The sequence below is a fragment of the Strix aluco genome, chromosome 9 (genome assembly GCF_031877795.1).
Source record: "Strix aluco isolate bStrAlu1 chromosome 9, bStrAlu1.hap1, whole genome shotgun sequence".
Taxonomy (NCBI): domain Eukaryota; kingdom Metazoa; phylum Chordata; class Aves; order Strigiformes; family Strigidae; genus Strix; species Strix aluco.
In genome coordinates this window covers 19,662,012-20,225,119 of record NC_133939.1, presented here as the reverse complement: position 1 = coordinate 20,225,119, position 563,108 = coordinate 19,662,012, and the positions used below count along the sequence as shown (strand labels likewise).

General features: G+C 48.5%; 23 protein-coding genes and 3 non-coding genes across 81 annotated transcripts; 12 read left to right on the top strand and 14 right to left on the bottom strand.

Annotated features, from left to right (window-relative positions):
- The first annotated feature begins 29,207 nt into the window (after positions 1-29,207).
- Positions 29,208-32,191, top strand: NMUR1 (neuromedin U receptor 1). Its single transcript, XM_074834568.1, has 3 exons — positions 29,208-29,331; positions 29,794-30,690; positions 31,788-32,191. The coding sequence occupies exons 2-3, from the start codon at positions 29,796-29,798 to the stop codon at positions 32,189-32,191; spliced, it is 1,299 nt and encodes a 432-aa protein (XP_074690669.1). The 5' UTR covers positions 29,208-29,331; positions 29,794-29,795.
- A 17,998-nt stretch (positions 32,192-50,189) lies between these two features.
- NCL (nucleolin) lies at positions 50,190-58,101 on the top strand. Its single transcript, XM_074834076.1, has 15 exons — positions 50,190-50,440; positions 51,141-51,248; positions 51,858-52,143; positions 52,467-52,613; positions 53,044-53,229; positions 53,446-53,529; positions 53,799-53,934; positions 54,307-54,443; positions 54,901-55,027; positions 55,245-55,378; positions 55,718-55,853; positions 55,950-56,101; positions 56,602-56,728; positions 57,194-57,423; positions 57,624-58,101. The coding sequence occupies exons 1-15, from the start codon at positions 50,423-50,425 to the stop codon at positions 57,701-57,703; spliced, it is 2,088 nt and encodes a 695-aa protein (XP_074690177.1). The 5' UTR covers positions 50,190-50,422; the 3' UTR covers positions 57,704-58,101.
- On the top strand, positions 53,637-53,706 carry LOC141927507 (small nucleolar RNA SNORD82). The gene has a single exon (XR_012624466.1). It is a non-coding gene; the product is annotated as a small nucleolar RNA SNORD82 (small nucleolar RNA).
- Positions 56,240-56,316, top strand: LOC141927508 (small nucleolar RNA SNORD20). Its single transcript, XR_012624467.1, has one exon. It is a non-coding gene; the product is annotated as a small nucleolar RNA SNORD20 (small nucleolar RNA).
- LOC141927505 (small nucleolar RNA SNORA75) lies at positions 56,927-57,065 on the top strand. Its single transcript, XR_012624464.1, has one exon. It is a non-coding gene; the product is annotated as a small nucleolar RNA SNORA75 (small nucleolar RNA).
- A 2,776-nt stretch (positions 58,102-60,877) lies between the features above and the next one.
- Positions 60,878-69,200, bottom strand: B3GNT7 (UDP-GlcNAc:betaGal beta-1,3-N-acetylglucosaminyltransferase 7). 2 transcript variants are annotated; one of them, XM_074834566.1, is made up of 2 exons: positions 68,914-69,200; positions 60,878-64,426 (listed from the first exon to the last, which is right to left on the bottom strand). In XM_074834566.1, the coding sequence occupies exons 1-2, from the start codon at positions 68,922-68,924 to the stop codon at positions 63,223-63,225; spliced, it is 1,215 nt and encodes a 404-aa protein (XP_074690667.1). In that variant the 5' UTR covers positions 68,925-69,200; the 3' UTR covers positions 60,878-63,222. The 2 variants fall into 2 exon arrangements, with proteins under 2 accessions (XP_074690667.1, XP_074690668.1); XM_074834567.1 differs by lacking the exon at positions 68,914-69,200 and adding an exon at positions 66,942-67,043.
- A 17,068-nt stretch (positions 69,201-86,268) lies between these two features.
- On the bottom strand, positions 86,269-158,236 carry ARMC9 (armadillo repeat containing 9). Of its 9 annotated transcripts, none has more exons than XM_074834069.1 (26): positions 158,168-158,236; positions 157,695-157,782; positions 156,589-156,714; positions 155,867-156,037; positions 154,718-154,873; positions 151,887-151,979; positions 150,583-150,607; positions 143,977-144,134; positions 142,009-142,107; positions 134,667-134,702; positions 127,373-127,407; positions 126,074-126,185; positions 125,046-125,138; positions 123,676-123,766; positions 122,668-122,791; positions 120,562-120,701; positions 119,676-119,752; positions 117,622-117,696; positions 116,460-116,550; positions 115,066-115,124; positions 108,205-108,309; positions 107,371-107,486; positions 103,062-103,186; positions 99,475-99,607; positions 94,640-94,812; positions 86,269-91,310 (listed from the first exon to the last, which is right to left on the bottom strand). In XM_074834069.1, the coding sequence occupies exons 2-26, from the start codon at positions 157,743-157,745 to the stop codon at positions 91,288-91,290; spliced, it is 2,487 nt and encodes an 828-aa protein (XP_074690170.1). In that variant the 5' UTR covers positions 157,746-157,782; positions 158,168-158,236; the 3' UTR covers positions 86,269-91,287. The 9 variants fall into 9 exon arrangements, with proteins under 9 accessions (XP_074690170.1, XP_074690167.1, XP_074690168.1 ...); XM_074834066.1 differs by having other exon boundaries at positions 99,479-99,607; XM_074834067.1 differs by lacking the exon at positions 158,168-158,236 and adding an exon at positions 158,092-158,111 and having other exon boundaries at positions 99,479-99,607.
- An 11,301-nt stretch (positions 158,237-169,537) lies between these two features.
- Positions 169,538-245,286, bottom strand: PSMD1 (proteasome 26S subunit, non-ATPase 1). 2 transcript variants are annotated; one of them, XM_074834064.1, is made up of 25 exons: positions 245,109-245,286; positions 242,594-242,637; positions 241,477-241,550; positions 241,067-241,236; positions 239,990-240,195; positions 238,561-238,704; positions 237,519-237,745; positions 236,046-236,106; positions 234,222-234,350; positions 232,955-233,043; positions 232,207-232,285; positions 231,221-231,394; positions 230,156-230,267; positions 229,337-229,533; positions 228,660-228,755; positions 228,078-228,142; positions 195,636-195,750; positions 192,452-192,568; positions 184,100-184,202; positions 178,783-178,952; positions 176,479-176,571; positions 174,780-174,872; positions 172,590-172,736; positions 170,591-170,745; positions 169,538-169,757 (listed from the first exon to the last, which is right to left on the bottom strand). In XM_074834064.1, the coding sequence occupies exons 1-24, from the start codon at positions 245,140-245,142 to the stop codon at positions 170,599-170,601; spliced, it is 2,886 nt and encodes a 961-aa protein (XP_074690165.1). In that variant the 5' UTR covers positions 245,143-245,286; the 3' UTR covers positions 169,538-169,757; positions 170,591-170,598. The 2 variants fall into 2 exon arrangements, with proteins under 2 accessions (XP_074690165.1, XP_074690166.1); XM_074834065.1 differs by having other exon boundaries at positions 245,127-245,286.
- Positions 204,373-217,008, top strand: HTR2B (5-hydroxytryptamine receptor 2B). 2 transcript variants are annotated; one of them, XM_074834565.1, is made up of 4 exons: positions 204,373-204,759; positions 205,449-206,089; positions 213,609-213,809; positions 215,859-217,008. In XM_074834565.1, the coding sequence occupies exons 2-4, from the start codon at positions 205,780-205,782 to the stop codon at positions 216,737-216,739; spliced, it is 1,392 nt and encodes a 463-aa protein (XP_074690666.1). In that variant the 5' UTR covers positions 204,373-204,759; positions 205,449-205,779; the 3' UTR covers positions 216,740-217,008. The 2 variants fall into 2 exon arrangements, with proteins under 2 accessions (XP_074690666.1, XP_074690665.1); XM_074834564.1 differs by lacking the exon at positions 204,373-204,759 and having other exon boundaries at positions 205,117-206,089.
- A 2,875-nt stretch (positions 245,287-248,161) lies between the features above and the next one.
- Positions 248,162-254,266, bottom strand: C9H2orf72 (chromosome 9 C2orf72 homolog). The gene is made up of 3 exons (XM_074834563.1): positions 253,726-254,266; positions 250,488-250,604; positions 248,162-249,246 (listed from the first exon to the last, which is right to left on the bottom strand). The coding sequence occupies exons 1-3, from the start codon at positions 254,264-254,266 to the stop codon at positions 249,155-249,157; spliced, it is 750 nt and encodes a 249-aa protein (XP_074690664.1). The 3' UTR covers positions 248,162-249,154.
- Positions 254,267-265,578: 11,312 nt separating this feature from the next.
- On the bottom strand, positions 265,579-269,554 carry RPL35A (ribosomal protein L35a). Its single transcript, XM_074834063.1, has 5 exons — positions 269,426-269,554; positions 268,974-269,016; positions 267,715-267,867; positions 266,528-266,672; positions 265,579-265,638 (listed from the first exon to the last, which is right to left on the bottom strand). Exons 2-5 carry the CDS (start codon positions 268,982-268,984, stop codon positions 265,615-265,617), a joined length of 333 nt encoding a protein of 110 aa, XP_074690164.1. The 5' UTR covers positions 268,985-269,016; positions 269,426-269,554; the 3' UTR covers positions 265,579-265,614.
- DRC9 (dynein regulatory complex subunit 9) lies at positions 269,370-293,528 on the top strand. Its single transcript, XM_074833266.1, has 11 exons — positions 269,370-269,451; positions 269,536-269,749; positions 274,415-274,562; positions 277,969-278,213; positions 279,331-279,459; positions 281,590-281,671; positions 288,344-288,505; positions 289,148-289,222; positions 290,835-290,966; positions 292,181-292,282; positions 292,763-293,528. Exons 1-11 carry the CDS (start codon positions 269,370-269,372, stop codon positions 292,904-292,906), a joined length of 1,515 nt encoding a protein of 504 aa, XP_074689367.1. The 3' UTR covers positions 292,907-293,528.
- A 2,493-nt stretch (positions 293,529-296,021) lies between these two features.
- On the bottom strand, positions 296,022-365,662 carry LRCH3 (leucine rich repeats and calponin homology domain containing 3). Of its 18 annotated transcripts, none has more exons than XM_074834044.1 (23): positions 365,379-365,662; positions 336,989-337,133; positions 335,298-335,424; positions 334,461-334,566; positions 334,138-334,274; positions 333,066-333,175; positions 328,741-328,834; positions 327,934-328,054; positions 325,318-325,466; positions 322,751-322,827; positions 319,995-320,090; positions 319,480-319,531; positions 319,184-319,324; positions 317,884-317,931; positions 316,696-316,749; positions 313,046-313,126; positions 311,611-311,682; positions 310,662-310,710; positions 310,048-310,161; positions 309,282-309,400; positions 307,595-307,732; positions 305,304-305,381; positions 296,022-303,053 (listed from the first exon to the last, which is right to left on the bottom strand). In XM_074834044.1, the coding sequence occupies exons 1-23, from the start codon at positions 365,614-365,616 to the stop codon at positions 302,853-302,855; spliced, it is 2,547 nt and encodes an 848-aa protein (XP_074690145.1). In that variant the 5' UTR covers positions 365,617-365,662; the 3' UTR covers positions 296,022-302,852. The 18 variants fall into 18 exon arrangements, with proteins under 18 accessions (XP_074690145.1, XP_074690154.1, XP_074690147.1 ...); XM_074834053.1 differs by having other exon boundaries at positions 296,022-300,788; XM_074834046.1 differs by having other exon boundaries at positions 296,022-299,706.
- A 976-nt stretch (positions 365,663-366,638) lies between these two features.
- On the bottom strand, positions 366,639-381,899 carry FYTTD1 (forty-two-three domain containing 1). Of its 4 annotated transcripts, XM_074834040.1 has the most exons (10): positions 381,730-381,853; positions 381,134-381,151; positions 377,623-377,754; positions 374,504-374,649; positions 373,619-373,731; positions 372,683-372,779; positions 371,582-371,643; positions 370,667-370,741; positions 369,742-369,868; positions 366,639-368,673 (listed from the first exon to the last, which is right to left on the bottom strand). In XM_074834040.1, exons 1-10 carry the CDS (start codon positions 381,830-381,832, stop codon positions 368,578-368,580), a joined length of 969 nt encoding a protein of 322 aa, XP_074690141.1. In that variant the 5' UTR covers positions 381,833-381,853; the 3' UTR covers positions 366,639-368,577. The 4 variants fall into 4 exon arrangements, with proteins under 4 accessions (XP_074690141.1, XP_074690142.1, XP_074690143.1 ...); XM_074834041.1 differs by lacking the exon at positions 381,134-381,151 and having other exon boundaries at positions 381,730-381,899; XM_074834042.1 differs by lacking the exons at positions 381,134-381,151; positions 381,730-381,853 and adding an exon at positions 379,401-381,126.
- A 29-nt stretch (positions 381,900-381,928) lies between these two features.
- RUBCN (rubicon autophagy regulator) lies at positions 381,929-414,927 on the top strand. Of its 6 annotated transcripts, none has more exons than XM_074834035.1 (23): positions 381,929-382,091; positions 393,595-393,748; positions 396,174-396,257; positions 397,210-397,369; positions 397,536-397,642; positions 398,216-398,356; positions 398,575-398,731; positions 399,132-399,515; positions 400,085-400,129; positions 401,973-402,068; positions 402,245-402,360; positions 402,841-403,045; positions 403,417-403,518; positions 404,300-404,374; positions 407,140-407,200; positions 408,279-408,411; positions 408,747-408,892; positions 409,257-409,321; positions 409,896-410,134; positions 410,536-410,597; positions 410,797-410,950; positions 411,317-411,410; positions 412,292-414,927. In XM_074834035.1, exons 1-23 carry the CDS (start codon positions 381,967-381,969, stop codon positions 412,453-412,455), a joined length of 3,069 nt encoding a protein of 1,022 aa, XP_074690136.1. In that variant the 5' UTR covers positions 381,929-381,966; the 3' UTR covers positions 412,456-414,927. The 6 variants fall into 6 exon arrangements, with proteins under 6 accessions (XP_074690136.1, XP_074690131.1, XP_074690133.1 ...); XM_074834030.1 differs by having other exon boundaries at positions 398,967-399,515; XM_074834033.1 differs by lacking the exon at positions 381,929-382,091 and adding an exon at positions 387,041-387,144 and having other exon boundaries at positions 398,967-399,515.
- Positions 414,928-415,375: 448 nt separating this feature from the next.
- Positions 415,376-423,960, bottom strand: LOC141927139 (deoxyribodipyrimidine photo-lyase-like). 3 transcript variants are annotated; one of them, XM_074834036.1, is made up of 11 exons: positions 423,435-423,960; positions 422,019-422,139; positions 418,682-418,952; positions 418,344-418,489; positions 418,015-418,197; positions 417,675-417,833; positions 417,150-417,348; positions 416,908-417,060; positions 416,508-416,629; positions 416,252-416,411; positions 415,376-416,059 (listed from the first exon to the last, which is right to left on the bottom strand). In XM_074834036.1, exons 2-11 carry the CDS (start codon positions 422,124-422,126, stop codon positions 415,905-415,907), a joined length of 1,656 nt encoding a protein of 551 aa, XP_074690137.1. In that variant the 5' UTR covers positions 422,127-422,139; positions 423,435-423,960; the 3' UTR covers positions 415,376-415,904. The 3 variants fall into 3 exon arrangements, with proteins under 3 accessions (XP_074690137.1, XP_074690138.1, XP_074690139.1); XM_074834037.1 differs by lacking the exons at positions 422,019-422,139; positions 423,435-423,960 and adding an exon at positions 419,168-419,236; XM_074834038.1 differs by lacking the exons at positions 415,376-416,059; positions 423,435-423,960 and having other exon boundaries at positions 416,265-416,411; positions 416,772-417,060; positions 422,019-422,483.
- LOC141927140 (uncharacterized) lies at positions 419,393-426,336 on the top strand. Its single transcript, XM_074834039.1, has 5 exons — positions 419,393-419,633; positions 420,763-421,503; positions 423,973-424,434; positions 424,752-424,837; positions 425,074-426,336. Exons 1-5 carry the CDS (start codon positions 419,543-419,545, stop codon positions 425,146-425,148), a joined length of 1,455 nt encoding a protein of 484 aa, XP_074690140.1. The 5' UTR covers positions 419,393-419,542; the 3' UTR covers positions 425,149-426,336.
- Positions 426,337-429,902: 3,566 nt separating this feature from the next.
- On the top strand, positions 429,903-443,450 carry LOC141927137 (uncharacterized). The gene is made up of 12 exons (XM_074834029.1): positions 429,903-430,070; positions 431,976-436,823; positions 438,156-438,295; positions 438,588-438,752; positions 439,033-439,188; positions 439,668-439,798; positions 440,631-440,719; positions 441,167-441,346; positions 441,769-441,921; positions 442,130-442,249; positions 442,530-442,571; positions 442,700-443,450. Exons 1-12 carry the CDS (start codon positions 430,010-430,012, stop codon positions 442,714-442,716), a joined length of 6,102 nt encoding a protein of 2,033 aa, XP_074690130.1. The 5' UTR covers positions 429,903-430,009; the 3' UTR covers positions 442,717-443,450.
- A 483-nt stretch (positions 443,451-443,933) lies between these two features.
- MUC4 (mucin 4, cell surface associated) lies at positions 443,934-457,223 on the bottom strand. Of its 10 annotated transcripts, none has more exons than XM_074834020.1 (27): positions 455,200-457,223; positions 454,357-455,151; positions 453,868-454,007; positions 453,496-453,660; positions 453,259-453,414; positions 452,947-453,077; positions 452,624-452,712; positions 452,151-452,327; positions 451,908-452,051; positions 451,677-451,796; positions 451,268-451,470; positions 450,465-450,543; positions 450,068-450,238; positions 449,774-449,875; positions 449,332-449,568; positions 448,883-449,017; positions 448,605-448,783; positions 448,319-448,478; positions 448,124-448,222; positions 447,332-447,514; positions 447,166-447,239; positions 446,786-446,850; positions 446,296-446,495; positions 445,908-446,076; positions 445,648-445,821; positions 444,771-444,880; positions 443,934-444,378 (listed from the first exon to the last, which is right to left on the bottom strand). In XM_074834020.1, exons 1-27 carry the CDS (start codon positions 457,190-457,192, stop codon positions 444,155-444,157), a joined length of 6,474 nt encoding a protein of 2,157 aa, XP_074690121.1. In that variant the 5' UTR covers positions 457,193-457,223; the 3' UTR covers positions 443,934-444,154. The 10 variants fall into 10 exon arrangements, with proteins under 10 accessions (XP_074690121.1, XP_074690124.1, XP_074690129.1 ...); XM_074834023.1 differs by having other exon boundaries at positions 454,357-455,103; XM_074834028.1 differs by having other exon boundaries at positions 454,357-454,596.
- A 199-nt stretch (positions 457,224-457,422) lies between these two features.
- LOC141926878 (uncharacterized) lies at positions 457,423-462,103 on the bottom strand. Its single transcript, XM_074833265.1, has 8 exons — positions 461,994-462,103; positions 461,814-461,874; positions 461,432-461,596; positions 461,188-461,330; positions 459,979-460,081; positions 459,375-459,584; positions 457,549-458,656; positions 457,423-457,448 (listed from the first exon to the last, which is right to left on the bottom strand). The coding sequence occupies exons 1-8, from the start codon at positions 462,101-462,103 to the stop codon at positions 457,423-457,425; spliced, it is 1,926 nt and encodes a 641-aa protein (XP_074689366.1).
- TNK2 (tyrosine kinase non receptor 2) lies at positions 461,931-483,568 on the bottom strand. 6 transcript variants are annotated; one of them, XM_074834017.1, is made up of 17 exons: positions 483,106-483,568; positions 480,602-480,750; positions 473,279-473,456; positions 473,056-473,126; positions 471,635-471,847; positions 471,388-471,540; positions 470,919-471,196; positions 470,716-470,842; positions 470,476-470,622; positions 470,042-470,136; positions 466,969-467,163; positions 465,354-465,445; positions 464,790-464,834; positions 463,110-464,419; positions 462,568-462,663; positions 462,351-462,478; positions 461,931-462,238 (listed from the first exon to the last, which is right to left on the bottom strand). In XM_074834017.1, the coding sequence occupies exons 3-17, from the start codon at positions 473,439-473,441 to the stop codon at positions 462,232-462,234; spliced, it is 3,120 nt and encodes a 1,039-aa protein (XP_074690118.1). In that variant the 5' UTR covers positions 473,442-473,456; positions 480,602-480,750; positions 483,106-483,568; the 3' UTR covers positions 461,931-462,231. The 6 variants fall into 6 exon arrangements, with proteins under 6 accessions (XP_074690118.1, XP_074690114.1, XP_074690119.1 ...); XM_074834013.1 differs by lacking the exons at positions 480,602-480,750; positions 483,106-483,568 and adding exons at positions 477,278-477,572; positions 477,702-477,804; XM_074834018.1 differs by lacking the exon at positions 480,602-480,750.
- A 1,824-nt stretch (positions 483,569-485,392) lies between these two features.
- TFRC (transferrin receptor) lies at positions 485,393-501,354 on the bottom strand. Of its 2 annotated transcripts, XM_074834011.1 has the most exons (19): positions 501,278-501,354; positions 499,521-499,591; positions 497,680-497,893; positions 496,842-497,061; positions 496,484-496,627; positions 495,659-495,755; positions 495,154-495,276; positions 493,885-493,980; positions 493,572-493,711; positions 493,016-493,185; positions 492,592-492,711; positions 491,893-491,978; positions 491,707-491,770; positions 491,299-491,366; positions 490,850-490,917; positions 490,361-490,442; positions 489,207-489,428; positions 488,589-488,729; positions 485,393-488,296 (listed from the first exon to the last, which is right to left on the bottom strand). In XM_074834011.1, the coding sequence occupies exons 2-19, from the start codon at positions 499,551-499,553 to the stop codon at positions 488,054-488,056; spliced, it is 2,331 nt and encodes a 776-aa protein (XP_074690112.1). In that variant the 5' UTR covers positions 499,554-499,591; positions 501,278-501,354; the 3' UTR covers positions 485,393-488,053. The 2 variants fall into 2 exon arrangements, with proteins under 2 accessions (XP_074690112.1, XP_074690113.1); XM_074834012.1 differs by lacking the exons at positions 485,393-488,296; positions 488,589-488,729 and adding an exon at positions 488,738-488,944.
- A 15,842-nt stretch (positions 501,355-517,196) lies between these two features.
- On the top strand, positions 517,197-520,255 carry SLC51A (solute carrier family 51 member A). Of its 2 annotated transcripts, none has more exons than XR_012624379.1 (9): positions 517,197-517,679; positions 517,879-517,973; positions 518,350-518,504; positions 518,621-518,694; positions 518,781-518,939; positions 519,073-519,184; positions 519,263-519,450; positions 519,650-519,755; positions 519,880-519,904. XR_012624379.1 is itself a non-coding variant. In XM_074834562.1 (9 exons), exons 1-9 carry the CDS (start codon positions 517,645-517,647, stop codon positions 520,014-520,016), a joined length of 1,020 nt encoding a protein of 339 aa, XP_074690663.1. In that variant the 5' UTR covers positions 517,197-517,644; the 3' UTR covers positions 520,017-520,255. The 2 variants fall into 2 exon arrangements, 1 of the variants encoding a protein (XP_074690663.1); XM_074834562.1 differs by having other exon boundaries at positions 519,304-519,450; positions 519,880-520,255.
- Positions 520,256-520,837: 582 nt separating this feature from the next.
- Positions 520,838-546,586, bottom strand: PCYT1A (phosphate cytidylyltransferase 1A, choline). Of its 2 annotated transcripts, XM_074834009.1 has the most exons (10): positions 546,523-546,586; positions 545,866-545,936; positions 535,892-536,032; positions 533,017-533,116; positions 530,566-530,682; positions 528,452-528,603; positions 527,558-527,636; positions 526,662-526,804; positions 525,477-525,665; positions 520,838-524,901 (listed from the first exon to the last, which is right to left on the bottom strand). In XM_074834009.1, exons 2-10 carry the CDS (start codon positions 545,884-545,886, stop codon positions 524,695-524,697), a joined length of 1,149 nt encoding a protein of 382 aa, XP_074690110.1. In that variant the 5' UTR covers positions 545,887-545,936; positions 546,523-546,586; the 3' UTR covers positions 520,838-524,694. The 2 variants fall into 2 exon arrangements, with proteins under 2 accessions (XP_074690110.1, XP_074690109.1); XM_074834008.1 differs by lacking the exons at positions 545,866-545,936; positions 546,523-546,586 and adding an exon at positions 538,134-538,267.
- Positions 545,328-551,676, bottom strand: DYNLT2B (dynein light chain Tctex-type 2B). Its single transcript, XM_074834010.1, has 6 exons — positions 551,515-551,676; positions 550,882-551,015; positions 549,190-549,259; positions 546,523-546,586; positions 545,866-545,936; positions 545,328-545,425 (listed from the first exon to the last, which is right to left on the bottom strand). The coding sequence occupies exons 1-5, from the start codon at positions 551,580-551,582 to the stop codon at positions 545,889-545,891; spliced, it is 384 nt and encodes a 127-aa protein (XP_074690111.1). The 5' UTR covers positions 551,583-551,676; the 3' UTR covers positions 545,328-545,425; positions 545,866-545,888.
- Positions 551,677-556,516: 4,840 nt separating this feature from the next.
- Positions 556,517-562,863, top strand: PDCD1 (programmed cell death 1). Its single transcript, XM_074834561.1, has 5 exons — positions 556,517-556,720; positions 558,966-559,298; positions 560,312-560,467; positions 561,122-561,156; positions 562,003-562,863. The coding sequence occupies exons 1-5, from the start codon at positions 556,612-556,614 to the stop codon at positions 562,219-562,221; spliced, it is 852 nt and encodes a 283-aa protein (XP_074690662.1). The 5' UTR covers positions 556,517-556,611; the 3' UTR covers positions 562,222-562,863.
- Positions 562,864-563,108: the final 245 nt, after the last annotated feature.

Genomic DNA, 563,108 nt, shown 5'->3' with positions numbered 1-563,108 from the left:
CCCCACATGCACACTCACGCACACCCCCACCGCACACACCCCCTGAGCCACACAGACTCCCGCGTGCACCCCCCTGATGCTCCTATGCACATGTGTGCACACGCACACACACTCGTGCTGTCACCCCCCCCGAGCCTGGCACACACATGCGCACGCAGCCGTGTGAGCACACACACAGTGTCATGTGTGCAGAGACACACATGCACATGTGCAGGCTGTCACACGTGTGCACAGTGTCCCATGTGCAGGACGTGTACACAGTGTCACATGTGTGCGGTGTCCCATGTGCAGGATGTGTACGCAGTGTCACATGTGTGTCATGTCCCATGCGCAGGATGCGTACACAGTGTCACGTGTGTGCGTTGTCCCATGTGCAGACTGCTGTGTGCAGACACGTGTGCACTGCCACACATGAACACGACTGTGTGTGACAACTGCCACGTCACCACACACCTGTACACCCAACTCACAGGTGCACGCGCTCTCCCGTGTGCACCATCACATGTGCCCAACCTGTCACACGAGTGTCCGTGTCATGTGCACACAGGGGCACGCACGCACCTGTCACCTGTGCACACGCGGCATCTCTCCATGCCTCCCTGGCACACGTGCTGTGTCCCTCGGGCACTGGGCTGCGGTGCTGGGGCAGGATGAGACCCGGGGGGACACGGGAGGGCTGGGGTGAGGAGGACCGGTGGGGGGAGGGCCGGCAGCACAGCCCCAGTGTTGCTTCCACTAGGCTGAGGCCGGAACAAACTCATCACACATGGTCATGAGCCAAGTCTGAAATAACACCCCTCCTCAAACACAACTCGGACGTGGCGAGGGGTGGCGGTGGCGCAGGAGGAGCCGGGGAGACACGCGTGTCCCCGGCCGCGGGGCACGGGGCGGGTGGGGGCCCTTTGTTCCTCCCGCCGTTGGTCCTCCATGATGTGGAGAGGGCGCGGGCGAGGCCGGCGCTGCGAAATGGCGGCCGGGGGGGCGGGGATCGGGGGGAGGAGGAGAAGGAGGAGGAGGAGGAGGAGGAGGAGGGGAAGGCCGGGCGCCCTCCCCGCGCACGCCGCCGCGCACACAAAAGGCTGCAGGGAAAACACGGAGGGCAGCGGGGCGCCGTGCGGAGCGGCCTCCCCGGGCCCCCCCTCGGCACGGGGCTGTCCCGTCGCCGTGTCCCTCCCCCGCACCCTTCTCCCGAGCCCACACCCGGGAGTGCGCCCCGGTCCCGCGTAGGTGTGAGTCCCCCCCGCGGCACGCACACCCGTGGGGGGCGAGCCCCCACCCGGGACAGCCCCGAGTGAGGGATGGGGGGGGCGTGAATCGGGGCTGGGGGAAGGCGGTTCGCGAGGGAGAGGAGAGCCGGGAGCGGATGGATGGATGGATGGATGGATGGATGGATGGATGGATGGATGGATGGGGGGGTTGTTCCATTGCCCCAACCAGTGCTGGCAAAGTGCCCCCACAGCCCCATTTTGTGGGCACATCCCTCGGCCCCCCAGGGGTGAAGGAGGGATGCCCACCTGGCTGGTGTCCCATGCCTGGTGCGGCAGCTGGGTGAGCGGTGCCGGGAGCAGGATTTGGCTGCCTCTGCCAGCGCTGCGCCCCGTCCTGGAGGGCACCATGGTTCCGTGCCCAGCACTGCATCCCCGCGCCCGTGGGCCTGTCCCGCTGGCGAGGGCAGCAGGCCCAGCACCGGCGCATCGTGGCGGCACAGCCGTCGAGCAGGCGGCACTGAGCATGGGGACGCGGTCGTGCCCGCACATGCCCCAGCCTCTCCCCGGACAAAGCCGTGCTCCAGCAGGCCGGGAAAACTCAGCAAGTCCGGGCACAAAGCAGCTTTGTGCTGGGCTCTTTGTCTGAAGGGGTGCAATGGCTCTTAACTGGGTGGCCAAAAAATTACCCCACAGCTGGCACCCCACGGGCAGCGTGCCCCCTCCCAGCCCTGGGTAAGGAGGACATGTGTTGCTGCAGAGGCTGGTCCCTTTGCTTTTTGGGATGGGGACTTTCCTGGGGGAGAGGCTGGTGGCAGGGAGGGAGGGGACCCACCGAGCAGGGAAGCCCAGGTCTCCCAGCAGGTCTGGCCTCCTCGGCAGGTTGGGCCGGTTCAGAGGAGCTTCAGGGCCAGGGTGGCTCCTGGGTGGCCCCGAGCCTCACACCCGTCCTGATGGCAGCTCCCTGCGGCCCACAGCACCCTCAGCAGGGACCTGGTGGGGTGGGTGAGAGTGGCCCACACGTGTGGGGCAGACTGGCAGGGGGTGTGGGGACTGAAACCCATAGAGCTAGGAGGAGGATGGACCAGAAATTGTGCCTACCACCCCTGCTTAGTCATCTTCATCGCTGCTGTGCCCACGTGTGATGAGTTTGTTCAGGTCTCAGCCTCACGGAAATGAGGACGGGGACCAGGCTGCAGCCCCCACCCCACGCATGTAGGAGTGAGTTGAGCAACTCCTGCTCTGGGCAGGTTTGGAGTTGCTGCGGCCTGGGGGCCACTGACACCCAAAAATGCCATGTGTAGCTAAGCCACCGGCAAGGCTGGACACAGTAGGGGAGGGGGAAGCTGCCCACCTCTCAAAAGACGTACAGACCCCGCAGCTTCCCCAAGCTCTGCTTCCCTGTCACGAGGGCACCCCCTGCAGCAAAGCCCCCTCCTCCAGGGCTACCAAGCGGCTGATCCACCACCCTGATCACCTCCGTAGACAGCGCTGGCAGGTGTCACCATGGCTGTCACCCTCCCCTGGCTGTGGTGGGAGGCTCTGCCTGGCTGGAGAGGTCAAGCACCCATGGGCCAGCACCGGGCAATGTCATCAGCCCACAGAGAGGAATGTCCCCCCTTCCCATGCACCCCCCATGTCCTTCTGCAGGGTGCATGTTCGGGTCCCCAAAAGGTGACATGGAGGCAGGGCACCCTCTGCCGGTGCCTGGGCACAGCACACGCCAGCCCACACACACACTGCCCACACACACGCTCCCGCGCCCACTCACAGTGGGGCCCCCCACGCACACGTGTGTGCACCCCACTGCCCGTCCACCCATTTGCATGTGCACATACGTGCACTGAGCACACACACACACACACACACACATGTAAATACACACCTCCACGTTGTACATATCCATGCTACACACGTGTTTGCCCACACGTGGGTGCTCACAGCTGCGGGTACACTCAGGTGGGTGCACAGGCAGGCCCACGGTTGCACACGCAGGCACAGGGTCAGCGCGAGGCTCGGTGGGACACCTCGACCCACACGTGGGCTGTGTGTGTGAGCACCCATAAACACGCGGGGCGATGGGGTGTGCACGCAGGGAGATGGCGCCGCGCTCAGCCAGGCGGGCAGCACCAATGGGGTGAACACACGTGCATGGCATGCCTGCTGAATTCCCCACTCCTTGCGGGGGAACAGAGCTGGACCAAGCTTTTATTTCTTGCACCCATCAGGGATTTCCCTTCCTTGAGTATGGGGTCATTTTCAGCTCTGCCACAGTTTCCCTGGGGGGACCTTGGGCATGTCATTTAACCCTTCCCATCCCTTCCCGCTTGTCCAGGACAGGGACTAGACTGGGGTGGTCACAGGCATGGGGCATCGCAGTATGGGGGGGGCAGGGGGGGAAGCCATGGGAAGCAAGTGGTGCCACGTGTCCCAGCGGGGATGTCTTTTCCCCCCGACCTGTTGACAGCAAGCACCCACAGACGCCCTCACCATCTAGCAGCCCTACTGCACACACCCAGCCCTGCTCACACACAGCCAGACACATGTGCACGCTCACAGCTGGACACATGCACCCCTCAGATCCCCTCACCTGGGGCCAGCCCCCTTCCATTGCGAGCACTGGGTGCACACACCCTCCCTGCACCCCACAGTCCCGGTCCTTCATCCCCCACAGCGTTTTGGGGTAACAAAAGTACCACTTGAGGGTGTTTACAACTTTTATTTAAAATTCCCTCTCCAAGATAATTTTCAGGGCTGCAAGCCAGACACGAAGTGTGTGTGTAAGCCTCTTGAAGGCAGGGTGGGGACTTAAAAGAAACCCATAGCTGAAAAGTGGGGGCTACATTGGGCCCCAAAAGCTACCTTTGTCTGCGCTGGCCCCCAAAGCCAGGAAACTGGGGTCAGCAGGAGCACCCACGTTTGGGGAGCAGGGAGGCATCGAGCCAGCAGAGTCCCCACGATGCCACCCCAGCACCCACAAGCACTGGGGCAGCTACATGGGTGCTCCTGCCCCCCCTCCCCGCCAGGCCCAGGACCCAGCAGACGCTGCCGGACTTGGAGTTGGCTAAAATGAAAATAGAAAAAAAAAGCCTGGGACGCCATCCAAAACTGCTTAGCGTTAATTAATTCGTACCCGCGACGTGATCTACCCTCAGCCCCAGAACATCCTAACATAGTCACGGCCGCGGCCGCCTGCCCCAGCCCGGCTGCTGGCCGCTGTCTGATTTTAAGGAGGAGACAGTGCAGCCACTCTCCTGGCCCTTGAACACAAATTGCTGCTTCCCACCGGGCAGGATTCCAGTGGGTGCCAGGGGCTTTAGGATGTGGGTGGTGGAGGGTGGGCAGCCATCCTGGTGTGCACGTCCCCTGGTTATGGGGCTACAGCCCCTGCTTGCCCTACGGAAGCCTGCCAGCTCCCGAAAAACCACCCCAAAAACCCCTTGGGGGCTGGGGCAGCACAGCGGTGGCGCTGCGGTGGGACACCCCATCACCCCTGGGAGGTGGAATGGGGTCCCACTCATCCCTTGTTCCCCCACAAGGTGGGATGAGGGCACCGATGTGCTGGCTCTGGCAGGCGCCTGGCACTGACACTTCTCTCGAGGGCAGAGCAGAGCTGCCTTGTTTTCCCATACCCCACCACTGCTGTTACCCCAAAACCCCTTTCCGCTGCTCATACACCCCATTCCCCTTCGATGGGATGAGGGGGCTGGGCACAGCACTCCAGCCTGGCCCTCGCCATGGGGTGCAAAGTGACTATTTCTGCCTCTGCCTGCTCCTGCCTGGCTATTTTAATCCCTGGCAGCAGGCAGGGGCTGCGCCAGAGCTGCAGCCACTGGCGGGTCTGGGGGCGAGGGCTGGGGCTGTGCTGACAATCCAGGCACAGCTCGGGGTCCAGCTCTCTGCTGTGGGGAAGCAAGAGAACATTCCAGTGTCATGGGGTTGGGGACAGCAATGCCACTCTGAAGAGTTTGCTCCATAAATCCCCAGCTACTGGAGTCCCGGGATGGGGGAAAGTGAAGCCAGCCCCGAGCCTGGCCCTGGGAGAGGCAATCCCCCCATAAGTGGGAGCGGGACTGGCTCGGGGGACACCAGCTACCACTTTTGGGGACGGGGGTGGGAGGGAGGGAGGGGGAGGCAGGGGCGAGGGGAGCAGGCAGCACCGTGACTCAGCCGGGGGTGGCAGCGGGTGAGGTGTTTTTGTTTAGTTCCTAACGTTACAGTTTCCACAGCACCGGGAAGCAGCCCCGGGGGACTGCGGGGGCCCGGCAGCAGCGAGGGTGGGATGGGGCAGCAGCGGGACCGGAGAAGTTGCTCTGCCGCTAACGCCACAACAGCTAAAAATACTGCGGGCTATTGTCGCCAGCAACAAAGCAGCTGGTGTATTTTTAGCATTATCTTCACTGCCATCGGCTCTGCGGCCCTCCCGGGAAGCACTGCACCTGCTCCACCCGGGGACTGCCCTCCGGAGAGCCGGGCAGAGCCTCCCACCCACCTCCCAGTGCAGCCCCTGCAGCCACCGTGCCTCAGTTTCCCTCCTGCGCACTGTGCTATGGTGCCATCCCCCATCCCACCGCTGTCATCCAACTCCCTCCACCCCACAAATGGCCCTGAGCTGCCACACTTGTCCCCTGCATGTCCACGGTGTCCCCTGCCCCTAATGAGTGCCTGGGGACGTGTGGCTCACAGGGCAGCCGTCTCCATCCGGGCAGCTCCAGTCCAGCCCAGGCAGCTGGAAGGGGTGTGCAGAGACCGGATGCAATGAGTTGACCAAGTGTCACCAGGACATCGGGGTGACAGTCCCTTCTCCCTGCTGGGGCACCAGCCCTCCTCCTCCTCCTCTGTTCATTCCCGCACGCAAAGCCAAGTGAGCCTGCGAAGCTGAAGCTGCCCCATCCAGTCCTGCTCAGCAGGGAGCTGTCATTGCTCACCCTGGGTGAAACGAGTTGGCGCGGTCTCAGCGCAGTGGCCGGGCAGCCAGGGAGGCTGCAGGAAGGGCTGTGCCAGGCTGTGCGGGTTCTGCCAGCAGCTGGGCACAGCTCCAGCCCCAAAGCACCAGGATAACACCGGATTTGTGCAGATTTCCCCATCAAAACAGGGAGGGAGGGAGGTTTAACTTGCCTTTTCCCTGCCAGAGCAGCTCAGCTTTCCGTCCTTCCGGCGAGTCCTTCTCCGCCATGGGGAGCAGATCAGAGTGGCTCGTCCTCAGCAGCTCTGAGGCAGGGACGGGGTGGCGGCGATGACCCTGAGCTGGGCTCGGGAGGTGGGTGGCCAGAGACAGGTTGGATCCGCGGGTGGGCTGCGGCTGCCAGCACGGCTGCCCGCGGGCGCTTTGCCGGGCAGAGGGCACCGCCAAGGCAAGCAACGAGCCCGTCTGGTGCCCTTGGATTTCACAGCGCAGCCCTGAGCTGGGGCTGCTGCTGCCCCGCTGTGAGCCCTCCCCAACCAGCCGGCTGCACCCCTCCATCGCCCGTGTAGGAAGCTTGGGGCCCGGGGACCGCTCTGACGACAGCACAGGGCAATCAGTAACTCACCCAAGGCCAAGCAGGAGGGACTGGTCACCCCTTCCCTCTGCTCCTCAAGTGCCCCCCTGTCCCCGGGACAGTCCCTGCGTGTCCCTTACTGCACACCAGGAGACCCTGCTGGTTTGCACAGGGGGGGTGGCTCTGCGCCCCTCTCCCTTGCTCCGTGCTCCCTCGGCATCCCGCCCCACGCTCAGCTTGAGGTCCGGCTTGCTCCAGCTGCAGAGCCCTGGGCAGAGCAACCTCCCCCCACAGCACAGATGGTCGGGGGGGTCCCTATTCAAGGCAAAGGGAGGTGAAACCTCCTTCGGAGGGGCAGGGAGTCACCCTTCCCCGGGGGGGGGACACACAGATGGGGTTGTGTCTCTGCGGTGGGACTGGATGCTGCTGATGGGGCATGTACGGAGGTGGTGGTGGGGTGTCATCTACACCCCGGAGAGGGGAGAGCTGGGGGGGCACCTTGCCAGCAGCACCCCTGGAAGCAGAGATTGAAGGGCGGGTGGAAGAAAGGGGTCTGGTAAGAGCAGAGCTGTGCACGTAGGTGCAGGGGGGTGCTGGGGAAAGGAGACCGGGGAGACAGAAAAACAGCAGCACCCAGCGGAGAAAAAAGCGGGGGGGGGGGGGCGGGGGGTGCAGACCTTTCGGGAGCGGGTAGGGGAGGATTGCAGCGAGGGGGGGGCATGAGAACGCATCCCCCACTGCAGCAGGGATCGGGGGGCGGGGGGGGGGGGAATCGGGGTCCTTCCCCAGCTGCAGTCCCGGTCCCCGTCCTCCCGGCAGCGGGGCGGGGAGCACGCAGCCCCCCCGGCCGGGCCCCGCGGTGGCGGCCCGGGGGAGCGGGAGGCAGCGGCGCAGGGCGGGGAGGAGCGGAGAGCGGCGGCGCCGAGACCGGCTCCGGCGGCCCCGGCACTGGCACCGCCGTGGGTCGGTACCCGGTGGGCTCCGGCAGCTCCGGCACCGGTACCTCTTGCGCGGCTCCGCACTCGGGCAGCTCGGCACCTCCGGTACCTCTGGGCGGCTCCGGTACCCCATGGCGGCTCCGGTGCCCCGGCGCAGGGCAGAGGCGAAGGAGGCAGCGGCCGCAGCCAGGCAAGCGGGAGGGGGCGGCCGGGCCGGGGCTCAGCTCCCCCCCCCTCGGCACCCCCCACCCGCGCCCCCGCCGAGGGCAACGGGGCACACCGGGGGGACTGGCCCGGGGGGTGAATCCCCGTAGGGGTGAATGTAACCCCCTTGCGGGAGGGGGCTGGATCCGGGATTCGCAAAGAACAAAGGACGGAGGGGGGGGGAGAGGGTGGTGTGGAAAAATACCGGCGGGACGGGTGGGTTGTTCGGCTGGAAACCGGGCTGGGGGCGACCGTGTGTAGTGTGAGGGCTGGGGGGGACAGGGATCCCTGCCCGCAGCATCCCCCCGGGCTGGGGGGGCTGCTCGGACCTGGGGGCTCTGCAGAGCACAGGGGTTGCAGCCATCCCGGTGGGTGGGGGTGAGTGGGATCTGCCCCCCCTCCCTGCCATCCTGCTGCGGGTTTCGGGGTACAGAGGGGCTGCAGGATTTGCAGAAGGGTTAGGGGGTGCAGAGTGCCCAGAGTGCGGTAGGGAGGGGTGAATATGTGTGTTGGCATGGGGGTGCCATGCGGGGGCTTTGCAGCTCTGTACGAGGTGGGTTTAGGGGTGTTGTGCTTGTAAAAGAAGGTGGGGGGGCAATGGGGAAAAAGGGTGGCTGGGGGGCAGAGGGGGGATTCGTGGGGCTGGCACGGCCCCCTCTCTGTGATGGTAGCAGAAATGCCGCCTGCGCTTGCCCGCACGATCTGCCCACCGCTCTGCCAGCCACCTCTCTGCTCTGCACCCCAGTGCCCTCGCTGTGACCCTGGAGATGGGGGGACTCCGGGCGAGCAGGCTGTGCTGCGCAGGCACCGAGGCGGCAGAGGACCTGCACAAGGGCAGCGCTTCCCCTTACGTGATCTCGGCTGCATGACCGAGTCTCGCAAAAGGAGATATTTATAGTGCTGCTCCACTAGCCTGAGGTTTGCACGGCCTGGGATGGGGCTGGCAGCTGCCTCCCCCCGCACCCAGAAGCCTCTGGATGCAGCTGAGCCGTTTCCCCGGCAGGGCTGGGGTGCGTGGGAGCCTGCAGTGTTAAACGGGCTGCCTGCAACGCGCTGGGGCTTGCTGCCAGACTACACGTCCCGGCGTGCTCTGCTGCCTGCTCTGCTGCCTGCTCTGCTGCCTGTGTGCTGGGTGCTGCAGAGGCCTCGCAGGGAGGGTGCAGGGAGCAGGTTTTTTCCTTTGGCCTGGGTCAGGCAGGCTCTGGCAAAGGAGGATTGTGCAAGGATGGGGACGAGGGGGAGAGGCCATGTTTTGGCTTTGCCCTGAGACACAGATTGGCCAGAGCTGTTGCAGCCTGTGGGAGAAGGTGAGAAGACAGGCTGGCCTACATGTCTAGGAGTGTTTGCCACGTGCTTTGTCCCTGTGGCTCCAACCACCACGTGTCCTCAGGCCCCAGCAAAGGGAAATGGGAGGTTTGGGAACTGCCCTGAGTTGATCCATGCTGCTCCATGTTCTGTGTCTGGAGCAGCCTTCTCTTGGGTCCTCCCAGAGCCACCAGCACATGGGGACAGCCAGAGCCAGAGCCATGCTCCCTCTTTGTGTCAGATGGTCCTACAGATGTGGTCCTCTTCTGACCAGGCATCTGCTCCGCTGATGTCTCCAAGCTCTTCCCTCCCCTGGCACGATGCCCCGTGGTATGCAGGGTCGCCCCTGTGCGTGCCCCAGCTCCTCTCCCAGCCCTCCGATCCACACAGTTTGCATGTGCCAGCCAGATGCCATCACTGTGCTGCCATCGCCACCCCATCCCGGATCCCCTCTCCCTCTCTTTTCACCTCCTCCACCCTAGAAATGCTGGCGCCGGGCCGGCAGCCATTTTCCACCCTCCTGCCGCGCTCGCCCGGTGGGTGGCATCTGCTCGCCCTTGGGTGGGGGGAGGAGTGGGGCAGGGTGAGGCGGGAGCGGGAGATCAGGGCAAGGGATAAAGCTGGGCCTATTTTTATACTGCAAAGTAATTACCAGAGCTTTCCAATCCTTAATCTGCCGAGCACCCCAGTGCGATTGGATCCCTCCCCGAGCCTGGCAACAATTCTCCCATCACACGTCTCCTGCGTCAAAGCCCCGTAAACTCCCACACTTGGGCTCACACTGGGATACATGTGCTGTAGAGCTGCTGGCACATCTGCCCCCCGCCCCTGGCAACCCCCGGTCTGTTGGGATCCTGGTTTGCAGCTGGGAGGGGAAATCTCACCGCTGACCCCAGCCTTTGCCACCTTGCTCAACTGCTGTGGACATCTCTGTCCCTGTACCCTAGCTGGCGCCGGTGGGTAAATTTGGGTCCCAACCCTGTGAATGCACTGAATCCACGTTCTCCCCTACAGCTGCCTCCCAGGAGTTTTTGGCTGAGGTTAGTGGCCCACACAGCACCCTTCAGCACCCATCCGGCTTGGCTTCCCGCCAGCACGGCCGGGGTCCGGGATGCCCCTCCCGGCGGTGCGCGGGGCAGCTCTGGGTGGCAGTGCCAAGTCTCGGCTGGCACCTTTCCCAGCCTCTCCCCATCCTGTCACTGTGCCAGGGGGTTGCTGAAGAACCTGTTCCATAGCTCCCGCCACAGAGGAGGAAATGATGGGTGGTGTTTGTGGCAACACCTTTCATCCCAGGGCTGGGGGACTGTTTCGCCTCTGCCTGCCCGCAGTCGGCTCCAGGGTGGAGCACGGGAGCTCCTCAGCCTGGGGATGGAGGTGAGGGCTTGGGATGGTTCTTACCCTTCTCCACTCACCTTGTCCGGGTGCCCACCAGCTCCCCAGCACCTTGCCCCAAAGCCGGGCTGGGGTGTTCAGCCCTGCTCCATGGTAGCAGGTGAGAGCTTTTTGTGCCACAGTTCCTCCACTTGGGGCCCTGTGGAGATCACAACACCCTTGCCGAATATTTGGGAGTATCCCCCGGTCCATCTCAGTGCACAGCAGCAGGCATAAAGTAAACTTGGCAGTGTACCAGACGCAGTGCCCCCAAAATGCCCCTGTTCCATGGCAGGACCCGATGCCCAGGATTGTGGAGGGTGAGCTGCCTTCAGGGCATCCCTGGGTGACCCTGCCAGTGTCCCTTCCCCCTGCCTGGCAGGGACCCGGCGGGCTGGGAAACCACCCGGCTGCCGCCCTGCCAGAGCCAATGGCCATAAAAGGCCCTGAAATGGAGGAGCTGGGCGGGGGGCCGGGCTGCTCCTCAGGCCAAAGCAGGATCGTCCCATCTGCCCACGCAGGCCAGGCTTGCCCCGATGTGGGAATGGGGGGCTGGATGGGGGAGAACAGCCCCGGCAGCCCGGAGCAGGGTCAGAATGCTGGGGCACACAGTGCTCCTCTCTGCCTCCCCCTGCTTCCCTGGGGGGCGTGTTTGGGCAATGCCCCCAGACACCAGGGATCTGCATTGCCTCCCACAGCGGGCTCAGGGAGGGGATAAAGCTGCCTTTTCATCAGGCACCTGAGCTGTGGTGTGGCGGGGGCTGGGGGGGCCGAGGGGCATGCAGTGGGCTCCCCCGCTGGCCCCCCGCCGCCTCTCCCCAGACAATGGCCGCCCTTTGTTGGGGTTTTACGCGCACAGCCCCCTTCCCCGCAGCCCAGCTGGTGACATTTTACCACCTCCACATTCACATGGGGATTCAAAGGGCACAGATGCACTGTGAAACCACAAAGCGCAGCCTCCCCCCACCGCCGCTCCCCCTCCCCAGTGCCTCAGCATCCCCAGGGAGGCAGGGCCAGGATGCACAGCCAGGATGCATGAATCTGGAACCTCCCTCTGGGGCTATTTCAAGGGCAACCTGCCAGCCCTTGGGGCTTCCTCCATCCTCAGCCATCAGCCCTCCATCCCTTTGCGACCCTGTCGAGGTCCTTCTCCCCCATCCCTGGCCCAAGGGGCCTTGGCACGCCAGACACCCACTGGTGGGAGATGAAGGTAGGCAGCGTGGACATAATTTCCAGGCTGGTGACACTTGACCTTTCGGAGTTGGAGCTGTGTGGGTGGTACCCACCTCTGCCCCACAGGCACCCAGCTGCCAGAGCAATACCAGAGCAATACCAGGCAGTGCTGGCCCCGGCATCGCCCCGGGCTCCTGGGTGTAGCCAGTCTGAGTGTTGCTGGTGTGTGGGGTATGCAGTGGCCTCTGTCCCTTCGGAGAGGTCCCAGCATACAGGCGTCCAACTCCTGCCCCTTCCCTCCTGCTCCCAGACCTCCAGGGGCTTTCCCTCGAGGACTTGAGCCAGCAGCCCAGTTCCTCCCAACCGGTCATTGCCTCCACAGGGACCTTGGGAAAAGAGCCTGTAAACAGGCAGTCGGAGAGCGTGAGTCACAGCGATCGAGAGGGAAATAAATGCACGAGGAGAATTTGCAGCATGCGTTGGGTCATGGGGATGAATCCGGCCTCTCCCAGTGAGCAGCTGGAACATCAGTGCTGTCCTGTGGAGCCAGCTATCCCAGGAAGGGGTGGTTATCCCACTGACAGGACTGTGTCCAGGCAAGCTACAAAACGGACATCTAGCCCTCTCTCCACCAAAAGCATCCCCTGATCCTTGCGGCTTTCATCCCAAAGGATGAGCAGTCACCGTGCCGGAGGTGGCAGTGTTTCAGCGCACAGCACCCTGCCCCTACAGCCGTGCAGATCGCTTTCCTGCTGAAAGTCACCCCGCCGTGGTTATTTTTGGCTGGCGGCGGGGCCGGAGGAGCTGGCTCTCTCCCAGCCACTGCAGCGCACCCGGTTTGGGATTACATCTTGCATGGTGGGTAGCGCTTGGGTGAACAGGCTGCCTTCAGCATCCCCTCTCCCTGCTGCCAAATACCTGCCAGCAACCTCGCCCGCCCGTGTGTAAAGCAAGAGTGCTATCTAGTGGCTAATCCCACGGGGGACACAAGTGATGTTGGGGATTAATTTCTGCAAAGGCCTCCAGTGACACCGGGTCACCTCTATGAGTGTAGTTTTAGCATCTCAGTTTGGGAACTGGTAGCCCAGGGTTCAACAAAGCTGCTCGTTTCCTTGGCCTCACTTGAGTCTGGGGGGACATCCAGGGCTTGGAGCCACAGGAGAGGGTGTGCAGGGCCTGGGAGCGTGTTGGCCAGGAGGAGGGGTGCCCAGATTAGGGGAGAGGGGGATGCACTTTGCAGGGGATGAAGGAGGGCGGGAAGCATCCTCACACCAGATGCTTCATCCAGGACATGCTCGCACCCAGCTGCACCCCGAGGACCACCCGGCCTGAAGCTTTTCATGCTTCTCTTTCAAGAATCACCATGTCCCCCGCGGTGCATCAACCCCCGTTCCCCTCCCCAGCAGGGCGGGGGGAGCCGTGTTGGGGTTAGTGCCCCCCTGCCCGGGCAGGGTTGGGGTGCGGCTGAGCGATGCTGGGGGTTTTAGGGGGGATGCACTACCCCTTTTTACCGCCCCAAACCCCCGTGAGGGCCGGCCGGGGCTCATTTCCTTATCCCACCCTCCTGCGGTTGGCTGCAGGGGGGCCCCGCGGCTGACGTCACTAAGATATGCTGATTTATGCGCGTTAACCCTTTTCCCGCAGGACTCGGGGGCTCCTGGGGAGGCGGCGGCTGCGGGGCGAGGGGACCCCACCGCTGCCTCGGCCCCCTCCCCCGGGTCCGGGGTCCCCCCGCGAACGGCCCCCGCCTCCCTCCCTGCCCCGCGGGTTGCCGTGGGAACCGGACCGGGCTTCTGATGTCAGCGGGACGGTTGCTACGCGACCGGGCCGCTCGCCCGTCCCCGCGTGAGGTCACTGTAGCCATGGCGACGGGCCGGTACGGCGGGAAAGGCGGGGGGGGGATGCGGGGCCTCCCGTGGGGCCGGGGGGGGGCGGGCGGGGGCCAGGCGGGGCGGTCTGCGGCGGGAGGGCGGTCCCGGGGGCCGGAGCCAGCGCTGCCCGCCCCTCGGCACGGAACGGGGGCGACAGGCACGGCGGGGGGGGTGGGGGGTGTCCTCCCAGGGAACAGCAAAAGCTTCACATTAAAAGGGAAAATAAAGCTTTTTTTTTTTTTTTTTTGGCTCGGCCTGAGTTATTATTTTTAGAAATCCTGGTGGAAAAGCTGCCCGTGTCTTCTCATTGCACGGCAAACGCACTCCCCTGTGGAAACAGGCAGCGGTGGGGCTGGGCTCCGTGGGGAGCGGGGCACGGGTGGGCTGGGGCAGTATGGGGGCGATGGGGCCCGCTGGGGTGGCATCGGCCACGCACTGGTGCTAAAGCTGCAGCCCAGTTTTCGCTCTGGTCCCAGTCCCTGTGGCTGCTGGGAGGCCATGGTTTTACATTTCCCCCAGCTTGCATTCCTGCCGGAGGCGATTTATTCCTAAACCCGGACATCTGCTTCGCGGATAGCGATGGAGCTGCTCCTTCCGAGGCACAAATCCCTGCTCCCCTCCTGCCACCGGCTCTGGACCCTGGCTGGGCCACGCTTTGCTCCACTGGGCTGGCAGCAGTGGACCCACGGGCATGGCCGCTCGCTGCCCCTCTTCCCTGGGGCCCTGCCCTGCCCCTCCATGGTGCCACCCCTGAAGCCACCCACTCTGACGCTGCCGGCCATCCTGCTGGCCACGAAGCCACGGGGATTAGTGGCTTCCTCTGACTGGGGATTTAGCCAAAGCTACTTAGCGAGGGCCACGCGGGGTGGGCAGCGGCCGGCTTGCTTGTATGGAGGGAGATGGGGAAAGCCGGGATGTGCAGCCTGAGCCCTCCTAAGGATGCTGAGTGGGAAAGGGGTTGCCTGGGGTCTCTGGGTGAAACCGTGGGTTCAGCCAAACTGAGTCCTGCAGTCTGCCTTCGTTCCAGCAAGGCTCCAGCCTCTGTGTTATTTCCAAAGCCTTGTAGAGACCTTTGAGCGAAATCTTGGTCCGGTGCAGGCGAGACAGAGGCACGGGGAAAGGGCAGGCCCCGCTCGCAGGGCGCTGCCAGTTGGGATGTAGAACAAGAGCCGGCAGATGGAGGCGGGCAGACGGAGGAGCATGAGGGTGGAACGAGATGCTGTTTTCTGCGATGGGCTCTTGGCTCGCTGCTGGTTAAACAGCTGCTGAGCTTATTGGGGTTGCAGGGCTCCTGGGGGAGGAACAGGATGGGGACGGGGATGAGGACAGGGACTGGGGTGGGGAGCTTGGGTGACTCCCCAGCATGGGGGGCCAGCTGGGGAGAGAGCAGGGAAAGGCTTGTCTGCTAAGATTGCAGAGATGGGGGGTCTGGCTGGAGCTGTGACTGGGGGATGGAGCAGGGGGTGGAGGGAGCTCACAGCCCCATCTAGGACACATGCCTGTCCTGCTGATGGCACAGGGAGCACTGTGTGCATCACTGCTGTGTTAGACCCCCTGGACTGCTGCAGAGACCAACAAGGAAAACTCCCTGTCAAGTCTAAGCAAACTTTGCAGCAAACAAAGCTGTGAGCAGCAGAAAGTCCCCACCCTGCCTAAGAACACAGGCAAAGGGGGAGCTCGATTGAAGGTACCCCAAGCCTGCTCTGGGCTCCCCAAAGTCCCCTCTGGAGGCCTCATCCTCTACTAATGCACATTGCCTTATGGGGAGAGGCTCAGGGGAAAAATGTGGCTGCAGTGTGGGGAGAGGAAGGTCCCCATATCCCTTGGGAAGAGTTCAACAGGTGGAGGAACCAGGGGAATCCTGGCCCGCAGCCACCAGCCTGGGACACAGGGCTGTGCTGAGGATGGAGAAGAGCCTGGCTGCCTGCTGAGAGGTTTGGGGTCTAATCCTGCTGGCACTGAGCCCGTGCAGGATCGGCTGGGACCCTTGCATAACCTGTGGTTTAACCCCACGTGATTTGTAGGGATGCTGTCAGCATGGCCATCATGCTCCCAAGCCCTCTGCAGTGGCCTCTAGCCTGGCCCCTTCGCCTCGCCCAGGCCACCGTGGGACGGGGCAGGATGATCAAAGTCCTCATCTGCCAAACCTGGAGCAACGAATCCTGGTGGCCGCTGAACAGCCCCCCCGTGCCCTGCCAGGTGCTGGAGCACAGGGCAGGATCCCTCCCTCTGCTCCCTGCTCCCTTACATCTGTCTCCCCCACCCTCTGCCTCCGTCCTTCCCAGGGGAGGGGGCTCTGGTTTGTCTGGTGGGGTGGGGAAGTGGGAGGCTCTGCCCCTGCCACGGGGGGTTGTGCGCCAGGCAGGGTGTCTCTATGCACACCTGAGCCAGGTGAGGTTTGTAGAGAGGTGACAGAAGATGAGACCAAGGGATGGAGCGGAGAAATGAGGACCAATTTTAGACACCTCCCTCTTGTTTTACACCTGGAGCAAAATCAGGAGTATCCAAAGCTGGAGGGATGCTGAGAAGAGCTGCTGTCAGGGAGCTGTTGCACAGCCGTTACCCTAAACCCCCTCCACCAGTGGGGCACTGCCAAGAAAGCCATCATCTCTCCCAGACGTGAGGTCACACAGCCCTGAGGCCCGGGGACAGGGTCATGCCATGACACCCCGGCTGGGGACACCGCTCCGGGTCTGGTGCCATCGTGTGGACACACGACACTTCCACAAACCCCTGGTCCCTGTCCCTGCACTGCACAGCCCTCCCCGGCCGGAGAGACCCGACTCGGCAGCGCCGCTTTCCCAGGCTGTCCTGAATACCAAGGGGGTTTATGTTCCCCTCCCACCACCCCATGTCCCCCAAAACCTTGCTCACTGCCTGCCTTTCCCCCCCAGCCATCAGTGCTGTGCCCTCCCTCCCCACCCCATCACCCCCACTGCTGTACCCCACCTGCTCTGGCCACCCCAAAACTGTGACTGCATTAAGGAGTCAAGCTCCCGCTGACGTGGTGAGGACCCCCCCCCGCCCCAGTCCCCTGGGCAAGGGAAAGGGGGACAATAAATGACCACAAGTGGCCAGACATGAAGTATGTGATGGGACTGTGGGGATCTGCTCTGCCCCCCCCCCCCAACCCTGATAGAGGCTCTCCCCCCACATCCAAGCTGTCCCCCCCCCCCCCCATTTTACACCCCCTTCTCCCCTCATTTCATGTTTTCTCTTCCCCATTTCCCAGCAAACCCCACACACTTCTCCGTGGACAAGCCCAGACCCGCACCAAGCCCCCCCTTTCCCCCTTTCCCCATTTGCCAGCATGTCCCCAGGGTGCCCCCATCACCGGCTGCGCCCGTGCCCACCCGTGTGGGCATTGCCACCCTGCTCCCGGGGGCTGCAAGGGGCGGGCGCAGCGCGACCCCCCCCCTCCCCAGCCCACCCCGGCGCGGATGCCGGCAAATGCCTGCCCTGCCCGGGAGCCTGGCACCGGCGGGGCCAGCTGGTGGCCAGTGGTGGCCCGTGGCTGTGGGACACGCCGGAGCTCCCACGTGTTTCCACCAGAGGGAGCCAAAATGCCACGAATCGTGGTCACGGCACGGCTACGGCCGCCCATCATCGCGGCGTCTGGGCGCCGGGCCACGCCACAGCTCTGGGAGACCAAACGGGGACTGTTACCCCTCCATGTGGCTTGCAAAGCCAACCTGCTAGGAAACTCCCTTCCAGCCGTCACACACCCCGGGGAGAAAAACCCGCGTGTCTGTCCCTCCGTGGGCCGGCCGGGGGGCTTCCAGCCCCTGTCCCGGGGGGGCCGTACCCCGCTGACAGTGCTCTCCTCCAGCCCAGCCGCCTGTGCAGAGAATTTGAGGTCGGTCGTGTCTGGAAGTAGCGACTGCAGCAGCAAAGAGGGTGTTCCCTGCACCTTGGGGTGGCCCCAAACCGCCTCTCTGACAAGGGTTTCCCCCAGTTCAAATCATCACCCAGCACCATCTCCAAACCCAGAGCAGGTATGAAGAAACTGCTCTGATTACTTCATAGTGGACATAATTAGTCCACTATATTAATGTCCATTGAATTAATGCAGATGTAAAGTACTGGAAAGGGAGGGTTTGAAACGATGCTCCTGGTGCTCTTGGAATGGCAGCTCGTGGCATCGCACAGAAGCTCTTTCCCATTCACACCTCGCCATTCCCCAGGTTTGCGTAGCATCGGACACAGCATTGGTGGCAAAAGGGAGCAGGATGGAAATAACCTGCCAGATGGGGACGGGAGGTGGGTGGAGGGAACGTCAGAGAAGAAATATCACAGGCTGCATGGTGCCAGAGGAAAATCTCTCCCATTTGCCCAGCAAGCTCATTTATTTAAAGCCCATGATGTGTAGCAGCCATGTGGGATGGGATTCACACCAGTCCTGAGTGAATCAGGTGCCACATTTTGGCCATGTGTCTAATCCGCCAAAGTCCTCTCCAAATTCCTTCTTTCCACTGAAAACTGCCGCTTTCTGCAGCAGCCAGGAGGTCTGGGGGTCCCAGGCCCTCACCTACATGAGGGAGATTTTGGGCACATCAGAGGCTGGGGCTGAGAGCAGGGGGCAGCCATGGTGTCAGCAAGAAGGAGAGAGGACATGGGATAAATGGGATCTGGGCCAAATTCAGGCTGGCAGCACCAGGCTGCCACTCAGTACTTCTGCCAGAGCAGGCTGGCATGACTGGGAAGAGGAAATCCCAGCCAGCTCTGGCATTTAATCCTGTCTTCCTGGTTGAGTGGCTGGAAATGCCCAGCTCTTGGGGACTTTGGGGCACAGGAAGCAACCGGAGGCCAAGACACTTCTGGGAGGCCACCAAGCCTGGCTGGGCTGCGGGGCCAGCGGGAGGAAAACCCTTCTATAGGCTGAGTTTGTGCCCCAGACCCTTCTCATCAGTTCCAGAGATGCTGGAAGCAGGGTGTGCATGCCCCAAGTCTTGTGGTGGGCCAGCTGGGATGGGGAAAGGTGCCCACCTGTCTGGAAAACCCCTCAAGGAGGGAAAAGAGGAGAAAACAAGAATTTCCTTGGAACTGCAGTGTCAGGTGGGGATGCAGAGGGAAACTGAGACACAGAAGAGGGGACAGGTGGGATGGGATGGGACAGGGCCATTGAATCATGTGGATGCACAACTGTCCCCAACCCTCTCCTCTAGAGCTGCTGGTGAGGGCAGTATAAAGCTGGGGGTTGGCAAGTAGAGGGTTAACCCAGCCCATCCCTTCACCCAGGTGCCCACCCAGCCTGGGCCAGCTGTAGGTGCTTCTGAGGGCTATAAAGGGGCTGAGGGTGGGCTGGGAAGATGCTGTAGGAAGGGCTAATAGGGTAGGAGGGGGTGCTGCTGCTGCTGCTGCTGCTGCCGCTGCCTCTGGGCTTGGAATGGGGGTAGCAGCAGGTCCAGGCAGAAGGTGGGGGGGTGTGCATTCACCCCAGAGCCTGTTTCCTCATTTGGGAACATGTTGTACTGGACAGCACTGGGAGTTTTCCTGTGGTGAGGCTGTGCCAGCCTGACAGCTTTCACCTGCTGACTGACTGCCATCCTGCTGGAGAGGAGAACTGGATGGGCTGGATCTGCTGTGCTTGTGAGATGTGGATTTGGAGTTATTGTCAGTGCTTGCAGGTGGGATATTTAATTATTCATTCTGGTTTCTTTCTGAGTGTGGAAATCAGGTTGAGAGTCTCTTATCTCTATTCCTCCACTTAAAGAGAATTATCATCCCTAATCTTCTTCCATCCCCTGGGTGTACCAAAGGCCTCAGCTAATGGCAGGGTGACTTTGGTGCCTTGCTGTGGTCTCCCAGGGTATCAAACAGACCTGCCACCCTGCATGTGTCCACTTAACCTGCTAGTGCCCATGTCCCCACCTCCAGCTTCACTCTGTCACCATACATGTCACAACATAATTAAGCTGATGTGACTTTGCCCTGTGGTTTCTTGTTTAGTCTCTCCTGTGCCACACTGAGTGGGTGGGTTTGCCAGCACCCCCAGGTATGGTTACTATGTGTTTTATGCTGATGGTAGACAGAGGTTGGATCTTCTCCCTGTGCCCCATCCTGTATGAATGTGGCCAAAGAGGGGCTGATGAGGGTAGCAGAGGCAGGGAGGAGGAGGTGCGTGGTGGGGTTGTGGCATTGGGCTGAGGGAGGTGTGTTGCAGCACCGATGGGCTTGGTGGGGTGGGAAAGCCATGGAAAGCAGCATTGGCCAGAGGCAATTTCATATCAGAAGGACGATCAACTGGCCTGAGATGTGGTGATCTGTCACCCTTGGAGGCCACTGACAGAAGCAACTCCTGACTGCCCACCTTGGTGATCTCTGCTTGCTGCTGGAGGAAATGAGGTGATGCCAACAGCCCTGAGAAGTGCAGGTGAGCCCTCTGCAAGGCCCGGGCTGTGGCATTTCTCCTATTTGTACTTCTTGCCCATCCTGTAATGATACAGCTGATCCATCCCAGAGCAGAAATCAGATTTCCTGGATGCTTCAGTCTCCCTGGCCTCCCTGATGGTTCCTTATCCCTCATCATGAGAGAGATATCGAGGTGCTGGAGCAAGTGCAGAGGAGGGCAACGAAGCTGGTGAAGGGCCTGGAGAATAAATCCTATGAGGAGCGATTGAAGGAGCTGGGACTGTTTAGTTTGAGGAAGAGAAGGCTGAGGGGAGACCTCATCACTCTCTACAACTACCTGAACGGACATTGTAGAGAGGTTGGTGCTGGTCTCTTCTCACAGGTAATTAGTGATAGAACAAGAGGGAATGGCTTTAAACTGCAACAGGGGAGGTTCAGACTGGACATTAGGATAAAAATTTCCACAGAAAGAGTGGTCAGACAGTGGAATAGGCTGCCCAGGGAGGTGGTAGAGTCACCATTCCTGGATGTGTTTAAGGGTCGTTTGAATGAGATGTTGGGGGATATGGTGTAGGGGAGAACTTTGTAGAGTCGGGCTGATGGTTGGACTCGATGATCCCAAGGGTCTTTTCCAACCTGAAGATTCTGTAATTCTGGGATCATGCCCCAATGGGACCATCAGGCAGGTTATACAAATTGCTAGGAGTTTGTCCTGAAGCTCTCCTTGTATCCATCTCCAATTTGCTAGCAGAAAACCACTACAAGTTTCTGAAGGGGCTGGATCTGCTGTCCTCATCCTCCTCAGTGGAGCCCAAGCATCTAACAGGTGGCACTGCTGGCAGCTGTCTTGTAAATTGAGGTGCTGTTTGCTGCCTGTGCTCAGAGATGAACCCTGCCAGCTCCCTCAATTTGCTAGATTTCTTCTTCTCAGCAGGCAGGAGTATTTCAGGCTGTTTGCTCACATTTGTGGGTTTTTTCCTCCTGGGTCTCAGGCCACTTTCATTCATGTTAAAGTTGCCGCATTGGCATCCCTGAGAGCTCATGGTGTGCCTTGAGTTCTGATTCTCTCTAGCTGAAGCACAAACTTGCTGCTGGAAAAAAATGAAAGTGTGTGCATGTGTCCCACTTTTTTGAGTTGAATTCATTTTGGATGCAGAACGAGCCTGGAAAAGTCCAGCCCTGAAGTTTATCACTGCCCAGAAAGTGAGGCTCAGAGTAAAAACCTGTCCCAGGACCTGGAGCAGAGCATGGTGGTACTTGCATAATGAAGAAGCAGGGAAGGCATCCTGTCTCATGCCTGGCAGTTGGACTCTGTGGCCACATGAAAAGGGCTTTCAATGTGGCATGTGGGACAGGTGGGTCTTTATGGAGGATTGGCAGCACCCTTGGCTGCCAGCCAGGTACCCCAAGCCCACCTCTGCCAGGAGATCCCCTTCTTACCATCAGCACCAGGGTCCATACATGGTTGAAATGCTGTGTCTGGGGCTGCTGTGACATTTCAGGTGACAGGGTGGCCATCAGGTCAGTGTGACCCTCTCCAAAGCCTTCTCATTTCTACCTGCCCCATGCAACTTTTCCTGTGCCAGGGCTGAGAATGCTGCAGATGTGGGGAGGGCTCCCTGCTCTTCTCCCCGAAACAGCCACCCTCTTACCCCCAGGCCTTTTTCCTCCCAGTGAACCAGTAAAAGTGTCAGCAACTGGTGTAAGATGCTCCCACCCTCCCCAGTCACCAGCTGTCATGCTTCAAAGGCATGAAGCAATAAGGAAAATCGTGGTGCCATTAATGTGATGATTGAATTGGTGTCTGGGGGTGACATCATGAAGAACAAGACACTCACAGCAGACCCCATCCCTGCCACCCCCATAGCCCTGTCCTGTGCTGGACCTGGGACATGTTTGTTTGCAAATGACTTCAGGGCAAGCCCTGCAGATCCTGTGATGAGTTTTCCTCTTTCTAGCCTACATCACTATTTGCTGCCATATTTGTGTTTCATTTGTTGGGTTTTTTTATGGCTGGAGGGTTTGATCTTGACTTGGAGAGCAAGTCACTACTTGGCAAATGGGATCTCATCGCAGAGAGATTTCCTCACCCAGTGTTCTTTGCAAACAAGGTTTTGCAGAACCTGAGTGGCTGTTTCTCCTTCCAACTCAAAGCCTCTTCCTAGTCCCTTTTAAAGGTTTATGAATTGGATGCTGAGAGCTGTGCATAGGCAGGGAGCAAACATCTACCATGGGCCGGGTGGGAGAGGTAATAAAATTCCTGGCAATCAACCCTGGGAGACTGAGGGGGCACCTTAAATCAACCTGTGAATGCAAAGTGGCTCTGAACCAAGGGTAGGGGAGAGATGCCATCCCTGCACAGTGGCATGTAATTATCTACTTTTGATAACTCACAAAGGAGGAGGTTTGGAAATTAATAAATAGAGCCCAGAAAGTGACTTCTTGCTGCTTGGGAAGATGCTCTGGATCCATGATCAATTTAAATGTGCTTCAGAGAAGGTCTTGTTGTAGCTGAGGGGATCCCAAGCTCATTGTGGGTTGGCTGGGATATTTTCAGCTGGTGAAATGCTCCTTTGGGTGTCCCCTGGCTTGGCAGTGTTGCTGAGCAAAGGCAGAGCTAGTTTCGCCAGGCAGCAAGTCCCTCTGCAGCCTTTGCTGTAGAGCAGATTTCAGCCAGTATGAGGGATTTCAATCACAGCTTGTTTGCTGCACCTTGAGCCTGCAGAGCACTCTGCCACAGCCTTGGGACCTGCTATGGGCTGCCTTTCATCCTCCCCAAGCTGGGATTTTCCAGGTTAAGGAAAATGTGGTGGTAACTGTGCCTTGAGCCCCCTACTTCTTGCAGCTACATCCCTCCTTTTCAGGTACAAAATGCCATCTCCATTGCTGGTTGTGATACCAGCGCTGCTCTGCCACCTCTGCCGACCCTGTGTGGAGACACGGGGCAGTATCAGACAGGAGCTGAAGGAGGTGGTGAGGGGGAGGCAGGAAAACAGCATGTTATTAGCAAAGCCCTGGCCAACAGACGCATATGCAGCTTGGGGAGAAATAACCTGATGCTTTTTTGGTCTTGGGTGATTCATCCTGGCCTTGGTAGAAAAACAGAGTCTTCAGCCTCATGCTGGATGGGGCTGTGTGGCTTCTTGTTGGGATGCTCTGGCTGCAGCCAGCCCTCATCCTGCCACAGCACCCCTGGACAACTCAGCCTGATGGGGACCTGCAAAAGTCCGGTGTTCCTGCCAGGTGAAAAAGTGCTTTTTGTCCGTGCAGGTCCTGATTAGCAAAATCATGGTTGCCATGGAACCCAAATACCCGCCCGGAGAGTGTCTGCCCTCCTGGTCCCCCCCAGCAGACGTGGGGGACACATGCCGTGGAGCAGAGGCCAATTTTGCTGCTCCTCAGAAAGCTGATTGCTTTTATCCCAGTGAACATTCAAATGGTCCTTTTTTTTTTCCTTCTTTTTTCTTTTCATAGAAAAAGGTAGAGAAAAGCTGTGGGGCTTTAGATGCAGTGGTTGCTGCAGGGAGAAACCCTGGGCTGGGAGGGGGCTTGTGGGGTGACTTCTGTGAGCAGCACCCCGGCCCCTGTTCCCACACCTGGAGGCAGAATATCCTGGGGTACCGGCCCCGCATCCCATAGGGATGTGGTTAGCTGTCCTGGGGGAAGCAAGGACTCCTTGCTGGCTCCTTTGCCCAGTGCCTGCACCCTGGAAAGGGTGCTGACAAGTTCTGACCGGCTCAGAAAATGGGACTTGGAAATCTAGAAAGAGCTGCCACTACTGGGAGGGGTTAAGTTGCCTGTTTCAACTGCACAAGAGGGGAGAGGGAGGTAGTGATGCTGAGATGAGATTTTGGAATCAGGAACAGTTTTTGCATAGCAGTAAAAGGCCTCTAGAAAGTTAGTGGCTGGAAATGCAGAGTGGTGATGGCCAAAAAATTACTAGAGGAGGGTGTCCCACACCAGACAAGGATGTGTGAGTGGGCTCTGTTGGGTAAACGACAGCAGTGCTGCTTTGGAAAGGTCACCCCACTGACCTGCATTCAGCCCCAGCTACCTTACTGCAAACTTACCCAGATCCAGATCCCTATTTGGTGTCCTGCAGGTCCGAGTGGCCATTCCTGGCCTTGGGGACCAAAATGAGCACCCTCCCACTCTGTGAGATGCACCCTCTGGACACATCACCTCCGGGTGACCAAAGAGGGTCACCTTTGAGTAGGCAGCTCCCACTGGGGAGAGAAACCCCTCTTACATCCCTGTGGCCAACACGTTTGTTTGTTCTCCAAGGGGAGAGGGTTTATTCCTGTCCCAAAGCTTCATAACCCCATTGTATCTGTGTCAGCTATCCCTGCCTGGGCAGATTTGCTGCAGCCATACCCTGAGAAGGGGCTGCTCGTCCTCTTGCTTCCGTGGCAGTGAGGGATGCACCCCGGGGGCTCTCGCCTGCTGTAGGATGGCATGAAGGGGACAAGTGACTGTCTGTGCCTCAGTTTCCCTCTCTGATGCAGTGTTGCTCTGTGGCTTGGTGGTTTTTCGTGCTCAGGACCAGAGGGTGTTAATTAAAACTGCAAAGCAGGGGAAGAAATGGGGGGATGGAGCACAGACAGTTCTGTAAAAGGCTGTGCTGGTCTGCCCTGCAATTATTGTGAGTGATGCGCCCTTGAAAAGAGCCGGGAGTGGATGCAGTTGGTTATTAGGGCTGCAGCTCTCAAGCTTCAAAGCCACTGTTTGTCCTCTCTTTCGGCCTCTTAATTCTCCTGGCGATGCTGCAGAGCCAGCCTTGCCCAACATCTATGTGCCAGCCTTAACCTGCATGTGGAAGGACCTGGCCATAGGCAGGGACAGATTCTGCAGTGGCTGGCTCGTGGGAAGGGGTGGATGTGCAGTAGGGAGCAGGAGGAAGACTGGGGTGTAGGAAGATTGAGGAGATCCCTTGGGCTGGGGTTACCTAGGGAGCCCCATGGGTGCCCCTGGCTTGCCAACTTGCTGCTGAAATTTCCAGCCCAGCCCAGAGGCCATGGAAACTCGTGGTGAGCAGCGGGTTTTGGTGTGTTGCCAGCCATCCCCCCCCAGGCAGGCTTAATATGACAAAGTGCCTGATAAGGGGAATAGGCTGGAGGGTCATGCTCCCATGTGCAGTTTGCCCTCTTTAAGTGGCAGGGGAGCAGTAGTAGAAAGGAGTTTCTACCATCTGGTTATTTGGTTTATTAGAAAATTGAAAACCAGAATGGATCAGTCTGAAGCGCTGTCAGGCCTGTGGGGACTTGGGGTGGAGTAGCAAGAAAAAGAGATGCCAAGGGAAAGAAGTGATGTCACAGAGAGCCACCAACTCTTCCCAAAGAGATATGACAGCAGGTGGGGTGGGAGCAGCTGTTGAGGCCCCAGTTATGGGAGATGCTCCAGCAGGCTAATGGGAATGGTGGAGGAAAAGGGGAAGCAAAGGGAGAAGGACCCTTGGTCCAGTGGTTCTGGTGTCCCAGCAAAACCGGGGCTGGGAGAACTGGAGTGCCGGCGAGCACAACAGGGATCTATTGCCACCTGGAAGCCAGAATGTGGCAACCTGGGGGGATGGATGGACCCATGGTTCAGCTCTGAGTGAACCCAGCTCCTCATGGACCACCCTTACCCACATGCCTGTTGTCTTCAGTTAGGAAAGGAGACTGCAGGGAAACAGATGTTGAAGTCTGATAAGAGCTCAGCAGCATCTCCATTGCTCTGCTCCAACCCAAGCAACCTCCAAATGCCCCAGTCCCAGCAGACGTCCCCTCATCCCCATGGGACAAGGATGCAGGTGCAGAGCTCCAGGGGCTCCCCAGGAACTGCCCTGCAGCAAAGCTCGGGCAGGGGCAAGGAATGGGACGGGGATGGAAGGTATTGTGGCTGCATGCAGGGAACAGCCTCTGTCCCAAGGACTGGGGAGATGGCTGTGCCGTAGTGCACAGGGCCTGGAGAGCAGCTGGGAGTGTGCTGGGAGCTGGCTCTGGGTGTGTGCGCTCAGCAGGTCGGCCAGAAAACGGGGGGAGGCTGATGAGGGATGGAAGGGAGAGAAAGGATGGAGAATGAGATATTTCCAGGAATGCTTCACCCCTGATGCAATCCCTCAGGTGGGCTTTTGCTCAGGCTCCTGGTGCCTCAGTGGTACAGCACAGCCTGACTCTGCACCGGGAGGGATCTATTCCCTGCCTTGGGCACCCCTGGGGAAAACACAGCCTATGCACAATCTGGAGGCAGGGACAGAAATCTCTGCCCATCAGCTACCATTTCTGGCTCTTCCACTCAGGAGCTGTGGCCTGCAATGTGCCAGCTCCCTGGTACTGTCACCCACCCTTGCATCTGCTGATCCAGCCCTGATAAGCCCCTACGAGCATCACCCAGCTACTGTCCCTGTGTCCTGTCCCTGCTGTCACCAGCCCTGTGACATAAACCCCTGGGTTTTAGCATGTCTCCATCCCCAGAGGGGATGCAGTTTCTTTGCCTTCATCACTCCCATGCAGCACCTCTTCTCCCTCCCAGTTTCAAACATTTCCAACTTGTTTTTTTTTCCCTTGTGTAATGTCTTGTTTATGCCCATTTACCTTCCAGCCCTTTGGCTTCAGTAGTTCCTCTCCTCTGCTGCAGGAGATTTCTGGAGGTAAGTCATGTCTCAGCACAGCCCTGGACCCTTCCTGCCCTCTGTGCATTCACTCTGACACTTCCCCTCTATTTGCAGCTTGTTTGCTGCTGGGAGCAGAGGCAGGGCCAGCTTAGGGCTACCAAACCGGTCCCAAGCTTTGCTGGTCTTGTCCTATCATCCCTTGCCTGCTCTGAAATGTCTTTGAGCAAAAGGATTGAGCTCTGCTACAGACTCACACACGTGGCCCTTTGGGGCTGGCACTGGTGTGCAGTGCCACAGTGATGGCTCTGTTGGCATCCCCATGGTCTTTCTTCCCCCCCATCACTCATCCCCCAGCAGGGACAGAGCTGGGCACAGATCTATGACTCCAGCACAGCTGGCCACGGGCCAGGGAGGCTGTGGGCTGGCTTTGCCTTTGCTGCCAGCCCATGCGGAAGGGCAGGGTGTGCAGAGACCAGGCCAGGCACTCTCCAGGTTTTTAGGGTACTTGCATCTTATTAAACTGTGGACGAAAAATGTCTCCAGGGCATTGGGGCATCCCTTGGGCTGGTCTGAGCACACTGTCTCCACCTGCCTCCCCCTGAGCACTGGCCCCTGCTGCTCTCCTTGGGCTTTATTTCACTAGCTGGCAGGGAAATGGGGGGCCATGTCCCCCCAGTGTGCAGCCAGCACCCCACAGTCCATGGGTGCTCTGGAGCAGTGTGCCAGCATGCGCAGTCCTTATGGGGTGCTCTGCCCCAGTGCCAGGCTGTGACTGGTGGTCCTGGAGACATTTGCACCCACCCGCATGCTGCCAACCATCTCTGGGTGCATCCAGGCTCCGTTTGCTTCCCTTCGCAGCAGTGCTGAGGCAGAGCGCTCCCATGGCCACCGAATCTGCCGGGAAGGAGGGCACCAGTGGGAGCTTGGTGCCTCAGTTTCCCCCTTGGGCTGTGGAAGGGAAGAGGGGTGAGTGGTGCTGCTCCCATCTGCTTTGTACTCTAGCATCAGAAGGGGGGGTGCAGGACCCCAGGGGCAGCGTCCTGGTGCTGGAGGCCACTGGATCCAGGCAGCTTCTCACAGCCTGGCCACAGGTGCCAGGCTCAGCGGTGCCACAAGCTGTGCTGGGGCTCAGCCCGAGTGGGAGCGGGGGGGTGAAGGGCTGGAGGCAGGTATCTCCCGGCAGGTCTCTCCAGGCTCATTCTCCAAGATCCCTGTCCCTCCTGCTCGAATTCAGCCCTGCCGGAGGCTTTTCCAGCTCCATCCCAGCCAAACACCTCTGCGCAGGGTGAGGATGGCGCTGGTACCGGCTGAACGGAGGATGCCACAGCCCTTCAAGGTGTCATTCCTGGGGGGGGGGGACGGGGGGGACACCGGGTCCCCCTGGGCCCTGCCACTCTCGGAGGGGATGAAGAAAGGACCGATGCGTGTACCTGTGCCCACGGGTGCCTGCCCGTCCCGTGGGCTGGCAGTGCCCTCTGCCGTCGCACGGCGCGGCGGAGCGATGCGCAGCCACCTCCCTCCTTACTCCGACCCCCTCCCCGCCCGGTGTCACACACACACACACAGACACACACACACACCCCGCCCCTTACCGCCCCCTCGGCCGCCTCCTCCCCACCTTCGGGGGTGCCGGGGAGGCGAGGAGGGACACCCCCCCCCCCCCCACACACACACACACTCGGGATGCGGGCTCGGCGGCGGGAGTGGGCGCCCGTGGGCTCAGCCGGCTCCGGGATGGGCTCAGCCCGGTAAAGCCCGTGTGGGAGGAGAGAGGAGCCGCGGGTGGAGCGGGGACACGCAGCTCTGCCACGCGTCCGTGGGGCACAGGAACGCGTGAGTGTGTGTGGGAGCGTCTGGGTGTGCACGCAGGTGTGTGTGCGTGCATATATGTGAGCGTCTATGTGCGTACATGTATGTGCATGTGTGTGTAAGCATGTATTTGTGTGCACGTGTGTGTGTGTGCACGCGTGTGTGCGTGGGTCTGCGCGCAGCTACCGAGCAGGAGTGTTGCCCTGCGAGCGGGGGGGTATCAGCAGGACGGGGTGCCAGCGCAGAGGACAGGAGCGCAGACGGACAGACAGACGGACAGACACTGGGCGCAGGGAGGGAGCAGACCCCGGCGCGGAGCGAGGGGTGACGCTGCGACAGCAACTTCCTCGCCCCAAAGCGTGACGGGAGCCGGCTGGAGCCACCTGCTCCATGGGGGAGTGATTCGGGTCACCCAGGGGCTGCACATCTGGAAGCGGGGAGACCCCAGGAAGACGCTGGGTCCGTCTGCATCTCCCCAAGATGAGCCCAGACAGTCGGGCAGTGCCCGGGCCCCCACGCCGAGCAGGGCCAGGACAGCAGTGGGGCTGACCAATGCCTTGTCACGGAGGCCACGCAAATGGAAAATCCCTGCTGCTGGTGGGGCTGGAGACGGCCGCACTGCCCTCCCCTGGGACTCTCTTCGAGTCAATGGGGTTTATTACTTTAACGTTATTTCCTCTCTCTCTCCAAAGAGCATCTTGTCGGCAGTGCTGCTTTGAAGACAAGGAGCCAGCCCCCGGCAGAGGTGGGGTCTGAGCACCCGGCTTTGCTTGCCCACTGGTGGGAGAGGAAGCCCCCCAGCACCCCCCGGCTCACCCACCAGCGTCTCTGCTGACGGAGGACAAGAGGGAGAAGGTGGATAAGGGCAGACAGCTTCTCCAAGCTCAAGGGGAGAGCAGCGGCAGGATTTCATTAGCCTGCCTCTTAAGGCAGTGAAGTCTCCATCCCCTCCCACACTCCTTCCTCAGCCCGACCCCATCCAGTGCAGGGGTGGTGGGACCTCAGCCTTCATCTGGAGCTTTCCAACAAGCCGTAAGTCCTTCTTGGGTTGGAAAATCAATTTTCCCTCTGTTTTATGGTTGCCCCACCAGCCCCTCTGCACCGCCGATAGTGTTGGAGCCATGATCGATTTTTGGGCTTGGCTTTGGGGCTGTATCCTGCTCTGCTTCAGGAGCAGGGAGAGGGGACAGCCCTGCTGACATCCCCGTGATGACAGGGCAAAGGGGCCAAGGTGGGATGGGTTACTGCCAGGGTTGTCTGTGGATGGGAAATAGGGCAAGGAGCGCTTGGAAACCCTGGAGGGAGGTTGGGGAAGGATTTTGGGTGGGTTCTCAAAGGAAAGGCTGTGGCTGGGGCAGGATGGGTGCCAGTGTGCAGAGCTGTAGTGATCAGCAGCATCCTGGCACTGTGACACCAATGGGGAGAGGGGTAGAGGGAGCAGGGGCAGCAGAGGGGTTCGGAAAGCATCCTGCAAACCTCCCCGTCTCTCCACAGCCATGAATTCCTACGTCAACTGCTCCGGCTCCAGGTTCCCCCTGCCCCAGCAAGAGTTTCCAGTGGAGCCCATTAGCCCTGATTTCTGCAACAGAACGCACTCTGAGACGTTGTTCGACCCCAAAGACGCCAACCTGACAGAGGAGCAGCTGCGGAATAAGTACCTGGGCTCTCGACGGTCCAGCTTCTTTGTCCCTGTCTGTGTCATCTACCTGCTGATCTTTGTGGTGGGAGCCGTGGGCAACACGCTCACCTGCATCGTCATCCTCCGGCACCGGTTCATGAGGACACCCACCAACTACTACCTGTTCAGCCTGGCCGTCTCCGACCTGCTGGTGCTGCTGCTGGGGATGCCGCTGGAGCTGTATGACATGTGGAGCAACTACCCCTTCCTGCTGGGTGCCAGCGGCTGCTATTTCAAGACATTGCTCTTCGAGGCTGTCTGCTTTGCCTCTATCCTCAATGTCACAGCCCTGAGCGTGGAGCGCTACATCGCCGTGGTGCACCCACTCAAGGCCAAGTATGTGGTGACCAGAAACCATGCCAAGAGGGTCATCGTCACCATCTGGGTCTTGTCAGTTGTCTGCTCCATCCCCAACACCAGCCTCCATGGGCTGCAGCCTCTCTACGTTCCCGGCCGGGGTCAGGTGCCCGATTCAGAGATCTGCACCCTGGTGAAGCCGCGCTTGACCTACAACCTCATCATCCAGATCACCACCATCATCTTCTTCTTCCTGCCCATGGGGACCATCAGCGTCCTCTACCTGCTCATCGGCCTGCAGCTCAAGAAAGAAAAGATGTTGGAGGCCTTGGGAGCCAAGTCCAGCAGCGGCCGCGACTGCTGCAACACCCACAGGCAGAAGAAAGTCAAGAGGAGGCAGGTCACGAAGATGCTGTGTGAGTCCGATACTGGGGAGTCCGGTGCTGGGGATGGGCAGAGCCAGGGGGTATCTCCCAAGGCTGTGTTGGGAGGGTGATGGGGAGAAACTGAGGCACGGCCAGTCCAGAGCACTGAGACTGGATCATCCCTGCGGGGCTGGTTTGCAGGGTGTCAGGGCAAAGGCAGATCTGGTGGCTCTGGTCCAGCGGTGAGGATTGCTCGTGCCAGCTCCCTCCCAGCCACAAGACCTCCCCTCCTCCACGAAAGTGCTGGGTGAAAAAGGGAAAGGAGGTGGGTGGGGATGGGGGAACCTGCTCCCCGTCCCACAGCCCAGACCTCACATGCTGCTGCTGGTGGTGAGATTTCCCAAAGAGGGACCAGTTCCTACCCAGCCCTGCAGCTGCTGCGACTGTCCTGGGCAGTGATGCACTGACCCAAGGCTGGACTGGAGCGTTCCTCTGTCCCACTGCTCTGCACCCTTGCTCCCCTCCCCAGCCCCAGCCCCGCAGCCTCTGGCCCCCTTCCCAGCAGCAGGAGCTGGCCGCCCTTGGGTAGCTGTCTCTCCCCGGTGTACTGACCTCCACATGCTCCCAGCCCCGTGACAGCGATGGCAGGTTGCCCAGCCCAGTCCATCTACGGGGCCAGGGCTGCTTTGCTGCTGCGTCCCAGCCAAGTGGGAACTCTGCTTCCCTCAGCACCGGGGCTGGGAGGACAACAAAGGGGGACCTGTCCCCATGTGCCACAGATGCAGTGTGGCACAGGTATGGCAGGGCAGCGGACTCCAGGACCACCTATACATCACCCCCTTTCCTTTCCATCACCAGAGCTGGGTTATAAAAAACCCCGAAACTAGAGCACAAGAAGAGGGCACAAATAGCTCTTGCTCCTTGGATTTTGCCAGTGGAGGTGCCCAGAGGCTGGATGCCCCTCCATGGCAAGTCAAAAAAGCACTGGGAGGGCCCTTCCCCTCTTCCCCTTTCTCTCTCCTGTGGTTTTATGGGTGTTCTTTGCTATGTCTGAAGTTGAAACAGGGTAGTGCTTGGTCAGGGACTGGAGGTCCCTGGATGGGTGAGCCCTGTCCCCTCAGTAACACTGGCTCCTCGGCTTCCCACAGTTGTGCTGGTGGTGGTGTTTGGGATCTGCTGGGCCCCCTTCCACACCGACCGGCTTGTTTGGAGCTTCGTCTCCACCTGGACCAGCCACATGCTCCACATGTTCCAGTACGTCCACATCATCTCCGGTGTCTTCTTCTACCTGAGCTCGGCGGTTAACCCCATCCTCTACAACCTGATGTCCACCCGCTTCCGGGAGATGTTCAAGGAGGTGATGTGCCACCCCGGCCACCGCCTGCCGCAGTCACACAAATACTCACCCAGCGTCACCCACGCCACTACCCGCAGCACCGAGTGCGAGCCCGTGCCCAGCACCAATGGGCTGCCCCTCTCCGATGCCGAGGAGTATGAGCTAGAGAAGGTGGAGGGACGGCAGGCCACCACCCATGCAACGTCCCTCTGCTGAAGAGTGGGAGGACATGGCGGGACTGGGACCAGCTTTCCCCACCACCAGCATCCATCTGACTGTGGCACCCATCCCGTGGTGGGGAGCAGGACAGGAGTGATGGAAGTGTCCCCGCCTCTCTGTGCCATCTCGCTGGGATGCAGAGGCTGGTTTTCTCAGCAGTGCTGTTACGGTGACATGGCGGTGGTGGCCACGCTGTGCCCCAAGGATGCATTGCACCTGCTGTGCTCAGCACCGGGGCTGGCTGAGGCCAGGGCATCCCTCGTGGTGTGGAGATGGCTGACTTCTATGTCAGCAATATGCCAGCAATCCCCAAAAACATCCCATCCCTCCTGGCCCAGCGGTGTGAGCCCATGGGTGTCAGGCACCCTGGGCTCTTTCGAGACACCATGCAGGATGGGTGCCCCAGGAGGTGCTTGCACCTAGGCTGAGACCCACGGGGGAGGAGAGGTTTGCATGGGATGGAGCAGGGAGAAAAAGATCTGTGGGTGTCTTCTCCCTCAAGACCTCCCCAGGGTTCTCTGGTACTGACGTGCCCCTGATTTTCTTGTCCATCTCTTCCGTGGTTCCAGCCGGTGTCCAGCAGCAGGGGGGCCAGGTCTGGCTCCTTGCTCCCAGCCTTCCTCCTGTCCCAGCCCCCCGAGGGCAAAGGAGGGAGCACTGCTGCTCCCTCCAGAGCTGGAGCCTGCAGGGGGGAAATACAGGACAGTGGGAGCCCCAGGTTGCCTGCGGCTCTGCGCCTTCCCCCTGCCCCACAAACATGCCCTGCTCTCCCCACTCCAACATGTATCTGGCGGGTGCCACCCTCCTCTTCCTCAGCCTGCCACAGCCCCCTGCACCCTGGGGAATGCAGGGAGCCCTCCTCCATCTCTGCCCTGCATGGGCCAAGCCTCACTGAGAATTAAAAAGAGCCATTGGCCTGATTTGTGCCCTTGTTGTGTCCCCCAGGACCCAGCTCGGCTCCCAGCATAGGACTGAGCCTGGGCCATCCTCCTGGGGGGTGACGGGCAGGCCATGTGCCAGGGTGATGGGCACCAGAGGTGTCCCACCAGCTCTGCCTGCGGGACCTGGTGGGCTCAGGGCACGGCTTGGCAGGGAAGGCATGAGCAGGATGCATGTACCTTTCCTGGTCTCTGGGATGCTCAGGCCGAGATGGGGCTGGGGCCATTGCAGAGCGGAAGCTGCCTCCAGAGCGATGATGATCAAGCTGTCCCCAGAGACGGCTCAGGAAATGTCATGAAAATGCCAGGGAGCACGGGCTGGCAGGTCACTCTCCCCCAGGCTGGAAGGACCCATCGATTTACTGTCTGAGATCAATGCCGCTGACTTCCCAGCATACGGCAGGTCCTTCCACAGCATGAAATATTGAGGCTCTGAAATGCCACCTGAGGGGCTGTCTGAGCAGCTTGAGCTCTTGCCTCGCACAGCTTCCCCAGCCCCAGTTCCCCCCTGGCCAGCCGGGGAGGCTCCCTCAGCTCAGCCGTGCCTCTGGGCAGTGTGGATGTGCCAGCGGGGCTCACCTGGGGACCCGAGCAGAAATACTGGGGGAGCAAGCCCCAGGCAGAGCACTGACAGGAACATTGCTGCCTGCTGCTGCTCTGCTTCCAACCCCTCCTAAGCACATCACGTGGGGCTGCGGCCAGGTCAGCAACCAAGAACAGGCAGGATTTGGGGCTTGCAAACTCCTTCCTGCCCCATTGACCCAGTCCCTGGCTTGGGGGCAGTGTGGCCAATTCCCCCCGGACTCCCCATCCCCACAGCAGGGTCTGCTGTGGGCAAAGCCCTTCCTTGACCCTTGTGGGGTCCTGCTGGGTGTGGGGATGCAGTAACTTTGCACTTCAGGGTCCTGCCGGCTGCTCACAGCCTCTCTCCAGAGGATGTCAGCGTGGCCAAGGACATCAAGATCCATCTATTTCCTTCCCTCTTCCTGTCCCATCGCTGATGGTCCTGGCAGGGTACAGCACCCTGGCAGCCATGTGGGGCCCCTTGTCACTGCTGCGCAGGTGGATGTGACTGATGCCTCCTTGATGGCTGTTATTGCCCCATCTCACTTCACCCAGCTGCTTCCCCAGCCGCAAATCTCCAGGGAATGGCATTTTAATAGGCGGTTAATAGCATTTTATTATGCAGCGACAGCCGCCTGTGTGGAGCTTTGGGGTCCCTCGTGCTGCCAGTTGGCAGGAGATGTCCCCCTGCTCATGAGCAGCTGGGCTGTGCGAGGATACGGCTGCGGCCACTACAGTGTGAGCTCCTTGGTCAGTGCCAGAGGACAGTGTGTGTGTCCCTGGGGCTTTTTGGGGGGTCCTGGGGCTCAGCACAGCTGGAGCGGAGCTCAGAGCAGCCAGAAAGGTGAGGCACTGGCTCTGCCTTCATCCAGGCTTGTGTCCCCAGCTGCCCTGCTCTCTCCTGATTTGAGACTCCCCATCCTTCTTGGCTACCCCAAATTCCCCTCTCGGATGTAGGAGGGGAATGCACTGCTGAGATCCTGGCATGTCAGGGGCTGCCCCACCACCCACTCCCCCGCACCGCTGAGCCAGGGATTACCCTGAAAAGCACTCTGATGGCTTGCCAAAGCCATGGCTGCAGTATGGCCAGTGGCAGCTCCTGGATGACGTGCAAGAAAACTTTTGTCCCCTGGCTGGGGTTTTGCGACAGCGTGTGGAGACAACCCGAAGTCCCCAGGTACCGCATCCCAGCCAGGCTGAGGAGAGATGCTGCAACCAAAGGCTCCCGGGCAAGTCCTTTAATCCCATAATGAATTTTAGTAAAAGCTGCAGTCAGGGCATGAAACCTAATAAAAAAGGAACTGATCTCCCAGGGAAGAATGGTTTCATGGAGCAGGCTTTACACCTCTCCATCACTGGGAAGGTAGTGGCAGGCTCCTGCCTGCCTCATGCTGGTTGCAGCCCCCAGGAAGGGAATTATGGAGCCTGTTCACTCCAAGGAGGATGCTCCCCACTGCCCTGCACCCTCAGGCTCAGCCTGATCCCCCGTCACCTTCCCAGTATAACTTAGAGGGATTATTCCTGCGGGGGAGGTGGTATAGAAGCAAAGAGCCCTGCAGAGGAGGGGAGGCAGCAGAAGCCAGGGATGGGGGGAGTAACTCCTGCTGTTCTCACCCGTGTAACTGGCCAGGGGGGATCAGCTGGTGCTTTGGGATGGCTGTGGGGGATGGAGGATCCCCTGGGAGTTCTCATTATCCTTTCAGGACCCAAGGATGCCTGGAAGGGACAGAGAAGAGGGACATTGGAGGGGCTGGGAGCTTGGGGGAGCGTGCGGATGCTGTTCTTTGGGTCTTTGCTCAGAGCTGGGGGAAGTATCTCTGTCCCTGCAATACGGAGCATGTGGCCGGGTCAGGCTCCACGACATGATCTCATCTCCAAACGCTTTGTTTGCAAAGAGCCGTTCCCCAAAAGTTGTCCATCTGTCTTCCCAGATTTATGGCAGCATCTGTCCAACAGCCAGTTCCTGCCTAGTGACCCACTCCTGGCCCCAGGGGAACCCTCCTGCCCCTCCGTGCCCGCTCAACACCCCCACGGCGACCACCCATCCCTCCTCCATCACCTCAGGCCCCGCTCCCAGGAGACTCCTCTGCTAGTGGAGCTGTTTTTCCCCCGTGGTGCCACGTGCCCTGAGTGACACAGTATCTCCGGAGCTTCCAATAAAAAGATTTATCACTGTAGCTTTGGGGATTAAAAAGCAATCCATCTATGAGGCTGCCCCAGCCTTGTAAGGCCTTTTTTTGTGCTGTGGTTGTTTGCAACAGGCATGGGGTGGTTTTTTTTCCTTTACAGAGCCAAACTCAAGTTTTACAGCGATGGATTTGTCTATTTGGAGCCATGATAGATGGCTCCAGAGAGCGCCAGCAGATTTTTTGCTGTCCCTCTTCAATAAGTCAAGGGAAGTGTTGTTTTTCGCTTCCTTCGCTCAGCCACGGTATGGGGAAAACTCATACAGCATGAATTGGCAAAGCCCTCGTGTGCCTGGGAGCAAGTGGTCCCTGGCTGGGGCTGGGCGGTGGGGAGATTTGGGCTGCCTGGCCGTGGATGCGGTGTGGCAGCCTTTCCCACCGAGATCCCAGCCTTTGTGAGGGGAGCAGGGAAGCACGAAAATGTAAATGTCAGGAAACCACAGGGTTGTCCTGGGTTTGAGCTCAGCACTGATTTAGGCCGCTTTTTGAACAATATTTTAATTATTCCTCTTACTCAAGGATAGGGGTGGCAGTGAAAAGCTAAGACATAGTGCCTACAGACTGGTGATGGGCAGGAGGACAAACAGACAGCAAGAGAAATATATGTAGGATTTGATTCCCCTCCTTGAGGATACGTGTGGGCTACATTTTTAGCCCCACACTGAAGGCAGCCCATCTTCCCTCCTGCCTCCTTGGTGGCTTCCCAAGGACTCACATAGGAACCACCTTTCCAGACAGCCACTCACTGCGGGGAGGCTGGGAAGAGGCGGTGTGGGAAGCACAGCCCACCCCAAGGGCCTGATGGAGGAGCTCAGCTGCAGCTCCGGATGCTCAGGCTGACTCGGTCACGGCTCTCACCTGCACTGGGGATAATCTTCTCTACGTCAGGGCAAACCCAACAGCCCTGGAGGGGCCAGGCCATGTTCAGGTCCCTGTACCCCACCTCTTCCCACCTTAGGGCATGCAGGGAGGGAACACACTGGGGCTAGGTGAGTAAAGGGCATCTCCAAGAAGTGAAGGTCTGTGTGTTAAAGGACCTCCCTGCCTGAAATCCCACTGTCCTCATGGCAGGGTGGCAGGAAGGACAGAGGCGCAATGCACAGCGCCCTTCCCCACAGCCTAGCAATGTTCAGGGGCAAAGCAGCGGATTAAAGCCACTGGGCCCCTTCACAAGCATCACCTAGGGCAGGGTTAAAACCCCACTGCAACGGGTTAGAAAAGACAGACTGTATGGTTAGCCCACGCTTTCTTCTGTCACGACGTGTTGTTGCTAAAGATGACAGAACTGATGTTAGAGGAGCCTGGGTTGATGCTTAATTTGGTTCATGGGGACACTTCGGTTAAGAAATGGAAGTGATGCATAATTAGCATGGCAGTAAGTGGATTAAAGCTGGCTGGATGGCAGAGCTCCGAGGCAAGCAGGGACTGCTAACAACCAGCTGTGATCCCCAGCAGCGTTAGGGGGATCAGGCTCAGCCCAAAGCCCCCACATCGTCCCTGAGCATTGTCCCTGTGCCGGTGCAGGTCCCTGGGGCTTGGGGAGTGCAAGTGGAGGACCCTGAGACTGACCTGGAGGACAACAGTCTGCAAAGGGCTTCCCCACAGCCCACAGAAGCTGTGCTTAGGGTCCCCAGCACACATGTCCCAGGAGTCTGCCCTGGTTCCCTGTGTGGGATGTGGAGGATGAGGGGCCACCAGCTCTCTGGTCCTCATTGGAGTGGAACAAATTCCAGCATGAAGAGAAAAGCTGGAATGCCCAGTCCAGAAAAAGCTAACTTTTATCTAATTTTATATATATTTAGGACCAGTGAAATGTGAGCACAAGTTCTCAAGGGCAATGGTGGAGTTCCTCAAGGGGAAATGCCTCCCCATGGATCGGATGCTTTTCTATAAGGTCAGTTCCTCTTCAAATGTGGTTTTGAGGGTATCTGCTTCTGCTAAGGACCTGGTCTGTGTTACAGTCAGGAAGGGAAAGGCAGCCCTTGCTCCTCCACTCCACCATGCCCAGACAGCATCTTCCCCTCCCTCCTGTTTCTCAAAGCACCCAGCAGTACCTGGTCTGACCAGCTCCAAAATGAGTTTGCAATGAAAACAAGGAAAAACACAAGACATGGACCCGCACTCAGGGATAGACCCCAGATGTCTCTGCTGCAATGTTATTATAGCAGCAGACTTTAATTAGAGGGTTTTATCGCTCTTTGTGCTTATCACAGCAGCCAGGGTGAGTTTGTCTTCTCAGTTCAGGACTAATGTGGTACATTGGAGAAAGCTGTCTGAGAGGCATCTGGAGGCCAAACACATCTTTCTTGTTATCTTTCCTGGGCAGGTAGAGTGACTGTCTTGCATTAATGACCATCTCACATTAATGGTGCTGAGACCAAGCATAAGACATCTACACACACACACACACCCCCATCCACACCACACACACACCCCCCCACCCCCCCCACCCCCACCAAGCTTGAATCATGCGCAGGATGGTCCCAGCTGGCCCTGGGGCTAAAATCCAGGCCAAAAGCTGTATTTCACACAGGAATCAGCCTGGGGCTGCCAGGAGGGGGGGACACAGGTCCCCAGGGGGTATTTGGCAGAGATGGGAAGGGGTGGCTTTCCCAAGCAAGCCCTTCTCCATGCCCTGGCAGGCAGGCAGGTGCCTGCAGGTGCAGGAGCTGCCAACAGGCAGCAGAAAATAGACACAGAAATAAATCCAGTTTTCTTCAGCTCCTGTGCTTGACCTCTTCAGGGATGGCTGATAAAAACCCTTTGCTGCCTGACACTTGCCTGCGCAGGCTCAGAAAGAAGTTCAGCAGCGCTGCCCTCCTTTGTCCCCCTCCCGCAGGTTTATGGCAAGTGGTGGACAAGATCCTGCTTTCCTCAGAGAAGGCTTTTGACTTGTTGATCCAAGTTGCTTTCACACAGCTTTCACCCCAAAAAGCATCCCTACAGGGTGCCTGTCTCTCCTGGCTGGGCAAGACACCACCCCCCCACCGCCCCCACCCCTGCCCAGCCCACCAACCCCTCCAGCACTTGGCTTGGTTTAATTCCTTTTAATTTCTCATCCCATGCTCAGAACAACTGGGAATAATTTGTTGCTGCTGTCACCAGAAAGAAATCAAGTTAATGACAAGAAAGTCATTATAATTTAGAAGACCTATCAAGCCTCACTGCTGTATTAATGAGGAACAGGGGAGGGTGTTGCTGCCGCCTGCCCTGCTCTTCTCTCCCACACCTACAGCTCCTAGCCATCCCGGGATCCTGCTAGCAATTCCAAGCTCAGGCTGCCTTTTTCCAGGTACTGCCTTGTATTTGCACCATGGTCTGGGTCCCTCTGTTTAAGAGCTCTTTGCTCTTCCTGGTGTCTTCAAGTGATTTCTGCTCTGGTTAAAGGGAGATCCACATCTCTCTCCAGCTCTTCAGTCATCCAAAATAATCCTGGCCCCAGCTCCAAAGCCCTCTGCCAGGGCTGATTTAAACAACCACCTTGCACAGACAGAAAAGCAAATGGTTCGAGCTGGGTTTCATTTCTATTTTTCTGTGGCAATCCTGGCTTGCAGACAGTGAGTCCATCTGGCAGGAGCCCGAAACACAGCAGCAAGTGCAGTGCAAAGGCGTCATCTGCATGAGTGGGGAGCCCCACAAGAGGAGGGCTGGGTGAGGGCTTCTTCAGTCCCCTGCCATGGAAGAAGGGAGAAAGATGAGAGTGATTTGTACTGATTGCGTGATGGGTGGCTGAATTAAATATACAGCAGCAAAAAGCTAAAAGAAAGAAAACACAGTAAATGATGATAATGGAACTGAAAAGCACCCATTTGCACCCAGTCAGGGTGGGTGAGTGTGGCAACTGAAGCATTTAAAGGTTTTTCCTCCTGGAAAGAGGATTTGTGTCTCTCTGCTGATTGACCCTGTGCAAATGTAACTGGGAGCTGTAAGGGAGTTTAACGCCATTCCAGAAGCCGAAGGTTGCAAACCACCTATCCTTGGAGCTGAGGTTGATCTGACAGGTCATATCTGCGAGAATCCCCTTCCTTGCTGGGAGCACCAGCCTTTGAGAGGTGCCTGTGTCTGCTTGTTGTTCCTCCCAGCTCCTGTGCTGCTTCCTTGCCCCAAAAGTTTAACATCCTCCCAGTGCAACAGCTCCAGAGCTGAACAGGGCCTTTGGCCAACACTTGTGCAATTTCATTGTGCATGTGTGGGTTGGGAGAGGCTGGAGTCAGCAGTGAGGCACCCTGTGCATCACTCGTGATTTTCCCCCAAAACCTACTAGAAACAGGTTTGGGGATCTCTAGCCCCATTCAGGAGGTCTCAACACCAGCTTTTTTGTGCCAGTGATAATTTTGGTCATCAAGCCTGACTGCGCTCGAGCCAGGATTTGGGAGAACAAGTTAAAACAATAGGAAAGACCAGGCCAAGCAATCTGGTATCCTTTCAATTTAGCACCCAGAGGGAGCTGGAGCATCTCCAAGCGAAAGCTGCAGAGAGATGTGGTCCCACCACAGCCCCACTCTGCCAAGGGGATTGCTTCAGCCACGTCCCCTCCTTGCTGGTGAGGACGGGTCGTCTCCTGTGCCGCAGCACCAGTGTGTGTGAATCCACAGGTCACTCCAGGGTAACTGTTTTCGGCAGCTGGGACACTCATGAGTGTGATGTGGCCGACAGGCACTTGCTGGCATCTTCAGGACCTTCTGGTATAATTCTCCCTCATCCAAGAGGCTGCTCTCTGCCCAGTGCCAGACTCGCAAAAACAGGCTCATCCTCCAGGAGAAGGGTTTAATGTTTTTTGCAGAAAACAGCCGGGCACTTTGTGGCAAGCCACCACGTTGCTGCTGTCCCCTCTGAACCCCCCCCAGTTCGCTGCCTTCGCTCCAGCCTCAATGGTGGCAGGAGGAGGATCTCCTTTCTGCAGCTGAGAGCAAGGACAGAAGTAGAGGTAGAAAAACAGATCCTAATTTTGTGCAAATACCCACTTGGGTCTGAGGCACTGGGGAAAATGAGAGAGGACTGAATATGAGTGAGCAGAGCGGGACTCTCCCTGCTTGGTGCATTTTTTCACCCTCCAGTCCTTTCAGTGCTAAATGCACCTTTTAATACCTAGAGGGTGAAGCTTTAGACCACGCAGCACTGCACAAATCCTGCGCTAATGACAGTGCAAGTACAGCTCAGCACTCTTTTAGACCCATTAAGGTTTGCCTTTAGCTAGTTTTCCGGCAAAGCCAGTGTCCAGGGCAGGGACCTGGGATGTGTTCATCTCTCCTGCCTTTGTCAGGGATGGGAGCAGCTCTTGGCCCCCCATGCTTGGCCAATCTGCAGGATCATTTATTTAGCCACAACACATTTTTTGGCCAAGGATGATGAGACCAGGCTCCATGTTAACCCCTGTGTTGCCGCTGCCCTGGTGTGCAGGAGGGCTTGGGCCAGTCCTATACAGAAACCACCTGCCTCTTCTCTGTACACAGGCAGTTCACCTGCAATGTGATGGAGCCACTTGAAAACTAAAGGCCGAGGAAAACCCATTTAAATAAAGAAACCTGACACTGCTGTGGCTGGAGACATTTGGGCTTGCCCTGAAATTTCCCCTTTTCCTTCTGGACATTTCTCCCAGCGCAATGTCCTTTTGCAGATGGGTTTGTCCCCTCCCAGGCTGTGGCTCATCCGCTGGGTGTGTTTTATCATCTTCAAGGTCTGAGTGATGCTGGACCTGTGGCAAGAAGTGCCTTGTGCAGAGGAGCTCAGTTTCCCTGGGAGTGGTGCCCTGAGCCAGGGTGAGGATGCGGCTGCAGGGTGAGCCCCAGCGAGGCAGCAGGACTAGTTTGGGTGCTTCTCAGCCTAAAGGCGCAGGGCAATGCCACCTGCCTTGCAGGAGCCCCAACCAATTTCAGCAAGTTTAGGCATAAGGCTATGAGGTTCACAGCCCAGAGGGTGCTGGGTTTGGCACCCATAGCGGTGATGATTCATTCTCCTCCCAAAAAAGGGTGCAGAGCGAGCACCGCTCCATGGCACAGACCCTGACCTCTGCCCATCAGTGCATGGGCATGTCCCGAAACCTCAGAGCAAAGGGGTGCAGAGACCCAGCAACAGCAGTGCACTTCCCTTACCCTCACAGCATCCTCAGGAAACCTGTTTCACTCCTAATACCCCAACAAACCCTTAGCAAGGCTTTTATACACACATACGTACCAACATAGGTATGTATTTAGGCTAACCTCGTTCTCAGAAGGACTTTTCTAGAGGAAATGCAGCAGCTCACGGAGTCAGGGCTGCCTTACCTGGTGAGGTGGGAGACTGGGAGCACCAGGCACTGATCCTCCCCTGACTCCGTGTCGCCCTTTGCCCATTCCCGAAGAGCCAGAGGCACCTCCTTCCTCATCCCGGGAGGCTGTAGGAAAGGATCTTCCCTTCTCTTTCTTTCCAGTCTTTTTTTTTTTTTTTTTCCCAAGACTCTTTAAAGAAATACACTTAAAGAGGATGGATTTCAAGCTGTGAATCAAACCTTTGGGAGAAATGCAACTTCACGAAGATAAATCAGGCTATAAACAGTGCTTGGAGATTACTTATCCCACTCAGAATAACTGTTAAAACCCCCTGTTTTTCCAAGCAACAGGGTACCCAGTGAGTCTGTTCTCCCGGACAAGGCAGAAAGTGCCAACTACTTGTGAATTGTATTAATGGACCTTTTATTGGGCAGATGCTACATTATTGGACTATGGCATGGGGCAGAGAAAGCAATGAAATTACTTTCAGAGAAAGAAGTGATGCAGAGCCACCAGAGAAACAAATCAAATAAGAGTTTGACAGCATGATCTGCACTTGTATTTGCTCAGAGAAAATTGCAAGGACTTTTGGTCTTTGTGCTGGAGGCCAGGAAGGGTGTGTGGTCTCCCCTTATCCTTGACCAGGAGGCTGCCCACATGGATTTTAGATGAAAATTGTGTCTCTGGTGGCTTTTTAGGCCATGTCTGCTCTGGCCCTCAATGTGGCTGCAGGTGAGCTTCTGGGTTAACCCAGCGTGCCATGGCTGGAGGGGTGATGCCTTGCTCCTGGGGAGCTGGGAAAAAACTCAGCAGAGGATAGTCTTGGGAATGATCCCCTCTCCCCATGCTGCTGCGGGTCCTTCCTTCCTCCACCTTCTGTAAATGGGCCTTGTCCAGCCTGTGTAGCCATGGGACACGAGACTCCTGCCACATTGCTGGGCTCTGAAGTCCCTGCAGGTGGGATGCTGTGCAGCCCCCACAGCAATCTCCATCCTTTACCGGGTGAGGTTCCTCAGGGGATGCACGGTATCTGCCAGCACGCCACGCTCTGAGGGTCAACACCGTCTTTCCCAGCGAGCAAACTGCCCTCTCCAGCTCAGAGCTGCTCTTGCTTGGCCACGTTTTGATGCAATTGATCCCAGGCAATGTGTAGGCTCTGCCCTGTACTCCACATCATCTGCATAATAAATATACTAAAGCAGCCAGCTAATTATTGTGAATGTAGGAGGTGGGCAGACCCTGCTCATACCTGTGCCATGGCTTTTTATAAAAGGGTTGCTCTGCTCAGTTTTATCTTCCTGTTCCCATGGCTGACAGCATCCCAGGGCTGTGCAGGAGGCACCACTGATGCTCGGAGCCCAGATCCCTGTCCCCACTGCCCATCCATTGTGTGGCTGGGGGGAGCTTCCCTGGGGTAGGGGCTGTCTGCCCCCTCCATGGTCCTTCTAGACCTTCCCTCTCCCACTGCTCCCTGGGAGAAGCTCTTGCTCCTGCAAGTCATCATGGCACTAATTCAGGTTCTAAAGTTTTTCACCACGAGCTCCCATCTCACGTAACTATCACATTCTTCAGGAGCAGCTCATGCCCCTTTCTTGCCATGATATAAGTGATTATTAATGCATTAGTGTTGGGCTACTGAACCATAATGTCTTTATAGTCAATAGCATTAAGCATTTAATTACCCAGCGGGATGAATCGATGGGCTTCTTTCTTTGCTCTACAATTAAAAACAGGCAGCAGAGATGCAGTGTTATTTTCAGGCTGCTTTAAGCTTCCTCTGCCATTTTGTGCATGAGGAGATGAGCTGATGGCTTGTAAGGGACAGGAAAGAGAGGACTTTTCCCCAAGAAACTATGTTCTCACCTCCCTCCCAGGATGCAGACGTCATGATCACACACTCGTCCAGCTTAATGAGACACCACTGGGTCATTCAGGACCAGGTTTCAAGTCTGACAACACTGACAGTGGGAAAATTATTGCTCTGAGTCTTATTTTTAACTACAGTCGTAGGAAGTTTGAAAGCAGTGGTTTTAACTCACACCTTGCTAGTGGGAATTTCCACTGCAAGAGCTGGTAAGTGAAAAGTGAAACAGCCCAACTTGCTGCCAGGACGAGGCACAAACAACCCGAGAGTGGTCTGAGCTTGGGAAGTACTTCCAGCCCTTATTTTTAACCTCTTTTTGCTGGAGCTCACTGCAGAGGCTGGAGCAGATGGAGAGTGAAAGCTGGGTGGGCTCAACATCCCTGGTGCTGTGGTGGTGACTCCTGAGCTTTGACCTCCCTGGGCTCTTGAGTGGTCTGTACAGCTCAATGCCAGCCCAAGTTGCTTGAGCTCTGCAGGCACAGTTAAGTGCAAAGTGACCCTTTCCAAAAAGGTTGTGTCCTGGATGGACCTCCCCATGCAACGACAAAAGCACTTGGGGTGATTGGTCCCTCGTGCTGGCAAGTTTGGGCAGCAGCTTTGCAAACCTCGTGGATGTGGCTCAGGGGGCAACTTTAGCTGGGACAGCACAGCACGGCAGCTCCCATGGGAAACATCAGACCATTTCCCACTAAGCTGAAGAAGCCTCCCAGCACGCTTTCTGCCAGAACCAGTGCCTGTTTCCAAGGGTAATTGTGACTTGGCTCTGCTGCTGGGGACCTGCCGGCCCCCCTGGCAGAGGCTGGGACACGTTATATTGGGGACACATGTGTGTGTGTGTGTGTGTGTGTGTGCCTGGGGGCTGCAAGGGGGGCCCCGGGAGCAGCAGCACACTGTGGCTCTGGTTTCCCTGCTGGCATTTGGCTCTGTCCTGGTTTTAGAAGCAAGGACATGGGGAAGCCCCGGGTTCACCGTGCCATGCTGCTCACTGCCTTTGCTGAGTGGTGAGTGCATGCGGTTCCCAAGGCAGGACTGAGCTCGTCTCCTTGCTTGGATATAAACACAAAAATAGGGGGAGAGGAGGGACACTCCTGTTTTTCCAGTTTGGACTCAACAAAGATTCATTTTTTGTTTGAGAAGGAAAAAAAATTTTAAAAATTCCCCTGGTTTGGGTTTGTTCCAGGCGGAGCGTCTGCCTTCTGCTGGCCCCATGCCCAGGAACTGCTGTGAAATGGAAATAGCCCAACACAAGCCTTTGAGCAGAGAGAGCTTCCAGCAGGTAAAATGTGAGCGAGCTGAGGCAAAGCCCCGGGTGACTGCACTGTGGGCCTGTATCAAGGGGCAGATGTGCTGAGCCACAAGCAGTTTGCAGATGTTTTACTTGAATCTCTCGACAGTCATCCCCCGGGAACTGGCACTCGTCTGGATCCCATTCTTTATTGCCCCAGCTCTGGGAGATGAATAGGATGCACAGAAATGCCTTGTGCAAGGAGGAGCTTCCCCCTCTGGGCTGTTTCCATAGAAGTCCTGCAAAGCCTTCCCAAGCACTGTGGGGCAACGCAGGGAGACTTGCAGTTGTGTGGGGTGGTGACATGCTGCTGGCCTGGGATCACTGAACTGGGATCACCTGTAGCTTCTCCCCAGGTTGACTTCCCCATGGGTTATAAAGGCACTTGCATGTACTGCTTTGAAATGTCTCCCTGTTCCCATCTCACCAACTTTCTCTGTCCTGATGGAGAGAGGAGGGTGCTCCCAAGCTCCCCTCTTGCCACCCGGAGTGCTCCACATCTCTCTCACCTGGTGTCTCTTCTTTATCTCACAAGTAAGTCCTCTTTGTTTCAGTCCCACTTCTCTCCCTCACACCATTTTTTCCGGGGTTACACTTGTTCCTCCTGCTGAGCAGAGCCAGAGGGGAGTCCTGCCTGGCCTGGAGGCTCTGGGTGGCTGCATGGGCTTGCTGGGGGCTCACGGCCCTGCCAGAAGGGACATCCCAGGGCAATTGGCTTCTTCTGGAAATAGAAAAGTCCTTTTTCTCTGAGGGTACCAGGAATGATTGCTTTGGGGAATACTTGAAGGTCACGGGGACACTAAACACTGTACATATGAAACTCTCCGTGTGAGTCACCCAGACTTATCCTTGTCACAAACCCCAGGAAACAGCACAGCCTCATCCAGGAGGGATTTTCTGGGTTATCACCTACCATCGGCCAGAGTGGCAAAGGGTGTGTCCAGGGGCCTATGCCAATCCCTGCAGCATCCCACCTCCAGAAAGGATACTTCCCAGAGAAGAAATCCTGTACTCTGCCAGGCACCACTGACTTTCATCCCTGCAGCCCACTGTGTCCTGAGCTGCCTGTTTCAAGGTGCAGGACCTAGGCTGGCACATGGCCACTCAAATTAAATGCCATTTGTCACAACAAGCCCTGCACCCACTTCATGCTCATCATCCTTGAGGGCTCTTCTCTGGGAATGGCCAGGTGGATAATGAAGAAAAGGCTTAATTAGGGTACCACACAGACCTGTCTCATTTGATGTCCTGCATTAATCAGGGCATGGGGAGAGTTTTCTCCACCCGCTGGGTATTTGAAGTGAGGTATGTGGTTGAGAAGAGAGAGGACAGGTCCTGTGTGCCTGGCCCTGCTGTATTGCCATCCATCAGCTGCTCTGTGGTACCTGCTGGGGTGGCTCTGGCTGGCAGCAGGCGAATGGCAGGGGAGCAGCGTGATGGGGTGAGGTGGGCACTGGTGGCAGGGGAAGGGGCTTTGCTGGTGGGACATGGGGATGCTCCAGAGGTTTTAAGCAGCGCCTAGACCTGGGATGGCTAAATTTGCCTTTTTTTTTTTTTTTTTTTGCTGTCACCTTTGCCACCCCAAGGCCACTGCTTGGACCATGTCATAGCTAAGCTGTGATGCCAGGGAAGCAAGGCTGGGGCTGGGGAACTCAGGGCCACATTTGATGGCTTTTCTAGCTCGTTTCCCCCCTCTCTGGGCACCTGCAGTGTGTTTGGTTGGAGGTCCTGGAGGTTTTCTGGCAGCAGATGCCTGTGCAAGCCTCAGGTAAAACTTTTCCTCTCCGGACTGTGCTTGGCTGCTGCTTTTATCTGGTGGGTACCAAATGCAGGGCTCGTCTCAGACCCTCCTCCGTGTCCCGAGATCACCTGGGAGAGATGCAGCAGGCAGGGTGGGGTGTCCTGCTCAGCTGCACCCACAGAGATGTGCTTCGGGAGCCAGTGTAACCCCGCGGGCTCCCACTCGGGACAGGCATTGCAGCCTTTTGTCACCATCTAGTGGAAACATCCAGCCGCGACCAGGCACAGGCCATGTGGGGACATTCACTCCCCTCACCTACGGTCCCTATGGGGGTGTCTCCCCGGCTGGTCACCCATCTTGCCTGGCTTGCATGTGCCTCGCAGCCCGGCTCCCTCCCAGCCCTGGGCAGTGGCAGCCGGGCAAGGTGTCCCCAGTGCTGCCAGGCTGGGGAAAAGCAGAGGGGATGAGTGTCTGCTGTGCCTGAAACTACGAATCCTCAGCAAATCCCTCCTGGGGTCTCCATTAAACCAGCTAAATTCCCTTTAACTGGGGAATTAGATCAACGCTCTCAAGCTGCAGACATGCTACAAGAAGAGACAGCCATAAAAGCACCTAAAATACATCTACTCCACAACTAGAGCTGTTAAACCTGCTCTTTTGGCCAAATTACTCCTCACTGATGCTGCTCTGAAGACCTCCCTTGGCCCTGAAATTTCTGGTGGTGCGTGCAGAGGAGCAGGGCTGTGCTGTGCCACTGGGACAGCCCTGCAATGTGGTGTCCCCCCAGAAAAAGGCTGGCCTCGCTGCTGCTCCAGCATCCTCCTGCCCAGTGCTAGGACTGCCCAGTGGTCCTGAGCACAGGTGGGATACAGGGAACAGCCCAGCCTAAATGCCAACATCTGTAGTGCTCCAGCTACCTTTCTCCCCACGGCATCTCTGGCCCTTTACAGCCACAGCATCGGCTGGCAGGGTCGGGCCGTATCCAGCCCTGCTCAGCAGTGCATGGGCTAACACGGTGCATGGATTAACGCAGTGCCGCGGGCAGCGTCGGTTCTCACTCCTCCACACACAGGTGCTGTGCTCCTTCCCCTAACCGCTGGGTCCTGCCGCAGCCTCAGAGGTGCCAGAACCAGGGACAACCTGCCAGCGCTGAGCATGCTGCTGGGAGAAGAGATGGAGCACAGGCCATGCTGAGATGTCCCTTGCCCGGGTTGGGAATCAAGACTGGCCAGCTGCCAGCTCAACCCTTTCCTGATCCCACCGCTGGCACTATGTTATTAGACACATGCAACGTCCCGGCTGCCAAAACTGCCCATGGCTGAAGGAACAGTTGTCCCTTTCCCATGGCAAACCAGCCCTCCTGCAGCACAGAGAGGAACCAAGGCCAGCCCCGGCATGGGCAGCAGAGCTGTACAAGCAGTATGGGATTTTGTTGCACCATGTGCAGGCACGGTAAGGAGGGTGCGATCAGCTCTTGCTTCAGACAGTTAAAAATTCCTACCGGGCCTCTACTTCCTCCATCTCCATCACTCTGCATCCCTGCAGGCCACCCTGGGTCTGTGTCACTGCCTCCCCTGGGCACTCAGGGACAGCTCCTGCGCACGCTGAGGGACATGAGCCAGATGTTGCTGTTTCACTTGCAGAGTCCAGCTGCCCTATACAAGGGGTTTCCCCAGGCGGGATACCCTTCTGCCTGCATATATGACCAGGGCTGGGACGTGGGCAGGGTCCCTCTCTGTTCTGGCTCCCTCACTCCCTGTACTGGCTGAAGGTGGCAGTTTCTCCACAGGCTGGCTTACTCCTGGAGAGGCTGGCTGATCCCATCACCTCCCGGTGAGCTATGGCTCTGCCTGCCTGGAAACTGACTCTCCTCACCCAGCAGAGGAGAAAACAGCACTAGGACAGCCTAGGAACTGGGTGCATTGCCTCACTCACAGTGTGTCCCTCGCTTTCAGGTGGCACTGAGCAAGCCAGGGGTGTCCCCTCAAGGTCATCAGGGCCCTGTAGGACTGCATTCATTGAGAGTCTGTTTTTTTTTCTTTAGGGCTCCCTAGGATCTTGTGTTCCCAAGTTAGGCGGATCTCTCAAGCAAGTCTCAGAAGGGCAAACTCCTATAGACACATGTGCATGAGTCAGGAGCCCCCAGGAGCTGGCTGGACACCCATTTTGAAGTAGGAGGGGACGTAAGGCAGTGGGGAAGCCCCAGCAATAGAGGCCACTCAGGTTTTTGGGGAACACCATGTCAGACAGGGGCAAGACAACACTCAGCCCTGCCAGCAGACGGGCAAGTTAATCAGGGGTGCTGTATGCTGCCCTGGGGTCATTCCTACCCCGACTTCACAGCCACTGGGGTAAAACACAGGAAGAAAGCTGGTGTCTTCTTTCAATGAATGAAGTCAACAGCATTCATCAGGCAAGCACAGTTTTACTTTTGCCCCAGCGCTGGGCCTTTTCTCCCCACCGGGAGCCAGAGGAGGGTGGCAGCTGCAGGGTGCTCCTGTGCCAACTGCAGCCCCAGCAGATGCACGCCGACCAGCTCCTGGGGATGCTTCTTCAAGCTGTCCAAGGAGGCTCAGTGCCTCCCGAGGGTCGGGGAGGGGATGCCGGAGCGAAGGGGGGTGGCGGAGGCAGCACTGGGGGTGCCCCAGCCCCGTCCCTTTGCCAAAGCCGAAGAAAAAGGCAAACGCGTGCCCAGGCTGAGTTCCATCCCGGAGCCGCGCTGCCGCAGGGCCGGCCTGGGAAGACAGCCCCCGCCCCGCGCACGGCGATTGCCAGGCCCGGCCCCGGGCCCCCTCCCCTCCGGCTCCTCCCTCCTCGCCCGCCCCGGGACCCCCGGGCACCCCCTCTCGGCCCCGACCCTGCTTCACCACGTGGCCCGCCGATCGCCACGTGCTCTCCCGCGGCCCCGGCCACGCCCACCCTCCGCTAAGCCCCGCCGCCCAATCAGGGCGCAGGCGCCGAGCTGCCGCCCTCTCATTGGTTATCGCCGATTTCTCCCGGGCGGGCAGCACGTCCCCCCACTCTCGTCCCCTGCCTCACAGACTCGCTCTCGCTGGCGGCTGTAACGCGCTTTCCCGTTGGCTGATCGCAAAGCACCGGCCATTGGTGGAAGGGCTCGAGGGGCGGGAGCGGTGATTGGCTGGGCGGCTAGACGCGCGCGGCGATTGGCTGAAGCGGGGGCGGAGGGGGCGTGGCGTAGCGGAGGGCTAGGCAAGCGAGCGGAAGGGGCCTGCGCTCGCTCTTTCGTTTCAGTCCCCGGTCCGGGTCGCCAGCGCCTCGCCGCCGCTCCCCCCGACCGCCCGGGGCCCGCTCCGCTCCTCGCCGCCGCCCCGCCGGACGTGCCCACCCCTCTCCTGAGACAGCTCGGCCGCCGCCCCTGCGCCGCCAGGCACCGCCGCCATCATGGTGAAGATCGCCAAGGTGAGGGCGCCGGGCGGGGCCGCGCTCAGCCGCCAGGCGGGAAGCGAGCGGCCGCCGCCATGGCGGGGCGGACGGATGGCGATGGGGGGGTGGGGGGGAGCCGGGCCGCTTTCCCGCCGCCCGTCTCCTCAGGCCGCGCGGCTGTTTCCAGGCCTCCCCTCCCTCACTGTGAAGATGGCGGCGAGGGGAGGGGCCGCGCGGTCGGTGGGAGCGGTTTCAAGCCTCCCCTCGTCCCGTCTCCTTCTCCATATTGTTGCGCGTGGGGGATTGGAGGGGGGGGGGGGGGCGGCACGCGCGCGCGGTCCGTGGGGAGGGGGGAAAAAAGGCGCGGGGGGGGCACCTCGGCGCGCGCCGCGTGCGAGCGCGCGCGGGGGGGGGGCGGGGCTACGGCGCCGCGCGGCCACGTGGTGCGCCGGGGAGAGCGAGCACGTGGGAGCGCGGGGCGCCCCCCCCGCTCGCCCCGGGGGCGGCCTTGGACCCCCGGCGGGCCTCGCACCCCCGCGTCTCCCCGTCCTTGGCGTGGTCGTGGTCGTCGACCCCACCGTGGCGGGGCTGCGCCGACCCGCCGGGGGCAGGCGGGCGGCCACGTGGTGGGGACAATTGTCGGGCGGTGCGTGCCCTGGCTCGCAGGTGGCGGGGGTGCTGCGGGCTGCCGGGCAGGAGACGTGAACGCCGGCTTACAGCTCGCTCTCTCTTTCAGACTCCCAAGAATCAGATCAAACAGAAAAAAATGGCTCCTCCTCCCAAAAAGGTCGAGGAAAGCGAGGAAGAAGAGTCCTCAGAACTAGAGGAAAGCAGCGGAGAAGAGGTGATCAATCTAGAGATGAAGTTGAAAGGATGCATGTGTTAGAAAAGTGTCATGAGGGTTGGGGGGTTGTGTAGTATGTGACAAGAGAGTCAATGTGAATAAACAATCAGTTTATTCGGTCAGTTAACTGTGGCTAAAGAATAAACTGGTTTTCATAAGAGAAAAGCAATGTGGGGAAAACCAGCTTAGCTGTCAAATATGTACTTCCGGGCTTTGGAAGGACTGCTGGGATCTTAAAGCTGTCTTAGTACTGATGAGCAAGTGGATGATTAATTACCCTAGTAGAGTATTGGCCATAAGTGATTTATCACACATAAATAATACACAAGACTTAAAATGTCAAGCTGCTGAATGCTGCTAGAGAGATCACTGGTCTTGCTTCAGGACCAGGGAATTTGGAGATGCTTTACTGTTCCATTAGTCTGTTAAAAGCATGAAAAAGCTCATTTTGGTCTTTATTAATTCAACAGAATAGACAATTGAGGTTATTCAGCACAAACTTGTCTGTCAGAAGGATATGCTTTATATTGCAGTTGCTATATATTTGACATTGAACTAATAGTAGTTTAAAGGGTCAGAATAAGAGTCTTACACTAATATGTATTTCAGATGATCCCTCAGAAGAAGCAAAAAGCAGCGGTTACACCAGCCAAGAAGGCTGCTACCCCTGCAAAGAAGGCTGCTACTCCTGCAAAAAAGGCAGTTACACCTGCCAAGAAGGCTGTGGCTACTCCAGCTAAAAAGGCTGTTGCTCCATCACCTAAAAAAGCTGCTGTCCTAGCCAAAGGAGCAAAAAATGGAAAGAATGCCAAGAAGGAAGAGAGCGAGGAAGAAGATGAAGAAGATGACGAGGAAGATGATGATGAGGAGGAGGAGGAAGAGGAAGAAGATTCTGGTATGTTATTTTTGAAATAAATGTCCATCCTTGTATAAGTTGATGAAAGCTGGTCACTGAATTTGAGTACCTTTGGAATTGAAAGTTTATGATTTAATGCTTCGCAGAGAGGGGTCCATTGATTTAAAGGTGGTGAGGAAGGAAAGATGGGGAATCAGTGAAGTTTGGAGGAGAACTTGGGCTGCAGCTGCATTACATGCAGCCTGTGAAGCATCTTCTAGTTTATTGATCGTTCTTACCTGAACTTTGCCAAAACCTTGTGAAACACTAGTAAGTTTAAGGCTGAGTGGTGCAGGTGAACACTTGCTGTGCTCTTCGTGCAGATGAGGAAGAGGAACCGGCAATGCCTGTGAAACCTGCAGCCAAAAAGCCTGCAGCAGTACCAGCCAAAAAGCCTGCAGTTGTGCCAGCAAAGCAAGAATCTGAGGAAGAGGAGGAGGAGGAGGATGATGATGAGGAAGATGATGATGGTACGTGGGATTTAGGAAAACTTTTCTGACTTAAAAAAAAAAAGGTTAAACTAATAAACATGTATAGGTTGCTAGAGGGGAGTGTAACTTAATGGATTAGTGGGAGTGATGCAGAGTGTGTGTCTCTGTTTAGTGCCCAGCTGATTTTAGCTGACTACTGTTGTCCATCAGATGTGGCTGAGTGTGTGTTTATTTCCCTATTGCTAGTTAAACTTTACTCTTGGGGAACAGGTACTTGTTTTTAATCAGTAAGACTAGAGGGACAGGTAGTTTTTATAAACACTATAAATACATTAAACTCCTTTCCTGAGAACATATAAATTTAAGGAGGCATGAAAACCACTATTTTACTTCACAGGATTTTCTTTCTTAGTCTCAGAAGGGGATTAATCTTGAATGTGTCTGAAATCTTGTGCTCAACTTGTTTCAGAGTCTGAAGATGAAGCCATGGACACAACCCCTATTCAGGTGAAGAAACCTACTCCAGCAAAGGCCGTGCCAGTGAAAGCCAAGGCAGACTCTGAAGATGAGGAAGATGAAGAGGATGATGATGAAGATGAGGATGAAGAGGAGGAGGAGGATGAAGAGGATGCCGAGGAGGAAAGTGAGGATGAAAGTGAGTTTAAATGGTTTTGAGACCATAAGTCTCTAATAACAGGAAAGGTGCCTGAGCAGAATTTCTGTCCTATTGCGGTCTTTAGGGCTGAGGAAGAGTTCCTGTAGTGATAAGAGAAGGTCTTGTCTATGACTGGTGTAAAGATTAATGCTCCTGTATTGATCCAGTATAGGAAAGTTTTGTACTTTTTTTCAGTGTTGTTTGTTTCTGTCACAGAACCTGTCAAGGAAGCACCTGGGAAGAGGAAGAAAGAAATGGCCAATAAAAGTGCACCAGAGGCCAAGAAAAAGAAAACAGATGGTATGTGGTGTGGGATAGTCAAATGATGCTTGTTTGATGGACTGTTCTTGGACTGTTGGGTGAGGCACATCACTGTGAAGGGACAGGATGCTGATGGGGCTTTTTCCAGCACAAATGATGATTATAAGGGACTTAATACTGAAGTATGATGTCACTTTTGAACAGAAACTGATGTGCTAAAGCTGTCTGGAGTCTGGTTTCCAGCTCTTAACACAAAACAAAAATGACAAAAAAACCCCAAACAAACTTTATTATCTTTTCATTTAAAGGGCCTACTTCAGCTTTCTCCCTCTTTGTGGGAAATTTGGTCCCCACCAAGGAGTTTGAAGAACTGAAGACTGGCATCAAAGAATTCTTTGGGAAGAAGAATATCGAAGTTTTAGATGTCAGAATTGGTGCTTCCAAGTGAGTTCAGTAGAATTTTGCTGCTTACTTCTTTTAATTGGCAGTAATTTCTTTGGAGAGGTGTAATGCTGCTGATGCTGGTTCTCTTCAAGATGCTGGTGTGGTTGCTTGCTAGTGTATGGCAGCTGGAAGAGGCACAGTACTGATAAGGGTCTCACCTGGCTTGCTGCTTTTCAGACAGCATCTCGAAAGGGAGAGCTGCTACTTCAGTACAGAGCTGTTGTTCTCTACTGTTTTGGTTATGTGGGCCAGTTAGCATTTATTTTATTAACAGTCTTAACTTGACCAGTGGTGACTTTGGGTTCTGGGTTTCTGATTGTGTTTGCTGCTACTAGAGGTAGATCAGCTTAAATAGTAAGGTTACTCTTTCAGGCGATTCGGCTATGTAGACTTTTCATCTGCTGAAGATCTGGATAAAGCTCTCCAACTGAATGGGAAGAAGTTAATGGGTTTTGAAATCAAACTGGAAAAAGCAAAGAGCAAGGAAACAATGAAAGAAAATAAGAAAGGTATGGCCCATAACTGAATATCTGTGCATATCAAAGACAAGTTGTCATAGTCGGGCCTTGGAGCAGGCTTGTAGTGTTTGTGATGGCCACTCTTCTGCTCTTTTAAGGTAATTCTATTGTAACCAGTTTATCAAATGCTGACACACGGATACGCAAGTTCAGACTGGAATAACTGGAAATGGGATCCCAAGAAATAGTGTATATTGGGGGGGCTGAGGAGGAAATGTGGCTCTTTTTGAAGCTTTAGGACCTGTTTTCTGAGCTTGATGCCCTTAAAGAAGTACAATGGCTGCCTAATTAACTTTCCTAGAAGTTGCTTTTTCAGCTTCTGAAAACGTAAATGCTTATTGTGGTTTATTTGCTGCTGGAGCAACTTGCTGATTCTCACTGAACTGGCAGTGTAGATGAGAAGGGATTTTTAGCCAGTAATGTGAAAGTAACTTTTCTCTCTTTGCAGAGAGAGATGCTCGAACACTGTTTGTGAAGAATCTGCCCTACCGCTTAACTGAAGATGAAATGAGAGAGGTGTTTGAAAACGCACTAGAAATCCGGATAGTAATGAACAAGGAGGGGAACAGCAAAGGGTATGTGGCTGAGAGGACTGTTAGTTGTTGGCTCTTTCTCAGACTTTTGGCAAACACAGTTCCTGTGTCCTTTAGCTACTTTAAGGAACCTGCTGCATTAGGTGTACTGAAAATGCTAATTTGTGAAGCATTGTTCTTCCCCATCCTTCCCTTCCATTCATGAACTCCACTCATTCCTGGAAGGAGGCATTTTTTAATGTTCTTTTCTGTGCTGTAGGATGGCATATATTGAATTTAAAACAGAAGCTGAGGCAAACAAAGCTCTGGAGGAGAAGCAGGGCACAGAGATTGATGGTCGCGCCATGGTCATTGACTTCACTGGTGAGAAGAGCCATCAAGACCATCAGAAAGGTACTTTCCAGACCAATAACATGCATACAAATGCCATTTAGGATTTAATTCCACTTGTTTCAGAAGTTTGCTAGGAATAGAACAACTTGAAGCGCTGCAGGAAAACTGTCAGGAAGGGACGACCTTTTGCCTAACTTGTGCCCTGCATGTCTGGCGTGTTTAAAACAAGGGGGGACAACTGGTCTAGGTGACCAAAAGAGTGTTGGACTTGGCCTTGTGCCTCGCCTTGAGGTGAGGAGGGGGCAACAACTATTCTCACCCTAGAGAAGGTCTTGTAACTAGAGGAAGAGAGCTCTCCTTCTTCAAACTTGCACTTACAGCGCTGAGTTTTCTCCATAGGAGGTGGAGAGAGGGAGTCAAAGACCCTAATTGTCAACAACCTCTCGTATGCTGCTTCAGAAGAGACTCTCCAAGAACTGTTTAAGAAAGCTTCTTCCATTAAGATGCCACAGACCAACCAGGGCAGGCCTAAAGGGTATGTTGCGCCTTTCTCCTGAGCTGGCGTGCGAATGTCTTAACTCCACAGATCCCTTGTGCTCTCAGGCTGACTGAGATCTTCCTCTCCAAATAGGTATGCGTTTGTAGAATTTCCCACGACTGAGGATGCCAAAGAGGCATTGAATTCCTGTAACAACACAGAGATTGAGGGCAGAGCAATCAGACTGGAATTCAGTTCACCAGCATGGCAGAAAGGGAACATGAACGCAAGAGGAGGATTTAATCGTAAGTGTTCCATGTTTTCATCATTTGGTCTTAAAACAGATGTGGCAGGAGTGTACCATTCATGCAAACTTAGGGCTGCTTTTAAAAAAAAAAAAGCATGCCTGTGGAGTGAAAGACTTGCATCGTAAGCAGGTGTGCTGGATATGATGACTGATTATCTGAAATGCTGATGAAACTATTGCCGAAGTCCTCTAGATAGTCAAGTGCTGATCCAGCAGTGTCTGTCCAGTTAGTAACCCTATCAATAAGATGCTTTTTAAAAAAATAAAGGGGGGAAAAAGAATTATCTTGACAGTACCGGATTGGCTGATGGAGATACTTTGACATCAGGATCTAACTGCAGTCCTGAAAAAGTTTTCAAGGACTTTAACTGCCTGAGCTCTTCAAAACAAACCCTTTAGCCCTGTGAGTTCTGGAAGCAAGTAGTGCAAGCTGGATGTGATGATAAGAAACCGATGGTTTCTTACAGAATCATCTCTGAATGTTTTCTCTTTCCGTAGAACAAAGCAAAACGTTGTTTGTCAGAGGCCTTTCTGAGGACACCACAGAGGAGACGCTAAGAGAATCATTTGAAGGCTCTATAAGTGCTAGAATAGTCACAGACAGAGACACCGGATCATCTAAAGGGTATGTTAAACATAGAGTATTACAAACATAAACCTGGGATTGGTTCAGTTGCTACAAAGAGCCTCACTTTAACTGATGTGCACAGTGTGGGGTGTTTCACATGTTCCTGTGTGGGTGATTCTTTGAAGCTAGTAAATTGCATGGAACCAGGGAATGAGCTTACAGCTTCGGGTCTGTGCATAGAGGGCAGCGTGTGCTCACTTCTCAATGAGCTCCTTCCTGCCAACAAATCCGTGGCAGCCTGTGGATTCGCACGAGAAGAATATTAACTGTTCAGTACTGGCAAACTCACAATGGGGCTCCATCGATTGTGATTAGCCACTGCTGTTCTACAAGTACCGCTGTCCTGATGCCTGTGTGGCTGCAGAAGTGCGGGTGTTTGCTTCCGGAGGGATTGCTATTGAATACCTGTAGGTGGTGCTGCAGCTTGGGGAGTTTGACTGTTTCTCTTAACCCGTTTCCTAGGTTTGGGTTTGTGGACTTCAGCTCCCCAGAAGATGCCAAAGCAGCTAAAGAAGCCATGGAGGATGGAGAGATAGATGGAAACAAAGTGATCCTCGATTTTGCCAAGCCAAAGGGTGAATTTCAACGTGGCAGCGGATTTGGCGGTGGATTTGGCGGTCGTGGCGGCAGAGGAGGAGGCCGAGGAGGAAGGGGTGGATTTGGCGGCAGAGGTGGTGGCAGAGGATTTGGAGGTAAGAGGATACAAACGCTGTTGTTCTAAGGGGGCGTGCTCAAAAACTGACCCAAAGCTGTTCTTGGGGTGATGATGTGGTGCCACCACAGAGTGCTTGATGTGAATCTATTTTCTGTCCTGTGCCAGGATGGGTTTGGAAGGGCAGTGGTATCTGTGCAGGGATACCTGTAACTCTGCTTGTAATAATTTTCTTTCTAGGTAGAGGAGGAGGCTTCCGAGGAGGCAGAGGAGGAGGTGGAGATCACAAGCCGCAAGGGAAGAAGATAAAGTTTGAATAAACTTCCCTTTTCCTTTCCCTTTTCCTGCTCTCTGAGACTATCTGAAAGGACTCCGGGGGTTTTTATTCTCCTTTGATCTTGGCGGAGCCTTCGGAGGACATTCCAAGATGCGAAGCAGTACTGTGAGCCACTTGGAAGATACAACTTTCATTTCAAGGAAGAGAGAGCAAGCCATTTTGACTGCTTGCCTATTCAAAGGAACTTTTTAAAAAAATGAGCGATAGATGTGGGAATTTACCCCTTGTCTGTGAGTTGTCTTGAATTTATAATGTTTTACCCATGTACAAAAATTTTTTTTTCCTATAAACTTCTGTAGCATTTTTGCTGTAAAAATGCAGAATGTTTTATCATTTGTGCTTCAGCACCCTGTCTTGGACAGATTAAAGGACCTAAACTGGTTCGTGTTACTTCTGTGCCGCTAAATGAAGCAGAGCTCTGAGAAAGAGCCTGGCTTGAGCCTTCTCTCAAGATCATTGACAGCACAGCAGCTAGTGTCCAGCTTTGCTTTAGCCTGTCCCCTCCCCACCCTTTGTGTGCTTGCACAGAGGAGGAGGGGAGAGGAAGGTGATGGCTGAGGTAACCAGACAACCATGCTTTTTTATGTTGTGTTGCATACTCGCCAATTGCTTTTTTTACTTTTTAAAACAAATGAGTAAATTGGATTTTGTACCAAGGTTGTGCACCTCAATCACACTCCTAGAGGCATTGCCTCTTGTCTCCTCTTGACTTGGCCCTAGGTCTGAAGCAAATAAACTGAAACATGGGGTTGGGGCAGTAACTGTGTTTGTGACCTTGACCAAGCACCCACCTCCTGCTCTTCCTCTCAGGGTTGGTACTGGTGGCTGCCTCCACCCCTGTGGGGATGAAGGGGGTGGGTGCTGGCCCAGACCCCAGCAGTTACTTGTCTTTTTTTCCAGCCAGGTGCCTGGCTGGGGCCCTGCAGTGGCAGCTGTTGGGGGACAAGGCTGCCCTGAGTGACTGCTGCAGGTGGGTGCTGTTTTGGTTTAACTCGGGCAGTGCTGGCCACAGGGCTGGGTAGCTGTGGCTCAAGCCTCCCCTGGGCACAGGTACCCATGGGCTCAAGTGACAGAGCGCCTCTGTCCTGCCCCAAGGTCCTCTGCCAGCCTGGCCTGGCATGGGAGGGCAGGCAGCGACCTTAAACCTCAGCTCTGGCTGTGGTTGCAGACAGCTCCCCCCTCCTGGCATATTGCAGAATGTCCGGTATTTCTTCTATTGCCACACAAAAGTCCTTGCAGCCCCTCTGCTGGTGTTGCCGCCTGCGTATGGATTCCCACCCTACAGCCCCGTGAGGGAAAAAAAAGGATTGATCTACAGATAGGATGTTTTGCATTAAAGCAGAGGGGGAGCGGTTGCTTTCGGCTCGAGGGCTGCCGCGGGGGCGCAGCCCTGCAGAGGGGTGTGGGTGTCGTTTCCCCCCACCCGTGGCTCGGGGCCGCCCGCGCCCTTGGGCCCGCAGCCATTTTAGAGCCGCCACGCGCGCCCCGGCGGCAAATGGTCGGAGGGCGGCGGCGGGGCGGGGCCGGCCGCCAGGGGGCAGCACCGGCCGCGGGCTGAGGGAGGCAGCGGGGCCGAGGGGCCCCTCACCCGCCTTGGGCCGGGGTGGCGCTGGGATTTCGGGCGAAGAGCAGCCCCCCCGCTCACACCCTCCCGAACAAAGGGATCTGGGGGCTGCAGCATCCTTCCCGCCCCCTCTCCGTGCCGTAACTCACATCCCGCTCCTGCAGTCGGTCTCAGCCCAGCCCCATTCCCACACCGGAACATGGATGCTCCAGCTCCGGGACCCTGGATCCCCGGCTGGAGCGTTTGCTCGCACCCCAGTAACCTGCGAAGGAGCCCCGCAGTGGGAGGAGACAGCACTGGGTCACACTGGAGAGGGAACCGGCAAGAGCATCCTCAAGTGTGTCTGCTCAGCATTTACCTTTTGTCCCCACCTGTGAAATTTTTGGGGCTGTGGGGAAGCAGGTCGGGGTGGCAGGTGGCCCAGTCTGCAAAGTCCAGCATATCATAGAATTATTGGGGTTGGAAGGGACATTAAAGATCATCCAGTCCCAACCCCCCTGCCATGGGCAGGGACACCTTCCACTAGACCCGTCCAACCTGGCCTTGAGCCCTTCCATGGAGGGGGCAGCCACAGCTTCTCTGGGCAACCTGTGCCAGTGCCTCACCACCCTCACAGGGAAGAATTTCTTCCTTACATCTAACCTAAATCTACTCTCTTTCAGTTTAAAACCGTTACCCCTTGTCCTATCACTACACTCACTGACAGAGTCCCTCCCCATCCTTCTGGGCTGTTATAAGGTCTCCCTGGAGCCGTCTCTTCTCCAGGCTGAACACTCCCAGCTCTCTCAGCCTGTCCTCACAAGGGAGGTGCTCCAGCCACCTCCCCCCCCCCCCCCCCGAACATCTTTGTGGCCTCCTCTTGCCCTGCTCAAGCAGAACCATGTCCTGGTACCCTTTGCTGGCCCCTCCGCTCCCCATCACCCTGTTGAGCAGCTGAGCTGGGTACCAGCCCCAGACACCAAGGCCTCAATGCCCAAACACCGAGGCAAGACACACAGGCTCATCCATGTCTTTCCTCCTCTTCAGGCCAGCCAGGTGCAAACCTGATGTGGGTTTGTCCCTGCAGCCATGGCTCACTCTGCTCTGGCATCCCTGCTGACCCATGGTGCGTGTGTATCCCACTGTGCTATGGCTGAGGGATGTGTCACCCTGCGGTGGTGCTTTGGTTGAGGGGAAAAAGATAGCAAGGTCCTGCTATGGAGAGGGTGACAAGGGACAGCAAGGTGGCAAACTCCTTCACCACGAGGAGAGGGTGTTTGACAAAGGTGAGTTTCCAAACCTGCCAAGTGGCCTTCCCACAGAGGCTGAGGTGAGGAGCTCCTTGCTGCAGAGTGCCAGGACAATTCGAGGTTTAGCTGGGTTTGAAATGCAGCTGAAGGAGTGCATGGAAGAGAGAAAAATTATCTGCCATCCCTTGTTAAAACACCATGCCAGACTCCGCAAGGAATCTGTGCCAAGCCAGAGCAGGGCAGCCACAGCCCCAAGATGCCCAGTTTTGCCATTACAGCCCATAACCAGGTTTCGTTCCCAACCAGCCAGGCTGTCTTGGCCAGCACAAACCTGCTAGCAAAGGCACGAGGTGAGGGCTTGTGGTTTTTTTTCTTCTCCTTCTTCATTTAACCTTTATTTAGAAACTAGAATATTCACCAAATCTACAAGGTTTCTCTGTACAGGTCCCACCAGGTGAAGAGCAACACTGAGAGATTTCTGCACGCAGCTCTGGCTCGCCATACGCATTGCTATGGAGAGCAAGAGCTGTCCCTGCATATCAGATAAATATACAGCCTAATGTACTGTACCTGACATAAATTATGGAGGTGTCAATTTGGAAAGTATTTCTGAACTCGCTCCCATTGGAAGGAGGGAGGGGATGGGAAAATGAAGGAGTGTTGTGTGCTGCCTAAGCCCAGTGGGCACTGAAAGTGCCCTCAGGGCTCTGCCCTGTGCTGCCAGCACTTGCCCCAGGGACACAGTGCCACTGGGTGCATCATAAATCAAATTTCACAGTATCACGCCAGCCCCAGTACCAACTGCCGAGCCCTGGGCAGTAAGGGGCTCTTTCTCTTCCTCCTCTTCAAATTTGCATCTCATCTAAGCAGACGAGGGACATTTGCTGAGAAGTGGTGTGGCTTGGCACCAGGGTGCCTTTTTTGGCTGGTTTATGCCCTTTTTTTGTTTGTTTTCTAACCTGGGGAACATACAGACTTGGAGTAAATGAAACGGGCCCATTTCCAAAACACATTAAGAAAAGGAAAGGAAAAAAAAAAAAGGCACTGCACAGGGGGACCTTTGAGGTAGTCAAAATTTTTTGCTTTCAATGTCTGGCACCAGAGAGGGAGAGAGAGCGAGTGCACATGTGCCATGTTTCACTGCGCATGGTCAGGGCCATGGATGTGGCTGTGCGTGTCCACCCGCCCGCAGGGACATCTGGGCCTCCAAGCCCTGTGCATGGGGACATCTGCGTGCACAGAGCCTGTCCCTGGGAGCTGGCACACCAGTGCCTGGGCACACGTGTGGCTTTGCACATGCCTGTGGCTTTGCTCACGTCTGCAGTCGGTGGCTGGATAGCATCTGTGGCCCCTGTGTGACCCTGTGTCTCTGTGTCGGGGTGGGTTCTACCACGGCAGCAGGCTCAGGGCTCCCCTCGACAACTCCAGTGACCCTTTCAGCCCAAAGAAACAGGGCTATGTCTCATGATACTACTCCCTTTCGTGCTCCTGGGCCTCATCCTGTAGAATAAACACTGCAACAACCCTGAGAGGAGCAGATGTGGTGCGAAACACCAGCCCTCCTTCCCCTTGGACCCTGTTATGCGGCAGGACCGATGCTCGCCAGCCTGTCCTGGAGCATCATGCTCGCTGCAAAACCGGGGCTGAGCCTGAGGCAGCCATGCCCAGGGTCACTGGGGGCTGTTCTCCCCCTCTGAGGTTACCCCACCAGGGCAGCCCTGCTGCAAGGAGAGGGTCTCCCTGCAGCAGGCCCCTGGGGTGCCTGCACCCAAGCTGGTGTGATAAGCCCCTGGGCCACTCCAGCTGGGGCCGACCAAATTTCTCTGCCACTTCCCTGGCTATGGGCAAGGGTAGCCTGCCTTGTCCCTTCCCTTTCCTGCCAGGAGGAACAAATCCCTGAGGAATTTTGGGTGCATTCCTCTGAGTGCACGCACAGCGAGGCCACAGAGGGGCTGAGGAGCCAAGCACAGCCTGGGCTGGTGCTGAGAGCCACCATCATCTGGGACCCTCTGTCAGGGTCAAAGACCCCAATCCCCCAACTGCCTGGCTGAAACTCTAACAGGGTTTGGGGCTGACAAGGCCCAGCCTCGGCGGAGAGCCCATTCCCCAGCTGCATAGTGGGGACAGAGAGAGGACTTTGGCGGGGGTGAACCCAATGCGCACAGGGTCAATGTCACTAAAACCTTGCATGGAGTAGAAATTTGAGATAACAAATAAAATCCCCTTGACTTTTGAGTCATGGGGTGTTCATGCACTTGTAAACTGCTCAACTCCCTTGGAGCAGCTTCCCTGGATAGCCATACCCTGAACATCTCCAAAAAAATGCCTGTGCCACATCCCTTCCTGCTTCCCCCCACCCCGCCGTTCATCATGCTCCAGTGGATGTGGTACCTAAAGCAGAACACAAATGCCTCTACCCTCTCTCTCTCTCTCTCTTCATTTTGTGCTAGATTTGTTGTGTTTTTCTTACTTTTTTTTCCTCTTTTTTTTCAGCAACCCCCAACCCAGCTGGAGATAAGCGAACCACATTACAGTACAGGAACAAACACTATCACAAACCCTGCCCGCGAGCGCAGTGTCTCTGCCCTCCTTGCCCCAGAGGGAGATGCCCCCGAAGGACTTGTGTGCCACCAGCAGAGGCTCACCCCACCCCGGAGCAGAGATGAGTTGTCCTGGCCCCTCCAGTCCCAGCTCTCCAGAGAGACTGAGCTAAAGGACGTTGAGTTTTCTCGAGCATGTCAAGTTACTATGGACCAAGTCCCACATTTGGAGCAACTCTGGAGGCAGCAGTTTATGAACCACCAACATACTGCGGAAAAAACATGGCTCCTTGTTCATCTTGCTGTTCTTGTTCTTCACAATGCCAAAAGTTTTGAAGCCCTCGTGCCCAACAGGTGATACTTTAAGGACCTCCAAGCACATCCCTAAGAAGACGTCGTCAATGGGGTACAGCTCCAGCGTTTCCGAGGTCTTATGCAGCCTCTTGGCCAGGGGTCCATCCATGATGAAGCCCCCCCCCCCTGCATAGGGTGGGTAGTTGCTTTTGTTGTAGAGGGCGCTGGGGATGTAGTACTTGTTCTCCTTCTTCCGGATTGGCTTGGCTTTGTAGAGGACATCCCCCACAAAGAGATCCTCTCCCTCCTTCTTGTCCTCCAGGAACTCCAGGATGTTGCTGGGACTCACAAACACATCATCGTCACCTTTGAAGATGAAGCGGACGTTGTCACAGTAGATGTTCAGCCACTTCAGGAAATGGACCTCTTTGAGAGTGAGGTTGAAGAAGCTGTCCAGGAAATCCCACTGCAAGATATCTCCATAGATGTGGTTCTCGTAATCCAGCAGTTTCTGGTAGTTGGCTCTCTCCTCTTCCTTGGAGGTTGTGCCCAACAAGAACAGTGTCCTAATCCTCTTGCCCTCCACCTCCTTCTCCTGGCCCCAGGTCCTCCGAATGGCCTCACGGCGATCGTGCTGCGTGATGATAGACTTGACCACGATGAGCAGATAGACATCCCCGTTGCATTTCTCAGGGTGATTGATCAGCATGGGGAAGTAGCGGCAGTGCCGATAGAGCAGGAACTGCTGGAAGTTGGGCTCCAGTCCTTTGAACCAGTCCACCTTGCTGAAGTTCTGGTTGGCTGAGCAGTTGGTAGTGGTGACATCCCAGGATTTGGCTTGCTTTGCTGTCACGCTCTCCTCCTCCTTCACAGGAGCTTTCTCCTTCTTGCTTTTCCAGAAAGTGCTGGTGATGGAGAAGGAGTTGTCTCTCTTCTGTGTTTTCAGGGGCTCCGGAGGAGGCAGCTCTTTCTGCTGCTGGCCCTGCATGAACTGACTGGGGGCCATTCCCCGTTGCAGCACTGTCACCGTGATCACCAGCAAGAAGGAGAGGCAAACCGTTTTGTAGATGGTCTTCTTCCTAAAGAGATGAGACAGGGGGGTTAAGGAGAGGAAACTGCAGGCTGCAAGAGACTTGTCTGCAAAAGCACCTCCTGCAGAGGTCACGGGATGCTCATAATCTGTGTCCCATCACCTTTGGACAGGCAGCAGCCTTGTGGGAAGAGCTGTGGGACACCTCCACGCACGCTCTTCCCACCTGCATCCCACTTGTGGGGTGGATCTGGGGCCACACTTAACCACAGGGACAGGCACAAGGCACGTGGCAGGTGGCTGCGGTGTCATCTGGTAACCCCATATCTGTGCAAAGATTTGGGAAGGGTTCACAGGCGAGAAGAAAATGGGTCAAGAAAGAGAAATTAAGCCAGGATGAGAGCTTCAGAAAAGCAGCTGGTTTGGAGGAAAGTCCCAAGGGAAACCCCTGTTTCAGCCATTTGAAAATTGCAGTTTAGGACAAGAGCAGAAGGGAATTATCTCTTCTATGGAAGTGTTAGCTCGAAAACACAGATGTGCTCCCCATGACCCTACACTGGCATCACAGGTTACACAACACTGTGAAACTGGAGCCGGGAAGACCACAGGAGTCAACACAAAACAAGCATCACCATTTCATTTCAAAATGGCAGATCAGGACAAAAAAAATTACCATTCGAGACAAACTTCAAGATTCAATGGGGAAAAGACGTCCCTAACCCTGCAACCACCTCAGGAACCAGCATTTCTGGGGGCACTGCTGGGCGTTTTGGCCAGCCCTTGTGACCCGTTGCTTTGCTTTGCAGTGATAAGGAACAGCGGAGTCACTGCAGATTCGTGGGCAGATTTTCCCAGCCTGCAGCTAACCAGGTATCGGCGTGTCCAGGGTGTCAGAGGACTGGGGGTGGTAGATCAATCCCAGCCACATGCGGGGCCATCCTGCTCTCCCCTGCTGCAGACCCATCACCCAGGGAAGCTGCTGGCTCATGGGACAAACCCTGGGGCTTGCAGGGGCTTGAGCGGGATCCTCCTGCAGTCCTTGGGACAGCGGGAAGGCTGCACTCAGAGATTACTGATGCACCAAATACCCCCCCAACCTGCTTTTCCACACAATTAAAGGTGGGTTTCTCACCCTGCTGCCATGCGGAAGAGGAACTGCCCGCCTGTGCTACCCTGGCTCCCCTCCACAGCTGGCACACCTGCACTAATTTCCTCCCACCACAGTCCTGCTTGCTCCAGCTGCCTTGGGCGATCTCTCCATGCAAATGAGCACTGGGCAGGGGGTGGGGGTGGTGGTGATGGCAGCTGGGCTCCATGTGCTCATTGGGGTCCCAATGGCTTCCCAAGGGCAGCCCCATCTCCAGCTGCTCCCACGTGGAGGGAACACACAAGGTACTTGGTGGCCCCTGGAGCCTCTTTCCCTGCTGGCAGGTGACAGGGACCTCGGCTGAGGAGCCAAAGGAGATGGATGTGGCACTGGTCTCATGGCTCCCCTGCGCCTGTCCTCTTGGTGACAGAAGCACGTCCCAGGCTGGGTGCCACCCATCAGGGACAATCCTCAGCCTCCCGCTCCCTGTTAGAGCCAGAAAAATCCAACCTCATCTCTACCAAGCAGATGACACCTTCACTTTGGGATAGTCCAGAAAAGGAGCTTGGGGCTGAAATCCAAAACATTTAACCCAAGTAATTTCCAAATAGGGGAAAAAAAAAAAAAAAAAAAAAAAGCCTTGAAACTCTCCTGGCTGTGGGGGCCAGACTGTGACCAATGCCACCAGGAAGCTGCTGGGGTTTTGGAGCAGAAGCTGCACCAAAGCACCTGTTTGGTGGGACACCCCGTATTCCCTCAGGCTCCCAGGACGGGGACAGCATTGCGCTTGGGAACTCCAGCCACCCTGAAATGCAGGAGCCCCAAATGGGAACTGGGGGAACCAGGAGCTCCTGTCTCTGGCTTCACCCTCAAGCACAAAGAACTTTTCAGCCCCATGTTTACGTGGGAAAACTGTGATCGCTAGCGTGGACTGTGAGAGCAAGCAAGGAAATAAGTAATTACGGGTAAATGGATAGATATTCCCCATCAGGTTTTATATGTGGCCACTCATCTGAGACTGATGAGGGAGCAGTTCTGATTAGATCTCACCATTCCCTTAACCCTCTCCAGCCCTGGCCGCACAGCTCTGAGCTTATTCTTAGAAACCCTTCAGTCCCAATACGACTTTAACTCCTGCACAGCCAAGCAACGTTTAAAACCTCTCATCAGCAGAAATAACCCCGGTCACCCCCATATAGTAAGCCCAGTTGCACCCCCCATCCTGACACCCCAGCCTTGCTCCCATCCCATCCCATCCCATCCCATCCTTGCACTCCCCACCACCCCAAGGACAACACGATAAAATACCCAGCCTGAAGGATGGCCAGACTTTCCCCAGAAGCAAGGGATAGAACTTTTAAAAATTATATAATTTTTTAAAATGTGCATAGGTAGGGCTGTTGCTAACTGGCATGGATGAGTCCCACCCTTGGCAGGCTGTGTCTGACACAGATAGAAGCTGCTCGGAGCCACTTACCCCCGTTACCCTCCTTGGGTTTTTATTTCAGCCCAGGCAGAAGCCACTGCCCTGGGGCTGAGGGGAGAGCTCCGTCTTTTCGTAAGAGCTGGAGGGTTGGGTAGCCTGGGTACATCTGGGTACATCGGTGACGTGTTACACAACAGCACAGAAACGTATTCCTCCTTCCTTCAGTGGACACTGTTTCCCATCTCTCACCGGTGCAATGTGCAATTTTTGCTTTGTTACAATAATCGATTTGGGATTTTTCCTGTAGGTCTGACTCTGCAAACCACGGAGGCACCACCGGGTCCCGGAGGAGCCGGGAGCCCAGCGGCCACCTCCTGCCCTGCAGAAACCCCATCCCTCCACTGGCAGGGAAGCGACAGGAATGGGGGCACCCTGAGCCACAGTTGCAGGCGACTCCTACATCAAACTAAGGATTTGGGGGCCAAAAGACTAACAGTCATGTGTGAGTCTCTTCTGATCTCGAGCCTTTCTGCTCTGTGGTCTCCTCAGCTGGGAAGTACTTAAGGGGGGAGAAACCAGGTCCTGCTCTCTGGAGACCCCAAGAACCGCGGCTCTGCAGGAGGCGCTTCGGGTTGGCTGTCATCACAGAGAAACCACCCTGCGGAGCCGCAGCACCCTGCTCTGGGGCGTAACCCCCATCCTGTCCCTGCCAGCGTCCCCAGGAGCCCGGGGCACCCGGCGCCGCAGGGCCCGAGAACGGCGGCAACCCCCGCGCCCCGGCTGGGCTCCTGCCGGTGCCAACCGACCGCCGGTGTCGGTGCCATCGAGAGAGCTTTGAAAAGGTCCCAACCCGCTCCTCCTCTTCCCTTTTCTCCACCAGGAAAAGCTCAAAAGCCTCCCTGTGAGACGGCCACACCACCGCCGGCGGTTAAATATAAATCCCCAAATTGGGGGTGGGCAGTTTCCCTTTCAGGTGGTGATGCTGCAGGGCGGGCGAGGCCCCGGGAGGCTGGGGCTCTCCATCCCCGGTCCCTGGAGAGGCACACAGCCGCTTTTGATCCACATGAAAACCTCTTTCATCGGTCAGGGCTATCTATTTATTTGGATTTTTCTGGCCCCTCAATTAGACCCAGTCACTGAGCCGGCGGAGGCAGCGCCAGTATAGAGCCCTTTCTGTTGGCAGTGCCGAAGGCTTGGGAGAGGGGCTCTCCTCTGGGAGCACATCTGGGCAGAAGCACCCAAATGTCTCCAAGAGCAGCCCACGCCGGCTGGGTGCAAGCGCCAAGCGGGATGCCAGCCCGCGACGTCTGTCCCCAGTCCCGGGGTGTGCGGGGACACGTCCCTTTTTTATAAAAAGACGCCTGGTTTAAATACAAGGCGGTAAAACACAGGGCGGGGAAGAGGCAAGAGCCGAAACCCTGGAAGTTTCCCTGCCCCGCCGTGGGCATCTGCCCCCAGGCTGGCGCTGCCGTGGGACAGGGACCCCACGGGGCAGGTCTGGCTGCCCCCAGGCCCCACCACCCGAACCAGCCCTGGGCAGGGAAGGGCTGGGAAAGGCACCCCCGGGGAACTGGGGGGACGACCCGCCAGCCCCTGCCCGGTGCCCCCGGGATGGGGCGAGGTTTGCGCTGGGAGCGGACACCCCAGAGACCCTTCCCCGGGGTACCCCGGCCCAGAGGTGGGGGGGGAAGCCTCGCCTGGGAGTCCTCTGCAGAGCCGGAGCGGGGGGGAGCGTCGCTCCTGCAATGGGGACAGACGGACTGGGGACAGACGCCGTCCTTTTGTCCCTTCCCCATGCTCACCCTGCCCCCCAAAGCTGCCCTTTCCCTGCCAGCCGCCCCCGGGGCACCCCTCGGGACGGACCCGGTGGCGAGGGGACCTCGCAGCCCCCCCGGCTCCGGGCAGGGCGCAGCGCCGGGACAGCGGTGCCGGGCGGCGGGAGCGGAGGGGACCCCCGGTCTCAGACGGGGCAGGAGCGGGGCAGGAGCGGGGCTGGGGGTCCCCGCTCCCCGCAGTCACTCACCACTGGAACATGCTGGGAGTGGGACGGGGCGGCCGCTCCGCTGCTGGCCGGGGCTGCCCGCGGTCCGGGCGCTTCTCTCTGCCCTCTTCCTCTTCCTCCTCCTCTTCTTTTTTTTTTTTTTTTTTTTTCCCCCTACTTTTTCCCTTTTTCCCTCCCCTCGGTCTCCGAGGTGGAGCCAAGAGGGATGGCAGAGCAGGTAGGTTAACTCTTGCCCTGCCCCTCACGTCCCCCCCTCAGCCGCACCAGCAGACAGAAAGCTGCCCAGCGCTGCCGCGAGGAGTTTAAGGGTGACACCCCACACTTCCCCCTGGGCACCCTCCCCGCTGCTGATGGGACACCCACCGGGAGCTGGGAGCTCCCACCCCAGCACCCCGCAGGGTCCTCTGCACCCCGGGCACGGTGCCCTCTCTGGGGTGCGTTAGAGCTGCCACGGGCTGGTAATTGCAAATTAACAAATTAACAGCTATGGGCTGTTAATTACAAAGGATCCTACATATGGGAAGGGGATCCCAGTGCTCACCAGGAGAGGTGCTTTTGGCAGCTGGGATTTGATCTCTGGAAAAGAAATGTGGGTCTTTTCTGCCCACGGCCCCCAGCAGGTCACTTTGGGATGAATCTCAAAAGGGAGCTGGGGCCCAACCCCAGTTTTTCATGAGGACACTGAGATCCCAGCTTTGCCTGTGTGCGCAGCACAGTTTGGGATCCCTGGAGCAATGGACCCCCACCTCTCCTGGGACACCACCACCCCCCCCCCCCCCTTACCTGGAATCCCCCCCTTTACCCGGGACCCCCACCTCTCCTGGGACACCCCACACTTCTCCCAGGGCCCACATCTCACTCAGGATCAGTGTCAGGGACCAACACTGCCCAAGACTCCCACTTCACCAGGCACCCATGCTCTGCCCAGGCCCCACACATCTCCTGGGACCCACACCTCACCTGGGGGTGCAGGGAGTTGAGAGGAAGGGTTGCTGCTGCAGGAAGGTGCCCGCTCGGCATGCCAGGACCTGTCTCATGTCTTGAATATCCACCAGCACCACAGGCAGGTGAGGTGTCCTTCCAAACTTCCTTCAGCCCTGGTTCGTAGCAGTGTTTCACCAGCATCCCTGCTGCAGCATGGGACATCCCACTGCCCATTGAGAAGCAGATTTAAGACCTTCCTTTCCTCTTAAACGTAGCATTTCAGTTGAGGGTCTTTTTCAGCCATGAAAATCAGTCCCATCATTTCTGATGTCTCCCTTTTTGTTGTTCTCCCATCCCCACCAGCGACTCATGTCAACCACGAAGCCAGGCTGGGAAGCCTGCAGGAAATCCTTTGGGATATTTCCGTTCCTGCCCAGCAGAGATATCCCAGTCCCTTTCCCCGCAGACCCCCTGCATTTTGCACGAGTGCTGAGGGCCAGGGTCTCCCACAGCTCTTACAACCCCCCGGACACACTGCGCTTGCCATGGGAAAGGTTCTTCTGTTCCGAGGCTGGACACGCACTGGGACCCACGCAACCTCTGCTACTCAAACAGCATTTGGCCCTGCTCCCAGAAAACCCCGAATCCAGCTCAGTTTGGGGAGAGAAGTTGCATTGCTTCCTCCAGACCCGCTTCTCTCTCCTTATCTTGGCTTATTGCTTTCCCAGATGCCCTGCAGCTCTGCGTCCCAGGGGCTGTGAAAGCTCCCCAGGAAACACTGCCCAAACAGGCTGCACCAGCTCTGCAGCACCCCACAACCTTATCACCACTGCAGGTCCCTACGCACCTTCCTTGATTCCTTTTTAGTCTGTTCCTGCTGCCCATAGGAAACTCTGTATCTGCTGAACTCATGGCCACAAGAAAATCGTGGCTGTGAGATGCACAGAGAAAGGGTGTCAGGGGTAGGATGAAGAACCATGCTGAGTGTCAGCTTGACCAGAGCGGGATGTGAGAAGGGCTCCTCTCATCCCCATAGCGCAGGGCTGTCATGGCTGGGAATTCACCCCACTCTGCAAAGAGGGGCTCATAGGGACCCCACTGGAGAACCTCCCTTTCACAAACAGGCACAAATGGATGCGAACAGCAAAGCCCCGAAAGTGCAGCCACCATCTCCTCCTCGCAACATGCCCTGGGACCACGATGGGGACAAGGACAGCAGCATCCCTGTTGGGTTTTACTCCAGCCGTGGGGACGCCCAGATGCTGTGGGTGTACGAGAGGCTCCCAGGGCTCGCTGGATCCCCCCAGCATCAGCACAGCTGACCGGCAAGCCCAGGGCTGACCATGATGCAGCGTGCCCGTGGGCTGTGCCGCTCCGGCGTGGCAGTGGAATTGCTGTGGGGTGAGGAGGGCTCCCGGCAGCCTGCGGCAGGGAGCTCTGCCAGCCATGTTCCCAGGCTCCCGCCTCTCCAACGGCTGCTTCCGTGCAGGAAAGCGGCAGGACTGCGAGCGTGGGGACTTCACCGGATGGTCTCCATGCTGCTGCGCAGGGTTATGGCTCTAACTCCCTCTGCGCAGGCAAAAGCCGTTCCCACCTCCCTCTGTGTGGGAGAGATGCACATCCCACTGCGTGAGAGCATTGCAGACCTGGGGAGTGATGGCTGTGCAAAGCTTTACTTCTGATATTCATTAAAGACTCAAATAGTGTCAGGTCTGGGGCTACTAATGACAGAGATAAGCACCATCCTTGGCAGCCCTGGCACTGCCAGCTCCGTTTCAAGGCTGAATCTTAAGATGAAGCAGCACTTTTTACATTTGTTTCATCATTACATAGAAAAGTTTAGGATAAACCCAAGTTTTCATGCTCTCCAGATTCACCCTGAGAAAGTAAAAAGGCATCAGGAAGGCTAAAACAAAACTGAAAGCATTTTTTTTTAAAAAAAAGTCCTCCACACACCTTTTCCTTGCCTCTTTGTAGTGGCCAGCAAGAACAGGTTTTACCCAAGCAGCCACAACGCCTCTGCTGAGAATGAAACCTGAAAAAGAGAAACCTGAATTTTTTTGTTTGCCCAAAAACGAAGCTGAGGGCAGCATCACTTCACCACGGGCAGACCCAGCCACCAGCAGCTCCCTGCTGTTTCTGCCCAGCTCTGTCTTCAGCAAAGCAGCTGGATCTGTTGCCCTGCCCCTCCTTCGCTGTAGCACCCAGTGCCCTTATTTCTTAGGTCTAATCCATTGGACTGAAATTCGGAGGCACCTTTTTGGCACTGTTGGCAGAGCTGCAGGTGTTTGGGGAAAGGCTCTTGGGTGGCAGGTGCTGCTTGGGCATGGAAAAGCCGAACTTCTTTGCCTGGCGCAGTGCTGGTGACATTTCAAGGCATGCTGAGCCACCGCGGTCCTGTGAGAGCTGGCAGGGGACCTGCAAGAAATAACACCCAGGCATGTTATTGTTGCATTGTATGGGGATGCAGAAGGGAAGGTAACGCAGGTGACACCTGAGTCATGGCCGGGGTGACATCAGCTCCTGATGACAACAGCCACCTCCTTGGCTGCCAGCTCCCGGGACCCATTTGGAGACGGCTGGTACCAGTGCCACACACTTGCCTCCCACCTGAGCATCCCTCCCAGGGTCACCACTGGAGATGGGGGCGAGTGACCTGTGGGGACACGAGGCTTTGGAGCTGGCATCTAACGGGGCTATGGGGCATCGTCTGGGCAAAGGGAAAGGGCGAGGACTGGGGTGATGCCGAAATAGCTCATTTAGATGTTCTCAAAGCAAACCACAATGCTTTTTTTGTTTCAAGAAGCCTCTTTTCATTTCAAAGTGGACCTGAATTAAAATGTTTTATAAAAAAAATGAGTACAAAGAAAGAAGTGAGCTTTTTTTGATTAAGTTTATTTAATCCCAGAAGACTGGCTTGTGGCAGGTTGACCCAGCCAATGCTTTCCCACTGCTGGTTTGGGTTTTGTTTCACTGGGAAAAGCTGCCCTGGTTTCTTTGCTATGGGTTTTTTGGTGGTGTTTTCTGATTTCTTTCCATTCCAGCAAATTATACGTACACAGAAAAAAGTCTCATCTCTTCTCCTGGCGATGCTCACACCTCCTGGCCACTCGTTCCTGGGCTGGGTTTCCCACACAAGCCAAGGTCCCGTCGCCCTGTGACATGCGGGGACACCCAAACCAGCCCTCTCCTCCCCAAACCTCCAAGCGCCTGGAGCAGGAACAAGGGCCCAGCCTGACCCGAGACCGGCAACACGGGGTGGTCACACATTTAGGTTTTCCTTCGATAAACCATGCACCTGTGACGTACCCCAGGGGTGGGGAGGGAGGCCAAGGCTGCTATTTGTTCAGCTGAGCCAGACTTGCACTGCGTCAGGACTTTGCAGGCACTCATGGGCAAACATCCTGGATGCGATAGGACAGGGAACGTTCCTTTCTCCTTGCACATTTGTTCTTTAAGCACCTTTCATGATGCTGCTTGGGCTGCGCTGGCAGGTAGACAGTAATCCGGGGAGGTTCACCCGTCACAGCTGCTCCCACGTGGGATGCTGGGGGCTATGACCAGGGACTGGCACTGCCTCCTCCGGCCCAGCCCTTGCTCAGAGAAAGCCCCCCGCGTAGTTAGGATTAATAATTACCCTGGTTTATTGCTGAGTGAATGCCACCAACTTAGAAGCTGAAGCAAACGTCATGTACCTGATGTGAGATGCCAGGAAAGACAGCCACTCCCAGCAGAAAGCTCCCTCCTCCGCTTGCCCATCGTTAACAGGGCCATAAACCAGACCCTGAGTGTGGGGTGGGTTATTTTACACATTAACCCCAGGGCCCCGTGGCCATTTCCATCCCAGCACCTCTCCAGAGCTGGGCTCCCAGGCAGAGGCAGGAGGAGGTTTTCTGCCTTCCCAAAGCCAGGCTCTCCCTCCCGCTCCATTGGCCTCACACTGAAACACCTCCAGCCACAGCCGAAAGCAACACCTGATGCCCTGCTTGGAATCAAACCCCCTGGGATCTGCATGATTGCTTCCAAAAACGGGAGAGGAGGGAAGGGTGATGGCCGAGCCAGCCCCCGCTGCTCAGGGGTCCCCAAGCCGCTGTTGCCCTTTTTAGTCCCAACCTGCCTCTGGGCCACCCCATGAGAGCACAGTGCTCAGGGCAGGGGGACATGCACCCCACAGCCACAATGTTGGGGAATAGGAGGATGGGGGGAGACCCGAGTGCCACCGGCTTGGGGCAAGGCAGAGGACAGGCTGGGGGCATGGTGTCAGTGATGTTGTTGCAGCCGTGTCCCCCAGTGGGACAGGAGCCGGGGCTGGCACCAAAGTGCTGCCCTGCCCTTTGTGCCAGGGGCCACAGGAGCAGGGCAGGGTAAAGTGCTCAGCAAACCTGGGGGAGCAAACTCCTGGGGCTGGATCCACCCAAGGGTTTGCCTCCTGGGGCTGCCCCTTCCTCAGCTTCCCCAGTGAAAAGGCTCCCCCCCAGCTTGGGGCTGCTGCCCAGCAAGGATGCTGCCTCCTCTCCCCGGGGGATTTGTGCCCCTGGGACGCCTGGGTCTCCTGGGGAGCCCGGTTTGGCCGTGCTGTTGCTTTAAATCAGCAGCTGGATCCAGCTGTGACTGCGAGTAACCCCCACTGCAGGCTTGCCCAGGCCTTTTATGCTTTTTCCAGCAGTTCCAGAGGCGCTTGGCGGCAGCGCGCGGGGGAAACCGGACTCACGCTTGGCGAGCAGAGAAGGGAGGGGAAAGGGAAAACATTTCCCTTCCCAAAGGAGCAGGGGGAGCCCGACGCTGCGGCTCCGGCAGCGGGCATGGGGGGAGCAGAGAGCTTGTGGGGCTGCCTCTGCGGTGTGATGTGAACAGTCTTGTGGTTGGACACAGTGAGCCAGAGGCCCTGACTTGTCTCTCCCAGCCCAGCGTGCCCATGCGAGAAGTTCTTACCCCAGCGTGCCTCAGTTTCCCCCTCTTTACTTACTCAATTCGGCCTCACACAGAAAGCCCCGAGGTCTAGGTTTGTCCCATGAATCCATAGCAGGATGGCATCCAGGCACTGAGGAAAACAAGCCCGTGAGGATGGAGAAAACCTAGAGGGATGGCAAAAGCCTAGGGAAAGCAGGGTTGAGAAGGGAGACATACTGGTGCTGCCAGATCCAGAAAGGAAGGAGGAGGATGTTGATGCGCTTGGCTCCAGGAGGGGAAGGGAAGGACCCATCCTGCTGCCGGAGGGGACCGCTCGCATCCTGGACCCTCCCAAAGAGCAAAGATGGAGGAGAGGGAACCAGGAGGGAGAAGTTCCCAGGTTGGAGATTTGGAAAAGCAATTTGATGCTGGCAGCCAGCGCTGAAGCTGGCAGCCCTGCCTGCAGAGATGCTCCTGACCACCACAGCAACCACGGGCCTGTCCTGCTCAGCCTCGCTGCCCCAACTGTCCTGCAAAGCTGCCCATGGGCACAGGCCGCACACGGAGGCACGGTCAGGTGTCAGCCCACAGAACCCGCTCTCCCAGCCCCAGCCTGAGAAGGGCTGGGCTCGGGGTGCCTGCATGCTGCGCTCGCAGCCCCGGGGAGCCCTGCTGTCTGCGGGGCTGGCACAGGCCCAGAAGCCACGAGCTGCAGGGCGACATGTTTTCCATTGGGCAGGAGAGCGCTCACGACGTCTCTCATGAGTCAGATGGAAAGGGCGGCTCAGGAGTCACCTGAGCCCAGCGGCTGCCTGCCCGCGGCCCCTCTCCAGCCCAAGTGGAAAAACATACGGCCCCAGCACAGCGCACGCCTGCCGAGACCCCGAGCTCCGTCCGGGCCCCCTCCCGGGCCGGCAGACGCAGAAACACTCACGTTAGCCTTTTTTGGCCAAATTGGTTTAGGAGGGAGGCAGAGGCGACTCAGACATCCCTGGCCCTGCAGCTCTGCTCGTCATTAATCATTGCTTTGCTGCTGTTCATCGCCTGTGCCAAAACCTGGGCTCTGCTGCAGCCACTGGTGGGTCCGTCTCCAGCAAGAGATGGAGAGAGGGAGAAAGAGGGTATGTGGAGTACAACTTTCCCCCTCTTTGGCTGGGGCTACTGAACTAAGGCCATGGAAAAGCTCCTCGTGTCTGCACGCACAAGAAGGGAGGGCAGCGCCCAGCACCCAAAGCGCTACCTCCAGCCGGCACCCACCTGGCACAGGGGATGATGACCCTTGCATGGGCACTGCTCCCTAGCCCAGCTCAGGGGGCCGGTGGAAGAGGTGGCAACAGCAATTTGCTAGCCTGGGAGTATTTCAGCCATGCGAGAGCCCTCGGGAGAGGAGAAGAGAGCCGGCACGCCCAGCTGCATTCCTGAGGTTTGGTTTCCATGGTGGGATGTTCACCCGACGGTGAAGTCATGCTGTGGGTTGAAATGGCCAGTGAGTTAATGCATGGATCCAGCTCCTGCCCTGATTCACAGCAAGCGCAGCCACAGCCCCGTGCCATCCGTCGGGCTGACGGTTCTGCTGTGGCTCTGGTGTTTCTAGCATCTTGGTCCAGGGAGGCTCCAGACACCGCTGCTGCGTTGATCCCTGACTCACTGTGGGAAATCAGCTCCTGCTGCAGGGTGGAGGGGCAAACTGATGGCTCTCATGGGTCCTTCCGGCCCATTTGTATCATCACACTGTGCTCCCTTTAATGTTCTGCTTTCCCTCCATCCTACTGCTGCCACTGGTGACAACAGGACAGAAAAGCACCACCCTAAGAGGTCACTCTTAAAGGGCCAAAACCTTGAAGATCTAACTAACCTTAGGAAGAGGTGGGGAAGGATAGAGAGCTGGACAGCATGGAAAGAGCAGGATGGAAAGCCCATAAGTCCTTGGGCCGAGGTGGCAGGGACACTCCCCAGCACCAGCAGCTCGTGGTGCCAACACAGAGCACATGGCCGTGGAGTTCAGCTGTGGGGCCCCACGGATCAACAAGCCAGAGGTCTGGTGGAGGAACTGGTCCTGGGATGGCAGCCAGTAAGCCGATAAGATTATTCCCAGCCTCTGGAGTGGTTTTCTGTAGGTCTGGAGGCACAGGAACGTGGCCAGGCTGCCCACAACCAGCAGCCACACTCCCCCTTTGCTCGGCTGGCGAGACCCGTGCTTTTGGGCTGTGGTTATTTGTGTTAGAGGGAAATGTCTTAGCATGATTTTTCAGAAAAGATCAACTACTTTGCAGTTCAGTCAACGAAAACCCCGTTAAAAAAGCGTATCTGCTTCGATACATTTCCCTCCACCACTGGAGTGATTTCTGAGCATACCCTCTCCACATTGGTCCCAGCCTCCTGCTGTCCCCAGGGCTTGTGGGCCCAAGGATGGGGCAAGCTGAACCCCAGAGGGCCTCACACATGCTGGTGTCTCACATGAGCGCACAATGCCTCTGGAAGACAGCAGGACACAGCTAACCCTCAGACATGGCAGGGAGGACCCCTCTCTGGGTGCTGGTGCCCCTGTGAGCAGGGGTGTTTGCTTTTGAGATGGACCTAGACCTTCCCCTGCATGCCTGTGTTCAAGCTAAACCAGAAAAATCCTCCTTACTTCTCATCTCACATGCAGCCAGACAGAGGTCCTAGCTGGGATGTCACCAAGAAGCCAAGATCCCTTTAGGGAACCCCCGCTCTGGGAGGGGACAAGCTGCCTCCTGGGCCTGTCACAGCAGGTGACATCCCTGGGGACAGGGAGATGATGCCAAGGATGTGTAAGGGGCTGGCGCAGCCTGGCAGCCGCCTGGGTGTGTGTGGGCCAGGCGGGGAAGCACGCAGCCAAACGGAGCCTGAGCTACAGCCAAAGAAAACTGGCGGCTCCGGGGCTGTCTTGCACCAGCTGGGATGGAGCACCAGCCCTGCAAGCCGGCACCTGGGGCACTGAAGTCCCTGTCTTGAGGACCCCATGAAGTCTTCCGGGGCTCTCTCAGCCCTTCCCCAGTCTTCATTTCAGTTTGACACCTAGAGCCATGTGAAGGTTGAGCGATGTACCTGGAGGCAGACGGACCCAGCCTCCACTGCTCCCTCCCCATTCCCATCCCTGACCCCACACACACCCCCAGGTGTGACATGAGGGTCCCTCACACCCCTCTGCCCCTGGAAACGCCACCTCCCAGCCTCCTTCTTTCCTCAGGCCCTTCTGTCTCCACTCCACACTAATGATATTCATTTTGCCACCTTTTCCTGGGGCGCTGGCCCCCCCTGTAGCAGCTCTCTGCTGCTCTCCTCCGCCGGCTCCGAGCTGCCCTCCAGCCTAGGTGACTCACGCTCAGCACACACTGAGCCTTTTCAGCAGCCCTCAGCCCCAAACACTGGCCCAGTCTTCCCAGCGCCGGCATGCCGAGCCCCCCCCCAGCGCCCACTGCCGGCACAGGCTCCTGGCCAAGGGGAGACATCCGCGCCCTCACTAAGAGAGCGGCTTTCATGGCCGGGAAGCCAAAGTCCTTCCTGGTGTGATCTGAGCCAGGATGAGGCGCAAGCAAGCGGTCAACCGGCTGGGATGGACACGCAGCCCGGGTCCCTTTGAGCAAGGGCCAGCAGTCTAAAAAAAAATAAATAGATGTATTTGAAAAGAAAAAAAAAGGATCACAAGCTCCTAATGGGACCATTCTTGGCTCTGACAGACGAAACCTGCCAGGAGCCTTTTCCTCCCCTCTGCCTTCACCAAACTTTCTCTGAGCAACAGCAGGGCTCTGTCTGCTGTACAGGGATGGGGGCAGAGAAGGGGCTCCTCTGTTCCCTGGCTCCCGGCTGGCAGGAGGGTGGGCACCACTGTATAAACCACCCCTTTACCTGGAAACGTTGCAAAATCTTTCACTAGAGAAGCCGCTAGAAAATCCGCTTGCAGGAGTTCCTCAGGGCCAGGGCTGTACAGAGAGCGGGCTGGAAGCACGCTGCCTGCAGGACAGCACCATACCCTGTGCTGCACCAGGTCCTGCTTGTGCAAAGGGACTTGTTGCCCTCCCCGGGCACTTACATCTCATGGCCTGGGGTGAAGTGCTGGAGCCTGGGAAATTCTATATGTGGTGTTGCAGGGGAGGGGGGGGCTTGGTTGTACCCCAAAAAGAGCCTTACCCACCTGCCACAGCCTAATACCAGGGCTTTTCAGCTGTCACAGCCTCTCCAGCAAGCTGTGCACGCCCCGAGGGACACAAAAAGAAAGGTGAATTCTTGTGACACAACTGAGATGTGCACAAACCCACAGGATACCTCTGTGCACCAGGTTCCATGAGTATCTCCTGCCTCTCTTTCCTTCCTGCCTCTTGCTGCCTTTTTTGCCTGTGATTTTCTGTTCGGTTTGCCAAAATACCTGAACTACCTGGAAAAACAGTCACAGACTCCTCTATGGCAGATGCAGAAATGTGTGTGTGTGTGTTCATCTGTCCCTCCATCCGTCTAGGGGAGGGTCCATCATTATCACAGCTCTCAGCTCGACCAGATGAAGGGGCTGACCCTCGCACCCTGAGCAGCATCGTGGCGTCACCGACGTTGCCAAAGCTGCACCAATTCACACCTGCGGAGCACGCAGACCTGCATCAAACCCAGCCCTGAGCTAGGGAACAGGGCTAAGAAAAAGGGGAAAAACCTATAATCCTGGCTGTGAAAAACCGCAAGAGGCAGGTGGCCAAGCTCATGGGGAATCCCCACCTGGGGTTTGCTACTGACTTGCTGACAAACCTCCACTCTCACCCAGGCATCTCTCCTTGGAGGGGACAGCAGAAGGATGCTGCCCAGGGACCAGGCTTGTTTGTTCGCTTCCAGAAGTAAGGCCAGAGAGGCGAAATCTTGAAATCTTGGTGGGAGGAATGCTGTATCTGAAGGGCTGAGATGTGCATTGCTGCCGCCCTCCCCTCTGGGTGTTTGCCAGGTTTCGGGAGCGGTGAAGTCCCTCTTCAGCTCCTATCTCCAGTGAAACTGCCACAACAAACGAAGTTAAGATTTATAGGCCCAGAGAGAGGCAAGAGAGTTTTGCAAGCTGTGCTTAACCTGGGAAAGGTCACCCAGAAGCTGCACTTCTGGCCATGAGGTCAAGCTGCTAGTGTGTGGACACCAGTGCCAGCCACCAGCAGTCACAGAGAGCCCTGTGATGGGTGGCAATGGTCCCACAGCCCCAGTGCAGGGGAAGAACATGGTTTGTCACCAGCCCCCTGCACACTGGCAGCAGCGAGCGCAGCCTTGGAGCAGAGAACAAGTGCTGCTGCATCAGGCTGGGGTGGTAACAACGGCTGGCAAAGCTTTTTTCCACTCCCTCCCTCCCTCCCTGGTTGTCCTTCCACCATCCCCTGGTTTTGTTAAGGAGCCGGGGGATGGGGGGATGGATCCTATCACCCCTTTAGCACAGGAATGTGCATGGGGAGGATGAGACCCATTGCTGGGGGGCAAGGGCAGCTGTGCCAGGTGTTCTGATGACAAAGGGGGGGTGATGGCAGCCACAGAGGAACATCTGATAAGGCCTAAGTATATACGGACCCCTGGGAGTCCTAGAGCCCAGAGGGACCCCATTTCCCAGCCTTGCAGGGCACTGGGTGCTGGGGTGGGCAGGGAAGGAAGGGAGCCCTGTCCCTACAGGCAGCTCCATCCTGGGCTGGTCCCACATCCCAGCTGGGTCCCAGTACGCTGGAGCAATCCAGAGGCACCAGCAGCCCACTCACAGGGCTGAGGCCAGTGTCTCTGCTGCTCCCCTTGGCCTTGGGATCAGCCATCCAGCGGCAGAGCCTCGGGCCAAGCCACAGTCCTGCCAGCAAAATTATCTTCATTGCTTGCAAAGGGAGAACCAATACATTTCACACCCAGGAAATAGAGATTCTTTTCTCAATAATCTGGAAAAGGAATGGATACATGTGGGGAGGAAGGGGAGAGGCAGAAGAATGTACACTATTTACGGAGCTTTTATTTGTCACTGGTTCCAGCATGGCCAGGCCAGACGGCTCTAACCTGCTCCAACCCAGTCCCTCCCTTGTGCCAGAATAAATTGTCTGAATAATACCCAGCAAACACACTGGAGCAACAGAAACCTGCCTGCATAAAAGAGTGCGGCAGGAAAAAGTAAAATTAAGGCTGTGAGCAAAAGGCAGGTACATTAGTCCATGCAAGGAGGGGATGTGTTGCACTATTACTTTGCACCCCGTTAGCTGTGGGTGGTGTAACAAAGGAAAACTTGGGCTGGGTATATGCAGCCCCAGTCTTTGGTGTGGGCTGCACGTTCAGTGGACTTGGAGGAAAAGCCAGATCCCATGTAACAGTTCTTAGCTGATACAGGTACAGCACGTGCCAAGTTTATGCAGATGTAGGATCAAAAGTTTTGCAATTTCAGTATGAAACTGATAGGATGTAGGAGTTATCCATCCTGAACCACAGGAGTGGAGAGACACTGTAGCTGACCTGACAAACAAAATCTATTTCTAGTCCTCAGGGTCACAAACACTAGCATCATACTGCGCCTGGAAAAGAAAATAAGCATAAACCAGTACTGATCATGTTAACATTTTAAGTTTCCAGGCAATCTCCAGCTGCACCCCCTAAGCACAACATTGCAGGTCTCCCGGCACAGCAGCTCCGGTTACCCCAGCTGCACCCTCCCTATGCACTGAGCACTCCTTGCACCTTCACCCTGCACAAACAGTTTTACCCTGCTGCGAGAACACGTGTGAAAACACTAACAACAAACGGGAACCTCAGATTAGATAGTAAGGATTAAAAGCAGGACTATCCTTAAAACTCACTCTACATTTTTGCAGCGCTTCTACCCAAACCCTGCCCAGGCCCAGCTGCCAGAGCTCTGGAGGGTCAGGGGCAGCCCTGCATCTCCCCTGCTCTGTCTCTTGTAATCTATCAACCCCGAGGCAGGTGCAAAGCTCCCTCAGGTTGGAAGGAGTTAAAATAACAAGACACTTTTAAGCTACTACATTTGCATCTGAGACAACCACATTGCCCTGGAGTCACAAAGGTATTTTCCCAGCTTCTTTGTGATGTTCAAGGAGGTCTGAAAGTGGGTGTGGTGGTAAAGTTTCCATTCCTGATTCTTACATAGTCAGGAACAACCTCAATTTCATACTGCTCCAATCCTTACTGCACCTAGACTATTGTATGACCTCCTCCGTGGTTAAGAGCCTAATAGAAACTAATTGATGCATATACACTTGAAGGTGTGCAGGTCATAGTCCAGATTTGAGCTGCTGTAAGACAGTCCATGCATGAAAATGGCACTGGGTAATAAACCAGGCTGAAACACAGCTTTCTGGCCGATCTGGTGTTACACTAGCAAACCAGAGCTTTTAGTTTCTTTGCTTTCCCCTTCCTTTATTTCAGAGCACAAGTCTGCACAGAAAGCCAGGCACAGCAGCAGCGCCTCTGGGGCAGCTGCTGCTCTATCGCATCAGTTCATGACAAGACACAGAAGCTCTTCATGATTAAAAAACTGATATCCTGCTCCTTAGGGCTGCAAAGGAGCCTGCAACAGCTCAGGCACAGTCAGGCAGTGATAGCCTTACTTGGAAGAGCTGCTGCAGTAGCAGGAACATTTGCTGGACTGGTGAAAAGGGAGCATCACCTCCCAGTGCAGTTTTGCTCTCTTTGATCCATCCCCAGTGCACAAGGGAATGACAGACAGAGCAGAGATGTTGGGGGGAAAGCCTTCCCCAGAGTCCCTCACAGCTGGAAGCACAAAGAGCCCCCATCCCTGGTGCCCAGTACTGCTGACCTTCCCTCCTGTCCAAACTGGGGGTTTCAATGTGCCTTCCAGGAACTCTGCAGAGATGAAGCAGACAACCAACAGCTCTCACTCCTTTCAGGGTTGTATGACACATCCTTTCAGATCCCCCCACAAGTGTTAAAGAAACCCCAGTTTCTACTCTCTGTATAACTGGTCTGCATCCAGTAATGGTGCCAGCCCTATGCCAGCCCCTGCTGCCATCCACCCAGTTCCTCTGGTGCACAGCTGGGCTCGGAAGAGCTACTGCCTCTCTCCAGTGTGCTCCAACTCGTAGCATGCTATGGCCAAGTCCATGCAGGGCACAACAGTCGGGCACCCTGTCCTGGTTGTGGCTGGGACAGTTAATTTTCTCCATAGTAGCTGGTATGGTGCTATGTTTTGGATTTGGGACCAAAACAGTGCCGATAAGGCAGGGCTGTTTTAGTTATCGCTTACACAGCGTGAAGGCCATCTCTGTTTCTCACGCTGCCCCGTCAGCGAGCAGGCGAGGGGTGCACAAGAAGCTGGGAGCAGGGACAGCTGACCCCAGCTGACCAAAGGGATATCCCAGACCAGGCGCCATCATGCTCAGCAATAAAAACTGGGAGAAAGAAGGAGTTACGGTGTCTGTCTTCTCAAGTAACGGTTATGCATGATGAAGTAACTGTTCCTGCTTTCCTGGAAATGGCTGAACACCTGCCTGCCTGTGGGAAGCAGTGAATGAAATCCTTATTTTGCTTTGCTGGCACACACAGCTTATGCTTCACCTATTAAACTGTCCTTATCTTAATCCACAAGTTTTCTCACAGTTTACCCTTCGCTTGTCTTCCCATCCTGCTGGGGGGGAGCAAGCGAGTGGCTGTGCGGGCCTGAGCTACCCACTTAGCCCACAACACTCCCTCCATCATCTCCAATGCGCCTAAGCAAGGACATATTTCCCCAGGAGCTGATTTTCTAGCAAGGGCAGGGTATTCCCGGTCCAAACCACACTCACAGCCCAGAGGAAGGTCATTCAAAGAAACACGTGGGCGACGCCAGTAACCATGCCAAGCAGCAGGACCAGTCAGCTTCACAGAAGATAAGGCAGCTTGCGACTTACTGCTTTGCCCAGCACACCTGCCAGTGTTGGGAAAAAGAAATAAAATATTCTGCCAGCTCATCTCGCAACCCACTGTCCCATTCCCCTTGCCCAGGAATGGTTTGAGAGGCATCTAATGAGGCCCAGAGGACTCACTGTTGGAAAGGTAACACTTCAGTGGCTCACTTGCCCTAAACTGTTCTCATTAGGAAATGGTTTTGCATAAAGTACTGGCGTCAGAAGTCAGAAGGTACAGTAATAAGAGATTTTAATCAGCTCCAGCACAAAAGGAAAGAGATTCCTGAATAATACCAGACACAAAAAGCTCTCCTTTGGAATAAAGGTCTGTGTTGCAGGAAGAGGCTGTGGTACAGGTGAAGGGAAAGGGGCTACAGCCAGCAAGCACCAAACATCCAGTCAATTTTAGGAGAGCTTCAGTCTGGGATGAGCACCTTTCAAAGCCTCCTTTGCCTCTGTAATGCACAAACATGATCCAGCCTTATGGAATAATTCCCATTGCAGGAAAAAATAAGGCAATCCCCCCCAAACAAAACAAAAAGTTATAGCGAGGGAAGGAAGCAGGGACAGGAAACTACAAGGACGCTCTTCAGAGAGGCCACTGCTGCAGGTTAAAGGGCCAGATTTTTATGCATGTGCTGAGGTTCCTTCTGAAACTCATTTCAGGCACCCACACAAAACTATGAGCTTTCCACAAAGGCTCAAACCATCCCCTGCTGCCAGTGAGGAGAGAGGGCTTGTAGAAAACCAGCAGCCTCCTCACAGCTGCTTGGGGGAAGCTGGACTGGGTTGAAATACAGGACATACTTCTATCTCACCAGCAACAAGCAATGAAAATAATCAGATGTGCAGCAAGGATGTGTCTTTTTCAGATTGAACTCTACAGATACAAATGTGTTATTGTCACCAGAAAGGTATAAGATCACCTGGGTTGGTTTTGGTTAAAAAGCTTCAGTCTCTGCCCTGCACACGAACACGACCCAGGAGCCAAGACACCCTGCTGGGACTCGAGATGAAATCGGTTCTCGTTGCTGCCAATTCTGGGTGACTTGGGAAGTGACGTACAATTGCTGACACTGGTTTATGCTTTAACTGCTGTAAACATGGTTTCAGAGAACCTTGGAAGCCCCAACAAGATTTGTGGAAGTTCACAGTCGCTTAGACCCACCTTCCTGCAGCACTCAGCACAGCTTTGAGAAAAACCGCACCCTCACCACCTGCATCTTCAGAGTCATGAGGATAACAAGGGTTAGAAACACAGCCTTACCATGCTCTCTCCTTGCCCCTGCCCAAAGCACGCTGAAGTTTTAAACTACGGTACAGGAAATAGCCGTTTAACTACTCTAAGTCTTTAATGTACGTGGAAAACCAATCAGAAGTAAATTACTTCTCTCCCATTCTGCACAAATGAGGAACTATAGTCTGCAATGGTCGGGTCCTCAATTTGAGTGAGAAGATGACACTAAACTTCAGGTCAGCTCCACATACGTATGACTGAAAACTCAGCCAGACCAATTTCAAGTTTTGGGACAAACAAGCCAAATTCGTCTTGCTGTTACTGTGTATTGTGGTAGGGCCTAAAAGCCTTAGTTATGGGCCAAGATGCTCGTGCCCTCATGTCACATAAGCACTGAGGCTGACTATGAGCCATAGGACCAGTGTGCTGGTCCATAATCCATGATTTCCCCCCAGTTGCAGTGTGGCCACACTGGTGCAGCCGCTCCGGACAGTCCCAATCCCTGGACTTGGGCAGAAGCAGGACAGCGACGGCTGCTATAGCCAGTATTGCTGGGGCATGGAGTGATGGGACCCTTGAGATCTGCCACTGTACTTTGCCTGTGGGTCAGTCCCTGATGTGGTGGCTCATGACTAGGAGCTCCCTGGCATGGAGCTTTTGGTACAGTTAGAATGGAAATTTTGGCTGTTCCAAACAGCCCAGTTTCCACGGGGCTTGAGGATGGAAGGGGCTTAATCGAAACAGAACTGTTTTCCTCAAGTCCCAGAGCTGCCTCATTTCAGTTCCCAGCTGCTTACTTGGAAGAGGACGAAAAAGAAAGGAGCCAGTTTTGTGGAAAATCATTGTAGGCCACAATCTGCCGAGTTAACAAAAAAAAAAAATAAACAAGTCATCTGCTTAATAGGAGCCAGTCCATTAGGATACTGCAAATTCAATCCAGGGGGAAAGCAGTTGGAGGAAAGGGTAAAAATTTCAGTGAGACATGCTGCTTGACAAAGAATTCATTTGGTGCTAATGGTCCTGCTTCTTGCTACCAACATGAACCACGCTCCCAAAAGGAAGTGCATGAGCAGACATGAACAATGAAGTGATTTGTTCTCAGGAAGCATTCAACCTCTGCCAACAGTCAACCGGATCCAGACAACGGCTAGGGCAGTCAGACCGGCACATGGCAGACCAAATGAGGAACTGTATCACTTGGCACAGTGCTGCTATTTCCAGCACTTACATCCCATCCTCAGGTTAGCTCAACTTTTTCACTCTTCAGAGGAGGAGGACTATATGTCTGTAATGAAATCTGGACCTACAAAGGCCAGAATTTTTCCTTGAGATCGGTAAAGGGAGGTGTCCTTGCCTCATAAAATCCCTTAGTAGGTGGTCTGGTTTTCAGATGGTCTCAGCATTCGTAGCTGTCAGCTCCAGCTTAATAAATAAGGCACCTTAAACATCTGCAGGATAAACATTGTTTTAAGTATCCACTCATTTTTATTTGTCCTGTTTATTCTTTTACTTAGCAGAATTAGCTCTTAGCATCATTAAAAGAAAAACAAATAAAATGAAGTAACACTTTAAAGACTTTTAAGATGAAAACCAGCAAAGCATACTGGAAACCATTTCTTAAATTAAACACAGTGCTAGGTCACTCACACTCAGAGTGACCAAAATAACTGCCCAAATCTGAGGACTTAAAATCAGAACAGCATTTCCTGTATTTGAAGAAGGTAGGAACAAAACAAACATTTGAAGCTTTCACCTGGATTTCTTACCATTTTTGTGAAGTATTTTCACTTTCACTACAATAAATTACTGCCCTAGTTTCTTGGAAACTTGGACCATATGCCAAGGACTGCTTAGTAATAAAAGGAGGACATGTTCCAGAAAGTTATTAGATGTCCTAGGGTGTGCCACTCAGCCTGTTGTTTGGAGAGCATCAGATCCTTAAAGAGCGGAAATTTGGATCATGATCCTGTAACTGAATACAATGCCCTTCCACTGCAAAAGCAGCCTGGAGTTGGGAAGAAGCTTCCTTTGAAACATCAGATCTCAACCACTGACAAGATGCCAGGCTAGAAAAATTACTGGTCTGATAACGCAGAAGGACAACATTCTATGTTCTGCACTCAGAAGATGGTTTCTTTTTAAAATCTATTAGTGGTAGATTCCCATAGAGCTTGGCCAGAACAGTCTGGTCTTAAAGTCTGTTTTGTTTGCCTCCAGACATCTTGTTGTTTCTCACCCATTAAGAAATTCTTAAGAGTCCCACCCCTTTTACAATTTATATGGATAGCAGAGGTTAGGAAAGTGCAGCACAGCCTGAAGAGCCCACATGGCTTCATTACAGAGGTATTTTGGTACTTAGCTCCCACCAGAGTCAGTGAAGGTTTGCAAGGCTATACCTATGTCCTCTTTGCTAGCCATGCCCACACACCTCCTGAGCCCGGCAGGCCACACAGCACAGCCAGGTGTGACCAAGGTGGCCTGCAGGGCTCACACACTCCTTGGTTAGATTACGCTCGCTGACCAAGGTGCACCTCCCAGATCCCCAACATTTCCTCTCCCAGGAAAGGGCTTGTTCCACTATGGAACCAGACTGCAAGCAAGTGTAAGGATGGTCCAAGCTGCCAGGATGTTCTGGCTCAAAGATGAATTCAAGCCCCAAGCTAAAAGGTAAGTCAGGAGGTACTTAAATACCTAGGAGGAAAGTATCCTGTTTGCTTTTCTGCTACCACTACTCAAAGATGTGCGTGAATGCAGAGCAGCACTTTTTATCTCTACACTGTAATCTCCACCGTGATTTATAAAGACTAGTGGAACTTTGTTTAAAGGAAAGAGCTCAAAGCCAAACCAAGCAACCATTGTCCCTCCCCATCACAGCAATTTTTTTCCTCCAGAGAACTTCTTTGCTTGTCCTTCCTCTACACACTTAAATCCTCCAACAAATAATACTTCTGACACCAAACCAATGTCACTGGTGGCATCCCACATGCCCGGGCTCTCCTTGAGAGACCACGAACAATGAGTGGTTCATGCTCGCTTTGCAACACTTCTGAGTAAACAATGCTACCTCTGCAGAGGCAGGCCAGGCTGAACACAAGGGAGCTGTGTTGTCAACTCAGGTGGAGACAAAGCTGTTGGGGATAGACTTTGTTGATAAGAAAACAGAGTGAAATGTAAACAAATGCACACCCTAAAAGTTCATGAATCCCCAAACGTATCAAAAAGAGAAAGAAAGAAAAAAAAATCCCTTTAGAAGCATTTTTACGCAGTCACTGCCAGATAATTTTAAAGTATTTGTACAGAATGAGCCCTCCATGCAAATTTAGACACACGGTTTATGTCTCATATAACACTGTCCATAAAGAAAATTACACTGAATATAGAGAAATTCTATCCAAAAGGCATGCTAGCACCAGATAGCACTTCAGTCCCAGAAAAACTTCCTTGCAGACCTGTGTTTCATATGCAATAACTGTATTTGCTTATTGTAAACAAAATCACAGCCCCTTTAAGTACAATCACACCTCTCTCATTCAGGCAGGCAATTTCCCCTGGTCCCCTTATGAATTTACCAGGGTGGTGTGGTATCTAGCAGCAGCCTCTACATGGCATATACAAAAAACACCTAACAACTTTTAAGAATGAGGTGCAGAATTTGCTATGTGTGTGTTACTGACCTCTATGCAGGGACCATTCAACCCCGAATAGTGGAGTCCTACTAACAAAGGCAGAATCAACATTTTTCATTAGCTTCAAAACCTTCCAACTGGCATCACAGGGGCTTTTTGTGAACAAGACGAAGAAAAGAAGGACACGTTACTTTGTTGGTCTCTCAAATTACTGCTCAGCTGATAATTTATTTCTAAGCATATCCATAGTTTCTCTCAAGTATTTGGAAAATGAAGTTTCTCAAGCATTAATATTAAAAATAATCTCTGTTTTCAAACTCTACACTCACGCTCCAAAACATCTAAGAATTGAACATGGAAAAATGTACATACAGATTTCTGCACTGCAATAGGCCCGAGTAAGAAACACACACCCAAGTACATAAACTTCAGCTTGTTCCTTTCAGTCCAGTTCTGCAAGATGCATTTTGGTCTTCACGAATCTTGATCTGCTGGAGCAGTAGCCATACCTACCAACCACCTTCAGCTGACTTGTAAGGAGTGATACAGTTGTGACCTCAAATAATGGTAAAGCCAGTGAGGTTTTGGGATTGTTTCCCACTCCCCCCCACCCCTCACGCCCCCAATAAATAGTCTGCACTCACTTTTCAAAAGCTGCTCTGCATCTCCGAGAATCACATCTGCTCCAACATGAAACTCAGTACTGCAGTAAAATAAATAAAACTCAACTTCTGGAGCATTCTGTGTTACCCACATATGCAAATGAATGCGCTTAGCACTTCAGTGTTAACAACTTAGCCATTGATATTACATGCTGGAAAAAAGACAGCATTTCAGAGGAAAAAGAAAAGCTGCCTACCCTGGAAAAGGACTAGGTGAGTTTTTATGGCTGATTTCCATTACTGCCCTTTTGTGAACCAGAGGACATTTTTCTGTTAATTATGTTTATCAACTCTGAGAGGAGGTGGATGAATCTAAGCACAAATCAGAGATTTTTTCTGTGATTTGTCTACCATGGAGATCTATCCAACAGGGGCTATCAAGTGTCTAATCACTTTATGTCCTATGTAGTTTGGGAGTTAAAGCAACACCCGTACTCTGCCTGCTTTGTGTTAGGCCTGTGAACACCCTGAAGTTACCGAGCAGTAAATTGTAACTTCCACACAAATATGACTAGATTTTGAACTGGGGGATGTCTTCTCCTACAAAACATCCTGATTCCAATTTAAAGTCTATTATCCAAACGGGTTACCTGAACTTGTGCATGGGAGCCCTTTCTGCAAACTTCTGACACAGTGTCACTGATCTTGGTGGGTCTCATGACAACTACATCACACGAGGAAACGGCCTTGGCTCTTCAGTCGCCACCACATACCAAGAGGCACAATTCAAGGTGTCAGAATTCAAGAAGTGTAAAGTTTTCTTCTGGTCCTATGGAAATGACTGGTGCTTTTACAACTCTTTACTCCAGGGGAAGGTAATGTCCCTGGTGGAGCTGCTTTACCTTTCAGGCTGTGTTCCACTTGTTTCTCAAGGTGAAACCCCAAAAGCCTTACCTTCTCCCTTTCTGTACCTGTTAAAGCGTTTGCTTTTGAAGTCTACCTATCACAAATACACTGCCTGCTTTTTGTGCATTTCTGTCTCAGCAGCAGCCAAGTTCCAAGTAAACTGCATTTCTGGGAAAGTTGTTGCTGTTGTCCTAACACCTGTGTCACATGAGGGGATGTTCCGAAAAGCCAAGCCCCAGTGAATACTTTAGTGTTTCCTGGTTACTGTTACTTTTGAGAGAAAGAACAACAAGCAACACTGGGTTCTAATTCACTGGCAGAACTAACTTTTTTATTTAGTGGAGGGCTTCCTCATCTCTATTGCCTAGCCAGCACTTCATATTCACTGAAGACCAGCACAATTCCATAAAGACATAATCAGTCATGGCTCAGAAGTGAAGAACATAAAAAAGCAACAAAGACCGAAGAAGATTGTCCACAGCCACGTGTAAAGAGAAAGTTACTTCTGATCTGTTCACATTTTCACGGTTTCTTCTATGAAGGAAGAAACAAAGGTCTTCATCCCAGTGGAAAAAACAAATTATTCATTCCACAAATGTTAAACAGTAGAATTAAGAAAAAAACATAGGAAGAAGGAATAGGAGTAATTGCTGCAGATAAAGCTGCTGGTCAGATCCATGCATGCTGCCTTGGGCACTGATACAGTCTTTTTCAACTGCCACAGGTCAAAAAGAAGTTGATGAAAGACTTTCTCTCCAGTCTCTGGTGACCAAACACAGATCTCACTTCACACAAGACTGCCCAGCCATGAGGCTCTGCACATATCGTGTACATTTTCCCTCCTAGTGCACATCCTTTGAACACAGATATCTCCCAACTCATTCACAAAGGCACAATTTAAAAAAAGCAAGTGGCAGGCTAGTTCAGCAAGCAAATGTAAAAAAGAGAGTTGCTTGGTCAGACTCCTGTGCTGAAGCCCTACATACCATCTCCAAAGGCTGCTTACTCTGACACAGAAGGCAGAGAGCAAGAGTTTCTTCTCGAGGTAGCAATGTCACTTTAGAGTAAACCATCAGAGACATTGGGACTATATCCATCTCCCGTATCAGTCCTGGGCTGCTGCTGAGACCTTGAATTGTAATAACAAGGCCCTTGTCTTAGCCAGCTTTAGAGATGACAACAGATGCATCCCATCAGATAATCCCTGATTCACCGTGCAAGGCGTATGCCATGCAATGTCAATAACCTCACTCTCTTCTCAGCAGGTCGCCAGTAAAGCTCATTACAGGAAGCTGGCTCTGTCCTTCAACAATGTGACAGGTGATTCTCGAGGAAAGGAACTGTTCTCACTTCCTGTAGGACTGGCTGCCTGCAGAAAAACAGCAAGAAAGGGTCTGTCAGCTGAAAGCAGGATTTATTACAAGACAGGAGCTGCCTGAAGGCAACACTTGTTCAACCTGTACAGTGACACAAACACCACAAAGAACATACACAAAGGCACCTTAACCACTGATGTTTCAACTTAAAGCTGCAGAATGTATTTATGGAAACCACTTGTCAGGGAACACTGAAAGAACTTGTGGAGGAGCAAGGAGTCACCAGGGCCCAGTCGCACTCCTGACAAAGTAATTCCTCATTCTCATGGTAGATTTTTGTACTACTCTAGCTGCACTGTGCCCTAGACAGCACTTGGTACACTGCAAATGGCTTGAGTGTGCCCATACAGAGTTGCTTGAAACAGGTGCCGAGTGAGGAAGAGGGTAGATTAAACCATTCAACCATGTCCACAAGGAGCACATAAGCACAGCTGAAGAAGTCTAAATTTGGAGGTCCACCCTGTGTTCTAGCCATGCTGCCGGTGTCATCCCTGTACCAGCTAGGAAGTGGAATCCACAGAAAATCCCAGTATGGCTGGTTTTATTTGGAGGAGCTTGGTTTTGCTTTAAGGTACAGCGGCTACATCTCAGGCAGGAATCTGGCCCCAGGCCTGTAGCTGCACTAAGTACCTGTGCTTCCTCTGCATTCCTCAGGCATTCCACACACTCCATGTTCCAAGAGGAGCAGTCCAGCTAGTTCAGCTAGGTTTATGTAAAAGGAACTTATTTCCAGAAAATGCATCTATAATAAATATTAAAAGCAAGCTAAAAATGTGTCTCTAAATTAAGTGAGCACATCAAGTAAGTACAATCAGAAACTAATCTTTTTCTCATCATGCCCATCAGATATAAAAACCTGTATTTCTCCAGAAGTACAAAGAAATCCACAAACTAAAGACAGTCCTCCACTGGGACAGAGTCTCCTGATATGTAAAAACTTACATACCTATGCAGTAAGCAAATGGGAGGCAGCAACTGCTGAAATCTGATTGCTGGTATCTGTGCATCTGATACCATTTTTGAATTACAGATGAGTCAGCCACAAAATTAAAGGAACAGTAGCACAGAGCTTTACTAGGAAAACATTAGGGACTCACCTGCTTCAGATGCCTTCCCTGCACCTTTAAGTAACAGCTGGGAATTACTTTTGGGAACCTCAAGTTTGGACATAAGTGCTTAAAGCCTTTTTAGTCCTTTAAAAATCTGGTCCTTATCACCTTCCTCTCACTTTTCCCAACCATAATCACCTGTGTGAAAGCCCCAGCAAGATGGACAATAACTACGAGGTGCTCAGTGACAGCAGACAACAACCCAGGACACATATACACAAAGGGAATGGAGGATTACTTGTTAGCAAAATAATTTCTTTGCTGTTTTTAGCAGGAAGATAAGAGTTTAACAATCCAATTACTGACACCAAGTCTGTCTCATGGCACATGTGGACAGATAGAAAAGAATTACCTGAAACCCCAATGGAAAACTCTGGAGAAAACGTAAATGGACACATAATAAGATGTGATGCCTGCTATACATTCAGCTTTAGGATGCACAGACACAGCAAGGATAAGAGGTATACAATCAGACAAATCCTATCCAACAAAAGTTAGAAGAGCCTAAAAGTCTGGACTTAGAAATTACATAGACTGAATCAATAGAGAAACCCAAGTGATGTAGAACCCTGATCACGTTCTACTTTAATGCAATTTCGAAACAAAATACATTATACACTGTGCCACTGTAAAAGAACTTACTCCAGAGCACTATGAGAGCAACACATGTATGTTGGATATTTCATAGGACACATGCACTCAGGGGTGTAAAGCTGCCCTGGAAAAACTAGAACATGCAGAGGAGTTTTTGTGTGTGCACACACACATACTATGCTTCTCCCTCTTGAGCAGAACTTCTCCTTTTCAATGGGCTAGGGCTTTTGTAAATGAACTGAAACAGGAACCAGGGACAGACTCTCGGGTGTTAACACCACATTCAGTCAGGGCAGAACAGTGCTCCTATCACAGGAAACAGAAAGCATGGATGTCAGAGGTAAAACACAGGGCATACGCAGCAAGAGTAAAGTTGAAAGAGCTGGCAATATTACCTAAGCACAGGACTGTTTAAGCAAATACTCTCTAGGTCAAAACCTTCCTTAACCACCAAGGACATTCCCTTCCATTGCCTCACCTGTACTCCCTGAATGAAAGCATCTCATCTCCCTGCACATGCAACTGTGTGGAACGACAACGACTGAGCAACACAGAAGATTTAGGAAGCTCTTCCCAGCTCTGTTGCTGATTTACTAGGTTATTTCAATTCTCTGCATTTCATTCTCCCTAACTGTAATAATATGTGAAATGTTTAAAGATAACAGTTACAGCTAAAGAATAGAGCTGATGTTACATTGTTATCAAATAATCATCACTAAACTTCTTACAATACATTTGGAATATACAGCACATAGCTCCTGCCATTTTCATTGATGATGGACCCAGAGGTGTATTTGAATCCAGCTAGTCCTAACCACACTCCAGGGAAAAAGCTTACTCATTACTGAAGACTGTATCTTTCTTCCCCCTCCTCCCAAAAAAACCCCTACAGCTTACACACCATACCCACGTTTACTGTTGTGTGACCATCTGAGATCAACGTTTCCACTTTATTGGGCTTGTGTTGGCTGCCTTTTAAGCAAGCGTCCATCCCTTCCCTCCAACCTCAAGTCACAGCCCTCCCCTCTTCTGAGCCCACTGCAGACTAGTACTGCTTAAACTTCTTCAGGCAATGACACATCCATATGGTTCTTAAATACAAGTCTCTGGCAGAACACGGACTGCCACAAGCAGCACACCATGTTTGGCTGGGTGCTTGCTAGGCTGCCCTGAGCCCATCTCCTGAACTGCCTGACATCTGGTCTACATTCAGTTGCAGTGTAGACATGCCCAGGGCTCCAAATTCAGGAACATTAAACAAGTTACACAGCAGAGCAAACAAGTGTCTAAAGAGAAAGGAAGAAGTCTAATGACATCTAGAGAAAGTCTAATCTACGACTAGAAGCTTCCCCCCAAACTTCTGAAAATTTGGGCCACTTTTTTCCATGCAGAGACAGGAAAAAGCATGTCTCTTAACTGCTCACATGACGGCCTGAAAATAGGAGCGGTGTTCAGCAGGATATAATTACATGGTTTTACATCCTGCAGATGACAAGCACAATGTCATATACTCCTGGCACATTTGTAGCATACGACTTCATTCCTGGAGAGCTACTACAGCGCTCCCTCCTTTCCCACCCCAAGGACTGACAAACAGAATGATGACTTTTTCCACTTACTCTGTCTGCTCCTTGTGGATGATCCTGAGGAGCTGGGACGGCTTGTTTGTTGGGGTCCAGACTGAGAGAACTGGGGGGCAATGGCTGGGACCTTTCCCTTTCTAGGGCTGGCACTCTGCACTTCAGGAGTGCGAGGGATCTTAGGTTTGCTGGTGAAGGCTGAAGGAAACTCGCTGTAGGAGGAGATGGAAAGGGTTAGCAATGCATGGAGAAATATGTATGCATAGTAAGTCTGCAACCAAGTGAAACCTGCAGTACGTGCTGTGACAGCATGACAGACTGCTCAAAATTCTGGGAGACTGCAAACGGAAAGGAACATGGTACCACAGGTATGGCCCTGGGGCATGTACTCACTGCACAGACTCTAAACCTGGCTCTAGTGGCCTGTCTACCCTACTCAAACATGGTTGTTTGGACAACAGGATTGAACAAGTTCAGTTAAGTCCCCTGCAAACAAGTAATAGATCTTCAGCTTGTGTTCCATTGCATTTATCACACACACAGACTCAATCTGAGGTGCAAAAAACATACAGATATGCTATAGCATAGAATACTTCATTTTAGGGCACAGACACTATTATTTCTCCCAGGTGTAGGTCACAATCTTGGCAGACACAGGCAGCCTTGCTGGCTCCCAGCTGTGATAAGATTTGTAGAACTCCCTGAAGGCTTTGTCAAAAGAGCAAAAAGCTGTGATGGCATCTATGAAATAAATTCCCTAAGCACACAGGTTCCTTGTTCACAGTGAGAACATAAAACAGCTGCTGCTATTTCAGTCTGCATGTGCTGCAAGAATATAATTCTTTAAAATTTAGTCCGTGACTGTGTGAGGATACGCTGCCCTTCCCTGCCCCCAGCATCAATATATTCTTTCCAAGGTACAAAAATGGAGGCTACCAGAAAATGGCAAATCTCTAAAATAATTCTGAATCTATATTCATGTTTGCTCTAGTGAGCCAATTTTCTCTTAAAAGGAGAAAAGGTTAAACGGAAATAACAGCTACGTGAAAAGGCTCACCATATTTAAAAATGAAATAAAAGCAGAGTCAAAGGCAGGAGATCGAAAAAGACGCCATCTAAAAACAGGCGATTAAAATGGAAAGTCCCCGTGTTATTAGCTCCATCAAAAGAACCCTTTGTGACCATCAGAAAGGGTGATCAGGAGGATTTTCAAGACATTTAATCTCCTCTCCTCCCCTGGGAATGCTGCTGAGTCAGTGCTGATTAGCCCTTCCATACCCCTGCTTCACCTTGCAGGGAGATTTGAGCAAGTGCTTCTTTTGTATTTTAAATAGCATGAATGGTCTGTATTTTGCATATGTATATGCTAACTATTAAGGACAGAGACATGCTAACTGGCTGCTCTGCAGCCCTCTACCTGTCTCCGAGTATTACAAGTATTGCACTTGTCTCATTTCAAAGGAGGAGGTGGCAGATGGCAGCAGAAATATACTAGCAAAACAAAACCAGAAAAGTAAGATTGGCCAGATAGAGCCCCAAGCCGTGGACCACAGACAGATTTAAATGCCTCTCTCCATAAAACAGTCTCATTGTTATTGGTTTTTTGTCATTTTATTCACTTTGGTTCAAGAGCAGGGCTTTCAATTCACTAGTGCTCTTCTTGGTAATCTTATGTGTGCTATGATATGCTAACGTAGATAAAAAAAGGAAGAGCCAACAGCCTCACAGCAGTTTCTGAGCCATAAATGAGCTTTTTTTTCCTTAGTTAGCAATAGATAACAAAACTCTGGTCTGTATTCCCATACACTAAAAAGCGTTTTTATAGCTATCAACCATCTTCACAGAGTTTCACTGCAGTAACCTAGGCAGCCAGACTATAAACACTTTGGAGAAAAAGCAAAGTAAGGCAACCAGAGTTACTACACTTTACAAAAGAGAGATACATACAGTGATCACATAGGATGGCTCACATCTTTGCAAACTCTTCAGGAGAGGATTCTATGAAATAAATTGGTAGCAAACACTGTAAAGTTGAAAGAAGGTTGCTATTTTTCTGACAGGATGAAAGCTGAAAGAAACCTGCTCTTTTTCTGACAGGATGCAGAGCAGATCATGGCCTCCATGTGCCCAGGTGTCACAGAACCATGGCACCTTTTACTACATCACTAAATAGGTCAAGATCAACAGAAAATAATTAATCCTCAGAATAACACAGAAAGCTGCTATTTGGCATCCTTTAGAACTTGATGAGATGAAGAAAGAAGCAAGATCTACTGTGGGAAAATGTTCCATAGTATTTGGTAAAGGAGTCATTTACAACAAGGTGTGGTAATTTGAGAGCAAGTGCTGGAACAACAACAACAACAAAAAAATCACAACCAAACAAAAAACCAAACCCACAAGGAACTCAGAGAAACCTGCATTTGCATTGAGCAAGCTGTTTAATTGGAAAAATGGAAATAATTGCCTGTAAAGAAGTGCACAACAGACTGACACTGGGATTGGAATAATCAAGCAGGAGACGTGACAGGAATTGAATGTAAAGATGAGTTAGACCATTTTCTCCAAGAGAAACACACTTGGACTTTTGGCCATTTTAACCAGATCATCAGAAAAGCAAGACCATTAGCAACCTCAGAAAGCCCTGCAGAGTTGAAACTCTTTATTATGATGATACTGAAGCTCTTTATTATGATTATACTGGACACAGTCACAACAAAAAAAAAGGGCTTTTTCAGCCAGATACAATTGTAAACTCAAGTCTATTATAAATTTATCCTTGATTAGCTAAAAAGCACAACAGATCTATATTCTTACATGATCAAAATGCAGCAGAAATAGCAACACAGGGGCAGCTGCCAGTCTGACACGCATCAGCTAGAACAATCATTTGTTCCTAGGGAAATAAAACAACTGCAATAGACATGTCACTCCGAGGGCCTCATTCTTCTCTCTGATCGATTTAGTGTAATTTCACTCATCTCTATGCAGTTAAATTCCCAATTTATACGGCTAAAGATGAGGGGAAACAGCAGTGACTACTTCATCACCACAACTCAGCCCTCCTTTTCTCATACATACCTCTTCTAGGAAGGTCTTGGTATGAAGGAGACATCCCTTACAGTGGTCAAAACCATGACTAAAGCAGTGATTTATTCACTCTGTTTGTTTTGCAAACAAATTAAAGTAAGCTTTCAAGAATGAAAGAATGAAAAGGCAGGTCTAGCTATTGCAACACCAACATATTAGCAAACGACCCTTGACATAGGAAACCCTGTGTTCGCTTGGACTGGGAATGGCTACATGCCCACATCCGTAACTTGAGGCTGCATTTGTAAATACAAATTACTGTACACATGCTAAGCAAGCATGCAATGAAAAGACATTATTTTCTTCTTCAGAGTATTGCACCTGTGCGTTCAGTTAGAGATCCATCTATTACTGAGATTTAGACATACATTTATGAACAAAAATTAAAGATTACTGGGGACATGTCTTTTTAATAATAGATAATGACTGTAGAGAAGCAAAGCGTCTCACCAAGGTGGGGGGCAAGATGCTGCCAATTTGGCTTGCTTCTTGCAAACCAAAGCCTGAAAAATAATCTCTCTCTCCATCACAAAGCAAGCAATTTGGCCATAAAATTCTCATGGTCTATTTGTATTTGTAGTATGTACTTAGCTACTGTTCGGACAGGCAACAGAAATAAAACCAGTAATGCTGGGATAGGGGTATGACTACTAAGCACTTCAGCTGCTAACCAGTGATAATTTGATGACAATATATAATTTCTCAGATCTCACCATGGAAACAGCACAACTGGGAAAAAAAAAAACCAAAACCCCAAACCACACTAAAGGCCCCCAAACCCCCAAAACCACACACAGGCATCTGTATCTGTAGGCCAGAAGGAAACAAAGCTCTAAGCAGCCTCTCCAGTTTTCAGAAGTGCTAGAGCTTTAACTGACACAAATAACTAAGCACTTCTGAAAAATCAGATCCATAAAGAGTTGGTAAAACCTTTCCTTTAACACATCTCCACCCATTCTGTGTTTTACTTCTGGAATGTACTTGCTTTTAAAATTTCTCTACACTCACTGTTTTAAAACTTGGCCCAATCAAATTAGCTATAGGAAAAAAGCTGTTAATGTCTGAAGGACACATGTGGGCCCTGAAAAACTTCGGTAACCTTGGTCCAATTGCTAATGAATTCCTAGTTCTCATCCAAGATATAACATCACAGTCCTACACATGACAAAGGCTTCACAGAGAGCTCAAGGTATGAACAGGAGAAGAAGAGCAAGATCTTTTATCTTCTTTTGACAGAAATGGTTTCAAGGAAGAGTTGAAACCCATTGCTGGGAGAACTCATAATGTTGCCTCCCTTGCTATATCCGTCTATTGGATAAATCAGGAACTCTGGTCAGCAGTGCTAGCAACTCAGCATGTTTAAACACTCTGAATCCACTTCAATGCCCTTTCTTCCTTCTGCAAGTTAATTTCTGTCCTGTTCCTACAGTCCTACCTATTTCTTTACTAATAAATAATTTTTCATGGGTTAGAGTCAAGTCATCCATGGAAGCAATCAGGAAGTTTTATTTGCAGAAGACTGCATTGTGAGTACACGTGAAGTTCATTAATAATGTCTTGCTTGAGATTTCTCCCATTTTGGACCAGATGCTTAGAAATTGAACAGCTGCCTCTGGCACAGCTAAGGGTATTTTGTTTGGCAAGCACCACCACAGCTGTCTCAGACCAGACTACATCATACATCAAATGACTTCACAGATTGTCTTTACAGCAGCATGGAATTAGCTGGTAAGTCCCCTCAGACTCCTCTTGCAGTTTTAGATACTCCTCTGGATAAATCATACCTACGCGATTGCCCATTTACTTTGTCCTGGGTGAAGTCAGTAGATCGGGAAGACAAGATATTATCACCAGCTGGGATGCTCCGGTCCATTCTACAGCCTGATGAGAACACTTTAGATGACTTCATTTCAACTGCTATTTAAAAAAGAAACAGAGTTCAGTGAGGAGTTGTCTCTTTATAATTTTACTAGAAACATGATCAAGTCACAGTTCCTGCTGTACAAAGGAAACCTTGAGATAATGGCAGGCTACTGAGTTAGTGTGGCAGAGTGCATTATGGCTCATCAGCTGAGCCAAGCCAACTGTAAGTGTACATACTTCCAGCCCTTTGGAGTTGGAAAATAAAACATGCTTGGGTCATTTTCAAAGCAGCTACACTCTGCATTTGCAATGGGCTAGGAGCATGCAGACCATCAGTTAACGTGTATCAGCTAATGACCGATACCTCATTAAAGCCACAGGAATGCAACCACTTGCAGTTGTCTGTACATATCCATAGTAGCAGGCAGCCACTGCAGACAAAACCCAGTGATTTACACTTCTGTCGGACTTCAGATCTACTACATTTGTTCAATATGCCTCATTTTCTGCCTTGCATTAACAGAGAAGGGAAAGACAGTCAGTTTGCCAAGAGACACAAGGCTACCAAGACGTGCAAGTTCAATAAGTTTAGGGAAAATCCCTATCTCCATTCCTCCCATGCTCAAGACAGGTTGCCATTCTGATTTGCTCTCACATGCTGTTATGGATGCAGATCAGGTCACTTTCAGACAAGCATCTGGCTGCCCAGCGCATGTTCTGTCTAACATTCAGCATAATAAGTGTATTAAGATGACCAGGGTTCATCTTTAGTCCACAAGTTTTCTGCTCACAGGAGACAAAAAAAAAAAAAAAAGAGACAGAATTATTGATTCTTTACCAAAGTGATAAAAAGGGAGGATGGACCCAAACAAAATCAGACTGACTCAAGAGCAGCTGAATATATCCAGGCAGGGGTGACATTAAGAACTGCTCTCATTTTTAGAAAACAAAAGAGGACCAAAGGTTTCTTGAGGCTAAACTTAGCTTCCTTGAGATATGACCTTGATGATGCTAACTGTTCACTCTTGGTCTCTTACTATTCATTTCACGACTTGACTGCATGAAACTCTGAATCCCAAAGTATTCATGTGATGCTGGAAAATACATATTCTGAAGTGAGCAGGTTCCCAGTACTGCATAATGACCATCAGACCAAGATCAGAACTCAACAAACAGCATATTTATTTCACAGCAAAGATGTTTGACAGGGCATGATGAGAGTCTCCAGAAGCAGTACAATTATTTTTACACCTTTCCGTTATGTACTGTTCCCTGCCATATGCTAGAAGGCACTAGAAGGGCTTATTTTCCATTGTCTTAAATTAAAGCCTTTCCAATTTAAAAATTACAAAACCCACTGCCTTTTGGAAAACAGGGGATGTCCAAAGACCCAGTCCAATTATCATGATACAGAATGAAAGTCCTCTCACTAACATGAACCACCAGGGGATCCAGCAGTGCAGTCTCTCTTTTCTCTTCAACTAGTCCTCATTTCTAAATCCCAAAAGGTAAGACAGACAAGCATATATTTCACTGGCTACTTGCAAAAATCTGAAACAAACCACTGGCAATCCTTCAAGTAGCTCAGTGTTGGTTTATAGCCTGAATTAGTGCTAGGAAGAATTGTCTCTGTCACACACAAAAATTATTTGTCTTTTTACATATATAATGCATATAAACCTGCAGTATACTGTATATTCTAACCTCCAAAATTTTTCTGCAAGAAAAGAGTATAATCTTGTAGTCTTACTAGTATCCACCTGCATATAATTTTGACTGAAAACAGCTAACAAACTGTTTTAGACAGAGGCTACAAGCAAAGTTCTGACAATATGAAACATTAAAGTTGGCAGGAATTTAATCAGCATGAACGCTTTAAATCAATATTCTCCATCAAAAATTAACAGCATTTACTTTGCTGACTTACTCAGGCTCCCTGTTTAAATCTCCCCACAAATCTCTACAAGCAAACTGCCAGAAAGCATCAGCAGCACAGGAAAAGTGGCAAGAGGTGAGTGAATGCATTTCACTGGCAAGATACCATCAAAATGTGGTTCAGAAGGTACGCTGGGCTCCTAGTGACTGCATAATGCCTTAGAAATTGCATCCAATTACGCTTTAAAACAGCAGATAGGAACACTTTGATACCTGCTTGGCTTAATTTCCTTTACAAAGCATAAGTATATAAAACTCCAGTTTTTTTCTTCTATATAGGAAAACTGTCAAGTCAGTATGCTTTCGATTAGTTTACAACCTCTCTTATTCTAAGTTGATGCCCCTGGTCAGCTAAGCTCCCCGCAGAATGGACTCGGCTATACTCAAGGTGCTACCGCACAAAGTGAGGCTTGAGGACAGCAGCTCTTATTCCTACACAACAGCAAGAACTCAAGTGCCCATCTTGAACAGGAGCTTCATCTGCCTCTATCATACGGCTTTCATTCAGCACATTATATTTATCAGCTCTAGGCATTATGCAAGCAAATTCCTGTCTGCAAGACCTTGGTTACTTTTTTCAGAATCCTTTTCATTTCCTCTAGGAAATTTAAAAAAAATAGAAGAGAAAGTAAAAAGTATGCTATTCCTTTACTGCTTCAAAGCATATTTTTCAGCAAAGTAAAGGCATGCTTTGTTTGAACTTATTAATAATTCTGTACCGGATATGCTGCAAGATCCTTTATCTAAGACTGCAGAACATTTTGCCTTAAATCCCTAATGGGAAATGTTAATGAATCCCTGCAAGAAGGTTGAAACTCCCACATCCGAAGTTCCATGATCCTGTGCATATGAGAAGTTCAGAAATAAAGTATTTCAGACGCCTATAACCATTTAAATTCCATCACATGTTTCTGAGCTCTCAGGTCCAGCTGAGTTTGCATTCATTTCAGTTTAAGTTGCAAGGACAGAATCTTTAGCAGCGTCACCCACAATACAGCTATACAGCGCAGGGCTTCCCATCCTCCACAACTTTTTATGGTTTGAATGTAGTTGCAAATCTAAGCAGATAACTGCAGCTGCCTTCAACTTTTAACACAGACGTCCAGCCAACAGAGCCTGCAGGTGCCAGCAGACAGTGATTCATTTAGATCCAAACAAGGGTATATTTGATCAAGTAAGGGGCTCTGCCTGTTGGGAAGTGCACTGTCTCTGGGCTGCTGCTCTTCCCTTAGGCAGAGAACACCGTGGAGTGAAATACAGTACACTTCGCACATCGGAAGCCCTGGGTATGATTCTTGGCGCTTCCACGGGAAATAAGATGGAGCGAAGCAAGCGAGACCATTGGTCTCTGCTGACCACACATTACCTTCTGTAGCCATTCATTCAGCTCAAGCCAAAATCCAACTGTGCGCCCCAAGGTCTTGCAGAGTGCCCCAGGGTCTACAAACAGAGGGCCAGTTCCAAGGCTACATTTAAAAAAAGCAGTCTACCACACACAAGCTAGGCCCCAAACACCTGCCCCAGTCAAAAAAGACAGCAACAGTTAACAACAGCATTTGCAGAATATCCTTACACGAAGGGGAAATGCAGAGGTCAGAAATGCTGGACCTGGTCTCACCACAAATGGGAGGATGACCACTAGGCAGAGACTGCAGCTTCTCATCCTTATCATGACAAGAATTGGTATCGTTTTCTGGCCTGGAGGAGAAAGGAGAATGCAAGGTGATGAATGCTTGCAGTATAAAAAGTTGCATGAGAGTAAATTCTAATTTCTTCTAATTGTCTGTAATGACATAGAAGATATTGAAATTATTTTATATTTCATATTGCAAACTAGTGTTAAGGATGTAATCTAACTGCATGACTGTAGCTCCCCCACATCAGCTGATGTATTTGAAATTAACATTTTTTCCTACTGCAATAAAAGAGCTGAGGAAAGGAAACCATAACTCCTTGCAGTCTGAAGACCCAAAATATCAGCAGGACACTTAAAGAAAAAGACTGCAGCAGTGGGCCTGAGAGGTCTTCAATACTTTTTCAAGGATTTAAGATTTGCTCCTGCATATTACAAGGATTGACTTTACAAAGCAATATGCAATACAGACTTAAAACAAAGTAGATGAGAAGTACTGTTGATTTCTCAAGTGAGGTGGGTCAATTAGAAACTGAAGTAGCTGAAGGACAGAACAGGGACAAGATTGCTTAGTAATAAGCAATAAAACACTGCAGAAGCAAGTTGGGTATGAAAAGTGTGTGAAAAGAAGTTGGCAGACACAGAAAGTTTCCCTGCCCAGTATCAGGTTAAGGTAACTAGACTATATTTCTAGTTAGAAAGGATGCAATCCAAGAAGGCAGTTAATGATTTCACAGCTGAATCAGTTTCTAAGGAAACAGCTAACAGAATATTAAGTAGTTCAGTCCCCCTTGAGTGATCTCAGCCAGTGAGTCTTTAAAGAGGAGGGGGGAAAAAAAAGCAAAAAAAAGCAGCTTTCCAGTATTTCCTGGCTCCCTTAGCTCCATACAGCAAGAGCCTGTCCATATAGGAATCCCATGACAATTCATCTGAAGTAACTAGAGCCTTGTCTGCACTGGGAAGTCATAGAAAAATTAGCATGAAATAGCTGCTACATGTGCAGTGGCTATTCTGCATTAATTTTCTGTGTGAATACTTCTATTCAGCACTAGCAATATGCCCTCCCCCCCGCCTTTTGGAGGTATGAACCAACAATTCAAAGAGATATGTTATAGTATCTCCATCAGCTGCTGCTTATTTCATGATGTTTTTAAAATGGAGTATGTTACACTGAGTCTCACATGAAGAACTTCAAACAAGTTATATTCACTTCAATTCTGCATGCAAGCATTTACACAAATTTTTACTGTAGTTTAACTACCCTGCTGAATCCAAAACTTCAGATAATTCAGATCAACTGTCCTGAATTGTCCCTGGGTAGACAAGCTGCATACGAGGGTAAAAAGTCTGACATTTTTCATGCCATTTCATTTCACTTCACACAAGCCACTTAAATGATTTAAAATATGAAATACATTCACTTCAGATATTGCTTTCAAATTAAGGCAGCTAAGATTTATTCACTTTTATTGTCTTCCTCTTGCAAGGCTTCCTAAGGGATTATTTCCTCATTTTAGTAAATGAATTCATACTAAAATTAGAACAGCATAAAAGCCATTAAAGCTTGTCCTTTTATTGTAGAATTTAGTTCAAAATGTCTTCATCTATTCACTGCAGTTTTCTTGCACACAGATTAGTTAGATATAAAGTACAAACTTCTCATTCAGAGTGGTATCTCACGCTTCTTACTTAAAACATGGGAGCACTAAACGCTCATATTATTTCTACCACTTAGCCAGAGCAGAAGGGAAATTAATTTTCACATATTTTCACAATGTTAGATTTCTGCTGTTTACATTCTTCCTCCCTAGTTTGCACAGTGAGGCAATCTGTAAAGACTGCTTCACACCATCAAACTAATGCTTCTCTTAGACCCAAAGCTACCAGAACCAGTACGGTAGAAAGGTGTTTTTAATTTGTGTCCAGCAGTGACCTGACACTGTCTCGTGGAGGTATGAGCTACACAGCTGTTCATAAGGAGATTCAAGTTTTGACAAAATACAGGACTAGTGTCACTCCAGTATTCTGGGATACTTTTAAATAAATATACTGCCTGGTTAGATGGTAGAGAGAGGCATACAATCACTTCTAGAGATTATTTCTGGTGCATAAAATGCAGTGTACTACATGGCACCAGGAAATAAAAGCCACTCCTCTGGGTTTACCACCGTTTTTCACACTTCCCATAGTAAAGTCATCTCATTTTCACAAGCTTGGTTTTCTCTCCACTTATAAAGCAGGAATGTAATGCTTAGACACTCCAGTGGTAACTAAGATTTATTCCTAAAAAATACTTTCTAAGTAGGCTGTAAGGTTACCCTAACAGCCGATTCCACGGATCCAGGTCTCCTAGCCCACCATGGGCAAAATACTGTGCAGGGAAATTGGGACCTTGTACTCAGTAACACAGACCTCACATTAAAGTGGCACTGTATATTTAGTCATGCATTAGCCAGTTCAGATTTTTAAGGCCTGCAGTTCTTTGGGAGGACTGCAGGAGAATGATTAGATAATCATTATGCAACATGAGTTTATATTAATTAGTTACTGTTCCCTTCTTACACACAAACACACACACACACACACTTAATATATAGGGAGAGGGCTTGCAAAAGCTGTGGACATTATGATGATGCAAAAGTTGACTGCTGTGAGGAAGAACACAAGGTAAGAACTCTAAATCTGCATTCAGGCTATACCAGGCGGAAAAAGTAGGCACCATGCTCAAAGAGATGCCATTTTTTCCAGACTAGTACTCAGAAGAAAAATGAAGACTGTGCAAGACAAGTTCTGCCCTGGGATAGCCAAAGGTTCTTTTTCAACTTTGGAAATGTTTCATTCCTCTTGCTTTTTAAAAAATATAAGAAGTGTCTTTCAGGGCTTTTTCCATTCCCAGATCTGGTATGTTACACTTGTCCATTCTAAGGCCCTGGTAACATAATCAATATAATCCCATATGAATGGGCATATAGGACATATCTGGATGACTCAGGAGGGGTCCCAGTCAGATCACCTGCTTGAATGAATGCTAATGCCAGCACAAGACAGTGGGGGAGAATAAACACCGACAAGATAAAGCTGCGACTATTCCCTATCCAAAAGAGTAGACTTTGATCAGAGTCAACTACAGCTGTGTAACTACAGCCTAAATCAGTCCTCACACTGTTTTCTGTATGGATCTTCCACACTAAAATGGGGCAGAAATTTATTCTAAGAAATAGAAAATATGAAAGCAAAAAGTGGCAGGGGGGATAACACAGGACAGTCTTCAGACTTCAGGACCGGTATGTTCTTCTAAGAACCACCTCTACATTCTAACTTCATTACACTGTTGTATTTCAGGTTACCCATTCATTTTAATGTACTTAGCTATACCAGTACTGTGACTTAAGTACTATTACCTATAATTTGAGTGACTTTTAGTCTCTCAGCTTAAGTATCTGCAAAAATGAAAACATTAAATCCTCATGATAAACTGCTGCATGTATCATAGCTACCTGGATTTCATCAAATCCAAAACTGTATGCAACTGAAAGTAAAAAATAATTTACATTTGAGATCTCATTGGTATTTTCCTTCCTCAGTCAGGCCAGTGAAAAGGAGAAGTCTCATCTCAGAAATTAAAATATTAAGATATACATGTTCTAACAGCAGGCAGAGCATATTCAAGGAGCTCTGTACTCTAAGATTTCTTTATTCCATTTACAATGCAGCCTCCTACCTCTGACCCCAATCAGACCAAGAGCAAGGTGTCACAGACCCTCCCACTGGAAAATGTATTTCTTCCAAAGCAAGAAATCCAAAATAACAAGATTTTTGTCTTTCCCATTTTCTTCTTAATCTGTCCTCTTATGGGTGGGTAGCAAATCTCCCCAGAGCAATATACTTTCTTGCTTATAAAGAGAAAGATCCAGGCATTTTACACACTCCATGCAACTTACCAATAGAATATATTATGAGAAGATGAAAGGACTATGAACACACAGGATATAATGCAAATTTAAATCCAACTGATCAGTAAACATTTACTCAACTATTCTAAGTATGTGTCCTCAGCCAATGGACCCTTCTCAGCCAACGATATTCCCCTCCTTTCTTTCTCTGAAATGATCTTTAAGAAATGACAATGGCAATGCACTTTTAGGTAGGGAAGGTTTATTTATCAGTCAGTGTTGGGAGTTTTTCTTGTTGTTTTGCTTTTTAAAGGAGCTTTAAAAAATCCAATGCAATCTCATTTGTTTGGACTTACATTAGGTATGCAGTTCTGTGATAACCTGGTGTCACGGGTCTCTGGAGAGGCTCATCTATACTCTGATGGACACCAGGAAACAGCTTCTTCTTGGTTTTTGGAGTATGAGTCATTATCTGATGCACAGGAAATAAAGCAATGGGAGGGGGAGAAAAAATGCAGTGGAAAGACACGTAACTGAAGTCATAGAGAAAATTCTATAAAAACATTGCATCAGAAGCTAAGTTGCATTCTGGTGTCACTCGATAAAATTCCCTGGAATCACTGTAGGCTATTCCATATCTTATCTCAAGTCATGTTCCCATCATCACTGGTAGATCCAGAAGGTATACAGTCACATTTATCTCAAATTAGTCACAGCACACTAAATGGCATTCATGCAAACTTCATGCTTTTTTACTTAACGCTTGAGGTAAGACATACAATACCTGATCTGGCATAATGCCTGCAGGAGCAGTTAACTTTTCAACTTTTTTTTTTTCCAAATGATTTCAGACCAGCAGAGTGTTTCAGTATTAACTTGCTCAGCATTTTGCTTTGTGTGCCCACAGAGTCACTGTTGTAGCACTAGAACCCTAAGGCTGCCTTTAGCTTATTATTAAGCCACAGCCTAACCACCTTCTGTGAAAGGGTAGCTACCTTTCTCAAACTTATTCTACATCTTCTGAACAGCAGCTAATAAAACAGACTGTGAAAGATTTGGACTGATATGCAGGCAGAACCCAGATCTTCAAGCAACAAATTGAAGAAAAGATTTTTAGAAAGTAATGAAATTACTGAAATCAAAGACTTAATCCAGCAAATTATTTCAAGATCCTAATGAGTGGTACTCACTCCCAAGTACTCAGTTGTTAGCAGCTTCTCTCCCGCAAGCTCTCCCAGCTGAGGTTGCAAAACCTCATCTTTGTCCAGATCAGCCTCCATGATGTCATGGTCCTCCTGCAACAGCAACTCACATGTTATTTGAGCCCAGGTTCCAAGAAGTTCTCATTTCAAATTTAGTTCTCCCTTCAATAGTCACTTGGATGGTATGTACTGTCCAGATAAATGACTGTTAGTACTGCACATGTAAGTGGTAATGTACAAGCATTTTCCACCAAAAAAGCAGACACCTAAAGACAAACTCACCTAAACTTTTGATATAATCAGAAACTAAAGAATCCTGAGAGAAGAAAAAAGCCACCCCTTTTCCACAAATGCTACACCAAGAAGTACAGTATGCATTTCAAAAACTGTTCTTCAAATTTCCAACCCCAAATAATTATTCCTTGCTTGACCTAATAAAGGCTCAGGAAAAATCTCAGTCATTAGTATATTTGTAGAACACTGCATACTAGTCTGAAGAGATGCAGTGCTCTGTTCTTAACAAGCAGCTGGTATGAAGTTTGGAATTTTAGTTTTTGCAGATCTGCCCAAGTCAATCTAGTCATACAGTACAGACTGAAAAAAACGACCTGATGGCATTTCTCAGCCACACTGGAGACTGAGAAAAGGCTACCCTTGTGGTTTTTTTTTTTTTTTTAAAAAAAAAAAAAACAGAATGTAAGGTAAGTCAATTCTAAACACACACACAAAAAAAAAAAGCACAAGAAAGTTATCACTCAAGCAAAGAGGATTGTAGGAAACTTGATAGAAAACCTGTCTGGATCTTGCTATGTATCAGCATCATCTGACAGTAATAAAAGCATAGATTTAAGTTAGACTATAACAACTAGCAGTAAAAATAAAGTAAGCACACCTTAATATAAGTCATAGTCTTTCTTGAACATAGTGCTAGCATTCCATGACATCAAAATGCCTATAAGCATATTCAGCACTCTGGGGTATGCCCTTCTACCGTGACAAAACCACTGAAGTAATTTATTGCTGTTTATTCCCCACAAATGGAAAAAAAACAACCAAACAAACATTTTATTATTCATTTTCAAGAAACAGAGGCATAATTTTTAATCACTCAAGACAGAAGAATCCTTATTGGCAGGCATTCAAAACCATTCCTCAAGCAGTGGTTCCCAAAAGGTGAGACCACGGGCATCTGACATCAGCTGTTTTTAGAGCAATGTGAAGCAGCAACAGCAGCTACTCAGGTTTGCAAGGAAGCTTGAAAGCTGACAATATTGGGCTGGTTCCAATTCTTGGAATCAGTACTTTAGGATACAAATATCATACAAGAAGGCAACAATCCTCTGTTGACTTTATTCCACAAAAACCAGATGTAATCAACTTCTTGAGTGAAAAGCACCAAGAATTCACTCTCCTGTGCCTATTTCAAGTATAACTATGGGTGATTCATCTTTCATGAAAGTTCTGCATCTTCTACAAATCTACAAGCCAGGAAATTTTAAAGTTTGAGGGACTCTCCGCAAACCAAAAGTAGTAATACAGGAACAAGATAGTATTTTTGCTTGTGTTTTGCTAATGAAAAGAATTCTTGTCTGTGCTGCACAAGATACCCTAAATAAGACCCACCCCAGATGAAGATGATGTGCTTTGCTTTTGAAACAGGTTGCGACAGTAAATGTAAACGACTGTCAGAAAAAGTAGTAAATTAATCATTCTAATAAGGTATATTGTAATAGCAATGTAGAGAGCCTGGCATAAACTCCACTGAAAACAACGGTCACTGAACTCTGATGAGCCCCAGAGCACAAAGAAAATGAAAAGCAGTTTCGCTTTAGTGAGATTTAGACTCAAATAGCCAAAGTAAGAAATACCCTCTGCTACAAAGATTAGCCAGTAATATGGATGCTTGGACAGTGCTCTACAAAAACAACATGAGGAAAAAAATCACTGGAAGTCTGTACAGGGAAGGTATTTCCTACAAGGGAAATGGCTGACTGATTCCAGTTTTTGTCTGGTGCAAAATAACGAGACTGCCGTCACTCAGACCAAGTAGGTGTTGGCTACCCCAGAGCTCTACAGGCTTGCATTTTTTCAAGTTCAATGACCTCTGTCCCAAATGGCTTAAAAAACATAATTTTTGTTTTGATTTAGTTATGCTCATTGCTCATCACCTCCTCATTTACAGGTGTCAAGCAGAAATAAAAAGTAGACACAAAGGGCTCAATTCAGTAGCCCACAGCACCATCTAGTTCTACTTTGAAATATCCTGTCTAGTCTTCTACTGCAGCTCTGGAAAGGCACAAACCTCCCGCAGGTCCCAAGTCATATCCAACAGCCTTGTGCAGGTGCTGCCTACGCTGTAGTTAAACTGTAGAGAGACATTAGATGCCTGTGCATGAACAACTGAAGCACTTACATAAATGCTGCCAGTAATCCACACAATGTTCTCAGGTTTAGAGTAAAATTTTTCTATAATGTATTTGTTTATGTATGGATTTAATAAAAACCTAGTTCTTCTCTAAGTGCTTTGAAGATACCAGATTGTTAATCCTCTTCATCCTCCTAAAGATGTATTCTCTAGATGCTCAGCCATAAAAATGAGGCTGTATAGGCCCTAAGGAAGATGTTCAATCTGCCTTTATCTCCAAGGCAAGATAAGTTACAATCTGCTCCTAATTACCTGGGAAGCTGGGTAGGTGTGCAAAAAATAACCCAGATAATGGAAAAACACAGATAAACACTTGTAGACTAGGCAACAATCATCTGTATCAAGCAAAACAAAAAACCCCACACTCCAACCTCCACAATATACTGTACTTTGGGAAAAAAAAAAAAAAAAGTTGCAAAGATGAGCTTTATAAAGAGTCTGGTGGAAATTTTTTTATATGGTATGTTAATGCAGCATCAAGAGCTAACAGTTTTCTCTTCGAGGATGCTTTACAGAAGACTGTCTACACTGTGCCTAGCTAGAGTGTTACACGTTAGAGTCAGAACATCACTCTGCTCTTTCATCCAGCTCTCTGCATGTATTTAACTTCTCCTCACAGATCGCCTTGGTTTCCCCAAGTTCCACCTCTTCCAATATTCTGGTTGACACATTTTGTCAGACAGAGAATGCCAGTTTCTGGGAAGTACCTCTTCCTGCCAACCTTGCTCCCTGACATTATTTAACATACCAGGTAACTGAGCCTGAACATGTCCATCCTCTGCCTCCTTGTATAGAAAAAGACGTGCCGTCATTCCACTGCTGAAATAACACAATTGGTGCCCTGTTCACCATTGCCCACAGGTTGCAGCAGACATTGGCAGCAAAGTCCTTTAATGTAATAGCTTGAAGTCCTGCGATTAGGTCTGTGATTAAGCTCTCTTTCTTTTGATACACTTTCTAGCTGAAGTGTATTTTCACACTGCAGTTTACTGATTTTATTGCCAGGTGCTGAGTGACGGGGGATCAGAGGGTGTCTGATGAATTGTCACTGTACAGTTATCAAATGTAGCTCAAGTTTGTAACTAAACTTTTGAATTAGAGCTACGATATCACATATTCACTTTAACGAGCAGCTTTTAAAAATGGTAAAAGTCAAATAAAAAGAAAATGTAAAGATCAAATTCTGAAGGTAAATTAAGTTAGTATTTAACAGAACAGTCAAAAGAATATTAAGCACCAGAAAATATGCACTGTGACTGTGGGTGTCAACACACCCCAGATGGCTAACATAACGAAGGTGGGTATGTACTCCAGAAGCCAGTGCATCCTGAGCTCTACACTAAATCTCAAACCCAAAAGCCAATTTATTTCTGAATAACAGTATACACACAGACACTTTAATTTGGTTTATCACACATTACAGAATATTAAATTTCTGAGTGTATGATGCCCTTAGAAATCCCAGAATTATCCTCTAACTGGCTGAACCACATCTTGGAGGCAGTGTTTAGGAGAAAGTAGTCACTACCACAAAATCTGCTCAAAGCCAAAGACAGAATTCAACAACTCTAAATTAAACACAGATAAAGGCAAAAAAGCGTGAAAGGTAATAGTAACAGCACGGGAAACTTCACATGCTCTTGGAAACAATAAAAGCTGGGGCAAAACCTGCAAACCAAGTCTGCATAAAAGAGTCTTTTGGCTGTTTCTTAAGTTGTGAAGGTATAAATATCGATATTAAGTAGATCAGCAACAAATTATAATATCAGTAAGCAGTTTGAATGCATGTCATTAAATTGTCAGTATATGGACATATTCTGAAATACTGTACTAGTTTTTAAAAGTTCCGTAAAGGCAAGAGACTTGTGATAAAGTTTTCCAAAACTTTCTGTTGCCAGATCACAACATCAGATGTTATCACAGAACCCCATCAAAGAACAATAACTCACAGAATTTCCAAAATACAAAAGGGCTCCAAGCACTGAGGCAGTGAGTCAACAAATCTTTGCTTATTTAGCAAAGTAACAACATTATGCATCTTGTGTAGCATTTTGTTGCCATGCTGTTTGTATAATGTATTTTCTGAACTGAGGGACTAAGAAACCAGGCCACCTTGCAACAGACCAGAATCCCAGTTCCCAGCAACAATTAGGATTTAGAACATGACACAGTTAATGTTACACTAGAAACAGTTTTTAAATTGGCTTAATGAGACTTTTGCTTTTTAATATAATGGCAAAGCTAATGAAAAACTGGAATCAGACACTTCTCTGTTTCAAAAGCTTACTGTTATTTGAGTCAAATAATAAGAAGTGACAGAAGTTCATTTTAATGACATGCTGGTTCAGTGGTGAAATGTATTTCAAAATGATTTGACATAGAGCCTTGGCCGGGATTGTGAGCAGCAGAAGCTTGTCTAGGGATATGGCTGAATAGGAGAACTCGCCTTCCTGTTGTTCCCAAAAGCAGGTAAAGTAATGAAAGTGTTCAACACTATCATGCAATTCAATGCCACACCTTTCATGAAGGAGTTCCTTATCTCTGTGCTTTCCCAACAGAACACAGTATCCTTCAAAAAAGTATACTAGAGTGCAAACGAAAGTATCACCACCTTGATTCTCATCATACACCTACGACACTTCAAAGCCTTGGAACATCACTGAAAGGGTGTTAAGCAGTTTATTAAACAAAGGAAAGTTATCATGATTAATTCCCAGAAAGCCCATCTTGCACATCAAGCACTGATTGGGGGTGGGAGGAGTGGAAAGATTACTGAAAACTCACTGGAGAAGGTGAAACAATTACAATCATCTATTCCCATGAGACAAAACCAGTTTACTGTACACCCTTAGAACAAAAGGGGGAGAGCCGATTGTTAAAGAAAACTTCCTTGCAGCTCTAAACTTTGAATTTCCACATAGCTCTAAGTTCAGGCAAAGTGACAAGGGTAATTAGTTCATGTGTTCACCCCCTATCGTGCCACAACACAAACCAGCTAAATAACGCAACCAGTGCAAAACTTCCCTGGACGCTGCCAGGCAAAGGTGTCACACCCCATGGCAGCTGAGAGCATACCACACCTGTTACAATCAGGATATTTACATTTTTTCTCTGCTTTCAAAACATAAAAGGCTCAATGCACTTGAAAATGGACTCAGTCACCCTGTAGTAACAGGGCAAGTTTTAGACCGTAGCATGGTTCTCACTGTTCACTAGCATTTGCATTAATGTCCAACAAGCTAGTAGAATGTGGACCCAACTGACTTGGTAAGTTTTATGTGTCTTATTCTTTGTTGGTTCAGGATAAAAACTTACATTTTGTCTAAAAACTTGTTTTTCAGTAAATATGTTCTCCAGTAATATTTCTTGTACAAGAATATTTTGCAAAGATCATTAACTCTCAATGTCACTGACTTCTTCAGTGATATAAATGTATGCGCACATATACACCCACCTAAGTATGTTCAAACACTATTCCAAGGACATCTACCGTAGCTGTTCTTTTAAATTTCTCATGAAAGACTTCTCAGTAAGAGAAAAGTGTTATTTGGTAGACTTCTTTCAGATAAAACTCCCATGTAACTGCCTACACAGTATATTTTCAACCCCCTGCCCGGTGCACTCATGGCAACATAGCAATGGCAATATCACCAGTGAAGACTGAGTTTAATATTTCCCTCACATCATTTGCACCTTGCTTTGCTTGTTAATTTAGATGATTGAATACTCTGTGTTGTCTAGACATTGCTGTGTAGACAGCTTCTTAAAAATGAAGACAGCTTCTTAAAAAAAAATGCTGAAGTACTTGTATAAAATGCATTTATTAGCAGAGCTGGAAATACACAGCTAACCAGTTTATATTTGCTATGATATAGTTTCTCATGCTTACTTTGACAATTTTTTTTTTCTTTTCTCTTCTTATGGGAGTTATTTCTTAATTTGTAATTACTGGTTTTTACATATAGACAATTTATTAATACATTTAAAATTTTCTAAACACCAAAAGGAGTAGTCACACCCTGAACAGATAATGATACCTTAAGAAAAAGTGACAACCTGTTTATAAACTATTCTGGTAATATACTGGTTCATTTACTTCCTTTATTTTTAATTGCTGAAATGGGTCTGCTTGAAAGCAAGATTTCTACTGCTGCAGTAACTCCTCGTCTCTTTACTTATTTCAGGCTATCCTTTAGTTATCACAGAGGTGGTGACTTGCCAAAATAAAAGAGTAGGAGTTCCAATGAAGAAAAGGTAATGGAAACAGATCCATTTTTCTTGTGAATGCAAGAATAATTTAATAAAACTAAGAAACAAAACCAGAAACCACCAAAAAAAACAAAGTCAGGTTTATTGACACAAATATTTTCTGTCTAGAAGGTTAAGGATTTTTCTAAAAGGTGCCAGAAGGCCTTTATACTTACTTCCTCATCCTCCTCCTCTTCTTCGTCATCAGATGCAATACTATCATTTAATGGCTCTTCTAGAAAGAAGCAAAACAAAATGGTGTAAGAGTACATGTACAACTTAACAGAATCTCTTAGTTATTGCCCCTCTTTTACAAGAGTAAGATTTAGCTTGCTTCTTATAGAGACATCCCATTCTTTTCAGGACAACTATTGGAATTACTTGCTTCTATAAAGCATTCTAGAAATCACGGAAATAAATTCATATTTGGGAAAATGGCAGAAACAGAAACACTCCAGACGAGTTCTTTTCTCACAAATCCCACTATGACGTCTCAGTGTATTTACCAACAAGACTTGAATGAAAGCGTGTGCATTTGCAAGTTTGTCTATTTTTCAACTGATTTTTAATAAAAGACTCTACTTCTCCCTACGAACACTTTAATATTATACTGCTTTTATATGTAAAAAGATAGTGCTCACGTGGAATACTTATTGTAACTTTTGGACAAACTCATTTCCCTAGGAAAAAGCAGCCAAGTTTATGCTGGAAGTCTGTACGCTCAACATTTACTCACCAATCAGACAAAAACCTTTTAGAAATACCATTCACAGGTAGAAGAGAAGCAATTGATGAACAAATACGAATTGATGAACAAATATTACATAGTGGCAATACAGTGCTTAAATACTTTATTTGTTCTTTTACAAGCTAGAACCGTAAGATAGGCAGTCTTCTGCTCTTTTCAAAAGCCAAAGAAAGCAGTTAAACATGTTCTATTTTTACTGTACAGAAAGATTTAATCAGAATTCACCTCCTTTTCAATATTCGATTTCTCTTTTCTTCAGCTTTCCTTTCAGCCACAGAGAACAGAAAATACAATAAATATTCCACCTCATCATACTTGCCTGTATTAACACAGCATCTACAACTCCTGGGACCCATCAACATACTCTCCAAAAATAATGGTCTCTGCCCCCTGTTCAGGATAAGCCATTTCCAGTAACAAAACTACACTCCTCAACAGAGCAAGAGATGAGCAGAGACAGACCTAGTCCCTAAATCCTGCTGTACAAATTGTATCACCTGTTTATTTTTGTAGTTGACAGCAGTCTCTCATTACTGTGAGGCCACTGGCATGAAAGAAAACAGTCAAGGTCATTCTATTTACAGTCCCAAAACTTTGGAATTGAGACCTACTCAGCCTTTTATTTCTTCTTTATAATTGTAACACAAAAGGAAATTTTAAAATACATCTGACATTCAAATCCTGACATTCACTATTCACCCTCTCTCAGACCATCACACTATTGTTATTCTTTGAGAGTTTCAATGCCAAGTTAAAACATGAGCTTTCTTATGGCTTTTGTGACAGATTTACAGCTCAGATAGCTGCATCTGTTCTTCTGACCTGAATTGAGCTGCTTGATAATAAATTCAATCTGTCGGATCATCTCTGCATTTCCTTCCTTGATAAAGCAGCGCAGAATTTCTTCCATTCCCTGGATGTAGTGGAAAACATTGCTAGATTAGTATTCCATGTGACCACAGTGACAGAGTTTTGTTAGCTAAAATGTCATTTTTTTTTGTCAGGAAAAACAGAGGCAGTGTGAAACAAACCACTGTGTCCAGCTCTAAGCACTCCATTTTGTCCATACACTTCCCAAAGACAAAAGAAGATTGCTTCTAGGTTCAAATACAGAAGTATCTATGATGAACAGCAAATTTTTACAATAGAACTGCTGCTTCTGCCTTCTGAACTCAGTACACCATAGTCAACAGAAAAGGGAAAATTTGCATTCAAAGACAACGGTGCAAGGTTCAGAGAAGAAAAGCAAAAAGCAGCACCAACTCTGACCTTCTCTTAAACCCAGCTTCTCTCTTTGTGGCCCCTTATAGGCTTGATGTTGTGTCTTTAATTATTTAAGATGACTTCCAATCCTCCGTGCTCTTTGAGGTAAAACATCTGACAACAATTATGTCTGCATAACTCTCTAGGTTAGCTCTTAAGATACAAAGATACACTGCTATCTTAAGAACGGCTTCCTCAAATTCAGAAGTTAAGACACATTATTACCATTACACTAACTTTCACAGAAGATCAAGTCCTAGTTCTGCTAAAACCTTCCTCCTGCTGCCTCCCCAGTGAACCATGTCTATACCAGACAGAAACAAAAGCAGCAAGAGGAACTCATGCTCTTAGTGGCTATTCACTGGTGCAAAATGAGTTAAATAAGGGGCAGAAGTAGCAGGTGAGATGAAAGCATCTCCTGGGCCACATCCAGTCAATGAAATATTCTAAAATAACACCTTTACTTTATAATTTAGACAGAATCCTTCACACTGCTGGGGCTCCACTTCTGGGAAAAGACCAGCAAAAATGGCCAAAGTGTTTGAAACATCCATCCATGCCTGCCTTAACATCAAAGGTGGAGGGCCTCTTGCAGATTTCCTTCTCAAAATGCCACAGCTCCTACCTCACAGCCCTGCTGCACTGCTCAACAGGTACCTGTGTGCATGCCGTCGTTGGCATATGTGTTGATTGTTGTGCTATGCAAAGCAGCACTTCTTACCATTGCTCTGGCTTCTTCTCGGATAGAAGGGATGGCAAGAATGCTATACAGTGCTCCATTCACATACGGTTGTATCTAAGAGGAAGAAATAGTCATACCACTAAGAAAAACTCTTACATTCACCCCAGTTGACTATAAGCAAAATTTAAGAGTGAAGGTGCAGAACAACTATGTTCAGAGAGTTTAAGCAGGTTAGCCTGCACTTGTAAAAATTCCCACTTGGGAAGCAGTAACTTCAAGAATGCAAATATACTGTGATATGGTTGCTCTAAATCAGTACTGCTGCATGCTGATTTCCCTCCCTACTCCTTCTGAAAATGTATTCTTGCAAATTGACCTAGCCTAAAAAAAAAAAAAAAAGTTAGTTTCTGACAAAGCACTAGTGGCAGTACAAAAACAAGACAAAGAACAGGGACAAGACTGTTGGCATAAGTTCAAGACAGGCTTCACGCCTTGTAGCCTTAGGCAGGATGATAAAAGCTGTAGCAGCTTCAAACATCCTCTCACTCTGCCTGTTACTGTCCCTTAGCAGAGGACAAAAACCACCTAGCATGAAAGCTCTGTATTATGGCTAGTGAAAGCCACCAGATCTGTCAAACTAGTTTTATCAGCACTTATGTGACCCCTTGTATTGGTCAGTTACTGTTGGAACACTAAGACTTCCAGTCATCCTCTGTCTATACCCTTGGAAAAATGAACAGTGAGCCAGGCTGGGAGCAGGGGAAGCAAGGAATGATAAGGGACTGGGATTTACACAAGGATTCCACAGCTTCTCGGAAAGCTCTCCCGGCACTCAAGAGCATTCCCTTCGATAACAAAACTCCCATCAGCTGCGCTGGTGCAAACTAGGTTGTAAGAATGCACCCTCTGAAAGAAATTTCAAGGCCATTCTAAGACACAGACTTCAACAGTATGATAGCATTTTCTAAATACTTCAGTCTAGGGATGGGGATGTTATTTTGTGTTAGTATGTACTGTGTTAACTCTTATCATTCATAAAAAAAAAGCTAGTGAAACAGTACAATAAAGGTATGCTAAGTTTCATCTTAATCAAACCAGTGCTAGTAAAGAACTGATCTACATCTTCCAATGAATTAATAAAATGTGGAGTAAATGCTTCATTCCAATTTATTCTCTATTTTCAGTTGAGGTGATAAACAAAAAAACCTGATGATACAATCATTGTATATAAACATGAGACACGAGAGTTTATATTTCATTGCACTGTGCACAGTCATCAAGGAATCAGTCTAGAATACCCTGGTGAAAATTCTGCCTCCCTATGATTTCAACTTCATATAATATTTGCCTGCATTTTCTCTTCCCTTGAATTTTACTCCATGATTAAAGAAGTGACCCTCTGCAAAGACAACTGAAGTAATGCTTTGTACAGCAGACAGAAGATATCAGTGATGTGTTGAAAAGCATTAGGTAGAAATAACTAATAATTTTTAGCCGATTTCCTCTGAGGTAGTTTAATTTAGCATCTAAGATGCAAGCATGTCTGGAGACAGAAAAGAAACTTGAACCACAAAAGGGTTAAGTGGCAGGTTAAATGAAGTGGTAGATAAAAAGATAGTAGGGCTTGAATGTCACAAGTGTACTGCTTTCTTATAATATTCCTTAAAACTATCAGCAGATTTGCTTCTTTGCACCTGATGTTTTGCATAATGTCTTGCATCATACACTGTTCATGTCACTAGTTAAGCTTGAGATGATTTCGTGTGAGATGACATTTAAACAGCATAAGAAACTGCAATCAAGAAGGCACATGGACTGCATGTTAACTATGCATCTAAAAGACTTGCATTCTTAGCTGCCAACATTTGTTAAAGGAAGACATAATTAAGTCTAGAAAAAACAGTGCTCAATGAAAAAAAGTTTACATAATTGTGAATTTTAGGAAAATTTCACACAACTTAATTGCATGGGGGTCTAACAAGGGAAACAAAACCAATTTACTTTTTTCCATTTCTTCCTTTCTTGCTTTTTTTTTTTTATCTTTAATTTTTCTTTCTGCCTTTTCCTTAACCTAAAGTTTGCTGTTCAAATACCTCATGATTCTCGTGGCCAAGAAGATCAGAGAGAACTCTGAGTACATGGTTTGCGATCCTTGCACACATTTTCTTCCCTGCAAAGGGAGAAAACATAAATATGCTTGAAAAAAATATAAAAGATCAGAGCAAGTTGCTTACTTCTTAAAATTGGTATTAAATATAATTTACACAGAACTGTGCCTTGTCCCTGCCAAATGCTGCTCAGCATAACTGAGCTGAAATCAGTGGAGTTACTCTGGATTTATAAGATACAGTTGTAATCTTGGACAGGATGCAAAACAAACAGTTTTTAAACAGTTTAACAAAGACATTATTTTGCTTATGGCAAACAGTCAATTTTTCACCCTTGCCTTACTTTCCTTTTTAAAACGAAACTTACTTTAAGCTTCTTTTAAGTCTCTTGGATGTAGACAGAACTTTATTTTCTTGGGGGGAATATCTGCATTGTAGAAGTGAAGCATGCAAGCATTTCACTCCACAAGGTGAAGGTTAAGCTCCTTGACATTACTGATCAACTCTGTTCTGACTTTCTTTTATACAAACAAATCTCTCACACAAGTAAGAAGTGTTGTTTGAAAAGTGGGCCTGGAACTCAGCAATAGCAGTCCTCACATATGAATACAAAAGAGGAATCAAATCTTAGAGGGTTCCACCGATTAACTGCTGTCTTAATTCTTTAGATTTTGGTCAAGCTAACCTCCATAGTTTGGGATTCTTGGTAAATCTCAAAAGCACTGGTTGTAACACTCAAATATCTCTGGTTATGTGAGTTCCTGCTAGTAATTATAGTCACTTGAAAGAATCCAGGTAGATCAGGAAAAAAGATTCACAATCTTCCCTATCCATTTCTTGGAATAAGGTTGTAACTCAAAATGTAAGACACCTGCACTCCGCAGACAGAGATTCATGAGCAAGGCAACAGAATACTCCAGTGTGTAATCAGACAGGCAATCTGTATCTGTTAGAACATCAACCAGCCAGAAAATGAGCCCATCTTTGATCATTGCTGACTGCAGTGCACGCCTAGGATTAAAAAACAAAAGTCCACAAAAATCAGACCATATATAGCTTATATACAGTACAAATACATTTATAGCTAATATAAGCACATTAAAACCCTCCTTCATCTACCTGCTATACACTAGCCTGGCAACAAAAAACCCCCCCAAACTATCCATTTTGGCAGAATCAGTTAAACTAAGGAATTAATAAAGCCTGAAGAAATTGAAGATGCAGATTCCCATAGGGTTAGAGGACTAAAACGTTGTTGGGTGGGTTGGTTTTTTTGTGTTTTGTTTTGTTTTTTCAAACCTGCAAACTGCTGAGGTAAGTTTCTTCACCGGTTTCTAAGGTTTCTCACTCCACCTAAAATAGCACTTTCAATTGTCTTAAAATTGGTAAAAAAAGCCAGCTACACAAAACACAACCATAAAACAAATTAATTACTTCTTCAGCCATAGATAGCCATAGCACTATAGCACTTTTGTACTGTTGATTTGACAAATGAGATCTTTTGCTTAAATCTATTTGCTCTTTTCTCTAGATATTCTTAAATCTCATATTCTCTTAATTCAACCTGTAGCTGCCCTCGAAGAGTATACTGTAAAGTGCCAGGTGGTCAACTGTGATCTCCTACAACAGAAATTCCTCACTTTATAATTAAAAAAAAAAAAAAAAAAAAAAGAGAGAAGTATATACTCGTAGAAAGGTCTTACCGAAGAACACCATATTTAATCACATTATTGTGTTACTTATGGACAGTAAATCGTCTAAATTACAAAGATCAAAGCAGGTATTTTCCTGGTCTGGGTATTTGGGATTTGGATTACTCCTGAAAACTCATACACTTTCTCAGTCCTGGCTCTTGCAGTAGGTCCATGGCATGGACTGAGCAAAACAAGGGAGCATCTGATGACACATTAAAAGAGAGTCCCTCTTGTCAAGTATCTGGAATTAACCTTCTATGAGATTAACTCTTATCCTTTAGAAAGTACAAAGACTTTCAAATTTTCAGTAGCTTAGTGCCTAGGCCCCAAAATTCAAACTAACCTGTACTATCAACAACTGCTGTAATAGAAAAATAATTTTCTCTAAGATTGGTTTAGGATTTCAAGCAGTATGCTATGAAGAATTATTCTCTCCTGTCTCAAATATGTATAAGGTATCACGTCAGGAAGCAGTCCAGAATTTTACCCAAAGCACATTTAGATGTGCTTCATCCAGACAAGTTCTAAATGAGGCAAATCTAAAAGCAGCCCTCATTCTTCAACAAGCCCAAACAAACAAATAAAAAAACCCCAAACAACCCAACAGTTGCAAATTTAATTTAGACGAAACATGAATGAAAATAACAACAGCTAAACACATCCATCAACCTCCTTACATTTAGTTAACTATTCAGGGCTGAACATTCCTCCTGAGTACTGCAAAAACAGAGTTCCTAGGCCATATTTATTTGATAAATGGGAGCAACATCATGCCCTTTACTGCTTTTGCATGATATTTCTTTTGTGGTGGGCATTTGAGTCAGACTGCTAATGCAAAGCAAGAAACAAGACAGCCCGTGCATAGACAACTCCAGGAAAGAGGATTAACAGGATGAGGATGAAATCCCTGAAAAATGTTTGCAGAAAGGATAATGAAAACCTTATGCTTTGGAGTGTAATGCAATTCTTGTTTTCTATGTAGGATCTTCAGAATATCCTAAATTAAGATTTTCACTTTGTTCAATTAAAAAATACATATAAAGTACACAAGGCTATGTCAGATGTACATTTACTTGAGTCTTGACAGCTGGTAGGAAGTCAGGTTAATTCAGTCAGCAAAACTGAGTTCTTCTCCATAATAAATGACACTGCTGTCATCAGTCATCAGACGTTCTGATGATTGTTATGGGAAAATCAAGTGCTCTTCTTTCCTCCCTGAACAGAGCCTAACTAGCCTGCATTTCCTCTCCTGCTGTCACCACTGCATGCTGTGCTTTCATCACCTGAGGCTGAATTTCTGCAGAGCCCCCAGAACATTCTCCCATGTAAGGGAATCCTTGTCTTCAGCTTTCAGTCTCTCCTCCAGCATTTGCAGCAACATTGGGTTCTGAGAAAGGTAGACACGACCTGGTGCAAAAAGCGATGAAAGAACAGATGCTGAGATATCCGCTTATGACAGAAAAGCTCCCTCTCCTTGGAAAAGTAAGCAGGATTGACCTCGATTTCTTCCTGACAAGTCACAAACTTGTGCCAAGACCCAAACAAACCTGCACAAATGAGTTGTCTAACAGACTAGCTGCATTCAATCCAGCCACATGGGGCATTAGAGCTCCCCACCTGCCACATTAGTACTACACAGAATCCACTATTCCTCTTTCAGTACATGCTTTACTGATCTATCACAGTTTTGTATACTCTAGGAAAAGAGCAGAGATGTCCAGAGAGCTCAGGAAAGTAAGGTGCCCTACTGCTATTGACTTTAAGTAGGATTTCAGTTCCTAGCAGTAGTTAGCTCCTTAAGTAGCACCAAACCAAGGGCTAATTTGGGACAGGCAGAGATACCAAGCTGCATATACATGCAAACAGCAGTGATGCACAATTCAGGAGAGGACCAGGAAGATGCAACAGCAGCTGCACTAACTACTGCTGCACAGTCTGGTAGCAGTTCTGTCTACAGGACCTTTAATTAACAGGGATTTTTCTTCTTTTCTGTCTGCCTTTTTTTTTTTTAACCGTCATGAAGAGACTGAAGACTATATTAAAGGCAGTGCTTGGGTAAGTTCTCACATAGACCACTGAAATGCTGAACATACAGTGTCAAAATTAAAACTTTCTGGATATTGAAAAACTGGTTTGAATGCATGTAACAAAAGACAGTGAATCTCTAGAAAAAGGGTGCAAATAAGGCTCTAAATTTCCACATGCAGTGACATGCGCTTGTGAAGTACCTATAAGCCAGTCTTATATGAAAATGATGACTTTTTTTTTTTTTTTCCCAGCAAATCTCTTACCTTCTGCCAGTGAAGCAAAAGCATTGATGAGTCTTGCCATATACTGTCTGACTACCTCGCTCTTAGAATGTAATAATTTCAGGACACTTCTCTGAAAAAGAAAGCAAACATTAATAAAAACTCACCAAAGTAGGAAAAAACAGTTAGTCTTCTATAATGTTTTAAAAGCTTCATCAAATTTTCAGAGCAAATAAATTTTGAATGCATACTGATATCTTAAATAATGTCAATATGATCTAAAATTTCTCAGTTTCTTTTTTTTTTGGCAGCAGGCTGAGGGAGAGATAGAAAATGAACAAATAAGCAAATTAGAGCTCCTCGGCTCAGTCTATTAAACCATCATTAAGGTCCATGATGTAGGGTGAGAATTATAATGAACCAACACAGTTATCAGTTAAAGCTGCTATCTAAAATTAATATTTAGTTAGTGACAAAAAAGATCTGTTAGTTTTGTTGATGAACTTAAATGCAGTAATGTTACCTGAATAGGAATGCTTTTGTTTGACAATTAAGAGTGTGGGAAAGCAGCTCAGTAACTTACCGAGAACACCATATTGAAAACTACTTTTAATCTGTTTTACTTCAGACATTGCTTATACATAACTTTCCTCTTACAGAAATTTACAGAGAGAAAACCAGATCACTGATTTAATAATCCTTTAACTTTTCTAGTGAAGTTACTGTTACAATGAAAAAGGGAGCCACAAGGTAGTAAGTAGGCCCACTGCTTCAAACAACTGGGGAACTCAACTACGCACAAAATTCACTATTACAAATGAAAAATGCTATTGCACTTTTGTTAGCAATAGCATTGGATTATCAAGGACCGAAGCAACCTTTCAAAATCAACATGCCAGTAATTTCCCTTTCTAAAGAAAGATAACAATCCATTCTAAATTCACAGAAATACTGTTGAACATTTTACTACAAGTGCATGATCAGATATTCCACAGAGGTATTGAGACTGAAGTCCTAATTTAGTTCTTAGCCTAGATCAGTGAAATGGATTGGAAGTATTATCTAACAATACATAATAACTCAACAAAAGACACAGCATCTGATAAGCAAGAGCTAACTCCTAAGGGGCTCAGTAGGCTTCTGCTCAACCCACAGGCATTAAGCACCAGGAGAGGTGACAAACTTCCACTTGTCTACAAGAACTGTATCTGCATTGACAGCTCTTGTAATGCAAAGCTTTGCCATCAACATTTAAAGACTGGGATGCAGAAGTTAAATGTATCACATGACTTTGGCACTACTATTCCCCCCCCCCCCCCTTCCAGAGAGTGATCAAATTTTCTGATCATCACTTTAAATAAACAAATGAGCAATATCACATAGAAGTTGGAGGAAAACCCTTTCCAGCTGACCTGACAGCTGCTGTGGCAATCTAGGAGGTCATTAGTGATGTAGGCTTGTAGGACAGTGTCTCTTTGTTCTCCAGGATATGATGTTGTCAAGCGCTAAAATAAATAACAAAATAAATAAACCAGTCAAATAAATAAATGTTAATGTGAATTGATGGCCACTGAAAATTTTAAAGGTGCTGATACCCCACAGCTGAGAAACCTCTTCTCATGGGGAGAAGGAATTCAGCCTCAGTGATCTAAGGGAAAGAGACGAGCTGACCTGACCTCAGCCAAATGATCCATTACAAAACTCTTACTTGGGAGCTGTCATCACTGTCCATACAGGAAGGATACAGCATTACTTCCCATAAAGTTAAAAAGTCCCTCTAATAGCTACAGATGTGGTGCTTTTCTAAGAGATCTGAGACAGAATACTGGGCCAGAAGAACCACTGGTCAGATCCAACGGATGTTTTTTTATGTGAATGTGGACATTGAAGTTGGATCAGAATTCCACTATTATAATCTTTCATGTCTGTCACTTTGAACCCATCAGCTTCCTTTTCAGCAGGAAAATGTAACTTCCTGTTGTCACCTTTAATTTTTCTGAAATATCATTACATGATCCAAGTCACCAAAAGGTAGGCTCTTGTAGAATACCTTGATGACAAAGGAAAACTGGTGATTAGTCAGGTATTTCTTGGATACAGCAATATTTATATAAATCCAGAACAGGGCAATACATGGAAAAAGGAACTGCCTAAAACAATTTCTTTGAAAACACATCAGAAATTACTTCCACTGAAGATCCCAGGAATTCCTATCTGGCTTTCCTCAGATGAGGAGGACACCGCTACAAATAGATACCTACTGCCTGGGCTTTCTTCAGCATCTCAGGAGCCTTAGCAAGCTTCACTGACAAAGAGAAAAGTTGCCTATAATGCCGAACTGATCACCAGAACAATCATCTTGCCCGCAAAATGGATTTTAGTTCTGGAACCCTCCAGAAGGGACCTATATATTTATTTCTATAGAGGCCCTGTCCCTTACCCAGCGCAGAGCCTGCAGTAAGAAGGCCTTGAGACGATCATTCCCTGTAATCAAATCTTTCTTCAGCTTCTCATAATCCAAAGAGGGCAACAATGGCACATCCTGCATCTTCCTACAACACAAAGGGGAAAGACATTCATCAAAACTCTCTCTCCTTATTCAGTGCAGCTGATGTTACTAAGGTGAGAAGAGCCAAAACAGGAAGTCTGCTTCAGGAAAAGACCTTCCACATTTTTACACCTTTGTTACTTTTACTACCATTACCATGTTACAACAAGACTTTTTATTTAAACTTGGACTTATTTTTTCACCATGCATGCAGCTCATTTACCATCATAACTTGGAGGTACTAAACTCTGACAACTAGCCAACTGATGAGCTGAGCTTTTTACTAGCACAAAACAGTACAATAACATACTTTTTTGCCTTGTGTGGACCACAAGGGCACGGCAGCAGCAGCTTGTGGCTCTTAGCACATGGTCATAAACAGATGCGGTAACAAGCTGCAGCTCCAACTTCACCTCTAAGCCCTCATGGACACAGAAATGTCTTCTCCAAGGCAAAGGTGGTAGGCTGAATGGATTTTTACAGGCTGGACTACACTGTCTTAAAACGTAAGACTTAATACATGACCACTTTCCATGCACCAGTAATATCTTGCTATTTTGAATTCTAGCACTGCAATAGAAGTTTCTCTTAACAAAACTGCTTCTAGTCAATGCTTTAGTTTTAATATTTAAATATATTCCACTAAATTTTTACTCCTATCTTCCTATCCTACTGCTTTTCAAAACAAATTTTATATGTATAACTGTCCCTTTAATTATCTTGTAAACAAAAGAAGGATCAAAACAATGTCTCAAAAATTTAATAAAGCCTTCACCTCAGATATATCATCTCTATTCAATCTTATAAGCCAAATTTTATTAAGTCAGTGGCAAAAAAAATTCAACTCGAAGCACCAAAAAAATCCATGTTACCGTGGATTTGTGAGAATCAAACCACTTACAACAACAACAAGACTGTAATGTGCGGAAACAGTAAAGAAAATACAGCAACCAACTCACAGATGTGGAGTGGCAGATTTACTGGATTAGCAACATCCTGCTGAAATTACTGAACCTGCTCAACAGAAGAATACAGATCACACAATATTTGGATACAAAGTTCACTGAGATCAGAGGAAGCACACAGAGGACAAGTGATTCCCATTGCAGACAACCGGCAGTGCACTGCAGTTTACAAACCCCTCCTCCTCTTCTCTACAGATATAAATGAAGCTCAGCAATAAATACTTACACAGGGGCTAAAGATGCTCTCAACATTGTGGAAGCCTGGATCAGAAAAAGAAAGAAGAAATCACAACAGATTAGTCCAAATTTCACACCAGCAGTGTTACTAACGAGGTCCACAGTGAATTCTTTCACTGATGTTCTGCAGTTCTCTTCCTATAAAACTTATGTTGCAAAATACAAACACAGCTAAAGAGAGAGAGGACTTCAGTGTTTATCGTTCTTCTCCCTTAAAGTGTTTCACAGGTAAAAATCTCTTTTGTTATGATCTGGCTATGTTATCTTCACTGTCATACTCCAAAAATTACCTACACTTGAAGAATTTCTAAAAAATAAAAAGAAAAAAAGTGAGTGGAAACTACTATCCAAAGCCCACTGAGGAACATGAAGAACTTGCTAAACACATTTATTGACTTCAAAAATTTTCATACCTTAAAGATGCAATAATATTTCACTGGAGACCTAGCACATATTGCTACATCCAAATTTGCTATATTACTTTGTTTCGACACTAATGTTATCAGAGTGCCTGTTGCTACTAACATATACCCCTATATATTATGTAAAGAAAATACTGTGTATTCTAGTATGAAAACCAATATGGAACAGCATGCCATTTCTCAGTGGTTCTGTCTAGGATAAGTTCAGTTAAGTCCAGATACTTCCTCTCTGATGCAGTGTGACACAGCATATGCAGCCACCACTACTGAACAAGTCAAAACTTAAAAATATCAACACCATATAAAAGTTCCACATAAAAGTTGTCTGCTTCAGTAAATATTTTTTGCTAGAGCTAATTGTAGGTGAGCCAAGAAGCAGCAATTCTGGCATAAGAGTGCTTCATATCATGTATTCTGATGTCAACTACACGCCATATTCGCAGAATATTCAGTGTCGTCCCTTTGTGTTGATCTCCCTACTCATTTTCTAAAAAATCTCTCATTACCACTTATGCCTTTAAAATCAGACTTCTGTTCTAACCTAGCCTCTTTCAGTGGGAGCTATATAATCAATGTCTATTGTCAGATTTAAAACTGAGGGATTTAGGAGACAAAAAGCATGAAATACCATAGAGAATATTGAATTACACCAGCTGACATACTTGTGAACACGCTACTTCATGGGTATCCTTCGTAATACAAGGAACTGCTCTCTTAGATGTGAAATAAGCTTATATGCACGTTGGAAAGCATTTTATATTAAGTCAATGAATGACTTGTACACAATAGACAATTAACAAGTCATACACTTCAAAATTAACCTGTCTTGACAGCAGTTCTCAAATCATAGTTTATTTCACACAATACAAAAGTCCTTCAAAGTATCATATCTACCTGTTTTCCACTCATTTATTTGTATTCATTTTCCTTAGCATTTCTGATAAATATCAGAAGTTAACTTTTGTTTAAACAAAACTGTTTTCCCAGGCAAAACCTATCATCCGGTAGCTGAGTGAGCAATGAAATTACAAATAATTTTCATTGCTTTCCTCAACACCCTTCTCCATTAAAGGAAATGGGAAAGTGACTATAGTACATTAAAGCAAAAGAAATGACAGAGCCCTTGCAGATAAGAAGGTGAAACAAAGAAGTACGAAAAGAAATACAGCAGGTCACTAAGAGTAAATAATGTATATAAAAGCTCTCCGCTGCTCAGCAAAGTCCTTTTTACCCATCAGTTCTTTGCTACCTTAGAAAGAAAAACATGTGTCCCAACTAAAGTCTAACTAAAGGATATATAATTGGTAAAGATACATGCATCACCCTTCCACACATACAACTTTTTGGCAAGTGTAAGACTTTGCAAGCTTTTATAAATTTAAAACGACAGAAACTTCAATTGGAAAATCATTCAGAATTTTAAAAACCAATCAGATCAAGCAGAACAAAGTCCCATTAATTCCCAAATTACTTTTTAAGCCAGCAGATGGAGCACAGCAAAGCATTTAGTACGGCTGAGTTCTGTGGTCTACCTACACCAAAAAGGCACCACACTGTGAGGCAGACCCTGCACTGGAGCTCTGAGGGCTGGACCACTGAGATGAAGAACCTTCCTGTCCAACATTCACTTTTCTGATCAGACCCAAGTTTATCAGTCCAGAACGTGCACAGGAGGACAGAAGCTCTCTCAGGGAAATCAATAAGGACACAGTTCATATTATGTCAGGTTCAGTGAGGCAAAACAGAAATGGTGAAAAATTTTTCAGAGCTAGCTTGACCTTTGCTGCACCTTCATTTCTGAATCTGACTGACTATAGTCAGCACCACTGATAGGCAGAAAGAATGCAACCATGTTACAGGCAGAGACTTCCTTTCTTAATCTTCATGATTGCACTGTCATAAGTAAACTAATCTGTATCCCTCCAGTATGGCATACTGAGTAAGACATTGGCTTGGGTCTCAGAAGATATACTTCTAGTCCCGATTCAGCTACTGACTGCAGACAGAATTTAAACATATCGTTTCACATCTCTGGGCCTCAATTTTTCTCATCTAGAAGGCAGATACAGGCATCAATCTCCTGAATAAGCTGGTTTTTGAGATCTACCAATGAATGGCAGTGTGCAAGAGCTAAAAATTATTATTTTGCAATTAAACAATCAATGTTTATGGTACAACTACCACAAACAGAAAACCAACAGATTTAGTGTTTGATTATGACAGAATAATTCTGCAAAATAACAACAGCAGATACAGTATAGTAACAACTCTGATACAAGTATTTTTCTGTTTTGAAATTTATTTAGGCCTCAAGTAATTTTATGAGAACAAGAATTACAGTAAAATATTGCTCGGGAATTATATTTCCGGGCATTTTTTGGCAGTTACACAATCCAGCAGCTCTCCTGTGGCTTGCAGGGCTATGATTTCAGGGTCCACACTACTTCAGGTCAGACAACTGAGGCACTCTGTGAAGCACACAGCCACGCAGCGTGCTGAGGACAGCATCACACACTCTCCATCTGTTGCTAAATGGGTCTGAAGAGACTTTCAGTCAGTTTAATTTTCAAACAAGTGATCTAAAGACAGTACCACCAAGTGCTGATCATTCAATTTAACATCCAGGCCACCTCTTGCCATAAACTCTCGACTTTTCATCTTTTTATCCTCATTTTTAAAGAGGAAAGACATGCAGCACCCCAGACCCTCACAGCCCTGTTACCCTGCCAGCCTTTCTCCTCCTCATACCACGGACTCTTCACCTCTCACTCCCAGATTGGCCGGCACCACCTCTGCACCCATTCCTTGGCTGCTTTCATTGCCTCCTGCAGCAGCAAGGGATGCCTGTCCCTGCAGAGCTCAAGCTGATACCCCAGACAGGCCATAACAGTTTGTACCAAGTCCCATGCCTCATTTTTAATGCTGGCAGATTTGACAAGTTGGAAGCAGCAGTAGGAAGCACTGAGTTATGGACTTGGGTGCAAATTAAGCCTGGGGAACACAACCCATACTCTGCCTAAAATTTCATGGCTTCCTTCACACAAACATTTCTAATTAAAAGAGCAAAATACAGATTCATCCTCACATTTGATTTTAACTTGGTTTAATACTCTTATTCCTTAAGCAGAGTGCTCTTCTCCTCTTCACAAAGAGCCTTGCCCCACGCAAGCAGGGAAGGGTAAATGTGCATTCTGAATTCCCTAGCAGGTGGCCCACCAAAGCAAATACACTTTGGCCTCAGCACCTCCTTTCACATTTCACTAGGTAGTACTTGTTTGTTTCTGTCTCTCCTCTTTGGTACTGATCTGAGATGTCTCAATCTCAGGATATTTACAGACTTAATATCTTTACATAACCTAACCTCAAAAAGCTATGTTAAGCTCTAGTTCTTGACTTGCACATTAGCTTTAACAAAAGGAAAACCACACCTCAAATAATGTTGGGTCCTACAAATCAGCTCGTGGGCTTACTTACGTCAGCACACTTGCTTCATTTAAAACACATAATCTACCTAGTGGAAAAAGGTCATTGTCTTCACCATTGTCTCTGTAGACCCAAAGCCAAGCTTCCACATGCATTTCTTCTGGTGGGAGTGCCAGGTGAACCAGCCTTCACCCCTCTCACCGTATTGCTACCATGGAACGCAAAAGCAAGAGATTGTCAGGAACAAAAACCTTCCCTACCACCAAATTAATAACAAAACTCTAAGTTCTTTGCAAAACTTTAGCCACATGCTTTTAAAAATGGACTTCTATGTTGCAGATACATGTAAAAACATGAAGCCTTTTAAAATTATTTTTAGGAACAAAGAGATACATTTAACTGGGGAAAAGGTTAATACTGTAGTCTGGAAGTGGGCAGAACAGAGCCCACTTCAGCCTTTTGGTTGTTTGATCCTCACAGATCCATTCTTCTCTTTCCTGGTGTTCATTCTCAAATCCAAACGCTGAACTCTGATATCTTGTCAGTTCTGTGGCAACAGTGCAAAAACTTCAACTGCACTGTGTTTTTGACAGGGAGAGTATTTGGATGCTGGAAAGTTGGGACTTATAACAGCTGCTTTTAAATAATTGGACAAGAGAAAGTAAAACCATTAGCACTGTACATTCATAGCCCTCAAAGCACTCTATAAAAAGTAAATTCTTAATATTCTTATAAGGTTAGTAGAAACATTACGATCTTCATCTCCAGGTGATGAATCCAAGGCCACAGACTGAAAGGCAGTGAGAGTCAAAGGCACTGCTGACAGGTAACTTCCTCATTACACATCCATCATGTCAACCACCGAACAATGCCCCAATCAGCCAAGTCTACATAGCTCCTCTTTACTATCAGTTTTCTTAGATTAAAAAGCATTTATTTCCTCAGCATTTTCTCCCAAGCTCTTTCCCCAGTCTTACCTTTCCTGGAACAGGTTAAATATTAGTTCAACCTTTTGAGTAACAGTATTCTTGAAATTGCCAGTGAATGAAAAGAGTGTGAAGAACATGGGGCATGCATGACCCATCTGCGATACATGACTCCCAACATTCACAGACTTAATCTTGAACAACATACTTTTCATTAAAACCTATCCTGAGACAGAATCATTCGTCATAATTGAAACACATGCAGAAACTAGGTGTCTTAAGGAAAGGAAAAGAAACAAACACAAGAAAACAACAGCCCAAGCACAGCTCATTCTGGTAGGATCATGACTTATGTTGGTTCTTGCCAAAGCCAAACCAGGTGCCATATTAAGTCAAGTAATTCTGTCACAATGCAGATCAGCCACAGATGGCAGCCCTTCATTTTTGAACTGAGGCATGAATACGAACAGCATGGAATAAAACAAAAAAGTTCAAAGGGAAAAAAAATAAAATCAATATTTATAAAAGAAAACAGATGCATTTCATGTGCAAGCCAAAACCACAACTGATTTTATCAAATACTGTAGCTCTATATTCAAACCAACTCCACTTTGCTATTTGATGTATATATTCAAACGCCTAAATAGCCTATGAAGGCTAAAGCTGAAAGCCAGGTTCTGTCCTCAATTACCACTCTGAAAGTGTGTCATAAGAATTCAGTGTAAAGTCAATGCAGATTCAGAATTAATAATCAAAGATACATGATGAATATGTGAGGAGTAAACCAAAGTTTGAGCAAATTTGTACATATCATTAGAACCCACGATTTTATGTTGAGCTCATTTGTTATACATTAATGAGAAGACTGCTACATGCAGCCTATGATGGATTAGACTCCAAGCTTGTGTAACCTGGCAGGTCTACTGGGACTATGCAAATTTATTTCATAAGAAGATCTGCAAATGTTTTTAATTATTTTTTGTTTTCTTACTTATACTAGAGATATGCTGTTATGAAAACTTCCCACTTACCATACAAAACAGGTTCTCTAAGACACCTGAAGTGTACATTAAAAAGTAACACTGTAATATTATGTGATAATGTAATGACAACACAAAATGTCAGAAAAAAGTATAAAACACTACATATAAACAGCATGAGGAGGCTGAAAGCTATCTATGTATTCAAGAAAAACCTCAGAATTAGAGTCAGATAGCTTTAGAAAAATTTTATAAACAACTCTGTGTTGTAAGTTATTACATTCTACATGTCAAAGTTACATTTAACTAAGGCTACCTATATAAGGGCAAAAGTTATCTTTGCTAAGGAAAAGTTAATTCATAATTGCTCATCTGTAATCAACTTTGCTCAATCGCAAAACAGAGCATTACAAAAGGGAACAAAATGTTAAACGTCAAGCAAAAGGTGTCCGTTATGACCATTCACATCATCAACAGGAACAGGTTAATTAATACAGGTGGTCTTTTAACACATGTGAATGCAGATAGTATTGTCTACATTAAGATAAAAAGAAGCACATAAGGAATAGTCCATTGCATTCAATAATTTTATGACTATTTCTCAAAACAAAATGTTGTTTTAAGCAGGAAGTTGAGTGCCCACAGGGGTTACTGTAATTCCAGGTGATGAATACATTTGGAAAAAACGTAGTTTTTCTTGAAAGATGAAATCTTGTTTTACCCCAAAAAAGTGATAAAAATATAAATATGGATTCTTTGAAAGTAGAATACTGACTGACATTTTTCAGAATTGGTGTCAATCACTTCTATGAATTGATTACATACCGAGTTACTTAGAAGTAGACTCATTTCCTCTATTTGCAAAGAATGCACTGACTATGGGCAAAATTAGATACTTATGGTGTACTTGTAATATTGCCAGAATACAAACTTCCATCTGGGTTACAGAAGTCACAGGCAGTAGACAGAATACTGTTCTGCTTTTTCAGTTTTCAGTGAAAGAGGATCCATTTTAATTGTATGAATTTTATAATCTTTACTACGGAGAATAAGTTTCCCTGTAGAAATTAAAAATACAAATATGTAAAATATTATGCACCTGAACTCAATTTGCTGTATTGTCTTAAGCAATAATATTTATTTGCTTTGTCAAAGGTGTTGTGGGATCAGCTGGTGTTGGCACACTTTAGAGACATTATATGCTATATACACTGATGTTCATGTGGAAGAAACAGTTGCTTTCTGCATGCTATAAGAAGCTGTGTTTCATGTAAAAGTTGTGGACAAAGCTGCTCTTTTGTTGACATGCCATGTTATGTGTATTATGAAGCCATAAGGTTACTCAGAACTTCTGTTCTCCATGCAGAAATTCCAAAACTTGCACATTTTTTGGCTCTTCATAAACCATACAGTTAATGTCATGACAAGTTAAAATGCATGGAAAATTGTTACACATTGTGAAATGAAAAGAAATAAAGGCTGTGACAGACTGAGCAGGCAACGTGAAAGGATATAAAGATATAGACACTTACATATCCGTCATCACAAGGGCTCATAGAGTAATATCCCTTTACGGGCAAACAGGCACACATTAAAATAAAGAAGATTAAAAAAATAAGTTAACAGAAATAAATCACAGAGAAATGCACAGTTCTAAAAAAACAACAAATCAAAATTAGCTAAAAATGAACAGACTGTTAGGTTTGAAAAGAAAAGTATAAGCACCTTCTCCCAATCCACATACTTGTATGTTTTAGGACTGAAATCAGTGTGTCTCTCTTGTGATAAATTTACATTACAAGTTCTCCTTTCAACACCTGGCAAACATACCTAGTCTGCACATGATTCCATTATAACTGTCAGAATAGCTACATACCAAGCACTGACACATTTATGTGAATATATGACTTCTATTGTTCGCTACACTGAAGCAGCTAAGAGAGAGCCACCAGTGAACGTGGTATCAATCAGAGACCTCAGCTTCTGAGAAAGAAGCTGCAAGTACTCTCCATACTTGCTTTGACTGGAATTTCTCACCAGCACATAATGAAAGCTGAGAGAGACAATTTAAGGTGTTTCAGTAATGCTATCAATTCCTCATCCCAAAAGGCTCCAAGGATAAATTAAGAAACAGTCTCTGGAAGGAAACCTAAGATTTAGTTACTAAAATAAAAAATGGTGATAATTCATGGTTTGAGTAGTTTAGTACAAAATATGCCATGTTCTCTTTAATTAGACTAAAATATTTAACTTGGAACAGCTTTGTATATAAAAAGAACAGTCTTAATTCAAAATAAAGGGACACAGTTCAACACAATAAGACCAACATTAATTATTCTGCTTCTAGTCTTTTGTGCAAACCTGCCAATACTTACTTTAGAGGACATATTTGTGCAGATGAACAAGCACATAAACACTGTATTTAGCAGGTTCCTCTAACAGACATATTCAGAAGGTATAAGAAACTTGCCACTCTTCACTGTGAGCAGAAAATAAAGTTCTTTCTATTCTTTAACCAATTTTAAAAATCTGACATTATTCTTTTTATTACCATCACACTCATAACTCCCTGATGTGAATATTTTAATTTTCACGGTGCTATACACACATACAGACAGTTCCTGGTGAAGACAGTTTAAAATTAAATTTAAGACAAAAGACAACATTGATAGAGACCAGTAAGTGAGCAAAAGAAACCAGAAGATAACCTGTATCATGATGAAAGGACATCTCAATGCACACATGATCTGAGCCAGTGAAAATGTACACAGGCATCAAGACAAAGATGACATTAAAGGAAAGTTTTGACATTAAAGGAAACCACAAAAGGTTGGACCAGACAACCTTTCAAGGTTCCTTCCAACTTGGACTATTCTATGATTTGAGGACAATAACAGGAAAAGTTTGTGAAAAACCCCTACTAATGGCAACACCTTACCTTTAGAGATGAGGAATTTATGCAAACAAAAATACCTGCCCAAGCTGCTGCAGGTAGTTGTATCACCTGCAGCAACTTGTGAAAAAGGCATCATATACTGTAGCTGCAGAAAAAAAGAACTCTTTGCTTACATAAAGAGGTAGATTTGTTTCTTTTTTACCATATATAGGTGGTAACATATAAGAATCATCCCATGGTCAGGGATAGAGAAGACTTGATATATTTAATCCTAAGAAAAGTCTGCTTAGGATAGATGCTTGTTTGCTGTACTGTGAATATTATTTTTAAATGAAAGGGCGTACATCCACATAATGTTTGGTGAATCCACTCTAAATGGTTCAGAGTAGTAAAAGACCAAAACAAACCAAAACACTTGTTACCCTGTCTCCTAGGTTTCATGGGGTCTACTGGTGTCCAAAACCCTTTCACAAGCAAGAAACCGAATACCTCCCCCCACCAACTATTGCAGCTTGATAGCATAATCACATTTGCACTAAAAAGCGTGTTTGAGGAAAAAGGCACAGAGCACAAGAAAAAAAAAAGGAGCCCATGCTAGTCTTTACAGCTGTCCCAGAAAATAAAAACATTCCTCCTTGTTTACAGTTTGTAAATGACAGCTTAACTAAATAGAAGAGCTGGTGCTTTTGTCCAGTGACAGAACTAAAAAAAAAAAAAATAATTTTTCCACAGCTTCAAGAGTTGTGCCAAAAGAGACCTAAAACTTGCAAAGGACATTAATTCACCTAATTGTAGCTACAGGTAAATATAATCAGACTGAATAGCATTTATTCTATTCCATGACACAGGAGCAATATATGCAAACAACTATACAGCTTTCTAGTCACAGATCCTCCAGTGGATAACACACATCTTGACTATTGACAGAAGCTGCCCATCAGAAGCAGCAGTTCCTGTTTTCCCCTTAACCTGAATTTTAGAGAATCTTATTACACTATCCCTAATCCAAGAAATTCCAAGAAAGTGTATATTTTACCTGAATCAGTAAATCTCTTTGTGGGTTTCAGACTTGAGCTGATGCTACTTTCGATGAGAAGTGAATGTACAACACTTCAGTGATAAAGAGCCAGAATCCTCTTGGCTTCATAATGTGTATTTAAACAGAAAATTGCAAATGAAAATTCAAGTGAATGTTTCCTCAGCTCATCAGATATGGTGCTCTGACCTCCTACTCTTAGATCCAGACCTTTTGCTCTGACAATTCTCTCGGGTTTCTTAACTCCCAATTCAGGACCACACATGTCAAATGACATGATGGAACATGGCGATAACATTCAACTGCAGCTAGGAAAAAAGCCTTATGGTAAAACAGGGCTTTAGAGAAGCCTTGGAAGCACCTCCCAACTGTAACACAGTAGTGTGGCCTCTCTCCCACTACATGCAGCAGATGCATCCTGTTAATGGATTGTAGATCAGGCTCACAAACTGACCCAGGAGGTCACAGAGCTGGCAAGAGGCATGAAGTTGCTCTGCAAAAGAATGACATCCAAGACAGCTTACTGGAGAGCACAAAGCAACAGCCAACACCAGAAGCCCTTGCTATAGTAAGATTTTGTGGGTATAATTACACTGGGAAAGTCTTTTGGTTAAGAGACGTCATTGCCTCCGGTCTTAAAGCCAGTTTAGTAAGAAAGACTTGTTCTGGGATTCGTCCTCCCGATATGAATTTCTTCCAGTATGAAAGGACAGGCCTTCAGCCACAGTGGGGGGCAAATCAGGAAGCTGATGTTTGTACAATAGCAGCACACATTTGTGATACATGCTACCTTTATTGTAATTTCAAAACCCAAGACTTCAAGGCTTTATATTACACAATACTACCTTCCTGACATAAAAACCCAGCACAGAGAACAATGCACTGGGAACAAAATCAAGTTTGCATAGAAATAAAGCTACCAAGGACATAACCCAAGATATACTCTTTAATTTCCTTGGGCAATACTCCATTTTGGTTACAGCACTGGTACAGTCCTCCTTCCCAGTATAACTTAAAACAACCAGCGTAGTATAGCTGATTTAACAAAATATGCTGTAGAGCTCAAGTACGCTTTAGCATTTTCTGCTCTTAGGACCTGCTCCCAAACCTGGATTGTCCCAAGCTGTGTCAGTACAGCTGACTGTGAACACAAGCACCTCCGCTGCACGTCAGTACAACAAAAAAGTAGTTTCCTTGCTAATGATTTTCTTTTCTGCTCCTCTATTTACAGATATTGATCTGCCAAAACTAATTTGTTTAAGGGTCTGGTCCTGACATCGATGATGTCAGTGAGATAGGGTCAAATCCTGAATACTCAAGGCAAAGCAGGGGAAAAAAACCCACCAAACTACCATATTTAATGCCTGCCAAAACTCTTTAGATGTAGACTTTTTTTTTTTTTTAAACCTCTCACTTATCTTGCCTACACAGTGACCTAATGGTAAGGATGAGCAAAGGAGCTGCTCCTCTGCTAGTCTCTTTCCTCTGCAGTTATACAGGTGACTGCCCCTTACAGCAGAAGGAGTTTTGTGAAATGGAGTAGCTGGAAAGACCACACTCTAGTGTCTCTAATTAGTTATGAGCAAAAATTGAAGGGACCTTCCAACACAAATCCAGCACAGATGTTGCAAACTCATGCTACTACTTAGTCCAGGTCACGATGCCTCCAGCTTTATTCCAAAACTTATGCAAAAACCTGAAACCACTTAAGGATAGAACAATAACATCTAAGTGTATAACAATGAGGCATTTGGAATCCTTGAAGAAAAAAGTAATGGGATGCCTTAGTGGCCTAGTGGCACTAATCAGAATTTGGTTTTTAGTCCATCTCATCTGGTTTCCTGGATCAACAGAGTCAGGGAGTAGTTAGAAGTATTTTAGGATGATGAGGAAGGAGTCTCATTTTAATTCTCAGAAGATGTGCTACATATATATTTTTTCATCTTACACTTATGTTTCTATATGTTTGCTATTCATGTATAAAACCAGAAATAAAACATGAGAAATAAACAAGAAAATATAATAAATCAAGTATAGACAAGAGGATAAGATGAGGAAACCTGGTTATGATGCAGTGAAGGTCTACAAGCGAAGGCTGTGATTAGCCCTCCAAAACTTGGCTAATGCCTCAGACAGCCTGAGTGTGTGGGTCTGCTTATAGAAACAACATTAGATTTCAACCACAGTAGCTACTATAACCTCACTGTCAAGGAGTGACCTAAACCAGTTGAGAAACCCTTAATCTAAATAGTCTCAGTGCTATAGCTGTCCTGGTCCTTCCCTAGACAATTTTGCTGGCACAGCAACTACCTCAAATAGTGTGGGTAAAGGAGACATAAAGTGACACAAAAATAGTTATGCTAGTAAAACCTACTATAAAAATAGATAGAACTGTGCCAGAAGAATACGGCTTTACTCAGCTTAACCTGGCTAATTTGGGACAGAAGGGAGGCAAAAAATTTTTTTCTTGGAGGGAAAATATCCACCACCAACAAATCCTGTTTCTCTGACCTATCTACATAGCTGAAGATTGTGCTTAAGTGGCCATAGTGGCATAAGTATAGTGACAAAGGCGCTTCTGGAGCAGAAATGCTTTTGGACACACTTTCAGAGAAGCAGGAGTAAATAAACATTATGTATAAGATCACCAGTCATTTCACAGTTGAGTTGTTTAGTAGAAGGAAACAGAGGAAGTATGGCTACAAGAGATTTTGAGTGGTCACCTAATCTGTCCTGGAGGAGCAGCCAAGCATCAACCATTTCTTGTAAATGACAACCGTTTGTCTACCTTGTTCTTAAAAACCTTCAATGACAGAGATTCTGAATGAAATACTGTGCTTCTACACTGCTGTCTACCCACTTCTTCAACGATCATTTATTGTTCTTAAAACTCTTAAAAGTCTTTTTTTCATAGAGAAGGAAACAGATGCCTATACCTAAAGGCTAAACTGTACAAGGACAGACGTTTATGCTAAAATAGCATATGTGGTAGGGGTACAGAAAGACATGTGCAGTCTAGCAATAATCCACCCAGCTTTTTCAGCCACTTTTGCACTCTCTGCAGAGCAGATAAAGCAGCAAATCAGCACCTTGCATAAGGATGACACTCTTCCTTATGCTCCCTTTCCAATAGGGTTCACAAGATCAGAGGATCAACTTCTGATAGAAAGAAAATAAGAGTGAAAACCTGTGCAAAATGGAGCACCTTGAAAGCACAGGAGAAAAAGAGAAGCCTTGATGCAAGCAGAGAGCAGGAACGGATAGAAGAGGGCATGTGGCTGTACAGAATGGATGATCTCAGTACAGGGAAGGGGAGCTGGGAGACACACACAACCCCCAGCATCAGATGGCAAAAAAGTGGAAGACTGGGGTACAGAAAGCATTATCTCAGAAAGCCATTGGCAGGGAAAGAGGGAAGACTCCTGAAAATTGTTGGTTAGAAGATGGGGGGGAGGTAAATTATGGGGTGGGAGATAGCATAACCATGCACCATGGACATGGTGTAAATCTGAGGAGAGAGGAGTTACAGACAGTCCCTCATGTTGAGGTAGCAAACAGCAGTCCTGGTTCCTTCCTGAAACCCTGGGATATGCAGCCTGCAAAGGCTGCGAGTGGATCTCCTAAATACATGGCAAGTCAGAGAAAGGAATGATGACCATTAACAGGGAAGTGAGGGCATTTAAAACAGCTTGAAGAGCAATGAGGAATAATATTTATATCTGAAAATATTAGCACAAGGGAACATTTTTATTATCTCCTCATCTTTCTGTAACAGATTTAAGAGGAACAAAATGTACCCATAGCGTCATTGTTATTAAAAACCTTGGCTAGAATAAGGAGCAAGAATCTTATTTTTTTCTGCTTTTCCTTTGACACTTCACAAAGCTCTCCTACTACAAAGTTAAGTATACGTGAATGTCTGCCACAGCAAAACCAATAAGCAGTTCATGACTTTGGCTTGTCTTTGTGAAGCAGTGGCACATAATATTTTAATACTAAAACGTTTTAGTGCAATTTTAATGTTAACGCTTATTTGAAAAATTTGAACAAGCTAGGTATTAAAAAAGGTTGTACTACTGAACAGCTCTTACACTATCATTAAGTTATTTAAAATTTCACACCCCCAGACACAGTTTCACAGACACTAGAAACTATCCTAAGCTGGTTCTGTTGCTGAAAAAAAAGCAGCTCCCTCTCCATTTAGGCAGAAGAGATCAAGCAGAACATTAATGGGCATAAGCAGCTAGGTATACTGCAGCCATCTGAAAAGGAACAAGAGGCTGGTGAAGTGGGAAGCAAAAAACCCTAGGGATCCTGAGCTGCTTATCAATAAGATCTAAGATCCTTAGATATGGGGTTAAAGTCCATCATGTAAATCAACAAGGTGGTTTAGGCGTATCATCTAACTGCCCATCTAACAACTAGCTCTTACAAATAAGGGAAGCCCTCCCTTCCTCCTCTTTTCCCTGTTTGTTCTCATGATCCTGTCTGATGCTTCTCCTTTATCAGGCTAAGCCAATTCACTCTAGGGTTATTGGAGCATCACTGACAGCAGAAAGGAACAGAGAATGTGTCCAGAGCTGAGCAACCACCACCCTTTTTTAGCAAAATTAAATTGGCTAAGATGCGCCATCAAACCACAGTCAGGACATGAGTTTTAAGGTTTGAGATTTTTTTAAAAAATTCAGTTAGTGTTTTAACAGATACACAGCTTACTGTTATCATAACAACAGAATTAATCACACTTATGCAGCTATGACTGCGTAACTGTGTCATTCACCAGCATTTCAAATCAAAAAATCTTATGATTGCCATATTCTTATCCAAGCTTAGACACACTATGTTATGTCTCTACTACCTCACATTCCTTGTTCAATATACAGCTTAAGTGTTATTGTCTTTTGAGACAGCTACTGTAAAAAACCCAAACATTAATACTTACAGTTCCAGGCCTTGTGAAGTCAATACTATGTGCTACACTTTGTCTCATCTGATTGCTAAACAAGCGAACACAAACACTTTGAAGATACTCTGGTGTGATCTAAAAATTAGGAAACAAAGAGAAAACAGGATTATATAAAACTTTCTACAAGATAAGTGTTTCTATACTAAAGGTTGTTTGTGTTTTGCATTTTTTTTTAAGAGGGCAAGAAATCACACACCTGAGACTTGTCAATGTAAGCACAAGGCAAGCACTGCAACTACAGTTCTGTTCAGAAATTAAGAAAAGCGTAAACTCTCTTCATCTGGGAATAGTTATGCTATTTACAAAACTAACACTAAACATTTTCAGAGAGTCTAGAAGAAAAACAGTTTGTCACACCTATGTTTGCATACAGATTTTCCTCAGTCAAAAGGTAAGTTGTCCAACAGTTTTGTGCTTTAGACTTAGACGATGATATGCTGATGTGTTGTCTAGCTAAAGAGCAGAACTTACACAACTGTCTTGTACAGCAGAGAGAATAAATATGAATTACACAGTACAGTACTTACAGTACTTTGTGTTTCAATGCAAAACATCTCAGTGGGTTTTTTTGTTCTGGAAAACGTCCATCACAATAGAACTGCTAAATTTCAGAACAGTTACTAGCTTTCCCAGAAAAGAGGCAAGAGGACTGAGATTATAGAAATGTGAATGGGGACACTTCTGATATTCTTAGACCTATAGTGAGACAACAAAACGCTTCAAATTCAGAAGGCTGTAACTTCAACATGATTTTATTCAGTAGCCAACTCCACTTTGGATTCAGAAATGACAGAAACCAAGTTTCATAACGAAAGAGCACCCTCAGCTGGACACACCTGGAAAGGATCAAATGACTGCCCAGCACAAGGCTTACAAAGGAAATTAAACAAGCATCCGCAACAAAAGATAACCAGTGCCTGGTTGCTCCACCACAGAAGGGAAAAGGATATCACCTTGGAGAGCACTGGAGTGTGAAATGGGAGGCAGCAAATGAACGACTATGTATTTCTTACTGTTATCGAAGTTCATGTGAGTACATACCTTTCCTAATCTGCTGTAAAGCAAAATCGACACCCACAGGCAAATTCTACCCTGCAGTAATGATGTGAGCAGACAGTGACCCCAGATGCAGCGTAACAAACTGCAAGATGTTCATGCTGATGACGGGAGGAAGGCACATACTGACTTTTTAGTAGGCAGCACAGGAACTCCCAGGTCATTCTCCCTGCTAACAATTCACAGCTCCTTTAAAAGCAGCTAGAGGCCACTAACATCTACCATAAGAATAATCTTCTATAGTACAGAGGCACACTCACGGAGAAGGCAGCACAAAAGATGAAGCATAAAATCATCTTTGTATAAAAAAATACCCACAAGAAAGTTGTACCTTCTCTGGTCACATACATGTGGCCTGTTTCACACAGTGAATAACTCATTCACTCCTACCCCATTTCTCTTTACAAATTAAATTAACAAGTTCATCTTAGCAGAACAGAGAGCAAAGCTTTTTCTCACCAAAATTTTGGATGAGAAGATTGTTTCCACCACAGTGTAATTTAAAACAGATCTGGCAGCAGTTTAAAATATACAACCTCTGATGAGCTGGACTGCAGTTAGTAATTACAGAAATGCCCTCTAATCACTGCTGATGCCAAAGCTCGAGAGGAGACTCTGACAAGAGATCTGAGACATCTTGTGAGATGGTTATAGTTTCGTCAAGATTTCTGAGCCAGCACAATTCAATCCCTCTTCTGCACTACCTTTATCCTAGTACACAGGGGCAACAGAAGAATCTCTCATCCAAAGTGCTGTGTTTCATTAGTGAAGAGACACAATACTTACAGAAATGCTCATAACTACAAAGCTTAATTCACACTTTAGTGGCCTTCTCTCTCCATTTTCTGGGAGGTGGGGGAGCAAGTACATGTCTGAGTCGTCTCTTACCATCTTGCCATTGACTGTGGCCTCCAAGGAATCCACCAGCTCTGCAGTGACTCCAATGAGATTATGGTAGTCTGCCTGCATTTTGTTAAATCGTTTCAGGTAGGTCATGGTCCTCTGCTCAGATTCCACTAACTGTTGATGAAGATGTTGCAGCATTTCTGTCAAGAGAATAATAAAAAAGAAAAACCATCACAGCATTTCTAGTGCTCTGAAGGGACAACTTCAACTGCTGCTGTGGAATTACTTTTATACAAGGGGTGGAATTTCACTGCAAGGATAATTCCACACCACTAGAGTGATTTCATTGCATCGCAACAGCTACAAGTATTTATTTTGCCTTAACTGCTCAAAGAAACAATTGCTTCACAGTTACAGCAGCAATACTACTATTAGACAGTAAACATCACTGAATATATTTGTGAAGAGGATACTGTTTTAAAGGTCTGTTAATACAAGAAGTTCCATGCTATCAGAGACAAAATGAGGTTGTGGGCTTCAAATCAGAAGAACGTATGACAAAATGCAGCTCAGACTTGGTTAACTGAACTTCCTATTTGCAGATGAGATTCATGCACGATCTTCTACATTCACTAAAGTAACAGTGGGTAAAAAACATTATCACACCGAGCAACTGGAAAGGTCAAGCGACCACTTTAAAGATAAAACAACAAAACAGGAGAATGACAGTGCCCAGAGATCCATGTCAGTGTTTGTTAGATTACACTGCGAGGCTGGGTGTTTTCTCCAGTTAATTTATAGAAATAGAACACTGATATTTAGGTTATGTAGTGCTTTGCTTATTTTAAAGTAAATAGTAAGTCTTCTATCTTCTAAGGAAAATGGTACAATTCACAGAAGAAAAACCCAAACCAACAGTCAAGTTATCTAGTTCCTCATCTGCTAATAAAATATTCACTGAATTCTTTGAACTTGCAGGGAATTCTCTACTTTATTCTCTAGTTCTACACAATACTGTTCAGGTGATTCCATCACTTATTGGTTGATGGTAAGCTGTATTAGTTACTTTTAGTACCTTCAGTTTCTGAAAATAACAAAACCAAAAAAAGTTACATTTCTGATACTTTTTGTTCCTTTGGGTTCAATTACTTTAGAGATGAAAGAAGGAAACTAAGGACCAAAAACTGTCTCCTCCATCCCAGTCTCAGACCTAGCCAAATTAGCGTTCTACATGGAAGTCAGGCACAGAATCTGAAGCTGTGTACCACAATGAACATCTTCATGACTGGACAAAACTATGAAGGGAGGCACAATAACGTTATTGTTACCGCTGATGTTTATGGATTTTGCTAGAACATTATGTTTTAAATTATTTTGCTGAAAAGCCACTATTGCTCTAGTTTTGTGAAAATGGCATCACACCCATCTGGAAACAGACTGAGTATCTGCCATAGGACTTTCTGTTAATCAATGGGCAGGAATCAGCTTGACTACAGAGTTTCAAACAGAAATAGGATTTGTTTTTACAGATTTAAAAATGTTTTGGGTTAGAATAGAGCATTCCACACAGCCCAATGTGACACAGTTAGGTCCAAATAGACCCAAGGGGAAGTAAAATGAAGTAGCTAAGATGCAAACTGGAAACTAGAAAACCTAGTTCCTGTTCCTGGCTTTGAACAGACTTTGCCCATGATCTTTGAGGAAACCATTATCCTCTTTCATGATTCACTTTCATGATATCTCTCTCCAAAAAGATGTAGATCATATGTTCCTGTAACACAGAAGCACTGCAAAACATAACCGATATAAGCAGAAATCTTTGGGAAATTCATCTGGAGAATCCTAAGCAGTACAAAGTTTCACCACACAGTTATGCTCTGTGTTTAAAAAAAGCTCAACACATAGTACCTTGGAGCCATGATAAACAAGCTCTGGAGAATTTAGGTGTACTTATTCAAAAGCTATCCCTTGCCATTTGCTCCCCTGCTCTCTGAACTTGGGCATGAAACTCTGCTGTCCCATGGCAACTGGTGTAGGGGGGTGGTAATCTTCAGCAGAGGGAAAAATGGGGAGTGGACATGCTGTATTAGCACCATGGCTTATCTGGTAGAGCCTTCACAAGTCATCTTCTACCATGGCAATCTAGTTATATTGCAGGTAGTGATGTACTAATCATGCACAAATATCTGCCAAACAACTTCCGACAAACTGCTTCAAAAAGTGATAAACGTGGACGTAAGACACGCAAAACTGCCAGAAAAATACTATTCAGATAGAACTGTTTGTAAAAGTTTTCATTACAAATGGAAAAGATCAAAGTTATTAGATCTCTGTGAATTCAGATGTTGGAAATTGCTTTAAAAACTTGTCATATCTTATGGATTTTAGTGTTTCTGAAATAGGCTGCTCTTATCCCATTTATATTAAAAGCAGTAGATGGCAGAACAGCATATTTTTACTTTTGGAAAATTTAGCAATATTATCTTTTTATTGAGATATTTTAGAGAAAATGTGCATTAATAGAATTTAGCTATAAACTTTAGGTATAAATTGACAGTCTTAAAGCATGGAATACAGAGAAGGTAAATTTACTTACTTCTAATATGTACTTTTTCAAAATCTACAAGTTCAGAAAAAAAAGACAGTTATTTTACTCTCACAGCCTCCTCCCCTCTAAGAATGGCTGCCTTCTGAGAACCATTCATGAATCACAGCATTCTGCACCTGCAGGATTTGACTGACACCTGATATGAAACTGCAAATCAAGCCATCCTTGTGATTTTTTTCTTATACTTTTTAGGAAGGAGCCAAAACTAGGGTGAAGTAACAATAGAAGCTGTGACAAGCCACAGATCGTGCTCAAATCTAGCAAAATGCACTTGGAAAAAAACAAAAACAAAACCAACAGAACACTAGAATAGCTCCCAGTAACATTAAGTAACCTTGCTGAGAGCACCAAACTTTTTACAATTCTTTAAGCTGTTAAAACCATCTCAACTGCAATCAATATTCATCAACTTGAAAATCAGAAGAGACAAGATAGCTTCCAAAGACAACCCAAATTATTCTTCCTTGATAATAATCATTCAACTTTGATTTTATTTTTGCTCTACAGCCATCACTGCTAAACCGCTACCATAGCTTTAATATTATACAGCTCCAAAACAAGAATGTTTTTCTAAACTAATAAAGATTCTGAGAGCAACCACTGCACAAACTAGCCATTCTTCAGCACTTTGTTCCTTTGCCTAGATGAGCAAACTGAATACATTTTAACTGTGATATATCCACTGGAAATTTCTGAATCAAATGTGTTGTATCTAGAGCGTGACTTTCACTCTGAGGAAAGTTGGAAGCACCAAACATAAACCTACTCATAATTTGCTTGCTTTTCATAGCCCAGTGGGGAAACTTTCCAGTGATGAAAATCCATCTTCCAACTACAGTCAGCGGGAAAAACTACATAACCAAAACTCAATGCAGCTCATGAATGCTAGTCTTGGCAATTAAGAAATGGGATCCAATTTAGCCCTTGCCTGTTAAATCCAGGGATTATTGATTATAAACACTGGCCTTTACTGAGAAAAGCGAGTCAAAGAGAGGAATCACAAAGTCTCAGCATATCTTGCATTTTTTGTATCACTGTCTTCTCACACAAGTAATTTTACTAAAAAAGGAAAAGTATTTCCTGACAGTTTCTCTTACTGAAAAAGCAGGAAGCTTTCATCATTGACATGTAGCTGACTCAAGTACAGACAGCTGTTGGAAGAGCTGGTCCTGCGCTGCCCCATTCCCCCCATGCATACCTGCCATATCCCCACAAGCAGTATCAGCAGTCGTGCAGACAGATCAGGGAGCTACCAGTCCAGGTAAAAATTAATATTTAGTTGCTTGTTTAAAATGTTAAATCATTGCCATCTGAGTCAGGATTGGGGAAAAGGAAAGGGTGCCTTTCAGAGGCAGTTCATATTTATGTCACCTTGCAGGTGTGATCATACTGCAGCCATAACAGGAGTCAGAGAGTAACACAACACCTTGGGCTTCCCTCTTTCCCTCTCCCAGACACAACTCCCAACACTGACAAATGCTTTCTACATATGATAGCTTATAGAAGGGGGAAAAAAAAAGCTCTGGATCTAATACCTACCAGAACCATTATTCATATGTGGAGGAAAAAAGGGAAAAATAAAGGACAGATAACTAACTACCTGGTTTAGGAAGCACACAGTAAAGCTTGCAACTCTGCCAAATAAAGATGCTGGCACTAGGTATCATCTGAACTACTGCATGTTTCTACCGGTATTCTTGCCTGCTTTCTTAGGTACGTAATTGTCAAGCCTTTTTAATGTTTTGAATTCATTCCTATGAGCAGCCAAGGCGTTACGCATATGCACATAATTCCACAATAAGCTTTGCTCTCTAAGTGAGAGATTGGTTGTTATCCTTTACAACAACTTACCTACACCTCAAACATGCTTCCTGAACTTGTGCTTGCTCTCTGTGTCTGTCTAGTCTCAGCCCATCCTCACACACTTTGCTAGAAGCACTGACTCAGCCAGGTTGGGTTCCTGCATACAATGCAGCAGAGCTCTCAGCAGAGGGGCTGCGGGTCCCAAGAGCTGCTGTCAGACACCAGGGCTCCTTAGGTGATGCCGAAACCTTGCTCTCAGGAGAGGCAGTAGTTGCCTTGTCTCCTTCTTGCTTACCTTGCTTCCATAAAAATTACTATCCATATTCTAAATTGACATCTTTCCACATTAATAGTCATTCAGACTATCGCAAATCTTGACAGACAGGTAGGTCACACTTCACCTTCTCTTGTGCAGCAGCCTGATACACTTCCCCTACTCTCCCCTTCCCCGAAACAGTGTAAGAGTGTCTGTGACCTCAGCCACGAATTTATAACAAGGCAGTAGCTGAACACACTTCCAAGTACTTCATTCCCTCCGTTCCTGTTAGCACAGAGGACACACAGCAGGTCTGAAGCTCTCTGTGCAAGATGCCAACCATTCTGCAATAATTCTCTTTCCAGCCAAACTGAAAACATATGGGAGAGTTGTAAGTTAAGCACAACTGCCACACCGATAGCTTTGGAAGTCTTACAGGTATTAAAGTTTTTTAGCAAATGGGAAAAAGCCAGACTGTAGCAGGTTAATCAGGCAAGGTAAACACACTAAACTCTCCAGGACACCCTCAAGAGCATATGCACCACCCCACCCAAACTTGAAGTGCTACAGTATGTCAGACTAATGACTGCCAACTATTTACAAAAGGGTTTTCAGGACTTTGCCATACTGCTCTTCATTCATGTGTTGCATATTAATTTTCTTTGCATTTCTCCTTCACTGATAAAGTAAACATTCTCCAACAGTATGTACTGTGGTTCCCACGCAATCTCAGCAGCATACTGCAAAAATAACCTCTCAGATCCAAAACTTTCATGAGACAGGCCTCAAGAAATCTTACGAACAATCCCAACCAACTCAACCTCCAAGGCACATAACAGATCTACAAATTAAGGCTGACCTGCATGCACTCAATACCATGACAGTCCCTGTACTTGTACAAAGCACACAACCTGCCCAAATAACAATAATTAGGCCCAAAATAATTCGGGCCCAATCATACAGTTACTTCTTTTTAATCAGAGTATGGAATTATTGCCTTCAGGAAAAGTCCACTACAAGGAAGAAGAGTAACTTCTGGAAAATAAAAATCCACAAAAATTTTTCTATTATTCAATGAAAGTCTAATGCAACACAGAGCACAAAATAACAAAGAAAATACATGGAACTCACACCGTGAGATGAGCCTAACTTCCTCCTTAATTCAATTTATAAATAGCAAATCCTCAGTGTAAAACTACAGATTAAAATAACTCAAGAGGAAAAGCCATTTTAGGAACAAAGCTGGACTCACACACATCCCTACCAATGAAGTGAACATAGAAAGTCAAGTGAAATAATGAATGAAAGGTAGTTGGGAACCTAAGTTCTATCTATTGAGCTGACTTTTAAAAAGCACATATTTCAAGTACCATCAGCATCTAATGGGATTCAGTGCTGAAATTATTTTTTAAAGGGCCTCAAGTCACTTACACACCTAAGTGTATATGAAGAGCTTACCTGAAAATGCAACACATCGGAGAGTCATACTTACATTCTTATTCAGGAGATACCAATATGTACTGGTTTAGGAGTTTAAACAGGATGAGTGAATAAGGGCAAAAATCAACTTTGTCTAAGATCATCAGAATAACTGAATGAGATTTGAAATCTGGAAGACGCAGGTAGGCATAAGCAGGTACAGAAAAGGAATCTGAGGAAACTTATGTTCATCATAACTAAAAATGGAGACCTGGTATACACTTTGTACAGAGTTCTCCACTTGTTTTTACTATATTTCAGGGCAGAATAGACTTAAAATACAAATCCTGCTACTAGGCCCTCTCCCATTTCTAGTACATGCCTATGCTCAACCCTACTTACCTCAAGCAGTCTAGCAATAACTATCACCAAGAAAGGGGTCTGGATTTCAAAGGACTTTTTGCCATGCATCTCTAGTTTCTGTCATTGCAGGTGTACTTTCCACTACCATTATAGCCCCTAATAATCCTACAGAATATCCTTACCACACCTCAGCATTTACCTTTGTTGCACTGTCCATTCTCCTTCTGTTGTACGAGCAGGAGCAGTTCAGGAAAACGTGCATCCTTTCAGTAAGTGTTTGTTCGAGACGCAGAATGAGAAATTCAACCAACTGGCAAACCCAACCAAGCCAAATATTCCTACTGTCCCAGGCAACAGCCAATGCCTGATGCTTCACAGGAGAGCAAGAATAAACACATATATAAAAATCTTGTAAGTGCAGAATGTACAATGTTGCATGGAGACTTGATACTTTTTGCTGACCTTAAAAGATACTAGATCCAGCCCTGAAGTATAAGATACTGTAACTTCAATCTAAATGTATCAACACCAAAACTGAAAGTTAAACTGCTGATTTTACATAAAATCAACATACAAATATGCAAGTGTTTTAGGACAAGTGATGTTTTATACCCAAGAAATATTCAGGGCTCAATTAGGATCCAGTCCATTACTCCATAAAGAGGAATTATCAGAGAGAAAATTTTCTTCAACCGTTTTATGCCAGACTCCCACACGAACATCTGTAACATGGGAGTAAAAGCAGTGTTTTGATCACTGCTCCCCATCCTGGCAAATGGGCAGGAATGGAACAGAAGGAATGTCATTTCCAGCTCATCATTCAATACCACCATGGCAACACGCTACTTTAGAATAAAGCTATAGCAGGAAAAGGACTTTCAACTTCTCCTGTATTAAAAAAAAAAAAAAAAAAAAAAAAAAGTGGAAAAAAAAGGAAAAAAAGCCAGAAACAAAGAATCCAGTTCAGTTCTCTCTACCTTGCCTTTAACTGTACTGACAAAACATGGAGAAGAAAATTTGTCATACAGCTAGTTAGTTTGCAAATTAGGCCTGACAACACAGCTTAAACAATATTGTTAGAAAAACAATATAGTCTAAAGCACAAGACATTTGGTAAAACAATAATTTCTGGAACCCTTAAAAGCCCTGGAAAACTTTCAGCTAGTCCCTGAAATGGCTAACTGAAAAGACTAACAGCTTTACAAATGCTGAGAAAGAAGTCGGGTTAGGTCAGTTCTTTCGGGCATCCTGTACTTTATACATGGAAGCAAAGAATGGTCATATGATAAATATGCAGGTTTACATGCATCTATACATTGTCTTTACGTAACTTTTCAAAAGTTTTTTTTGAATGTGGAATATAAACAATGTTTCCTACCATAACACTGAAATGCAACGTTACTGCAATTCTGCAATAAATCTCAGCAGCACACTCTTCCAATAAATTTTACTGCCACTTTATAATAATTCTAATTATCTTCAAAGTGTTTCCTCAAAGGATACAAATAACGTGAGAAGCCGAGGAGTCTGTCTGGCTTTGAGAGTCAGAGACAGGAACTTTTCCAATCTTGTCCTTAAATCCAATGTCCAAGAATCCTTGAAAACAAAAACAAATGATGACGGTTGTTCACCAAATATGTACACTCTGCTGAAAGTACTGTCTGGATCACAGCAACCTTCCACTAGTAAACAAGGCAGCCAGCATTGTATTGAAAAGATTTTCCCTTCACTGTTACTGAAGCAAATGTGTTTGCTAGCCACCCATAAAAGTGTACAGAAGTTAGAAGAGAGTTCAGTATTATTTCTAGACAAGAGTTCTAAAAGCACAATGTATCTATATTTCAGGTGTAAAATTATCATATAGCATTGGTGCCTCGTATGCACATGCAACAACTGTCCCTAGATTAGAAGTACCTTTAAATATAAGCAACTTGAGAAAAAGATTAAAATATGAACATGGATTTTACATTTATTAGATAGAGTATAAAGTGAACAATTTTCCATTGCTCAGTTTTCAAAAAGTAATCACTGTAGCCATCTTTCACTCCTAACAAGATCCGGGAACTGTAAATTTTGTCAATAACTATTGCAAGAGTCACTGACATGACATCAGTGATCAGGGTACAACATTTCTAAAATAAGGATTTGGAGAAAAACAACTCACGTACAAAAAATAGACCAACATATCAGCCACTAACTGGAATGCTGTTTTCTGCCTCACATAGTATCTCATAAGCACAAGAAAATTATACTTAAGGAAAAAAGCCAAACTACACTTAAGAATTCACTGAATACTATTTCTTCTATTTCAAACCTTCAGTTAAGCTAGTTTCTGTTTGACAAAAAGCTAGCCAACAGATGAAAAAGCAGTATCTTCCAACAAGTAACAGGAGCTTCCTAAATTTACTGCTGCATATGTATATGTTACAAGCTGTTCTCGCAGCTCAGATTTGCCCTTATTTCACGACGCCAGAGAGCGTACAGAATTTACTTGCTGCATTTACCAATTCAGATTCCAGACAGTAGTGCACCACAGTACGCTGTATATTACCAAAGGAACCATATCTCCTACAGAGGGGAGTGTATATTATTTTTCAAGATGTATTACACAAACAGACAGGAACTCCAGCTATATAAAGCATCAGGATGCCTGAAGGAAAAAAAAAATGCCTTAAGAACACTGCTCAGTAGACTAGTGACTCACTGCTGTTCTTTCTCAAATGTAAAACAATCTGTGTTTCAACACTAACATGGAATGAGATGTTCAATTCCCACAAGAAAATATGAGTGACTGTGGACTAAGAGCTTGGACACTGGGTTACTATGAATAAACCTAAGGACCTCATCTTAGATAAGGCATTAAAAAAAAAAAAGCTGCTAAGTATAATTAAAAGAGTAGTTATATCCCATCTCTGAGGTCAACCAGTACATCTCATTATTTATAGCTAGTCCCAAAGGAAAATGGCAGTATATGCCTTTTTTTGGTGTTACACTGGAGCTCCTCATCAGCTGGTACATCTGAAGTCAGCCCTAGGGCAAGTATCACTTAAGCTTTAATTTGATATCAAAAAGTGTGGGAGAGCAATGCAGGCTGAACATATCTCCTCCCACCACATTAACTGCCCACAGCTGCTTGGATAAGCCAGCACAATGGTCCATGTGGTAGGATGGCGAAGCATTTTAAGCATATAACTCTGCAAAATATTGTACATATTTTAGAAACAAATTTGTGTACATGTGTGTGTGTACATGTGTGTACATGGGAGATTTACACACACACATTCACAGGCAATAAAGCACATCGGTTCCTTGCTCCAGATCGAGTGCAACCACATAACCAGCTGTTTCCAGCATAACCAAGAAGTTAAGGTGCAGTTTTGCACTGCAGGAACAAGCCATCAGCAGGTGAAATGGTGGCTGTACCTCTCCCACAGGTATTGCCACCAATACTTTGGAACATCAAACCACAGCTCTGGACATCATCTCGTAACCATCTACCTGCGTGGTGCCCAGAAAGCAGTCACTATAAGGGTGTTGTATTACCCCTTCAATAATAGAGTAACTGTCGATCATCATCACATTGAAAGCACACCTGCAAATGAGATCCAATTTGAACTTCAAGCACACTAACATTGACAATCTCTTCTCACCTTGCACATGCAAATCTAAGAACTGAAGCTTAAACAGCCATTCAAAGGCAAAGGCTGAAACATATTTAACAAAGAAATTAACCAGGAAAAATGCCTCTGGCAACCCTCACCAAAGCACTGAGCACAGCTACACTCTTTCAGCATTTTTTTTTGGTGGGGGCTGGGGGGAAGACTCTCAGAACACAGAAAATACTGACTCATTTTCTGTTACAAGAAGATTACTTATAAACTTGACTTTCTCTTTTCCACATTCAATGAAACAGCTTCAGTCTCCTTATGCCTAGCTATCGTGTTTTAAATCCAGCTGTATATACACAGATACTGGGGTAGGGCAACAACCTCAAAGCAAGCACGTGGACTTGAACTACTATACAGTGCTTCCCAGAAGCACATGTATTTCAGGGTTGTGGGGAAAGTAAGGAGAGGCAGCAAACCTTACTTACAGACACAAAGCTGGCATATGATTTAGGACTCAAGCAAATATAAAAATATATATTTAAGACAGTACTTTGTTATTGATAGCATCTCACAACCCTTCTTGCATCAAATATATGTTTTTTTATGATTGTACAGTTTCTGTTAAAGGAGACAATAAAAGCTATTACTAATCTAAACATCATTCAATACCTATCACCCCACGAGAAAAACCATCATAAATACCATCTCTGCAAAATAGATACTTACCTGGAAAAGTTCTTTAAAGGAAGGGTGTACCATGGGGTTCGGAACAAAAGGCAAAGCATAGAAGGGAAGAAACTCTGTAGTCTGACTCAGTGCAGCTCCTTTTGTTTCCAGGTATGCCTTAAAATGAGAAATCCTTTCCTCAAGTTCAGCTTTGTCCTAGGAAATAAAGCAGCACAATTATCTAGAAAACTACCATGCACTGTAAAGCTGGCAAACACAGAGACCTAAATACATTAATATCGTTTGAAATCCCAGAATATTTGTTCTCTAAAAAGCAACATTTATTTTTACTAGAGAGCATTTTATCTTTCACCACCAAGAAAATTTAAATCAATGCTGTTGTTTCTGTCATCCAGGTTCAACAAAAGAAGAGAGACAATTGCTTTTTGAATGTAAATTATTCGTGCCCACTTCAGGCTAGGTTTCTAAAGCAGAGTGCCATTTCTACACTCAGGGCAGAGAGGAAACACCTACTTTAGACATGCTTTATTTCAGTGATAACTGCAGAACCATAAAATCCACTCACACAGCACCAGGAAGGGGAGCTGGCACACAGAACAGACCAAAAGCTCCTTAGTGGCTGGAAAACACACTGAAGGCATCCAAACACTCCTGTAGCAACTGACAGGTGTAAGGGAGGATCTATTAAGCCTTGGCTGATCTGGCTGACTCCAGGCTACTTAAATGTCTCTTCATCATGAAAGTACCATGTAACAGAGATTTTATTTTATGACAGCTTAGAATTACAGTTTTCAATATTATATATTGAGCTGGTCAAGATTCAGCTTTCCCATTTTATCAGAAATGTTTGTTTCAACACACAGCTTCAGTCCAAACTGGAAGCAAAATAAGCTTTTTAAGAATATCCTATGGACTACAATTAGAGGTGTGAAAGTATCAGCATGCTGGTATTTTCCAAGATAAAATACTTCAGGAGCTCCAAGATAAGGACGCCTCCAACCTCCATCTCTGTACTTCACAATACAAGCGGTCTGGTTCAACTAAAATGCAGACTGTGGCCCAAAAAACTAGATACATATTCTGGGAATTCTTCTTACTAAACATTCCATCCTCATCCACGCTAAAGACAAATAAATTAAGTAAAACAAACAAAAGCCATTTGAAGTTTGAACTGTGAACTAAACTTACAGGCTTTCCCATAGAGTGTTTTAAGAGGTAGGTGGCAAAGTGGATGTGAAGATAGAACTCCAGCTTCTGAGCAACCGGTTCATCATCCTGGACTGAAGGTGAAATATGCTCCTCCCAGAGCTGGAAGAAAACTTTCTGCTCACCATTTTCAAATGCTGTAAGCAAATCTTTCTGCAAAGGGGAAAAGTATTCAGTGAAAAACCAAACACAGAACAGCTACATTTTTTTAGCAGTAGTTTAGCAAATGAAAAAAATCAAGTACCATCTGAACACTTTGAATGAAAATTTTTATCCAAAATCTCTCACCATTCAATGACCACCTAAATGTTCTTTCTCCATCTGTCTTTAACATCTCTGAGAGCCTGAATCAACCATCAAAGCAGTAAAGCCCAAATTTTCAAGCACGTTGATCTGGGGTCCCACCTTTACCATAAGGGAAAAATACATACCTATGGTGTGTGAAAATCAGTCTTATCGAAGTATAGCAACCTAAAAATCTAAAATAGTGTGAACCAAAACTACTGTCTCAGGTTCAAAATGACGAGAGTCCTTGACCCATCCCAAACTTGAAGGTTCCTGCACTGAAAGAAGACTGCTAGCAGACTTCTTCAAATAATGAATAATCTGTTCAGATAATCTCATTGCTGCAATAATTCACACAGTGGTTAGTGGCCTTTAACTGTTTTTAGTATTACTCAAAGTAAGTGTAAATGATGTATCACCTGAACAGGCAAAGCTTTTGAATCTCTTGAGGAAACACCTGCTGGTTTAGGTAATGGCTTCCCTTTTATTTTACATTCCTTTGTAAATACTTTCACTGTTTCTTCAAATTCAGCAAAATCCAAATACTACAACACAAAAACATATAGAAACAATATTTTTAAAAACTTTAGATTATTACTGATTTAATAAGTGATGCATGAATTGCCAAAGTCCTTTAAAGTTTCTATGTAGCAGTGTCCATAAATACTAAAGGCTGCATAGCAATAAACGAAGAACAGGTATCTCATGAAGTAGGAAAATACTGTCTCTCTAAAGTTCTACTAAATTTCCTCCTGCATCCTAGAGAACAGTACTGACAACCGAGCACATCGTCTCTGAAAGAGTGACACCTCTCAGTTTAGCCAGGAATTTCACAGATTACAGTTTGTGTTCTTGTTCCAAATCATAAATATCCCAGTTTAGCCAATTTCTCCAGAAGGCACAGACTACCACAAAGGCATCCACCCTTGAAAGTTTGTCTCTCACTGTTTTTTTCACAGGACCATTTCACACTTTAGTATATATCCTGGTTAACTCTTTAACTCTTACAGGCAATATGGGTAGAGGAGTGCCCAGCTGGAAAATCTTCTTTAGGCATAAAACCATGGAGATTAGTACTCTCAGGATTTCAGCCTGGGCTTTATCAGCTCTAGGGTTTTTTATGCCTCTGTGATTTTATACACATATGGAATGAGGAGGCAGCTATGCAACATTTTAAAGATCTTACCATTATCACAGATTGGATCTGAGCCCCAAAGCTGTCTGTGGATCTAATCAACTTAACTGTTCCTTTAATGAAAGCCTCATTTGCAATGAACAATAGATAATTCTAAATTGATTTGACGTTTGACTGCTGGCATTTAATGAACATTGAGCCCTTTGAATCTACAGAGCATGACAGGAGTAAATATGATTTCAGGGTGTAGCAAACACTTAGACAAATAAATAACTCTAGAATTTAGACCACAGTTACAACACCTGGCTCTGAATACAAGCATTATGAAATTTTTCCTTGTTCATTTCAACCAAAAAAAAAAAAAAAAAGGAAAAAAGAGAGAAAACCAACCTCTCTCACTAGTACGAGTAACTCAGCTTCATAAGCTAGAACATCACCCATCGCTAAGTGTTACTGCTACATCTCATCGTTGATAAGCCTAGAAAATCATAAAGAAGGGGGGTGGTAGCAGACAGCACAGCGGTTCACACAGCCCCACCGCAGCCCATCCACGATCTCATCTCCAAACAAACCGCATGAGGAAGATATCCGCCCCCCCTCTCATAAGGCACCTCCAAAGAGGTTGCGAAGCCGGCCCTCGCCCACCCAAACCGCTGCGCTCTCCAGGCCGCGGGGCGGTCACAGCGGCTCCTCACACAGCAGCCTGCGGGTGCAGCCTGGGGGGGGCGCCCCACCCGGGCCGGGGCGCTGCGGCCAGCCCCTCAGGGCCGAGAGCATGCGGCCCTACCAGCTCCTGAGCCAGCCGGAGGGGAGGGAAGCGAGCAAACCCCGAGGGCCACCGGCACCGCCGCGCCGCGGCCTACCTGCCCCGCGCCGCCGCCGCCTCTTGTCGCCTTGGCAACCGCGGCCTCGCTCCGCTCCGCGCCACGCCCCCTCCCGCCGCACATGATCCCTCTCAGCCAGTCCCAGGCCGGGAAGGGCGCGTCACGTGACGGGGGCGTTCCGCACCGTGGCGGCGGGCAGCGCCCCCTGGCGCACAAGCTGGGAGCCGCAACTGCCCGCTGCTCCGTGCGGAGGTGTTTGTTGTCCGCTTCCCCTCTGACGTAACTTGAAGAGAGTATGGGGTCAAGTTGGTTTTCTTAGAATGATCTACTGTCGCAACATATGTTTTTGTACCCTCTTGCCATCCTGGGCAGGCCAAAAGTCTTCTAAAAGCGCACCACGCTGTGTGCTTCTCCGTAGGCCCATAGCTTTCAGTTGCACAATGACACGGTGTCTTAATTACAGTCATTACAGCCATCCAGCCGTATTCGCCACCAAGCACTGCGCTCTCAGAGGGGATGGAAACGCTGGGAGTAATTCCCACTCTGGTTAAAACAGTCCATGGCCAAGGGGCACCTGCTCCACTTACAGCTTGGAAAGTCATTTGAAAAAGATGTCGGGCAAAAAAGGCAGAGCCTTGCTGAGACTGAGCACTGCACGATGAGCCTGAATCACAGTCCTGACACAGCCGGGGTGAGGAACACCAAGACCGGCCCTGTGGGTGATGCACACACAGCTCCAGCAGGCACGTGTCTGATGTGTCGTTATCTCATGGAAACCTGGCCAAAACAAACAGGAGGATTGGCCAAGCCCCTTATGGAGGCTTTGTCCCAGTTTTAATTAACAATGTTAATGAACATCTTGCCGTTAACACCAAGTTTCTAGCAAGCATTTTCTAGACACAGCAAAACGACGTTGTATCACCAGTGGTGTCCTGCCCAGGGTTTCGGTCTCACCCTGTGCAGCCTTGTTTTCCACCATGAACACCTAAGAAGACCCATGTCTTCCACATGTTCCACAACCAGACACAGCACGGCACCATCTTTCTTTCTTTAAAAGGCTCCTAAAGCAGGCAGCTGAAACTGAATGCAGAGATTTGCATCTGCCACACACACAGGGATTTTGACTCTTAATAACCTCACAAAATCCAAAAGCTAATCTCACCAGCCAGCTCAGAGGCACTGCTCTCCACTGAGACCATTTCCCAGCCAAACCCTAACTTTCCAACACCAGCGTGGGTGAATGCAGTTCAGGGTACAGCCTTTCTTTGGCTGGTGATCTAAGAGTATTCTTCTCTTTATGCAATTTTAAAAAAATAATTAAGAAACAGGAAAAAAAAAATCACCCTTGAACATTCTTGCCGGATCTAAAATTATCAGCTTGATAGGTGAAATATTTGGAAAGAATGAGGTGATGTGAAGCAGAGTTATGACAGATGGTGAGCAGGCTCTAGTGCTCCATCCATAACCCGTGGGAGTTATTTCACCACTGCGCCATGGCTAGCCAGCGGTGGGTTGGTTTTTGTGAATAAAATACTGAGGCATTTTTAGAAAATTAGCAAAATGAGGAAAACGCTGCTCTTTCAGAAAGGAAGGGAAGACATTAAATATCATATGAAGGGAAGAAGCAGTCTTCACAAATCTGTGCCCCCTCCCATGCCTTGCTTCTTGAAATTATGGTTGTCTCAGTAAGGGGCAGAGCAATGCTTTGAGCCAGGATTGTGCCAAACCACCCAGTTTTTACTAACCTGCATTTCAGGTGATGGATGAAAAGATGCCAGGAACAGGTCTCTTCATCCATCATCTCTGTCTGTGCCAGAGGCCCTTGAAAACATCTCATTCCCCAACTCAGCATGCTTCAGAGACATTCTCAGTTAAAGAAATCCTGCTAGAGAAAGAGCTTCTCCAGGAAATCAGGAGAAACCTCACCAGTTTTCTTCAGGCTCTCTCCTTCCCCAGCACTCCCAGCCAACACATCACAACAGGCAAGGGCAAAGGGACAGAAGAGCAGATTCCTGAAACCCCAGTGAGGACCCCACCATTCTCAGCACATCGCAGAGAAGCCTGTGGAGCACTGTGGTTTGCATCATGGTGCCCTGCCATGTGTTGTTTAAAGATGACACAAGCCCAGGACAGAGTTGGTGGGGTGGTACCTGTCAGTGTGTCCTGCTCCAAGCCAGAAGGACCCAGGCAGAGGAGGCTGGCTGCTTGTCTGGGGTTGTTGCAAGCAGATCTAGCAATGCTAAAATCAGGTGTGAGGTTTCCTGATGGAGGAATTGGTCATGACCATGGGTAGCATTTGTTCTGGAAGGGAAGATAAGCATCTGACACCTTGTGCAATGCCTGCCTTTGCTGTCTTCTCTTGAGCAGGTGCATTGTTATGACAAACCTCAGCTTCACTCACAGGGACATCCTCTCCTGCTCAAGCGTTCTAGATACTCTCTGCTTTGCCGTATCCCTGGATTAATTTGTGCTGAGAATTCCAGGTGGTGCAAAAACATCTGGACCATGGCAAAACCACAGCAGCTCAAAGGACTGCGGTGCTTCCAGGGTTTGCCACTGCATCATTGTTCAAAGATAAAGATACATAGGCCCCCTTCTACTAATTTTAAAAAACAGATGCTGCATGCTGCAGAGAAATTTTGTAGCCCTGGGGCTTCTTGGAGGATGTTGACAGCCTGGAGTTTGAATCAAAGATATTCCTAGGAAACACACTGTAAGTCTTAGAAAGCACTCAGCAGTACCTAGAAAGCATTCTGCAATTTCTAGAAAGCAATGGGGAATTGCTAAGTAAGTACGGGGAAATTTCCAGGAAGTGCTCTGCAATCCCTAGATAGAACTTGGAGAGCACCAAGAAAGCACCTGAAAATTCCTAGAAAGCACAGGGAAAAATCCTAGAAAGCACTGGAAGGAAAGCATGTGAAAGTCAGCTGGAATTGTGAGGAAGCACATCAAACTGTTCAGAAAGCTCCCTGGAATTCCAGTCCATAATCCCTGCAAAACCCTCTGCAATTCCTAGAAAAAACAAGGATATTCCTGGAAAGCACAAAGAAATTCCCAGACAGTAAGGGAAAATTCCTAGAGTCCAGTCTGAATTTCTAGAAAGTTGTGGGAAATTTCTACAAAGCCCATAGAAATTTTTAGAAAGCACATGAACATTTTTAAAGAGGACCAGGAAATTCCTAGGAAGCGAGGGGAAATTTATATTCTAACTGGTAGATTGCATACTCATTGCTCACCAGGAGTGTGACAATTAGCATTCATATTGGCTTTGTAATTACTGCGTGTACTGGTAAGTGGTCAGGTAGACAGTGATTGAGCTGGTAATTGGCATGTCTGGGTTTGGTGATTTGTATACTAAATACCAAAGTTTTATGTATATAAACAAGCATAACATTTATACACATAAAACTTCTATACTTAGTAATACGAATAGGAGATATACTCTGTATATATATAGAATATGTCTACAGCCAGAGGTTTCCTCTTTCCGTTGCATACACTTCTACACAGATCTCACAATAACAAACCTTAAATATTAATGTTAAGTTTTACCATGCTAGAGCCTATCAGGCATTTAGTCCATCCCCAGGGGGAGGAAGGACTGAGTCCATTGGCCATTTATAGCCCCTTTGCTGATGATGTGCGTGCAGCCTTCTGGGCTCCTTCTTCCTCCAGCCGAAGGAAGGTGATGGGGCTGTGAAGTCCTTCTCCTGTTTGTCACCTGTCCCCCTAACTTTTTAAAGGAGTAAAAGACTCTTAGAGAGAGATCCCAAGGTTTTGAAGCAGACCAGCTGCAGCTGCCCTCCGTTGTAAAGGCAGCTGCACTATCGTCTGTGTTCCCTCTCTCCTGCTTTGCTTTGGTGGTGATCAGGCACTGCCCACAGGGAAAGAGAGGGATTGACACTGATTTTCTCCTTTTCCCATCTTCAGGATGATGTCCATCCCGTTGGCTTTCTCCTCTGAGCAGCCAAACAGGACTGACATTGTTCCCTGGGCAGGGTGGTGGGAAGGGCTGTGCGGGATCCGGGCTTTGCTTGGTCATATTGTTTGTGCTTTTTCTCCTCCCGTTCTTGCAGAAGCCCCCTTCCAGCAGGCAGGCGAGGCTGCTGTGCACACACTGTCTTGCCCAGGCTTTGCCATGCTCCCATGGTGTTTGGACTAAGACACCTCTTTGGGGAGGTGTTGCCTGGGGTAAACAACCACCCGCTGGCCAGCACCTGGGGTAAGGTGGGGAAGATGCAAAGCTTGTGCCTCAAACCTGAAAAGCAGGACTCTGCTGCCCTGTGTGTCCAAGGGGGGACATTCATCATCACCTGGGGCATCACCCCAGCTCCATAGTTTAGGTTTTTCTTGGGGCAGGTGTCACTCGCACATCTGCCAGGGGCTGAGCATTCCTGTGGCTGGGCCACTGACACTGCCAGATGCAGGTCCCAGACTGGATCATAACCTGTTGCTTGATTAAAAAACAGAAGGCTATTCTCTGTGCCCAAGTGGAAGATTTTTCAGGAAATGTCTTCTTGCAGTAGCCTTTCCAAGTGGTTGCATGAAAAATAAAAGCAAGCAGGCAAGAGAGGAACATTTGTCAAAACTTAAACATCCTGTTATTTTCTGAGTCAGACTTCAGCTTTTAGTTGCCAAAAAGATTTTGGTTTGGATTTTCAATGGATACTTTGAAGGAGCATTTAGGCAATAAATAAATAAGTTAGCTGAGTTTTTAGTTGATGACACATTATTGTTGGTTGGGTTGGAGCACAGACTGGCTCCTACTGGGACTGGCTGAGGGGCAGAAGGGTTTACTTGGACCAATGTCCTGCACTCGAGCAGGGCACTTGCCCAGCAGTTCAGACACTGCTCACACACTGAATTACACACCAATGGTTCCCCAGGGCCTTGTGCAAGGAAAACCAAGGCAATGGAATTGCAAAACCTCTCTGCTCTCCCCAGCATCAGGCTATCATAAAGCTGCTCTGTCTCCCTTGGATGGGGCTTGTTTGGCTGCTGCTGAGCCTCAAGTTTCACCTCTCCCCAGAAGGATGCAGTCAGCCAGTGCCAGGCTATTTATATGCAGACCTTCCTTCAGTAATTTCCTGTAACCAAAGTCCCTGACCAGGAGAGGCACAATGGAGACTTTGATTTTGTGCTACGGGATACATGAAGGAGGCGACAGGGTGAACTCAGCTCTCCTTGAGATCCAGAAGCCTCTTGGCCTGCTCAGCGCAAAGCAGGGAAGGAGGAGGGACTGGCTGGTGGGTCCCCAAAAAGCTCCTTTCACCTCCATTGCAAAATGGTGAAGGAGGCACCCAGGCACCTTGCACCCCAGCATGGAGGGAGCCAGAGCTTTTTCCTCCCAGCAGAACTTTGCAGATGAGGACAGGAGCATCTAGGGCTCAACCTATTGCCCTGCAATGTCAACCCCCCCACGTCCCTCAAGTGCCCACCCGGAGAGTAGATACTGCTTTCTCCAACCTCCACAAAACCTTCTTGCCACTGCCACCACCCTGGTGCGGGCTGGCCAAAGCCCAGCCCAGGCTGGAGGAAGAAGGGAGTCCTCCAGCACTTTCTCTGCTCCTGCATCCTGACAGATCAGCCCATGGTTCCTTTCCAGCTGTGGCAGAGATCACCCTTCAGAGATCCCAACAGGGACAGAGCTGACAACCAGCAGAGATAGACTGCCTTTGCAGGGCTGGGGGTGCCTCCGTGGGGGATGACGGCAGCTCAGTGCCCTGGTCCCAGAGGGAGCCCCAGCTGGGATTTCTGGCATGTGCTTATCTAAGATATGGGTCATTAAGCCCCCAACCAAGGTGAACACCAATATGTGAGAGGGCTTGGTTTGCAGTAACAGCAAGGCTTTCCAGCCAAAAATGGTAGGGGGGGAGGGAAGAGCTAGAGATGCTCCATTAGAAAAAAACAATATGGAGAAAATAATATGTGGGTACACAGAAACAGCAGGACAGAGAGCTTCATCATCAGGAGAAACATCCCCACTACCAGCAACCGCCCCAGTGAGCCTCACTGCCTTCATCGCACGGGCACAGCTTTGACGCTGCCACCAGCACAGCCCGATGGCCACCAATACAAACCTATGACTACCTGCCCGATCACTCGGGGATAAATTGCAAAAGCTCTGGGCCCGCAAGAGGAGCAAGCAGCAGGTTTCATCTATGAATGAGCCCATGAACTCTGCTGTCCAATGCAGATGTTTCCAGCAAATTATTTTCAGCGGCTTCTTGTTCACCCCTGAACCCCAGATTTAATGCTTAAGCTGAAAGTAAAAAAGAACTGTGTGTGAAGTTAAAGTAAACAGAAAATTTGCCCAGCCCTACAGAAGCTATCTCAGCTTCTCCTCTGGGAGGATATGGTAGGGAAACAAAAAGTTAATCCATCTTGGTTCTCATTGACACGGAATGAAAAAAAACAATTAAAATGGGAGAGCCAGCCTAAAACTGAGAACAAAGGCACTGCACCAATATTTCAGGTCTTTTTCCTTCACTCTGAAGGGGAAAAAATTGCTCCAGGCTTCATTCCTTGTAGGTTATCTTTGGAGGAACAATGTACCCATAATTTCTGCTGATAATTAACCTCTCCTGCGCAGCAATTCTTCCCTGGGTCACCAGAGCAGCTATTTATACCCTTGACCAGGGATGCTGTTGCCACCAAATGACTGCCCTTCCCCTAGGGCAGCCCTGCACCAAGGTGGTGGGCAGCAAGCCCCAGGGTGCCTCCCCATGCACCCCGCCCTTCTCGCCAGGACCCACTTCACCTGGACCCTTACAGTATAGGCCCTCCACCATTTATTTTCTGCACATGCTTTGTGAACACGAAGGCAAAAACCAGACACACACGTTGCTTAATCACACACATGCACAGAGGTGTCAGGCAGCAGGGTCCACCAGACTAAGCACACAGGGTTGGGATGTCTGGGGTTATGGTCTCCAGGACCTCTGATTAGCTGATCTCCAAAGGACTTAGGCAGAAACAGGATTTGACTGGAGCCACTTCTCTGCAATATGTGGGTAATGCCAATTCCCCCATGTGCTGGAAGAGACACCGATGGCTCACCTGAGCACCTGCACAGTACTTCTGAGCGAAAAAACAGAGCTTTAATTGTGCAGCCTATGCCAGGAATTGGAGTACAAACCTCAAAACAGAACTCCAGACCTGGGCTGTTGCCAGCTGGACTATTTGCCTACACAGAGCAGGAATTCAGAGGCCAAGTCAAGCCAGTCCTGAGCTGGAGCCCAGCCACAGGAGATGGGGCACCTTCTCCTCCCAAGGCACAGAGCATGGGCCAGCCCAGTCCCACCAGTGATGGAGAAACAGATAGAACCAGGTCTGCTAAAACCAGTTATCTTTACTGAGGGAGCAGAGACCCTTGCTCCCACATGAAGCCACCCTGGGGAAAGACCAGCATCCTTGGGTGAATACCTTCAAGCCCACTGGTCCCATCAGATGTTGCAAGCAAACACCATAAGCCTTGCACAGTCCCGCAATGTCTGTGCTCCTCATCTCCCCCATCCTGCCACTGCTGCAGGGTTAAGGTGGGCCCAGAGCTGGGCTGAAAACCCAGCTCATCACCAACACCAAGAGCAGCAAGCAGGGGAAGAGCTCGGGGCAGGGATGAGGGTGGGGGACACTCCAGCCTCCAGGATGCAGGGAAATAAATGACCAATGTCGTCATCATTATCAGCAGCGCCCAACCTTTGTGTTGAACAGCAAGAAGGAAGAGCTTCGCCTGGCCCTGGAAGGAAGGGGAGAGATACGGAGGGTGGCACTGCTGCAATGGGGAGAGAAGGGAGGACGAGACCTACTGAGTGCCCACCGGGGCAGAGGAGCAATGCTGGGGGGCTGTCAGCCCCCTCCTTGAAGACCCCTTGCCCTGGGAGCTTTACCTCCAACTTCTCCATCCACACTTCAGTCCCCAGTGTGGTATCAAGCAGGGAGCTTGTACCCGAATTAACAAGTGGAAAGGGGAGACTGAGGACATGTCCAGGGCCTCCTGGAGGGACTCTGGGATCTGTCAGAAGCGGCATGCTTTTGAAGTGATTTATTTCTCACCGGGGTTAAGGGGGATGAGGCCCATTAGTCAGGAGGGACAGAAGCATGTTTCCTGTCACCTCAGCCTCTCCCTCTGGCAAACCCAGGAACATTAGGTCCAATTAGCCCCTGGCAAAAGCCCCAGGGGTGGGTCCCTCTGCAGCATCCCCAGACAGGCCCAGGAGAGCAGCACTTCCTACGAAATCAGTGCTAATGAGTCACTGTGGCTAAATGACATTACTTAAAACAGCAGCAAAGCTTTCCAGGCTCCCACCATACCTTTTCCAAACTGGAGATCAGAAAGCCAGCGGTGGCCTCGCTCCCCCAAGCACAGCCCTGAGCCAGTCCTGCAGTTACCAGCCCCATCTGTCCCCAGGGAAAACGGTCAGATGCCTTAGCATGGGGGCAGGATCCAGCCCAAAAGGCTTTCCAGAGGCTTTTTGGAGGTTTTCTAGCACCTTTCCAGATTTCTGGAGGTTTCTTGGCCATTTCCTGGAAGTTTTTCTAGTCTTTCTAGAGGTTTTCTGCTGTATCTCCAGAACATTTCTAGACTCTTCCTAGAGGTTTACTTTAACTCTCCTGGGGCTGTTACAGCCTCTTTGCATGTTATTTTTTTACAAAGTCACAGGTTGGCCATTTCCCATATTTTCCAAAGGGCACTGTGGCAACTGAGCTAAGCTCAGCACCTCAGCCAAGCACCGTGTGACACCTCAGGTGGTCACAGAGCAGCATCCTCAGCAGCCTGATTAGTAAACTGAAAAAATATGTAGAGGTTAGAAAAAAAAAATTTGCACGTACAGGATCATTCTACAGTCAGGACACACTGTTTTGTACCACAAACTCTCCAGAGAGAGGTGCCAACAGGCTGAAACCTCTGGAAGCCACTTACCGTGCATACTCCAGCCACGAAAGAAGCCACTTCTCAACCATCAGCCCTCCGGCGAAAGGTCAGTTTGCACTTGCTAGAAAACGCTCCTCATGGTTGCTCTCCCCAGAGGATCAGAATGTCTTCCCTCAAGCACCATCCCATGAAGCTGCCCCTTCCCCATCCCTGTTCAGCTCACAGCAACCCAGATTTGTGGTGTGGCCATCACCTCTCCTCCTTCACTTTGTTAATCCATTTGCTTCGCCCTTTAACCAGCAGCCACCTCTGCCGATGCTCCTCCAGCTCCTCTCCCCTCAACTCCCATCCAGGACATTCTCCCAAGCAGGAAAACACACAGAAGCTGTAGGGGAAAGCCAAGTCAGTAGACGCTTTTCTGCATGTGTTCTCAATCCTAAACCACGCAGTTCTCACCTGCGTTTACACAGTGGAGAAAAAACACAGCAAGTGGCAGAGCTGGGGAAGCAAGAAGCGACAAGCCAATTCCCAGATGTCCCTCCTGGTGTCCCCAGCCTGGCACACATGGCCTTTTTCTTTCACAGCCTCCAAAAGCTCCTCTACAAATCTGATTGTCCAAGTGTAACCTTACCACGTGGCCCCAGAGTAGCAGCACAGAAATCGGGGATATCTGAGGTTTTTAACAGTTGCTTGTGCCAAGGGAGCTCTGGGAAACATCACTGCCAGAGGCAGGAGTGGTCTTACAGGCACAAGAAAATCTTTTAAGCACAAGAATCAAAGCTCCTGGATGGTGCCCCAGGCAGTACATGGCTCAGTGGGAACTGCTCTGTGTGTACAGATTTGTAACGCCACACTGAGAACCAAACCTGTAGCAAGTGCCAGGAATATACTGGCTACTCTGAAATGTCTGTGACAGTATGAAAGGCTCAGCAAAAAGTCCTGTGAATAGAAGCAGGCTGTTCACAGCTCGGCCAAGGCACCAAATATAGGACTTCAGGTCCTTCTGAGCCAGCTATTCCCAGCATTTCTACTTGGACTCTAGAAATCTCCCAGCAATATCTGGCCAACTGGCAGGTTGCTGAATGACCTGAAATGAGGTTATTTTTTTCTCCTCCCAATGTCCTCCTCTCTACACAGTATTTTGTAAGATGACACAAGGCATTACTAAAACATTACCTGAAAAACACCACCTACCACACTGGTTGGCAACAGCAGAACACGCAGGAGTACGGGATACAGGTACCCATTCAAAGGGAAGGGATTACAGCACCAGAAAGACTCACAAAATGTACATTTGTCCAGCTCCTGTTTCTTGCACCACACCACCAGGTCTCACTTTGAATGACCATGGGATTAGTGCGGTGGTTCCCTCTGTTTCCAGTTTTACTGACAGCAACCTTGCCTGTAGCCATTTCAGGCTCATTCTTGGCTCTCCTCCATGGGAGAGCAGAACTGGATCACGCTGAGAACTGTGAGCTCTGACCAGCACCCTCACTGAGACAACATTTCAACTTCAGGGACTTCTGACTGAAGCCTAGGACTCAAAATTGGCTTTCAGTCCCATACCTCTGCTCTGCATTGCTTAAGCTTTGTGGAGAACAAAGGCAGACTATTCTATTGCTATAGTAACATTCACCAAAATAAACCATCTGCTGGAAAAGCTCCCAGGCACTACATGCAAGATTTGTCTTCCATTATTACCAGTACACATGAGCTTGTGGTATGTTCACATGGAGGAAATATTTCCAACATATATACAGTAAAAACCCCATTCTGTTTTAAGTGCTGTTTCAAATGATGGAGCTTTGTCCAGCATTAGGCTGACAGGTGACCAGGGCCGCAGTCTCTGGCTCGCCGGTGACGCACCCTTGGAAGCGCTGCAGCCCAACAGGTGAAGGGCCGGCTGGATGGCGAACGGTCGAGCAGCATTCCTTCCTTCTGACTGCTGCTCATTCCATATCCTGACTGTAAATCCTCCCTTGGCTAATGATGCACATCAGCATAACAACTTTTATGTCTGGATTCACCTCATCTAGGCCCGTAATGTATTTCTAGCTGCCTGCTGACATCAGCTATTATGCTCATATTTGGTGAAAGCACACAGGAAAAAAGGGATTCTGTGAAACAAAAAGCAACATGCCCCCATTTCCCCATCACTAACACCCAGAGCCCTTCTGTCAGCCGCACACTGTCACACAAATACCAGGATGAGCAAGGGGGAAGATCAGTGCAAAGTCAGTATCACAGAGGTAATTTGGAAGCAGACCTCATCTGGACAGCTGCTGGCAAGTAGAGACCTGCCCTCTCTGTAGCATAAGCGCTACAGCTGGGCCAGCCTGGAGTTGGTGACCTTGCTCAGCCTAAACGAGTGCTAGAGAAAGCAGAGATGGGCACAGATCCCAACACCCTACAGAAGAGCAGAGTCAGTCAAGCTTTGCTGGAAGAAGATGCACAACTTGGGTCTAGTTTTTAACATTTGGGGTGAGTGAAAAAGAAGGTTGTTAGGCTTCCTTTTTTTTTTATAAAGCAGCAAGTTTTCTGTCAAGAGTTTTTAATATATTTATTTGAAAACAAGGTTTTGTGAAAGAGTACACTAAATAGCATATATCTGTTCTTCAGCCATAAAACACGGACTATCAGCTTTAGCTCAGCACAGATTGGGGCTGCATGCACTGAACAGCAGATCTCGATAGGAAGGTCTTCATGTCTGTCTTTCTGATATCAAGCATAGTGTCTTCTTTAGAGGACATGATCCTGGAGGAGGGGGAGAGAGAAACCAGAAAAGCAAACGTATTTTATCTAAGGCTTTTTGTGATTGGCCCCACACACTCACTCAAGCCTGCCACCGACGCAACATTTAGAGTTTTTAGCAAGAAGTTTGTTTTCCTGCCCATCCACCAATTCAAGTGCATAATCATTTCTCTTGGGAGCACTAGGACATGCCAGCCCATATTTGGAAATAAAGCAACTGGGTTTCTGCCTCTCAGTGAGAAACTTGCACATCAGTTCAGGCACTTTAACCAAGGAACCTCAGAACTGCACCATTCATTGCCTGGAACAGATCTACAAGTATCATTATGTTGGGCTCAGAAAGCACCACAGAGCCCATGACTGGAGTGTTTCTAAATTCTGCTAATAACTGCTGTGAAGACAAGACAACCCCAGTAAGCAGAGCAGTAGTTCTCTTTCAATCAGTTCTGTGACACTGAGGTCAAGTAGATGACAGCTTTGTCACATAAACCACTTGCCCCTCTGGGACCATCTTTCATGAGTGGATTATTCCCAGCTCAGCTGTTGCCTGTAACCTCACACACTGTTCTAACTCTGTCCAGTGAGGCTCTACTAAAGAGTAGCCAAGCCTGCAAGATTAGAGACCAGATCGAGTACAAATGGGCCAGGCCTGATCTGGAAGAGTGGGCTTTCTTTCATTGATGCCAAACTTCAAATTGGGACAGGGCATGTTTCTGAATCTGGTGCAGAAGAGCTAAAACAAGAGTGCTGGGTGCTGGCTACTGCTTCACAGTTGATCCAAAGAGGCTTTTCCTTCATTAGGATTAATGAAGGTGACTCTGCACACTACACTGTACCTCAGATCTTAATCATCAATGTACTCGAAGGGCTCTGGTGGTTCAGGTTCCTGCTCCTCTTCCTCGATCTTCGGACCGTGAGCTGCCACAGGTTCAACCAGCTCCTCCACATCCTCACTGGTGTCCTTCAGAATGATGATGCCTCCGATGGAAAGCTGCAAGACAAGGGCAGTGAGCATTAGAGCTGCTTGCCTCTGCCTCATGGTGGGTTTGTAGCCCATGTTTACCCTAGGCCATATGAGACACCTCAGCAGGAATGAGATTCAGAGAGCAAAGCGTCTGACACTCGCCTGGATCCCTGCCTGATAAAGGGATGGAACAGACAGAGCCTATCCAGGCTACGTTTTGTATTTCCACTATCTAAGTCTCAGTTCGATAGAAAATGGCATCTGGATTCACAGCTTTACCTCAGTCCCAGTCTGGGGCTTTCCACATGAAAACTAATTGAACCATAATTGCTTTATAAGGCTCATCTTTTCAGGGCAACAAAGCTTAGTGAAGCCTCTCTGTGTAGCTGCCTCCCAAGAGGCTATCTGAAACAGAGACTAATCTGATCACCAGCTTCCACCAACTGAGGAATCCTATTAGCAGAACCTCATAAAAACAAAGGGGAATTAATTACAAAGATCACAACCAAACATCCTGGCAGGCTGAAGCAAATCTGTGCGTCTCCAGGACTGAAGCACAAGGTGCGAAGAGGCAGTGCTGTGTCATGCCTGGCTGGGATCAGGGCTTTGACCACAGCTGGATTCCAGGCTATAAACAGCATTTCAAAGAGGCCTTTTACTCTAGCATTCCCCAAAGCAGAGCAAAGGTTCAGAACAGCTCCGTTTTGAGAGCCTCCTTGGTTACACACCCTAATCCCAGCAAAAAATGGCACTGTTCTGTTTTCTTCAAAACCTATTTATGGGGGTTTAAGGCAGGAAACTGCACTCCCCTCACCAAGGACTCAGCTTCTTTTGAAACAAGCAAACAGCTACATATGTCCACATTTCAGCTTCACGAGCAGACACTTACTGGACCACATAACAGATCTTCCCAATCCAAATACCAGTTGGGTCACCTTCTCTTTTTAAAGGGTAGAAACTAAAAAAAATCCTTCCACAGCTTTGCTAAAGGAGACATTTCAAAAGGGGATGATGCACAGAGAATTCCAATGTGCTGATAGAATTCCAGGAAATCCATTTATTAAAAACATGAATATTTTCCTGGAAAAATGATTACTTCTGAACATCATTTTCCCAAACATAAATCCTGCAAAAGGTGGAAGTCAAGGGTGTTATTTCTTGAACAAAAATAAAGGCCAGAAGAATTTGACTCAGGAGATTTAGAGGTCAGGAGCAGGCTTATTAGCTTTGCAATATATTTGAGCACCTCACAGAAAAGTTAGTTACCCCTTGGGCTTAATGCTAAAAGATCTTTTTCATTATACATATGACGATCACATGCTATCTCTCCTCTATGTTATCAGGAGATGAAGGCACTTTTCTAAGGTAAGATGTAACTGAATAGATCTGTTTAATGAAAAAAACCACCTCTGTTTAGGTATAAATCCCACTGCAGGATAATAAAGCTCCAGCACAAGTCCTAATGGATTTCACTGCTTTGACAATGAGCCTGTACATCTCAGCCCATTGTAAAGATCATGGCTCAGTCTTTACATCCCCAGCAATGTCATTAATACACACTGTATGTCCAACTGGTTTCCATGTTGCAGTGTCTGATGTATGTAGAAGCAGCAACATTAGCATGGTGAAAAGGTCTGCAGCAGCTCTGGCTTTTCCCGAACTAGAACTGCAGATGATCATTTGGAGAGAGGGACATTAAAAAGCAAATATGACAACAGTGAAGTTGCAAATAACACATATAGAACACATTACAGTGATGCACCAGCTGTGAGTGGCATTCTCATGTACACGCAACACTTCTGGGTCCTTCTGCACAAGCCCAGCACTGGGAATGCTCTGTCAAGCACACAGGCTGGGAAGGTGACACCTACTGGTTTGAAAGGCTGATATCGGCAGCTCTCTGTCATTGTGAGAACTTTGAGCTGAGCAGGCATGACTCTGGCTGGGTTGTCCAGAAGCTGGAAGCTGGGTTCAGGCTCTTTTTTCTTTTCTTTTTCATCCTTCTTTTCAGTCTCATCCTGTGGAAGGGGAGAACATCAACATGATTTTAACAGTCATCTCTATCCCTTTCACAGTTCAGGAGGGTAAGGTACAACCTGGTACTCTTACCGCAGGCAGCAATTCCAGGGTGAGAAGCCATCCTCCTGCTGAGGAACAAGCTAACACGTATCTATCAGCTGGCACAGGCAATGCCAGCGTGGATCTAAGTACTCTCACCATGGCAATGCCTTTAGTGTTCTTACAAAGCACATGAAAATTTCCAAAAGCTGCCCTTGTATTTTCAGAGCCATACAGCTGTCACTGACAGCAGCTCAACCAGAATGACTTGACCTCAGTGACTCCCCAGGAAACTGCAGTTAAGCCCTTCTTTACCAATGACTCAGCAGCTGGAGGCAAAAGCTCAGAAGGAAAAAGCCACAGCATCCTTTACATACTTAAGAACATGGATCATGTTTTCCCTCTTGCTTGGGAACATCTGAGTTGCAAACAAAAAAAAGACTGCAGAAAAGATGGAAACAACCAATAGGAAATGATCAGAAACACCACCAAAGGCATGGCACGTCCTGTAACAGCAGACAGGACTTTCTCTGGCACAGTGACACAGTCGCTGTACAGAACTCTTGGAAGCTATGGATTAATAGTCATGTAACAGGCATAAGAGAAAAACAGGAAAGCAATTATACCTCTAAAACGGGACAATTGCAAAACACTCAACTCAAACACAGCAGGTGGCAGCAAGCTCCCTTTTTACTATCCTCGTTTTTCTGCTTGATTCAGCCAAGAAAATTTCAGACATCTGGAGTATACAGCGACACATGAATCCCTTCTAATATATTGCTTCCTCTCAACACCTGTACTTAACTGTAGGTTGTAGCAATTTTAGAAGAAACATGCACACGTTCAGCACATTTTGCTTTGTACATAGTGCTGTAAGAATAATTCAAAGAAAAGGCAATGTTTGGTGACAAGGAAACTTTGATAAAGGAGCAAAAAGACAAAAGCCAGAGATTCTACCTTGCACGCATGAAATAATTCATTTTCTGGGCCAACTGGATAAAGTTCAGTGCCTACAATGTGGCCATGCTTAAGTACATCTAGGAAGGTTATTTTACACATACACCTTTGATCCTTCACCACACTCCCTTCACATACCATTTGTGTGTTTCTTTTTAAACTTAGAGAGGCCAAAAATTCTCTGACCATGCTGCTTTTCTCATAGATGTTAAAGTGGAACCAGAAAGGTTGCTACTGAGCTTGTCTGTATAACGCATTTTCAGCTTACAGTTGTTCTTAGCATATTTCCATCTGTTAAGCAGAACACAGAAGGAAGGATCCTTTGTCAGGGTACAGCAAGAGTTTTATGCCATGTTTTCCCAATTACAACAACCACCAAAAATTCATTATCCAGCCATTTCTCTATCCCTCAGCCTGCTCCAGGATGACGCATTATTCACAGGTGACAATGACAAGTTCCAGTGTCAGGTCTATGAGCTGAAAGAAATCATCAGAGGACCAAAGCAATCACTGTAACTACTGAGCAGCGTATGGATCCTGTGCTCTAAGCTCAGCTGGTTCTGAGCTGGGCGAGGATAAGTGTTTGTCATTTTGATAGATGGAAAAAGCACATAAGGGATTGCTGCCAAAAGGTGAACATTTCAGAATAGGGGTTAAGCATGTGCAAAACCACAAAGCTTAAACTCTTTGGTGCTCTCAACTGAATTAGACACCACCAAGCAACTGCTACCACACTGAGACCTTTTTAAAAGGTCAAAGGTACCAAGGACATGAAATTACTAAGACTTTTTTCACATTGAGGAAGATTTGTTTCTCAGAAATAACAGATTCACAAATAATACCACCTCTTGCTTTTAACAACATACACACCCACACACACACGGAGTAAAGACACTAACTAGTGTATGCAGTACACTGAAACGTCCTAATGCTTTGCTCAGAACTAACACAGGGGGCAGGGGGGACAGCATTCAGTGTGTGCCAGCTTTTACGACACACTTTCCACAGTTATAAGAAGACATGTAAGTTTCAATGTTTGCACCCACCACTTCCATCTTCTCCTCTTCCTTCTTTTCTTTTTCCTTCTCCTTTTCCTTCTTCTTGGCTTTTGCAGTGATGGACAGCACAGCAGTGGAAACCTGGATATGTCAACAGAGGAGGCATTCAGCATGACTGCAACACTGTATGCTGTGCTCCAGCTCCCCAGGAAGGGGAACAAAGGGAAATAACTGCTAGGTCAGTTCTCAGTGCAGGTGTCAATAAGATCAATTCCACTTCCCACCCACCGCTCTGTTTAAGAGACAAATACACCACCATCAAAGCAAATAAATGGCACAGATGGGACAAAAAAATGCCATGAATGCAGACTGGGTCCAGCCACGTATGCAGGAGGAGAGCAAACTTCCTAATTTAGAGATTAATCATTACTGTCTGGGTCTCTATATGAGAGGTTTCTTTATTTTTAACACAGCAACAAATGGAATTCTTGTTCCAGGAAAACCCACTGCCAGAGTCTCCAAGGTAAAGAAACATGTATATAGATACTCTTTAGAATGACCTAAAGCTGTTTCACTGTCCTAATCAGACAGCGGTGTTTCCCATTGATCTAAAGAAGTGAATACACAAAATACCCTGTGGAGGAGCCCTCAAGAGGCTCCGGTGCTCCTGAGTCAGAAAGTACCCAGAAGCAACATTTGAATACAAGAATTCAGCACGTCTCCCTTCCAGTGAGCACATCTCTCTATCCACAGTAACTGTTTCTGTAAGGCAGTAACCTTCTGAGGGACACGGAGCAACCACATTTCTCACGTTGCTAGTGAGGCTTTCTAGGCTAAATGTGGGCTCTTGGAACATTTTAATTTTGGCCAGGGAAGTTTAAAAGAGAAAGGATTTGTTCAATTCCCATCCTATTCTAAAGGCTAGAGAAAGCAGTTATGAGCAGTGAGCTTTGCCTTTCACCAGAGTTCATTTCTGGGTTCCTCAGTGGCTTAGAAATCTGTCCTGCCCAGCACTCAATTCTGGTAAAATGTTTTACAGTTTTCACACAATGTCATTCATCAGTACGACATGCCTGAGGTCTCCACTGCTGCAGTTGCTCCCTAAGGGCTGCTCTGCCTGCTGCTGTGGTCTGCTCAACAGCTTTTACCATCCTGCGCCAGGAGACAAACTGCTTCCACTATTGTCCTGCTTGTCATTCCACTGGTCTCATCTCCTCCTTTTCAACACCTAGATATTCTCAGTTCCACACTTACCTTTTTGCAAGCCATGGGCGACAGCTAGTATCCTAGCACATGGGCCCACTGCCCTGAGACCAGGTACACTTCTGTCCTTCCATATGGGACTATTTAAGAAGCATCCCACCTAATATTCTTAATGTTTGTACTGCAGCAGCATTTTGGAGCCCAAATCACAGACAAGCACCCTGCTGTGCTTGGTGCTGCACAAAGATGATACACACATACAAATCAGCAGGGCATGGAAAGCAGTTTTTTCATCAATGCTTCTGCCTGACCACTGGAGACAAGGGAGGTTCCAGCAACTCAGTAGCACAGCACTTGTATGCCATGATCAGCAACAGTCCCAGGCACAGAAGGAAAAAACCCCTAGAATTCTCTTTCAGAGACAATAGTGCCTGCCAATTTTTCTTTTGCTTTTTAGATTCACTGTTAGTGCCACCAAAGTCAATGTTCATACTAGGAGGGAGAAGGGGTTACTCTTTACAACACAGAAAGCTAGCCCAAATACCTTTTCTTTCTCCTTTTCCTTTGGTACCTCAAGAGGTGGGGGGTATGCAAATGTGGACGGCTTACAGTTGGACTTGTACTGGACTTTTGGCATCTAAGACAAACAGTTAAAAAAATCGTTAGAGACGAGAAGAGCAGAGGGAAAAAAATTCACAGCAGAATAATTACTTTAGCTTCATTTTCCTTTCAGCAGAGACAAACACAGATCCTCTAAAGAATACAAGCTTCCCCTTCTCCCCCTCCGGAAGCTGAGAAACTGTTATCGGTGGCAACAGTTCAGCTAGAACAATGTTATTTAATTATTCTATAATTCAACTCTGGCAAGCTATCCTAGCCTTCTCCATCCACTCCACGCTATTCACACCATGCTTTGTTTTCATTGTTTCAAAGCTTTTGTGGTTTTGATGTTGCTGTGCCTGCTTGTATTAACACAAAATTGGTTTAAGATCTAAGTGAAGATCTGCTCTGTCAGTGCACGCTAGGGCAAACCAAGCACCACCCGACATTAACCTCTTGCAAAAGGACAGTACATTTTGGGCGTGGGTTACCAATGTCACATTCCCTTACTCTTGGCTTCTTAAACTAGGAGAGAAAGCATCTTTTGACAGTGCTTGTCAAGCCACACCTGGTATACTGTGTTCAGTTTTGCTCCCTGCTATACAAAAAAGATGTGGACAGGCTGAGAGGGTCCAGAGAAGGGCCACAGAGACAATCAAGGGACTGGGAAGCCTGCTGTATGAGGAAAGGCTGAGAGAATTGGGTTTGTTCAGTCTTGAGAAGGAAGGCTTAGGGGAGAGCTTATCACCATGTTCCAGTATTTAAAGGGTAGCTACAAAGAAGATGGAGATTCCCTTTTTACAAGGAGTCCCATGGAAAAGACAAGGGGTAATGGGTACAAGTTACTCCTGGAGAGATTCCGATTGGGCACAAGAGGAAAATTTTTCACAATGAGAACAATCAGCCACTGGAATAATCTCCCCAGGGAAGCAGTAGATTCCCCAACATCGGACACTTTAAAGATTCAGCTGGACAGGGTGCTGGGCCATCTTGTCTAGACTACGCTTTTGCCGAGAAAAGTTGGACCAGATGATCCTTGTGGTCCCTTCCAAACTGGTATTCTATGATTCTATGACAGCCAACCCAAATTCTTAAACTGAATTAATTTCTGTAGTATCTCAACTCTCTTCCTTTCTGACAATCACGGAGCAACAATAGAACAGGGACTGCTCTGAGGAAGCAAGGTGGGTGTGGTGCAGCCCATAATGTATATCCAGCTTGTAGCTGGCTGCAATATGCAAGCCAAGTTATACAACATAACCTGACCTACAGCCATCTAAGGGATGGGGAGAGGGAGTCCAAATGGCAGTAACACCCATGCAGTCAAAAAGGTGCTGAGTTTATCATTGCCAGGGAGCTGCAGAGACAAGCAGCAGTGCAACCTCTGTGAAGTATTCAGGACAGAGAGAGAGAATTTTGAGCTGTGTGTAGATTCACTTGATGCTTAGGCCAAGACAGGTGAAGAACAGCAACTTAGAGCCATAAGGTTTTGGTCCAGGGGCTGCAATCCAGCAACCGGGTTCAGTCCCACAGAGGGACTCTGAGAGCAGCCCAGCCTATGCATGCTCTGTGCATGGCAGAATAAGTCTGCAGCAATGACAGGAGGGGGCTGCACACCCCTTCGCTGCCACATTCAGAAGCATTTTTGTGGAAGTTACTAGATCAGTTCTTCAGCACAGGAGACCCAGCATGGTACACAGCTTGCAGAGGTCATACCACATCTGATCAGGTGGAAGAACAGATGCATAAGGAAAGTGCAGGACCCATGACTGCTCAGTTTAATGTTTACTCCCCAAGGAATCCAAACAAATCCTGTTTTCCCACTGCTAGGGAAAGGGGAAAGAATTATCACATCATTTTCTAGGGGAGAATATCACATAATTTATTTGCGAGGGCAGGGGGGCAACACACTTTTTTAAAAAAAAAAAAAAAGAAAAAGAACCTTGACCTTCTAGAGTGATAATGGGGTGGTCTCTGCCCACATATACTGACTAGAGTTCCTTTCTTTGCAAGCTACTTTGAAGTAAAGGGGTCAAAGTCTGCTCTCTATGTTTTTTTTTGTCCCTGTTCCCCCACCAGCTCTGCAATTTAAGCCTGCTTTTCAGATTCGTCCAACTGGCGCCTTTTCTGGCACAAACAAGCTGGAGCCATGCAAAGAAAACCAACAAATCCATGCACACCCCTCCCAGACCACTCGAGTCGTCCAAGCAGCTATCAGTGCCTCTTCTCCTCTCTGCTCGTTACGTACCTTAAGATCCTTGTTAAGGCCAATGACACAGGTTGGAGTGAAAGCCAGCGACAAGAAGTGTGACAGGGGAAACCAGAACCAGAACTGGGTGAAGACCAGAACCCCGACCACAGAAGGCATGTGAGTATGTCCTGTCCTCGACTGCAGTGAAATAGTTACATTATGGCCCCCTGTAAGGAATCATAAATTAAATAAGTTAATGAACGCATTCCTGGGTACTCCACAAAGACACCTGAGCAATGCATCTCTAAAACAGTTGCTATGAAGGGGACTACACAGCGCAAGCCAGGCCACAATGCTGTCAGCTTTCTCCTCTGGAACACACCTCCCTCCTTTACTGTGATCTCAGCTTACACAGTAAAACAGACAGGCAGCTTAACAACTCAACTGCTTTCTTTACCTGCTAGATATCACCCAAACACAATCAGTGAATACAGCCCTTCCACTCTCATTTTGCCAGAATACAGGTTAAACAAAAGTACAATGCAGAAGGCTGGGAGAGGGGGAGAAAAAGGCAAACCTTTGCCATAAGCAGTTTTAGAAACATAGCATATAGATGATCCACAAGACATGACTCAAGGAAAAGAGTGTGTATAAAGCAGTGCATACAGAAACTTTTCTTTCTGTGGCTGCCTTCCTGAACTGTCAGTTATTCACAAGAAATATGCCTAGGTTTTTATCCTACACCATCTCAGTAGAAAAAAATGTAAACAGCAGCAACTTCAGAAGTTGCTTCTAGAGGTTATCAATCTAAGCAGCAAAGAGACAAGCTCCTGCAGTCTTTGCAGCAAAATTACATCTCTGCCAGACAACCAAGTCGTAGCTTTGTACTTGCAAAGCAGAGACCAAAACAACTCCGTATGTTGATGCAGTGCAGAAACATCCAGCTAGAAACTAAATTGAAAGATTGGGCTTGCAGACAGAGTGAGAAAGTGTTAATCTGATCTTCAGTCTTCTGATGAACACAGTGAATTGAGTTGAAGAGGGCACCAGGCAAGTCCATTACCGCTGACAAGACCGGGTGCAGGGAGGTTAACTTTGTTAAAATACAAACACCCACTCATTGCAAACTCAGGGTGTTTTGTAGCTGAAAATCCCAAAGTGGAGTACCATTCCCCTGCCTCGCACAAACAGCCACATCGACAGGCCCAGGCAGCAATGGAGCTGTCTTGAGTTTTAAACACAAAAATTAATTTTTGCTGCCAAAACTAATGAAAGCCCTGAATGAAGCAGTAATCTCATCTTGGGTATCTGTCAGTGTAAGTCCCAGGAGAAGCAGTGGAAGATCAAGGATTCTGATGCCCTCCTGTAAGATACTCTGCATACATACTATCTTCTTGCTTTTCCTTTTGTAGTAGCAATAGATCTCCTGTTGTTTGACTACAGAACTCCTTCAGCCACCTCTTTGAAGAAAGGCAATGATACAGTCTCATTTTTACTACTGCTAGGTCTGCTCTTCTTCTCATTATTTTCTCCGATACCAATCTCTCACCTTTATACTTGAATTTGCCACAGCATTAAGGAGGGACTGCCTGAGGCCTTGTGCTATCCTTAAACATGTCAAACACTGCACACTCAAATTTCTGGTCTTCTCCTCTATCTTTACTTTGAACTTTTCTTCACTGCATCACTGTGTAAGAGCCAGGTCAGTAATCTGCAGACATTGTGGATCAAACAGCCCACTGAATGTTGCACAAGCAGCTTAACTAGACTTTATCAAACTTTTGGACTTTTAATTTTCAGAAGAATTATATTATCCAGTCTCTGGAATTTCCTGGATGAGTAACAGATTTCATATTCAAAAGATGCTGTCATGCTACTTCTTTCTGCTGCTTTACACCCCCACACAGCCCACCCTCACTTCCAGGGTTTTCCAGGGAGCAGGAAAGGTGGGGAGACATGATATTGCACAACTGTGATTTATCTTAATGATTAATTAGCAGCCCTGACAGCCTGGAAAGGAACACTTTCCAGATCTTTGGCTGGATGGATGAAAGCTCTGACATGATGCTGGGGGGAAAAAAAAAAAAATATCAAAAAACACACACAAAAATTTTTCAGGGCTCCTTGGGTAGGTAGTACTATAAGGTCCATCTCCTAGAATTCACACTGCCACTGTGGCAAGGTTTACTGGAATTAAAGCAGCTGTTCTAAAGGCTATGAGGATTTCCTGGCTCAAGTTTAATGTCAGATAACAAGAGCAGGAGTGCAGCAAGCAGATGGTGGTGATTTATATACTTTGATGAACTCACTCTTTACATAGTCATGGTGGCACGCGGTAATACTCTGGCAGTGAGGCCCAGGACAACACAACAGCACAACAGTCATTAGATAAAGATGCTTTGTGGACTTTGGAAATTAGTTTCCAATTCTGGCCTAGGCAGCATCCCACTTTCAAACAATACGGTACTGTTTCTTTCTCTATCAGCAAAGACTTATAATCTGCTTCATCATCATCATCAGATGACCCGAACTGTTAGCAGCAGCACAGAAAAGTCAAAAACTCACAGGAGGAGCCATCAAAACCCCAGCTGAGCTGATTTCAGCATGTGCCAGCGACCTGATTCACATGAGCAATGAAGTACAAGGTAGCTCTAATCTAATGGACAAAAACATTAGCAGAGGATAATGGCTTTTTTCCTAACTACCAGAGAGGCCCAACTTTACAGGAAGATCTCATGAACAGGGACAGGCAGAAGAAAGGTGGGGAACAGTAGCACTGAATTCAACATGTGGGAGAGCAGACTTTAAGCATTAAAGCTTATTTTTTGTACAGAAGTCTTTAACATGCAAAATATAACACATTATGCAAGATGCATATTTGGAGAGACAGCAATGAGGAGATAGGTAACTCTTCCCTCTGTAATTTGGAGGACACTTTCTTCTTCATTACTCATTTGTTCCCACCCCACTGCACCACTGACCCCACCCAAACCTTTGCTAACTACCAAGAAAAGAATTTTCCAGATATGCTATATAGATATTTGTGTAGTGATGGCCCCTCCTTTTTTTTCTGGTAAGAACCAGAGACAATACCTAGAGTCCAGAGGGAAAAACAGTTTTTAAGCAGGTAAAATGCTGACATCTGATTAGGTCAGTATATCCCCTTTGTAGCTCACATTTATAAATACATACTCCAGAAAATAAAGCATATTGATTTTGCAAAGAACAGAAAGGGAGTCATCAGCCTGGGACAAGAGAGGATGTTTGTACATGAAGGGGAGTGTTACAGAAGTTCAGAGTTTTTTCGGGGAAAAAAAAAAAAAAATCCCTAAGCTAAATTTAGAGTGTCTACATTTTTCTTATTTTATTAAAGAAGTATAAATGTAGCTGCTGGGGCCTAAGAATTAGACAATGACCAAATTCTTCATTTCCAGTTGAGTGCTCCCAAGGTAACCTGCTCCTTCCATGAAACCTCCAGTCTAACGACTGCCTCACTGTCAGAGCAAAACACCCACCTCCAGTGCATCATTTCCCAGTCGCACACTGGAAATGATGCACTTTTAATCAAATCCTGTCACTGGAAGAGAATTATACTTTTGTCCTTCTCTCCACCAAAAAAACCCCAAACCACAACCTGACAAAAAAACCCCAAACTCAATTGCCCCAACTGTGGCAGATGACACAAAGAACCTTTTCTTCCTGGTAGTGATAATTAAATTCTATAGCTCATTGTTTCAAATAAGCACTTGTATGGGAGAGATAAAAAGAATTTATTCTTTTAAGAGACTCTAATGAAAGTGGCAATAGGTTAAGAAAGGGTAGTTCATAACCTTCCCCCAGCCACTCAGCAATAAATAGAGGCTAAAGTTGGCACAAATTCACATGTAGTTTATTAAAATTGGATGCTTCTGGTTTCCAAGTCATTATACAATATATGAGTGACACAGGAAGCAAATAAGGTTTTAGCTGCATTTGTATGATTTAATCTTAAAGGTAGGAATTTGAAGCAGGTCTGTGCTGCTGAGAGAAAAATCTCTGAGCCAGCTGGGTTCTGGCTTTCCAGCCGCACAGTACGAGCATGGGAATGACCAAAATTATTCTAACAGTCTTGTGCCAAGAATATTGCTCAGTCTGAGCTCCAGGAGGGGTACCTGACAGGCAAGAAAGATAAAGGAGGTGGTTCCTGTTGCTTCCTTCTCTGGGTAGCCCTAGTCATAGAGCACAGAGCAGCCTGACTGCCACATGCCCACCAGGAAAACAGCTTTTTAAGCACGTTTCCACACAGATAGGTGCAGGCAGCCCCAAGTTTTTCTCCCACCTTCCCCTCCCCATGACTTGGAGATGTAGTAATTTCTTACAGACACTGTGTAACCACAGTGCACATTACTGTGCTTAAGCCATGCCACAGAGACAAATAACGAGACTCTCTTGCTTATGTGACTTCAGGACTAACCTTGATCTGAGAGTACAGGGAAAACCAGCTTGTTTCTACCTACCACAGGGAGTAAGGAGGTGCATAGCAAGAAAAGGCCACAGCACAAGAGACCAGGTAGGAGAAATTGTGTTTGGAAACTTGGAAAGGGAATGCTATTGACACACACAGCACTGCACAAGTCTTAACTCCAGCAGAAGGAAAAACTCAAAACAAAACACTGTCTGTCCTCTTTGCTTACAGAAACCTTCCTTAATAGGTTCTGCAATTCAGTCCTTGTGAAATGCTAATGCCTTTAGAGAACCCTACCCCTGGCTCAACATCCAGTCATTAACACTCATGAGATGCTGTTTCCTGCTAGAAAAATGTAGTCTGTGAAACTGAGTCTTCTGAAGTAACACTCAAGAAGTTAACTCTGCTTCCTTCTTTGTGCAGCACCTCTCAATAATCAGGAAAGAGGCAAAACCTAGTTATTAAAAACATATTTAATACATATATATATATATATGTTTTTGAAACTGGTTATGTCAAGTTTTAAAAGCAAAATATAAGAACTGGATACCACAAGGTTTCCAAATTTCTGGAGCAGGTGCTTACTTATAAAAATAAAGAAGCAAACTATTGTGCTATACATCAACATTCATGGTGACAAAACAGACTTAGAGCAAAACAATCATATTTGTCCAGATTTCTGGACAAGAATTCTGCCCCAATGACTGGATTCAATCTCACTAACAGAAGCACGCTGATAGAAGCTGAAATTACAAAATAGGGTTTATTTCTTTAATTAGATAAAATGACTTGAAATTTGAGATTTCTTGCTACTATTACGCAACAGGCATAAAGCCAGCACCTCATCTCCCAAATTAAAGTTGCTATTACAGCTATTGTAGCCAAATAAGTTTAAGAAATTTTGACTGCTTTAAGCGTTTGGGGAATTACCTGCATCCAAAATGCCTTGTGCCAGGATTGCTCCAAACTTTGCCATAACATCATCATGCTTATCATTGATCACTTTGGAATAGAGCTGTCTGAACTGGCTGACCTGGATAAAAAAAATAAAGAGAGAGAGAGATTACAAAACTGACTGCACGGGTCAAATACGCTGTCTTTACTGGAAGCATCCTGGATTTCTGCATCCTAGGATAACATTTGTCTTTTCAATGGCTTTAGTCGCTAGTGTTACAAGTCATCCCACTAACAATTAAAGAGGTTTTTCCTGCTTGAAGATACCCATATAGCAATTTTAAAATAGTCAGGATGGACGTGCATTTCCAAACCACATTTTGCAGCCCTTGCAGGAATAGCCTGAGAATCTCTGCAGTGTCACTGGAGTAAAAGACCAACTGATGAGTTTGTAGCAAGAACTACTATATGTTCTTAGGTGCGTGACACTGCACTTTATTAAATTTCCTCCAATTCCTACTGCTGAAAACTTCAAATGTATTCTGTTTTTCCTGTACAATATTTCATTGATAATGCCCCTATGGTGCGTCATCAGCAAATTTTGCTACTCCTACCTTTTAAGTGAAAATCATTAATGAAGATATTTAATAAAGTAACAGTTTATGGCGTGCTATATTCACCACAATATCTTAAGTGCACATTAGTAAGGGAAACTTCTAAACCTTTGCTTATATTATTGTCATTGCTTCAAAGATCTTCATCTTTCACTGGTTAACCAAGTGTTGAAGAGACAGAACAGTATCACATCCAGCAATATCTAAGGCTTTATAACAAATTAATAAATTATGTCTTTTAATATATACAGTGGAGCAACAATACAGCTCAAGTCATTTTTATGGCTGAAAAAGCTGACCAGGAAATCCCAATCTGCAACCCAGTCAAAACCTGCGAAGCTGTACCCCATCCATAGCATGACTGCAAGAACCTTGTATACCTCTCCCCTAAATTAATTTTAATCCAGATATCCATGTGACATTTTGTTCATTTCTTCTGTTTTCATACTAAGCCTTCACTTCACATGCTCAAAAGCAAAGGAGGTCTTTTCAAAAAGGCTCCTTCCAAGATGTCTTGAACAAGTTTCTCCCCACTATTGGTCAACTTTATTGCTGGTATCCTAAGTCCTATTCCTACATCTGCAGTCACAGATGAGAAGACAAACTTCTAGATCAAGGCAGCAGGGCCAGACACAGCCACCAGAGACACAGAGTAGTTTTTAGTATTGCAAACGCAGTTTCCAAGTATAAAACCCTAATATCAGACAGCCCCTAGCACTCTGCACATCCAAAGAGCGTGTGCCTCTCCAGGGACACCAGCGATATTTGCTCAGTGACAAACATCTGAAGAAAGGTCCTACTTTTCAGTTGTGAAACACACAGTGTCTGCTGTAGGCAAGGAGGCCAAGCTTCAGCAACCACCTCTAGGAACATACTCTTGCACAGCCTTTGATGGTCCCAATGCCTGACTGCACAAGTGAAGGAGGCTTAAACACTGACAACGACACTCAGAAGGTCCTTCTGGCTGATAACAGCACCCAGAGCTGTCCCTGCAGAACACCAGACACTCCAGAGCTGTGCTAACGGTGGGCAGCACTGAGCACCAGGAGCAGCCTTCAGGCATCACTCCTAGCACATATGGCCTGTCTTAGGGTGCACTGGGGAATCTCAAAGCACTTACAGGAAGAGTTTTCGCACCCATAAAAAAAAAAAATTCATACAACTGAGTCAGTGACACGACAACTGTGCTGGGAATAACATTTTGTTAAACTGGGATTCATCAAGGTAAAAAAAAAAAATCAAAACAGAACAATGAGTTGACTGAGGGGATAAATCAAACTGCAGAGGCTTCTCAGCAAAGCACGAGATCAGATTCCCCAGTAAAAGCACGTCAGAGCCATGATGTAATCCTGCAGCCAAGATAACGCTAGCAATAAATTTCAAATTTCATGTGTGAATTTTTGACCAGAGGCAGTAAGAAGTTGAGACTCTACCCTTGAGAGATTATGTCCAATGTCTGGGATGGGAAGAAGACAGGTTGCCTCTCCAACCCATGAGCATTATACCCAAGAGCCACAATGCTGCTTGGCAGCCCTACACACTTAGTGAACAGCTCAGATTAAGACCGCATGTTTTCTGCAAAATAGTTCTCAATGCATCTCACACTGCTCAAAACACAGGTGCCCTAAAGGAACAGACACTCTCTGGTCAATACCTTTCCTGCCTTCACTCTTTCAGCCACTAACCCAGCTGTAATACTTGACACCTCAACTCTGTCAGCACTGATGGCATCTAACCTGGTAAGACTTAAATCAGTCTGTGACAGCAAGAGACACTAACATTCATAGGAGTAAATAATGACCTGCTAAACACAACTGTATAAAAATTACTTTATTGTTTCACACAAATAGACAGTCTCACAACCACGGAACACCAGAGCAGCAAGCCACTTTTAAACAGGAGCAGCAAAGCTGAACAAAACAACACTTCTCTGTAGAGCAGGAGGCATTTATTAAAACTGACAGGGGAAAAACAGCAGCTATTTCCATTTTTCAGTCTAAGTCAGTCCAACAATTTGTGTGCTAATATTAGTTCTCTATTCACCAATTCCCCTTTGCATTAAAAAGTTTTTAGTTACTAGGCCCTGTCCCCAAAAGGAGATGACTTAAATTTCCTTTCATTTATTAAAGCTAAGAAAAAGGAACAACGTACATTTTCAGGGCAGCCACACAGACAGATGTGTTGCAAGGGAGATACTGCACACACAATACAGTGTTTATTCTGGATATACTGACCAAACTCTGCTCTTGCTTCACTCCATTTATGCTTTTTCACACTCTCCCAATTTTTATTTATAAAAGCTTACACCGAGGTTTACACATTTAATATAAATAGTTTGTTTCTTATGCCTGTCCTCTTGTACACTGAAAAAATACGTTAGTTTTCATTTGCAATCTGGACCGGGGCCTTGTGCAGTATCAAGGGCAACCAAGTGCAGACTAGGTGAACCAAAGCCTTCAGATATTATTTAGGACAGACACACAGAAGCAACACGTAAAACTGTTCCTCTTGTTGAGCTGAGCAGTGGGATTCCAGTGCCTCTGTTTAGAGCACATCATTCCTGTGACTCTGGGCTCAGATTCTGAGTTTGGAATATTTATAAAAATGGACTGATGTTACAAAGCTCATTCGGTGGACTCTAATCTGGAATTTACACCGTACTGAAATCTTCAGATAACAAAACCCCGGGTGAAGCAAGACGACATTCAGCAGAACTGCTGATGTTCACACTGGCATCTGACAGAGCAGCACCTCGGAACAGAGGGTAGAAAAGCCTCGCTTGGGAAAGGCAAGGAAGGGTTAGCAGGGGAAGTCATCCACCTCCCCTGGTCGTGGCACGAGGCCTACTCACATGTATATTAGTCCAGAGCAGATGAACAAAACACTTGGGCAACAAGACCACCAGGAACCCACCAGTTGTGGCACCAGGACACCGTGTAGGGCAGCAAGCTAACCGGGACACCAACAACTGCAAGGCACCAAGGGACAGAAACCTGGCTGCTAAACCTAAGCAGATCGATTGCCACCTCTCCAGGCAACATGGACAGGTTACAGCAGGGAATCAGCTGAGAGCAGGCGTTCAATGAACAAGCGCTGAACAGCTACAATAAGAAATAGTCCTTATACCCTCTACTTACAAGAATACAAAATATGTAGTGCCATATCAAGAGCTTTCTGCTTTCAGATATATTCTGCATACCTGCGCACCACTGTCAATGCTGGAAAACGTATTGAGCAAGTGTGGCCTTTCCAAAGTTTAACATCAGTGGAAGCAAAATTGTTCTATGAGAGGGTGGGAAACTATCCTCCGTGACTTTGGGGACCAGACAAACCCAGATTGAAGGACTGCCTCAACACGTGAATGCATGAAGGCCTGTGTGCTTATTCAGGCTATAAAGCAAACGCTTCACAGGAATGGAATTTTTGACTGGATCAGGTGCCAGCTGAAAACCTTCCTTGATGCTGGGGAAAGCCTGCTTTGGCAGCTCTAGCTGTAGTGGTTCAGGAAGGTATCGTCCTCACATGGAGCCATGGCTCCATCTCTTTGGAGAAAGCAAGAGCAGTACAGACAAAAGCTCAGTTCTGCCTTTGCTATTGGGGCACTTGCCTCCTACAGAATGGAGCAAGATGTCAACAGACAGTAAATTCTCAAGCTGTTGAAGCAAAATCTGGCAGAGTTTGTCTAGTAGAGTCCTTTAATCTGCTAGTATTTCTCCTTCAAACCACAGCAACAAGCACATCCCAAACTACTGAATAGGTTTATTTAACATGCTATGAAACCCACAAGCTCTGTTTCTCCCTTGAAATCTTCAAGCACTTTAAAAATTTTATAGCATTTGGAAATGCTATCACAAGATTTATTTGGGAAACTTCCAGGAGGAACACTAAAACCTAGGCAGTGACTCATTTAGTCTCTACTAACAATAGACACACACACCATTCTGATAATTAGTCCTGGCCAAAACAACATGCCACTGATTTCAAATGAAGCCAAATGCGCAACCTTGGAAACACTGAGGAAACAACACAGGCTTTAAGACATGATAATGATAAGCACCGTTTCCTACCACAAACTTGAGGGGCTGTCATTTATCAGGTTGTTTACCACTTCTCCCTCCACCAGTCAACATTCATGCACATGAAGCCCATGAGATTGTTACAAGTAAGACTTAATAAACACTTAACTAAGGGAAACAGTGGCAGGTGATGTGCATGACGCTTTTTGCAAATGCAAGTTCTTAAGAACAAGAGTATTTGGGAATCTGTTTTTAGTAAAACAGGTTTTAAACTGCTTGCGTGTCTTATCTGTCTTCTTCAAAAGTTGAAGTTATTCTGCGTATGCTTGCTCTCTTGAAAGAGCATACAGTATGCAGAAACATCTGACAATAACAGCAAAAATCATTCTGGCATCCTATCAAGACCTAGCATTTCATCTAAATGGGGGGGAGAAAAAAGGAACAATCTGGTCCTGGTTTCTTCACAACATCTTAAAGATAATAGGCCATGATGATCAAAGGAACATGGAGGAAAAGCCTTGACCTTGCTTATTATCTTCTCATTTTGCTAAGATGACTATCCTAACACAAAACTAGGAAAAAGTAAATTCAATTCAAGATGTTAGAGATGTAGTTTGTCTCCAAAATCGCTGTCTTAATTGCCCTGCAGGTCACAAATACATAATGAAGTTGTCATTGATTTCTGTTACAATGATCTCATCACATCTGTAATTTAGGATTCCATTTCACAAAATAAACTTGTTATTGTTCTATATCCTGCACTAATATGGTTCTTAAATGTATCAACAGAGGTCAGGAGAAACCATGCTGGCTGCACATGGAGGAATTGTGTTTCAACTCCAAAGAGGCCAAATCAGCTTTACACAAGATTTGCTACCCCTTTTGGTACTTCAGCAACTTGCAAGTTCAAGAACATCCATATAATGACAATTCTTTATTTAAACTCTTTGAATTATTTGTTTAAATGAAGAGTGAGCACAACAAAGAGGATGACGAATACAAAGGAAAGATGACAGCAAAAGTGATTCAAAGGCATACATCTACATTCTCTCACAACAAAAATGGTTTCTTTTAAACGAAAATACTTTGATTCTTAAATCTGTTTATTGCTGGCATTTCAGCGCTGCAAGGCTCAGCTCTCAAAACTCTGAAGTTATATTATTCCTGAAAAATCTAAACCTATTCCTACCATCTTCATCCCAAATTACCACCAGAGAATTTAAAGTCCTTCTAACCCAAAGCTCACAAACAGTAAGTTTACAAACAAAATAATCTCAAAACAGACAAAACTGAAATGTAATGACAGGAAGCTGGTCAGACTATACATTGTAATCTTTATTAAAATAACCATCTCTCACATGCAAAGCATCATGAAGTATTTAGCAGCAGCAAGATGATGATATGTAAAATTTAGGTCCTCTGTAACCCCATCAAGACCACATGTACAGCTTGTGGGATATGAAATCCATCACGCTCCTCTTACTAGCTGCTTATCCAGCACAGCAAATACATTGGTTAGACACTTTGGCACACAATGCACCAGTGTGCCACTCAGGAATCTAATCAGATTAAAATATGTCACTGTAACCCAAAAATGGCTAGTTTTCTGAACTCCACCCTTGCACATCAGAGTAAAATAATTTTTCTTCAGACTGGCAGAGTGCTCCAAAAAATGTTTCCCATGGTTAATAAATAACTTAATTGGCAGCATTTTCCTCAAAATATTCCTTTTACTTTTGAGCAAGAAACTATGATGGTTATAACTAACTTTTGGGATGTTCAAAACAAGTAAAATTTATATATTCTGTGTTTAGTTCCTAAATTAGCAGAATATTTCAGGGATTATTTATTAGTTTATAATCAGTAGGTCTTTTTGGGGGGTTTTGTTTGTTTTTTAATATCTGCAGTGCTTCTCTGACTGGGTAATGAATTGCCTTCTGTATCTATATTATGTAACACCACACAAATTTTGGCTTAAACAAGGATCTGGCATAAAGTTTTTTTAGTTCCTCTTTCCATTTTTAAACAAGCCACTAAATCCCAGACTATACATCTCATCCTGTATTTGTTAACCAACTATTTTAATCACCCATTTAACAAGCCTAGGTATTACATGTACCTCTGAAGTCAAGGTTACCAGGCCTGTTTGGGGAAAGAGATATGACTTATTACACACCTCAAATAATCTGTATTTTTGCTATCTGTTTTCCTGTCTGCACTTTTCTTTAGGATATACAGACTCTTTCACCTATTGTCTCAAAAAGACTGAAACTCCAATAGACAGACTCAGTGAGTAATCCACAACAGTCTCGGATGTCTGACTGATTCAGAGCAGTCTGTGATTCCCATCCCAAGAGGATTAGGGTACTTTGCAAACTGAGATGAATTTATTCTCATAATGTCCTTTCACAGAAGAAAGTATCATCCTTATTTTTTTCAGGTGGGAAGGCGAGGCACGGGAGAGCTATACAATTTGCCCAACATTAAAGGAGTGCAGAATGACTAAACCTGATCTCCTATACAGACAGCTGGCATTTCAAGCACCTGACCAAGGAAGAAAAAATGAAAACAACAAGCAGTTTCTTTCCATAGAAAGACAATGCAACTTCACATTACAGAGACCTTATATCTTGGAAGATGAGGGGATCCAACAGAACTCCAGTGTTCTCCACTGGCTTATTCAGTTGAACCACAATTATGATAATATAAACAACATTCCCAGATTCTGCTTAGTGAACTGTTTGGGGTTTTTTTGTTTCTTTTTTTTTTTTTTCCTTTTAAATAATTCAAAGGAACAAACTGTCTGCCAGCAAATCTTGGTGTTCCATGACTTGGAAATACCCAAACACCTGTATTTGTAGATTTCCTTCACTGACTTTCCCAAGTAAAATTTTCCACTGGACAGAGAGGTTTTTTTCTTACTTCCCATCCAGATGCAGTAAAAAAGGGGCTGTTTTTATCACAGTTCAATCTCTAAAATGACATCAACAACAGTAACCCATATATGACAGATGAGTAGCAAAGTACCAGCTACTGCTCTGCCTCAGCACTCACCAGAGCAAATGAAATGTGGAACCTCAGAGCTTCTATTAACATGGACTTTTAGTCTGTACAAATGTTTGCATATCGTCATCTGTCATATATTCACAGGGCAACCTATTATTAAAAGCTAAACACAACATATGCAATCGTTTTTGCCTTCTGAGGAGAAAGAAAAACCCCATTAAAAAAAATGTATTTGCTATGAAGGCACTAAGCCAGTTCTGACAGCAGAAACTGGTTCACCTGAGAAGTGTGACTAGCTACAAAAGAAACATAGTTATAACAGGACTTCCCTGCAGAGTGACCACATCCGAAACTAAGTTTACTATCATCAAAAGCAACCTCTTTACTAAATAACGTTGTTCGCATAAATCGTGAGCATACAGGCCTCAGTGCATGTTAGTGGAAGACTGTCACTTTCATATCATTACGAGATGATTTCAGACCTTTTAAGAAAGAGCATTTATTCTTGTAACGCCTACATTTAAAATGCTGTCATCTATCAGGCATGTTTTGATCAGTATGCATTGCTCCCCCATTCGAAAGTACATGCTCTGAGCCACGCAGGAGTTTCCTGCTGTGCATTCAGCTCTGGCTCTTCACAAGGCACGTACACCCTCTTGCCAATGCTTACGTGCAGTGCCAAGCACTACAGATCTGGCATCCAAAACCATCTTTCCACCACACAAACCAGTATGCAAGGTATGACACATTACCTTTGGGCAGGTAATCTCAGTCTGCTGGATCATGATAAGGGCAGATGCAATCAGAGCTCCTTGACGTACATAGTTCACAGGATCATTTGTCATTGGCTCAAGCAAATTAATTGCTTCCTAAAAAAACCCCAAGAAATAAGCAGTTGCAAAGTTAACACTATTATTTTTAGTATCCCAGGATTCAGTACTCTAATGAAAGGTTATCAGATTGATGCTATCAGATACACTTTTTAATATATTTTGCCTGTTCTTGTAAATGAAGCAGAAATCTGTAGTTCTGTGGATTTTAATCTAAAAATTGGGAAGCAAACAAAACGCAAAAACCAAGTGATGGATGCAACAAGATCTACCTGCAGAAATAGGGCAACAGATAAACAACAGTTGTTGAAAGCAACAGATGCATTCATCACATTAGAACTACTGACATGCCTTAAACAGCACACAAATTATTCATACACTTTCTTTGCCATTCTTCCCAAGAAAATACATTAGTATTACCTTCATTTTCTGCGTAAGGAACAAATGAACCAGATATATCAAACTACATGTTGGAGGTTAGAAAATGAGATGGCAAAACAATTCAGGTCCCAAATTCTTGGCCTTACACTTGATTGTTAGAGCCTGTAATGTTTAGCATCACCTGAAAGCATTCATTTCAAACCTACATCAAGTGGGGCTGCCTCTGAGTACAGATATAATAAATCAAGGTTTTAAAAACATTTCAAAATGCACTATTATTTCTTCAAATTCAGTAACTTCCCAGCTAAGCACAACAGGAACATGATCCACAATGATCTAGCAATAAGCATTACTTTCAATGCAGTCATTGATTATGAACAACTGTAAGGGAGTCTATTGTAATAAATGCTGCTTAGATGTACCCAAGACCAGCATGGACAATTTGCAGGCATCTCAGACTATATCATCTCTATAGGCACATTTTTTCACCTCCATTTACAGTTCTGCCACTTTGCAAGGCATGACTTAAAATACACATAGAATTGTTACAGACACAAATTAATTTCTAACCATGAAAGGTCCTCAGCACACATTATATAGGACAACTGAGCTCATCTAAACATAATGTTACCAAAATGAGTTTCCCACCCCCACCCCCTGCCTTCCCCAATTTCCCTTCAGCTACCCAGTCCCTCCCCTTTCCCTGTGCTAGCTGCAGCCCTTCTCTCACCTCTCAATGAGCTTTTCCAGCTCGATAATTCAACAGAGAACTGTTCCCTTTTTTGTTGTTGTTATCTGGGTCAGTTTTCTGTGAGTTTGTGTCTGAATCAGCTCACTAGGGAGCTGGACAAGAGACAGAGCAAAAGGTGGCAGGAGGGACCAAGACTACCCATTTTAACAGCAGCAAGTTGTTAGCGGGCCCAGCTAGCCTTCAGCAACCATGTTCTTCAGATCTGGGCAGAATAAACTTAAGATAGCAGTTTGTACAGCCATGGGCAGCACAGATAAATTTGGTCTGTGGCAACACGGGGGCTTTCTAAAAGCACTCCGAAATGGCATGTGAAGCAAGCTGTTAGATAGTCTTCGGAACAGGAGAGGTAACAACTAGGCATCCACCCTAAGAAGCTCAGAGAGCTCTTTTAATATATTATGTGATCTTCTGATTACAGAAGTCAGACAGAATCCCTTGGCAATCTCTTGTACAGAGCTCTCCTGTCTATACTTAAACTGAGGACATGAGCAGATGCAGTTGAGTGCATGAGTCTCCCAGCACAGATCCCTCACAGTGCTACTTCTGTCACAGCGAGGCTTTTTAAAACAAGCTGATTTTACACAAAATGCTATTTCTAAGAACCACTTCTAGAATAATATCATGCCTTCACTTCAACTGCTTTTGCCAACTGAGCTATCTTGGAGGCTGTGCTTCTCCACCTGAAGATGACTCATTCATTCCTTGGCACGCATTCAGCACCATGTATGGAACATCCACTATGACAAAAAGCTGAACTTTCTGATCTCCAAAGCTGAATATATTTGGGCTTTCAAAACCTACTAATATAAGCCTTGGAAGACATGTCTGCATTTAATCAGATGGTTTAAGTCTTTATCACACAATGTATCTGGAAACAAAACAGACTTCTCTGTGCAACTAAAAGCAATTCCACTTAAATCAACTTGTCAGATGCAGCAGGTTAAAAATAATTAGCTCCTTGATTCCACCTTCCACTTGAGAATAAAGTAACCTGGATAAAAATAGGACTTTCAGTTTGCTTTCAAATCTGCATGCTTTAGATATTAAAGATGGCAGGCAGTGCATATCAGCATTCTGTGCACTGCACAACACAAGTGACATGGTGGGGAGCGCTCACTTGCAAGAGCCACAGACCAAGTGTTTAATACTAGTTGAGGAAGGGATGATACAGATAAGCATGAGATTTATCACAAACTCAGAAGCATGAAATATTACTTCCACATGGGCAGTCTGTGCATCTGTTTTGAAGCTGTGATTCAGTACCAGTACAGATGATATACACATGTGGGTGAAGTAGAGGAATCTTATCCCAAAGTTTACTTGCTGCTTGTCCCAGTGAGCACTCACTTCCCACAGCAAAGTGGGAATCTTACTCTAAAAGGCCCTTGCTGTCATTTGTGAGAATTATCCTTCATTGACACTTATAAACTGATAATAAAATTTACTGACTGTGAACTACACACCTGAAACTACAGTAAATTTCATGACATTTCATTGCACTTGGCTTTACTACATGGATCTTCCATGAACTGTGTATCACAGGAAAGAAGAAAGGAGCTAGAAGTTATCTAAAACACCTGTTGTTTTCCTGTCACTAGCACCCCCTTGCTCCCCCTAAAGCAATCTGTAAAAGATCAACTTCAAGAGCAAAGGGGTATTGGTTTTGGAGTACTGAACATAAAGTTCAGCAGCAACTTGACAGTAAGAAAACTCTAAGAAAAGTTTTGAAGACAAAATTCCAAGAATGTAGCAATAATGTATAAAAATATTCTTTTACTTTATCTATTCTGTACAAGCAGAAAAATAATCTCTATGCCCAGGACAGTTAAAGAATTTGAAGTAGTACTGCTCTACTCCAGCTGGCTAGCAGAGTACATGTGCAAGAAATATGATCTGTGTGTGCGCAACATTTCTGCACAAATGTGTCAGGAGAGAGAAGAAACAGTCTTGGCAATGGATGCTTCTGGTCCTCACCTTGTTTCCAGTGCCCGCACAGCAGATACCCAAAGCCATGGCGGCCCCGTAACGCACATGGGGATTGTAGCTCTCTGACAGCAAAGAAACCACACTCGGACACTGCTCAGGAGTCCTAAAGAAAGGCAAAAAAAAATTATGTTTATTATTATTGTTTTTCAAAATATAGAGACTTCACTCTGTTCATACTGGAAAATTTAAAACTGTCCTTCCACATCGTATGTTTTGCATTTCTCAAAATGTAACCAGAAGGGTGGAATAAATGGACTAAGAGAACAGGGAAGTGCACAAATGAATAAACTTTCCTATCACTGCAGATAGCACACACAGATCCCACTATTAGTCTTCCTTTTCAGCGCATATTTTCTGCCTTTAAAAGATTACCCAGCAGAATGACATATCTATTGAGATTGAGGTCTTTATCTCTAGAAATCATGCTGTTGTGACAGACTTTCCACTAGCAGAGGTTTACTCTCCATGAGACACACATTACTAAATCTCCCATCAGCAGACACAAAACCCAACTCTAGTATTCAATCAACCTTCAAGGTTGGTGGGTCCCAAACTCCCTTTAGCACTACACTGCTTCTGCTGACTCCTCCTCACCCCCACCTAGTGCTGTAAATCAAAGCATGTGAGGAAATGCTGATCCAACACACCTCTCCAATGCATTTATCGGCAATGTCTACTGTCACCTCCTTACAATATCATGCTGTGATGCTGCTGCCTTTAAGAGATCTGAAATGGGAGTACACGGTCCATGCCTTGCCAGCTGGGAACCAGCATCCTGTTGGTCATTACAGCAACAGAGCTTCTAGCCCAGTGCTGGGGGAGAAGAAAGGGAACCCTTAATTTTCTACAGCAAGAAGCACGTGTTGCTAATGCAAGCAGTCTTGTGAATATTGAGTATTTCTGAAGCAGGGCAGAACTCACTCACAGGTGTGGATATATTCATTTCCCTCCTGTCTTTGTAGTCATATTTATTACTCCATTAATTTTGATGCCACACAAGCCATAATATTGTACATTGCCAACTTCAACACTTCTAATGCAGCAAAGGCAAAGTTGTTTGTAAAATAAGCATCTCTGCATCAGACAAGACTGCATACTGAACTCATAGGCATCACAAGCACATCCATCACAGCTAATCTGTTAAATTTACCCAATCTCATGACACCATGAACACAAGAGCAATGCAAAAATGCGGTTGGCGAGTACATGCTCATGAAAAAGAAAGATGGGAAACTATAAATTGCAAATGATTTAATTATGTCTGTTTTCAAAGTTCACATCTAGTTATCCATTCCACCTGACTGTGTCTTACAGCCCAGAGACTAGCTTTTTAGTTGTCACATTCACAATCCTAAAAGCAGTCTTGCAAGCCATTTTGACTATAAACTGATTTCAGACTGAAATGTACAAAGGAAGAGCCAACATCACCTTAGTTTTAGCTTCCCTTCTTATGTTTGCTACACTGAAAGATGGAGGTTGGAGGGTGGCAGCAATACCTGTTGTACACAGGAATCATGTAGGATCATTAACTGTCTATCAAACCACTCAAGAACTCAAGAGGTGGAAAAACCATTACAGAGTATGCTCCAGCATTGGTTTTATTTAAATGAATACCTGAATCATAGAAAACAGAAGTAAAAAAGACCTTAAACAATAATCCAGGTCATTCTTTTCTTTCATTATGTCTAGGGACAGAAGACATGCTCATAACCACACATTCATACTCCAGTTATATTCTACACACAAAATCTGTTAATTTCTACTCTATTATCTCTTCCCATTTCAACACTTTCCCATAGTCTCCTCTGATAATTAGTCCTAAACTCCTCTTTACACTCCTCTCCGCTGCTCCAGTTGATCACAGACAGGCAACACCCCCACACAGGCTCCAGTCCTCCTCCAGCATTGCTGAAGGCACCCAGGTTTCAGAGGCTACTCAACCCCTCAGCAGTAATGGCAGCAAGTACCCAGATCTCCTAGCTCACCCCTGCTTCCAACAATCTGTTTCTTTATGAGTCTTCCTAAAACATCTGCATGGGGAAAGAATCCCATCTACCAACACTACCTTGCAAAAAACCCCCCTCCAAACAGCAGTAAAACACCACATATAAAAGAAGAGAAGAACAAACACAAAGTTGCTGGAAACTGTTGCTTTTAACGTGCAGCCATGATGACAAATGTTAAGAAAGGGGGAAGAGCTCGGAAATGGAACCGTTCTGTCCTGCAAGGAAGCAGTAGAAGTGAAGACTATAAACTAAAAGGCACATTTAAAACTACCTGTCAGTCTCTTGCTCAAACAACAGCTTGGATGCTGACAATGTTTTTTTAAAAAATGAGCTGATGCGGAGAGCAGGAGTCACAAATCCTATAATAAATGAGCCCAAGCATTCAGCTGCACAAAAGACTTCAGCTCTTGCACAAAGACGCTTAACACCTTTGTGTTTGCTTTACTTCAGCAAATGTTAAACAGGCAGATTGTGAGCCAAAGAAGAGAAAAACATCTTCTGGCAAAGATGTGATTATGCACTTTGAAGCATTAATCATTAAATTCCTGTTCAGAAAGCTGGATTTTATAGAATCATTACCTTGGACGTGTCTCTGCGTCTGCAGGCTCAGAAGTTCCAACACAGTTTTTATTATAAAATTATAAAATGTACACTAATTGATTATGGAATTCTTAGTCAGATTTACATTATTTGTGGTATTATTTTAAATGCTTTTATCTCAAATCCATCCATAAAATGGTCAAACATGTTAACAGGGGGCCTTCTGTAACTCCACTTTGAGAGTTAAAGCTATTTAACGGGTCCCATCACTTTCCTCAGTAACACAGTCTTCTTGAGCCTGAAGTCTTCAAAAAGTGTCTTCCCACATAATAGAGAACTGGAAGCCAGAATCACAAGTGGGTTGAGGAAGCAAGAGTCTTGTAAAAATGCTTATCAGAGGAACACAACTTCAGTACACAAGAGCACTGTTGGCGTCAATGCTTAAGCATTAACATTTGCTTGCTCCCTTTATTGCTGAGACACTTTACAAAGTCCTACACACTGTTGCCAAAGGTTAGCCCATATAAACGCAAACCCACACTTAATAAAATTCATAAAATACAAAACAATTCTGTCAAGTGATCAAAAGAAAAATTAAAGCCCTCATAAGCAAGTTACAGGCTGCAATCGTGCTCCTGTGGCATTACTTCCAACTGGTAACCCAGTTGGGCAATATGTTTGAAACATGACCCCGTTCTCCTCCCCCTAGCCCCAGGCTTTCACCCTTCACTTAGAGCACAGCTGCTGACTTGACACGCAGCACAACGGAGGGGCAGTCCTGCTGCTGACCAAGGAAGTTTCCACTTCACTGGTACCAAGCCCCACGCAGGTTCCCAAACCAAGCCCACCCCTCCCGCTCCCTGTCAGAGACCCCCACCACTCTGTTGTGCTGATGGCTGAATCGTTCTGGTTACTGAGTGGAAACCTCCGAAGAGTGCGAGAAAACTTAAAACAGTACTAAAAAAAGATAAATGGTTTATCAGAAGTCACGCTCAGCAACAGTCCTAATATGGGCATCTGTTCTTACTACACGTTAAACACCAAAGATAACATCACATGAAGTACCAGGATAACATCTGGAGATTTAGTGGGCAGAAGTTTCATCTGCAGCCACAATTTTTTGCCCCCTCTTAAAAGTCATAGTAGAAATTCTAAACATGGAGTATATTTAATATATTTTGAGGACAGAAGCAACGTACCATAGTCCTCTAGTCTGACCTTCCCATAACACAGTCCAGTAATTTCATATAAAAATTCCTATATTAAAGCCTAAGGCACATCTCTAAACTGGGATGTATATCTTAGAAAGATAGGCAATGTCTATTTTTAAAAACCAAATTATCTTTAATGCACTGGTTCCTTCCTTTTTTCCTAACACTGGTTTTGCTCAAGCAGTTTGCTTTTGCAATTACATTTTACTACAACAGCAAAACGACGACAAAAGAACGGCCTGATTATTTCCTTCATTTTCATCTGAAAAACTGCTCAACTGCTCCTACATATGCCATCAAAACACGACATCAGTGAACCCAGACCTGTATACAAAACAACATCATCACAACTAGCTTCAACTTTGTTCTGTTACCAGGAAATTAAGTGAATCAAGACAACAAAAATGCTTAAAGGTTTCTTCTATAGGGATTCAACACAGCAGTCAACTACAGCTTAGTGTCCACCCTACACCAGGATAAGTTTCACTGTCATGATATATGGGCTGTAGATTAAGGACTTCCTCCAAGATCCAGTTCGGTTTGTTCCAGAAGTCATAAACAAAACCATAAAGAAAAATAAAGGTGCACCAAGACAGTAATGAGAGATTCTCAGCAAAACATAATAGCTAGCATTTTATTAGTTTTACTCACTAACTGGCTGCTCTCAAAACCTCCACAAGAAAAAAAACACCCTATGCGGCAAAGGATTTTGAATATTCATGGAAACCAGAACCAGAGAGAACAAAAGGAGCTGCCTAACTCCTGCCCAATTACCTTAGCCTTAGCCTCAACTTTGATCTCATTCCTGGAGATGCTAATCTCCTGGATATAATTAAATATAAGTGACATTTATATACACATATAAATATTCTCTGTATAAAAGCTGACACTTAGCTTGTAAGCGCCCTAGAATTTCTGAGAAACCAAAGAAAGTTTGGGATTTTTCATTACTTCCAAAGAGAAAGGAAGAAAGCTTTTCTTAAACTACAAGAATTCACAAAATAAAACCCAGGATGTCAATTGTTACTAACACAGAGTAGTATGAACAAACCACCCAGATCAGCTGGACACAGAAGGGGGTCAGCTTTCCTTTAAATCCATGATGTTGACTGTGGAAGGTTCTCCATAATTTGCAGAGAACCCTGAAATTGTAGTTCCTTTTCACCATGAAACATTTCTTACAGCAGCCTTGTTAGGAATCTGTAAGGAACCTAAACAGGGTTTTTTTTTCTGAAGATAATTACAACTGTAACATCTGTAGATACTGTAATTCTTAGTAGGCTTTATCTACAAGAGCCTTATTGGGCTACTGAAAGTTGAGGAACACTGTTAGACATTGACTCTGTTTAACAATCCCCTTTAGTCTTTTTTTCCAAGAGGCATGCAACAACACCACAAGACAAATGAAAGACTTGGACTGCTGTATCTTGAAGCATATTCCACTTGGTTTCTTAGATCACAGTCCAGTTTAAATCACATCCAAATACCTTTGTGCAGTTTATCTCCAATTCTGCAAGTTGCACATCTTGACGGTTAGAGGACTATTGTCATTTCTCTTTACATTTCAGCAATATTTAAACATTAAACCCTGTATATGTATATAAGGTAGCATCAATAAGTAAATAAATATAACACTGAAAATAAACCATTACACTCGTGATTGAGACTAAAAATGGAAGCATCTGATGTATCACTAACATACACTTATTTTTTAGTCTAAATATTTAAGGACTTTGCAACTCATTGAAAAATGAAATGTCAGAGAATTAAAGAACAATGTCAAATATATCTTTTAAATTCCTCATTAAGTTTCCTCAGTTATATTTCAAAAGATTCTAAATATTTATGACTTTCTAAACTACTGGACATGAATTAATCATTTGATACAGAACTATTTCCACAAGTTGCTTTGGTAGTGCAGTGACAGATTAAAAAAAAGAAAAAGCTTAACAGAAGTTTAATTTCATCCATGAATGAGTTAATAAAGGAGGAACGCAGATATCTAATTGCACAATTTGCAATCATTTCTGAAGGGTGTGTGTGTAGCAGAGGGGGGCAAACATAGAAGATGGAAAACCTGCAGAGAAAAATACAACAAACTGACACATTTTGGCATAGACTAAACATGGGTGTAAACCCCATGTCTTTCTCTCTCAACAAAAAGGATCCGAGCTATTCCTGCACCAGGAATTTCCTGCAACTATCTCATGTGCAACACAGACTCCTTCTTCACAATGTTTTCCTTTGAAATGCCTCCTGGTTGCCTAAGCAAGACTTGCTGAAGAATGAGAACTTCTAGGAGGCCTCCCACTGTCAGGAGGATGAGGCTGAGCGCTGCCAACAGGCACAGCAGGTGAACTTGAGGGACAAGGACTGACTGAATAACACTGTCAGTGTCAGATCACATCTAATGTAGATGTGGCACCACTCAAAATAGTATTGGTAATTTGAAAACAGAAATAACAGCAAGGGGTGGAAAAAAATATCTATGCATTGTTCAAATATTCCGGTTACAGTGGACTAGGAGTCAGGTCTGGCAAGATTTAGGGTTTAACACTCACTAAACACAGGAGAGGAACTGGACGTGGGGCAGGGCAGTGGCCTGCACAAAAAGCCTGGCCAAAAGCACGCAGTGAAGAACCTGCTACAGATCTGTAATAGATATACAAGAGGAGGCGTTTCTCAGAAATTATTCAAACATGGGAAAGTTCAAAAAACATCACAAAAGGAAGATAAGTTTTCATGCCATCTGAAATGAAATAATGCACCAAGCAGGTATATGTGCTATACAAGCCTATATGCAACTAAACTCATATGATCTTTTTCTATGAGTTCCTAAGAAAACTGCTTTCATCTGTATTTTAAAAAAATAATTTCCTTTCCAGTTAGATACGAATGCACTTATACAGCTTTCATCAGAGCAATCTGCAGGCAACAGCACAGCCTTCAGCTGGTGCTTCATCAAGGTGCCTCCTGGCCCCCAATTTATTTAATTTAGCCATTCTAGAGGCTAAAGAGATGATTTTGTTATATAAATTACATTATAACATCCACTGAGACATTCCAGAGAAGTGTGAACACTTGATTTTCACTTTGACCAAAACAGCTCTTTACTGCAGTAACCAACAGTGATGCTTCAGACAGTAAGATATGTGAAGAAAATTTATAGAGGTGATACAGAACTTAAGTTGACAAAATTACACTTCTATAACTCTGATACCTCCCCCACACTGAAGTGATTGAGGTATAGTGTCTTCCGTGCTGTGAAAGAGAAAAATGTGACAGGTAAAAAAAAAAATAAACCTTTTTCAAGATAATGCTTCGGCTCCAACACAGGCTTGATCAGTAACTGGTGTTGATGATTAGCAGATGGTTCTGATAGATGCATTATCTATTTTTTTTCCCCCCAGAAATTTTAATTCTGTTCTTTAAATTCAGAGATGTGACATGAAGATCTGGACATAGCATACACCCACAAGTAGACCACTGAAGTTAAAGGATTAATCGTGTACTATACTTTGGTGGTTTCACTCAGGAACATTTTTTTTTTTCATTTATGATTCAGACATACTGCCAATAGCTCCATCTCCAGAAAGCAGTAATAATTCTAGCTGCCTTTCAACAAGAAAGAAAATAGCTCAAGTGTCAATGATGAAGGAAAACAAGCTTCATCTGTACAATCAGAAAGAGTGAACACTGGTTGTGTTTAATCCAACAGAAATTTTGGTAAAGACTTCAAGTATGGTTAGATTAATTCCAGGAGAGCCTTCAAGACTTATAAAATAAAACAGAAGTTGATTAGCCATAGTTGAGCTTAATGAAAACTGAATCCAAATGCTCATTAGCCCAATACAGTATTGTCCTCTCTTGATTTCTGGTTTTTCTATGTTTTCATGTGCTCTAGTCTCTCAGTACTGTCAGGGTGACAATGGGGAGGTGGTCAGATAATGAAATAAATACCATAGCTGGATTAATCTTTATTTCCTAATACATACTTTTCTGAAGAATAAAGATATCAAAAATCAATTGCAAATGAATACAGCATGGAATCTTACTGAAGGTTTCCTTTAAACAGGAAAAATAAGGAACAAGTGAAAACTACTTTGCTGGAAATTTTATTGTATGATCTGAACACACTAAGTCAAATATTTCTATTAATTTCTGGCAGCAGCTTTCTCTCTTTGGCTCCAAAGTAGCTGTATCCTAAAGATACAAATGCTTTTTAATTTTTTTTTAAAAGAAATATAAGTTGATTCACAGTTCACTGATGACCTGATTCCCAGCTCAAGCCTGGCGAGCACTAGCAATTTATGGAATGTAATGGCCGGTGGTGATATACAGGGGGTTAGACCATGATCTCATGGTCTCTTCTGGCCTTAAACTCAAGGACTCTGTTACACACTTGTCCAGCTAATGTCCTTGGAAGTGAGCTCTATTTCCATTTTAATGTGGAGCTATAAGACACACACACATCTGACTGAAAGTTGGAGGGTAACAGAAGAGAACACATGATAATAAAAAGCAGCTGCATGAAGAAAGATTTAAAGTAACAGTGCACACACTTAAAATAGTTTGCTAAACAATACTGTTATAAAATTAGTCAAGAAAAAAGCTGGAGCATTTATAGGGCAGCAGAACTTTTTAGGGTTAACTGTGCTTCCGTCCAGAGAGCAAGCGAGCAAGAGCGAGTGCGCACAGGCATACGCAGCTATGGTGCACCGAGCTACAATACTGGAGCATGAAGGGTCGTTTACAGGATCTGCACAGCCTGATACAGCTACAAGGAGCACACATTATTGTACTGGAGCATGGAATCAATTAACCCTCTCTGGCTCTTTTCCAGCCAAACCCCCACTCATTCTCTTCCCTGCTTTTCAAGCACGGGAGCTGGATACACTGGAATGAGTCAATCAACAAACAAGGGAAGCAGCAGACTGTGAGCTTTGCTAATGAAAATTGCATAGACTCTGCTAATCACTTAAGTAAAATCATCAAAAGAATGGAAGAGAAACAACAGCAAAAAAAGAACACAACCTTATTTCTATCATTTTTTAAATGTGACAAGAACGAATCTTCTCCTCCATTCAAGAGTTGGAGAAAATACCTGGGTAGGAAATACAGTTTTCCCAAAATAGAAATTCTTAATCTTGGTGTTAGAGGAAACATAAGTGCTAAACAAAAACGCATAGAGAGACAAGCTTTAGAAAAATTATAAAAACCAAACCCAAACGAACAACCTGTTTTCCAGAAAGTAGTGAAAAATCTTTCCTTAAAATCCACCATGTGATGAAAAAGAAGATTACAAAGGATCTTCCTGGATGCAAAGTGGACTCTACTAAAATGCACGAGAAAGAGGTAAGGTTTTCTTCATCTGAAAATTGCAACACATCACATCTTCTCAGTAACTGAGCGTTCGTTCAGCTTATTGCCGTGACAGCTGTTTTAGTCTCTGCTTCAAGGGGGAAATGTAAGCGTTAAAGTCTTCAGCAGAGTTGAGAGAGACAGAAAGAGAAAGAGAGGGAGAGAAAAGGCTGTACTTAATAAAAGCCCTGCTCAGATTACAAAACCAAGCAGTTTACTCACCCACAAATCCCCCCCCACACCAAGTAATGGGTAAATTTAGATGTCTCAGTTCCATAAATCTTTACGGTCCCCTTGAGACTGTCACCAGTGTTTTATTGTCTACAGCTTCCTGACCCTCACCTGATAAATTAGGAACTGTAGACATTGAAACGGAAACCTCATACATCATTTCTAAAGATATTTTTGGGGTGACCCTCTGTGGAGAAATAGGATTCTTAATAAGGGGAAAGATGGGAACTGCTGTCTGCCTACGCACACACTGCTGGAGACTAGACACTCGGGAGAGGAGGAGTTGCATATACACAACGCAAGCATCTGCCTTTGCATCAGTCTGTTCTTACAAAGAGCAAATCTATGTACACCGTATCTAAAGGGAACCATTTGGCATCCAAATTAATCTATCACTTTTTACTGCTATAGAAAGAAAAAAAAGAAGCTAATGCACTGCTCACTTTTCACAGCTATTGAATTGTCTCCTACAATCTTCTGAAACCTGAACCTCGCTATAAAGGGGAAACCAGACCACTGAACCCTACCAGCCAGAGATGGACACAAGACAGGACTTTCATTTTTAAGACCTAATTGCGCCCAGCAAGGCACAGAATAAAAAAACTGGATACCAGCTTGGACATGGTTACTGTATCTCAAAATAGCAGATGACCAGTTTACCATACTGACCATGCTGGCCTTTCTTCAGGACCATCCTGGACCAGAAAGGAACAGTGAACTCTCACACCATACACAATTCCTGCGCAAAATACAGCTCCTGAATACATTCTGCTGGACACAAAAATGTCCTATCCTTTACATTTCTTGAATGGGTCTGGAGTTGGCAATGGATCTTTGTCACCTCTCTCAGTAACGGGAGAACCCAAGCAGGACTACTCAAGTGACGAACAAGGAAACAAAGTGCGTTGGGCAGCTTTACTGATCCTCCTGGTGATAATCCCCACCATTGGGGGGAACATACTTGTCATACTGGCAGTGTCTCTGGAGAAAAAGTTGCAATATGCTACCAACTACTTTTTGACATCCTTGGCGGTGGCAGATTTGCTCGTGGGTCTGTTTGTGATGCCGATAGCCCTTCTCATAATATTATTTGGTAAGTACAGTGCATTTGTTTCATCAGACTAGCATATGGGGTACAATTTGGGGAGGTCTAATTTAAACCAAAAAACTGTTTTCTTTCCACTGTTACATTTTTAAGAATCACTTGGATGAAAGCTGCTAAATCTTCTCTCCCTCTCACCTTAATATAGCTTAATGTCTTTATGGGAAGTATACCCACTGTGGATATTCTCTCCTTTGAAACAAACCATTCAAAAATCACCCAAGAATTAGAACAAACTAAATTGGAGCTGGACATGGGAAATTACATTTTGTACAGTGTAATATTATTTTTAACAACATCAGCACAACGTTGGCATCTGTTCTGCTGGATATGACACTAATTGCAGACAGTCTTCTCTTAAAAAACGTGAAATGAATACTAGGCATCTATTCAGTACACTGAACATGTTTTGAACTTTCTAGGAGTCAGGCACCTGATTTTACCTTAGTATTGACTCTAAGTTCCATAAGCAGTCAGAGGTGGTCCCTGGCACCATCAGTGACAACAAACTTTACCAGTACCAGTTTCAGAGAAACTGATTTTCTCCCACCCTAGGGAAAGTGGCAGGTTTGTAAAGCGTCCCAAAGAATTAACTCATCTGTCAAGCCCAGGAAGCCTCAATCTGTGTACCTAATGTTTGGGATTCAGATTTATCCATTTAGTCTGGTTCATATGGAATAAAATAGGTATTTTTTACATGAACATACATTGGGTGTGACATTTTCTTTCTGGTTAGTCACTACAGAACAAGCACAGCTTTTTCATATTCTCTCATGCCCCGCTTTATTTCAGATATTGCTTTTGACAACTAATCAGAGGCAGCTCCATGGGAAAGTCTCCTCTTCTACTCCTAAAGTTTCTTTAAGATTACATTTTAAATGGTCTATTTTCATGTCATACAAATGAAAAAAAAAATCAGTGACATGGGTTTTTCAGTAAACTTATGGATTTACACAATTATCTTTAAGGTATAGATACGACTGGACCCTAGATAATGAAAGTCTGCAGGAGTTCATTTTTCCTATGCTAGATCTCTAAGAGTTGCCTGAGCAACAAGTAAACACAATCATAAACTTTATTTCAAAAGGCCATCAGTAGCTTTTGTTTGCTGCAGAAGACTGATATCACTTTATTAACAAATGTGTTTATTCACCAAATGCCTTGAGACTGAATGTCTGTATATTACAGACTGCTTCTCCCTAAACACAAGTATGAACTGGAGGTGAGAATTCAGTGTGGAGATCATAAAATAGTCTTTTTTCAAGCAACAGCTTCTAAAAAGAAAAATGACTGTATATGACCAGGACAGTGATTTCTAACTTGAAAAAAAACCAGTCACTTATAAAAACCCATGGTATGTCATATATATGTCCGTGTGTGTGTGTAGAGGCAAGAAACCGATATGTATATACATACTTACACACACATACTGTGACTGCTTAGTTCCTGCCAAAGACCTCATTAATAATAAAACTACTAACCATATAAAGTACCTGTATTGGACTAGCAATCAATACAAAGTAAAGACAAGTTCTGGATTTTGTGGAGTTGGTTTTCGGTGGTGGTAGTTTTTTGGTTTGGATTTTTAATTTTTTTTTCATTTTGCTAGACTAATAAATCTTTTCTTTTAACTTTATAAAGAGACTATTTCTCCTTAATCTCTCAATTAATCCAGTGCTAAACCCTGGTTACAACAGTTCAAAGCATGCTAGGAATCTTAATTTAAAAGTCAAACAAAAGCATCTTTCACGTTGAAGGAAATTTACAAGAAAGTAGCCAAATTAGTTATAATTAACTAAGTAAGACTGTGACCAGCCTTTCACATAGCAGTGGTTAAAACTGAAATTTCTTGCATACAAGTCTTTGGCAGCCAACCAGAAAAACTGCTTTGCCTCTTCACCAACTGGGAGAAGATGCTGAGGTGTTTATAGAAGTTCAAAGCATGAGCAAAACATGAGGAGTTACTGGAATGAAGCTAGAACAGACATTTAAATACATAACAAGTCTAAATCTTGAAGCTACATTAGCCAGATAACTACTTGAACCTAGAATAATCACTGATAGCCATAGAGCCAATTAAATCCAGCCTCCTGGCACTTCCACACAGGAATGTTTCCATAATAATGAAATAGCTGGGTGCAGCCTCTAGATACAGAATACAAATATTATGCTTCCGATTTGGGGCCGATACCTAATTATGTAGAGGATATTTGAGGGAAAAGGTGTGAACTAAAGTGCAGTCACATTAAATGATCCTGACTGCAAAAACTAGTGTGTCACAGAGCGTTCAAATTCAAAACCTAATACACATATTGGCTCCATGCCCTGACGGTACACTTACAGAAAAATCTTCAGAAATAGACTGTCTCTGTAATAAAGAGCTGTCTCTCTTAAAAATAAATAAATAAATAAATCTGTAACTCACTCGCAGGTATAATGCCATGAGCAGTAGATTATTTCTCAGCAGAGCGACCAAAATGTACCCTGGTACAAATATACACTGCAATTTTAATTTAGGAGTGCAAGTGTCAGAATATACAAACAGTTCATTGCTTTTATTGCTTGCTAAATTCTTCTCATTTCTTCCAAAAAAAGGAGGGCATGTTAGGAAATAATTGCATTCTCTGAAATCTAGCTTTCAGAAGAGTTATCCAAGTTTCTAACACTCAGAACTACTAAAAGAAAGCAAAAATGTTGTTATTCATCAGACAGTGAAATTCACAAATAAGCTGGAGAGATGGACTCATTTACAAAGTCTGCAGCAGGAAAAAGTCAGTTGTCCATGGCTTGGTGGGCATTAGGTTACATGCACTGGAGACAGTACATGTACCATCTTTTAAAATACATTCTCCATTCCGGATATTCATCCACTTAAAAATCAGAAGGTAAAGCTGATTGTCCCAGGCTGCAAACCATTATTTTTAAAATCTATCACAAGCAATCGCCATCCTAATCTTCCCCCATTACTGATGAACCATAGCAAATCTTCCTTTCTTGCTTGTGCAAACTACCAGAGAAAACTGCTTTAATTGAAGGCTACTTTCCAAAGTCTCTATTTAAAGATAAGTAAGAAAATAAAGGTGTATTCCTCACAAAGCACCTCTAACAAAAAAAAATTACTTTGGCTAAATTAAAAAAAAAAAAAAATCTACATGACAGCGAACAACTACTGTTGAAGCTAAAATTGTAGCAGAGAAATAAATACAGGCAACCACAGGGGTTAAACAGCAAGAGAGTGGCCTGGAAACTCCAGGTCTATGCAGTCCACGAAGCTGAATACTGACACGAGGGTGAACATGGTACACGCAGGCTACAGACACACACACACCAATTTGAAGACTGAAGCCTATACTTAACTCAGCTGGTGATTAAAAATATCCAATTTCCACCTCAGTAAAAGCATTATTATCTAACAGCAACAAAATCCTTTACAGGCAACATGCTTCAGCGGCCCTTACAGCAGTAGAACAAATGGTTTCCAAGTCAGTTTAAAGAACTCTCTTAATCAAGCTTACACATGTACACAAGCAGTGCTTTCTCCCAGGCTTTCAAAAAATGTTTTGGCTTATAGCAAGAGCAGCTCTTCTATACTGTATTTTCTTTTAAGGATTACACATTTCCAAGGTATTTCCTATAAATAAATCTTTTCTTAAGTAAAGACTAATCAAGGGTAGGCAGTTGTGGTAAAAGCTCATCTTACCTGTCTTGGTGCAAAGCAAATCTTAAAACATGTATTTTATCTTGCATTGACTCAAAATAAGGAAAATAGTAACAGCAGCACTACTGCAGCGCTGGGAAGATCCAAGGCAAGGTTTTTAGGAAGGAGGAATATCTTTTTATCTTGTACCACCTGACAGTTGGAGAAACTAGACAAGTTTTGAGACAGGCACGTTTGTCAGATAACCTAGGCATTTTTAAAAAATAATTTAAAAATCCAATCCACTAGCTTCTTCAAATCAGCATTTCAACTCCCAAGGAAAAAGAAGGTGGAGAATCTCAGTCAGCCCAGCAAATGCTCTGGTCTGCTCCAGCAGTGTGCATCTATACTAGAAGATTCAGAACTTGTAACAATCCCACTAAGCATGACCTGCTAATGACTTTGTATCACCACTGGGCAGGACCTTCTCATTTTACCTTCAGTCTGAATTATAAAGCAAGACAACAAGCAAGCAGGTCACCATCATGTTCAAGGGTCAGCAATGCTTTCTGAGTCCTGAGGCAAAATTAGTTATCCATCTTTTCCCTACTCCCAAACTAACAGAACAGGCCAACAGTGATAACATACCACCACCACCAGGAAAGCACAAAATCTCAGCCCAGAGCAGTCCTTCAAACACTAGGCACAGAGCTTCTAATACAGGTGTAACCAACAAATCAAAATAAGTAAAACCAAAATACACCACAGTATGAATCCTAGGCAACTACGTGACTCTTCTGGACCTTAAGGTATCGGTTTCATAGTATTTGGTTTGTTTAAATAATAACCATATTCTTCAATTCTTATCAGCTACTGCATTTAAAGTCTACTCTGATTTTGTCTGGATAAAAAAACATCATCTCACACACACAAATACATAATGCTGTAAGTATAACACATAATGCTGTAATCGTGAATGTGATAACTTACTGCCTTCTGCACCCAGTTCAAATCAAGACAAAAATAAAGACAAAGCTTTCTCTGTTCAATTGCACTTATCAACTAACAAAAGCTCTTACAGCTCATAAAAACGTACAAGGTTGCTTTCCATCAGATAGCTGTTTAAATGCATCTATATTTAAAAGAAGAAAAAGGGCTTTTTGTTGCAAAATATTTGAAGGTTATCTTCTGCAAAGAGTAAATTAACTACAAAAGGAAAGAATTTGTCACACTGCAATTCTCCAAAAAGCAAAGCACTTATAATCCAAGGAGCAGCATGTAAGTAATCTCCAACACAAGTATTAGCTGCTCACTTGAAATCCAGCTGTGTTATCTGCTGTCCTTCAAGATGTAGAATATACTTTCCATTGTTCACATTTTATCTGAACTAGTTGTTCATTACAGAGTCAAAAGTAGTCATCTTATTTTTCTGGAGTGAGCAAAAACATTTAAAGCCCATCAAATCAATTATTTCCTTTAATGGTAATTTTTTCCCCTCACTTTTTTCTTTTTTTACAGCTGGTTACATGAGCCACAAGATACTCGGGTTTTCCTTTTTTTGCTTTAGAAAGGCACCATACCTTACTGCCAGCTGAAAGTGTAGATAGACATGTTAAATATGAGTAAGCGTTACATAATATACTAATTACAACCTTCTCATACCTGCCTGACAGAATAATTTTTTAAAGCATAATTTCAACCATGACATCTATTTTAGGAAGTATGCTGTTAGATACTAAAATTTACTAGTTAATGATTTGAAAATAGACTGCCTCTTCTCCTTTTGCCTCACTGCCTACATCACAGAATCACAGAATCATTCAGGTTGGAAAAGACCCTTGGGATCATCGAGTCCAACCATCAGCCCGACTCTACAGAGTTCTTCCCTACACCATATCCCCCAACATCTCATCCAAACGACCCTTAAACACATCCAGGGATGGTGACTCCACCACCTCCCTGGGCAGCCTATTCCACTGTCTGACCACTCTTTCTGTGGAAATTTTTTTACTAATGTCCAGTCTGAACCTCCCCTGTTGCAGTTTAAAGCCATTCCCTCTTGTTCTGTCACTAATTACCTGTGAGAAGAGACCAGCACCAACCTCTCTACAGTGTCCTTTCAGGTAGTTGTAGAGAGTGATGAGGTCTCCCCTCAGTCTTCTCCTCCTCAAACTAAACAGTCCCAGCTCCTTCAATCGCTCCTCATAGGATTTATTCTTCAGGCCCTTCACCAGCTTCTTTGCCCTCCTCTGCACTCATTCCAGCACATCGATATCTCTCTTGTATTGAGGTGCCCAAAACTCGACACAATACTCAAGGTGGGGCCTCACCAGTGCAGAGTACAGGGGGCTATCACCTCCCTACTTCTCTACATCATTCTCACCTGGAGTCCACTGCTTTGGGGATAGATGAGGTTCAGTTCAGGGCTCCATCCACCCATTCTTTAACAGGCGAGGTTTTCCAGCATAGGTAAGAGTACAGACAAGTACATACTATGTATGACTTTATAAAATTTTCCATCCTCTGGAGTTTATAATTCAAGTCAAGGCAGCACTATTATAATTTCTGTCTATAAGTCACCTTTTGAAAAAAAAAATGTTTTAATCTCAAACTACTCTAACATTACCACATTGATAAGACTGGGGATTATGATAGTCCAGCTCATTCAGCATTCTCAGCACACAGATCTATTTATTCAGAGCAAGGAAATTAAAACCAATCTGATTTGTTAGAAATGTCGGGGGTTTTTTTTCCCTTAATTGTCATTCAACGAAGAACTGATTTCTCTGGCAATACTATTAATGTGCCTACTGATTGAGTACAGCTGAATTTTATAAGGAAGGAGAATATATATCTAGGACATCAACTTCTACCATTAGAAATAGAAAAAAGTTCTGTGTTCACACATTCTTCCCTAGGACTACAGAACATTCTTATAGACACATAACACTAAGGTGCACCTCAAATTAAACACTGCTAGCGCTGGATTGCAATGCAAACTACTTGTGAGTGAAAATAAAGCAGTTAAGAAAAAAAAAAAATTGAGTTTCATTAAAGTTCGTTCAGTTTGGTGTTGTAAACATTGATGGGGAGATCCAGCTCTCAAAAACATCAGTCTTTTGGAAAGCTGAATGCTACAAAACCTTTATCTGGGACACAATGCAGTTGACAGACCCTATGTTTGCTATAAAGATTAACATTAAAGACTGATAACTACTGTACAAAACAGGATGCCAGACTTAAAATCCAAGCCATTGCTCTTGAAAAAAAAAAAAAAAGAGGCACACATGAAAGCCCTTCAATTTTCATGAAATCATTACTGAGACAGAAGAGCCCTGCTGTGCCACATTAGTGCTCAACTGTATCTGGTCAAGTGACCCAGTAAACTAATTTTAAAACTGTGTGAACTAGATTCTTTGAGATCACCACTAAGATTCAACCATAGTTCTGCAATGATTGACTAATACATCGGTTATGACCCATTATCTCCTCCATTTCATACAACCTTGAATCACAGGACTATCAAGGAGACATAGCCGAAGATAATAATTTAACAACAGGGCACAAGGACCAAGCACAGTCATGATCCATTTTTCAAAAACTTTTTTATCCAGAGTCCTTGCCACAAAGAGTTTATGATCTAAAAAGGATGAAAAGGTAGGGAAAGGTTTGTAACACACAAATAGCCTGATCAATCTGATGGCAACTAGCTAGGAGCTAACTAAAATGTAAGACAGAATCCAGCTGAGGCAGTGGCAAAGCTCGGTTCCTGTAGTATTATGAGCTTCTCAAAGGTACGGATGCCAAGGGAAAACCACACACTGAAACCTCTCAAAAAAGCTTAATTCTAATGAGTTTTCTGTTCTCTTTCAGACAATGCCTGGCCTTTTCCAACCGCCTTGTGTCCTATCTGGCTGTTCCTTGACGTCCTCTTTTCCACAGCTTCCATCATGCACCTCTGCGCCATCTCATTAGACCGCTACATTGCGATTAAAAAGCCAATCCAGGCTAGTCAGTACAATTCATGGGCTACAACAATCATCAAAATCATTGTGGTTTGGCTCATTTCAATAGGTATGTGAGACTCGGAGACTGAAAAAGGAATGCAGAAGCTTTTCATGTTCAAAACAATAAGTGAAAGCCGGGCAAAATGGAAACTTTGGCCAAGTACTATTGATTAGCAGGCCCTAACACCTGGGCTGGCCTAAGTCTACCTCTTAGATCATACATAGCTACATCACAAAAATCTACCTGAACCACTACTCCTTATCAGGCTTACCAGAAAGGGCAAAGATTGAGTAGGGATAATCACCACTCTTCTTCATGGTCCTAAACATCACAAAACCAGAAGATAGTATCTGCATGTATAGCATGTCTCCTGGGAAAGCAAGATTTCATGTTCCTGTGGTAGCATATTCTGTCCCAAACACAATTGTAAGCCTTTAGTAAATGCTGCTAAAATCTGTGCCTTAGAATTATCCCATGAAGAAAGTAAAAAAAGGTTAATTACTTACATCAAAGACTGAAAGATAAATGAGTGGCTTGTAACATTCACACCAAAGACTGAGATGCACTGGCAATATAGCATGTAGAAAGGCAAACTCCCAAGCAAAAAAACCCCAAAACCAAACAAAGCTGAAGCATTTATATAAAGGATGCCAATGTATAAACTTTTATGATATTAGCACCTCTGTGATGTGCATGTGGCACTTCACTTGTCTTTCATGCTTAAAAAAATAAATCTGTTAAATGAGCTAAGGAGGTGAAAACACTTAATTCAAATCACTTAATGCATGCTGCAGGCAGCCACAGGCATAGTGCTATATGTTCTGTGGGCAAGAGAAAGAACAAAATTATTCTGGATTATTAAGGCCAATGATGCATAGGAGAATGGGTACATCTACCTTCTTGGCTGAGACATACACACCTAAACCCAAAAATTCCAACTTGAAAAAAATTCTGGAAGAGCTGTTTTAATAGGAGAAAATATGCTATCTCTATTTTATCACAAGGAAACCGTTAGCATGACAAGACACTTACAAGTTGACCTTTTAATGCCTAATTTATTGTTATTAATCAGTGCTGTACTTTTTCTTTTTTATCTAACACAAAAGTACTCTGCAGCTGAGCCAAGGTTCTCCAAATCAAAGGTTAATTTGGTTCAATCCTCATTTTAAATGTTTGCTGTATCTGAAGGTGTGCCTCTTATTAAGAAAGGGATCAAATGTCTGAAGGGTAAACCATTTTTCTCTTGCTGCCTTCAACCAACTTCAGTAAGCAGAGTAGTAGAGGAATACAGTAAATCCCTACATCTCATTAAGTGGTATCAGGAAACATGGCACAAATAACCTTCACCAGACAGCAAGGAACCCATTGTTTTTGTTGTAATGTCAGCCTGCTGGCAAATGAAGTGCCGACTGTAATTTAGTGGTTATAAAAAATTCATTTAAAAGACAAGACTGCTAACATTATTTTTTTTTAAACGAGCGGTGAATTACAGAGCTAGCTAGCCTCATTTAAACACTCTTAAATATGTAAGAGACTTTAAACAACAAATCCATCTCTAACACACACTGCATAATTCTGGCAACTAGTTAACTACTTGTATATATGAAAGAGTCAAGCAGGGTGAAAAAAATCAGCTGTGTCCAGTCTCTTGATGTGGTTAAGATAAGAAGGAAAGATGAGATTTATGTATTTACACAACTGCCTTTCAAAAAGTGCAAAGGTTACTCTGGGGGGGAAAAAAAAAAGCAGATGGCATTAGGGAAACACATTTCACTGGAGGAAAAGCCATGCTAATTCTAACAACCACAGTCAAAGCAATTCATGTGTTTTGCACTTGAGAAGTTGGCAACTTTATACGGCTTCCTCAATCGCTAAGGGTTAGGCCCAATCTACTTAGAAAGGGCACTCTGTTAAAGCTGAGCTTGCCAAGTCTTACGAAGTACTATTTGCCCAATTACCCATGTGATGCTCTCAACAATTCATGTTCTCTTCGTCACCCTGTGCCTGCTCCAGAGCTCAGGAACTACCTCTCTTTAGAGACTGTGAGGCTTCAGGCCCAAAAAAGAGATTGCAAGCAATTACCATATGCTGAAGTACTTGGTTTTTCTCCTGTAGGCATTGCTATTCCAATCCCTATCAGAGGCATTGAAGATGGGAATGGCAACTCTACAAACATCACGTGTGTCCTGATGCCTGATCGTTTTCATGACTTCATCCTGTACGGATCAGTGGCTGCATTCTTCATTCCCCTTGCTATCATGATAGTCACTTATTTTCTGACAATCCAAGTGCTACGCAAGAAGGCCTACTTGATCAACAAGCCACCTCAGCGTTTCACTTGGTCAACCGTGTCCACAGTATTTCAGCGTGACACAACACCTGCCTCCTCACCAGAAAAGATGGCCATGCTAAATGGCTCCAGAAAGGACAAGACTTTGTCCAATGACATGCCTATCTGCAGAACATCTACTATTGGGAGGAAGTCCATGCAAACAATCACCAACGAACAAAGGGCGTCAAAAGTTCTGGGGATTGTATTTTTTCTTTTCTTGTTGATGTGGTGCCCATTCTTCATAACAAACATAAGTTCAGTTCTGTGCAACTCCTGCAACAAGGAGATTTTTCAAAAGCTTATGGAGATATTTGTTTGGATAGGATATGTATCCTCAGGAGTGAACCCTCTTGTCTATACACTCTTCAACAAAACATTTAGGGAGGCTTTCAGCAGGTATATCACTTGCAACTATAGGACCACAAAGCCTATCAAGGCCCTTCGGAAGGGCTCCAGCAGGATCTCTTTCAGAAGCTCTGTGGCAGAAAATTCCAAGCTCTTTGTCATGCATGGGATGAGAAATGGGATTAACCCCATTATGTATCAGAGCCCTATGAGGCTGAGGAGCTCACCCATCCAAGCATCATCGGCCATTCTGCTGGATACATTGCTGCTCACAGAGAATGAAGTTGATAAAACAGAAGAACAAGTCAGCTACGTATAGCGGAATAGCAGCCATGTCCATATCATAGTATTTACCGTATGTATTATTCTAGGTAACCGTGCTATAAGAGGATATAAATACTATTGTTTTGTTATTTATGCAAGCAATATCTTATAAATTTATATTAATTCCTCTCCTCCAAAGTCTTCTCTACTTTAACCCCAACCCCATGGTGGCACCACAACTTCATTCCATGATAAATGACTAATGCAGAACTGTAGCCTACAGGAAGAGGGAAATAAATAAAAGCTAAACCAGTTTGAGTATCTGACTTCAGTTCTCATCATCTTCAGTCTCTTCAAAGTACATTCTTGTAAGAAAAGCATCTCTGTACAAACACTACTTTAACATTCATCTCTGGCGAGACAACAGAACACTCTGTAGGTTGATGCTCTATGATGAAATTAGCAGGGGGATACAAGCTTGCTGGTTTTAATTTGTGTAAACAAAACAGCACACAAGCTGACTGCATTGCCTCCTACAGATACGCTCCTCTGCTGAGACTGCATATCGAAGTACGAGCTTTTCTTGTTCTCTGAGGGTATGTATATCAGAAGCAAAATCACTCACTCCAGAGACCAAAAGGTGTATGTGCCCATTCCACAGGGGGTAAAACTGGTTCTTAGCAGGGTGAGAAAAAATTCCATGTGCTGAAATTATCCGTTTGTGGTTTTACTGTAGGGGTGAGCAGAATCTCTCACCCACCTGAATTTCATCTCCATTACTCTCACATACACATAAGCCTGGTATTGTCAGATTTGTCACAGAAAACTGCCCTTTGTTCTTTTCATACTAAGAAAATGAGAGCATTTAACCAAAATAGGACAATACCACATCAATGATCATAAGCAAACTAGGACAGGCAGTGCCTGGACATCCCTTTAATTTATATGAACAAGCTTCTTTTTTTGTGACCATTGGAACTTCAGTGAAAGCCTTCCCTCATCCAGTATAGTTAACACAAAGTAGAAAAATCACAGATAGAATAGCTACTTCACTTGAAAATAAGAGCGAGTGGGTTTAAGAGACAGCAGAGACAACAGCACTATCTAGATCTGTACACATTTGCAGTTTAGCTTAGCTCAGAATAATTTCATTGGCCTAATGGCATAAGATTACAGTTCCCAACCTGCACTCTCTCAAACATGCTCAAGCCTTCCATCAGAGCACAAAATTCATAGAAAGAGTCGCTCCTCACAATCCCTAAAAGCTACCAGAGACTATCATCTGGGAAATCAGGAGCTTCTGACAGTTCCAGACCTTCTCTCGTCAGGAAGGGAAATTGGATTTCCCTAAAGTACTAGAGTTCTTACAGTAAGCAGCCAGCTCACCATTTTTTTCGATAGTTTCCATTTACAGTAAAGTTTTCAGCTTGAGCTTTGGCTTTATTTTTAATGTTTTCAGAACTCTTTAGTTACACACTAAAATTATGTACAGCAAAAGGCTTCGTTTTTTTCATCTGCAGAACAGAAAGTACTAAAGATAACATGTCCTTCCAACATTTATTTATATATATTTAATTTAAAACATATGCAAGTTCAAAACAGAGCCTAACATAACAACTGCCAGAGAGTTCCAGGAGAAAGTATTACAAATACTTCTGTGGTACTTACAGTAAGTTGTCTCCTTCCTCCCCTTTTGGTGATAGTCACTAGCCACTTAAGTTAGAGTAAGTTCTAACTGCTCCTACTCCTCTTTTGTTAATCAAAATTTAAGAGGATTCTGTAGTGAAAAGGTAGAATTGATGGATTGCTATAGCTGTGAAAGATGCCTACAGCTAAAAATATTTGAGAATCAAAAGCGTTTAATGAGATCTAGGCTACTTTGAAGCTCAAGGGGGGAAGGAGTAGGAATAAAACAAACCCACAAACCCCCAAAACTTCCAGGTACGTAGCTGAAAATGTCACAGACTAGTGTCTCATTTAACATAAAGCAAGGACTATAGAACCAGGTAAAAGTGCAATCACATCCATGCACAGAGTGATCACAACAAAAAAATGAAAAGCATCATTTGCAATGCAGGAACCAGCTTTCATGAGAAATAACACCAAGAGGCAAACAGCACAGCACCATTCTTGAGGGATTATTTCCCAGCAGCCTGAGAGCAAGAAGCAGTCATCTTTGAAAACTCTCTTGCTACTTAAATAAATCCATGCCAATTAAATAAAAGCCATTCATACAGCAGGCAGCAATCATCTACTTTCAGCAACAACTTAAATTTTCCCTTTCCAGCAGGAACATCACAGCTGGCTCACAGCATCTGGAAATAGCAAGAGGTAACTTAGTTCTCTTTTGTCTGACCCTGTTCTTGTACAACTGTCAGTCTGCAATGAGCAATGACACAAGGAGTAATTTGCACTAAATGTCCCATAAAGAATGATTCCAAGGCCTCTTCATATTCAATGGTTAGACTCCATCAACAGCAAACACTCCTTGAAAAAGTCTCACCCAGCAAAGATGTATTTTGTCAAGCCAGCATATAGATTTGTCAGTTTTAGCAACCGTAAGTAGAAGCTCAACCTGTTCCAGTTACTGAATTTAGTCAGCAACAATAAAACTCAATCAAATGGACTAGTGACTAACCAAAAATCCAGTCCTCCTACAGAGAAAGGAAATTTCTCCAACAGACAGAAACACATCATCCAGAAAACACACACATTCCATTTAACACACTAAGTGTAAAAAGAAATTGCTTGTCCACTGACAAAGCAAACAAGCTAAGAATTCAGGGAACAGTCTTGGAAAGTATAAAGACAGAAAGAGGAGAAATAGGAAGAGAAGACGCAGAACTATGAAACAAAAAGACAACGTAACAGACAGTGGAGATCTTGCTTTAGCAACTGTATCTACAAGAACAGATTTTGAACAGAGACATTACCTTCATTAGCAAGACATGACTGACAATAAGAGTCACTGCAAGAGCACAACTTTGTTGTATGGTAACTAAGGACAACACTGCTCGTGTGGTACTGACAAGCGAGACAGGAGGCTCAGGACTATATCCATGAGCACCATCTTTAAGTAACACAAATATATAAAATATATTTTTACGTGCAGGCTGTGAAATGAGAGCATTTTTATTGCTTCCAGCTTCCTTCATAAAGATAGCAGCTCAATTAGTAATTGGTAAGTTTTGCAGTCATTTGCTAGCAGAACACAAGACCTTTCTGCAGGAGAATAGGGTCATGCACTTGCCATTTAACAAAAAAAACAAAAGAAAGACATTCCTTTCTCTGGAGTGAAATGCTCTCAGTTCTTTCAGAATCTGGCCCATGCCAAACCAACCACCTGGCCAGCTTGATGGCCTCTACACACTACATAAAATAATAACTTACACATTTACCTAGTTCAACTTCCCTCATTATCACAGAAACTTTTATCTGACATATTTCATTTCTTTTTAAACTACTAGAGAAGCAAGACACACAAAAGTCAAAGCTGATTTGCAACATACAAGCACTATGGGAAGAAATACATTTTAGAAGAACAATGGACAAGTATGAGGGGGTTTTTGTTGTTTAATTATTTAAAATACATTAGGAGACACTTAGTCAATGTTCCGGCTGCCTATTTAATTAAAAATTACAGCACAGACATGGACATAAGGACTACCTATAAATATATCCACCTCAGCAGTCTTGCAAAGAGGAAAATAATGGAGTTTGAAGCCTAACAGAATGTGTGCCTTGAAATGCAAATAAAGGGAATGCCTTAAAAAAACCCCACAAACACAACCAGCAAAAAACCTAGGCAAAACCAAGCAAAACCAACCAACCAAAATCCCAAATCTTAACCCACCCTAAGAAATAAAGAAGCAAGGAATTCAGCTAATTTCAACTGTGGTGATATAAAAAAAAACATTTTGTGAAGCCAGTCCCAAACCATCTGGGGTTCTATCATGCCTTTAGTTCAGATTCTATCAGAAGACTTTTAGGCAGCCACAAAGATTTATTCGTCACTTATTTTGTATTCTCCAAGTGTAAAACTCTTTCTAACCACATCACACCTGGCCATACTAGTATCAATTTTCAAATGCATCAAAATACAGTTAAAAAAATGCAGTGCTAAGCAGAAGTCAAGGCACTGAGAAGAGAGACTGATGCTATAAAGCTGTTCACTAGCATACAAGAGGCACACTGATTTTTTTTTTATGGTGCTTCACAGAAAATGTCATTTTCCTACACCATTTTCTTATTGTGTAAAAATCCACAGCACTGCAAGCTGGTATGAGAAAGTAAAAGCGTTACTCACCTAAATCTTTTTCTAGGCTGTCATATGTAACATCAGCCTTAAAAGGTAAAGTAATGCAAGCACAGTAAACCTGGTAAAGGCATACTGAACAACCTGAGACACTGGAGCCCAAAGAGGCAGCAGCTCACCAGAGCTCTTCTGGCTCTTTGCTTTGCAAGCTGAAAGCAGGAGTCCCAAAGCTCTGGCCAGTTCTCAGGACTGACTTAATATTACCATGAAGCATTAGATTTCTTTCATCATATTGATAAAGATGCCTACATACAACTGCTAAGAAGCACTCCTTTGTTTCACTTCCCTTTGGCTCTCTAGGTAACCATGGCAAAAACAGTCAGGAGAGAAGTAACTTTGTATTTTTGGTTTGGCATTTGCCACCATGGTGTTTACTGTCAGTGTCCATTCCCATGAGACACAGTTTTCTCCAGTTGCAAAGAAAGGCTTTTGCCCTGCAGAACAGGAGAGGAAGCTTTTTTTTGTTTTTAAATGGGAAGCTAATCACAAAAATAAGAAAGATGGCTTGCTGAACTGTTCATTTTACTCTTTTTTAATAATTCATGTCAAACCCTATTCATTTAGCCATATCTAAGATTCCTTTCCAACCTCTGGAAAACAACATCATGCCCTTAAAAATTAGGAGCTTTTCTTGCTTTCTTGCCTCTTTCCAAATGCTCTAGACAGGTGATAGCAACTCATTTTCAAATTTATTAAACTCTGCACAACAAATGAACCTTTTATTCTGAAAGATGCACATCAATATTCCCTAATAAAATCCAACAGGAAGTTTTTGCCGTAAAAAAATAATTCATCAACTTCATTTAATGGCTCAAAGAATATCAGCATTTTTGATGACTTAATTTGAAACTTCAGTTGCTGAACAGTAGTTTTACAGCAACTTCAAGGATTTGGTCAGACAAACTAGTTATAAATTGCACTGCTTAAAATGTGTAGTTACTCAGTTAAAAAGCCTTAGTGTATCTAATCTGAGAAACTGAAAATAATTCTCTGGAACTGGGGTGGGACACACACATACTAGACTGGTTTCTCTCCCTCTTCTAATGCACACTGTGATTTAGTGATCTGAAAATCTTTATGTGTAAGCTTACAGGCTCATTGTAGGCACTGGAGGCAGTGTTTATAGGCCCTAAGGAGAAAGTGAATTTCTGAAGGAATACTTTTGTGTTTTCAGCAGGGTACAAGCTAGGCTGAAGAAACTCAGATTTAAACCTATCATATTAATTTACTTATCTGTGTAGACATTACAGTAGGAAGTTAAGACACTTGCTGAGATTTTCAAAAGCTCTCAAGTGACATAAGGGTCTGAGCCCTATTTTCCAAAGTAAGTAAAATCTCATGCATACAAATAGTCTAGAACAAAGATAAAATAGCAGTGAAAGAACTAATGCAAGATGTCACAGTATATTGTTTAAAACAATTAATGTATTTGTGCAAACTGACTGTAGAGCTACAATTTTCATTAGAAGTTAGTTTTGCCAGAGATGCCAAGGGACTTCTCCAATGCACTACAGTTTGGTCAGTGAGGACACACAGCCTGTTTCCAGTTTCAGACCTGCAGATACAGGAATCCTCAAATCCAGAAAGACTTCTTCTGATTATAATTTCTGTTACTATTAACCTTTCACTGGAAGGGACCTTCATTCTCCTCCCCCAGGAAGACAGAATAAGACAAAGATAAAATGAGTTGGAGGGTAAACAAAACCCTTTTAATCTTTCCTACGCAAGAATTAACAAGCAGGTATGTTTCACTAAATTCCTCCTCTTCTCAATTAATACACTGAAAAAGTCACTGGTACAGATCACATTAGAGTGACTGTTAGCCTTAAACTCAATTACCCAGAAGATCTGCCATCTGCCTACTGGATAAAGGTAAGCTGTAGGAGTTAAAGAAAACAAACTGTCCAAGTCTTCCTGGAACAAAATTCAAGTATCTGATCTGTGTTTGCTTTAAAACAAATACATAATGTTAAAATATCAAAGGCTGTGTAAACACAAAGAATACAAAAGCAGGAAACATTACTATTTCACTTGCAACATCCTAAAATGAAGAACTGAATGTAAGCCATGCAGAGTTCTCCATGTTTGGGTAGCCTACACTTATCAGCTAAGACTACATCTTCCTTTTGGGACTCTCCAGAGGCTGCATTGTTCCCTCTCCTGCCCTTAGCCTTTTCCCAATAATATTGCACCAAGGCAGAAGCAACATCTCACAACTTAATTCCTACTTCCCCATGGCTCTTATTTCCCTGGACTTAACTAGTTGCTATGAGAGCATTAAACCTTTTCAGTTCATGATTTCAGGCACTGCTGCAGCCCACATTGAAGCCTTCTCCCAAACCAGATTTGTTGTATCTGTAAAACATCTACCTCCTCATTTCATATATAAAGTGTTTAGATACACTGTAGCATTGCTCTAACATATAACAATATAAAAATAAAGCTGACTATGTAAACCAATCACATCTCACTCTGCAACATAAACAAAGATCAATTCATGATCTAAAGTGGTAAAAATTAAGACTAAAATAACTCTTTCCTTTTTTAAGAAGTAAAACACTTTAAATTTATCATGTTTTCCATCTCATTGTAATAGTCTTAAAAAAAAAAAAAGGGCTGACCAGAAATCACAAGCATCTTAAATGCTGTTTTCCCAACAGCCATCATGAATATTTTATAAACCACTTTAGTAGAAAGAAGGACTAGTATATAAACATCAACAATAAGGTAAGTTTGCTATCTGTGATCACCAGCAAAAGTATGAGGACTGAGAGAACAAAGACACATTACAGTAGCCAAGTCAATACATCACTTCTTTTCTTGCTATTTCACAATACAGCTTTTTGTATAGCCCTGCATCCACACTGCAATCTCCAAACTTCTCAAGCTTTATTCACGTCTCTGTACCATTTCACAATAACATTTTACCTAGAAGTGTCTCCTGTAAGAGGTGGTCATTTTTAAAAAGAGAGAAGATGTAAAAAGTCTCAGGCTTCTATGCCCTACTATTTTGACTCTCTTGCTAGCTGTGAAGAGGAAGAAAGGAGGAGATAGTCTTGAAACAACTCTTGCACCACAGCACTTTCTTGATAATTTAATATAGTGGCATGAAAATGATCAGTCGCAAAATACAGAACTAGTGCCTAATTTTTGTAAGGCACTATGCCGAGAGGGGAAAAAAGCCATGCCAAGTCGTATAGCCAGCAACCTGTGCTTTCGATCCCCAGTCTGCAGACCCACAGACTGCTTCTAAACAGCCAGCCAGTATCAACAGCAGCAACGCTGTTGGTCAACAAGCTTCAATTCTACATACATGTCCCCCTGGAAAGCTTTAGGGAGTCCAAGAAGAGAACAAGAAAGTTAGTTTTGTGCTATATGAACAGGTCCCCACAATGTATTCTGCAGTTCAGGCATTATGGATTGCTACTGCTTTGCTCTCCAGAGCAACTTGTCTGAAGACACACAGCCAGACAAGCATGCATCCAAGTGCGTAACTGCTACAGCAGCATTAAGCCCTGCTCCCCTAATCCCTTCAAAACTCTTGCACCATAGCTGATGTTTTGAACAATGCACAGAGCCCATCAAGCGTTCCTTACATGGCTTACCCTCAAAATACCACAGGAGTTGCTGAGCAAATGCAGCTAGTGATCCTGTTGCAGAACCAAGAATTTCACAAACTTTTCACATTTGCTCCAAGCACAAAGACAATTTTGGAAAAGAATGTAGGAGAAAGAATTCAGGAGAAAACTTCTGAAAGTGCATTTTAACATTTTTTTAAGTTATCTGAGAAGATAAAAGGTATTACAGTTACAAAAAATCCCAACTGATACTAATTTAAAGAGAGCCATAACTACAGACTGTTTTCACTTGATATGTTAAAGGAATATTCTCTTAAGGAATTCTGCTAAGGGAAGTACTGAATGGTATAACTGGGTAATTTGGTATCTTTCATAACACACTAGAAAATTTAATCTTGCAATTCTTAGGCAAAACTTAATAAGCTAGACTAGAACATCCTATCTAAACCTTGATTCATGAATTTTGAACGAAGTAGCTACACACATTGTTTTGTAGACTTTTCCAGGAATTAAAAAGTGCAAAAAAATCTAAAAAAATTTGTGGTTTAAAAAAAAGTTAATCTTCAAGTTAAAGCAAAACCCTGTTGGCTTTAAAAATTAAATGTCATGTTTTATTACATTATGTTCTATCACATTTTACTCTGTTACTGAGCTGCTTTCATTAACTCTAGCCATAAAAGCCACGCTGTGCTTTTGATTGTACACAGGATTGCATGTATGTGCTAGCAAGGAAGACTCGCAGAGGTAAACAAGGGCAGAAAAGCCTTACAGAATGTTCTGCTATGCAAACGTACTACCTAAAAATAGCTGGCTTTGTGACATTTATGACACTTTTAGTTCAAATCCAAGAAGAACATTTATTCACAGATAGCTGTAACAAAAGGAGAAAACAAACTAGGTATTTTTGACACAAAGTAAGTTTGTGGGCTCCAGCTCTATCAGGAGCTCTGTCATGTTCACCAGTGGTGCTTTTAAGGAAATTACCACCCTCTGTGTAATCTCCATCCTTACATGGATTTTATTATTCCTATAGGAGGAACAGACAGAAGCACAAGTCTGTGCATACTCCTGCTGTTGTAGCATACAACCTAGCAGATGAACTTGTACCTCCAGCATGTTCAACCCTACAGTAATGGCATGAATTCCCCAAGAAGAACGTAGACTGCATTAAACAAATTTATTCTCTTATTTCAATCCTGACTTCACAGTTCCCTTTCTGGAACCGCATACAAATAATTCAATGAGACCTCTTCACACAGGAACTTCAGTCATGTTTCTCCACCTAAGACGAGATTAATTTCTAGGGCTCAGCGCACTGTTAGAGACCTGCTCACCTCCCATCCCAAAACACTTCATTCAAAAGCTCTGTATATGCAGCAGCTGACAAATCACTGACTCTTGCCAGTATTCAATGCTGTACTGGTGGCCTTTAAGACAAGTAAATCCAGTTAGACATCAACAAAAAACAGTCCTAAGAAAGAGATGTCACTTAGTCCTGAAATACGACAAATTCGCAGCCCAGTTGCTCTTTATGTCTCTTCTGCAGCCGGGGAGTGTTGAATGGGCCAAAGCACACAATTAGTGCTAACTAGAAGTTTCAGCAAACAGGAAAAGTAAATGTAAAACCAGCTTCTAGAGCCCTACACCAATGGACAATATTTCTTTCCAGGAACTGAAACATGCCTTTTGGTTTATAATTAGAGAGAGTAATACAGGGAGTAATCTGTGGGGCCCTCTATGCAGAAAATCCCTTCCATTACTGCATGTGAATGCAGGGGACTAGGCTGGACAAACCAAGGGCTCCTTCCAGAACTGTGTCTTAAAGCAAAACAACTGATCATGTATTTTGTGAAAGTTACTAAGTGAAAAGTGTTAGCAACTACAACAGCCTAACACAAGCCTTTTGCCTCCAGAAGCCAGTGGTAATCAGCTAAGAAGTTTTAGTCCTTTGCTACCAAGTAATGCAGACATGAATTTACAAGGAAATGTTCCTCCCTATTGTGCAAGCAGATTTTGGACTGTGCCCCTCCAGAAAGGGAAGGGAAGAGGCAGCATAAGAACTGAAGCACTGCAGAGCAGGTGAAAGAGTCAAAGATGATGTCACTATTTTCCTAATTGCTAGATGTAGAGAGAACAGGCCCAAAACTACCTTGCTCCAACAAGATGCCAGCACACGGTAAATGGTTTAGCTCAGCGTCTTGAAAGCCTCTCATTTTGGTAGGAGCTATCAATGTCCCATTATGTTTTGCATTTGTTTAGAAGAAAAATTACACTGAAATCAAAGATCAAAAGTGCTTTGTAACCTGTTTGGAAAAAAGATGCCTGAAACTATGGAAGGCCTGCACGGAATTTTCCTTCTGTACACAGATGCAGAAGCCAGTTAAACAGATCCTTTGGCTTCAGGAGAGACACAGATGGCTCTACAGCTCATAGAAAGCAACAGAGCAGAAGCTCTTGGGCTGAGCCGAAGCTCTTGGGAGACACCTGCTGCCCACAGAGAGAATTCGTTCTGTTTGTAAACTACATTTAATTGCAGCCAGAATACGCTTCAGATAAAATGGAATGGAGCAGAGTAATTTCTACGTGAGGAACAACTTGGTTAATTACAAATTGACTGGTCATATCAGTAACCTCGTTTTTTAATACCAGCTTTAAGCACCTCTTATCCTGCTGTTTAGGATGAATTTACAGACTGCCACTAACCCAAAGAAGATGCAAACAAAGATTTTTAATTACAGTCCTGGACCCAAGTACGCACTACCTCCTCTGAGGCACACTCAAAGGCTGCAGCTCAGTGCTTGGATTACACAAATTACTGTATTAAGAGATGAGGTGCAGTCCTTGAGGAGCCTTCTAATTCCCCAATCTAATAACAAAAAACCCCCAACACCTCTTACCTAGGGAACTACAGAGCACTAAAAAAATACCAGTTCAGCAACAGATTTCATTTTAGAGAACCAAAGTGAACATCATGACTGTTTTGTGATGGGTTTACATTACCACAACATAAGCCCAGTAACCTGTCAGGATTTAACAGTGGATACTTAAAAAACAAAGACTATTTTGACACCCTTCTTCAGGTTATTTTTAACAAAGTCACAACCTCCAGGAACGTTTCAGATAGCAATTAGGCAGACATATTTGTCTGAGTACTGCTGCCTTTAGAGGCCTGGCACAAGCACTGTATATTTAATTTTTAATTAACTCTCAATCCTGCAAATATTAATTTTTCATTCTATTTATCAACTTCATCTAACTCTATTCAGACAATTAAACCATAAGTCCGGAAACCTACAGAAAGGCTCATTAAGCATCTGCTGAACATTAAGGAAGGCTTCTAATTCTGAACCAGGTTTTATTCTCTCTCAACTTTTTGACTTTTCAACCTCCTTTCAGTTAGCAATTGAGTCACTTTGTGAAAGCAATAGCATACACATTTCCTGAAAACGTAACAGACATTAAATTGAAGGCTGTAGAAGTGACCAAGGAAGACATTGTACCTGAACAGAATGAAACCAAGTGACTCAACAGCTGCCCGCCTCACGTCATCATTCACATCACTCACCTACAAAAGGGGAAACAGGACATTCAGAATACAGGTAAAACACTTGAGGACTCTGCAACATTTCAGGCCAGGTGTCAGACACACAAGTTAATCAAGAAGACAGGATTAGAGACAAAGTTATAATGTTCAGCCTTAGCTGAAACGGCCTCACCCTTGTTCATACACTGTGACACCAAGCCTAAGAGCAGAGCTCATCTCTTACAGCTTAAGTTGTTTTTTCCCCAGCCCATCATTACACAGACTATTTACTGCAAACCTGTTACCAACCACTTAAAGATCATGTTCTGTTTTTTAATAGGTTCCTTTTTTATGATACCAGGTTGAATATTCTCTTGCTGAAAGTCTACTTATCCTAATGTCAGAAGACCCTGTTATTTCTACTCATAGTATTAAGGACAGCTTTCAACACTTCACAGTCTCTGATTTGGACAAGAACATTAACATTACAGACACAAAGCCTGTCAAAGTGATGTGTTTACTCTCCGCAAATGTCTTGCTCTGTGCCCACAGTACTTACAGCCACATGCAGTAGGCGTCTGATAGCCTTGTTGTTCCCTGAGCCACAATATGCCATAGCAACAGTGTACATGCCAGAACGACGGAGAATTGGATCCTGGAAGAGAAAGCATCAGTATTTAACATCCATCCAAACAGGGACTCAGTAATTCTGACTTTAAATCTGTTCCACTCTTGGGACTGGAATCTGCAACAGGTAGCCTCGCTGCTTAATTGTTTATTAGGGATGAGAAACAGGACAATAACCAAAGCAGGGTGGTCATTACCAATTTCAGAGGGACAGAAAGTTGCTGTGCCACAGGCTGCCAAAGAGTGTCTAGCAGATGTGTCATCCTGCTTCTTACTCACTATCTGCTATTGACCACTACTAGATCCTTAAGAATGAACCATCTACAGCAAGCCTCATCTGTTTTTAACCATTACACCCTGTTCTGCTCCTTGTTGCTGCTCACAGCTATGGAGACTGAGTATGAGGCTAAAGAAATACACAACTAAGCACTGTTGTTCTTGTATTTTTGATCAGAGTAAAGCAACCTGTGAAACTGCTCCACTTCAGACCTATGTAAGAACTTCCCTGGTTCAAAAGAGCCAAGCCACCGCAGCTGGAGATTTCACAAAGGACAGGAAGGCCACCCATGTTAACAAAAGGGCCAAGGATTAAGTCACAGTTAAACTTACCTTATCTCTGCAGAGACTCTCAATGAGAGCATCTGCCTCCTCCATCCTCCCATACATGACCAGAGCAATTCCAACTGCAAGACCTCGCAAAATCTTTTCATGTTGGGTCTCCTGTGCGTAGCCAACCATATCCTCGATAGCCTGAGCGTTTTTAGATCCTAACATAACCAATCCCAGTGCCAGGCCAGCTGCCTCACCTGCACAGCATAAAAAAGCAAAAAATATCAAGCAAACTCTGTTCCCAAAAGCAGTAAACATTATATCTAGAGAATAGATATAGATGTAGGCCAACAGACCACTACATCCAGCAACCGCAGTATTCATGGCCAAATGCGCTTGTAATGATAACCTACCAGCCACAACTCAGTGCTCTTCCCTACCAAGTTCAATTTTCTCTTTCTTGGGCCAAGAGCTGCTGAAATAATTTTCCTGTGAACCCCTGCCAACGCAGCAATAGCCCCACAAGCTTCTCCAAGCCTATCTCTGAGCCAAAAAGGGCACATGGCTCTAGAGATCAACCACACTAAATAAAAAGCATATGACAAAGGAAATAATAGAGCAAAATAAGGGACTGTTTAAAGACCTAGCATGTCTTATCAATATTTGGCATAGTGCCACAGCCCAGTCCTGACAGGACCTCTGAATGTTACTGCCACATAACTAAAGAACCATGCTGACCAGGAAAAGGTCAGTATATAAAATGCAGCTAAGGCAATCTAGAAGCAATCCATGCTGCTAACAGAAAACCTGAAAAAAAACCCAACCCCAGATGCCTGATAAGGCCTCAGATGGTTATTTGCTTTGAAAGCAGAACATTACCTGTCACTGCATCATCCTGGTATAGATTTGTTTTCAGCAAATCGTACACATCTTGACGTGCTGTCCCCATGGCAGCCAGACCCAAACCCAGGCTGCCACCATGTCGGACAATCTAGAAAATCATATGCAAGTTCAGTCATCATAAAACAGGGAACAATATGACTTCAGCTGAAGTAGTCATCTTTCCATCAGTGTAAAGCTGCAAACATTTAGCCCCAAACGACCCAAAATGGTGTCTTGACCTGTTAGAAATACCACTTTCACTGTCTCAGGCAGTAACTCTGATGAAAGGGCAGAAAATAGAATAGAAACGGCACTTCAAAAGGCCATAAACAATGAGTATCAGAAGCTTTACACATAGCAGAAGAGACTTCGTAGTATCTTTAAGGTCTTTTTCCCCACCAAGTGATTTAGGTAAAATCATAAATCTGTGCCATGTGAAAAAATTGCTGTCTAGTAATAGCTTTTGAATAGAAAGGTAAATCAGTACCCACTTAAACAGTTACATCCTCTTTTGTTCTAAGAACGGACACAGGAAAGGCAGCACATTTCCATTAAGACGAATGGGATCCGTTCACAGATTTTTTTAAAGTACTCTGAAATTCCCCAAAGACAACATGCTGGGAAAACACATTACTCTATTCATAACTTAAAAAGAGATATTTCATAGACATCTACAAACTGTAAGTGGTGAAGTAAAACACTGCTTTCTGTAGAAGATGCATTAAACCTACAGGGCAGCAGAAGCATTTTGGGGCTTATTCCTTTGACAGCTAAGCTGTAAGCAGTAGCAGTGCCTGAATACTGCAAGTCCACTAGCAAAACAAAGTAGACACACAATTAGTAAGAAAGATGAAGCTGTCAGATATATAAGAATTTCCTAAAAATCTTACCTAAACCTTGAGCAATAGGTTGTTAAAACCAAACTTTATATTTCAGGCCCACAGGAGGTCTAAGTATCACATCACTGCCACGGTCCTAGTTACCTCTAACTGCCACTTCTAAACCAGCTAGCACTCTTCTGGATATTCCCAACAAAGGTTCATTACTGAACCCAGTACGTACATCGTTACTAGCATTCTTCAGCTGGTTCAGCAAGTAGTCAATGATGTCCCCACCATGGTTAGCATGAATGAGACCCAAGGCATAGAGACCTCCGCCTTCTTGGTAAGCTGACCCTGGAGAGGTGTCCTTGGGTAGGTATGTTGCCATCAGCTGTAATGCTTCTTTCTCATGACCCTGTACGTCCAGAAGCCAGCAGGAAGGGAAGACAATGGCAAGTGAAAGGTGAAAAAACAGTGGATGCAAACACTTCACGATAATATTTAAACACATCAGGAGAAAACACGTTACAGCCATTACATTCTCCACAAAAATCAGCTTTTCAGTGCTGCACAATCAGCAAAGAATCCTTCTGTACTCGGGTTTTATTAACTACAGTACCTGAGTATTCATCAATCACTTGGTCACTGATCTAAACCAGGACAAATTTGGCATGGAGCTACACCAATTCATTCACTAGAGCACTTTAATAAGGGTTGAGGCACACAAAACAATTACAAAGACTTCTTGTTATTTCAAAACAGCTTTAAATATACACTCCCTGTGAATGAATTTGAAGAAAATGACCACTACTTAGGTCATCATTCAAACTTACTGAAACTTACCACAGTAAGGACTTTGGTACTGTCCCAAAACCACTTAAGAAATATACACCTGCAATTTTAATAGCTAGAAACTACTGACTCTGTTCAACTCACAAAGGAAGAGAAGAGCTAGGAAGAAGACTTTCTCTTTGAGCCATGTTATCCTACCACCTTTTTAGTGCTTAGAAAAATGTGCCATAAACTACACCAGATATCAGACAAGATGGACTTTAGATAAAGCATAGCTTTTCCTTAGTGCAAAGACACAAACTATGTTACAGCTGTGCCTTGTGATAAGCTAGGTAAAGTGGAGGGCAGGCATCATTCAGAATGCCCATCTCAATGTTTTCAGTGTTCACAAGTCAAGCATTTACACTGAACAGAGGGAAACTAATGTAACATTACCTTGTGTATAACACCCAAGCTGGCAGTAGCAGTAAACTTAGCCCAGTTAGTGGCCCTGGCCAGCCACTCCAAATTGTCTCTGGAAGACAAACAGAGAAAGGTTATGCAAAGTCCTTCATACAGTCCATTCCTCATCTTGCAAGCAGGCTTTCACTAAAGACTGCTTTCAAACCAGAAAGTATCTCCAGAAGACAAGAACAGTAACCACATTTCCACTTTATACCTCTCTCCCCTTCATCAGCCCTGACTTCTGGCTGGTCATTGTCAAGCTTCTAGATACTAGCGATCTCAGTGAAAGGTGGAGAACAACTGCTCAGTATGCAGCCCATCAACTCTCTTGAGAGAAACTCTTAGCAGTTTCTGGAGCTTTCCTCAAATCCCTGGTAAGGTCAGCCCTGACATTTCCCTTCCAAGAGTCATTCAGCATGGTCAGTCTCTACCAAAACAGATACATAATCTCAGAAATTCTTCAACTAGTAAACAAAGAGAACAGAAATTCCAGATCTCCACCCTCCAAACTGCTCATATGGTTAGCAGTCAAATAAAGCCAGTTTGTGAGGACAGAGAAAAGCAAACAATTCCAGCTTCTTCCCTCCACCTCCACATTAGTTTTCAGACCATTTGTGTATTCTTCTCTGAGCCCATCAGAGTTCAGCATCCACCCTTTGGTAAGTATCAAGCTAGGTAGGGCAACAATGTTGTTCAAACACCTCTAAATGACATCAGAGCTTCCTTGCCATAGATTTACCTAAGGAACTGGTCACTGGTTGTACCACAATGCATAAAGGAGTTTGCTATAACCGTTGCTGTATGACACACGGAATTCCGCACTGCATCCTGAAAGAACAAAAACAATTAGTATCAGTCAGCAAAAGATATGCCCTAGGTCACTTAACATGCTTGCCAGTACACTAGAAAAATGGAGTGTAATTACGCTCAATTTAACTGGCAATTTCCTTTTAATCACAGTTAATAGATTGTTAATATATTCTAATATATCCTCAACCCATCTTTCCAGTGCAAACCAATCCTTTCTATGAGTATCTGTCAGAGATGTGATTACTTCAATTGTAGCTTAACTGGAGAAACCCTGCTTCTGGTTCCCAGAACTGAGCACTGCAATGTGTGCTGCTGACATTTTCAAGCCATTCCTGGAACACTATGCAGGATCACTCCCAAGCACTTAACCAGCAGATGGAAAAAATTTTCCGATACATTTGAAGTACCTCCTGAAATAGATGAACCTGCTGACAAGCATCCCCTACCATTTTTGCTGATGACATGTGTTTCATTTCACAAATAAACAACTTCTCCTACTGTTTCTAATAATCATTTAGCTTAAGAGAGTCTAATTTACCTGTAAGTTTTCATTTGCCCACCCTTGAGTAACACCTTCCAAAACAAAACCAGTTACTCAATTCACTAGCACTGCCTACATTACAGTATCTGATTGGTTTTGTCTTCAATGTGGAAATACTAGTCTCTGAGCACATATCAGGATTTCTTTAGCCAAGCTGAAGGTGTGGTCTCACATAACACCTCAATCAAAGTACCAACATACTGTAACCTACACTCCTGGCTAACTCCCTCCCCTATCAGCAGCATTTGCAATGTATCAGTCATGGACCTAAGAGGGTGAGTTCGCCCATCTTACTGACCAGATGAAAAACAAACCCACCAAAAAAAAGTGGGGAGAAAAGGATTAGTTTCTATAACCAATCGGAAAAAGAAAAAAAATCAGCACACTAATAGCAGCCTGTCATTAGGTCATACTAGCTGTAATTTGAAACAATCTGATTATATGGCCTTGTTTGAGCACAATCAGCTCTTCTTCAGCCTCACAGGTTCAAGTTTTAGATGTTAATTTATCACGACTAAACCACAGATTTGTATCCTCAAAACCCAGGGAGACCTGCTAAAACATAAGATGATGTAAAATAACAGCAACATGGTCAAAACAAACACAGAATGAATCAGATGAATCCAAGACAACCATATCTAGCAAAGCCTCTTACCTTTGTGTTTTTGAGGATCATGAGGTCTGTATTGTTGTTTCGTATTAAAAACTGCAGATGTAACTCAATGGCCATTTCCCCACTTAAAATTTTAATCATTTTTGAGATCTGGTCCTTAGGCTCTGGGTTCTTCACATACAAGCAAAAAGAAGAAAAAACATGAGAACTCAACTACAGCTCTGTTAAAATACAGTTCATGAGAAGCCACTCTGGTATGTTCCCATCACCATATTCCAAATCTATCAGGTTTTAGGACTAAAAGGACGTTGTTTCTGCCCTTGCTGCACAAGCCCAAACCTCCCAGATAATCAAGTGCCTTTGTGCACAACAGTACAGGTGGGAGAAGAGACTCGGAAAAGAAATGTATTCTTTCATTGAAAGCAAAAAAATACGAGTGACATGTGATGTGCTGCAAGCTGCTGTTTGGCCTTACAGATACAAGGAGTCTCCTGCAAGAGGCAACCACTTTTATAAATGTGAACCTGTATCTCTCTGGAAGTTTTGATGGAGAGGACCACAGAGCCACAACACTTTGCACGACCCTGCTCTATTTAGAACAATGGCTAGTAGAACTACGAATCTCTGATACATTCATCTTCCAGAGCTCTTTGAGAAAGCCTCCTTCTTCCTCACAATGGAACAGTCTCCACAGATTAAGTTCCAACTGAAGTCCTTTCTGAGCAGGATGAAAAGTACACTGCACCTCTTTGTAACTGAAATTGTTAGCTGATCAGAGACCAGCCAAGTATGAGTAGTTCAGCCCTTAAACTAATCCCCTCAATTATTTCTTTGTAGTCAGCATTCTGAATTGTGGAAGATTAAGCTCAAGAATATTTCTGGCCGCACAGATCATTTTTATGTACTTGTTCCCTGGCACAGTCAGCAATGCCAATGCAGCAGAAACTGATTCAAGACACCTGTCCTGCACAAACACACTGTTTACAGGTTCCTTGATGGGGCAAGTAACTCAAACCCTTTTGTTTTCCTTGCGGAATATAATTTCAAGAAAACACTTCTGTTTGCCCTTGATTAATTTTTAAGTGATCTGCAAGAATCTCTCAAAGATTCCCAAGTCTAGCTTGCAAACATGCACCATGGGGAAAGAGAAAGAAAACCTGTCTTGGGTTTTACTTTCCCCTCTCGTAGCATTTCCCGTCCTCAGCATTAGAAGTGTCAGAATTGCATCAGCTATTCTACATGTTGAAATGCAATTGTATGTGCATGTTAGAAGTGAACTCACTTTCTTCAATACTTGGGAAAAGAAACTAAACAAAAAAATTCTAACCAGATGGCCCAGCAACACAGCCACCATGCTAGTCAGAGGTAACAATTTCCTCCTTCAAGCAAAAGAAACTACTTATGTCAGCATGCCCTCCTGCCACTCCTGCAGAACAGCATCAGTTCTATCCAGCCAGAACTACAGCTGCATTTCAGAAGAAGGAATAAAAACCCATCAAGCTAATTCATCAGCTAAGGTTCTCAGCAGCAGTCAAATTTCAGGCCCTTTCTTCTGGAATGAGTTAATGATCTCAGTATCAACAAAAAGCAAGCACATGAGCCAGACCCTTCTGTCCCCTTTTTTGGGGCTCAGTCATTCCCAACAAAATCTACCCACTTCCCACTCGTCCCCAACTTTCAGTATCTGAACTATGAGACTTTCAGACTGTCAGGTATTTGGTCCTCACAGATCATCTGTCACCCTGTCTCCAAGCAAGACAGAAGTGGAATTCCATTCTTCATTAGTCAAACCAATTATCAACCCCAGAGATGCAAAGAGAACACCTAAGAAAAACTATGCAAGACATTTTTGGAAAAGGCACTCACAATTTCTGCAGACTTCCCGGCACAAGTGCTTCCTTGTTTGTCTTCTGCTTCCATAGCATCACTGAAATAAAATAAAAATGAAAAATGCAACCCAATTCATCACTCATAACTAGTCAAGCACTGTAATTATGGCTGAACACTGTCCTGAAATAGTAGCCTGGGATTTGGAGATGATGACTGCAAACAGGACTTTGACAGGAGAAGGGCTGACAATCTGGAGGTCACTGCTGAGAAGCAAACATCTCCCCAATTCAGTTTTCAGCGAGTTTGAAGACAAAGGCCCAGAAAATCCCACCCTCTTATTCTGTCTATAGAGACAACAAAAATAGAGATGGTTGTAGGGAATGAACAGGCAGAGACAGGTGAGAAAACAAGGTCAACAAACAAGGCAGCAAGGATAATTACATCCTCACCCGGAAGCCCTGAGCTCATCACTATTAGGATGAATGCTAGAGTGTTGAAATGGAAATTAAACATCTTAAGCTGTTGTTAGCACCTTGTCCTAATGCTTTGCAGGCTGACTTACAAATTATTCTGCGCCCTTCCTTTTATTTCACTGGGAAAGAAGAGAAGAGAATGCCTGCTATGCCCGTATCACTGATTCAAAAGCATTTAGACCCAGTTCCTCATAGCCTTGATGTAGGCACACATCACACACTATGCACTAAAGATAGTGCAGGGATCAGGTTGTGTACAGACATGACACTCTCATGATAAAAGAGCAGATGGAGCACAAACTTTTCACGCTGTCCCCCAGCTGGGCAGCAGCCTTAGCATGGATCAGCCAATCCTCTAAAAACTGAGGTTTAAAACAAAACTATGTCAATTACCTGTAAGCCATCAAAAGAAAAAATAAAGAAGATGGAATGGTTAGTGCAATCTTTGGTTTTCTTAACAGCAGCTTCCTGCAGCTAAGATCCAATGACACTGACCACCGAATAAGTTTGAAATGTCACAACTTTAACAAAACTCAGACTAGATTTGAACTAGCTCTTTTCAACTGCAAGTACAAAAGGGTTTGTAACACTCCAGTATCATCTGTGCTCACTCTTCCCACAAGGTAGCAGACCACAAGCTATGATGTGAAACTAAACTTGTGCATACTTACAATGAGCTTTTTGCTTGAACTCTCCCCTTCCTTAGCTTTACATGCTGCTGCAAAGACCACACAACATCAGAGTGTTCCCAAGCAATTCACACTATGGCTTAATGAATTACTGGTCATTAGCTGAGTGGCAGTAACTGCACCATGCTTACCTCAACCACAAAGGAAAATGAATTCCTTCAAGGAGCAGTGGATTCTGGTAATATACAACTTTGCCCTGAGCAAATAGCATGTCTTGTCTATTACCCTGCTTAAATGAAGGGGAGTAACTCTTGCTTGTAATGGGCAGCCATACACAGAACAGGAGGCTCCATCAGAGCAGGACTGTAACCGAACCATTACACCTCTTCTCAAGCCAGTCTCCCCACCTGTCCTTCTCCAATCCAGGGACAGTGCCGGTGTTGGTGGATCCAGGCACGGAGGCAATAGGAGTGCCAACCGTGCGGAGATTCTGGATCACAGAAGACAAGAACTGCTGGCTGGCACTTTCGTACAGATCAAAGCAAATTTGATACGCCATGAGAAGGTTATCTTCCTTCACCAGTTTTTCTAAGATGTCACTCACAGCCTGTGGGTCATCTAGGAATATCAGGCACTGAGTGGGAGGAAGGAAAGAAGAAGAAAAAAAAAATAAAATCAGAAGACATTATGTACTTCAGAATGAAAAAGCAACACTACCCGAGGCCACATTCCATTTTCCCCATTCCCTCACCTGCTGTTTTCACAGAACACCCCGTCAAAGAAAGAAAAATTCTCTGTCTCTCATAGGAGATAGAAATCTTTGAACACTTTTCACAGGTCAGTTTAAAAACGAGACCAAGTGTTACAAATTCAAGACACACCATTCAAGCCTTCCTATTTCTGCAGCTTTATCTGTGGAAACTGACAATGTTGTCCCACTAAACACAAAAATTTCCAAATGACATTAAAGAAGCATCAGTCATTTTGTAGGGACATCTCAGCTAAAATGGAACAAGCATAACACTCCTGAGTCACATGTGCATGGCATACCAAGACTGGCAAAGGCTGAGAACATTTGAGTAACTTCATAACTGGTTGTCTAAACACTTTCAGACAATGACTTACTAAAAAACAAAGCTCTGTAAATGTTCTTTGGAGGAATAAATAAAACTCCAAGCTGTGAACCTACCATCTGATATTCCCTACATAGGCTTGAAATATTGTCAGCTGCCTGCATCCCCAAACTGCCTTGGAACATGTTTCTCTATAAATTGACCAAACGTTTGCATCTCTTTCACATTAATCTCACTTTGATATGTATTTGAAGCACACAACCAGGTAAAGACATTTAACTGAATGAAAAATAGAGATCAGCTTGATGTCAAGTCAAATACTTCTAAAGAAGAGTAACTTTTGATTGATCTTTAAACATCACTCCAAGAAGTTTACCTGGCACACGTTGATGAAGTCTGGTTTCTCCAGATTCATGTAGATTTTAACTAGAACTCTCAAGACTTTATTACGGAACTGTTTATTCTGCATCAAAGACATACAGAGCTTCAAGCTGTAGGCTAGCATCCCAGGAACATCGTTCTGAAATAAAATTCAGGGATATCAAGTCTGGGTTTTGACTGACAAGCAGGATTTAGAAATTAAAATAAAGCTACCTCCTTTCATTTTAAAAAGCAGAGCAAAAGACACGCACATATAAGCCTTCACAGTTTCCATTCCCATTCTCAGAAGAGCTCATATGCAGGTATATCACAGTTTAAAGAAATACTACCAAAAATGTACAGGACCAATACTTAATTCAGTAGATAAAACATGCAAAAGATTCATTTAAAAGTTCAATCCCTATTTCCCCTTCTTCATGTTTCTTGTTTGAATAATCATTCTTGGATGCAGTGAAATTCACTGCACTAACATTAAATGTCAGCAAAACAAACCATGCACCAAGAAAAGATCCCCAACACACCTATTTCTTGCTAGAGACTGAGAAACAGATTTGGTTACTAGACTTCAGAAACGTAATTTGAAATGAGGGATTTATAATGGCCAATTAAGTTAGCAAATGCATAGGACAGCAAACAGAACAAAGCAAGATGGATGCCTTATGATTATCATTTCCATATACAGAAAAAGGAGACATCCAAAAATACAGGAAAGCTGTAAACCAAAAAGTGATGAAATTTAAAGGATTTAAACCATGCGTCTGGCATATGATTGAGATACTGCAGCAAAACAACACTACATACAATCGCCGAGCTGCTGCACACGACTACAGGCATGCTTCTCTTACTGCCATTACTAGGTGACATGACTTACCTTAAACCCTCAGCGAAAGATGTTAAAGCCAGACTGTACTGCCTGGCAGTCAGAGCAGGCTGAGGCTGCACACAGCCACTTACTGAAAATTAGAGCAGCTCACCCAGTTACTGGATTTTTTTGTTTTGCCTGCCATAAAAAAAAAAACACCCAACACTTGCCTAGCCCTAAGGATCTCTTCCCCCAGTGAATTACAGCAGATGACAGGCACAACAACATAAAAGAGCTGTTGTTACATTACACCAGACCTAAGGTCTGCCTAGGCCACTATCATATCTCTGCTAGTAGCTGACAGAATACCTTAAGAAGTGGGCACACAACCCAGCTTCCTGGGAATATTCTCCCAGCAACTTGCAGCTCAGGGATGTCTTAAAGGTAGGGGTGTTTCTATACTTGATAGCCCCAAATGGCTCTGCCTTCCATGAACATGTTTCATGTTTTATTCTGTTCATACAAAACAGGACAAGTTCCACAGCAACATGGATCTCGCACTTCACTTCTGGATCCATACCTGGAAGACTAGCTACATGCACCTCCTGCCTCTTGCACATACCGATTCAAGGATGGTTTTCTCAAAGATGTCCAGCCTGCGTGTCTCTAGAGCAATGCCAATGGCCTGCTTGTACTTGTGGTCATCCAAGCACCGCTGGAACATTTTGTTCACTATCCCTTCTAGCCTTCCGTCGACAGGTTTCTTCTCCCCTTCTGGCAGCTCCGCGTTCTCCACACACTGCTTGGTATAGTGGTCGACACATTTTGCTGAAAAGATATTGAACAAATATAGGAGGGGAAAGGTCAAGTTTCTAGATGTTTGCATTTTTTTACAGATGAAGAGACCAGTATGTGCATACATACATTCTACCAGCAAATACAGCATATGGGAAACTACACAGATGTGAGGCACAAGAACTATTTGTGTAGTCATATATAGATGGTAGTGGAAGATACTTATATTCTCTCCTAACAAACTTTGATTTAACACTGAAACCAAGTAGATATTTTTTAAATGGGACCAAGGACATGATCTTTGTTCAAGTGGCACAATATTTTAAATAAATGAGGAAACAGCAGTAGGAGACTTCCTAGCTCCACTGTAAGTACTAGCTAGGGAGACTGACAGCCAGTCCTGGTCCATCATATCCTGTACAACATAAGTGCTACCAGCGGATGAGACTTTTAAAAGACATTCAAATTATACATGCATTCAACATCTGACTTGCTATCTTGTTAGGGGTGGATAAAAAAAATTGTACCCCTCAGTCAGGTGTGCAGCCACACTTATTAGCCAATTATTTCCAAAGTTATGCTTAAATTGATAATAACATTAGCACACAAATGAGAGAAAGGACAATAAACCACCAAAGCAATCTTCCTATTAGGAACTCACAATAGAATAAGGGTTAAGAATAGGAAAAAAATGACAACACCTAAGTCAGTTCCATTACAGAATCCCAAAGCAGGAAAAAGAAAGCACAAATAAACTGTGTAAAATTAGCTGCAGCATCAGTTTAAATGAATACAAGGAGAGGAAGAGGAATACGGAGAAAAGCAGCTAAACCAAGTAAGATCTCAAAGTTACAGTAGTTTTGACAATAAAAAAAGCTTTTCTTTTGCAGCAACAGTTGTTTACCAATGATAGTCTCCACATATTCCGAGTTGTCGTTGACATTGAAGAGGTCACCTGCTCCCAGGGCATAGTTCAGCGATTCCTCAAAAGCTCCCAGGTGGTAAAAAACTTTAGAAGCAATGAGAGCAGCAAACTGCCGACTCCGAAAGCCCTCATCTTCATAGAGAACTTCACTGCAAAGAAGAGACAGAGAAGCATCAGCTCTGTGTGCTCACTCCTCTTTAAGGCCACATGACAGCTTGATCAAACTTGCATCTTTAGGAATACAGCTCCAACCCCACATCCACTTGTATTTGTGCTTTCTGAGACATAACGCTGTACTAGCCAGTATCAAGCAACCAGAACTACATCCACTTCATATCTCATGTTCTTTTTAAGGTGCACACCCTGAAGTAATAAGTGTCTTCTCTTACATTTTGTCCACTGACTCAGAGATTTCTGCCCAGAAGTCATTGACAACAGCATTCAACTTGTGAAGAGCAAACTCCTACAAAAAATAGTAAAAAGTTATATTGCATAAAAAATACATTTATTACCTTTCCCCAGTAAAAATGAAGTACCACCTAAAACTGGTATCATAAACACTGACCCATTTCAACAGCAAATTCTACTTTAAAAGATCTTTGCAAGCATTCACTAACCTTTGCAAGTCTTTTGCAAATAAAGGGCTGTTCATTTAACAGGTAAGACAACCCTGATGCTCCTTCCCATGGCCTCTCGGTGATGAATGACTGGCTAAAATGACTGATAGGTGACATGACTTAAAATACAAAGTTTTCAAAATCTTTGCGGCAACCTCTGTGCCAGCCTATTCTATTTATTCGGACACAGTGCTTTAGCACATAAACAATATCCAGACTGGAATCAGCCCATTTGTAATCAGTTCAGAGCAAAAGCAGGGCTCACTTGGATCTATCACCGCCTATGTCCATTTCCAAGTAAAATATTTAGGGCATTACCAATACTGCAAGATGCACCGCGCCCTCCGAAAAGGGGTTAACTGACAAGTAACTAGCAAGCATCATCACAACACACCACCACTTCAAGTGTTTGGTGTCGCCCTATGGATTCATATACCTTGTGGACTGTAAAGCTTCTGTTGCTGTTTTCTTCTCCTACTACTATTGTGATTGTTTTTTCCAAATGAAAACTATAACTGTGATTTTGTTTTACATCACTTAAATTATGCTAAAAACTTAAGATGTTCTTCAGCTTTGAATTTTACATAGTCAAAACGCACTCTCTGGAACACTTTTAAGTAACAAAGCCCCATTATCATCAGAGAGCTGGGAGCTTTGGTGAATAGAGGTCTCTGCATGTGAAGCTCCAGTTTTATGCATATTCAAAACAAGGAAGTTTGCCATCTGGTATCACATTATTTAAGCCCTTCCTTTCAGCTTTCAGGCTAGCTATGATTTGGGGCCCACCTGTTGCTGTCCAACCGTTAATTATTGAGATCCACTTGTTTCTGATTTTAAGCTCTCAACATAGTGCGTTTGCTGTTATTTCCTCTCAGATATAAGCACTTACCTTGAGCTGTGGCTCTTCTTCATCCAGAAGAGAGATAATTCCAGCTGCAAAACAAGATCATAGTTAGTTTTGGACTCTCTCTGTTTCAAAAGTGAACATGTTATTTAGTTCAAAACCAACAGAACAGGAAAGAAGGCTGTCTCTGGACTGCTGGTTTAAAATCTTCAGTGTTAAAATTCAAAGATCAGACTCAAGTTTGTATTAAACATGATATAAAATGGTTAAGAATTTATAACTGGAAAGGTACACTGTTTATAAAAGATGATCCTTTTTGGAGGAAAACACATTAGACAGGAACTCCGAGAATCTGGGATTTACTTCCAGCTCCATCACTAGTTTGCTGACTGCTTTCTAGCACGTCACTTCCCACTTCCCCAAGAGGCATAAATAAGATCATATTCAAACATCCTAACTTTTTTCACGCCAAGGAAACAAGCCTTATGGCTAAGAGAAGACATCATATTTTGCAGCTTCAGCAAGACTCCTGACACCGTCTCAGAACATTTGTACAAACAGCTACAGAAATACTGTTTAACTGACATAACTTAAAGAGAGGTTCACAGTCATTTGGGGAGCTCAATCCAAAGAATGCTTATAGATGGTTTCATTGCCAGATTGCAAGGACTCAAGTGAAAGAGTTGGAATAGGATCTGTCCAAAGTTCAACACAATTCACTGCTTTCAGTCTTGCATCTGTTATTTAGATTTTAAAAGGTTATCAATCTATACAAGACATCAAATTGGAAAGGCCAGCAAACCTACTGGAGGGCTGAACTGGGCTTTCAGAAGGTCTTGACAAATCTAAAAGGAGAGTGTGCACGTCAAAACTAAAATGTACACATACAGAAAGGACTCTGAATAGTACAGTGGATTAAGATGAAACATGATCAATAATACCATACAGCTGCAGCAGGACACAGAGAACCCAAACTTCACACTGAGATGTGTAAGTGAGAGCACTTCTTAGCAGATATATGAGGCAATCCTTCCCTCTGCTTGGCACCGACACGCCTGAGCCAGACCCGTGTCCAGTGCTGGGCACCATATTTTAAGAGTTATGAGCAAACCAGGGTGTTCAGAACTGAGCAATAAGAACAAAGAGGTCTAGCAACAGGGACTTATGAAGGCTGACTGGAGGTCTGTAACTGGTTAGTCTATGGCAATTTGGGATGGGTACAGAGCTCATACATGTACAGGGCAGTTGCCAGCAGAAAGAGAATAATCTGATCTTTGTGTCAGATACAAACAAGAATAATAACACCAAGCTTCATTTGGAGCTTCAAAGATTGAGGTTTGAGGATAAGAAAAGTTTTCTGACAGCAAGACAGTTAACACATTTTGCCTAACGAGGTTGTAGAATCTCCATTATCAGAGATTTTTTTTAAAAAATTACATCTGTACACATCTGTAAGTAACAACTGAAGGAGCACTGAGGTGGCCCTTAGGCAACAAAGACAGGTTCAGCAGCCCACCCCACAGTGCTCTATCCAGCTGTTTTCTGCAACTCTACTCCAAATGTATGATTTTTTTTTTTTAAAAAAAAGCTCCCGCATTTACCTGATCTATAGGAGGAAGTAGTCTCACTCCTATTCCATGTACTATTTTGACCTTTTTAAAACCCCTCTGAAATTAATTCCTACTTCTCCTCAATAAAAACAAGACTTAAACATAAAGCGAAAGGTTCAGAAAGAGAAAGCTACTTGCCGTCTATTGTCTGCTGCACTGTTTCTCTCACAAAATCATATATTAATTTCTGGCCTGAGTACTTTTGGAAACACTTCTCATGTTTTCTTACACTATGAAGTTCACAGTTGATCCAGAAACAGTGTTTAATATCTAATTTCTCCTACACTTCACTGGCCTGGACTCTTTAGCCTGGCTTTTTCTCTGCAAGGCATTTGTGCTTGTGATCCCCGCCAAAGTTCAACTCTGCCTCTTCCCCCTTTCTCATTCCCTGCTGTACCTCCTACAGACCCCTAGTGCCCCTCGTTTTATACCTCCTATGCCTTATTCGCTTTAACCAGGTGAAGATCTTCAGTTCACAAGCACAGCACGTGAACAACCTGATGTGTTTGCCAGGGGGCTCGCAAAGCCACCAGACCGCCCTCAGAAAGTACCGGCAGCAGGTGGACGCGGCGCCGGGACGGGCGCGCAGGCAGCCGCCTCTGCCTCCCGCGCGTCCCCACCGAGCCCGCCGGAGAGCCGGCCCCGCTCAGGAGCCGCAGCACCCGGGGGCGGGCAGGAGGCCGCCTCAGGGCACGGCCGGCCACCGGGGGCAGCCCCCCTCCGCCTCCGCGGCTCAGGCTTAACGTGCCGGTTGTGGCGAGCCGCCGGGCACCGGGGCGGCCTCCCGCTCCCGCCAAGGCGCACGGCGGCTGCCGTCCAGCGGTGACCGGGGTGTGGGTGGGGGCCCCGTGATGGGCGGCCCCACGGAGCGCTGCGCCCGGCGCCCCCGCGGCCTGCGACGGTGCCCAGTCACGGCCCTGACTCAGCGAAACCCCGCCGGGCAACGCTACCTCGCGCCGCTCCCTCACCGGCCGAGGTGATCATGGTGCCACCCGCCCGGCCCGCGGAGGGAGGTGGGGTCCGGTCCGGCCCGCTCCGGCCCAGGTGCGGTGGTGCTGGCGGTGGTGCCACCGCCGACTGGGATCCGCGCCGCGCCGCTACCGCTCCGCCGCCGCCCGGCCCGGAAGTGCCGCGCAGGGCCCCTTCCGGCAGGACCCCGCGGCTCCCGGGAAAGGTGGCGGCGGCGATCGCCTGCACGGGGCGGCGGAGAAACAGCCAGGCGCGAGCGGGACAGCTCTGCCCCCCGGGGCCTCGCACCTTCCCCGCCGCTTTCAGTCGCCGCACGGGCCGGTCCAGCCCCGCGCCCCTCCGCCCCCCCCACGGAGCCCCGCACACTCCGCAGACCCCACACCGGGCCCGCAGGGCCGCCTCCTCATCTGGGAGGGCAGGCAGCCCTCCCCTGCCTGCACCCTACTGCCTGGGAACAACAAGGGGGCTGTGGGACCCCCACGGGTGACCCCCTACATGCCCGTGTTTGCGCTGTGCCCCGACAGGCGGCTGTTCCCTTCTGCCAGGCTGCACTGCACGGGTGGTAGCTGCCCCTGCCAGTGCAGGCTGCCCGCAACGGGGTGGCATCTTTTGGGGCACAGACAAATCCCACGGCATTGCAGGGATCGGGGATTTTGTCCCATTGATTTACCACCTCTTGCAGGCCACCGCTGCGGGCCCGGACTCCTCTCACGTACCTCGTAGCTGTGGGGAAAGGCCTCACCCAAACCCATTTCTCCCTTAAAAAGGGAAGCAGAGGAAACAGATGAATCTAACAGCCCCTCACCAAATCCTTTTCCCCACCCGTCACTTGGCGGCACAGGGCAGCATCCAGATCTCCCACACATACACGTACCTGAAGGTGCCCCGGTTGTGGAGGAGCATGAAATCATTTTGGTTTCAGTATAGACAGATGGAAGATTCAGACAGGTGGATTTGCACCAAGGAAAAACCAGATCAACAGCAACTGTGCTGCACAAGAGATCAAAGTGCCCAGACTTCAGCAGCATTGATTTCTACCTGTTTCTACTAAATAGGAAAAAATACTTTCTGAAGGGCTTGAATTCCTCGAGGAAACCTAATGGCCTCGGTTAGTGAATGTTATTAATGAAAGTTATCAGAGTCCTACCCACGGCGCCGAGAGGGTCAGCTCTGCTCTTCTCAGACAGCTGAGATCTCCAGCCTTTGCCACTGCCCACAGGTGCGCAGCCGACCTGAGCTGCACACAGACCAGTTCTGCTGATCCTCTGGATACCGTACACTGGGGTTACTTCCATTCCCTCCCAATAGACCTTTTATTTAAATCAAGAGAAGTATCAGTTAAACCATGCATAATGCTACTTTAAGGATAACACCATGGCAAACAAAAAACAAACTGAAGCACATTCCAATTCAGAAATTAAATTTCTTTATTCTTTACAGCAAGCACGTAAGATAACAGTGCCCTTAAATTATTAAATCAATTAAACATGTGAAACTATCTGCTGCACCTTTGCATGCCTAGCTAGTGAAAAAAAAAAAAAGAATTTAAGTCACTTTTAGTCCTCAGACAAAGGAAAACAATACTTTTGTCAAATGTATTCCCACTCACACCTCCTAAACCCCAGGCAGTTTATCCACTTCCACAAAAGTCTCTCTGCAAGGGTAAACTTGCATAGTTTACTTAAAAATTACCAGTAAATAAATCCATTGGATTTGTAGCACTAAGATAGGTTTAACTGCAAATCTGTACTCTTGGGCCATCTCTTCACTGGTAAATTCTAGGCGGCAAAGGCCAAATACTGCAAGAAAATAAAGATTCACCTGATCATACTCAAGTCCTACGGGACTCACCTAACCAAGGGCTTTATCGAGAAAGTACGTAACTGCCCAGCAACCTGGGCTCTGCTGTGAAGACGAGCAGAGGGAACCCACTGCACAGCAGACCTATGAGCTCACGCCAGGGACAGAGCAGGAGGATACCTTTTCATCTCACTGAGATGCACTTAGTACTCAGTGCTGAAGCCTGGGGTTGTGAATACAGCCACCCACACACCCACACCAAGCGACTTTATTAAGTCACTTGGTTATATCTGTATTTTCCCCTTGGTCATAAGCAAAGAAAACCTACAGAAATCTGCAGGCTGGAAGAAGAGTGGGTTCGGTGCCCTCTCTGCAGAGCAACGTGCTCCACCAATGTCAACTGCCTCCTAGGTTCGTTCTCCCCACGCCACACCCACACAGAAAGTGTTTCTGCTGTGAAGAGATGTGACATGTGCTTCCCCAAACGCTGCTTGCATGGACTTGGAAGCCACCTACTCCCTCCTTCCCACTATCTCATGTGGCAGATACAGCACCTTACGGCTGCATTTCAGGCAAAGCTTTCCTACGTAGACCAAGCCTAACTATCCCAACACATTCAAATGAGCAGCATGATAACACAGAGACTTGCTGAGCACACCTGGAAACGCTCCCCATCTCTCCCACTCGACCCCACCAGCATGCCCCAGACACCCTCAGCCTCTCCCTGCCAAAAGGGCAAAGCAGCACCATCACTAAAGGGACCGACTCTAAACCCAAGAGCTGCTAAGCTCTGCTCCAGAGTTACCATCATAACCCCAGTGAGGTAGGTAGGCATTGCTGTCCCCATCCTACTGGTGGGGAAACTGAGGCATGGGAAAATGGTTTGTTGAAAAGTGTTGATGATCATGGTCATGAGCAGAGCTGGGTAAAAAAACCATCCCCTGCTCCAGGTAGGAGCTAGAGTTGCTGAAGGCACACTGCTGGGAGAGGGTGCTGGCCAGAGCTGGAAGGGCTGCAGACACTTCAGCTGCCACTGGGGAAAAGAGCCAGACATGCACGGAGGGCATACCGACTTAATGCAGCAGCTAACCCAGAGAAGAGGTAGGCAGGACATGACACATTGAAATTTCTCGTTTGAGCTGGATGAAACTCCAGAAGGACAGCCAGGCCCAAACAAAACCCAGTAGCTTGTGCTAAAAATAAAACAAGACTTGGCTTATGTTGCATAAAAGTAAGAATAAAAAAAAGTATTCTTAGCATTATAGCAATGTTCCTCACAAACCAAGGATTTGTAATTAATTGTGTTGCCCCACAGGCAGTCCTTTGGAACTACTTATTTTTATTTTTATATTTATTTATGTAGCAGCCACATTTTGTTGTGCTGCAGGCCACCTTCAAGACCTGTCACTGCATGTCTGTGGAGATGTCCCAGGTAAGATGGGCCTCTCCCATAACTTCACTGAGCATCAGCCACACCTCAGCATCCATCTGCCACCCCCTCCAAGCCAGGCAGTCCGTCAGTCAGTCTGTGAGCACCAGGACAAGCCAGAGGCACGGATCCTGCTCCCAAACCGCACTCTGCTCCAGCTGCCATCACTACCAGTATCTTTTGCATTATTCTTGCTACCCACAGTGGGCTGTTATTGCATTCTTCACATTACATAGTTACATTCAAGCCTTTTCTGTAGCTGGTAGGTCCAAAACCTCATATTTAGTCCCATTCAAGTCTTCATGCCACCATGGTATTTGTCTTTCTTTTGCCTGATCGGAGAGGGTGAGAACTTCAAAGCAATAAAGCAGGAAAACAAGGCAACACAACCCATTTGCCAGGGAGACCAGCCCCAGCAATCTCAGCAGGGAACTTTGCTCAGAACTAGAAAGGATTCCTCATTCTTCAAGCAGGTGGCTGCATTTCACACCCAAAGTCCCAACGTCATCTTGCCCAGGACACGGGATACATCCCAAAGGGCTTCTTAGAAGCCCCATGTCCAGCAGCAGCTCCAGGCACCCCGGGCAGCAGGGCGCAGCAGGGGATGGCTCTCTGGCACGGACCTCAGAGGCTGTCAGCAGCTACAGAAGACCCGGGTGAGTGAAGCCGAGCAGCTTCTCTCCAGAGTGGTGGGTCCTCAGCGGAGGGGGTGAGTGGGCATGCACCAGCTCCTCCTCCCACTGCTCCAAATCCACCGGGCAGATCTGGGATGTGGACTGTGCCGGGCACCCAGCAGCTCTAGGTGCCTGTGCCTCCAGCAGCCTCTTCGTAGTTTCCATTGGGGGACAGGCTGGTCAGAGCCACTTCTTCCTCAGGGTCCTGCAGGTCATCTGCAAAGAGCAGAGAGAGGTCAAGGGAGAGCTGAATGGGAAACCCTTCTTCATGCAAAATGCAACTTAAGATTAAAAGGAAGAAGCAAGGGGAAGCAATTGATAGATACTCACAATCTAAGCACAGCTGATTTTTCTCATAATGGATTTAAATTTTGTTTTACAAGCTCAACATTGCTTCAACAAACAGGGGTGATCTATGAGCAGAGGAGCACAGGGCCCAGCTCCCTGGCCTCCTGTGGTCTCAGCAGTCTCACAACAAGCTGTGTGGCCACAAGGCATCACCTGGCTGGCACTGACAGCAAGATCAGGCACTTAAATTTTGTGACCCTAGAGGACATGTCTCAAAGCTGCACAGATTGGGCTTTTCAGTTGATTTCTCCGACCCTTACACTTTTTAAGCATTTTATGTGTTTAAGAGACATTTGGACAATGCCCTTAACATGCTTTAGCTTTCGTTCAGCCCTGAAGTGGTCAAGGCAGTTGGACTAGATAGGGGTCCCTTCCAACTGAAAATTATTCTATTCTATTCTATTCTATTCTATTCTATTCTATTCTATTCTATTCTATTCTATTCTATTCTATTCTATTCTATTCTATTCTAATTTACAGTGAAGGATCTTCCCCTCCTCTGTGTGCTCCATAGAGCAATCTGGATCTCCACACCATGCACCTTGTAGCCTTCTGCATGGGGGCACTTCTGCAAAAAGGCAAGCAGAAGCGCCAACGGTACAGCAAAGGGTGAATGTTACCTGAACAATTTCCTTTAGACTCGGGGAGCCCAAGGCTGACTGCCCTCTTTCTCCTCCCCACCAGCCCCCAATGCAAGTGGTTTGGGAACACTCGTCTCATCTGTGTTTGCAGAAAGCATCCCGTAAGGTCAGGGTGAAGCTTCCAATTCATTGTTTAGACAGACAGCAGTTCTGCTGCCAGAAACTCCAGCAAAACACAGCTGAGTTCAGCAGTGCTCCCAGGCGTGTAGTTGGGCACCAGACCCAGCGTGGTTTTATTTAGACAAGCAAAACGTCAGAAAACAGGGAGAGGGCAACACACCAGCCAGATGTGTGCCTGTTGTCTTCAGGTTCTGGCCAAACCACAGCCAGAGAAGAGACATCAGCTGCAGAGCTGGAAATAGCTTCAGGAGGCCACCAGCAAAGGGCTTGGGCACCGGAACCACCAAGGAGTCGGTGAGGAACCTCTGACAGTCACAGCAGGAGTACAAGGGAGGGAGCTGGACGTACCTTCATGAATGTTGTTTGCAGCTTTTGCTTCGTGACCTTTTCTCTGGCTCCTCCATCTCCAAGAAATGCACCGCAGGAAGGATGGGAGCCTCCACCTCTCCCTGGCTTTTCCCTCTTCTGAATAAATGAGAGATGAGTTCAGACTGGCAGCGGGTCAGCCCTGCTGCTCCCCTACCCTCCTGCTGCTGACTCACAGTATCTCCCCTTCATGAGCCCAACTCCTCACAGCAAACCCGGATCCACTCCACAAAGTCCACCCCTGGAAAGCACAGAGCAGCTCCTGGCAATCCTTATTTCAGGCTGAAACCAATCTGCTACCCTGGAAATTTGTCTCCAGTGTTGGTTTCTACTTTGCGCTTCACTGCCAAAACCATCCTGGATGTGGCAGCCCAGAGTGAGCAAGAAACCTGGCAGGAGCTCTGCCAGCACACGTGGCAAGGCTGGGGACTGACATGGTTAGGGCATGCCTGCAGAAGGAAGTTCTTCTTTTGTATTATCACACAGCTTCTGACACATCAACCTATTCACTGCTCCCTGCTTTGTCAAGCAATTCCTCCCTCCCAGGCAGACCTCCTGGACACGCAGACTTGCAGCACACTGAAAACTACAGCTGTAACTGCTTGCAAAATGCAGAGAGCATGTGGCCTCCGTCAATGTACAATATTTACTCTGGAGGACAACAAAAGTCACAGCAAGTTACTACAGGCTTTTGAGCCATTATAGTAAAACACTACAGCAGCTTGTAAAACACTACACCAGCGTATTTTATATGGTCTCCAACAGCAGCAGTTCAGCATCTCCATTGAAATACTGTCCAGCCTTTCACCGTCTAATCAGATAACAGATGATAAACCACTTCAGCGTCCTTCAGCTTATCAAACCATTGCGACACTAAAGAGTTCACAGTGGCAGTCTTTCCTGCCAGTCAACAAACCAAAACCAGCCGTAAACACATCCCCTCCTCGCAGTGCGCGGGGACTCTGGACACCACTGAGGCACAGCAGGATAGCAGCCCAGCACATTCCTGCTTAGACCCAAGAGACGCAGGAACCCCACTGCCATTCCCGTCGCAGCTCCACTGCACAAACGACAGTGTCTGAGACACTGCCAGCATGGAGGTGGCTGCAGCTCCAGAGCAACTGTCACGGGCGGAGCTGAGCAGTGATGTGTGTGGAAGAGGAAGAGGCTTCGAAGCTGGGCTGAAATAAAACAGGTACAAGCACACGTACAGAGAGCATTACACTCTGTACGCCTCCCAGCATCCTTATCCAGATGCAAGAGCATCTTTTTTCAGCTTAACACAAAGCCCTTTCAAGGTCAAGAGGGGAAACAAGACAAGCTCAGCCCTGACTGAGGACATTCTTACAGTAGCATCCCTAGAACCTGCTTTGCAGGTGCTCCGCAGCCCCACGCCCATCTTTTCCACAGTCCTCTCACATTACATTAAAGTTATTAGTCCCCTTGTGCTTTGCTTGTGGAAAAAGCCACGGGATGAAGGAGACCAGCCTGCAATGAAGCTGGTGCCTGGTACTGCCAGGTCTCCAGCTCTCTGGAGGCACAGCTACGCTTGGGATCCCTCTGGCCACATGGAGATTTTGGAAGGTAGGGCTCACAGCAGCACGGCAAGAAGCTGCCTTGCCTGAGGTTGAACTCTGCAGGTGATGAGTGTCCTCATTACACATGCAGGTCCTGGGACACTCGCATGACTAAGAGCACCAGGCAGAGCATCAGAGGTGAGTTAAAGCAACACGCTGAGTTTTCCTACCCACCATGCTTAGAAAGCACAAACAGGCTGCAACACCTGCTCTGGCTCCTTCTGCTCCTCTTTCTCCACTGCTGGCTGCTATGCTTCTTCCATGTCTGCACAAAGGACAAATCCACAGCTAGCCACAAAAATACATGTACCAAGCCAAGCACCATCGATGTGCAGAGGTAGAAAAAGGTCAAGAATGCAGGGATGTTTTTCTGCCTCTGCAGCTGCTGTCCCACCAGGCTGCTGCAACCAGAACTGGAGGGCTCACTGGCATCTGGGAGCACACCAGAAATTCTTGCAGCAGGAACAATGTGAGGAAGAGAAAAGCATGTGAAAGGAGAGAAGCTGGAAAGGGGATCGTGCGTGCCTCAGTACAAAGAGTTGGCAGAAGACAGCCCTGCACCCTCGCAGCGGGTCCCGGCCATCTCAAAGCTCCTCAGCATTCAGATACAGGATTCTGGACTGAGCTGCTGGAAAGAAGCAGCTGAGCTGCAGCCAACCATCCCCATGTCCCAGGGATCCCAGAAGACCCTGTCAATGTGGTGCTGCAGGCAGGTGCCAGGATCCCTCGGGGTAAAGGCAGTGAGACAGCAGAACACCAGAGCCTCTGAAAATGATGGGGAGCAAGGAAAAAGTGGGAAATAAATGAAAGAAGGGAGGAGGAAAGGGAAACAGCCCAAGACAAAGCAGTGCCAAAGATTAAAGTGAGCCCTGTTTTGTGTGGCTGCTGTGACAGCAGAGCCTGCCCAGCTGCCCACCACCTTGCATTTGCACACAAACATGATTTGCCTTTCGCCACAGGGCAAGTGCTGTTCCTCAAGGCCTGTTTCACACCCAGCTTTCATCCTGCCATCCTTGCTTAAACTGGACACCAACAGACGCCTGGTTTTAAACCCAAACAGCCACTTACTGATGTTCTTATTCATTATGCAAAGCCAGCACAAGCATCTTCCTCCTGCAGGAGGGTCAGGTCCCGCCTGCACCCTACAGCAAGGGCCACTCCCCAGTTCTGCGTCCCCAGTAACACACATCCATAAGCATGGATGGCCACGGTGTCACACGGATGGCCATGATGTCACAGCTGTCCACTGCCACATTCCTGCTATCCATGAGCTGCTCTAGTGCTTCCCAACCCACTAGAAAGTTTGTTCTCTCCAGCTGCCAGGACTGGGAACCCCAGCAGTTCCCACTGGCAAGGCTCTGACCCCACCAGGATGAAAAAGATCCCAACGGGGAAAGCCAGACTGGCTTGGGTGGGGGGAGGATCTCATCAGCAGTGGTCAGATCCCAAAGGGAAAAACCAGATTCCATTGGGGTGGGGGGAAGATCCCATCAGGAGTGGTCAGATCCCATAAGGATGGGGCAGATTCCACAGGAAACCGGAGCAAATGGCCTTATAAAAGCTCCCGGCCCCCCGGGGGAGGGAGCGGCCCGACCACCCGCCGCCCCCCCAGCCGGTGTCCGTCGTCCCCCCCCCCCCGGTACCTGCGGGGTGCTGCAGGGCGGCGCGCAGGGCGCGGCAGGCGGCGGCGCGGCAGTCGCGGAGGGCGGCGGGGCTACCGGGGCTGTACCGGGCCGCCTGCACCGTGCCGGGCACCGGGAAGTGCCGCCGCAGCGCAGCATCCAGCACCGCCGCGTCCTCCCCGTCCCCGCCGGGCAGGAGGACACCGAGGGCGGCGGGCGGCGGGGCCCGGGGGAGGCGGCCGCGCACGTCCCGCACCACCTCTCGCAGGCGGGCCCGGGCCCCGCGGCCCCGCGCCGCCCCGCCGCGGCACAGCACCACCAGCAGCCGCGCTCCCAGCGCCCGCCGCCCCCCGCCAGCCCGCCGCCGGGACCGGCACCCCGGCCCCGGCCCCGGCCCCGGCCCCGGCCCCGGCGGCGCCTCGTCGCCCAGGAGGTCGCGGGCGAAGGCGGCCAGCGTGGCCGCCACCGGGGCTCCCTCCGCCACCTCGGCCACCAGCAGCACAGCCCGTCGCCCGCCCGCCCGCTCCACCAGCGCCCGCAGCTCCTGCAGCTCCGCCGCCATCCCCCGCCGCAGCCGCCGCGCACCCTGCCCGGCACCGCGCACCGCCCCCGGCACCGCCCCCCGCCCCGGTCCCTCGCACCCTGCATCACCCCCGGCACACGCTCCAGCACCGGACCCACCCCCCCGCGCCAAGCACCTCCCCGTGCGCCCACCCCCATGCAGCGGAGCTGGGGGGGGGGGGGGGGGTGTGTGTGTGTCAAGGACACCGGACACCCCCCCGCCCCACGCCAGGCGGCCTGCAGCACCTCCAGCCCCGTCCCGGGACCGGCACCCCCCCAGCTACCTCCGGTGAACAGCCCCTGCCAGCTGCTGGGGGTGGGGGGCACACAAGAGAGGGTACTACAGGGGACATGGGGCCCCCCAGATCTGCCGCGCAACCCAGCTCGGAGCCCTGGCACAGGCCTCCTGCGAGGCTGGTCTTATTTCCAACGAAGTGGTGATAAAATTCAGACAAACACATGCGCTGTGGAGGGGTTAGGGAGCTGCGGGAGGGATGAGCGGAGGCTGTGGTGGCAGTGAAGTGGGGTACACACGAGGCGTGATAGAGGAGCGGCAGATCGTGCACCCCAAGGGTACAACATGCTCCCCAAGCTGTAATGAGCCATACCCAGGGCAGTGATGGAGTGGTCTCTGTAGCATCACTTGCCGTAAGAGGCACTACGCTGCTGCACAGCCTGGCCAGGCTATAGCCCCATTCAGGAAACCATTCCAGTTTGGGAAACCAGTACCCCCTCAAAGCCTATACCCTCCCCACTGGTAACAAGTTCCCCAATTTGTGCACAGCTGAGCTGCAGCCCCCACCCCCCTATGCTGCACCTCCGAGTCCCTTCCCAAGCCAGTCCCCTTTGGCTTCCTCTCTGCAAATGCCACATCCATCCCCCTTCCACACAAAACACAGCCCGTAGTCACAGCCCCACCAGCACTGGCAGCGCTCACAGTGTCCCATCGAAGCACAAAATGTTTGCAGGGATAAATATGGAGCTATAGGCAGTGCCTCGGTGCTGGCACACATTACACAGCCCCAGCGCAGGGAAAGGTCCGTATCCCATGATCTGGCTCTGCCAGCCGAGGGTGAATGAAAGCCACGTGATGGTAGCTGCTGTGCCCAGCCCTGGCACTTGCATAGCATCCGTGTGCCTGTCAGATGAACCAGGAAGCTCTGATCCATGGCACATGGTAAATACTTGCCCTGTGCCATATCAGAACAGGCTCCTCCAAACAGGTAATGTCTTATCACAAGAACCTGGGAGCGGATAAACAGCTCAAAGGTGCAAACGGCCCAAGGCACCTTGGCCAGTTGCTCTCTGAGGCGGTTTGGAGCCAAACCATCTCTGCAGCATGGGCAGAGGAGGCTCCAAGAGCACCGGGAGTGAAAGCAGAGCCAAAATCCACGTGCCTGCCCTGGATCAGTGATTCCCAGCATGTGCTGGGGCATGCTCGTGCCACAAAGGCAGTTGAGCCAGCATGCCTACTCCCTGCTCATCCTCACAGCCACCCATCCCCAGAGCTCAGCAGATCTGCAGCCACCACAGGGATGTGCCGCAGGCTGGTCCCCAGGCTCAATGGAGGTGTGGCAGCTCAGGAAGGTCACTGTGTGCCATCGTTTTAAGCCAGGAAAATATTTGCCCCAGCTACGACAGACCTAGCAAACACTCCCCCACACCAGCATCACAGGGGGCCGGACAGACTAGGCGAGGGTTTCAGAGAGACTTTCTGCCCTGGCTCTTAGCAAAAGTAACTTACTCATTGACAAGTGCTGATAAGAAAATCGGGGGGAGATAAAACAGAAGGATTAGGCTCCTCTTCCAAAGATCAGGGTCTATTGTTGCAAGAGTCCATGCTTCCATGCCAGCGTGGTAGCCCTGAGAGCAGCTGTCAACATTGCAGGGTTACAAAGACAGACATAATTCAACAGCCAGATCTGGCCTTAGCATTGCCCAAATTTTGTATTTACAAGGATTTTTTTCTCATCTGTGCAGAATCCTGCTCATAGTCCGGTGGAGAAAAGCCCTGGGGTAATCAGCACCATGAGCTGTGCCGGCAGGAGGGGCAGGAGCGGGTGCTGGTCCCCGGGAGCCCTCACCTTGGTGTTTCTCTGCTCATACTTACCCCCACTACAGAATTTTGGGTACAGCCCTCACACAGATTTGTTCATAAGCCAGCCACAAGCAGGAGGTCTCTGGGAAGAGGGACCAGCAGCTTTGGCTGCTTCGTGCAAGGAACAAGCCAAAGACAGATGCTTGCTTTGGCTGGTTTGACCGGGGAAGCCCAGGTCTCTTGAAGTTGGCTCTAAGGAGGCAGGATGCTCCCTGCAAACTGCCACAAGACCCTCAGCATGTTTAAACTCTAGATGAGCTGCCAGCACAGCCTGTGGTGTGGCAGTGCCAGTTATACCATCTGATGTGCAAAGGCCATTACAGCCCAGGTCTCACAGAGCTCTTTTCAAGCACTGCTGTGCCAGTGACTTGCACAGAGACCCCAAAGTGCCTCAGGAAGTGGGATTTCAAGCAGGCGATGCCCCAAATTTATCAAGATGATTCCTGCAGAAAAAAAATAGTATAGAAAAAATTGAAATGATCTTCCTAACTCAGCTCAGGAGGAGCACTACTAGCTGTTTCTCTGCAGCGGCCCTGATGTTTAAACTGCCAGCACAGCCTCTAAAAACTAATATTTGGGACTGGATAGAGCTGTTCTCTGCAGCCACTGCAATTCTCTTAGTTGATTTTGGGTACACATGTACCATTGCCAGCAGAGGCTGAATGGAAAGGTGAATGTCACCCACAACACCCAAACAACCTAGTTTACATTTCTTTACTCATTAACAGAGGTGAGATCTAATAGCAAATACAACTTTATCTTCCTTTGTGTTACGTAAAGACGTACAGCTCAAACAGCTCAGAGGCAGTCATGAGCTCAGCAGTATTTGTAGTCCCTGACAAAGTGCCTTCAGAGCTCTGGCAGGCATCTGAGTGAAAACACAGATGTATTTACAAGGCCTGACACTCCTTCAAACATCCGACAGTCACATTTGTAGAAAATCTCTGCAGATAGCCCTAAATGAGGGTAATCACAACTCTTACATATGCCCATAGCTGTTCAAAGCAAACACAACACCTGCTCATTTTGGACTTCAAAGGAGGAAGATGCTTTGTTCAGAGAAACAAATTTATCATTCAGAGAAATAAATTTATTATGTGTATTAGTAGTGTCTTGAAGTCTAATTAAAATCAAAGGTCCATTGGATTAGGCCCCTTAAGAGATGCATTTACCAAGATTAACCTCTCCTCTGAAGAGAGTAGGAAGAGGACAGGAAAAAAGATTCTTGTGCCAATTTTGATATAGGAGTGCAGAATGGCTGAACAAGCAATAGGAAATCTGTGGGAGTAGCTCTGAGCCCCCGTGTCCAATGACTCATCCCAGCTCCTTAAACTCTCTCAGCAGCCTTGGTGCTCATGGGGGCACTTGGAAACAGCGGGAACTGGCTGCTGACAATCCTAGCATTAGCAAAGCTTTGCACAAATGCTCTTTCACAGACCTGTTCTCCAAACTTGTTTCCACTTCTTCAGAAAAACACATCATGATTACGAGATGCTGGAAAGCATCTGCTTTACTAGTGCAGCACTACCACCTGCCACCAGGAGCATGAGGTAGCAGAGGAGGTAATCGCAAGTGAAGAAAATACTCCAAACCCTACCCTTGCCCTGAACATCCCAGTCCCACTGATCCCCTTCTAGCCTGTCTCCTGTTCACTCCTCCATGGCTCTTCCCATCTTCACCACTGATCTTCCCCAAAACTCCCCTCAACCTTTCTAGCCCTTGAATCCAGATTCTTCCCCACCTTTCACCCACTGAAACTTGAACTGTATCAAACCAGACATGGATCCTTCCCGTGACAAGTTCAGTCACAACTGACTCCAGACTGGATGGTCCGTCCCAGCTCCTCATGCCCCAGACCCAGCTATCTCCAGGGACTGCTGAGGCAGCCCCAGTTTTGGTCCCCTGGCACCCTGTGCCAACTCAGCCCTGGCCTGGATCCACCCAAGTCATCACACCTCTCTGAGCTCCGCTCAGCGGAGGTTACACCCCATAAGCAAATAAAGATGGGAAGTCCCTGGCTGCCCCATGGCTCAGAAACAGCCTGGCTTCCTGACGGTCGCATGTTTTAACCCCAGCTAGCAATTAAGCACCACACAGCCACTCGTTCACTCTTCCCCTCTCCCAGTGGGATGGGGAGAATCGAAAAAAAAAGTAAAACCTGCAGGTTGAGATAACAGTTTAATAACTAAAATAGAATAAAATATAACAACAATAATAATAGTAAAGGACTATAACAAAAAGAGAGATAAATAAAACCCAAGAAAGGACAAGTGATGCACAATGCAACTGTTCACCACCCGCTGACTGATGCCAGAGCGGCAATCCACCCCCCACAGCCAGGTCCCACCAGTTTATATACTGAGCATGAAGTTCTATGGTATAGAATATCCCTTTGGCTAGTTCAGGTCAGCTGTCCTGGACATGATCCCTCCCAGCTTCTTCTACACCTGCTTGCTGGCAGAGCACAGAAAACTGAAAAATCCTTAACTTAGGGTAAGAACTACTTGGCAACAAGTAAAACATCAGTGTGTTATCAACTTTATTCTCACACTGAATCCAAAACAGTGGGAAACCCCAAACCTTTCCTTAACTCTTCTCCAAAATCCCATTCCCTGTGAAAGCCATGCCCCATCCTGCCCATTTCTGCAGTTGTCCTGTTTCCTTATGCTTCCTGCCAGAGCCTCAGCTGGACCCTTGCCTTTGGTTTGATGACAGGACCCGGAACTAGCTGTTCACAGCCATCAGCCTCCATTGTTTCCCAGTACACACATGCCTTCAACACCAGCAGTCCAGCTTTTTGTGTGCTTACCCTTCACAGAACCTCTTAAAAGTTACCCCAGACTCCACCAAGCTGGAGACCTGTGGTCGGAGACCACTGCACACAAACACAGCCCCTCCTGCCTCCCTTGCACTCCATCTTGCATCCTCCTGCCTCCTTCCACAAAACCCCTTACTGGCACAGGCCAAGCCCCCAGGGTCTCAGAACTACTCCCTTTATAAAGGCAATGGGCAGATCCATCAGCTCCCCTGGCTGGAGTTGCTCTGATGGGCAGGGCAGGTGTGTTTGGATCTGCCTGGTTTGACACTGTTGATCCCTGAAAGAAGCCACAGATAACCAGCTGGTGAGGTGCCTTTCTGGTACACTACAGGGCACCAAAGTGCAGTTGGAATTTCCCCTGGCATGTAGGCACGATGTGCCAGATGACTGAGAAGCAGGCAAGGGTTTTTTGGAAATGGGCAAAGCTTGGTCTGGATGGCAAAACTTGGCTCAGGTGTTGTCTTGATCAAGATCTTCTTCCAGCAGTAGTACTCAGCTGCTCATCTGCCAGGAGCCCACAGGACAGCCACTTCCTGCTGCTCTCACAGCATGTGATGCCAGCTGAGCCAAGCAGGCTGTTCTTTGTCCTAGGAAGAGACCTGTTGCCCTTGGCAGACTTCTAGGCCATGCAGCAGTGCTCCAAATGCTTGCTGGTGCGTCTCCTCTTTGGGGTTTAGCTGAGCTGGCTGGAAAGGTTTCAGGCCACAGCTGCTTGTTCCTGCTTTGCTGGATTGCAGTGCTCCTGCTAGCTTGGCAGCAGAGTTATCACATGAAAACTCACCAACCCTGCATTAGTCAAAATGAGAAGGGCATTCAACATTTAAAGAGCAGATCTCCCTTTGCTGGACTGCAGCAGGTTGGGCGAGCAATCACAGCAGCAGAGCAGGGAGCTCCAACCCACCCAGGGTTAGCTGGAGAACAAAGCACGGATGCAGCTTGAGAGCACCCATGGTATTCTGCCTCCCTGGCTGTCGGGGTGACCACACTCCTCCCCACCCCAGCCACACATCCCTGTGGCTACATCACTTGTCCCTGCAGGGCATCCCTGTGCTCCCAAGTCCTGGTCAGGATTTCAGCCACGTACCTCAGAGAGTTTCCCCTTCCACTAGCAGCGCTTGGCAGTGCTGCACATCACCCCACACAGAAATGCCTGGACACAGCACAAACATGCTACCAAAGAAACTCAAGAGCTGCATGGACTGTGCCTGGATTGGGATGGTTAACTGCAGATGCTACAGGAAATGATAGAAACACAGGATCTCATCATGGCTACTTGCTTTAAGGACGTCTTAATGTGCTTATCAGGAGTCTCTTAAAGCCAAACTTTCTGTACTCACAGACAGCCTGAACTGTAACACATCTTGCATTGACTCAAGGGAACTATTTCTGCATTAGCTTGATCACCCCAAAGAAAGTGTCCTCTCTAACAAAAGTGGGAATTTATCTTAAGGTGCCCAATTGCTCATGGAAAGTCTCTTCCACAACAGAGCAACTGTTAAGTGTGTTACATTTAGACCACTGGACAAGGTAATTTTCCCCCCATACTTTTAAGCAGGTTTTTTCACACAACCAGCACCTCATCCAAGAGGCTGTCAAGCACCAGCACCACCCAAACACCTACAGCAAGGTTGTTTTGCTTTGTAAAGCCACACTGTCCCTAAGGACGTGGAAAGAACCCACATTTGAAGAATAACCTGGAGGATCCTTTCCCTGAGAAAGGTTGGTTCAGAGGCTCTGTACCACCCTCAAATCCCATTCCTTCCGTACTGTATTGCACAAACCTGCAGCTTCAGCAGGAGTTTCATAGTCTTTAAAGCTTACAGGTACACATAGGGAAATGAAACAAATACCAGATTTTTAATACTTCTTTTGGTGATAGTTAAGATCTTAGGTGGATACAATATCTGTAAAAAAAAAAAACAGAGAAGAAGTACATGTAAACTCCCAATGCAAAAACACCTGGGTAACTATAGTACCTTGCCATGCCCAGAGGATGGCAAATGAGTTCAGTTATTACATGGGCCATTGGCCTTAGAAACAAAAGTAATCTACTGCTCTTTACAGTTCCTTCCACCCAAAATAACCCATCCCAGTAATTCAACCTGCTGGATGTCTACTGGCACCTCCACCACTGGGAGGGTCAGCTCCCTGCAATAACTTCATTAATGGACAGTTGGCTAAATGTTGGGTTTTCATCTGCATAGATTTCCCTCCCACCCAGGAATGAGGAGAGGCGAGCACGAAGGTACTCTTTTACTCACTGTGCCTCTAGTTTGAAGAGGATGCTGATTGATTTCCCATTACAGAAGGGCTCAGTAGTGTCAGTCTGCACAGATCAGGACCTTCCTCACTCCAGCTGAGTCTCACCCTGACACACATTGTGGGTGCAGCCCACACCCCTCCCAGTCCTCCCACAAGAGCTGTGCTGACCCCTCCATAAGCTGACCCTCCGATCCTGAGCTACAGATCTCAGTGGAGTTTGGGTTAAGATACAGCAAGCTTCTTTCACCCATCATACTGAAGGGACAGGACATTCACAGCCTGCTCAGGAATGAAAATGGAGCATGAATGACAGCAAGGTGCTGCAGGTCCAAACACATCACACTGAGCTACCAGGCAGGCCTGGAGCAGCTGCCTGGCAAACAGCGAGCTGTGGAGTATGCCACCCACATAAACCATCCGTGGGTCCTTCCGCCAGGGTAGGTGCTAAGGGCCCCATGGATCAGTGTAACAAGTTTAGACAGCTCATCCCAGACCCTTCAACTATTCTGGTGCAAGAATGGCATCTTGGGAAAGGCCAACGCACCAATGGCAAATAACAGTGCAAGAGGAGGCAAACCTTCATTTTGTTTGCAACATCTTGTTCAATAATCAAGAGGGGGCAGCAAACTGCTCTGTCACCATCCTGTGACTACAAAAAACCCTGGGGAATTTCAGGAGCTTTTTGCTGATGGGAACTATGTACCAAAGACCCCTGTGTTCAGGCTCTCCTGGGAAAATGTGGTCTTACGTCCTACTTCCTAGTTTCTTTCACGATCGCAGTTTTGGGCAGTTTAAAATCCAGAGGCCGCTGGCCTGCTCTGACTTCCTCTGTGTTGACAGCTGTTTTTCTGGGGACAGCCCAGCAGGTTTCTTGGGGACATTTGGATATTTGAACAAGGTGGTTCATGCAAAGCAGAAACTCAGTGATTTTTTGATGTAAGTTTCCTGGGGTAGATTGTTCACCCAATGCAGCAAAAAAACCTGAGCTTTGTAGCAAGGACAATGAGATGCTGAGGGTGCAGTGTCCCCTTCTGGCAGCAGTCACATACTGAATCATGTCCATGCAGGACTGGGCAGCTAAACAAGGCACTAGGAGGGAAGTACTTCTACAAAGGGACATCCAGGTGAACAGCACTAAAACCAACCTGCCAGATTCTACTGCCCAAGGGAATTCATTCTCTGTCTTTGATACCTTGTGTTGCCTATGTTCAGGCAGACCACAGCAGTAACTGAACCCTGGGAGTCAACTTCCACGGGAGGAAACACACAATAGAAGAACAGTAGGCAGCATCCTGGACAAAGTTTTGGCCTATGGCTCACCGAAAACAGTTGGCACATCCCTCCAATGAAGAACAGAGGGTCAGAGAGACTGTTAACATGATCACAGAAAGCCCCAGCAGTGGAGTCGGGACTGCAGTTCATACACTGACCAGCATTTCCATAACCATGTGTGTTTTGGGGCAAGGTGCAAGAGCCACCACTGTCCAACTTGGAAGAGGACACACAGTTGATTCAGACTCGCATTGTCCACCTCCATCCCAGCACTTAAGCCCTCATTCTCATTTCTAGCTCACATTGCCTGCAAGGTCCAGCTTATTTTCCTTCCTGTATCTGAACCCAGCCACCAAGCATCACTTCAGTCTACACTGTCCCTGAGATCCTCCTGCGCCCTACCCTGAGCATGTTTTTGTTTCCAAAGAGCCTGTCTTTGTCCCTCACCCCTGTGTTTAGCTATGCCCCAGGATACCTTCATGGAAGTTTAAGACTTCTCTCAGTGCTCTACACGCAGCTCTCTTTGCCTCCAGGATACCATCAGGCTGGCCTGGGCTGTAGATCGCTACTTCCACTGGCAGTTGCCAGGCCCCATACAGCAGACACTGCATTCTCCTAAGGGCTCGCAGTGCCTGGCCCAGCTGCTCCTGGGGGTCTGGTTGGATCATCACAAGCACCAGCACCTCCGGCAGGCTGGGGAGGAGGTTTCTCACATCCCAGAGGGCCTCATCCAGGTGATCCCACTGCATGAGCTGCTTCAACATATTGGCTTGCCACAGCATAAAAACCAGATGTGGCTGAACCTTCTCCTCATCCTCTTCTTCTTCTGTCCTATTCACCAGCTGCAGTTTAGCCCTGTCACCTGTGCCACACAGGTCCTGGGCAAAATCTGCCAGCACTGAAGGAGTTCTCATGTTGTCATCATCCACCTCCACCACCAGCACCCATCCGTTGCACCACCGCGCTATGTCCATCAGGGCTAAGAGCTCCTAGGTGGTTTGTTCCAGGAAGGAGCGGACAGCAGGCCCCTCGGACGCCATCACTTCCTCCTGCGCGTCAGCTGACGGCACTGCTGGGGAAAAAGGGGTGATGGAGGTGGCTGTAGCAAAGGTACTTGCACCACACAGGCCTTGAAAACAGGCTACACCTGCTGCTCTGAACAGCCACCACGTACCAGCAAACACACTGGCTTTGCTGGGACCAAGTCAAAAATTGTAGCCAAATAGTATTTGATGCTGGACCTCCCAGGAACAGGCTTTGTACCTCAGCAGTCTGGTACAGCAGAAAAAAAGATGAAAGGGGAGGGGAAAAAGGGGATCATTATGTATTTTACCTCAAACTCAAGAGCACTTATTATCTTCTCATCAGCAGAATCCAACCAAATGACAGGACCACAGTCCTACCAACCTGCTGTTACAGTCCAATTTGCCCACTATGTTTCTTCCTCTGGTATGCCTAGAACTGGAAATTCAATTTGTATTCTACCCCACCCTTCTTTGACTCCTATGTGTATAACCTGTTGGTATTTGGGGAAGACTAAAGCCCTACTTGACCTGACCCAGCATCCCATAAGCTGCAGTTTCTCTCGGCATTAAAAAAAAAAAAAAAAGCATTTTCCCCTGCCAGCACTCTCCTGCTGTTGGACACAGCAGTAGCAGCAGGTTTTCTTGAAGCAAGTCCAGCAAAGTAACTTCTATACCAGAGCCGAGTAGTCAGGTCCAAACAGTTTCAAAAGAAAGTCTTAATTTATAATGTAGTCTGCACAGATGACTACCCCACCTCCTTCAGAAGAGGATTAATTATCCAACACCAGCCCACTGCTGGAGACAAGCAAGCCCCCAGCTCAGAGGGCTCCCTGCTGCATGCCTGGGGCCGGGCAGGCAGAGGGAAGCTCTCGCTCCTGGGGAAGGAGGGACCCGCACTACAGCGGGACCCAGGGAAGCTCAGGGTGACCCACCTGCCTCACCGACCAGGGGTGCTTTCCAAATGACAGAACAGCTGCACAGAGTCAGCGGTATCACCCACTCGGGGCACCAAGAGGCCATTCTGGGACTGTGACAATCAGCAGTAACCATGCCAACCTGCAGCTGCCTGAAACCTCCTTAAAACTACCCAGTATTCTTGAAGGATGTACTAAGAAATTCCGAGGCTTGCATTTTAGGAATCTTTAAATTCATTTTTTACCACCTTCTTGTTCAACAAACCTTAAAGAACCCATGGAAGTGACACACTGGTCTAATGTAAGGATCCTCACCACCCCACATTACACCCTGTGATGAGGTTGACCAGGAAACCAGCAAGTATTAACACCCAGGCACTACGGAGCTGTGTGATGAAAATGTGTCTAAATAGATTTCATAGAGCAGACACTACAGGCACGCATACAGTCTCATTCTTTGTGATTCTACTAGAAGTACTATTTTCAGGTGCAAACTAGGACTTACACCTGCTAGGATTTAGTGTCCCATTACACAGTTTCGTCCCAACAGCAGTCATCATCAAGTGCAAGAGAAACAGGAACAAGAAGTTCCCCTCTACTAGGCAGGCAAGGAATTATTTCTCATGTTTTATACAAAGCTTGTGTGCAGTTAGTGAGATTTGTAAGCATTTATTGTTTAGCCCTGCAAACCATCCAGAATCCATGATGGGAGGCACAAACAGGTCACAGTAAAGGCTGCCAGTTATCTGTTTTTAGAATGGAGTCTGCTCTACAAATGCCTTGCCAAGCACAGATCGAATCTCCATATCATCACCTAGCTTAGAGTCACTACTCCATCCCTGTGCTGTGAACTCTGATATGCTACTGAAAAAGAACAAAGTCCCTCAAAACAGGTGGAGGGAATAAAAATAGGAATGTACAAGATTTAAACAGATTCTCCATTTTATTTCCAATAAAAATTTAGATCCTAGATGGATACAGCATCTGTAAAAGACAAGATACAGAATCATGTTAGAAATCTTGTTATTGGACTTTACTATTTTAAATATAAGTTATGCAGTTACAATCTAGATCAATCTCTTGAACTACTATAAAAGTGACTCCCCCATTTACACAGAAGAGGTGCAAGAATTGAAAAGTGTAATAACTAGTCCAGTGACTTGAAGTAGCACTTTGCTGGGGTACAGGTGCCCCCAGCAGCCAGCCCTCCTGGTCACTGACAGGAAGAGTCCTCACGGGTCTAGTTTCAGGATTTAACTGCTGCTCCTACTGTGCTTTTTCTAAGGCATAGGAGAAAAGACAGAAAAGAAAGGAAGGACTGCACCCCTCTGACACTCCTTTTGACACCACCACTAGGAAGATACTGCATCAAAACTCTGGGTGAGGGACCTAGAGGGACAGTCTCCCTGAAGCCTTGTGGCTAATACACTGACTGTGGAGCAGGTCCTAGTGGACAGGGCAGGACAACACACCCCTCAGTGAAAACATCTGGGAGGCAGGAGGGAAAAAAAGTCTATCAACTGGTAGGAACTGGAGTAGAAGGGTACAACAACACATGTACAAGATCCAGGGAAAAGAGATCAAGATAGCTTTAGAAGAGAGCTGAAGAAGAGTCCCAGAACTCAGAGAGCCTTTGCAGAAAACCTGAGCAAGCACACAAACCCCTTAACAAGGAGACAAACCCCCTCAGCACAAGAAGCCAGCAGCAATAAACCTCTCCTAGCTCCCAAAGGAGCACTTATCAAAGAGCCATGCTGACTACACAACAACAGAACAAAATCATAGTTTAAGATTTTCCCTCATACTATGTGGGATTAACAGGCACCCCGAAAACTGCCAATAAATATCTTGTTGCTAAAATAAATCCACTTACCACCCGGATTCTGTGTCCAATGGCCTTGGCAGGAAGGTTGGAGCGGAACTTGGCACGAACCATGCCGCTGTTCCCATGGGCGCGGGTCACCTTCCCCCAGATCACTCGTGTCCTGTTGGGCTTGCCGCCGGGGGTTACAGTGTTGCTGAGGAAAGAGAGGAAAAGGACTGCTGAGCACGCCACCCGCAGCTCTGGGCACACGATGCAGCCTCTTTAAAGCACTTCCGTAACTTTATTCCACAGCCACCTTTAACTGGACTGCCTTATGCTTTTATTTACCTGTGAAAATGGCTAGGCCTGGGATTTTCACTATACCTTCCAAATGGGTAAGTATTGCAGCTTGTAATTTATCAGAAGCTGCACTGAAGAAGTATTAACAAGTCACAAAGCTTAAAAATTTGGAAAACACCAATGCTAAGATGATCAAACTGAAAACTCATCAATTTCAAAGAAAATGCAACATCTTATTTGCAAGATTTCTCCAGACACACCAAAGGCAGGAGAGGCCTAAGCCACAGGGATAGATTGCAAAAATCTGCTTTAGAAGAAAAGTCATATGCCATCTTGGAAATGATGGGGGTCAAGTTAACAGCCTGATCAATTCTATTCAAGGCAATTCTGAACTCTAACAACTACACTCAAAGAAATAAATAAGTGGAAAATAATAAGTAACTGTTCTTAAGGCCTCCACCAATGCCAGCACAGCAGAAGTGACAGCACTGACATAGGCACGCAAGAGCCAGGACACAGATTCCTCCAGGTGTCACAAAATAATTCTGCCATTTAAGTAACTCAATAACTGATAGTACTCAACATTAAATTTACCTCACTTCAGTTTACTCTATCAACCCGCCTTCAGTTTTTGCCAGTCTTGGGCAAAATTTGTTTCCCATCCCATTTGCTCTGTAACATACAATTTGTAATAGCCAATGATTATTTCACATAATTTCATGATCTGAATTAAGAACACATAGGCCAATTAAAGCAAAAATAACCCAGTATTTTAAAAATGAAGCCAACCCAGGAAGCTGGTCTACACAGTTCTCCATGGACATTCTATTCATAAACTGAGCCCACTTTATTTTTGTTCTAACAAAAGCTCTGTAAACAGACTGCTCACATCCTGGCATTTGCAAAAGCTGATACAGGAGTTGGCTACTTTAGCATAACAATAAAAAGTGACTTACTTTTTAGCTTTGTATACATAGGCACACCTCTTGCCCAAGTAGAAGTCTGTCTCCTGACGGGCATAAACACCTTCAATTTTCAGAAGGGCAGTGTGCTCCCGCTGGTTTCGGAGGCCACGTTTGTAGCCAGCAAAAATGGCCTTGCACCACAGCCTAAAAGCATTGAAAACATTTACAAATTATAATTCACTCCAAAGTATCAAATGTAAAAACAAATCACATTCTGTTTCGCAAAAAACTTTTCCACACCAGTAGAAATTTAACTGAGGAAAAAAACCTCACTGCTTTTGCTTTTACAGATTACTGCAAATCCTTACATTTCAGTCAGCGGAGGAAAACTAAGTAACTGGGACATGAAGTATTTATGAGAACTTCGTATCTTTCTGCTTCTTACTAAACCCAAAGTACTTCAACATTAGTAGGTGTTATGTTTTCACAGCTACTCTGTGATGAGTAAACATTACTTTTTTTTCTATACCCCACATAACCGAGTCTCCGTGTTGCAGTAACTGCTACAGAAGATACTAACTGCTGCTAATCTGTAGCCTCAAAAGAATTAACTGCAGCCTACGGGCAGCTTGAAAGACAGCCCCACATGCACTGGGCAAGGGACATTACACAAACTCCTCATCAATTCTTCACGACAAAAACCTGCCTGTATCATGCAAGTAAAGCAATTATAAGGCTCATTCCACACACCATGACTGTCTAAACTGCATCCAGCAACTGTCCCAGAATATAGCAGTATTAAACTAAACTATCCAGTTCTATCTTCCACACATGCATAACAGAAAATAAACTCCACAGATAAATATTAAGAAAAAAGCTGTGATGCAGACTCAATCCCTGCATCCATAAGAAAACTCGATGGCATAGCAGATCCCTTACTCAAAGAGACAATACGTCAAAGCCTCTACTGTACACTGAAGGTTCACAAACACTGTGCTCACAAAACCACCGTTAATATCGGGAACCTACTGACAGGCCGCGGAAAGCGTGGCACACCGTCTGAACAGCTACAACCACCTTAAGGCAGAGGCTTCGTAACAGGGAGACAAAACTGTGGGTGTTTAACAGAGGGCCCAGCAGGATACTGGGCAGAGGAGCTGGACTGGAAAATGAGAGCAGCCACAGGAAAACGGATCACTGCCCGCAGTTTTAACAAAGCACTCTCAGAAATGCTCAGTTCACAAGAAGACTTGTCAAATGCACACTGTAGCAGCGAGCCGAGAGCCATCGCAGCGGGGCAGGTCACTCACCTCCCGGTCATGGTGTCCTCCCGAAGCCCTGGTCCCAGCAGGCCTAGAAACGACACACAAGCCATGAGCCTCCCAGGCCGGCGGCTCTGCCCAGTCGAGTGAGCGGGAGCTGCCGCGGGCCCGGTCCGGCGGCCAGAGCATCCTGCCGGCCGGGGTCCATCCAGAGCAAGGCGACGAGGGCACGACGGCCGCCAGCACCCGCCTCACGGTGGAGGAAAGGGGACCCCTCCGCTTCCCCACAGAACGCGACGCTCCAAGCGCCTCAGACCCCCTTCAGCTGCGGGCCCCAACCGGCGGCCGGAACCATCCGCCGCACATCGGCACCATCCCGGCCTCTACCCGCTCCGCACGGCGCCACCCGCGACCTACGGGGATCCCCGCGCCCACCGGCGGCCCATGGCGGGGACACCTCCCCCCCGCCCTTCACCCCGCGCCGTCGCTCCGCGGCTCACCCCCACGGCGCCGGACCAAAATGGCGGCGAAAGAGAGAGCCGCGGCGCTGCCTTCTGGGATATGGGCCGGGAAGGACCCCCCCCACGGGCGGCCGCAAGCACCGCCTGAGCGGGAAAAACCCAGGCGGCCCCGGCGGGGTGGGCACATCGGCCCCAGCGCTATCCCTCGCCCCGTCCCCCGCGTCCCCGTTCTCCTCCGGGTGGCGATCCTGGGAGGGGCGGCCCCAGCCTCGCCGTGCAGGCACCCGCCTGGGCAGCCCCGCGAGGCCCCCGGAGCGTGGTGGTCGCCATGGAGACGGGCGCCGCCACCGCCGCGGCGTCTCGGTGAGCGCCGCAGCGGGCCGGGTCCGGGCCGGGCCCAGCACCGGTAGCGGGCGGGCAGGGGGTAGCTGGCCCGGTACCGCCGGCCCAGCCGCTGTGGGCAGGGTCCTGCGGCCGTCCGGGGTGGGAGCGGTGTGTGGGGGTAAATCGCGGAGCGGAGGTTGAGGGGAGGCCAGGCACAGCGAGCTGGGCCGCAGCCCGGCGACAAGAACCGGCTGCGGCGGTGGAACAAGCCGAGGAGCCCTGCGAGGGGACAGCGGGGAGGTGAAGGGCAGCGCTTGGTGCTTCTGGGGTGGCCAGGGCTCTGGGGCCCTCTTGTGATGCTGCTCTTCGGGCTCTGCCTGCCTTCCTCCGTTCTCACCTTGAATCAGTAAATCTCAACATTTATGTTACTCTAGATATCACCTTGGTGACAGAAAACATGTATTTCTATGCTCAAATCCTTGTAATGAAGTCTCACATTCCTGTGTTTTTTCTAAATAAGAATATCTGGAAGCATATACTTACCCATTTTCCCAAGTCAGGGTCATTCACTCCTGATTTCTGTCACTTCCCTCACATAGACAGAAATTCAGGTGCATGTTCAGAGCACTTCAAACCTCTGCTCAGAGAAAGAACACAATCCCTGCTTTGAGGAGAATAAACTACCTGTCAAAACACTGTTTTCCAGCACTAGAAATGCCATAGCAAATAAATGCTCCCTAAATCTTATCTTTTCCTGTTCCATACAGATTTAGTCCCATATGGGACATACAGCTAAAAGTAGCACCACGACTTTCATTCCTGCACTCGGTTCTGCTGGGTTCTCACCACTACAGCCTCAGAGAGCAGGAGCAGAAAATCGTTCTCTGTAGTCAGGATAAAACCTAAATTGCATCTCTAAGCCAAAACCAAGATTACTTCAGCCTTTCAAAGTTTCTTTTCTTTTATATACATTTTTTTTTTCAAATGAGCAACTTATGTTCTAGCATTTGTAGTGGTAGGCAGAGTTTTGTAAGGCCACAAATACTTTGCTTGCCTAAGAGACATTTTTTTTGGTAAAAACTAAGGTATTTCTGATTTATGGCCCAGCTACTGCCACTGTGAATATTCAGAGTCTCTCTTTGCCAAACATTTGGAAAACAGAGCTAAAAGAGATGTGACATTCTCAGCATTGAATTTTCTCACTGGAATTCACTGGTATCTCCTTAATTGACTAAAAGGAATGCTGCAAAAAATGCTGCCTTTGAAGCCATTTTAGTTTATCAGGCAGCAGGATGGGAGAAATGTGCATCCAGGACTCTCACACAGCAGAGGGAGTTGCAATCCCCAAAGGAATAGGAGGCCAGACCTTTTATACAGTTGTTTTAAAAATTATTTCTTGATATGTTTTTCTTTCCCTTTAGGTCAACAGGGAAAGAATGTCAACCCTAAACTCTTGGGGGAAGCTGAATCCTTCACATTTTTTTTTTTATTTTTTTTTTTTTTAATTAATAGAGTTTAATGAAGGAGTTCAGCAAAGGGCAGTGATTAAAGTCAGTGCCAGTGGCTGCATTGGGATGGTCTGTGGGCGCTTCATTAACACTAAAATCCAGGGAGAGCTGCTCACTATTTGTAGTGTTTCTTAATGCCCCAGACAGCGGTTTCCTTCTCACTTCCAAGTCAACATAAGTCCAGAGCATACTGGATTGGCACATGCATCTGCTGAGTGAGTATATGGTTATAAGAGGAGATATATAGGAGGAGCAAACCAGCAGGCTTTCAAGAAACATTCCAGCTGTGAGCTTTCTTAACGCACATTAATATCTTGAGTTAATTTTCTCCAGGACAGAAGCTGCTGATGGGACAGAGGAAAAACTGTTGCATCCTCCTTTGTATCCAAATAAGTCACTTTTTCCTATGAGATCTGCAAGTGTTATTTCTTCTTTCAGGAATGCTGTCGTAATCATCTGTCACAGCCATCTCAGAACAAATCTTTTTTCACCATATTTTTAGCATTAGGACTCCACATGTAATAGATTATTCTTATGTTGTTTAGACTCAAAATATGGATCGTAGATTTCTTAAAAAGATAAAAATGAGTAACACATTTAAGAAATATTTTATTAGTGCCCGTTGACTGGAAAGACATCGTCTGACTTTATGTAAAAATACTTAATTCATGCATCTCCACTTCTATCATTGATCCCAAGGTTGAAAAGAAAGGAAAAATGATGGTTTTAGTTTATTATATGGATTATTAGCTATTTATTTGTTAATGATATTATCAGATTCCTATCTCAAGCTGTAGCAATTTTTTTTTAATAAGAAAAAGGAGAGAAAACAATCTCAGAAGCAAAGGGAGGAAATCAGTTCCTTCTTAGTCATAGGTGGCCATCAAAAGCCCTGAATAGTGGGATTAATTAGGTAAGTCAGCATAAATAGTGCAAGAAAGATAGTAAACATGTTGATAATATTCAGAATTTTGCTGTTATCTTTTCCTACCATGATTTAAGCAAGCTTCTTGAAATAATTTAGGGTGCCTCTACCATTATCTTGTCTGAAAGGCTGTGCCATATCTTCATCCATCCAGAAGTTAGAAGCCTTATCATAATTGCCTGGTTTAGGGGAAATTACATTCCTTTGACCCTGGACCAGTATTATCCTTCAACTTAAATAGCTCTGTTCTCCCTGGTATCTACTCTTCAGATGTATTTACAGAGAGTAATCACAGTCCTCAATTCTTTTAACATCTTGGAAAACAGAATTTCTATTCCCAAGATCACCCCACTAGCCATCTTCTGTAGCTGTGCATGTTTTTTAACACAAACAACTAGAAACATGCATCATCCTTATCCGAGGTTTACTGATGTCTTATGCAGCGGCACTAATGCTTCTTTACATTTGCTGAAAATACCGGTCCTGCTACATCATAGCAGTTTGCATTATTCATGGTTCATAACACTGGAGCCATGCCACCCCCGAACACTCTCTTCCACCCTGTGCTCCCAACCTCATAGCAGAAATTCTTGTGAAAATCCTTAATGCAAGACTGTGCACCTGGTAGTCTTGCATTCTGAGTTACTATTCAGTTAATCGAAGAAAAGGGTCTAGGCTGAAAGGAGCAATATTCCAGTCTCATTGACTATATATCATGAAAAAGACTGCTACTCACATACTAAGCTTTCTAGTTGTAGTCTTACGCACAAGGAGAGCCGTGGCCTGTTACAAAGGACAGTACATTTCAATACATGCTGCATTAAACAGCTTACTGCAAGAGACAGGGACATCAGGAAACAAATACGTAAAATCTAACTTATTTTTGTTTTACCTATTCTGTACTAATAGACATCTAATAAACCTGCACTGAAAAGTGGCCCATTCTTTCTGCCCAAGTGAAATTAATTTTATGTTCCAACTGTAAATTACTAGATTTTCTTCAACAAAAACACCAAAAAATGATGAGGACAAATGGTACCAGTTTCAGAGAGGTTATAGTAAGTATGCATTTTTTAAACACTTGTAAAGTTGCCTGTGAAAAATCACTGATTTCCAGTGATCCAAAGCATAACTGCATCTAAACCTCTTCACTTTTCATAGAATGTGGCCATGTCTTATCCTGTTAATCATGCTAACAGGCATTGTCTGATGTATTTCCTTGGTATGCTTACAGATTGGACTGTAATATTCTGCAGACCTAGAATTTGTTTATTCAAGGATTTTACAGATGGCACAAATCCAGTTGTAGGTACAGCAGCCAAATGAAGATTTTGTTAGTGGACGTTGATGCTTCCATTGCAATGACATTCAGGATCTCAGTTATCTCAGACTCCAGTTGTGCAGGGTGTTATACAAGAAATACCTGTTTTGTGAGTATAGGGTTTGGAGGGATTGTCTAATGGCTTATCAAAACATTAAAAATCTCAGAGAATTTCTGCATTGTTATGCAGGTGTTTTCTTACGCATTTTTCTAAATGGACCAGTTTCACTTGGATTAATATTGAATTTCCACTGTCCCCTAGATGCGGTTTCACAACACTCCATCTGTAAGCAATGCTTAAGTGTACATCAGAGCAGTTTCACATTTGAAGTGCAATTTAAAATAAAACAACACAGAATGTTAAAGATAGTTTACTTAACCCAGATATTGGTTCTTGTTTGACCTTCAACATCTCCAGGTGGTAACAGTTCCTGCTGAGGGGATTGGGATCATGAAAATGTTAAGGCCACACAGTAATAACGGGGAATGATTAGACCACGAAGGTTCACCATCTGAGATTTTACATGACATGTGGATTTATTTTTTTTCTTTCTAAAAAGGCACCTTCATTACATTGTTCCCCAGATCACAAAGTCCATCATGAAATCCTCCTCCCCCTTGCACTGAGTGGTGAGGCCACCTCACCCAGTTTGTGCCTTCCATACCCCTTCCCTTCTCAGCCTATCTACCCAGATCTAGTGTTGGAGGGACCAGGACCTACTTTGTTTTGTGAAAGCTAAACATTCCCACTGTCCCTGAATGCAGCCATTAGCAGAGCATGGCTCCTCTTATAAACAGTGTATAAAAAGCTATAAACAAAGCTAGGGAAGTGTATGAAAGGCTGCAAATAAGGCTATTTCAGGTCTACCTTTAGTTTAAACTTCTGTTACTAACATTACTAACACCATAGCGTCTTTCTCATTGCTATCTTTTGTCTTTGTTCCTCTTAGCAAGAGCACAGAGACTGAAGAAATGGAAAAATTCACTCATCTGGAAGCTCTGCTGTTTACTGCTGTGCTGGAGAATTGTGTTGATCAGCTCTCAATTCTTGGATATATCATGCCAGTTTCATATGAGGGCAAGACAGACATCAGCCATGTATGTGCCTCTATCCTTCCTCTTGAAAGGAATCTCTCTTAGTTTTCTTCTTGTCTCGGTTTTATGTCTTCTAGCAGCATTTTTTAAAAATCAACTCAGATATTTTTTCTGCAAAGTGCTCCATAACCCTTGGGTGAAGAAACACAACATAAGTGCATGGATGAAAAGTTTTAATATTTATACTGCAGCATCACTGAGAAGTCTTTTTCAAGACTTTGTGTAAAGGATCCTACTGACCCAAGATGAGGTTTCTGAGCTTATAATTTTAAAATTGCAGTGGTTAGATGACAAGCAAAGGATTAGAAAAAAGGAAATAAACCATATCTAGGTTCTTATACAGATATGCAGCTATTTTAAAAATGCAAAAGAATAGGATATTTGAAGGTACTAAAAAACAGGGTATTTTTGTTCCTAAGTCCATGCTAAAGTTCCTTTAGTCTCCACAGACAATGAATTAAGAATGATTCCACTTCAAAATATATTAGTAACTACCCATTCTCCATGACCATTATTAATTAGTTGATTTCTAATAGATATCATAACTAAGAGGGTTTGGGCAGAGATATAAAGAACAGAGAAGAAGCCCTAATGCTCAGGCAGAGATTTGTTGCTGTGGAGGAAGGTGTTGTGATATTTCTGGTAGCTGATAAACATAGGAAACAGAATGGGACCATCCTGAGGAGCAGAGGGTTATAAGTTCTGCTCTCATATATTTTAAGTGACATAGCAGGCTGTTTCCACTTTAAGTGGGTTTGAAACTCTTTTTAAGAGGAAGAAAGTGTGTGATCAGTATGGAAATAAAAACTGGGATCGGAGTTTTAAGATCTAATGCTGTTCACTCTGTCTAATGTACCACTTAAGAATGCAAGAGGAAGGTAAATCAACATGTTGTTTTCTATATACTTCCTTTCCACAGTACCTTATTTTCAAAAAATCCATTGCAAAGCAGCAGAAGCTGATGTTACAGTAAATTTCAGGGCATGAACGATGCTTAGACTGTGCAATAGAGGGCACTCCTCCCCTTAAGAGAGTCCTGTTAGCCAGCCTCACCTGTTGCCAGAGGATGCTTCTCCCTCCCAGAGCTAGCTGGGTGGGAAACCTCTTAGGTGCCAGCAGCAAAAACACGGAGCAAGAGCATATCTCTAGGACAGTAGGAGTTGTTCTTCTTCAGACACGCAGACTCAGGTTGATTGACCTACTAAAGGTACACTTAAATTATAGAGAAAACACCGTAGCTTTTCTCTTCTCTTTTACAATTTTCTCACAGACTATAAACCCTACTTGTGTTCTTAAAGATGCCAAAACAAATCAAGAAGGAAACAATTTAGAAACAAGAAAATGGCTTAGGGAAACTACTTGATAACTTTGGTGCTCTGTAATTTGCTACTCCTCTCCGTTTCTCAGTTTACATTTGGCTGTTATCATTGTACTAGTAAAGACCTGTATTTACAAAGTACCCTGGAGCTCTGTCAGTCAAACAAATCAATGACATTTTCAAAGATTGACATCTAAATTTCAGCTGATGACATTTTTGAGGGGATTAATCACAGTGTTGGCCAGCACCTCACTGATTTTCTGAATCGTGGACTCTTGTACTTTGCTTCACGCAGTGCATCCCCCAGAGGAAGCCAGCCTTTCTATTTGCTGAATTCTGGGCAAAAGACTAGCAAAAGATAAACATCTAGGAGACTACAGAGACAGTAACACCTGCAGTTTACAAAGTCCTTGCTCTTACATAGTTATTTGGTAATTATTAGTGTGTAAGTCCCCACTGTTTACAGACAATCCAGTTATAGCCTGTCTTGAACTTTCCCAGACGTTAAAAAACATCTATCAGAACATTCATAAAACCTGCATGATATTAAAGCAGTTTGTCTGCCAAAATTAGTTCTTTCTGAAGTACAGCCATCACCAGCAAACTATTTAAACCTTTTTTTTTCTAATTAACTATGTAATTTTCATTGGTCTGTGTATACTTTGCATGCAATTCATTACATGTAAATTGAACTGTCCAGAAATTAAGCAAGTAGTCACCTAGACTCCTTCTGTAGTCAGTGGTGAGTCAGGCACTGCCAGAGGCTGATCCATCCCATCCGGAGATGTCCAAGATACCCAGAACGAAGCAGCCCCTTGCAGTGCCCTGCACACTGCCCTCACGGACTATGGCACCATCACAGACCACTAACGGAGCCTCACTCGACAAGTAGCTTCTTGGAAGTACTGCTGGCATGCACAGTTGCTGCCCTGACAGCTTGTTTTTATTGTGCTCTCTGTGCTGTGTTGGGACAAATATGTGTGTGGCTGTGGAGGGATCTGGACTGAGAACTGGTGCTGCTAAAATTAACCTTTTTTTTCCTTTTTGCTGGAAAATGTTTCAGTTCAGTGAGTTCTCTAACCCATTTCCCCAAGCAGCCAGGGTGGTGAGTAGGCAGCTATGGACTAGGAGGGGGCTGGCAGTGTCTGCATTAGCTGGCTTCAGCAGTACTGCTATTATGTGTTCAGCCACAGAGATGCTGGTAGGCAGACAAGAAATGTATACACCCGCATTCTTACCCACAGCACATAAAGCTGAGAAATTCCTAGAAGCAGGGCCTTGGCTGATTTTATAGTGTGCTTTTAATTTTCTGGGGCTTTTTCTTTTTTAATAGAATTGTACCTAGCCACAAGATACCTTTCCATGTAGATGAGAGCTGCCAATATATTGAATTTCTTCTTTGAATTAATGTTATACTTTCTCTGCTATCACTCAGTCAAAAAAACAGCTAAGCAGATAGCTGATGTCTATCACTTTATTTTCCACACGCCTCAGCTCTTGTTATAACAGTAATATTGTAGGGAAAGGTCATGGTGACAGGCAGTGGGGAATAGCTAAGATGGAGAGAAGGTGGAGGGGAAACAGGCTAACAGTCTTCCCATACATAAAAGCTGCTGCAAAGAAGGACAGAATGATTTTTTTCTCCGTGCCTGTGGAGACTAGGACAAGAAGCCAGGGCTCAACTGCAGCTGAGAAGAAAAAACTTTCTTATGGTAAAGATGGTTGTGACATGCTGGCACTGGCAGGAGGGTGCATAGTCTCCATTGCTGGAGGTCACGAAGAACACCAGGAATGACACAGTCTGGACTATCATCTCTTATGGTAGATGAATTCACCTTTTGAGGCCTTTTCTAGTCTTGTCACTTTAGGACTTTCGATCCCATAAACTTTAATAGGCCTACACCGTGTGCTCACAGCTAACCAAGATAAATGTTTCTGCTTCTCCACTCTTTGCAGAATGTAACATACACTATCAACTGCTCTTAGTATAGCTTCATCGTAGTTTATTATTAATTTTCCTTCCTCTCACATAATGTTGCAGAGGGTTTATTTCTACCAATGTGCAAGTGGGTCTCTCTTATTCTTTTTTAGTCTGGCATCCCGGAAGTGAAAGAAATCACAGAGACCCAGAAGGAGCTGGACATTAACTACCAAGAGCTTATGTCAGCAAGGCAAGGGAGTGTGGAAACAGTTACCTCCATGTCTCTGAAAAGCATCAAACACAAGCAGCAGCTGGGGAAAACTGAAGATCTAAAAAGTACCCATCATCTTTCCAATAGGGCCATGAAACACAGTGCTCTGTCTGTAGAGAATCTCAGAAAAATTCAGGCTGACAGGTGAGTGAAGCACAAATATGATGACTGTGGGGGATGCTCAGAGCTGTAAAGTTCTCAGACTATCTCTTGAAAGCAAAAATACAGGCTTCCCACTCTCTCACTGCTGGTGTACCTCACTCTTGGTCTGGAAGAAGTACCTCTAAAGAGAGCAGCGGGGTCTAGCTTCATAGGCCATTTAGTTCTGGCCTTTGCTTGCCTCTGGATGCCAAGTAATGACAATCAGTTTAGTTTGAATGGAGTTGCAAAATATTACCCAGCTGATAATGGTTGCTTGGGTGGATTCATGCCAGGTACAGCCAGGGCTGATGTTCTGATACGTGGAGTCAGGTTCCCCTAGCAGGTACGTCCAGGCAAAGTGGGATCTGAGTGTTGCCTTGTGAACTCGGTTATTCTGCAGGGCACACAGAGCCTCTATGGCAGCTACAGCCATTCTCCTTTACAGAACAGATATAAAGACCAAAGAGTTTCTTTCTTTTTTAAAATAAATTTTATTCCTGCACCAAATTCCAGTGCCTTGATTTGCAGAAATACCAGCAGTCTTTGGTTTAAAAGACAGACTGGGGAGCTGAGCATTCAGTATGCATTTTTCTGCATCCTGGCTTCCGTCCTTTAATGTTATTTCAACAAAGGGCTTAAAAAAGATCCTAATACAAATGAGGAAAATGCAGCTAAAATATAAATACCATATGCACCATGAAATTCAATAAACTGGGCAAGCCCATGTATCAGCTTAGGGCTGTACTGGGATATTTTGGCACTCAGACACACTTGTCTGCATCCTCATGTCTCACTGTCCAAGAGCAGCCTTCCTCCTGATGGCAGCACAGTCTGGCACAACATGGATATGTCTGTGCCTCTTTCTTTGCTATTTCCTAAAGTAGCATTAGGGACAACATTTTTGAATTATAAACTTCAACCAATCCTAATAGAGAGTTCTCCACATGTATAGGAATCAGGTATCATGGGAGAAGCACTCCTGGGTTTGACAGACAACAGAACAGAAATGGGATCTTATATTTCCTTACTTTTTTAGCTATAAACAATAATGGTTAAAGGTGTCAGACACTATAGTATCAGCACCTATAAAATACTCTTGTGTTTCTTTTCTTCCTGGCAGGCAGTATGCAAGTGAGGTAATTACAGTCACTATGAAAAAGATGCAGGAATCAGGAAAATTTAATAGCCTAACAGAAGCTAATGAGAGAGAGAAGGCAAAAAAGAGCAAGTTTCATGACTTCCTCACCAGGTCAGTGTTGTGTTCAGTACTTTCCTGCTTAACTGCTCAAAGCCAAAGTCCATTCCCCCTCAGTACATGCTAAAAAGGAAAAAAACCCATGCCAAGATACAGAAAGGATTCAGCTTTTTCATCTTGAATCATTCTGTCAGCTTTACAAATTGCACTTCTTTCCCTTTCAGAAAGAAATAAGTGATGGTTTTGACACTGATCTGAGCTAGGAGTTGCCTGAGCTTTCACCACCGTGGACACCAGTGTCTGCATTAATGCAACTGCTGCTTCATATCAATTAAAACATAATGTGATGTAGGAGCTCCCTGATCTTTAACTCCTTGTCCCCAGTGAAAGCCAGCGCAGCAGAGAATCTGTTCAAACCAGGGCCAGCAACATATGGTCTTTAGGTTATGTGATGCCCAGGAGGATCTGCTCTGACCCATATGCTAATATGCTCCCTTTTCCCAGTAGCAGCGAGGGACTAGCACAGATGGTGAGAGAGGCAGTTGTCTTATTTAAGGCTAATCCACCAGCCACTGCATTATAGATCCTCTTCTGTCCCACATCTGATAGGGTATGGATTTGTTATAATCTCAACTCAAACTGGTGATTCCTTAGCTCAAACTTCTGTGCATTAGAGGTTTGAAGTTTTTTTAGCACGGGAAGCTCTGGTTCAATCCCCAGCCTGCCAGAGAGAATAGCAGTCATCACAGAAGTATTTGACCATTTTAAAGCTACTTTGTTCTGTGTAGCAGCTGAGGCCCATCACTTAGGGTAGACAGCAAAGCTGCTCTTAAGTCATGATTTGTCATCAGTCCAACCTACTGAAACAGCCCTGGTGGTGGCTCAGTGGTCTGCCTCCAGTGCAAGTCCCCAGCTTCCAGTGAAATGTGTGATTTCAAGCACAAAACCCAACTCTTCCACTGTCTAAACCCAAGGAATTTATTGTTTACCCATGGAAGGGACAGAAAGCAAAAATGAAAGCAGCAATTGCTTGTGGAATAACTATTCAATACTAGAAGATGGAAAGGAGCTGACAAATTATAATCAGAAAGGACATAATCATTTTTATTCCATTCTGTCAATCATATCTAGCCACTATGTTGCTTGTTCTACCATATCTTCTTTTCACGGAATGAATTTAATCTGTCTTTCAATATAATATATACTTGCCTGGTTTTGTGTCAATATACTGGGCTGAAAGCAGTCTGCAGTAAGCCTGGAACATTTTTTCAGGAGCTTTTGTTTATCACAGTCACCCAGCTAAGGACTCTGAAAATGAAATGCATGTTTGATTATAAGGTTGGGATAGGGTATGAAGTCTCAGGTACCAACTCTAGTATTCAGTGGCTTTAAATCAAATCATAAGCACAAAAGCTTAGAAAAGCACTCAGAGTGAAACAGGATAATAATAAGACCTAAAACATTACTGCATCTGTTTTGTTTTAAACAGGTAAAGAGCTCTGTAGCTTTTGGCCTTCACTCATATTCCTTCATGGATCTCAGAATCTGAAGCAGTGTTTTTTGAAAGATTTTAAATCTGATATGAAAAAAACATATTCCATATATATAATTAAACTTACGCAATTTGGCACTGTCTGCTGATGGGGCATGCTTCTGCACACAAACATGGAGATTTTTGCCTGAACTGCAGAAACTGTCACTCAATGATAGGCTTCTTCCCTCTCTGCTATAGGAATCACATCATCCTGATGTCCGCTCCAAGCTTTCAACAAGAGCATGCCCTGGTTTTTGGTTCATTCCCCTTTTGTTTCCCTTTTATTCCCATCCTCTGTGCTCAGTCTGTGCACCTCTTCTTTGGGGATTAATTTACCAAGTCACTAGCTTCGGTGGAGTCTCTGTTCCTGACTTGCAGATGTGCTGCCTCCCCGAGGCTCAGACTGAAGAGATAAATGCCTTTTTCGCTACTCAGCCATGGGAAGTCTTCTGCTGTTCTGAAGAAGCAGGCCAAGATTTTGTGTGCACTCATTTTAGTTCAGGTGTTACAAACTCATTGAGCAGGGTAAGTGGGGCAGTGCTCAGCTAGGTGCTGCAATGTATCAGGAAACTGGAAGTTCTCCTTCTAGGTAAACAGCTCTTGTCTTTTTTGAGATATTCAAGTGGTGGTATTTTCCCATTTTTCTTCAGGACAGAGGAAGGAAAGAAGGAGATAAAGTCACTCAAGAAACAGCTGCAAGATGTCAAGAAAGAAACTGAAATAGAACTTCAGGTGAGATCACTTCACATTGGGCATCACACCAGGGGGGAAGCCTGTTAGTGAGCTCACCTCTGCTGCTCAGGAACTAGCACTCAGATTAGAGGATGTGTGGCATATATGATGACCCATCATTTAGGAAGACAGAAGCAGAATAATTGCAATAAAGATCTGTGTTCTGAATAAGCCAGCTAATGACTTCAAGAGCAGTGTCTAATGGTTTTCAAATGGGAGGTCAAAATGCTCATACTCATGGGAGACCATGATCAAATTAGAATACCTCAAAAACACTGCTGGGAGTGGCAAAACACAGACATCTGCAATCAGTAAGAAAGAGGTTATCTGCAGATAGCAGTATCTAAGGTTCTGTCATACTTAACTCACGCAGACGTGACACCTGGCACAGAAGAAAGTGTGACGATGAGAGAGTGAGAAAGGACATCTGGCATAGGGGCATGTAATTTCTCTACCTACCATTTTGTCTGGGGAAAATGTAATTATTTTAATCTCTTTTTCTAGGCTTCCAGATATTAGAAAATCCCAAACATGGGAGTCCTACACAAGGGCAGATCAAAGCTATTGCCCATATGCTTTCAACTTGATCTTTCTGGAAAGCTTCAGCCCTTCTGTCTGCAGCATACAAATGGTGTGTGCATGCACAGTAAATCTGGGGCATTCTGGAAATGTCAGACTTGCTACACAAGTGCAGATCAATTGAATGGTGTATCACTGGTCACTTTGCTGCTCACCAGACAGCTCAGACTTGATGCTCATGCGTGCTTTAGAGCAAAAGCACATGCAATTCTGTGCAGAAACATGGAAATGTAGCCTAGCCTTGCTGAGGCAGGAAAGAGTGTGTGACAGAAAATGAGCAAAAGGCAGGCAGGTTCAGTGCTATACAAGGACTGGAAGAAGGAACAAGAATCTGACGCTTGGTTCAGTACTGAGCAAGAGGACAGCAAAGGCATCTGAGGAAAGAATCGGTATCACTAAATTTTGTCTTTGGACAAAAGTATGGACAGTAATCAAGCCAGGATATAGTTGGCTACAGAGAGGAATTTTAAGCCACTGACATGCTGGTGAAGTACAGTTTATAGAACATGAGGGTTTTGTGTTGGCAGTCTGGATGCATGTGCAATGGAAAGTTGAATTGTAAATACAGGATGGTTGTAAGAACATGAAGTATCTATTTGCACTGGTAGTGTATGCAGCTATTCATAACTGATGAAACACCAGAAGTCCAGGGGAGATATTAGAACAGCAGAGAAGAAAGCAGGAATGTACAAGATGGGAACATTAATTTAGGTCAGTATTCATCTACTAGCAGAGATCCTGGAAATGTGTAACGTACATTGGGAAGTGTAGCAAGATGAAAAGAACACTGGAAGAAAACTGAACATAACAGGAGAAAGAAGAGGAGTCACTGAAGGAAATGGAAAGTTAGCAAGTTAGGAGACAAACCAAGAAAGAACAGTTGTGGGAACTAAAAGAGAAATGCAGGATATAAACTTTTCTTCCCTACAGATTTGAACAGAACATCTAAAGGATGTAGAGGTCAGAGCCAGGACTGAAAAGAGGAGCTGTATACCTCAATATATACTTACTTACTGCCACTGGAAATGGTATGGGAACCTATTTCCAGGCCCTATGGGACAACCCAAAAGTCCCTTGACATCTGTGTGGCAGTTAAACGAAATAAGCTGGATAGTTTGTTGGGTTCAGAGACTATGTTGTCTGTTTGCTTCTGCACATTGTCCCTTCTCAGTCAGATTCTGGTGGCTCCTGGGAAGCTCCTGTTCTCCCACTCCCCAAGCTAGTGAATATGATGAGGTAGTTCTCCTTCTGTGCAGTGCTCCTCAAACCTCACAAGTGTCTCTGCACACAAATACGTATCTGGTTCTGGTTTCAGGCCTTCCCAGGGACAGGGGGCTGTAATCATCCCATCTCACACTAGCAGCAGTGTCCTGGCACTGTGCAGTCAGGCTGGGCACTTCCCTCTCTCCTGCCCTGTGCCTCTCCTACCTGTTGCAGTCCTAAGAAGGTGCGTAGCTCCTGTGCTGAGAGGGTGCTCTCCTCCATGTTCTTTCAGTATCTTCTGCTAATTTGGTTCTTGCTTTTTGCCTCATCAAGTGGGATCTGCACCCATCTGGGATTTTGTTTTTTATATTTCCAGCTTAAAAGTCCTTTTCTGGGCTTCCTTAGAGTTTCAGCTTTGATAACAAATCAAAGACAGGACTACTTTCAAGTACTGCTTTCCTCCTGTGCCAAAAATAATGGTGTCTCACTGTGTCTCCCAAGGGAGATAATTTCTATTCGCTTCATATGGGATTTTCCCATAGGCAGTTTTACAGACACTTGCATGATTTGTCACCTTGCCAACTAATTAAAAACAAAAATACAGCTTGCTGATTTTGGAGTACTTTGAACAATAATAATGCACAGACCTGTAGACAAAAGCCTACATGGTTGTCTCCAGTCTAGTGGATGAGAAAACAAAAGAGAGCAAATCTAATCATGGAACCAGAAAAACACGGTCTTTGCTTCACGCATGTTGCCTATATGTTTGTATTTTCAGCCTTGCTACCTCTTAATGAGATGCTAATTAATGTTGTATTAGACTGCTCAGCTCATTTTTCTTACTAATGGAACACAAATTAAATGCTAAGTGTTCCTATTTGTTTTCTTTCCTCTTGGAAAACACTGATGTCTCCAAAGGAGCTGAAATGATCAGTCTGGTTTTGCTCTTACCACTCCATGCAGGAGCATCACCGAGAGCCCCAGTTTGGCTGTTGCAGTGTTCATTTTCTAGCTTGTACAAAAATATTCACTTTCTCCAGTTTCCTGGACAAGTGATGGCAGCCTGTACAGATTTTGAAACAAATTAATATTGTATGGGATCATATAGTTTAACATAAAAATTTAGGAAATGTAAACTTTAGAATTCCTATTTTGTTATTCACCCAAAGACTTTTTATGTCCTGTAGGTTTTGTGGTATACTCATGCCATACATGTGTGCAAGTCATGGTATAGTTTTATAACAAGCAGTAATATTGCAGGCTACCTACCAGACAGAAAAACAAGACGTTGCACCACGGTACCAGTGAAAACAGGTCCATAACTTTTATTCTGTGTTCTCATAACACACCCAGCTCCACTGCATCAGTGTGCCACTCAGTAGTGCTTTTAGGAGCGTGACTAAAATCCGTCATGTTTCTTCCCATATCCTCTCCCAGGAGGACAAATGCATCAATGAAGTGTTCTGGGGGAATGTTTTAAACATATGTACACACCTACCGGTGCATGTTGCTACTGGAGAAATGCCCCAGGTGATTACAGTAAAGGGCACAAGGTTTGTGATGGTCCTGAGTGACTTCACTGCTGGCAGAGCCCTGAGGCAGCTCAGCGGGACCCAGAGCTGACGGTGCACTAGATCCAAACTTGGTTCCAGAGGGACTCCACGAGTTTCAACAAGAGTGCTGCTGCCAACAGGTCTGCTCTCTCCGCCAGCAAACTGCCCCTCACGCAGCTCGCTCCCACAGTTGCTGGGACTGGAGCTGAGCTGGCAGAGGGCTGCAGAAGCCATTCTGTTGAAGCTGGGGGACCTTCCAGGCCTGCTGTCCTTTTGGCTGAGGCATTTCTTGGGGGTGTGCAGCATGGGGATGTTCTGGCAGCTGGGACAGAGATGCGGGCTACAGCCTTATGGAAGTGTCTGTAAGGCTGCACGTTGTGGTTTCGGGGGAGCAGGTCCAGGCTGCGGCAGGTGTGTAGATCTAAGCATATCTTCAGGCTTTGCAAGCTGAGATAGTGCAGCTGCCAGTGGAAAGACTTGAGCTCATACGCACTCGGTGTGGAAGCAAGGAGGCAGGCGGCAGGGCGCTCTGCCGCACGCTCACTGCCTGCACATAGCACAGCACCCGTTCCCCTGCCCCCTCCGAGTGCCTGCCAAATGGTGTGCTGCTGGCGGCAGGGGTTTATCCGACTGCTGGAGGAATTCCTCTGTTTACTCCTGTTTGCTATTTCCGTAACTAGCTGTATTTTAAGTGACTGTAAATACTAATTGCTGTGGAAGAGCTGAGAGATCTAGGTAGCACTAGCAAGTGAGATAAAGTAAATGAACACAGGAGTGCGCATACTGTCTCCAGCTAAGCACAGTTGCTTTTGCAGCCAGACTCCTATGGCACTGGGTAACAGCAGCAGACAGGCCTCTCATCTGATGTCTGCTTGCGGAGAGATCAGAGACAATCGGCTTGTTTACCTGCTTGCGAAGCAGACGGGCTCTTGGCAGCTATTTCCTGGGTTTTGATGTTGGTCTCTGCCAGTTTTGTGATTGTTTTGGACACATGAGGTATGATTTTGCATCTTTGGTTTGCCAGATTCAACGCTGAAGCCATCCCAAACAACCAGCCCAGAGGTTTACTCCATTAACGATGAAAGCGCTCCGTGTCCTGGCTGGGACCTTTGCTATGATAAACCAGAATGAATAAATATTAACTGATTTTCCCAGTGCCTGTCCCTGAAGTTGAGGGAACAGCATACTCTACAGATGGTGCCCATAGCTTGTGGATATTTACTGCTGCATTTACTCCCTGCAACCTAATACCAAACGTGCCCCAGCTCCGCAGCACCGGGTCCATCAGCTGGGCTGCAGTAGCTGCCCACATGCCTGCAGCCCACTTTCCCTCTCCAAGCAAATGCATTGCTGCAAACTACCCGTGGGGTTTTGCATTTCACTTCCCATCTGCTTTAGATTGTGTAACCAAGCCCCCAGACCCCCCACCTCTAACGAAGATGTTTTACAACACCACAGACCAAATCCAAACCACAAACATGCCAAACAACAAAGAAAACAAACACAGCAGATGGGCCCCCAGCCTGGCTGAGGCCTGGGGTGCTGGAATCAAAAGCACTTTTTCCTCTGCTTTACTAAAATATGAAATGAAAAATAACCTGGTGAAGTGTTCATGCTCTGCCCCACCTCTCTAATACCTGAGTATGTTGTAACCTAGGCTGAACCCTTCTTTTCTGGCCTGTTTGCAGATCCTTAGCAGATAGCAGTAACATCAGCAGCGCTTGGCTTTGCTGAGCCTCAGCACCACAAAAAAATCAGTAGTTTTTTTAGCATCTCCCCAGTCTCTCTGCCAGCCCCTCAATTTAGACATGATTCCACCATGACACAGGAAGACAATCTCAAAATAAAGTGGTACAGTCACCTCCCATGTCTACTGACCAGGAACACAACCCCTCCCAATGCCCGCCAAAATTTCATACCAGGGAAAATAAAAGCCATTACCAGAAACCTTAATAGGGCACAAATACGTCATGTCTGTAGCTGTCAGCAGTCATATGATGATATGGCCATAAAATAGTATCTGATGTTGGAAACCTTCAAAAAAATGTGAACACATGACTTTTAAACCCACAAAACAGCATTGGCCAAGGCCCTTAATTGTCCTGTGCCTTACAAACATACTTTACTCTTCCTAACCATGTCTGACAAGGGGTGCAGAGGGAAGGATTTTCCTTTTAACTGTTCCAGACTCTTCTTCTAAGGAAACCTTTTCCAAATGAGTCATGCTGCAGAGGCTTTTAAACACAGCACTATTGAGCTGGCTTCTTCCTGTGGCATTTTTCCATGTTTACACTGCTAAGGAATGCGAGGGTGCTTCAGAGACAAGATATGTGGGCTTCAGAACATTTAAATGCCAGCACTTTGGTATTTCATCTTCAGCTGCAAGGTTTGGCTGATGAATGTCAGACCCATCATAGCATGGCAGGAAAGCCAAGAGAAAGGCTGTAATGGAGCAATCAGGCGCCAAATCAGAGGCAGTAAGACTGATCTTGTGTAATCGCACAGGAGGCTTTGATGACCTTTTTAACTCTTGCTACAAAAGTCTAGAGTTTCTCATTTTACAGGCGGTTCTTCCAAGTTCCAACCCCAGATTAATGAACTTTCATCTGTTACACAAAGAAATTAATTGAAAAGGACTAAACGAAACAACAGTCCCAAATCAAGCAAATGCACTTTGCTTCCTGAGCATGCTCCAAGAGCCGGACAAATGGGGCAAGTTGGCTCAGGATTCTTGCCCATGGGGGAGCTCTTGGGGACAGAATTCCCCCCCGGAAAGCTCAGCTCCACTGCAAAACAAGGCTTGGGGAGAGGCTGGGAGCTCATAGCCAGCTTTTCCTTGACACTGCTTCCTTACCCTGGGTGTATGCTTTTATAACAAAGTGGCACCATCTACCTGGTAAGAACTGTTTAAACATATGAGCGAGACAAGATTGGATTTTCACCTGTTCCGAAGGTCATGTTTATATGGTTGCTACATAACTAGAAAAAAATAAATCCAAGGAATAGAGTATACTTTAGGAAATCAAACTTTGGCATATGTGGGGCTGAGACATTATCCTCCTCTTACAGATGCTCACTCACTGAGACGGCCTAATCCAAGAGGTTAGTACAGCCTAACTTTAAGCAATTTAAATTATTTGGCTGCTTTCATGCTTATAAGCATGACTGAATCTATTGCTGGGCCAGAGACCACATATGAATCTAAGCTACTTGTCTCCCTTGTTTGAGCGGGATGTGACGCTAGTGTCTTCTGAGTTTATCAGGGAGTGGAGATTTAGATACAGTGAGCTGACCTCAGTCTCCAGGCTTGCTTTTGTGCTTCTGTCTCCTCCACTAGAACCGAGATAACATGATTGCCTACCTCAGAGATGAGCTCCAAGAGATGAAGACCAAAATGAACATGGAGAGCCGCTACATGAAGAAAAGCACAGACCTCCAGGTCCACCAAACCCAGAAGAAGTGCAGCAATGCAGAGAATGTCCTGGACAAGGAAATTCAGGTAAGCCCTTCCCCATGGCCCCTACTGGAAGGCATCTCCAGTTAGTAAGGAAAGAGCCCTCCCTCTTTCCCCAGATGCCCTTTCTGTCCTCCGTCACAGTCACCAACACAACTGTTTGAATTGGATCAGGAAACTCATCCAGGTTAGAAATCATTATCTCTCCATGGCTTCTCTGTATGGTCCTGCAAACAGCAACAGCATGGATGGCATGGCTGCAGGAGACAGGGACTGGAGGCAGGGACTGCTTAAACTAATACCATTCTCAGAGAAACAGACCCATAACTACGTCCAAAGGCTGTAGTTACAAGTCTATTTAGCAACATAAGCAGCCTGAGCTCCCAGCATTGCCCACAGCACATCCTGCTGATAGAGCTCTTTGTGTGGCCATAAGGTGAACTGGACTAGAAAACTGTTCTGTTTTTGCAAGCTTTTTTTTGACTGATCAAGGTCTGATCTAGTTGTCCCTTTTTCATGGATAGCTCAGGGGCAAGGTCAGCCTCAGTTAATTTTGTCACTGGGAAAAATATCTGTGGACTGCACAGAGAGCTCCTGCACTCTTGTTCACCAGCTCGGCTTTCAGCAGCACGTGTGTGCACACGTACTAACATCGTCCCTCATGTTTTCTGTCTGCACTGATCACAGAAGTTGAGGACCCAAACCGATGAGGAGATTCGAGTCCACATGGAGATTGAAAATTTCCTCAGGCAACACCATAAGGTATGTGTGACTGTCCGCTAATGCTTCAAATAGCAACTGATAAACACTATATCATCAATTAGTGCCTAAAGAAAACCAGTTATTGCTCCATCAAATTCACCAGGTTCATGATTGCTGCTGTTTGAATGACTACTTATCCTCAAGTCTTAATTAATCCAGCTCTCCAAGATTTGGGATTTGCTACGCTTGGATACATTGCCTTAAAATTAAGAGTTTATGAAATGATTGGCAGTTTATTCAGGTGTTACGGACTTTTCCTCCCTCAGATAGTTGTATTCAGCTAATTGGAATTTTATCCAGACCTTCTGTGGCAGTAGCTGGGGCTCCCAGCAACTCAGTGCTACTGCTCAAAGCGAGGGCAACAGTTTGACAGACCCAAGTGTTGCACACAGGGGGCTCTAAGAAGGAAATGACACAAACTGCCAGCTCAGTTTTGCCTTATCTTAATCTGAGGAAAAGTCAGGATTGGATAATTCCCAACTCACAATTATTGTGCTCATTTTCAGCAGCAACCATGAATGTCCTTGTACTGTTGCTCCAGAGGCTCTGAGCTTTCCAGCATCGACAGCAGTGCCCATTACAGTGAATAACACTGGAAAGCTCATAAACCATATGCCTGGAACTGTACCTGTACTGCTGCAGGGTACCTAAAAATCACTGCCAGTACAAGATTTAGTAGAAGATAATACATTTTTTAAAATGTAATTTGAGTGAAGAAAAGTGCTGTACCTTGTGAGCAATTAAATAGTGTCCTCTACATACCAGAGCCTTAGTCTGATCAACACTTCATAGTGAAGGGACTTTCCATGTACAAGCTGCAGACTGTCTGACCTCCACCAGAAGGCAAAGTACAAGCCTCTCTGTGCTCAGGCAGCAGCTGGTGGCTTTAGAGGGGCCCACAGAGAAGACGATGACCATGCCCTCCATCTCCCTTGTGTGTCCAGCTGTGATGCCGTAATGAGATTGATGCTTTTCCTCAGATTATTTTTCCATGCAAGCAATCATGGTTGTTGCTATGGCGAAGTTATTCATGAATGGGAGGAAGTCATCTGGGTGACTGTTTCAACAACACCTGCCCTCCTATTCACGAGTGAGACAAAGCCAAGTTCACAACCTGAAATAGCGTGAAGTGCTGTCCCCTGGGACCTTATTCCTGGCGTGCTGAGCTTAATCCAGAAAGTAGGTAGGGAGCCGGGCAGAGGATAAAAGCTTTCTCACTGACAAATTCAGTTCCTTAACCCCCGGCTCCCTCTGTATACACACAAAGATGGCTTCTGGTTCTCAATTACTTCACCAGGATTGACTGTGCACAAAACTAACCCCCGGTGCTGCTCCATTCTTCATGCACCTCTGAAAGCCCAGCCTAGTCTCTCTTCATCCCCAGTCCAGTGCTGCAGCTTCTGTGGTGAACCCCCAGCGAGGGACCTGCAGGCCACCACTAATTTATCACTAGTCAGAGGGATTTGACCCTTTCAAGACGAGAAGGCAACACTGACCATGCAAAATTTACGGGACTCTTACCACCATCCTGACAGCAGGCCACATAATAGTAGCAAACCTTTCCCCTGTGCACTCTTTGTACCATGCTGAGCACCACTCTGTCCCCATGCAGAAGGTGGAAGAGAAGCTGGAATACTGGGCGGACAAGTATGAAAATGACACAGACGCTAAAGACGAAGAACTGGATGCCCTAAAAGCAGCAAAGGCAAACAACTTGGAAATGCTGCAGAGACTGGCTGAGGAGGTAAGACAGCAGCAGCATCTCCGTGCTCACCCATGCAAAACTGGCTTTTTCCTACCTTCATTCAGATACGGAACCAGGACCATGGGAAAAAAAATCAGTAATCTTGAGGTGTAGGGTGCGATATAAGCAGTGGTCCTGGGAAGGCAAGGACCGAGCAGTCATCATCTATTCGCCACCTGTGACATCAAGGAGGGATGATGATGCTTCCCCTACAGCTATTTTCAAATACCAGCAAATAATCAGAGAGCTACTGACAGCCTTTGTGAGGGGGCAGGATGCTGTCCCATCCCATCAGTGTGCCTCACCTTCCTTTGTTGCCTTAGTCTCAACAAATCTGCTCCTTCTAGCAACATCGGGGTAAGACAGGCTGAGACTGGAAAAGGCAGCTCATCCCTTCCTGCGGAGCTGTGCAGTGCTCTGTCATAAGGGAACTGGTTCCAGTTAAAACCATTCCCGCCCCACACTAGTTTCTTGGTTGACTGCTGGGCTCTGATCACAGCTACGCAGGCACAGCAGAGCAGGCGGCACAGGGCAGAGAGAAGCGTCTAGAAAAAGGGGTGTTTTAAAGCCAGAAGGAATTAATCATTCCTTACTATCCCTTGGTCTGAGATGATGGGACTGAGTTAGATGTTTCCCTGCTTGTGGGCTCATTTTTCACTCTGTACACTGTCATCTCGGTGTCCCGAGCGTGTTTGTACATCATCTGCTGCCTAGCCTGGGGGAGCACAGGTCCTTCCTGCCACCATCTGTTGCCTGAGACGCCATCAGACAGCCATTTTACAGCACAGGATCAGAGGGTTAATTACACCCAGGCCGTGAGAGGTTTCACTTTGGCAGCAGCTCTCAGTGCCTTAGGACTGACAGTGGTAATGAGCAACATTTGCCATCTGGATTTGGGAAAGATCAACTAAAGGACATGGGGGAGGAAGGTCCCTGCTTACACATTGCCCTTGGGCTGCAGGGGAGCTCCTCAATGCCCGGGGTGGGGACCCCCACCACAACCCCCGGGCTGGAGCAGCCCCCGCTGCGCTCTGAAAAGCAGGTAGCAGGGATGAGACCTGCAGGCAGCCAGAGAAGACTCCTTACACCAGGGTCCCGGTGAGCCCTGCCCTGCCCTGGCAAGCTGCTGGGCAGAGTGAGCCTTGAAGGTTGACCCTGCAGTTTAGGGGATGTGTTTTTCATGCGGCTGTTGCCACCCCTGTGCTATCTTGCAGTGCCAGATATTTGAGGAAACCATCATCAGTGACCGGGCAGAAAAGGAGGCTAAAAGAAGACTACTCGAGCAGGATGCCCTGGAGCTGAAGAGCATCCTGAAGGTAAAGGGGAGCAAAGATGAGGCAGTGCTGCTCCATCGACAGTTGGAGCCACAGGCTTTGTTCAGGCAGAAAATGGCCCAAGAAAGCTGGCTGGTGTGGGGTGGCACAAGCAAAGGACAGACAAAGCCTGTCCCTTTCTCCTGGGGCAGGCACAGAGCCAGCTGCAGGTTTGAGAAGGGAGCGGAAAGGGAGAAGCCGGTCTCCTCAAATGATCTGGGGCTGTGTCCATCACACCAGCCCCTCGGCCTGGGCGATACAGGGAGGGTCACGGGGCAGTTCCCCCGCTCCTGCCCTTGCCACCACCAACAGCTGCCCTTGGCCCAGACACAGACACCTTGAGCATAACCAGCACAGGCCCAACTGCTGCTGTGTGGGCCGGGCTTCCCTCCTGCAGCTGAGGAGCGCAGGAGACTCTGGCCATAGAGCTGTGCCAGGTACCACAGCAAGTGATTTCCCCTAAGACCTCTCTGTTGCCTCTAGCTGCAGGCCTGGTGGAAAGGCACAATGGTCCGCAGAAACCTTGGCCCCTACCAGGCCCTCAGGAAGATTCAGGAGAAACAGCTATCAAAGCAGAAAGAAAAAGGGAACAAGGAAAAATCCGGAGCAAAGAAAAAGATGCGCTGAGTAAAAAAAGCGGCCACAGATGTGCTCCAGGGCTGTTGCTGGGCAGGGTGCTGCTGTCTGTCTGTCTGACAGGACAAAATAAACCATCTAACAGAGCTCGGACTATTCTGGAAAACAGAGTTCATGACAGACACAGGTAAGGTGAAGCTGCAGTAACTCTTAAGATCTTGAAGCTGCTCTTCACAGTTCTCCACCAAAAAGGGAATTTGCATCAAAGCTGTGAGAAACACTATATCCCCCAAAGTGCTTTATGGAAACACGACAGCTAGCGGGAGGCAATCCTGGTAACAGCCCCGTAACTCGCCTGCCTGGGCTGCTCTGCCCCGAGAACCTCCTCTGCAGAGGCCAGAGCAGGGGCTGTGGCTGAAGCGCCAGTGTCTGCTGCGGCGCTAAGGCGGGGAGGGCCCGTCACCCGGCTGCCTGTGCCAGCGTTAGTCGGCAGGGAGAAAACTGCTGACAATTTGCAGTGTAAACACAAGGGCAGGCAAAGCACGCAGCTTTCCATTCCCCGAGTCCTGCAAAATGTCAGCGCATAGACAGGATAGCTCCAAATACCTCCCGACCGAGGGAAGGAACAACGGAAAAGGCCAGCCGGCCACGCTGCCTGCAGGAGCGGGCCTGGCACAGCCGGACCCACCGCCCCGCGCAGCGTCTCTGCGCTAGGCAGGGAGTGAAGCTGCTGGGGAGCAGCGTGCTGCTTTTTTAACGAAGAGGGGAACCCTTTCTGCTGACGCGACTGTCAGTCACATGCAGGTCTGTGCACAAAGCAGAATCAGCCCTGCGGTTGAGCTGGTTTCTGATGCTCCCACGCAGGAGAGCGAGCTCAAGCCATAGGAAGTCTGCTGTGCTCTTTGCGACCAGCCCGTGCTGGCTCCGTCCAAACATCCTTGTGTCTGAGCTGAACTGTGCCAAAAGCTCTAAAGTTCAAGTGAGATGACTGAAATCACGAGCAGAGAGCCTTTGGCTCACAGCTCTGGGCGGGAGGAGAGGGGCTGCTGCCTGGCTACCAGGCAGAGCCAACTGACTGTCAGGGGAGCGCTTAAATTTCAGACACTCCAGAGAAAGTTGTGTTAGAAGTATCACTATTACCCCTGAGCGCCGCCACTTACCTGAAACTGGAGCGCACTCCCGTTGCAGCGCTGGGACCGAAGCCGTGACCACATTCCCTCGCTTTCCCGGTCCCCAGGCGGTGGCAGGGACAGGGATCGCTCCGGCCGATGCTGGCAGGGGCTGGGCCAGGGCTGCGCTTACACCCCGCGTCTGCGCCGCGGCTCCTTGCTGCAGGAGGTACCGCAGAGCGACCACAGGAGCAACGTTCCTAATTCTCACTCTTCTTTTTTGTGCACTGTTGACTCAGTACATTTCCTTTAGGATTAGCATTTTCCATATGTGGTGGGTGTTAACAGGTGACCTGTTCAGGTGAAGGGAATGAAGTTTGACCATAAACTCTTCAGTAGTTTTGAGCTAAGGAAAGAGTGAGATAGAACAGAGGGGCAGTAGATCTCCACTGTTTATATCAAACTCTAGGCACACATCAGTAATACAACCGAACAGCGGAAATCTGAAACACGGCATTGGCTGGGCCTTGCTTTATTTGCAGCAGAGAACAAAATACAACATAATTCTGAGAAACCCTGAACATCCAACAATTCTGCCAAGGATGGGCTCCCCTTCAAGTCCCAGCTCCTGCTGCTAGCGTAACAACACTTGTTTTTATGTTACACCAAGGCCCTGGAGCCGTGGTAAACAAGCCAGCAGGAGGTTTAACACACTACACTGGATCGTGAAATAATTCAAAACTTCCATTTCGGTGACTGGTATCTCAAGGAAAAAAAACCCAGACAAACCCAAACCCATAAATTGCATGGGCGCAGCAGCATGCTTCCAAAATTAGGAAGCTCTGTGTCTGTGTGTATAGGTAAAAAGGTACTTTTTCTTTCAAAAATGATATAATAACACAGCAACAGTAGAACTGGGTTTGCTAGTCCAGTAAGGTGGGTGAGTGCCGAAAACTCTCATAGAGCCCCAACACGAGTGTCCTGGCCACGGGGCGATAGCGTGACGGGGCACAGGTTTTTAACCTGACCGAACCCCGGGAGCTGACGTCTCCCAGGCGAGAGCAGCAGGCCCTGGCCTGGGGACTGTGGCCCCGCTGCTGTCCATCCGTCCAGCCCCCCCCGGCCTCCTCCGTGGCACCAGCCCGGCCCAGAGGTGCTGCTCTCCTCACCATGGTCACAAACTGCTGCAGACCTCATGGTGGGAGCAGGGAACCGAAACACCCAGCAGTTTGGAAGAACTGTGCCAGGGCTGGTACTGCTCTTTATCTGCAGCTGCGGAGAGATGGGATCAAAATGAACATCCATGATATTTTCTGCAGAGAAAATGAGAAATCACAAGCCCTTTGGAGAAACTGATTTCCAGGGAGGTAAGAAAAGAAAGGCTGGAGACTGAGGAGCTGGTTAGGAGGAGGCTTTAGCCACAGGGGGAGAAATGAACACCCAGAGGGAGCTGGGCAGCCCCGACAAAGGCAGGAACGGAGTTGTCCCAAGTGACTGATGGAGTCCCCAGGGGGTCCAAAAGGACAGTGTGGGGAGCAGGGAACAGCACCATGGGGGGATGCAGCGTGTGCGAGGGAAAAGAGGAGTAAACATTTCTGCTAGTAAGAACAAACCTTTCAAATGCTGTGGGGGCATGAAGCAAGGGTGCCAGTTTTACAGATCTAACCCAAGACAGGACAAAACCAAGCAAAAGATGAGAACAGCAAGGAGCACCGGTACTGGCAGCAGCGAACTGCCCAAACCTAGAGCGTACAATTTTACTTTGAGAAAAAAAATATAAGGGGGTGGGGAGGGAGGAGCAAAGGATTCTGTACAAAATTGCTGCTTCTCAGTGTCTAGGGAAGGTTAAAAATATCCCCAAGAAAAAGCTTCTGATGTAGCTGTAGAACATCTGTAGAAATGCTGGAATTTTTCTATCTTGGTTAACTATGAAAACTAGAGAAACAAACGGGGTCCATTAACTGCTAAGTGTGACAATGGGGAGGGGGAATAAACCCCGACACAGAAGATGTGACATTCATTCATGCAACAGAAAAACTGCAGGAAGAATACTGTAATTCATGTAAGTTTTAAAACTTTATTTCAAATTACCCATGGTTTCCTTTTATATTATCAATGTGCTAGAAGTTCACACTACTGGCAGAATACAGGCAATTTAAAATAAAGTATACAATATTCAGACACATTTATATGTAACAGACTTAGAAATTATGGAATGTATTTACAGACATACAGCATGGGATGAAGCTTTAAAATCCTTTATTAATTACACGTTTACACTGCTTTCAGAAATAACAAAATTAGATTGCTTTGTAAAACATCACAATATCTATACAAAAGAATTTTTTAGATGTCCAAATTCACCTTAGAAGTCCTCTGTTTCTAAAACATTTTTTCAAAGAACCATTTATAGTCAGAAAAGGGTAAAAATACCATTTGCCATCGTGTCACTACCAAGAACAGAGGTATTCTCGGTGCTGTTAAAAGTTCTCTCTGATTTATTTTAAGCAGGCCGCCGAGGTGGGGGCCTTCACAAAAGCCTCCCCCTTCACAAGGGGGAAGCCCCAAACCCCGGCTGTTTTGCCCCAACCACCGGGATGCCCTTGGGGACTCCCGAGTGCCCGTCCCACTTCACCTCGCGTGTGTAACCTTGCTGAGCCCAAACGCTGCTCGGCGCGGTTTGAGGAAGGACGGTGACACGATGGAGTCGGTGTATAAACACCAGCACGCACGGAACGCTCGGATGGATTCCTCCCACGTCCTCCAACACAAATGCCCCAGAGAGGAAAGGCAATTGCCTCTTTGCTTTAACACACAAAATAGAATTTTATACACGTTTCTTTAAAATATTCTTTTCACGGGATACAACAAAAATTGCACATAAATACACCGAAAAATCCCAACCCATTTTGCAAAACAGAACTGAAGTTGGTTTTGGTACAATACATTAAATAAACCGTATGATGAAACTTCATTGGATTTTTGTCCTAAACACCTGGTCAAGATTTAGTGTTTGCCAGCATGAAAACATGGGATTATAAACATCAAATTAACATGACCACGTACACTAAAACTGCGAGTGAGCCGTTGCTTAGAACAAAGTAAGTGATACTGGGGACACAACACCTGCCCAGCTGTGCAGCCATCGCTCTGAACACGAGCGCAGCCGCTGTGCGCAGGCACCGCTCGTAGGAAGAGTAGCTGTGTTAACCAGACACGATAGGAAATGGCCATTCCTGGCAGTTCAGGCTCAACTCCCCACCCCATTAATTCCTAAAAACTAGTATTAATGAAATGTCAAACTTCCACCAACCTGAATACTGTTAGGTTTTATTTTCCTCAAGTGCTGGAAGCTGGACTGGAGCAAACACCACACCCTCACAATTCCATGAAGGGAATGGTTTTCTTAAAATGGGAATATTTAAATGGTCCACAAAGGGTGTGCTATTAAAAAGTTAACATGCCCCTGTAACAATACAAGTTGACCTAATGTTGGAAACTAAGATAAAGTCAGTGCCCCCCTCTTTCATATTATGTGCAGAGACAAACACACAAGTAACATTTGTGGTCTGTACTGTTGGCTGCAAGTGGCAGAATCTTCCACTCAGCAAACTACAGCAGAGACCTCAGACACTTTTATGCAATCCTTTAAGAATTACTAACACTCATTGCAAGCAAAATTAAGTGAAACACAAGACCTACCTAAGGAGGAAAGTACGTCTGTATGGAGCTGCTCCCTTCCTATGTGTATTGCAAGTTATTGGCATTTTCATTTCTTGCAGGGCTCAGGGCAACATGCTTACCCAGCATGAAAAGGTTTCTCTCTGCAGCTGTGCAGTTTTAAATACCCTTCAGGTGGTGTTCTCCACTTGCAACGTGATCAGCCAATGCCAATAAGAAGCAACTGGAATAATTATGTGAAATGAGGGATTCAACAGTCACCACAATGGACCTTGAAGGCAACACATGAAGCAAACCAGAGCGAAAACAAAACTGCAAATCAAAAGGCGAAAAAAATCCAGCTAAGACCAGTCCTTGCCTGTGTTCCCACGGCAGGTTTACTTCAGCAAAACTTACTGCCAGCTAGCCTGTTCCCATTTCTTCTTATCCCCATGAAATCCTCTTCGTGTATTCTGCTTCAAATATATCCCCAGATGCAGTATCTCCTATGCCTGAAGTTGGTCTCAGACCCTGTGCACCATGTATTAGTAGCATAACGTTCTGGGATGCTTTAAATTGGTCAAAAAAAAAAAAAAATTGTAACTGATCTGGTAGTGAGCTTGGCCTCGTCACTAGGACAGGAGCACAGAGCCAGTCTTTGTTTTGTAGGTCAACTTTCCAGCAAAATGAAAAACTCATTGGCTGCCTCTCCCATTCCTGTACACTGGATTTCCATTTTTATGTTAAGGAAAGAGGAAGGATGTACTGGTAGTTCTGTAAAACCTGTGCAGCTCTAATAAATTCCAATGATAAAAGGCTTTATTTATTCAAGCCTTGTTAAACACACAAATAGAAGCTACCTTTCGCAACAGATCACTGCTTTGGCAATATGCAGCTCACCTGTGGAAATTCAGTAACCGTGTTCTTAAAATGATGAATTTCTCAGTGGCTGTGACACTCACCAGTGTCTCCATGGGATGCTTCAGCCCCTAATAAACATACTACTTGATAATGGGTTTCTAATGATTAGCATGGCAGGCTGTACCTCCTCACACTGCAGTGAAAATACATACGTGGTTCTCGATGACAGCTGGTCATTTGACAAAACCACTGAGTAACCAAATGCATCCCTACATGACCAGAAGGGGAGCTGGGAGGACATAGAAGATCTCCCTCCACTGATGTTGGAAAATATTCAGATAAAGACATGTTAAAACTCAAACAGAAAGTGAACCCAGCAAGAATGCTAATGTGATTAATACAATTTGAACAGTTCTGGTTTAGTATCTTGTACTAAGATGTTTCTTGTGGAGAAAACATGCAGTATTTTTTCTCTTGGGGAAAAAAAATAATCCTTTTTTTTTTTCCTGTAAGTAATGGGAACATGCCAATACAAGTTACAGCTGCATGAGGATCAACCCTGTTATCAAACACTGCAGGTTAAGATTGTGTGTTGCAATTTTTTTAATATATAATAGAAATAGCTGTTGTTCTCTGGAGGCAAAGAAATTCCCTTACTTCGAACCCTGTGGGGAAGGAAAGAAATTCCATTCCCCTTGTGCCCACTGCAGCAACATCCTTTTTTTACAAATTAATTCCTCTAGGAATCACTTTCCAAACTCTACACCCATGTCTGTCTTCAGTCTACAAGGTCAGTTTCTACAGCTGGCTCCAACAGCCAGCCACTGGAATTCCCTGCCCTCCTCCCAGTGAACTCTTTTTTTTTTTTTTTTTTTTTTTAAATAAGGGGCAAAAATATTGGTAATAAAAATGTTACTGGAAACTGTTGTGATCTCCAAAAAAATGGAGAAATGAAGTAAAACATTCCTGTCAGGAATCACGGAAACTCCTTTCCTTAGAACAGAGCTCTGTGTGTTTGGATGCACTGCATGGGCAGTAAAGTCTTCACGTCCTTCTGCTTAGCCAAGGTAACCCAAAAGGTCCCGGAGGTCTTTACACAGCAGACAAGTGGTGAAGTTGCTGCTGCTTTGGGGGTGCCAGCTCCAGGAGCGCCTGGACAGTCACAGCTACCTGTGTCAAACCCTTCTCTTCTAAAATATGTAGAGGCAAACATAATTGCTCCTGAATGGGGAACAAAACAAAGACAAAAACAAAATGGATGAAAAACACTCAACTGAAAAGAAAAAAAAAAATTAAGCAAAAGGTGACTGAAATATGAAATGTTACGGACAGCTAGCACACACACAGGTATGAAATGAAATTTCTGCTTGCGACTAAAGAACCATGAACATGACTACTCAAAGGAGAAGGCCTTGGGGTAATCCTGTTTATTTATTAGAAAATTGTACAAATAGGAATTTGAAAAAGGAATGTGGGAGAAATGGGGAACAGCAAATTGTCCTCTCTCTGCCCACACTGAAATGGCAGCAGTTTATGAAACCAGAAGTAGATGAAATTAAGGAGGGGGAAAGCTTTGCTTCAACGTGATGAACCTGCTACAACACAGAGTAGGAAAGCAACCGTGGCTTCCTTTCCAACGCACAACTGCCTTTTTGAGGGAGTCCTCATGTAGCAAGTCTGTTTTGCTACCAAATGTGAGGAAAGACCTGCGTTAAAGGAGAGGATGAAATACTAGCGTGTGCTATGGAAACACCGTGCACCAAGTCCAAGAGGGAGTGTCATACTTAAAGCAATTCTCATCTCATGAGACACACCGCCCGTCTGAAGTCCTTCTGGCTATATGTACGTGCTGATCTCTGTCATAAAAATTCTTTGGAAGGCATGAAAAAGCAGAAAGCACAAGTTGTTTTATGGAAGGAAAAAAAAAAAAAAAAAAAAGACTTGCGTCTATGTAAGACTGAAATAACCTTGATCATAAATGTAGAAAATGCCATTTCTCCTGTTCAAGGCAATGAGAAATCGACAGTATATTTATCGGCAAATATCCACCCTATGTTATGTGTGAGTCACTACCACCTATTTATCTTCCAGAAGTACACCCACTTAGCAGGTTACCTCCAAAATCATTCTAAGGAATAAGAGTAATACGCAAAATGCAAAAAGAGGTTTCAAAGTGTTTATTATTAATTGCGCTATTCTCAGTCTAAAATGGATTTAAAGCCTCATCCTACATAAGTCCTGGGCACATCCTGGCCATCCTCACTCCACATCAGTCAGGATACATGTCCGACAGTTCTCTGTATCTGTAGAAAATAACCAAAGTGTGTTCTTCCTACAGAGCTACAGAGATTATTTTTCATGCGTTATTTCTGCAGCAACCTGCATTTCTCCACTCTTTGAATCTTTACTGATTTTTGATGTTAAAGAAATCCTTCAGCATAAACAGTGGCAGCCAACACTCCTCCCCAAAGCTCAGAGTGAAGAGAAAACAAATGAACCCAGACTGAAATTCTCACAGTAAGCCATATGATCTGGCTGAAATATTTTTCTTCCAGCAAATTTATGTTACCTTGAAAAAAAGTGTGCTTTTTGAGAAAATACCTGTAAACTTGAGCAAATATGCCTTATCTTTTTTCTTATGTATGCAAATAGATAAGGGGAAAAGCTTTGGAATGACTCCATACCACAGACAGTCGTGACGAACAAAATTTAAAAACTGGAAGGCACTGTTAGTGTAAAACCCCTTGCAGCTTTTATCACAGTGTTCATTAGAAGAAGTTAAGAAACGTAGGAACTGAGTTCATTTTAGTTCATACCAGTAAGCAGTGCAAAAATAGCTTATTTTAAAAAAAAACAAAACAATCTCCCTCTGTCAAAGGTCCCCTCTTTCCTCAACAATGTTTTGCTTGGACAGAACACTTTGTGTGACTTGGAAAGAGGGCACCAACTCCTCTACTTGCTCCATTGTTAAATACTGACTTTGTGTTACAAGAGCTTGTGAAATCCATGTATACATAACACATTTTTACTGGTAGCGACCACATCTGCAACTGAAGTTGTGTGTATCTTAAACTGCGCTTCAGAGTTGTTGCCAGGTTAACATTGGAATGCTAACACCACTTAAACTGGGCTTACAAGCCTGTTACTGTATTTTCAGATAAAACAGAAATTTATTGAAAACACATTTGGAACAGCCATTTTACTTCACACTTACCTGTCACTGGCCTCTGAGCAGAATTCCCTGAACCAATCTACACTCTGAGGAGACATGGTCTTTTGCACATCACATGGGGAGTGCCCTGAAGTTCTGAGGTGTCCCTGAGACATTAAAGCATTAAAGCACCAGGATGCTTTTCCTGGGGAGGGAAAAGCTTTGAAGCTTTACGGAAGACTACCTGAGTTTTGTAAAACAGTGAAGAGTGATCATGCATCTGGGGCTTTTATTTCTGCAATTGTATGATAGAAAGGTTTCTGAAAATGAGAGGACAAGAGGAAGAAGGGAATAAGCATGAAACAAGCACAGGTTTGGGTGCCCATAATCAACAAAAATTTTCTTGAGTTGCTACTTAAGTGTTATCAGAGCACAGTAGAATGCTATGACATTCTGTGGCATCTGATAGAATCTTAAAAGATCTTTTCCTTCTGTGCCAGAAAATGTTTCTCTCAAAGCTGTTGAAGAGCTCAATTTTCTGAACATTTCCTGCCTGATCTGTTATGAAGCTCAAGTAGTTCAGGATTCACTGAGAGTTATTTTAAAGATCCTGACTCGAAGTAAGACACCAGAGTCTACAAATATGAGAAATGAAATTCTCTCAGAAGCAGGATAAGGGACAGGGGGTAAGAAAAAAAAGTATCAGTTACAAAATCCTGTGGACAAAACTTACCAGACCATGTCTCCTAAGACTGTGAGATCTAATCAAGAACACTGATGTTGAAAAAAAAATACTTTGCATTCTTTAACATTTTTCATCAGATAATTCTGAAACAATTTGCTAAAGTGGGTGCAATTCCCATGATACAGATGGGGAAACTGAGGCACAAACTGACACTGCAGTTTTCCCAGTACTACATCACTCATCAGCAGACTATAGCATGTACCCTAACCTCAGTCCCTTGCTCGAGCCCACAGACAGCACGTCCTCCCTTGTAAAAACATTCTATCTGCTAAATATGCCACAGCAAATACAAATGTGAATTATGTCACAGATGGTCGTGTGGGTGCACCAATGTGTTTACACATCGTACTTGTCACCTCTGTCCCATCAGTGGGAAAGAAAGCACTTCATACACACAGTCTTGACAAAACCCAAAATCCTTTCCCAAGCACTGGAGTGATGGAGGGAGGAAGCAGCAACACTACGCTTCAGCTAGAGAAAAAAAACCCAGCGATAGAACATACAGAGCGTTAGCATTAGAGTACAGTAAAACACCACAAAGCCCCAGAGCTGAATGGAAAGGGAGACAAGACTGGGTTCTTCCGAATCTGTCCCCAGGGAAAGAAGAGTCTCAACTGTTCTTTTAACGCTGAGGTTTAGCTGAAGAATGTCAGAAGGGGAACAAAGATTGTCCTGTCCAGAGTGTGTGAGCAGGAAGGGAAAACAGACAGAAAAAAAAGGTCAGTCAGTTAGCCATAGCAACATCCACGAAGCAGTCAGACATCTCAGATATAACCTACATCTTCGAGAAGTGTTATCACAGATGGTTAATTCTCACAAAGGAATCTGCAGGACTCCCATTGCAAAGAACTCACTTAATGCAAATATTTAGCGTTCAGTGAGGTGCCTGTCACCTGTAGGCCTTAAACATGTAACTATAAAAACACAGCAGTTTACACATGCCTTAGTGAAAACCATTTTTCTTCAGGGGAAATGAAGAGGCTACAGGTTTCTGAGATGCTGCTGGCACTGAGTACTCACCAAAGCTATGTCTCCACATGCATCTTGGTTAATAAAAACAGTAGGACAAGGGATTATTTCTGTGTAACTGACACTTGAATGCAGTATCCTGCAGAAATATCTATTACTAATTAGAGTTTAAGTGTTCTGTAACTATTCCCACTGTGTATCTTTTCCCTCCCTTTCACACAGGTAACTGCTGTAAATCAGTGAAATCTAGATGCACATATCAATCTGTTCAACTGTCGGTTTCTTTTGATGCAAGAGCTTTAACTGGCAAAGTCCTATAGAAATAGCTGTTCTGCTGGGGTGCCTGTAATTAGCATTTTCTAAAAGTAGCCTTCCTCTTAGAAGGTAAGTATTTCTACATAGATCCGTACTTTCAGAAAGCCTTTTATTTTTGTAATTAGAATTTAAATGAAAGGAAATACCTGCAGGCATCTTTTCAAGAAAAATATACTAGGCTGTCATGCCATTCTTGCATACAGGTATCTTAACTTCACATCTCAGTAGATATGTAATGTAGACACGTGAGAGCAACTTCAGAGTTCAGGTGGGAGCATTTCAGTAAGTTTCCCAGTGACACCCTCCTTGAACTCTTTCACATTAAAGCAAGAAATATGAGAAACACAGGAGGGTCCTAGACAGGAGGTGTAGCAGATGGGGCAGACAGAGTCTTATACAGGACTACTTGAGTGGCTTGTTTGTTTGTTTGTTTTTACATGTGGGTCATTTCAGTGATCTACTCTGTACTGCAATCCCATAAAAATTACATCTTTATATTTGAGGGAGCTGGGATGGAATTGAACATTTTGCCCCAGACAAATTTATATTGTGCAGTTCTGCTGGGAGTGAAAGTCTGAAGTTTCTTAGGGGACCAAAATAGTGGAGGATCTCAAAGTACTGATGATCACTTGCAACTCCCCTACCACGTTCCAATGCAATTCACCACTGAGTCATGTGGAATTGCCAGGCAGCTCAATAAATATGCTCTCCTAAAATCCCAGTGGCTCAAATGCCTGCAAGTGAAGCTCTCTGAAAACATCAGAAAATACTGCATGACTGACTCGAGAACACTGCTTTTAGAAATAGCTGGGAAATGAGTCACTGGGTTTACTTTTCCCTTTCACAATACAAAAGAAAGAAAACAGCATCTACAACAGAAACACTAATGCTTAGCAGTGTAAGAAACCAAATCAGTTAATTCACTAGAAGAAAAATTAAGAAAAACACAATGTATCAAAACTATTTGTACTGAGACAGATGCTGAATAAGACAAAGTGGAAAGGACAGGACAGCATAAAACAGGTTAACTGGACTCAGATGGACTATTCTATATGTTCCCATCTCCTAGATCTTCCACGTTTCAGAAGGGGACAAGGAATACCAGAAGACAGACTTCTACCACTGGTACATAACAAAAGAACTAGGATCTATGCAAAGATAGCTACCATCAGAGAAAGGCCAATAATACTGCAACTTGTTGGCAAAACAGTAAAGACATTCATGTAAGAGAATTATTCTGAAGGAACATGAAAAGCTTTGGGATAAAAATAACACATGCAAAACATCATCAAAATTTTATCCCACTTTTAAGCTGTCAAATATCTAATCCTGAAAACATGTAATTATTTTACAGAAACACCTTGCAATTCTAGAGGCGGGCTCGAACTGCATCAGCTATTATGAATGTGAGGCACAGCAGTAAGTGAATCAGACCTCTGATAAACTGTATCTGACTTCATTTTGCTCTGGAAGACAATACAAGATAAGTCTGATCTACACTGCAAGACATAGCTTATACCTGAACCCTCTAAACTTTTAATCATTTTGTTTTCATCCAATCTTTCAAAGGTTTTATTTTCTGAAGCATCATACAAATCTGTACCTGAAACATCGTATCAGGATAGCAGAAACACATACCTGAGGCACTCCAATCCTTCTGCAAGCTTCCAAGAAATTCTCCACGTTTCGTCTGCATTTTGCCATTGTAAGTTTAGGCTGCAACGAAGTAAAGGAGGCAGGCATACAGTGTTCTTAATTGGCAGGATTTCAAAAGATCTTTATTTTTTATTTAAATAGAACTCCTAATAAATCTCTTTGCCAAAAGCATACTGCACTGACATAAGCTTGTCTAATTCAAAGCAGGCTTGTTGACGTTTGCTTTTCTTTAGAAAAGCAAGCCCAAATTTCAAAGCTATTTTATGAAAAGCTAATTTATGAATGTCGGATGTTTTTTAAAAAAGACAATTCTAAGTTGTGCAATATTTATATACAAGGTGTTATATAAAACTAACACTTCTAGTGATTATAGTATGATAATTTTAAAAATATATTTTGAATGAAACACACATGCATGGCTTCCATGCTGTGATTTCAGAGCAATTTCATGATATGAAGCAATCTGGAGTCTGTTCTGGATTATTACAATAAAAAAAAAAATCAAAAAAAAAATCAAACCATATTTCAATTAACAAAGAGGTACAAAAACATGAAGGCTAGATGAAACCATAAAGTACTGGAAGAAAACTGGAACTGAAGATTGCTGCTTGCAAGCCTCTTGTATGTGTTTGATGTAGCTGTTCGAATTGTACTCACTAGCATTTTTTCAAGCAAGCTTTTTTCTAGTTAGCTTTCACACCTCCACACAGACATACCACGGCACAGGCTCTGTCCTGTGTCTATTCTTGAAGCTTATTCTTTTCTCGTTAAAGAGACACAAGCTTCCTGCTCCTTTTAACAAGCTACCCACATACAGTCTACGTAGCAGCAGGCAGCGTCCTCTGTGGGCTCAATACTTTTCCTTAAGTGGCGGGGTTTCTGCTCTGTCCCCTCAATGTGCCGTATTTCCCCACCAAGAAAGCAGGGTAAAGGCTAGAGCTGACTCCTTTCTCCCGAAGGACATACAAAGATCACATTGTGACTGACGAATGACATGGTGCTGCTTCCGCTCCTGGAGCTGTGCAGCTAAAGGCTGCCTCTTCCTTGCGTTTTGTATGACAAAGCCATGATTTAATTCCTAACACAGAATATTCAACAGCACATAAAACCAGGCCATTGAAAAGATCTTCTCAATGACGCAAGTCTTCTGAATAGCGGCTGTATGCCTTTTCTCTTAATGATTCCACAATCTGCCTAAAATGTTGGCGTGCCCAGTTCAATGGTTCTCAAAATAGTGAAGAAATCTGCTTGTTCACATTAAGTCCAAAGGAGAGGAACCACAATGATATAGGAGGCAGCCCTGTAAGTGCCAGTTCAAATTCCACCAACACAAGGCCTGACTCCAAAATAAGGAAAAGCAAACACAACATGCATGTTTCAACAACTTCTCCCAGGAACAATCTTCAGGTTTTTTTCTGTATTCATAGAATTTAAAGGTGCATAACAAGCAATCTGCCTGTCCACACTATTTTTAAGTAGCTGACCTTAAATATTTTCACAAATACAGATTAGGTAAATAATCTGTCATTATTTCTCAGTTCTTGACCTTTCTCCAATTCTGTGCTTTCCCTACATGATATGCAGTAATGCACCCAGATCACCTTCACTGCATTCCAGAAACACTGCAGTTAGGCAGGGCAAGAGAAGCAGCTTCAGAAATGTTCAAACTTCTCTCTATGCTTCCTTCCTTGCTCTGAACAGACCCCAAATACAACCACCTTTTTTCCTGTTATCACAAAGGTGCGACTGGATTTGTTTTGTTCCAGGAGATGCTGTTCTCCAAGTAGCTCGAGTGTGCTCTGCTAAAATTCCTAAGCAGAGGAATTTGTAGTGATGTAAAGCGGACACAGGAATCAGCTTGGCTTCCCTGCCTGTCTTGTGTAGCGGGATCCTAAACATTGTAAAGAATGTTGTATTTCCCTACTATCTGTTTTCCTGAACTTCTTGGACCTTTTGATCTTTTGAAATATCCTGTTTTAGTTTTCATGCTGAACTGTCTCTTATTTCACTAATTTTCAAGTTAGCATAGGGAGGACTTGAAAACGTTAACATTTTCTTACAATCTGTGTTAGAAGTAACAATTTAAATGAAACAAAGCCAAATATAAGTTCTTTTACTGATGCCATAGACCTTTTTTAGACAGAACACATGGTTATTTTTTGACATGTATGTTCACAGAGGAGAATGCTATATTTAGCAATTGTCTGGATTACAGGACTTTGTTGGATGTTATTTTGGACACTTACAAAATACTATCACTATTACATACTTACAACAGCAGGTGAGGGGACATGAATGCTGGGAACAGATCGGGGACGCACATGATTAGCTAAATGGCACAGAACAACGCCATCGGTGAGAGCTGCTCCAAGATCACTGGGCAACGACACTTTCAACCGTGATTCTATATTCTGCAGAAAAATGAACATTGACACACAAAAAGTAAGAGATGGTTTCCTCCAAGAGATGGTTTCATTCTGCAGAGCATTTTATAAGAGGTAGAATGCTTGCATTACAACTCTCTGTCCATCTTCAGGACATTTCCAAGCAGCTTTCTGAATAACATCAAGGAAAGCTCTGCACACTACTGTGGCCTGGAGCTGACCACAATCTGAGAGCAGCTGAGTTCAACGATGAACAGTTTTCATTGTACTAATGAAAAAAGGGGACTAATACAACCATTATTCAAAAATAATGGAAATAAGGGTCTAGGACCAGCATTCTTAATCCTACATACTCTCAGAGAATGGTTCAGCCAAGGGAAGTGAAAATAATTGTCTTTGTGGGTTGGAGGACAAAACGGTTAACAAAAGTCAAGACAACATTTTTGCCTGTAAAGAAAAACCTGAACTACTTGGCATAAATAGTTTCAAAAAAATGAGGTAGTTAGCATTTGTGTAAGGAAATGAATAAAAATTCAATTCAGGCTTTTAATCTTATTTCAAACACTCTGTGAATTTCACTAAGTTGTTACACTGAAGTATTAAAAAAAAAATTTAAGCTTACCTGGGAAGCAGAACAGAAGACAGACTATATACAAAGCATTCTGAGATAACAGAAGAGAGGCTCTGCAAACAGCACCAAGTTTTGTTTGTTTTATTTAAGGTAACTTTCTCCTTTTCGAGAAAGGAGATTGTCCTTACTTTAAAATTTACAAGAGAAGGAATTCTCTCTGTCCATCTGGGATGCTTATGGCTTTTAAAATCAGCTTTAACAAGTAGGAATTCTTATTTCTTAGGAAAGTTCAAACAATTAATTAGAGCACCTCAAGGAATCCCTTCATGGTCTCCAGAAACAAGTCTGGGGCAAAGCAGAGCAGTATCTTAACGCCATGTGGCATTTTCAATATTCATGTGTATTGTCTTTGTACCCAGGCACGAACCAGGAGTGTGGTGGCCCTGAACAGACAAAAAGCACAAATATAAGGAATGTTTGTGCCTCAGATGTTATGCACTTAACTAAGGATAAGGCAAGAATCAATAGATGGATCCAGAGCACACAAGGAAACTATGTTGTCAGCATGACTGGCAGTAGTCTCTGCACTCCATCTGCTTTTCTGTGGGCTTTACAGCAAAGAGGAGCTTTAAACAAGAGATTAAAAGGAAGACAGTGAGGCAACTTTCCAGGGAGTTCCTTACAAGTGTGAAGGCTGATAAGGAAGAAAGCAGCACACATTCATTTTAAAAGCAGAGATCACTGGACACTCAGAAGCAGGAGTCAGGACAGTTTATTTTACAGAATAGGAAGCTGACTTTATCCACCACAAAAACCAAAGCAAATACCACTGCAGTCCTCTGAAAGAATCACTTAGACTGCACAAGGCCATTTAATTTTGGTCAGGTGTGCACCATACAGGTTCACTCTTCAGTGAACTCGGTGCAAAACACACGGACAGATTTAGCAAGGTGCACACCATGAATTTTCTGAGATGCCCACATACTGGCTCCTGGCAGCACTTACCTTGCGTAGCTGCTCTATTAGCTCCAGCTCCTCCTCTCGCTGTTTGGAGTTTTGTCTTACTCTAGGGTCTGCAGAATCATTAGCAGGAGACAAGGCACGGGTAGAAGATGAAGTAACAGCTAGAAAAGCAGCATGAAGTAGAGAAAAATTACTAAGCACGGTTTGGCTGATTGTCCTTCGCTGCTGTACTATACATGCACACATAAGGTACCAGAATGGGTAGAGTGCATTCCTTTTCACAAATCTGCTTCTCTCCTTTGTTTATTAATCAAACTAATGATCTACCAATCTAAACGAGGTGTTCTTTAACACATTCTCTTTTCTGTTTAGATTCTGTTCTTTCTGTTGGATAAAAATCATTCATAAAGGAGGACAAAGTTTTGCCAGATGGAGTAATGTTGAAACAGTTCAGTCTTTCTACAGCAATCACAATTTTCTTATGTGCTACTGTGCAATGACAAATTTATCAAGCTGCCTTCATCAGTTAAGGCTTTTGTGACATTTTCTTGGTATCTTTTTAGATGTAAGCACAGACTGGGAAGAACAAATTCCCACATTTCCACAAATATGTCAAAAGAGTATTTGACAGCTCTAAAAAAAAAAATTGCTTATTCACAAATTATTTAATGCCATGTGTCTACAAATGGAATTCTAAAAGTAGTTTTGATGATAATGACCTGAAGTAACAGAACAGGGCAAAACCAAAGTAATGAAGATGTTAATACAACGTAGCAAAAATAGCTAATTTCTGAGCTATATAACCTACCTTTGTTTGCTTCATCCCTGACAGCTGCTCGGAAAAGGAAACTCTCAGGTCGCTGGGGAGGGTTTCTATAGGAAGGCGGGGCTGCATGGCCAGGATATGGAGGGGAAAGGTGGACTAAACAAATGTAGAAAGGCACAGGAAAGGAAAGGAGGAAGAAGGAAACGGTTAGAGTTTAAATAGGAAATGGGTTCAGCAATGTGGTAATTAAAAAGAACAAAACAAAAATTTTAATATAATAATGACAAAATAAATTACAGCCATGCATGATAAAAGCGCAGAGCAGGAAAAGGCACTTCCAAGGACACTTGCATGCAAAGCACATTCCACATACCAATTCCAACAACTGTTCTGACTGTTGCTGAACGCATATGTGTGCCAAAGCCTGTATGAAGGCCTAAACCAGCCAAACCCTATGCTCTGGCCTGAGGACATGCTTCACCTCTGTTGTCTTTTCCTTCATGTGTTGCTAAGGGGACCCTAACTGGGTACATTCTCAAACACAGCAGTGCCACATACAGAGATAGGAACATATGCTCCCTTCTCTTCATGGCACCAATAAGCAAGCAGGCATTTTGATCTTATTTTTCAGAAATGTTTCTTCCTTTCCCTGTTACCTGTCTGAGTGGTAGGTGAGCCGGGGGAGATGGTGGATCTGTCATCACTCTGTGGACAAAAAAAAAAACCAAAAGAGTATAAATGGTCCTAATCTGGAAAAAGCTGTGACTACATTTTAGTTTGATGTGTTTTTAAAAAGGCTCCATCCATCTAAATGTGTTTCAGGAAAAAACCCAGAAATGTGAAAAAACACAGTATATTGTTCCCCAAGTCTCATCTCTGCAAAAACTGACAAAGTTTTTTCTTTTGCAGAAATGACACAATTGCTTTTTTCTGAGGAAAAAGAAGGATGAAACAGCACTGACTGTGCAATGACAGATCTTTGTTTACCCTTCCTTCCAAGCAAGACTTTCAAAGTACTCTTTGCAAAGCGGACAGAGAAAAACAGATAATTAAACAACATGCAGAACTTGCACTACAGCAGCACCAGTAAGGATATGCCTCTTCAACACCTCTGATAATGCAAAACTGTAATTTATTGAACATCACTCCCCCCAGTGAAACACACTGTGGTTTTATTACAGTGCTTACACAGACTAATGATTTCTTGTGATGAATGCATTCAGTATAGCTGTTTTCACAGAAGAGAAAGAAATACAGGACATCTGTATTCAAAAGTAAGCTGGTAAAGAATACAACAAGAGTACTTTTGATGAACTCAACTTGGTCAAGAATAAATGATCTTGTACGGAAAAAGTAACATCAAAGACAACCAAGAACCCCTTGGAGCAGAGACTGGTTACCATGTTTTTATAGCTTAGGCCTCCTGTAGACAGAGCCTAAAGCTAAGATGAGGTAATATCTAATATAGTTTAATCAGGTAAATCGGATTCATACCCTACCTGAACTTTTGATTAGAAGCTGACAGACTAACACCTGTTAAAACAGATGTGTGGATCCAAGAGCTTTTTGTTGGCTTTACTGGTGAATGATAATAGCAAGAGATACCTTGACAGGACTGAAGGTAGAGGCATTAGGCAGGGTAGTAGCACAGCTTTCTTGATTCAACCCTGAGAGTGACTGAATGCAGAAAGAAAGAAAAGGCAGTAGCAGTGTTAGCAAATGGCTGACAGGTCACGCACAAAGGTGGAATGCAGTAAGCATGTTAAAAAGGAAGAGGTGATCATGATCACATTCTCAGAAACACTCAACAGGCAACAGATACATACTTCCTGAACTACAGTTAAAGCCTTCCTATGCTCCTCAACTTTCTGGCTAATAAGCTTGGGAAGTACAATGTTTCTTTTACACACAACACAGTGACATCAAAAGCAGAACTAAGAAGGATAAGTGAGGTAAAAGCTTCTTCAGTAACATCTACTGTAACACCTGTGCCATGAGACAGAAGGAAATTTTACCCTACAACAGTTCATTCTGAGCCACTATTCAAAATAAATACCTTTCTTTTTAATGCTTCAAGTATGTTATGCATTTTTAGTAAGCTATTTTCCTACCAACCTTGTAAAATCAGAGAAACCCACATCTAAACGGACTCAAGAATACACACTGTGTCTGCCACAAACACCTAATGCCGATCCTTGTGAATTACACACAAAGTAAGTACGATTCTGTGGGTGGAATCTAGCTCTCGGGGAAGATGTCGGTGTGAAGATTAGAAGTGTTGTCACAAATAAAGTGCAGCCAAATTTCAATTATAACCAACATCAAAACCAACCATATAAACAACTCTTCATGTTTACAGAACAGGAGCTCCAGCATGCCAATCTGTCACTGACAGGTGGATCTAGAAGGCCAAATTCTGTGTGTTATTGAAAGCACAATCAAAACATTCACATTTGAAGACTGAATGGCTCAAGAATGAAACTATACTTTCTGAAACAGCATTCAAATAGCAAAGTGGCAGTTCCACACAGGAAAAGAACATGAAATGACACCTAGAAACTCTACAGACGTGAACGACACACTTGGGAGTGTTAGCATTCAAAATGATTTGCAATTATTCTGCCCCTTCAGAATCGTACAGCCAGGAAGGACTAGACGGAGAGGTTATAGTCAGGGCAAGCCTTAAATACAAACACCTTTAGGCCCTATGCAGACTTCACAGCTGATCCTCAAGACACACTCTTTCTCCACAGCAACGCAGAGCAAAAATTGTGGAATTTTTTTTTTTAAAATGTTTCAAAATATCACATGACTTAAGCAAAACATTAGGTAGTATATGAGAACAGTAAAATAAAACAGAAGTAGGTGGTCTAACATTAGAATAACTGTTTATTCCTGTATGAAAAGAGCAAGACAACCTTGACGCAGACTAACAAGAAGTTGTCACAATCCATGTACCCAGCAGTGGGTGAAGGGAAGGGGAACATGGCACAGCACAAGGTAGGACAATCACAACAGCAACACACTGCATGCTCTTCACCTGTTTGCGAGTCCCTGGCCTTCTTTTAATGGTATTGGTGTTATTGTCAATCTCAAACACAAAGAGAGGCTCAAAGCCATTCTGTCAGGGACAGCAAGGAAAGAAAGAGAGGGAAGAAAGGAAGAAGTGAGGCAGAGAACTGTAAGAAAAGGCAGACACAATACAAAAGGAACCAGGATGCCACAATTCAGATTTAACACCACCCTACTGCATATGCCTCACTTGGTCTCTAGGTCTAGCACCGATGTCAGAGAAATCTCCCTGTGCCAGAAACAACTGTAGATACAGGGACTGCCAAAGCAGAGCCCAATCAGAACTCTGCACGAACCAAATAAGGATATTTTAAGGGACTTTGATTATTAAACGTTTGAATACACAAATGGATGCCAATGGTCTGAGAGAAAACTCCAGGGTACAAGTTAGTGTAATTTAAGTCCTGCTTACTTTACCCATACCATTGCAATACACTGGTGCCTAAAAGCCTTAACTCAAAATGTCTGAGAAATCCCACGTGCTAGCAGTAACACAATGGCCTCAGGCCATGTTTGAGACTGCAACAAGAAAACACAATGCAATGAAGGGAGCACAAGGCAGCAGTGACACAAAGGTTATCAAAGGAAGAGGTCAAACCAGCTGCCTGATGCTTATCAAGTATTTCACTAGCTTCACAACAGAGAAATTTAACAGCAGTTTGAGAGGATGTTTTGTGTTCTGTTTTCATTCCATAGTACTCACCTTGTAAGAGACAGTAATAGAGAAAACAAGAAGATATTTGGGAAAAAGTGAGATTCATAAGCAATCAAGTCTGAAGCCTTGATACCACCTCAACCCCCCCATGGCAGGGAGGTTGGAACTAGATGATCTTTAAGGTCCCTTCCAACCCAAACATTCTATGATTACTTCTACGAAGTAAACTCAATTGTAACAAACGGGACTACCCTTGTTAGAATAACAAGGAGAACATGACTAATGTAAAACTTGGAGGTATACAGCCATTTTCTCAGAGAGGCCACTGACTACATTTCTTCAGCAACGTTTTAGTGTGGCTATTACAAGTCAACACAAATAAATCCACCATCGTGTACGGTGAAGTACTACAGCTAAATTGCACTTCACTTCTAATCACAGGAATGTAATATAGAAGAAACACTTATAGGAAGTATGGGTAGTCAGTTTGTGAGTTCAAACAGACTGTCCTGAAATTGTTTACAAACAGAAGGAAATGGTCAGAGTAACCTGTGCAATGTGAATACATTTTAATTTTAGTGATCAAAGACAACAAGGAGAAGGCCAAAAGAAACATGATGTAAGATTTAAAAAAGGAGATTCACAACTTAAATTTTGGTGTTAAGAAAATTTTTGTTAAAGCAGTAACAATACCAGAAGAGGGAAGTAGTAAAATAAAAGAAAGCTCACTGGCCTTCTAACTACATATTAGACCTACTAGTTTTTTAATATTTTCCGTACATTTGAGCTGAAAACACTGGAGCAAAAGAAAAGCAACTGCTCATTTTAGAGAGCTCTGATGTAACGATGGGAGGGAAAAGCTGAACAAAAGATCGTTTACTATACCTCTATGTAATATTCTCTTTTGCCACAAAGTGTTATTCCCACACCATAGAGCTAAAACAATTAGTGGAAAATCTAGCAGAACTTTTTTTTTTAAAAAAACCCTAACCTATCTGTAAGTTTCAGTGTCCAGAAGTTTTGTAAGGTAAAGTTTACACTACTGCATGCAGTCTTTGTGCAGACAGAAAAACACAGAGAGGAAACTATGTAAATGGAAAATGTATACTGAAAACTGGCATTACTGAATAGAATTTTGATATGATATGCCTCTCTACTTCAGTGGAGGGAAAAACCATCCTCAGAAATTAGACCTAGATAAATTTCAAATCCGTAACAACAGGGAAAATGTCAAATGAAATGCGACAGAATATAAAAAGGTAGAAGTAATTTCAACTCTTATGACAGTTTTTTTAAGCAACGTAATGAACATTTCCTTGTTATTGAACAAAACACATTTGTGGAAACAAAAATGCTAAAATTCATGAGCTAGCATGGGCTTAATGTTCCAGCTACAATAATTGCCAGAAACAGCTGCCCTGGCATATGTCACCATTAGACACAGCATGTATTTCCACTACAAAGTAGAGCTGCAGATCATACTTCAGCAGTTCAGAAACCCAGTATTTCACATACTATTATAGTTTAGTGCTGCTGAAAAGAGCAAGGAATCAGAAGAAAAAATAACAGAAATTATTGCTTTCAAATCTAGTTCAGTCTTTCCCTACCAGCCTGGCCACATTTTTGTGAAGTGCAAGGATGTAACTTGGTTAAAGACACAAACAACGATGGAAGCCAGTTTCAAAATAATTTCTGGAAATTCCATGTCATGTAACGTAAAATTCTATATATTAATTTACAACGAAAGTTATGGGATCACACAATCAAATACAAATTGGGTCCTTAAAGGTATCTTTAAAATACATTCCAAAGATTAATTCACTGACAACAGAGTAACACCACTTAATCCAAACCACTGCTATTGTCCTGTTTATTATCTAAATATGAAAGCACATTTTAATATGCTAATTGTGATTTCTCCAAACAGGCACATGCATGATCACTAAATCTCCCTAATATTATAAGCTTTCTTTCTCTCCCACCCAGTGCTAGTCATGTGAAAGCACAAAAACCAAAAAGTCTGAATAAAGAGACAGTAAATATCTTGACGAACATGTTCTGGAGAGAGATATTCTAACTGAGAGCACTGCCTAAAGAAAATTTAGGCAGATAATGGAAGCACATGAATTAAGAAAATAAATCCCAGGCATGCAGTCATGCAACAGCAGGCAAATCAGGTGTATTTTTCTTTTATAGATATGGATTATGGCATTAATTATATTCTTTAACTATGCTACATCGCTACGATTCCATAAAGGAAGAAATAGCATAAAACATGAATTAAGTACATAAATGTTTTTATTTTTGCTAAGTGTTCAAAATAGATTAATTCTAAGACATCTTTACTGATACAAAAAGGTGTGAGGAATACTTCATGATTTGTAGCATTCACTCGTAGAGCAGTTTTTCCCTGTGCTATAATAAGGTTACCAAGATACTCAGTATTTCTAACCACCATGTGCAGGACAGACAAGTTTAAGATGAAGGCCGTACTCAAAAGCTTTAAAATTGCTTACTTGACACTGAAGAGAACATCAATTAGGAAGCAAGCTAAACGGAGAAGAAATCAAACCAGAACAACTAGAGGTGAATTTTTAATTTTAGAAGCTGTTCTTTACTATCAGTAATTTTCTTCTGCTCTCAGCAAAAGATAAGCTTCAATTACTTTGTGGAAAAACGTCACTATATTATTGACAAATAGTTGACAGTACAAGTATCAACATATTCATAACATTAAAGTTCACAATGGTTGGACTAGATGATCTTCAAGGTCCTTTCCAACCTAGTTGATTCTGTGATTCTGTGATTCACAGCTAAGCTACTTTTCAAGGTAGATGGTCATGTTTTATGCTATTTAGATTAGCTCTAAAATAGTTGGTCTAATCTGAGACAATCATAACATGTTGTTATTTCTATGCTCTAGAATCTGCCACATAAAAAGGCCATTACGTGCAGGATCTTACCACTAACAAGGCACTATCATCAGTATGCTGAGACCTTCTGGATGGAAAGGGACACTGGGAGGTGGGAGAGATGGAGTAATGTCAGAAACACACAGAATGTCAGAAACACACAGTATGTGAACAGACAGACATTTTGGAACATGTACTGCTTGTTTATAGCACTGTGAGGCTTTTTAAAAAATTACATAAAGTATATGTAACTGTAGGAATATATAGCCACATGACCCATGAATTATAGTGTATTTGTATTACTTAAGGAATCAATTATTTTGCTTTTTGTGTTGTCTCAAGCAAATACAGACAACTATGTATTCACAGTTCTTACTGTGGTAGAACAAAGGACCCTTTAAAAGAATAAATTAGGAACAGAAGAACATTAAGAAGGAAAAGGAGCAAAAAATATTTCAATTACCCCATGTTTTGGTAATTTTCTAATAAAAAAGAGTTAGTTGGAAAATGCTGCTAAAGAACTATTTATATTCATTACAATATTAAAAGTTTTGATCTGATTAACACTGCCAAGTGAATTAGCTTCCTCTAGAGGAAAGTGGGGATGGCAAGCAGTGGAAGAGCTATTACTATGCAGAAATCTGATGCAGAGAGTGAACAGATGTCATTGGCTCAGCTCTGTATATTCTAGAAGACTGAGCCTTAAATGATTTGTGTTCCCTACTGACTTAATTGGTTTTGATTATAAACCTACACTAGAGTAAAACTTAAAAAAAAAATCTATTTATTTCTTTTTCTGATAGCCCTCAAAATTCCAATGCTTCATCTTTCCGGGATAACTGGTGATCTAATGATAGGAAACCGGGAGAAAACTGATTGATGAAGGATGACTACAACACAACAACTTGTCCGAATACTCCCATTAGAAAGTGAACTGTACTGCTTGCAAGGAGCATCTTCAAATGGAATATAAAATGTATTTTCTGTGTAGAACATAGAAAACATACAAGAAACAGTAAACCAACACACTCGGACAGGCAATCTACATGAACAGAAAGAAATATTAGACTGGTCCCATAAGCAAAAAAACCCCAACCCAAGGTTTAATAATAAGTGTGAAAAAAACTACGCTATAACCCAGTCCTGAAGAGTTCTCCACAAGCAGGAAAATATCTCTGATGGAGAGAGCTAAGAGTTCAGGCACTGACATCCCTAGTAATACTCTTACTGGACTCTTACCTCACTATCCAGAGGACTTTGCTTCTGAGGACTTAAGGATGCTTTTTGCTATAGAGAAAAAAGGAAAAAATGAAAGACCGATTTAAAAGAATGTGACAGAGAAACAAAAGCTCAGAACAAAACAGCATAATTTAAAAGTGTTTTAAAACAGAGCTTTAGTTTTTCAATAAAACATGCATTGGGGAAATTGGAAGTTTCCACTGAGCTGAAACTTCACTGATATTATTAGTAAAAAAACCAGCCTTTATTCCATATGAAAACAACCCCAAATTGCTTTTGCATATTAGAGATGCATAATAAACCCAAAATATAACCCAAGGGAGGAATTTAACTGCTGAGAATAAAGTGCTCATGAATAACAAAGGCACAGAAGAAAAAAAACCAAACCCAAAAACCCCAAAAGGCTCATCAATGAGCAAAATGCATGCTAAATATCTGAAGTCTTTAAACTTAAAGACTGAGCCAAACCTTTAATAAAATCAGCTTTTCTACAAAACATTGCCAGGGGCCTGAGATTAGTTGGTGCTAATGAAAAGCCTATTTTCAGTCAGCTAAAAACCTTTTTCTAAACTAACTTTATACATTACATAAATACAGTAAAACATTCTTTTCCTCTCTGCAGACCACCCTAAGCCCAAATATTAACTGTAACATTTCTTAAATTTGTGATGTCAAGATTTGGGTAGGTCACCAGAGCAGTAAACAGTAAAATAAATTTAAGTCAACTGGCATACAAACAAGCTTGCATGTTAAGCAGCAGACTACTTCATACTGACTGCAGTGAAAGAGAAAGCGAAGATGCAGTGTCCAGGGAGAATCTGATGTACCATAAATTTGCACCTGTGCTCTACCTGGAGGTAACTTAATTATGCATGATAAAATACCAAAATAGATCAGGCAACATTATCTTCTTGTGGGTATGATTGCTCTGCCAAATTTGTCTTCAAAATTAAATTGCCTCTATGCCTTCTCAAATAAAGACCCCTTCTTTCTCGTACCAATTCTGTCACATCTATGCAAATGACAAAATTGAAAGAACGAGGCTGACTATGTAAAAACCATAATTCTTTGCAACAATCATATTTTGGGCAAATCTCTTCTGTCTTCCCAGTTCTAGTTTGGTCTGTGTTAAGCTACAGCACCAACACTGAATGGACTTAAATGCTATTTCTCCATTTTCTTTATAAAGTGCCATGCATACCCAAGAGTGTAACGTACAAGTATTAATGGTCTTGGCAATTAATTTTAATTAAGGGATTCAGAAAAGATCAAGTATCAAGTAGGTGCTAAAAGGAGGCACCTTAACAAAGTCAAGGACAGCTTCTCTCTGAATCTGTTTTGTTCTCATCCTCTCCTCCTCGTACTGAAGCGCTGCTTGCTGGGCCTCCCGACGGGTACGCTCTATGTGCCTGCGGTGCAGCTCAGAATCTGTATTAGGCACCTGGAACAAAACAGTGCACTGGGCTGTAAAGACAGAGCTGCACAGGGTAAAACAGATGGGTTATGGAGAAACAGTCCCTGTCTTATGGCTAACAACAGTTTGGTTTTGCATCAAACTCATCCAAAAGAATAAAATAGTAGAGTTCAATGTGTTACCTGACTGTGGTGACTTGATAGAGAGAGAAAGTAAGGTGAATCAGCCGGGGGTCTGACAAATGGAAAAACAGACAGTAAGCATATTTTTTATCTTAAATATAAACAAATTTTCATACATGAGTCGTCAGCAACACACAAGTATCTCATCAAAAAAGAAGAAGAGTAACTGTTTGGTAAGCAAAGCTGTTAAACCAACTGCTGCAATAACAACTTAACTCACTGTGCATGACAGATTTTGTGCAGTCATTTCTGTCTCTTCTCCTGAATTGAGATAAATTTTTTCTACAGCTCAAGATGTACCAGTGGGATTGTTTGTTTGGCCTATTGCACTGAGATACTCAGTACTTTATACCCATTCTGTTCTCAGTACTTCATAACCCACTGGTTAAGCAACCAATCCAGGAACTTTTTATATGATCCTCATTTAGAGGAATAACTGGCTACTATGGTTATTTGGAGGGGGTGGGGGAATAAATAAAATGAATCAGTAAAAACTGTATGTTTCTTTTCCCTACCTCTCTGTCCTGTCCACATAACTCCTTAGTACTTGGTGATGCTCTCTGTCCTGCATCAAATTTAGAGTTTCAGGTCTTCGTAATTCATCAGTATCCCTGCAGGTAAACACCAGGTGGAAGGGGGATTGGCCACTGATGCATATAAACTACTGACAGGTGAATTCTTCTCTAGATTATAGCTGTTTTTCTGAGAGCAATTGCCTAGACAATTAGCTTCAGATAACCACGGAAGTTAAATTTAGGATGACTAAGAAATCATACTGTAATACAAAGTCAGATCCCAACTACTGTAATTCACAATTAATGTAACTTGCTTAATTAACAATGACTTCAAAATGTACAAAGATGGAATCTCTCTTGTAAGACTATATTCTGCTTATTGTAGGCCTTATTCTGCTCTGGAAAGAACAGAATTATTTTTAAACATTAGCACCCTCTGATCAGAACAAATCTGCTCACTTCACCAATCAAGTGATGACTCCCTAACTGTCAGTGATACAAGCTATCAAAGTCACAAGGTAAACAATAGCTGATCTGTCTCTTATCAATAATAAAAGAGAAATTTTGCAGCTCTTTGCTAGAAGGCAGCTGCTAGCACCGAAGCAATTCCCAGTGTCCAGAGTCTCCAGCATGTCCCCTCCCATGTTGCTGCCTAGAAAGAAAGTTGATGGAAACCGAGTAGCTTATGCTCAACAGCCTGGACTCTGCAACCTTTGCTCCTGGGGCACCTATGGAATTTCCAAAAAATGTCAGTTCTGCTGCCTGCGTAGACTTAGTAACTATTCTGCACACAGAAGCTTAAGAGATGTGGAAGATCCATATGCTACAGGTCTCCTCTGTTACTTAAATTAGCGCTGATGTACACGACAAATCCATTACTGTGCTGTTTTGAACAGATAGGACTGGGTTCAACTGAGTGCCAAGAAGCGTATTCAGACCAGAGTACACACAGCTCTGTTGCATCAGGAATGCACCACAGCGTGTCCAGAGGCACAAACTGTATTTAATGAATTAAATCAACTAATGTAAGTACTCTTGAGATGAAGTCTGCATTACATCCAACCCTAAGAGTCTTAATGGCTCCAGCATGCTGAAGGAAAAAAAAGAGGCTGCCTGCCAAGGCATTTGCACAGAATTATTGTGGAAGTAGTTTACAGCTTGTGGTTGCCACAAGTGTAATATTTGACTAATACAAGCTTAAAATGTAAAAAATTACTCATTGTCATGTGGCTGTTTTTACACAATTTTGAAGGCAATAACAATATGACCTGGTTTTAGTGCCCCAGTAAGAATTTCACTCTGCTGCAGCATAATATGAATAAGCTCAATTCATTTAAATCACTGATTAACTACTTCTGCATGAAGATCTGCTGCCAGCCTTAAGTTAAGTTTGAAAACACTGGATGCCCTAGTGAACTGCAACCTCCTTCATCATTAAAATCGGTCTAGCTCTCTCCTGGCTAACTAGCCTTCTCATTTCCTTCAGATATGTCACAGAATCCAGCGTTCGTAAAGTCTAACCATGTTGACCACAAATGTTCAAATAGAAAAATAAACAAACAAAGAAAAAAGTCAGTCTTTCAAACCAAGAACACTTAGTTTATTTGGGGAGAATGTGTCAGACTGCTGTATTATTTTATGCCTTATCTGTAGCCACTACAGGATAAGGAATGCTGATATATGCTGAAGGAGTTACCCTTCTTTATATCAGTACAGCTACTGTATCTGCACATTTCAAAATGTCTATTAAAATGTTGCCATAACTCTAGAAAAATTTACACACTGATTTTCTCTTTCAATGCCATTTTTGAACGCCATTAAAAATGAATTCCTACTGACAGTGTAAGTAATGACATACTTACAGCTAGCAGTTTTGTTTTGGTTTTTTTTTTTTAAAACATTCCTAGTACAATTGAGCTGATTTTCTGCTGAGCCTTCGCACATTCACTTTCACTCCACAGAATACTGAAACGCTTCAATGGCATATTAAAGGTTCTATCAATTTTGATTTTAGTTCCATTAGCAAGAAGCTATACATTTGCTTATCTTCTGTTCTTTTAACTATACAACCAAAAGCCCTTCCTCAAACTTAACTGCCTCATTTATAATCTGTCCAACTTCAATCCATATTTTACATATAAGCGTTCCCTCCAATAAGCCAAGTAATCATCAGAGTATAGACATAGTTCAAAAAGTCTACTTTGTTAAATTAAGTGACCTGTTTTCAGCAGTGATTCCCATTTTATCCCTTCTTCCCCCGATGTAAGCTCATGATTATGGCACAGAAAAGCACACTTTAAGTTAAACTAGAGCTCCACAGTACTACAGCTACCAACAGTTAATCAAGAATGTGACCTCACAGCACATCCAGTAACTTGTTTATGCTTCCCCTAAACCTGCAGTACAAGTACATTTATCCCTTCTGTCTTGTGTAATAGAGCTTAAGTCAACTATTTAATCAAAGCACAAATTAAATCATGAAAAGCAGATATTAAATCAGTTTAAAAGTATACACTTTCTTTTGGCAGATTTCTTTAACCAACTGATGTAAAGCCGAGCATCAGTCTAGAACAAGCCAAGCCTTTTGGTCACTGCCATTATTAGAACACAAATTCCTAATCCGGAACAATAATTTATAAATAAAGTGCCATGCACATTTCTGGTGAAGCAACAGAAGATGTCATTTTCTAAACACATTCAGTAAATCTGCATTCATCATGAAACAAGATAAAATTACTGTTATTACATATTCTTACCTGTTTTGATGTAAATATCGTCTTGTATCCTCTGTTCTTTGAAACTCTCTGATGGATACAGGCTTTACTGGTGAGCCCTAAGCAAAATAATACAGAAGACTAAGTTAGCAACTTATTCAGAAAACTGTACATTAATGTCAAAGAATCTCTTTGTAGAACAACATTTGTAACTACTGGTATTCAAAATACCTGACAAAGAACCACAAAACACAACATGGGGATGTTAATTTCCAAGTAGGCAAACTCACTTTTACTTTTTCCTCCAATTTAAATAAACTTTCGTTTCAAGATTAAATATGCCTACTGATAAATTTAAGAGTTTAAAAACCTCCACTATTAAGAATCACGCAGAGAAGTACATGTAGGTAGAAAATAATTAATGTCACTTTGAAGAAATGTAGAGTTAAACTCTAAAGAACATATATACAAGTGTACAACAATGCAGTCTGGATTCTCAGAAATACAGGATACAATACTTGATGGTTTTTTATGATGCCCTAAAGACAGGTCACAGAGGGACAAAGAAAGCAAAACATAGGATGAATGAGAACACCTTAGGCTTAATTTGAACTATGAAATCATTTATCCCATTGGGAACAGAGACATATTGCCCTTGATGTTACTTTAAAACTTTTACTGACACCCATTAATGTAGGAAAATGGAAACTCTTCAAGATTAACTTGCTAATTTTAACTCATGCCTGTATGCATGTTGCTATATTGCACACTGTTAGCCTTCCTAAGTAGCAAAGTGTTTTGGATTGTCTTTTTAGAGAAACTACTGCTTCAGTTAAGAGAAAACAGTTTAGTTTTTATGAATATATAGATCCCTATGAATAGCTTTTGATGTTGATCAATGCCTTTTCACTATCCACAGCAAAGAGTCCTTGCCAATAGTTGTCTTTTCTGAGTTTTGCTCTTGTGTCTATGCTGCAAGTGGCATCAGCTTTTGTGATTTGATATTTAATTTATGAGATCTGCAAAATGAACGCACCTCTCCTATGTCTGTGTCAATGATTTTTAAATACAGTACAGTAATATAAAGTGCACAAAATAGGGACCAGGCTCCTACATGAATGCTAACAATACACTTTTTTTCTTTTTTCAAAAAGCAAATATCTTTCTGCTTCAAAATGCACAAAACTTTGAAAGGACACATTTGAATCGCAGCACAATAGATTAAGCCTATCAACTACAAAGATTTTTTTAGGTTATTCATGTAGTATGTACAGTGAGCCACTGAACTGTGTAGCTGTGTACACAGGTATTAATTAAGACTGACAGAACACAGAAGGAAACATCATGTGGCTGAAAATCTGTTTCTATAGGTTCAACTTCTGAGGACACTTTCCAGAAGTGTGCCATCCAAATGACTTAACAGGGAACAGTTTTCTCCATGTGTTTGCAGCAGTGGCTGCTACAACTGGAACAAAGGCACCTTCCAGTTTTGGCAATTCATACAATTTCAAAGCAACTCTAGCGAATTTTATTAAATGTACATTAATTCTTGAGCAGCTAGAAAGCAATGAAATGACATGAGCTAAGGAAAAGTGACAGTAACTTTCTGGAATCATTGCCCTTGTCTGCACCAGGACATCATTTGGATACAGTAAGCAACCAATAAAAGCAGCTATTATTAGGATATTATAGGCTAAGTTTACCCTTATTTATTTATTTATTTTTCTTTTTCCTGGGACAGAAAACAGAGCAATGTCCAGAGTTATTCACACCTGTTTCTAGACATTTGTAAAAAGCTGGAGAACTTTCTAACCTGTCTAGCAGTAATCTTACCTACTGTTAATTCAACTGTATACTTTTACTGCCTGAGAACAGTTTCATGCCAGGTTTATCTGAAACTACGGATGGCTTTTTTGTTCAGAAAGGTGAATATATGCATATCCGAGTCTGTACCTGTGGGTTCAGAACCTTGCTCAACAGTAAGAGAGAGAGATCATTCTCTGCAAAAAGTGGGCTGAAAAATCTGAATATTTAAGTTAGCCTAAACTTAAAAGGTATGCTCAAGACACTGAGTTTACTAGCAAATAACTTATAATCAACATGAACAGCCAAATTAATGGAGTTGCAAAATTCCTGTACTAAATCTTTACACTGATAACAATCAATATTTTTCCCTTGAGAAAGCCAGTATATATTCAGTACTACCAAGTAAATGTTAACACTTTTCTAGGTATCACCAATTACCAGTTGGAAGCATCAACTTCAATGTTTTTTGAAGTCTGCACTCCTTTGGAAAAACCATTTACTTCACATATGTCTAAAGCACAAGCTTGCAAGAACGCACACGACAGGAAAACAGTGTGGCTGCTTTAGACTTATTTCACATATCCCAGAGGACACCTGAGAGCAGTTTAACACTCCAGCTCTGACCCTCCACAAAGCACAACACTGTGCTCTTCCTCCAGATCAGACCTATTTATTTTCTTTTAAATAAACAGAAAAAAACAAACAAAAAAACCCCCAAGAAAATCTCTGAGGACAAGCAGCATTAATATAATCACAAAGGCTTTCCTGGGGTGTATGAATTTAATTTAAGTAAAACACACCACCTCATTAGAGATTCGCCGCTGGTCAATATATGCCATGAATTGTGAGCTGAGGCTGTCTGAGTCCATGCCCTTGGGTTGCCTCACCTCTTCCTCCTCCTCTTCTGTGGCACAGCTATCAATATAGTCGATCTGATCGAGATCATGTTCCACTTGACATACATACACACAGAAAACACCCATAATTAGACAACCAACAAGAGAGGAAAAAAACCAACAAAAAAAGCAATGTCAGGAACTAAGGCCCTACTGTTTTTCTTCTGTCTGGGAAAGCTCAGCCTAAAAAAGGTCTTAGATTTTGCCAGGCCCACTAACATTTGTTAAACATCAAATTTTGAAATAATGATAAAATTTATGCTTTTTAAAAAGCAATGAGAAATGGGTATCAAGCACATAGTTTTATACTGATGGCCTGAAGAAGTAAAAGGAATACTGTGATTTTTTTTCAAATACCAAAAACTATCTATCAAAATCTGTCAGCTAACACCAAGACTGTACAATGATTTGTATACATTTTGTATCATTTCTCTTGTTTCTAATTCATCTCTGTCAGAAAAATTAGAATGGATATGACAGATACTTCTACCATTTTTATTACTACAACAACAAAACAGAGGGCAGCATGTCTAAGTTATCTGAATGCAAATGCAATAAATATAAAAAGTGGAAATAACAAAGGACAGTACAGAAAGCAACAAAATCCCTCTAAAACAATATAAAAGCATCTGCAGTTTTATTTAAAAAAAAAAAAGAATTAGAAATTAGAAACCACTAAAATGAGAGCAAGAAACAGCACAGTTTGACTAGTATTGATTTTCCCTTGTGTGGGCGATATTATGTAGGGCAATTTTTTCACTTGTCACTGCTTCTACACATTTCTGCCCAGAGATTCTGAGAGTCATGTCACTGAGCAAACTACCCTGGTGAAAATACTGTGCTGGGGATGCAGGGGAAAGCATAAGCTCCTTTTCTGAGCACTAGAGCTTTCTTTTTCTTAAAACTCTCCCCAAACTTGCTCCAGACTCTTGCAGACATTCTTTTTCTACTCCTCCGCCCCTTTCCTGCTTGTCTAAAACAGACTTCTCTTTGCCTCACCACACAATCTAGCAACTGTTACTGCCAAAGCCACCTCCTCTGCTACTACAACCATCCAAAACAGCATTCCTATATACTTTGGCTTCATTAAATCTCCATCTCAGTTTCAAATCTTAAAAAAAAAAAATCCAACAAAACAAAGCAAAACAAAAAACCCCTTCTTTCCAGCCTTGCTTATTAGACTTTAATAATAATAATAATATAGTAGAGGGTGAAAGACATTAGTATCTGTGTTAGGAACACAAAATTGGAAAGGATCTCCTGGATCATTGACAGCCACATGCTATGGCTTGTGCCCCTCAGATACTCCTACTCATTAACTGAACATGCTTCATCTTAAAAGACTAGTGAGACATTTTGAAATCCCTGGTGTACAAACCCAAAGAACAAAATAAAGTTAGTCTTGGAGGCGGAGCTGGCAGCACTACCTGTTATTAAGGCTGCCCAGAGCTTCTCATGACACCATGTCTCCAATTCTAACTTTGCCAGAATTCAACTGTTTGAACTGAACTTTTTGTCCGTTAACGTGTGAAAGAGTGTGAGTCAACCAAAAAGTTTCAGATATTTCTAGAAGGTGGCAAAGAAAACAAAATATTGTGGCAGAGAAGAATAGAAGATGGCAAAAGATGAAGAGGGGGAAGAGAGAAGAAAAAGTGGGAGTTGGTCATGGAGTAGTGGGGAAGAGTGATACTCAGGGAGTATGAATTGTAGCCATTAGGGGAAACAGAAAACGGAGCAGCTGAGAAAGAAGAAAAATTTATCAAAGTATATGGGGCTGAGATCTAATAATAAAGAATGCAGAAAACTGGAGAAGAGGGAATGATTGAAAGAAACCCTGGAAGAATGCTAAAATTGGGACATAAACAGAATGAGACAATGGTAGCAGCAGATTATTGTAAATTAAAATGGAGGACAGACTGCAGAGATCAAGAAACAAGGAAAGTGCTATCACCTCTTGAATAAATACGAGGGTGCTGCTGTAAGACTGCAGGACAACCAATTGGGAAGGTGCAAATAAGCAACGTCACTCACAAATACCAGTCCCTCCTAGATAGCTTGCAAGTTTGGATTAAAACCCAAGACTGCTGAACAAGGCACTTTTGCTACTAAGAAATATGAAATTCCCTGACAAAATTGCTCATCTCATTCCGACAGCAGTCGGCATAGAGCACTGATAATTTACTACTGCTATACAGTTTCCCCAGTAGCTCAAGCAGAAGTCCATGCAGCAAAATTCAAGATTCCAAAATACTTTTTGAAGCAGTTGGAGACTTTAACATACCACACGTGCAGAAGCTGACACAATGTTTCCCAGATAATCCTAATTCTGATGCTATTTGATTTTGCCTTGTAACATCCTTAGTACAACAGTGTTTACACTGTTTACACAACAGTGGTTTTGTATAATTCTACCCAGATCTTTCTCTTTCTTTCCCTCTTTAGACAACCTACTCTTTACAGCAAATATCCTAGAACTTTAATAACGATGACAATAAATACTGTTAGCCAAAGATCACTATTTACCTCCACCATTAGTTACGACTGTGCTCCCTCGGTTTTCTTGATACTGACTTTCTCTTCGCAGTCTCTGTTCTTTAGTGATCTCTGCCACACGTAAAGGCAGATCTGAGAACTCATCTGTTGGCTTTAGAAAACAAACAGTGAAGTCAAGAAAAGTGCCTGAAAACATCCCAAGATGGAAACTCCTAGAACCCTCTCAAAAACCAAGCTAGGAGTGCAAGCAGGCGTACAGAGTATAGCTCGCTAAAACACTTTAGGTCTTGGCTATTGCCTTTCGTAGTTGTCCCAAGAGCAAAAGGGAGCTTCTTTCTGGGAAGAATAATTGACAGTCTCCTTGCTAAGAGATCCCATTTTCCTGCTTCTAAATGACAAGCAGATTTTAGCATTTGAAACAAGCTGCAATGAGAGATGACAAAATTTCCATCTGATTTTTGAAGCTTAATTTTCATGTTCAGATTTATTTTATTGAAACAACTAATCACGAGTAATTGTAGTTGACTCAACATTGTAATATGATAGCTATAAGCTTTTTTTAAAAATGAGGAACCTCATTTTTCTCATCTTTTATGCTCCAGTAACTTAATCTCTCACTCACTGTTTTATACATCTCTTACTACTTCCAACTTTGCGTCCATCCCATATAAAATTATGCTTGTTTTTCCCCAATAAAACAACAAATAATTCTGGCTAAAGGCAACCTGCACACTAGCATATACATGTTACCTACTCAATATGTTTCCAGATGTATACTTATTAGTTCTCTTTCCTGTACAATACTGCACTCAACAAAAATAAAGTTGCAACACTTACTTCATTCCCTGACCATCTTTTGTCTCCGCTGTCCACACTATTGAAGCCAGAATCAAGTGCTCCATATGGACGACCAGAATAGAGTTCCTCATGGCTGTCAAACACACAGTTTTAGTTACTGTAATATAAACACCACCAAAAGCTTCTTGGCTATTACAGAACAAAAGCAGAATAAGCTACCAAGCACAGTCGCAGTGTATTCACAAGCTCAGCATATTAGAAAGCATCATACTGCATTTGCCACATAGAACAGGAGGCACGTGCTTACAACTACAACTGTACTTGTCACTCAGCTGTCCACCTGCCACTGCCTAGTGTTTTAAGAGATAATCGGATCCAAAGTATATACCCATACTTCAAACATTTCCCTAACAGAAATTTTGACAAAGAAAACTGCAAAGTGGTCTCTTATTTTGTTGCCTAACTAGTCAACTCCCACTTTCTGCTACTTGTGTTTTGGTTGAAAAAAACTATCCCACAAACTCTTCCTTAAGTAAACATAAATGCATGGAAAATTACTAAAAACAACAGAATATACTACTTTTACACAAAAGTATGCAGAATGTATTACATAACTATCTTCTGTGTCATAATTACCTACCTAAGAAACTGTGCAGTAAGCTGGACAGTATTTCATATACTTCATAATATAATAAATATTGAACTACAGTTTTAATCTACAGAGCCTTTGTCAACGACGTGTCTAGACAAAAGCATTAGATATGTGCCTAGTGTTACAATACACATAACCAAACAGCCACACAGTTCTTCTCTAAACTTCTGGGCTTAGAAAGTACTTAATTCAGCAGTACAGCCATCACAGATGTCAAGTCTGGCAACTGCTGCAGATAGCTACAGTAAAAGAGACAATGGGACTTGTCTGATCCACTGCAGATGGCATTTCACAATGGCTCAACTGTCCTGCTGGCACTCCATGCCCCAGGGAGAACTGCAGCAGTAATTACTACATAATGCACAAGGAAGAACGAATTTCAAGAAGCTAATTGCTTCACCCCATCATAACTAAATTGCAGGTCATTTTCTCACTGGTATTGCTCTCAAGTTATTGCTCCCTCTGAAATCCCTCTTTCAGGAAATATTTCCAAATTATTATTATTATTAATGCGCACTGTATGTGTGCATGGGACTTTGTAGAACATTGACAGACTTATCCTGGGCTACTTTAATTTTCAGAGAGACATAAAATAGCAAAAAAGTAAGAGGAGGAATGAAGGGCTACAGATGAGAAACATCAGGCTATACATCTGCTTCTATGCAGATGTACACCAAAAGACAACCTCTTGTGTCTGTATGGAGTTTTGATTAAGTCAAGAGTTCCACCTTTACGGCCCTGTATTTGAGAGAAAGATCATCCACATAATAAACTCCTACAAAGAAAAAAGAACTCCCTTCTTTTGGATGGGGAAGAAAAAAGAATGACCATGAAATTGCCCAGTGCAGTTAAAGAACTATTAACTTGAATCATGGACAATAGGACCATACTTATGCTAACAGTTCACAGTACTTAAATATTGGATTTAAAACACGGTCACAGAAAAGAAAAATCTATCTACAGTATAATTCCATTTTAAATGCATCAATATTTTCAGAACCTCCTGAGAACCCTGTTGTAAGTTGAACAATTATTGCAAATTGAAGAGCATCAAAATGACTATTTGGCTACCTCTCAAAAACGGGGAAGTGTTTTGATACAAATTTTCTTCTTTTAACCTTCCTTTTCAGTTAGAGATTTTGAAAAGCTATACATCTAACACTGAGGTTATCTGGAAGCTCAAAAATTCATAATCACTGTTCCCAGGGCTCTTCTCTTTTTAACATGACAGCTGCTCTGTCTCCCCAAACAGGTATTCAACGCTGCACACTTTACGTGTTTATAATCATACAGCAGCCATCCTGAAATCAGTTGAGACTTAAGATTTTTATTCCTCCCTGACCAACAAGCTACAAGGAACAACAATGAGGCATTTGGATAGATCAGAGCATTCTGGAGCAACTACAACTTACCCAGGAAGCTATGTAAGGCTTGAAATCAGAGGATGAGAAGCTAAACGCCTGGTAAGGCCAACAGCCACAAGAAAGTCAATACTTGCCAACATGTCAAAGACACAGCTCCAAAGCCACACTAAAACATGTATTTTTACCTCCTGTAAGAAAGAACAGTTGCCCAAGTCCCAGAATATCCAACTACACTGGTTCATGCATGAGTACGTCATATTTTAAACCTTTCAACTCCAGACTACACCAGCCTGCCTCCTGCTAAAAGAATTGCTACACAGCTTCAGCAGTTCTGCCTCCTCTCAGTCACATTCATGCCAGCACCAACCTGAGCTGCTCTGAACTTCAGTGTTGCAAATGAGAGAACTGGCTGCAGCAGATCAAAACTTGCTGCAAGGTAAATTTCACATAGCTTATGTTTAGAAAAGGACCGTAACATACAAGATTTCACTCTGTTAAGACAGTTTGACCTAATTTGACAAAGCTAAACCAAATAATTAGCTGCACTAGAACCTCCAAACCACACTTTCTGTCATAATGTTTCAGAGTATCTTTTTTTATTGGCAGTATTAACAACTTCTTTATTAAAAAAATGTTTTATCAAGAGTGAACTGACAGCACAACTCAAACTTCCTTAAACTTTAGGAATCTCTACCACTCAGATTCAGAATCTTAACCTCCATGGTATTCCACCTAGCTTATCGGATAAAACAGCAACAAAGTCTAGGTGTACCAACTGACGTCTTATTTCTATTGGTCACCTTTGAAGATAACAAAGAGCTCTTGTGACTTGCCTGGAAATATAAACTATATTGTAGTTGAATACTTTTATTTCTCTCATCCCAAGTTCCAGAAGAATATAATAATTTGGGATCCTCTCTTCCACTGGATGATTCTACCATTTTTCTAGTATGAACTATCCATGACAGTTCTTCCATAGCTACTTGAAGACAGGACAAATCACCTGCAACACTAAGTGCCCTAAACAGTATGCTAACAACAAATAATTCTATCATCAACTCTTATCTCCTCTTGGGTATAGAAAAACAGCTAAAGGAAAGCCAGCTGAAGCTCATTTCATACAGCTGAGTCTGGAAGCAACTCTACAGAAAGCATTGCCAACCAGTTCTGCACTTGTTTTTACATTCATAATTCCAAGCTATGATCAAAATACATTCATTCTTCTAGTTTCACAAAAGCAATTAATGAAAACTTCCATAGTAATATACAACTACAAACAACAATAAATCAGTAAGCACATAGCCCACTGATTTTGTTGGAATTTATCTTAAGCTATGCTAAAGACATCATGACATTTTATCATTTAGAGCCTTTCCTTTTCAGTAACAGGACAGTATCCTCAGTATTATGCAGAAACCATCTGCAACAGCTTATACTCTAGGAAACTGAGTAACACTCATAAAATGTTCATATGTTGACCTCATCTAGAAAAATAATTTAAGACATTCAGTGCTGATGAGGAATTACTCTTAGTCCCTCATGCAAATTCTTCTTCACAAATCTGACTCACGATAATTTATTGTGAGGCCCTCTGATCTGATTTATTGCTGCTAAGACAGCAATACATCCTTTAGCAACTTACTCCTCCACACCTTATTACCACCTTCAAGATGACTGAGGTAATTTTTATATATATTTAGTTTCATACTTCACCAACTCCCTTTCTTCCGTATCATGTAACAGAAATAAATCTTAACTCCTGCTTTTCTCTAGACATCTTAATTTAGCAGCTGATATGGCTGACTGTTCCAATATTTGTGTTACAATGCTAAGCAATAGTGCCAACTGAAAGCTTGCCAAAAATAACAGTTTACTAATGGGGTGGAGATCAGCATTTACACCTGCAGTTTGAGCACAGCACTTATAAAATTCTGTACAAAAGGTTAAAAATCACAGCAGGGATATACTTCAGTTAAGTGTGTGGAAAATATTAAGATCTTATAAACTGAACACACATGTTAACAACACAGGAGCATGCCCCCTGTACTATGGAGATACCAATACTCTTTGCTTACTGTGTATGAACTCTAACACTGCCTTTCATATGATATTGCCCAGGTTTTCTTCTGAACTGCTTCTTGCTTCTTAAATAGTGGTACCTTGTTAGAGCGTACCATGAGATAACACCAATGATATTCTTCAAAGCCACCTCCATCAATGCACTTACCAAAGAAGAATCCTTGGATCTATTTTTTTATAAAATAAGGAAAGTTTTAAAAATTTTTAAAAAAAGTTTTAAGACAAAAGTTTCCTGAACATCATCAAAACTAGGACTGTGCCAAACTTACCAAGATCCAAATCCCATGGGTCTCCTATCATAATCAGGCAAGTCTGGAGCTATCTTGCATGCTTCTATGTTCAGGTATTTAAATATGTGAATTTTTCCTTTTATACATATCTTAAAAAAAAAAAAAAAAATTTATGTAAGTATAATTTGACAATACATTTTCCAAGTACCCTACAGACATTTAACTTGTAGCTGAGAGTAATAAATTAGCTCATTTATGTCACCCAATGCACTCTTTTTTCTAATCTCACTGCATTTTAGAGAAAGCTAAGGTGGAACATCACTGGACGCCCATGATAGACAAATGTAAGCTGTCCTCCAAGCACATCTGGTCTGCATGCAACTTTGTCAGCTGGATGCTGAAATTTCATCACACAAACAAGACATAAGCATTTACAAGTACTAGAATTTATACCCTTGGCATCAGAACAGATGTATCCCACCCATGCCCAGCTTTGAATGGCAGTGGCAGACTGCCAAAGCAAGCTCAAATTTAAAGTGAATGAAGCCAGTAACAGCTGTCTGCTTTCAAAAGGGAGGCAAAACCCTACTGAAACTACAGGTCTTAGCAAGTGCCACTCTTGACTCAGAAGCAGCAGCTCACAGTAGAACCTGTAATACTCATGGGCTTATATACCCACATTAAAAATCAAATTAGTCACTAACCATATTGCAGCTTCTAGCTCAAAGGCCAGTTTGACCGCTGCTGCAAAGTGAATCAGCACACAGCAGTGCTGAGGCCTCTGTCAAAATTTTGACATCTTGGTGGCAAAAAATTAGTTTTGCCTAACAGAGCTTCCTCTCTCCTACACTGAAAGCAGAAATGTTCAGCTAACATTAGTACAATGCTAACAGTGGAATTCTTAGTAATATCCCATAGATGAGACTCCTAATACAGTAAAGAGAAGAAAAAGGGATTTTTCAAGCTGTGCTGTATATTTAAATAAATTGTGTTGTCTAAAAGTGTTAAAGTCCTCTTGTTCTTAAATAAAGTTTGTAATATAATCCTTCAGCTTTTAACTTCGTTCTGCCCTTTTTAGTTGAACTAGTCATCTGAATTCCTAGAAGTTTACCTGTGCAGGGGGTGACTGGAGAGGGTTGTTCTCTAACATGATGGTCTGCAGATGTCTGAGGTTCCTATAACAAACTGGTATTGTTGTTATTTTATTGCAGGAGAAATCTAATCGAATCAAAGGCAACTCAGCAAGCTCTGGAGATAGAAAATAAACATACAATTCAGCAGATTAAAAGAGTATAAAAAAAGCAACAGTATAAAAATATGTGTTTTACAAAATAATTAAGTATGCTGCTTCTAGCTCTCAGGGAAAGAAAAAGGCATTGAAAATAAAGAAGTACTGGAAGTTTCTGCTGTTATAACTGACAGCCTTTATCTCACCTTCAGGTAAACGCACCAAATTATTTCTTCTGACATTTAGGTCCCGCAAGGATTCTAAATTGCCAATCTGTGGAGGTATTGTCTGTATTTCATTACAGCTCACATCCTACAAAGCAAGAGTACAGAACAGAATGAGTTACCACTGACTGATAAGCCTCTCAAGTAAAATATGTAGAGCTTTATTTAAGGATTGAAAGAAAAAGACAACTATTTATGTAACACCTTAGATCCTTATATTCATTAAATATCATTGCTGACGTGAAGCATTATTCTCATTTTAGCTACATGGGGAATAAAAGCTTTAAAAGATTAAGCATTTAGATGCAGAAGTTTATCTGAAGTTATCTCATTCAAATTACTCCATATTATTTGAGACAACACAACCTGCTACATAAAAGCTTTTTGCTAGAAACAAATGCACCAAGAGCTCTAATTCCATCCAGCCTTCCTTTCAAAAACAGGGAAGACTCTTAATTAAATTGACATGGATTATTTGCTCTCCAGTGCATCTTTCCCTCACATAAATTTTTTTAAAAATCTTTTTTCTAACACACTATACAATGTCAAAACATAGTTGAAGATACTACAGCAGATAGAAATCTTCCTTAGGCTAAGAGCAGATTTAAGTAACTTGCCATGGCCTACAAGTGCCTGGTTTACAACTGCAAAATTTTCAGCAGAATGAGAAACAGGATGTTGATCTTGTACATGTCCAGATAGCATCCTAATAATTTTAAAAAAGCTTTATTGCTTCTGAAGTACCTCCAAACTTATTAAACACATCAATTAAAAATTAAAGACTGAATAGTAATAGTTAAAAAATAACTGTATACTTACAAGCTCTGTCAGCTGTCTGAGCTGTCCAATTTCTTCAGGTATTGAAACCAGCTTATTATTACTTGCTATCAAAACTTTTAGTGGTAGACTACAGAGGTGTACTGGCAACGTTGAAAGCTGGTTTCGACTTTTTGGACAGAAAGAAAACAAAATCATCAGAACTCTAATGAGAAAACACCTCACATTTTAATGCAATGAAAGACATACAAAAAGCACACTCATATATATGAATATATATTTATATAGAGATATATGAATCCTTTTAACATCTATTTAGATGATCAACTGATTTTTTTTCTAATTACTATAAAAGTGGTTCCATGAAGTTGTTCTTCATTACTGGCTTTATCTAGTTATATGTGAACAAACTCTGAATATCAAATACCAAGCCTGATCAGATACTTTGAAACTCAGTGCTGGGGAATATATTTTTGTTTCCTTTCAGGTGCTTCTGATAACTGGCCCCTCTCTGTCACAACTGTGTATGTTTTAACAGAGTGCAAAAGTATTTCTGATAGACAGTATTGCAGATCAGCACCTACAAAACGCTACAGAGAAAGTCTTTACTTACTGAATACTTAAAGTATATTTCTAATTGAGTAAGTCATGTGGATCAAGGATCTTCATATGCTGGATTTCACTATTCCAAAATCCAGTCTTGGACATTTTATAATAAACTACAGTTAAAGCAAATTTGAGGTCATATGACTGAACTGTAACCTCAGCTGAGAATCCGGCAGGATGAGAATGGATTGTAGAAGAGAAAGATTCCCTTTAAAAAACAAAACATAGCAAGGAGCAGTGACTGGAGGATTAGGAAGTTATTAGGATCTTAAATCAGGCTTTGATCAGATGTTGACATTTAGCAAAATATGCTGCTGTATTTTTCATGCTTGAAACCCAGATTTCTCTGCTATTAAAGCAAAAAAAAAAGTTCTGAGCAGTAGGTGAACCAACAGCAGCTTTAAAAAGCATAATAACTGCACTGCAACTATTAGAGATCATAGCAATAGGAAACCCGTACCTGATTCATATCCTATTCCTACAATTCTCACCATTTGTAAAAATTAGAAAATAAAGAAACATAAGCATACTACATTGGCAAAAGTATAACACCAGAAGGAAACAGCCTGAAGTTCTTCTGGATTGATATCACTGCCAATTTGTAACAAGGGACTTTCCACACCTCTTAAAAGACCTTCTACAAATGGAGGATGCTGTACAGTTTAATTTCATCAACAGGCTAAGTTGCAGCAATTAGCTTTTAATGCTGGCAGAGAAGTATGAACACTTGAAAGATCTTTAAAAGCCACCCGTACAGTGAAGATAAAGGGAAACTGCATAAACCTTATTCAGCTGCTGAAAGCTCAATTGTAGACTATCCAAAAGCTCTATCATCTCTTCAGTCTGCATGCCTGTATTTCACATGAAAACTACTGGAATTTATTTTGCGAGTCCTTTCAGTTGGAATTGGCTCTCTTCTTCATACTCTACTTCTACAAGCTGCTGCTTAATTCTCATGTTCCCTGACCCACCTAAGTGGGTAAGATTGGTTCAGGTTGCTTTGATTCAGTGACATACAATATAACAACATGATGATTACACACCATTTTAGCATTACTTATGGACGCATCAACATTTATAAACCTAGACTACTGATGCTAAATTAAAATTTTTAAGACAATCATTACCTGATATTTAGAAAAGTTAAAGACTGTAAGTTCAAAACAGCCTCTGGGATATATCGAATGCAGTTCTGGTACAAATTAAGACTCTCGAGGGAGACAAAGTGACATGCTTCTGCTGGAAGTTCTGACAGTCTGTTCCGTGACAAATCTGAAGGGAGGGAAAAAAGAAATATTCAGTAAAGCTATCTTAAAACTTCATGAGGACAAGTATTGTCTGTATATTTGCCGTCACACAGCGGGAACAGTTGGACAGGAATCAGTTTCACTGTCCTGCCTGCAAAACTTTCAAGATTATGAAGTGACTCACTTCACACATGAAGTAAATCAACATCTTTTAAAATCTTACAGCCACAATGAGAAAAAGAGAGCCAGATGCAACACTTCTTTCACAGTCACACTTTCATATCCCGAACTGCCTTATGCTTAGAGGAAGCTAGCTTAAGATGCTGAAAGCTTCAAATCTCTGTTCCAGGGCCATCTTTAGATTATGGAGTTGGTATCGGGTGGGCAGTGCTGTAAGGAAAAGACTCACAAAGTACTTTTCTCACAGCTCACTGCTAGAGGTATTCTCTGCCACATGGAAACGTCAGCTTCAAATTTCTGGTCTAAAATATATACCTTCAATAGATACACACATATTTATAGGTAACAGTTCTAACAAGGGAAACATGATGCACACACCTTAGACAGGCCTTCTATACTCTAGCCAAAGCATTCCCTCCTTCAGAGACATACCAGTTCAAGCCTGTAATCTCAACCCAGCAATGGAAGGATTTTCAATAAAGGGTCTTCCCAGCTGCAGAGAAATGCTCTGCTTGCTGCCAGCAGTAAGGTTTAGTGTTTCTTTGTAATCATACATTTTTTGCTTGGCAAGAGGCAAAAGTTTAACCAAAACTCCTACCAAATGTTTGCATTTGAAGAATCAGTATTTTTTCTTCGCCAGTTCCAATTACCAGTCTATATGTATAAAATTCCCATCAGTATGACTCTCCTTCAAGAGAAAAAGCTGCACTGTGATAAATAATGCAGTTGCAAAAAGTTCTTTTTTCTTTAAAGGTCAAGGAAAGCTCTTGCTTATAAATTCCAAAGGACAGTTCTCACAAACACACACTAACATCTCCTGCTCTCTAACACACTCATGAGAGGAGTTATGCTCACATCAAGAGTGCCCTGTGTCAGCAGGGAGTTCTTGTAGAGATACTGCCTGTTTAATAAACCAATACTTCACCTTTACACTTTTAAGGGAGGGCAGAAGTTCATTGTATAAACCCATCTAACCTGAATCAGTGCCATGAATAATTAAAAAAACGTAATTCCAATTTAATTGCTATTTTTAATTTGTTTTGAATTTCAGTTTCTCCTCATCAGTGTAAGAGGATAAAAGATCCCATTCTAAAACATATACAATAAACTGACAGAGTAATTTCTGTATCTTTATTCCGTGAAGGAACAATCCAATACAGATTACTTTTTAAAGACTGCCAAATACTGATAGGCCTTGTGTTGTCTGACTTTTTTTCTGTTTTTTTTTGGTTTTTGTTTTTGTTTTGTTTTTTTAAGGAGCTTTTCCAGAGTAAAGAAGCTCTCTTCAGAGATATCCTGCCTACCTCTGCTCCAATGTGTGCTGCTCTAGGTTGCCCAAGGAAAAGAGGTCACTCCAAGGGCAGCTGGAACTGACTCTAGGTCTACCTCAATGCTTAGAGCAAGCCATGAGCTACTACTGATAAACAATAATTAAAAATCTCAGTAGAAAGAATCACTACAAAAATTTTTGTAGAGAGAAACGTCTACACGTACTTTTATGTACAAGAGGGAAGGAACTGCATTATCCAATCTACAGGTACAACTGAGGCTAACTACAGCAGAGGCTATGATGGATATAAAGTTCAGCAGATGTTGCACGGTGTACACAGATAAGAAAACATGGAAATCATGGAAACTTCTAGTCTACCGATACTAAAAGGTAACAGGGAACGTAACTAAATCTCTTGTCTGTTCGAGTATTTAAAAAAATAAAAAAAGAATCACACTAAGTGCTTCTTTCCAGCTTGTGTCAGGCTCAAACATGACCTCAGCTTAAACTTGTCTGAACTTGATTTTGAAAAACCAACACTTAATGCTTCCAACCAGGTCTAATAGTGGGAGCTAAAACTAAAAAATAATAGAAGTTGTCAGCATTAAGTTTGCATTGCATATTTAGAATTGTTTAATTGCCCTATGACAGAAAACAGTTTGTGGTCTTTGCCCCCCTTTTTCTATTTTTTTGAGAGATAATCTTTTTTACCCTTTTTTTTCTTCTAAGAGTGAAGAAAAACCTGCACTCACAGATTGCTAAAGATAGCTTCCATAAACATCCTAGTCGTACCATATGCTAATTCAGATAAAACATCAGATAAATGCATCAAATGCAAAGACAGACCACTGTGATGGATCCTGCTTTCTGCTACTGCCAAACCCACAGTTTTCTTACCTCTGTTGTTCATCCTAGGCCCTCTGTACTGTCAGAGTTTGTGGGAAACTGTGATTGGAATTAAATACAATGATTTTTCTGATCACCTCACCACAGAGCCCCACACATCCTATGCCAGCACCACAGAAAAACGATGGTGCAGGCAGAAGAGTCCCTTGTTCTGCTGGCAGGGATTACTTTTGCTGATTTAAAGCACTTGCTAAAGTCCAGCCTAAGTGGAAACAGCAAATGAATCGAACTGATCAGAACCTGCTTAAGAATCTGTAGATAGTAAAGGAGTCAGTAAAGTAACTGTGTACATCCTGCAGGGACACAGCATACCCTTTCAAGGGAATTTATGCAATGGACACTTACTTTGCAGAAGCCATCTCCCATAATACACTAGTCTGCCCTAGGATTTCTTCTGATTTGCTTCCATAATTTAATTTTCATTAATGTTTTAGTGAAAACAACAGCAAACTCCAACCCTCCCCTCCTCCAAGATGTATAGCTGCAGTAGATTTAAAGCAGAGTAACAGTGCTAAAACTATGCAACAATGTGGTGTCCAAAATTGCAACATTCCCAGTGGGATCTTTCCTGGGCCAACATTGTTGTAAAACGTAACAGGAGACAAGCAATTTCCAAACAAATGTACTGTCCCAACACAAATAAAAATGATGTATCTTGAAAAACTTCTGGAAAGTGCAGCCATAGTATTTGTAATCACTGAAATTGTGTGACACACACAACTTGCCATAAGGTTTCACAGTACAGTTTTATGTTACCATAGAAGAAAGGGAGAAGAATGCAAATTATTTCAGAGATTATGAGAAACAAGCAAGAGTAATTCAGAAAAAAAAATACTTAACTTCCACACTGACTAGATGTTTAAGCACCTATTTATTTTAAAGAATTATTACAACATTGGTTCACATATAAGGTGTGTTTTTCTTAAGGGACCCTGGAGGATGGAACTGAATCCCACCACTTATGTCACGATACACTAACATCCTTCAGCACGCAGCTTTATCCCTCCTTTGCACAGCTGCGCTGGCAAAGTCTGTTTTAATATTACCCATTTTAACAAAGAAATAGGCTTCCCACGTAATGAGCCTTATTTTCTGGCAGAAGACTTGCAAAGAAAAAGCTTCTTTCAACTCTGTTTTGGAAGGGGTTTAACCACAAACATAAGAATTCTCAAGTGCTTTTTGTTTCACTTTATCTTACCAAAGAACATTTAAAACCTAGTGTTTACAGATTGTGAAGACCATAAGGCATGAACTAGTCAAGAACTTCACATATTGAGCTATGATTTAGTATTTCTGAAGAAATAACTTCCTGCAAAATAATATTAGGTATGAAGAAAATACACTTTTTAAAAAAACAAACGAGCCCATAGCATGGTAGAAAAGAGACACCAAAGCCAGTTAGCAGCAGCGATTAACTTTTTCCAGACTTCCCTCAATCTACAGTGATTTTGAAAACTTGGCATTTCTGTTTAGCAGTAGAAACTCAGTGGAAAGTAGATTAAGTTGGAGCTGAATTTTTGCTGCTGCAGTATAGTCTCTTAAATAATTCAAAATGAGTCTAACCGATTACAAGTTTGGTTAATAAGTTTGCAGCATTTTTACTCATATGATGGCCATGAGAATACTATCTTATACACAGCATCCATGATCTCATGTGCTCAAATGGGGAGCTAAGAGAGAGGGTCTGGCAGGACCATAAAAAGAAAAGGCAAGTGCTAGAAAAAAAAAGACTAAGCTATACTGTAAAACAAGAATCCTCAAGAATTAGACAGAAGCAATATATGATAAAATACAGTGCAAATTCTGAATCTGCAAATGAAGAACTGCTTTTGGTTATTTGCAATCCCTGCCTTGCCCCCCTGCAAACCTCCAACAAGTATTTAAATTTCCCAAAGTCCAGAACACAGCATCCCTAAGACTCTGTGACATTTTTGATTTTGGCCAATTTCTCTGGAACCCTCCCCCATGACCTTAAATGAGACCAGAAATGGGGCAGGGAGTACAGCAGTCACTGTATGAAACAATTCAACAACTCCATCTTTTTCTCTACCTCCTTCCTAAAAAAAATCTGAATGAAAGGAACAGCTATAACAAAACCAGGAGAGAAGTAAAGAAAATAGCACTTCAGTGATTGGTTCTATATTTATATATATGCTACCCTTCAGTACAGCAGTAGCTGGTGCTTTTCCAATAGAGAAAGTGGGAGTGAAGTAAAGAAACGAAAACTAAGGTATTTTATTGAAATATCTTGTCAATTAAGACTTGTTTTAGTGATATTCTTCTGCTACCATATGCATAACTTCAACAACCCAAAAATAAAAAGATGTTGCAGTACAAATTATTGTGCAAACTAAAATTTGTGCAAAGATTTCTCTCCATTTCTCAGAAAAAATGACAGAATGTTGTAGTGAGATATTATTTAAATTTTAATATTTTTAAAACAAATATTACAGCATGAGTTGAGAAGCAATTGATATTCAAGCATCAAGCAAGGAGTAATCTGTGTGATGCAGATAATTTGGTTTAATCTGTATGTGCACACCCTTGCTTCTTGACATACCATAAACTGCATAGAGCAAATGACTAATTCCCCCAAAAGCACAAACGCTGAATTTCATTATGAATAAGCACAAGTGAAATATAGCCATTATAATTCAAACCAAGATTGACTTGTGTTCACATTTCATGGGTTAAAATTACTGTTACCAGAAATCTGCTTTAAAAAAGGTCTCTCCTAGCCTGCTAAAAATGGACACATTTCCTTGAAGGCAAGATCATGCGGAATTCTGGCAAAGGGGAAGCGTTCTTTGGAACTAAGCTCTTTGTGAAAGATAAAAAAGCCAACAGTACAAATACAAAATGAAATCTCAGAGTGGAGTCAGATCACTGACCTTTTTCATCTTAATTGGGATTCTGTTCAGAAAGCCAGCAAATCAGTGTTAAATGTGACAAGAGAATACACTTATGTTTAGAATTGCATCATTTGGCATTAAATGTAAACTCTTCCTGCCCAAAGAAGAATGTTCCTCTAACATCAAACATTAGCAAGGTTGTGTTCACACATCTTTAATTTAAGCTGTAACACTGATTTTGTCTCCAAAGGAAAATCACTGATGCATAAAGATGCACTGTTTAAAGTATCGGGTACTTTAACCCACTACAAATGCTAGAAGGAGAGGGAGCTCCAGCTCAACTGTTGATGGCACTCAAACTAGCTGGGTGGTGGTGAATTCCAATTCATCACAAGATACTAATGTGATCAGTCCAGTAATCCTGTTGCAATGGGAATACGGCTTCTGCTCTCATTCCAATTAATTATGACAATGAAGGCCAGCTATAGGCCTTGGGCTGTGCCACAAAATTTTGTTGATAAAAATCTGCCTTTTGGCACCAGAGATCTGCATGTGTTCCCCACACACTTTTAAATACATATTTTTAAAAAAAAATTAAACCAGCAAAGCCTAGATTTTTTGGCCGTCTATTCAAAACCAAATGTCAGCAACCACCATAACAGCGCTGGCAAAACACTAATGGAAGAGAGATTGTGACATTATGTCAGCAGCTGTAAACTGTGGGCTCCCACCCATGATGTATCATGTCTTCTATAATAGCCCAGTTGCAGCTGTGTGACATCAGCCATGAATGTGCTGCAGTGATGCAACAATAGTGGTATCTGTGAATTGATCTGAATCCTGATGGTGACACTGGCTGCTATATACTGCCCTCAACTAGGATGGCTTCATTTGAAGGGCAAGAAAATGTTCTGTTTTCCCTAAAACTATGAAGCACGTGTTGTGACTTAAAAGCACATTCACGGTTTTCCTTTTATAACAGACAAATCTAAGATATATTAGCTACAGCTTACAGACAAAAATATATTTTCATATAAATAACTAGATAAACAAATCAATGACCAGGAGGCTGACAGCCAGTACAGTGAAGAGGCAAAAGGCAGAATGAACTGCTGTAAGAGGACAAAGTACAGCTGTTCAAGAAGAAATATGTTCAAAATCTGGAACTGTGTAAACAGACTTTTTTTTACCCCCACATACACAACTTAAAGACCAGAAGCAAACTCCACAGTTTCACACTGATAACAACAAAACCACAATCACACTGAAGAATATCCTTGAAGTAGCTGATGTAATCTCCCGGATATGGAAAGCAGCTCACCTGAACAACTCATTTACAACTACTGCTCCGGAAGAGTCAGGCTGCTCCCTGGAAATTAATTGCTTAGGTTACAGGCATCTTTCAGATAACGTCACTAAACAGATCTTTTGAGGAACTTGATGACATCTGATTGCTCAATTATGACATTTAGAAATCAACTTTATGAGAACGATTACTCACATTTCCAAATGCATTTGAAGCACATTATTATATAAACCTTAACTTCACTATTTGTTTGTCATTCAATTAGCCAAATAAATTCACGCATATTCATCCCGGTTTTATGAATTGATTTGTTTCACCTCCCAAACATTTCAGAACTTGAAATGAAAATCTGAGAAGAGCAATGCTTGTGATCCTGCTGATTTTTTAGGAAACATTCCCATAAAGCTACTAAAAGAAAATGAATAAAACAAAAGCATAGCCCTACGCAGAAGAGCTACCGGTATTATTCTACTGACTCTTCTTACACAAGAAAACCAGAAATCATCATAAAAGAAGAACTCTGATATAATTCTGATGCTGTTGGTCTCTGTACATACTTGGGAATGTTTTCCTTTCTAAGCACTGAAAATGTTGGCATCCTTAGAGCTTCATTTCACACCTGGAGGATTTCCTGACACAGGACGGGTGATTTTACCTCTTCCTGCCTGCTGTGATATAACACTACCACTTTTGTCATACCCTAATTTAAAACAAACCTCAGAAATGTCGCCTCCTGACTCACCTTCTACCTGCCAGTCCTGTCAAACCTGAACTTTTCCCAACTGTTCTCCCATGTATCTAACATACACTTCTTATAAACTTATTAAGTTAAGGTGAAAGAAGGTGGCATTTACTGAACCAAAATAAGGCTGTTCCTTCTTTGTTTTACCTAGGTAATGCACACTGCCGATGTGACAGCACCGTTGCCCAAGCCAGAATGTCTGAGTAACCGGCATAATGAAGACTGTTCTCATCTATATTATTTTTGTAGCCCTGTAATGAAATACTTTCCCCAATTTCTAGTTTCAGTTTCCAGTATTTCATGAAGGAAAATTAGATTCAGATATGCGATCCGTCTTTGATACACTTATCACATTTCAATTCTCAGCAGATCCATTCTTGATATGTAGGATCACATTCCTACTTAGCAGCAGTACCAGCAGCACTGAACTGTGTTTTAAGCATTTCCATGGACTAACATTTTGTAACCAAGAATCTCCAACCTGCTGGTTTTTTGCAACATGAACAGGCTAGCATTTCTGCAGTTACAGAAAACCGGGCAAAGGTTAGTGGTTTCTTCCAAATGTCAATTTGGCTGTGCTACATCTGGAACGCAGAGGTACTGACCACCAAAGCCTGCTTCACCAACCTGAGAATATACTGCATGACACGCAAAACAAACTGAAAGATTACACTTCACGCTGAAATGAGCTCTCTAGATTTCCTGCCTTGTGGGCTAAAGACAAGGTTTGCAGCATGCTTTTAACCAAAGCTGCTTAACACTCACTGTCCTTTATAAAACCTGTTTCAAATCATTGCCAAATCATTGTAAAGTTTCAGATGTGTGGATCAAAGTTTCACATATGCTATTTCCTCTGGCTACACTTTTATTTTGGAACATTCAATACAAATAACAAAAGATCCTTGCCAAAGGTTTTAAAAAACAAGAAAACCCCTCATTTCTCTGAAGAACTCCCACAAATTCCTTGCTTGAAGCAATTTTAGTGAGCAAGAACTCTGGCCAAAGCATTTACCTTTTCCTTCAACACCTAGATTACCAAACGAAACCTGGCTAGCTTTTTGGTTTCATAACTCAGGAGCATCTTAAGAACAGTCACACAGGGGAGTTTTACAGAATCTGGCTTCCAAATTACTTGAACTAGGGTTTTTAGCAGGAAGTTGCCCCTTCAACTCTTCTCCATTATAACCAAGAAATGAATCAAAGCACAACTCTTAGTTACTGAGCCTAGTCTCTGCAACATTCACCATCCTCTGCTAAGACTAGGAAAAAGAAAAAAAAAAAAAAAAAATCTATGTACAAAGATCTGTAAGAACTTTAATTATACTAAATAAGAACCCTCCCCAGTCATACCTGGGATCAAAGAGGAAAACAGAAGATTCTAAGCACCAACTCCCATTCTCCCTCCCTTTTTTCTCTCCACATGATTTTAATGCATATTTGATGTAGTTCAGCTTTTTCTTTTACACATGAATGAAAACCTCACAGGTGTCACCATAAAAAACACTGACTAAACACACACACATATTTTACAGTCCTGCACTTAATGTCAGCTGCTGTATGTTCTCTGACAAGAAAGCACATTCCCAGCAAAAGCGTGATTTTCTCACAGGAGCAGACCACATGAGTACTGCAAGAAGAGGATAAACATTCTAATCAAAATAAAAACTTGGAATACAATGCCACTTCCTCTGCAAAATAATTTCATTTTCTTTTTGCAAGGAATAATATTGCTTGTTTATTCAAAATAAAAATGAAAAACACAAACCAGTGGAAACTGTAGAAGACCATTATACAGTTGTTCTGTGTGGTTACTGGAGAAGAAGCAAGAGTGACAAGCTCCAGTCCCTGCAAAGAACTGAGCACTCCTAATACTCCGTTGACTCCCGTTGCTTTTCCTCTACTTGGATCTAGAGCAGGAAAAACAGTAACCTAAATGGATGGAGCTATTATGTCAAGTATTATTTATTCATTTTTCAGTGTAGACCCTGGCTTCACAGTCAGTCATTCTAAGCCAGTGAAAGGAATGATTTCTTACTGGTCATGTGCTATCATCCCCTCCCTTGTACCAGCACTCCTGATGGTGCAGCCATACAGCCAGTTGGGTGTCCTTAGTGAGAATAAATCCTGCAAAAAAGCACCACCACAAATAGTTTTCAGCCCTTTTGAGGCATGATCTGATTCATGCTGCAGATGGGTAATCTCTAACATCAATATAATGGTGAGGACAAGAATGTGTGGCTGCATGTGAGAGAAGAAAGGAACCATGACTTTTGGCAGTAGCTGGGATTTGGACTAGCTGATTAATAATAACCATGAAACTGCACTTTTTTTGGTTCCTTAACACACACTTCTAATAAAACACAGAGTTCTTTTAGGAGTAGAAAATACAGAGATTTATTCCCAAGTTTTGCTCATTACAGATATGTACCTGTGTACACAGCATGATATTTCAAGGATGGCACATGGTGGAGCAAAGCAAACACTTCAGGAATGAGTTGCAACCACTTTTCAGATAAGCAGGAAGCCGAATTCAGTGGCTTTAAAAGGGAGACAGATGAAGGAAGTCAGATGACCTACCAGCTAGGCCTTATGACTGGTCAGTAAACACCAGGACAAACTTCAGATAGAATACGAACTGCAACTTATGTACTGCTACATCAGAAGTGGAACTGTTTATCTGTGTTTGAAAATAAGGATTAATTCTAAACCACCCCTTCCTATGGGGTTTGGGGTTAAAGAAATTTTTACATATGCTCTACTTCCAACTTTTGGTAGACGCCACCACACAGCCCACAGCCCCCCCCCCCCCGCCCCAATCTTCCCTCTTCCAGCAATTTCAATCCCTTTCCTCACTAAACTTGGGCATCCAGCCAACAGCATCATCATGCTTCTCTTTCAAACCCTAAAACATAAAGCCAAAGTGAAAGTTGGAGAAGCAATGTTGCAAGAGATTTAACACTGAGGAAACGAACCAGAGTCTCCAGCTCACCAAGTCCAGTTAAATTGGGGAAGTTCAGTTCCTCATCGGTCAGCTGCACTGCAAGTCCTTCTGTTTTTTTGTGCAAAACATACATACAGTATTTATCTCCAGGGAAAGCAGCCTTTGGACTACACCTACAAAGCTGGTAAGGCAGCACACACCCCTTCATTGATAAACCTGGCTTAAAGGAGGCTATTTTGGTTTGACCCAAACCTACTCCTTGTGACTTTAAATTAAAAAACGGGAAGAAAAAAAGGAAAAAAGTCAAATCATAGCATGAAACCTGTATGTCTAGCCTTTTATACTACTTTAACCAAGACAGTTTAAAATTATTTCTGAAAGCCTTGGAGATACACCTCCAACTATACTGGTGTAAAATTATCACCTCTATTGGATACTCCTTAGCAGCCCTTTGCTGTAAGCTACTGATTCTGCAACTCTTGTGTGAACATTTCCCAATTCACATCAGGCAGAAAAACAGCCAAGTTAGCTCACATGATTTTTGTAAGTTGTTTAAACTACTCTTGCAAATTTTCCCTGAAGCTAACTTGGGGAGGACCTACATGAACTGTATCTCTAGCGGATACATAAGGGCAGTGACTTCCTTCGGCAGCACAGTCTCCTTAAAGAAGCTGTTATCTGCACATTGACAAAAAAGTTGAAGCCTTGCCTTTACAAAAAGGTTTAGAAAAAGGGGGGAAGAAAGAAAACAACTTTTGAAAGGAAATCTTTAATCAGGATCTTCTAAGCAGACATTACTTGGAACTGAATCAGATCAAAGTCCTCATTACTTAAGTTTTCTTCTAGCATTAAGCAACCATCTCGGCTGAAACAAAGGAGACCAAGCTCATTTTGTAAATGTTTTGCTGCATCACCATTACTTAGAATCATTGTACAGTTCAGATTTGCTGCTTTGATTCAGGCCCTCAATCCCAACACACACAACATGAAATTTACCTCTCCTCCTGTATTTCTTCCTCATCTGTTTTTATTTTTATTTAAGACATCTGCTTTTCTAGGTTCTCACACTCAGGATCATGGAGACTGAATACCAGTGAATGGACATACTCCCACCAAACGCATCAGTGATTTCCACTATTTTTACTTCCCCTAGGCCAAAGCTGGTCTTGTCCCACATTATTCAGAAAAACCATACCTCCCCTTCTATGGGCTCTCTTCCCCAATGGGGAAACAATTTCTCATTTTCTTTTACATCTCTTCATTTTCCCATGAATACTTCAAGACAGCTGACAACTCAAGACTTGAGTATAACTTCTCACTTTCACAGGGGCAGAACTAACCTGGTTGTCACTTCATAACTTATAGCAACTTATTCTTAGTGATCTGGTTTACAGCGCAGAGATGAACTGCTGCACAGAAATCGGAATGAATGTGGCAGAGGGCTGCAAGTTCTTCAACCTGCTATGACAGTGTCTCCTGAAAGTATACTCAAGTTTCATTAAACTTCAGTTGAAGACAATCTTTTGCAGTCTTGAGTTGGAATGCTTAATAATACATTTTTTTAATCTTATTTTTAATTAAAAAGCTTGCTATTGTTGTTATACAACTTGTCTGCACATCATGGTAAGTTGTATTCAAAAATATGCTTCAGTACAGGACACAACACAAGTTGCCACCTCCAGAACAGAGGGCTGAGCTAGCATTGCAATGGGAAGACATCTAAGGAGAGAAGGCTGCATGTTCTATGTAGCAACTTTTCACTTCCTTACTTCCACAAGTTTAAAGAAACACATTTTGCTCATGGTCCAGAGACTGGGCAGTAAGCACTCAGAAGGCTTCAAGGTCATCACTTACATTACCATCTGCTTCAATTCCATTTCTCTCACCTTTCCATTTTCACATGGAAAACCTGTAGCATGCAGATGTATACAAGGTACCGTTCAAAGAAGGTATGCAAAATAGAAAAAACTCTCGCCAAGAAACTATACCGCACATACAACTTCTCACAAAGAAGATAGGAAACCAAAAACATTAAAATATTAGTTCCTCTGTTTCACGATTAGGCTCTAAGATACTATGCTAAATACCACACTCTACAGTTTAAAATCCATTCAGAAAGAAGGGGGAAGGGTCAGATAACATGGATAAAGCACAACACAGGTTAATATAAAACATAATGCAGACAGTGTACAATGATAAGCAATGACACTGCTGACAGAAGAGTATCAAGACCTCCTAGGCAGCACTGAGCCAGGTTAGCAAAGCCCTGTGAGGCAGCACAGTGCCTTCCGAACAAATTTACACCAAGCTGGTGCTCCCACAACCAGCTTAGGCACTCTAAATACACCTACTACATTGTTAAACCATCCTCAACAATCTGTTCATACCTATTGAGAGTTCTGTCTGAAGAGACTATCAGTGAGAACAACTGTATGTCACTGTCACTTTGCTTAATGCTCTGCTCTGGCCTTCATCTCTATCGGTGAAATATCTCATTTATATAGCAATTCCCATGGCTCTGTGACTAAACTGCAACTTGGGGAAGAAGATCTGTCACAAAACACAGGTCAGTCGGGAGGGCTGGAAATGTAAAATGCAACCAACAAAGACTTCATATTTCCACCATTCATCTATGTATTTTACTAAAAGCTAGCAATGACTTCAATTCATCTTAATATTATACATAAAAATTTCCATCTACAAGTATTTTCACATAAAATATGTCAAATAATAGAACAGCTACAATTCTCCTAGTATCATGTTAGTTTTGCATATTCCCCCCTATATATTTCACCAATCAGTTCAAAATATATTACCTTACTCTCCTTTTTCCCCACAGACAGCTTAGGCAGAATGATATATTAAAGTCAGCAATAGATGGACAGACCATAAAGAAAAACATTTTAGCTGTGAACACATTTCAGAATGTCTTAAGTGGAGAGTTAGAAACAAACCAGCTCAAACCAGAACTGAAAATTCCAAGGTCCTAAAAAGCAAAGTGAGTAATTTCACATTAAAAGGCCAATTACCTTCAGAGAAAGGCAAGCATTTCTATAAAATTTTATGCCTGTTATTACCGCATTTCTCTGAAGCTCTTAACAGAGTGCCTCCATATTTACGGCACTTAGATACAGCTTCATCAGACTACACAGTAAGGTCACCAAATATGTCTCATATCGTGGCAGACACTGATCTGTCTTCAGCAGACGGTATTTTATTGAGGAGAAAAGTCAATAAAGTCCAACAGTCAAAAGTCCTATGTTCTTTTAATGACTCCTTGAGGCCATCTCTCATGCTGACATCATCCCTAACAAAAAAAAGTCTGTTACGCTTTACACAAGCAGCATTGCAATTTTCAATAGGATAATTATTGCCAGAATTCTAGAAAAAGGGCTGGAGTCTTACCAAGTCATCTGTGCAGTACAAGCCATTTTAGTGTCAAGAAATAAAACAACAGTATAGGATATATATGGAAAATATCCCGTATCAAACACAGAGAACAGCCAAATGAGGAGATAAATGACAGCAATTGCCAAAACGTATGTTCATAATATGAAATAAATTTTGAATCTGGAAACCATAAAAGTCACCTTCAGTCAAAAACACACCATGCAGACATAAGCAGGGATCAACGACTACAGAACTAGTGGTCACAAAATCATACATCTTCATTTTTTTAAAAGCTAAGCTTGCTAAAAACTAGTAGCATGGTTATCAAAATTATTGTTACATTCTCAAATTAATATTTGAGGTGAGCTGTATACATCTTTTCACAGAAAAATAAACATTATGAATCCCTGGCAAACATACAAAACAAAATCCAAACTGATCCAACTAAACTAAAAATAGATTTTTTTTCAAAACCAAACCAAACCCACCCCTGGTTCAGGAAAATGCTTAAGTCAAGGTTTAACAGCAAACATTGCTCTTAAGAGCCTGTGCTGGAAATTAATCTCGAATTGTTGTAGTCACTTTGAAAGTTTTTGGCTTGTTTTTGTCCCTCCAGCTCCTTCTGAGAAACATCTGTTTTGTGCATGTGACAACTCCACACCGGCTCAGTATAAACTGCATGGAGCAGAAGAAAAAGGAGAATGAAAGCTTTTTGCCTTGCTAGAAGAATTCTTGACGAACACTGAGCCACAGAAGAAAAACTGCGTGGTGACTGCCCACACTGCACAACAATGATGAGAATTCCACTTCCAAAGATCTCCATTATTCCATTTCATAATGACTATTTTAACTGCTGGTATTTTTAGAGTGCTCTCTATATAAAAAACCTTATCTAAAAAAGTGTTCACTCACAAATATGTAAAAAATTGAAACAGAAAAACCTCAAAGTTACAGAGAAATTGCTTCATACATGCTAACACATGGACACAAGCATGACACTCAAAATGTATGAAAGCATACTACTGCTCCTCCGCAACATGACACCCTGCCTTCTGCCCACTGCTTATGAAATACTTGACTGCGTTCCAGCAGAGCAGGGTTTCATTTTACAAGAGTGCTTCACAAAGTTAGCAGCGAGGGGAAGTGTGCAGTAACTGAACTCATCCCCCCAACCCTCCAGATAAAGTTTCTTCAGGTACAAAAGGCATTACCCAACTAAAGAAATTGACTTAAAAAAAAAAAATCATTCTAAAGCAAAAGACATAAAAAAAAGCTTTGAAAATGGAGCTAGAACTATTGCCACATTGTAAGTCCATGTTCAAACCTCTATATCCATCTATTATTTTTTTCCTATTAAAAATTATGAGCATTGTTAAAAACATACGTTTAATATTTATTCAATCCACTTATCTTTCCCAAAACCTCACTAGGATAACAGGCTTGGGTGAAAAAAGGAAAAACAGTCTTCAACTTAGGTGAAACAGCAGGTAAACTTGTAGTTCCAGCACTGCAAAAAACCCATAGAAAATAGTCCCACTGCAACAATCACTCCCTGAATTTTGATCAAGAACTTAATGGAAATAATTCAACTTTAACAACTTTCTGCTTTCAGAAGTCTGCACAGAGGAGCAGGGAGACAGGAGAGAAGGGCTTTGATGCAGCAAGGGTACTGGATAGCTTAAGAGTCCTGGAATTACAAATTTGATTTTCACTGAATAACAAAGAATAAGCCAACAAATTACACACAGCAAAATGGAAGGGTTATACATTGAAAATAATTGGCCCTGATATGCAGTTTTTTAGAGACATTATAAAAACGGCACAGCATTAAAAGATTGGTTTAGCTTCAGTATAAATATGGAAGTGATCAGCAAAAAGAAAGCAGTGAGGGTAGGAAAATGTGAGTCAAGCAGGATATTTGAAGTTGATACAAAAAGAAAAATCATGATAAAACACTAACAATAGTGATGGTACTGAATATTTCTCTTGCCCTGAAAGTAGTATTGATCTCATTACTGTATGTAGAAGATGATGAAGAAAATCTATCCTGATTGGACAGATTCCACTTCTGTGGAAGCACAGAAATATATCTATACTTCTAACAAAACTCTTTAGGCTGCTATAAAGCAAGAATAAGAAACTTGTGAAAAGTCTCACCATAAAATATATTTGAAAATACAACCATTTTAGTTTATATTTCACCTGATTATATTTAACACTATTTAAAAACAAGAATTTCCCCATCTCTATTAAACTGCAACTACAGCCAAAGAAGAAACAGCTGTTACAACTGTGACAAGAAATACTACATAAAAGAAACACAGAGCACTGCATTTCATTGATGCAGAGTAAGACAGCAAGAGTGGCAGCGATCATAAGACAAGATGCCATAAACTGATTAAAAATTTGGTAAATGAAAATTTGCCACTCCAGTTTGACATCTCCTGAAAAATTTAACACCGACAATACAGCAGGAATGACTCTTGTGTCACAAGAGCTACATGGAAAAGTTGTCACATGGGAAGTAACATGGAGAAAGCTCTTGAACAGCTGGAGTGAAATAAAGCTGATTACAGTGAAGTTACACTGATGCTACAGGTGTGAAGCAAAATTAAAGTTACATTTACAATTTTATATGTATGTACACATGTATTAAGCTCTTGTTCATTCATCTTCTTTCTCATCACGGATGATGCTATCTGTCAGAGGTAGGCTGACACTGTTTTATGAATCAAGATCTCCGTAACACCACAAACTATTTTTGCTTATCAAAAAGGATGGCTCCAGCTTTATAACTGTTAACATCCCCAGCTCCTCCTAAATACTGTCATCCCTGCACAACATGCCATTTTGTGAGATCACATAATGTAGTAATATAGTTTCAAATCAACTGGCATGGAAATAAAATAGAGGCATATAAAAAAAAATCTCTTTCAACAAATTTAGTCTAGGTGCAATATAAAACTTGAAATGAAATTAAACTCAAGCCCCCAATAAGATGGATGGCTTATGTTTTCTCCTCCTCTCTTCATGGGCCATAAACTGTTTTCTAGCTTTAAAATTACATGACTTTGTTTTGCTTCTCAGACAATACACCAAACACATTCTTCTATAAATGCCTCTGACATAAGCAGGTATCACCATGCAAACAGCGAGGAAGCAGGATGTACCACACAAATTAGAGAAAGCAAGATGCCAAGAGATGGGAAGTGCAGTGGTAGAAGGATTTCTTTATGGTCAAAACCAGAGAATGGAAATAGAATAGACAAATCTAAGAAGTATCATTTATTTTAGGTATGAACGTATTTTTTTCTAATATGATTAAAAAATAGACACCAGAGTTCAGCAAACTGAAATATCCCCAGCTGAGAAAAACAGAAGCGTAAACTGCTTCTCCAAGAGTGAAGTGGTAGCCATGCAAGCCTACAGACAGATCCTCTCTGCCTCTTGCACTGCATCACACTGCTGCCATGCAGGAGCAAAGAGAAATTCTCATGATTCTACTCAGGTCTTTTTGTTTCTTTGCTTTTGTCATCCCCAACAATTGTCAGGTATCAGGTACTTTTCTCATTACTATACTGAGCAAGCCCCAGAGACACATGCCGTAGTCATTCACTAGAAGAGGAAACCCCTTCCCCAAAACAGCGGGGACAACACCTCCTTCAAGTTATCTCAGAATCTGCTCATACATCTTGCAATGCATGCTTCTAAAAAACCCTTGTATTTCCTTTATTACATATTCAATATGGTCAAGAGTTGAAAAGAACTGCATCATATGGGAAGGATACAGTCAGGTTTTAAAAAATAAATTAAAAAAAAAAATCACATTTCTGTCTGAAAATCTGATTAGAATAACAACAGTGGTTATTAAAACTGAAGAACTTTTTTCCATTTAAATCCTGCAAATCTGGCAGCACTGTGCCAACAATTGCATTACTGATAAAAATATGTATTTTTGCCTTTTGTTTTACATATCCAAAGAGGAAAGATGTGTTTTAAGAAAAAGGAATATGAACTGAATAGTACTGTAATTTTATTTAAATGTGAAAAGCTATTTAAACGGTCTAGTTTCAAACTGACAACATGTTATTGAAATGGAACTTCCACAGACTTATTTCTTAACCGCTTTCTGAAGTGCACTACAGGGACTCTGAATAGAAATTATACTGCAATAATGTTGACACAAAGAATTTAACAGATTAACAGATGCACTTCTCATTTTAGCCTATATTTGCGAAAGCAGAGATGGCAGATGTTTAAAAGATTACATCTGTATTACTCAGTTACATAATTCACACACAAATCATGTGCACTAGAAATATGGGGGTGGGGGGAACTACCACTTCCTCTGTGCCTTCTCTCTTCAAAGTGTTGTAAACTCCTTAACTAACACCAGTACACACAACTCTCTTACCTGTTCCCTAATTTGAACAGAATGTTAATGGTGCAGAAAAAGTTAAACTCAAGAAAAACACGAAGCATGTTAATTTCATAAGGAATAGAGATTTCTGTAATGGAAAGCCATTGTCAAAGATTTATTTTATTAGTATTTTAATACTTTGGTCTAGATGAAATTCTATGAACTGGAAGAGATTCTTGCATTAAGGAACAAAAATGCTCATTTTGAAACAAGCAAGAACAGCAATCAAGCTTTGCAACCTGTAATATAGTACTGTCATCGTATTTTCAATATCTGAAAGAATAAATTTTCAGAAAACATGGTATGTAGAGGTGTTTGTAGCCACAAAAGTATCCTCAAAAACAAAATATAAGTTTCAGATCTAGGATACAAGTAGTTTGTACCACACTCTATTCATACTTATCATTTTTCATATTTATTCAACATGATCATAACCATCTGCACGCTTGAACTTGTGATGAAGGTAGTGACATGGAAAAACCACTAAAAGTTAAATCTGTAAAAAACATGGCATACCACAATCAATAAAGTTCTCAAAATAATTACAATACAGGTGTGTTTTTGAAACCCCTCACATTCTTGATATCTTAAAGTATAGCCCTGGGAAAAAGTTAATTCTTCCAATTATACAAGCCAAGTCAGAGAGAAACTATAGATTTATCTTCATTTTTTTTTTTTTAATAATTAATACTCCTAAAAGTATATTTCTGGTAGTATAAATAAACCCTCTGGTAAACAGTAGCAGATTGTAAAAAGAATGAAAACTAGCCTCCTCCTTACTCTACGTGAAGACAGAATAAATCTCACACTCAACACCCTTTGTTAACATTCACCATAACAATTAGCCAAGAGAAAGAAGGATGTAATACTTCAGGAAGATTTTAAATAGTTGTTTGTGCATTTGAGCACTAACAAAAAAACCTAAAATCTTCTACCTCTTATTTCAAATTACAAATTAATGCTCTTTTCCCCTCAGGAAAAATTAAATAAGCAGGGATAAAAACTGTGAATGAGTATCTTAAACAAAAAAAAAAAAGCTAAGTTGATCACAGTAAGACATTTGCAGTTAAATATTGTCTCATGACAAATGATACGATGGCACCTTTAAATTGAAAATTCATTTTGGAAAACTGATCTTAAAAAACATTTTCTGTGAGAATAGGAACTACAAGACAGATTGAACAGTATCAATTACGGGGGGCGTAGGGGGTAGTATTTGCCATGAAAACTTCCTTCACCATGCTCAGAATGAAAAGTTAACATTTAATCACCATTGAAGGGTATCAACAGTGAAGCTTCTAGGCTTTCCTTCTTATACTGTACCTTTTAATGGTAATTAAAACAATCTCCCGACACACAGGCCTCCCTGAATGATGGGATATGATTAGTATGGCAGCAGAACAGAGCCATGCAATACAGAATACTTGACTATTCTGCAGCACATTTACAGCTCAAATGATCACTGCTGTTTTAGCATAGATGGGTTCCACAGATAAATTTTCACCCTGCTAAGCACAAATCTACCCACCCCTTGGCACTCCAGCAGAATAAAAGGAAGCAGCACATATTTCATGGCTCATAACCACATTCAGTTGTGGTCCTCTACAAAAACATTTATTCCATAGCTGAGCTTGGAGTCAATGTAATGACAAGCACCTGATTGTCCTGCTATTACTGTGCTCAATGACTCTCTTACTGCTAGAGAACAGCATGTATGACACCAGTAAAAGCCTTGGTCTATGACTGAACTAAACGGTAATATATACGGCTGTAAATAACGGCAATAATGAACTAAGGAAGTTTAAATTACTACTTGTCTCATCAGCACCCTAAAATTAATGTTCTCCTTGGATTTAAAAGGAATTTTCTACCAAATGTTAAGATATCGATTACTCCTCTTTTTATCATGCTAACAACTGGGGTGAGAAGACTGGAGCTGGCAATGAGACAGACGGCAAGATTAACAAGGAAAGAAGAAAAGGTTAAGATATGGAAACTGGGATGAAGGAGATGAAAAAAAAATGGGGAGCAGAGACAACTGAGATAACAATATATTGCTGGGGACAAGACATGTGACCCAAACACACCGAGGAACCCCAACTTGGTAGAGCACAATCCCCTCCGGTACACCAAGTTGAGAACCCAAGACCTGCACATCCCATCACTCCTCTGCTCTCAAACATCTGTACAACTCGGAGGCAGGGCATCCCACTCTTACAGACAGGTCCCAGGGAACAACAACCCTTAGCTAACTTTATTGGCTCAGGTAAGAGAGCCCTGATGGACGTAAAGGTTTGAACTGTGCTCACGAGTCACATGGGTGCCAGCATGATTCCAATTAACTGAATCTAGAAATTCAGCCTGAATTTAGAATTCAGCATCAGGAGAAAAAGGCACTGATATTTTGTACAGAGAAAACTCAGTTTAAAAACTTACGTAACACTACTAAATCAAACACACACGGTATAGCATATAATCCAAGATGCACACATAACTTTAATTGCTCATTTCCTGTGCATATCTACTGTCCACAGATCTTTAATTAACAACCACACACCAATTTTCATTCCTCTTCAAGATTTTTCTGTTCAAGTAGATTTCTTCAGACAAGATGAAATTCCTGTGAGAATCAGGACTGATCACAGTAACAGTCTCATGCAAGAGACTGTTGTTGAAGAAACATTAGAGAAAAAGCAGTGAATTACAGAAAGAAAAAGGGACGGCTAACCTGAAAGCTGGAGAATGTTGCTTTGGAAAAATAGATTGCATCCTGTCAGTGCCATATATTTGCTTCATAATACTAAGCAAATCTTCTAAACTCATTTTTCCAAAGGTCGTAATTAATCACATATTTCCATTTTTCTAGATTTTGGGCTTGATTTCCAGTACTCCTGAGGAGTCACCAATGCACCTGAAGTTATTAAGAACTGCATTTAAAAAAAAAATTAACCTGTAATAGTTCGGTTGCCTAAAAGTTCAGGCACTAAGTGTTTTGAATTTGGTACCCCAAATCAGAGCATGCTTTCAAATTTTGTATGACTCCAAGCTTCATATATATAAAATGCAGTAACATTACCTTGCTTCACTTCACAGAGATTACATGAAAAATAGTATTTGAAACTTTTTCAATAGTAGGGAGCACTACCCAAAAGCCCAAGGCAACAATAACACATTTCTGTATTCAGAGCTAAGTTTCAACAATAAGCAGAATAGAGAGATCAAAATTCATATGGGTCATTAAACAATGGCGGGGGAGGAATTGAATAGGTGCTTGCTAATCCTACTGCCCTCTGCACAGAGCAGATTATGGTTAAAACCAAATGTTCCAGCAGCCAACACCTGGGCTGCATGGCAAGTTGGATTTTTAAGGCATATCCTCATTTCGGAGTGCTTGAACTACATTTAGAGAACACTACGACTGTAAATAACTTTCAAATCAGTAACATTACCAGCTAGAAAAGAACAAAGAGTCTCCTCACTCTAAAGAGACTTCTGGGCTCTGTCAGTGAAAGCAGGGGTTTGTAGTGGAGAATCATAAGTGAAGCTGAAGTAAAGGACTATCGGGACAGTTCTGGGGACTTCCAAATGAAAAAGCAAGCCCTCCTCCTGTATATATACAAAAGAACTAACTTACGCAAAACAATCCTATAAAGAAAAGACCACAATGTATTACCCTTTGCATCTTCTCTAAATATCTATAACTCAGAGAACTAAAGCAAGATTTTAATTCTAATGCACTGATAAAGTCTAACTGCCAAGACACTTCTAACATGAATGGGTTTTCAGCCCTCCCCTCTTGAAAGCAGGACATAGCAGATAGAGAAGAAAGCACACTGCATAGCCCATGACTTCAGCTAAATACACAACTGCAATTCATTCAAGCTGTTTGGCTAACATCGGAAACCATCAGATCCAAGCCTGATTAGTTATTACAGACTGAAGAACCTTGAATTGAGTTATAGCCTTTTTGTTAGCTACCATGTAATTTTATTTTTAACACATGCTATGTAATTTGCAGTGTTTGTTTTAACTAATTCTTTACTGCTGGTTCTTCTACTGAAGAAACTAATTATGTCTACTGCATTCTAAAGCTAAACCTAAACCATCAGTTTAAAATTACTTGCACAAAATAATGTATTTTGCCAAATGAAAACATGAGATCCAAATCTGTCAGCAGTAAAGTTTCACTGAATGCAATTCAGCTCTATAAGCCACGCTCTGAAAGAAAAAATTCCTAGGCTCACCGACTCAAAGGCTAGCACATTGTTTTACAGAAAATAATTAGCAAATTTACAATAGGTCAGTGGCAAAAGGTTACAAAATAGAGTTAAGATGTGATTTCTCAATTGATGCAAGTCAATTTAAGCTTACCTATCTGCCAAAACAGACCCTCTCATTCTCATCACCCCATACAGTCTTTCCACCCTTGCTGTTTGCTGGCACACATACATGTGAAAACACAGCGAGCAGTCCAAGGAGTTTTCAGCCAGGTAAGTACGAAGCAGCTTGCTGGAAGGCAGTATGATTGATGGTGTTGACTGTGCAGCAGGAGATGAAGACAGAACTTCCTCTTTTGGCATCACCAGCATAGAACTTGGATCACATTAGGCTGTGTATTTACGACTGACTTCAGGGAGTACTTAACCAATATAAGTAACCAATAATACAGCCACAGGAGAAGAGGGCTGGAAACACCATGAGAGAAACAAACACACTTCCTTTTTTCTGGAACTCTAATCTGTCCTTCATGTGACTGTAGGACTCAATATATTCACCTATCAATCCCTCTCCTCTTTATTTTTTTATGTAGTTACAGTTACCTCCAAAAATACAACTAAGAGTGTATGCAGACTAGACAACATTAAAAAAAAAAAAGTCTGATCATGATGGAGGCAGGAAAGTGGAAGACGACTAGGGAAGTAACTAGAAACACATGCAATCCTGAACACCACTTAGAAAAGTTTACTGGTAGTAAAAGTTTGATTGTGGGACTTTTTTTTGGTTTAAAAGCTCAACTCACTAAAAGGCATTCTGAATGTCACATACTACTTTTATTGCAACAAGGCTTAGAAACTACAAGCTCAGACTCCACTTTCCCAGTTGCTATAAAACATTAGGCAAAAAGACTGCCTGTGTGCCAGGAACCTTTGAGCATTACTGCAGGCCTCAGATCTCCATCAAAATCCAACACAACACATTCAACAAAAACAAACTATAAACTACAACAGCCTACTGCACTCCGTATTTTGAGTGTAACAAAAAGAGAAAACTGACTTCAATTTACCAAAGCACCACTCTCAGATAATTCCATTACCCTAGATTAAGAGTTGTCAGTATTTATGCATAGAACACACATGAGATCAAGACTTTCTAATAACAGAAACATAACAAGAAAGAAAACAAGGGGGAGAAATAGTCAAATTATAAAGGGACTGACACAAGCAGGAGGTAAGACCAAAAAATGGAACTGAATGGAACAAGCTAGATTGCCATCTAAAGTTTGGGGAAAGATTGTCATCCTCCCTCCTTCTCACCCCTACAGCTACTAGAACCTCTGGACAGTGTATTTCTGCTTGGGTTTTGGTAAGGCTAGAGGAAAGCATACAAATCCGAGCACAAGCCTCTGAACTACCCTAATGAAATGTTAGGTTTTGATTTTTAATATTGAAGCTTTAGATACCTAAATACCAACACTGTAAACTCTCCTGACAAATAGCCTGTGACTTGAACAAAGAACAATCCCATTTCCTTCCAAGTTATCTTAAAGATCATAATAAAATTACATTCAAGATACAGTAACCCAAAGAGGTTTTTTTTCAAACAATTATTGTATTTTAGGCTGGTTTGGATTCTGCTGTTGTGGCTTTAAGAATGAAGACTTGGGAAATACGGCCACTGCTGTATAAGCCATACTGTACTTCTCAAGCTGTTTTACATTTCATCAGGTAATATCAACTAAATTTCTGGCAGGAAGAAAAATACCAATGAGACCTCTTACTGCAGAAGACTTATATAGTCACTGTAATCCTTCTAAATCCATGCAAGCACTTAGCATATAGACTTTATGATGCTATGGTCAGATTTTACCATTTCTATGGAGAGCTGCTAAGAACAAAACTATAGACACACCTTACCAGCAAAATCATTCAAAAGGTAGTAGCAGATAATTTTTTTCATCCTTTTCAGAGTCTTGCTATCCTTTTTCACTATTAATATATTCCAGAAACAAGACATAGTATGCTGCATGGAATCATCTTACTAGTTGATTTCCATACAACAGCCATTTCTTATACTGCATAAACTCACATATTCCCATCTTCTCCTTTAAAAGTGGAGACAGTGAGTGGCTTAGGTAATTACAGCTGTCAGGGAGGGTTTGATAAATAACTTTCCTGCTCAATGTATGTTTTAGGCCACTGGGAAAGCTGTCAAATAATGACATCAGAGTCTACATTAACACTGGCAAAATGCAACGGTGCTTCCTTTCATATTTAACTAGATGGTTTATAGCCCTTCCTTTTCCTATTCCCTGGTCGACAAAGAGAGTGGAACGAACAAATGGGTCATAATTCAACCCAGATAAAATGGGGATAGATAATGCAGGTTAAATGAAAGAGTATGAAAGAAAATGAGAAGCACATCCTTGCTTTGTTAATGATGAAGCTTGCTCATTCTTCATCAATGAACTTTGTAAGCTTGAGTCACTTCCTAAAATTCCAATTAAGTTGTAAGGGATGAGCATAAAGAACAGCTGCTTTCCCCTCTTTCAGTATCTAAGTTATTATTACACTGCATTTCTTGCACATGAGCCACTCCACATGTAGAAGAACGTTAGACGGGATTACTGCATCACTCACTGTGGGGAGTTACCTTCCCCGTTCCAAAGCTCTCAAACACAGACTGTCCCACCTTCAGTTTGACTTTATATTATGTGATCTTAATTCCAACCAAAGCACAGAACAACCAGAAACTCACTATTACTTCAATGCCTGCTGAAGTCACCTGCTCAGTTTTGAGAACAAACCTTGAGCACTGGTCTAAAAAGCTGCCTGTTGGTCTTCATCATCTGGAAGACAGCAGTGCCCAGAAGCAGCCCTGAGGCTGACAATGCTAGAGAACTCACTTTCCAGTGAAATGTTTAATGACTTGAGGCAAATGATTAATGAGGAACTTATTTTTTCCACTGATGCCTAACAGAAATGTTAACTTAATAAACAGAACAAAAATGCAGCAAACCTGATCTGATCATACGTTTTAGTTTTAGGTGGTCTGCGAGGAGCACACAGTTGGACTCAATGATCCTTATGGGTCCCTTCCAACTGGAGATATTCTATGATCTGTTTATCAAATATTTTTCCAAAGTTAAGTTACACCTGCCAGAAACTCAGCTCTGATGATTATCTAGTGAGTAGTTAAGAATGGTACTTAGAAGATATTGCAGCTTGAGCACCAGGGTTAGTATTACTGTCAACTCTGAACCCCTAAAAGATCCAAAGAAATGTCATCTTCCCATTAGCGTTTGAAAATGTACCTTATGGCTGATATCTACTTAAAGGGATTCTCCCCTCACCATCATCAACCTCAGAGCACCCAACTAAACTTGATCAAGCATCTAATCTCTAACGCCTGGTTCCTCCTGACCCGCTTTGCTGGTTCATCTACGTTAACAACAGCTTCCAGGCAAGGCTAGTGATTCTGTTAAGGCTTAAGGCTATGCTAGATGCTGGTTTTCTAGCAGTGTAGTTACATTAATGAGGGATGTGATTCATTCCCACCTCTTTAGCATTGATGCAGTTAGTGACATGCAATTACTTTTATTACTGCAGGAACGGGAATGAGCTATACCAGTATAACATGATCCACACTAGAGAGGTGTCTATTCTGTCACATGAAAAGGAGTAAGATTTGCATATACATTATTTTGTCTCCAGTTTTATACTTTGGAAGTAAGTCCAACGATTTTTATGAAACTACACATACATGGCACAGCATGGAAAAAGGCACTCAGAGTCTACAGTCTAGGAGGTTATTTAAAGTGTTTATTTTAAGTGTGTATAACACCTAACACACATATACATGATACGATATTATTTGTATCTCCTCCCATACAAAAGAATTGGATATTTTACAAGAAAGAAATTGATATGGGGAAAGAAGTTGATTAAATTTGTGGCTGAGCACTCAACTGAAAACTGGGGGTCAGAAACACTTGAATGGATTTTTCTCCACTGCCCAGCCTTATCCAAAACAAAAAAGTCATAGAACAGACCATGCTAAAAAAAGGCACAAGATTAAGTTATTCACAACAGCCTTCAAAACAGAGAATTTAAACAGAATGTGTCATCCCCCACCCCCTCCAATAAGCTTTGCTTCTTACAACTTAAGAACAGTTCTAGCTTTTTTCTAAGGTTCATTGTGATGATAAATGCACAAAAGTGTATGGTATGCACTGCCGCTTATTAGCATTTAATGCTTCTTGAACAACTACAATGCAAATATTCATCACAATAGATGGGGACCTTGGCGGAAACAAGAATTCCCACAAATTGTTTAAAAGTACAGTAAATGAATAGTATTATAAACAAAAAGCCCAAATCCCTCCCAAATGTGTATGCTGCATTTGCTTACAGATTAGCCCACTACACATTCATTGTGTGACCGCATTTGTAGAAAATCCTTTGAACAAAAAAATTTTATACCCTAACAAGAAGAGTTTCCTATTTATAGATGTGTTCAAGTCAAGCCACAGTTGACTCAGGATGATTTTGTTGGGTGGGGTTTTTTTGTATTTCTTTGTATTAGTGACAGATTTTTGCATAAATAGGATGTTACAGGGCAGAGTATGAAGTCAGGCAATTTTAAAAGAGGCTCCATTTTGAATTACTTAACTGACAGTGTATCAACACACTTACTAACAAACATGGTAACTTTCAAGAAGTGATGTTTAGAGTTATTTCTAAGCTACAGCTCAGCACAAAACACCAGAAAATCTAAGTGACTGCATAGGAAGTAATCAAAGTTACAAACAAATGTCATGCTGACACCATTTGAAACTACTTTTACTTCACTTATACAAGTAGACAATCAAAATAAACATACTCTATATAATACATTAAAAAAACTTCTACATCCTGCGCAAACTCTCATCATTTCCCAAGTCTCACCTCTCTATTCAATACAGCAATACGTAAACATACTCCACAAATGCTTATGATCAAGGTGCTTACAGGGAAACTATAAATTTTTAGTCTACTCCTATGAATACATTTGAGGAGCAGTAGGAAAAAACAGCCCTATTGATTACTGTACATTGTAAAGTATTTCTTAAAAATCCTTAATATTTTTATACATGTAACAGAGGAGAGAAGGGACATGTTTCTGTTCACTGTACCTTTCATATCTTGCTTACGGCTTTCAGAAATAACAATAATAGAAGCATAAGAACACAAGAAACAGTTGTCTTTAGCATATGCACACCTGACAGCCCTTCTTGGAAAGTTGGTTTCTCCTGTCAACAGCACAAGATGAGCGATGGCAAGGGCGCATATATATGTGTATATACACACACTCACATATACATCAGACCAAGAACATGTCTGGCTAAAACCACATCAGTGAGCGGCAGTACTGAGAAAAACCTCATAACTCTTTTTAAAACAGCCTCCAATAAGGGAAACACCTCTAGAGCGAAGATGACAAAGAAAAAACCCAACAAATGGAGAGATCTCATCGGCCAGACCCACGATGGGCAGAGGAAGGAGGAGTACCCTGCAACTTCTCCTCCATCCTGTCTCTCAGCCGGAGAGGAAGGGCGGAGAGCGAAGGGAGGGGGCGAAAGCGTGAAGGAGAAACGGCCCAAGAGGAGAAATGTGCCAAGCATCGCCTCCCGTGAGAAGTCCCCCTCTACACCCGCACATACACTTTTCAAGAGAAATTGGGGGGGGCGCAAACATTCTCTGAGGAAATTTCTCCTCCTTATGCATCCAGCTTCAATTTACTGAAGAGACAGTAAATTGATAACCTAAGCCTCACTCGTAGCGAACGGCTGGCTGTCCTCCCTCCCACCCCCAATGATCCCTGAGGGGGCGGGGGGGAGAATGGACAGCCAGCCCCCCTCAAGTCCTCTTTGATGGGGTGCCGCCAGGCCCCACCACACCGGCTACCCCCAGCCCTGAGGCGCTTGCGAGAGCAGGACAAGGCGTTTTCCCTAATCCCCTTCCCTGCTGTCTCGCCCCCCCCTCCCCTCAACGCCGCGTTCCTCACCGGCCTGGGTGGTGTCGCTGAGGTCGTGGTTGGCGGCGCTGGCCCGAGGGTAGTCGCGGAGCTTCCTGCCGCTCAAACTGAGGGTACCGCTGGCCGCCGCTTCTTCTAAGGCTCTGTCCAAGGAGCGACTCCACGAACCCGGACCTGAGGGCCCAGGTGGTGGAGAACAAGCCGCCGCGTTCCCCGCCGGCATCACGGCAGAGCCGCCCTCCGGCGCCGCCAGCACCGCGGCCGCCATTTCCCCCCCGCCGCAGCCCGCCGCCGCCGCTGCTCTGGCTTCGCGCGCCACTGCGCAGGCGCGGGGAAGCCCAGGGACCGGCAGCGAGGGCGCATGCGCCAGCCTTGACAGGACGCGGAGTGCGCATGCGCGCCCGCCGGGGTACGCACAGCGCAGAGCACCTCGTAAAAATAACCTGAAACGTCCTTTTTAGGGTTTTTTCCACCCGTCTGGGGTAATCTGGCTTTTGGGTGAGCACTGCTCACCGCTGTTGGGTGCGTCCTCTGACCCATTCCAGCAGCCAACCAAGGAGAGCTCACACCTATCTGAACTAGGTGGGCAAAGTACCAGCTGCTTCACGTTTTTTTCCTTCATGTCATCAATCCTTCAAAGGTCGCACTCTTTGCAACATCCAAATAAATGCCAGTCTTGCTCTGGGAAAGCATTGATCAGCTGCTTATGCTGGAAATGTTGCGTGTCCGAATACTGCCCGAAGCTGGCAACCATACAGACTTGAGCTGGTAGCGAAGAACAAAGACTGTAGATACTCAGGTGCTGAGACACCCACCATGCTCAACACCTTATCAAATACATTTACAGGCAGTATTTTCTTCCTGCACCACCAATTAACAGCAGCACTTCCACTGTTTATGCAAGCCTCCTGCCAGCATCGCACTGGAAAACACAACCGCGGTTGTTTATCAGGGTGCTCATGCTGATCCTGTAATACAAGGTTTAGATTACAGTGACTTCTCACTAGCAAGACACCAAACAACTAAATTAGACGGTGCCACTGAAAAATACATTATTAGCTGATACATTTAAATGCAAGTGAGCTTATACAGTGCTACTCCAAGAAGTGCTTAATTTCCAGGATATTAAGCTGGGCAATGAACGCAAGCCCTCTTTAAATTAGGCTGCTTTTTGGTATATTTTTCAGAAAGTTTAGTAAGAATTTAATCATTAAGAACCCCTTGAAGCATATCTGAAAATTCACATAACCAATACATTGCCCAGGTGCTTATAACAGGAACAAGACAGTATGAAACCTGTAACTTTTTATTTAAAAAAAATTAACAGCTTCAGAATAGATCAAATGTAATAACTTCTCCAAAAAATACCAAAAGGTACAGTGTAAAGCATCTTCTCATTAAATACAAACTAGCATTTTTTGATGCATTGCATCAATGTTTTGCATCTATGTTGATGCAAAAGAATTTTTTTGTTGCATCCTGGCACATGGAAAATGTATACACTGAAACAGGATGACTGACCACACTTTCTCTACTCAAATTCTAACAGTGGGACATATTTTCCAAAAAAAATTTCCTACTAGTAGTTAAGAAAAAAACCTTAACACCATTAAGTTTAGTTTGCTTCTGCTAAGGTATACTTTTCAATATTAAAAATAAGGGTTTAAGTACTATATAGCATCAGGATGCACTCTGACTTTAAAACTGCTATACAAACAAAAGCCCTTCTACTGTCAAATACTCTTCAATGTTGAAGTTCCTGGTAAATGCTAGTTAACTCAGAATTTGGGATAAAAATGCAAGGAAATCAACTCTGTAAGAAGTCAAATGTAAACTCTTCAAGAACAATAAAAGGAATTAAACCCACTTCAAACACCATAAACATTTCTGGATGCAGCAAGCCAATCATTCTTTTACCTGACTGTACCTAAATCTCATTGCTATAGAACAGTGTTAAGTTCACCAGTTCCTGGTCTGGAAGCGATTCTGAACAGGTGCCTCCTTTTTAGGGATCATATAAATTCAGACTGAGGATACTGCAGTTGTTACCATCCTGCAGCTTCTGATGCACAAAGCTAAGCTTAAAGCAAATGACACATGCTCCTGCTTAATGCCTTACACATGCTGGCAAACTGAGGGCTTTCTTCCAGCAATGTTCCCCAGTTTCAGCCAATTTTAAGATGTCTGACCTCTTCTGATCAGCTTCACATCTTACCTCTCTTTGGTATATACAAACAAATGCCATTAGATTGCTTGCCTCCAGCTATTTGTAAGAGTCAGAGAAAACCCTCTGAGGCAAGGTATGCAAGATGAGAATCCTGTGTCTGGAAGGGTAAGGAACTCTACCATACCACTGACTTTCTTGTGAACTGATGTATTTATTCCTAAGAAATTATTCAAAAATGTGAAGTTATTGCATTAAGTTTGCGGAAAAACGTACGAAAAGAAATAGAAAGCAAAAATTTAAGAAAAAATAGGAGACAGACATGCTCCATTTACAGAGAACGATGAACTCAAGCTATTTGCAATATAAATTACTCTTATACTGCCTATGCAGTATTTCTCCAATATAATCTGGACCACTTTTAAGGATAAGAGTAGAATAGTCTCCATCCCAATTACGTATTTTGGGTCTCAGCTAACAGCTTTATTTGTGAAAGTGAGGATGCAAAACATTTAGTTTTCAAGAAAGGAAAAAAATTGAACTTCGAAAGCACAAAGAAGTACAACCAATGCTCCCATGAAAAATGTCGCTACATCACTACCAAAGTATTCATGGACTGAGGCTCTGTGCCAAACTGCAGTCCAAAGGAAAGTTGATAGGCTGTCCTTAAAAAACCCTAAAATGGGGTTTGTAATGAAACACAGAATCTTTACCATAACAGAAGGGTCAAAGAACAGATACTGAGCACTCCTAAACAACAAAAAAAAGCCTTTTAAAATGCATGTGTTTTGGTTGCAAGATAAACCAAAATCAGTTTGTCATCAGCTGGGCAACAGAATCTTTTCCAACCAGGTGATGGTGCCACTCCAGTGGTTCAGTTTCCCCACTTCCCCCCTCTCAGGGCATCATGTCTTTTACCATTCAAAGTAAAATAAAGATAGATAGCTCTGCCACCATCTTAGCAAGAAGTCTGGAGAATTTCAGTGACGTATGCTGTATTCTTCTGTCCACTTTTATTTCAGTTTCTTCAGTAGGTGGGATCAGTGCTCAAGTCCATCTGTCAGGTTAGCCCACTGTTACAAAACGGCTTCCTTTGTTCTGAGACAGCGCTGTTCTTTGTTCCTTCAAGATCCCAAAACGTTCGTTCAATGTCATCCCTGTCTGAAAAATAATTTCACCACAAATGTAAAAAGATGTTAGGTTAATTTAATCGAAGTAATAGCGACAAGAATAATTTTTTCCCCATTCTGTATCATCACTTGACTTCTTAATTGCCTCACTGAAAGAAAAAAGGAAGTTTAATTTTATTTCATCACTTCTCACACCATTTAAAAATCAGATTGGACTACACATCAAGAGCTAGCATTTCTCAGAATTCATTAAGATGGTACACAATGTCAAGACAGAAAGTCTACTCAAAATACGGCAAGTTAAACTGAGGACAGACAGACTGAAAAAGAGAACTTTCACTGCACTCATTTCCCTATACGGATTCTATGCAACTTCAACAAATGCAGCATTTTAACTGTGTTAATGCAGGTTGCTTTCCAGTCCATTCAGTTAAGGCAGTAGACTGGAGTCCAAAAGTTCACTTAATTTTACAATATAGTAGCAGACTATTTTTGGCATACTGCTTGTTCATGGAAGGAACAAATCCCAACCAATGCACTAATCCCATGTAACTTTCTACAGCTGGCACCGCATCTAACTCTGTCATTCGGTAAGAATTCCTTCAATGACAGCACTAAGATTCCTGTGCCCCATTGTCTGTCTTCATGAAACCTGTGAAAAATCGTTCATCTTTCAAGCCTTTACATCATCACATTTGATTTGTTTTCTCTTAGATGTATAGCAAAGGTTGCCTTATACATTCAACTCCAAGTTCCATGCAGATTACACAACTGAAAGAAGCTCATCCCTGAATTACGCACGGTTGCTGATTCAAGCACAGCAGGAACACCAGGAGGCTTTTAGAAATATTCAACATTTTAAATCATATTTAAAGCATGTGGGCATGCAACACATGAACTAGTGGAACGAGAAGAGTGAGTTCAGTTACTTGCTTGAAGTTACACAGCAAGTTAGTGGAAGAACTGGAAGTGTAAACAAGAAGTAGTCACTAGTTCCCTCTTTCTGTCACTAGTGAGTCTAGGAGGAAAAGTGCCTGGCTCACTGACTTTTGTCTGTCTTGAAAGTATTTCCACAGTTAAGGAAAGAAACTGCATTTACCTGTTTTCCAACACTATTAATATCAAATTGCAATGGAACCCCTTTGGGAATCTTCTTCTCTTCAGATTGGTCCCTCTTCATCAGAAATGGTGGCACAGGAGTACGAGTTAATCGTAATTTCTGGGAACTGTGAAAGAAGAATGTTATGAAGGACACAGTGAATATGTGTTTTATGCAATAAAGCCTTAATGCTGATAGAGGTATGAATTTTTCATCAAGCCTGAATAACTGGAGGGCACAAATTCAAGAAGGTAGAAGTCAGGCAAAACTATAAAAGGGTACCATTTGTTATCGTTATCATACAGCAAGTGTCCTGACAGGAAGCTATCTTATCTTTTATCTCAATCCTACTGACAAATGCATAATTTGCAGTTAATTATTCCCATAAATACAAAAGATAGGTACAGTCTTCCTTACAGGTAAAAATGCTACCAATGAAAAAAGCTACTCAAGAGATTTTCAAAATAAAACACCTCTTGAAACAACAGTACCATCAACTTCCCAAAGACAAATACAGCAACGCTTTCTTTAAGCACAACTCTAGCAGTATCTTTATGAATCAGGGAGGAACTATTACCATCACTCATCAACTAGATGCTCATTCACTTTCATTCAGATAGGGGAGGAAAAGAGCTGCAGCACGGTCTGATTTGGAAGAGGCAAAGTGAAAATCTACCAGCCCACCACTCTTCAACTCTGTACACCACATGAAGCTACTAACTGGGAGATGCCTTGTGAAATCTGGCTGCGATAGTATGCAAACATAGCTCAGAAACACTCAGAAAGAGGCCACATTTAAAAGTCTTCACAAGAAGCTGTGACCCTGAGGTCACCCGAAATACTGTCTGCAAGGAACTTGTTAAATGGCTCAAAACAGCAATTTCAGTCATGTTAAAAACATTTCAGAACTTTTTGGAAAACTCACATTGGCGTTATGATTGCTCCTGGATTATCAATGGACACGGTCAGAATCCCTCCACTTGTGGTGGAAGTTCGCCATCTAGTTTGAAAACACAGAAATAACTTCCAAAAACATAGCAGAAATTTCAGTCAGGGTATCTTTAAAACACTGGCTAGTAAAGAATGTACAAGCTTTCAGAATACAGGCCAGTATGAAGACCACATGCAGTCAAACAATCTACAGGCAGTTTGGCTATTCATTCTTGTATCTCTTTTTTATCTAAACCTATTCAGGTGAGCACTAGATCACATACTGGCAAGGTGAACCAGAACTACAGCACTGATGGAAATGTTCTCTGTATAGAAACATTTGGTTTCCTTGCCACAGATGGGGCCAAAACGGTCCTCACAGCAAATCAAAGAGGCAGCAGACTGCAGGTCTGTGGCATACACTGCTTACTCAGCCTGTTATGTCACCAACAAACACGTTGCGAAGAGCCTAGCAGGCACAGAATGGGAAGAATACGTGGGGGGAGAGCTGAGTGTCCACCTTGTGACCTGCCTTGTTTATTTCCAAGCTGCTTCATAGGCTTATATGTATATTACATAAAATGGCAATTAAACCAAGAGCTCAGGAGAACACTGACATTTGAATTTTTCTTCCAGTCTATGCAGTATTCATGAGTGGTAGAGATCAGTCTGACCCTCTGAAGCTACCACTTTCCCCCTCATTCCTGCAAGTGTCTTATGCAAACAAACTCTTCCTGGTTAAATCAGAAGACAATTTAGGAAATGACTGAGAATGGGGAGGATCACTGTCACTCAGTTGATATGCCTACAGGGGGAAAAAAACCCATTCAATTATCATAGCCAGGAAGCCAGAGTTAAAACAAGAATCATATGAGTAACCCAACTGAGGTTTTCCAAATCAAATACTTACTGACGAGTTCTCTTTACTGTCTGATTATCAAGATCATCTGTTGACTGCACTTGGGCCTGCACCTGAAAACACATTAATACAGACGCTGGATGTGAAAACTGTTTCAATTCCCATTGTAGCAGCTGGAAATACAGAAGTTCAGAAATAGAAGTTTAAAGCTGTTTGTACACTTTGCACAAACAGGGTTGTACTTTCAGAGGGACTTTGGAGATAACTACACTATTACCTTTATAAGACACTGGAAAGAAATTGCTTTAAGAACACAAAATGATTTAAACAAAATTGTCAGTGACAGTAACTTAATCAATAAAGAGATGAAAGCATTTCTGAGGACTATGTCAGCAAACAAACACTTTACCAAGGTACACCAAATGTTACCAGGCCAGCAAGAAAAACCTGGCTAGTTCCTAATCTGATCTATGTTAACATACATAATATCCAATATGCCACTAAGTCCCACGGCTATTTTAAAGGACTTCGGTTTTGTTTTTCTTCCTCCTGATCCTGCCTGTAATTCTGCAATCCATGTGGATGGAAGAGAGCAGCTACTTAGTCACACTGATGCCAGATGTAGAATGAGGGCACAAATTAAAACCAAGAATACCACTTGTCATTCACTGCACACTCTATTCTCTTATCTTACTCAAACTAATGAAAAAATCCTTAAGTTACTAAAATAATAACTTAAATAACTAAAATAAATCACCCCAACTAAAAAAAAACCCAAACAAAACCCATAATCAGATTCTAAACCATGTTTCTGTTCTATCCTTCACCCGAAGGCAACTTTTGAAAGTTGCACAGTGCTTTACAACATTTACTTTTAAAAGGAAGAATGAGGACCTTGCAACTACCCTCAAACACTCTGACAAGTTCCATGCCCCTCTGAACAGTCCAGCTACGCTGGAACAGAAAGCAGGACTGAACGGATTACAGCAACTGAAGAGGACAAGTACACTGCCCTAGAAGAACCCGTGCCTATTTCCCAATCCACCTGAATATCAGATCTGATATTTAAAATTGATTCATTAATACCAGTGTCACAGGCTAGCTCAGAATCTGTGGCACAATTTTGTTGTTGTTTTCAGTAAATTTTATTACCTTCAGGCCTCTTCTAAACAGGAAAGTTGCTTGACGAGTGTCTTTCTGCTGATTTAGTTTGTTTCCAATTCTGGCAAAAGTGGATGACATGTTATTCCTGTAATATTTATTAAAATATAGTTATCGAAGGCTCCATGGATAACATCTTAGAGAGACTACTATGAAAGTCAGGAAAGTGCCCAATACATCCCTAAGCACATCTGCAATGCTGCCTCCAAGCTAAACATTTCAGTTGCAGTAAGCTTCTCATCTACTAGGAACAAAACACATTACACATAAATGGAGAAATCACTTCTGTTACATAGAAGCCTAGCACTTCTACATCACAGGACAGTACGGTTATTAATTCTGCTTTTTACTTTGCTCAGTATCCTCCATCACTTTAAACATAGCTGATTAGATGAAAAAAAAGGAGCAGACTTGGTATGTATAAAGTTTGTTTAGTTTCCACAAGAGTCACATAGAGAAAATTTTCATCATGGAGACTAGTTAAGATGCAGTTTATAATCGCCATGTTAATTCCAGCACAAATAAAACATGCAATAGCTTCCATGAAACTGAAGATGGCACCAGCTTCCACAACAGCATTTTATTTAGAAAGTTCACTAAACCATGGCTATCACTTCAAAGCTACTGAAATCCATGTTGGCTATTTCCATATAGGCTGCCTATGATTTAAATGAAGGCAGCATACCAGGTGCTCACAAATAGAGGTACTTCCCGAGCGCTCTACATGGTAATAAATATCTGGCTTTGTATCAAGACAACATTTGTCTCCGCTCAGCTTCCAGATTTGCAGAACTTCATACATAAGGCAGTCTTGACCTTATTACTACTGCTAGTACCTACTGCCTTCTCTTGGACTCAGTCCTGGCAAACAGGACTCACTATGGAAAGTTGTCAAGAAGAGTTCAGAAAGCGGACTTGGTATTTTACCTTCTGTTTAGTGGGGCAGGCCTCCTGAGGGCTGGAGGTTGTTTTCTCTGCATTTCAGATTGTCTCTGCAAGTTTGTTTTCTTTTTCAAAACTGGGTAATTCCGCTGTGCATTCTTAAAAAACAATAAATATATATGCCATATATGTATACTGGATACACACACAAACACTTCAGTTTCCATTTACAAACTACATATAGAATACATTTGGCTTTGACTACTTTTCACAGTCTAATATAATTTGAAAATACCTTCTACACTTTCATGAATTCTATATTCCCTTCATTACCAGGAAAAAAAATAAAAAGCAGAGCTTAGCAGTTACTTTTTGATTACTCTATCTCCCTAAACTGACAAAATACACGCTCCACACATCTTTAAAATTACTCTTCACAAATCCAAAAGCAATCCCTGTTTTCCAATACTGAATGAGATGGAGCAAACAATGCACTGGAGGAGTGCAGAAGAGGGACCCTACTGATGGAGTTAAGTATTTTGCAAAAACTTCCATTTTTATAACAGGCACACGCTTAACACCTGCATGTCAGCTGAGTCACTGGTTTGTAACAAAGCAATGCAAAGACAAGAAATCCTAGTAAGTGAGCTTTTCTTGTAAAAATACAGTAACTACCTCTGTATTTGCACAGAACATACTTCTGTATGTCAATTTTCATGACTTGCAACCCAATTAAGTGTTAAAAAACTTTCAAACCTAGTCATTAACCACCCCCCTCAAAACAAACAAGAACTCAGCTAACACAGCCCCAATTTAATAAAAGGTTATACCAGATGTCTCCATTTTATATTTCAGTAGCTCTGTTCTGAAGCCATTGTGTTTCGCTTTTTGATCTGTTCTTACATGAACCAGTAGAATTGCATTAATTACCTTCTCGCTAAGCGGCTGTCTGTTCAGAGGACTAATTCCTTTGTGTGAACCCATTGCTTTCTTGGCTGCCAAGCCAGTTATAACTCCATAAGAACGCTTCTTCCCTGCTATCTTCTTTCTGCGTCCCAAGCGATTTTTACCATAACCTGCAATAAGCACGAAGAGTTCAACAATTCTTACTGAAAGAAAAAGTTTATTGCTTTAAGATGCTATGCAGGCAATGCAAGTTATACTGCTGCACACTTGAAGCCTTAGAGCAGAAGCTATCACTACACTTGAAGACAGTCTGGTTATTCAGTTATTTTAGCAGGTCTGGCCCAAGCCCTAGCACAACAATAATCAGCTTCTCATCTAGATTGCAGTTTTGCTCTAGTTCATTGCATTAATTTCTGTTGAAAATTTGTTATTTGACATGTCTACAGGAGTAACTTAAGAGTCATTTTGGCATAGAAAACTACCAAAATACTCCGAGATGGAACTACATCAAGTGCTGAATAATACCAAACCAAAACAAAACCAGCTCCCATCCATTCGGCAAACTTTAAATTACCAGTTTATATTGAAGAAAAGAAAAAGGAAAAAAAGCAACTTCAAAGCTTACTTATTTAGATCAGTGGCTCCCAAGACATGACTTAAGAAAAAAGAACATAGCAATTGGCCCACAAAACCATATTAAACAGTGTATGAGTTACATCACATTTAAAGTGTTTTCAATTAGAAGTCTACATGGCAGTCTGGACAAAACTGAGAACTGAAAGCAGCCTTTGAATATAAAAGGCTTGTAAGTCTGAGGTCTGTAGTATAAACATCTCAAATCTCCAGTTACAAGGGTTTGGTTAACCCTGTCTGGAGCCATTTAGCTTCATGCTAAGAATACAGACCATGCTTCAGTTTTATCCCCAAGTATCATCCCTTTGAGAACCTCAGACCACAAGATAAATTTAAGGCTAAGGAGTTGGCTCTACAGCAACAGACACATCTGATTTTGACATATCTGACTTCATAGCATCAATAATATATGTGCTTCTTCATGAGACAGGAGTCATCCCATGAGGTAAGTCATTGATCTGAACCCAGCTTAGACAAATTGGCCATGGAGAAACCGCTATGTACCCACATTTTGTGGACAGTTAGCAAATGCTCTTCTTCTCAAATAGAAAAGCTGAGAAACAGGGTTACTTAGGCTGAAAGGGATCTCATGAGCTCTCTGGACCAAACTGTGCTCAACTAAATCACAACCTCGAAGTTAGCTCAGGCTGCACAGGTTTTTGTGCAGTTGCATTCTGTGTAGCACCAAGGACAACTTTTATTTAAATGAACAATATTCTTCCCTCTGTTTCTCCCTGCAAAAGCTGAAAAGATTCCCAGCTCAAGTTCCTCGCTTCTTTCCAGAGAGTTTGGCAACCACTTCTAAAACCACAAGGAATTGAATGCTGTTCATCATTTGTGGTTTCTGTAGCTGTCCACAAACAACAGGATTTGCTACTTATCAGAATAACTTCAATGGCCACGAAGCAGCAATAAATCTATCGGTTATAAGCTACCAATACCTAGAATGCTCAGAAGAACTCTTTAATGATACTTTCTGCTCAAAAAACAATATAAGAGGTTTGCTTTCAATGGGAGAAAATGTGTGGAGCTGTATAGGAGAGCAGTTAAAGCTATTCACAACTCTTCAACATGTCATGAATCTGGTGATTTTGAAAAAATGTTTGCTTTTTCCTAGAACAAGGACAGGCAAGGAGGGAAGGTTCCAAGAGAGAAAAGTAACTGCCAAGACAGTTGTATTTAGACTTTTACATTTGCAACTCAAGTTCCTCCTAAAATTCTAAACTCTAATACTTGCTTCTTTTATGCCCTTCAGATCATAAACAATTGCATTTGACAACCGTGGCCATAAACAGAAGCTTACACGTTTGATAATCTACCGCTTAAATTCACCTACACAAATATTCTTACGCTTGGGCTGATGTAAAATATTTTCCTGTGTTGTCACCAATTTACTAAAGAAGCACAAGTAACACTGCCATGTTGGCCTGTATAAAAAGCAAAACTCCTCTGAGCCCTGAGCAACATGACATTACACTGATCCCCCAAGACATTTGGGTCTAAGATGCTAACAACGAGCTGCTGCTACAACAAACATTAAGCAAGACAAAGATAAAATGGGGATCACTGTGAATACACCAGGCAGATGCGTATTTAAGTGAATGCTACTAAACAAGAAATTGCATGTATTAACTTAAACACATAATTAGCTGGTATTGAGGTGGTAAGCTTTCCGATGAGACAGTATTTTTCCATATTTTGATCATCCAGTGCTAAAAAGGTACTTTTCAAAATTAAATGTAAGCAAAACCAGTCTGTACTTCAAGCAGGTGCTGCCCATATACTGGACTAAAACCTGGGAATCATTTTAGAATATGACTCCTGTTTATCAAAAAAACCCTGACAGTTACTCAGGAAATCTACAGTAAAGCTGTTATTGTGCACTTTTCCTCTCTTCACTCCCTGCCTATATGACTTTTTCCCCCTTTTGAATTCCTCTGTAAAAACATCAGCTTAAGAAGGCTGACAAGATACTTCCTTTGCATCCCAAGCTCTTAACAAGAAAAGCTGACTCAGACACTCTGCACTATCCATTTATATATCCCAGAGCCAGAAATACAAGTCTGCAGTAACAGCTATTTTGGGGAGGCCTACTAGGAGAATTCTACCTAGCAAATATAAATATGCTGGCTCTTTTGCACAAAGCTCTGAGATCTGGCAAGGCCTCCACATTTTCTAATACACAGGCTTTGGCATAAGCACTCTTTCTATCCATCTCTGAGAAGGGACAAAGCATCAACACAATTTCTAAAATTAAAATAAATTTTTTAAAAATCAGAAAGCCAATCCCTCCTTGAACCAAATAGTCCCTCAAGCACCTAAGCTTGCTGTCGGGCAAACACGTCAATGACTTCCTTGCACTGAACCAAAACCAAACATAAACAGAACACAAAGAACTGTATTCTAATCAAAACTGCATACGACACTATTTGAAAAGCAATCCATACATTAGGTTACATTTCAGCTCAGAAAAAATATTGTGCAATACACGTTGTGTTTGGCATATACACCTTTCTGCTGTTGGATTCCCCACTTGGAGCCTGGTGTCCTGAACTGTCGAGTTCGATTCTGCTGAAGCCCTCTTTTCATTTTGGGAGAATATTGCTTTCTCTCTTCTTTCTTGTTCAGTTTAATTATATCGTCTGTAAGAAGAAAATAAAAAGAAAAATTTGACATATTCTGCAGACATATTCTAGTTCTGAAAAAAACCAAAACCCTAGCTGTCTGGAGTCATGGGAAACAGACCAGTTCATCTTGCAAAGCCAGCACATACAACTTAAGGTTCTAGAAATATTATTGCTACAAAACATGCAGTCCTGTTAGTCTTACAGTACTTACTTTATATTATAATGCCCTAGCAAAAGAGAAGGAGTTGCATACATCAGATAATCCGAGGCTTGCAAGATCATGGCATTCAGTCCACCATTAGATTTCAAATTGAATGACTCCATTAGTTTTTGTATACCATTAAAAGATAATTCCATCTCACTCCCAGACTTTACAGATTCCAGACAAAATGTTAATTCAAGCCTTAGTTCTTCTATCCTAGATTACTTAAGAAAAATCACACAGAGAGAACTCAGTCTATCAGTTATCTTCATATGTTCACTGAGGTTGAGATAATGGGAAAAAAGCAAGCAAGACTTCTCTCCCCAGGTATCTGCAATCCAAAGCAATTATCTATTGTCCAGGGAAACAATGTTAAACAAATTATTAATCGGTTTAAGAATAAATGTAAGATAATAAACTGATGAAAAGTGAACAGCAGGTCTGTCAGTGCAAATCATGCCACACCAGTCTGATTTCCTTCACTCATCTGGTAGCTGGCTCAGGGGTAAAGCAACAGATGTGGCATGCTTTTATTTGACTGTTAGCCTGTTTACAAAACCACCATAAAGGAAAATGTCAGATGATGTTTATTACATCTAGATCATGAGAGCACAACTGATAAAAATCTTATGTTTCAACACAGAGCTACCACAAACATGTGCACATCCTTTTTTGAGTCAGGGAGAGATGGGAATGGGATTACTGTGTTTAACAGAGTTCAAATGGACTCAGACAGTGTAGAACAGAGAAAACACCATAAAAAGACCAACCCCAAAATCACAACATTGTTATTCAATGTTTTGTATCCTGTTGAAGTAAAGCTAAGAAAATCAGATTACTTTGCTGCAAAAGTGATAGAATACTCAGAAAAAAAATCTATTAGGAATACTGATACAGGTCATGCAGGGTTTGATTTCTACAGAATCTTCTTTACCGAAGGGATCATCCCTGAAGCAAGAATTACCAAACCATCCTTTTGATGTGACAAAAGAAACCAAAGCCACTTCAAGATGGTATACAGCTCCAGAACAGCAGAAGCGATTACTGCCAACAGCAGTGCTCAATCAGGAGCATTATTTGAAAGTAGCACCACTAATAAAGTGATGTTCAACAAAATCTAAAACTTCCAAAACTCTTAGAGCAGAACACGTAATCATGCATAATGGCCGTTTCCATTCCTGCGCACCTGCGATACAAAGCCACCATGTCCAGAGAGCACAGATCCTTGCTCCACAGTTTATATGCCCCGTCTTAAATCCCAGTTTTGCAAGTTAGCTGTTGCTGTTGTCCCAAAATCTGGGGTGCAATGAGCCAAAAACCACAGAAAGTCAAGATATCTGTTTAATTCATATCTGCGCAGAGATGGGTGCTAGGTGGTAACTGCACAAAGCTAGCACACCTTGGTTAACGCACGGTAAGCATTTGTACATTCCAAGCAACAGTTAGTAGTACTTTTTACCAGTAAGTTTGGCCACCCTTGTTCTCATTGGTCCTTGCAAGGTCTCATCTTCACTTAGTCACAGGACCTTCTTTTTTAACTGCGCATGTTCAGTGAGGAAGGGACTTTTCTCGGTAGGAGGCTTCTTCCTACTCAAGGGTGGGTTTTTACTATGTTAATGAGGAAAACTCACTCGCAGCTCAAGTAGTTCTCTCCTTGGTTTTATCAGCAGCTTTTGTTCCTGCGTGCTTATCTTGGTATTTCCCTGCTCGATGGTTTTATGGTGTCATCCCTCACGCTTATCTCCATATTTCCTTGTTTTAATCACAGAGCTGCTTCTTCAGGGTCACTCTGCCACCTTTACCAGTTCCTTTATCAATTCCCAGAATTCTTTCACAACCCTCCTTTGGTTGTTTTAGCAATTAAGATGTAACATTGCTGTACACAGGGTTACAAGTTTTCAAACAAAAGCACTTCAGTTTCAGCTACTCTCTTATTTGGGGAAACGAAGGATATCTGGGACTTGACGCATCTGTTAGCTGAGACACTGAAGCATTCTCCTATCTTGCCTGAGATTAGAGATCAAACCTACAGCTAGAACAACAGAATAATCTGGGAACATTACCAAACTGGAAGCTTAGCTTCAGATGAGTTGCACATAACACACTAGCAACAAAAATAGATTTAATCTTTATTACTACATGAGAAAATACTCAGTGTTAAGATCGAGATCTTAAGGTTTCCTAGATTAATGTTGGGTCAATTTTTTTGATATCATGACAGATGTGGGATTGCATCTTCTCTTTGTTTATACCAGACCACAGGGCTTTGACCTGGGGACAGCAGCCGTGGATGACACTGTTCTCATGCAAGTTACCCTTGCACCTAAACAAGCTAAGGGACACACCCACTCACAACAGCTTCTTAAACAGACCTTCACAACGACACCACAACAGTCCTTTGCAATCTGCTACTGGTCAATGTCCCAGACATGTAGTAGTGGCTAACCAAAAGGTTAACTTGGTGAAGAAACATTAGAATATATGAAAATACAACTAGCCACTCAAGGGTCAATAACTCTATTAATCTTGGTAACCTTGGAAACAAAGTGTGCTATAAGTAAAAACAGACTTATAGATTTATACGAATGCTGTAATGCTACTCCACTCTCAGACAAACTCTAAAAACATCACTTCACAAGTTATCTCCATTGCCAAAACAAAGAACTCCACTGGATTATTTACATAAGGAAAAACTGTGCAAATCCTCTTACTTTTTTAAAGTGGTTCACAAAGGCCGAGTCTACAGTTAACATTTTAGTTCACATCATGATTTTGCTTTTTGAAGCAAGTGTCCTGATAGTACCTACCCACCATGCTCTGGTAGCATCATAGAGCAGTCTTGGAGTGCACAAAACCAATTTTCTTGGGATAAAACTAAACTGCAAGGTAACACTCGAGAAATGCACCAAATGTGTCCAGAACTGTGAATGGAACTCAGCTCACAGGACCAGAACAGAACTACTCTAAGATACCTCTTTGAAATATATCTAGTGTGGCTGCCAGGTTCTCAGATACACTCGGAGACACAGCTCTGCAGGTCTGTAATGAGGCTGTGCAACTTCCTAACACACAGGACCAATGGGAGGACAGGGGAGAAAGGGGTAGATTGTCACAGGAAACTACGTGGTAGAGACGACATCACACTTGATCTGACTGGTAAAGTATTGCAAAGGGGTTACAAAGGAGACTTGCCATTACCGACTTCCAAACCTGAGAAGAAAAAAAAAGGCAAGGCCAGCTGAGCAGCAACCTCATCACCCCCACCCCTGCAATTACAAGCGCCAGGCGAGGCCCTGGGACGCTCCCCGAGGGCCACCCAGCAAAGGGCCCGGGCACCGTGGGCCCAACTGGTGCCAAACGCACGCAGCACCCTGGTCTTCAGCCTGCTCCGGACACCCAGATGGAACAAAGGGGGACCCACCCCGCTGAACCCGGCTCCTCACTAGCCAGGGACAGCGATCCCCCGGGCCCTGGCCCCTGGGAGCCCCGCTGCTCCCAGGGACACAGCCGGGCCTCGCCTCCCGTCCCCGCCACGACAGGCCCATGGGCCCCCGAAGCCAGTCTCACATTCCGTCCCCCCGCCCCGCGCTGTAGCTGCAGTAGGGTCCTGCCCCCCCCGCCTTGGCGCAGGCCGCCTCCCTACGCCCCCCCCCCGGCTTCTCCCGCGCCGGTGTCCGGCAAAGCCCATTGGTTCGTTCCGCTCCCCCCAGGCCGCAGAGCTTGGTTCAGCCCCCCCGCGCTCCTCCACCCTCTCCCCCACAGCGGCGGGCCCGAGCCGCTTTCCTCACCGAGCGACATGTCGATCTTCTCCAGGCTGTCGCTGCTGCCGTTCCGGACCCCCGCCACAACCGAGGAGCCCGAAAGCGGCGCCGCAGCCCCAAACCCGCTCATGGCTGCCGGCAGGACCGCTGCCCGCAGGACCACCACCGCCGCCGCCTCCCCTCACCGCCTCGGCCAGCGGCGCAGGCGCGACCGCACCCTGCGCATGTGCCGCAGCTCTCCCCCGCGGGGCCGGCGGCTGGCGCATGCGCACGAACCTCTCCTCAGCCCGGGAAGCGGACGCCTGCGCCGGGGAGAGGAGCTGCCTCTCCGCTTCCACCCCTCCCGCTCGGGAACTGGCGCGTCGCCCCCTGCCGGCCGGGAGGAGCAGGTACAGCGGGACGGGGGTGTCTCGGCCCCGGGCCCGTCCCTGTCCTTGTCCCCCCGCGTCGCCTTTGGAGCCGCAGCCCACCGCAGCAGTTCCCGCCGTGCCGCGGAGCGGGCCCTTGTGCCCGCTGCCCTCAGAGCCTGGGCTGGGGGGCGGCCTTAGGGTGCAGCGGGCGGTGGCAGGGCCGCGCTTGGGCCAGGGGGGCGGCCTCGGGCCCGGCGGAAGGCGGTGGCGGGGCCCGCAGGGCAGCGTGCGGGCGGCCGGGCCGTCTGAAGGCCGCTTGCAGGAGGGATTCTCCAGGGACAGCGAGTGTCCTTGGGAAGGGTGAGGGCCTCCCTGCCACATCGGCCTGGGGCCGCTGGGAGCGTGGCTGCTGGTGGTGGGGCCGGGGGTTTGGGAGACAGGACGGGGTGGTTGTGTCGAAGGGTGTGAAGGCCTGGGCAGGCCTGAGAGCAGACGGAGTGTGGAGGTGGAGCTGAGAAGCTGAACACGAGATGCCTTCGCCTTCAACCCCAGCGTAATTAGGAGAAATAACTTGTTCTGTAAACAGACAAACCAACGCAGGCTAGTTTCTAGCAGAATTACGTCTCCAAACGTCAAACAGCAGGGCTCCAACCAGGTTCCTGTTTCAAAATATCATTTTAGGCTTAAAATTCCTACTTAAAAACAGAATAGTATGACTATTGATGTTTTGTTTTCCTTGGGTTCTTTTCAGAGCTGTTATCTTCAGCTTTTGGTCAGAATCACATGATTCAGAAATTCAGAAGAGAAATTAACAACTTGGTTTTTGAATAAGGAATCTAATGAAGCCCCTTTCCCCCCCTGTATATTTGCTTTCTTTGGAGTGGTGTGTATTGCTGGTGGGTCAGACACATACCTAGTGGTCAGCTGGCTGCTGCTAAACAAGTTGTAAAAGGGCTGGGATCTACGTTTTTTTTACACAGCAGCACTTCCTTCAGTCAGCACTCTCTTTATTAAACTTAAGGGATGGTAATTATCTTTGAAATCTCTACGTCTTGCTCATAGTTGGTTGAAATTGGTCAGTGAGTTCCAGAGGCAGTAAAGGAAGGAGCAGGTGGGCAGACAGTGTGATTGCAGGGGCTGGACTTTCTTCAGAAACCACACAGTAAATGCTGAAAGGAAAATCCGTATCCCCCCTCTCACAGTGGTCACCAGCCACGACCGACCACATCTCATGGAGTGTTTTCCAGGGCTGCGCTGCAGCTGACATTCAAAAGTTGACTTCCCTCGCCCTTGGCCTTCAGTAGGTTTTGCAACACAACCAAAGGATATTTTTTGGTTTAGGGTCTGCCTGCCTGCCTGCCTCCAGAGAGGGGGAGCTCTGTACTGAGACTCCAGGGACTATGTTGCGAATGCCCTTGGACAGGAATAAATATTTCCATACCCGTGACCTTACACAAAACCTTCTCCTTGCAGTAGGAACACTCCCACATTTCATTAACTGCCCACGTACTCCATATGATCGTTTGCTAAAATAAATATTCTGTCACAAATGTGATATCCTAAGTACCCAATACACAACGAGCTCCTCGTGTGCGTGATCCCTGGCACAGTTCCGGCCTTCTGTGCTTAAGGGAGCCACCTGCGCCTAAATACTGTGCAGGCCTTTGCCCCTTAGCTGCAGAACAGGAGATATTTCAGGGAGTATTCTTGTGAAAAGCAAGAATGAGAGGAGAGAATTGAGGCTTTCTGGCCTCTGCTCTGTCCTGTACTACAGACTGATTACAAGGCCTTGTTCTCTCCATTTACACTTTTTATGCATCTCTTCCCTTTTAAAATAAGGCCAATAACGTGCTTCTGGATGTTCCTCTTGCTACTTTCTATTGTCTAGAAGAGAATGGCTCAGTTACTGTCATAGGACATCTTCAGCAAGGGAGAGATTTTCCCTTCAAGCAGGAGGAGCTCGTGACTGCAGTGCTGGAGGCTGTGAGTTCCACCCCGTTTTCTTCTCCGTGTTCTCCATGCATAGCACAAGTTCAGACATGGAGTCTTGGAGCCACAGATTTGATAATTTATGCATTTTCCTCCAGATGACAAGTGGGATTTGATGACAAGTGATTGATGACAAGTAGGACTTGAGGTTCTTAAAGTCAGGCTACATTTCTGAAGCGAAGATGCTATCGCCAGATTACTGATAAATACTAATAATAGAGGTATCAAAAGATTTATTTTTAAAAAACTTTAAACCAAATTCCTGTGATGCTATAGGGTGCAGCTCCATCTGGTGACTGTGTCACACTGATAAACAAATGCTCTGTTTACCCAAAACAAATACACTAACTGCAAAGGTGGCAGATGCTGCCTGCCCTCGTGACAGGTGGAAATCAGACAAAATCCAGATTGTACCACATCCATGGGTTGCATTTATTATCCAAACAGGACACCAGCTGTCTGCGGTTCAGCACAACAGAAAACGAGGCAAAAGTTCTCTGATCCTGAAGAGTATTTTTCTTCTGTGTTCAAAATGGCGGAAATACTGTGGGGATCATGAGGGCAACCATGCAAACATCAGCTCTTGGTTTTCTGTCTGGCTGTCAGGATTGTGTCAGGATCGAGCCAAGTGACAAAGCTTCCATGTGGCCTTGGCAGTTATAAAGAACTAGTACTGTATAACCGCAGCCCTGCTGAGTTTGTAGCCACTGTAAGAAGACAGTGTGTCTAAAGCATCCACAGGCTGTAGTAAGTTTTGGGGCTGGTTCTTTCCTGGGCCTTTCCCAGACTCTTCCTGAGCACCAGTTGTCTCCTCGCAAAAATGAGACTTCACGGCCTGGCTGCCTAGTAACCCCTGTTGTTTTGGTACATTGTGGAGGAATTGCAGACTAGATGTTATCTGCTGAACATCCTAGCTAAAATTTCTGAGAGGAGGTGTTAAAATTACCAAGCAGAAACCACACCCAAAGAATCAGGTACTAAATGCACTCGTAGATTTAAAGCCAAAGGGGACCGTCTAGTCCAAGCTGTATGTTGTGAGCTGTGGAATATCACACCTGCACTGATCCCAGTGCAGCCACAGGTGAGCTATTCACATGCCTCTTCTAGAGGAGGTTTCTGCTTCCCTAGTGGCACAGCTTCTTATTCCTAACATGAAATTGTCTGGCATCTACCAATAACTTCCAATTCTGCCTTCTCTGTGAGGTACTTTTAATAAGTAAAGAAATTACATTGAGTCAGTAACTGACTTTATGTCACCCAAATATTCCCCAAACAGCAATCGGGTCTGTGCAGGTCCAAATTCTGCTACTGTTCAGCAAAAGGATACATACATGCTTTCATACATTTACAGTTGTTGACCTCTATTGCCACTCCTCAAATTTTACACTGGAGGATTAATCTCCAGTTTAGCCTCAGCGCTGTCCCAGAAGCTAACACATCTGTGTGTAACTATAGGCTCTGTGGGATCAGGCTTATTTTTGATGGAATTATTTTTTATATGTTCTCTAAATTGGCACAGGCATTGACAATAGTTACATAAACAGTGTCTCTAAGTGACATGTGCAAAACAACATAATGAAGCAGGAGAAAAGGAGAGATTTTTCTGAAGAAATGTAAAAAGTCACTGTTAAGCAACATTCGTGCTATTTCTGATTTGTGGAGCTAGAAGAATCTTTCTGATTTAGGAAATAAATTACATCGATTGGCTTCATTTGCATGCTCCATTTCACCAGACATGATCATCTAACGATGATCACAAGTCTTGATGACTCCAATATTTTTACTGTGAGAGTTAACACATAGTCTGATGCCCTGATACCAAACATGCCACATACAACCAGTGTTTTCAACCTGTGCAATCAGTGCAGTAGTCTCTGTAAGAAAATTTCTGCCTGACAACCATGCTGGAAGTTGTTGTTCCACACCTGTATACAATTACTATGTGTGGGGTGTCCTAGTCTCTTAATTGCTTTCTGAAAGACGTTTTGTTGTTGTTATTGCCTTAAGAATAGCAGTATAGAACCCTGTTCCTGCAAATGCTGCCAAAGTACTGAACTGGTAAAGTAAGCCACATAGAAAGCGCCAGGTTGAGGGGTGTATCTTCATGTATGCAGCATCAGTGAGTGGCATATATTTATCATTAACAGTAACAGTTATAGGAAGTTTCCACTGTGCAAATGACTACGTTTGGTTTCTGAGGCATCAAACAACTCCGGAGGTGCATCTGGGTTTTGTTTCCTATAATATTTTGTCATTGACTGTTCTCAGTCTGATGGCAGCAGTGTCACTTCTTAAAGTTTCATTTCACTGTGTTTTACTGGAAAGTACATATAATTCTGCAGTATTTTTCACATCCTTTTTACTACAGGCAATAGAGCAGAAATCTGTTTCTCCAGCTCTGCTGGTATGTTCAATGCATCAGCTGTCTCTTGGACACACTTTGCTTTTCTCCTTGCCACCACGATTTTCTCACCACCTCTCAGATGCAGGATTTGGTAAACGGTTATCTCAGCAATTATTGTAGTTTTACACTGTGGTGCAGCTAAACCCCAGGGCAAACACTTTACTCAGAGGGCTGACAGTAACCGGCCTGGCAACTCGGCTTTGGCACGCCGAGAACAGCGTTATTGCTTCGGGCTCCTACCGCAGCCAGAGGCACAGGGCTGGGTGTAAGTACCTATACGGGTGACGGCCGGCTGGAGGACGCCGCAGCGGGGCCGCCTGCCGTGCCTGACAGGAAAACCTGAGGCTCTCACCTCACCTAGTCACGCCGGGAGTCGACTCGCGGAGCGTTCGCTTTCTGGAGGCGGAGGGCAGCGCGGAGCTCAGGGGCGGGAAGCTGAGGGGAAACGCCCGCCATGGCGCCGGGCCCGCACCGGAGCGCGGCCGCGCGCGGTGCATGCCGGGAGCTGTAGTGCTCTGGCCGCGCGGAGGGTGCCGGGCGGCCGCGGTGCACGCCGGGAGCTGTAGTGCGGGGGGCGGCGGGGCGGGCGCTCGCCCCCACGTGACGGTGGCGCGGCGGCGGCGGCGGTGGGCGGTGGCGGCGGCGGGGCCGCGCGCCCGGGATGGAGGTCGGGTCCCGCCAGGGGCGCGCGGAGAGCAGGTGGGGCCGCGCGTGGGGACACGGCGTGACGCGGAGGGGGGGGCCTGCACGGGTGTGCGGGAGCTCCGGTACGCCGGGGAGGGTGTGCGACACGTGTGCGTGTGTGTGACACGCCGGTGGGTGCGTGTGTGGGGGCAGGACACGGTGAGGAGGTGTGAGTGTACCGGGGGACAGGGCCTGCGTGGGCATCCGTGGGAGGCGTGACATGGGGGAAGCGTGTGTGCGCTGAGGGGAGGGTGTGCTGGCGCGGGGGGCAGGGTCTGGTGTGTGCGCAGGGGGTGCACGCGTGGGGGACGGGGGGTGTGTGCAGGTGATCTAGGACACGGCAGGGAGCGCGGGATGCGCCTGCGAGAACGCGGGTGATAGCAGTGCTCGTGTGCGCTTGGTGCCTGGGGAGTGCGAGGGATGCGTGGGGGTGTCCGGGGTGCCCCCGGGAGCTCATGTCCTGCATGGGTGTGTGCGGGAATGTGTGCACACCCCCAGCACCAGGACACAGGTGTGGGGGTACTCGGGGGCGATCTGGGAGGAAGCAAACCCCCCCCCCCCCATGCCGGGTGGGGATCAGTGTTTGCAGAGGGTGCCAGCTGCCCCCGGTTGGGTCCTTCGTGGGGAGGCAGCACGGGGTGAGCTGGGCTGTTAGAGCAGCCTGTGGCCACCATCACCCAGCCGTGGCCAGCACATTGCTCTGCTCCCTGCCCGGGGCAAGCGTCTTGGCCACTGGAAAGGAGTGACAGCCACATACATGTGCCCTCAGTACCCGGTGCTCTGTCCCTGCTGTGGTGGTCACAGCCACTCTCCATGGCCTCTGCTCCGCACCCCTCGTGCTTAGGGATGAAACCATCCTGCCCTGATGCTGTTCTGGTGGCTCTGCAGCTCGCTGCTTTTGGATCACGTCTTCTTACCCTCCTGACAGTTGGCTGCATCGCCCCTTCTAGGTGCTGAAAAATCTTCAGCTTCTCTTTATTTCTGAAGGCGAGGCCCTGCACCTGCACGTGGCTGGCGGTGAGAACACCCTGCTGTGGCAGATTCACCTGCGTGGTCTTCGTTTATGCTTTAGGCATGGTTTTTCTTGTTAGCATTTATAAAAGCATCAGAGGTGGTTCCCTGGAGGTGTTTTGATGACGAGTCCTATTTACTTCAGGTTTTTGCGTGTCTTCAGTCTTTGCTTTGTTCTTTGGTTTTGCCCTGGTGCTCACAAACGCAGGGTGGGTGTTGGATGGAAATGGGAGTGTTGGCTGGGGAGGAGGGAGCAGCTGAAACTTGATATGGGAGAGAAGCATTCCTTATCTGAGGGGCTCAGCTAGCCGCTCTATTCCTGCTGGCAGTATCAGCTGGGAAAATGCTACTGGTGCTTTTAAAGCTATAGCTCAGGTCTGGGGTGCCTTTTGATTTCCACAGTTTGAGCTCTTCTCCCTCTTTAGCTAATGATTCAGGCCCAGCAGGTTCAGAAAGGTGAAAAGAATTGGCTGCATTCACTTCTTTTTCTTTCCAGAAGCATCTTTGTGCATTTTCTTGCCTTTGCAAGTACAAGTCCTGCACTACCAAACTGTACCATCGTGTGACTAATAGGGCTGACGTGGTGCCACCCCCAGCACTCCCCCAGGGATGAGGAGGGCATCATCCCCTCTGGTGCTGGCACGCGAGGGGGCCTGCTTGTTCTCCTGGCTGTCACTGAGGCACTGGGGAGGATCCTGGCATGGGCCTTGCACAGCCTTGTTATCCTTTGTGCAAGTGGTTTAGCATTTTAATTCTCAGTGAGGTGCCATTTCACTATAGATTGTGGCCGTGACTGATAGCGATGGGATAGAGGTCACTGGATCCATCTTCCCATAGATCACAGGAAATGCAGACGCAAAAGTTATTTTGCTGAAGTCTGTTGTTCTGTCAGTGCAGGAGAGGAAAGTGACAATCTCCTGCTGGGTTTTGCTGTCTCTCCTCTTAAGCAGCAGGTCTGAAATGCCTTGGGGAGCAGGGGCTGTAATGCTGATGTCCATCGAGGCACACGGCAGGAAGGTTGGTGCTCTCCTGCCAGGTGGAGAACAGGGCTCTCGGTGCCTCGGAGAGGAGGGTGGGTGACGTGGAGGACACGGCAGTCCCGGGGGGAGCAGAGGGGCCATTGGTCAGCCAGGCAGGTTGGTGAAGAGCTGCCGCCTTTGACTCTGTCACCGGTGAGGCCCCAAGGGACGGCAGGGCCAGAGGAGAGGGTCCCTAAGGGGAACCTGTGCTGGGAGCAATGGAGGAAGGTGAGCAGCTGGTTCCAGGGAGGTGGGCTGCCGTGGGGTCTGCTCTGCCTGTCGCTGCCTCTGGCTGCCTGCGTGCTTGTCGCAGGCAGGTCCTGTGCAGATTGAAGCCTGATGGACAGTATCCTGGGTCCACAGGTTGCAGTCATCTGCTTGTGGGAGGCCTCGCCAGGATGAGCATGTAAAACTGTCTGCCATGCTGGGAGAAGGCTAAAAAACCCACCTTCAATCCCTATTTTCTTCCCTCATCCTTTGCCAGTACAGAGCAGGAGTGCTCCAGCAAGCAGCAGCTCTGGGCTGTGTTTGCTGGGGGAGCCTTTTGTGGTTGTGCCCCCGGTTTTACACCGGTGTAAGCTTTTAGTACTGGTGCAAGTCAGCCTGCTTGGCTCTCCCTGCCCAGGCACTGCAGGGCTGACCTGCTGGGCTGGCAGAGCTCTTCTGGCTTCCTCTGCCTCATCAGCCACTCCCCACGGCTGCAGATGAACTGCACGAAGCCTGCCTTTCTTTTAATCCCTTTTCCCAGCACTGCTGAGCCTGCCGGAGGAGCAGGTGGGGGAGCCCAGGGAAGGGGCTGCTGGTTGTCTGGGAGACCCGGGGATGGCGAGGCGGGAGCAGGCTGCACGCAGCAGCGGGTTACGCGACACCTTCAGGATCTGCAGGAGGAACCGACAGCCAGTATAGGAATGTCCTTGGAGATCTGGAGGAAGTCCTTCCATGACCACAGCATCCTCAGCCTGACCTCTTTAGTGTGCTAAGAAGGATCAAGAGACTCCTCCAGGTAGAGGACAGGGTTCGAGCAACCATTGCTAGATGCCTCCTGCAGAGCACAGGGAGACACACAGCAGATGTTGTTTGCGAGAAGAATAAGCAGTTTGGGTTGGTTTTTTTTTGAATAGTAGCTTCCTCTGTGATTCTGTTTTGGAAAGTAACTAGGGTTTGGCTTTATTTTAAATGAATAAGTTCACCTGAGTCAGCACCACAGCTCCCTGCCTCTGCTGTGAGTCATTTTTGCTGACTTGGACCAAGAGAAGTTCCTACCCTTGCTGGCATGGAGGGGCTGAGAAAGCCCTGGGAAAGCAGCATTTCCCTGTCGTCATCAGAAGCAGTATTAAGCCATTTCTTGCTCCAAGGCCAGATTCTGTCTTTTATCACTCCAGTGCAAAGATTCGGTTACATTTTGGACAGTTCCTGATGGTGGTTTGATGTTGCTGTACCTGAAGATACAGTTTGTGGTGGTGAAACAAGGAGACCCAGCACTGGGTTTATGGAGCTGGTGGTTAAAATTGGAGGCTGAATCAGAGGTTGTCTTTAAGGAAGGAGAGGGATATGGCTGAGGTCTCACCGGTGCTCCACCAGCGATGGCCCCTGCAAACACCCTCAGCCCTTCTGGCTGGGGGAACCAGGCTCTGCTAGAGCAGGAACACATGTGGTTCTTGCAGGGGAAGCTCTGCTTGTGTACCATGACCAGTCTGGGGTGTGTTGCTCACTTTGCCTTTCCTGTAAGTCGGGGTGTTTTAATAATGTAATATGAATTGGCTTTACCCCGTGTCAGACTTTCTTTAGCACTATCAAAGGGGAATTCTCTTTATTCAGTGAAAACAAAACAGATTTCTTAATATTGCTCTGAACACCTGCTGAAACGGGGAACTTGAGGGCAGCTGGGACTCAGGCTTTCTCCATCCCTCCTGGTAGCCCAAGCTCAGGCTCTGTCCATGGGAGGGGAGCAAACCCTGCTGCTAATTCAGGGTTAACCCACAAATCTGGTCAAAGCTGAAATGAGGTTAGCTACGCTCTCTCGATTTCCCTGCCACCTGCAGCCAACTATATGGGTTTCATTTCTTCAACCTTGTGACTGTGACATTTCTTCAGCATGCACCATGTTCCAGCCCAGAAACAGCTCTGTTTTGGCTATCATTAGGGTTTTGTGCATCCAACTTGTGAACTGCTTTGGGCCAACAAGTCCCATGGGGTCCTTACTGTCTTACAGGGATTTAATTCACTTTGGGTACCTTCTGCATCACCTCTCCAAAGGTGCTTTCCTTGTGCTGCTCATTTTCTATGTGCTTCTGAGTTCAATGTTTTAACGTTTTGAGGTTATTTTGTTTGAGGATTGCTTAACCTTAGTTTTCCTGTGCTAGGACGGAGCTGTGACCCCAGTCTGTTGGATCCTGGTTTCTTACCTCTGGGGAGATGCACAACTTCTTTATTAAGACAGTTCATTTGGAAAGGCACAGCTCTGCGTGTCCTACCCCCGCATCCTTGTCCTTGTGTGCATCGCCTGCTTTTTATAGCATGTAATAACACAGAAGGGAGTTCCCCTGACTCACTGACTTGGAAGATCAACGTCGTGGCTGAGCTTTCACTTGCATCTCCTAAATCTGAATGTTAGAAATATTTTGGGGAGGAGCTGGTGAAGTTCTGAGCTCAGTGGCTGCAGATGCCCTTTGACCGGGGAGCGGCATTGCCGGTCCCCGGTCAAAGAGCATCTGCATCCTTCAGGGTAGGGATGGGAAAAGCCCATAAATTCAGAAGAGCTGGATCAGTTTTCTGTGTCTCCCCAAGTCAGATCTCCTTCAGGAAGCTGCCTTTGATTCATATCTGTGCTTTCTTCTTCGGTCTCTCCTGAGATAAAGCCCTGACCCTACTTTTTAGTCTAAGTACCTCATAAACATATACATACTTCCATATGCATTGCAGCTCTGGTTTAGAGCTCCTGTGCTGTCAGGGTGACAGGCTTTGCTGGTGGGATTGGTTGGCTTCTGTGTTGTTTAAACTTAGGTGGGCACTGAAAGTGATGAGGTTTCTCTGGGGAGACCTCGCAAAGGGAGTGGATGGGAGCTTGAAGTAGAGCCAATATTTGATGATCTGCTTGTTCATTTAATCAGTTTGGCAACAGCAAACAAGTCTCAAAAGAGAATATTGGTGAGAAAAGCTTGGTTTTAAATGCCAGGATTTTGTTATTTTTTAGTGTCCTTCTCTGTGCTGCAGAAGTGTGCAGCCCATACTTTCATCCACAAGGGATGAAAATGGGAGCAGTTTTAAATAATGTTATTTATTTTAAATTTATTTTCCTTTTTTTTTTTTCCTTTTGCTTTGGAAATCGAGTTTGTTTTTCGCTGTGGGAAAGATTAACAGCTTAAACACTGTGGCTTGTTTCTTGCCAGTTGAAAGGCTGGACTTTCATTCTAAGCTGTCACCTCCGGTGCTTTTGTTACAGACCCTGCAGAGGCATATTTTTTTGGTGTTTACACGCTCAAATATACCTTTCAACATTCCTATTGCTTCTGAGAGAGTGGCTCCTATCCGAATACATGTTTCTGACAGCTGCTGTTCCTCTGGCAACACTGTCAAGTGGCTTGAGTGGGGACCTCAGTCATCCAAAGCTTCCTTCCCCAAAGTTGCTTTTGCATATGCAAATGACATTACCTCTCTGCACCGTTAGTCCTGCTTTATGGCAGATAATGGTGATTTCTTGCTGTATGCAGGGTAGCCAAGGGGGATGATAGTGATGAGAAATGCTGTATAAGCCCAAGAGTACACCTGCAAGTTGCTAATCTCTGTCCAGAACATGATGAACGCTTTTGCAAGAAAGTCAACTTGCACCTATAGCAGCTCAGGGCCAGAGAGCAGCTGTAGAGATGGAGATGCAGATGAAGAGTTACCAACCTTGGAGTGGAGCACCTCTGCATCCTGACGGCGCTGGAGTGCTCGGGGCAGTGTGCATTGCTCGGGGAGTGCCAGTCTCTGTAAATGCAGGTGCAGCATGGCCAGTGTCTACTAGATGTAATGGACGTCATGCAGTTGCCTTACAGCTGCTGTACTCTTGACAGGCTGCTGCTCTGAACAGTCTCAGATAGAGCACGCAAGTGAAGCAGGCAACGGGCTGGCTGGAAAGATGTCCTTCAGCTTTGTTGGCCTGTACTGAGCAAGTGGTATATTGCAGGAGCTGTCAGTCTTTGTTCTGGCCGTCTCCTGAGACCACATTGGTGGTGGCTACCAATCATCACAAGAATCACTACGATATGGCCTCTTGTCCACAAACCATGCATGGGAGACCACAGGGAGGTGTAAAGTCCTTTAGCTCACCTTTGCTAGCATCTGGACCACCAAAGCCTGACTACATTTTCCTTGGAGAGAGTGCAATGCCATGTTCCTGTTGTGAAGCTCCTCTTGCTGTGTATCTGATGCAACTTGCTGTCTTCCTCTGCAGGAAGGAGCACTGGAAGCTGCTAGGTAACTTGAAGACCACAGTGGAAGGGTTGGTGTCCACCAGCAACCCGAATGTCTGGTCCAAGTATGGCGGCTTGGAACGGCTCTGCAGAGACATGCACAGCATCCTCTACCACGGGCTCATCCATGACAAGGTAGGGCTCTGTCCTGCCTGCACTGCTGCCTGTCTGTAGCAGCTTCGGTGCCTGTCGTGAGCAGGTGGGACAGTCCAGTCTGCTGCAGCTCGCTTCAGTGCTCGTGGCATGGAGTGGGTACCACACTTGTAGCAGTGTGGGAAATGATTGAAGCAGGGACTGAACCTGCCTGGTAAGTGCTGTGGTTGTCAGGGGAACCTGGGTGTGTGTTCATTTTATCTCATCCAGCTTCGATACGGTTTTTCTAAGTACCTGTGCCCCCTGTGCTGAGGCCAGCCGCTCTCTCCTTTTTTCCTGCTGCAGCCAAGCGATAAAGTTGCATTTGCAATGAGTCAGCCCTGTATCGTCTGCACTTGGACAACTCCCCAGTGAGGTCTGGCAAGAGAAACCTCGCATCTTTACTGTTTCTGGTTAGCTGTGTTAATAACAGGAGCTGGCAGCCAAGTCCATGCTCTGCGTGAATGGGATCTCTCTTTCCAGACTGTCCTCGTGCCTTGCAGTTGCTCACCCAGCCATTCCCCCTTCCATAGCTGCCTGGAAGAATTTCTCTTTCCCACTTGTGTGCAGAGGCCTGAAGGTCTCCCCTTCCGCTTGCAATTACCAGCACAATTAATTTACAATGGAAAGTTGAAGCAAGTCTTCAGGGCGTGCCTGGGGGCAGGCTTCCCATCAGCAGCTCTGCCACCCAGGGAGCAATGGGAGAAGAGAGTGATGCAGAGGAGCCCCAGGCAGCTTGCATGGGCCAGCTGGGTCCAGGAGCAGGAAAACCACACCTATGTGATGCTGCACTCGAGCTAATAAACCTCCAGGAAGAGCCAGGCTGGCAGGTTGTCCCAGCAGGGTGTTATGCTCCCTGGATTTATTAAGTTTGCAGTCAGCACTCATTATGGTGCTGCTCTGTTCCCGTTAGTCCCCAGTGGCATGGACCAGGGACCTTCTTTGGGAGATGTGCGGAGAGAGGAGCTACCTTTTACATGTGAGGAGTACAGTGCTCCCTTCTGATAGATGTGCTATTAATAGGCTTCAGGAATTGAGATTTAAATGATTTATACTTGTCTGTCTATTGGTAACAGTTCGTGCCAGACCTGCAAAGCAGGACGGTGTGTTGCCTTCCTCGATGCTTTTACTGTAGATGAAGGCAGCTGTTTTACTTAGAAATGTCTCCTCTGCTTGGGCACGTGTGACACCAATCAAGCTGTAAGAGTTGCGAAGGGAGGCCCATAAAAATACAGTTTCCTAACAGCAGTTTTCTCATAGTTGCTCCAGTGACACAATTTCTTTTACTTATTATTTTCTTACCAACTTTTTCCTACAAGTGGGAGTAAATTAAAAAAAGGTGAAAAAACCCATATGTGCATGTTAAGAGAACTAGGGTAAGAGGCTTTTAAACTTTTAAGTGAATTTTATTTATTTGTCTAGAAAACACCAATTCATTCTAGAGGACTAAAATTGCCATATTAGTTCTCTAGTCTTAAAAAAACAAACAACCCCCCCCCAACAAATAAACCACAAAACAGAACCCATTCCTCTGACACTTGTGAAAGAGGAAATAGAGATGGAGGAAAAAAAAAATCAGCTTTTTGGTGAAGAGACACATTTTGGGGCTGTGTTTACGCCCAATAGAGTGGTGAGGAAAACAGCAACTCTGCTGCAGTTCCTCTTTAATGGGAAGAATAACTAAGAACAAAATAACTCATTGTCTGAATAAAGCTGAGGCAAACAGCAGCAGCTGGTAGAAATGCAATGCCAGATTTCTCATCTGGGGTGCTCAGCCATACTGGTGTCCTCGGTGGTGGCTTGCATCGCAAGACAGCAATGGTTGCTGATTTTGCTGGGATGTGTTTCCACATTGCTGTTCATGTCCCCTCACTGAGGTCTGACTTTGCAGTGCTGAGACATCAGGACTCTCCCCCAGGTCCCGCTCTGGCAGGAAGGGGAACGGTAATGTGGGAACTTGGTCAACCTTGAACTTGGCAGACCTGTGGTTGGCTTTAAGATCCTTATGGCGCTGCAGCAGGGATGTGAGCCCTTTGGTGCCAGGTCCCATCCCTGGCCCAAGACCTCTCCTGTCTCCATGGTGTGAAGGACTGCAGTCTTACCCAGTGGAAAGCTTGGGGGGTCTGTTGTCTGGTCACTTGTGGGCTGACCACAACTGAGAGGTCACCATGGGAGGGGCAGGAGACAACTTATCTACATCAAGCCAGTGTTTTTTGACTTTATCCCTTGATCTGCAAAATTGTGTTATAGTTGTACACTTGCATTGTTTCTCCTTTGTAAAGCAGTGCTGCTCTTCCTCTGTCTCATTTTCTGGCCCACCTTGCCAGGGTTAGGGGCTCTCCAGTCATGGTAGCATGGGGCTAACGGGGGATGTTGTCATTTAACTGGGACTTGAGTGGTGGTATCTAACTGCCCCTGTCCCGGGCAGGTGTGCTGCAGGCAGAAGGATTACTGGCAGTTTGTGAAGGACATTCGCTGGCTGAGTCCTGGCTCTGCTCATCACCTGGAGAAGGTGGGTTCTTGTGGTGGTCTTGTATGCCCAGCGGGGAGGGGAGAGGGCAGCTGGGCTGCGAGCCTCACCGGTGGGATAGTGGCGCCTTGGCTGTTGGCCTGCCACAGGTAAAGGAGCTCCATGGCTTGTGGAGGCTGAAGCAGCCGTGTGTTTGTGCACAAGCCATATCCTGGGAACTTGTCGTGGCTTGGGCTGAGACAATTGGCTGCTTATTTCTCCCAGGCCAGTCTCCAGCTCGGCTCGGCTGGGTGCAGTGGGCATCACCAAGGGAACCGGCACAAGCAGTGCTTGTGTGTGTGCGCAGGGGTGATTCATGCATCTGTGCAAACCTCTGAAAGCCTGGGCTGTCCCCTTTCTGGGTTGTGCCTTGACCATGCATTTGGTTCTGCTGTTGCTGGCTTGTGCTGACCGCTGGCACACAGGGGTGCTCCTCGTCCTTGGCTGCCCCGTGCTGACATCCGTGGTCCCCATGGGTGCAAGGGGCTGAGCACTGGTGGTCCCTATATCCAGCCTGCTGCTGGGGGGACGTGGGGTGTGACTCCAGTCCAGCTCTTCAAGCTGCAGCTGCTCAGGCGTTGCTGTAACCTTCCCCAGTTAATGTGTCGGCAAGAACATGACCGTCACCACCAGAGTCGAGTTGGGTTTGGGAGTGTGGGGTCCTTCCAGGTCAGGGGCGAGGCAGATGAATAGGAGAGCATGCAAGAGAAATTCATAGTGCTGGTGGCTGTCAGAGGACTTTGGTCGCTGTCTGACCTTTGAAGTGTTGTTCCTCCCCGGCACTTTTGCTTCCCTGGTGACTGGGGAGCTGCTGGGATGTGTCCTTGTTCCCGCTGATGGTGACTGGCACTGGAAAGCTGCCGTTATCAGAGGGACCAAAGCAGTGCGGTGTAACAGCCCCTGCTCCCCTGCTTGCCTGTATGTGCCTTAACATGTCCCTGGCGTCCCTTTCCAGTTCATCAGCCTCCAGGAGAGCAGCCAGCCTGACCCAGAGGGCCCAGGGGACCAGGCCATCGCGCAGCTGTGGCTGCAGCACAGCCTGCAGTGCCACTGCCTGTCGGCGCAGCTGAGACCGCTCCTGGGGAACCGGCAGTACATCAGGAAATTCTACGCAGGTAAAGAGAAAGGGACGTTTTCCTTCTTATTAGGAAAATATCTAGCTGGTGTCATTTCCAAGCTGTGTGGGAGTGAGGGGGACAGCAGAAGAGGTGAGAGCAACCAGTGCTCTTAAACCACACGGATGAGAGGGACCCACCCCAAGCAGCAGTTTTCTCTCCCCAGACACTGCCTTCCTGCTCAGTGACGCCCATGTCACGGCCATGCTGCAGTGCCTGGAGGCTGTTGAGCAGAACAACCCCAGGCTTCTGGCTCAGATCGACACCTCCATGGTGAGTTGAGATCCTGGCATTTCCATCTGGCTCTCCCCAGACACTGGCTGGCTGTGACTGCTTGTGCAAGGTCTCATTCAGGGCACACAGAACTCTTGGACAAGGGACTGGACTTGGAAGTAGCAAAAGGAGCTCCAAGAGGGGAGGAGAGCCATTAACTGGTCGCTGTGCTGCCTGTGTGAGCCTGGCAGGGGTTGTGGTGGGGGACATGGCTCTGTGGAGCCTGTAGTGAGGTACCTTGCTTTTAGCTGGCATCGAGGATTTGAGTATGGAGACCTGAGACCAGTTCCTTGTAAGAGGCACCTCTAAAGCTCTCTCCAACAGTCCCAGGATTCAGGGCCAGCAAGCAGAGTTGCCTGCTCATGAGGGACAGCCACCCTCAGAGGGGATGAGCAGCACCCCAGGACACCTGGGTCCCCACTCCTGCTGGTGATGCCAGTGACCCCCCTGTGCAGCCCTGTGCCAGCTTCTCCCTCCCCAGAGGAGGGGAACAGTGGCTGCTTTCTTTGCACAGAGCTCCCCAGAGAAGAGCAATTAATGAGGCTTCATTAAATGAGGGCTGTGTTCTTTCAGCTGGCTGGCACGTCATTGCCATCCCTGTGCGCGTCAGGCCCTTCTGCTGGGACAAGAGAGATGTGTGACCACGATGCTGAAGGACACGAGAGCCGTCTGCCTGGGGCGCTGGGCTGCCTGGATCATTTCACTGAGAGCCTGGTAATTTCCCAACGGGAGCCTGCTGTGTAGCTGCACACAAAGAGCCGCTTCCCTTCTGTACTGCTTCATTTTTCCCTCCCCATTCTCCTGCCCCCAGGGCAGACGCATCCTTTGCTGGCTGGTGACCAGGCACTCGCAGGTCGATTCCTTTCCGTTGCTGCTCCTTTGACGTGTAGCCCCATAAATGCTGATTTGTTAATGATGCCACTTCTCTTCAGCTTACGAGGAAGAGTGATGGTCCACCTCCAGTGACTAAGAGTCAGAGCCTGACTGCCCTCCCCGCGTCCCCGTACGTCCCGGCTGCAGGCTGTGCGCAGCAGCGGTGCTTTGGGTCCTTCTCTGGCCTCCACCATCCAGCCTCCTCTGGCCTCTCAGGTAACAAAGGTCGGCTGGGAAGCTCAGGATAGACCCAGAAAAGACTTTGCCTTTTTTTCTGCTCTTGGATTAATTGTGTGGATGGGTGCGAGAAGGATATCTGCCCATGGTGGGAGGGAGGTCCTTGGCCTTTGCTCATGCTGGTGGGCATGCTGGTGTGAAGCCACAAACTTACTGCCGTAGGGTGGTCTGCTTGTGCCAGGGTGTGTGACATCCTGCTCCTGCCTCTGTCCAGACAGGAGACCAGCGAGCTCGTCTGTCAGCTCCAGCACCAACCAGCCCCGGGAGCACTGCCCATCCACCCGGTCCTCCTCCTTCAGCGAGGGCAGGTCCCCTCTGGAGCAACCTGGCTCTGTCACCCGCTTCCACATCCCCTCACCCAAAGACCCCTTCTCTCCAGGCAGCGAGATGAGCTCCAGCACCACCAGCCAGAGCGAGGACACGTGGACGGGGAGTCAGGAAGATCCACAGAGCGATGTTAATGATGGGCCGGAGTACCTGGCCATCGGGAACTTGGGGCGCCGGGGCCGGGCGTGCAGCAGTGCCAGCACCAACAGCACCAAGAGCAGTAGCTCCAAACTCTTCTCCTCCAGCAGCTCCCAGAAGCTGGACTCGGTCTCATCACTGGGGGAGCAGGGGGCAAGTGGAGGTGGAAGCAGGGGCCTGAGCCTGTTGCGCCGGTCCAGCTTCTCGGAGGGACAGTCATCAGCTCCGCAGGGCATCCTCAAGAAGAGCCATATGCGCTCTCACTCCGACACCAATGTGGCTTCGGGGAAGTTACATGGTAATGGGGCAGCTTTTCTGTGATGGCTTTGGGATGTGGGAGTCCCTGGCACTGGGAGGCTGATGCTGGCCACCCCTTTGATTCCATGGATTGGGTTGGCAAGGGGAACAGTGGGCAAGCGTTTGGGAAATTTGGTCTTTGCCCTTAGCTTTCCTGCTCCGCACTGGAGGGATGGGCTGACACCTTGCTTCCCCGAACATCCTGGGCTGGTCTGATATTGGTATTGGCAGCTTTTACCAAAAACTTAGAAAATGGCAGCGATGCTGTGGCATTAGCCGTCCTGCTTCCCCACTGGCCTTGCCTGGCTGGGGCATGGAGCCATGGCAGGGCACTGGACTGGGGCTTGGGCTCATCCTACTGGTAGGATGTCATCCTACTGGGTCCTCCTGTGCTCTTGAGTGGGTGAATGCATGGTAGGGGGTGGTGGGATGTGAGGGGACAACCAGTTTGTGAGAGTCTGCCCCACCGGTGCTGCCTTCTTGGGAGAAGTGGAGGTCCTTGATGAGTAGTAATTGGTCTGTCTCTCTTTTTCTCTCCCTTAATGCTGCCTTCCTCCTCTGTCTGCCCAGGAGGCCTCAGGGATATCACCATTATAATAGAAGATCCAGTGGCAGGTTTGGGAGCCAGTGTAACAGCCCTTCATTAGTGATCATTGCATCAAGTTCAGGATTTCCATCAACCCATTAGTGTCCATTTAGAAAACAAAAAAAATTCTTTCTTCCCTGTGTCCCAGCTGGTGCTTGGGAGCGTGGTCAGGTTTATGCATGTGACCTGACTGAAGATCCCAGCTTGGTTTTTGGGAGCAGTGGACCAGACCCAGACGGTGCCCAGCTCCCCTGCATGGCATTAGGGAGCACTGGCCACTGAGTCCCTGAGCTGCATCCCCTGCCCTTCCCTCCACCCTGCTGCTTCGGGAGCCAGGAGAGGTTTCATCTCTCATCTAGCAAATAAGGGCTGGGAGCTAAGATTACGCAAGATTAGTGGATCTGTGGTATGGGGAGGTTTGATGTTGGCTGAGCTCAGCCATGTCCCAGCCAGCTGTGCTTGCACCCACAGCCAGGACTCCTAGGTGCTCTTCTTGGCTCAGGGCACGTTTCCTCCTGAGCAGAGCTGCTGGGGTGCTGCCATCCCTTTGCCCCACATGCAGAAAGTATCAGCAGCTCAGAAAAATGGACTGTTTTCTTTTGCATCCATTGAACAGCAGCACTGGGTCTATCAAGCTCCCATCTGGGTGCTGAGAAGGCTCCGTCGTGGAGGTGGTGGGTGTTCAGGCAGACGTGTCCAGCTCCAGCAGAGGATGCCAAGCGCTGTCTCGCTTTACCCTTCAGCAGTAGGCTCTTCTGTACCCCAGGCTGGTGATCGCGAGGTGGTTTCTGTGCTGGTTTTCAGCAGGTTGCTGCCAGGCTGCAGCAGTTAGCTGTGAGAGCCTCCCACCCCGATGGGTGTCCCTTGTCACACAGCCTGTGGGGTGGATTGGTCACAAGCCCCATCTTAGTGGCTGCTGCTTCATGGTCCTGGCAGGGAGATGCTGGTGTTGGTGGGCTCAGGAGCCTCCAGTCACATCAGGGTTACAGCACAAAGCAGGGAGCAAAGAGGAGTAGGAGGTTGAGAGGATGGGGTTGCCCTTCTGTTGTGCTTGGGATGTCAGGATGTCAGCTGGCGCTTGCCCCATGTCCACACCTGTATGCTCCTGTCCTGCTCCAGTCGGGGTGTTTTCAGTCTCCTTCAGCAGTCCTCTGCCACCCAGCTGCTCAGTCCACATGCTCCCTGGGGCCTTGGCTCTCCGTAGAGCACCATCCGTGGTTGGTCTCCGGTCAGGCCAGTTCTGGGCAGTCCCCACTGGCTCAGCCTGGCAGAGATTGCACCACAGCGCGTGCATGGGGCAGAGCCCTGCCCGCAGCCTGTGTAGGTCACCTTGAGCGCTGCAGCCCATGCTCCAGGGTTGTGTGCAGGAAACACTGCCTTCTAGCTGAGCAAGAGCATGTCCTTCAGATGCCTCCTTCTGCTGTTGTCCAGACTGCTTTTCAGGGCTGGGAGCCCCACAGATCCCTTGACTGTTCAGGTTTCCCCTTGTTTCCTGACTCTCTGCCCTGGGGGATAACTCTTCCCTCAGAGATGCTCCAGAAGGAAGGAGGGGCTGGCAGATGCGCTTGCTGGAGCCTGTTGTGTTCACCAGCTCTGTTAGGGTAAAGAGAGGAAGACTCGGGACTTGACTGCTCCGTGGCTCTCAGGAGCTTCTCTCCTTTCCCCTTCTCCTCTCCTGCCTGAAGTGCCCTTCAAGTTTTGTCCCCTCCTGGGGTTGCCCTCAGCTGTGGCATGGAGCAGGAAGATGTCCCTCCTTGCTTCCCATCCATTTGTGCCTGCCCGTGTGATGCTGAGCCCCTTTCATTTCACCCTGTGCAGTGGCTGGGTGCCTCTGGGATACTGATGTGTGCCTGGTGTCATCTTCCTTTCCAGAGTCCCATGGTGATCCAGGCGGAGGGACAGGGCCAGTCTCTGCTTCCACCCAGAGCAGTGAACTGAGCACACCCAACTCCCTCTACATGGAGTATGGTGAGTACAGCCAGCCTTAGCGAGGACACTCGCTCCTGGTCAGGCTTCTCCATTGACTGCAGTGGCCTCACCCTCTGGCACCTGCTTGTGGGGTGCTGGTTGGGCACTGGCTGGGCTCGTTAGCGTGGGTGTAACAGCAGGTCCCTCCCTCATACATTTGCCTCTTGCTTTTCTAGACTCTGGACAGTATCTGAGCTCGGGGGAAGGGATGTTCAGAAGACCCTCGGAAGGGCAGTCCCTCATCAGCTACCTCTCTGAGCAGGACTTCGGCAGCTGTGCAGACCTGGAGAAGGTGAGGGAGGCAGCAGCAGCAGCCTGTTTGTGTTGGAGAATGTATCTTACAGCAGGTGCAGTGATACTTCCCTCTGTGGGAAAGATGATCCCATAGTATTTCCTGCTACAGAGCTGTGTGCAACTTGACTTCTTCGATGGTGTCTGGCAGCCAGGATCTGCCCATTGAGCATATACACAGCAGCTTTGCAACATGTTAGGGCTCCTAAGGGACATGTGCTGACTCCCCAGAGTGGATGTGTTGCACATCCTCTTTGTAGGATGCCCTTGTGTTTTGGAGTATTCTGGTGTCCCAGAAGGCTTTAGTTTCTAGGTCCTCAGAGAAGAGTCAGGTTTTGTGGGGTCAATAGCTATTAAGGACTTTCTACCACCTTCCATGAGTAATAAGCTCATTCCTGTCACAGGTGGGGAACAAGATTTTGCCACATCTTTCTAGTTTCTCCATGGTACAACCTTGAATGCTTTTGCTCTTGCCTTGCAGGAGAATGCCCACTTCAGCATTTCAGAGTCCCTGATCGCTGCCATTGAGCTGATGAAATGCAACATGATGAGCCGGCAACTGGAGGAGGAGGAAGAGGAAGACAGCGACAAGGAGATCCAGGAGCTTAAACAAAAGATTCGCATTCGGCGCCAGCAGATACGCACGAGGCACCTGTTCCCTACCTGCCAGGAGATGGGCTCAGACAGTGGGTGATGTGCTTTGGGCTCATCAGCTAGTGCGATGTGGGGTTTCTGTCTGTTGCCTGTCCTTATAGCATTGGGCCTTCCTGCCTGTTCTTGGGAAACAGTCATATTGCTACCAAGGTGCTGCAGAGATTTGTGAAAATCTTCTGCTATTGAAGACTATAATGGGGCTGATACTGTACACTGATAACACTTGTGTGCTGCTGGTGCTGAGTTATAGCATGTAATTTCATTTTGAACCCACAGTGTTTTCCATCCTTGACCTCCATCCCTCCTTGCCCTGGCCATGCCTGGCTATCAGCTTCTCCCTTAGCTGTCAGTGACCCTTCAGACCACTTCCACTGATGGCCTGGCTGTGCTGCATTTCTCCCAGGTCTTGTGGCGACAGACAGCGGGTCCCAGTTTAGCTCCCATGGCTCCATGCGGCTCTCTGACTCGGGCTCCGCAGAGGATGTGGAAGAGTACGAGATCCGAGGTAGGAGGGAATAGCTGTGTTGGTTTCTTGCATAGAGACAGACTTCTCCTTGGTGTGGCTGTGTTGAGGTCCGTCCCACTGAAGAAGACTGCGTCCCTCTGGCCTTCAGGATGGCTTTTCCCAAACGAATGGTTGAATTCTGAGCATGAGCAGAGCAAACAGTTTCCCCTCATGTGGTGGCATGACTTTGCTTTGCAATCCTCTGTAACCCTCTAGCATTCAGTGCCTCTGGCTGATAGGTGGTTTCCATTTCACTGCCTGGTCCACATAGCTAGAGAGAGGTGGGAGAGCTGCCATCCTGCTCTCCCCCACCCCAGAGATGTAGCTCTGACCACTTATCTCGTGGGTGGCAGTGGTGGGCGCTGGTCACATCCTGACCTGTAATACCTGTAGTCTCTGCTCCTGGCAGCTTGGGTGGCTGAGCTTATCACCCACAGGAGACCTGTCTGGGTCCCTGGGTGTCCCTTTCCTTCAGAGCCTTGTTCATCCTCTGAGGTGGATGGCTTACTTCTCAGCAGTACCTCAGTCTCGCTGACTTTAAAAAGAAGATGGAGCACTCTAGTCTCCAGCTATAAACTTCTCGTCTCTTGACTGTTGACAGCAAAGCCCTCCTTTCAGTCCCCAGCGACTAGATTTTGGGCTCAGTTTTGAAGCCTGCGGAGGGTGTGTGAATTCAGTTCTGGGCTTCTCTCGTGCGAGTGCTGCTCTTGTATTATGCCCTTTCTCTTTGGCCTGGCTGAAGCACTGAAGTCAACTGTTTTGTCATCACCGTGTTATACAGATGGTAACGATGGATCTAACCTGATTCAAATGTCCAAGAACGGCCTCTCAGTGTCAATGGCTTCCTTGTTCTCAGGTAGTACCCCGCAGTGCTCCCCTGCGGCACGCGTGCGTGTGTGTGCAAGGTGTGTGTGTGTGTGTGCACGTGCACACTTCTCAGAAATCTGCCTGGTTTGGGCACTGTGAAATGTATCATCCAGCCACCAGCAAGAAAAGCTGTGGCAGGATGATATGGCAGGATGGAGCAGAGGAGGCAGAGGAGCTCTGCTGTGGGCTCCATCCCCCAGGGCATCTTGCCACGCGGTATTTTGGATACACCAAACGTGCCTGCTGTGGTGAAGACCTGTCTTGCCTGGGGTAGGGCTTGGCAGGGTGATGGCACAGCTTTGTGGCTCTGTAGCTGCTGAAGACTGAGCCTGGGCTGGATGAGAGCAGAGTCCTCTAGAGTGTGGGACCAGGTCTCCATCCCAGGTGCCTTGGGAATGTTGTCCTGCTTGACTTGGCAGAGCTGGTGTGCCATAGCTCTGATCCGAACTGTGGCCAACCCTTCCCGTCCTGCTCAGACTTGACTTGGAGAAGAATCCTTCCAGAAAGAAGTCCTGGAGGGAGAAGTAGTGAGAGCAGACAGGGCACAGGCAGTTTGTTCACACTGGAGGCCCTGGGCACCGGGATCACATGCAGCCAGGTCTTGCTTAGTGTTTTTATTGTTTACAGTATTAGTAGATAATCCTTCCAATCTGCTGGCTGCATTTAAATAACCTTCATGTGCTCCCTGTTTGCTTTAGCAAGGAAACAGCCTACGTGGGCTGCTGCTGATCTCTCCTGTCAGGTGTTTGGTGCCAGCGTGTTGCTCCTGCCTGAGATGCTGGTGAGATGCTGGTGCTCAGAGCTTCCCCGTCAGCCCTGCTGTGTGCTGTGTTTACAGCCCAGGGGTTTAATCCAGGGGGGCTCATCCTGGCCTGAAGCTGGCATACAGGGGCTGGGGTGATGTCCTTGGGTTTGGGGTCTGTTCATGAGCTTCCTGGGGACTGTCTCACTTGGTGATAGAATTGGCAGCAGAGGCGTTTTGGGCAGGTAATGAGGCTTTTGGGGAGTGTCTGCAGTTAAGGTTGGGAAGCCAGCGGTGGCAGGATCCCAGTGCTAGCCCCCATGGGAGCCTAAGGTCAGATTTGGCTCCCTCTGCCATCGCTGAGATGATGCCAATGCCTGAGTGTGCCGGCTCTGTCTCCTCATAACACAGCACACTGTGCTGCGTGTGCCCCGCTGTTTGCTCATGTTCATCGTAGTGTAGGACCATGCGGCACCTTCCTGCACAGAGCTGAAGGCACCAGAGCATGGCAGGTATGTCTGGCCGGTGCCCTGTGTGGTTGGGAGGCCACATGTGCTTGAATTCCTTGTTTACTGCAGCTAGAAGTCCGTTTGCATGATGTAGATACGCGGGTTCCTTAGCATTAGGATGCTTTCCTGTGCCTGTTTCTAGCAATGGATGTCAAACAAGGAGGGTCAAGCATCCATGCTGAACGCCACTAGCATGTGTCTGTAAATTTACGGGCAGGACTGGGACTTGCTCCACTTGCTGCCAGGGTGGCTCCACCCTTCCTAGAGGGGGTTCAGGGGTGGCACTCTGCTCAGCCGGGCTGTGATTCCCTTGGCCTCAGTGTACAGTTGGTGGCTGACTGGCATCAGATGGGCTCTGTGCGGGTCTGTGTAGCCAACGTGCTTGGGGTGGAGGAGCAAGGGCCCCAAGCTGTGCCTCCCCTAGCCAGGCACTGGGCCACTGGATCAGGGGGAGCTGTAAGCCTGTGTTTGAGGCTCATGTGGTCACTGTGGACCCCGTTCCTAGAGTTCCCCAGAGGTACAAAACAGGAGACCTGCTGGGCTGAAGGTTGTGGCACTGGCCTCTCTTCTGTCCTGACCTGTAGTACTTTCCCCTTGCATGCCCTCCTTCCCTTTGCTGGGATTCTGTCTGCAATGAAGCAGCGTTTCTGCCTGCTTCTGCCTGCCTTGTACTGCTGGAAGAGTCTCCTGTCCCATGGTCCTTTCACCACTGAGATGAATTCTCCTGTCAGGATTTAAGCTGCTGGATTGAAAGAAAGATGAGTGATGAAGGTACCGCTGGGTACTGCCTGGTACCCGAGGCTGGCACCGAGGAGGGATGTGGGGCAGCCCCGGGCTGTTGGGGACCTGATGGAGGGGTGGAGGGAGCAGGATCCCAGTGTCCTGCACTGTATCTTGGACCCCTCCCTGCTTGGGAGATGAGTCTGTGGCCTCTGCAGAGGGCTGGCCCACATGGCTGCTGGCTCACTCTCTGCATGGATGCGGACGTGTCTCTGAGTGCTGGGCTTAGGCTGCCAGCCCCGCTGTGCAGTTGCTGACAAGCTGTGGCATGGCCACTGTCTGATCCTACAGGTTGTGGTCAAGTAGAGAGAAGGGCTCTGCATCCCATTGCTAATCCCCTGCAGCATTCGTACTGCGTGTAGAGAGCTACTAAACCTTCTTGCTAACCTTGCTGTCCTGCCCTCTTAGCTCCTGCGTGTGTACTGTTTCAGGCCTTGTCACTGCTAGGACTTGGTGGGTGACCTGTATCAGCAGCCACTTGTCTCCCCCAAGCTCCAAGCTCAGAGTTTTCACAGCATCCCACCGTGTTCTTTCCCTGTAACTCCAACAGGTGACTGATTAGACTGCACCTCTCCTTGCTGCTTAGTGCCACTGGTAGAAGTTGATGCTGTAGTTCACGTGCTTTTGAACAGCTTGATGAGTTTTACAGTGAAGCTTTGGTTTGAAGTGAGTGTATCCCCCTGCTCTGCCCCATCTGCTCCACCTTGTCTGTTTGTGATTCAGATGCAGACATCAAGAGGAACCCAGACTCCAGCAGAAAATCCTTTCTCTCCTCGGAGTCCATGTACGTCTTCAACTCATGGCGAGACATCTTGGTACCAAGTTCCCCTTCCTGCCCAGCTCTGCTCTTCCACATGCATCTGCTGCTGTTTTGCACTGGAGTGGACCTCCCTCCCTCCCTCCCTCCCTCCCTCCCTCCCTCCCTCCCTCCCTCCCTCCCTCCCTCCCTCCCTCCCTCCCTCCCTCCCTCCCTTTACTTAGCAGTGGGTCACTGGGTCCTAGTCTTAAATTTGGGAAGCAGTACGTGGGGTGATCAGGATATTCACATGAGGTAGATATGATATGGACTGGTGTCAGGAGAGATGCCTATACCTCCTCGTAGGTAAGAGGCTGGTGAGAGGACTTGGCACAACCTGGAGCATCTGGACTGGCTGCTGGCTTGCTGCTGCTGGCTCTGAGCCTCCCCTGCCTCCCCGCTCTCGGCTGGCACAGCCTGTTAGACTACATGGTGCTGCCACCATCTCTCCAACCCTCACTGCTGTGCTGTGACCCAGAGGTGGAACCGCTGGCACACAGCGATGCTCACAGACTCTGTGCAGTGCAGCAGCAGCTTAGATGTGAAGTGCTCAGTCCTTTCCTGGTACTGCCCTGGGGTGGAGAGTTGGGGGCTGTGGGGACATGAATCACAATCTGTTTTAAGCACAGCTGCTGCATTCATGCTCTGAAAGCAAAAACCCTTTGGGATGCGGGGATCCCTCTGCTCGTTGGGTGAGATACAAAGCTGTGTCTGTGCTTGGCAGCTTCTTGGGTAGGTTCATACTGGGGGAGCAGTTCCTTCTGGCTTGTACAGATACTGGCTCTCGCTTTGCAGTTTCCCCTGCAAACAGGTAGAAGTTTTGTTAAGTACGGTATGTTTTGCTTGTCTTCCTAAATAGTTGTTGTGCCATTAGCCAGCTTTGCTTGGGGGCAGCTGCAAAGACAGAAATCAATCGTGTATATCAATTTTAAGCCTGTGTAGCAGTGCAGAAATAATGTACCAGAGTTGAAGGGAGCATCTTTGGGTTGAACTGGGATCTACATCAGGGGTTGTGAGGAGGGTGCAGCCGTGAGACCCAGTACTAACCACTCCCTTTGTTGTCTAGATCCCACTCCTTCCTCAATTCCAACTCGGCGGAGGCTGTGGCCATGGGCTTGCTGAAGCAGTTTGAGGGCATGCAGCTACCAGCCGCCTCTGAATTGGAGTGGCTGGTCCCTGAGCATGACGCCCCACAGAAGGTAGGGGTGTGAGTCCCCGGTCACCGATTGCATTTGACCTTCCACTGCCAAGGGGCTTTGCTAGTCCTGGTGATCCCTTTGTGGAGCTGGAGGAGGGATTTTGTCCGGGCTGTGGAGATGGGTGCAGCCGAGCGGGGCTCTGCCACTGCAGCGTCCTACAGCAGAGAGCCCAGATCCCTGGGGACGTCCCTTGTCCACCCCATTCAGCTGCAGCAGCAGCTCTGTGCCTGGCAGTTTTCCAGAGGGCTGCAGCTGCAGCTTTCTGGCAAGCCAGCCAGGTGCATTGCCTTTGTGGTACCGGGCAGGGATCTGATATTCTTGCCTGCCTCTCCCAGCTCCTGCCCATCCCCGACTCTCTGCCCATCTCTCCTGATGATGGAGAACATGCTGATATCTACAAGCTGAGGATTCGAGTGCGCGGAAACCTGGAGTGGGCCCCACCACGACCACAGATCATCTTCAATGTTCATCCAGCCCCAACGTAAGGACCTGCACAGCTGAGGGCTCTCTGGGGACCTGCCCTTTTCCAACCCTTTTCTGTCAACACCACGGTTGATTATCCTTTCCTTCCTGCTTGACTGTTGGGGCTTCCCTGCTCTGAGCCTGGTAAATCCACGGTGGTCACCACCAGCAGCTGGTGCTGTGAGATGGAGCCGGTGCCTGTGGTTGGTGCCTTTGGTGTGCACCACGGTACAACAGGGCTTTTCCCCTTGGATTTGTTGTCCACACTTAAGTGGCAAAGCATGTGGCCATCTCTGTCATCCAAACCTGTGCCAGCCCCCATCCTGTGGTGCCAGGTGCCATCAGGACTGGACTCACACATGTTGTCTTCTGTCTCTGGGCAGGAGGAAGGTGGCCGTGGCCAAGCAGAATTACAGGTGTGCAGGCTGTGGCATCCGGACTGATCCTGGTGAGTGCTGGGACCCTGACCTGTAGCTGGAGAGTGGAGAAAAACATGTGAACAAGTGGGAAGATGCAGAGTGGGTGGGTGGTGGCAGAGCTCAGCACAAGGTCACTGGGGCAATGGTGTGGTGCCTTTGTCAGCTCTGCCTGCACATTGGTGTGACCACCCACAAAGGAGCCTCCTCCAGAAGGTCACGGGACTGGTGGAGGCAAAGAGCAGCCAGCCTGTCCTTTGGAGGACATCTGAGATGTTGACTCTTCTAAGGCAAAGTCATCTGTTGGGGTCCTAATGCTCCTGACAGGTTCTGCTGTGGGTGCAGCTGCAGAGGTCTTTGACCAGCCGTCTTTGCTGAACGTGTAGGTAGACGTGGCTGCATGAGACTGGACTCTGGTCCCAGATGCTTTTGCAGTTGGTGGGGGTGCTTGCAGATCCCAGTGTTGAGTGCTCTGGCGCTGGAGGATGTACCAGCAAGACAGACTGCCTTGTTTGTTGGAAATGCTAAGCAATGTTGGGAGTCCAGTATATGGTTGGGCAGAGCCCGTTCCTCGGCTGACCTCTGTGTATGCCTGGATTTGGCCAGATTACATCAAGCGGCTGCGGTACTGTGAGTACCTGGGGAAGTATTTCTGCCAGTGCTGCCACGAGAACGCCCAGATGGTCATTCCCAGCCGCATCCTGCGCAAGTGGGACTTCAGCAAGTACTATGTGAGCAACTTCTCCAAAGACCTGCTGAGCAAGATCTGGAGTGACCCGCTCTTCAACGTGCAGGATATCAATCCTGCCCTGTACCGGAAAGTGAAGTCCCTCAACCAAGTGTGGGTAAGACCCTTTCCACGCCTTCCTGAGCGGAGTTTGGGTGAGGTGGGTGGCTGCCAATTATAAACTGTATTCCAGGGAAGCTGGGGAGAAGCAGATATTTCAGGTTTTGAGGCTTAAAACCTCAGCACTGTGGGTTTCCATTCACTTCATGTTCTTTGTCCAGCGACACAGGAATTTCAAAAGGAATTTCTGCCTGGTGTCCAGCTGGGCTTCTGTTTATCTCCTGGAGCATGTGATGATGGTTGTGCTCACTTTGCCCTGCGTGGTATAAACACTTCGGTAGCAGAGGAGCAGCAGCTGAGGAGCAGCAGTTGTTTCACCAGCGCAGGGAATAGGGCAGACGTGCTTGACCAAGGACTGTGCTCTGTTTACTGATTCTTGTGTCCCCTTTTCCTCTCCAGCTGCTGCGAATCCAGCTTTTCCACATGAAGAACATGTTTAAGACGTGCCGGCTAGCTAAAGAGTGAGTCCCTGACTGTGAGATGAAGCTGTTTTGCTGTCCTGGATCTGCCCTGTGGCAGTTTGTACTGGGGATCTGTGCAGCCTGTGCAATGAGCAATGGGGGGCGAGGGGAGTGGAGGGGGAGAGAAATCAGCACCAGTGGAAAGAGTGAGCTTAGTGGAGTCATTTTGCCCTGAGCACTGCTTTCCCTGTCCTTGCAGCCTCCTAGACTCCTTCGATGCAGTGCCTGGCCACTTGACAGAGGATTTGCACCTCTACTCGCTGAACGACCTCAGCGCCACAAAGAAAGGGGACTTGGTGCCTCGCCTGATGGAGCTCCTGAAGGCAGGCAGCCTGCACGTCGAGAAGTGCATGGTAAGGCCTCCTCGCCTGCCTCCTGCACGGCTCTGCACCCTTGGGAGCAGGCGAGATAATCGATGGGGAGGCCTTTAACATGCAGGACAGTCACCAAATTAACTGATTCAATGCTAACTGCTCCTGCCTGCTCCACAGAGCTTCCACCCAGCATGTATGAGATGTTTGTTATCCCATTTTGGCTCTCCCCCACCCCTGACACATGTTGATTCTGCCTTGCTGTGCTCCATGCTGGGGAAGAGCTGTCCCACATGGTTAGGGCAGGGCACCATGTCCTGCTGTCCCCCTTCCACTCTGCCTCCTGCCCTGCTTGTTAGGGAGATGAGGAGCATTTAGCTGCTTTTTCCTCACCTTTTCTTCTTCCAGCTGTGCCAAGCCAAAGGCTTCATCTGCGAGTTCTGCCAGAATGAGGGTGACATCATCTTCCCCTTTGAGCTCAACAAGTGCAGGACATGTGAAGGTGAGATGCTGGGGAGAAACAGGGAGGGGACAGACCCTGGGGCCACCAAAGTCTGCGTCCAGTTTGAGTGACATTTGTACTAGCAAGAAGTACAGAGCCAGAGCCAGACAGACCAGTGTTCCTCTCTGCACCACACTGCCACAGCAGCAGAGCAGCATTATAACAGTGTTTGGCCAGAGCTGCTGGTGTGGTGGAGCATGTAGGTCCCTTCCTGACCGTGCTGTGTGCTGCCTGCCCCGGCAGCAGCAGGCAGTTGGGTCGTGACTGCAGTGAGCAGGTGTCTGAGAGTCGTGGCTTCCCTTCTGCTGTGGTTACGGGACAGGTTGCAGCCTGCACGCAGCTTCCCTGCCCCTGCTTGGATAGCTGGAGCTGACCTTGTAGAGCAGAGAGAGCCTGAAGACTTTGTCTATGTGCCCTTCCTGCCTGCCAAGAAATCCCCAGGCCTCTTCAGGAGTCATCCTCGATAACGCCCAGTCTAATGGCCAAGCAGAGCTTGGCCCTGCAGCTTGGGACCAACCTCTAGACTGGCTTGAAATGGCTCCTGACAACTTGCAAGCCTTGGTTTGGCAGGAGCAGTGCCAGAGAAAACTTGGGGCAGAGTCACTGTTTCCCTGGAGAATCAGGAAAGTTTGGGGAGGGACCTTGTGCGGAGCAGGAAACCTCCCACCTGTGCTCCCAAAGGCTGTGCAGGGACCCTGCAGCATGACTTCTTGCTGCTTCCAGAGTGGTGCTGGACCCCTGCTTCTGGTGCTTGTTCTGCCACAGCTTTGGTTTGAAATGTCCTCCTGGACAAGCCTGGTGGAGCATCGCTCCCCAGGGTGTGGAGCATCAGGCAGTCTGTGTCAGACCCTGCCAGCTCTCAGACATGCTTTCCCCCACAGAGTGCAAAGCCTGCTACCACAAATCCTGCTTCAAATCCACCCGCTGTCCCCGCTGCGAGCGGCTTCAAGCCCGGAGAGAGCTGCTGGCCAAGCAGAGCATGGAGTCCTACGTCCCGGACTACGAAGACGAGCTGGAGCAGCCAGAGGCAGTGGCAGCCACATGAGCACGTTGCAGCGGAGGAGCAGATCGTGGGTTTATTTACATGCGTGGCCTTTGTCACCAGAGACTGAGCCCCGTGGACTGGAGATGAGGAGGACTGTCGGGAGGCCTGGAGCGCTGTCTCGAAGGGATCTGTTTTCCCCCGTGCAGTAGTGCTGGACTGGGGAAGGGGCATCTTCCATCATCTGGGTCTGCTCCAGGTACCGCTCGCATCCCCGATGCCTTTGCTTGGGGAAAGGCGGCTGCTGCTGCCTGTCCTGCAGGCAGAACAGGGGCCTTTTCCCAGCAGTTGTTTGTGCTGGACTAGGCAGGGCTGTGCTGCCAGTCCCTGTGCCCTGCTCCCCGGCGGGGTCGCCTGCGGGGTCAGCACTTGCTGCTCATCAGCTGTATACTAGGAAGCTCTGGCCACGTCCTGCTCCTTGGAGGGGGGAATCAGCTCTGAGTCCTCCGATCCCCTGTCCTGCTGCTGGGGGTTATGTGCATGGAGGGAGGGTGGGGGTTTGGGGTTGGTTGTACAGTTAACATCTCCCTTTCTCAAATCTTGCTTGGGACACTGCCGGAGAGCAGTTGCTCTCATTCTGGGATCAGAGCAGAAGAGGTGGCAGTGATGAAAATGCCAGGTTTCTGCCTTGCCTCCCTGTGCCATCTGTGCTGACCTGTTTTCCCTGCCCTCTGCCTGCAGCCTGTGCTGCAGAGGGGCATTGCCCCTGGAGCACCGCACAAGGGGACTGGTGCTGCCAGGCTTTTGGCTGAGGCAGATCCCCATGGCTGGAGGATGCACTGAGTGAGGCTTCCAACCCTGCTTCCTCCTCATGCTGCTGGTCTGTCATCCTGGGGGAGAACATGTCCTCCTCTAAGGGTGCAGCTGCCTTCTGCCTGAGACCTGTCAGGATGTGGGTGAAGGCTCAGCCCTCCGGCTGCATCCTCTGAGCCTCCGTGTCAGTTTGTTCTTTTAGGTTGGGTTTTTGTTTTTTAATCTGCTGGATTTGGTTTTATTTTTTTAATGCGGTTGTTTGTATTTTTAACTGTGTGTTCCCCCCCAAGGAGGTGTTGCTTGAAATGCCTCTTTAGGGGACATGCGATCTGCTTGGGACTCATTGGTATAATATCTCCAGCACTCCTGCTCCTAGTTCCTCACCCCTGGATGGGGCTGGTGTTTGCCAGGTGTCCCCTCCTCCAGCAGATCTCCTGCTCCCCTTGGAAGAGGGTCCCTGAGCCAGGCAAAGCCTCGAGGCTTCCCGGCTGCGGTACAGTGGAGTGGCCAGGCAGCCTGTTTGCAGTGGGGGGTGCGTGCGGGAGAGGGGTTTGGCACTGGGACGTTGCAAAGGGTTGGTCCCTCGCCGATGCAGAGCTGCCTGCTGTGACCGACGGCTCCGCAGGATCGGACCCGGTGGTACAGGGTGAGCTCTGCGCCCCGGGACTAGGGGTTAGGCAAGGAGCTGCCTCCGCACCGCAGGGAGATGCTTTAGCCCACTGCACGGGGGAGTGTCCAGCACTCACATTGGTGGGATGGGGGCTGGCAGGGGGGTGTTTGGAAGGACGCTGTGGCCTGTGTACGTGCAAGAAGGGTGTTGAGGGACCGGGGAGCGATACACTGGCAGAAGGCATCTAGGGGCAATGGCTCTTGCAGCGTGGACCCTGGCTTGAGGCTGGGCTGTGGCCACTCGTGGGCTGTCCCTGCAGGGGTAGCAGGGTTGGGGCGAGGGGAGAGGCTGCGACCAGGAGAGGTGGCCACAGGGCTTGGTTGGGGAGGGTGGCACAAGCCTCACTACTGGGGGCCAGGCTGCTGCATGGCAGCATCTCTCCCCCTGCTCTGCGGCATCCTGGCAAAGCCAGGATCTAGCCCGGGAAAGGGTGTTCAGCTCCCCACTCCCTTCCCCTGGGGTTTTTGCCTCCTCCTGTCTTGCTTCTGCTTGTTTTCCCCAGGGGAGCAGCTGCTCTCCCCCTCAATCTCCATCTCTGCAAGCCCTGGGGCTGCCAGACGCTGGTTTGCCTTGGTCTTGCCTGTCCCCAACCCCGAGCCCAGCCCTCCTGCTGCTGCCGGGAGCTGGCACCCCCTTCCCTGGAGCTGCCTCAGCAGCACACCTCCATCCACCCTTTTTTGTTTGAAGCACTTTAATGTCCTGGGACAGCAGCTGAGAGGCTGCCCGCGTCCCTTTCTAGAAGCACTGAGTACATTTAGAGAAGAGGGAAAGGATTTTGGCTTATTTGTGGTTTCCACCCTCCGCCACGGACTTTGTCTGGAAGCAGCGGGACTTGTAAACCCAGCGGAGGTCTCCAGGGCAGGGTTGTGCCCAGCACTGACACTGCTGCCCAGCACTGACTGCTACGAGTAACGCTGGAACTGGCCAAGGCAGTGAGCTCTGTAAGGGAGAGCAAGGGGCTGCCCCGGCCGCCAGCTGGAGCCCTCTGCGCGGGACTATTGCACAGCACAGCGACAAAAATGCCGTCCCTAATAAACTAAGTTAATAAGGGGCCTAGCTGTGTTGTAGCATCATTTCAGGTGGGGTAACGGTGTGTATCCCCCACCTTGGGGTCGGTGCTGCCGTGCCTGTTGGCCCCTGGGGCAGGGAGGGAGCAGGGTGCAGAGGCTGATGGCAGGGGCCAGAACTTGTGCAACTGGTGATGCATCACCAGATGTCACTGGGAGGGGGTTATTGTCACCACCCCTTGACTAAACCCATCTGGTTTGTGGCCTCCCCCTGCAAACTGCCCACTGGGCTTGGGGCAGGAGGTACAAGCCACCGAGCAAGGGGCTCTGTAATGCCTGTCCCCTTCCCGAGCCTGCCTTGGCCGCTGGCAGAGCAGCCCAGGGGCATGGCCTTGGCTGCCCCATCCCTGCTTGCATCCCTGACCCACGCAGCCCAGCCCTCCCCTCACAGCAGTGTCGTGCATTGCCCCATAAACACCACAGACACAGGAGATACAAACTGTAAAACAACTGTTGAAAGATGCGTGTGCAAGCCCAGCGCAGCGCTGCCTCTGCGTGGAGTGAAGCAGGGCTTCCCTGGGGGCAGCACAGCATGAGGAGCCAGTTTCTGGGGGCTTTTCCTCAGAAAAGCCCTGCTCAGCCTAAATCCAAGCTGTGGTTAGCAGCAGCAGCAGCAGCGACTTGGGCTTACTGCTGAGCACAGTGGTTGTAGAAGAGGTTTCTGGCAGGCATGGGCACGCTGTGGATGGGCTCTGGCAGCTGCCAGCAAACTCGTGGCAGCAGGAGGGCCCTGCACGGACCCGCGGGGCTCTGACAGCTGCCTCAGCACAGCAGCTCAAGCAGGGGGTGATGGCACAGAAAAGAGACCTGCAAAACCCTGGAGCTTGCTGCCGTTACAGTGAGCCCTCCAACAGCACTGGGGTGATCCTGGCCGGGGTGTAAGGTGCAAGCTGGCGCCTTGGCAAAGGTGCATCTGCCCCCAGCATAGAGGGGCATGAGCAATCTCAGGCATGCTGTGCCCATCACTGGGAGGGCGTGCGGGGGGCATAACGACGCTCGAACTGGCCTACGTCGAACTTGCGCTTGCAGCCGGCGTAGTTCATGTAGCGAATCTTCCCAAAGATGGCCCGCTCTGCCCAGCCGTGGTCGTGTATGCCACAGATGGACCAGAGGCAGCCTGCCAGGTGTGGGGATGGAGCTTCAGCTCTCTCCCTTGCTCGGAGGCAACCAGAGAGCAGGTGGGATGTGGGTGCAAAGAGGATGGGCTGGAGCATGGGCTGGGTTGTCTGCAGAGAGCACCCCCCTGCCCCCGCACAGCCTTGGCCATCGTAAGACCCCCCCTTCCCCATTCCCCTATCCTGTAACTTGCCTACATATCCATTGGGGTCCCTGCCATCCAGCTCGTAGCGGTCGTTGAGGTAGATGGCAAACTGCAGGGCCTCCTCAGGGGAGCGGGTCCACTCCAGGATCTTCTTGGCCCAGTACATCCGCAGGAAGCCGTGCATCTTGCCCTCCCGGACCATTTGGAGCTGGGGGGAGACAGCCACAGTGGTCGGTCCGTGCCAGCTCACCTCTCCCCCTCAGGAAAAGGCTCAGCATTTTGCAAGCAAGATGCAGGGCACTACCTGGGCAGCATTCCAGAGCGGATCATGTGTGGCCCCCTGCTCCAGCTCCTGCAGCTTGTAGAGAAAAGGCCTCTTGTCTTTGGCGTGGAGCTTCAGGGTGGTTTGTGCCCAGTTGTAGGCGCCTGTGAGCAAGAGAGATGAGGAGCAATGCTGAGCAATCCGCTCCTGCAGGGCCCCGAGGAAGGGATGGAGAGTTGGGCTACTGAGGGTACTGTGCCCTGGAGGCACCAGCCTAGAAGAGGGCATCTGCAGCTCCTGTCCTACCTCCAGAAGGTACCAAATGGTGGCACATTAGTGTCCCCACAGCCCCTCTCATAGCAGAAATGGGATTGCCAAGTGGGGGTGACCAGCTGGGTACCAGCCCAGCCCCCAGTGTTGCTCACCCAACCCTGGGTGCTACCTTGCACGCTGTCATAGTTCTCATTGTAGTAACAAAAGTTTTCAGCCAGCTCCCGCCGCACCACGGCCTCCTCTATGAACACATCCACCGACTCCTTGTACTTGCCCTGGTGCTTCTGCACCTCCAGGATGGCTCGTTGGGTGGAAACCTGGCCTGGGGATATGGGAAGGGAGCAACTCAGGCTGCCAGTCCAAGCCACTGTGCTTGGTTCTGCTGCAGAGCGGGAAGTCTGGGACACTCACCGAAGTGGAACCACGGGGACAAGTTGCTGAGCGCTGCCTTGTTGGGATCATTCCGGTGGGAGCCGAAGGATTTCAGCCGCTCCACAATGAAGGACTGTAGCACAGCCAGCCCCGTAGCCGTGCCAGGGGTTGCCCACTCCACCTCCTTCACCGTGCGGTCCACTTGCAAGCTGGAATAACAGGCCTCCCAAGCGATGGGCTGGACGGCGACCAAGCAGCATGAGTGCATTTGCAGACACTCTTCAGCCAGAGCTGCCCTGAGTGTTACATCCCCTGGATGTCCCCAAACCAGCAATTCCCCAACTCATGCCACCCTTCTCCTCTTAACCAGCCCTGCATGGCAGAGATGTGGGAATTGAATGAACGAGGTAGGAACCTCCCGACCCCAGGGTATCCCCACCTCCACACCACCTGTGCGTGACCTCAGGCAGGTCACTGTCCCCATCCCCTCCCAGAATCACCAAGCAGCTGTGAAACTCCCTGGGACTGGCTGTGAGTGGGTATGTAGGTGTCTCCTGCTGGTACCTCTGCTGGGCAGGAGGGGGGATATGGATGACGAATGACGGGGGGGAACTCGGTGAGGAACTCTGGGAGCTGAGTGTGGATCTTGCCCCGGATGGTCCTGGCACTGTACTCCTGCTTGGGGGAGGCAACCCAGCAGGGCACGATGTTGTGGGCATCAACCTGGGAAGCAAATCCATGGAGGAGAGTGTGAACAGGAGAAACAAACAGTCCCAATGACATAACACACATGCTCCCTGCTCTGGGAACTCCAGCACACCTCTGCAGGTGCAAAATACAGGAGATAAGTTTCTCCCATGTCTCACCAGCCAGAGTTTTCCCCTCCCACAGCGCAGGCACCCACCTGCGCAAAGGGCACATCCTCTGGCAACCGCTCCCTGACATCCTCCACCCACTGCCGGGGGAGGCGGAGGGGGCAGAAGTCTGTCACCAGCCCACCCACTCCATGCTCCACCACAAACGCAGGCAGCACGTCCTTGGCGTAGCCCAGCAGCAAGTGGAAGGGGATGTTCAGCTCTGCGCACTCCTGCAGCGAGGGGGGAGAGGGCTATAGGATGGTTCATGCTTCTTCAGTCCCCATCCCACCACCATCCACTGAAGGGATGGATCTGCCTCTCCCCTTCCCCAGGAGCCCTGTCCCACCCAGCGAGGGCATCCCCTGGGCGGCTGTACCTCAGCCACCTCCTGCAGGCCCCTCAGCATGAAATCGTAGTGGCGGATGGTGGCATCCAGGAATTTGGGCACCAAGCAGAAGCAGATGTGCAGAGGCAGCTCCTGTTTGAGGGCCAGGCGCTGGGCGTAGAGGAAAGCCCAGTTATCTGGGAAGAAAGCACACGGGGCAGTGCTGGGGGGATGATGAGGGGATGGATATGGGGTTTTGCAAGAGGAATACCCCCAGTCCCCCCTGCAGAGGGGGGGACAAGCTCCAAGGCCTACCGTGGGAAAGGACCAAGGGGTTTGCCACTCATTGGAGCTCCCCTTCCCGGCCCCCTCCACCAGCTGGTTCGCACCTTGCACCCGCTGGTCCCGGGACATCCAGTAAAGGATGCACCGAGCATCATCCTTCAGGTCTGAGCCCCGCGAGACGAGGCGAACCCGCTTTTTGTTGTACTTGAACTCTCGCACTGATGGGGCCGCCCTCCGCCGGGCCTCCCGCACCTCCTCTTCTTCCTCCTTCCTCCTCCGAGACACGCGTGGCAGCTCCGTGGCCTCGGCCTTTCGTTTCCCTTGTCCCCGCCGCATTTTTAGCACTGCCCGGAGCAGCGTGGTTGCGTGGGACCGCTGCGAGGGGAAACGGAACCGCACTGAGCTCCCGGTGCTTTGCCCATCCCGGTCCCCGCTCCTCCCCCAGCGCCCGGGAGATGCTGGTACCCTGCCCATCCCGGTTCCCGGTCCGCTCCCGGTGCCCGGGGATCCCCGTGCCCTGCCCATACCGGTCCCTAATCCACTCCCGGGGGCCCTGGTCGGGATTCCCGGTCCCGGTTCCCGGTCCCTACCTGGCAGCCACGCGGCTCTCCGGGTGTTACACAAGCCGGGGGCGTGGTTTTTTGGGTTTTTTTTGTTGTTGTTCGTTTGGTTTGGTTATTTTTTTATAAGGGGGCGTGTTTATGGGCGTGTCTTTGGTGGAAAGGGGCGTGACATCCCCTCGGACCCCCCCCCCCGCCGCGTACGGGAGCCGGTGCTGCGTCGATGTCCCCGGCGCGCCCGTGGGCGCGCCGGGGACATCGGCGCAGCACCGGCCCCCGGGAGGGGGGGGGCAGTGCCCGCCGGTGCCTCCTCTCCCTGCCCCCGGGAAGGAGGAAGAGTCTTCGACCACTTTCAACCATCACTCGGCTGCGTAGTTCCCCGCTGGCACCATCCCCACGCGGGGAATGGGGGTGCTGGTTCTGGATATGGCTGGGCAGAGAAGAGGGATGTCCCTGCCCCTGCTGTTGAGTTTTGCCGTGCTGGATGTCATGCTGGGTAAGGGCTGAGCGGGATGGGGTGTTATTCGTGGGGGGTGGAGAAGTGGGGAGCATTGCTCCCTAGGGTGGGGGGGTGGCCCCGGAGTGGCTTCACCCACAGAGGTGAAACACTGGGGGTGCTGTTTGCTCTCCGACATCTCAGCCCCGTCCCAGTGAGCAGACAGGGCTGCGCTTTGCAACACAGGAGCGACAAGCTTGGCTTTATTTTTTTTGCCTCTCATCTGTGTCTCTGTCCGGGCAAAGAAGACCTTGGTCCCAGCTGGACCCCCTTGCTGAACCTCGGTCCCTGCTGGGCTCATTGCCTTTGCTACGACCTGCCCAGCAGCACCAAAGGGCCCTGCCGGAATGGCAGCATCACCAGGATGTCATAGGCCTGGAAAACTCCAAATGCTGTCCTGATGTTTGCACTTGACTCAAAGCAAGAGCACTGTTGAGTCGAGCCCAGGGAATAAATCTGAGGCTTGTACCTCCTGCAAGCCTCGAGCTATAGCCATAGGTCTCCTCCTCCTGCATCCTTCAACCCCCCTCAGAGCTTTCGTGGGTCGCTGCACATCTCTAAGGACTCTCTCTGAGCTGCAAGCTGGGATTTGTTCCTCTATGGCCCCCCTCCATGGGGCTGCTTCCCCCGTTGTCATTATTTACACCTGGTGCTACCAATTCCTGACTCTCTGCAGCAGGGACGTTTGTGTAAACTGCTGCTGCTGCAGTTCCAGCCCATCTCACAGTCACCAGTTCAGTCTCACGGTCACCAGTTCCTGCAGGGCTCTTCCCGTCAGGCGGGTTTGTCTGACTTCCTCCAGGGATGGGTGAAGGTGGTGGAACAGGTCTTAGTGCTGGTGCCTGCAGGAGTTTCTGCCCTGAGATCAACTACGCCCATGGCTTGTTCCTGCTTTGTCAGCCAGGGGGATTTACACGGCCTGCCTTGCTGATCTCGTTGCTGTTCAGGGCATCCACATGCTTGATTCATGCAGGATGGTGAATCCCCACTCCTGACAATCCATGGCTGATGTGTAGCTCAGGGAGCTTGTGGTAGCCCAGAGAGTTCATGGTGGTGGTGGTGCTGTGCTGTCCTGGGCACAGTCTTTCATGGCCAGCCCTTGCGCACCTCATTCTCCCCCTCTTTGCAGGGACCACCGCCACAGATGTGACAGTTACCATGTCCCCGACTTTCCCTACTTCCTCAACACCCAGAAAGACCACGGCACTGCTGCCCACCACCGCAGCCCCCCTCCCTCCCTCCAGCCCTGAAACCTCCACCCCAGAGGTACTGTCAGACGCCTTCACAGTCAGCGCTGCAACACCTCGGGGCAGCAGCCTGGCAGCCTCCAGCATCCCTGCACCGCAGGCAAGGGGCAGCGCAGCCCACAGCACTCCTGGGTTGCCTGTCGACACCATGGTGCAGCCTGACCCCCCCCCAAAAGTGCTGGGGCTCACCAGTGGCATCCCAGATCCAGCCCTCATGGCCACAACACCTAACTGTGATGAGACGACCATCATCACGTCTGTGGGGACCAGCACGGCCCTGGCTGTCAGCTCGTTTGGAGTCGAGACGAGCACGCTGCCTCCCCCCACCTCTACTCTTCTCCCCTCCACCTGGGTGGGCACCACACTTGGTACCAGCATCCACCAAGGGCCAGCCATGACCATGCCGCTGGGCAGCACATCCCCAGGGACCGGCAGCGCCTCTTCTCCCACTGCACCAGCACCGACAGCTGCTTCAGATGAGCCCTTGACAACATCAGACACCATGGCCACCGCCATTACAAGCACAGGGATCCCGGGGAGCACCCCCATCCCCAGCCAGCTGGCTGGGACCACTCCTGATACCTCCACTCTGACAGCACCTGAGACCCCCGGTGCCACCACGGGTGAGTGCAGCCACAGGGTCCCCGGGGGACAGGGGCAGGGTGACAAACCCCCGTGGGATCTCCCGTCCTGCTCCTGCCAGGCACCAGGCTACTTCACCCGGAGGTGGCTGCCGCGTATCTAGGCTCTGCAGGCCAGCGGGTGGGCCCCACGCCACTCCCCGTGCCCCGGCCGGGCTGCCAGCTCCCTCACACCCCACGCTGCCGAGCGGGGCTGCTGCACTGGTGGTGCTGCTGCACGCCTGTACCCCAGCAGTGTGGCTGTACCCCGGCTGTACCCTGGCTGTGTGGCTGTGCCCGCGGGAGTGTGACTGTACCCCGGTAGTCCCCCCAGGCAGCCGTGCCCTGGCAGTGCCCCTTCCTGGGCAGCCTACGGTGTGAGAGCACCCCAGGAGAATGCCTGTACCCCGGTAGTGCCCTCTGCGCCTGTACCCTGGCAGCGCCCCACCTGTACAGCAGCAGGGTGGCTGTGCCCTGGCAGTCCTCTGGTGTGCCTGTCTGCTGCAGAGCGCCTGTACCTTGGCCCAGTGCCTGCAGGAGCCTCTGACTGGTCCTGTCCCTGACCCTGACGAGAAGGAAGCAGCTCCGGCTGTCAGCAGTGTTTCAGCCGTGACATGCTGTGACATGGGGAAGTGATGCCTGTATAGACAGCCCAGAGGACAAACCCTCAGCCTGGAGCACGCCCTTCCTGAGCGCTCCCTGTTCTCTCAGCCAGTTCCTCGCGCTTAGACAGAGCGGGCTGTTGTCTCCCAAGGGCGTTGGTGCTGGGAGCCACCACCGAACAGCACCCCTGTGGCGGAGCACAGGGACGGTCCCAGGCAGTCCAGCTGCTTCCCTGGGCTTTTTCCCATTGTCTCCGTCCCCTCAGCAGGCAGAGGACAGCACGGTCCCCAGCTGCAGGTACCTGGTCTGCTGCAGTAGTGGCCCTGCCGGCCTGCCCTGCCTGCGGCTCCTGGCTGCTCTGGGTCCAGCCGTGCAGCTGATGTCTGCTCGGCATTGCGCCCATCCCTGGAGTGTCTGTGTCGGGTGGAACACCCCACTTCGCTGCCAGCACCTGGGGAGTAAAAGGACCCACCTGGATTCTCCTTCTCTGCCGGTCAAAGGAGACCCAGATACCCCAGTTGCCAGGGCTATGGTGAGCTCTCGGAGTGGTGCCTGCAGGGGGGCATCAGCTCCTGCTTGCTTGGACACGGTCAGGCAGAGAGGGGGGCTGCCGCTGCCCCTGCTGCTGCTGAGCCTCACCAGCCTCGCCGTGCTGCACCTCACGCTGGGTAAGGGCTGAGTGGGATGGGGTGCTCTCCGTGGGGTGGGTGGCGAGGGGGGCGCGTCATTCCCCAGGGTGGGGGGGTACTTCGCCTCCAGCAGGTGCTTGTGGGGTGCGGTGGGTGAAACACTGCGGGTGCAGTTTGCTGTTTGCTAAATGGGAAGCAGAGGTGGACTTACAGCTCCTCCTCTGTGTGAGGATGAGGCCCTTCAGTGCAGACACCCACCCCAGCATGGGCTGGGACCAGACCTTTGCCCTTCTCCGCATTATTATTTAACCAGCTGCTGCCTGCAGCAGCTCAGGGAGGGAGCGGCTGCTGGGAGGCTGTGGAAGTTTCTGGTGGGGTTGGCTGAAAGCAGCCATGAGCTTGTGCCTTTGTTCCCCATCCCCATGTGAGCAGAGCCCCAGACTCACTGGGTTTGTGCTGGGATCACTGGGGAATCCAGCCTGGCATCTCAAAGCCACCACCTCACAAGCACCTTTGACAGAGGCCTGGGCAGCCAGGCTGTTTTGTGCATCTTTTGGAGAGGGTTACAGATGCCTGGGCTTCCCCAGGGGCAGTGCACTGCCCTGGCATGGGATCCATGTGGGCAGAGAGGACAGCTCTCCTGCATCCTTCAACCCTCCCCCAGAGCTTTCGTGGGTCACAGCATGTCTCTTAACAACTCACCCAGTGTGCAAGCTGGGATTTGTTCCTCTATGGCCCCCCTCCGTGGGGCTGCTTCCCCCGTTGCCATTATTTACATCCAGTGCTATCAGTTCCTGACTATCTGCAGCAGGGACGTTTGTGTAAACTGCTGCTGCTGCAGTTCCAGCCTGTCTCACGGTCACCAGTTCCTGCAGGGCTCTTCCCGTCGGGCGGGTTTGTCTGACTTCCTCCAGGGATGGGTGAAGGTGGTGGAACAGGTCTTAGTGCTGGTGCCTACAGGAGTTTCTGCCCTGAGATCAACTACGCCCATGGCTTGTTCCTGCTTTGTCAGCCAGGGGGATTTACACAGCCTGCCTTGCTGATGTCCATTCAGGGCATTCACATGCTTGATCCATGCAGGACAGTAAATCCCCACTCCTAGTGCTCCACGGTTGATGTGTAGCCCTGCATAACTCGGGGAGCTCATGGTGGTGGTGATGCTGCACCATCCCCAGCACAGCCATGGTCTCAGCCTTTCACGGCCAGCCCTTGCACACCTCATTCTCCAATCTCTTTGCAGGGACCACCACCACAGATGTGACAGCAACCATGTCCTCAACTTTCCCTACCTCCCTGACATCTGTGGAGACCTCGACGCTGCTGCCCACCACCAACTCCACCTCCACAGGCACCCTCCCTCCCTCCAGCCCTGAAATGGGAGCCTCCACCCTGGAGAGGTCCAGCACATCCTCGGGGATCAGCAGCGCCTCACCTCCCTCTGCACCAGCACCAACAGCTGCTTCGGCTGAGCCCTTGACAACCCTGGCAGACACCACAGACACCCCTGTTATCAGCACAGGAGTCCCTGGGAGCAACCCCGCTCCCAGCCAGTCATCCAGGACCACGTCTAGGATCACCCCTGGCATCTCCACCATGACGATGGGGCTGACACCAGGCACCCCAACAATATCTGGGACCGTCAGCACCCCTGCAGACCTGCCAACGACGCTGCCTGTCTGCCCCACCTCCACGTCCAACACCAGTAAGTGCAGTGCCCTGTGGGCATTGCCACTGCCCCAGCACCGGTGGCTTTGGGCTTCCAGGGGCCAGTGCAGAGGGTCCTGGAGCCCCACTGCTTTTGCCATGGTCTCAGTACAGGGCCATTGATGCTTTGTGGGACATGTGGTTTGCTGTACTGGTGGAGGGTTGTTCTTCTGACAGTGTAGGGTGTCCATGACATGGTTAAGCTGGGACGAGGCCCTGTGTCTGTGCCAGCAATCCTGGGGAGAGACACCCCGGATCCTTTGGCGCAGCCCAAGGTTCAAAGGCAATAACTTGAGCCACATTTTTTGTCCCTAGGTGCATCTTACCTCTTCCTGTCGCTGCGGCTAACAGTCCCCCTGGACCTGGGAAACACCACGGTGCAGGAGCTGCTGTTGTCCCAGGTGAAGTGTGCCAGGAGGGGGTGCCACTTTGCATCTGACAGCCATGGTCCAGCCAGCCAGGGAGGGTCCCGTAGCCAGCAGGAGGGGAACTTGCATTGAATGTCACCCAGAGCCCTTTCAGATGAAGGGGAGACCCTCCTTTGGCTGCTGTGGTCCAGGATCAGGCCCCTGCTAGGTGGGGAGTGGGGGTAGGAGACCCTCTCCGACACGGTTTGACAGCTGTTCTCTCCCCGCAGCTCCGCAGGTACCTGCAGACAGCGTTCCCGTGTGCTGGCCTGGCGGTGGGGTGGCGAGGGCACAGGAGGACCTGACAGCTGCTCCTCGCCTGACCGGCACCCACACAGACTTCTGTTCCCTTCTGCTCCCAGCTCCTTACTCCATGGCAGTGCAGCCCATTGGGGTAACCTGTACAGCTCCCCTTGAACCTGGGACCCCCCATCCTTCACTGTGCACCCTCACATGAGCCCCAGTGCCCTCCATGGGCTGGGGTGCCCCTGCCCTTTCCCACGACCTGTCTGTAGAGCCTGAGTCATCCCACCATCCTGCACCAGACCTAGCTCCCACAGTGGGACCCCCCCCACTGCTGCTGGGGGGCTGGGAGGAGGGGACCCTGCAAGGACTGGGCCACAAAAGCCACCCTGGGGACTGATGGATGAGAGAAAGGAGACCTGGAGCCCCCAGTACTGTTGTGCCCAGGGCACTTGGTGTCAGCGCTGGTGACATTTGAAGTCTGCAACCCAGGGAGGCTGCGGTGCCCAAGGTCTTCAAGAGATGCTCCATGGCAGCTTCACATCCAGAGTGGGCCAAGATGGAGCCTGGGGTGGCTCTGGTTAGGAGGCAGGAGAGGAAAAGAGCTCCCCTCTCCTGCCTGAGCCCAGCCCTGGGCTGAGCTCCTGAGCCCAGAGGGCGAGCGCAGCGCAGAGGGCGAGTGAAGACAGAGCCCTGCACACCAGCTCTCCCCGGCTCACCTGCAGTATTGCTGACACATTCCTGCCAACATGGGCTGAGCAGCAGAGGGAAATCCCACACTTTCCGTGGCAAAGATGGCTTCTTTTTTCTCCTAGTTGCCTTCCTCAGTTTTCAGCTTCACCATCTAGCAGAGGTACTGGCAAGGGAAACCACATGAATCCCAAAAGCTTCGCAGCAGAGAGATGGGCTTAGGGCTGTCCCCTCTTGGCAGGGGCCACTGCAGAAGTTCCCAAGGACAGCTTGGCACCCTGACAGGCTGGGGGTCCCCACTTTGGTGCTCTCGGCCCCATGACACCCCACAGCTGCCAGGGCAGCTGTGTGCACCATGGGGCCGTGGAAATCCCGTGGGCTGTGCTCCTTCCCTGTTTTTTTCCAGTCCCCAGCTAAGGAGACGGCCGCAGCGTCTGTCCCCCTGCAGCAAAGTCATTTATTAACTGATTAATTAGCCAGATAAAATCCAACCGAAGCAATTATTAGCCTAAACAAGTCACCTCACCGGGAGATTGAAAACTGAAATAATTAGCAAAATAGTTGTGTTGTTCGTCAGGGGTTATTTTCGGCTGATTGCTGCTCCTTGCTGGCAGCCTGCGCCACGCCGGCACAGGGAGGGCTGGGAGGGGGCACATGGAGCTGTGGGATGCCAAACCTGGGGATGGCTCCCGGGCTCCGTGAGTTATCACATAGCTGGGAAGAAGCCAGCAACCGGACAGGATGGGGAAAGACACCCTGGGATCACCCGGCTGCCTGCCAGCTTGCTGGGGCTGGGAGAGGCTGGGCTGAGGCTGGAGGCTGAGCCCAGGCAGCACATCAGGATGCTCCCATTTGGGATGCCCCTTGCACCCCAGGGTTGCCTCTTTGCTCTCAAGGATGCTGCCTGGCTTTTGGGGGCTTGTTGGAGCCATAGGCACTGAGAGAGATCCCTTATCACCTGGGCAGGGAGCTGGGGAATGGGGCAAAGCCTGCTGGTATGGGTCCCGATGCCGAATGCCTGGTGGGGTTCTGGGAAAGAAATCCTCGTGCTCTGCCTACACCGTGGAGCTGGGCCAAGAGTCCTCCCACGCCACATCCCACTGGGCTGCTTTCTGCAGCTGTTGAATCCATAACTTCAGACCCTGGGACATGGCCAGGGGCCAAGGCTGGGGTAATGGAGCCAAACTGCGTCACAAAAGGAGGAAAAGGTCCTGAAGTGCCGGGATGAAAAGGTGACCGGGGCACTTGCTGTTCCCTGCTGGCATGGCTGCCTTCCACCACTATTGTGGTTGGGGGCTGGTAGGGGGAGGAGATGCTCCGGTGCCAATAAGCCCCTCTGCCCCCCAGCCTGGGAGGGAGAAGAATGGGACATGGCTGCCATGGGGATGGTGGGCACTGCCAGGGTGTTGGGGACACAGAGCTCTGACAAGCTCCTGACACTGCCCATGCTGTCTGTGCCTGCCACCCTTGAGGATGTTGGCCACCACCTTCACCCCATGGCTGTTTGACTATCATGGACCCCTGACTGGAGGGGGCCCTGGGAGGTCAGATCTGGGTCCCACTGCTCTTCAAGTCCGTGAATAATTTCTCAGCCTCTTCACTAGTAGCTTGCTCCCATCTATCAGCATTGTCCGAAGGAGCAGACCCTGCGCCCAGCAGGACTGTCACCTTCGGAGGGCCCAGCAGCATCACGGGGCATGTGTCTCAGGTCCCTTGTGATTCAGGTGTCCCTTCCAGTGCCCCCCTCCCCTTCACCCCTGCCGGTGGCTATAGCCCAGCTCACACTGCCCAGCAGGAGGGTGTTGCAACACACCTGGCTTGCCAAGTCATCCAGAACCTGCGGGGTTGATGGATAACCCAGTTCTCCCCACCACCGCCCCCTGAGGCCTCCCCAAATGCCCTTGCCAGGAGGCCAGAGCGGTGCCGGTAGGAGATGCTGGGATCTCCGCAGGGCTGGAACAACCAGCCCATTAATTCCAGGAAGGCTGATAAGGCACCGTGCTGTGCCATGCCGTGCCGTGCCAGATGGTGCAGAGTCCCTGGGTGCTGGGATTCACGGCACTCCCCCCCCAGCTGCAGGCTCCTGAGGGGCTCTGGTGCCCATACGATGCTTTGGTCCTTGATAACTGCGGATGACACTTATCCTTGCAGGAGCATGCGGCTTGCAGGACCTTGGTTTCAGGCATAGCAGAAGGATCAATGAGAAGTCCCTTCCCAGCGTGGGAACAGGGCACCATCCTCAAGATGAGGGGTGACCCATGGTGGCTGCAGGCTTTCCTGGGAGGCCGTGCCAATGCCAGAGCAGTGGGACGAGCTCAGATTGTCACCCCCATGACTCTGCTGGAGGAGCAGTAGGGAGTTGGGGCTTTTTGGGGAGAGTATGGGCAGGAGAAGCAAGGCATGAGGGTCTGCTGCTGCTGGTCCCAGTGCACCACGGGCAGGAGCTTGCAGGCAGGCTGAGGGTTAGGTGGGCTGGAAGAGACTTGCTTCATCTGAGTTATTTTTGCCTGTGCTGAGCAGCACGTTTGCAACAATCCCTGTGGTTCCCACCATGTTTTGCACCTCAAACACCAGCTGGAGCAACTGTCTCCAGCGTCAGCACATATTCCCCGCCAGGGTGGCTTTCCAAAGTGATACGGCATCGTCAGCACAGGCAGGAACGACTCTCCCACGGTGGGTTTGCATCCCTCTAATCCTCCATCGGCCCAGGTGTGGCGGCCGCTGGGGTGGTCACTGGCTGGGCGGTCACCCCCTGATCTACATGCTGGTTGTACAGGTCACCGACACACCGTCCTCTCCCCGACTTCGCCCCCGCGATGGCATTTTTGGTGGGCGGGCGTCCGTTCCAGGCGAGCGGTGCTCTCCCCTGATTTATCGTCTGTGCCCTGTTCCCGCTGCCGGGGGTAATGCGTGGGTTTACAGCACAGGGTTTCGTCGGCCGTGACTTGGCCTCCCCTGGCATTCCCCCCGTCGACGCTGCCTGGCCGGTGGGTCAGGGTGTTGCTTGGCATGCCCTGCCACTGCCGCCTGCCCGCTGGAGGCTGGCTCCGGCGGGACGCTGTGTACTGCCTAACACCCCTAATAACACTTTGCAGGAGTCACCTGCGGGCATTTCTGGTTAAGAAGCATTTAATTGATTACAAAACCATATAGTGGTGGGGGTTTGCATAATGTTGTTCATGGGGGAGCTGGCAGCAGTTTTCAAGGGGGGGAGCAGGAATTGCTGCTGCAGGGTGAGGGGGGAAAGGGAGACATAGGGGTGAAGAGACCCAGGGGATCCCCATAGCAGGGGAGAGCGTCCAGGGCTGCACCTTTTTCCACTCCAGCCTCTGGGAATTCTGGTCCCACCTTGCAGAGGAGCTTCCCTGGCCCATTCACCCCCTCCCAGTACTCCATCACTGCTGTGCCCATAATCAGGGTTTAAAACCCCTCTGGGGCATGCTGGGGCTCTGGATGGGGATCCCCAGTGCTCCCAGTTGCAGCTGAGTGCTGGGGAAGCTCAGCTGACACCCCAGGGCCTGCCCCCAGCCATACCTCTCCCTGCTTTATAACCTGCCACTGCTCCTGGGGAAGCCTTGAGCCAAGTGGTAACTTACATCCTGCCTTGCCCTGGGCTGAGACACGGCTCAGCTGCTGATTTTAGTGCCCACGGTGTCCTCACAGGCATGATGGCACCAGCTGGCATTGCCCTGTCACCACCACCTGCTGCTCTGTGGCCCCCTCCCCTGCATGGGGAGCAGGTCCTGTGGGGTCCGTGGGGTGGCTGCTGTGGGGAGCAGGTCCTGTGGGATCTGTGGGGTGGCTGCTGTGTCACTGTTGGCAGTGCCATGCACTGCTCTGGGCTCAGCTTTGCCGACTGGTGCTGGGAGCCCAGGGACCTGCACTGGGCTGGGCCCACGTCCCTGGGGGGACCAGATTCCTGCAGGGTGGCCTTTGGGTAACCCCCAACCCCAGCTGAACAGGGCATCCAGCCCTTGGGAAGGGGAGGGCTCGGCAGGAAGGGAATAGTGACAGAGACACTGGAGGGAAAGCACCGGGGGCGGGAGGGGACGGCGGCTGCAACCTGCCTCCCTCTGCCATCCCTATAAATAGGAGGGAGCAGGAGCAGGATTGCACCTGTGTAACTCCAACTCTGCAGGAGAGGCAGGCAGGCAGGTAGGGACGGAGCTGCTCCTTGCTGCTCTCGCCTCCCTTTGAGCTTACCAGCGCTCTGCCTGCGTGGAGGCCTGAGGCATGGAGATGAGGGGATGGACGCTTTCCACCTTTGTGGGATGCTGCGTATGGATTCTGCACGGTATGTCCTATATTTTTCTGCTAGCACATGTGCTACCTGAGCCCTTGCAGGGCACAGCAACTATACTTGTGAGATGCTTTTCTCTTCTGGCTTCACTGGAAACTCCTCTTATGACCAGTCCTTGCAAAATATTGCCACCAAAGAGTTAGAAAAGTGTTTTATGGGGCAGGCATCACCCTGAGGGGCTGGTTGCAGGTGTGGACCTGTGGGAGAGGTGAGACCCAAGCCCAGGAGCCTGCATGCAGCCACATAGCCCTCCAGCAAGGGAGCCCAGGGAAGCTAGCTGGCAGAGCAGGGTCCAGGGATGCTCCCATCCCTCCCATGTCCCAGGGCACAGCAAATGCTGGTGCTCCACTCTGGGGCCCCTCTTGCACAAGCTTCCCATGAATGGATGGTGTGGGGTAGGTGGTGTTTCCTGCTCTGCATGAAAGAATTAAGATAAAACGGGGATTTACTGGGGTGGAGTGTGCCAAATTAACCTGGGGGGACCTGACTGATGCTCTTTGTTTTCCCTGAGCTGGGGAGGGAAGTGGCTGAGCTCCTCTGTCTGAGGGGGGTTAATGCAAAGAGCTTATTTCAGCTGGAGAAGATGGTGAGGAAGCAGCCTGCCGGGAGGGGGAATGGGGGGGCTGAAGGAGGATGGACCCCTCAAGGACTGGTCTGGCATAGGAGATAATGTTCATTAATGACTCTGGCACAAACTATCTGCAAGCTAAGGAGCTGAGCCTGCGGTGAGGTTGGAGGCATCTCCGCTGTGGGGAGGGGGGGATCTGGCTGCCTGGCAGGGGGAACCTGATGAACCGGGAGCACCAGGATGGGGAACAGGCTCGGGCTGTCAGGCTGTGGAGAAACCCTGCTGGGTCTTACCCTCGGGGTGCCCTTTGTCTCCCTGAATTGTGGCTGCCTAAAGCCAAGTGTCAGCAGATCTGTCAGGCTCCTCCTGGAACCAATGGTGGCAGCTTGGTCACCCCAGACACCCCCTGTCCTAAAAATAAGACTGGGTGAAACATCAACCATGGGTGCCAGTGGCTGCTGGGAGAAACCCCTGGGATACAGGGTGGTGTCTCCTCCTTTCAGCAAAGCTCCTGAATGTGGGGCAGGATTTTGGCAGCAGGAGGAGGGAGCTGTAAGCAGGCCTTGGCCCTGGGAGCCTGTGAATATTCCCTCCATGGGCAGGGAATCCCTGGTGCCTGCACCTAGCTGGGGCAAGTGGGATGGGGGCAGGAGCAAGCAGGCTCCCACCCTGGGAGAGGTTTAACAAACCTAATTTAACTGCAGTGGGTCAGAAGCCATTTGCAGTCAGGGAAAGTTTTGCTAAGCCCTGGCTATCCTATTTGTCGAACGGCTTTGGGTAAAGTGTATTTAAATGTCCCTCAGACACCCAAAAGGTGAAAAATTGCGAGAACCCCCCCTTAGGCTCTGTGGAGGTGACTGCTCTCAGGGCTGTCCCTGCAGTGAGGCAAAGAGGGCTGAAGACTGTCCTCAGGTAGCAGAGCTCTACAGACACCTCTGGGGCTATGAACTAGACTTACTGGGCCCCAGCTCTTCCCAGCAGCCAGGCAGTACCACTGCCAGTGTAACTGGGCTGGGTTGCGGCAGCTGCCTTTTTGCCTCTGTGCTTGCACCATCATCTCTCCCTGACCTGTGATGAGTTGTGTCCTGTCTCCACCAGTAGCTGCTGATGCTGCAGATGCAAAAAGTGCTGTGCAGTGCTGTGCCTAAGGCAGCCCAGGGTATGCTCCTTGGCTTTTAAGTCAGAGCCTTGTAAGGCCAGGGCATGAGGCCGTAGGGTTTAAGAAGGGGCGGGATCTTTCTGATGCTCAGCTGGAGGAGACACACATCTGAGCCTGGCAGGCTACTGGCTTTGGCACTTGGTATAATGCTCCACTTTGTGCTTCTCTGCAGGGCTTGGGACTGCTGCTGTCCCTGTCACTACTGAGGGACCATTTGCTGCAGGGACAGCTTCTCCCATCACAACAGAGAGTGAGGGGCTTCATGCCCTGGTGATGGGCACTGCGGAGATGAGCACTGCAGTGGCTGATGCTGAGATAGCTGAGAGCATCCTCGCAGGGAGCTCATCGAGCCCACCCTTCCCTCCTGGGACTGAGACGGACATTTTGGTGACAGCAGTGAGCGAATACAGCTCCACAGTACCAACTTTGATGAACGTGACCAAACCTCTTAACACGTCTCAGGATATTGAGAAGAGTTCGGCTGCTCCCACTGCAGCCATGACCACTGTCGCCATCTCCACACAGCACCCTGCTGTCACCCCAGAAGCAGAACTTGATGAAATGGGGGCCACACCTGAGGCCCCCCTGGGGACCACCCCTCTCTTTGCAGATGGGAAGGAGGACATCCTCATGGCTGTGACTAAAGGAGCAGAAGACCTAGACCCCACCACTGGTGCCATCTCCATCCCCACCACCCCTCCACTGGCAGCCACCTGGGGGGCCCAGCCAACTGCTGACGGCCCCATGGGTACCACTGTCATTGTGCTGCCGAGCCAAGGGCTGACCACAGCCATGGGAGCAGTCGAGGAAGGCATAACCCTGCCAGTGGATATCCAAAGCGAAGCCAGTGCCAACTCCTTGAGCCCCAGCCCTGGTGCTGGGGAGCTGCTTACGACCCAGCAGCATGGGGCAGTGAGCGGGGCCATGAGCATCACCCCAGAGCCAGTGGGAGAAATGGCCCCAGCTGCTGAGGAAAGTCCCTCAGCTTCAGTGCCTGGAGATACAGGAGATGTAGTAAATGGTGAATTCAGCACAGCCAGCTCGTCCCACCTGCCTCTGGAGAGCCCAGTAGTGTCAGAAACAGTGGGAAACCTGCGGGAGCCCTCCCTCCTCCCTGGCCAGGCAGTGCTGAGCCCGGCTGCTTCGCTGGCACCAGCCAGTGGTGGGGACGGGGATGGACAGGGAGCTCCTGGGGTGTCATCAGAGGGTCCTGATTCAGCCCTGTCACCTGCAGACGGCGAGGCATCCACAGCACCTGAGGCGACAGGGGACACAGCCACATCACTGCTGGCCCCAGGGATTCCAAATGATGCACAGAGTGACACAAATCCCCCAGTCCCAGCCACTGCACTGCCCACAGGGGATGTGGGTCTGACCAGACTATCCCTACAGCCTGCCCCATGGCAGAATCCCACCAGAGAACAACCACCGCTGCTTACTGATGCTCTGCCATCCCCCATGGACACCCCCAGCACTCCTGGGGCTGCTTACCCACCCCCAGGAGCTGGGACCAGCACCCTGCCTGCAGCTGATGATGGGGCAGAGACACCAGCAAGCCCTGACCTCACTGCTGCCCCAGAGGCACCTGTGTCTCCGTCTCTCGGGGGGTCACAGCCATGGGGGGTGGCAGCTGGTGCTCCCCAGGGAGCTGAGGGACCTGGCACTGGCCTGAGTTCAGCTTCAGATGGCCCCAACTCAGCATCTTCGGTACCTGATAGACTGACATGGCCTGCTGCTGGAGTCCAGGGTCAAGAGGCTGCGGGTGCAGGGGACATGGCACAGTCAGGTCCAGGGGATGGCAGTCCCCATGCAGATACCCAGAGTGACACAAGTCCTTCAGACTTCAGCACTCAGCAGGATCCCAATAACTTTGGAGAGCTGCCAGCTGGAGGAACAGGAGCTTTGACAAATACCGAACTGTCCCCTCCATCAGCTCTTGGGGATGGAGCAGGAGCAGGAGCAACCCCAGCACTGGGACAAGTGTCTCCACCTGGTCCTGCAGCTCCCAGCAGTGCTGGGCTGGAGCCCAACTTCTCAGGAGCTGAAGGACAAGGGGACCTGCCTGGAGAATTCCCCAGTGCTTCTGGGGCTGCTTACCCAGCCCCGGGGGCTGCAGCTGGCCCCGTGTCTGGGGCAGAGACACCAGTGAACCCCGACCTCGGTGCTGCCCAGGGAGCACCGGTGTCTCCATCCTTTGGGGGGTCACAGCCATGGGGGACAGCAGCTGGTGCTCCCCAGGGAGCTGAGGGACCTGGCACTGGCTTGAGTTCAGCTTCAGATGTCCCCAACTCAGCATCTTCTGTACCTGATGGACTGATGTGGCCTGCTGCTGGAGTCCAGGGTCAAGAGGCTGCGGGTGCAGGGGACACGGCACAGTCAGGTCCAGGGGATGGCAGTCCTCATGCAGATACCCAGAGTGACACAAGTCCTTCAGACTTCAGCACTCAGCAGGATCCCAATAACACTGGAGAGCTGCCAGCTGGAGGAACAGGAGCTTTGACAAATACTGAACTGTCCCCTCCATCAGCTCTTGGGGCTGGAACAGGAGCAGCTCCAGCACTGGGACAAGTGTCCCCACCTGGTCCTGCACCTCCCAGCAGTGCTGGGCTGGAGCCCAACTTCTCAGGAGCTGAAGGACAAGGGGACCTGCCTGGAGAATTCCCCAGTGCTTCTGGGGCTGCTTACCCAGCCCTGGGGGCTGCAGCTGGCCCCGTGTCTGGGGCAGAGACACCAGTGAACCCCGACCTCGGTGCTGCCCAGGGAGCACCGGTGTCTCCATCCTTTGGGGGGTCACAGTCATGGGGGACAGCAGCTGGTGTTCCCCAGGGAGCAGGTCTCCCTGGAGCCAGTGGACCAGGCACTGGCTTGACTTCAGCATGGGATGCCCCCAGCTCAGCAGCTTATGGACCGTCAGGATCTCCATCACCTGCCCTTGGGGATCAGCTTGGCACAAACCTGGGGCTGCCGGCAGCAGAGGGACATGGAGTTGGCACAGCAGAGCAGGTTCTGGGAGGAGCAGGCAGTGGGACTGGGTTTGAGCCACCCCTGGTCTCCACCGCAGGCAGCGGGATGGCAACTGGGGTGGATCAACTGCCTGGTGCAGGTTCCTCATCCGGTTCTGCCTCTCCCAGTGACATGGTGTCAGCATCCTCCATTGCAGAGGGTGATGGAGCAGGACCCATCCCAGCTGCAGCCCCTGGCCCTGACAGCCTGTCCCCAGCCTCTCCAGACAGTGAAACTGGCCCAGAGCTCACTCTGGTGCAGGGGACTGAGAGCACAGGGGATGTGGCACAGGCAGGAAATCCAGAGAGTGAAAGTCCCTATGTGGAGACAAGTCCTTCAGCCTTCAGCACTCAGCAGGATCCCAATAACACTGGAGAGCTGCCAGCTGGAGGAACAGGAGCTTTGACAAATACTGAACTGTCCCCTCCATCAGCTCTTGGGGATGGAGCAGGAGCAGCCCCAGCACTGGGACAAGTGTCCCCACCTGGTCCTGCACCTCTCAGCAGTGCTGGGCTGGAGCCCAACTTCTCAGGAGCTGAAGGACAAGGGGACCTGCCTGGAGAATCCCCCAGTGCTTCTGGGGCTGCTTACCCAGCCCTGGGGGCTGCAGCTGGCCCCGTGTCTGGGGCAGAGACACCAGTGAACCCCGACCTCGGTGCTGCCCAGGGAGTACCCGTGTCTCCATCCTTTGGGGGGTCACAGTCATGGGGGACAGCAGCTGGTGTTCCCCAGGGAGCAGGTCTCCCTGGAGCCAGTGGACCAGGCACTGGCTTGACTTCAGCATGGGATGCCCCCAGCTCAGCAGCTTATGGACCGTCAGGATCTCCATCACCTGCCCTTGGGGATCAGCTTGGCACAAACCTGGGGCTGCCGGCAGCAGAGGGACATGGAATTGGCACAGCAGAGCAGGTTCTGGGAGGAGCAGGCAGTGGGACTGGGTTTGAGCCACCCCTGGTCTCCACTGCAGGCAGCGGGATGGCAACTGGGGTGGATCAACTGCCTGGTGCAGGTTCCTCATCCAGCTCTGCCTCTCCCAGTGATGAGGTGGCAGGGTCCTCCATTTTAGGTCCAGCCAGCCCAAGTGACATCAGAGGAACAGGCAGTGTTCCTGGAGCTCTGCAGACTTCCCTGGGTGCTGGGCCTGGAGCCCCTCCTGCTGCAGAAGGGGCAGGTGAAGCAGCTGGTGACGGAGGGTCCCTGGGACAGTCCCAGGCCCCTGCTGGAGAGGGATCAACTGGTTCAGGAGCCCCTGATGGAGAAAAGAGAGCCATGCTGCAGTCTGCATCTTCTTCCCCATCTACGGAGGGGTCTTCATCACCTGGGATGGCTGGTGAGGCTGCTAACGGAGCAAACCTTCCTGGAGCTGGTGGAGCCAGCGCTGGCTTGAGCACAGGCTTGAAGGCTGCTGACCTCAAGGAACCCTCTGTGTCTGCCCCTGGCATCCAGAGTGGTGCCGATCTTGGACTTTCTGATGCAAAACTGAGCCAAGTCAATGTGGTGGAGATGCCTGGAAGAGCCTCAGTGAATGGGGGACCTTCCCCTGGTGCCAGCCTGGGAGAGGGTGCAGGAGCTGTCATACAGATCGCATCAGGAGAGCTGGCCCCATCTGCCCTTGCCTCTCCCCAGGAGATGCAGCCCCTGGTCCCAGTGGCTCCAAAGACCAGTGACATCTCTGACAACATGGCTGCCTCACCGGCTTCTCTGCTTCTTCCTGGGCATGGGCTGAGCTCAGGGCTGGCACCCAATGGGGACCCCCACTCTACCCCTGGCACCCAGAGTGGGAGCAGACCCCTGGTGCCAGGGGCACTGGGTGGGCTGGCAGGAGATGCTGGAGGCTCTCAGACGTGGTCTCTTGAAGATGAGGTGGCCTCAGGGATGCCAGCACCTTTGGGAGAAGGATCCCCCCATGCCCTCGTGTCCCCCAATGCTGCCCCAGTGCTGCCTTCTGCTCCGCAGAGAGAAAATGCTGCAGAGGGGGTGTCCACCAGCCCTGGGCTTGCGCCTTCATTTTCAGCACGTGAGTGGATAACAGGGTCCTCTGCAGGGGGAAGGGGTGAGCTGGGGGCTGCTGCACCAGGGGGGGATGCCCTGCTCCTGCCTCCCCACCAGCTGGGAAGCCCCAGAGCTCCCTCCAGGGATGCTGGCAGCCCTGTGCCTGGGGAAGCGAGTGCCGTGCTCCCCAGAGCGATGGCAGGGCGAGGGGACATGGCTCAGCTCCTTTCCAGAGTGACTGGAGCTGAAGCAGGTGTGGAGACCCCCACTCGCTCCCCACTGGGGCAGACCCCAGGGCTCCCTGGCCTTCCTCCTGCCAGGATCGCTGCTGGCAGCCCTGGATCAGGGCCAGGACCTGCGGGTGGCTCGTCACTCACTGCCCAGCAGCCATTCTTGGGCGGCAAGCTGACCACCAGCCTGTCAAACGGAGCCCCTGTCGCCAATGGGTTGAGCCTCCCTGCAGCCTTCCCAGGGCAGGGGGGACCCCGGGGGAGTCCCCCCACCACTGCACGCCCAGCCGTGTCCTGCAGCCCAGCCACCGCCAGCCTGGCCCCACCAGCCCCCCACCCCGGGGGCAGGGAGGTGCTCCCCAGGCCAGGAGCAGCCACTGTCACCTCCCGCACATCGTCCCCCGTGTTTCCAGCTCTGCCAGGAGGGCCGGCGGCCGCCCTGACCCCACTGCCTGGCCCCACAGGTACGTGATGCTCTTGGGGCAGCCTGGGCAGGAGGAGCACCTCTGGCCTCCTCCTGACGGACCCTCCTGGGGGACATTTGGTGCCCAGAGACAAAGGGGGCTATTTGGGGCCAGGATTCTCAGGGAAGACACACCATGAGGAGTTCCTGCACATGAGTTTGCATTTTTGGCAGGCTGAGCCTACGTTCAAGTATGGTCCCGTCAGCTGGAAAACCCATCCCCTCCAAATGCTTTGTTTTATTTAACAGATGTAAATAGGGAGCTGGAGGCTGTAAACATCTCTAGAAAGGGCTGTGGGTATTTAATTCCCTGCCATCCCCCTACCACAGTCCTGTACAATGTTCTTCCCCTCTTAACAGTAGTCTTTCAGCTTGGTGACCCAACAGGGCTGGAGCAGGAGGGGACAAAGGCCATCACAGTGGGTTTAGGGCAGCTATGTACGTGTAAGGCAGCAAAAGGGGTGGAAGCAAGCTCCTGCAAGGGAAGGTGACATGCAGGGTGTCCCGGGCGACTATTGGTAGTGTCTCCCCATCCTCCTGCTGCCCAGGCTGTGTCTTTTTGGAAGCAAAATCATTTCAGCCTTTTGACTTTTTGGCACAGACCAAAGGCTTTGCTGTAAGCGGGTTTTGGGGGTTGTTTTTTTTGTTTTGTTTTCTTTTCCAGTTGCAGCTGTGCCCCTCTACGGATACGGAATGAGGGAAAATGATCGGGAGTATGTGGAAAGGAGGGTGGATTTTAATTCTCCACTTTTCAAGCCTGAGACTGGATTCCCATTTGGAAAAACCCTGCGCAACTCTCTCTACGTGAGTCTACTTTGGCTTGACTTGCTGTTGGGCAAGCGGCTGTCCCCCAAAAACATGGGGGAGGCACCAGGGGCCAGGTGTCTGAGATGGGACCCCTGTGGGGGGTGAATCAACTGGGATGCTGCTGGGGTCTGTTTGCAGCAGCAGGTGGCTTTGTGGCCATTTCAGTTGTGGCCAGTGGTGGCCTTCCATGGGTGTTGCTCAAAGTGGTCTTGGAAATGCGAAGGCTGCCACTCCTGTGTTAGGAGGGTCCTGTCCTGTCCTCACCTAATGGAGTGATCCCTCTGCTCAGTTTACAGACAACGGACAAATCATTTTCCCAGCCTCAGACAACAACATCTTCACGTACCCCAACCCTCCTTCCAGCGGCTTCAACGGCCATGAGGAGGTTCCCATGATCGCCGTGTTTTGGGACAACGCTGACTTCTCCAGAGGTGTTGGCACCACCTTTTACCAGGTGAGTGAAACCACCCAGGTACATGGTTGCATGAAACACCTTTTGATGATAAGTTCATCACCTGTTCTGTGGATGCCCTTTGAGATGTGTAATTGATGGAGCCCATGGGCAACATTTCCATTTTCTGGGCCAAATCTAAGAGCTGTTGGTCCTGTGTGTGTCTCGAGCCATCCAAATCTTATCCAGGCCCTTAGTTGGAGTGCTCCATACATGACCCCAGTCTAGACCTGTCTTTGCCCTACTGGGAGCTAATGCAGGCATGGGTGTACCCAACCCGCAGGAGTTCCTCACCCTTAACACGGCCAAGCCTCCATTCGTCCGCGACGTGGAAGCGAAGGTTCGGCGGTACCTGAGGTCCTCCTACTCCGCGGCCTGGACCCTGAAGATCACCTGGGAGAGGGCACCTGCCTACACAGCATGGACCGACACCCGGAGGGTAAGGGGCTGATGGAGCTCAAGGACTTGTTGAGTTGTCAAAAAAACCCCAAGACCCATGGGCGATCACCTTGTCTGTGCCTGAAAATAAGAATCAAAAGGTCAGTCTTCAAGGCTTTTGCCAAAAAGAACTGGGCTGTGCCTGTGTTTTGGTGGTTTTCAGTTTTTTTGGAAGACATCTTTAGTTGAACTCTCCCTGCTCTGTAAAATCTTTCTCTTTAATGTGGTGGGGGTTTATTGTGCACCAGAAACACTGTTCTCTGGGAGCATAACACTGGGTGAATTTAAAGCTTCTCATGGAACAGCATCAAAGTAAAACCATCACATTTTCCATGCAGAATGTGAACTAGCCCAGGCTGCATTTGCCTTGTACATCAGGACCTCAGCCTCAGCATCCCCCAGAGAGCACTGACCCACACTCCTAATTTAAACCCAGCAGCTTTCCTCACTTTCTTACCTGTCCGCAACACTTCTCCCCAGACGATCACATACCAGGCCATCCTGACCACTGATGGCTTCAGGTCCTACGTCCTGATGCTGTACCAGGAGGGAGGCATGCAATGGGATTATACCAGGCTTGCTGCCACCAACGTGCTCATCGGCTACACCAGGTATAGCAGGCTCGACACACAGCCCCTGCCTCCTCTGAGCACCGGGCTGTGTCCCACCCCTGGCTCTGGCTGGTTTCATCCTTCCCCCCGTGTCCCATGAAGTGCCCTGCAAGGATGAGGGCAGCCCAGCTGGGGTCTGCACGCCCATATAGCCTAACATAGGGGGGGTCTCACAACCAAATTTGCCCTATTAGTGGCTGGATCATGCTGCAGCATGCTGGCTTGCCAGACTGTGCTTGTTGTAAGATCCACACATCCCTCTGGGGTCCCAGGCCTGCAGCATCCAGGTGGTTTGGGTGGAAGGAGTGGGGAATAGGGGATGTTTGCTGAACTTTGCACTAGTCGAGGTAAGGGATTTCCGCCGCTTGGCCGGAGCAGTCGCTTCCTGCCTCCTCACATTACATCTCGCCCCAGGTTTGCTCATTAGCTGCTTGCTGCAGCTGGGTAAGGAAAAGGTGGCCGGAACGGGAAGCGCGGGAGGCACAGGCGTGTGTGTACGTGCTTGCCTGTGCACAACTGCTCATGGGTTTCTGCTCCGTATCTCCCTGCAAGATGCTGCAAACCATGGAAGCTGCTCGCGGGGGGTCTTGAGATGTCTGTGGGTTCAGCCCATGATGCAACACCCAAAACTAACTGCAACCTGTAGAGAGGAGGCAGCGGTGTGGGGGAGCTGGTGCCTTTGCCCTCCTGTCCTCAGAGCTGCTACTTGAGAGCTGTGGGGGTCCTGCCAGCCCAGGATCAGGGCAGCTGAAGGGAAGGCTGGGGCTGGGGCTGGGATAACCCCATCCGGGAAGAGCAACCTCTGATCTTTCCCCCTTTCCTCTGCATGTAGTGGGGATGGCTTTTACCGTAATGATGACCTGACTCGGAGACCTCCAGCCATTAAGTATCGCCCTGATCAGTTCAGGGGCTACAACACAGGTAGTGCCGCACAGCTGGGGCAGGTTCATGCAGCCCTCTGGGGGGTTGGGGAAGGGCTGTGTGGGGAGGAAGATGTTCCCAGGGGATGAAATCCAGCCTGCCACTGTGGCAAGGCTCTCACTGAGTTCACCAAGGCCAGGCTTTCCCACCAAGCACATAAAATGCTTCCTCTGGATACTAGTTATGCCCTGAGGCTGAAATGTCCTTGATGTGTCCATGGACCATTTTTGTTGCAATAGCTCTGTCCCAAGACTCTCTTCTTCGGCAAGAGCCTCTCCCCTTGTTTCCCTGCTGTTGGGTGGCTCTTAAGCATGGGGTCCCATGGCTGGGGGTCAACGTGGGCTTAGCTTCCAGCATCAGCATCACTCAGTTCTTGCCTCGAGCCAAAACTGCCCCTGCGGTCCCCTTGGCTGGAGGTGACAGCTTACAGTTTCTCTTCCTGCTCAGACCTCCGTGGACTGTGGATTTACAAGCTGGAGAGCCGCGTGGGTGTCAACTACCGGCTGAAGTGCCTGGCATGGACGGGGCGGCAGCAGGAGCCGCAAGTGTGGAGCCAGGGACTGCCTGCCTGTCCCTGCTCCCTGCAACAAGGGCAGCAGGACCCACGCTTCAAGAGCAGCCGGGGAGGCAAGTGGACATGTCGCTTCCCCACCCTCCTCGTCCCCAAGCTGTCCCTCCCCACCTCCTCTGCAAGGGTGGCTGGGGTCCCTTCTGACCAGGTGGGCAGGTGACCCCAAGGAAAATAAGGGGGGACTGTCCTTCCCTTCAGAGACAGGGAAAATGGGGAGGAACGAGGGCTGACCTGTCCCTGTCTTGTTAGGCTGGCCAGAGATGGTCTAAGCTGCATGGGGACAGCAGGGATGGACCCTCCCCAGCACCCTGGGGGACTGCTTGGACAGTCAGTCCCTCCAAACCCCCATAGCACCGTGGGTGACGTGGTGGGAGGATGGATAACAAGGTGGGAGGATGGATAACAAGGAGCCAGCCCTGGCCCTGCTCCTTGCTGGCTGGGGAGAGCTGGGCCAAGGCTCACTGCAGCCTCATTGCAGGGTGGTGGGCTGCTCGGGTCTCCATGCTGCACTCCGCCTCCCCCAACCAGCACGGTGCCGGCATCCGCTGCCTGTACGACAGCCAGAGCCAGCTCATCGAGGGGCGGCAGGAGAGGTACTGGAGGTCCTCCAGACAGGCATCTCCATATCGAGGTAAGTACAGCCAGCCCTGGCATCCCCTGGCATTGCCGTAGCCTGTAAATCATTTTAATCTCCATGCCAACCTGCTTCCTGACGCGTTGTTGCCCTTGGAGGGAGCTTGGACCTGGCAAAAGCTGAGGCAAGCACCCTGCCTGCCTGGAGCCAGCCTGTCTCCCTCTCCTCTCCCCTTCAGCCTCTTACTCTCCTTTTTCACCTCCAGATCAGGAGCTGAAGTTGTACGACTGGTGCTGTAACCAGGCGGGCAGTGCCCACCTCTGCGCCCACTACGGCAAGAAGAGACCGAAGATTGGCTGTGATGGATACCAGTTACCCAGCACAGGTGGGTTTGCAGCCTCTGTGTGCCGGGGCAGTGTCATCTTGGTGCCTAGGGTGTGGGGGGAAACATCCCAGCCACCCCATGGTTAAGGCAGCAAGAGACCCGGGCAGAGGAGGGATGGGTTTTGGGGTGCCCACGTGCAGGTTGTGCTGTTTGGGGTTGCAGGGGGCATCTCCCTTAGCATATAACCACCAGCGTCGTCTGGGGACGACAGCACCAGGAGGGGAGGAGGACTGCAGCTAACGTGGTTATCCGTGTAAGCTGATGTGGGACTTTCTTGCAGGTTCCTCGGAGGAGGCAGAGAACGACTCAGAGGAGCAGAGAGGTGAGTGCAATTGGGGGTCTCCTCTCCACCAGCCACTTCCCTCTGTCTCCCCATATGGAAACTCCCCAGCTTGTCCCAGGCCCCCAGGGAGGAGGTGGCCAGGCAACTCTTGTTTCTTCTTCTTGCAGATGAAGAGGATGAGTAACTGGGGAGTTGCACACCTGCAGCACGGTCTGGGCCACAGCTGATCCTCAGAGTCCTTTGCTCCTGCTCATACCCAGTGTCCCCCTGCTTCCCACTCCACCCACCACCCCTGCCCACCACACAGGGCAGCTCACTCAGCCAGTGCCTGCAGTTGCCTTCACTGGCACAAGTTCATGTTTCTAAGCCAGACTTGTTGCAGGCAGCCAGTTGCTTTAGTCGCCCTTCCCCAGCTGCAGCTGAGTGGGTGCCCGTGGGCACCTCCTTGCTGGTGGGGAGGTGGGCAGGTACCCCCCACCACGTCCACCACCCCCTGTGCTCCCTGCATCCTGCTGTGCCTTCCACACTGCAGGGGGAGGGTGGCCCCCTGGCACCCAGGGAATGGGATTTTTCACCTTGCGTGGGTCAGCTGTGCCTGAGCCCCCAAATGCTGCAGTGTGCCAGGCTCGTCCCATGAGCCGGTCCTGTCTTGTCCCTCACTTCTGTCCCCCTGCGGTCCCTCCTCGGGTGGTCTCTAGGCCCTGTGCCCAGGAGAAGGGGCATTTCTCCAGATCAAGCCAGAGTCTGCTTGATGCATCTGCTGGGTGTGTGAGGGCAAAATTCAACTCCATGATCAGAAATGTTGGGAGAAAAATAATTTTTTTATGTGTAAGAGAGCATCTGCTTTTCTTAAAAAAAAATGTCCTTGTCAAATCTTATTTGTTCAATAAAACCTCCAAGGGGTCTGAGCATCACTGATCCTGTGGCAGCCCTGTCCTCTGCTGAACCGGGGTGGGAGGTGGTGGTGGGGGCAGGCTGGGGACAGCAGCATTGGAGGATGCTGCTGTCCTCCGAGCTGGTGCCAGGGATGCGAGCGCCTGGGCTGCGGCTGAGCCAGGCTCTGGGGCAGCGGGGCTGGAGCTGGGGTCTGCCGGCAGCTGCCGCACCCTCCTTAGGTGCAGCATCTTCCCTCAGCAGGGGCAAAGGGCTGTGGGGGGTTTGTGGGGATCACAGCCCCACCTGTGTGATCTGAGCCACTGTGAGTGGTGCCTGGGGAGAGCGGTGAGGGAGACTTGCGGCTTTGCAACGGGGATGAAGGGATGCGGCAACAGAAGACTACATCCATCTTCTCTTTGGACTTGTGGATGGGACCAGTAGAAACCAAGAACTTGAGAGGTCAGCAACAGGGAAGCAGGGCTGGTGCATGGGCACCATGGGATGCAGGCAACTTACTCGGCAGCATGCTGTAATTTTTATTTTATTCTATTTTGTTCCTAATGGGTTATAATCACTGCATTGCCCCACCTGACTCTGCTGTCAGTGGCTCGGCCAGGTCCAGTTACATTGCACTAGGGCATACCCTGGTGCAGACACACCCAAGGACTATCCTGGTTGCCTCTGCAGGTCCTCAGGGGAAGCTGAAATTTTCTTGCTTTGGCCACCCAACAGAAAAAAGACATTTTTCATTCAAAAAAAAAACCCCTCCTCCAGATTGAATCCTCCCACAAAGACCAGACCCCTAAAGGCAGCTGCTTGTCCTCTGCCTCCACACAGGCGCGGTTCCCGGGGCCGGCAGCAGTGGTTGGCTCCTCCATGAGCCTGGAGGTGCCGGGGCAGGACTGGTGGCAGGCTAGGGCTGCTGGGGGGGCTGGCTCGGAGGCCTGACGTGGGGTCTCTGGATCCTTATCTGTAAAGGAAGGAGAGGCCACACCGTGCTGTTGGCGCTGCATGGGCTCTGCTCTTTGCTACAAGCTCAGGCAGCAGCACAGACCCCAACACCAGCCAAAGCATCCCTGATGCTCCGGGACAAGGCACGACTCCCAAACATCTTTGAGGCACAGGGCCAGGACATCAGTCCCCAGCCCATGACCCCTCCATGGGGACAATAACTGCTAGGCAGACCTGGACTGAGGGGTCGATGGCCTGGAGCTGTGGTTCCCAACACCTTTCCGGGGAGTGGGTGGGCTCTGTTCGCTCTCCTGCCATCATCAGAGCTGGAGTGGGGAAGATGAGCAGAGCTCGAAGAAGACAGGTGAAGCAGAGCTGGGGTGGGGTTGGGTTTTGCAGGGATGTACTCACAGGAGAAGGTCCGTGGCCTCCAGAAGGTCTCCTTAGCCCTGGGAGGGAGGGAGCAGGAAGGGGATGACAAGTCAGGAGGGGCTGGGAGATCCCCTGCCTGGTCCTGGTGCCTGGGTTGGATGGCAGAGGGAAACAGTGACTGAGTGTGGGAGCAAGATGGGGCTGTGAGAGGGGGAAAAGCCCCAGTTGTGCACACACAATTTCTCGCCTTGCCACAAGTGCAAATGAAGAAGCGCTTCCCAGAGAGCCCCGGCTCCAGGGTAGGGAGGGAGCCGCAGCAAAGGCAGGACACAGCTCCAACCGGTGTGGGGGGCTTGGGGCACTGAGCTTCCCCTGAGTGTGGATGCCACGCTGGGACCAAGGGCTGGGGAGGAGGGAAGGAGATGCTGGTGCTTCCACCCCAACCTTGCACCTCGTCAGCGATCTGCTAACTCCCTGATCTGCAGGAAAGCAAGGCCCAATCCTGCAACCACCTTATGCTTGCTCCAGACCAATGTGAATTCCAGTGGAAATAATTTGGATGGTATTCAAATTAAAATTAAATAGAAAGCCCATCTGTAATCAAGCACTGGGTGGGGTGAGGAAGAAATGCAAATATTCCCTGACATGGGGGAAAAAGGGAAGCTAATGTTCAACCCACTGATGTTATCGCACCCCTGAGCAGCAGATGACTGAGAAAGGGGCTGGAAGATACTAAAAGATCACCCAGCCCAGTCCCTTCCCCAGGGTAGGCTCCCCCTGCCCGGGCCAGATGGGTCCCACCAGTGATGGATCTTCCAGAGATGGATTTCCCACCAGTTGTCTTTCCTGACACCCAACCTCCTTTCCTGCCGCACCCACAGCACCCACCCCGGCGTGGGTCCAGCCCATGGCTCACCCTTGGTGCTGGCGGCGGTGCCGGCGGCAGAGGTGCAAGGCCAGGCAGGCAGTGGCGAGCAGGAGGCAGAGCAGAGCCAGGGCTCCCAGCAAGATGCCGATGAAGGCAGTGAGGCTGACGGCCAGCCACTCGCACCGGGCACCAGCGGGTGAGAAGATGGAGAAGGGGAGGCAGCTGTGGATAGGGAGAGAGGAGCGGTGATGCTGTGGGGAGAAGCAGCCATGCTGGGTGGCCTCGTCTGCCCCTGGCACTGCTGCTACCTGCATGTGGGCCCCTCAGGCAGGTGCTGGCACCGGCTGCCGTGCTGGCAGTAGCCTGTCTTGCAAGGGGAGATGCAGACGAATCCGACGGTCCCCACGTAGTGGAGCTGGTAGCCTTTGTAGCCATACAGACCACATGGAAAATAGCGCCTCAGCTCAGCCACTGTCACTGGGGAGGGAAGGCACGTGTTCAGCCACACAGCAGCATCACCCCTTGATGCTTCCCCAGGACTCCCTGGGCTGGATCCATGCCTGGGGTAGGGATTGCCACCCACCCACCTCTCCCACAGGTGTTACCCAAATCCCAAGGCACACAGGGTGATGGGGACAATGGGGACAGTGGGGTGCTCCTCCTGGGCTCCCCAGCTCAGTGTCAGGAGCAACTCACACTTCACCAGGTCAGTGACGTTCTCCCGGTGCAGGTGCTGGAAGGGGAGGTGTGTGCCTGCCTCCCGCTGCCTCCGCTGCCTGTTGAAGGCATCGGTGATGGCCCCCAGCAGCTCCTTGTTCAGGAAGCGGATGATGGTGCCACGGCTGTCATAGGCGAACTCAGACACCACTACGAAGGTGAAGCCATCGCTGTCTGTCCTGTGGGGAAAAGACAGGGCTGAATGCAGAGCTTCTGCTGCATCACAGAGTGACTGAACCTCATCATGCTTCAGTTTCCCCATTTGGGGGGTGGTAAAGAAGGGACAAAGCAGGAGATGGAAGATACAAAGAAGCTTGTGTCTCCAAGGGTTTTTCAGCATCAGGGCTGGTAAAACAGACTCTGGGGTGGGGGAAAACGCCCTTTGTGTTCCAAACCCTGTGGCCCCATGGCCATCCCTGCCCCACCAGCTCCCTGGGGTGGGCACGGGGCCATTCCAAAACTGACTCACATCTGGGTAATGTTGGTGTTGCTCTGGAAAGCCTTTACCTCCAGGGAGTCCAGGATGGCCGAGACCTGTGGCAGGGGGAGCAGGAGGGCATTAGGGGAGGGCAGGATGGCACCAGTGCGGGGAGAGGATGAAAAGCAATGTGGGCATCATGGCCAAGCACCAAGGGCTGCTCTGGCCTTTTGTTCATGTGCTGGGGACCTGGCACATGGCCATGGCTGCAGCTGGCATCACGCAGCTGGTGCTGCCTCCCTCTGGCCCTGCAGATCCGCTGGATCCCCGGGGATCCCGCAGGAGAGGGATGCATGGGCACCCCACACTGCCATGCTGCCCGGTGTGCCAGTGAATCCCCCTCCCTGAGCCCATCCCCTCTGGTGCCATACAGTGCTGTTGACTTCCTCAGCAGTGGCATTTTGCAACGTCCTGACCCGCAGCTGGACACTTCTCCGGGGGAGATCTGCCAGGGGAAAGTGGCAGTTGTGGCTCTGGCATCCCAGGACCAGGGTGAGCGGGGTTGGGGTTCACCCCCCACAGAGCACAGGCACCCACCTGCACTGGGCAGCGGCCAAAAATCCCCCCCTGCCACCAGGCAGCGCTGGTCGGTGAAAGCTGGGGGACAGGTACAGGTGGGGGTGCAGGTGATGGGGTGCAGGTGGCAGAGTCCCCCGTTGCTGCAGTACCCCTCGGGGCAGGAGTGGGAGCCGCAGGCTGAGCCACAGCCTGGTCCCTTGCCTGCAGGACAGGGACCCCAGGCCAGGTAGAGGCATGAGCCTGGCTGCAGGGGCAGAGCCCCAGCGCACTAATCCACCCTGAGCCGCTCTGTAATGCCTTTCTTCCAAGTTTTGGGTTTTTTGTTTATGCATTAGGACTTTTAGTATAAATTCAGATCCTCAGGGAAAAGCCCTGTACTGCCTCTTCCCAGCTGGAGCCTTTTGCCCTTGTGAAATCCCAGCCTGCTACATTAGAACAGGAGCAAAAACCATCACCCCAACCCCACCACAGCCATCTGAAACAGAATTTGATTTTAGCCCCCCCCCCCTCTGCATGTACATTTGAGCTTTGATGGGATGACATTATTTTTTTTTCTCAAAGAGAATGCACTGGAAAAGTTTCCCTTCCAGGTGGGTTAGTGAGATCTGCAGCCTGGTACCACGAGGGGTGGCTGGACTCTGGTCCCTTCTGTTAAGGACAGCAAGGGTTGGGGTACAGAGCTCAGCCAGCTCCCCCTCCAATCTTCACCTCTCCTCTCCAGCCAAGTTGGTTCCCATGGGACCCCTCTTCCACCGAGGCCCTGGGGGTGACAGGGACGAGGACCATGCACACCAGGGTGCCCATACTCACCCTCCTCACCGGCTGGGCAGGAGCAGACAAAGCTTCCCACCGTGTTGGTGCAGGTGGTGTTCCCTGGGCACACTGTCCCCTGCGCACACTCGTCGATATCTGCTGAGGCAATGCAGCATGGCACCGGGAGAAATACCTGGGCCAGGGTCCCGCAGGAACCCTGGGTTCCCGGTGGCCATGAGAAGCCCTCATCACCTGAGCAGTGCCGCCCGTCACCAGTCAGGCCAGCCGGACAGGGGCCACAGCCAGCATGCGAGTCACAGCCCACGCCGGGGAAGCATCCCTGGGTGCAGGGGTCCGGAGTGTCCTGGCAGAAGGGACCCGAGTAGCCGCCCTCACACCTGCAGGCTGCCAGCTGTGAAGGGGATGGTGACACTGGCTTAGGGGACACGAGGAGGATGTGTGTACAGACAAGATAGCCAGCGCAGCTGGCATGGGGACAGGCACGGTGTGTCACCGGAAGAGTTTTCCAGCACACTACCTGCAGGGAGGACCCCCCGAGGGTGATGCTATCGCTGTAGTCACACTCCTGGCTCCTGCTGCAGCTGCAAAGGGTGAAGCGGAGCTGAAGGAGGGCGGAGAGATTGTTGGACCCAACGGCCTCCAGGCTGATGGTGAGCGGGGCCGTGCTGTGGGGCTCCCACGTCAGGGTGCCACTCTCTGCCAGGAGGAGAGGTGGGAGTTAGAGGAGGTGGCAGAGAAAAGGGGCTGGGTGGCCAGTGTGTCCCCATCCCAGCTGCCCCATCTCTCCTTCCTTACCAGATATGTTGAGGTCTTGCGAGACGTGGGACACAAAGCGTGCGCCCACCCCCACAGCATGGTACTGCCTCCTGACCCTTTCTGTCCTGAAGGCTGTGAGCGATGTGTCACCGGTGATGACGGGAGGGAAGGCATCTGAGGAAAGAGCAGCACAGCACACAGCTGGTGGTTTGCTACGTGGCCTTGGCACCCCTTGGCTGTGAGTCCCTCCTGGTGAAGATGGGACCCCAGGCAGACGCTGCCGTGATTGCCCACCAACAAGGCCCTTGTGTTGCACAGCGTGATGGCATCTCCCAGGCTTGGAGAGCAGCCAGCCAGGCAATGCAACTCCACAACCTTGGTGTCTGCTCTCCTGCCTCACATGGAGAAAGAGAGCCCAGGGAGGGATCAGGGCGCTGCCTGGTTACCCAAGCCATGCCCCCTCAGAGGTGAGGATCTGCTCCACTTACTGAGTACAGTCTTCTTCTGCTGGAAGTCGGCCACGAGGCTCTGGGTGGCCAGGCCCAGGGCCACGTCCCCTGTGCTCAGCGAATCGTAGATGCACTCCTTGCTGCCATGGCACTGCAAAGCTGCCAGCTGGTACTGGCTTTCGTTCTCCTGCCGCAGCCGAGACAAGAAGATGGGTGTGAAGTTCATTACTGGTGAGTCCAGAGACTGAGCAAACAGGTTTTGCTCTGCAACAGCCCCTGCAAGAGAGCACACCATGGGTACAGCCTTGGGTTTTTAAGGTTTGTTATATTTTAGGGCTCATTTCCACGGAGCAGTGAGGAGCCAAAGGGCTTCCCTGGCATCATTTTGCTCAGGCAAGTGTCTAACTGTCTCCAGCCAAAGAATAGCCAGAAGGTGTAGGAATTAGGGGATCATCAATGTGCAGCCTGAGCCTGGACATACAGGTCATCCCGTAGCTGTAGATCTCCTCCTCGCTGCTGTTCACAGGGATGCTGGTACCATTCGGCATCTGGAAGTCATCTGCGGGGTCATGGTCCCACACACCTGGTGGAGCATCACCAGAGGACTGGAGTCCCCCATGCTGGGGCTGACCTCCTCTCTGGTGCTGGCCAGTGTTTAGTTTAGACTCAGGGGTCCCTGCCCTCACAAGCATGTTCCCCCAGCATTTTCCAGCCTGCTTTAGAGTGGGAAGGGGACTTGGCACCCAGGCTCTGCAGTGGTGTCAGAAGTCCTCACCCAGGAGGCCCTTGGTGCTATTGCGGTACTGATCAGGAAGGCTGCAGACCACGCTGAGGATCCCGGAGGTGGCTGAGATGGAGACAGCGATGGCCCCATCGAAGATGGCTGTGACGGAGGAGACGTTGACCAGCAGGACACCAGGGCTGTAGTACACCTCAGCATCCATGTCTGCAAGAGGAGAGCACACTCAAGGCTGAGTTTTGAAACAATGCCCCTGAGTTTAGGGAGAGGAGCGTTCCCCATCCACCCTGGCTGAGTCAGAGACAGGGTGCAGGCAGGAAATGTGGAACTCAGGGTGGCTGCCCTTATGTTGGGCAGTGCTGGTCCCTATGGGGTGGTAACACCCCTTGTCCCCTCCAGATACATTTAACATCTAACAGCACATCCTGCTCACCTTGGGAATAGGAAAACTGGATGGTTTCATTGTTCAGGAGGACTTGGATGTCACCCTGGCTCCCCAAGGTCCACTCAACCTGCAAATCATGGTGGATGTCCCAGTCAGCCCCTCTGCTCATCCCTTCTTGCTGTACCCCCATGCTGGGGACACTCAAGCTAAACCCTGTCCTCTTCCAGCCCCGGCAGAGAGGCCAGCCCCGGGGGTCATGTTGACATGCTCTTCACCCTAGCAAACACATGATAAACCAGCTTTGATGGTTGCACAGAAGAGGACAGCTGCCCCTGTCACTGCTGGCAAGGGGCATGCACAGGCTGCCACCATTGCTCTGCTGACTGTGGCAGCATGGAGAGCTGTGCTGGTGGGCTCCAGGCTCTGAGCCCCCTCCTCATGCTGCTCAATGGCTACTTCTGGTGACACCAGGAGATTTTGCTTACTGAAATGGGTGTGGGGAGCAATTCTGCAAAGCAAGGAAGCGTATGTGCTTGTGTTAAGGTGTCCGGAGAAGACTGGTGGTCTGGGTGAAGGGTGTGCAATGAAGAGGGTGGAGCAGACCATGTTCCTGCAGAGCTCCAGGCCCTTGCTGGCCAGCTTGCAAGAGGTGTTAGAACTGTGTCTCATTAGTCTTAGTCCAACCCACCACTATTAGCACTTTGTTGGGGCCATGGCAGGTGGCAGGAAGAGGAGAGGGGATGATCCTTGGGTCCAGGCCACTTGTAGGTGATGCAGAGGCGATGCCTAACCTGCCAGAGGGGTCTCTCCCATTAAAAGCTCAAACTGATACCCAGGTCGCTCCTACTCACTGTTGTTGTGATGGCAGAGATGTACTGGGCAGCGAAGGCCACGAAGTTGGTGGCCTGGGCTGTACCAGTCTGGGCTGTGCGCCCATGCAGCACGAAGCTGGTCTGGGCATCGCTGGCCAGCAGCAGGACAAAGTCCCCGAGCCCATTGAAGGTGTAGGTGAGTCCATCCAGGGTGGTGATGTGGGGGTCCCCGAAGGCACCAGCTGGGGTCCAAAGGAGATGGAGACGTTTTTGGGGGGGGAATAAAAGCAAGTGCTATTGTCATTGCATGGAGGAGAACTGTGGTGCTGCACTGGGCTCAACAGTCCTCACTGGGATGCTGCGAAGTGTGGTTAATATATGGGGTCCACCTATGGCTGTGCCACCCACTCAGCACTCTGGCACAGAGGAGTACTCTCTGGGGACTCACCAGGGGTGGGTGGCACATATCCCTCACAGCCAACCCTCGGTCTCTTCTCAGCAAACCTGGTGCAGAACAGGGGCTTCTCCACGCGCTGGCAGCACCAGTCAAATGCCTCCAGCTCCCCATCTGCGGAGGAAGGTGGCTGGGAGTCGGGGGGGTGTCGGGGTCCCCACTGCACCTGCAGAGCAATCGGTGCTCGGGATGTTTTAGGGTGAGGGAGTGTCAGTGCCCACTTACCAGCGACAGGGTGGATGGGGAGGCTCCATGCTCTCTCCTGCCAGCCTTCGAGCAAGCTCTCATCTCGGTACAGACACCGCACGCCGGCTCCAGCCGGGTTGGGTGACGCAGTGCGCAGCATCCTCACGGAGGTGTCCACTGGGCCTGAAATGGTGGGAGGGATCATGGCCACCCCCAGTGCAGGAGGGGACGCCCTTCCATCCCCCCACCCCGCAGCTGGCCCTGGGGGCCCATGCTTGGCACCTCTGCTCTGGCGGTAGCGGGGGTCCAGCTCTGCCTGAGGCCAGGAGCAGGGGCATGGTGGCAGCTGGGCATTCCAGGTGGCCGGCGCTGGCTCTGCGTCCAGCCACACCAGGCACCGCAGCCTGTAGTTCACCCGGGAGCGAGTGTCCAGCCTGTATATCCACAGCCCGCGCACATCTGGGGGAGCAACCGGAGAACAGCACAGCTTGCCTTGTGCTGAGGGGGATCCCATGGGACAACTGTGCCCGGCCACTGACCTCACATGAGGTCTCCAGGCTCCCTCTAGAGCCAGTGTGGCCGTGGCAAGCCACAGCAGGACATGGGACATCCGTGCTCTGTTCTTAGTGGCCAGCATTGCCCGGTGGCTTCGCTGGCCCATCGCCTCGCAGGGGTGTGTGCTGGGGACATGCTCCTGGCGCGGAGCACTTGGGTCCCTCCATCTCCACCCGCCCGAGAGCTCCCCAGTGCCATACCGGTGCCAGCGCTGCTGTACTGGTCAGGTCGGTACTTGACAGCTGGTGGCTTTTGAGTCAGCTCGTTATTTTGGGCATAGCCATCGCCGCTGTATGGAGAGGGAAGGTTTGGGGTCACCCTCCCATCACAACCCTCCTCTGCTCCCCGTAGAGCAGCTGGGGTGGGAACTGCTGCGGTTTGCAGGAGGGAGGGTTTAAATGGGACAGGGTTGCTCTGGAGATGGGAGCTGGGCTTTCCTGGGGATAATATCTCTGATGGTCCCAAAATAGTGCTGGGAGAAATCCCTCCTGCCCCAAAACGCAGCCACACATGTTCACAGCACCTGGAGAAGCCAATCAGCACGTTGCCCGCAGCCAGCTTGGTGTAGTCCCAGCGCATCCCTCTGTCCTGGTAGAGCAGCAGAGCAAAGGAACGGTTCCCATCGGTGGTGAGGACCGCCTGGTAGGTGTTCGTCTGGAGAAACCCAAGGCATCCCCTTAGCACCCCAAAAGCCTCCTCTGATTTCCCCACAGCACAGACTGAGGCGGTGAGAACTGAAACACCCTCATCAAGCCATGGGAGACCAGCAGCCCAATCCTACCCTGGCCATCGCTGGTGACCGTCCCCTCTGTCACCTGGGTACCCCACTGCTCACCTGAGTGTCATCCCACCGGGATGGGTATGCCGGAGCCTTCTCCCACGTCACCTTCAAGGTCCATTTTGCCACGTAGGGGGTTTTCAGGTATTTCTCAATCTTTGCTTCCACATCATGGACAAGAGGGTCTCTGGTAGAACTGAGGGTGGAGTACTCCTGCCGGTTGGGAAGAGAGAGGGTTAAATGGGTGAGCTGGAAGTTGGGCTCTCCCGGGAGAACTTTGTTGGTGGCTCTGACCTGGTACCAGGTGGTGCCGACACCCTGGGAGAAATCTGCATCATCCCAGAAGGCAGCCACCATCGGCAAAGCCTCCTGGCCGCTGAAGCCCTGGGGAGGCGGGTTGGGGTTGGAGGGGACATAGTTGTCCGTGGGTGGGAAAATGATCTGTCCGTTATCTGTAAACTAACCAAAATAACTTGTTATTTGCTGACATCCCAGGCAGCTCCTGGGATGGCTTTTAGCCTCCATGGGTGAGCAGAAACTAGCCATTTTAAATTGCAAAAAAAATAACATTCAGATAAAATTTGGTTTCTGCTCCATTTACGTGGGGGTTTTTTTCTACCAAAGAGGCTGCACATCCCTTATGTGCTTGGTGAGGGGGTAACTCACATAGAGAGCATCCCGCAGCGACTTTCCGAAGGGGAACCCAATCTCTGGCTTGAATAGGGGGCAATTAAAATCCACCATCCTCTGGACACACTCTTGGTCCCCTCCCTCCATGCCGAAGGGGTAGAGCAAAGCCGATGGCACTGATATGAACAAGAGATTAATCAAAAAGGTGAAAAACCATTAATGTCTGCTCCATCCTTCCTGCAGCCAGGGAAAACTCGCCTGCTTGCTGTTGGGATGCTGTGCCTGTGATCCCCTCCCGTTTGCACCACCACTCTGAAGGCTTGTAACCCAATTTTTAACCCAGCTTTTAACTTGAAATAGGATGCTCTCAGATGTCCTATTTCACTGTTCCCTGTGAATCTGGTATCCCAACGTGCAATGCAGCTGAGTCACCCAGGACCAGGCTGTACCCCAAGTCATCATGGTGCTTGGTTGGCTGAAAACCCCTTCCTGCTCTTTGCTTTGGGAAGAAGAAAATCTACTTACTGATAAGCTTGTGGGTGGGTGGAGGCTCAGGGGCAGGATTTCTGTGGCCAGCAGTGGTGTGGGCAGACGTGCTTGGTGTTGTGGCTGGTCCCCTCTGTGTCCCAAAGGCAGAAGCCAGGGAGACAGCAGGGCTGGTGGTGGCTGGTGGTCTCCCTGGTGCTGTGGTGCCTTGGGCCAGGAGGCCACCTGCATCCTTGGCTGGGCTCGCTGGGGCTGTGCGTGCAACTGCCACAGTGCTGCCTGCAGTGATGACCATGGTGCTGCCTGCAGCAATATCTGTGGTGCTGCCTGCAGTGATGGATGCAGTGCTGCCTGCAGCGATGGATGTGGTGCTGCCTGCAGTGATGGCCATGGTGCTGCCTGCAGTGATGGCTGTGGTGCTGCCTGCAGCAATACCTGTGGTGCTGCCTGCAGTGATGGCCATGGTGCTGCCTGCAGCGATACCTGTGGTGCTGCCTGCAGCGATGGCTGCTGTGCTGCCTGCAGTGATGGCTGTGGTGCTGCCTGCAGAGATGCCTGTGGTACTGCCTGCAGTGAAGGGTTTGGTGTTGCCTGCAGCAATGCCTGTGGTGCTGCTTGCAGCAATGGTTGTGGTGCTGCCTGCAGCGATGCCTGTGGTGCTGCCTGCAGCTATGCCTGTGGTGCTGCCTGCAGTGATGGGTTTGGTGCTGCCTGAAGCAATGGCCATGGTGCTGCTGCCTGCAGTGATGCCTGTGGTGCTGCTTGCCATGATGGCCACTGTGCTGCCTGCAGTGATGGCTGTGGTGCTGCCTGCAGCAATAGATGTGATGCTGCCTGCAGTGATGGCTGCGGCGGTCCCTGCAGCAATGGATGTGGTGGTACCTGCAGCGATGCCTGTGGTGCTGCCTGCAGTGATGGGTTTGGTGCTGCCTGCAGTGATGGATGTGGTGCTGCCTGCAGTGATGGCTGTTTTCTCCCCCAAGGCAGGTGCCCCTAGAGATGTCCGGAAGCCGGGAGGTGACGTACTCGCTGCCTGTCCCGTGGCACGGTTACTGGTGGCTGTGGGAGAAGTGACGCCTGTTGCCAGCTCCGGGGGTGCCTGTCTGTCTGCCGGCTCCCCGGTTGCACCAACACCCAGCAGGGACGAGGGGGCTGTTGCTGGCTCCTCCGCTGGGCTGTGCAGGCTGGGGAGGGGTGAACTGGGCACCGTGACAGCAGGGCTGGGACCAAGCACAGCCCAGGACCCGGCAGTTGTCTCTACTGAGGGGGTACGCGCTGCTGGGGATAGGACAGGTTGCCCACCTCCGCCTGCCTCCTCGTGCGTCACAGCGAGGGACAGGTCACTGCTGGTGCTGGTGGCCTTCGCTGTGGCAGGCGACACGGCTGCGGTGGCCCTGGTCATCACGAAGGTCTCCCCGCTGGCTGAGGTGGCTGGTGGGATGGTGCTGCTGGGGGACACGCTGGCGGCTGGCGTGGTGGCTGGGCTTGTGCCAGCGGTGTTGGAGACAGGCACATGGGTGCTGTTGGTGCTGGCTGGGGGTGCTGCACCCTCAGCACCGCTCTCAGAGTGGGTGGTGTCCACCCAGGCAGTGGTACCCCCAGCACCTGACTGGGAGACGGCTGTGGTTTCCCATGTGTGTGTATGGCCAACAGCCAGTGAGGAGACCCCAGCCATGGGCTTGTCCTCAGCGACTGGGCTGAGAGCCCTCAAAGCTGGGTCATGGGTGCTATCGGTGGTCCCAGGGGATGGCCTCGGGGTGACATGAGGGCTGTGTGGAGCAGAAGCACTGCTGAGCACATCAGAGTGTGGTGTTGTGACCCTGTCGAGACTGGCATCGCCTGCTCCCGCTGCTGTATCAGTGACAGTGATGCTGGGGGTGACAGACGGTGCCACCACCACCAGACGGGTGTTCCCAGGGACAGAAGGGGACACACTGACATTTGGCTCAGCAGTGCTGTGAGCGAGGTCAGAGGAAGACGCTATAAAAGGCTCTGGATCGGTGGGTGACACCGTGTCCATGATGGCCACTGCCACAGGGCTTTTACTGTCCAGGGGAGAGTGTGCCAAGGTGGTGGCATCACCCGTGCCTGGCTCTGCCACCCCAGCCATAGGAGTGGGCCGCCCCAGGGGCAGCCCCGCAGTCTCATTCCCTGTGGTGGGAGAAGCCATGTCCATGTCCAAGTCCGTGCCCGTGTCTGTGGTGGGCTCAGCGCTGCGATAGCTGTGGTCTGATGCGGCCGCCCTTGGCCGAGCAGAGACGCTGGCTGTGGTGGGAGGTGATGCCAGTGGGGCTGTCCCCAGGGTGGTGTCACTGCTGAGGGGGGTACCTGTAATGGCACCCACCCTTGTGTTTTCAACCAGAGTTGAGCTCGGAGCTGCCTGGGTGGTTCTGCCATCTCCTGCCAGCTGAGACCTGCCCCCATCTCTCTCCACAGCTGCATTTTCAGGGGGCATCAGTGTCACAGGCTGGGGCGTCTTGCCAGCGGTGGCATTGTGGAGGGGGCTGGTTGTGGCCGGTGTTGGGCTGGGGTAAGCCACAGCTGGCAGGGCTGAGCGACCCTCCCTGGGAGTCAGAAGAGGCAGATCTACTGGGTGCCTGGTTTCAGGAGCATCAGTCCCTTGGGGAGGTGGCTCTGGTGATGGCCCGGTGGTGACAATCACATGGCTGGGAGCTGGCCCTGCTGCACTGGCACCTGGGTTCTCCTCCGTGTCCACCTCCAGGGATGCTGTCACCACTGCTCGCTCTGTGGTGCTGCCATCAGAGCGGGGGCCGCCTGAAGCACCCATTGCTGGCAGTGGGGTGACCAGGGTCAGTGGGGACATGTCTGCTGCCATCTCTTGGGTGATGCTGGATGGGGACACCCCCAGAGCCATCCCTGCAGTGGCACTGCCTTCCAGGAGAGGGGGGACGTCTGCTCGCGATGCCATGGGCACGCTGGCTGCTCTGGGTACCCCTGGGGTGCCTGACCTGGCCGTGCCCATGCCTGGTGCAGCGCTGGGTGACCACGTCTCTGCCCCCGGTGTTGTCCCATGTTGGGGCCCAGCCTGGAGCGGTGGGGCTGGTGCAGGTCCAGGGGTGACACCGGTTCCCGGGGGTGCTAAGCCTACCATGGGACCTGGCTGGCTGCGGCTGGGAGATGCATCAAGCACAGCTGGTGTGGCTCCAGTGTCCTGCAGCATTGTGGTGACATTGCCACTGGCCAGTGATGCTGTTCCCGTCCCTGCTTCACTAATTGGAGTGCTGCTAATGAGGGAGGATGGAGGAGCAGCTGGCCCAGTCCCAATGCTGTACACACCCAGGGAAGATGTAGCAGCGTCTTGAGGGGCCTTGTCTGGCTTTGATCCACCAGCACCCGTGAGGGACAAGGGTGTGGCCACGCTGGGTCTGGCTGCAGGGGATGGGCCTGCAGTCACCTCTGCTGTGGTGGCCCCAGAGATTGCTGAGGGGGTCTGGGTGAGCAGAGATGCTGTGGAGTGCACAAAGGGCCCCAGAGAGGGACCTCCAGGGCCATCGGGAGCTGTGTGTGGGGACAGCCTCGTGCTGAGCCCCACCGAGGTGGCCTTGGTCTCTGGTGAAGTGGTGCCTGCTGTGGCTCTGGGCTCACTCCTGACAGACACCAGCTCAGTGCCAGTGCTTCCCAGAGCTGGGAATGCCGTGGTGGGGATGCGCTCTGCAGCGGTGACATCCATCACTGTAGTCGGTGTGCCAGGAGCTAATGCGGTGACCTGGGGACGGGTGACAGTGCTGGCTCCAGGCAGCCCATCTCCAGCAGCTCCAGAGGCCACGCTGTGACTGGGGGGAGGCGTCTCTCCTGTGCCCGGCACAGCACCGCTGGGGAGCTGGGGAGAAAGGGCTGGAGGTGTCTGAGTGGGGGACACAGGGGAGTCCTGCGAGGTGTTGTGGCTGGCGTTGGATAAGGCACGTGTCCCTGGCTGCATAGCCTCGCCGATGGCAATGGCGGCAGAAGAAAAGGTGATCTTTGCTGGGGATGCACCTGTGGGGTCTGCAGAGGGTGAGGCCTCCATCCTGGATCCCTCTGTGGCTGCATGGGGGGGACCCCCCAGGAGGCCAGTGACAGAGCAGGCTGAGGCTGCTGCCGGCTTCACAGGGCTGCCTGTGTTCTGAGAGATGCTGACTGCTGCGGCCAGAGGTGAGGTGGCCTCGTCCAGGCCTGGCGTGACCTCCTGGGACAGGAGCATGGCAGTTGTGTGTGGCTCAGCAGAGCTCTTGCTGGTGCTGGGGGGTGACATCCCCATGCTGTGTTCATCCTGGGGGAGCGATGGCACCGTGGTCCACGCTGTCCCTGGTGTCCCCTCTGCAGTGACAGCATCACCGAGCTGCACCAACTCATTGGCATCAATCAATTTGCCGGTGACTGAGAAAGATGCTGTTGTGCCTGATGCTGGTTGAAGAGCCGTGACTTGTGCCACTGATGGGGACAGACCTCTGCCTGATGCTGGGGTGGCACCTCTCAGTGCACTGGCAGCACCCATGGGTGGCTCAGCCACAGTGCCCTCTTGCATGGGAACAGTTGTTCCCAGGACTGGCTCTCCAGAGATGGTGTCCAGAGCCACTCTGGGAACTTCCACAGCCTGCTTGGGAGCAGTGCTGCTGTTTGATGGTTGTTTACTTGTCCCCATTACAGCGGGAACACCTGGAGCTGGGGACGATGTAGCAGTGACTGGCCCAGCACCGCCACCGCCTGTGCCAGGACCCACTGCATGCCCCGTTGGTGCCAGGGACAGAAGCTGCCCATGCTGAGTGGCAGTGGGAGCTGGAGGGACGCTGGTCAGGTGGCTGGTAGAGCCTGGAGAGGAGACCCCAGCCCCTGCCCCTGCCTGGGGGCTGCCTCGTGTTGCCAGACCCTCAGGGAGACCTGCCACACTGGGAGGCCCCCCCTGCTTGCCACTGGTCCTGGCAGGGACCAGCACTCTTGCCGTCACCTGCGGCACCAGGCTGCCTGTGGGGTGAGACAAGGTGGCCCCAGCTGGATCGACCCCGCCGCAGCCCCAGCAGGCAAGAACCTGCCTGCAGCCAGCTGCCTGCTGGTCTTACCTGAGCTGTGGCTGCCCGCGGAGGCGATGGTCCTTCTGGTGGCAGAGGGGTGCTCCGACGGGGTGGCTGCAGTGGCAGGGAACGCCTGGCACATGCCCATGTCTGGAGGCAGCTCGGAGCTGGTGCTGTCGGCCACGGAGGAGACACTGCCCGGCTCTGCTGGGGCCGACGCAATGGCAAGGGGCTGCTCCCCCGTCTCCCCAGCTTCTGCTGGCAGCAGAGCAGGCAGGTGAGGGCAGGATGAGGGAAAAAACAGCGCAGGGTTCCCATCACCCACATCCCTTCTCCCTGCTGTGGAACACCCACATCCCTTGGGGCTGGTCCCCACCCCAGCACCTACAGCTGGACCAACGCCGAGAGCAAGACCGGTACTCTTCCCATGGGTGAGAGCCCCCATCTGACCCATAAACCCCCAACCCCTTCCTCTGCTGCGATCAGGGCACCATGCCGAGGCTGCGGACGGGGTAAACCCTGGCTGGGCATTCAGACTCAAACTTGCAGCATTTGAGCAGCCGGAGAGCTGTTCCCAGCCCGTCACCCATCACCCAGACTGTATTGGCCACCTAGTCAGCCTGGAAGTGGTGCAGGTGACCCCAGCACTTACCTGGCAGCACCCAGAGCCCCCACAGCACCCAGCCCCAGAGCAGCCTCTGGCCGTGGCACCCCATGGTGCTTCCTCAGCAGCACAGACAGGGCTGCAGCTCTCCCTGTCCCAGGGAAGCCACGCAATGGGGTGGCTCCACCAGTGAGCACTCCCCTGGGTGGGGGGGGACGGAGATGCCACGTGCCCTGCCTGGGGCACCAACGCTCTGTGTTCTCACAGCCTGCCACGGAGGTGGCCACATCCCAGTCCTGGGGACCCACTGATGCTGAGGGGCACCCATTTCACCATGGGAAGTTTTAAGGCTCTTCCCAGCGTGACCCCATGTTTGACACCCCAAAGTTGATGTGCCCAAACCCTGGGGAGTACCCAATGGGCTGCAAAGTCACCTGACCCAAAGGCCCTGGGATGGCAATGGGGGATGGGGGTCCCCCGCACTGCTCAGAGGGGTGGGTCAGCTCTGAGCCCTGCACCCCCTACGCACCCCTGTTTGCTGCCGGGTCCCTGTCATGCTTGGCCACACAGCTGATAACCCCTGGCAGGGGTTGGCTTGCTGCCGAGCAGGAAGAAGGAAGGAACAGCCTCCCGCTGCCGCCTCAGGGTCCTGTGTGTCAACCCTGCCCTGGCCCCCCTCCTGGCACTGCCAGCACCACCGCCTGGGGACCTGCGTGCAGGGGTTATCTGTACCATCGCAGCAAACACCTACGCAAGCCCGGCTGGGGGGGTGGTTGTTCCCGCATGGATGGTGGGGCTGGGCCTTGCCCTGAGTTGCAGGTCACCTTCTGCTGGGGACAGAGGCCAGGTGCATGCGGCCACGGAAAGGGAACCAGTGGGGCCACTGAGGCAACCACACATTTGCTTCTTCACAGGGCCTAGCTCAGCTCTAGGATCATTTAAGGAGGGGAAGTAAGTCAGTGAAGGTGTTGTGTCTTCCTCGCTTCACTGGTAGTCATGCCACTTGGCTGCCACACCACGGTAGCTGCACCTTAGATGGGGAAACTGAGGCACGGAGAGTCCAAAGCACCTATGCATGGCTGTGCCCACAGCAGCACCAACAAACCTCCCCATCCCCATGCTCAGGGAGGGCCAGGGGACCAGAGATGAGCAGAGCTGTGGATGCACATGGCACATCGGTGATATAGTCAGGTACCATCTGCCACGGGGCGGGAGCCACAGCCATGCCAAGGCAGCCCTTCCCACCAGGTGACTCACCGTGGGTGGCAGGGTCTCTCCTCTGAAGACACCAGCTCTGGAGCAAAGGGCATCTTGGGGACCAGGTACCACCAATGCCCACAGACCCGGTGGGTTTGGGCACCGAGGTCCTCCCCCACCTGCACAGAGACCCCCTCCTGATGCTGTGGCAAGATGGCACCTCAGAGAACCCACTTGGGTGGGGCGGGTTAGCACTGCCACCTGGCCTGGGACCCCATGGGGGACAGCCCCCCCTCCCCGGCACCTGGCTCCAGCTGCACAGTGGCATCCGGTTGCACAACGCCCCTTGCGTGGGTGCGGGCACGATGCGGGACCCGCCACTCCCTGCCTGGGCATGAGTCAGGCACCAGCCGGGAACCGAGGGCAAGGGGGGGCCCTGATGTGGGGGCTCCCCTTTATGGGGGCATTGCTGTGGGCAAGCAACTGCACCCAGCCTTCAAGCTTTGGTCATGGGGGTGGGACAGCATGCGACTAACTCCAGCAGCCCCCAGTGGGGAGACCTTTGCACCCCAGATCAGCCTGGGAGCCATCACCTGGGGATTTTAGAGGTGCCCGTGTCACACAGCTCCCCAGGGATCCCCAGCGCCTGCTGGGCCCCACAGCACACTTGCATCCCCTCCCTCTACTGTCCCACAGTCCCAGTTGCCTGCAGGGGGGAACTGGCACCCGTGGAGACATGGCCTGTCCCTATGCATTGGCAGGGATGAACCTGGGAGACGGTCACAGGCACCCTCCTCCTCCTCTCCATAGAATATTTTTTATATATATATAATATATATATATATTAAAATTACACTTCTCTTTACAAAAACAATTCAACAAGGGGCCAGGGGATGGAGCCCATTGCCGAAGCCAGGGCGCAGCCACCCTGGCAAGTCTGGGGTACTGGGCAGGCTCCCTTTTGGGGTGTCCCCATCCCCCAAGCGGGGGCTCAGTCCAGAGTCCAGCAGCAGGTCACATGGTGGGTGTGGGTGGGCACCGGGGGGGCAGCCCTGTGGCGAGATGCCTGCTCCGGCTCCAACGCAGCTCACCCCGTCCCCGCTGTCACCGCCTGTAAGAAGAGGAGAGCACTTGAGCTCAGGAGGGGTGACAATGCCAGCTGGCCGAGACCAGCATGGCATGGAGACACCCCACCCCCCACACAAAAAAATCCATGCCCCTACTTCTGGCGGGCGGTGCTGCAGGGATCGAGGAGGTGGGAGCTGGCCTGGGCCAGGTTCCAGTCGAACATCTCCAGCACCCGGTGGCACTCGACACGGGACTTCAGCCCCAGGCAGAAGAGCTGCTCCACCTGCGAGGGGACACGGCACAGTGAGGGGGGTGACAGGGGTGCCACCGCTCTCACAGGAGGTGGGGTGGGGGGGTGGGGGCATGCGGTACCTTCAGGTACTGGATGGCCCGTTGGACGCTCCAACCGTGGTTCTGCAGGGCTGCCTGGCACTCCTCGGTGGTCACGCCGTGCACTGTGTCCTGCACCTGGGGGGAGCTTGTGGTCGGTGCCTGCCACCACCCCTGGGGCAGCAAGAAGCCCATGGCTGGAGCGGGGGGACAGCCCTGGCACCCCAGCTCTGTCCCCGGGGAGCACTGTCAGCCCAGAACTAGGACCACCCTCATGCCTGGGATCTTCAGCCTCTCCTGGGCTCAGGTTATAGACTCCCAGCCACCACGGACCCAGCCCAGAGAGCCCAAGGGGACTGCAGTGACAGCCACCTTCTTCCCCCGCTCCCTGAGACTGTGAGTAGGGCTAACTTGGGTTAAAAGGACCTGTAATCCCCCTTTTGGAGTCCCACAGGACATCTGGGGAACGACCCCTGGGGGTGAATTTAGGGGAACCAAGGCAGGAGGAGGGGATGGCTCTTGCCCAAGCAAGCCCATGGCCACCGTATTCCCTCTTGCTCACAGACGCCCGCGATGCCACTTACCAGCCGGATCTTGTCGGCGGGGCGGCAGCCATCTGGCCCATCATAGACAATCTTCTGGAGGCTGCAGGAGGCTTTCACCAGGCACTTGGGCCCGGAGTTACTATTGTTGGAGGAGAAGTTGGCCTTGCAGTCTGGGGGTGGCTGCTGCACCATAGGACGGACGGTGGCTGTGGTGACCAAGCGGGATGCCGGCAACTCCTCAGGGCTTTTGGCCTCCTTGAAAAACTTCTCGTACTTGTCCAGGTAGGCAGGGCGCTCAGGCAGCAGGTAGTAGTGGGTGCTGCTGACCTTCTGCCCGTCCTTCACAATGGGCAGGATGCAGGGTCCCTTGGAACAGTCCTTACCCTGTGCCTGGATGACTTTGGGGGTGGCATACTTGGGGTCAAGGGCAAAGCTCTGCGTGGTGGGCATGGGCTTCCCTGGCGAGGTGGAAAGGCAGGAGCAGAGGGTGGCACGTTGCTGGGGGGAGCCCACCTGTAGGGCCATGGGGCTGGGCGTCCGGGAAGTGGGCTGCGACAGTGGGTCCCGGGGGGGAATCTGGGGCGGCCGGTCTTCCTCGCCCCCCGAAGCTGGGGAAAGCTCCCCCGACCAGCGCCCAGGCTCATTGCGGCGTAGGGGCCGAGGAGGGATGGGAACACGGGGTGGGATTTGGGGCTTGTCATCGGTGGGGGCAGCTGGTCCCAGGGGGACGTTGAGCCTCTTCATGCACTCCTGCTGCAGCTCCTCGAAGAGCTCGGTGGTCTGCGTCAGGCTGGGCTGCTTGGTCTCCTTGGGGGGCAGGAAGAGGTTGTCCTCCAGCACTGGTCCCCGCTCACCCTCGTCCACAAAGCCGTAGTTGGTCTTGCCCCGCCGGCTCGGGGGGCTGGTGATGGAGCAGACCTCGAAGTCATCCTCGTCCTGTGCCACGTCATCATAGGCAGGTGGTGGGGGCAAGGGGCGGGCGTCCCAGTCCACCACCGGTGTGGGGTGGAGGGGCCGCGGTAGAGCCCGTGTGGGGCTCTGTGGTGGGGTCTTGTCCAGCAACGAGAAGGCCTCCATGGCCAGCTTGGCCAATGATGGGGCTGTCAGCTCCCCCACTGGTGATGGGCTACCTTGAGGCACCTCCTCCCCAAAATCGATGAGGGTGACCTCGCTGCCCACCTCGTTCGGCAGCCGGCCAGGTTGCCGCTCGCCCACCTTGGTGGCCGGTACCCGTGCCGATGGCTTTACCGGTCGCAGACCCTTCCCTGTGCCTGGCTTCTTCAGGCAGAGCTTCCGGAGACCCCCTGGCAGACCCTCCTCCTCCTCACTGACTGGGTCGTAGCAGGGCTCTAGGAGGGGATGGAGAGGGATGGTGAAGGTCCCTGCACCCATCCCTGGGGTGCAAGGCGGGGGCACCTGCATCCTCAAGTCCCCAAATTGCCCCATAGCTTGAGCCACCTTGGCTGAAAGCCACCTTGGGTGCAGCGATGCACACCGGGGCAGGGGTACTGGGGGGGGGCCTGCCCTTCCTCACCCTGCGGCCCCCCAGCACCCTTCCCCAGGCTGGCCACGCTGCTCCACATCTGTGTCCCCACCACAGATGCCATCACCCATAGGTGCACAGCGGTACAGGGCGGGCAGAGAGGGTGAAAGGATCTAAGAGAGAAAACAAGGGGGGCATGAAGGGGGGAGAACAGCACCCAAAGAAGCGGAACTTACTGGTGAGCAGGACGGTAGGCTGAGGCGGGCGCGGAGGTGGCTGCCCTGCAGGAGAAGAGAGAGCCCGAGAAGAGGGGAGGCGCGGGGTGAGCGCACGGAGCAAGCGGCAGCTGGGGCGCTCGTTAGCAGGGTGCATGCTTCGTCGTGTCCCCTGTCACCGGCAGGGTGTGGGGAGGATGCCGGTGGGAAGCCCCCCCAAGGTAAAATTGCAGGTTTAGGGGAGGTGTGGCACGGCGCCTGAGCTCCCTCCCTGTGGCAGTTCCACGGAGATGCCCCGTACTGGGGAGCCCAGCTGCGGGAGGCTGGGACGGGACGAGGGACCCGGACGAAGGGCAGCGGGGCAGAGTCCAGCCGGGCAGAGCCACCGGCCGCCCACGCTTCTGGCAGTGGCACATGGCCAGGTGACAACGTGCCCCGTCATCCCAGCTCCCCCCAGCTCTGTGAAAAGCAAGTGGCAGCAGAGAGACAGAAAGGAGAAGGTCCAGCCCATCACCCTGGCAGCAGGGCACGGGGACGGGGGCTTTGCGCAGCTGACAGACTGGGGGAAGGGGAAAAGCCGCTCACTTTTAGCCCTGCCTGGAAGCTGGGTGGGTCTGGCAGCGCTCGGGTCCACACCTAAAATGTCAGGAGGGTCCATGGGATTTCCCAGGTACAGCCTGTGGGGAGAGAGGAGGAGAGCACCTGGGGGTCAGCGGGGGCCACGTGGGACCCTCGCTCCCACACCATGTCCCTCAGGACACCCCACAACCCCTCCACCATTCCCTGGCAAGTACTATCCCTACAAGCATCACGCCCTGCACCCCGGAGGCTTTCAGTGCTGTGGCACAGAGCGCGCTGCTGTCCTGGTGTCACCCACCGCTCTCCAGCTCCACGTGCACCATGTGCCGAACCCAGGGGACTGCCAACAGGGTACCCTGCCCAGGGTACTTGTGTGGGGCACGGTGCCTGGGACACCCTCCCAGCACCAGGGTGCCGCGGCACGATGCTGCGCCCAGGGCACGGCCCCCCGGTGCGGCATGCCGGTGGGGTGCCGGGAGGCCCGGGCGAGCCGTCGCAAGCCAAGTGCGGTGAGGAAGGGAGCCGGCGGGAGCCGGCACAGCCTGAAGGCCTGGGCGTGTGCCGAGCTCGGTGCGTTCTCGGCGGCCCGGGCGGCACGTACCCAGCGCCCGTGCCCACGCAGCGGGGCGCGGGGAGGCCTGCCGAGGCACGAGCCAGGTCCGCGTGTGCGGCGCCTCGGTTCAGCCCTCCAAGGGCCGCCGGCACAGCCTGTGGCGCGGGACGCCGTGGGGGGGTCAGGCGGGGACTGAGGGCACCGGCAGAGCTGTCTGGGGGCTGGGATGCCGAACGGCGGTGGGGTTCACAAGCCCAGGGGATGCACTGAGTCTGGCGCAGGAGCTGGGTCTACACAGCTGGAGCTTTCCAGGCTTTGAAATCCTATCCTGCACCCCACACACAGCCCTCCCACATTCCCCCCCCCCCAGCCCAGAGCTGGCAGACATCCCCCATGCCCCCTGCTCCAAGCCAAGGTGCCCCTGCCCACCATCCCTCAGTGCCCAGCATGGGTGCTGGGCACAGCCAGTCCCACCTGGCAGGGGGGCATGGGATGCCCTGGGGTGCAGGCTCCCAACCCCCCCTCCCCATCGTAGACCAACCAGGGTCCTTCTCGATGGAGCATGGGGGAAAAAGAGCATTTTAGTGGATTTTTTTTGTGCTTTGCTTTGTAAAAGGATTCATGCTGCTAAAAGTGTGGGGCCAGGCTGCACCCCCACCATGGCTCCCCTCCACGCAGGCACTAAAAGGTACAGGTTGAGCAGCCCTGGGACACCCCAAAAGCATTGGGGTAATGTGGCCACCTCCAGGGTGGTGCTTACTGATGTCCCCCCGCCCCCAGACAGCCACAAGGAACTGCAGGGCTGGGAGAAGGTGCTCCCCCCTGGGACAGCCCCCCACAAGCACAGCAGCCCCCCACATCCCTGACCCCATTAGTAAGAAGAGGCGAGGGAGTTAGTCCAGCCATGGGGATCCTACACCCAGAGCTACTGTCCCCAGTACAGCAGGGGGGGAAGAGATGCTTCAAGGAGGTGGGGGCGGTCAAGCTGCGGCTTGCTGCCATGCCCAGCAGGCAGCAGGAAAGGCAGGGAGCAGGCAGGGGATGCAGAGAAGACAGAAAGTTTCTTACTCATCAATTTTATCGGGAAACCCCCAGCAGTGCTGCGGGTTGGTGTCTCCATGGCCTGTGTGGATGAAGCTGTTTTTAAGCGGCTGGCTGATGTCGTGGGCCGACAGCCCCGCCACCGAGGTCACTGTGTTTCGGGGGAACTGGCCCACTTTTAGGGTCCGTTTATTCTGACCCCGCCACCAGTAATTCTCGGCCCTAAGGAATAAAAAGGACCTCGTTACCGATGAGCGGATGGGAGGGGGACACACACCTGCTCTGGCGACCAGGGAGGAGGCGAGGTGACTCGCCCAAGGCCATGCAGGCAAGCAGTGGCACAGCTGGGAGGGGATCCCAGGCACCCAGGATCCCAACCCTGTGCCAGCAGCGTGCTCTGCCTCCCACCCTGCATGGCCCCTGCACCAGGAGGTGCCGGGGATGTGGGCGGCAGGGAACAAAGCTCCCCATTTGCACCCAAAAAGACGCACCCCTTCCTCCTCCCCACAGCTGCCCCAAATTATGCAGGAGCCTTGGGGTGATGCCTCCACCGAGCTGCTCAGGTCCTCCTGTGCCTCACGCAGTTGGGGATGGCACAAGGGATGGCATACAGTATCTGCTGATGAACCTACAAATATCCCAGTCCCGCAGGAGAAACTGAGGGGGCCACGGTGGAGGACAGAGGGCTGGGGGGGTCTCCCTCGTTCCGTTCCTATGTTAGAGGCGAGCCCCGTGCAGGCTGGTGTGGGCAGGGGCAGATGGGCAGGCAGGCTGGGGGACTCAAGCTGTAAAACCTCCCATTGCCATGTTGTGTAGGGTGGCCAGTGTGCCGGTCTCCGGGAGAGCCCAGCATGCCCCAGGAGCCAGCCAGAAGCCACCTGCCTGCCCCAAGACACAGCCACCTCCAGGGTGGGACAGGAGAGTCACCCAGCTCAGGGGGACAGGGGTGGGGTGGATAGGGACAGGTAGGATGCAGGGAAGGGCACCCCAAACGGTGCCTCCCACCCAGTCTGTGCCAAATGAATGGGGAGGGAGGGGGTTTGCGACCCTAACTCCCCACCGACCCCCCACTACTCCCACCACGTCCCCCTCCTTCCTGCCGGGGTCCCCCGCTCCCCGCGGGCCAGGCACGCACCGGGCAAGGGGTGGTGGGTGGTGCCAGCCCGGCGAGGCTGGCACCGGCCCCACGGTTTCCTGGAGTCACCTGTGAGTCACCCCCGGCCACCAGCTCAGCCCTTTTCCTGTTTACCTTCCCCGCTCGCCGCCAGCCAGCCGCCTTACTCAGCACCGGGACCCCTTGGCAGAGCCCAGCCGGCACCCACCACCCTCCCTCACCCGAGGCGGGCCGGGGGTGGCGGGGAAACGGCTCCCGTCCCCGGGAGGTCCCCTCCCTGCGCCCCGACACCCATCGCATCCCGCCAGAGGGATGCTGCGGCCGGGCCGGCCCCTCTGCTTCCCCCTTTCTCCCAGGCTCGTTCCACCGGATCCGGGTCCGGACCCCCGGCACAAACCCGCTCGGCTCTGCCCTGGATTCCCCCCCAAAGTCCCGGCTGGCTCCCCGGGGGGCTTTCAGGTAGGTCCCTGCCCCTGCCCACACACACGTACGCACGCCCGGCGCCCGCCGAAGGACAGGCAGGGGCTTGAAAAGGGGTGGGGGGTGTTTACGGTGCCCCGGGCGGCCTCGGCGGGGCCGGATACGGCCCCCGGGAGGAGCCCCCCCCCGCCAGCCCTCCCCTCCCTCCCCGGGTACCCCCGCCCCGCCGGCAGCGCGGTGGGGGGCAGCCGCCCCAGGGGGAAACTGAGGCACGGGGAGGGGGCTGGCTCCCCCTCCGGGCCCTTCAGGACCACCGGCAGCCGCTGGGGCTCCTGCCTCCCCCCGCCTGCAGAGCCCACCCCACCTGCCCAGAGCCAGCACCCCCAAAACGTGCCCACCGGGGGCCGCCGAGGACCGGCGTTTCCCCGGGGAAACTGAGGCAGGGGAGGCTGCGCCCCGGCTCCACCGCTCGCCCGGCCCTCCCCGACCCACCGGCACCCCCCAGCGCGGCCACATCCCCCCCGTGTGTCCCCCCCAACCCCGTGGTTTACCTGGGGCCAGCGGCGGGGCGGGGGGCACGCGAGCGGGACCCCCAACACGGCCGTGATGCGGCGGCGGGGACGATGCAGGCGCACTGGCGCGGCCGCGCCGCCCTCCGCCGCTCCCTCCTTCCCTCCCTCCCTCCGCCGACGCCGCTTCCCTTCCCTTCCCCTCCCCTCCCTTCCCCTCCCCTCCCTGCAATTAAACCGCCAGACCCTGGGCAAGAGTCATCCCTGGCGGCGGCGGCCGGGGAGAAAGCCGGTCCCTGCAGACACACAAATCCGGCCTGATTCACCTCCGGGCCGTGACTAACCGCGGGGAGCCGGCCGGGGGAGGGGGAGAGGGAAGGGGGGGGAAGGCCAGAGCCTTTCCTCTTCACCCCCCCGGGGCTGGGGGGGGTACAGCCTCCTGTGTTCCAGCGGGACAAAGGGACACTGAGCTCCTCTGGGGGGTCCCCGCTGTCCGGGAGCCAGAGAGGGACGTGCGTGCCCTGGGATGGGGATATGGGGACCAAAGGTCCCCCCCAGTCTGCAGGTCCCCCGGGGTGGCAGAGGGGGGTGGTTGTGCTGCGGGGTGGCCATCAGGGACAAAGAGCAAAGCCCATGGTGCAGGGGTGACAGGTCATGCCACCGTGGTACTGAGCCCCAGTGCCTCTCCCGGCCTGGTGACAGCGGCCTGTCCCCAGGTGCTGGTGGCACATCCCCACCACTATCAGCGGGGAGCGGCCCAGGGGTGCGTGGATTCCCCGGGCAATGCCGGGGCAAACCCCCAAGCACAGTGGGGTGAGTTGGGGGGGGTGGACGACACAGGCAGGGCTGCCCACAGGCACGGCTATGCACCCCCCAGCACTGGGGCGGCCCCCCAGCACTGTGCTGCCTGGGGGATTGCACCCCCTCCCCATCCCTGCTCCCCACAGCTCTGCCAGTGCCCACAGTCTCCCTGTTCCTGGGGTCCCCTGTCCCCACACAGGCTGGCAGCCAGTCTGTGCCCCCCCATGCAATACCTGCCCCCCCTCCCGTGCAGTACCTGCCCTCGATGACCGTGATGATGTCGTTCATCTGGATGTGCAGCTTGTCGGGCTCCTCGAAGTCCTGCAGCGCCCTCATGTCAGTGGGCTGGGCCTGGGGGCAAAAGGGCATGAGGACAGGGGATGCAGTCCCCCATGTCCCTCCCTGCTCTGTTTCAAGGCCAGGCCCAGCCCCATGCAGGACAGGGGAGCCCCAAAAATGAGCAAGAGACAGAATCACACCACTCTCAGCCCCTCCTCAGCTGTGACATCCCTGGGGTGGGCGAGGGCAAGGTGGCACCCAGGGTCCTCCCACTGTGACCATGTAGGGCTGCCTGGCCTGGGCCCCCCAGTGTCACCTCCCTCCTCGGTGATAGCCTTAACTCTGCCCACGGTCGGGCAGAGCCCCTGGGAGGGGGTGCCGGGACCCCTGTCCCCCTCCCTGCTCACCCACCTCCACCAAGAAGTCCCGCAGGGCCACAAAGGTGGGTCGGTCCTCAGGCTTGTGTGCCCAGCACTGCAGCATGACGTTGTAGACGTCCTGGGGACAGTCCTCAGGCCGTGGCAGCCGCTCACCCTCCTTGTCTATCTTATGCAGGATCTGTGGGGCAGGGGGGTGCCATCAGGGGGTCCCAGGACCCCCCCAGCACTGCTGGGGTGAGGGGGGGGAGGCAGGCCCTGGCTGAGCACCCACCTGGCTGCCGTTGAGGCCGATCCAAGGCTCCTGTCCGTAGGTGAACATCTCCCAGAGGGTCACCCCAAACATCCAGGTGTCACTGGCGTGGGAGAAGGTGCGCGTCTTCAAGCTCTCGGGAGCACACCTGCACGGGGAAGGATGTCAGCATCAGGAGGTCGTGGGTGCTGCACTCCCAGACCCGCCCCCTCCCCAGGGCTCACCAGGCGAAGGGCACCTTGCGATGCTCCTGCATCACATAGTGGTCGTCATTTTTGGGCAGGGCCCGCATCAGCCCGAAGTCCCCGATCTTGACCAGCTCGTTGGAGGCCAGCAGGATGTTGCGGGCAGCCAGGTCACGGTGGATGAAACGCTTGGACTCCAGATAGGCCATACCCTTGGCCACCTGAATGGCGTACTGGCAGAGGGTGGAGATGAGGAAATGGCCCTGGTTCTTCCGCAGGCGGTCCAGGAGGGAGCCCAGCGGGGCCAGCTCTGTCACCTGGGCCACAGGGAGGGGACAGCAGGTTGGTCAGGCCAGGGGCACCCTGGTTGGGCTGGTTTCCAGCCTTCTTGTGCCCCACTGGGGATGCCAGCAGAGGATTCGAGGTACAGACCCAGCCTGGCTTTGACCCTCCATGGGGTGGCATCGGGGTCAGCCCCATGTCATTCCCCCCCCCCAGCCCCACTCACCATCTTCATAGGGTGGGAGAGCACCACGCCGTAGAGGCGGATGAGGTTCCTGTGGTCCAGGGAGTGCATGGCGTTCACCTCCCGGATGAAGTCATCTAGTGCCTCCGGCTGGCTCAGCACGTCTGTCTTGAGGCACTTCACCGCCACATTCAACTACAGCCAAAGCGGGGATGAGCCCTGAAATGTCCTCCCCCCCAAGTGGTCCCACTGTCCGGCTCCCCTCCCCCTTCCACTCACAGCCCCTCACCGTCTTGCCAGCGGGTGTGCACCACTCGCCGCGACGCACGACACCAAAGGAGCCGTCGCCCAGCTTCTCAAAGAGTGAGAGGTCCCGCTCCCGCACGAGGCAGGTGAGGGAGTGCTGGCCCCCGGCTTCAGGGGGCGGTGGCGTGGGGGGCTTGCGGAAGGTGCTCTGGGGCTGGGGTGGCAGCTCCGACTCAGGGCGCTTCCCGCTGAACACCTGTGGGACATGGAGGCAGGTGAGAAGCAGGCACAGAGATGCTCCCAAGCCCTTGGGTCTGCGAGTGAGCCATGCCAGGACGACCCCCTGTCTGGGCTGTACACTCTGGAACCTAAGGATGACTCCTAACTGGTGATCGGTCAGGGCAGGCTTGCTGCGGGAGCAGGTTCTGCTCCTCCAGCTGCCTGCACACCAAGCTGCGATTTGCGTGGAGGGAAGGGGTTGTGCTTCTCACAGCAGCCCCTGAGCAGCTCCAGCAAACCAGGCCGGTAGCCAGAGGGCCCTGGGTGCTCCTTGGCCAGGCTGTGGCCACACGATGTGCCTGGGCACGAATCCAAGAGAAACCTCCAGCTTGGGCTGAGTGTGGCGACAATATGCATTGCTGCCACTGCAAGCCCGGAGGGGGCATGGACAGGCTCATCCTTCCTCTCCCCCAGCTGGGACTGATGATGTGCCCCACAGCAGGGGGTCCATCCCAGCCTTAGCAGCTAAGACTCCGTGTGGGGTGCATGGGGGGGGGCCTGGCATGTGGCTGGGGTGGGAGGTGGCATTTCTGTGCCCAGTGAGAGGCTGAGTAGCCTTCTATTAAAAGCCTATCCCATCCCTGTCCCGGCCCAGATGAGTCACACAGGGGAGAGGCCATGACCCAGCACCCAACTGGCAAGCACCCTGCTCTTTTGGGGGTGCAAGGTGCTGGGGGGTCCCAGGTTGGCAGCAGTACCAGCTTTGGATGGGAGGGCATCAGGGGCATACATGAGCATCCTAAAGTCCCCTGCCCCAGTCTACCCCCAGCCTGCAGGCACAAAGCTGTGCCCCTCGCTGTGGGGCGGGCAGCCGGACGGGCAGCACTGCTGCCCACAGAGCTGGCTGGGGCGAGATGCACAGGCTCTGTGGCTCATTAACTGCAAAGGAGCTTCCTGGCAAAGAGGCAAATAACGCGAGGGGAATGAGTTTCCCAAGTGCTGGGGTGGCAGGGCCATCCTTTGCTGGGAAGTGACCTGGGAGCCCACGCAGGACCGGGATGCATGCTGACAGGGTCACGCCACAGGCAGGGCATGTGTGGCTGGGGCTTCTGCCCATCTCCCTGCCAGCCCCCAGGGACCAGTGGTGTGGGGAGAGCCACACATCAGGGAAGAGCACAGGGAGAGGTCCAGCTCCTCCTCCCTGCCTCAGTTTCCCTGCCACACCTGCCCCTCTCCCATCCCTACCTTGCTCATCCAGGATTTCCGCTTGCACATGGCTTTCCTCCGCTTCACCGCCTCCCACAGCCGCCGCTGGCCTGCAGGACAGAGGGACACAGTGACTGTCACTGACCAGCGCAGCATGGGGGTGTCCCCCACCCCCAAGGACCGCATGCTCCTCTGGGGTCCCCAAAAGATGCTGTGCAGCCAGCTGGGGGCATGGGGGGAGGTTTAGGGGGGACATACGCACCGGGGCGTCCCATGCCAATCTTCTCCAGATCCTCATTTTTGACGTACTCAAAGTGGGAGAGGCGGGTGACGTTGAGCTCGTCCCGGATGCGCAGGAAGTACTGCTGCAGCTGCAGCTCAGTGAGCAGCTCCAGCAGCCAGTCCGTGCCCTCCTCCGCCTGCATGCTACAGCTCAGCCTCTGCTGGGACACGGTGCCGGGTTAGCAGGGACCCTCCCCGGGTCCCCTCTGCCCCATCCCCGCTGGGGGAGTCACCCGGAGGGCCTGAGAGCCAAGGCTGGGGTTGCTGTCTGGGTAGGGCATGAAGAATGCTAGTGGGACTCATCTCCTGAGCCTGTCCCCAGCTCCCCAAGGGGGCCAGGAGAGGCACCTCATCAGCAGGACCCCCGGCAACAGGCAGAGACCCCCACTCTGCCCTGTGGTGCCCACAGAAACATCAGCCCACCCCTCTGCTCCAGCACAGGCTGTCCCCAGGCAGCGGTGCCAGGGACACAGGACGGGGTAGAGCCTCAGGGCGTGGGACGGATGTGCCTGACAGCGACCCCCAGCCGAGGGGCACCCCACAGCCCAGCACTGCACCTCTGCAGGGGACACCCCACACCGGGGACCGTGCCTGCCAGGCTCCCTTTGCTTGGCTGAAGGGGCTGAGCGGGAGGGGACAGATGTCCCCAGCAGGGATGGCCACCTTGGCACTGCCTCTCGGCCCCCTGGCATCCCCGCAGGGCCGCAGCACAGACCCATGGCGGGTGTCCCTTGCCACGGGTGGTGGCCCCTCGCCAGGTAGCCACAGGGAGGGAGCAGACAAGGATATCAGGGCCTTTGCGGGTTCCTGGTGTCCCAGGGCTGAGGCACAGGGCACCCCAACACTGCTGGCATCACCCCCCTAGCCGTGCCAGGGCATGGGGAGGGAGGGGATGGGGCAAGGTGTCACGCACAATTCCCCATGCCCCCCCTAAACATGTCCCCCACCACTCCCCATCCCAACCTGCTGTCCCAGCTCTCCCCCCCGCTTTCATTGCCACCTTTCCGGGAAGGAACATGGATCTGCCTCCTGCTGCCGAGAGCTGGAGGGGAGGTGGGATCCCCCATCCTGGCCCCACAGCGAGGCACCCCCTCCATCCTCTCCTACCCCCCAGAAGACAACATGGCCCCAGCGTCTTTGCCCCCCGCGCTCAGGTCCCTCAGCCGCGTCACCGCAATTACAGCCCTCAGCACCGGGCTAAAAATACAGCGGGTGCGGCAAGCAGCTGGGCACGGGGGCGCATGGGGGCACGCGGGGGCATGCGGGGCGAAAGCAGCCGCCAGCCTTCGGCGCATGGCTGGCCAGGGACGGCCAGTCCCCCGCCCGCACGCAACAGGGACAGGGACAGGGGATGGCTGGCGTAGGGTCTGCCCGAGCGGGGGGTCAGCACTTACTCGGTAGAGGCGGAAGCGGGCGAGGAAGGGGAAGGATCGGCGCAAAGCCTGGAAGCGTCGCATCCTGCCTGGCTGCCCGCCGCCGGCCCCTGGCACCGCTGATGTCCCTTCCCTGGCGCCGGTGTCCCACGGCAGAGCCCGCTCAGCACAGCCAGGGCATCCGCAGCCCCGTCAGCTTGGCTACGGAGATGCCCTTTGGGCTCGGTCACCCCATATATCCCCCGTCGGAGCGGGCAGGGGGACTTGGGGCGTCCATCGGCCGCGCAGGCTGTGGCTCTCCCCCTCCTTCCGTCCGGCTCTCGATCCTCGCGGCCGGCCCTCCCCTTCCCCAACGCAACGGGGCCGGGGCGGGGGGGGCAGTGGCAGACAGGCAGGGCTGGGGGTCACTCTCCTGGCTGGAGCCGCTTCCTGGGGACCCCTGGCCGGCCGCGGGGTTCGGTCCCGGCTGGCTGCCTGCGCAGCGCTCCCCGGGAGGGGTTATTTTCGGCCGGTGCTGGGACGCGCGCCCAGGGGGCTGGGCTCCCATCAATGTGCCGCTTTCTCCCTTGTTCAGCGGGCACCGGCAGCTGGGAGCCCGGACCCCCGCTCTCATTTCCATGGAAACTCGCCCTGGCCTTGGGAAATGCTCCTGGGCCTCAGTTTCCCCCCCAGGAAGCGGGGAGAGAGGGAGGGAGAGGAGACATCCGGCTCTCCGCTCCCCAACCGAGGCCACAGGCACAACGCCAGAGCGATGGGCGCTGCGGGGGGAGCTTCTGGCTTGGCAAATGTACCCGCTGCCCAGCTGCCAGCCCCTGTGGTGCTCTGCCGTGGGGTGCCACCAGCACCCCGGGGCTCGCTCCCCTTCCCTGGTGGGGCTGGCACCCAACCCCAGCACTGTTGTCCACTTGCGGGCTCCCCAGGGAGAACAGCTGGCCACGCCGGCAGCCGCGGCGTGAGAGAGGAAAGACCCGTGGCAATCTCCTGCTGCGGCCCCCCGCCTGCCTGGCCCCCCCAGACCACGGCCATCACTGTGCCAGGGGGCAGCTGGGAGGGGGTTAAGCACATCCCCAGGCACAGAGGAGCCTCCGCTGCGGCTTCCACCGCCGGGATCCCGGCTGGCACCCGGCGGCACAGGCACCCGGCACAACAAGCCCATTGACTGGGGACACCCGGGCACGGTGCCCTCGGCACCAACCCCTGCCACGCGCCAGCTCCCCCCTCCCTGGCCCAGGGGACACTGGGGACACGGGGGGTTCCCTGCCCTGCAACGGTGCATCACCCTCATCAGCCGGTACCGGCACCCACTGGAACTGGCACCCACTGGGGCTGGTGCGCTGCCTCCTGCAGCCCAGCCCACCTCCTGCACCCCCAAACCCCGCAAGAGGCTGCCCAGTTCAGTGCCTGCACTGGGAATACTGGTCTCTAAAAGAGAGCAGAGGGACCCAGCCTTGCCCACTGTGCTGGGGGAGGCTCCGTGCCTCAGTTTCCCTCTCCACAATAGACCCACGGGCGCAGGGGGTAACACCGCAACCTTGGCTCTGAGATGGGCAAGCAGGGTCCTGCCAACGAACCTCCATCCTGCGGGGGGGGTCACAGACACCCATCCAGCCCCCACAACCTGGCAGATGGCAAAGACCCCCAGCACGGGTGCCGCTCAGCCCCCTGTGCCCTGTGCACACGCCATGCCGTGCACACCCACCCCTGCAGCCCGGGGGATACACCCTACGTGCACCCAGGCTCACGTTCACCCCGGGACCACACAGGCACAACCCCCGGCACCCCATGTACCTCCCGCCACCTGCACAACCGCAGCGGCCCCCCCACGCACGCGTCGCCTCCGTGCACCCCCCCGCCAGCTACCGCCCTGCCCGGCCACACGTGCGCAAACACACTGGCGCCGCACAGCCGGCGGCAGCACACCGGCCCGCTCCCCCGCCTCCGCCTGACGCACACCTGGAGCCGCATGCACCCCTGCGCGCCCACGGGTGCCCGACCCCGGTGTGGCACGCTCCTCGCCTCCACACTTGCCACGCACACCCGCCTGAGCTGGCACACGGGTGGCCAAACCACCCTCCCCCCAGCAATTACTCCTATCCACAACGACACCCCAACACCTGCCCTACACCCTGAGGCTGCTGCACCTTCCACATGCACCTATGCACTCCCTACCCCCCCAACACCACCACACACAGCCCAACACCCTCCAGTGACATCCCCACAGGGGGATGGCAGCCTGCGTGGCCACCAGCTGGACATAGCGCTGCAGCCAGGGGACGACATTCTGCGCTGGGCACCATGTCCCCGTGCCGAGCTGTGCCGCTGCACGCCGTTCCCCGGTGCCTCAGTTTCCCCGGCAAGAAGCAGCCAGCAGCCGCACGGCCGTGGGTCGGGATGGGAGCGCAGCTGGGCATGGGGGTGCCATTGCCACGCCGGATGCCAGGGGGTACTGTCAGTGCCGGGGAGGGGACATGCCATGCAGGGACCCCTCTGTGCCCCATGCCAGCTGCCGACCCGCACCCCACAGCAGGACCCTGCCCCTCTTGGGGACACCCAGTCTAGCCGGGTGCCCCCCGCCGCTCCCCCCCGCTGGCTCCCCCCGCACTGACCCGCCGGCACGGCATGCCCAGGGTGATGTCCTGCCGGGGGGATGGCATGGGGTGCCCGCTGCGCAGCCGCAGGGCCCGCTGCCCAGTGCTGTCCGAGAAGCTGTGGGGCAGGGGGCCCAGCATCTCCTCCTCCTCCTCGGCGCTGCTCAGGCGCTGGTAGTCACATCTCTCGCCCATGGCCGGGGCGGCGGCGGCTGCGGTGTGGTGACGAGCGAGGGGCTCTGCGGAGACGCCCGCGCCTGCCTGGGGGTGGCGAGGGCTGGAGCCGGGCTCGGGATCACATGGCAGAAAGTTGCTGCAGTTCCGGAAAACAGCGAGAGGGTGAAGGTGACCGCGATGGTGATGGAGAGGTGGGGGTATGGAGGGATGCAGAGGAGACGGGGAAAAGAGAAGGGGGGGCAGCCGCTTGGGTGCCCATCCTCACCCCAATCCCAACCTGGCACCACTGTCTTCCTCCTGGCTCAGCAGCCCAGCTGCCCGGCTGCTGTCCCCGCTCCAGCACCCGAGCGGAGAGGCGGTGGCATCGCTGCTAGCCCCAGCGCCGCGCTCGCAGCCCCCTTCTCCCCCCACCCCGGCACGGTGCAGCCCGCCAGTGGGGATGCGGTGCAGGCAGCCAGGCGGAGGAGGAGGAGGAGGAGGAGGAGGAGGAGGGGGGAGCATCGTCCAGCAGCCGGGGCTCTGTGGCAAGCAGGGTGGGTGAGGAGGTACCGTACCCCCTTCCTGGGCACCTGCGGAGGGGTGGGGGGGCTCTGGGGCTGGCAGCATCCCCAGCATCCCTCCCGCTTCCCTGCGCCGGCAGAGGGGGATGGGATGCATTGGGAAGATGGCTGCTTCACAGCAACCCGGCAGCGTTGGCGCAAGCACGGCGGGGCTGGGAGAGCTGCCAGGCCCCGGCGGGCGCTGCCGGGATGGGGTTCGGGGCGCACACCAGGAGAACTCCTCCCAGGATTAATCCTCTCCCCACACACCCTCGCAGGGAGCTGGGGGTCTCCTAGACCTCTGCCAGGCTCTGCACCAGGCACAGCCCCCAGCAGGGGCAGGTGGCACTGGGAAGCCACCCCCCCAGATGGGGACCCCCCCACCCGCACATCGGGACTGGCCCGTACCTCAACGCTGCCTGGCCGCAGCCCCTCTCTGAGCTCCCTGGGCCAGAGCTACAAGCCTGCAAGTAGGCTGAAACGGGGTGGGGGGCCTGCAGCCCAGCCCCCCCCCCCCCCCCCCCAGCCCCCCAGGACCTGCCTGTCCTTTGGGGCACAGCTCCAGGGACCAATTTGCTCCTCATGCCAACGCCACGGGGCACGATGCCCCCCGTAACCGCCAGAACTGCTCCCACAACCCCCCCCACCCCTCCCCGCAACACCACAGTGTAGCCAGAGAAGTGACACCAGGCTGCCACTGCACCAGAGCAGGGGGTACGAGCCCATCCTGCCTCTCCCCAGAGAAACACCCTCAACCCTGGGGGGCACCCAGCCCGGCTCGGGGGGCTGGAGGGGCAGCCCCTCAGCAGCTCCTCCTGCCATACCACGGAGGTGAGCTCAGCCGTGGAGCCGAGGCGGGCTGAGCCCGCGGCGTGGGAGCAGCAAGCCACCCCCGCGCGCGGCCCGCCGGCGTCACCGCGCTGGCACGCCGCAGGCCGGTGACTGATGCACGTGCTATGCCACCTTCCCTCCGGCCCCGGCCACCCCGAAACCCTCGCCAGCCTGCCCAGCCACAGCGATGCTGTAGGGTCCCCAAGCCAAGAGAGGACAACCCCTGTCCCCACAGCTCCAGGCATGGATTTGGGTCACCCCCACCCTAATTGTCGGGTCCTCCTGACCTGGCCAAACTCAGCTGAAACCCAAACGACAAGGTCCCCTGTGAGGGGATAGATGGCATTGCGCCATGCCACCCCTGACCCACCTGCCTGCAATTCCCACCCTGGGGGGGCTCCCACCACAATGACAGCTGCTGTATGGGAGCGTGCTGTCTCCTGCCCCACAGGGCGGTGACAGTCACACTGACCAGAGTGTCCCTCCCCTGTGGGGACACCAAACTTCCCCAGCCCTCTGGGACACAACACTTGGCCCCACATCCATTCCAGCATCCACATCCCTTGAAGCATCCCTGGGGACCAGCGCCACGGCATCCCCCATGCCCTGGTGCCCACCACCCCGCACAGAGGACCCCGGGAAGTGGCAAGTCCCCAAAACAAGCTCCCAGAGGGGGATGGGATCCCCCACTCACCTCCGGCACATCACCCCGCTCGCTGTCACAGCCTGCCTGCCACCTTCCTGGTGGCCGTGTCACCTGGAAGTGATCTCACCGGCTGTGGCGGCAGCAGGGCGGCCGCGGCGGCACCCCGGGCTGGCTCGCTCAGCCCTGGCAGGGCCCTGGGGGCGGCCCCAAATTGGGGTGACACACTCCCCGGCCCAGCCGCCGTGGCAGAGGCGTGCGGGCACGCACATACCCATGCTTACAAATGCACCCTGCTCCAACCAGAGATGGGGCTGCTGGCTGCACCCTGCCCGACCCTGGGATGTTGCTGCCACCCAGCTCCCCTGGGACCATCCCCAGTCCCTCACTGGATTCCACCACCCCACATCCCCCTTCGTGGGACCCCGTACCGGTGGGTGTTTTGCCTCCCTCGGTGCTGGCACCTGATGCTGCTTGCTCAGCCGGCTCGGGCTAGCAGGATGTCTCAGGGGGCTGGCACAGAGGGCTGGTGACCCCCGCGGTGGGGACGGCCGGGGAGGGCGGGGTGCCAGATTCCCCCTGGCTGTCGTCTCTGGGCTCCCAGAGCCTGGCCCCATGGCCTGATCCTGCCCGCCAGCACGGAGCATCCCCACTCTGAGTCCCTGCCTGCAGCAGTGGCCGCCCGGGGAGGAGAGATGCAGCCAGGTGGGGTGGCCCCCCCATCCCGACAGAGCCCAGCACAACCCCAATCCTCTCCCTAAGCCTCTTTCCTCCACTAAATCCTCTCTGCAGGTCGAGCCAGGGTGGGCTGAGCCCATCTTGTGCCTCCCAGCTCCCTGGTGTGGGCAGGGGACAGGCAGGAATTGCCGACCCCGTAGCTGATCCTCACCTTGGCCCCGAGCTCTCCCACCAGAGCAGGGACACAGTGCGGTGTTTTGGGGGACAAGCAGGCAAAGCAACACCCCTCAGTGCCCCCACCACCCTGCCCACCCTCAGCTCTGTGCCCACAGGCAGTGCCAGGGAGCGGGAGAGGGCAGCGCGCTCGGCATCACCAAGCCTGGGCAACACTGCCCCTGGGGACACTGCCACGGTGGGGACGGTGCCACTCTGCCCCGGTGCACCAGCACCCACCGGCCCCCCTGCTGGTCTCACCTGGGCCGTGGTGGTGGCGGCGCTGCGGGGGTCCCCGGGCAGTGGCAGCCCCAGCGTCGCAGCCAGCCGGGCGGTGTGCAAGGGGCCACAGCGTCAGGGCTCAGCCATGGGGCTGGCAGGGCTGCGGTGACACCAGCCGTGGGGTCCCCCTGGGTCGAAGCAGGAGGGAGAGGTCAGGATGGGCCCAGCATCCCTTGTCCACTCACCCCAGACCCTCCAGACTCCCCAGGGCCTAAGGGGTGGGAACGTCTCCCTGCACCCAGAGCCACCCCCTGCCCTGCCCAGGCAGCTGAAAGAGCCTTTGTGGAGCCCCCCCCCGCCCCCCCTCCCTGGGGCATGGGTGGGCTTTGGCCCTGGTCCTGCCAGGGAAGAGGGGCACCAGCACACAGTCTGAGCCCTGGGTCCAGACCCCTCTGCTCTAGGGGTGCTGCCAGTGATAACCCCATCCCTGTGCCCTTAGGGCAGGCTGCAGCTGGCATGAAATGAGTTTGCCAGGTCTCAGGCCAGATGGGCACAAAGCCACATCCACACCACAGCATCTCCCCTCTATGCTGGGAGCAGGGTAAGTGGGACCCCCGGAGCTGGAGGGGGTGAAGGCTAAACCCCGCCACTTCCCCAGCACCAGAACAGAGCAGTGCCATGGTCAGACCATCCAGCATCTGCTGGTCATTAATACTGACAGCAGCCTAATTAGCCAGGCTGCAGCATGGGGCAGCTCAGCAGAGGGCTGGAGCAAGACTTTCTCCTTAAAGCCTTCTTGTCCCAACTGGGGCTGCATGTGGGGCAGAGCCCCCTCCTGCCCCCCAAAACCCACGAGTGGGTAATGCCCCCCAGGATGTTTTGCCCCAGCCAGCTACCACCCCTCGTGGACACGATTGGAGTCAAAACCCCTGTGCTCCAGGGCCAGGATGGGGCCTCTCAGGGGGAAACTGAGGCACGGAGCAATGTCTGGTCTGCAGGGTGGCTGGGACAGGCCTTGGCTACAAGCCCACAGCGGTTCCTGATCCCAGGAAGGCCCCCCCCATGCCCGGGGAGGCTGAATCATGGCAGAACAGCAAGCTAATAGCTGCCTGAGGAGGAGGGAGGCATCACCAGCCCCCCCCCAGCCATACCCACAACACCCCGCCGGCAAGGCTGGCCCACACCCTGCACTAACGAATACCGGGCTAACGAGGCCCGGGTAGCTCCAGGGGCTCGTAGCAGGTTGCACAGCCTGCACAGCCCCCACCCCGCACCCCCAGGCCTCGGCGCGGCAGGATGGGGGTGCAGAGGCTGCTTCTGCCCCGCTCCCTGCGGGGAGCGGCGGGCTCAGGGCCAGCAGCGGGACCTGCGCTGCAGCCGAGGGTGGGTCCGCAGCACCCAGGGTCTGTCCTGGACCCTCTCCCTAAATCAGGGCCTGGCAGTGCAGATCTGCTCAGAGCCACCCCTCCAGGCAGGTCATGTTTTTAAGAGTTTTACAAAGCCTGGTGCTGAAAAACTTTGTTCAAGGGCTTTGCCCTGAGCTAGCTCAGCAAAGGGCTGAGTAAGGGGGTGAGGCACAACCCTCAGAGCCTGCAGCACCTGACAAAGGGGGACCCACCTTGCAGGGTGGTGACCCAATGCTGGAGCCCAGCGGCACCCCGGGGAACGCTGCGCCAAGGCGGCCCCAGGGAGGTGAGTGCATGGAGAAACGCCAGCGCCGGGCTCTGCCCCGGCCTGCCCTGCCCAGACGGCCCAGCCCCGGCACGGCCTCTGGCAGCTCCACGGGCAGAGCCAGAGCTCCTCCAGCTGCCTGCGGACCACCTCCCCAGCTGCCACTTGCAGAGCGGGCGAGGGGTCCGACCGTGCCGGGAGAAGCCAAGCTGGGTCCTCCCGGCAAGGTGGGATCCTCACTTGGGCTGTCGGCACCACCTCACCAGGTTTAACTTCAATGTTTTATTAAAAAAAGCAAACCCAACAAAGACCAGAAGTACCCAAAGGGTCCTGAGCGTTTAGAGAAAAACCAGCCGGACGCAGTCACAGCGTTGCCCGCCGAGATGACGGGCAGAGGCTCCCCACACCTCACCGCTGCTCCGGATTTCGGGAGCAGCACTGTCACACCCCGAGGCGCCGGGCAGGCCCCGGAGGACAAGGATCCTCTGTTCAGCGCTGGAGCTCCCACGGGCCCGGAGCAGAGGAAGAGCAGAGCAAAGCTGCCTTTTCTCCAGGGAAAAAAAAAAACCCTTCCCCCGCCTTCCGCTGCGGTTTGGGAGGGTTCAAGGGCACCAGGCACCCACTCGCACCAGAGCCCACCGCCTGCTCTGCCGGGGCAGGCAGGAGCAGGGGGGTCGGGCACGCTGCCGGCGGGAGCTCAGCGGCCCCGCAGCACCTGGGCACGACGGCAGCCCCGACGGCCCGCAGTGCCGCGGGGCACGGTGCCAGCAGCGCCCGGCGAGGCGCCGCGGGCAGACACCGACCCGGGCAGTGCCGCAGGGCCAAACCCCGACCCCCCCCCCCGTAGCGAGGGGTCGCGCCTCGCTCCTTACCTCAGCGCTCAGCGCCGCTGCCACCGCATCCTGCGCCGGGTCTGCAGCGTCACCGCAGGGGGAGGCCGGGCCCGGCGGTGCTCGGGGCAGCCCACATGCCGGGCAGGATGCGCCCGCCCGCCTGCCGGGGCGGGGTGCGCCGATCGACGCCGGTTTACCGGGCTGGGGTTCCCCGTGGGGCGGCTGGCACCGGATCCGGCCTCACACCCGGGCGGCCCTCCTGCGGCTCTGGCGGGGGGCCGGGGTCCGCGGGCCGGGGGTGTTGCTGCTGGGGTGCTCCTGCTCCCCCGGGTAGAGCTCGCCCTCCTCCTGCACCCCGCCCCGGGCCTCCCCCTCCTCCTGCCGGCCCCGCCGCACCCACCAGCGGGTGCGGGCCGGGGGGGTCACCTCCCGCCGCCCCCCACCCCGCTCCTGCTGCGCCCGCCGGCTCAGGCCCTGCTCCTGCCCGGCTTTGGGGCCGTGCTCCTGCACCCCCCGCACTGCGCCCCGCGCCCGCCGCGCCCCGGGGCTCCCTTCCCCTTCCCCCGCCGCCGTCGCCTCCTCCGCGCCCCGCGCCCTCCGCCGCGCCCGGGCCGCCCCTCGCTCCCGGGGCCGCCGCGGCTCCGCGCCCGGCTTGGGGCTGCCGATGGCGGTGACCGGCCCGGGCCGCTCTCCCCACTCCTGCAGGCCCGTCCGCTCCCCCAGCGGCACCCAGTGCCACCGGCCCGCCCCCCCCCTGCCGCCGCCCCCCGGCTCCCCGCCGCCGGTCACCAGCTCCTGGCCGCGGGGCAGCGCTCCCAGCCCCGCCTCCTGCACCCCCCGGGAGAAGCCCCCCTCCTCCTGCACCCCCGGGGCCACCCCGCCGCCCTCCGGTACCCCCGGGCTCAGCCCCCCACCCTCCGGCACCCCCGGGGCCCCGCTCGCCCCCTGCCCCCGGATGGTGCACGCGGCCCCGGCCCCGCACGCTGGGGGAGCCCCTCCGGGGCCGCCCCCGCCCCGCGCTGCCGGAGCCCCGCCGCCGCCCCGCCCCCCCCCCTCCTACCCCGCCGCTGCCGCCTCCTGCCGCCGCCGCCGGCGCGAGCTACCGGGGCGGCGCGCGCCCGGCCAGCCCCCGGCTCCGCTCTTAAAGGCGCCGCGTCTCCGCTTTACGTAACGGAGGAGGAGGGGGGGACCCACGGACCGGCGAGGGGGGTGGGGACGGACGGACGGACGGACGGGTGAGGGGTGGGTGGGGCGCGGGGATGGACAGACAGACGGACGCAGACACACCGCGGAACAACGGACCGCTCCGCTGCAGGGACTCGGGGCGGGGTGAGAGGGGGACGACGACACAGGGCAGGGGCTGCCCTGCCTTGGAGTAGCCCAAATTCTTGCTCCCAGGGTGCGTGGGGAGGGGCTGCGCCCCCCCGCCCAGGGGTGCTGGCTCTGCCCGGCTGCGGCAGAGCCCCGCGCAGGCAGCACCGGCCCGGGCTCGGGGTGCACAGGCACTGCAGGGAGAGGAGCCCCGCCAGGGCCGGGCAGGGAGAGGTGCGGGAAAACAACGTGTTTCCAACACGCAAATCATCCCTCTTGGAAGAGGAGGGACCGGAGCTGTGCCGGGACAGCCCTAAGGAGCCAGCAGGGCTCCTGGAGAAGCTGCCCGCTCGCCCCCGCGGTGCATCTTCTGAGGATAGAGTGGTTGTGAAGCAGGAGGTAAGACTGGCACCAGGGAGGGGGGGGAAGCAGCGGGGAAAAGCTGAGCGTATTTAACATGCGAATCCCCAAACCAGTGCGGTTTCACCTGAGCAGGCCTCCGGGGCTGGGGATGTAGCTCCCGCTCTGCCCCAGCGCTCTGGGGATCCGAGCAGTGACCAAATCCCCACCTGCACCCCAAGACGGGAGAGCTCCGGGACAGGAATGAGGGGCAGGGGACAGCTCTGGCCACCCACAGCCCTGCCTGGCCACGGCCAGAGGGAAGGCTGACATCTCATCCTGCTCCAAACATCCCCCCCAGCACTGCAGGCTCCTTAGGGACAGCAGTGACTGAGAGGCAGCAGGCAGGACAGGGCCCTGAAAGGAGAAGGGGGGCCGATGGGGCTTGCAGACGTTGCTCCCCCACCTCCTTGCCAGTGTCCTCAGGCCGGGTGCCTGCAGTGAGGCAGGACGCGGAACCCAGCAGCACGGTGAGGTTTGACTTGCTCTCGCCCATGGACAAGGTGGTGCTGGAGCTGCCTGTTACCAGCCCCCACAGGCTCCCTCCAGCTGCCCGAGCTCCCCCGCGGCCACAACAGCATGGTGGCTCTGCAAGAACCCATGAGAGGAGTTGAGGTTTTTTTTTCAAAGTTTAAAACTTTATTCAAGCAGACAGCAGGTAATCCAGAAACAAGAGTTTAGCACCCCACACCAGTCAAATGCCAGCACTGAGCAAGGCACCCCAACATCCCAAGAGTCACGCTTGTGCTGCCTAGCCAGGAGACAGGCTTTGTCTTTCTCTGCTGACTATAAAACGCATGATTAAGTGACATCAAGATGCATGCAAACACTACAGTGAGGACTCCCAGACAGCAGCTCTTAAATGCCATCCAGGGAAGTGTCACTAGGAAACTAACACAGCCAGGGGCTGCACACATGCCTCAGGCAGCGGGGTAGTTAAGGAAGAGCAGGGAGTTGCACAAACCTAGGCATCAGGCTTCTAGAGACAGCTGAAAAGCACTGAGTTCAGTAACTAGGCTGGGGGCTTGTCCTTGCCCAGGTCTCTGCTCCAGCTGAACAAGGTTCTTTCCCTCAGGAACTACCGCTGGGGCTCAGGTCACTTGCCTGGGTTAAACACCAGATCAAACTGTTTGCAGAGTACAGGGCCAGCTGCTGCCTGGGCACACACAGCAGTGTTCAGCTTCCAGGCAGGGAGCAGAGGGGCACCAGAAAGGTGCCACTGACTTCACCCCCCTCACATGACACCCAGGAGGCAAGACTGAAGTTCCCAGGGAGCCCTGGGGAGCAGCTTGCCATGCCCACACACCAGCCCCCACCAGTGCCAAAGCAGGCCAGCCTCTTTAGTAGCATGCACACCCACCTAGAGCGGGCAGCAGAGCCCTCCAGAGAGCTGTCAGCCCCAGCCCTACATTCGCCTTTTAATTCCCCAAGACTTTGTAACTAATTTGAAGGAAGTTTACTAAATCACAGAGCACGCAGCCTAACTAGCCTAGTTTCCACTAAACATTCAATCACCAGTCCTGTGACTGGAGGCAGGAAGCCACTTCAAGACAGCACAGCTATTTGAAAGAGTTCAGCCCATGGAGAAGGTAGAGTCTAAGGAAGCACATAACAGACCGAAATTTGTATCTGCATCACCACAGGAGAGTGGAAAAATAGGACTGCAGGAAATTGATCCATGTTAGATACTAACCATCAAGCTTCGCAGATGACATTGCATGATAAGCATAGAACAATTATGGGAAACACTGTCCCCGATAATTACGTACACCCATAGTGCAACATATGGAGGTCACTGCCTCCGATATAACACCGTGGTAGGCAAAAACTACCTTGTTCTTTACACATTATGGAAGACACTGCCCCCGATAATGTCAGTTAGGTTTCATGATACATAAAGTACTGGAAATTTGCAGGAAGCTGCCATTTTAAAATTGTGCCAATGCCTAATCTGAGGTACAAGAAGTTCGTGTGTGTTGGCACAGGTGGAGCTAGGCCTACACAGCGAGCCCCTCGGCAGGGGCCAGGAAGGAAGCTGTGCTCCCCACTCCCCACGGAGCACACGGCGCCCGAAAGGAAAGCAATGAGGGAGTCCGAAGCCCAGAGGGGCACGGGCACTGCAGAGAAGCCAAATTTCTAGCATTTGAGTTCCCACCCAGCAGCATTTCAGGGATCACTTTGGAGCACAACCTGGAGACTTGCTACCAGGTTTACACTTCCAAGTTTCTGCCAAAGGGGTGTTTTTGCCACAGAAAGCTTAATTGCTAGTTTTCAAAAACTTTTTTTTTTTTTTTTGAGGGGCCTGTTTAGATTATTTTAAATGCAAAGTTCCAGTACCATGTTTGATTGTAATAGCAGATGCTGCTTTATTCAAAAACGACAGTATAACTGTCATAATTATGGAAGGCACTGCTTCCGATAATTATCTTCTATAAAAAAACCACACCATTTATAGTGAACGCTGTCACTGATAAATAAATACATAAAATAAATATCTCAGTGCCAAACAAGAGCCATCCTGCAAAATGGCATCAGTCAAACAGGGTTTGGCCAGCAAGAGACTCGATTTCACAAAAGGCCCCAGAGTAGCAAGGTCTGAAATGCCAGTCTAGAGCCATTTCTCAATGCCGCAAGACTCGCTGAGCTGCCAGCTAAGGATATAAAGGGGGCATTAGATAATCTTTGGGTCATTTTCCCAGGGTATTGAGACCTGCCTCAGCAGAAGCAAGCCTCCAAGGTGTCGTTGGGACCTTGCTGTTGAGTAAAGGCAGGCTGGGCACTTCAGAGCTTGCTGATAATCCAGCACTTGCGGGCTATTACTAGGTTGTTTTACTTTTGAACTACAGGTTGGTCTCTGCAGCTCCCTGCCAGGGAAGGGATCCCTATTACAAGCATTAAGAGGAATCCATTCCCTGTTTTGTCAGTAGGTTTAGGGGGCCAACAATTAAAACCCTAAATAGATGAGGTACCTCCCCACTCAAGGTACCGGTTCAGGAGTCACCTGAGCTGTTAGTTCTCAAGTACGCTGGAGAGCAAGCCCCACAGGCAGCTGTGGGCAACTGGTTTGGACTGTGGTCAGATGGGAGCCTGGTCAGAGATTTCACGGTAATCTTAGTACCTGCTTCAAAACTGCCTCCTGTGAATTTGTCAAGGTGAGATTTAAATTTTATGCTCAACTTTGGTCAAAAAAGATTTGTTGCCAGAAAATCTACAGAAAAATGCCATATTAGGGAGTGGGTTTCCCTAATTCTGTACCTTAACCACGTGTTTGCCACATCTAGAATTCATTGTCTGTATTCCAGATATCACCCACTAAGGCACTGGCAGCCCCTTTAATGGTCCAGGTCGCCAGGGCCAGCTGCTCTTTCAGCATGTTCACGTCCACGCTGTCCCTGCTGGTTCTCAGCAGCTGCAGGTTCTCCAGCAGGCTCTGCAGGGTGTGGGAGCCTTTGCCGAAGAAGATGTGGCGGAAGGGAGCATCTTTTGGCGAGATGTACGGGGAGAGGAAGTCATATTCCACCTAGAGTAGAGGTGCAAAGTTAGGGTTATACTGTCAACCTCCCAAGTTTTTCTTTCCTAATCTGCCGCATCACGAGCTCCCAACCTCTGATCCCCAGCCAGCCCTTTCCTGCAACAGCTCTGCAAGGGCCAGACCCTCTCCCAGGAGCAAGCACAGAAGTCAGTCACGTTGACACTAAGCAAGTGGAAGAGATACTGGTCTGCACGGTGCCCACGGCTCCTAAGGAAGAGGCCCATCCCAGCCAGCACACTCTGCCTTCACGAAGAAAGAAAAACCAGTTGGAGATACCCACCTTCATGATCCTGTCATTCAGGGCTCTGCGGATGATCCTGTTTTCCCTGTCACTGTTTGAGATGTCGTTTCTCAGCGAATCTGTAGCTCGCTGGAAGTCACCACGGGCAAAAAACAGCCAGTTCAAGGTCAGCCCCAGCTCCTGTGAGGGAGGAGCTGTTAACAAACCTGATTTTCTTCTTTTGCTGCTCTCTTACCAAGAGAAAGTGCTGGGGGTTTTTGCCAATTTAACCAAGTAGCAGAGCGAGTTCCTGGCAGGCTCTTCTAAGGTCACTGAGCTCAGTGAGGTCTCTCCCCACCCACAGTTTCTTGTAGGCTTTCAGCAGAGGTGCAAATGCGACGCAAAGCTGCGCTGTGCTGTGAATGATAACCAGACAAGAAACCATCCCCAACCATTTCCTCAAGAGCTCATCACAGCCGGATTAGCTAAATCTGTCTGCCACAGCTACTCTGCCTGCACTGCTCTATAACGAACATCAATTCAGGTCACATCTTGCTACACTCTTGTGCTCATAGGAGGAAGATGTCCACCCTGTTGTGTCCAGTGGCAGCAGAGCCTTATTAGCACACGGCCCCATAACAGTCTACAGGAATTCAGTGCACTTGGAGCCTTTCTTACCTTCACATCGCTACAGTAGGGCAAAATCTTCTCCTGGAACGCTAGCAATTCTTCATCATATCTCTCAAAGTCCAGGAAGAGCTCATGATCATGGGTCAGCCTGAGAGCTATTTGTCCAGCAACTTCTGCAGCAGCACGCATAAGAGCATACAACTTGTCAATCTTCTTCAGGTTGTCCAAAGTGTCCTGAGTAGTGCCCAAGAAGGGATATTCCTCATCTTTCTGCAAGAAACAAGGCACTGAAGTTAGCCAAGAGTGCTTCTCCAGCTAGGATTTTTCATCTCCCACTACAGTTTGCTTGCTACTTCCACCACATCCCATCTCCTTATGCTACTAAGTAGCAAGATTTGAGTGGCAAAACTTCTAAGCACAGGGGAAGGGAATGGAGCCTCTGTGTTTCATCCCTCAGTTTCCCAACGATCAGCAGGATGCTCTGCTAGTTAGTTAGACCTGAAGACACATCAACCTTTTCCTCCCCTCAGAGTTCACTGCAGCAGTGCAGGCAGGCAAACCCCAGCAGCTAGTTTGTTATGTGCTGGCAACACCCTCCAACCCTTCTTGGCACAATAACTCAAAGGTTTTTTGTGGAACAAGTCTGACACTAACAAAATCCAAGCATTCATAAGCAGAGGACGCCGTTATCAGAAAGGGTCCCAGCTGCGCACCTGCAGTAACAGAGCAGGCTGCTTGGCTGATGCCATTTTTGCCAGTCCCAAGCTGCAGCAGCAGACCTGAACAGTCCGAGTTAGTACTTGCTCTGGCCAACAGTACTGCTTCCCCAGCGTGCTTTGCTTGCTGACCAGCAGGCTGTAGTACAGTCTTTCACTGAAGCAGCAACAGCTTGATATCTTTTTAGTGCTTTTAGCTTCTGAATCATTGACATCTGAGCCTCCAGAAGAACAAGTGCCCCCTCTCCCAACAAAGTGTTCAGGACTCTGGAACAGAGACTATAGGCCAACCATGCCCCAGACGCAGCCATCACAGCAAGTACTGCCACAGCCACCAGACCAGGAGGCTGCATATCCTCCCCCAGAGGGGCTCTTGCATAGACAGTGAGCTTGGGACAGCACCTCATGCTCTGCCATCCTGGAAAGCAGATATCCTTACAGCACTTTCCCTGGAATAAGCACACCAGGCAGACAGACAATACTTACATTGCAGAAACCAAAGGAAACCACCGGGATTCCTGAGTAGGTCAGGACAGGGAACGCTGCATTATCCAGACCAAGGGGAACACTGCAAAAGACAAGTATTGAGTAGTTACCAACAGGTTTGGACATCCCAGGAGAAAAGCTACAAGCCCTAGAGTGGAAGGTCTGAGCTAACTGGACTACCCTGACTAGACAAGACTGGTTTTGGCAAGGAGTCCTGGCCAAGTGCTGAGGGCTGCTTGGCCATTTCTGGCCACCGGTCTTTGTACAAGGCTGTTCTTGCCCTACAAAAAGGTGTCTGGGCTGCCTACAGGCAGCTTGGGGCAGCACTAAGCACAGCCAGTGTTGTACTGTTCATGCCTGCCTGATCCCATTGCAGCAGGTAGAGCCCGCCCCAGACAGCGGTGTGACCCTAGCATAAAGAGCAGAAGCCATTTAGTTTGTTCCTTTATGGAGATTTGCTTTCCCAAAGAGCAGGATGACAGTACTTACACTGTTTTTACCCAGTCAGAGCCAACTCTCTCATACAGGCTTCTCGAATCCTCCACTGGGTCCTTCACCTGCACAGAGATGACAGTTACTGCACTTGTTCTGACCTCTGCTTGGCCTCCCAGGTCCATCCTGGAGCTCACGCTGCTGTGCAGATGCCAGGCGTGCTCCCCTGCCCTTTCTCCACACAGGCATGGTTCATGCAGAACAGGCATTCACCTCCCACTGAACTGTGGCATTTGCTGATTTTAGATCCTGCATGCATGAACTGCAATTCCCAGAGCACAGCTGACTTCAGACAGGGCCCTCCAGAGTATCTCAGCCCTTTCTCCTAAATGGGGCTTTCTCCTCAGAACCTGCCAGCTGGGGAAGTGACCCATCATAGCTCCGCCCGCTTTCAGTTCCTCCCTTAAAACCTGTCACCTTGAAGGGTCTTGGTCTGATCAACTCACCCCCTTCAAAGTTCTCTCCAGCAACGTGTACAGCAATGGGCTAGCAGAAATCTTCATGTGGTTGACGCCTGCAAAAAAGAAAGGACGTTTGACATGCTGGCACAATTAACCACTACTGCTAGAGCTGCTTAGCCCTGTGACTGAGCAACAACTGATCTACAGCTTGTTGCCAAAGGATCTTCATGGACACAGGACAGTCTACTGGGACCCAGAAGAGCTGTCTCCTTCTGGCTCAGGCTGCTGCAACCTCACAGCTTCAATGACAACAGGAGAATAAATGGAGTCATGTCAGTCTTCAGCCAAACACGCAGCATCAGCCTCTGACACAACCCCCGCTCCTGGAGGTTAAGGGATGTCTGTCAAGATATTCTGGTCCCACTCAAGTTTCAAGAAAGAGTAGCAGGTTACCTAGGACTGCGGCATCCAAGTTAATGTAAGTGAAGGCTCTGGCATGTAGTGTGGCAGAGTACCCCTAGAACAAAACAAATATTTTAAGATGAGCAGTAGCAGTACAACACCAGGATGTTTAAACCACAAGAACAGGAAATCACAACTGCGCAGCCATCACGCAGAAGTCTATGAAAGAAAGAGTACCTCCAGCCATTCAGTAGCTCCCACAGCTCCGTACTCTCCTGCACTCCAGCTAGCAAAGATGATGCTGCGCCTTGGTTTGTAGCCATCTGCAAAGAGAGAGACACTGCGATGTCTGCCCTTCCCCCATGGAGATGCAGATTAGCACAGAGTGCCTGGCTTGATGAATTGCCTGCTCCTCAGACAGAGCTGAAACATTCTGGCTGCTGCAGACAAATGTGCACATTAGTGGCTGCACGCACCTCCCCCCCCATGCTGCAGAACTGTGCAGGAAAACCACGCTGTTTGCATTTCCCCCCTTTTTTGTTTAGCTGCCCAAGCCCAAAATTAACCCTGGAGACATGAGCACTTGCATTAATTGCCACCATGCAGCCCCCACCGCTTCAGCTGGTCAGCCACTTCAGTGTTTTCCCACCTCCAGCCCTGGCTGTCCAACAGACAGCTCAAGTTAGAGGTCTGCACTGTGCGTTATCCAAGGACATTCTTGCACTCAAGCCATGCCAGATACAAGCAGGCAGTCCCTTGGAAGCCAGGGCTCACTGCAGACAAATTGTCTATGGTGGACAAATAATCAGGAAACTCTGTCAGTTTCCCTACACCTTCCCACAGGATTATTTTGCAACTGGGCTCTCCAACGTTAACACACACAGAACTAAACCTGCATCACCTCCCACTCCCATGATTTTGTACACAAATATTTACCTTTTTTCACCATGTCTGAGATCACACGGGCAAGTTCCAACAAGATGGCAGTTCCAACGCCAGCCTTGGCCGCTCCGGGGCCCCAGGAGTCTCTCTGGGCTCCGATCACAACATACCGATCTATAAAGGAGACATCAAGATCTGAGCTGCAAGCTTCAGGTTGCAAACACCATTTAACAAAACAGCTTTGAGCTTCTGTACTAGGAACAGAGTATGGTGTCTGACCCCTGAATCTGGCACACTGCTTGCTTTCATTTAGCCTTTCCCTAGCAGCACGGTTCAGCTTTTTCCTTGACACTTAGGGGAGGGTCTTGGTTCTGCCGAGGAAGCAGTTGTCTCTGCCTGGGAGCAGCTGACATGTTCTGATGATCCCAGAAGAGGAAGGGTTTCCCTCAAGACTGATCCACAAGGCAGTTGCTGTTACCTGGTTCTTCAAATCCCTTGATAGCACCAAAGATGTTCAGAATCTTCCTATCCACCATAACATTGTTCACACTCAGTTTCACTGTGAAGTTGCTCGTGCTGCTCGGCATCACCTTACATCCCAGGATCCCACTTTTCCAATCCAGAGGGCATCTCTCTCCATCCATTTTACTGAGGGGAACAAAAAAAAAAAAAAAAAAAGAAGATATCCTTTGAACTCATTATCCAGCTCTGACCTCATTTATCTATCCTGTGAAAAAAGCAACCCTGCAACTGCAGGTGCAGCCTTCTTGAGGGCCTGCTCAGGAAATAGCTCGCAGACCTGTACCACTAATTAGGCAGGGAGAGGTAGGATGCAGAGGCCAAGAGGAATCCAACACTAGATAAAGTTCAGTCTAAGACATAAGACATGCACGCAAGTGTCTCCAGGCAGTTCCGGTAAGTGCTCCCTGCCATACACAGCAAAGACCAGCAGAGTGCTCCCTGGCCTCGCAGCACCTCAACACCCTGCAAGAGGGCCACAGCAGCATAGCCTGCAAGCCAGGAGAAAGCATTACCTGAACAGCTTGACTAGTGCTTGGCTAGAGATAGTCTGAACAGCAATGCGAGGTAGTCCAGAAGATTCCACTGGTGGGAACTGGGTGTGGTTGAAAGAAGGGAAGCCTGGGGTGAAAGGGTCTCCGGTTCCAAGGTGGGCCTGTGAAAAGTAAGAGGAGTCTTCAAGTCTCAGAGGAGCCCAACAGTTTTCATCTACACAAGGGCATGAAGCACTGCTGAGCCAGAGGTCTGCAGAAGGACTGCTGCAGTCTGCAGTCCACTGTGAGAAAGGTTCACAAGAACAACAAACAGTGGAGCCAGGTGCATACTCACATGTCCAAAGGGGACAAGCCCCTCTGTGTTCCAGTAATCGTAGGGGTCCAGGTACATCAGGGCACCAACTGCTCCTACCTCTTTGGCATTTGCAACCTGAAGCAAAGAGGAACATCAACTGCACATTCTCATGGCAAACAAGGGGAGTTAAGGCAAGTACATGGAGTAATAGGTGTGAAGGGTTGTGTCCAACTCCACAACAGATTTTAACAGCTACCTGACACTGATAGATACACAAGGAAGCTGAATACTAGCATCTCGGTCCTACTCCAGGCAGTGTGTCTAACACGGCACGGTTAGTGTCTCACCCTGTGATTCCTTCAGCTCATACCTGCTCCTCAGAGCGGCTTAGAAGAAAGATGTTACTTAATTCTGATTATGCTCCATCTGTTTTCCCAAGATTAGGTTAGTCTCAAGACAAGATAAGCAGCCACTGGAGGCTCATCTTCCCATGGAAGATGGAGGCAGAGTGGCCTAGTCAGATCCCTGTTTAATACACCTACAACTCAGCTGCCTCTGATATACCACCAGTACAAACACTCTTGCAAGGCTAGACACCAGTCTGAAAGGTGGGAAGGTGACTGGCTGGAGAAGCAGTGAGCACTCCTTGCAGAAGCACTTTTCAGCTCTGCCTCCCTAGAAGCACCCATTTGAAGGGCAGCTCTGGGTCAGGCCTAGAACAGGCTTGTGTACAGAAGGACGTGGATCCTTTTGGCTGCTTGGCTATTCGGTTCTACTCGCTACAGAGGGAACATTACAGCAAGATGCAAGGCAGCTGGCTGGGTCTGCAGTGCCAGAACCTTCACTTGGTCCAAGTGAACAGTCAGCAAGGGCCCAAGTGAGACACCGCAGCCAAGCTTTGAAAGTACCTGGCTGCAGCAGCGAGAGGTGCCCTGGAGGCAAGGCTGTTCTGCTTCTAGCAGCCCTATTGCTGCATCTAACAACAGCAGCCAGCTCTGCACCCTGTAGCCCCAAGGCTGCTTCCCTCTGCCTCCCAACTCCATCACTCCAGATGCTTGGCTGTCCCAGCAAGACTGCAGGAGGCCAAGAAGAATGCCACCATGAATGGCAAACAGCTCTGTTCAGTCTTGGTGTCTAGACCTGCACATGGAGGCTTAGTGCAAACAAGCAAGACCAGACCTGCAGGGACAAGCCTATATACATGAATTCTAGAGACTTGAATGAAGACGCACCTCTCTGCCTCAAAGACGAGGAAGCATAGCTTTCTGCTGCCCAGTTTGCCCAAGCGTTGGGACACAGACTGCCTACCTTCTCAGCAAGGGGTATTTTTCCAGCTTTGAAGATGATTATAGTTTCATTCAGTGAAATATCCAGATTCTTTATCTTCTGAAAATCAGCTTTCAGTCCATAATTCATATGGACTGGTTTGCCCTGGAACAGAAACACTGGTTATAAATGCAGCAGTCCTATGTCAGTAAGATACTTTAAACAGCCTACAGAGCCACAGTAACAATGACTCCCATTAAAAGCAGGGAGTTCAAGCTCAGCAATGTAAACGGTGATCACATGCAACATGCCTGTTAGAGCAGCACTTCTGTTAAGGTTCCTATCTGGATACCAGCAGAGAAGTTTAAACAGTTACTTTTGCATCTTGCTGAAGTAATAAAACTATGTGGGCCCACTCCTCTCCCGACTCTCCCCATCACCAACCCCAGCTCTCTAACTGGGGAGGGCTTTATACACTCCGTATCTTGGATATATGCCATCTGTAAGTGTGCAAGCACATTTCCAGAATCTTCTTGGAGTCACTCACAGAAACTGAGCCACTCTTGCTGTATGCCACATATGCACTGGGACGCTCCAGCTCCTCCTCTTTACCATCTTTCAAAATAGACACGGTGTTGTCACTACTGTTGAATGTAAAAAGACAGCGTTATGTTCTTTCATACATAAACTCCGTATTTAACTAGCTCCTATATTTCAGTTTGTGTCCAAGCAATTCTGACCAAGTCAATGCAGAGCCTGAAATAGGCAGACTTGTCCCAGTACTTCTGTGCAAGAATCTCTGGGGTTGTTCAGAGACATTAATGGAGGCTAATTTCTAAAACAAGTAGCAGAAAGAATCTCTGCTTCCAAGGCTCTTAGTCCCCTCTTAAGAGGAGCTAAGCAAATTCATTTCCCCCTCAATATGAAGGGGCAAGTAAGATATGAGGGTACGAGCTGTCAGCCAACACAATGCCTGTTGACAGCCTCCTGAGCTACTACAGGAGCCACTGCCAGGTCTGCAACACCTGTCTGGGTGACAAGACAGAGTTGCCTGTGCTAGCAGCTTTAGACACAGGGAATCTGCCCTTCAGCTGAGTTTTCACTCTATTTTGTTTTCTCTCCACTTCCTAAACATGCTTTGAGGAAACAGCTGCCCCAGGAAAAATCCACAGGGCTGCTACCAGACCCTCTGGATTTAGAAAGCCTTAGAAGAGACAGGAGCAGCTTATTGCTTGGCTAGATTGAGGCCTTCTTTGGAGAGGGGTAACTGGCTCACAGTTTCAGCACTGCTTTCAGCAGAAATCACATGCTTGCTCAAGACTACCTATGTCCATGCTGTAAGGAAGAGATCTGCATCTCTTCATTAACATACCTGCCTTTGACCTGCAGCTTAATGTAGTGCTCGTCATTCCACACTTCATCCAAGGAGAAGCTCTCAAACTGTTCATGGATGTAGATGGCAAGGCTCTCATCTTCACTCTGGCCAGCTTCAAAAGAGTACTTACTTGCTCTGTGCCTGTAAGTAACAGATGTATAGCTTAGGCTACAGCACCAGCTTGCACTACAGTGCTCCAGCCTGCAAACCCAAGTTGGATGGGCTCTTTAAGCCCATGTTTAACCACAGGCCACCCCAAAACATCTTTAAGGTCCTTGTTCTCCAAAGAAGCTCAACTGCTGCTCACAGGCTGTGCCTCTCTCATAGCTGTAAATAAGCTTTCTGGAACTGTTACCTCAAGCTGTTTTCAAGATGCGTGGTTGACAGCTTATCTGACAACAGGTTTCTGAGGTCAGGCCAGTAGAAGACAGGTGGTCCAGGAACCTCTTCCTCAGCTTCATTATCATCCACTAAGTAAGATGCGGTAGGAGTCATCTCACACTTGCCACTTCCATCCAGACATCTGCTGTCCTTCTGCATTCGTCCACGATAACTCAAGTAGCCAATCAGAAACCCTATGGGCAGATCAGGTATTCATTTGTGCTGCAGAAAGATGGTTAAACCAGCCTCACACCATACAAGTGCATTCAAAGCAGCTTCAGGGTTAAGATGCATCTCTGCTTTCACACCATTTTTGACAAGGTGGCATACCCAAGGACAGACAGGAATATGCTGCCTGACATTCTGCCTGAGCTGGCATGTTTTAAGGTATGCTGTAAATCTGATCTTGTGCTTGGCAGAGTCCCTCCAGCACCACTTGGGAAGAAAAATACTTACTTTAGGTCAGTGGCAGTGTTAAAATTCTTAAGAGAAGAGCACCAGAGGCTTTATTGATATGTTGACCCACATCTCTAGAGAAATGTTAAGAGCTAATTGAGGGAAAACCAGTACACTTGCCACATGGACCAGTTTGCCCTTTAGCTAAGTCACAGTTTCACTGTCAAACTTCACACTTCTTTGTGCCAATTCTGCACCATAAGTCTGAGCTAGACAGAGTCAGTGACAAGAGGCTGCAGCCTGGATCCAGGCTCTTTAACTATGTCCTGAAACAATACAGATTCAAATGCAGCACAGCCTTAGATGTGCTCAATACAAGAGTCCACTTCACGCAGTTGCTTCCCACCCTTCCTTACCAATCAAAAGGAGGAGGACAGCTGTGATGATTAGGAAGCAGCGATTCCTGTCAATCCTCCATGGAGGAGGCATGCTGGCGTGCAGGTGCTCTGGTCTCCCTGTTTCCCCTCCTTCCTCATCATCAGCAGACAGATTCATTTCCACGTGGCTGTTGTCTCCATCCATTTGCCGGGCAATGCTAAAGCGCGTGTATGACTTCGGCTCACCACCAAACTGTATTGAAAGACAGTCACACGATGGAAGAGTTTGCTACACCAGCCTACAGTCCTTGCAGCCAGCTGCACTCCAAACCAAATACAGTTTGTTTATCTCAAACTGCTCCAGCGCAGCCTGCACATTTGGCTGTCAATAAGTCAGGCTGGCTGCCTTGAAGAGACAGACCCTCTCAGGGTCTCCAGAGTTTATTTAACGTCTGCTTGCCCTGCACAAGTTCAGAGCCACACTGGTCAGTCTAGCTTGGAGTCTGATACAGATATGACACAGCCAATGGTATCGACATTTCCCACGTCGCCCCACAGCAAAGGCTGACTGAAGCAGAAACTCCTGGTCTTAATCAGGAGCGCGCTGATCTGACCTGAACACGTGCAACTCACACAGAAGGGAACTTTGATCAGGACAGAGGAAAGGGAAGGCAACCCCTCCATGGTTATGCCTTTGAGCCACATCCACCCTCTCAGTCCACCAGAGACTGGAACTGTTCCACAGGCGTTTATCAGTGCCCAAGCAGAGCTGCTTCCAGTCCAGAGCCCACTTTTCTAAACAGCTGCAACGCACAATCCAACCGCCCACAGAACAGCCGCCCGTGCATAAGGCAGTCGCTCAGATTAACAGATAGTTAAACTCAATTCCAGGCATAGCCAGGCACTGAGCAGAACCACTCAGCTTCCATTAGAGCCGCTGAACTTGCCTGCAGCCACGACTGTGCTGGGGACAAGCAGGACACTGGCTAAAAGGTCAGAGGAATAGTTTTGGGAGCAACAGTTCTGAGGACCCTCTCCACTGTACTGGAGAAGCAACTGGTAGCAAGCACCTGAGCCCTGTTACAATCTCAGCAGCTCATCAACAGTTCTCAGCTCACTCTCAAACTACAAGTCAGCGGCTGGAGGTGAAGAGATCAGATCTTGGTTGGTCAAAACAAAACCAATGTCATTTCAGACCTGCAGTTCCATTCTGGCCCACACTACCCACAATGAAGTGGCTGGCTGCTCACATTTCAGAAAGGGCAACACGGCAGTCTGTCCTAGCAGTCTCCCTGCTCAGCTGCTTGGCTTCCCTCACACCTTTCAGAGGACGTGCCTTAACGCCATACTTGTTCAGAGACCAAACCATCACATTCGCAGCCCTAGCCTAGAGTCATTTCGCAGTCCAAGCTCTCCAGGACCGGTGGGCTTGGCTGAGCAAGCTCAGAGCTACCTCCTGCACATTTGTTTCAAAGCACAGATTGCATTCAAAGGCTGGACTTGTAGTTCAATTCCCACCTACAAAGTAACACAACAGAATGCATGTTGATTGTCCTGATAGTCATTTAATCAGCTTCCTCAGCAGCACTTCCTCCTGGAACACTGTTTGAGACTGGTTCCCCCCTCCTATCAGCTTCCTGAGAGACACAAGACATTGTAGCAGTTAACCATTACTTCATCAGCACGGAACCACTTAAGCCACCTCCTTACCATGGCCAGCTAGCTACAGTGATGTTTGGCTCACAACCCACACAGTAGCACCTAACACCACTTTGGATTCACCACTTTCTCCGATACCAACATGGAGGTTTGTTGAACCTTTCTTCTGCAGTATCTGCAGCCCACCAAGAGACAAATGGCACAGGGGGACTGTGTCTTACCAAGTTAGAGATTGCCACTCTGGCATGGTCCATTGCCTTCAGGAGGAGTGCCCACCAGCTTGACCAAAGCCCTAGAAGTTCAGAACAAAACAAGTCAAGTCAGGCTGTTCCCCTGCCACTACATAAGACGTCCAAGGTCAGTCACTGCCACTAGTGCAACACTTGCCCATGGATTTTATGTGCGTGCTTCTACGTAAGTCACAATGTTGGTGAACCTACATCAGCCTTGAATGCAACCTAGAAATTCACATACTCCCACTGCAGGTATAAGTTCTCATGAACAAAGACTCTTTCTATTAAACTCCAGGGATGGGGGGGGGGGGTTGTATATAAATGAGGAATACAATCTCAAATGGCTAAATTCAGCCAAGAGGCTTATTAACAGTAGGGCCACCTCCATTCAGGGAGTGCTGGCAAGATGCACTTGCTCAACTGTGACAACGGACACCACGTATCTGAGGTTCCTGGGGTCTGTCTCAATGACAGGATGGAGACAGGAGTCTGACTGGTAGCCAGAAGCATCACAATGCCGTAATGCAAAGCAGCACAAGCTCCTTCCAACTGCAAGGTCCCTTCTAGATGGCTATATTCTTTATCACTTTATGACGGCAATTTCAGTTTTGAACAGTCCCCCAGGATAGCCAAGAGCAATTCTCCAAAAGTATTTCAGTAACTTTTATAGCTTCAATTTCTCTAGACAGCAAACTTAATGTAACTGATTTACTTCAGCATTTCTTTCTGAAAAGATGCTTGAAAAAGCTTTGCAAGTTAGTGACTAGACAGCTTGGGTTGTGAGCATGCAACCTGAGTATGCCCTCAAGCAGCTCTGAACTAGTCTTCAGGTGCACGTGGATTAGCTTTTCTCCTGGGAGCTCTGCAATATAAGCAGGTTTTATTTGGAGATCAAAGGCTAATAGCGGCCATCCACTCATTCCACCTTTTGCTTAGAAAGAGCATATGGAGATGAATCGCCGGCAGCTTTGAGAAGCCTTTTCCAAGAGACAATCTGAGGCCCAGGCTCCCACCCGGCAGGCAGGGCACAACAGGGCAGCCGTGCCTATGGAGGGTCTCCTAAAAGGCAGGCCAGCTAACCCAGGGGAAGAGTCAGCGAAGGGCCTGCGGGCATCCCACCAGGCAGGGATGCTCCCCAGGAGCGCAGGGCCCCCCCTCCCCCGAGCCCACCGCCCCGTAGCAGTCACCCCTCACGGCCCAAACCCCTTCCTGAGCCCGGGGGCAGAGCCCGCGCTTCAAGCGCCTCACAGGGAACGGACCTTCCCTCCACCCGCTAAGCGCCCCGGGAGGCGGCCAACAATCCCCTATCCCTTCGATATAAGGTAGAGAGGAGAAAAAAAAAAAAAGAGTAGCCTCCGGCAAGGAGCTGGGCGGCCCCGCTATGGCGGGCAGGGCCCGGCTGCGGGCCCCCAGATAAGCGATCCGGGCGATACGCCGCTCGCCGAGGTCACGTCTCCCCTCCGCCTGGGCCTGCGGCCGCACTCCCGCCCGGGCGGCGCGACCGGCCCCCTCAGCGCGTCCCTCCCCATCCTCAAGGTCAGGGCAGCCATGTGCGTGCGTGCGTGCGTGCGTGCGTGCACGCGCGCGGGCCCCGCCGCCAACCGGGGCTGCAACGGCTGCGGCTGCTGCTATTATTAGTGGTAGTGCTGCAGCAGCGCCGCCGGCCCGGCCCGGGGGGTCCCCGCCCCACCGCGCCCGGCCGCCTGGCCTCAGGGCGGCCGCCGGCCCCGTCCCGCCGCACTCACCTGCCGCGCACGAGAGCCAATGGCCGCCACGCCCGCCGCGCCGCCGGGTACCCCGGCCCGCCAGCCCCGCGCCACGCCCCGCGCGCCGATTGGCTGTCCGCGGGAGGGGCGGGGCCGGGCCGGGACTGCCGCAGGGGCTGATGGGAGCGCGGTGCGCCGGCTGGGCGGCCCCCGCGGCGGGCAGGGGCTGGCAGGAGCCCGCACTCGCTTTAAATCGCCTTTGGGCGCTCCTGGGGCGGCGGAGGAGCCGCTTGTGTTTTATTGGATGGGTGCCGGTTCCAGCTTCCTCCACGGGAAGGGCTGGGAGCGCGGCGGCCACCTTTGCCGTAGGTGCGCCTTCCTAGGCCTTCCCTAGGGAGGAGCTCTGCATGGGACAGGTGTGCTGGCACTGCAGTGCGCGGCGGCCAACAGGAGCAGGTCACAGGTTCGTCATTCCCACCCTCTCAGTATTTCGAGGGAAGAGGGTTGGATAAATATTTTCCTCCCTGAGTGGTGCAAACCAGACGCAGGGTTTGCTCTGGCTTGGGAAGCGCTCAGCAGCTTCAGGCGCCAGCAAGTCATGAGTGCTCAAGGGCTGCCTTTTTAGATCTGAATGAGTGGAGCCATGCAGGGTTCCTTCAGGTGGTGCTACCTGAGATTACTATTTTATCTGCATGATGAGAAGCATGGCAGGCCTTTGTGAGAGCCAGCCCCAGTAGTGCATAAACAAGAAACACGGACAACCCGTGTCAGGCCATGGGCTGCTTGTGGCCTGCAGAGCAGTTTCTGTGGCCACCCAGGATGTGCTGGCAAAAGCATCCATTCGGTGGACACCACGGGATTGCTCCAGCTCTGAATTACCTGGTCCTTGCTCCAGCCCTCTCCCTGGGGCAAGCAGAGTGACCCCACGCTGTGGTGGGAGCTCCCTGGTGTGCAGAGCTTGGTCTCTAAAAGCCAGTGAATGCAGAGCAGTGTGGTTCCCTGTTCTGTTTCAAGAAACTTGAAGAAGTAGAACATGTCGGTCATTTGACAAAACAAAGTTCTAGTACACATCTTTCAGTTCAATTCATAAGGTGAAGCAATGGGCAAGGAGCCAGCTCAGGAGGTTTAAAGTGAAATTGGTAAATAATATACTGGGGGGTATTTAGGGATCTGTAAGCCACCCGTGCCCTTGGCAAGTCAATCTCCAGTTGTCAGCGTGTTGCTGGGTTGAGGCTCCAAACTCAGCTAGGCACGAGCTGTGGCTGTGAGGGAGTTCTCCCTGCCAGGGGCTCTTTCTGCTGCGGCTTCCTGAGGACTGCCAGGGCTGTGATAGTTGCTCTGCTTCCCTTCAGCTGATGGCTAATCTCATAAAGACCCCAGCTGCATGGACCCTGCAGAACATCTTGCCCTCCTCGAGCACCCACAGTGCTGTTGCCAGAATTGCCCTGGCTGTGACACAGCCTCCTCTGCCCTGTCTGTCTGGGCTTCAGCACGAGTGGAGGTCACTGCTTCCAGCCTTGGTCCTTCAGCTCAGGGCATCCCTCAAAGACACCGCAGAACCAGGGAATGCTTCAAGGTTTGGTTGTGCGTGTGTTCTGCAATGCTGTGCTCGTTTGTCCCTTGCTCATTAAAGAAACAAATCAGTAGGTCTGGATTATTGCCTCAAATCCTCTCCCGGGAAAGAAGGACAGGAGCAGAAAGTTTGTAGTTTGGCAGAACACATGATTGCAAAGAGGATTATGTTTTGTGAAAAGCAATACATTCCTGTGCTGATAAAGGGGGGATTAACTAGGACTGAAACTCGATGTGGCTGTTTGGAGACAAGCCTCCTGTAAAGCTGCTCTCAGGCAAGATGTGCCGGTGGACCTGCCAGCTGTTTGCTGGAGAAGTTTTGAGCCAGGCTCCAGTGCCGAGGCTCTCCCTTCTCCAGCTCCGTCCGTCACGGGCTGTGATGATGCCAGCCATGGGGGGGACACCGCCATCCCTTGGTGTATGGCTGCCCCATGGGACACGCTACTGCCGGGGGCCTTGGTGGAAGCTGAAGGTTTGAGAGGGTTCAGAAAGAGATTAGATCAGTCCTGCAGGCTGGATCCTCTGGTCATTTCTCAACGCAATGGTCTGGATGCAGCCTGCTGCTCAGGAAAGTATAACCTGGGGAAAACAGTCCCAGCCCTGCCATGGTTTTTCTGTTCCTCCTGGGCTATCCCCCACCAAACCTTCACCTTCCGGCAGTGCCGGTACTGGTGTGTGCTGCGATCGCTGCTGAGCAGAGCAGCGTTTCCACACCGAGGTCCTGCTGGAGGAGGGACATCTGCAGCAGAGCTCACACTCTGGAGGTTCCCGGGAGTGACGCCAAAATGCAAGTCAGGGAAGGGGCAGTCTGATTTATTTCTCCCCACGGCCTCCGTTCTCTGTGTCTCCCTTCCAGCTAGCAGAGGAGGTGCTGTGTGCCCCGCTGTGCCAGCCCTGACCTGCCCTGACAGATACTTGCTGCAGGTGTTTTCTGTTCCCTCTCACAATGCATTTGACCATGTGTTGAGCTGTTCCCCATTTCTGCACCTGCCAGGAAAAAGAGAAGAAAGCTGACATCTAGAAACTCAAGATATTTTTGCACTGCAGCCAGTGTTGGCAGTGAAATACCTTAAAATGAGAGTTCTTCAAATGCAACGTGATGCCTGAGAGCAGTTAAGTGGCTTTTGCCTTGGTTGCAGGTGGCGACTGGGAGTTGGCTGGCTACTGGCTGTCAGCGGCTAGTGCCACCTCCCCAGCCTGGCACCTGCGTTGTTGGCAAAGCAGCATCCGTACTGCAGGTGATGCTGAGCCCAGGTGCTCAGGCTGCCCAGCTCGGCCAGAAACTTTTGCAAGGAGCAGAAATAACCAAAGCTGGGAAATGGCCAAAGAGGAAGGGGATGTAGGATTGCTGACTGCTGACCTCATCCCAGCAAGATGTATGGTCTCTGTGTGCATGATTTTAGCACGGTTCAGGCTCATAAAAATCAAGAGCTGTCACCATCCACCTGAGATCTCTGGTTCCCAAAGACCGGGAGCTTTTAAACTCAAGCTGGCTGCAGCAGACTGCTGTTCAAGCCCTGCTGCGCCATACCGTAGGTATCTGCAGCTTGCACCAAGCTCCTGCTTGCTTCTGCCTGTTCCGCTCCCTGTCTGGCCCAGCTCCTGCCTGCAGTACAGTGCAGGAACCTCTGTGCTTGTCCTGGCGCCTCACTTCAGCCTGGCTTCCATCAGGGTGTTCCTCCACATTGCAGCTTGGCCCTGATATTTTAGGAGATGTTTGTCCCTGTTTTGTCTGAACTCCTGGGGGGTTTATGAGTCCCCTGGGACTCAGATGATTCCACATCCCTTTGTGCAATATCCCATGATGCGACAGTATCCCTCCTGCAGGATTAATGCTGAAACATGAGACCAAAACGTGGGAAGGAAAATACAGTTTCACTTCAGTTTTGCAGGATGGCTGACCCTCGTGTGACCAGCTGTCCTACCCACATTTTGAGCAGGCAGTTAAAAAGCAGAAGGAAAACAAGAGCCCTGGAGATAAACAGGCTGGAGGGAATGCCCTATGCTTTTTGAGCAGCTTATCAAAAACAACATCGGGAGGTGACGAGCACTTTTATGGCAAGAAACACTGAGACTAACACAGCTCTTCAATCTGGAAGGGATGGAAAAGCCAAGAAGCAAGTGCTGGAACGTGGTGTCAAGTCGGTGGTGCTGCAGCCAAGTGCATGCTGCTGGGCTGAGGCCGAGGGTTGTGGGAGATGTGATGGCACAGGGAGTGGGAGGTAGAGGGCTCCTACAGGCTGTGTGCTCTGTGAAACAGAGGCTGTGAGGCACCCCAGGGTGCAGGGCCAGGGAGACAACAGGCACATGGGGACAAAAGAAAGACTTTGATCTTCTGCCCTGTGCATCAGCTGCATCCTCTGCACCATGGCCACTTGGAGAAGTGGCAGTGCCAGGTCCTACCTTCCTGGGAGCAGAGTTTAGCAATACATTGACCATGCTCCCTGCTCAATTCACGGGCTGCATGGGGGTGCAATCAGCTAATATAGGTCCCAGGAGGGACCTGAGAAATCCAAGTTTTTGCAACCTTGGAATCATGTTGCAATCCCGCTCCACGTTGGGACTGGCAGGCATGGCTCCCAGGACAGCCTGCCCTCTCTGCTTCTGCCTTCCCCAGCCAGCAGTGCAATATCTGAGTTTCACACCACCACGATATTCCCATCCTCTAGAAAACCTTGTGTTTTAGGCCTTTGCTGCTGCATTTCTTGATTGCCCTAACAGAAGGAGGGGTGAGGTAGTTGGATCCAACCCTTGCAGGAAAAGCCACTGTGCTGCCTTGGAAGAGGTCACCCCCATCCTGCTGCTCCCAGCAATCCAGGCGCACACATCCATGCTCGGGAGCTCTGGTTATTCGGCCACAGCCCCAGTACGTGCTGCGGTGCAGCCTGAGGAAGGAGGCACTGGCATCTGGGAGGGGATCTGCTGCCTCTTCTCCTGTAGCAAAGGGACTATGGAGGAGACAAGGGATAGGCCACGCATAGCCAGGAAAAGGCGCTTGAGAGAGTGGAAATGCAGCAGGTAACGCTGAGAGCTGGCCACAGCTCCATCTTCCCTCCAAAATAACACCTGTCTTTGCATCCTTCCAGGGAAAGCACCTGGATCCAGCCTGGCTCTCTGCATTATCCGCAGCTGCCTCAGTGCTCCCACCTGTCAGCCCCAGAAGAGCCAGAAAGCGCCGAGCACCTGGGACAGATGTGGGGCCGAGGGTAGTGTGGTCCCTTGTTCCTCTGAACGGATCTGGGATATCCCGTGGACCTCCTCAGAGACCTCCTCAGAGACCTCTGGGGGGGGTTTGCCTCCCTGCAGTGAGGAGGCTCATCTCCCTCTGCCTCTCCCACCACAGAGACCACACAAGGAGGGAAGTGGCTGTGGTGGTGCTCCTTCATGCCAGGGGTTGGCACGGAGGCCCAGCAGAGAGGCTCAGGCTTGGACACTCTTCCCTAGTGGCATTAAAACAGGCTGGTTCTTCCAGCAGGTCTTCCTTGCTTGCAAAGACTGGGTTTCACTGGGATTTTAACCCCCAAAGTCCTGGGGACCCCTCTGTGCTCCTTGCATGAACTGAGACTGCCTTCAGAGAGGAGAGTGGGCTTTATCCCTGCTTTATCCCTGCTCAGAGGGTGCGGGGAGATGAGGCAATTAAGCAAACAGTATGGCCTTAGCGTGGCTTCCCACCCATCGGTTATGCCTTTTGTCAAGATGCTGGCCCTCCCTAGGTGCAGCCGAGGGGGAGAGCAGCAGCACGAGGACAAATCCTTGGTGTGTGCGGGGCTGATACCATTCCTGCCAACAGACCAAGTGTGCAGGCAGCCCTGTGGCGGGCAGCCGGAGATCTAGCAGGAGCTGTTGTTGACCTGGAGCCTTTAGTGGTGCCGGGTCAGGCCGGCAAAGCTCCTGCTATCTCGGTGGCTGCACTGCGGGACTGTGCTGCTTGTCGTTGCTCTGATAACAACTCTGCCCACCGAGCCTGGCTGCTTCTATCTGGCGGTCAGCGCGGCTGTGGCTGCGGCAGGGGGGCTGCGGGGCTGGGGGCCTGGATGAGTGTACAAACAAGCTCAGGATGTGAGCACAATAGCCAAGGATGGGCCTTTGAAAAGCAGGGGGAGGCAGTGCAGCCGCCCTGGGGCACATCAAAGGTCCATCTTGCTCTGCGCTGCCGAAAATACCCATGTGTTTGATGGCTACCCGTGGACCTGGCCCCGGCATCGCGTCGGCACAAGGGGCAGCGGGTTTGAGCAGTGGGAAGCGGAAAGGGAAAAGACAGCAGCGGGGAGAGGACGGACGCAGGAGCTGAGACACAGCCCCGAGGGTCTCTGCCTCCAGATCATGGGTTTCTTACGAGGTCCCTCCGTCCCACTTTGTTCTGGCCCTCACTGATCTCTATCTGGAGCGCAGCACACAGCACCTTTCAGTCCTCCTTCAGTGCACCTCCAGGCAGGCATTTCAGGTCATTTTTTGCAAAAAGTGCTTTGTGTGGAATTTTGCAAGCACTTTTCTTGAATTAGCAGTTGCCACAGCTGGGGGCTGTTGGGGTTTTTCCCTTCCAGACTTGGTGGTTTGAATCCTAGAAAGCCATCCACAATTTGTGGTGTTTCGCTAGAGAAGCCCACGTAGCCAGAAGGAAAGCAACTGTTACCCAACAGCCTTAGAAAGCCAAGCTCTGAGCGATGCTTGGGTGGAGCCACAAAAGGACATGGTGAGAGGGATCTGCTTTGTATGCTGGACATGTGTCTGTCCTGCAGTACCTGCTGTACCTCTCTAGCAGGATCTGTCCTGCAAGAGTCCATCTCTGCTCACTCCTGTGCTCCCAAATGGGCCTGAGAAGGGTCTGGAAAGCCTGGGAAAGTTTTGCCTCTGATTTTCTCTGCAGTGCATGCACGAGCTGCTGCCTTTGGATAAAGGACAGCCAGAGCCTGCTTGGTGGGAACAACGACCCTGCATGATAAGGGGACATGTTGACTCAGGAGATTAGACCTGTCCACTGCTTTGTGTTTTTATAAAGTGCATTTATTGGCGAAAAAGCAGCCCAAAGGACAAAGGAGAAAAACAACATAAAGAAGCAGCCAGCACGCTGCACAGCATTGCAGGCTCTGCAGTGAAAAAGTGTCCCCAGGAGGGCTGGATGGTGGTTCTGCTCTTGGGAAGCGGCTGTACCCTGCAGGTGCTGGCCCCAGGTGTCTGGGAGCAGCAGGCTAAGGCAGTGCCTCCTCTGTGGGTTTTTGATTGCAGGGCTCTCCTGGCCTGGGTGGCTTTTCTGCTTTTGAAGCCATTGTCAGTGTAATTAAACACTCCCTGGCAGGTGATGGAGCCTTTTGCAACCGGAGATTTGGCTTTGTCTTGTCTGCCTGCTGGAAGTGCCTTGTTTTAGGGCAGATTAATCTCTCACAGCAATATCTGAAAGCAAAGAGGGGGCTTTAATTGGGGTGGGATTAGAGCAGCTGGGCTGAGCAGGCAGAGCAGGAGCTTTCTCCCTACCTGCTAATTGCCCCTTATCTGCGCTGGCAGCAGCTGTGCCTGTCTGTGGCTGCCTGTGTGCCAGCTTTGTGTCAAGGGTGCCCAGGCGATGCCGTGGGCCTTGTAGGTTTGTTTATGGAGCAGAGGGTGAGATGTGGTGCTCAAACCAGGGGACCTCAGTCTGTCTGAGGCAGCCAGAGGGCTCAGGGTGCTTTCAGCACTCAGGTGCCTGGCACGGCCCTGGGGGGCTCATGCCTTTCCCTTGGGCTGTTGCGGGGTCCCAGGGGCTGAGCTGAAACCTGTGGGCTGCACTTTGCAGCCAACCTCTGCCCCTGGGCACAGGCAGGCAGCAGGCACTGAGCCAGGGGTATTGTTTACCCTGGGGCATGTGAAGCAGCTCAGCACCTCAAGGGCAAATCTCCCCAGAGTGTGTGCCTGGAGAAGGGCTATGACTCTCCCAGCTCTTGGAAACAAGAGATAAACAGCCCCATGCCTTGGCCAAATTGCTGACCTTCCTGTCCCTGTTGGTCTGCCCTGCGACAGCCTCCCACCCTGGGCAGGCACTGCCTCCCCATGTCCCCTTCCAAGGGACAGGGTGCCAAAGGCAAATGTCCATGGTGGGCCACGTGGAGGCACAACCTTGCCCATCCTCCCCTGTTTCAGCAGGCATCCTTTGGGATGCACACATGGCGGGGCTGGGCCCCTGCTGGGTGGGAAAAGCTGATTATACCATAGGGGAAAAAAAAAAAAAGTCAATTTGTATTTTTGTCTCAATGTGGTCTGAAAGTCGAAGTCTTTCCTGCAGCTAAGAAAACTCCTTGGTCAAACCAATGGAAACAACCTCTCCTGCTCCCTTCCCCACTTCCCCAGTGAAGAGTGGGCTGACTTTTAGTCATCCTTGGCCCATAACGGAAAGATCAGCAGGGATCGTTTCCAGCCTCTCCTTTAGTTCTGCTTGTCTCTGTCCACAAGAAGTGCCCTAGGAGCTGCTGAGCCTGCTGTGCCAGTGCAGGCACCTGCCCCAGCTCCCTCCTCAGCCGGGTGCAGTGTGGTTTTGTTGGGTGCAATTACCCCTCTCTGGAGAAAACACCTTTCTTTGCCTGTGTATGTTCCAGCAGCTTTTATGGCTTCCTCCAGATGTGAATTCAGAGGTTTTATTTACTACCCTGTGAAGCAAAATGGGCAAATGGGCACGTGGTGATGCGCAACTCTCTGGAGGAACTGGTGCTGCCCCAGCCCTCCCGCCCCTCCTCCTCCTCACCACTGGAGCCTTGTCCCTTCACTTCATCCCTCAGCAGGGACTTGGGGGAAGAAGTAAGATCCGGGAGAGAGGCTCAGCCAGGGCTGAGCATTGCTTTGCTGTCAGTGAGCAAGAGCTGGTGATGCTGGGCCCTTGCCATGCTCGCAGGCGTGGATGCCAGCTGGGTGGACAAAACTATATGCACCCACACGTCTATGTCTCAGATCTGGGCACACACACATGTATGTCCACACGTGCACCCGACACAGGCACCCACGTGTGTGCCCACACCTCTCCGAGCCTGTCTCTTTGCCTGCTTGCCTGCCAAAGCAAGAGGGAGCGGGCAGTGGGGCAGGAGTGCTTGCCCAGCACCCTGGCGTGGAGCCGACACCAGTGGAGGCAACAGGAGGGGAAGGGAGGTGTTTTTCTTGGTTCCCACTGAGTTGTACTTGGGATGCTTTCCACCTCCCACCTGTGATGGGAGGCAGCATCACTCAGGGACAGCCTTGACCTGCTGAAGAAGACCCATCGAGGGCCGAAGGCTTTCCCCTGGTGAGTGAGACTGCTCCCTGTGCCAGACCCACGGCTGTTGCAGGTGTCCCCATGGGTGGCCGAGGCCAGAGGATAGGTGTCATGGAGCTGGGAGGGCTCAGGGCCATCAGGGGAACAGCACCCCCCTTCCACAAACACACTGACTCTCTGCTGGCTCTCTGTGAAAATATTTGTCTGTCTGAGGCAGGGCTTTTTAAAAGCCTCAGCATTTTCACCTGCGAGCTTCTTGCAGAAGACAGACAAGTATGAAAATAAAACTCCCAACCAAAGCAAATGCCCACAGCCCACACTGTGTTTTTACCTCATCGTTCTCAAAAAGCAAACATCAGCAGCAACATGTAATATTTCAGGTGGCCATGGCAGAAAAAAGCCCCTCTGTTTTTCAAAGAAGGTGTCTTTTCATTCAGAGGTTGGCAGCAGCTCTAAGAAACTGGCGGTGTTTCACCGGGACGCCTGCTGGAAATGCAGACGTTGCCTTACAGCAGCAAAACGCTTCTTTGCATCCAAAGCCTCAGAGCGGGGAGGAAGCGGCGCCCGAGGGTGCTGGCTGCGGTATTTCCGCAGGATCCCCCCAGCCAGGTTGGGGACTGCCGGCCGTTTGTTTGTGCCCTTTGAAGGAGACAAAGCTCCCGCCACGCTGAGCCCCACGGCTTGGTTTCTTCCGCTCTGGCTGCGTGCGGCACCGGGGGATGTGGGGCTGCTGGGAGGAAAAGCAAACAGAAAGGAGGCCAGAAGGGCTGGGCAGAAGACGGGGGTGTTATCAGGTGCCCCATCTGCAAGCCTCTGTTCAAAAGGGAGGAGAGGGCTGGAGCCATCAAAGCTGCTCCGATGGCCTCGGTCCAGATGGGAGAAGGGTTTCATCCAGCTTCTGCCGGGCTTCTTCCCTCTCACAGTGGGCTCCCCTTCCTCCCACACCAGGAATAAGCCCCAGCATCCTCCCCCTCCTCCAGCAGGGAGACAGACCTTTGGGGTGACAATAGTGGATGCTGGGACTGCGAAGGGCAGCACCCTGCCCTGGGCATCCCCTTCGGTCACTGCTGGGGCCAGGGGGACCCTTGGGCAGCAGCAGCAGGGCCTGGGAGCACTGGTTTGGAAGCGTGAGTGAGGCTACAGCTCGGGCAATAAGCAAGCCCATAAGAACGAGCTGTTCCCCTCTTGAGGGCATACCCATCCCAGCTCACTGCAATTTAAATACACTATGCAAGATCCTATATAGTATATAAACTCATGTATGTATTTATAGATGCATGTGTATACATTATGTATGGCTTTTCCATGATTATATGGTCAGTCTCAGCAGTTTTGGGAAGAGGCATTTTGCTGACATGAATTGCACAGTTGGGCTGCCAAGGGCCTGCAAGCAGATTCCTGGGGAGGGGGCAGGAGGGTCCCTGGGGGTGTCACCAGGGCTGTGCCCAGGAGCCAGCCCCACGGCAACAGCTAGGCAGCGTTTGTGAGAGCCAGAGCTGGTGGGGTGTGAGGCACGGGGGGATTCTGCTCACACACCCTGTGCACTACTTCTGCCTCCCGAAAGGGCGAGGGAGGGGATGATGAGACATCCGGGGGATGGCTTTTCCGTGAAGTGACATGCTGCTCTGGTTAGTGAGAATCCCCTGTTCTCCCCTGCACTCTCCCCCTGGGGGGGAATAGGTGACACAGCCCTCACCAGGGGTGACACCCTCAGCATGCTGCACACCTCTGGTATCACCCCACCATCGCTGCCCCACAGCCAATGCGCTGGTGTGTCCCATTGCCTGTGGCCGGGAAGGGGGCTTGCAGCTGGTGTCTCTGGCAGGAATGATCCTTACCACCTCATGCTGGAAGGTTTTTCCTGCCCAGGCAGGGAGACTGAGGCCAGCAGGACTCCTACCCCACTGAGCCCCTCTGAGGCTGGTATTTCTCCCATGACCATGAGGCAGAGGCTGGAGGCAGCTGTCTGGCTCCGAGAGCAGTGTGTCCCCATCTGAAATGCCAGCTTGGTCTCCCCCCTGGGCATTGAAACGATGAGAGACTGAATCCTCCTGCCCTGGTGCCACACAGCTCTTGCCCCATTTTACAGATGGGGAAACTGAGGCGCGGTGGGGTCCTTGGCCTTGCCTCACAGCAAGGATGTGATGCAGGCCTGTGGGCTTGCAGGACACTGGGAGCTGTTTTCCAGTGGCAGAGGGACTGCTTTTTGCTGACAAGAGGAGTATTTTTGGGGGGCTATTGCTCTGCAGGGGGTCCACACCTTGTGCTACCATGGCTGTGCTCTCGGGGGAGCCAGGGTACCTTCCTCTGCCCAGAGGAGGGGACCCACAGGGGCCTGGTGTCTCATACCCCTGCAGTAGCCCCCCTACCCTCCTCGCTCACTGCTCCCTCCTGGCCTTATCTCCCAGGGACGGCAGCTCCTGCCCCACCGGCTGCCTTTCTGGAGCAATCAGTGGGGAGCACACGGGTCTTATCTGTGGGCCAGCCGCAGTCAGGGATCCTTGCCATCCCTATCAGCAGGGCGGCTCCAGACCTGGGGCCGAGGGGAGCCGGCCCCATCCCAGCTGTGCTGGGGCCAGGGCTGGGGGCATTGCCACGGCCCCAGGCTGACCATTGCAGGGGGATGCTCGAGGGGCCCAGGACCTCTCTCCAGGCTTGTGGCGAGCATGACGCTGCCGGATTTGCAGGGGTCCAGCCGAGGCTGTCGTGCTGGGCGGTTGTGGGTTGTGGGCATGTGAAGGCGGATGGCGGGAGCAGCCTTGCGTGACTGCCAGCAGGATCTGGCCCCACCATCCACTTCCACCAAACTCTCAGCAGTGGTTTCCTCACCAGGGTGATGCTTGCAGGGGCCAGGGGGGCCAGACAGGGCCAGCGCCCTGGGAAAGGCTTTCCTGTCCCTTTCACAAGTCTGGTTGACCTCCACGTTTTATTTGTTTCTCTTGAGTCGCGCCCACTCTCCTGCTTCCAGCGGCTCAGTGGGGTGCTGCCGGGACACCGGCGGGGTGGGGATGCCGCCTCTGCCCTAAACCCCTGGGGTGGGGGGTACCAGGGTCATCTGTGGTCATGCAGAGAGTGGTTATCCCTATGACAAGGTGCCCGTGAGGTGGGTGCCAGGCATCCCCCCGTGCCACGGGATCCCATTGCTCTTGGGGTGCTGGTCCTGCCTGGCACAGGGACTGGGCAGGGTGAGGGATGTCCCTTGGGAGAAGGAGTGTCCTGGCCGCTCTGTCCCACTGAGCAGGGTCTGTCTCTCTGTGTCCTGGGACAGCAGTGACCATGGATCAAAAGCTTGGGGTAAAGATCTTTATTGTCCGCTTGTCCAGCTGGACCACAGCCTGAGCTGGGCATGAGGTTCTCACTCCTCGGCATCCCTGACGTCTGCCTTAGCCCCAGGCTCTGGGTGGGAGAGGAGAGCGTGGGGAGGAATGCTTTTTGGCCTCCTACTAGCTCCTACGAGGGCTTTGAATAACTATTTTCCTTCCCCGCCATGTCCTGGCCATGGGGAAGCTAGTGATGGTTGGCTGGGAGCCCGCCATGCCCGACGGGATTGGCCCCTCCATCCATAACCACTGGGAATTAGAGAAGGGTGGAAAACTGTCTAAAACCCCATGCAAATATTTGCATTTCGAGAGCTTTTCCAAGTATTGGGGAATGTGGACAGAGCAGCAGCGTGGGTGATGCAAACATGCTGATACACTTGGCTTTTTTTGGGGGGCAGGATTTCAGTGGTCAGCTTTGCTTAAACTAAAAAAGTTAACCAAGGAAACGGGGAGATTTGCCAGTGGTGCCACTGGCCCCTCCACCAGCTCCTTGGGGCAAAACAGCGGCCTCGATGTCAAGGGGATCCTGAGCCTTCAAACCACCCCTGGCCTGAGATGGTGGGTGTGTGGCTCCCATCTCGGTGCTCCATTTTCCTTCTCTGCTGAAGGGGTTTTTGGCAGAAAAGGGGCTCCCTGTGACTGGTGATGCTCTGCCCTGGAGCATTCCGGGGCTCTGGGGCTGAGGTCGAGCTGGTGGGCCTTGCCCAGGCCTTGTGTGACCCCCCCATCCTACCGATGCAAGGGGATGCTCACCTGTCGTTGGCTCCTGCCCATACTGCCAGCTTTTGGCTCTGGTAACAGCCTATGTGGGGAGGGGTGACTGGGGAAGAAGGGTGGTTACAGACCCTGGTCACCCCAGGACTGCCCATCCCAAGCGTGGATGGGAGCTGGAATAAGGGGAGAAGTTGGGGGGAGCCCGGGCTACCCCATCCTGCTGCATTTCCCCTCTCCACACCCATCTCTGCCAGCTCCTGAGGCAGGTCGGAGCAAGCAAGTCACAGGCACGTCCCATCCTGCCAGCGCAGGAAGGGCTCAGGGCCATAGGCTGCAGGGGCGAGAGCCCTCCGTGTCCCCGGGGGCAGCTCTGGGGTGGTGACACCCAGCCCCACAACACATGGTCCACAACAGAACAGTGTGACAGACATGTCCTGGCCCCCGCGGGGTGGGACGGGGGGGGTTTGGGCACGATGATGGGGCTGGGGGCTCGGTGCAGGTGGAGGTGGGCCAGTGCTGCTGGGTGTCACCAGTGCATCCAGCACCAAGAGAGGGTGGAGAGGAGGGTGTGTGCAGCGACAGAGCCCCCCGTGTGTGCGTGTGCACACATGGTGGGACCAACTCATGCAGAGCACTGGTATGTGGGGCTGCCCCCCTGTTCTGGGCTTGGGGTCCAGCCATGTCCTGCATCCCCCTCCCGGGCTGTGGGATGCTCCGTGCCCCACAGTTGTACCTGGCACCTTGGGGTGTGCTATGCTCAGGGGATGCAGGGCTCCCAGGGCTCAGTCAGGCTCAGGTAGGGAGCGGTGAGGAGGATCATCATGATGCTGGAACAGTGAGTCAGGGACAAACAGCCATGGGTGCGCTGGGCAAGGGGACCACCGTGAGCCCCCGTGCAGTGGGCACCCATGGGTGGTGCTGGCCCCGGGGCTACATGCAGGCAGGGGAATAGGCTCCTGCACATGACAGCCTGGGCGGTGCAGCACTTGTGCGTGCGTGCCGGGGCAGGACTCTGCCTCCCCAGGCCAAGGATACCTGCAGATTATCGCCTTGGTGATGGACCACAGCAGGACAAGCACCAGGTAGATGAGTCAGGACAGCAGAACCACCATGACATAGCCCGTGGAGACTGTCACGAAGAGGCAGATGCAGCAGATGTCGTAGGAGCTGACGTGTTTCTTCAGCCGTAGGCTATGCTGGTGAAACTGGTGTGGCACAGGAGTGATAATCAGGGGGGCCCCATAGGTCCCATGCACCCCACGGGGCTGCGAGCACCCAGGGCTGTGGCCGCCCTCTGCACAGCGCTGCACGCAGGGGCTGCGTGTGCGTGGGGGTGCGTGCTTGTGCAAGGTGGGGGTGAGCGTGTCTGTGTGTGCAAAGGGCGTGCAAGGGGTGTCGGAGTGCACAGGGCTGGGTGTGCAGCATGCAGGATGTACAGACAGGGATATAGGGTGCAACATGGAGAGCTGTGTGTGCCGGGCACAATGTACAGAGCCAGATGTAGGGCAAGGTGTGTAGGGGCGGCAGGGAGTAGGGCTGGGTGTGCAAGGCGTAAGGTATTGGGATGGGTGTATATGGGGTGCAGTGTGTAGGGCTGAGTGTGCAAGATACAGATGGGGTTTACGGGGTGCAGCGTGCCACACTAGGTGTGGGGGCACAGTATATGGGGCAGGATGTGGGGGCGTATACAGTGTGTAGGAACAGGGGTACAGGGCTTGGTCAATGGGGCTGAGGGGTGGGGTGGGTAGGGCTGGGTGTGCGCGGCACCTTGGACACGTGCAGAGCCCCCGGGCTCCCGGGGCACCCCGCGTCCCTCACCTCCACAGAGCCGTTGCAGAGGGGGCAGCGGAGGACGTGTGGCCAGCTGTGACAGTGGCACCTGTGCCGGCAGTGCCATCTCGCTGTGCTGCAGAGCTGCTGCTTCAGCCTCTCCCCACAGGCCACTGCTGCCAGAGATGTGGGGAGACTGTGTCCCCCCGGGCCAGGGCCAGCCCCTGGGGCCACCCTGCCATGGAGCAGCCCTGGCTCTGCTGTCACCCTACCTAGCTGGAGGAGCTCCAGGTCGACTACACTGAGCAGGACCAAGCTGGAGAGATCCAGGAGGAAGAGGAGAGTGGTGGAGCTGGGGACCAGCATCGTGATGTGCAGAACCAGCCAGACCTGCAAGAGGGGGTACAGAGACGATGGGGCCGGGGTCAGGCTCTGGGGCTGCTGTGGGCAAGGCAGAGAGCAGGAAGAGAACCTTGGGGTGCTCAGCCCCAGGGGCTGCTGGAGCTGGGGGGTGGCAGGTTGAGGCTGTTTGAGCTGATGCCTGAACGTCTGGAGGACACTGGTGTGAAACAGCAGCTCTGCTGCCCCATGTCCCCAGGGATGGGGCTCGGCCCATGGCTATGGGGTGACTTACAGGAAGGAGACCAGCCAGCTCAGGTAGATGCGGGTGCTGAAATGAAGAGGGATGAGAAGCTCCATGGGGGGCGGGGCAGTTGCAGGGCCCTGGCCTCGCAGGATGGATGGCACCCTGCTCCCACGGCAGCCACAGCGAAACAAATCCCCCATTCCATTCCCATGGCAACCACGGCATTCCCCCTCCTCCCCCCCATCCCATTCCCACAGCGACTGCAGCATCCACCCCCCTCCCCGCATCGCATTCCCATGACACCTGCAGCACCCTCTCCCACTGTAGGGTGCAGGGGACCTGTCTGGGGTGCTGGTGACATCTGGCTTCACCGGAGGGACAAAGGGCAGGGGCTTGAAGGTCCCTGGGGACCCAGTACAAACGAGCGCTCATTTTCCTTGGGGTGCTGGGAGAACACCAGGAGCCGTAGGTACCCCTGGGACCCCTGGGAATGCTGGGATCCATCTAGGACAAGGATAGTCTGCTTCCCATGCCTAACACCCCAGCGCCCCACTCAGTGTTCCCCCTCCAGCCCGCTGTCCCCCTCCCCAGGCCTGGGCTCTGCTTCCATCCCAAGAGGCCAGGGCGCTGAGCCGGGGTGCTGAGCGCTGGGACAGCCCTGCCCTCTAGTGACATGGGAGCTGCTCTCAGCAGGGTTTAGTGGGAGCTGAGCCTCTGCAAACTCCTCACAGGGCCTGCGGAGCCGTGCAGGGTCTGGCAGGCTTCCCACAGCCCTGCAGCATCACCTCACACCCGGCCACTGCTGTTGCTGAGGGCACACCAGGATGCGTCCCGGACCCTCCGTGGCACTGTGGGGACCCCTGGTGCCACAAGTCCATCTCCAGGCTGCCCGGGCAGCGTCACCCCAGCACAGGTGCCCTGCTCCCCAAACTCTGGGGACATGCAGGCGCGGGTGATAACCACCTCCCCCAGCACCCCGGGTCAATAACCGGGCGGCCAAGGCACTTGGTGAGGCCGGGACGGGGTGGGGTCACGCCAATGGGCACCCGCAGCAGTGGGAAAGGGAGGGGAGCACTGGAGGCTGCTGGTTAAACCGGAACGAGGCGCGACGGCCTCCGCACGGTCCCTGCCCTGGGGACTCTGACCCCGTGGGCCAGCAACGGGAGCTGAGGCAAGTGGTGCCAAGCAGCCCTGCAGCCGCTGGGACAGAGCTGGGGAGGAGCAGAGCAGAATGGACCCCACCATGGAGCTGGCAGAGGACCCCAGGTGAGTGGTGGGGACCCCCATGCTGCTTTGCAGCCAGGCAAATCCAACTTTTTGGAGCAGGACTTTGGGTTATTCTCTCTGTAAAGGGAGGCGCTTGGGGGTGAGGCGAGCCAGCCAGGGGGTACCCCAGGGACCCCGTGGGGCTGGGTGCCCCCGTGTCCCTGCCAGCCCTGCACAGCACTCACTGCTTTCTCTGCAGGTTCTCCCGCCCGTTGGTGGAGATGCTGATCAGGAACTTCAGTGTGCCAGCAGCCTGCTTCGCCCTGCCTCCCACCTCCCGGCAGCTGCTGCAGCGTAGGTGGGGGGACTGGGTGGGGGGGACCATCCTCATGCCCCTGGTGGGAGCAGGACAGGGATGAAGTAGGTGGGGTGGCTGTGGTGGGTGCAGGCAGGGAGCAGTCCCGAGGAAGGGGGAGGCAGTGGGGTGCTGCTGGGGTCTCAGCCTGCCAGCCCACAGCCCTGCCTGCAGGGATGGGGGTGGCCCAGGGAGGGCCAGCACTGGGGCAGGTGACATGGGACATAGGAGCAGCGGGGCAGAAGCATCAGCTCTGGCACAGCCAGACGTGCTCCCAAAGCTGTGGAGTGGTGAGTCAGGTGGAAGCTCCCTGCCCATGGTGGCCCCAGGGAGGAGAAAATGGGGTGGAGCTGCCTTCTCACCCCTCCCTGGCAGAGCTGGACATGGCCCAACTCGCCATCATGGGCCTTGCCACCATCATGACGCTGCTGTCAGTCGCGATCTTCATAGAAGAAGCTTTCTACCTCACCCGCAAGATCCGCTGTCCCATCAAGATGAAGACCCTCTGCTGGAGCAGCTCAGCCCCAACGGTGAGCTGGGGTGTGGGGGTGGTGGGGGGCATCACCCCGAGAGGCCAGGGCTACCCGAGGGGTGCCAGCCCCCAGGAGGGGTGAGCGGCAGTGTGTCAAGGTCACGCTTCCCCCAGGTCGTGTCCGTGGTCAGCTGCTTTGGGCTGTGGATCCCGCGCTCCATGATGGTGGTGGAGATGGCTACCACGACGTGAGTATCACCCCCGCCAGGGCAGGGGCACGGGAGAGCCCACGGGGCCTGACCTGCCTTCCCGCTCCTCCTCCTCCCCCCCCCAGGTACTTTGCCATCTGCTTCTACCTCCTGATGCTGGTCATGGTGGAGGGCTTCGGGGGGAAGGAGGCAGTGCTTAGCACCCTGAAGGACGTGCCCATGGTGATCAGCACTGGGCCCTGCTGCTGCTGCTGCCCCTGCCTGCCCCGGATCACCATGAGCAGGTGAGGGAGAGCTGGGGTAACCCCCTGCCCCTGAGCAGGGCTTTCACCCCCTTCTTTTGCTGGGGTGGAAGCGAAGTCCCTGGGAAGGGGCTTGGGGACCTCAGGGTGCTACCGGACTCTCTTTCTGTGCCAGGAGAAAGCTTCAACTGCTGATTCTGGGGACTTTCCAGTACGCCTTCTGCAGGGTGGTTGCCGTCTTCCTGGGACTGGTCCTGGCCACTGACGGGAACTACAACCCTGCTGACGTGAGTGCCAGGGCATGGGGATGGGCAGGGTGACGTCCCGGATGGGGAGCCTCCACCAGCCCTCACCTTGCTCAGCAGCTTTGTCAGCCCAGGTGCATTTTCTGCATGTCCCTGCCCAGATCTCTGAGCAGAGCGTGGCCCTCTGGATCAACACCGTGGTCGGTGCCTCCACCCTCTTTGGGCTGTGGGCCCTGGGAATCCTTTTCCGGCAGGCCCGGCTGCACCTCACCGAGCAGAACATTGCGGCCAAGTTCTTCTGCTTCCAGGTGAGCCCCCGTCCTGCCCGGCTCCCCGCTAGCTGAGGGGCTCCTCTGGCACGAACGGGACGAGACGGTGCAGGGAGAGATGGCAGGGCAGAGCTACCAGTGGGCAAGAGCCAGGTCCGGCTGCGGGAGCGCAGGGAAGGTGAAGGGCAGGAGCCTGGCAGCAGCGCGGCCCCACCACCTCAGGTGTTGGTGGTTGCAGGTCCTCCTCCTCCTGACGGCACTGCAGCCCGCCATCTTCAGCATCCTGGCCAACAACGGCAACATCGCCTGCTCGCCGCCCTTCTCCTCCAAGGCCAGGTCGCAGCGTAAGTCAGGAGATGGGGGAGCAGTGTTGCGTGCTCCCGGCCGAGCCCCTCCATCGCGTGGCGGGGTGTGGGGAATGGGTGTGGTGGATGAAGGTGGCTTCAAATGACCCTTCTCCTCTTCCAGAGATGAACGTGCAGCTGTTGATCCCGCAAACCTTCATCTTGGCAGTGGTGACGCGGATGTACTACCGCAAGCAGGATGACAAGCCGGGCTACCAGCCCGCCAGCTTTGCACCTGCAGGAACTGATGTCAAGGCATGAGTGGGAGGGAGCAACCGGGGTGCCAAGGGGCAGAGTGAGGTGAGGGGCTGGTCTGCCCTGTACAACCAACTCCTCCTCCAGCCCTGGGGAGCTGCCGGCAGCAGAGGGGGAAAGGGCATCTCGGCATGGGGTGAAAGGGTCTGGAACCTGAAAGCCACAAGCCCAAGGGATCCGTGAATCCGCCTCCAGCCCAGGGGGCTCTTGTCTGGCACTGAATAAAGAGAAATTTGTACTCGAGACTCGTGTTGGTGACTGGGCCCAGATCATCTCCTGCCCAAGCTGGGCGGGAGATGACTCCACACAGAGGGAGGAGGATGGAGCCCAGACCAGCACAGCCACGGCCCAGGGCTGTCACAGGGTGCCCAACACCCAGCCACGACACTGACCTCTGGGTGCTGGCGGGGGTATGACAGCCAAGGAAATGCCAGGGCAGTGGCATTTTCTCCTGAGACCTCTGGATAGGTCTGGCTGTCCCTCGGGCACGTCCTCCACAGCAGTGGCTGCTCCCAAGAGCACAGTGAGAGCATCCATACCTGCCAGCCTGGGGTCAGGCAAAGGCAGGAGCCCTGAAGCACCTTCGTAACACAATTAGTTAATGCTGCCTTATCCAGCCTTGCCCAGGATCTGCTCCGGTAGCAGGATCTGCTCTATGCTTACAACAGACATCAAGAGCAATGATGACTTGCAGAAACCACTGGGTAATCTTTTAACCCCCTCTGAAGCATCTTCTCACTCAAATCACTACTAAGGTGGCAGGTGAGGAGACCACGATGTGGAGCTGGCCGTGCTAGGACAGCAGAAGGGATCTGGCACACACTGAGTAAAATGACTTTGCATTTATTTGGCTAAACATAAAAGCCAAAACCCCAACTCCAGAACAAGCGAGTAAGACACACGGTGTGCACACAGGCCCATACAGAGAAACCAGCACAGCAAACACTGACCGTGAAGGGCCAGCTCGAAGCAGCCGCTGCTGCGGGGCCGGAGGTGATGGCAGGACTGGGGGACGCAGCGTGGCTGGAGATGGGCAGCAGATGCCAGATCATCAGTGCTCAGACCACAGCCTGCTGCCAGGCACCACCGAAGCTTCCCCTGACCTGCACCCTGATGCCCTCCCACCATAATACCTCTGTCCAGTGCGACGTGTCGGGGAAGCAAAGAGTCAGCCGAAACTCCCAACCTTCATTTATTTAATTGATTCATTTTGGGGAAAAAGCAAGTGTTCTGTCCCATGGAGGGGGCAAAAATGTGACTCAGAGCTTTTTGCAGGTAGCTGTGTTCAAAGTGAAACTGCTCAGCTGGAAGATGCACTGGTGATTCGTTATGAGATTGCTAAATTTGATAGAGTCCTGGCAACAGCACATGGCCAGTACCAACATGGCTTTCTAGGCACCAGCAGAAGCGCTGGGCCCCAGCAATCTCATAGTTTTGCCAAGAAGCAACACCCAGGCAAGCAGCAAAATATGGGACTTGTCTGTCCCCATCAGACAACCAGACCCAGCTCCCTACCTGCAGCAGGCAGGAAACCCAAACCTCTACACCAGGGATCACTTGGCAGCGAGAAGCCCACCCTGGGGGCAGGGGGCAAGACGCAGGGTCAGTCCCACCAGTCACTGCTACTGCCAAGCATATTCACTGCTCCAGCACCTGCCTCTGGTTACAAGAACTGGACCACACAATAAAGTCCCAACGCTCTATAAAAATCCTCAAAATCATGTCAGTGCAGGTGTATGCCGCAATTTTCTCAAGAGATTAAAGATGTTGTCCTACAGCTCTAAGCAATATGCTGTTAAAGTGCCATGCTCTCCACATCTTGCTTTTACCAGCATCCTTGGCACCTTTCAGCTTTGCCCTGCTGCTGCTCTTCTCTGCCATCAGAAAATCCTCTCCCAGGGTCTTGCTGCTGGTGCCAGCAGCCTCACACCCCAGATCTAGAGAGGAACTGAGGTAGGGCTGTCACACAGGAGTTGACGCCTCTAGATTTAGCAGCATCAAACTCCACATGTGCTAGTGAAGTTTTATTTTTCCACTCTATCTCTTACTTCATGCTTAATTCAAGCATGTCTCTTCCAGATGCTTCTTTTGAGGAGTGTGGGATGGGCTAGGGGTGTGCAGGACAGCTCTGAAGCAGCAGCACTGGGTAAATCTGCAAGTAACAAGATGTTCCTGGAGGATTTGGCTCACGTGTTTTGCCCAAAGATCAAGCTCTGTGCTATTCCTGATAGCACAGGGCAGTGCTGGAGATGAGGCCGGTCCAGCAATCCAGGAGAAAACAAAAAACCAAATTAAAAGAAAAAAGGCTAGTCTGGGATTCGAGTGTCCAATTTAATTTAAGTGCAAGGAGGAAGCAGGGATTATTGGTTACAAGGAACAGCTGTTATTCCAAGCTACATGTAAAACCACGGCTGGCTTCTTACCAAGCACCCTAGGTTTTGCAGAGACACCAACATGTTAAGGTCTCTGCAGAATAAACCACCATCCAAAACACCATTGTTATCCAAATTTACAGAACGCTGTTGCATAACTTGTGTTTAAAATAGTAAGGCTCTAAAGCGGCCTGGCCTTCGTGATCCGGCTTGGGAAAGAAACGCAACACCCATACTGAGGGAAGGGTGAGGAAGGGAAGGTGGGGAAGATGAGGGAAGAGAGAACGTGGGTGATATAAAGTAAGTGCTCTACCACTCACAAACCAGGGGATTAACAACTGGCTTGTATTAAGTGACCATTATTTGCCCCTTACAGCTTAAAATCCATAGCAGCCAGCCATGCTCCCAGAGCCATGCACGTCCCTGCTGAGAGAGGTCCAAGCGGCAGATGAAGAATTCCCCAAAATACCCTTTCTCATATCAACTCTGGCTTCAACAGAAGCACAGAGTCTCTGTCAAGCCCTTTGGGCAGCGTGACAAAGGATCAGCAAGATAAAAGCTGGAAAGAAGCAGCAGCCTGCTCCTACCACAGGGCCCCTGCGTCCCCTGGAAGCATCGCACTGTGCAGAGCCTGTGGCAGCACTTGATGATTTGCCTCCTTGCACCTGCTGCCCCCCGAGCCATGCATCCCGGTCTGAAGACCTCCCCACAGTATTGGTGACCGGCCCCGAGCCGTCCTCTGCTCCCAGTATCGCAGGATACAGGCAACTCAGTCCAGCAGCTCAACCCAGAGACAACAGATATCACAGGCAAATCCAAACAGAAAAGCAAGCGGGAGCTTCACAGCTACGCGACAGCAAGTCCAGTCCCTCCAGCGCTGGCTACAGAACAGAGTGCAGGGAGCTGCTCTATGCACAGGCATGCAGCATGGGGAGGGCAACTGCCTGCGGGGAGCCGCAGGCCACAAAGCTCAGTGTTTATTACAGACACGACAACAGGCACAACTTGGACCGTGGTTTCAAACGAGCAGATTACATGTTTAAAATCTTAAAAAGCTGCAGCGCTCTCTGATGCTCTTTCTGGCCTGCCTCAAGGAGTGGAGTAAGCAGGCACCAATTTGTGCATTTATTGAGCAAGCCAGGCAACTGTCACATGGGACCAGGACCCTTCACTGGGGTAAAACATGCCCTTCATCTGTCCAGCTGCACACACCAGCACGGACAGCAAACTGAGTGTACAAATTCATGTTTTGTCCTTATAGCAGCAATTTCATGGCACCAGTGTAAAGGACTGCTCCAGCCCTTAGAGCACAGCAACTGAAACACAAACACAACACAGTGTTGAGGGGCCATTTGGACAGACAGTAAAACTGATTACACACCAGATACTGGGACAAGGAACTTCTCAAAGGAGTAGACACATTCATTTCCTACCTGGGTGCTCACACACCCAAGGAAATGCACAGACAGCAAGTGCCCCAAAGCAAAGATTCATTCTCTTCTCTCCAACAGCAACTGAGGGCTGAAGTTTAGCTCAAGATTTAGCAGTCTTGTTAAGATTAGCTGGAAAGACCTTTCCCCGGCAGCCCCCGTACAACTTGGAGCCGCGAATGCTGCGTGCTTTTGGGGTTTGTGACTCCATGGTGCTGAGAGTTCTTCCAGGGTGTAACTCCTGCGTGCTAAGCTGGTAGCCCCCCACCCAGCACGTCCTCACTGCGACACGCTGGGAAGCTCAGCTAAGAGGTGCGCGAGCCACTACAGGGTCTGCTGGATAGATTCCTATCGGCTCCAGCGCAGCAGAGATGTCTCTATTTCCTAGAAGCCTCTTCCTGCGTGCTCTCGAGGTCACGCTGGTCGAGGAACCGAGGGGTCTTTCATTTGGCAGTGGCACGGATACTGCCTGGGGGTGGGGGGAATAAGACAGAAGAGCTGAAGGAAAGAAGAGACAGATGGGTCTTCCCACTCTCCCTCTTGCCTGGAGGTTTAACAAGGGAAAAGAAACCAAAAGAAAAGCTACGCTTGAGTGCTGTTCTTTGCGCTTTAAAAGAGTATTTTCTTAAAATATAAAAACCATCTTCCCCCTGGAAACCACTAGAACGTAAACAATAAAAAGGGGATTTGGGGAGGAGAAGGGAGAGGAGGTCTGAATGTGCTTCCAGGCAGCAGCCCTTGCTAAGAGCAACGGGTGCCTCCAAGGCCCTGTGCTCACCGTCAGCCCTGTTCCTATGGCTCTCTTGCTCATTTAGAGTTCCCCAGTGGGTCCGGACTTAGGATTTGGCGATTAGCGGTTCGCAGTAAATCCCAGCTGGTAGCTTAATCCTCTTCATCCTCACTGATGTCATAGGTGACTGCAGACTCGTTCCTGGAGCGGTTGGCCGGTGAGGAAGGAGGAGTCTTGGTTGAAAAAGGCCAGCGGAAGGAGGGAGACGGGGAGCGGTCGTGCGTGGGGCTACTGCTGGGACTCTGCTTCGGGCTGATGGCCTGCAGCATCCGGCCCTTGCCCTCCTTCAGCATGTGTTTCTAGCGATGGAACCAGGAAGACAGTTAGCATGGCTCAAACAGGGATGGAAATGGATTTGTGTAGCAATTTGGGTTGTTGTGTCCCTTCAATGCTTCATGCAATGTAAGAGCAAGAAAAGCCCAAGCATTGCTCTAGGCTTTGGAAACTACACACAGTGTAATCATCACCCATTTTCAAGCATTTCTAACATAAAGTGCCTGTGGTATTTATCCGGCAGTGCAGGAGAGCCTGGCAAAAACAAGTAGCTTCAGACTCATCGCAGGCCAGTAACAAAGTGACCGCCAACCTCTTGGCTGCTCAGTGGCCTGCAGGACACAAGCTGTTTACAGTCCAGCTTGTGGGACATGGGAACTTTTCATGCTACAACAGTAACTGGCATTATCCAGCTGGCAAGGCTGATGGCTCCCTGTAAACAGGCTGCCCAAGCCTGGGACTTGTCTGGAGACTGGCAGCACATCGAGCACTGCAACAAACCATAAACCTTTGCTCTGCAGACTGCGGGCTCCAGAAGCCCTACGATGAATGCCGAGCTCTCTGAAATCCCCTTTCCCCTTTGCCCACAGTGGCTCCTTACCAATGCGCCTTCTGGGCCAAACATCTCCAGGAAATTGCCGATGAACTCCCGGGACTTCTCTTCCCACTTCTGAATGAGATCAATACTCTTCTCTTCCACTTTCTGGACAAATTCCTTTGACTTCTCCTCTACATCCTTCACCCTCTTTTTCACCTTATCCACACGCTCCTGGAGGTGGTATTTCTTCTCCTGTACAGTAAGCGGTGGATCAGAACACAGCTCACCAGATCTGAGTGGCGACCACCTCTGCTCTGTGTTATTACACTGAACTGCTGCTTAAGACTCAGCATCTCCATTAGTCTTGTGACACTTCTCCTTCACTTCAGTGCCACTTCTTCCCTAGACTAAATGGCAGACAGAGTGGGGCCGTGAGATGCTTTGTAGCAGGCACTGGCACAGTACACAGAGCGAGACTACACCCAGAGATAAGCACTATCTAGTAGGAGTGCATGAAAGAGGGAAATATTTATATAATATACAGATTAGATTTGAGTGACCTGCTGTAGATCACTTTGCGTATCACGATAGCACAAGTCTTTTTGCTGAGTGTTTTTAAACAGAGGCAGATTACATGCCAAAGAGAGGCCAAGCAGAGTATCCGAGTGATTAAAAGAAGTTTACTTCCAGCATCATAAGTGCCTTCTGCCACGTATTCTGCTTGTGGGCTAGAGCTGCTCAGCACAGGATCAGAGCATGTCCTTTTCTCCTACCCAAGCACTGCTGCTTCTGCAGCTCCAGAAAGGTAATAGTACAGTGAGAACAGGATCAGATTTTATTCTAACAAAAACTCTACCTTAAGAAGGTGGCTGAGGGAAGAGGAGAGAGATGACACATTGCAGTAGCTGCCAAGACCAACCCACACTTCATTCAATTCAAGAAAACACACATTTCACCACACACCCTGTCTCCAGCTCTTTCAACGGGTAAAATGTCACCAAGACATTTCTGACAATGGAGCAGTGTTAGCAAAACTCCATTTCCTCTGGGTGGGTCCCAGAGGCAGTTTCAGGGGTGGAAGAAGTCTAATTTCTACTCCAAGGACACTGGTTTGGTGCAGCTGATTAGCTCTGCAGACTGGCCTTTTATTGGCATATGGCAGGACTGTGCTACCGCTAGACAAGACCACATCTCCACACTCTAAGATTCTGCTTCAGGCAGCTTGTGGTGAGACACACTTCAACTCACGTTTATGAAGCTGACATTGAGCTCTTTAGCTGTGTAACCCCGCTGCAGGTTCCGTCTGGCATAAACATCATAGTCCCGCACGATCCGGGTGATAATATCTGATGTTGAGATCCCCTCAGTCCTCTGAGTTGGTGCGAACATGCCTAAAGTTGGGGAACAGGACCCAGGACAGCTTTAGCAAAACACAAGGCAAAAAGCTGCTGCCACCTCTATTAGAAAACAATCTCTCCTGTCAAGACCTCATTTCCTAACTGTCCTCACTCCACCATATCTTTGTCCTTGAATGTACAATACCAGGGTCCTCCTTTCTGGGACTATGAGGAAGACCTAAGGAAGATCAAAACATGTCAAAACCATGTCAAAATACCATGTCTTCTCATGAAAAGCTCTTCACTTTAGCTGGTTTAAAAGACTATTGACTATAATCCACTGCATATAGAATAGCGTGGTGACAGTGAGCGGACAAGGAGTCCTACAGTTTAGTGGGTGGAAATACAACAAGCTCTGATGGCTGGGTTTGGATAGATTTAAATAAGCTGCACCCCCACTGAGTTTTACAGCAAACAGCTAAAGGAGCCACTTTGCTAAATTCATGAGATTCTCCATTTGTGAGCATCTGTAAGCCAAACTAGAGTATTATTTTCAAAATGTGGCTGTTAATCCAATCACAATAACTAGATTGGAAGTAGGAATTAATGCTGGGCAATGCGTGGCCTGGGACATTATGAAGGAGGGCTCAAAGCTGGGCTTCTTCCTGCCCTCAGAGGCTCCTGGGCAGACCTTGTTCCCAAAGGGGCACAGCCACTTCCCAAGGCATAATGCTGCCATACAGGGGCACAGGAGAAACTACAGCAGATCCCTGACAGGAAGCCCTGGAGAATCTGACCCAGACCCACCTGCTTCTTTTATATGCTTATAAACATCATCACTGCCAGCAGAAGAATAGGGGATGTCATCGTGTGCAACAAAGTCGATCTGAAAATTAAGCAAGCAATGCGAGTCAATATTTTGTTTTGAACATGCAGGTCTCCTGCTTTCTGTCAAGGGATGGTAACTTTTTGCTCAACACCTCCATGCAGGGATGTAACAGAACAGCAAGACACTTTCCTCTGTTAAAAAGCAACACAGAGCAGTCCCAGGTTTTCACTGGCAACTGCGTATCAATTGTAAGCACACACCAGAGAGGAAAGGCTGGGACTAAGGACACAGCTGTTTTAAGCTCCACAGAGAAATGGCTTGTTAATGGCAACAAGGGTAAACTAAGCAAACTCCCCTGGAGACTCCTTCACCTCCCAAAGCAGTTCAACAGATGTTAAGAGACTCCTTTCACTTTCTCGTACCAACTGATAAAAGACTCTCAGGACAGCTTGCCTGCTCTCCTGCTGCAGGGAAGCTGATGTAGATCTAATCTGCTCCTGCTGTGAGCAGGGAGTTGGACCAGATGCCCTTCAGAAATCCCTTCCAACCTATGTTATCCTCTCCCTACTGCGTCTCACACTAAACTGTAAACAACATCAACTTCTCATGGAACAGCTAGAACCCTGTCAGGCTTTTTCACCATGTCACAATCTCCACCTTATTTTAACATTACCTGCCAGCTCAGCAAATGCTTCTAGTCTCTCAAGAAACCCACTCAATTCCCATAACCCAGTTCATTCTATATTTAAGGAGTTTCTACAGAAACAGGTTGCTCAGGCAGAGGTCACCCCCATGGATGAATTCCTGCTGTAAACAGCAAGCACAGACAGAGGCTAATCAAAATTCAGAACAGATCAGATGTCACAAATTACCCTGTGCTCTGCCAGGAACTCGGGGGTGAGTGTCCACGGTGCATTTCTCACCACTTCGTCCACGTAGCGACAGTGCTGCACAGCGTCATACCGCTCATTTTCATTCATTACCGTGAAGCCCTTGAAGTTATGGGTTAGCTCATCACTGCAGACTGAAGAAACAGAGAACAGTGAGCCTGAGGTGCTTATCCCAGTGCTTTACAGCAAAAGGACCTTGCACACACCCCTGCTAAACCAGGCAATGCCAGCTGCTGCTGGCATTTTCAAACCCCACTCTTCTAGCCACAAAGCATCAGGAACAGGGAGAAGTACAGGCCACTAAACTCCTGGGCAATTCTAGGCAGGCTGTTTGGGGAATTTCTGCCCAAGCTGAGGATGACACCCCAAACCCTCAAGGTCTCTAGAACCTACAACGCTTATCAAGAAAAGCAGCCAACAGAGAAGACCACCCTCCTGTATGAAATGGCACCTGGGGGCCTATCAGGCAGAAATCTGCTTTTAAACCTATGGCTGTCTCAGGCTTGGAAACTGAAACATGAAAAAAACCACTGCCTAAGCTTCTGATTTCATAAAATGCCATACCACAGTCTAGTTCTTGGAAAGTTATATTAAAACAAAGGGTGAGTTCACAGCAAATCAAGTTAGCTTAATTATTATGTTCTATGAGAAAGTAAATGAACAGCTCTTCATAATCTGCAATGTAAGACATTGAGAAGGAGGGAGTTTTACTTGGTTATCAGACTCCAAAGTAAGCAAGGCTCTGCCAGTCTCACTGGTATTGGATGTATATATGTTCTAGACAAACAGATGATAAAGGGCGGGTGAGATTGTTCCCAGCTTGGAGCTAATGTTCCCTTGGGCTGTGGCCTCTTGCCTCAGTTCCTGGTGCAAGGGGAGCAGTTCATTGCCCTCAACCTCCTCACCAATCTCCCAGAAGCAGAGCTGTGGTTACACACCTTGCTACATTAACATGTTAATAGTTTGACCTGAAGTTATTTTCCTGTTTGATGTACAACATTTATCTACATGGGGATGTCCTTCCACCTGCAAGATCTCTAAGCTCAGTGCATTTTGTAGGTCGGAGCAACTATTTCAGCTCTCCTCCCATCCTTCCCCTTCCAGACACTGCTGTAGCACACACAAAAAATGCAGCGAGTGAAACTGTGTTAAGGAAACAAACTGCACAAAGACATTACAATTGCTCTATTGCAGGATCAGAGTCTCATTTTGCTTCAGGAAGCTAATGGTAATTGAGAAAACTAGTTGAAGGTATTCTCAGCTCTGATACTTTAACATCATTATGCAGCCTGACCAGAGGTCACCTCCTGATAGGTAAAACGCACAGCCTGACATGTCTTTAAGGTGGGTGAAGGTACGGGCACAGAGGCACTGTCTGGAAAGAGGCCAGTGTATTACAGCAGCCAGAAGAAATAGTTTTTTCCCCATTTTATTCTTAAAGGAGGCCTGGCTGAAACACCTCTGCTAGATCCCCTCAGACTGTCAGCAGGATATTCCTGGCATCATCTAAAGACTTTTGAATCTAACAGGCAAAATGGAGAACTTTTATTTGGAGAAATGGGGCCTCACTGACTTCCATGTGGCCAGGTATATGCCCAAGGAACCACTGTGATCTCCATGCTCCTAGTAGGACCTGTTTGGGATTAGCCATGAGTAATCGCCAGCAGAGAGCTGGAGAGGGGAAGTGACTTGCAGGGTGATACAGGTGACACAAAGCTCAGCCAGCCATGGAGAGACTGTTACTCATTCTTTAACTGTCTCATTCAAGAGGCAGATGCTCAATTGTCCCTAATATATTCTGATACTCAGATGTGCAACTCACCAGTATCTGTCACAAAATACAGGGGTCAAATTAGAACAGCATGATCAAAACTCTTTTCCTTAAGCACTCATTTGGTGCAGGGTATCTTTCTGCAGACATATCCAACTCTCAACATACTGCAATAAGACTCCAACAACACTTGGGACAACCAGCTGCAGCCAGAGCCACTGAGGCCATAAAGACAAAAACCCTGCTATGCCATCCATACGCGCAACCATGGACTGAGGTAAACTGTACTCCTATGACAGCCAAAGTCAACAAGGTCACTCCTTACCTCCAACAATGAGGTATGTGTTTGGGAAGAGGTTCTTCGCTTGCATCAAGGCCCGGGCATGTCCAGAGTGAAACAAATCAAATATTCCATCGGCATAAACTCTGACGGGGCGATCCACTGTGCCAAAGGGACAGAGAGACATTTGTGAAGATGCCTTCCTGGAGAAGCAGCTGCTGCCCATGCCCGCATTTGCGGACCTTCTGAAATTCATGGGGGTGTTGCAGAAAACTGGCAGAATGCAGAGCTGTAGCCGGGAAAGATTTGTGAAGAGAAACAGCTGGCGCTCTGCCTTCCCACATGGAAGCAAATGCAGCTGAGCACAGAGCTGAAATACAACCATGTTCAAAGACAGACTCAAAGCCTGCCACATATCCACCAAAACAAGGTGAAGGGAGACCAAGGGGAAAGCAGACCCTAAACATCTCCCTCCTATGGAAATCCGAATGCAGCATTAACTTTCTGCACAGCAGTGAGCTACCAGAGGGAAACTGGCCCAAATGTTTCAGAGGTGCTCAATCTCCCCCTGCCAGCCAGGATAGCATCTCAAGACCTTTTCAGCATCCTCCTCTGCAGCCCGCTGCTACAGCTATCAGTTTGGCTGAGGGACCAGACTGTTCCGATTCCCCACCAGCATCATTGGCTCCCCCAGACCCATGAAGTGTACAGCTTTATCCAAAAACCCAGCTGGACTACTCAAAGAAAAGCAGATACAAGTCTGCTGAACTGCTGGCACAATCAGCTAAATCCATAGATCAATAAGGAGGAACAAAACTTCCTCAGGCCACCTCTGCCAGGGGAAATTATAGCTCAGCTCTTTAAGGTCAACACAGAGGTAAAGTCAGATAGTCTAGCACTGCCACGTAATAGTAGGAGGCACCCTGACTTCTGGTCTCCTGGGACCATACAGGACTGTGGTCTTCTTGCTGCTAGTAGCAGAAAGCCACACATTCTTGGTATCCGGCACACCTGGGAACGGTCTGCTGCTCTCTGGCCCAATTTAGGCAGACAGACTCAAAGGAATGGTGTGAGCAGAGGCACACCAAAGCTGCGAGGAAAGGGCAGAGAGAAGACCTAGCTGGAGAGATGAAACCCCACAGGTCTGGGCAAGGCTCTGAAGGTACCTAGAGACAGAGCCTGGGAGGCAGCAAGAGGATGAGTTGATGCAAAGGTAGGGTTGTTAAATTCAAGCTAAGCAGGCTGTCCTCAAACTGACTGCTCTCTTACAATCACTTTTCAGCAAATCTATCTCAGTGTGAAGATGCCAGGAGGCTCTGGAGAGCCAAGGATCTGGAGATCTGAGACTGCAAAAGCTTTCCGTATGCCAGAAGAGGGCTGGTCCTGGCAAGCCTTTATTAAAGTGCAGTCATATTCTGGAAACTGCCTGGGATATCCTTCTCTTTTCCTCTATACCTGCACCAGCTGCAGTTGAGTATAAAGAGTGACAAAGAAGCATGCCGTGTATTTTAGTCTTAGCAGGCAGGAGAGGCATCACTGTTGAAATCAGAGACCTTTGTGCAGGTTCTGGAGTATTTCAGTTGGGAAATTACAGAATCACAGAATTACAGAATCATTCAGGTTGGAAAAGACCCTTGGGATCATCGAGTCCAACCATCAGTCCTACTCTACAAGTTCTCCCCTACACCATATTCCCCAACATCTCATCTAAATGACCCTTAAAATTAATGCGGACTGTGAAATGCAATGATTTCTAGAACCTCCAGCAGTAAACCACTGACAGGTCTCAGTCTGAGCTGGCTCATCTCTCAGCAGCAGTCAGGTAGGTAGAAGTGCACCATCTGTATTGTCTCTGTAGCCATAACAGAGAAGCCAAATAAGACAGCACTGTCTGCACACTCTGTTTGGCAAGAGTGGACAGCTATCCTTCAGGAGTCAGTCCTGCCTCTGTCTCCCCTTTGGACTTGCAATGAGAACAGTGTCTCTCCCAGCCTGGTTTAGAGAATAAAAGAACACATTCTCCTGCGTTTAATGACACTGACTTTAATTCAAATCCATGCTAGAACGGGACAGTTCAGACAAAGATACATGTTGGTTTTACTTGACCATTTTGAGTTTCAGCAAAGATTACTTTTAAAGTGCTTAACTTTAAGCTGCCTCAGACAAAGTAGTACAGAAAAACGTTCAGCTCTCATACTACTCTATAGCTGTCAGTGGCACAGGAAGAGCTAAAACACAAATATCTATTTGCTTCAAACAGTCCTACTGATGAAGGTACGGCTCCTCACACACACAAGCTCTGATTTCAGTTGTACTGGCAGGCCCAATTTCACAAGGGAACCATTATCTAATCACCAAAGCATTAACTAAGTCATTGGCTGCACACTTGGCCTGACACACAAGGTTGGTTTGGTCTCAGAGATATCACAATCATATCCACACCCCCCCTCCCATTTATACAATCCCTTTCCAGTCTTTTTTTTTTTTTTTACTTACAAGGGGTCCCTCTCATTGCTTCTTCGTATGTTACTCTGATGTATGGCTTGCTGTAATCGATTTCCACTTCATCTGAAAACGGAGCCGGTTCCCTCAGTCCCTAAACAGCCAGAGAAGGTTAGATGTGAGAACGCAAAGGTGAGTGCAGTAAGTAGCGGCAGCACTGCCACTGCAGTGTCCTAGTCACTGAGTGACTCACGGTGTCTCTCCACAATTCAAACACACGTTCTAAAAGACTAATTAGCGTTAAACCTCAAAACAGCCCTGCAGGGTGTCTAGTTTAAGTTTAGAGACGAAGAGAGAGAGAGAAAAGTAGAGTTAAGAAGATGACTGGACCCAGGAAAACTGGAGGCTCAGATCCGCAGCTGGTAACAGCAGACTTTTGACAAACAGCAGTTCACAGCAGCACAAGCCAAGCTTCATCAAACCTCACTGTCGCAGCTCCAGCTATGCCCACCTGGGCAAGACCATCACTTTGCTGTTCCTGAGTGCTTATGCTGTGATGTAAAAGCTCCTCGATTTGAGTATATGAATGAGCAGAAGAGCAATACCAACAGCAGCACAAGTTCCCAGAGAATGTGTGCATTGTCACCCATTTCTAAGCCATATATAACGAGAGACTGACCTCGACCTGTGGCAGAATAGCTCCAACTATTGCAGGAAAACCCCTCTAATCCGCTAGCTTGACCACAGCAGAATGTTTAATCAGCAGCTGAAGTCCAGGTATCATTTCTGGTCTCTTCTGAATGGAAACAAAACATCCACCCTTCTCATAACAGAACAAACAGCTCAATTTCCTTCTAGCCAGAAGGTGTGGGGCAGCCATGGATGTCTCTTTCCTGAGCCAGAAGACTAGGAAACAAACTTGCAGACCATTACAATAACACCTTCAAGCTGCAAAAATCTAATCAGCACTTTCCTCTCTGGCTTCCTGTCCCATTGCAGGATCCTGCCACGGTGCCCAGCACCACTGCAACCAGAAAGACCACTGGTATTATTGCCAATGTCATTCCTTATCAGAGTGCTCAAAGTGAAGCACAGAGTAACCACAGACCACTACATTCAAGCAGACTGATACTGCTGAAAATCTCCTTTAACTTACTGAGGCTCTAGTACTCATGTTTCACAGACCAACTCCTCTGCCAGAATCCTTACTGTTAGGTAAGGCCTACAGGTCTGTCCTTTCATCACTGCCATTGTATCTGGGACTTGTGAATAAAATCAAGTTTCTTTGCAGTTTGGTTGGCACATATCTGATATGAAGCTAGGAATAAAAGCATTAAAAAACCTTATCAAAATTATCAGAGGATCACAGAGAAATGTCCTCAAAAGTCCTGCCAGAGCCTTGCCCTTCCTCTGCAGTGCCCACGAGGGTCAGGACTCAACCTGATGTGCACAATACATCAGGCTTACGTGTCAGCAGGCTTGTTACCACCATCTGCTGCTGAGCCCTGCTGCTTCAGGGGAACACTCCACCAGCCAGCTGTTTAGCTGGAAATGGTAAAGGCTTCAAGGTAATGTCACAGTTAGTCAACACTATTGCTATAATAAAAAAAACTTTCACAAAAGGAAGAAAAAAATAAATCCTTCATCAGGAGGTCTGTGTTAGCCCTGTGGTTAAAAAACAGCCAGGAAATTTAGAAAGTTGCTAGATATTACTTGTCTTGTGCTGTTCATAAACAGATGCTTTATTTCTAACACAGGACAGACACCAACGAAGAGCAAGTGATTCCCATGGAATAACTGGCACACTTCTCTTTCCTTACTGAAATATGTGGGGTCTTTAAGAGGAACAGGGTGGGTTTTGACAACAGTCAAGGATATAAAGGCTCTGTGGGATAAACCACGCAACAGCTCAAGCCTCCATTCCCAACGCTTGCTTCCCCAGTTCTCACTGCTGGTGCTGCTCTTAGTTCGTTACCATCTGTCAAATGCTCTGGGACAGGACTGAAGTACTCCTGAAGAGCAAAACCTTGTTATCAAAGAGGAAATCTGCAACACATCACCATATTTTGCCAAGGACTATGACCCCAGTATGACGTGGCAGGGATGGTATCTGTTTTTTGACAGAGATAAGGAAAGAGCAACTAGAGCACACGTGATACGCAGGACAGCTCCAGGAAGAGGGCAGAGAAGAGCTGTTAAAAGCCCACCTTCACAATATTGCAGCAAGGACAAGTTAAAGTCAGCCCTTTACACTAGCATTAACTGGCACAGGCCCCCTTTAGAAGACACCCTGGCTGGCTTTAGCTTGTTAAAGCTGTCCCGGTGTTGATCTAGAAGGAGAAATCCTTTCAGTTCTTTTTTTTCTTCTGAACACTCCTGAAGTACAAGCAACATAAATGCAGTTTCCTGCCAGACCAAGAAAATCAAACGAACAGTCATCTTCCCAGTGTTTCAGAGCATGGATTCTTCTGCAGGTGCTTACAGACTTCAGACCCTCCTGCAGTTCCCCTGACTTGAAAGGGACTGCTTTCTGCAAGGTGCATGAGTTGTTTGTTTGTTTGTTAGGACTACTCCTCCCTCCCGCTGGGTCACTTAAGAAATTAACACTTACTTCTCCGTGGATATCTATATGCATGCCTGTTCGGGTTCAGCTTAAGTGACTAGAAACAAGCTGGACACACCACAAAAGCAGCTTAGCGACGTTTGCCTCAGACCTAATTTAAGCCCATGTTGTAAGTATGTTATTAGAATGAACAAAGGAAGATTTTAAACTGGCTTTGCAAGGATAGCTACCGCCATTTGCTTCTTCCCCCCATCCCCAAGTTGTTTTCTGTGTCCACAGAAAAAACATCCACATTTATCTTTCTGCTGTTACGGCTCAACGTACTAATCTCACAGGCACCTAAAGCTTCTATCTCTGTTTACTTACTAGTGAGCGTCGGGACATTTTTGGAGGGATTCCGTCCAGCTCTGTCGCCCCATTGGGGCCAGATCCATCTTTTCTTCTCTTTCGGGAATTCAGCCTGGAGGACGTCGGTGGCTCCATCTTGCCAAGCACGTCCAATAAGAACTGGAAGAAAATGGAGAGGGAGGGAAAAAAAAAAAGGGGATATTTCTCAGCTCTTCCAAAGCAGAACCAGCCAACAGCAGGCACAGTGTACAGAAGGTCAGCGCAAAGACACAGCCACCTAACAAGGGGCTTAGCCAGTTGTATTTGGCATCAGCTGCCAAGGCTTGACAAACAGTGCTTGGTGGGAATACTAAATCATTTAATGAAACTCAGAGCTGTTCTGCAGAGAGAAGCATGCAGCAGTCAGCCGGCTGGAGAGAAACTCGAACAAGAGTTGCAAGTTATAAATCATTACAAGGATAATTACGCTATTTTAGCATCTGAAAAGCAACCTAAGGATTAAGGCATGCCCCATCCACATTCAGTCAGCACTCTTCTACCCTTCTGTGTCCCCCACTCCCAAGACAGCTGGTGGGTGTGCTGCATCTCTGTACAATCCTGAAGAGAGGAAGGAGCAGGTTTAAGCAGGATAAGGATGAGGGAAGGGGTGCAACACATGGTCAGTTATAACTTAAATAACTAGCTGGCTTGCTGTTTGCTTTGCTGTTTGTGTAAAACCAAGCTGCAGCTCCCCAGTGGGGACAGCTCACCTTGGGATGGCTGACACCATGCTCCCCTTCATCCCCTGTCCCCACCACAGTGGTGACTCAGCCGACAGTGAAGCAGATGCTGACACCACATTAGGCCACACTTACTTATGGCACTTTATGTACCAGGTTGTAATTAGTGGTGGTTCAGCTGAGCTGCTTCTGTGATGAATAGACAGACAGACAACCAGTTTGGGACAGAAACTGTGACAGCTATCTGGGAGTAAGCTATCTGTGCTTTTGAGCTGGTGTCATTGTACCTTCTCAAAAGGGCCCTGGAGCATTAGGAAGCCCAGCAATTCACACAGATGAAGCAAAACTAGGGATTTACAGAAGGGCATGGCAGCAAACATTCACTTTTCAGCTGCTACAGGAGTTAGAAATGGGTGCTAGATTTGCAAAGTTTGTAACTAAAGAGCAGCATTCTCTCTCTTGCTCACTTCAAGTGTGCAGCTCTCCAGCGCAGCAAATGGCACTTCTGACCTGCCATTCCCGAGAGCAGCATGACCTCTCCGCCCAGGAATGATGCCTACGTGCATGCCTCAACACCCTAATAAGAGCCGCGTGGAATTTAAAACGTCTCCGCACCCACATACAGTGGGTGTGCTGGAAAACATTAGGTGGGGCAAGTGAGAGGTATGAGAAAGGGCCGATGTCCCTCTAACACCACCCCCCTCCTCAGCAGAGGGTCTCTGCTGAGTGCTCCTGCTTGGGATGAGCTGGGACTGTCCTCAGTAAGGGCCACCGGGCAAAGCTCTGCTGTTCAGCAACCAAGAAGTGTGGGCTTTGTGAAAGACCGCTGTTAAGAAGCAGACATAATGACTGGACTTACTCAAGCACAGATGATTCCAGGTTAAGGAATGTTCCAAAGTAAGGAGTCAAACGCAGTTTAGTAACACATGAACATACCGCTCTCCCCACCTAGCATCAACGAGATGGTACCTTATGAACAGTGATAGGGCCAAACATAGCTGAACTGGTTTTGGGCTACATGCATATAAATATCCCAAGCTGGTCTGCTAGACCTAACACAATGCACTAAGAATGGGAAAAGAGAATCTTAGGTGAGTGGGGAGCCAAAAAATATTGGGGAGAAGACAAAAGTGACAGTGAAGAGCAGCCACAAGGACATTTCAGAACCGCATGAGCCATCCAGCACTCACTCCACAATGCCTGTGAGTCAAGTTTACCGAGTCTCCCCCACTCCAGTAATTAATTTACTATTTTCTAACAACAGACAAACATACAGGAGTGTGCAAGAGCAATTGCAGGCAAAAAGAGTTTGTAACCCTGAGCTCCAAGTCTTCAAACACTTAAGTAAACATTTAACTTTCAGGCAAGATCTGTGCTATAAATGCAGCAGCTTCTAGAGTGACTCTCTGAAAACACAGGGTATGACACAAGTAAGTCTTAGGTTTTGCAAGGTGCCATCTTGCAAGCACACTCTGTATCAGTTGTTTACTTCACCACCATGGTCCTAGCAGAAACCATCCAGTTCACAAAAAGCAGCAGACCTCTGTCTCTGGTTCCAGTAACCCCAGCATCCATAGAAACAGTGGGAGGAAACAGCAGCAGGTTTTCTTGTTATTTGGTCAAAATAATTTCACTGTGCTTCAAGTCACCTGTCGGTCTCTGACCACTTGTTTTCCTTCATTTCAGAGAGAATGAAAAGGTCTGTTAATGTTCTGAACACAGTTATTCCGAACCACTGCCCAGGAAAACGTTAAAAAGCACCGGCCGAGGCTCTGGTGCTGAAGTATGGACATAGCAGCCTCCACGCACAAACAGGTGAAGCTCTTCCTTCCCATGCGAGCTTGGCCCATCAGAGCAACCAGACTTCTCTGCTCACGAGTACACTCTCTGCTGAGTTATTACCAGCATCTTGCTGCTGGGTGCAGAGCTCAGGCCAGCCAAAGAACTGCAGGTTACAGTACAGGACAACACCATGCTTTATGCAGCACTGTCCGAGCCCAGGAGAAACCCCCAACAGCTTCTTCCAACTGCTCCCACACCCAACCATCCGCTTTCCTCCACTCTAATTCACTTTTCCACTTCTCAGGGTATATGTAGTCAAATGATGGCAAACAATAGCTTAAGTGAATGGATTTGCATTAAATAAGCAGCAGTGGTCAGACAGCTCCAGCCACCCAGCAGCAGCTCCACCTGACATACCAAGGGAGAAACCTACTTCAAGGATGGCGTAAATATGCTCCATCTGCTCTGATTTTACAGGCTAGATGTTGCTGAAGGAGCTTCTGCAGTGTCCGGATAGCTGGGCTGGGCACCTCATGAGTGACACAGCTCTGCTAATTACTCCAATTAATGCAGATATTAAACAATAATTTTAACACTCTTCAGAGCTTTAAAACCTCTATCCTGTGGCTAGTGTGTTTCTGGGAAGTCTTTCCAGCACCAAACTTGTCTTCATTAAAAACTGGGAACATGTTGCTTTTAAAAACAAACCACACCTTGCTGCGATAAAGCTACTAATCTTAGAATGTTTCATTTTGACCCAAATGACTAAAATAGCATTCCAAACAATTACTAACAGTGGGATTCAGCATCTGTAGCTCAGCTTAACATGCGAGGACACAGCTTTGCCTACCCAAATGCAGAAAACACTGACTGTTCTAAAATTAATTACATTTGCAGCAGATGGGGAAGGGGAAAGAGAAGATAGGTAACTCTCAAAGCTCATTCTGAAAAATTCCAAGATAAAAATCAGGCATAACCAGAAGACAGACCCCTGTTGTAAAATACTAACATCGTTCTATTTTGTTTAAGGCATCACCCTCCCGCATTACTGAGTCTGTGCTAAACATGAGAAACTGTTTACTAGGAGCGAAGTTAAGACGTGCCCCACCCTGGAAAGCCATGGACAGATCACTGTCTCCATGACACTTTACAGAATCACAGAATCACAGAATTGTCTAGGTTGGAAAAGACCTTGAAGATCATCCAGTCCAACCATCAACCCAACATTAACAGTTCCCAACTACACCATATCCCTCAGTGCTAAGTCGACCTGACTCTTAAACACCTCCAGGGATGGGGACTCCACCACCTCCCTGGGCAGCCCATTCCAATGCCTAACAGCCCGTTCTGTAAAGAAATGCTTCCTAATATCCAGTCTAAACTTTCCCTGGCGCAACTTGAGGCCATTACCTCTTGTCCTATCACTTATTACTTGGTTAAAGAGACTCATCCCCAGCCCTCCGCAACCTCCTTTCAGGTAGCTGTAGAGGGCAATGAGTTCTCCCCTCAGCCTCCTCTTCTCCAGACTAAACAACCCCAGTTCCCTCAGCCGCTCCTCGTACGACATGTGCTCCAGACCCTTCACCAGCTTCGTTGCCCTTCTCTGGACAAAATACTTAGGGCTCTGCTTCTGAAACTTATTTCTTTGGTGCTCATCCTGTATCAAAGAAGCACCTTGCATCACCTGCCAGCTGGCTCACCCATGGGCTCTGCGAGGAGCGACCAACTGCCAGGCGGGAGAAGAGCTGCTCTCCATGTCAGGGAATCACTCCTCTCAGTCCCGAAGTGCAGATATTGAATGAAGGAGGAGAAGTGGTTGAAGGGAGAAATAGGAATTTTCTTTAAACTGTGGCAATAATAGCCTTCAGAAATCATCCAGCACTTTGCTGAGAGTAATACTACAAAGGTCAAGTCATTTCCCACTGAAACGCAGCCACTTCTGAGAGGGAAGAAGGACAAACATTGATTACCACAAATTAAAAAAAATATAGGCAAGGAAGGAATTTAAAGCTTCTCCCTTAGTGTGAGTTAACTACACCATCATCCGAGGTGGAATTTAACCGCAACACCAAAGTTAACGCCACTGGCAGATGGAGAAGGTCAGAAAGGTGCAACAAATCTTCTTGCTTAGCCAAAGCTATATCTCACTGTCTGCATCTTCATGGACAGTACCGATGTTTTGTTTAGCCTTAGTGGTATGCTTGCCTCACACGACACCAGAGAAGCAGATGAGATATTTCTGCACCCTAAGCACACTGATGGCATGAGAACCTGGCCCATCTGTATTCTATGAGTTTTCTGTCCCAAGGAATTTCTTGAAGAGTATTATAATCTGCAGACCTACATGCAGTAGCAGGATTTCTTCTGCTACTTCCACTGCTTTTCACTTGCAGATTTATGTGCCAGGCAACATAAATCCTGCTACTTAAACTCGAAGAGCGTGCAAAACAAGAGCTGACTGCAACAATTCAGTAAATGCTCCAGCCCAAAGCTGCTGCCTTTGCCACCCGAGATCCAAGTCAGGGCAAGACTGGCACACTGGAGCAGCGAGGCCCCTCTGACACCCACAGCTCTCAAGCTCCCCGGGTGGCACTGCCTGCTCCCGGGTTCCCCTATCATCCCTCTAAACTTAGAAGGCGTTGGCAGTCAGATGTGACTGTCATGTGCTGCTTTGCCTACAAGATCATTCCACTTTACAGGAGCAAGCCATTTCTCTTCTGCTGACTCATCTGCAGGCAAATACTACTAAACTTTGCACTCTGCCAGCTGTCTGCAGAGAATTGCCTTGACACATGGACAGCACGTAAGCGAGAGCCTCAGAGAAAAGGAAGAAGTCCTGTCGCTTCAGATAATTCCCCTGCCAGGCTGTAAAGTACCCAAAGGACCTCCTCAATCATGGGGAGAAGAGAATCCTTTTCCCCCTGTCCTCCCCCACCTCCAACCCAGTTTACAATTAACCTTACTGGTGTGTATCCCTGTAGAGATCTGTTGTAGACAAAAAGACTCGGAAGAGGTTAATGATGGAAGACTCATCACAGACTCCCGGAGAAACTGATGAAAGCCTGTTTACAAGATGAGGGTTAACCAGTACATAATTACCAGCAGAGATCAGGATCTCTTTCCAATCCATGCTTAAAAACCTTGCCCAATCTCCAAGGCAACTTCATTCCCAGGCTTGCCAGGCCCAGCTCTGCCCCCATCTCCAGACTGAGAGCATCTGCTTGAAAACTGAGCGCAAATGGCTATGACCCAGCCTGCTCACCTCCAGAGAAGACTGCAACTCTCCCCAGCACGGCTGCTCTCCCCACAGTCAGCATCTGCTCTATCTAGACAGTCTAAGCCCTCAAGCCCCTCACAAAGGTTACTGCAGGATCTGGCAGGCAGAGCCCTGTCTACACTTAAAACATAAACTCCTTCAGCTACTCCGATTGAGCAAAAGCAGCTATCCTGCAGCATATTAATAGCCACATGAATGTATCAAAGGGATTCCAGTTCAGTCAGTGCCACACAGTGGTCCAACGGCATCCAGACCCAGACCTTTGCTATACTGGCTAAAACAAACCCCCAAGCCTTGCCTCCCCTACTGCTACAGGCAGGCTGATAACATTTTCTCAAGCAGAGCTCGAGCATGCAGAAGATCTGGTACCAGTGTCCTGCAAACAACGAAAAGATGCTGCTTTTCACCAACAAGGTCCCAAATGGCTTAAGATAATTCTAACACCACCACAACTGAAACTGCAGTGTGATCACCTAGGCAGCGCTGCTACCAAATACACACAAAAAAAAGAGAAACTGCTGGCAAGACCTTTGTGAATTCACAGCCCTTCTGGGTACACCATAACCCCGAGGCACTGAGTGTCCTGGCATGCGACAAAGTCTCTGCTGCAGTTAGCAAAGCAGCAAGAGTGGGGTTTATGCAGAATATCAGAGAAGATTTGGAGCCTGCCCAGGGACAGTAAAGTACAAAGATGGGCGGTCATTCTGTCCTGACTTCTGTGTTGCATCGTGTTTCGTTTTTAGGGCTTAACAACAGAGCCTTTTGAGACTTCAGGAGGCGACCTCCTTTAGTAGGTTTACACACCAATACCAAATCCTTGCTTCAACAATCATTGTTTGTGGCTCATCTTTCAGTAATTTCAAGGGAATTACAATCCAGATCTTGGACCAAGAAACTTCCAAGTCATGAATTTTAATAATTCCGTATATACAGGAAATTTCTTCAGGAAATAAAGCACAGATATTTGCCATCTGAATTTCAGAAGAAGATACGGTGGCTGTCCTCAGCCCCTGGAGTCCTGCAGATGGAACCCCCACCAGTACCTGCCTCTGACCACGCCAGTCTCGGCCAGCTGCAGGCTGGGGACCTTGTGCTGCAACAGCACAGGGTGGGGACAGAGGAGGGAAGGCCACCTGCAGCGTCCTCCACCTCCCTCCACAGCGAGCAAGGGCTGCTGAGAAGTGTTGCAGCTCTCAGAATTCCTGCAGACTTTAACTCTAATTACACAACCATTAATCAGCGCAGCCAGGACTCTGGTGGACACAAAAAGCGGGTTAGAGAGGGTGTGTGCCTGCGCAGCAGCTAGGTCACACCTTCCTTCTCCACAGTCAGGGCCACCTCCTCGTGGTCCTCCTCTCTCCCCAGGCCTTGGCTGTGTTCTCGAGGTGGGGGGATGTCCCCCAAAGTCCCCACGCTCCAAGTCCTGGAGGTGTACTCCAAAAGTTTCCCAAAGCATCTGCTGCTGTCTCCTCTCAGCCTGTCCCCCGCCCGCAGCCGGTCCTGCCATCCCCTGAGCATTGTGCCCGAGCCCCAGCCCCTCCCCAAGCCCCCACAAAGGGGAAGCAGCTCACCATGTCCCCCCCAGCAGACACTGCCCCCTTGCCTGAAGCCAAGCGTCCCGTGTCCCACCAGCCAGCGCCTCCCAGAGCCCCCCTGCCCCACCCAGACGGGGCTGCCCCATGCCTGTGCCACGGCCACCCCGCGGGAGGGAGGTCCTGGGCAGGGACCCTGCCTCACCCCGCAGCAATGGCGTGAGCTGCCCCTCATGTGCCTCCAACGAAACCCACCCGCCTGCCCCCAGCCCCGGTGCCGGGCACCCCTGGGGCCCCACGGCTGTGCCCTTCCCCATACAGCACCCCAGGGGGATGCCTGTCCCCAGCGCCTCCCCACAGGGTCACCCCCCACAGCCACCCCAGTGCCCGCCTCACATGCCCCAGTGCTAGACCCTACAACCGCCCCAGTGCCCCCCTCAGTGCCAGCCCCCCGGTGCCCCCCAGCTCCCCGCTGACTCGCCCCCCAGCGCGCCGCCGGCCTCACGCACCTCCGCAGCCCGGCCCGGTCTGGCCCGACCCCGCCGCCGCTGCCGGAGCCGCTCCCGGCGCCGGCCCCGCCCCGCTCCCGCCAACGCCAACGGGGCGGCGGGCGGAGCCGCTGCGTGTCGGGCCGGGGCGGCAGGAAGGGACCGGCCGCGCCCCGGGAAACCGCGCCTGGAACCTCCGTTCCGGCTCGCAACGTCTCCGCCCCCACCCCGGCCCCGTAGGGTCGCAGGTGCCCCGGGGCTCCGCGCGCGGACCGGGGCCCAGCAGCGGCGGAATGGCCCAGCGGAGGTTTGCGGCTGCGGCCCACAGCGCTGCCCCGCCGCCCTTCCTCTGCCCAGCGAAAATTCCGGGGGTTACGGAAGGAGGGAGCCAAGCACCCCTAGAGCAGAGCTGGCAGCTCGGGGCCACGGTGGCTCCGTGGCAGCCCTTCACCCTCCTCACGGCCGGTCTCGTCCCGCCCGCGCTGGAACTCCAGGCAGGAATACCGGCCTGAATCGCTCCGGCAGCTGCTTGGTCTTCCCGCAGGGAAAGCACAGCACCCTGCACCTAGCCCAGGCCACCGCCAAGGGTGTCCGGAGCTGAACTATCACGGACTCAGACCTGCTTTGTACAACGCCTTTGCAGAGCAGCTGTTAAAAAACCTCCACAACGGAGCAAGCGAAAGGTGGAAAACCGTGATTTATCGCCGTGACTCGGTAGAAGTGTCAAAACAAGTCTGAGGGCACATACCATCTCCTGGCAAATGTCTTTATGTTTCACTGTTTCCCAAAACTTGCACTCCCAGGCTTGCGCACAAACTGCACACCACCATTGCATCCTCTCTGCAGTTCCCTTCACGAGCGACAGCCACAGGTACCAGCAAAGCAACCAGGGAAGACACTCGCTATTTCCCATCAGAGGAAAAATCAGAGGAAGCCGCTTCCAAACAAACATCATAATCAGGAGTGTGCTGCCTCCAGGGTTGTAGCCAAAAGAGCGATTCTAGAAGATGCATTGTAATTTGTTACTTCCCCGCCTTCCAAGAGCTGTGTGGACAGGAGTTCTGCTCTAACAGTCAGTGAAGGTGGGATTCAGGATTCACCTCACCCAGCTTCAGCACTTGAAAAGCCATTCATGCCATTAAAATTGTTCAGCTATGCTTGCTCCTTGGTCAGCACCGAGAGAACAGGCATCGCCACAGGGCAACGCATCCCATCTCTCGACTGGCATCTGAGATGCACTCTGGTGGCACCCACTCTCTCAGGAACTAACCTGGTCCTCTTAACTTTTGGGGATATGAGAGGCTTTAGCACTCCTTCTACAGCAGCCTTTTCTACTGCTCCTTTCCGGGGCTGGAGCCGTAACAAATTTGGGCTCCAAACATCCACCCTCATATCCCAAAACAATTACAGAGAAAGCACTGCAGTATCTGCCGACGAGGGCAATGAGCAGTGATTACAGTGTCCATGGGTGCCAAATTGCACCAAACCAATGAGGAGTTACAGCAGGGAGGAGTTTTGGCAGTTGTGGGGCGTGCAGGCTGCTGGCCTGACCTAATGTCCTAAATACCTCATCTTCCTATCCATTAATACCATCTCGTGTGACACAGCTGGGATCCACAGCCCAATTGTTATGGGAGTCACAGGAACAAATCTGGATAACCAGAATAAGAGGCCAGCTTTAATGGTTAATTTACAAAGAATCCTCAGAAAATGCTCATCTGAGAAGCACAGGCAAGCCATCCAGGCTAGTGCACCTTGTAGAGTGAAGGAAAAGGACAAACAGAAGTGGCAAGGGTCAATGCACAGGAGAGAAAATAGTAAATACATAGATTTATTATGTTACATTTCTTATAAATATTTCATTCATTTCAGAAAATTAACAAAAATAAAAGCAACAAAACCCTTTCAAGATGAAAGTTGAGTTTGCCTTAGAAACAAAGGCTATTGGCAATACACTTTTAGGACAAAGCCAACACGCTATATAAAAACGAAGGGCAATTTAAATAAAGGACGTAATAATACTGTGCTTAAAGCTATATCAAAATCCACAAGGAAGAAGGAATGTCGTAGTGTGTAGAACAGATGTAGGACATGCTTTGTAGAGCTGTTATTTTGTTAGGTACTAAAGGAAGAACATGATGCTTTTGTGCATGTTAACAAGAAATACCCTAAAGCATTCTCCCCCACCTCTGACCTTCTGTGCAATGTTTACCATCCTCAATAGTAGAAGCAGCCAAACGCAGCTACCACACAAAACAGGCTGTCCTGGGGAAAACAGAGAAAGGCGCCATGTTAGTAAAGGCAAGCTCTTTGCTACTCCAACTGAAAAGGCTAACCTAAGGGAACATTTAGACCAGAGCATAACCTTATATTGCAATTTTCTGTCTTTCAGTTAGTTTCTTATTCACCTCACTGGTGGTATAACCCAGGGCAGTGTGTCTGAATGCCAGAAATTGCTTCAGTTTACTCCATCCAGACACCTGCAGGTGTCTAGGCGTGAGTTTAAAATAAAATAAAAATAAAATAATCATGAAAACCCTGACTTTTGCTCAGCCATACGCCATGGCAGCAGTTCAGCAAAGCATATAAAAAAAGACTTTATCTCTTGTGTTCCCTCTCCCCACCTGTAAAATGGTGACTATGACAACTTTTGTACAGTACTGTACGACCTACTCAGGAAATAAGTTTTACTTATTTTTTACAAATGTTTTGGGAATGACGACATAAATCATACTGTTTCAGTAGAGTCTTAGTGGTTGGTTTTTCTCCACTCCACATTTAAGGTCACTCTGCCTCTCATACAAAAGCAAGTAGCTTTACACTTTCCCAGGGTAAAGCAGCAGATACTTACATTCATGTACACATCGTGAGCATAGCTGTCAGTGTCAGCATCCCAGAAACATCGTGCAGCCATACTAGACAAAGAAGACAGAGAACAGCCATTACCCACAGAGTTCATATATAAGGACCTAAGTGATCACAGATGCCTTCCTTGAAAAGCAAACTGAGCTTCCTTTACAGATAAAGGAAACTGGGAGCATTCTCCTGAATCCTGAGCCTAGATCCCCATTGCAGAATTCCACATGCCGTAACCTGCTCTGTATGTTGATCAAGCTCCTCATCACCTACCAACCCTGCTACCTCCACTGTGCAGCAGAGCTTGAAACCTCATTGCTATGGTGCTTAAGAACATTTGACTTCTGGCCTGTGCGTATTGGTGGCTAAATTAGCTTATTTGCTCTTGTCCTTCACCTCCTGCACCCTCGTGGTATGTACCCCCAATTTATTTATAGAGACCTATCGTATTCCTTGGCAGACATCGTGTTACTACACCACGAGCTAAGCTCTTCTAGTCCTTTCATGGCAGGAGCGTTGATCTGCTTCAGGGCAGGAAGGCACTACAGAGGGATCCGGACAGGCTGGATTGACGGACCGAGGCCAACTGTATGAGGTTCAACAAGGCTGAGTGCCAGGTCCTGCACTTGGGTCACAACAACCCCAGGCAACGCTACAGGCTTGGGGCAGAGTGGCTGGAAAGCTGCCCAGCAGAAAAGGACCTGGGGGTGTTGGTTGACAGCTGGCTGAATATGAGCTGGCAGTGTGCCCAGGTGGCCAAGAAGGCCAGTAGCATCCTGACTCGTATCAGAAATAGTGTATCAGCACTGGTGAGCCACACCTTGAATACTGTGTTCAGTTTTGGGCCCCTCACTACAAGAACGACACTGAGGTGCTGGAGTGTGTCCAAAGAAGAGCAACGAAGCTGGTGAAGGGTCTAGAAGACAAGTCCTGTGCAGAGCAGCTGAGGGAACTTGGGGTGTTTAGCCTGGAGGAAAGAAGGTGCAGGGGAGACCTTATCACTCTCTACAACTACCTCAAGGGAAGTTGTAGTGAGGTGGGTGTCAGTCTCTTCTCCCAAGTAACAAGTGATAGGACAAGAGGAAATGTCCTCAAGTTGCACCAGGGGCGGTTTAGATTGGGTATCAGGAAAAATTTCTTCACTGAAAGGGTTGTCAAGTGTTGGAACAGGCTGCCCAGGGAAGTGGCTGAGTCACCATCCCTGGAGGTATTTAAAAGATGTGTAGATGTGGGGCTTAGGAACATGGTTTAGTGCTGGACTTGGCAGTGCTAGGTTAATGGTTGGACTGGATGATCTTACAGGTTTTTTCCAACCTAAATGATTCTATGATTCCATGATTCATATCTATACTCTCTGTTCCCTGACCATCCTGCTGGCCTTCTACACCTGCTTCAGTCCAAGCCTTACCCTGAAGACAAGCGACCAGGCTGTAACACGGTATTACAGATGAGACCTCGCTACTGCCTTGTCTAACGTCACTAACACTCTCCTTTCTCTGCTGCAAATGCCCAGCTCCCTGCCTGCCCCAGTCAGTCTCAGCTGATGGCATCCCTGCTTGTAGCACAGCGTGTTGTTCCTAGTCCCCACACGTATGACTTAGTGTTCTAAGACTGTTGAACTTAATCCTTTTTTTTTTTCCATCACCTTAGCCCTCAGGGTCATTCTGCTTTTTTTTCAGTCCAGTATTCCACTCTGCCTCTGGAATATCCTGGTTACTCAGTATTTTGCATTGAGGATTAGTGATCATGCTTCAGTCTTGCCTCCTGTCTACTGCAAATCAGAGAATTTCCCCAATTGCCCTGTCAGTCTGTGTTGCTGAGCTTCCCATTTCAGATCAGACCACCTGATTGAACTGTTCACCCTGGTACGGTGCTTCTGGAGCAGTCTGCCTGCAGACAGACATTCCTGACAAAAGCCTGAACAGCAGGTACAGATATTCCTGCCTGACCTCCAGAACAGGGAGGCAGCAGATCTGATTACAGCTCTGCTGCACTTATCTTCTGCTGGAGTACCAGCCACAATAACAAAGATAAGCCCAGCAGATAAAGCACATAAACCTTGTGGGTTGTTCACTTTTGTCTTCTCCCTACTCACTATTAATGGAAAGCTACAGCCCACTACCTTAGCCAAGAGGAATTCTTTTGTCTGACTGCAGGCATCTGGAGCTAGATTGCAAGTGCTCAGCAACCACGTCTAAGGCTTGATTCCCATGACAGTATTGCATGGGAATAAAAGAAGTTTAAACTTCTGAAAAATGCATACCTGGGGGGATTAAATGCAAATGAAGTACTTATGGGAACCTGACTTTAGACAGAAGTGAACTACCATGGCTTGTGCTCCAGAAGGGCCTTGAGAATGGACTGGGTGTGTGCTCTAGTTCATCATGAATACAAGGTAAAATGCCTTTCTGCAACACTCCTCACAAATGCTTTTCAGCATTTCAGCTTGCTAAGAACCACCATACAGCCAATTAGCACCAGGTAATTAAATCAGCCACAATCCAAGCCCTCACTTGCCACTTAAAGAGAAAAGAAAGTGCTTTACACTTTATGATTTCCTTGTACTAAGGAAAGTTGGAAGCAGCTTCCAAAGAAAAAAAAAAACCAAACACCCAAACCCAACAAAAATTACAGAAATACAATTAGAAAATGCAAAACTTACTTCACTCCTTCTCCTCTCTGCTCTCCAATGACGACTTGCACCACCATTTTGTACCTGTCAAATCCCTCCTCTGGAGAGAAAGAAAAAGGTAATAGTGAGAGCAACAACTTGTTTAAAATATTAACCCAAAACAGGTCACAAAAAGCTAAAGATTTCTGGTTAGAAAGCAGTGTCCTGTACAAGTCCACGGAATTGGCAAAGCAGACAGACTACCTCACAGCTTCATTTTCCTAGGTTTCCATGGTCTTATTAGAGTTAAAGGGTGAACAGGGTATTTGGCATCTGTCAAAAGATGCATGTAAGGCAGGAGACAACCCTGAACAGCCACACTATACACAAGCATTCTACTTCGACAACTTTCAAGACCTGAACACATGGAAAGAGTGTAAATAAGGCTGCTGGTGGACAAAATCCCATTTGAGAAATTTGGCTTATTTTAAAACTGTTCTGATGCAAGGGTATTGCAGAGGTTTTTCTGCCACATAGGTGTTTCTTTTGCTTCTGAGCTGGAATAAAAGGCCACATAAAAGCATACGTGGGTCTCCGTTATGTGTCTGCAAAGATACGCAGTTGTTTTACAATAGCAGAGAAATACCTTTGGGGCGCAGGCCAGATCCAGTCAGGCCATGGCAATGTTCCAGAAGCCAAATCAGAGCAAGCACATTTAAAATAAAATATAGACGCTAATGCCTGCCTTCCATAAAGCAGCATCCCAGGAAGACTCCGGCACACTGCTTCCACTGAAGGATTGAACACAACATGCTGGGTCTGGTAACATGCACCATGTCAATGCTTATCAGAGATGCCAGCAGATACAATGGCCACACAGGGCCAGTCTCGCTTCAGGCTGCTGCAACTGTGTTTACAGATTACTGAAGCCAAGCCCTGTGCATATGAGCTCGGCATCAACACATGCTGGGACTACAGCTGCTGCTGGTTTTAAGGCAGATGCGTAACTCTGGGAGAAGCATAAATCAACGGTTCCTGCTGAGGGTGACGGTATGTCTGTGTCACCATGTCAGGCCAGCCCAGCGGATAGAGCACCAGCCCGTCCCCAGAAAGAAGGCAAAAAAAAAAAAGTGACCGCGCAAACACACATCTATGTACTTGTTCCAGCACCGAACACAGCGAACACCTGCTGGAGCCTAAAGTTTAGTTCTTGAACTCAAAAATGTTGGAGGGCATCCAGCGCAGCACCTCCATGACCTTTCTCCAGTGCTGTAAGAGTGTAGTTACACCCCTCCTTGGCTGACTGTGCTCCTAACTCTCTCCCACTTTGCTGGTCGCCCTGGGCCTTGTTCCGATCTCCCTGCTATTCCACACTGACCCAACTCTGATATAACTTGTAGCAGAAAAAAAAGCAGGAACGGTTCTGTTTATTGAAGCAAGAAGCAATGAAGCATCACTTCTTCTTTCTTTCTCTAATGCAGCTACTTTCCCCCTGCTGCCCCTCCAGGGCTGACATTCCGCACCAGGCAGTATATATGAAAACAAATCTTGTCTGCTTGAATTAGGTTTCTAGTTCTGCAGGCAAGTAACGTATGTATATAGGCCAGAATGTTTCATAACGGTAGACTCGAGTCAGTCAATGGGGCAGAAATAGATTTCAAGAATAAAGTAGGAAAGAGGGATTTTGTCAAAGGTAGAGGGCACAGTAAGAAAAGAAACAACTTCCCCAGCAAACCTCCTTACCTTTCAGTCTGTCTTTTATTGTCTCTGATAAAGACTTTGTAAGCTGAGGCATTTCTTCTGGGATGTACTGTACATTGGCCAGCTTCTCTTTCAGTATTGCATGAATGCATTCTTTCACTGTGGATGATTTAAATCTATCAGGACAAAAAAACAGCAACAGAAGGCCCAGAAAGTTCACACAATGTGTAGAAACATACATAACACCACCTGGGAAAATTTAGCTTTCACACATTAAAGAAAAATGACAAATGAAAAACCATGGGGGAAGAAAAGCCCAGCTAAGATGGATATACTTAACCAGCCCTACCAAAAGCCAAACACCCATAAACACAGGTGTGAAACCAGCCCCACCAGAGGCTGCCCCTCCAGCAGCGTCCCCCACTGGTCAAAGTTGGTCTGGCAGCCCAGTGCCTCCCCCAGTCCCCAAACCCTGGGAGCTCCCCCATTCCGAACACCCCCACCCAGCACCCATAGCTCCACGCCAGCCCCCCATGCCCAGGGACCCCCTCCCCGACAGTTCCACCGCAGCCCCCACATCCCCAGAGCTGCTTCCTCAGACTCAGAGCCCCCAGGGCCCCCCCGCCCCCTGGGCCCCAGCCCGCCCCCTGGGCCCCAGCCCGCCCCCCGGCTCACCGGCGCTGGAGGCCGGGCCGCAGGCTGTACGTGTTCCCGGCCCCATCGTCCGGGCCCAGCTCGCCCATGGCCGCAGCCCGCCGTAGGCCGCAGCCCCCCCGCAGGCCGCACCGGCGTTGGTTACCCCGGCAACCCCCGCCACTTCCGCCTCCCTTACGTCACGGGGCGCCACCGTACGTGACGTCACGGCGCCGCGCCGCGCCCCGCCCCTTGCGCCGTGCGGGCTGGCACGTGGCCGTACGCTCACCGCCGCGATACGGGGCGTGCGGGCCCGCGGAGGGCAGGGGTTTTTATGTTTGTCAACATATTTTTTTATCTTGACATTTTTTACAATAAAAATTTTGATGCAGTAAAATAAATGGTAAATAAATGCTAAATCGTTGCTATAATAATTATACCTGTAAATGAAGATGAGCCTGTTGCAGGGGAGGTGAGGGTGGCAGGAGGACGGATGGGGAGGGAGAGGGGCTCCTTGGTGGGGAAGGTGGCTTCAGGCGCTGGGCGCTTCTCTGGTGCCCTCATCCCACCCCAAATCATGGGGCACTGCCCGCTGCCTTGCCCTGCGCCCTGTGGGCTGGAGCGGCTGCGGACACGGCACCTGTGCGGTCTGGGTGCCAGCAGGGCAGGGGCGTCCCCGTGCTCAGAGATGTCTTTGCAAGCCCTTGGCCTCGGTGGGAGGGATTCTGTGTTGGTGTTCGGCCCCCAGCACCGAGTCCAGCCTGGGAGCCTTGCTGGGAGTGCCCGGCTGCTGCGGGGGCAGTGGGTGCAGGTGGAGGACAGTGAAGCCTGAGAACGTGGCCATTATGAAGCCTATTCCCCCAATTCCTGCCCATGTGCTGCTGCAAGACCCTGTGCTCCCTTTCTTCCTCTGGGCCACGTGGCCCAACCATCAGCATGGACATCCCAGCCTTGCTCCTTTCCTTCAGGAACTTCTGAAATCTTCCAGAGAGGCCTAAAATTGTCACTCCCTTTTATCCTGCCCCCAGTCACACCCTTGTGCTCTTTTCCCTGTCTGCAGCTGCTGTGTGTCCCAAGGAAGGCTGACAAACAACAGCTTGCATATGACACAGCCCCTTCCTGAGAAGCTGACATCCTGCTTCCTCTGCTGTTTATCTTGATGCAGCAATCTCCATGATCACATTTCTTACGTGCAGTGGCTGACGCTGCCGAGAAAGGTCCCTGGCGCTTCAAATGGAAACAATGCGAAGATGCAGCTGTGCTGGCGTGGGGCATGCTGCTGCTGGGGATGAGGGGCTGGAGGGGGCCATCACAGGCGGCAGGGCTGGAGGGCGCCTGGGATTGGGGCTCTGCGGGCAGGGTGCTGTCTGGAGGTGCCTCTCAGGTGCAAGAGGCTGTGAGGTTGCACACCAGGAGGCAGGACGTACCTCTGCCAGGGTTTTGCTCGGGATGCACAGACACATCCCAACTGGCTCCAGATCCTGCCCCAACCTGCTCTGAGCACAGGCGGGTTGCTGAGACCCTGAGCAGCAGCAGCATCTCCTGATTTTCACTGACTTTAGCAGCACTGCTTGCTAGAGACGATCCACCAGAGCCCTTAGTACCGCCGGGCTGGACATCAGCTCTGCCCGCAGGCAGGAGCAGCACCCTGCTGTCATGCTGGAGGTGGCAGTGGCCCCATGCCATACCCATGTGGCACCTTCGCATTGCAGTTACCTCTGCCCTGCACAGGCCCTGCAGATTTCCACTTGCTAAAGGAACAGTTTCATGCCCCCATACCTCCGCTTACTTGCCGCTTACTCACCCCCCCGGGCTGCTGCCTTTCCCCACAGGGTTAGGTGTTGTTGCTCATGCAAATCGTTTGCCTTCCTAATTTCTGAGAAGTATCTGAAAGACCTCAAAGCTCTCTGTGTTTATTTGCAAACACTATTAACCATTTCCTCTTTTGCCCCAGCCACATTGCCTCCTGCCTGGGTCAGACCCACAGATGTGAATTCAGTTAAACCAACGACGGAGGGATCTCTGGGAACCTGTGGGTTTCTCTTCCTCAGCATCTTTTTGTGGTAATTTGTGTTCCCCATCTCATTTGGGAAGCTTTGCCTTCCCTCGGTTTTGATGACATTCAGCTCTGGGCTTCAGCTGGCTCCATCTGAGGTGTTTGGTCATTGCTTTCTTGTACATCTTCCAAATTTTCAGTGCTCCTTAAATACCCCAGATGCTTCTAAGCCATTTTTGGACTGACTGCCAATCCTTTGAGGTGACTGCTCAGGGTGATAACTGTGTGCCCCGACAGTGATGGCTGCAGGAAACCCAGGCCTTGTCCGGGTCCCAGCTGCGTTGGTGGGACCCTCACTGACACATTGGGCCAGCTTCTTGTTGGGGACAAAAAGGACGTTTGTGCTTCAGTGAAGTGGTGTGATGTGGTTGATGAAGCTCTTAGTTTTGAAGAACAAACTGTTTTCTCACTTACTCCTCATTCCTCTTTCTCCTTCCTTTTCAGCTCTTTTTTTGTTCTATTTTGCAAATAGGACTGCCCCATGCAATTCACCATATTCCAGCTCAGAGAAAGGGAATTTATTTTTTTAAGCATCAAAGGACCTTTTTCAGGCCCCCTCTCAGATAACCCCAAGATCTGCCATCCACCCTGTTTGGGCTGGAGGGGGTTTACCATCATGAGCAGGAGCCACAGCATGGCTGGAGCCAGGCTGTTTTCCTTGGTGCTGGAGAAGCTGGTGCAAGAGCTGGTGGGAGCTGTGTTGGTCTGGCAGGGTGCAGGCAGGGTGCAGGCAGGGTGCAAAGCCTTCCTGAGGTCCGGGGTCTGCTGTGGGGCCAGGCTCCTCTGTGATGCCAGCACCCAGGGCATGTGCTGGGCTGGGGCACAGCACCACTGCTCACCTTGCTTTCCCCCCCAGCGGCTTCCTAGCAGCGAGATTGATCCTTTCTTTTTTTATTTTCATCCTTTTCATTTTTTTTTCAGCAAAAAGGGGAAAAAACCCCCCTGTTCTCTCTCTTGCAGTGGAGCAAGTTTCCCATCAGCGTGCGGCTGGAGAGCTCCCGGCTCACCATCCCCTGTGGTTTCTGCTGCACGCTCTGTAGCTCTGTGAGCTCCCCGGTGCTTCCTGGCCACACACCACCTCATCCTGCACCCCAAGCACCCTGGAAAGGCTCTGGTGTCAATGCCATCCGCAGCTTGCTGGGGAGCAGGTGGGGAGCACTGGGGCATGGGTTTCCAAAGGAACCTGAGCATCTGAAAACACTGCCAGACAGTCTGCATCTACCCGCCACTGGTTTCTAGTGGACACGGCAGCCTCCCCGCCCCACGTACCGACTTAGGCTCCATTTCAAGCATGCGTTGGAAAGTTTGAGCAATTCGTGCTATGATTTTAATCAGAACCCTGTACTGCCACGCAGGGCGGGGAGGATGAGCCAGTTTTTCCTGCTGATCCCTGGCTCAGTGAGTTGCGATCTCGGTCGTGATACCCATCACATCTTCCGCCTCTAGAAACCAAAACATGTTGCAAGTGCCAAACAAGCCTCCCCACACTCAATCCGATGCCTGGTGTCGCTATCTGGGGACACGAAGCCTCGAGGTGGAAAAGCCTCCTCGCTGTGAGATTCCATATTTTCTGGAACTCAGTTAGGGGTTTTTTTAATGACAGTGCAGGAAATTGTGAAGGAAGAGGTGATGTCCACCTCAGAGACCACCAGCACCATTGCACATGAAGAGTGCTCCCCTTGCCAGCCTGCTAGATGGTGGCCTCTGGCCAGGCAGCATGGAAAGGTAACAAGGAGGGGACAGCCCTCCAGGCTTGCTCTGTGGCTCAAGCAGGGCCAGAAGCTCATGAGAAAGGAGTGATGCTGCAATGCCAGGAGGAGACTGGAAAAGAGGACTCAGGACAGGCTGGTTTGAGCCACCAACCCAGGGTGAGCCCTGCCTGCCCCAGCTCTGAACCCCCTCTTTGGCCATCCCAAATTAGGGGTGGCTCCCCCAGCCCACTTGCCTGCCAGGGCTGTGTCTGGAAGTGAGAGGTAAGCAAGCCCCAGTCCCGCAGCTTCTTTCTGAAAGTCCGGAAAATAATGAAATCATCATGAGAATCACATCCTTCACCCCGATTATTAATTTTCCCCTGATGCTTTCTAAAACTGCGGGGCACTGAGGCTGTGTTTGAGAGAAGCGGAGGAGCCAGCCATGGTGTGCTTTCACCTCTGGTTATTTCCTATGCAAGTATTAGTCAGCGAGGCAAGCGGGGAACATTGCTGGTGGAGAAGTTGAAAAAGTCTGCTGCAAAGGTCACCCCAATAACAGCACACCAGCCCCAGGCACCTGCCCCTGGTTTCTGTGAATCTGTCCATGGAGAAACACACCTAAGGAGCCAAAACTTCTCCTTCTCCTTCTCCTTCTCCTTCTCCTTCTCCTTCTCCTTCTCCTTCTCCTTCTCCTTCTCCTTCTCCTTCTCCTTCTCCTTCTCCTTCTCCTTCTCCTTCTCCTTCTCCTTCTCCTTCTCCTTCTCCTTCTCCTTCTCCTTCTCCTTCTCCTTCTCCTTCTCCTTCTCCTTCTCCTTCTCCTTCTCCTCCTTCTCCTCCCTCTCCCATCCCTTCCCCATGTGAGTAGCCTGCCAACAGGTGCCCCATGGCTGCTCAGACCCTGCCTGGTGACCCAGTGCCACATGTCCCCCAACACCCCACTGCCATGGGCACCTGGTGGGAGCACCCATGGGTGCCTGGGAGCCCAAGACAGTGCTTTTACTTATGGGCCAGGCTTGGAGCTGAGGATACGTCCCCGGTGGTCTCTGCCCGCTCCATCCCTGGGAGCTTTCCCCCAAAAGGGTGCAGGTTTAGTGTTGCCTGTCTCGGCAGCTGGGTGCCTGCGTGAGAGCGCGCCAGGAGCACGCGGGGAGGGGAAGGGGCCAGACCCGGCTCAGCTGATCCTTCCCTCTGTGGGGAGGAAGCTGGGGGCGGGAGGCAGCCTGGGTTTCCCTCTGGGGCAGAGATGGGCACGTTTCATTTCCACCCCAGCCCCTGCCACGCATGCTGGAGAACAAGCTGCTGCGCGGGGAAGGAAGCACGGAAAGAGCTGGGGGTGGCACGATATGGCACAGCTCGCGACGTCTGCCCAGGCAGGGGACTGACTGCTTCGCCATGGCTCCAGGTGCCTCAAAGACAATGTGGAACAGCATGGAGGTGGTCCTGACTGGCCTCTGCACCGTCCTGCTCTGCTGTGGCCCTATGCTGGCCAGCTGCCGCCGGGGTAGGTACCAGACCGTGGTGCGCTTGACAGCACAGCCGGTGTCATTCACAGCTGGTGGAAGATGTCTAAGGGCTGGGAGCTTTGTAGTTATAAATAGCTCTGGCATCAAGAAGGCAGAAACCCCAAAGCTTTTGTGTACACGTGGCTGAAGCAAGAGAAATGGGAATGCTCAAGTCAGAAATAGGGTTAAAGGATGGGGAAGGAGACAGGTCCCCAGCCCACAGTGCCGACACTGGAGGCTCGTGGACAGACTGGCTGGGGTTGAGGTTTGGTGTTGAGCCTCTGGGTTTGTGAATGCCATGCAGGGTCTGGGGTTTTCTGCTCCAGCTCTCATGGCTTTGGGCTGAGCCCTCAGCCTGTGCTTCCTGGTTTGGACTTGACCCTGAGAGAGCCAGGGTCCTGCATGCGGTTTTGCTCAGGGTGACATTCTGTGGAGAAGAGGAGGTGGAGTGGAGAGGGTGAGTGCGGGCAGAGCGAGCAAGAGCCCTGATTAAGCCTGTCCCCGCTCCCTCCCAGCCTGGCTCTTTCTTTGGTAGCTTTGGGTGTTTTCTGCCCCAAGCGTGGGCACAGGGCTGGACATCCCTTGGAGCAGATGTTACCTCTGGTGCTGAGAAGATGCAGGGAAATGTGTAAACCCAGCCTCCGCTTTCAGGAGTCCTCCGAGCACTTCATTCATTGCTGGTAGTGCCACTGGGTAGGAAGCAAAGCCCCGAGCCTGCCAAATATTTCACGTTAAACACAAGAAACCCAGAACATTACAAAAATTAAATCTCTCAGTGCAGGCACTGCTGCAGCCAGCGCTGCCTGCAGGAGTCAGGGCACTTCCCTCCTTTCCTCCTCCTGTTCGGTTTCATCCCTCATCTCTCAGCCCAGTTTTCCACCTAATCTTGTATCTATTCAAGGAATTGTCCTGGTTGCTTTTCTGGTTGGTGATGCTGAGATGATGGTCCTATGGCCTCAGGCCAATGCTGGAGGGACATTCTAACTCTGTCTGCAAGCCCCGGGGCTGCTATCGGTGGCGATTTCTGCAAAGGGAAGATAAATTTCTTAAGGCGGGGACTTTTCAAAGCATTGGTGGTTTGAATTGCTTGGTCAGATAACCAGTGTGAAGAATGCTTCTTCCTGCTTTTTATTGCTCTGAACAACAGTTAATGCAGCAGCTGCCTCATCCTGTTGTATGGGGCTGGCTGAGCCAAGATGTTGTGAGCCTGGCCTGTGTTTGTAGCATCGCCGCTGCCTGCCGGGGATGAACCCGCTGGGATCACAGGCAGGGAAATGTGTTGAAGCAGCAGGGCTGGTGCTAAGGGCCAGGGGGCTGCAGCCATGACCCTGTGCTGGGAGCAGCCTCACAAGCCCGGCCAGGACCCCCCGGGTGGGTGCCTGCCCTGTGAGGAGGGGACAGATAGCTGGAAAGAGATGGCATCGTAAGCTCCAGGTCACTCTGCCCTGTCAGATGGTCTCAGGCTGGAGATAGCAAATACCATACCCTGGGAAGCCCCTGCCCACTCTGTGCTCCCAGTATGGAGCAGTGGGCAGAGCTGAAGCACCCCAGCAGGCAGCTGGACACGCGATGAGGTTCACTCCAGGGTGCTGTCCCAGCCCAGGACTTGGTCCCTCTGCTCGCTTTTGGAGGCAATATCAGCTGGAGGAAGGATGACTCAGACATTAAAATGCAGCATAGATTTAAAAATAATACAATCCCCAAAGTCTGTTTTCCCTGGTGTAGGTGTTCTGGGTTAATTTTAGGTAGCCCAGAGCACAATTTGCTCTGCTGAAACCACTTCATGATAGAGTTACTACCCCTGAGCATCCCCCTCTGGCCAGCAGGCACACACTCAGGAGGGGAGAGACATGGGCTGATGTACCTCCTTGTGATCTGGGGTGATGCGGTGGGCTGGCCAAGCATCAGGCTGCCTGCGTTGCTGGCAAACCCCAGAGCCTGGCCATGGGTGAGCCGGGTGCTGGCGATGGCATGGGGCTGGGTTTGCAAGCACTCGCCGGCAGGTTTTTGTAAATCCCCTTAGGGGCCTTCAGGAGCTGAGGGTGAAACAGCTGAGGAATTCATGGAACCTCTGGGTTTGGGGCATAGGAACCCATCACCTCTCCATGGGATGGGGTGCTAGCAGGCGTGATGGCAGGCTCTCACCCTCTTTGCATCCCTGGATCCTGCATGGATGTACGGGTGTCTCTGAGACCTGTGCCCGCTGTAACCATGTCTGTTCCTTGTTTCCTCTCTCCCAAACAGTGACCTTCTTCCCAGCCGTGTTAACTGTCCCTGCAGGAGGCTCAGCCACCTTCTTCTGCAATATCTCCATGGAGAGTGACTCTGGCTCGGAGTACAGCCTCAATTGGTACAAGGAGACCAACCACAGCCAAGCCCAAAAAATCGCTGAGATCAGCCGGAACAACCCCCCGACGAAGACAGAGAAGTATCTGCTCACCAACCACACTCCAGCCTTCAAGATCGAGATCCTGAACCTTCACCAGAATGACTCAGGCTCCTACTACTGTGGGCTGATCACCTTCTTTGAACCCGATAAAGTGATGGAGAGCAACCGGTCGCATCTGGTGGTCACAGGTCAGCCTGAGGGCTGAGCTGATGGGGAAGGTCATTGGTGTTGTCCCATGGTGCTACAGCCCCCAGGAACATTGCAGCCCCAGGGCATAAGGAGGCAGTACCCCGCTGAGGGAGGACCTGGTGTGGGTCAGGAGAGCACAGCTCTGCCCTTTTCCCTTGCCTTTGCATGCAGGGTTGAGGCCCAGGGACACAGGTTGTCCTCCCCCATCCACACTGCAGCTGGAACTGGTCCTGAGGCAGGAGGTCTTCATCCTGCTGGGGCTGTGTCCCCAGTGATGCTGTGGGGAGGAGCGAGTCCTCACCCATGGATGGAGGCAGGAGACCAGTGCAGGGAACTGCCTTCACCCCTGAACAGCTCCCTTGGGGACAGGGACTGTGTTTGGGGTGACGACTGGGGCTCAGACCCCTCAAACAGCCAGTGTTGGTCTAGATAATGTTGTTGCAAAACCATGCTCTGGGAGAGTCTCATAGACCCATGGCATGGGAGACAGATCTCACAGCAAGATCTGCCATGCCCCTGCTTGGCAACATGGGGGCTTTGTGGGGCTGAAGGTGGCCTTTTATAAAAAGGAGAAACACTGCAAAAGTCACTGTCTTTCACAACATTTCTCTCCAATGTGAGCTGATGCTGTGCTGGCCCCAGGATATGGAAGCAGCGGGGAGGCTCAGGGAAGCTGTGCTCTCCATGGGGCTTTGCTGGGCATGGGGTCATGCCACAGGACTGCCTGTGGGTGCAGAGTGGTGCCTGGACCCCTGCACCACAGCTCTCAGTGGTGTGAGATCATCCTTACCACCTGCAATGGGAAGGAATGGTACATGGCCAAAACATCCCCCATGTCAGCCCAAATTCCGGGCCCCTGGAGGGATGGTGGGGCTGTGGCAGCCTGCCTGGGACTGAGCGCTTTCTGGGAACAGCCCCCATGTTCCCCTGTTGCATTTCACAAGGACTATAGAGGCCATTTTACACTCCTGACCTGCCATTTTTTTCCCCCTTTTTTGGGTGACTGTTGCAGCAGCCCCTGAGAAGATGAATGCCACTGACGAGCCCGAGATGGAGGAAGGCAATCCCCCAGACTACATCAAGGCTGTGCTCCTGGGCATCCTGCTGCTGGCTGGGGTGGTTGTGCTGCTGATCTTTGGCTACCTCACTGTCACGTACAGGAGAGGAGGTATGATCCCCTGTGGGGACCGTGCTGTGCTGAGGGGCTGGGGTCTGCCAGGGGACCTGATGGGTGATGCTCATCCAGCAAACTCAGCTGGAATTTGGGGGCAGCCAGATACCTGCAGCTCCCTGGGGTACATGGGCTTGTTCAATGTGCTAAACTCAGCTATGGCATGTCTCCATGGGACAGGTGTCTCCAGGCCTAGGGGAGAAGGGTGCTTTGGGCCTTGCTTGCCCTTTGTAGAGTCCCCAGACTACATGCTGTGGCTCCGCACTGCTTGTTAGTATGGTGCCTTAATGCTGCACTCGAGTTTCTCACGTGCACCTTGTCCAGGCACCTTCGGGGCACCTCATAGTCCCCCCGCCACAGCATCGGGCATCGCCTCAGCCATGCTGTGGTCAGCCAGAGGGGCTCTCCCAGAGGGGACCCCTGCAGAATTGTACCCCATTAATCCCAGTTAATCCCAAGACTGGGCTGGTATCTCCCTTGTCCTTGTAATGTTCAGGGTGTTAGACCCTAAGTGAAGAAGGAGGAAGCGTGGTGCAATAGTTGCAGTGTCTAGCGCTCTCCTAGGATGTGGGGGCTCAGTCAGGCCCAGGCACAGATGCTCACACTGTCTTGGCACACAAGCATCTACTAACCGAATGTGTTCTTTTGCAGATGTGGAGAAACCACCAAGTGAGAACATGCCAGCGGTGAGTTTTCTGTCTCTGACACCCTGCTGTGCTGCAGGGGAGCATCGTGGCATCGCTGGGGTGCAAAGGGTGCAGGGCCTCTCTTTATCAGCCCTTCACAGGCTTCTCACTTCTCCTGTCTTCTCTGATGCTGCTTGATCTTTTCTGCACAGCTACAACTGCTTTTCTGCACCTGCAACACAGCCCCATCACAAAATAAAAAAAACTGCCTGAGATAGGATGGGACCTCTTTAGTCCAACCCTTGCTCAAAATAGGGTTATCTTTGACAGTGGGTTGTGTTGCTGTAGAAAATAAGAGGAAATTCCCCCCCCCCCCCCCCCCCAATATATTACGCAAAATTTTTTTTTGCTGCAGCTATAATGCCTGTTTCCTCTCTTCCTTTTGCTGGGCACCACAGGGAGAAGTCTGGCTCCATCTTCTCTCCAACCCCATTAGGTAGCTGAAGGCACGAGTAGGTTCCCCTTTACTCTCCCCTGTCTGGGCTGAGCAAACTCAGCCCCAGGCTCTCCTCGTGCACTCTGTGCCAGCTCAGAGCCCAATGGAGAGGTGGGAAAAGGGCTCCTAGCTCAACCCTACCTTCCATGGCTGGGCAGGCAGGGAGCCCAACCTGCCTGCAGAGGCAGAGAGCTGAGACCCACATGGCTTTGGCGGTGACCCCAAGGCTCATGGTCTGGTTTCTCTGGACAAATGCTATCCCAGGTCTGTTTGTCTTTCTGCTTTGTACAGCTCTTGCCCTCCTGGGATGCTTCAGAACTGGTTTCAATACTTGCTGTAAAAAAGGGGCTTGTACTGGGCTTGTTGGGTACCTCTGGATGATGAATCGCCCCTACCGGGTTTCCTTGCAGAAGGAAGAGAAGCCCCCCGTGGTGTCCGTGTCTACTGTGGACTATGGTGTGCTTGAGTTTCAGTGGGAGCAGCATGCCCAGTTGCCCGCCGAGACCCGGGTGGTCGACCAGACTGAATACGCCACCATCGTCTTCCTAGAGGAGAAACCCGTAACACCAGAACGAGAGAAGAAACACCAGGATGAGCGGACTTGGCAGCTGCAGTCACAGCCCTGCTGAGACCCGGGGTCCCGCCTCGCTGAGGGGTGTGGGCAGGGACAGGCTGCTCTGGCCCCTTGCTCCCACTGCAGTTTGCAGTTGGGAAAAATCCAGTGTGCCGGGACTGGAGCAACAGAGGGGCTGCTGCTGGAGTTGATATCAGGCAGTCCTGGCCATGGTGGGATTGTGGCTGTGGGATGGGTACCACGGGACGAGGAAGGTCCCTGCTGGGCTCCACGTGATACCTCTTCACTCAGGGCAGGGAGGATGGGCTGGGGAAGAGCAGTGATGCTAACAGATCTGTCACAAAGGCAATTTACATCATGCCTTGGTTTTCTACTTCCATCCGGGGCTCTCTGGAATGGCCACGCTGCTTCCCAACTAAAAAAGCACCACTGTGGGAGGAAATGCCGAAGGCCAGAGCTGGAGTGGATCCTGGGAGATGCTGCTCGTGGGACCCCAGGGCTGAGGGCTTCTCCTTGCCTGGGGCAGAGACTGCCCTGTGTACTGCTATTTAAAGAAACCCCTGGGAAGCGGGCGGCTGGTTTTCATCCTGTCTTCAGGTGCTATCCTCTGCAAGAAGGGAAATCTACCCCCATGTCCCTCCCTCCGCAGGTGGGAGACAGATCTGGCCCTGCAGAGTGAATAAAGGGTTTCACGTCAGGGGAGTTTGTTGACTTGTGATGGCAAGCGCGTGGGCAGGCAAATAACGGCTCTTGACAGTGCGCAGGCGAGAGCCGGGAGGTGGCGGCGTCTGTTGTGGTTCCTGGGCCTCTCTGTGCAATATGCAAGCTGCTCTTCCACGAAGCTGCTCTTAATAATTTAGAGAAGCCGCTTCTCTTTTTCCTCTCACCACTGTCTGAGCTGGTCACTCAGCTGCAGCTGCACACCAAGCCTCCCCTCACCAG

What these genes read in the sequence shown, in the direction of transcription:
- TFRC (XM_074834011.1), bottom strand. Translation starts at nt 499,553, where the DNA reads ATGGACCATGCCAGAGTGGCAATCTCTAACTTG. An exon ending in CTCAGACATGGTGAAAAAAG is followed by an intron (nt 491,979 to 492,591) that starts GTAAATATTTGT and finishes CTCTCTTTGCAG; the next exon opens with ATGGCTACAAACCAAGGCGC. An exon ending in TCTGACTGGGTAAAAACAGT is followed by an intron (nt 490,443 to 490,849) that starts GTAAGTACTGTC and finishes TGTCTTTTGCAG; the next exon opens with TGTTCCCCTTGGTCTGGATA.
- PCYT1A (XM_074834008.1), bottom strand. Translation starts at nt 538,163, where the DNA reads ATGCTGGGGTTACTGGAACCAGAGACAGAG. An exon ending in AAATGTCCCGACGCTCACTA is followed by an intron (nt 533,117 to 535,891) that starts GTAAGTAAACAG and finishes CTGGCTGTTTAG; the next exon opens with GGACTGAGGGAACCGGCTCC. An exon ending in CACATACCTCATTGTTGGAG is followed by an intron (nt 528,604 to 530,565) that starts GTAAGGAGTGAC and finishes CTGTTTCTTCAG; the next exon opens with TCTGCAGTGATGAGCTAACC.
- NCL (XM_074834076.1), top strand. An exon ending in AATGAAAGAAAATAAGAAAG is followed by an intron (nt 54,444 to 54,900) that starts GTATGGCCCATA and finishes CTCTCTTTGCAG; the next exon opens with AGAGAGATGCTCGAACACTG. An exon ending in AACCAGGGCAGGCCTAAAGG is followed by an intron (nt 55,854 to 55,949) that starts GTATGTTGCGCC and finishes CTCTCCAAATAG; the next exon opens with GTATGCGTTTGTAGAATTTC.
- LRCH3 (XM_074834044.1), bottom strand. Translation starts at nt 365,616, where the DNA reads ATGGCGGCCGCGGTGCTGGCGGCGCCGGAGGGCGGCTCTGCCGTGATG. An exon ending in CAGCGACACCACCCAGGCCG is followed by an intron (nt 337,134 to 365,378) that starts GTGAGGAACGCG and finishes CCCTCCCTTCAG; the next exon opens with ATTTGTCACGGAACAGACTG. An exon ending in AGTCGTAACTAATGGTGGAG is followed by an intron (nt 325,467 to 327,933) that starts GTAAATAGTGAT and finishes ATGTATGTCAAG; the next exon opens with TGGAACATGATCTCGATCAG.
- HTR2B (XM_074834565.1), top strand. Translation starts at nt 205,780, where the DNA reads ATGTCCTATCCTTTACATTTCTTGAATGGGTCTGGAGTTGGCAATGGA. An exon ending in CCTTCTCATAATATTATTTG is followed by an intron (nt 206,090 to 213,608) that starts GTAAGTACAGTG and finishes GTTCTCTTTCAG; the next exon opens with ACAATGCCTGGCCTTTTCCA. An exon ending in GGTTTGGCTCATTTCAATAG is followed by an intron (nt 213,810 to 215,858) that starts GTATGTGAGACT and finishes TTTCTCCTGTAG; the next exon opens with GCATTGCTATTCCAATCCCT.
- ARMC9 (XM_074834066.1), bottom strand. Translation starts at nt 157,745, where the DNA reads ATGGGTGATGTTCTAGCTTATGAAGCTGAGTTACTCGTACTAGTGAGA. An exon ending in CAAAAGCTTTGCCTGTTCAG is followed by an intron (nt 156,038 to 156,588) that starts GTGATACATCAT and finishes TCCCCTTTGCAG; the next exon opens with AAAGATTTGCTTACAGCATT. An exon ending in GCCCTTGTGATGACGGATAT is followed by an intron (nt 127,408 to 134,666) that starts GTAAGTGTCTAT and finishes TTTCTGATCCAG; the next exon opens with GCTTCCACAATGTTGAGAGC.
- PDCD1 (XM_074834561.1), top strand. Translation starts at nt 556,612, where the DNA reads ATGGCTCCAGGTGCCTCAAAGACAATGTGGAACAGCATGGAGGTGGTC. An exon ending in GCTGGCCAGCTGCCGCCGGG is followed by an intron (nt 556,721 to 558,965) that starts GTAGGTACCAGA and finishes TCTCCCAAACAG; the next exon opens with TGACCTTCTTCCCAGCCGTG. An exon ending in CAAGTGAGAACATGCCAGCG is followed by an intron (nt 561,157 to 562,002) that starts GTGAGTTTTCTG and finishes GTTTCCTTGCAG; the next exon opens with AAGGAAGAGAAGCCCCCCGT.
- PSMD1 (XM_074834064.1), bottom strand. Translation starts at nt 245,142, where the DNA reads ATGATCACCTCGGCCGGTGAGGGAGCGGCGCGAG. An exon ending in TCTGAGTCAGTGGACAAAAT is followed by an intron (nt 241,237 to 241,476) that starts GTAAGAGAAGAC and finishes TCTTCTTTGCAG; the next exon opens with TGAAGTTCTCTATGAAGATG. An exon ending in ACAAGGCATTTTGGATGCAG is followed by an intron (nt 178,953 to 184,099) that starts GTAATTCCCCAA and finishes GATTCCTTACAG; the next exon opens with GGGGCCATAATGTAACTATT.
- MUC4 (XM_074834019.1), bottom strand. Translation starts at nt 457,192, where the DNA reads ATGGCTCTGGGGGTGTCCCCATCCAGCATCACCCAAGAGATGGCAGCA. An exon ending in TCGGGGGGTCCTCCCTGCAG is followed by an intron (nt 448,479 to 448,604) that starts GTAGTGTGCTGG and finishes TCCCCTTCACAG; the next exon opens with CTGGCAGCCTGCAGGTGTGA. An exon ending in TTGGCCGCTGCCCAGTGCAG is followed by an intron (nt 447,240 to 447,331) that starts GTGGGTGCCTGT and finishes TTCCCCTGGCAG; the next exon opens with ATCTCCCCCGGAGAAGTGTC.
- RUBCN (XM_074834030.1), top strand. Translation starts at nt 381,967, where the DNA reads ATGCGCACGAACCTCTCCTCAGCCCGGGAAGCGGACGCCTGCGCCGGG. An exon ending in AGCCTCCTCTGGCCTCTCAG is followed by an intron (nt 398,732 to 398,966) that starts GTAACAAAGGTC and finishes GCCTCTGTCCAG; the next exon opens with ACAGGAGACCAGCGAGCTCG. An exon ending in AGTCCCTCAACCAAGTGTGG is followed by an intron (nt 410,135 to 410,535) that starts GTAAGACCCTTT and finishes TTTCCTCTCCAG; the next exon opens with CTGCTGCGAATCCAGCTTTT.
- RPL35A (XM_074834063.1), bottom strand. An exon ending in TATGTATACAAAGCTAAAAA is followed by an intron (nt 266,673 to 267,714) that starts GTAAGTCACTTT and finishes CTCTTTCCTCAG; the next exon opens with CAACACTGTAACCCCCGGCG. An exon ending in TTGGACACAGAATCCGGGTG is followed by an intron (nt 265,639 to 266,527) that starts GTAAGTGGATTT and finishes TGTCTTTTACAG; the next exon opens with ATGCTGTATCCATCTAGGAT.
- LOC141926878 (XM_074833265.1), bottom strand. Translation starts at nt 462,103, where the DNA reads ATGGGGACACCCCAAAAGGGAGCCTGCCCAGTACCCCAGACTTGCCAG. An exon ending in CCCCTTGTTGAATTGTTTTT is followed by an intron (nt 461,875 to 461,993) that starts GTAAAGAGAAGT and finishes GCCAATGCATAG; the next exon opens with GGACAGGCCATGTCTCCACG. An exon ending in GGGGCTCTGGGTGCTGCCAG is followed by an intron (nt 459,585 to 459,978) that starts GTAAGTGCTGGG and finishes CTCTGCTGCCAG; the next exon opens with CAGAAGCTGGGGAGACGGGG.
- LOC141927140 (XM_074834039.1), top strand. Translation starts at nt 419,543, where the DNA reads ATGGGGGTGCTGGTTCTGGATATGGCTGGGCAGAGAAGAGGGATGTCC. An exon ending in CGTGCTGGATGTCATGCTGG is followed by an intron (nt 419,634 to 420,762) that starts GTAAGGGCTGAG and finishes CCCTCTTTGCAG; the next exon opens with GGACCACCGCCACAGATGTG. An exon ending in GACCCCCGGTGCCACCACGG is followed by an intron (nt 421,504 to 423,972) that starts GTGAGTGCAGCC and finishes ATCTCTTTGCAG; the next exon opens with GGACCACCACCACAGATGTG.
- LOC141927137 (XM_074834029.1), top strand. Translation starts at nt 430,010, where the DNA reads ATGGAGATGAGGGGATGGACGCTTTCCACCTTTGTGGGATGCTGCGTA. An exon ending in CCCTGCGCAACTCTCTCTAC is followed by an intron (nt 438,296 to 438,587) that starts GTGAGTCTACTT and finishes CCCTCTGCTCAG; the next exon opens with TTTACAGACAACGGACAAAT. An exon ending in GTTCAGGGGCTACAACACAG is followed by an intron (nt 440,720 to 441,166) that starts GTAGTGCCGCAC and finishes CTTCCTGCTCAG; the next exon opens with ACCTCCGTGGACTGTGGATT.
- TNK2 (XM_074834013.1), bottom strand. Translation starts at nt 477,454, where the DNA reads ATGGGCGAGAGATGTGACTACCAGCGCCTGAGCAGCGCCGAGGAGGAG. An exon ending in GATTGGCATGGGACGCCCCG is followed by an intron (nt 473,127 to 473,278) that starts GTGCGTATGTCC and finishes TCTGTCCTGCAG; the next exon opens with GCCAGCGGCGGCTGTGGGAG. An exon ending in CCGCCGACAAGATCCGGCTG is followed by an intron (nt 462,664 to 463,109) that starts GTAAGTGGCATC and finishes AGCTCCCCCCAG; the next exon opens with GTGCAGGACACAGTGCACGG.
- C9H2orf72 (XM_074834563.1), bottom strand. Translation starts at nt 254,266, where the DNA reads ATGGCGGCGGAGCTGCAGGAGCTGCGGGCGCTGGTGGAGCGGGCGGGC. An exon ending in CGCCCTGCAGCACCCCGCAG is followed by an intron (nt 250,605 to 253,725) that starts GTACCGGGGGGG and finishes TCATTTATTCAG; the next exon opens with AAGAGGGAAAAGCCAGGGAG. An exon ending in TGCAAACAACATTCATGAAG is followed by an intron (nt 249,247 to 250,487) that starts GTACGTCCAGCT and finishes TGCTCTTTGCAG; the next exon opens with ATGACCTGCAGGACCCTGAG.
- DRC9 (XM_074833266.1), top strand. Translation starts at nt 269,370, where the DNA reads ATGGCGGGGACACCTCCCCCCCGCCCTTCACCCCGCGCCGTCGCTCCG. An exon ending in TTTCATGACTTCCTCACCAG is followed by an intron (nt 279,460 to 281,589) that starts GTCAGTGTTGTG and finishes ATTTTTCTTCAG; the next exon opens with GACAGAGGAAGGAAAGAAGG. An exon ending in AAACTGAAATAGAACTTCAG is followed by an intron (nt 281,672 to 288,343) that starts GTGAGATCACTT and finishes CTCCTCCACTAG; the next exon opens with AACCGAGATAACATGATTGC.
- SLC51A (XM_074834562.1), top strand. Translation starts at nt 517,645, where the DNA reads ATGGACCCCACCATGGAGCTGGCAGAGGACCCCAG. An exon ending in GTGGAGATGGCTACCACGAC is followed by an intron (nt 518,695 to 518,780) that starts GTGAGTATCACC and finishes TCCCCCCCCCAG; the next exon opens with GTACTTTGCCATCTGCTTCT. An exon ending in CTCCAAGGCCAGGTCGCAGC is followed by an intron (nt 519,756 to 519,879) that starts GTAAGTCAGGAG and finishes CTCCTCTTCCAG; the next exon opens with AGATGAACGTGCAGCTGTTG.
- DYNLT2B (XM_074834010.1), bottom strand. Translation starts at nt 551,582, where the DNA reads ATGGGCGAGCTGGGCCCGGACGATGGGGCCGGGAACACGTACAGCCTG. An exon ending in AATAAAAGACAGACTGAAAG is followed by an intron (nt 549,260 to 550,881) that starts GTAAGGAGGTTT and finishes CTTTCTCTCCAG; the next exon opens with AGGAGGGATTTGACAGGTAC. An exon ending in CTCACGATGTGTACATGAAT is followed by an intron (nt 545,937 to 546,522) that starts GTAAGTATCTGC and finishes TGTTTTCCCCAG; the next exon opens with GACAGCCTGTTTTGTGTGGT.
- FYTTD1 (XM_074834040.1), bottom strand. Translation starts at nt 381,832, where the DNA reads ATGAGCGGGTTTGGGGCTGCGGCGCCGCTTTCGGGCTCCTCGGTTGTG. An exon ending in GGGAATCCAACAGCAGAAAG is followed by an intron (nt 374,650 to 377,622) that starts GTGTATATGCCA and finishes TGCTTATTGCAG; the next exon opens with GTTATGGTAAAAATCGCTTG. An exon ending in GACAGCCGCTTAGCGAGAAG is followed by an intron (nt 373,732 to 374,503) that starts GTAATTAATGCA and finishes TTGTTTTTTAAG; the next exon opens with AATGCACAGCGGAATTACCC.
- LOC141927139 (XM_074834036.1), bottom strand. Translation starts at nt 422,126, where the DNA reads ATGTCACAGCATGTCACGGCTGAAACACTGCTGACAGCCGGAGCTGCT. An exon ending in GCCTGCAGGAGGTGGCTGAG is followed by an intron (nt 418,198 to 418,343) that starts GTACAGCCGCCC and finishes CCCTCGCTGCAG; the next exon opens with GAGTGCGCAGAGCTGAACAT. An exon ending in GGACCCCAATGGATATGTAG is followed by an intron (nt 416,060 to 416,251) that starts GCAAGTTACAGG and finishes CACACCTGGCAG; the next exon opens with GCTGCCTCTGGTCCATCTGT.
- NMUR1 (XM_074834568.1), top strand. Translation starts at nt 29,796, where the DNA reads ATGAATTCCTACGTCAACTGCTCCGGCTCCAGGTTCCCCCTGCCCCAG. An exon ending in GCAGGTCACGAAGATGCTGT is followed by an intron (nt 30,691 to 31,787) that starts GTGAGTCCGATA and finishes GGCTTCCCACAG; the next exon opens with TTGTGCTGGTGGTGGTGTTT.